The following is a 576,716-nucleotide window of genomic DNA, read 5'->3' on the forward strand; positions in this document are numbered from 1 at the left end:
GTGGAACACTGGACCAGCTCTTTATCCTCTCCAGGATACTTGAGGGTGCATGGGAGTTTGCCCAACCAGTCTACATGTGTTTTGTGGACTTGGAGAAGGCATTCGACCGTGTCCCTCGGGGTGTCCTGTGGGAGGTGTTGCGGGAGTATGGGGTGTCTGGCCCATTGCTACGGGCCATTCGATCCCTATACAACCGTTGCAAGAGCTTGGTTCGCATTGCCGGCAATAAGTCGGACTCGTTCCTGGTGGGTGATGGGCTCCGCCAGGGCTGCCCTTTGTCTCTGGTTCTGTTCATAATTTTTATGGACAGGATTTCTAGGCGCAGCCAAGTGGCGGAGGGCTTTCGCTTTGGTGGCCTCAGAATCTCATCTCTGATTTTTGCAGATGATGTGGTTCTGTTGGCTTCATCGGGTGAGGGCCTCCAGCTCGCACTGGAACGGTTCGCAGCCGAGTGTGAAGCAGCGGGAATGAGGATCAGCACCTCCAAATCTGAGGCCATGGTTCTCAGCCGGAAAAGGGTGGAGTGCCCACTCCGGGTCGGGGATGAGTTCCTGCCCCAAGTGGAGGAGTTCAAGTATCTCGGGGTCTTGTTCGCGAGTGATGGGAGAAGGGAGCCGGAGATCGACAGACGGATTGGGGCTGCAGCTGCAGTAATGCAGACGCTGCACTGGTCCGTCGTGGTGAAGAGGGAGCTGAGTGTAAAAGCGAAGCTCTCAATCTACGTCCCTACCCTCACCTATGGCCACGAGCTGTGGGTAGTGACCGAAAGAACGACATCGCGGATACAAGCGGCAGAAATGAGCTTCCTCCGAAGGGTGGCTGGCCTCTCCCTTAGAGATAGGGCGAGAAGTTCGGCCATCCGGGAGGGGCTCAGAGTAGAGCCGCTGCTGCTCCACATCGAAAGGAGCCAGCTGAGGTGGTTCAGGCATCTGACAAGGATGCCCCCTGGGCGCCTCCTGGGTGAGGTGTTCCAGGCATGTCCCACCGGGAGGAGGCCCCGGGGCAGACCCAGGACACGCTGGAGAGATTATATCTCTCGGCTGGCCTGGGAACGCCTTGGTATTCCCCCGGATAAGCTGGAGGAGGTGGCTGGGGAGAGGAAGGTCTGGGCCGCTTTGCTTAGGCGGCTGCCCCCGCGACCCGGCCCCGGATAAAGCGGATGAAGATGGATGGATGGACAAAAAGAAAAACAAAAAAATTAAGAAAATTGAATTTCATGAAATGTAATTTCACAAAAACTGAATATGCACAACACAGATGTACAGGGATACAGATGGGAACAAAAAAAAATCAGATTGTTGTTTGACAGTTTTATGAAGCTCATCATTCATTTCTCTGCACCCTCTAATCTTCCAGAAGAATCAGTTTCATGTCTAAGTGAGCTCTGAGATTCTTTAATAATCGCGTCCCAATTGCAATTATTTCCCGCAGTTCTGGAAAATCAGCTGATAATGTTTCCAGTAGTTCCAGTTTAGGAGTAAGGAGATCAACTTTTTCATCAAAAACTCCTGAGAGAGTTACCATGTAGGAGTAGTCTTCTGCCTGAAAAAAACAAAACAAAACATTTAGCACGAATTAAAACATGTTACATTCTCCTTTAGGTGCTGCTGTTTTCAATAGTTACATGAGTTACAGTTCAGTGTGTGGTGTAACACATTAAAGGTATGCTGATGTCAAATGCAGTGCTGTTTTTAATTTATAATTTAGAATCTACTCAAACTGCATATTTTCTCAGCAAACATGTGAGTAACACGGAGACTGACTGACTTACCTTCAGTCTCTCTTCTTCTTCTACTGCTGTCTGGAGGATTTTCCTGAATATTTTCTGAGGTTTAGCAGAAAGAAGCAGAGCATAGTGAGAATGCCAGCTGCTCAACAACACAATGGAATTAAAGGAAGCAACAAATAATAATGAAAGAAAATATTAATTTACCAGCTGGTTCTTGTTAGGAAGTGAATTTGTGAATTCAAATAGCTTTGTGATGGCTGCATTTTTATAGTTTTCTTCTGCCTAATGAAAAACAATAAAATAACATTTTTTGAAACATTTAAATTTATTACAGTATATTGTGTTTAAAAGACCGTAGTCATAATATTTGCATGACTGTCAATGTATCACAGATAGATATTTTAATCTGAAATATAGTTATTGATAGTTTATATTTTTTTTTTTCTAACTGCCTACACATGACAAACTTTCAAAGTTAGCTTGTGAGCAACTTGGACCCACTTTGTGTCTGTTTCTTCTTTTGCACTCAGCATTTATATTGGAATACATAAAATAACAGCTGCTTAAGCTTCTATGAAAACCCCTTTTAAGTCCAGAAACACTTCAGCAGTTAACAATTATTTGCAGTGTTTATGTGCAAATAATCATTAAATTTACCAGTTTGTTCTTGGCCCAGCTTGCGATGCAAATGAAGCACAGTATCGAGTAGATCGCCAGTAACACGTAGAGAAACAAGCACGTGATGACACAGACTCGCCCTCTTGTTCTGGTAGCTGCTTCTGCCATCACTGTGAGAATTAACACAATATCACTAAGGACTGTGGCAGACAAATTCTAAATTTGCGCTGGTTAGATCTGGCCCAGTCTGTTCCACCGAGTGAGTCTACCTCTGGTTCATGTACACCACGGCGTGTCTCACTGAGTAACAGATTTGACAAATATCGCAATTAAATCTGCGTTATGTGCTAAATTAACGTTGTTTAGTTGAAAACTCATAGCAGACCAACTCCCCCTCATCCCTGTTTCATCACAGTCACCAAAGGAAGATTACAACTGACTGCACCCCATTTTTGAAGCAAGTGAATAATTGTAATGTAATCCTTGATTGTATTCAGTAAAAAAACATCCAAAGGTACAATGCTGAGCTTACCTGCCAGGTGAATGGAAGAAGACCTGCTGCACTGTACAGGTGACGAATGAAAACAATGAGATGACACGTTGCAAATGCTTTATGTACTCTGGTTATGAGCTGCCCTTTCACTTTTGTTTTCAAAACTTACCTTAGACTCCTTTGGTTTTAAAAATGCGTTTAGATTTAAACTCAGTAGTTCTGCTACTATGCAATAAACAGTAAATGTTGATAGGTAATTCCTCATATTTAATTTTCCAAAATGTAAACAAATACAGTGTAAATTACACATATGTTGTTGCCACAGTTCAGCTAGGTTTAACACAGTATCCTGAACTGTCCATCAAAGTGAGAAACACTCCAAAAGTCAAAAGTCAGTTGATTCAGAAGGATTCAACTTTGAGAGCAGAGAGTTGCCCGCGACAGCAAAAACCTGCTGAAGCAAATGGTCGAGACCCTGCAGAGGCTGGGCAGCAGGATGATGTAGGCAAAGGTAACAGAACACCTCAGGGGGCTTGGCTGACAGTCGCTGGGAATATTGAGAATACAGAGCCCTTCAGGACACCAGGAGCAGTGAAGGTGAAGTCCCTCAGGGAGTACGAACAGAGACAGATTGGAGACTGGTGACAAAGTAGACCCGAGATGATTTGGCAGGTGATAAACAATGACAGAGGGGGGTGGAAATCCATAGGTGACAGTAGTCTTGGCTTGGATTTTACAAACAGTGTTGAACCCTCAGAATCTACTCTGCTGGATAGTGTAGTGGTAAGACCACACACCTTTGGAATGGAAGTCGCAAGTTCGATTTCCTCCCAGTATCCAGTAAGGGTCCTGGCTAGGCCCCCCATGCCAAAAAAACACCAAGCCCTGGAATGGCGCGGCTACATCTGCAGCCTTTGCGCAGCTCGGGCAAGACACATTTCACATTATGTTGTACTCTGTATGATTGTGTATGTGACCAATAAAGCTTGTTTCATTTCATTTCATTTCATTTGTTTCGTTCTACTCACAAGGCAAGAGAATCCCCAAGTTCAGGCTCTGTCAGCACAGCACTCTCAGGGGACATGGAAACTATCGGCTTGGGTCCTGTCAGTTGAGGCCGCAACACTGGATATGCAGTGACTTCAAACTGATCGCCAGCACCGGACTTCATATCAGATCACTGTCTGACACCTAACCCAGAAGCAGTCACATGAGTGATCCTGCCAACAAAGCCAAATGTTCTGGAAATCTACAACAAATAAGGACTGAGAGACTCTAATGGTGTCTTTCTATCTTATTTATTGAACATCTGCCACTGAACCACACAACCAAAGAGTGATGGTTAGTGTCTGGCAATGAGGACAGAAATATATCATTTAAGGAATACTTGTTTTTGAGTTTATTCCTTAACCTTAGGATTTTTCCCCAAGGCTGCTGTTTATCACTATGTACTAACAAAAGAATTTCATGCCTACATTAGTAGCACACCAAGCAGAAAAAGACTCCAACATAAAAGGAAATTACAAGTGGATAATTACACAACAGCGATTAACTGTATTAAATTGTCTTTTTCTTCTACACTTGTTTTTATAGGAAACAAACAACTCTTCATTTGCTGTAAGTACAAATACTACAGTACATTCCAAAAATGAAACTGAAATTGACAGACGCGTTTAGAACAACATGCAATGCTTTACTCTTTTGGGCGGACATATTTGAACAGTCACAGTATTGCCTCGGTGAATAGCCGGTCTGTCAAGTTTTGATCACAAGCCAAGGCTTTATGCAGCTCTCATAGTGATACTAATACTGGATAGATTAGTTCAGATACTGTCTGTATAAAGTGATACAATATGTACATTACCACCTCCGTCTAAAACCAAAATCAAATTTAAAAGAAAATGTGTGGTAATTAGGCTTTTTTGAATCAGATAGTGGAATGCATGACATGATCAGGAAGTATTAATCTAACATGTTTTTAGAGAGACACTGAAGCAAATCCCCAAGGCCATGTGGAGACTCCACACAGAAGACTCCTACCCAGGTTAGAACCCAAGACCCTCTTGCTGTGGGTTAACCACTGCTGCCAACAAATACAACTGTGTGTTTGTATGTTCTTTGACAATAGTTAGTGACCATACTGTATTATGAAGACCGTGTGGAGGTAAAGTATGGGGGCACATACGAAACAAACACTAATCCAATTTATGTGCTACAAAAAAGGGGTAAGAATTTTAAATGGATAGGGTTGCACTATTCATTAAACTATCTGCCTTAAAATGTTACCATTTAGATGATCTCAGCACTGCAATGAAAATGTACAAAGCACTAAATAATCTACTTTTAAGCTGCTTTCAGAAGTTGTTTGAACTGTGGGAAAAGGCATGCTTATCAAAAGTGAGTGTCAGGACTAATACTAATAAAATATGTATGTCTGACAAGGCCGTAAATTTCAGTAGTTGTGATGAAAAAGAATGAAAAAAAAAAGTTTAAACCAAAATAAAATGAAAGTATAATTATCAATGACTATAAAAATAGATGATATAAATGTAACTATATATAAAAAGTGTCCTGTCTTTTAATGACGTGAGTGTTATAAATAGTTTTTTGAATGAATGCAAACAGGCAAACTGCCCACCTGATCACTGTCAGTGTCCTCATACATGCCCGGCATCACTCTCACATTCTTCTCTGCCATTTCTGACTTCCTTGTGCAATATTACAGTTCCTCCCTATCATAAGCTTTCTCCATAATCACCAAAGACAGAGTTCAAGTCTTTCTGGCATTCTCTATACTTCTCCATCAACACTCCAAAAGCAAACATTGTATCTGCTGTGCTCTTCCTTGGCATGAAGCCATATTGTCATTTATCCAAATGCCATGGTTTTTTATATTCAGTAACTTTTTGTCAGCTGATATAGTTTTCTTAAAATCAAAAAGAAAAAACAAATTTCAGATTATTATGCAGGTGTGGAGCAATGTGACAGGCACCACTTTAAATGAACATTCAGGACTTCATAATCTGAAGGTTTTAAACAAGTCTCAGACGGCTCAGTCAGCTTATCCTCTCAGTTTGAGCTGCTTCCACCTGGCTGGAGATACAAATTGGAATAATGTGGGACTAAAGGCTTTAAGAATTCCTTCGCTACTGAATGATGTAAATGAGAGACGGTATAGATGTGTTGTTGTTGTTGTTGTTGTTGTTTTTCTTGTGTCTGTTTGATGTTAGGCATTGTGTGCTTGTTTGCGCTTGGCTGTAATTGCCAAGTTACCCTTGGGGAGAAAAAGCTTATCTTCACCTTAACCTTCCTACAAATATGTTCAAAGATGACTTGACATTAATCACTTCTACAATTTTAAATGCATCTCTTTTAACAGGCTATCTACCAAAGGCTGGTGGCTGTAATAAACCCCAAATTAAAAAGCCTAATATACAGTTTTACTCTCTGCAGCTTCTCTTCTCCTGTTATCCCCCAAACCCCCATCCCCTTAGAGACTGTGCCTGCTCTCAAACAGGTATAAAACAAACTACAAATCGGCAAAAAACAACTTGAACATAAGAAATCATAAAGAAAGAATAATAGAGTATCCATGTCTGCACCAAGGTGTAAAACTGTGTGATCATATGCTCCTCACATACAAGGTTTTGAATAATCAGATCAGGTTGCAGCAGAGAGCAGCGAGCACTGCAAAGTGTCAGCAAGAACTGTGAAAATGACAACACAGACATTGTGAATAAAATAATATAAAAAGCTGAAAATGAGCACTCTGAGCCTTGTGAGATCCTTCAGGGTTCCCGGTGCTATTTAGCAGATGCTCACTTTCATTACTTACCAGGACACCTGAAATTATGCCAAGTCAAAATGTGTGTCATTAGTTCTGTCTGTTGTTGACACAACTACCAGAGCATGAAGAGAATGTAAATGTTTTTATTCTGTATTATTTTGCATTGACATTGTTTTCAAACAGGTAAAACAAATATTTTCAGAGACTATTTTAGTGCAAATTAAAGGGATGCAGCACTTGTAAATAAATACTTATGTATTTACAGTTCAGTGTGCTGCTCCCCAAAGTTTTCAATCAATGTCTTTATTGTTCTCAGTTTCTTTTCCATGGATGCAATTTCCTCATCAAGCTCTTCATTTGTGCCGTCTAGTTCAGCTTTGGTTTCTTCCAAGGAAACCTTAAGGCCCTCCATATCTGTGTCAGGATCTGTTTTACCAAGCAGTGCGTCAAATTTCTTGATCACTGCTATCATTGGGTCCATGAGAGCCAGATATTCATCTACCAGCTCTGAAGCTTTCAGCATGTCTGACTTGCACTCCTAATAGGAAAAAGAAAATCTTCATGGCACAAGATCAATAAATACACAACAAAGTCATGCTTCAAAGTCATGCATGATGTTATTCTTAATGCACACAAGGGACAAACTCAGTATATTTTATATGCAGTGAGAAACTTTTACTGACCATCAGTTCATCCATTTCCTGTTGTGCTTCCTTGTAACTTTCCTTGAGCACTTCCTGGATCTTAACAGGGAGCAGTGACATGTGGTTACAGTTTATAATGGCTGACAGAAACTTAGTTTCAGCAACAGACGTGATTGTGGTGACTCACAATCACGTGCATTAGATAAAAATAAAAGATTGGACTTAAAGCAAACATCAGTTTACCAGTTGGTTCTTGTTTGTCAGTGATGCTGAAAGGCAAATCAGACACAGCAGGGTGGACATGAGGAACAGGCCTTTGGTGATACTGAAAACAGCCACCCCTCTGCTTCTGGCCAAAACTGTTACTGCCATCACTGTTTGGAGTAAATAACGTGAATTTTTTACACTCTAAGAAAACAAATAGAATAGTTACAAAAAAGAAACAACATTTGAAAATTCCAGGGAATATATATTCTAATTGAAAAATGTACAATGTTAGCAATACACAAAAAATGGTAATAGAAATACTCGGTCGAATCTGCAACCGTCTGATTAGTGAAAAGTTCTAGAATAAACTATGATGTTGTAAATATTAGTTTTCAGCTTACCTGTGATGCAAATACAAGCTGATAAATGAAATGAAGAGATGGGACTTTACACAGTGCTTTTATGCAGACCTGCAGCCACCTCCCTGATGGCGCACCTCTGATATGTGTTTACATTGAGCACTTTCTGTTGTTTCACTTTCACAGAAATCTTCATGACGTATTAAACTAATTGCATCATTGTGTTACAATACCACCAATACACAGTCTGGGTTTCCAATAAGTACAGTTTTCAGTCAGTAATTTGTAATATGGTTATTTCAAACTTTCTCTAACAGTAATAATAAACCTATTAACTATCTATGTATATAGGTGCCTTTAAAAAAGAGATGAAGTTAAGAGTATATATAAAAAGAGAAAGTCAGACTTTTTCAGACCTAATAATGTATTTTTTGTAATTTGACAATTTAGAGAACGTTACTGTTCATGCTGGTTTTAGTAGACCTAGGATAGAAATATATAGTAGTTTTATTCCTATCAGTGCCTGAAGAGCAGAATGTTTTTTTCTTATCATCATGTAGATTAAGGTTTACACATGACCAATTTTGTGATTCACACTGAGGCACAAATATTGTGAATGTGAGAGAATATTGCTTTAATCCAGCAGCAGACGATACCTTTATGTGATAATCCAGTAGCCTTATCACCTGGCAGTGAGGCATAAACAGACATATTTCAAAAGCCTGAGCCTTATGTTTCAGAGTGGTGAGGAATGAGTATATATTAAATTAATGATATGAGTGTATAAATTGGTTAGCCTTCATCATGTGACTAATTGACTGGTGTGCTACACTTATGATATATGATATATTTTATCAGTGAGTAAGCATTGGACAAATCGTTGATTATTAAACAGCTTTATTTGCAGACAGGGTTTATTCTTCCTATACATTATTATTAACTGTCAGCTTTACTGATACTACTTAAGACAACAAATTATAACAATGTTATAATAATGAGAGTGAAAAACTTCACACTGAATCTGCACATTATGGAAGAGAAGCTTTATGAATACAGTGGAATCAGCGAAAGAGACAGACAATATGCTACAGTTCATCTTTATGCCCCTCTACACTGAAAAAAAGGGACTGGCCATCTCTTGGATTTATGTAAGCATCTTGCATGTATTTAACACAATTGCCTCATGTTTTAAAGATAAATGTAACTATATAGTGTAAAAACTACATGATATGCAGAAAGGGTGTATTAAATTGTTCATATCATGTTCAGGTGAAGTAAGTCAATAAGATAGCAACGTTAAATCTCGTGAAACCACGCGTGATTTCATCTCGCGGGCTTTGGATCGTGGTTTAAAAAATGCATCCATCTCAGTCAAGTCGAGCAGCCAACTCTACGTTTTTGGTATGTCTTGATTTTTTGAATTAATGTTTACCATATTTCAGCCAAATGTAGTTAAACGTCTAGAGTGTCGCCATGTAACATGCTAAAAAAGAGCCGTTAGCTTATTTGCTGTTTTATCTGTTGTCAAAGAATTGGCGCTTTTTCATTTGAATTTGTCTTTGGCACAAGAGCCGTAATATCACATTAAACCTAATTACGAGGCACTCATAACATAATTTGGTTTTCTGTGTGAATAGATTTGCCAACTGACTCTTCAGTTACATTGTGTATTTACTGCACCGTGGTGTTAGTGAGATTTTGGACATTGAACAGCTTTAGCTAATATCATCAGCGGCATTATGCTAGCTTACATCCCTACCCCTCCTGCCCTCACCTGCTGTCCTTTTGTTTTTGTTTTTGTTTTTTTTGCTGCACATTGAGAGACGACCTCTATTCTGCATTTCACCAGGAGTCAGCTGATGGATTGTGGGTTCAAGGTGTTATGGTAAGAAAGTATATACTATTTTCGCTTAAGGTTTCTGTAACTTAATTATAATAGGTTTTTTATAATTATTAGGTGCATGCATACTCACCCTATTAATACAACTGAGAAATCCAAAATCTGCCATAGGTTTAACCTGTATGTATTGTCAGAAAGGTGATTACTGGACTCACATTAATGCACACTTGAACTAAAATGAGGTTGTAACTTGTGGGTTCTTGGGTTGCAAATCAGAAACAAACATCTTTGGATTTTTTTAATCCCATAAGATCTGGAAACACAGTTTTTATTCAACAAAACATTACTGATTAACCAAGCACAGTGCCTGCTGTTATTTCAAAATAATTTTATGTCATTTTAGATGAAATGCAGCATTCCAGTGCATCCCAACCATGCCTTTACAGTCAAGGTTTCTGACGGAGCTGAGTTTCTCTCTGACAGTCTGCTGAAAGTGTTTGCAAAGTGATCGGGGGAACAGGGCACAAAGCTAAAGGATGTAGCTGCCATGATGACAGTAAGAACTTTAAAATTCTTTAACTACAAAGTGTATATGTATTGCATTAGGTCAGTAAAAGAGTTTTATGCTGCATCCATTGAAACAGTCAACTATTACCCGTGAGTACTGATTCCACCGAAAGGATGCCATAATTTTCGTTATGCATTTACTGGCCCACTGAGAAAAAATCTTTTTTTTAAAATATATGTTCTGGAAACTATATATCCATAAAGTTGATGTCAAACAGGAACTTTTGATATTTCTTTGTAGATGCTGGTGTTGCATGTTGACTGGTTTAAGTTTTTGTCTGGGATCATTTTCTTCTGTGCTACTGAAAAGTTCACAAATCTCTGTTTTCTTTGTTATAATACTTTAGGATGACATTAATGCTCGAAGGGAGTCTCATCAAAGTGCTCCGCATCTGTGTGAAAGACAATTGCAACATCTTAGTGCAGGAGTTCATGGTGTTTTATGAGTAGATTGTGGCTTTGCAACATTTAAAAATGCATTTAGTTATCCACTTGATCCTCATTGGACTGGTTAGGACCAGTAGTCCTCTTTAATAATTTGAAGTTCACATGAGGCCTGGTAGTGAACTCGGCCGCCCCCCCTTGAGGCCCCACCCCCCTATATTAGGGGTCACATCAGTGTGAAAAAACTTTAAATTTGTCATTCTAGTGAACAAAGGAAAATCCCACCAGTATTTACATTAGCTTTTGTTTGAAAAAAAAAAAAGACCAACTGACCAACAGCTAACCAAATTGTGGGGAAAGTCTAAATTCTAACATCTTCTGAGTGACATAACCTGGATTTCTGATGGGTTTTTGTTAGTCTTTCTAACAAAAACTAATGTAAAGCATTTGAAATTATTATGTTTTTCACTCTGTCTTAGAAACTCTGTTAGACCATGAATGGCAGCATGGCAGGCCACTCTTTGGCTATAGCTATTTACTATGTTGCTTGCATTGGTTTAAATTACTCTAACATTAGAACTGGTAGATTCAAAAGAGATGAGTTTAAAAGGGAATCTTAAAGAAATGTTTTGTGTTTAACCAGGACTTGACTGAGGCCACTGCACGGATTGAGAAAACCACAATGAACATCTGTCTCCAGAGGATGCACCAGGCAATGACTTTTCTGATGTTGGCATCATCATCGAGGGTATAGTAGTTCTTCAAGATCTGGATAACGTGACCTTTGCAGTAGCCATGCTGTTTGGACCTTTTTTATTCCTTCAACATGAGTTACCCATCACAACTCTGCTACACTTTTGAGGTGATTCAAAGGGTGGTAATGGAGTTGGATGCAACTCAGCTCTCAAGAAAAGCTCACAACTAAGACAAAACTACTCCTGCAAGGAAAGCTCACTGTTATGCATGCAAGCTGATCAGCTCTAGGTGAGAGGACATTTAAATCTCACACTTGTTCTGCTGCATTTTTGAAGCTCAATTCCAGGAACAGATCGCAGGGTTCATTTTTATATACTCTGCAACTGCCATGAGGACGAGCCGTTTTTTGTTGTTTGTTTTTCCTTTTGCTCTGTACAGCATTTTGGCAGCATTTTTAAATTTCTCTTTGTATTTTTTCTTTCTTTTACTAGTGAAGAGATGTAGCGTGAACAGTTATGCAGTCTAAATATCCCATATGGGTCGTGTGAAATGGTATTTTCAGTTTCATTCAGTTGAAGTAAAGAACGTTGAATATTTCTAAGTGTGCTGTTTTGAACCAAGATGTCACAGTATGATCAGTGCTGTAATTTTTGACAGTCACTGTATCAATGTTATTTTTGCATCTCTTGAATAAAGGTTTTGACCTGCAAGTGCTAATTTCTTTAGTTATTGGGGTAAAATGGGAGGTGTTAATAGGAAGGTGTTTGCCAATTCAGTAACCTAATTTAATGTTAATGGAAACTAACATTACCTCAAATTGTTTAGTTATAATTGTTGTTTAACTGAATCTTGATGTCAGAGGCCTTAAATAGAATGTTTTGATTTGTTCTTTCCCAACATTTTTCAAAAGAAACAGTCTAATTTCTTTGCTGTGATTGATTCCAGAGAACACGGAAGAACTGACATTATTTAACTGTTGATTTATGTAGATTCAGTGGAGGAGTAATGTCAGTTTAATTCTTTACCTACTGTCAATGCAGTGAAATTAGACATGTTGTTTTTAAAGGTTACTGGTGGATGCCAGCAACCATCTTGGAAGAGAACAATACAATCTGTTATAAGGCCTCCATTTGAAAATTGTGTATTTGATGCTAGAATATAATAGCAAAATGTAATTTGAAGATAACATGTAGCATTTAAGTGACCAAGTAGTATTGGGTAAAAGTTATTGAATGGTGTTGGGATAAAGTGAGAAAATTGTGAAGGATTAAAATATTTCAAGAGCTCAAATTACTTCATCAAAACATGTTTAAGTCACATTTTATCAACACAAATTGCACAGGTTTATTGAACATGAATAAATTGTGTTAATTTAACTCAATTGTTTAAGTTGCTGCCAAAGCAAAACATCTGTGTGCAACAAATGTCCACCATTGAATTAAGTAAATCCAACAACATATTTTTTTCAGTGTAGTAATACTAACCACTTCATAATTCCACTTAGTTTCTCTTCATTGTCCTTGAGTTCTGCAGCTTTTAACTCAAGGTATTTGCCTTTGTACTTCTTGGTAGCATCCATGAGCTTCTTTAGGTCATCCATGAAATGCCGCAATGGCGTGAGCAGTTTAAACTCTTCCACTGTATTTCTCATTTTAAATAGGTGGTCTATTAAGCGCGTAGCATCATCATAGATTAGTGGAGTATAAATTCTATCTAGCTTGTTTTCAGCCTGACAAAAAAAACCCAAAGCAAAATCAATACATATATCCTTTTTATATCATTTATATATCAAAGATATAAAAAGATACATTGATGGATTTTATTTATAGTTATTTGTTTTTTTTGGCTTTGCTAATTCCATAACATTAGAAAGATTTATATTAGCAGTGACAGACTCTCATCCATAACATGAACATTGACACTGACCTTCTTTCTCAGTACTTCTTCCTGTAGTTTCTCAACATTTTCTCTCAGTTCCTCCTGTATATTCAGAGGGAATGTCAACAAACATGTGAAGCATGTGATTATGCCAAAATGGAAACAAAAACAGTCATTTTGCTTGGGTGGTCTGTGACCCAATACAAAAACAATGCAATTTTAAAAAAACAAAACTAATCAATAATTTTACCAGTTGATCCTCATCTATCAGTGAATTTGAAAGGTTAGCTGGATACAGCAGAGTGAAAATGATGAATAAGCCTTTGGTGACTGTGATCCCACTCACTTCTTTGCTTCTAGGCAAACCTGCTGCTGCCATCACTGTTCTGAAACAACAACAGAGAGCAAACTTACAAAGTAAACTTTTTCTTACTATGAGTCACGATATTAGAATACAATTTGACAACAAAATCTTTTCTTAATACAGCGTCACAGATCATACCTGGTATTGGAAGGAGAAGCGATGAATGACAAAATAATTGGATGATACACCACACATACGTTATATAAGACCTGGTGTTACCTCCTCTATGACACGGCTCACTTATGGGTGGGAAGGTCTGTGGGTGTATCCAGCTATATTTGTATTTACTTTTTTTGTGCATAATTATTTGTTCTTGTAATTTTATTAATTCAATATGAGTACAGTGAGCCAGTGAAACACAAACAAAATACTACAATAAGTTCTAAAAGTAAAAGAGAAAAAGCAGGTGGGTATCCTTTATGTTCACATACTTGAACTGTCACATTGTAACAACAAATATTGACACTGTCATAGTTAGCCACATGATGTTTTTTTTTCCGTTTGAACAGAGTTTAAATGATCAAACAGACAAAGTGTAGCTGCGTAAGGGCCACAGACGCCTACACAGAAACCTCCATAGATTTTGAAATTTTAAAGGTACAGTCAGTTTTTTTGTAAGTTATGAAAACAAAGTGTCTAATTAAGTTTTCAAAAAACAAACAAACTGGTGGATCCTTATAAACTTAAAATTAATCAATTAAAAGTACAGAAGAGCAGACATCGGGTTGTGGAAGCCGCTAATGTGCCCTGGCATCTTAAATATACTGGCTTTTTATGCATGTGGCTAGAGAACGACAACACAGGGCTGGCCCCTGGCATAAAGTGCCTTTGTGGTTGTTTAGGTTAGCCCTAGCATCGCTAACCAGAAGTTAGCCCCAGTAGTGGCTGGGCAAAATTGGAACAACTGCATCATAACGCTACATCTCAATATGGACTTTTGATTATCCTAACACTGAATAAATGGCTCCTAAAAGAATATCTAGGTGCTCAAAAGAAAAAGAAATAAAAAGAAAATCGGAGATGGAAAAAATAAAATAAATATAGGATAAAGGTAAGTATTATTTATTGACTCTACCGGAGTGAATTTGACGATTCTTATTTCAAATGGTCAACTTCTTATATCAAAGTCGTGTTTGAATATATGTAACAGTAAATAGCCACAGTACCTGACCTGCTGGCTCAACATAATAGATGAGATGATGACTCTGAAGCATTTCTTCTGAGAACATACTTATTTTATGACAGTTCGTTCGCCAACCCAAGTGGATTTGTAACGTGCGGTGGAGATGAAGCCAACTGCGGAGGTGTGCAGGTGGATGGCAAATGAGCAAAAGCTTCTAACTTTGCAAAAGTACTCATTTATTTAAAATATCAAAAATAAAAGTGCTACCTCTACTACACATTACTTTTGAGCACACTAGTCCGTGTACACACGGAAGAATCCATTACAGAGAGATGGTACGAAGAAGAGCAAAAAATCAGCTCAAGAGGACGAAGGCAAGGAAGACAGCAGGTCCGGATGGAATCTGCTCCAGACTGCTCAGGGACTGTGCAGACCAGCTCTGTCAGGTGGCCCTGTACATCTTCAACCTGAGCCTGAGCCTGGAGAGGGTTCCTGAACTGTGGAAGACTTCCTGTGTGGTTCTGGTGCCAAAAATCGCACACCACAGGGAGCCCAACCACTTCAAGCCTGTTGCCTTGACTTCTCATCTGATGAAGACCATGGAAAGGCTCATCCTGCACTACCTTCAGCCACTGGTGGGCTCAGTGATGGACCCCCTGCAGTTCGCCTACCGTTCTGTAGTCGGGGTGGATGATGCTGTCATCTACCTGTTACACCGATCCCTCTCTCACCTAGAGCAGGCGGGGAGCACTGTGAGGATCATGTTTTTTGAATTCTCCAGTGCTTTCAACACCATCCAACCTGCAGTACTGAGAAGGAAGCTGGAGGCAGCCGGAGTAGGCAAACAGCTGACTGCATGGACCATCGACTACCTTACCAACAGACCACAGTATGTGAGGCTCGATGACTGTGTGTCCTAGGTGGTAATCTGCAGCACGGGGGCACCACAGGGCACGGTTCTCTCACCTTTCCTGTTCAGCCTTTACACTTCAGACTTCTGTTATAATTCGGACGATTGCCATCTACAGAAGTTCTCAGATGATACAGCCATCATTGGATGCGTATCAGACGGCAATGATCAGGAATACAGGGGGGTCATCAGCGACTTTGTAGGCTGGTGTGAGACCAACGTACTCCAAATCAACGCCAGCAAGACAAAGGAGATGATCATAGACTTCAGGAGGAAGTCACCCCCTACAACACCGGTGAACATCCAAGGGAAAGACATTGAGATAGTGGACTCTTATAAGTACCTGGATGTTCACCTCAACAATAAACTGGACTGGACTACAAATACAGACATCCTGTATAAGAAGGGCCAGAGTCGACTCCACCTGCTGAGGACACTGAGGTCCTACGGAGTCTGCAGGACATTAATAAGGACATTCTATGACACTGTGGTAGCATCTGCCCTTTTCTATGCAGAAGCCTGCTGGGGGAGTGGATGCACGGACAGGGACAGGAGCAGGATGGACAAACTGGTGCGGAGGTCTAGCTCCGTGTTGGGATGTCCCCTGGAGTCTGTGGAGGTGATTGGCGAGAAGAGGATGTTAGTAAAGCTGACATCCATCATGAACAACCCACATCACCTACTGCATGAGTCTGTGAGTGGGCTGAGCAGCTCCTTTAGTCAGAAACTGAAACACCCTCGCTGCAGGAAGGAGCGCTTTCGCAGATCATTCATCCCAACAGCAGTTAGACTCTATAACTCCTCAATCACGATGTCATAAGTCACTGGACACTGTGAACATCCACGGTCACCACTTCATGCATAATGGACCTTCCATGTGTATGGACATGTGCAGGTATATATGTATGCATATGTATATTTAGTGTGTTCATGTGTGTGTGTACATGTCTATACATAGGAATAGTAGTGGTACAATAGTTATGTCAAGCTATATAGTTTATGTCTTGCATATTTCCAACCATATCCTTAATCACATACTGTGTATGCTACCATTGTATATAGTGTATTGTCTTACTTTTTTTTCATTGATTGTACTTATTTGTATTTTTGTATTTCCTTGTGATATCTGTACCTGCGCTGAGGTAACGCAAAAATTTCCCCGTCGTGGGATCAATAAAGTCTTATCTTATCTTATCTTAAATAAGGGGGTGACACACCAGTCATGAGACAGGAGGCGCCATTATGCAGCGATACACTGCATTACAACAGCAACTGTTACAAATTGTAGACAAAAATAATGACCAAATAACCTCGTAGTGTTTTCTTGTATATACGGCAAATCTTTTCACCTGACAAACAGCAACTAGAAAGTAATAAATTTATCATTAATTTTTGCTAATGTCTTTTTCATTAGAACAAGATATACTTGCTACTCATTTTTTATTCATATTGATTTTTCATTGCTATTTATTTGTTCTTTTCAATGTTATGTTATTTTTCATTTTCTTTACTGATATACCTTTTATACAAGTTGCTTTCTTTCTTCACCTAGCAGTGTGGTGGCTGTGCTGGAAGTGTTTGGGGGCTTCATATAAAATCTCAGTTAGGGCCATTGAAATCTTAGGGCCAGCCAGAAGGCAAAGGAGAAAAGAACTCATAAGCATTTGTGAGCCATGGGGACACTCAATGTAATTCTAGGCTAATCTAATTACTTGTAGCAATAGGAAATGAGCTGGTTGTCATACTGACACATGGATTTTGAAAAAACAAAAAAACAAAAACTAAAAGTTTGTCTTATGTGGTTATTATAGCTAGGATTATGCAGGGGTTAAGAAAAGAGAATTCAGCTGAATGATTGGAGAGTACAGTCTGCAATCTGATGACATCTAGTGGTGAGATTTTACACAATACAACAATCAATGAATTATACTTTTGTCTAATAAACTGTTATGATAACTGCTTTAAAGCCACTTCATATTTTAACAAAATCTTCACTGCTTTTTTTTTTTTCAAATTTAGTATATGTAGTGTAATAATTTAACTACCGTAGAATTGAATTCATAATAAGTTGGTTCACATTCTTTTGAACTTTCTCTTGTAATTTTATGTTTTGTTTTGTTGCCTTGATATGTCAATATATGAAATTTGTCATTTATCCAAATGCCAAGTTATTTATAATCAGAAACCTTCTGACTAGATTTGAGAAAAGCGGAAATGTGACAGTTGAATGGCGATAACAGTGACAGGAGAATAATGTAAACTTTAATAAGTCTGACCTGAATTCAGTGCCAGTTTTGGTCATTAAGCACAGCTTGGACCAAATCAAAGTAATGCTGCAGGTTTTACATGTTAAGTTGAAGAGAATCAGGAATGAAGTATTATTATATATTGTGTCACTTATATATAATTGTAAATAAGAATTAGTTAACAAAAAACACAGTGCTATCAATATAAATTGTTAAAATGAAGTAAAAAGGAGTTGGCCTAGAATCAAGTTTTCCACAGGTAATACATCCATCATATTTCAGATTTTATTTAAAGTGTATAAATGAATGAAAATGAATCACAGTTCAGGCAATAAATGATGTCCACCTCTTTCATGAAAACATAGTATATCTAAACAACATGTATTTATTTTGAAGATATTAAATAGAAACCGTTAGAGTTCATTTCGTTTCTCCTCTAGAAATTTGATGATGTTCTTTAGTTCTTCCAGTTTCTTTTCATTGTCCTTCATTCTTGCTTTATTGTGATCTTCCGCCCCATTAAACCAAACCCTGGATTTGTCAATGAAGCGACTAAATTTGTTCATCAGTTCCAGCAATGGTGGAAAATCCTCTGCCATTGATGATGTCTTTATTAGTTCATAAATAGAATAAAACTGCTCTATTTTTTCATCATATTCTCTTGAATTGGTTGCTTTACTGTACTCGTAGTCTGCCTAATGAAGAAAATAACGATGTTTAGTTTATATTCTGTTGTGGAATGTAGTTTCATGTCCACATTTGGCTGACAACATGTGATCAACATGAAACTGACAGACTAACCTTCATTCTGGCTGCTCTTTCTTCTAGTTTCCGAAGTTGTTCTTTGAGTTTCTGAAATTTGCAGAAAGAGGTTGTAAGTGTGTCAGTTGCTTCGCCGCACCACATACAAACATCTCGAACTGAATAAAAAAAAAAAATCCAACCATTAATGAGCTTGTGGTGACTTGCAGTGACAGATAAACATGTATTGGTCATATGACAAAAGAAGCTAAAAGATTTACCAAAAGTTCCTTATTGCTCAGTGAATTTGCAACATAAACCAATGACAGCAGAGAGAAGATGAAAAAAATCAGTCCTCTGTTTCTGGATAAGGCTGATCCTGCCATCCCTGTTTGAAAAAAACTGGTATCAGTTTGAAAGAAAATAACTAAATATTATTGAAAAAAGAATTCAATGGATGTGTCCTGTTTATTGATATATTGTATAGAATATATTAAATGTAAACCATCTCACTGTAGAGTGTTACTGATCTTACCTGCCTGGTGAATGGAGTAGGAGTTGCTTTACTGTACAAGTCAGGGCTGAAAACACAGTGAGACGACACGCTGCAAATGGCTTATATTCTCTGGTGTTAGTTCACTAATGTCACATCTCATGTGTGTGAGCTGCCCTTTTGCTTTTCTTTCCACAGAAATAGTGTCGGTCAGACCCACTTTACAGGAATTAAGGGTCATCAGTTACTCTTGTGACATTTAAAGAAAAAACTGACAGAAGCCACCGACAGCAAAGGCACGAGAATGTGGTTAACACATTTTAACCACAAAGACAAAAAGGAAACCAGTCATGATACAATGGTAGAACTGTCATTTTTGTTAAACAAGAGAATAGCAGAGTCTCAGTTTTTCCAATAATATCAGTGAACCAAATATGATGTAAGGTGATGTTAGGTTTGTATACTGTGTTCTACTGTTGTACTATTCATGCGTCACTAATTTTGTGCCACTTTTGTTAGTCGCTACAGTCAACACAGGAAGTTAGTAATAACATATAATAAATGTAAATAGGTGGTTATCAGAATACAGTTTTTTCTTAGAGCTTCTACAAATACCAGGATCCACAGTTATTTTAACATGCACATCAATCTGATTGTCACTGATCATTTCAAATCATTTGAAATAAAAAAATATTTTACACAAAGCTTTACTGAAGCATCAAATATTATGCTGTGTATTGTTGCTTGTATCTTTCATGCGACGGGAGTATAACATAAACCTCGCTGATACTTTATTTATATAACTGAATACAATATCTAGTAGATTATAAGCTACTTTAAATAAATAATTACAATATCAGTATAATCCAGTTAATACTATGGAATAAAATTGCACAAACACACAAAAGTAAACAGGGACAGAGGTTTCATTTATTTAAATTTGAAAAATCCATTAAGGCTAGCACTCACTTACAATGTTGCTGTGCATTTAAAGCAACGATTTTTTCTTCACCTACTTCCAAGGTGCATGGAGAAGACAAAGATCTGATGACGTGGAAGACTCCAGCCACACTTATAGTATTAGGGAACAACTTTATTAAGTGACCAAACCTTTTTTGTTTAAACATTTTGTGTTTAAATAAAAACAGGAAACAGAAAAAAATCCAAGTGGACCAATCACACCTTCACAAATAAACCAGCTGACCAAATTAACATTTAACAAGGTGGCGTTGGCTAATTGGTTAATTGGTTAAGCAAAAGCCGAAATAGGTTCTGGACCGAACCACTACAGATTGAAAGGGGAGAAAGGAAAAAAATCCCTGCATATATTTAAAGCAATACAAAATATAATGCGCATAAATGATAATGGGTCCAAATGAACATTAGAGACGTTTTTGTGAAACAAGGGAATAGTCCAGGTTTCCAGTATTTTCAATTTTCAGTTTGACATTTATTATATAGCTTTGGAAACATTCTCTATTATTTAGATGGATATCTTAACGATATCTTAACAGTTTTCAAATGAGCAATATAAGCATGGGAATGTAATAAATCATTTAACCATCCATATAAACACATTTCTTTATGACATGTAGCAAAACATTGTAAGTCATTGACTACTGCCAGATTTACTGATGCAGTTCAACACACAATCTATGTGTTCAGTGGTTTTTGTTTATATTAGCTCTCTAAAATGAAAATGTCTACAAGCTGATCAAGTCATCACACTTTGTAGCACACTTGTACACAAAGTCTTCCTCAGTGAAAACATTTCAAAGCCACTTTTCAAAAAATTTCAAACTAAAGCTGCTTAGTATAGAAGAAGTTTTACACAGGAAGTACATACAATAGCAGAAACAGACCAATGTGTTGTGTCTGTAATGATTAATATGTTACAGTTCGCCTTTGTGCTTCTCTAGGTGTGTTATCCGCTCCATCACAACACTTAGTTTCTCTTCATAGCCCTTGATTTCTGCAGATGTAGTTTCAAGGTATTTACCTATGTACTCACTGAATGCCTCGAGGAATGTCTTTAGGTCATCAATTATCTCCAGCAGTGGTGGAAAATTCAACACTGGTGCAAAATTTTTCCTTAGCACTTCAGACAAAGACTTCATTATGTGTGGCATATCATCTAACAATTCTGGTATGTAGGTTCTGTCAATCTTGTTTTCAGCCTGAAGGAAAAAATAAAGCCAGAGGAACAAAAAAAAACAAGAAAGAAAATAATTAAGTCTATTATGTTACAAAAAAGCTTTGCATGATGGAAAATGTTGATTTGCTTTGGTGGTTTATAGTTATAGACCCTCCAGATTGCTCCTCCATTTCCACAACATGGATACTGACTGACTTACCTTCCATCTCAATGCTTCTCGTTGCAGTTTCTGAACATTTTCTTTCAGTTCCTCCTGCAAATAAAGAGGAAACATCAACAAACATGCACGTGAACCATGTGATTATGCCAGAAACCCCCCAAAACACTGTACATTTGAATGTAATGACTTAGTTGTAGAAGTGCTCAATTTAGCTGTTCGTTTGGAAAGTCAACAATCGCTTTACCAGTTGGTCCTGCTCTATTAGTGAACTTGAAAGGCGGATCAGACACAGAAGAGTTAAAATGATGTATAAGCCTTTGGTTGTTATGACACCACTCAGTCCTTTGCTTCTGGACAAATCTACTGCTGCCATCACAGTTCTAAAACAACACAACGAAGTAAAGTCTTTAAATTTCACTGGACATGATGTATTAAAAATCTGCATACACTATCTTCTCACAGTACAGTGTTGCTCTTCTTACCTGCTACTAAAAGGAGTCATGAATAATAGCATGAATGTTGAATGACAACACAACACAAAATGCTTTATAGACTCCTTGAAAAGGCTAGCCTGTGGGCGGGTAGGTGGGCGGGTGTTTAGGTGCACTGTGGTTCTGTCAAAGTATGGATTTTAACAACGCTTTATCTAATAAGGAAGTATAACTTTTGAGGTTAGAAACCTCTTTTGAACCAGAGTCTTGGACAGGCAGCTTTTAACAGGCATGTTTAATGATTCCCGTTTAATGTTAACTGAAGAAAACTCACCTGACCAGGGAGACGCATTCAAACTCAACATAAAAGGCCATGCTGCTAACTAATGCAAATGCAATGAAGAATTAAAAATAATAACAGTTTGCTTTTTAAGTTTGTGCTTTCTGTTCATTATTATTATTATTATTATTATTATTATTATTATTATTATTGTTGTTGTTGTTGTTGTTGTTGTTGTTGTTGTTGTTGTTGTTGTTGTTGTTGTTGTTGTAATGACAGACTTTCACCTTTGGCACTGACTGTATAAAAATGGATTTATATCATATGTTGAGCCTGAAGGGTTTAAAGTTCACAGTTAGAGGAACTTGGAAATTAGGAAAAGACTGTTGCTGTAAATCTTCATTATATGTGTGTTACAGAGGATGGGACAGTCTCCAAAATCAGCGTGAGGTCCATTAGTATTTATAGACAAATAATCAGAATAAATAATTCTCTACTAGTTTGTCATTCATTTTTGGTCACACTGAAGAAAAAGTAAGTCTTGTTAATACTATGTTTCAAAAGGGAGGAATGAATTATGATATGAAACCCTGGATGATCTTCTTTTGGCTTATAACCTAATGACTTTGTGACAACATATTAGACAATGAATTTCTGGTTTTCCATCAGACCCACCCTTCAAGCCTCATATCAAGACTTGAAAATCAGACTTCAGAAACAAAAGATTTCCCATTATGACAATTATTTCAGAGATTCAAAAAAGGACGCGTAACATGATTTATTTGTTTTTTTACATAATATATTTATTAAAATTGTATTATGATGTCAAATCATTGGACAAGAGCGGCAAAACTAAAATAAGTTCTCTGGGAATAAAGATAACTTTTATTGCATCAAACATTTACTTATTTAAAAAAGTTGCAGATAATTTCATAAGAATATGTTTGGAAAATTATATAAAAACAATATTTTTCCACTGAGACGTAGACAGAACGTAACTGTTACAACTCAGTATCTTGTTTCTCTTGTTCTTGCAGCAAAGCCAGTCTCTCGTCTAAATAAATTCTAGCAATCTTTAAGGCTTTCCTTGCAATGTTAGCCATTTCCATCAGGTCTGAAGAATATGGCAATGTCTTCACTAGTTCCAACTGAGGAAGAAATTGCTTCTTTTTTTCTTCAAATTCCTTTGAGGCAGTCAGCATGCTGTACTTGTATTGTGCCTGATGGGGAAAATACAACTTTTAGCATTTAAATTCATTGTTCAGTGTTACTTTGTGCCACATAGACTCCTGTTTCCTACACATCCATGTATTAGACTTATACTGATGTCATATCGATTTTTTTTTACTTCCTAATTTTATGAATTCATGTTGTATATTTCTAAACAAATGTAATCTGCAGACTGACTGGACCACCTTCAGTCTCTCTTCTTCTTTTACAGCTTTGCGGAGTGTTTCCTTGAATAGTTCCTACAATTTCCCAGAAAGAAGCAGAGCACAGTGTGTGGGCTAATATAATGAAAACACACATGAAAACAAGTAAATTCTTAATTTTCTCAAAATTAACAAAAGCAAAATTATTCATTTACCAGTTTTTCACTGTTAGCCAGTGAATTTGAAAGCTCGAATAATTTTGTGATTGTTGCATTTCTATGCTTGTGTTCTGCCTGAGAAAAAAAATCACAGTTACATGTTAGTTTATTAGTTACAGTTATTAGAGATGCATGACATATAAAACTTGGAGACTGACCAACCTTCATTCTGTTTGTTTCTGCTATTGCTATCTTCATTTGTTCCTGAAATTTGAGACAATGGAAACTGCTCAGCGAAGTATAAAGCCCATTTCATTTAAAGAAAAATGCTGATAACTTGCAGTGTATGTTAACAAGTTAACAAATAAATTGCAAGGATGTTATGCAAGGATGAATTCACCACATAGTCCTTGGTTTTCAGTGAATTTATGACGCGAACGAGACACAGTAGAGAAAAGATGAAAAACAGGCACTTGTGTTCTCTGACACAAGCTTGTCCTCTGGTTGCGGATAAGGCTGCTGCCATCGGCCCTGAAGTTAAAACAGAATATCAAAAATAATGGAAAATGGAGAATTGTAGTTGAATACATATGCTGATATTTTTAAATATTTTGATCAGACAGAGCTAAATGTAGGATGTCGAGACCGGCTTCACCTTTCATGAACATGAAATCAAGTAAACATGAGGTACAGTAAGTGGTACGTGCTGTGCTGAACATAAACACACAACCAGAATGCAATCTTTTACTCACTCAATCAGACACACACACACACACACATACACTGACATGCTGTACAATGCTATCGGTCTTACCCATTTGTGACTTGAAGAAGAAGTAATCTACCGTAGGGGTAAGGAATGACAACACGGTGAGATGACTCGCTGCAAATGCTTTATGTTCTCTTTTGTCACTTCACTTATCATCATCTCACATGTGTGAGCTACCCTTTCAGTTTCATTTTCAGTGCTTTACACTTTTTGGGAATAGACAGCTGCCAGTTATTATACTATAAAAACCTTCCAAAAGCTTTCCACTCTAAGCTCTTCTTTCATTGTATAAAAAGTGACTAGGAACCATTTTATAAGATTTTAGGGTAGGGTAGGTAATTAGCAATGTTTACTAACTTTTAGTAAAATTTGTTATATCCACCCATGAGAAATAGCTTTTGCACAAACCTATTTTGAAATGAATTCTCTGTAGTAATAATGTATTGTAAACTGATAAAAAATATACTAATAATAACGTATTAGTATTTGTTAAATATGAGTAAATATTATTTTCCATTTAATAGTAAAGATATATTTGATCAGTAAGGATGTTTCCCAGTCATTCAGTCAGGAAAATAATGTGCATGGATTTATTTTAAAGCAGTTACACAAGAGAATGCACATCTAGAGCTCAGATTCAGTAACAATTGCTGGTCATTTCCAAACTGTTGCAGTTGAAGGAAGAGGTTTCTGGAACAAAACAGAGCTTGTTATAATTTCTTTAGAGTAAACAGAAACTATAACAAGCTATAACAGCATACTGTTTAACATTTAGAGATTGTTTTTGATTGAAATTTACACCTTTATGGAGAAACATAGTCCTTGTTGTCCAGTCCAAGCTTGGCTGCAAAAGGCAACCCTGACTTTTGGATTATGTCAGTGGTGTTACCATGTGTTTGGTATCATGTTTCTGAAAGCAGTTAGGAGGAACTGTGTGGCAATGTCAAAGTTGGTGCCACTTTGATATTGCTTTCAGATCTCTTTTGGTTACAGCTCTCAGGGTCTGGAGTTTCTACATGTTCCTAAAAACAATAGATGCCTCTTTTGTTTTTAGGGATTTTTGTCTCTGCAATCTGCAAGACTGGAAACACAGTATTCACATTGTTGATTGAGTACATTTATTAGTGCATCATTCAGTGATCTACATAATGTGGTAGGCTTTATCATGCACATCTGACCTAAATATTATTGAACATAACTGGAAATTAAGGAAATAACACATGCAATGGATTTTCTTTCTTTCTTTCTTTCTTTCTTTCTTTCTTTCTTTCTTTCTTTCTTTCTTTCTTTTAATAAAACATGCCTCTTACACAGTTACGTCCAAGTTTTTGGACAATGATATATTTTTTTGTAATTTTGCCTCTGTACACCACAACGGTGGATCTTTAAAAAAAAAAATACACGTGACAGACTTGTATGCTTGATTTAACCTTTTAGAGTCCAGGGATTCACCAATTCACATGACTGATTTAAGATGGCCTAGCAGTGACATGGAGTATTCGTAGAAGTGTTAAAATGAATTCTGAAGTGTAGAAGTTCAGCCAAATACTGCATAACTGAGCAGAGAGTGCTTAACAGTGCAAATGGACAATGACCCAATGACCCATTATTTCTTTACAATCAGCACCAGGGGGCAGTATTCGACTGTGTTAAATGTGTTGCTTTTCAGAAGAAGCTGTTTGCGCTTCTTAGTACAGCAATTCAGTCACATATGCAGGCATGTATGTGCGTGTATATATAGACCAGAAGTCCTTTATTTAGTTTAGCTGATGACAAATAAACACATCATGAATAGTATCATTCATCATGACTGACAGTTCATTGTTTTTAGCGTACAATGTGATTAAACTGTAGAATAAACTTCGCAATCCTGATTGATCATTAGACTGCGATTTGAAAGCTTTTGATCTCTAATCTGGAATCCAACCTGCTTCAGAGCGTCCCAGGTTCACAGCAAAAGTTAAAATACACCCTGTAAGAAATGAACAACCTTGATAGCAGCAAACACCCAGCGTTAACCCTGAAGTTTCATTTTGCTCCTCCTCATGATTTTCTTGATTGTATACACCTGTGTTTCACTCTCCCGCTCGTATGTAGTTCTCCTCAGCGCACGTGTGTGTGTGTGTGTGTGTGTGTGTGTGTGTGTGTGTGTGTGTGTGTGTGTGTGTGTGTGTGTGTGTGTGTGTGTGTGTCCTTGGTTCCCTTAATTCACTCCCTTGTTGTATATCTGGACTTTAAAGCAAACAAAAACATTGGAGAACATTTAACTTTTTAACATTTCAGTGTAATGTTTATTTCACAGATATATATATATCTACAACACAGATCAACAGAGATATGGATGGAAATATAAATTGTTGCAGTTCAATTAGATTTTTCCTCCTATTATTTTATGGAGTTTTTTCTGGCTTCTTACTGTTCTTGCAGCAAAGCCATCTTCTTGTCTAAATAGGTTCTGCTATTCTTCAGTGAACGCATCACAATGTTTAGCATTTCCCGTAGTGGTGGAGAATCATACGTCTTCACTAATTCCAGCTGAGGAAGAACTTGCCTCCATATTTCATCAAATTGTTTTGAGGCAGTTCGAATTTTGTGCTCGTATTCTGCCTGATGGAGAAAAATACAACTGTTATTGTTACATTGTGTTGTGTACACTCCTATTACCTACACATCCTTCAGTTGCAGTTCTGTCAGTATGCTGTGTGTAACATCACTAAAGGCTTTGCAAATGACAAACTGTCTTAGTCAACATGTGAACAACCTGGAGACTGACTGACCCACCTTCAGTCTCTCTTCTTGTTTTAGAGCTTTGCGAAGTGTTTCCTTGAACATTTCCTGAAATTTCCCAGCAGGGAACAAACCATAAGGATTATGAGCTCAGTGAAAACAACTGCAAATGTAGGAAGGTCTAGTAGTCAATGAGGTTGTCGTGATATAAAAATACTGGAGTTTATGATAGAAATACATTTGTAATTGTTTCACATCAAAATAAAAGGTTAAGAAAATATGAAATTACCATCTGGTCCTTGTTAGTTAGTGAACTTGCAAGATCAAATAGTTTTGTGATGGTTGCATTTCTGTACTTCTCTTCTGCCTATAAAAACATATATTAAATGTCACTAAGGCAGTGTGATGCAAAATGCAATTGTTAATTTATATTTTTAAACATAACCTTTCTTCCTACACATATGGAAGACTTTCAAAGCCAACTTGTGAGCAACTCGGAGACTGATTGACCCACCTTCTGTCTTTCAGCCTCTTCTAATGCAGTTTTCATTTTTTCCTGAAATTTGAGAAAATAACAGCAGCTGAAGGATCTATATAACCTTTTGCAGATAAAGAAAAATTAATGAGCCCAACATTACGTGGGGTAAATCTGTAAAAATAAGTCTATAATTCGATTTATATTAAAAAAAAAGGAAAGTATTCAAGAATTATTCACCAGTTGATCCTCGGTCTTCAGCGAACTTGTGACATAAGCAAGACACAGCAGAGAGAAGATGAGAAACAAGCCTTTGGTAGTTCTGGCTGGTTCTCTGGTTCTTGATAAGTCTGCTGCTGCCATCGCTCTGAAAATGACAAGAGCTTGAGACAAAAAGGAAACAGAAAACTGTGGGTACATAAGGTTAATTCAGTCTTACTGAACAATGTTAATGAAATTACCTGTTAGATCAACTGAGCAAGAGCTGCCGTGCGGGTGAAGAATGAAAACATAATGAGAGGACATGCTGTAAATGCTTTTATATACTCTTGATATCACCTCAATCATATTACAGGGTGTGTGTGAACTGCCCTTTCACCTTTGTTTTCAAAGGAGTAGTATTTGTCTGAACACTTTACTGGAATATGTGGTTGTCAGTTAACATAAAACACTATAAAAACACTCCTTTAACTTCCTGCTTCATGCACTTTCTGCCCTCCTTTTACATTTACTATCTATATGGTGTACACAGCACGCTGGAGCTTTCCATTCAGCAGGGTCCACTTGTCCAAAAGAATGAACAGTCTTAAAATTTTGAATGAATCATAAATGATAATGTGTCTTGTATCAAAGCTGAAAGCGCGTTGATGATTATATTCTGAGTACAATAGGGCAGACTATATTTGTCAATGATTGGCAGACAGTAGTTGTAGTTGAATTCGAAAATCATTTGCACTGTTTTTCACTACTGAAAATGATGCAATGAATAGAAGATACAAAGACAAGATGGAAGAGTAAGACCACAGTGTGGAAGCACAAGTAATTAAGAGATTAAGATTCAGATAAAGTGACGTTCAGCAGACTTTGACAATGCAGTAAAAATAAAATAAATAAAGGGGATTTTGTGTCTCCAGTTGGAAATAAACAAGCAACCTTTCATATGTAAAACAAATGTGTAAACCACTACACTATGGAACCACATACTATATATATTGAGTATTTTCAGATAGAGAAGGAAAATCAGTTAAATCAAGCATGGACCCATGCTAAATGTTTTGTAATCATCAGTTTATGTTAATCATTCATCTTTCAGGCTGCAGTGCAAAAATTCTAGGTGGATGAAGTATAGTAACTACAAGTAAGTTTTCTATGCTTGAGTTTGGTATGACTTAAAGTACCACTGTAATATAGGAGTATTGCAAAATGGCAGCTTTCCAGAAAAAACTATAGTGATATTACTGTCATAAAATATATCAAGCTGTCCAGTAATACTGGACAGGGCAGCACGGTGGTTAGCACTGTTGCCGCACAGCAAGAAGGTCCTGAGTTCAATTCCACCATCAGGCCGGGGTCTTTCTGTGTGGAGTTTGCATGTTCTCCCCGTGTTTACGTGGGTTCCCTCCGGATACTCCGGCTTCCTCCCACCGTCCAAAGAAATGCAACTTGTGGGGATAGGTTAATTGGATAATCCAAACTGCCACTAGGTGTGAATGTGAGTGTGTGTTGGCCCTGCAACAGACTGGCGACCTGTCCAGGGTGCACCCCGCCTCTCGCCCTATGACAGCTGGGATAGGCTCCAGTGCCCCCCATGACCCTGAAAAGGATAAGCGGAAGTGGATGGATGGATGTCCAGTAATAACCCTGAGGGGTTAAAAGCAGCTTAAAAGAGGCTGATGCGTGCATAAATCTCTACAATTCAGATAAAACATGTGAAAGCTAGTGTAGCTAATTTAACTGGGTTTTATTACCATTGGGTAGTAACTTGGAGATGATTAAAGTAATTTTACAGGGTTTCATTGACAAGTTAAGTAGAATTAACGTTAAAGTACCACAATGAATCACCAACAGAGCAATTAGTTTAAAACAAGACAGTGCCATTAATGAATAACTATAATATCAACGACTAGATGTAAAAATCAAGCTGTATCAGCTCAATGAGCTCTGGTATCAGTTTTGCAGAGAATACACCCGTCACGTGTTGAGGCTGCATACATAGTTATTTCATGTAATGGACATATTAATTTAAGTTTGATCTACTTTTGTGAAATACATAAATTTCATACTTGTGAAATTTAAGTGTATAAATAAGTAAAGGTTTTATTACTTAACAGAAAACAAACAGTCAGGAACAGTAAAAGCAAAATAAAGTTAAAAAATGTTTAAAATAGAAGTTCTGACCACCTTATTAACCAGAAATATAATAATAACAACAATAATAATAATAATAATAATTACTCAGGATTCTAAACCAATGTGTAAACACAATATTTTATATTATATTTAATTCAAAGAAGTTACACGGAAACTGTTACAGTTCATCATTTTGCTCCTCTAGGAATCGTAGGACGTTCTTCAGATTTTCCAGTTCCTTTTCATTTTCAATTACTGCCGCAGCGAAGCTGTCGTCTTGCTTTTTTAACCAAACCTTGGTTTTGTCAATGAAGCGACTCAAACTGTTTGCCAACTCCACCAGTGGTGGAAAATCCTCTGACCATGACGATGTCTTCATTAGTTCCATAAAAGAATGAAGCTGCTTCATTTTTTCATCCAGTTCTTGTGAGGATGTTGCTTTTCTGTATGCCTGATGAAAAAACATTTCGGACACAGATCAGATTTACTGGTATATGTATTGTGTGCTCTCTCACTGTACGTCAACATCAACAAAGATATGACTAATATGCATTTCTTGTTTCAAATTCCACTGACATGTGATCAACATGAAACTCACTGACTTACCTTCATTTTGGCTGCATTTTCTTCTGCTTTCCGAAGTTTTTCTTTGAATTCCTGAAATTTCCAGAAAGCGGTTGTAAGTGTTTCAGTTGCTTCAGCCCTACATAAAAAAATGCCTACCTCAATGAGCTCATGGTGACTTGCAGTGACACATAAAGGTGTAACTGCTGTAGTGTAAAAGCAGCTTTAGCAAGAATTCATTTACCAAAAGTTCCTTGTTGCTCAGTGAGTTTGCAACATAAGCCAGGGACAGCAGAGAGAAGATGAATAAAATCAATCTGTTGGTGTTTCTGACGCCAGTCACTCCTCTGTTTCTGGACAAAGTTGATGGTGCCATTGCTGGAAAAAGAGATGTATCAACTTGAGAAAAAAATGACAGAGGATTATTGATGAAGGAAGAATCAAATGGATTTTTCCTGTTGTTAAATTATTGATATAATATATAAAATCTACTAAATATTAACCATCTTACTGTAGCGTGTTACTGATCTTGCCTACCTGATTAATGGAGGAAGAACTGCTGTACTGCACAAGAGAGGGCTGAAAACATAATGAGGTGACATGCTGTAAATGCGTTATATACTCGTGTTATATCTCAGGTGCGTGAGCTGCCCTTTTACTTTCATTTTCACTGACGATTTAATGATAGATGATAGTAGTGGATGACAGAAAATGCTTGAGAAAGTAGTTAAGGGCTCCAACTCAGTCTTACAGCAGAAAAAAATTAGAGCATTCTTTTGCTTCAATGTCTTCTGTATGACTTTATCAGTCTTTCACATCACTATCGAGTAATTTTGGCCCCACGTTCTTCACAGTGGTGCGTCATTGAGGCTTGGGGGTGTTAGTTTATGCACAGCGGATTGATCTGTGGACTTTGACTGGTTTTCTTTATCCACCATTCTGATGTAGATTTGCTGTTGTGCTTAGGATAACTGTATTGTTGCATGAGCCAACTTCAGCCGAGCTGTAGCTGTCAGACATATGTTCTCACATTTGACTCTGGTATGACTTGGTATAAGCAGTTCACGGTCGACTCAATGACTGCAAAGTCAAAAACAAAATGTATCACCTCTCTGCTACTGTGCTACACAGTCGGCACGAGGCTTTTGTTCTCATATGCTGTGTTTGGATTTCAACAAACATGACAATGTACATTCTGGCCGAACATCAGTAAGAGATTCTTACAGTTTCTCAAATAATTCTCAAATAAAAAAGTTCCTTTTTCAAGTGTATCCTTTGGATCACAAAGAAAAGAGGCATGGAGGCCTTCTTGCACAGTGGTTAATGAAGTGTAAACTAACTTCAGGAGAAGCTGCACAGTCATACACTACTCCTCCTCAACAATGCCACAGTGGAGGGGTTCAGCAGCACCAAGTTCCTGGGGTTGCAGATAATGGATGCTCTTGTCCTGGTCACTACACATTGGAGCTCTTGCAAATAGAATTCTGCAGTGAATGCATATTTTGAGCTGCACAAGGAAGGCTTTTGTGTTTTTATGTTCTGTAATGTGATTGGGGAATAGCAACGTACTAAACTCGCCTTTTCCTTTATTCGCAGCACTGAACATAAAACTGGGTAAATTGACAGTCACTTTAATAAATGATTGCACCACAAATGTCTATAAGATAGTGTTTAATAGAAATATGCACATACACAAAAGTACAAAAGCACATAGCAAGTACAATAGCAAAACTTACAAATGAATGGTGTTTGTTTAGTGAGCTAGTTTCACCAAGTACATAGAGTATTAAATGACTTGTTCAGCAGATAAAACTTTTTCCGTAAATGTTTATAATCAAGTTAAGAGAAGATGAAAATCCAGTAATTAGTGAACAAATGATTATAGAATGGTCTTTAGATGAGTGGATAATTTAGTGGGTTACTATGAGTGTACATTGTATTACTGGGCTCTGTGATGCAAGGGACTCGCTGTTGCCATAGTGAAGAAGTGTGTGTCTATGTGTGTAGTTTTTATGATACGACTAAAGAACAACACGTAATTCTAATACAATATATTGTGTATACTAAAGTTTATTCTTGTGTTACTCATGCATTTTCCACCTAACATCACTAATTCATGAACTCATAGAGTCTTACAACAAAAAATTTACTGGTTATCTGGAAAGTAGTCAAGGTGTCTCTTTGTTTAAAAAGCAGCTGAACATTAAACAAGCTTAATTTTTCGGCCTTTTTGTATTGATGCACATTTCCAGAGTTTATGACCACGCTCCTGAGAGTAATCAATATTAGAGACATTTTTATTTTTTTAAAAACAGAGCAGTCCAGGGTGCTAATAATTTTAGTGTCAGTTTGTCATTTTTATTCAGTGTGGTGATCTTTCTCTATTAATCAATAAAATATCTTACCAGTGAAATAAAAAATATATGTAGGAGTATAGAATGAGCAATTCAAGCATGGGATGTGATAAAAAAAAAAAAATCCTATTTATGATAAAGGTCTTTGTAATGTAATGCAATACAAATTCAAATTCACAAACAGATTTGCTCACTGAATCAAAAACATCCAAGACTACTTTAAAAGAACTTCAAAGTCAGGCTGAGACAGGTTTTAGAGATACAGTGAGTACAATATGAGAGAAAGTCAATGACTGATAACTTACAGTTCATTTTGCACTTCTAGGTGTGCTATCTGCTCCATCACACCACTTAGTTTCTTTTCATAGTCGCTGATTTCAGCAGCTGAATTGTCAATGATTTTATCTATGTAGTCCTTGCCTGCTTCCATGAATGTCTTTAGGTCATCCATTAAATCCAGCAGTGGTGGAAAATCTTTCACTGGTTCCTTCACTATTTCAGACAAAGTGTCCATCATGCGTATAACATCATTGAAGATTTCGGGAATGTAGATTCTATCTAAGAAGTCAATTCCTGTCAGCTGTCTTCTCTCATGCAACTGAATTGGTTCAGCAACCATAGGTGACCCTCAGTGCAGGGCCTACATCATGCTCCTATAACCTGTCTGGTATTTTTCACGTACATTATCCTAGTGGATAAGTTTTGTTGTGGTCAAGACTTTATAAAACAATTGTTTTTCGTAGTTTCTATTATTGTGTTTTCTGTTTCCTGTTGTTTCCTATAGCGGTTGCTATAGCCCCTACAGGACTGTAATATAATCACCTTTTACTTAAAAATTATGATTTCATCAGAGTAAAGCATAACTGCATAAATACATCTCAGTTATGTTAATGAATGATATGACCACAATAACAAAACAGTATTCTTATGGACTAAGGATGCACACACACACACACTTACAAATACACAACCACATCACATAAACACGGATGAAGAAGACGCACAAGGAGAATGTTCAATTCCTAGCAATCAATTAGGAAAATTGGCAACCCTGTTGTGCTGCTTCACCGGGGGTCCTGATTTCACAGCCAGCCTCCGTCACTACTGCGTCAGCACTGATGAGCTCAGCCTTACCGTAGGGGAGGGGGGAGGGGGAGCTGGGGAACAGTGAAGAGAAGGGAAGAGTGAGAGTGAGAGAGAGAGTGAGAGAGAGAGAAGAAACGGGGTGTTGCCGCCTCAGAGACACACTCACGCATCACGGAGTAACAGCAGCAGGCTGAGAACAGAGCATCCCCCATACTTCTCTCTGGGAAATCCTGTTTGTTTTTTAATTATTGAAGCATTACAAAGACTTTTGTATTATTAATAAAATCTGACAAAAACCGCACGAGCATAGCATCAGAGGAGCGGCTACTACAGAAAGCAGCGCCGAAGCTGAAGCGTTGAAGCAGACGGACATTGTTCAGCACCTTGGATAGCGACCATGGCTCCAATGGTGGAGGATGGAGCTCAGCTCGGTGAGTCCAAATCCTGCTCAAAACTTCACGGATATCGTTTTCATCGAGAAAACCCCACCGTGGATGTCTAAGCTGCCGCGTGACTCATCCTAAAATTGTTAGCTAGCACTGGCTGGAAGTGGCCAGAAGCTAATTTATGGATTTCAAATTTAGCTGACTTTCTAAATGTCGGCTTCTTCTTTTTTTTTCTTTTTCTTCTTCGTTGTTTGCTATTTTTGTAGGGCGTGTAACTAGTGTAAAGTGAATGGCTCGCGCAGTGTGTCGTAAAACAACGTGTTTGGGTGGACTTCATTCCTCCATTTTGCAGCTGGCCAAAGGGCGACAGCTAATTATCAGGAAAGGGTGGAGCTCATTATTCAGTGCGATATTAATGGGTGCAATAATGAAGTCACTATTTTTGCATTCTAGGTGTTACTACAACGCAGGTAAAGCCAGGAAAGCACCTGTTTGTTTTCTTTATTTTCCTCTCGGTTCAGCTGCTACCTCACTGCCCTCCCGTTGCCTCATCCATCTGTCTGTTGTTGCTGCCTTGAAAGCCATCCCACCCAGGGATGCTACTGGGCTGAAATATTCATGAAAAAAGCAGAGAAAACAATATGTATAAGTGCTGTGATCTAAAAGTGAAGTGAACTGCTTACTCGTGGATAAAGTGAATTTCGTTGTATTTTCAGATTATTACACAGTTGCCAGAGCAAAATCAGCCTACAATATTAAGAAACTATATGAATGGAAATCTCTGCAATATTATTAGATCACCCCAATCCCATAGAAGAAGATTACATATTAATTATTTAGGGTTAAGTGAGAAGGGAACTATATATTCTTATTGCTTGCTGTGTGTTAACAGAACACATTTGCTATACAATAACCCCAGCACAAAGGCTGTCTTAGGAAAGTGTGAATTAGTGATACTGTACTGATTCTCAAATTATCAAAAGCAGAGCCATGATTGTGTTGACAATATGAAAAGGCAGATTTTAAAGATAAGTATCAGAGTGATTGATTACCACAACCACCACCTTGCCACTTCCACCTCTTCCTTCTTTTTATGGGCTGATCTGAGTGCTTTTCCACTATGTCGCCTGCTTAATTGCAGGAAATGGTATGCATTTTCTTCTGCGAGGCAACCCTTTTAAATCTGGTAGCATGACAAGGCAGCTTGATTGATGGTGAGTCACAGCTCAGCACTGCAAAACAAAGAACTGAAGCATTCACTTGTAAATATCTCTGTCTCCGGCAATACCATAAAAGGAAAACTGACAGGAAATAGGTCCCTAAATATGCCTTAGTAATCCCAATAGTAGTGACCATCATCCTTGATGAGTATGACTAAAGATATCTGCGTTATTAAGTACTGTTTCTAAATCAGGGCCACACAGCTGGTTGAAATAAGGATTTGCCCAAACCACATGTATTAAATTCTCACTGCAAATATTTGAATTTTCAACATTTCTGCCTGTTTCCTTGTAATAGTGTACACTGATCTTTATAATGCTTTTGTGACAATGATTGGATCTGAGTTTAGCTGTTTTTATAAAGCTGCTATGGAGAGATCGCCTTGTCACAAAAGACGTTGTGTAGTTTTCCCATAAGTTCATTATTTTTCCACCTGTTTCCTGTTCATAAAGAGTAACCATGTTTGGATTCTGAAAACAGTGATGCCGAGATTTGATCAGAGTTGAACAGATTGCGTTGTTCTCCCTCTGAGTCAAGGCTGCAGCTGCATTAGTCAGAATCACAAAATGGACTCACTTGCCTCGGTGTAACAATAAAATCTGTGAGATAGAAATTGTTTTACAGTTGCTGCTTAGTTTGTTAAGTTTTTATTTTTAATTTTACTTTGCTGAATTATTTTTCTCCATCTGTCCACCCACACCCCCGCTGTCCTTCCCTTCATTCTTTCCTCCCCCACAGTGGCAGTGCCAGTAGGTGTTGCTGTGGTGAGTGTCTTCGGCCTCGTATTCACTGTGTCAGCCTTTGCGTGGATCTGTTGCCAGCGTAAAAACACCAAGTCCCAGAAGACACCTCCGTACAAGTTTGTGCACATGCTCAAAGGAGTCGACATTTACCCAGAGAGCCTCAGTGGCAAGAAAAAGTTTGCTGCGCCTCCCACCACAGCAGCTAACGACACCAGTAAAACAGATGTCAATGGAAACTGCCACACCGCGCCACCAGTGAATGCAGCTGGCACAGACAAACTGGCATCAAGCCCAAATGGCTCCAGGCCAACTCTCCATCTGGACCTGGAGAAACGGGATCTGAATGGCAACTTTACCACTAAACCATTTCATCACCACCAGAAGCTGCGGAGCTCCCCAGATCTGGAGCTGCCTTCTCCCCATGCAGGGTTCACCCAACCTGGTGTGATGGACCGCCGTGACCTGCCTTCACCATCCAGTACTCTCTCCAGCCAAGCACCCACCCCGGCTGTGGACAGGCCCCAGGGGGAAGACAAGGAGGCTGGACTAGGGACCCTCCACTTTTCCCTTGAATACCAGGAAGAGAGGAAGGCATTCATTGTTCATATCAAGGTACTGTATATGTTTAAGATTATTTTTAAAACATTTAAAGTAATACTTATTTTTAATACATACAGTCTTAAATACTTGATTGTTTTCACTTTTCTAGGAAGCCCATGGTCTGACTCCAACTGACGAGCAGTCGCTGACCTCTGACCCTTACATCAAGCTGACCCTACTGCCGGAAAAAAAGCACAGGGTGAAGACCAGAGTCTTGCGAAAAACTCTAGACCCCACTTTTGATGAGACCTTCAGCTTCTACGGCATCTCACTTGCTCGTGTGTCAGAGTTGGCCCTTCACTTCATGGTGCTGAGCTTTGACCGGTTCTCTCGTGATGAAGTCATCGGCGAGACCCTTGTTCCCTTGTCTGGGATCGACTTGTCCGAGGGGCGTGTCCTCATGAGCCGAGAGATAATCAAGAAAAATGTCAAGGTAAGATTTGGAACAAATGTTTGAAGCCTTAGTGTTGTATTTCATGTATAAAGTCATTCAGTGAGCTCAATTTTAATTCTACAACTGCTCTGATAGTGACTCAGCTTTTTTTCATCACACCATCTCTGTCTACACCACCACTCCCTAAAAGCATTACAGCAGAACAGCTTAGTCAAATTCAGCAAAGTAAGCTGATTACTTCCACTGTTACCATATTAATCAATGAATAATCTTAAAAGTCATTTAAATACTAAAATATGATAATATGTAAATCATTCAAATGCAAGCCCACCATTTTATCGATTCCAAATTCTCTTAATAAAAATGATTAATCTCATTCCGTGTGTGTGATCTCTATCTTCGATGGAAGTTTTAAATTAACATTTCATTGGTATATACCAGAGGAATAACTATCATAACAGCCTCTAGTTGGTTTAGAAATGATATTAAATATCATGTGAAACCAGAGGAGAAAGCAGAGAGGGTATATATCTGTGGAGAGAGAGATGAGATCTGTTACAGGAATATGGATTTGCAAGTTGACACTGAGCTGCTTTGGATACAAGGATGCTTTTGGTATTTATTGTTTACGTTTTTCATCAGCTTTTTTAGGGTTCGTTATTTTCTTACGTCATTTCATCTGCTCATTGCATTTAACAGCTGGAACTGCTTTACATGACATCCTCCCTACATACCTTTCCTTTAGTGCATCACACAGTTAAAACGGTAATGGCAACCTGTGAACCAGGCTATCATGGCGACATTTCCCATTCCACGAAGGTCAGACGATAACAACACTACATCATTATAGATCTGTGGGCAGGCGGTCCAGGCTTGCTGTTCCTGGCATCTGTGAGGACCACAAACATGCAGAAGTAATGTTTATAAGTGTCATTTAATGTATTGAGTACTTTGACACCCATGAGTACATTATGTCTTCATTTCCTCTAAATGCATTAGCCTAAATGATTCCTGGTTTGGCTAAATTAAATAAAAGTAAAAGGATATCCTTGTGCTTATCATTGGTCTGTGGTATAGTATAGAGCACCACTCTATAGACTGGTATTAAATGGTATGGCCATGCATGAGCATCTCTCATTGTGTAATTATAGACGTGTGAGGTGATATTGTGCTCTTCTAAAATGGAAGCTCTTTCCCTGTGTGGTAGTTGTGGATATGTTCATGCATATTTGTAGTTTCTCAAAAGGAATATGAGCTACGTGTAATGTCTTTAATGGTCTCTGGTACCATATCGTACTCTAGGGAAGTGCTAGGAAATGGAAGTCTGTGAAGTATAAAGGTTTTATCCCATCTCCACTCGTCTCTCTTCAAGAGGATAAGATTTCTTATCTCTCTTCTCTTCACCCCATGCTGAGACAAACTGTATTTCATCAATTCCATTTCTCATCTGGGTCCCAGAGGAGAGAAATCTCGCAAAGCTTTATAGTAAGGGGGAATAAGAACCTGTGAAATCAGCTAAAAATTAGTTTTTGAATTCATGAAATTGCTTTGCAGGTTATTTCTGGCTTCTTTTGCTGAAGAAAATCCTTAATCTCTTTCATTTATTTGCTATGCCGCAGCTGAACTTGTCAGAATGAGAAACATTTCATATGCAAATAAAAGGGCGGAGAACGCAGCTTGTTGGCCTTGTAACATGGATTTACAGTGCACAAAGGGACAATAATTAAACAGAACCATTTTCTCCACATCAGCATGAGAGACGCATGCAGTTGTTTCTTAAAAGTTGCAGCCCATGCCTTACAGGGTGGTGGCTCTCTTTGTCTGTGTGACATAGATTTTGTCTCACTGCTTTGTGTAGTTTTGTGTATGTGTGACCACCCAGTAGTTTAAAGAATCAATACACCAGAAAATAAGAGACACAGGCATCACCAACATGCTTTCGCTCTGGAAGTACAGAAACAATAAATACATTAATACACAAATAAACAAACTAATTAGACTAAAAATAACAGGCAATCCTTTTGGATTTAGACCTGAACATCAGGTCATTGCTAGAAGTTGTCTGTGTGCTACTTCTCGTTGCTGTGGCAACCATGAGACTGCGAGCCTCTAAGGTGCGATCGCAACCATCTGAGGTGCCGACTCTCACGGGGCGCGGGCATGGATGTGTATGTGCATGAGCAAACTGTGACAGCAGCAACAAATTGTAGAGAAGATCGGGAGCTTCTCAGTGACACATTTTGTGTGTGTTAAATATGAAAATCTACCACATAAGCAGGTGATGATTATTTAGCCGGCAGTGTCTCAAGCTGTCAGGACTGGCACCATTTGCTGCACGGGAAGCAGCAGCAGCACCACAAACTGTTTTGTAGCTCGTAATTTTGTAGGTTATTCATTATTTAATAACTACCACGCCCTATTGTGTTAATTCTTTTAATACATACTAAGTGGATCCATTCTTCTGATTAATTTAACCTACTTAAATGTATTAACTTGAGAACCAAATAACAACTTTACAAATGTCTGCTTATTAAGTAGAATTGGAAAACATGAAAGGACAGGCTGGATTTAGGGTTTCTTTAGTGTAAGTTTCACTTACAAATGTTTGCTCTGTTTGCTCTGCCGATTTTTGCTTTTTTTTTTTAAACTTTATCCATTCTTCTCTTCTCCACAGAAATCTTCAGGTCGTGGTGAGTTATTGCTGTCCCTGTGTTACCAGTCCACCACCAACACTCTGACTGTAGTTGTTCTCAAAGCTCGCCACCTCCCCAAGACTGAAAACAATGGACCTACAGGTACACGGGCTTTTAACTGAACCAGTTTAATATGCAAACCATGTCCATATAACTGCAGGCTTGAATGTATTTTTTCTTCATAACGGTAAAGGGATGAAACCAAAATCATTTTGCTCTTCCTGCTGTGCATCCCAGACTGCTTTAGATGCTGTGATAGTTGCACTAATGGCACCGCCACCGCACCAAAGTAATCTGATCAGGATGTGATAGAGCACTTTAGTGACAAGCACACACACACACATACACACACAGTGTTTACACAGCCAGCCTCTTTTGTCCTCATCACTAACATCCATCATTTCCGCTCTATTGATTGCTGTATTGATCTGGTTTAGAAATAATGTGCCACTCTGCAGCTGCCGCAGGCATGGATAGTCGCTGTGGCTTTTCTTGCTCAACTCTTATCGTTCTTCTCCTCCAGATCCATATGTCAAGGTGAACATGTATCATGGAAAGAAACGCGTGTGCAAGAAGAAAACCCATGTGAAGAAAAGCTCGCCTAACCCGGTGTTTAATGAGCTCTTTGTCTTCGATCTACCCTCCGAAGAGGGCCTGAGGGACACCAGCGTGGAGCTACTGCTGATGGACTCAGACATGGGCAACTCACGCTGCCCCAACACCGTCATTGGGCGCCTTGTACTGGGCACATCGGCGGCAGGTACTCCCGGGGAGCACTGGAGGGAGATCTGCGACCACCCGCGTCGCCAGATCGCCAAGTGGCATGTCATGTCAGAGGATTAGAAAATTGGGGTGTTGGTGGCTCCTGTCATCCATATCTGATCTGGTTCAACCACGAGAGGGACGGAAGGAGGATGGGTGGGATCCAACATCCTGCTTGCCAGTAACCAGTGGACTTAAAATGAGGGCGGGTTGAATAAGGGGGGAGTGGACTTTGATGTGTGTAGGAGGGGTTCATTTCAAGTGATGTCATCATTCAATCGTTCATTCATTCAATCACCTATCTTTGAAGTATTTGGGGTTCAGTGGGAGGGCAGGGGCATGACAAAAGGAACCCCAAAGCTTTAAACGATTCCAAAGACTGTCACTGAAAATCACCTGGAAACATGCAGCATCATCTACATGCAAGCAACCAATTGTCACTGTAGCCGTGTGCAGTGCAGAATGTCTTTAATGTTGCTATTACTCTTCTTCTTTTCCTCTTCTTCTTCTTCTTCTCTTTCTTCAGCTCTTCCTCCTATAAATAGTAACCTATATTCCATCATATGAAAACCAGAATGAACCACATCTGACACAGCTGTAAAAAAGTGGATTATTATTAAAGTTTATTTTATAATGACAATGTTTTCATCATAAAGATGTAGACTGTTTTTATTTATCTTTTTTTTATTTGTACTCTTGGTTTGTTGAACATGTTTTGTAAGTATAAGTGGTATTTCATATATCATTTTCTTAAGTGCAAGAAAGCCTAAATTAGGTGGTTGGAGAATAGATTGGAACTGACTGTCTGCATCGGGGACAGTAATGTGGATGCATTTACACACGTGTGAGAGGGTGCGGGTCTTTCGAATAAAGTGTCCTGACACCACTGTGTGAGTTTGTGTGTGTGTTTGTGTGTTAAAGAGATGGGAGCCGCATAATATTTACGTTGTGTTTTGTCCCCTTTACTGTGAGCACAAAGACGGCTGAAATGTAAATGTATGTACTTATAAAATATGGCAAGTTCTGAGAAAGAAAACGAGTTTGTTTTTTTGTTTTTTTTATTTAACTGTCAGTGTGTTATTAAAAATACATTAACACCACTTCTATAAAGGATTTCAAGGGTTGAGTCTGGTGCAAGAAACTAAGGTAACAAAGTTAAATATTCTTATTATTTTCCTGGCAACAGCCACCATCTCCACAGAAAATCTGTCTAAGCTAAAAGCTTCTTTAAAATTATACTACTACATTACACAGTCTGTGCACAGATGTGCGCATCACCTGCCCCACCTCTAGGGATGACATCATTCGGCTCAATTCCAAATCTGATGATGTAATAACTGCTGAGTGGCTAAGTGCTTGGGGATGAAGTCATCATGTCTGAATTTAATATCAGCTAAGTGGTTCAACAAGAGGACAGCTGCCTCAGCATGCTACTCCCCTCTTTTTCCCTTCCTTTCATAAAATTATAAATTCAACTGCAAATCTAAGTCTTTAAAACTGTTATTCCTCTATTTCTCCTCCCACCCTGTAGTCTGTAGTCTTGCACTGAGTTGCATCAGTGTCTGTTGGTCTGTCCCCTTGCACTTCTTCTTCAGTGCTTCTAACACTGTAGCTGGTTTCTATTGTAAACACCTGTCTGTCATTATTTAAGAACTCAAGGTTATTTTGTGCAAGATACCGAATCCATGCTATCCTCGTATTCTCAGCTTTTCTAGCTATACAGTTACAATTAAGAAGGTGATTGGCTGATGCTATATATATGTGTGTGTGTGTGTGTGTGTGTGTGTGTGTGTGTGTGTGTGTGTGTGTGTGTGTGTGTGTGTGTGTGTGTGTGTGTGTGTGTGTGTGTATTAATAATATGATTAATATTATACCTTGCTACATGGTACAACTCATCCAAGAAGTCTTGCCTCACTTTCCAGTGTTTTAGTTTTAATTAGGACTAATCAGCTACTAGCCAGTATTTTAGTATCTCAGCTAGTATGTTTATCTATGCATTGCATAGTTTGTCAATGCAGGTAGTTAGCCAAGATTGTCCACATATAACTAAGGTAACTTTTGGGTCCAAAAACAAACAAACATGGTGGTAGCAACACATGGACACTGAAGATTCAAAATGCGTAATCCAGTAGCAACCGTGGCTTCATAACTTTGACTTCAACCAAAGGAAGAAGCAGATAGATGGCCACAGGAGGTTGAGACAGGAGTCAGGCCACCTGACTGCTGCAGAGTGATGTGTGGAAAGTGATCACATAAGACCATTCTGACATATGACTAAAAGAAGTGATCGGGGGAAGAGATGAGTATACGGCTAAAGTTAGTTTAGGAGTGTGTGAGATGAGTTTATGAATAGCTGACGTGTGTGGGTTTGCAGACAGCTGCCTGGGTGTGTATATTTGAGTGTCAAGAAGACAAAGTAGTGCAGTGAAGAGGCGAAAACATTGAATGACTGAGATATGATTTCTGCAGGAGAATAGACAAGAGAACTTGAACAATGACTTGAACTTGTGAAGGACAGAAAAAGCAGTTCTCAGAGAAAAAACTTTTATAATCCACTGAAGAAAGGAAGAAATTCCAACCAGATTAGTTGTCTATAAATTATAAAGTTTAAATTGTAGCATTTTTATAAAATACTGTGAAGTGATAAGAAAAAAATTAATCTTGTAAATAACTGAATTTTCAGCTTAAACAAAAACACCAATAACACACGTCTCATTTCATGTTCTTCATTTTTGTTTCATTTCCATTGTATTTCTGAAGTCAATCTTTCTTTCTTTTTTCTTTTATCATAATTACAGACAAGCAATTACATTATAAGTTGCAAAAACATTACCAACACTTTATTATTCTACATGCAGTAATCCATATTAAGCATTGTAACAAATATACCTTTCCCACCCTTGTTTTGCTCCTCCAATAAAAAAGTATCAAAATACTCTTTCATTATGTCAACAAAGCAGCTCATATAAGACATTTTAACTGTTATGATTTGTTTATTTATGTCCCAAACTATCCAGCTAGTCTGCATCAGATCAGACATTTAATCTCATGCAACATTTCACTTCAAGGTTGCTCTATTGTGATGACAGCAGAGGAGAGATGGCAGACGTGGCTGACACTGTAGAGAGGGGGCTTATTTATATAACCTGTTATCAGTGAGGTAGCTTTACCTGAGGTAGAGAGAGACGAGAGAGTACAAAACATATGATGGTGAAACTTCAAAGCAGAGACTACAGTCTTACATAACATCCTAGTCAAAGTATTTCTTGAACTAACGTAACGCTAATAATTGCTGTTGAGACATTCATTCTCACACCCAAAGAGGAAGGAGCTGTTGTTACTGCAAGAGAAAAAATGTAGATACAAGATAGCAGAATTATCACTACTGCACTTAAAAAGGTAGGATTTGATACTTTTTAAATATTCCAGCTAGGTTGCTGTAGAGACCACTGTGGTTTACACCTCATTGTTCTTATTGGTCTCTATCCATCATTCTGTTATGAGATACAATATTTCTGTGTGGCAGAAATAAATAACCCCAGAGCCACTGTGTCATCTCTACCACCCCATAATAAAAACAAGTAGAGGAACAAAAACCCAACACTCAGGTACCTCTGACAGAGGTGAATCTTTTTTCATCAGTCACGGCTTTTTCCCTCAAAAATATGATTATGAATTATTACTTCATCCCGAGTCTTTTGTTTTTCAGCTTCAGAAAGTTTGTTGCTTTTTTGTTAAGTGATCAAAAGGAAACTTTGTTCATCCTTCCATTTCGTCAGTCACAACTACATAATATAGTTAAGATGTAGATGATATCCAATAGATGGATGACTTATCATCTCCCTACACTGTGTCTCAAGCTTCATAAGAGGACAGAATAATAAATCACGTCTTGATGCATAGGGAGTCAGCATAAGCGCAACGCGTACTGTATTACATATTGTGATATCAACTGATGTTTGAGATTTTCAGCATAAACTGATGCAGAAAAGTTTAAAAGGTGCATTAAAATTGACCTAACTACAGTCAATAACCTGTCTAATCCTCAAATCCCCATTGCTTCATGTGTTCCCCGCAGAGCTAAGATGAAACCCATCCATTAGATTAAGAGCAGGGATTCTCTAAAGGAACAGTTCAGCGCAAAAGTAACTTTGTTGTCATCTTTTCATGTGTATAATAATAGCACATTATCTTTTGTGATGCTAACATTGATGCTAGACTAGACAGTGGTAATGATATTCGGTATTAGACCCATTAGAAGGAGTATCTTTATAAATATCACACTTGTTGTTGTGTTCCTAATTGTGATATCATTGTGTCTGATCAATGACCTTTTTCAAAAGGTGACTGGACAGGTTGCCTGGAGAGAGGCAATCTCCATCCACTCATCCATGATCTTCTGTTTATCCAAAGCCAGGTTCTTGCTGGCAGTAGGCTAAATAGGATATTCCAGACATCCTTTCCCAGTTACTCTTGGGGGAGGTAATCCTGTCTCCAAGCAATCACGGTCCAAATCAAACTGACTGCAATCCTTTAAGACAGATTGGTAAATATCTGCAAATAACTGTGATCTAATTCAAATGCAGGCAGTTCCATTTAATCGAAGCCTGAACACAACGTGTCTGTCATGCACCTCTTTGTAGTTGTAGACTGGAGTCAAATGATTACCAGGTTATTCGTGTTCTAGTTACATTCCTATACAAAAGCAAGGTTGCCAAGTGCCTATGTCATTTTGCAGTTGAATCGCCATCTTGCAGCAACTATGTCTCAATATCATAGTGAATGTGAATTTCTGTTTATATCCAAGGCAGCAGATTCACAATTTTCACTGATTTATCATAGTCGGTTGCTGTATATTTACAAATAGATTGCATCTAATTGTCAATTGTCTTTCAACTGCAAACTGGTGGCAGTCTGAACGCAAACAGACTGCATCTTATTTCTATTATAATCTTGATACACCAAAGTATTTCGAAGATAGCAACTGATAGAAAAGCAAATGCAAGCTCACTTCCCACCATTGCATGAGTTTTGGTTGCCTTCTCCAAACGCTGTTTTTCTCTAGTGTGACTGTAGCATAAAGGCTAACAAAGGTCAGTTGCACCACATCCCCTTCACCACAGTTACCTACAGATTTATGTTTAGGTCTTTCTCCTTATGGGCCTTTGCTTAATGCATGGTTTGGTTTGGGCTTAGGCATAGCTTTATTCTTTGCTAATCCAATTAGCTTCTGATTGATCCCAGTCTATACAAACTACATACTATTTAGTTGTGGTACTATAGGATAAAAGTTCAGCCGTGTTAACTTTAGTAATAAGGATTAACTTTTACTGTTTATCTCTGTGCTCAGCTTGTGTTAAGGTTCATGCAGTCTGAGTCATGACCGTGTTTATACTATACTCCAGAGCCTTTCTAATCTTTCAGCATGTTCCTCTTTCAAATTACCTGTCTGTGTGGAGAAATCTGTCCCTGGTGCACCGTGGGATGGAGGGGATGAGTCATTGTGCAAACGACTTTCAGTCATGCAGACATCAACAATTAAACATGTTTCACTGAGACTCTTAGGTTTGTCCTGCAGGTGCTGCTTGCATACCAGAATTTATCCCAGACAATTTTAGTGCATATTCCAGACAACCGAATCATCAACTATAGACTGATAAAAAAGAAAGCTGATCATCCACATCAGACCTGATATTTGTGTCACAACACATATAAACAAACAGACACTAATTACCTCATTAAAATGGGGAATAGAGATTGGCTATAAGTCAGGCTGTGAGAGCTAAAAGGAATGATGCCATTAGAGAGGAAAGGCTTGGCATTGGTTAATGGGAATAAACAATAACTTTCTGGGAGTAGAACATGTGGCAAACTCAGTGCCTTCCTAATTAAAGGTCAGTTTTAGACTCTTTAGACATTTTTGTTGTTGCTAGTAACATTTAATTAGTTAGTTTGATGACCCGTGAATGAAAGTGCTTCGTTTGAATGTACCAATTAATTTGTGATGGGCAGCACTATTCTTTGGAAGGCTGAAAGGCTGCAGGCTTTAATTTCAAGCAGCAGGCAGTCTCACTGATTAACAACTATGGAAGGAGGAATTAATCAGCTGATTTTGTGTTTGGTTAGAATGCATGCTGGTAACTTCAGGTCCATTGTCTTACCCAAGGACATTTTTACATGAGAAGGTGCTGGGGAACAAACTGACAACCCAGGAATTAGTAAACAAGCGTCACCTGAGCCATAACTACTGTGACCAATGGATCAAACGTATGGCTGCTGTCAGTCTTTTAGACATTTATTTGTTAGCATGCACTAATTATGCAAGTCCATATAAATCGATACAAAATGTTGAACAATCTGAGGGAAATAGCCTGGTAAGACTTCATATAAATGATGCAAAGGCAAGCCAGCAGGTACCTTTCTCTGTGGGAACATGAACAGTGCCAAAGCCTACCATGAACTCTGTCATCACTTTCCCATAAAAATACAGACAAACATGGCACGTACAATTTCAAGACTCCCTAAAATCAGGCCCACGATGTTGGCCTAAAATAGATTACAGTACAAAATAGTCAACAGCCTCAATTCACATACATTTGTAGCGCTGTGTAAAACTTTTAAGTATTTAATTTTTTAAGTATCGTAGGTCACTATAGGAAAAGTCATAATTTAAGATGGAAGGAATGATCTTTATGTTTTATTGTTTTAAATTTCCTAAATCAACATTTACTTAGTGTCTCAGTATATGATAAATTCATGTTAGCATTAGCTCATCATTTCTGTCCTTTCTTCCAATAATGACCATGTGTATTTTCAAAAGACCAAAAGGTCAAACTCAAGCTTTACCAAAGTGTGGTGTGTTTTTTTAGCTTTATTTTTAAACAGAACTGGCAGGGAATACATTGCAGTAATGTGCTTGACCTATAGCACTCCCTCAATAAAAAAAACAATCCAGACAAAACACAGAGTGGTGAAGGTTAGAGTTTATTAACTGTAGCCTTCACCATTCGAACCAATCAAAACTACGCCAGGGGCATTACAACCAAAGAATGATCAAATAAAGGATCCATGCGCGTTACCATGGCAACAGAATGAAGGCCACACGTTCTCTCTGTGAGAAAAACAACCAGCTCCTGTTAGGTCTGAGAGACCCAGCCTGTAAAGCTAAGACCACCTGGGGGCTGGAGAACGTGTCACTGTGTCTCTGTATGATTCACAGACACAAACAAGAGGTTAAAAACAGGTTCGCTGATCTCTTGCCTTGACATTACCTTTGCTGTCATGGCAACAGAGCGCTGTAGTGCTTCCAAGGCGGAGACCATGGAGAGGATAACAAATGGGGGATGATATTTTGGAAGAGACGGAGGAGGAATTTTTAGCAGGAGGCAGGAGATTAGTGAAACTGTTGACAGTTACTTGCAGTTCAAATTTGACCCATTTTGACATTTTACAACAGTGGAAAAAACAAACAAACAAAAAAAGCCCTAAATGTCATCCTTTTTGCTGAAGTTGGAAGACTTTCTTTTCAAATGACCCAAAATACACAACTATTAAAATATTATAAGTAATTGTTGTTGAGGTGTAATGGATTTTTGTACAGTGAGACTGATCCTGATCACTTTTAAAGCTTATCTCTTAATACTGATTTTAAATCAATTAGTGTGGGTCAAGTCAAGGAAAATGAGGGATTTAAATAATCTTGAAACTTTGAAACGGTACATGTCATGTGTTTATTTTTGTAGGACAGTCGTGATAGAGTTCGAGAGGGAGATTGACAGTGCCATGACCACCTTTGCCTATATTCATGCAAAGACAGGCACTAGCTAGTCGCTGAATTAGTAAAAGCTTCATTTGCATTTTCATGTTTTATGTTTCAGGTGTTATATAATTAGTAAATGTACAATAAGATTATTGCGATAATTTCTTTGCTATGATGACTTTTTAAGATATAAAAGATAATGTTTGATGGTTGTTGGATATATAAAGTTCAAAATCCTAAAATGTTCTTTCCATTTTAAGTTTCAATAAAATGCAATTAAAATCATTATGGCTGTTATGTTTTTATGTCTTAGGGAAAACAGGACATGATATTGTTTGATAGTAGACATTTGTCTCTGAAAATGACTGTAAAACCTACAAAATAAAACACTGCTCCTGCTCTCATCCATTTATTAATGTCAGAGAACCTGTTTAGGCACCAAAATAGTTCAAAATAAGGAACAGATACCTAAGACGGAAGTATCGGCCAAAATTGATGCAGCTCACACTGTGAAGGTGTGGTATATGAACAGCACTAAGGGTTAAACAGAGGTGGGAAGGAAAGGCTGAGACATTACAGCTTTGCTCAGTCATGCTGGCGAGAAAGGAGAGGGAATGGAAAAGAGCCAGAGTGAGATAATGGGCATGAAAAGAAAAGGCTGGCATGACTGCACTGATAAGTGAAGGTTCACAGTTCATAAAGTCTATTCCTTGTTTTCACAGAAGAATATATGTTGAGGTGTGAAAGAAAGTCAAATATGTATGTCCAGTGGAACTGCAGGCAGAGTATGTGGGAGGTTTATTGAAGGAAAATAGAATGAGAAACACAAATGAAAGGATTAAACAACAACATTCCAGCATTCCCCTGGGTTCAATTTATGACCCTGCTGATCTATGACTGCAGAGACCCAGGAGACGGAGACAAAGAGAAAGAAAGGTGAGTAGTCACAACCGCGTCTTCTACTGTTCACAAAACAAAAGCTCGGGTAGCAGGAAGGTCTTTATGGCGAGGGAATTCTGATGGACCGAATGCTATAAGTGCAAGATGCAATAGCTGCAACACATGGCAGTTTAACATGTATGACTTTATATAGTTATGCAGCTCCACAGTATTCTACAAGTAGTCTAAAAAGGTGCAAAACACAGAATTTTAGCTTGAGGATGAGCAAACTCTAGATTTGTTTCAGAAATAATGATCAATTCTGTGCATCAAGTATGAATGCTTCTTTAAAACAAATAGTGTACTTTCTACACTGCACTGCACAGCTGATGTTTTTTTTCTAGACCTCTTGCCTCAGGCTACATTCTTGTTTCATTTTGGGAGTTAGGAAAGTTATCTTCATGCTTAGATCTCACAGCACTCCCCGAGTCTGGTCTGATTTTACTGTACTATCAAGGAGTTTGAGACAAGTAATAAAGATGAAATATAATTTTGGGCTAATCATTTGTCTACTCTACTGCATATGATACATTCAACATTACAACAGTAAATCCTGCTATGTAGGATCATAGCACTGCTCAGTTAGAATGGATTGTAGAAAATCCATACAATGCCTGATGATGTGTGAAGAAATGTGTGAATGCACTCAGTAGTAGCTGTTGAATTATTCAGAATAAGCTATTGTAGACATTCATCTCTGAGCAAAAATGAAAAGCCAAATTTGTTTTGTGGATTAAATCTCCAGTCTGCCACTCCATCATTTTTATCACCTTGTATTTCCACAGTCGCTGACAGAGACAGAGGAAAGGTGCGGCTGATGGTCTGCAGAGAAGCGGGCAGAGGAAGATTACAAGAGCAACCAGACAGTGAGAGTACTGGAGTGATGGGAATTTCATGTGTTGCTAACCTGGACTTCACCAATATGTCTCCTAACAGGGATCAACAGCTGAACTGTATTCTCAGATACATACTGATGCAGATGCATTATGCATGTGTCATATCGCAAATATATGTAAATTGCAATCGGCATTTGTGGAATTTATTTTCGGGTGTTCTTACTATCATTTACTTTGAGACAGTGACTCATGCATTTGAAGAAGCATGTTCATAAAGGAGGAGAATTTTCAAATGTGGTAAAATGATCATTTGCTAAATCAAACCAAGTAGATTTGGTGCCTAAAAAAAAGTCAAACAATACAAAATACAAAAAGTAGAATACAAATCCACTGACTCAAACAGAAGCCTGCTGAGTAAAAGTCTAGTGACAGCTGGCCTCCATTAATCTAAATGCCTTTTTAATTGTGTGGAATCGTGCTTGTGGAGAAAGAAAATGTGTTTCTTTGTTACTCAGTTTTTGTAAGAACCTAATTGATCCCAGAGGAAAACATCCTTTTGATTTTCCCATCCCACTTCCTACACCTCCTTCCTCTTCTTCTTTGTATTTCTCTCATTCAGCCACTTTCTGTGAAATTCCTTTTTAAAAACAGATAAAATCTCTCCACTTGCTCGTTGCTTTTTCTTTCAGATGCTACTCTTGTTATGCTCTTTTTGTACATTCCCTGTGGCCAGCAGTGGCTTGCCATGAAGAGTTATCACTCACTCAGTCCCATCTACACACAGACACACACACACCCTTGATCCCTGCTCCCTATTTCTCATGAACGTAGTCTTCTGCCATGTTGTTAAACTGCAGAGCTCAAATATCCTCACTCACTCCAACTTCCACCCTTTGTCATTTTTTTCATCATATTTTTCCGTCTGACTTGATCTGATCCACACACACTCACATCTGCACACATCATCTCAAGATAGATGAAGAAACAAGTACAACATATCTTTTTTTCTAAATTAATAATTACAATTTTTAATATGCAATAGCCGATTACACTCTTAGATGCCACAACATGAATGCAGTGCATAAAGGGGAATTTATTTTGACCTCCCTTAGCCCTTTTTCATGAGCCAGCGTTCTTCAAATGGGATGCTCCGGTCCAAACAGCCAGTGGAGCTTTTTGAGAGCACAGCCGGAGTTATGATGATCATATTCGGGACATCCACCCTCACTGACATCAAACAGGTTCAAGATTAGAAAAAAAAACCCTGTTTGAAACAAAGAGAGTAATCTGAGCTTGGATTACTTGCACATACATTAACCTCATAGTTTGAAACTTTTGCCGTGTTTAATTTGAGTAGTTTGATGAAAGGCATAATAACCTTCAACTCCTCACTGACTGTACAATTACAGTGCTGCAAATAAGACGGATAATCTGCCTTCTTTCAGTTAACTAGATGGAGCGTATTTCCTTGTGATTTTCACGTTGTCTGTAATGAACTGCCTTTAGAGAACAAATTAAACTGACTGGATGAAACGATTAAATATTCTTTCTAGTTCAGCAAGTGTTAGTGTTTTGTTGATCATACAGACATTTTGGGTGGAAGTTAGACGTTTCGATGTTTTATTGCTTTGCCTAAATGTGAGCCCTATGATAGTTCAAAAGAGAACCCAAGTGCATTACATAAAGGATTTGTTTCAAGAGCAGAAAACTAGCTTTAATAACCGATACAAATCACACAGCAGGGAAAGAACTGCACAGGGAACAGACACAAAGCACAGCAGGAAGATATAAAAAACTAAACAAGACACAAACAAAAATGAAAAGGAAAGGAGATTAGACTGTACATCACATTCATGCACATATATAAAGAAACGAGCCGGAGAAAGCAAGACAAAGAAAACAGACACTGAAATAGAACATGGGGCTGATTGCATAAGAACATGCAGGTGAAAGGAATTAAGGCTGAGATGAGACAAACACAAGTACAACCCCCCACCCCCACCCCCCCAAAAAAACAACCAAAAAAACCCCCGAATGGATTAGGAGACACACACTGGAGACATTTACATGAATCCTAATATACACAATCTATTTGGTTTGCAAACACCAAGTGGAATATAAATAGTCCACAAAAACACCTCTGTGAGAACACAGAGGACAAAAAATGTAGGGTTTCAGAGGGGTGGAATAAAGCTTTTCACAAGCCAATCAGAATAAAGGTTGCACCATGTAAATGGTCTTGGGAGCTTGAAAAGAAGGCAACTTTTTTATATTTTTGAAGTTTCTCCTCTCCTCTAATGTTGTGCTATGCATTTGTAGAGCTGCGGCTTAGTTCATCCTATGTAGAGCTCAGGGCATCCCTCACTGTACTCTGCTGTGTTGTTTAGCCTGTATCACTGCATTTAAAGGAGAAAGGGACCGTGACTTGGCTGCCTGAGAAACTACAAAGACATACTATGCAAACGATTCAACCACATTACTTCTTGGCTGCATGTTTTGGTGTTCCTATTTTTAATCAAATCAAATGGATGTAAGCTTCTGCCCTCTTACATCAGAGAGTTAATCACAAAACCTTTTAAACCACGTATTTACGTATGTCACGCTTTTCAGATTAACTGCTTCCGTATCTGTGGATGTAAACAACAGATATGAGGAACGCTTTTGTTTTAAAAATAAAACAGAATACAAAAGTCAATGATGCAGTAAGTCCTTGACACAAACCCACATCATAATAGACCCTATTGTTAAATTACAATATGATCAGGGTTTTTAGCATCCATATCCACAGAATACATTTGAAGATATATACATATTATTAAATGTAATTACATTAATTTGACTACATGGAGAAAAATTTTGTATCAGTGCTACACCACTGATAATAGGCGTAATATCTTTTTGGATGGTCTTTGAACCTCACTTTTGCTCGATATATCTTGGAACTCACATGTTAGCATGTTCCAGAAAAATCCAGGAAAAACAGGATTTATTTTGTTCTCAGGTAGAGCCATTCAGTTATCACTAGCAATCATACAGAAAAAGACTTTAAGCTCAGTTCCACCATCTTGAACAGCTAACTCGGGGTTTGTTGGTCTGCTAGAACATTCCAAGTGGTAAATCTGAATTAAAGTGACATTCCATAAAAAAACAATTTACCTTGATTTAAAAGTTCCATTTTTACACATTACTATAACTTAACTTAATGAAATTATTTGCCTCAGTGTCATAGAGTTGAGTTTTCTTTCCTGTGTTGAGATGAAAGGCTCTTTGGAGTTCATGGCTGCCAGGCTCAGTGGATTAGCAGCTGAAGCATGCAGTCATTGCAGTTGGTACTGAAGAGGCTGTTTGCATGCACATAGCTGCTGGGGCCACAGCTTTATTTGCATATCAAAGATTCAAAGTGAACACAACTGTTCACTTTTAGACTTTTATCTCTAACAGCTGAGGCCAGAGTAAAACAAATATTACACTTCTAACAAATTGTTTGTGTGGCTGGATGGTTCAGCCTATTTACAGTTAACTATTACTCCAAAACAAAATCCTCTATGGGTAGACGTCAAGCCTGCAAACTGAAGCCAATTTACTTCTTTTCAGATTCTATTAACTCTCACTCTGACACTACTAATCCATCCTCCTCTGCTTCTTGTTCTCTCTATTTAGAAGTGTCGACCTGGATTTGAGAGGGTAAGTGTGGGCTAAGAACTGCAGCGACAGCAGAGACAGGCAGCTGCTGTGGGCATAGCAGAGGGTCAGTGCTGGTTTGTCTGAAACACAGATGACATTGACAGCAAAGACAATGTGACCGGCTGGTCATACAAAAACACTGACAGTTCAGCAGACCGAGGATGTGTGAATGTGCTGATGCTGCATCAGAAATGATAAAACACTATCGTCTATTTTGAAGGGTCTGATAGAGAACTGAGTTATTAGTCCCAGGTGCTGTCCTCTGCCTTCTAGCATTCTCAGTATGCTGTCATCATCCATTGTAATCAGTAGTAGAACACAACACAGATGTAGTGGTCATCTAGCAGATTTGTTAAGAAATATGCAAAAGGCTAACTTTGTTTTTGACCCAAGCCATATTTTCATAGTCCTAAGAAAGTCCTGTTGTTGCCTAGCTACATTCAGCTGCTCCCTTGTCACCTCTCATGGTAAGAGAGCAGCTGAGTTTTTCTGCAATGCCAAAGGGGACTTGTATCTCCATCTGGGATTGAACAAACAACCTTTCACTTGCCATGCAAAAGTGTTGAACTCTACATCATTACACTGTGCAAAGTGATGTCAGACTGACGTATTTCATAAATCATTTTTAAACATACAATTTTGGCCCACTGAAGGGGTTGTTTTGTAACGTCAGGTTACTTTTTTGTACTTTTTCGACCTCCGTGTGCGGGCTATTTAGTGGTAGTTGTTGACGTCTTTTCAATGTCAAACTTAGACTCATTTTGGATGTTGTTTTTATAATGCTTTTACATGTATAGGCTCTTTAGTCACATGTTTCCAGAGGATGGAGGGAATGTTTTCTGTACAGAAACAGTTTTGCATGAAGGAATGCATAGTGATCAGCGGACATCTCCAAAATGACGCTGGGGTCTTGAACTAAAACAAAAGCAAGCAGCTGGTGGATTTTGAGCAGAAATGTCCCCAGCTTCTTACAGGTAAAGACAAAGACTGATGAGCAGATGGTCCAGTTCCTACATACACACTTGAAAAAACTTCTCGTATTTTCCATCACAACTTATCTTAGTCCTGCTACCGATCACAAACACACTCACTTCCTCTTACAAAGCTCTTCACAATAAGACAGGATACCAGCTTCACTAAAATAAAAAGGAATCATATATAATGCAAATGCTCTTTTAAACTTGTTAAAAACATTGTGCTCCTTTTAAAATTAATTCCAAAATGTTTCTAAATACTTTAACCATTATTATTTTACATTGTAACATGTAAAAGTAGCAGGATTTCAGTGTTTTTAATAGTTAAATGAAAGTTTTAACCTGGTTACAAAAAGATAAGTTGATTAATTTAAATAAATAAACCAGTTAAAGAAAAAGTTTAAAATTAAAAACAACAATCCCCCCCCCCCCCCCCCCCCCACACACACACACACACACACACTTGTACTGAATAAATCAATAGGTAAACATAACCAAAAAGAAAAATGAGTCCAAAGTTCAAATGTTGAATGTCATGTTGACGTCCAGGTTTGGTCATGTTGGACGTCCAAATTGTGGACCTGGTTTGGATGTCGTATAGATGTCCAGAATTGATCAAGAACTGATGGACTAGATATAGACGCGATCAGCACATCTATCCGATGTCCAATGTTTAGTGGGCTAGTCTTAACCAAACCTAAAAAGACCTCTATAAAGGACACTGTATAACCTGTATATTGAATGTAGCAGGTTCATCTCTAACTGGGAACTCAGTGCTTTTTACTACAAGGCACATTCAGCCATCTAGTATGGAAATTTAAAGTTAAGCACTTTAAATGCTTTAGTTTAATTTCATTTTTGGATGGACCTTGGATCAGATTTATTGTATCTGTAGAGTGCAGAGTGAAAAGTATAAGACCCAAGGAATGGCCAAGTCTAAAGATTTTGTGTTTTGTTTTCCTGTATCTGTGTTTATTGACTCAGACACACACACATGCACACACCCATTCATGCATACACACACAGAGAGAAGAGCTGTAATGTGCTCTAATTATCTAGTTTCTTCACCTACAGCTGCTTCTTAATTGCTCTCCCCTGGAGAGCATGGAGGCTATCGACCGTTGGACACAATAATGGAACTCATCTCAGTCTTACAAATATGTAAGGAAACGAAAGGTGGAAACATTGAGATTAAAACATCTCATCAAGGCCTCCTGAAGAAATTATCATGTCTACAGTAACACTTTTTTGACACGTGTTCATGTATTTACACATCTGATAAGATCAAAGAGCACTAAGAACAGAAGGCTATGAAATCAAATATCAAGTTGATTTTAACATCATGTTGCTTCTATTGATATTTGCAAAATCCAAGTTTGGACAAATTGATTTTTGGTTAGTTTTTTAATGTAATATTCATTGTATCACCTTTGCCTCAAAAGAAATATTTTTTGCTGATGTTGCCTGACAGAAAAAAGACTTCTGTGCATAGTTTGAAGTTCTCTCTATGTCTAGATGGGTTTCCTGTGGGTGTTCTGGTTCCCACCCACAGTCCATACATCCATACATCTAAATGGTGATTTTTAAATTGACCGTAAATATGGATGCAAGCATGAACATCCTTCTCTCTGTGTTGGTCTTGTGATGAACTGGTGACCTGTCCTGGTGAAACACACACACCTCTTCCCCAATTTCAGCAGCTACAGGCTGCAAATTTCCTGTTTTTAAATTCAAATTCAAATGCATTCATATAATTTTACTTATATAGCACCAAGTCACAACAACAGTAGCCACTTCATATTGTAGGGTAAAGACCTACAATATGAAAAAACTTCTTTAAAACATTAAAGTTTTGAATGGACAGAGTGGGGTGAGATCAGAAATATTTTTCTTTAGCCGGCTAAAAAAAATGTGAAATATTTCAGAATGTGTGCCATCAACAAAATCCCTTGCAAATAAACAGAAAATAGGTTTAATATTTGGGGCAAGCTGATGCAGCAGAGAAACAGTTTCTAATTATTGTATGACTCAGTTATATTATTCTTAATATCTTTTTTATTATTATTATTATTTAATAAGGAACGTAAGATAAAAACAACCTATGAGAACACAAATAAACCGAAATAAACAAGTAATCAAAAATAAACAAACGGGTGTACCATCTAGTCATATATACATATATACACACATATACACATGCATATACATATACATATACATACATATACATACACACATATACATACCTACATGCATACATATACGCCTATACATACTTACATACATACAGACATACACATATATACACATAGCAGTTCGAAAATATAGCATACAGAATTACAGAGATTCAAACAAAATCGGGTCTCCTTGACGAAATGTAATGTTTCCATTTATCCCAAATCTCAATGAATATGTCATATTGAAATCTGTTAAAGAAGGTAATTCTTTCCATTTTAAACAACCCATAAACAGTCTCATGCCAGTCATTTAGTGATGGAATTTTCACACTTAGCCATTTCTTAGTAATAGTCTTTCGGGCAGCCAGACTCAGAATACCATATAACAGCTTGGACATTTTATCTACATTCACTGAATATAAATATCCAGATAAAAGTTCATCCCAATTAAAGGGCAGTTGCATACTAAAAATGATCTGTAACTCAGAATGAATCGATACCCAAAAAGTGTTGATCAATGGGCAAGATCAAAACAAGTGGAAGTGTTTTATTCCTTGGGCCCCACAGTTTCTTCAGCAGCTAGAGTGATTAGAATAGTGTTTACTTTGTGCAGGTGTAATAAAAAACCTACAGAGACTCTTCCAACCAAAACATCTCCATATATTAGAACTAGAAATTTTCCACTGAAAGGCACATTGCTGATACCAGATATCATTTGAAATTGCTATATTTGTTTTCCTTTCCCATTTTTGTTTAATGTAGATAGTGTTCAACTTCTTAACCTCTTGTAAACCCTTGTACAATCTAGAAATCTATATTATTCTTAATATCAATGATTAAATCCCTGATTTAAATCCCCCATTCTGCGTATTCTATTGATGCTCATAAATTAAATATTTTGACTAAATTGTGCCTAGCCTTTAAGATTAAGAAACAGACATGGCTATTTTTGTATGATGCAACTTATTAAACAACCCAATGTGTCAATTAAATGCTCAGAGAAGTGCTAAATGGGATCACAACCTGGTAGAGTTGTGGTTTTCACCAATCATCAAGCACCAGTTGGGTTTTTCCTGCTCTTTGACATCAGGGAGCTATAATGAACTCAGTTTGATTCTACATATTTGTAGATGCAACACAAATAGTGAGATTGGAGTTGTTCAGTAGTGTTTTCAGACAGTATTTCACAGTTTTGCCATAGAACAGACTTTGGTTTTGTGTGAAACAAGTTGTTGTGGGTTAGATCTTAATGCTGCAAGAGTTTTTGTGCTTTTCAGCTTTGGCTCTGGGTTGAAAAGTGATTGTGGTCTGACATCCCGTCTTCCACTGGCAGAACATTTCAGTCATGAAAATATCTCCAGCTTTTGTTTATTTCCCAGATGGATTTTGCAAGAAATAAAAAAAGCAGTTCTCAAGTCAGGAGCATTCAACTCAGTTCACCCCTCAGGATTTGATATGCTTGCAAGATGAACAAAGAGGTTTAAGATGAGGAATATGTGAAGTCAAAATCAGAATTAGAGTTGATAGTTTACTTTCCATCCAGGCTTCAAAGTATTTCTGCATTTCCATTCATATTTATTTGCAGCAGTAGCTCTGAGAAAAGAAGATAAAATGCTGCTCTAACACGTGGCCTTTGGGAAAAGGCATCCCAAAAGCCCCTGTCAAGCTTTCACTGAAAGCTGCTGTTTTCACAGCCAGAGATCAAACAGCTGACGCAAACTCAATACAAACTATTTTAAGATCAAGGACTTTATATGAAGGCTTTGAGTTTTAACAGGGTAACTAAAATTGCTTAATATTTTAACAGAGCATGGCCACTTTACACTGAGCAAAAATCTAACAGCTCACAGAACACATTTTAAATAAACACTTAAATTAAAATTGCATTCATCTCATAAACTAGTACTTTTATGAGACATAAAAGTGAAAGAAAATATCTGCAGTATGACTATCGAATTATCCCCAAGTTGACCTGCCTGCAGAAGCAGAATTGAACAAGTAATCTAAGACAGATGGTCTCTTACTGCTGTACCAACAAATGAAATGATCTAGTCAGTTCTACAGAGAATTGAACATTCATGACTTTCACAGGGGAGGTCAGAGTTCCTTTCATTGGTTTTGTGTTCAAGGGCATGTTATGTGAGATGGAAACTGAATCCACCATTGGGATTCCAAAATAAAAGACCACAGTAAGAACCACCAGGAAATACTACTTACTGTCCTTTAAATGCCAGTATGTCACTGTTAGCCAGTTTGGAGTGCAAACTTTAGGCTATCTCATTGAAATTATTGTTGGAGCTTTTGAGGCGAGTCTGGTTTGTTTTAGTTGCTTTATTTTAATCTGATGATGTGTACTGGATCATAATTTTTCTGTATACGCTGAATTTTACTGCTGGGTGAAACCCAAAAAGGTTTGATTTCTTTTAAGGACAACAGTAGTTTTGTGTTTGGCACGATTCTCTCATGAAACTAAAGCACTTAAACCTTGCAGTGTTAACCTTGTAAACATCAAGTGTATCATATTTGATGCATATGGTTTGGGGAGTTTTTGAGACTTCTGCATAATCAGTGTGAAAAACCAAAATATATTGCACAAAATATGCAAATTAAAATAGATTTTGTTTGGTTTTTCAGTTATCAGAAGGTTCAATAAAGACTCCAATTTCAGGCCTTATTGCTGTTGGTTTGTATTTCATGTTTACTGTGGTGGCACATTTCTTTTCTGATGTATTAATCACATATTTTAATCCTATCACATTAGTAATAGTAATATCACTTTCTCACTTTAGTATAGCAAGATCACTCTTGTCACCAGCTGTATGCATAGATGTAGAATGTTATCATAAATGGGCTCCAAGTTTTATTGCACCTTCACAGTGGACTCTTGGAGGATAGCTCAAGTCTCTTGGAGTGTACTCTGCATAGTTCATTTGGTTTTTGTCATTCTCTTGTAGCTCAGGAGGTAGAGCAAGCCATTTATTAATCAATCATTAATAAATGAATCAATAATAAATATTAATCAATCATTAATAAAGTGTAAATAGGCGAATGAGACATGTTGTATAAAGTGCTTTGAGTGCTCTGGGAGAATAGAAAAGTGCTACATAAGAATCAGTCCATTTACCTCTGGCATTGTGAACAATAAAAGAAAATAAATAAAAGTAAATACATTGACTAGCAACCTTGAAAGAAAATGTTTTGGCACCACAGGGCAGTCACATCATCATGATTCTGCTTGCTAAAACTACTGGAAAGGAGAAATTTAAAAAAATATATGTTCATGTGGACATAAATCACCCAGCCAGTCCCTGCAGTCATTTGGATAACACACAGCTGGTGTACTTCATTCTGCTGAGGAGCTCGTAGTTTTAAGGCAGTGAGTCAGAAAAACTCAGCAGTCACTCTTCGCCTGCATGATCTCTTTTGCTTGTGTATTTATTTGATTGGATTTATTTTAGCTGTCCTCATTCCTGTGGGAGCCGAGCAAAGTAGCAGGCATGACAATAGGAACACAAAGAGAAGGCTATATTTAAAATCCTACTCATAGCTTCCAAACTGGAGTATATTTAGAGCAGCTGCACAATCAGTGACCATTTACCAGCCTGTTTCTGCGCTTACACACATCAACTGCACCCAGCCAAAGGGTTATGCATTAATTAGGGTTAGCATTTATTTTGAGAATGAAATGTATGTGCATTTTAAGCATATAAACAAAGACAGTAACCACAGGTCTTAGTTTACTGGCTTCCAGCTCTTAGGTATTACATATGAACATTTTCCTGATGTTATTATGTTTGTCCAAACAGGCTGCAAATGATTTCTTCTTTCCAAAATGCAGCACATTTTGTTCTCATACATTGCACAAATAACTTCTGTTAAACCAGCTATGATAAAAATACAAGTGAGAAAAAAGGCAGCAGAGTTATGACATTACAGACAATTATTGTGTGAATCCAATCTCTGAATCCAACTATGCAGCAGCTGCTCAGCACCGAGATTAAAATGTGAGTACATAGTGGAGAGCATACGCTTTAGCCAATCAGCTTCATCACAAGTAATATTAAGATCCACATAGAAAGAAAAGGGAAAGTAAAAAGGAGCTCCACTCATCATCCAGAGGGCTCTCCACTGGATCGGTCTATCATTCATTCACCAACCTTCTCTAATGTTTTACTTTTCAGTGCTTTTCTTAATAGAATGCAAGGAAGACGAGTCTATTGCAATGATACTCAAGCCCGAGAAGTCAGTGTAATTAAAATGCTGATGTGCATGTGTACTCTGATAAAGCTATATAGGAAAAATCTTCACCCGATTGATTAGCTACTTTAGGGTGATAAGCAAAGAAAAAAAACATCAGTACATTCTCAGGTCTGCTTTTTTTTGTGTAAAGTCAGGATTATAGTGTGTGACAGTGCAAGCACTTGAAGAGCTGACCTGGTTTTCACTCTGTTAAAATATAAAATATGTATTTGATTTCAAAATAAGTATAAGGTGACAACAGGATCCCAGATCAATAAAATCTGATCAGATAAATTTTAATTTGCACCAACAAGCTAAAATGTTTTCTTTGTTTTGGTTTTAAAGATGCATCAAATCTTTAAAAACCACATTTAAAACCTTCGAATACATTGGATTTAAAGTTTGAAACATTATATTACAATATAATTTTGGTACAGTATAGTTTCCAGTGTGCAATATTGCAATAATATTTTTAGTAGTGTAAGTCTTTGAGCGCTGAATTCATAAACAGGAAGAGTGTTTCTCTGATATTGAGTGAGGGGACACATGTAAGCCATAAATGTTCACTTCGTGATTCATGGCATGCTTCTTTCTGCAGGGCTTGTATTAGAGCCATCTTCACTTTGTACTTGAATCTTTGCCTTTTTTTAGTCTTTAGAGAATGAGGCTGGGTGAGTGAATAGTCAGCATGTTCACGTTCCTCTTATGCAACCATAATTTAAATGTTCTGCCTTTCTTTTAAAATGAATTGTGAAATTGTTTGTAGATCCCCACAGTGGCTCAGACGGTGGTTTTAAAATCCAGTCTTTGCCATTTCAGTGTTTTACAGTCAAGTCAGGATGTTTTTCAGCAGCTCACCTTGACTCTGATGCATTCTGGGAAGCCGATTAAATTATCTAGCATCAGTTTAAGCTAAAGTGACAAAACAAAGTCTGTGTATGTCAGTGTGTTTCACACGCATCCAAGAACATCGAAAGAGAAGATGATAAAGAACGATGAGGGAAAAAGACAATCACCATAGTAACAAGGAGAAAAAATGCCCATTTTCCTCTGCTCTCCTCTCTAATCTTCCAGATAACACAATCGCAATTACTTAACAGTGTGTTTTTTGTGTGTCCTGCCCTCACACCCCAACTGTCTTATGTGGACATTTAGTAATTTATTGTTTACAAACCTGGGAAATGTTGGAATATTCTAAGACAATTAGCCCTTCAGTGAACGCGTCTGGGAAAACTTCGAGGCTAAGCACCATGATGAACAGTATGAACACTGCATCTTGAAGTCCAGATGGGCTGTTATTTCTGCACCTCATTTGTGATGTTATCAGGGCCTCATGCTCCATTTGCTTTGAAGATTGGATTCTTTGAGCCACTTCAGTAATTAGATACTTAAGCGGCTGTAGGGCATTTCTGGAAACTGATTCGAACACTTGCATTAGTTCTGATTGGTAGCTTGTTCTTTCTTTATCTGAAACCACAGATTAATACCCTAATACTTGCAAAACATAATGTGTCCATTCGATATGTATAGCAGCTGCTGGTACTTCTGTTTTGCTCTGTTCTTGGTGGATGTTGATGTGACATTAATGTTTCTTAGTAATGTCCTGAGACCATCCAGTTTATCACTTTTAGTCTGAGGAGACATTAAACTGCTGAGATGTATTGGGCTAGCCCATATGTTATGAATCTAACTGAGTGAGGACACTGCTGGAGATAGCTCTCATTAACTGTATATAAAAGATGGGCACAGGTTGGTAGCCTCAGTTTTAGCTTTTTGATGTTTTTTGTTTGTTCTTATGTAGAAATGATCATAACTAGTGTAACAATTACTGTTAGTACAATTATCTCCACACCATGCTACATTAGAACAATAAGGAAGTTATTAAAGTCAGTCATGGTAGTTGCCATGAAAGAATAAATTAGCCCTGGACCAAAACTGTTTGTTTGTTTGTTTGTTTGTTTGTTTGTTTGTTTGTTTGTTTGTTTGTTTGTTTGTTTGTTTGTTTGTTTGTTTGTTTGTTTGTTTGTTTGTTTGTTTGTTTGTTTTGTCCAAAGCTGTAAAATTCTTTATTTCTACTGTAAAAGTATGCATTTTAACAGAGAAGTGTATGGGGGCTGAATACTCCTGCAGTCAAGGAACTACAGTTTTTAACACTTTTTTCCCTCCTTTTTGAATCATAAAAAAATGGTAGTACAAATCCAGCTGTGTTCATGTAGAATGTAGGACACAGACTCTGGGATAAATATTAGGGATTATGATGAGAACATTTTTAGAATTTTGTCTTTTAAACTGTTACATTTCAGTATACTCAAATAGAGTCCGGCAGGATACGTACTTACTGACAGCCAGAATAGCTACACAAAACTGGCAATACAAACCCAAGTCGAAAAATAATACAAAGAAGTAAACAGGGCACAAAGAACCTCAGGAACACAGGAGGAGAATAAAACAGGTAACAGGTGGGTGAACAGATGATCTTAAAGAAGACAGAAGGACATGAGAATAGCTAACTGGTAAAAAAGTTAGTTAAAGACCTAGGTGGAAACAATTAAAGAAAACAGGGAATAAAAACAGCTGCAGGAAGTAAATATAACAGTAAGGCAACAACGTCAAAGTCAAACCTGAAGTAACCAAACTATAAAACTAACTAACACAAGAAAACATGTACGGTGGCAGGGAAAATAAAACCACAGAAACACAAAAGAGTACAAAAAACCGACACAATGATGTTATGCGCAGATTTTCTGTCTGTCACACATGTTGCACAGTGTTTTTCTACAGACTTCACACACTTCTCTGTGTCACTGTACAAGTTACTTAACAAAACCCATCTGGTGGAACTGTATTTTTCTTCAGAGCAAAGGTCTTTTGGTTGATTCCTCCCACATTTGATCAGTTTTCTGTTACAAGTAACACATTAATGCAGATAAGTCCATACTTTATACTTCACTGTAAGGCTCCACCCTCTGAGTGTGATGTGTTTATGCTCTCTGTGACCTTCACCCTCTGTTAAATTGAGTCTGTAGTAAAGTAAACAGAAAAACCTAACAAGAAGAATAAGAATATGCATATCAGTGCACGAGTGGCTTGTCCTCATGTGCTGTAGACCTGTGGCTGCGTGTGTCTTTATAAAACCACCACATTTGCAGGTCCAGCATTTTCCTTCCTCCTATTACAGTCCACTCGGTTGTGTGTCCATCTGTAGCTCTCTTCCATCGTCTGTGATTGATGAAATGAGCCAAGGAGGAGCAGCGACAAGCAGAGGGAAGTAGATGTATTTATTGAAGCAAATAAAAGATGGATAGAGCGTGGGAGATAGAGGAAGCAAGAAAGAGAGAGAGAGAGAGATGAGCTGTCAGGGGTGTTTGAATGGCACAGCAATTGCCACCTTGCTTTTCTGCTTCAGTTGAAGTGAAAAGATTCACTTTTGGAGATGATATGTGCCATTCTGCTATTGCTTTCACCTGCTCCACTTTGGGCCTGCTAATGGATGTGCAACAACTGCCGTGCATGCACACACACAAGCGCACAACTTGTAATGCAGTCACCACAGAGTCGTGTTCTTTTGTTTCTCAAGCTTAGATGTCAAATCAAAGCATTTTTCCAATATTTAGGTCATTCTGTGAGTTGTAAGCCACTACAAACCTGGAAGTTTTACAGGTATACACACACTTAAAACAGCAATACAAACCTTTCTCTTAACTCAGAGTGGGGGGGAAAGACTTTTCAAGGCAGCAGTAGTGTCTTGTTATGGCTCTGGTATGGATCTACTTTAAAATGATGTCAACAGGAAGTCAAAAGCAAAGCAAGTGCTGCTCAGAACTTCCAGAACTTGGTGTCAATAACATTTCCTCTCCTATATCTTTCTCAGAGAGGACACAGCAGCACAGAGATCTGGATTATATGTTACACCTTTTGGAAAAGCATCAGATAACATGAGGTCCACAAATGGCTTTACAAATAAGGAAAGGCAAACATTCACACACATGCTGCAATAAAAAGTGGATGAGTAGCTTAAATGAACAAACAATAGGTAATGAGATGTCAGAGTGGGGCTGGCTGAAGAGAGGAGAAAGAGAGGACAAGGTCTTCTTCCTCTGATTTTGTTGGACTTTGTTCGTCTCTGGCACTGTGCTCGAAAGCTGTGTGAATACGTTACCCCCCTGGTTTATAAGTTACCCCCTTAAACCGCACTGGAAAGGGAAGGGGGAGCGAAAGGGAGGCGAAGGAGAGTGGAGATGAACCAGAGGGAGCAGAAGGAAAGAACCAACAGAGGAACAAACACAGACGAGAACAGAACAAAAAGAGTCGCAAATAAGAAGAACCTTGAAGAGTTGCAGCATAATTATTATCCATTTGCCACGTTTTGTATTGGTGTGGCCCAGCAGCTGCAGGGATGTGGATAGAAACCAAAACAGAGATGGAGGAGGCCAGCAGGACGCGTGCCAGCTTCAGTCGGCGTGTGTTGAATGGCCTGCTATTGTGCAGTGGAGACATGGAGCACTTGGATAAGTACATGAAGGGTAGGAAAAAACTCACAATACATGTCATCCAGAAGCCTTTTCTTACAATACTAATCTTAACCCTTTAAAGCCGGTCAGAGCGGGCACGCTCCGTTTTGCGTAATTATTTTTAAATCCCTGTAGAACCAGAACCTCGTAAGCTAGCGCAATAAGTTTTTTGCATATGAAACCGGAGGAGTTGTACTTACATCTTATGCCATCAGCTTGTCCTCGGTCACGGTTTCCTTCCACATATAGCTTTGCAAAAATTGCATAAAAAGCGCTTGCAGGAACAAAAGCACAATATTTGCCGATCCAATCAGCTGTTCGTAACACTTCCCACATTGAAACAGATGTCAGCACGAACGATCGCATGTCCGCCATTTCCTGCCTGAAACCGGAAGTGACGTCATTTCCGCGGAAAATGTAGTTTTTACTTGTAGGCCTTAAAAGCCTATATTGGTGTTTTTAAAAGTCATGTTTGACTTTATGCTTTTCTGAATAGTTTCTCAGATGCTTAGAACTCGAATTGCACTGCTTTAAATAGTTTATTTTGATGCACCTGCTGTTTTCTTTGCAAATTTGCATCATAGGATTGTTTTTCGTTTTTCCTGCAGTGTATATAAAAATTGCTGTATCTCAAAAATAAAACTATAAAGACACTCAAAATAAATTTCCTGTTGTTGTAAACAATTTTTTGCAACTTTTTTGTATTTAAAGTTTTGAGGGATAAGCCTCTTAAATTTCTCCAAGTAGAAATATATGTAAAAAAAAAAAAAAAAAAAAAAAAAAAAAGATTTTAAATGTTTTTGTAGTTTATTGCACTTTTTTGCAATTAATGTAGTTACTATGGACTTAATGCATACATATTATTAAAATATGGGCTATAACAGTTGTATTGATATATAGCACCTTAAAATGCTCCCAAAAATGACACTACAGCATGTAAAAACATAAAGTAAGCTCTGGCAGACTTGGTTCTATGGTAGGTCTTAAAGGGTTAATGTAATTAATCGCAAAACCTTGCCACTAGAGGAAGTGCTAAATTACCATAATTATAAATAAATGATTCAAAAAAGCTTACATCACCATTAAAACACTCAGATGCGACTCCCACAGAGAATACTGTCGCACTTTCTCTCCAACTTGGAACGAAATTATCATTAAAATCCAATTTTGATTCTGCTATAAAACCCTGACTTAGCAACAAGAAATCCAACTGCGGCTGAAATTTTGTAAAAGTTGCACTCGCCTCTTTCAGTCCACTTTTACATCTGCAAGCATCTTGCTGTGAAGTGCTGTTTATTTATAGGGACCCTTTTTTTTCCTCATGTGTCCTCAGACAAGTCATTTGTGCTACAGCTGGCAGTCTGTGGCCTGAGAGGGGTGACCAGGGTAATTCTGGCCAACAACCCGCTGAGTGGTGGTCTCATCCTGGCTGCCCTGTACTGGGCTTCCCCCTGGCAGGGCCTGCTGGGAACTCTGGGAGTGTTGGCCTCCACGCTAACAGCTGTCATCACAGGACAAGACAGGTGGGATGATATAGAAATGCACAAACACAGGCAACACTACAGAGGCTGAAAGCAGTGAACATTTATGTGTCCATATTTAATGCTTTGGTCATTCTAAAAGCACATAAATAAAACATATCCTCTTTAACCTTTGACCTTGTAATCTACTCAGGTTCGCTATTGATTGGGGCTTCTACTTAAAATTCACAACTATAAGCCCTGCATACACACCACCCTGCATTTATTTTTGAAGCCTTCTCCCTGTATTTATACCATACAAAGTGAAATGTGTTTTTAAGGTTTATAAAACAATTCCAGCTGAACAGGAGATCCTCAAATTTTTAACTTTGACTTGCAGAGAAAATTTAATGTCACCCATGGGCCTCAGCTCATTAACTCAACTGAACATTTTATTTTTCTTGAGAACCCATTAAAATCTATTTAAAGCTTTGTGTTGCATTACAGAAAAAACAGTACAGATTTATTACCTTTCAGGGTTTTTTTTATTTATGTATTTATTTGCAAAATGTAATCGTCATATGTAAATATTCCTGTTCTGTGTCTGCGTGTATAGTGTTGAGGTGGCGGGAGGTCATCATGGTTTTAATGGCATGTTGGTGTCTCTGCTTATGGGAGTGTATAGCTCAGCTGGAGACTGGTACTGGTGGCTCCTGCTGCCTGTCTTCCTGGGGTCGGCAACATGGTAAGAAACACATACACGGACGCATGTGTTTTATATTCCCTTCTTGTGTGTCCATTTTATTATAGTATAGTAGTAGTATTTCCTCAGAGTGCTTTCTCAACTCTCAAGGTTTCTCAAGGTTAATGGTTCAGGTAAGGGAATGGCTGTCATTCATGTTGTCCTTTCAGTCAGATTCTCCAAATTCAAAAGAAGATTTTTCCTTCTGTCTGCAGTCGTTCATATCTTTAATATCTGACTCTGTTTGCAAACTTCCCCATCTTTCTATATGTACTGTACATGTGAAAATCGCGGTCAACAAATATGACACTGATTAATCCAAATATAGCATGAAAGGAGGAGCTGACGTGGAGATGGGTTGCAAAGCAGCTTGGACATGCAAAGCAACCAGAGGCAAGCTATGGCATGTTGCCTAAATAGCATGCTGTAAATGTGAGGTGCCGGTTGAATGCATAGAAAGTGTATCAGCTGAGCCAGCAGTGATGCAGGCTGGCACTTAGATCAGCTGATCTACAGAGATTATATATTCTTTAAAATACATCTTGTTATTTATTGATACATTAGCTACTTGATTCTTTTTAGGGAGTAATTTTCAAGTACCCACCACCTCAGGCGTTTTCCAGACTTTAACAAATGTTAAGGTTGGTGTCATTCAGAAAAAAAAGTAGTTCATCATTGTTATTATCATTATTTTCTTATCAAAAATGAACAAAGATGAATTTGTTAAATTTCTCAGTGCAGTAATGTATATTTTAAACAAAGCACATTGGAATAAAGCTTCCCCATCATGAGTTGTCTCTGCTGAGATCTACAGTAGTCAGTCAACAGGATATTCAAGAAAAAGAAGTGACTGCCTCAGTGACAAAACGTGCCTCCCACTGAAAGTCCAGATAAACATTACAGTGGGGCAAAAAAGTATTTAGTCAGCCACCGATTGTGCAAGTTCCCCCACTTAAAATGATGACAGAGGTCAGTAATTTGCACCAGAGGTACACTTCAACTGTGAGAGACAGAATGTGAAAAAAAATCCATGAATCCACATGGTAGGATTTGTAAAGAATTTATTCGTAAATCAGGGTGGAAAATAAGTATTTGGTCAATAACAAAAATACAACTCAATACTTTGTAACATAACCTTTGTTGGCAATAACAGAGGTCAAACGTTTACTATAGGTCTTTACCAGGTTTGCACACACAGTAGCTGGTATTTTGGCCCATTCCTCCATGCAGATCTTCTCGAGAGCAGTGATGTTTTGGGGCTGTCGCCGAGCAACACGGACTTTCAACTCCCGCCACAGATTTTCTATGGGGTTGAGGTCTGGAGACTGGCTAGGCCACTCCAGGACTTTCAAATGCTTCTTACGGAGCCACTCCTTTGTTGCCCGGGCGGTGTGTTTTGGATCATTGTCATGTTGGAAGACCCAGCCTCGTTTCATCTTCAAAGTTCTCACTGATGGAAGGAGGTTTTGGCTCAAAATCTCACGATACATGGCCCCATTCATTCTGTCCTTAACACGGATCAGTCGTCCTGTCCCCTTGGCAGAAAAACAGCCCCATAGCATGATGTTTCCACCCCCATGCTTCACAGTAGGTATGGTGTTCTTGGGATGCAACTCAGTATTCTTCTTCCTCCAAACACGACGAGTTGAGTTTATACCAAAAAGTTCTACTTTGGTTTCATCTGACCACATGACATTCTCCCAATCCTCTGCTGTATCATCCATGTGCTCTCTGGCAAACTTCAGACGGGCCTGGACATGCACTGGCTTCAGCAGCGGAACACGTCTGGCACTGCGGGATTTGATTCCCTGCCGTTGTAGTGTGTTACTGATGGTGACCTTTGTTACTTTGGTCCCAGCTCTCTGCAGGTCATTCACCAGGTCCCCCCGTGTGGTTCTGGGATCTTTGCTCACCGTTCTCATGATCATTTTGACCCCACGGGATGAGATCTTGTGTGGAGCCCCAGATCGAGGGAGATTATCAGTGGTCTTGTATGTCTTCCATTTTCTGATGATTGCTCCCACAGTTGATTTTTTCACACCAAGCTGCTTGCCTATTGTAGATTCACTCTTCCCAGTCTGGTGCAGGTCTACAATACTTTTCCTGGTGTCCTTCGAAAGCTCTTTGGTCTTGGCCATGGCGGAGTTTGGAGTCTGACTGTTTGAGGCTGTGGACAGGTGTCTTTTATACAGATGATGAGTTCAAACAGGTGCCATTCATACAGGTAACGAGTGGGGGACAGAAAAGCTTCTTACAGAAGACGTTACAGGTCTGTGAGAGCCAGAGATCTTCCTTGTTTGAGGTGACCAAATACTTATTTTCCACCCTGATTTACGAATAAATTCTTTACAAATCCTACCATGTGAATTCATGGATTTTTTTTCACATTCTGTCTCTCACAGTTGAAGTGTACCTCTGGTGCAAATTACTGACCTCTGTCATCATTTTAAGTGGGGGAACTTGCACAATCGGTGGCTGACTAAATACTTTTTTGCCCCACTGTATACACTTTCTGGGTTTTCCTTTTGTCTATTTCATTTCTAAATGAAATAGACAAAATAGTAATATTTCTAATTACTTCTTCCTTACTCTTTTCATTTTTTCAGTGTCTTTCTGTTTAGTGGACTCTCATCGTTTTTAGACCGCTGGGACTTGCCTGCTGCCGTGTTTCCCTTCAACATTATTATCATCCTCTACCTCCTGTGTACTGGCCCAGAACACCCCTATTTTCCACACCACTCAATAAAACCACCAGGGGCCCTGGAGCCCAATGCTACAGAGCTCATAGCATTACAGGTAAAGAATATGTAAAACCTCTGAACTGGGATTCTGTCTGATAAATACTGTAGAAGTAATTACGTGAAGGTACAGAGAGGCAACTATAATCTGGAATCGACAACTAAAACCTTGAGATATGGAATAAGAATGACCAAAATACTGAAGGCTACATTGTAACTAGGGATGGGTATTGATAAGATTTTCACAATTCCGATTCCATTTTCTGTTTAACGAATCGATTCTTTATCGATTTTTTTTTTAAATAAAGAGAACACTAAGGTCGATTAGCTTACAACTTTGTTTTATATCTTCTCTTTGAACAAGATAGAAATTTAGGAGTAACATGGCCTTACAAACCCAGCAGTGAGATCTTAAGAGATCCACAGCCAACGGCTTTTCAATGGGGTGTCACAGGGTCCCCAGGAAAAAAAATAGTAAATGAAAAATTATAAAATAAATATTCTTCTGTAGCAATAACAAAGTATAACATAAAGTATTCAGTAGCAATTACACAAGAATATCCAGTAATGTCCCTGCCTACAATTAAACACGTTCACTTACCGAAAATCGGGGGTATCTCCTGTGGCAAATGGGTGCAAGCCTTTGACCACAAACTTAGACGAATGTCACCGAGCAGTGACTATCCTGGCCTGAAAGGAGACGCTACCGGTAGACTGCAGCGAGAACTGCCAGCATCTGAGCCAGACTCTGTCTGTCTCTCTCATCATGGTCGCCTAAATGCACAGCAATGGCAGGTTTTGTAATAAGGCAGATCGCGCTAACATAATATGCACTGTTAGTTGATTATTTACCTGCCGCATTAACGGGAGAGGACGTGCAAACGTTACCGCTGCTGCTGGGTTGAGATTCACGAGTCCGGAGCGGAATTAAAAACTTCATTTAAGGTCATCGTGTGTTTTGTGAGCAAATGCTTTTGCATATTCGTAGTGTTTCCTCCCTTAAATGAAATATCTACTTTGCAAGTATTGCAAGTTGCCCTGTTGTCATCCGTTCTCGTAAAGTATAACCAAACTTTTGAGCGTTTGAGCCGCCATGTTTCCTGCCAGGTAAATGACGCTCCGCAACGTGGTGACATCATTCGGGGCGACTGGAATCGATAAGGGAATCGATTGCAAAAATGGCAAACAATTCCAAGGAATTGAAACAGTGGGAACCGGTTCTCAACAAGAACCGGTTTTCGATACCCATCCCTAATTGTGACAGATTTTTATACCTGTCACTCTTTTGATTTTTGATTTACTTTCATACTGGGACAGAAAGTCTAACACAATGAAAATGAATTGTTCATTTGTCTCATATCATCTAGCCATGTCCAGGTGCATTATTTGCCTCAGGCCTTAGCTCCCTGAAGTTGTCCAAATGTTTTCTGTGAAACTGTGAAAATTATTGAGACTGATTTCTGCATATTCAAGTTTATGTTAGAGTTGACATCTTGGTTTTCAGTCTGACTGTGTTGGCTCAGTCCTACTGGCACAATCACCCATTATATCCTGTCTATTCACTCAGGTGCCATTTCCTAGAGTATGAAGTACTGTTTATTGCTATTTCATTACAAAAAGAGACATTTCTGTTTTCTGGCTGTCCTCACTGATATAATTAGAACTATTGAAACTATTAAAACGGATTATGAAATAAATGTGTTAAGTGTCATATAAGCTATAAACAGTACATAAAAAAAAATCTAAATCTCTAACATCTTGCATAACCAAATAACTGTCTTTCGTGCGAGCCTAATTTCACTGGCACTAGTGATACTGTTAACTTCAGTGATAATTATCACACAGGAGAGTCAGATTTACAGTAACATTACTTTGAGACGAGGATCATTTAATGATCCAGAACACAGGTGGGCTGTGCTCAATGCATTAGGAGAACTTTATTACAGCACTATATCTCATTGATGCCATTAGGAGTTTATTAGTATCCCACACATATAAAAGCAAGTCACACTTTCTTAAAATGTGTCTCTCTGCTGAGAGTTAATGGTGCTGTGAGACTAGTAGAGAGGAAACTAATATTCTTATCCAGGATGTGCCAGAGGGGTAAATATTAAATAGTGAAAATATGCTGGCAAAGATGATTTTTAAAGATTTGGAGTCCAGCAGTGAATGCATTCGAAGTGCACCATGGGAAAAGTTTTAATTAATTTTAGTATGATCCCATTTTCTTCTAGATAGACAAATGCATATATATGAAAAAATTATAAGTGCAATTACTGGACAAGGTTGTACAGTTTGTACAATTTTAACCCACACTTGGAAACAACATGAATGCAGGATGGAGCCATGCCTTCATTTTTTTTTTCCCACCAAATGTTGATCTTACCATCCAAATGTTGCAGCATTAATCAAGGCTCATCAAAACAGGCAATGTTTTTCCACTTTTCTCTTGCCTCTCTACATTGTTCAAGGTTTTCAGAGTTACCTTGGCTGTAAAGAGTGGACGCTGTTACTGTTTCCTTCCTATCGGTTTGCAGCTTTGTGGCCATTCTCCGCTGACATCTGGCGTTAACAAAACATTTTCCCTTCAGTGATCTAATAGGTAAAGTCGCTTTCTTGGACCATTCTCTGTAAACCCTAAAGGTGGTTTTCCAGGAAAATCCCAGCAGATCAGCATTTTCTGAGATCCTAAGACCAGTGCATCTGGTGCAAACAATGATGGAACATTAAAAGTCACTTAAATCAGCTTTCCTCTCTCTGATATTTCTTCTTTCTTCTCTCTCATGTCTAAATATACTGAGAGCTTTTAATGAGATTGGCTAATTAGATATTTATTTTACTAAGCAGCAGAACAGGTGTACCTAACAAAGGAGACAGGGAGTGCCTAATCACTCCACTTTAAGTCCCACCAGCACATTAGCCACTTGATTGGTTTTATGAAATTCTGCCTGAGAAGTATCAAACTACGTGATGGTTAAATGGATTTCTGTTACTGATGAGCTGACATCATGAGGACTTCCACTAGAGATGCTGCTCATTTGCAGTCACAAACGGAAATATTAGAAGTTGGTAGGATATATAATGAAGAAAAAAAAGAGACAGAAACCAAGCTTAACTAAGGCCAGGGTTATCCTAAGAGTGCGCATCATGTTGCAGCCTGGTCTCCAGAGTGAACAATTAACTGGGAGCACTATATGCATAAGAGCAGCCAGCTATGACTCACCAGTTACTTAGCAACAGTCAGTGGTGGCGCTCCTGTTTGGAAATTATAATGAGTCAAAACTGTTTCAACGGATGATTTTTGCTGGGAGAATGTGATTGCACAGGTTAAGCTCTTTATAAAGGTTACGGTTTTAATTGTATTCTTTTCCGTTTCTATGGAGAGAAAGGGCTTGGACTTGTGATGAATGGTTTAAATATCAGGAGCACTAATCAGGTTCCCAGTAAGTTTGGGAGTAGGTGGGTGGGCTGAGGTGGGGGTTCATGGGGATTTGGGAACTTGGGGCTCAGCAGTCAGGGACAAAAAGACAAAACAAAGTGAGAACTTACTCCTGAATTTGAAGCTGAAAGTATAGTAGACTGTCTACAAGTTGCTGAACAGTGTACCTTTGTAAGGAATTTATTTCCTTTCATCTCTTGAATTCAAATGAAAGGCACTTACCTTGAGCTGCTTCTCACAAGACAGGAATCCAGACTCTCACCAGCTGCTGTGTTCGGCTTTTGATCTCAGTGAGCCAGCTGGCATCTCAGCACTTACACAGCGACTGAATTTAAATTCGATCTTTGGCAGACCCAATCAGGTGACCCAAATCAGAAAAGCTTTGTGGTCATGTGGATATTATAATGTCTTAACAGCTAGGTTTATGCTCTAATGACAATTTGGCAGTTTAAAAATATACAGTCTATACAAAAATATTTTGTATAGACTCACACAGAGAAACACCAAATACGCTGGCATGACATCAGGTCACTGACTTGATCATGGAAGAATATCCAGTTTCTTTGTGTTGAGAAACTCCTGTGTTGTCATTGCAGTATGCTTTGTGTCATTACCATTGTACTGTGAAACTCTGTCAGATTAATTTTGCAGCATTTGGCTGAAACTGAGCAGAAAGTAAAGCCCTGCACACTTGAGAACTCATCCAGTTATTTCTGTCATCATCAGCAAACACATCATTTCCACTTGCAGCCATTCATGAGGACATCTCATGATTGTGGATTCTGACAGTGATGTGACTGCTTTCTCAAGAGTGTCCTTGGGGGGTTTTATATCAAAGGAAGTAATTTACAGTCATCAAGGTTGAGGGCCAAATTATCAGCTAACTTGCATTATTTTTAATTTTTATTTCTCATGTTACCAAAGCACACTCGTAGTCAGCACAGACTGCTTTCTCAACGAAACTGGAGCTCCAGATTCTCTCCTGGGCTGTTAGTACAATTAACCTCACAGCAATTCATGCTGTTTGTCAGATAACCAGCACCACAAACACGGTCAAAAGGTGCAGGTTAGTGACTCCAATTAGCCGAGGTTATGTCTAGAAGATAACCGAGAGCATAGTTTGAACCCACTTGTCAAACAAAGAGGACAAAAAGGAGTTATGCATTAACAAGCCCAATAACCCATGCATGACCTCAAGCCTTAATTCGGTTTATGTAAATATTTTATCCCATGTTGGGCAACATGCTGGTGTGATGGCACTCTTGCCTCGCAGCAAGAAATTTCGGGAAATGAATCCACCATCAGGCCGAGGGTCTTTCTGTGTGGAGTTTGCATCTTCTCCCCGTGTCTGCATGGGTTCTCTTTGGGTACTCTGGCTTCCCCCCACAGGCCTGAGACATGTAGTTAGGTTAATTGGTGACTGTAAATTATCCATAGGTGAATATGTGAATGCAAATAGTTGTCTGTCTCTCGCCTTATGGCAAATGGGATAGGCCACTCATGACCCAGATAATCAGAAGAAAAGGGATTGATTTTATCCCATGTGTTGTTGCCACAAAAGAGAAAATGACATATAGATACCAAATGCATTAGGCAGTAGTCAGGTGAGGCACAGCTGCAGGAGAAGCCAACGCACCAGAGCTGCATCGGCTCACCACGCCGTCCTGCGTAAATAGCACTGGGTCCTGAGTGTGTGTTGTGGTTGGTGAAGTATTTGGCGGTGATCTGGAAAACTGCACCCGAGTATTGTTAAAACAGCAACCGTGAATAAAGTATGCTGGAAAGCATGAACGTGTGGTCGGGTCTGCCGTGGATTTATTACACCAGCTTAACGCATATGCAAATTTGAGCATTTTAACATGGGAGTCAGCTGGAATTGAATAGCCTGTGGAATCAGCCTCAAGTGTCCATTTAGGGAACTTCAGTCTTTGGCTCCTGTGCTTTGACTTCAGCTTTCATCCACTGGAGCCGAGAGACATTGTTTCAGTTTTTGTGCATGACTTTGCTTCATTATTTCTTTAAGAAAATAACAAAACACTGATGGCAGGGACATGACCTTAGAAGACCTGTAAGCAGGCTTCCTGGTATGAAGCTATCTGACAGAGACTACAGACTGAAGTTGTTTCTTCTTTTTTGTAGCACATTGCCTAAAGTGCATTTCTGTACACGACGATATGCAAAGTAACTGCAAAGTTGTATAAACTAGATTAGCCATGCTGCCAGCCGTCAGCCCTGTAAGGTGTCCTGAATATGGAGTCAAGATTTACACACGATTCCATTAACAAGCATCACATCCCGTGGCACAGTTTGTCCCTCACACTAAATAATTACTTTCCACAACTTTCAGCTCCATCACCTCAGATTCTTTTTTTCAGTTTTTTCCCCCACATATCAAAGTTTCTCCATCTTTCCCTCATTCAGACATATTTCATTGTTTCCTTTCTGATTCACTCCATCTGTCTGTCTTTCATCGCATAAAAAGCTGTTCCTTTAACTTAATAGATTCCCTTTTTGTTTGTTACTTATGAGATTTACACCCTCTAAACCGTTCTTTTCATCTCTGTGCCTCTCTTTGATTTGCACAGCAGAGCAGGGAAACAGACTGGAACTGTTTCCCTGCTCTGCTGTGCAAATCTCCTTCCTCCTTTCTTCCTTCTTTATCTCTCTCCTTCCCTTTAGTTTACAACGAACAAGGTCACTGTGATCCTGTCCCATCCTCATATTCCTTGCTACTTCTTCTTTCCTCTTCTTAATTTCCCCATTTTTATCCAGTATTTATTTTCTGTTGCTCTCTGTTTTACTTTTCTTCCATCAGTCTTCCTCCTCCATTCTTTCTTTCACTCATGTTTCCTCTGGTTCTCTCCAGAGATGGTGATGACGTCGATCCTATTTATATTTGATGTCTTCGGCTTCAGTCAGTCTGCTGAGGATGGTGCTCTGGCTGCACTTCACTGACAGTGTATTTAATCTTGCACAAACACACACGCATACACAGGCACGCATGCAAGAGTTACAGCAATATAATGAAAGACCGTTTATGACTTCTAAATATCCGCGACAGGCAGGTGCACCAGCACATCACCATGGAAACTCTTCATTTAACTGGTTTGGATGCAGCACGGGTGTGTGTGAATGTTGGTAAAAAAAAAAATGCTGATTTAAGCTGCAAGAAAGTCACTGAGGTTATTTCAACCATTGTGTTATTATGTTTTTGTGAGAGTGTTTCTGCTCTTGCAACTTATATAAATTCTGTGTAATGCTCTTCAGTATGCTAGGTAATAAAAGCAAAGCAAATAATCCCCTAAGTCCTCTCTTTGTCCAGGTAATACGTGGCATCCCTCTTGGAGTGGGTCAGATCTTTGCCTGTGGGGACCTGGGACCGTCCCTTCTCATCTTGGGAGCAGTTTTCCTCTACTCCCCCTTGCTCGCTGTCCATGCTCTGCTGGGATCCGCAGTAGGAACGCTGACCGGTTGGTTTCAATCTGTGTGCTCATGTGGCTGCGTGGGAGGAGTGGGAGAGAGAAAAGTGTTATTGCATTTGTTTGTGCATCATACAAATGCACCACTCACAATAAATCCCAATTTAACACAGTCTTCAGTGATACTGGGATCAACTTGTCAGCATTTCATTGTATGATACATCATCTTAGAGCTCACCACTTACAGGGAACTCCTAAACTTCACAGTAAAATGTGAGGAGGTGAGTATTACTGTGTGAAAATAGTTGTGTAACAATGTCCTCAGTGGCTCTGGGGTACCATTTCCAAGCATGAGACAATATTTATGATAGAAAGCCAGCAGTACAAACTATTTATGCTTACTGAGGGGAGAAGTAAACATCACAAGGTAGTTTTGTTTGTGTTATGGGGGGGTAGAAGGATCCAATTTACCTTCACAAAGGACTTAAAGTCTGCCTTTTTTGAGCCTATTAGGCCTTTCTTGAAAACATTGTAAATATAAGACACAAAACACAAAGAGAAATACAGCCTCAGTCAGACTGAAAATTGGAGTAGCTCATGGTTCCCTACAGAGCTGCTCTAGGTCTGTTTCATGCTCTGACGTCTGTGATTTTACAAATTGTGAATCCATTGTTTATCCATATGAACCTGCTTTAGTTTACTTTAGGAAAAATGCACACATTGGACAGGTTGCAAATCAATTACAAGGCTGGAAGACACAGATTATTCATATTCTTATTCACACAATTATCCTACAGTAATTTACATGCCTTGAGATTGATACCCAGGTGGAAGCATGATGATAATCCCAACTGAGTCATTAACATTTACACATAATATACTGGAAAACTCTGTTTATATTAACAATATTAACAGATTTGGCCTAAAAGCTATGCTTTATCGTGCTTTACTGGTTTGTGAAACAGTGTGTCAAAGTTGGTGTTACGCATGTAGTCACACCTGTGCCCAAAAGCAAAATGCAATACCTCTGCCAGGACCTGAAGACGTAAATGTCTGCATGCGAAGTGTCAAATGAAAGTGTGTTGTAATGAGTTCAGTTTCAGGTTATGTTCATGCATCTCTCTGAAATTAAGACATGTCAGCAGCAGATATATAAATAAGAAACTGTTAGCAGCAGCAGCTTGTGCGCACGAAGCTAAATAAAACACAAAGCAATTAGCCATGCAGAGCACTAATACTGCTGGCTTATATACACACCCACGGGGCTGTGGCACAGTGTTCTTCTGATATCTGCTTCACTCTGACTCTGTTTACACAAAAGAATGAGAAACGCTGGACGTTCAGCACTGATTCCAGCCACATCTATGTAACTTTAGTAAAGTGTCCTAAAATACTGTGTGTGTGTGTGTGTGTGTGTGTGTGTGTGTGTGTGTGTGTGTGTGTGTGTGTGTGTGTGTGTGTGTGTGTGTGTGTGTGTGTGTCTACATCATGTGTGTTTGTAGCTATGAGTCATACAGAATAAAAAAAAGAAGAGTGGGAGTGAGCTGGTACAGCTACACACTCACACAAACCTGTGGACACATGCTAACAGTGGCAGGGACATACACACAGGAGTGCAGAAACACACAAACACAAACAACCACACAGACTGCTGCAATAAAAACAACGGTGTGATGGGAAAGTAATCAAAGGGATGTGACTATAATGAGATTGTGTAGGAGACAGAGCCAAGAGGAAGCAGCCTGATGTAGCGTAGCAGCTAAATGCAGACAGACAAAATGCCAAAGTCTCTCTCACTGCTATTTGTGCATTCTCTCTTTTTTCTGTGATCCATTCTTCTTTCCTTCATTTCTTTGTAATGCGGCTTTTGCTCTTAGTGATTTTAGAATTTTAGTCATATTTTAGCCATATTAAGCTATTTGAAGTATTTTATTAACATGAAAGTCACTCACTTTTGTCTCTGTCATTTAGACACCTGTAATTTCGGGCTCCATCAGAAAGATTTTAGCTGCTGCAAAACCCAAAATTTAGCCGCTAGCCTAAAATATGCTCTTATCCAGCAAACAATCCTGTTCCTAATTTTAAATGCTGTTGTTACTGCAATTGGCTTACTATACATCTGCCAGGTGACAAATCTCTCAAAAAAGAATAAAACTAAACTTAATTTATTATTTTTATACTTTTTGTCTACAAAAGTCTGATGTATCAGATTCCTCTGCATCACAGATCTCCACAGTTGTTCTTAACTACTAAACTATACTGTATATACAGTCATGAGAAAAGTTCATAACATTTACTGTGTAATTATAAGCATCATTTAACCTCTTGGTATTGTTTGGTGAACCAGAAGCTCTGAATAAATGTAAAATGGACACCCACACCGAAAGAAAAGAAGCCACAGCGGCAACAATTGAGACAGTTGAGAGTGTGAATAAGTGCTACAAGGTTAAACTTACAACTGAATCCTGTTCAGCAGAGAATTAGAACAAGAATAGAAGGATCAGTGTCAGGAGACAAAACATGGAGATGGAGAATTGAGAAAGGGTATAATAAGTTTTGAAGGGAAAGTAAGGATAAGGCGTGACCTGAGTAAATGAAATAAAAAAGTGACAGGGAGAGAAACAACAAAAGACCTTGTATCATTATTTGGACAAGATAAGTAAACCGATAATCTTTTGTGATATACAAAAAAACCTGTATAATTCATCTATGGACTAAATGTCCCCATTTTATTTCTTTGTTTGTTTGTTTAGGTTTTGTTTTGTACTTACAAAGTATGAAATCAGTGACAAAAACATAAATAAAAACAAAAAAAATGACTGTAGTGCTAAATGTGTAAAGATCAAATGGCAGGCAGGTGGCAGATGTTCAGAAATGTGTAATTTATTGACAGGCCGATGAAATCATTGAGGCTGTCTCAGCTTAACAGCTTCATCGCCTTTTAATGTCTTCAGAAGGAGGCAGAAAGATACAGAAGCATGGGTCAGACTTGGAGAGGAGAGAGTGTGAGGACATTTTTAGAGCTGTCATTCAAAGGATTGTGCTGTAAACTAGTCCCATGAGGGATTTCAGGAGGAGGAGATCAGGGGCTGTATGTAGGCCATAGCCTGTCTACCTTCTGCTGCATTCATATTGTGTATCAGGTACAGGAGGAAAGAAAAAGTGAGGCATCAGAGAAGTCAACTACGGTTCACTCTTAACTCTGGGTTCTTTCATCAAAAGATTTTTCATCAAATCTCACATCTGCATTTGTGATTTTGCATAGCGTAGCATCAGGAGAACAAAAGAAAGGAGGAAGAAGGATGTTTATTTGTGACATGAAGTATAATGTTGTAATGCATAGGGATGTTTAAAATATATCAAATTAGAGTGTAAAGTAAACGGCAACACCTGCTTTTGTGATTTTATTTAGGCTCTTGGCAGAATTATGGTCAAACTGTACACCAGTGGTCTTGAGTAAGACCTTCGGGTATTACATAAGAAGCTTAACGACATACATGAAGTATTTTCTGTGAATGGCTGAGCTGAACAGTCGGAAATTTCTGTTTATAAAGTCAAAGCATGTTTCTATTAAATTTCATAGTAATAATAGAATAATGGAAATTTCCAAAGGTATGATGATTTCCAGCAAATAACTGTAGCAATAATCATGAATCAGGCCAGCAAAAAGAAAAACTGCCCATTTCTACTATATTTCATAGTAATATTGTTTTCACATTTTTATTCCATTATTACCATGTTATTACCAAGCTGTAATATAAAGTACTACTAAAGCTAAGATAAATAATTCCATCTGATGCTTAGACTGTTGAACCCTAGAGAGTATTAACATTTGAGTCCACAATTTTCCCCCTTAAAAACATCAAAGGATGTGTCACTAGTTGCATGAAGCCCAGAGGATCAGCGCCTCCAGAATTACTTTCATGGGTATAGCCACTAAAAATATTGGGGTGGCACACCTGAAACAGAATTTCCAGCTTTATTATGCTGTTCCTGCCTCTCACCCTACGGTACCTAGGATAGCGCAGAATTATTACCAACATAGGACGGTCTTGTCAGGAGGGCCCACTGGGTGGGAAAGGAAATTTAGGAGGCAAATACCAAAATACCAAGTTAGACATTATGCAAAGTTCGTATGAGTTCATTGCGATAAATTTCTCCACCATTTAGTCTTTTTGCAAGTCACTGTTAATGGAGGAATGTGAAAAAGAAATGGGAGGAGAGGAGAAAAAAGGAGAGGGGACATACTGGATTTAATATGATATGAATACTCATTCTGACTCATTCTGATAGCACAGATGACATCAGAAAGAGAGTTTCACATCCAGAAACACACAAGAATAAAGACGTAAAAACAGTAAAAAAAAAAAAATTTAGTATCCTCCAGGGACTTTCTCCATCAAAGCTATTAGTCTTTAATGGTGTAGAAAGAGACCAAGTGGGAAAAGGAGGAGTGATCAAACAATGAAGGGAACAAGAAAAGTACTGCGTGTGAGAAACAAAAGAAAATGGTTGGAATAAAAGATGGAGAGTGTGAAAGGAAGCAGAGTGTCATGGTCTACGGTGGGTGGCTGGGGTTTCCATTAGGCTCCTGAACTGACCTGGGATCCGCCCCTGGGCAGGGCCAACTCCAGCTCCTGCACACCTGGAGCCTATTGCAGGCTATCAAGCCAGAGGGATTTAAACCACACATCGATGTTCACTCACTGCCAGTTCGTCATCAACCCATGTTGGTAACAGGTCTTGTGTTTCAAGTTCTCGCTGTAATTCATCTTACTAACTAAGACTCTTTTGTGCTACAGTCGCTGTACCCACCCTGGCTCACTCCACCTCCGGACTCGGAATACCTAGTGATCATTTTGGAAATCCCTCTGTGCCTCACCTGCCTGCCCTCCTGTCATCACACTCCATCTGGAGCCCCGGATCTCAGGTCAGCCTTTCCACGCCACTCAGCCTCCCCTGGATCTTCATCATCCCCCTCTCAAACACTCCAGGTCCCTAACTGCAAAGTAAGAATTGCTGCTCTTATACTGGCTACTTCTGAGCTGCCTTCACTACCTGCCTAACTTCTATATCCTCTCCCCTCAGTGTGACTGTTCCCCACTCAGCTCCGTTCCACTTCTCAGGCCTCGTTCCCTCGCCCTAGCCACGTTCCCCTGGGCACGCCACACCAAGGCTCCACGTCTCGTCATTTTCTGTCTTTGCCACGTTTCCCTTTTTTTTTGTTCCCCTTGCACTTAACTGTAATAAACTATTAAATCATCTACCGTCTCCGTTCTGGGTTCCTGCACCTGGGTCCTATTCAGTACCGGCCATCCGTCGCCGTGACACAGAGACAAGAGGGGAGTGAAGCGTTTAACGAGCAGCTGCTGAAGGAGGTGGCCGTAAAAACAGAAAAAGCAAACGGGAGTGGAAGCCAATAGTCTAGCAGACACAGAGTAAGGAAGCACCACAGGGGTGTGGTCAGTCTGCTTCAGGTCCAGACTGCCAAACTGCTGCTGCCAATGCCTTGTAATAAGGAAATCAATCACAGCACTGCCTGAGGGTCATTAATCTACAGACGAGCCACCAAAATTGATAGTTCCTTATAAAATACAGTCTGTAAAACCAGCATCAAAGCGACCACGCACAGTCGCCATGCATTTACACTGTGTATTATCTTTCATTTTCAGGCATTAAAATGAAAATGGCTGAAAGATAAAAAATAAAAATGTACTTAGCAAAGTGGAGCTCATCCAACTTAGTGCACATGTGTGTAAATGATTTATAAGAAGAGCAAATGGAGGATTAAAGGGTCACTCCTCACAACCAGACCGTGTTCAGTTATTTATTTTATAATATTCGACATATCCAGACAGTTAAAAATCCATCACTCCTACTACAGGGCTCGTGCAATATGCACTCTTTTTATCCAGTTTATATAGTCACTTGCATTAGATCTGAGGGAAGGCACTGGGGATTAGACACAATATTGGTGTGGCTCTTGGAATGGAAATATTTCAGAAGCTGGTGGATTATCACGCTATTTTTCACATTGATGAACAGAATTTGGGCATAATGTGTCCTAATGACTTACAGGTTAAGCTTGTTGTTAACGAGTACACGATAGATTGCCATGAAAGCTGATATTGGTATGTCCTTGAAATGAATATTAATTATTTCGATTGTGTCCTAACTATTAATCTGCAATCTACAACAGGTCAACATTTGAATATGTCCAATACTGTAATTAGATTATCTCCTGACATACTAATTAGCAATTGCTGGCATTCTGCTGATGGATTGGGATGCATTACATTAAAAGGTGTTTACCTACATGAGGGAAGTGAACATGCAGCCATTGCAAATTAGGTATATGACAATGGAGCAAAGTTTAAATAATCAATCAGGAAACAATCTAACACAAAAACTTTTCCAAAAGGTCAGATCTGCTCCAAATGTAAGGTTGAAGATGCATCCATCCAGCTCCATCTGTTGCCTTCCTCTTATCTGATTCAGGGTTACAGGTGGGCTGAGGTTATTCTGGGTCGAGAGGTGGGGTACACCGTGTACAGGTCACCAAGCTATTGCAGAACTAACACAAACAGACAACTGTTCACACTCATATTCCGGGGTACACGAAGAGAACCCACATAGACAGAGAGGAAACAATCAAACTCCACATAGAAAAGCCTCAACCAGTCAGTGGATTGTGCGCCACAACACTGTGTTGCAATACTTTTTTCTTTTTTTTTACATTTCAACAAAGGTTAAATATTTCAGAGAAATGTTAACTGTCATGCTCACTGATTCTGGAAAAAAAAACTTGTTGGCCTTTGCAGACGAACTCAGTGGCTCTACGTGTTCTTACTTCATTGTATTGAAATTGTTATTCTCCCTCAAGAAGGTTAGGAGACATTGTGCAGCTGGTGCCGGAGGCCAGGGAGAAAAAATGTCAGTGCTTTTGGCCCTGCAGAGATTTATCTGGGCCAGCATGCCCCCTGTGCAGTTTGCTTTTAGTTTCAGCGTCACACTGTTGTGGATATCGCGTGTGCACGTGAGTCAGAGGCAAGGCATTGACCTTGTCTTAATCCACCTGCCTTCTTGACATCAAACTCAGAATGAATTAATCTCTTGTGATGAAGATTTGAATGTTATTCTCTGTTTCAAATCTAAAACTGCATGTCACTGATATGTTAAGTGTTAAGAAAATGTAATAGGCAGATTCCCTTTGGTGTGGCCCCATTCGACATACAGTGGCTCAATTCAACCTGCAATATTCTGGAATACAATAGACAAAGCAGGCAAACTGGCAGCGGTTACCTTAGTGATGCATCATATTCTGTAAACCCAGTTACACAAGACTTTAAAATACTAACTGCTCTTCTAGGAGCTTCAGTGAAATGTTGATATTTAGTGACATTTGTTCTCTAATCTGTGCTTTTCTCTTATTTTTGTATCTTGATTGTATATATATTCTCCTGTTTGCTATTTATTCTTGCTATCCACTATTTATATTTTATTGCTGTGGAGCACCCACAATTTCATTATACATGTACAATGACAATAAAGGCCGATTCTATTCTATTCTACTCTGGACCAGTTTTTGTCTCTTCCTGTGTGTTGATTTGAAGTAGCAGCCAGGAAACATTAAAATGTCCTTATTAGGTTACACGCAAATTACACGTTGCACTGAGAGCAGCCACACAATAGTGTGCATGTAGCACCACCACATGGACAGTTATTTAGTACTTCAGCTTGTCAGTGATGGATACAGTAATTAATTGTTATTTGTGTATTTCCACTTGTGTTATTACCATATTTGTGAACAAGTGTGACTCATTCATTGGCTCTTGTGTGTGGCAGGTTTGTCCATGGCAGTGCGTCATGAATCTCTGTACTCAGGTCTGTCAGGGTTTAATGGAGCTCTGGGCTGCATGGCTGTTGGAGGATTCTTCATCTTCAGCTTGTGGACGCACCTCTTTGCTATCGCCAGTGGTAACACAGACACACAGACACACACAGGCACAGTTATTATCTGTTGTCTCAAGTATCTAATGGCAGTTAAATGACGCTGTAGTTACATAACAAATGATGTAAGATGGCATTTAAGTACAAATTTATTCTGGGGGATGCTCTTCTCTTGCCATTGTGTATACTCTAATATGCACAATAGCTTTCGCCTTAGAAAAAGCGCCCTACCAAACAAGTACCTTGGGTATCAGGAATGTGGTGGGAAATCTGACAAATGGAATATGTGGAGTTACCTGCTGTGGTGACGCCTTTTAGATAAGAGAACAGCTTAAAATGGCTTTCAACAGCAATACAACAATATTGTTTCCCATTTTTAAAATAATATGTTCTTGAAATGAAGTGGCCTTCCTTGTATTTGTCTTACAGAATTAATAAAACAGCAAAACAATATTTTTGCTTGTGTAATTGTGAGTCTCAGTACTTAAATATGCCACTGGAGGGCATCAAAGGTTTTATTACTGGTCCAAATGTAAGATTCCCATTGCCTCTGTCCATGGTGCTGAAGCATTAAAGCAGGCTGTCACTTAGCTTTAACCCTTTAAACCAGATGTGGACAACTCCAGGCCTCAAGGGCCGGTGTCCTGTAGGTTTTAGATGTATCCTTGACCCAACACAGCTGATTTAAATGGCTAAATGACCTCCTCAACATGTCTTGATGTTCTCCAGAGGCCTGGTAATGAAATAATCATTTGATTCAGGTGTGTTCACCCAGGGTGATATCTAAAACCTGCAGGACACCGGCCCTTGAGGCATGGAGTTGCCCACCCCTGGGTTAAAGCAGTCAAATGTATTTATTTTTTTTTAATTAATCTTGATAATGTGGGTAAAAAGTTTTCATGTGTCGAAAACCTGATAGTAATAAAGAAATACTCACAGCAACCAACTTACTTTGAGAGGAAATTGAGGTCAAACAAACAAGACCCATTTACATGGGTCTCTGAGATAGTCACCCGTTTGAATGAAAGGCCTCTTTTTTGTGCATTTATGTAATTTGCTCAATGTGCTGATATCCTTTGACTCATCAAAATGTCACTTACTCCATCACAGCTCTTCTCAGTGAATCATCACTAAATGAATTCTTTTGTTGATCATTCTGATGTTGAATCATCCCTCCTTAAGAAGAATATGGCATGTCTCCATTAATGACCACATACGTATGAAATAAACAGCTTATTTAACCCGCAGTCACTCCATTTATGTACATACACTACTTCCACTTTCCTGTCATTAATTCAGTTTATTTCCCCCTTTTCTACATTATCCCTCTACTTATTACTGCTCCTCTCCTTTTTTCCTCTCCTTCATGCTGAATAGCTGTAATTACACTGAACAATTATTTCTAATTGTGTCAGTTATAAGCTGGAAAGGCATTCTGAATAGACAGATTATCTTTCTATTCAGAATGTGTTTCCTTTTCAAACCTTTAACACATAAATACAGAATAAAATTGCAGCTCAGGCAAAAAGCGGTACTGACCCCTCTGAAAAGGGACCTAATCTGCTCACATTAGGTAAATTGGCCTTACGTGGAGCTGATACTGTGTCTACTGTCAGGAGAAAGTGCGACTAAATACCACAGAGCAGTATGTGAGACAGAAACCTGGAGAGTGATAGGGAGTGAACATGTGGAGGATATATTTGACCTAATCTTTTATTTTTCTCCCGTCCGCAGCCTTCTTCTCTGCATATGCTGACATTGCTTTGAGCAATTTGATGGGAACTGTGAGTACACACAGAGGCCTTTCACAACCCTTTTCACATTTTTGATCCCACGCTTGCAAGCTTGGCTTCTTATGTGTTATACTCTGTAGAACTTCCAATTCTTCCAAAGTAGGATATAGCTTTCAAATTGATTGGAACTCGATTGTGAAATTTAAATCACTTTCTTTAGCCTTAAATGTGTTTACAGGAGCCACCAAATGTAACTAAAATAACTATAACTTTCAAATAAGTAGTTACAATCTAAAAACATTATGGATTCAGTGTCCTAAAAGCTTGCATATATATAGAAGGAGAATTTCCAAAAGCAGTGGACATGAAATTTTGTCTCACTTCAGTCTTATTCATTATTAAAGATCCTCTCTCTTTTTTTCTGCCAAGGTTGGTCTGCCAGCATGCAGCTGGGCAGCTACTCTGGTGGCCACACTGATGTTGCTGTTGACCGGCAGTTTAGCAGCGTACCGCATCCCGACTGGTCAAGTGAGAGCTCCTGAACGCAACCTGCAGTTGCGAAGCCAATGGGAAGCTGGAAACACCGAAGAAAGGGAGAGCGCAGATGTGTAGCGTGAGGATAGACATGCACCTGTGTACGCAGCACTGTATCTGGACTGTCATGTTGTTAGCTGGATGGAGTAGACCATAAAAGTTTTAGGTAAACATTCTCATGTCAGCATAGGCTTGTTAAAGATGGTGAACACTTTACTGAACACTTTAAGGAGGAGTTCATTCTATATTTTGCCCACAGTGTGGCAATTAAGGCACAGTAGTGAATTGATCAGTTGTCTTTACATAAATGTATGTATTCAAACCTGACCATTTCTATTAAATATGTCAAATATTCCACTCTGATTAGCCCCCTGTATTATTTTCCTCAAATGACACACAAAGCCGACAGAAACAGGCACTTTAAAGGGAAAGAAAACCTCTTTTAATAAGCATGAAAATCAACAAGTCAATAAAATCATGTTTTTTGGGGGGGGTTTTTTAAATGACAGTCTTACTGTTATTGTCAATAAAAACACAGACTGAATTCTAGTTTGTTTTTTGTTTTTTTTGGTAGGTTTTTTTTTTTCCAACTCGTTCATTACCCTGCATAGACATACAACAGCACTCCACTGGAACTCACTGTAAACACAGACCATACATGTTGCTCAATGCAGGCAGGAAACTGGATAATGAGACGCTGAATTTAACTGTGGTCAGCTGCGTAGGCCTGGAATTTAAAGGCAACTGCTTTTATTATTATTACTTTTATCATTATTATTATTACTATTATTCTTATGACACTTGTTAAAAAATTCTCCCAAATCAAAAACATTGTAGTTCACTACGCTTTCTTTTTTCACAGTGCTCCATGTTGCCTGTGTAGATTGTTCACGTACATATATTTCCCATCATCACCCTAAACACGCACGCCTACATTCACACACGCACTTTTAAATTAGAAAAAAATAATAATAACACTGAATTTCCATAAAGGTGAAACAACAGCGTTCTGCAACAAACAATGTGACATCTTCTCTAAAGATTTCCTCTACATCATGCATATTTTGCTGCCTTTTTTTTACTCTTCTACACAATTATCAGATCTGGGACTACATGAAGTACTTAACAGACAATGCTGATGAAGCTGGTAAGAAGAAGAAACTTACAAAAGTGCCTTTCAGTCTGTGATTGATCGAGCATAATAGTTAAAAAAAGTAGAAATATAAATACCTGCACAAACAGTAGTTGCGTCTTCTTAAGCTGCATTACAAAAAAAGAACATTCATAGTTCTACATACTTTAAGTTGAAGATTTGATTGTGAGTGTCATTGTGCTTGTTTAGAATGAGTGTGTGTGTTTGTGTTTGTATGTGCACACGGGCGCAAGTGTGTGTGTGTGTGTGTGTGTTAATCGCAAAGCTGGAAATCACCAACTGTACTTGGAACATTATACATGACGATGCTTCAGGCCCACCACTGCTGACCAATCACAATCTTGTGGTGTCATGAAGTGACACCTTCAGGGCTTCTTGAAAGGCTTTCCAACATCTGGTTAATGTTTTGAAAACTCCAACATTTTCTCAAACTGTTTAATTGCATAATTCTAACTTAACTTTAAAAAATGAAGAGGGTGGGCCGCTTAGTCAAACGATGATGATTTATCAATGGCTTTTGGTTTCATGTGCAACATAAACCCCAGAGTCCTGGGTGAAAGTCCTGTGGTTAACACAGTGAAGCACCATAACGTGCCCTTTATCTTTCTCCTTTTTCTGGCTCTCTGCGCTTTTGTCTGACTTCCTAACTGCCTTTTCATAAATCTTTAAGCTATGACATCACAACAACATGATTGGCCAGTTGCAGTAACAGTCCTGGAAAAGCAATAATTGTATTTTACTAATAGTCATAGAAAGTTGTAGAAACAACATCTATGTAATGATGAGACAGACCTGTGTTCACTGCTGTTTAGAATAGAGGCAGAACCACAAAGTTGTCTTGGTTTGTATTTTTTTGGCACTCACTCACACATGCATACATCTCATACAAAATACACACGTGTACCACCACCTAGGCCAGTGTGTAGCAGTTTTTACACACTGACAATGTCTGTAAGATCTGACAGCTGTATAAATTTTGTCAAATGAGGGAGCGGTATCAGTTATATCTAACTCAAATATGTGTAAACTTTAGATTGTGTATGTGTCTGAGTGTGTGTTACTGTGTTTCTCATGAATTTTAGCACGCATGCGTTTGCATTTTCTTGTTTTGTTCCTACGTCATAACAGCTACAATGGCTGTCCACAAAAAATCATGTATGTTCAAGCATGCCAGTACAATGGTATTTGTTTGTGTCCCTATTCTCTGAACAGCCACACAGTTTTTTGTTCTTCATGCACGTAAACATTCATCTAATCTAAGCGAGTGTAAACAGTGATGCCAGCCTAGTTCTGATTTGATGTTAGCATACTTTTTAAACCAGCAGGACAGGCACTGGAAAACATCCTAAATTTAAACAGGAAAAAGAAAACGACCATTTATAAACAAAGCGAAGAGAGGAGGACGCTAGGTTAGCCACAGAAGCTTTTCCCTGGGCAGGTTTTGTAAAGGATTATTTCATCTTGACTTAGAAGTAGTTTGAAGATTGACAACACGCTCCGTGAGTGGTTAATATGAAGCTACGGCTAGTTTAGCACGCTGGAAGCAGGGAGACAGGCACGTCTACCTCAGTCCAAAGCTGACAACATCTGCCTACCAGCACCAAGCTCGGTCATTACATTAAATATCACCTCAGTCGGGACCACTTTGTACAAAAGAACACAGTTATTTCCATCTGCAGTAACTTCTGTTGGGCAGCATGGCTTGTTTCTGGGACTTTCTTGCCTTTTTCGGGTGTACACATGGAAAATTTAAGGCAGGAAAAGCATCACCAAGACCACAGATATGGTACTAATTATGCCAGACACAAGCTGAAAGGAGGAGCTAGGGTGGAGGTAGTGTGCAAAGTGTTTTGTATGCACAGCAACTCTGGGCAAGCTATAGAAGCTTAAATAGGATCCTCTGTAGCTAATTACATGTGTAGAAGAGTCTGGCAATGAAATCAGCACTCCTAAGCCCAAGACTCCCAAAACATTACTATGGCTATATTTAAGAAATAATTGGACGCGTTAGTCTTTGGACAGAGAGCAGGTAGAGTACAAAGAGGTTTCTTTTTTTGTCAACAATGCATGGCTGCAATTTCAGAAAATTAACCTGATGAAAGCGGTGCAAATAAATCAAACTAGTAGTGTTGTCAGCTTAAAACTCCGCAAAAATAAGCAAATAAGAAAAAGTACTAAAAAACTCAATAACACTGATTATTCCAGCTTTAAAAAAAATGTGCATACATGTATGATGAAAAGACCTACGGCCCACAGAGCTGCTTGGATCGAGCACTCCGCTACAATCTCAAACTCTTCTGTTGCTCACTTTCTTTGAGAAATCTTCTAATCCTCAGTCGTGGACGGAATCTGAGAGAGATTAGCACAGCCCTGCTGAAGGTTTAAACTCTAAGCTTATTTTATATTTTGTAAATCCCTCCAAAAGCTCTGGGTTGATCCCCATTACTGCCACACAGACTCAAAGGAATCCAGAATTGTCACTCAAAATAAGGTTTCTTCTCTTGATGGAGAAAAATATGGACCTCACTTCTTGGCAAAGCACAGTTGTTTATGTCTGTGCCGTGCACACTGCATTTCTAACACCTCTCTGTGCATAAGTGCCTGTGTATCTACCACATCAGTGCAAATGTCTTTGTTGTTTGTCGTGGTGTGTGTGTGTTTGTGTGCCTGTGTGTGTGAGATCATGTGAGTGTTTTGTGTGTTCTATGTTCACAGCAGCCGTCCCAGCACCACCCCCTCCCTGCTTCTGGCTTCTCCCCTGAGGATCTCCAGGAAGCCCAGTTTAGTCAAGAACTCCAGCCTCTGACGGTCTGTTGGCTGCACCTCACAGAACACACCCTGAGAACCTAGACACACACACACCGTGCAAAAATGGCAAAGCAAAGAGGCAGTCATTGACAGATCAGTTTTTCTCCAAGAATAAATCATACAAATATACAAGCAACATATAAATAACAGACTTACATAACAAAATCCCTTTACACAGTCTAAAGAAGCAACATAATCAGCAATTACAACTAATAACTCATATTTAATGGTGTGAAAACAACTACAGGTAGCTTTTCCCTTAAACCCTTCTTGCATTATTGGAGTATTCTTCCACCCTCCACATGTCTTTTCTGCTCTTTTCTCATCCTCTAATCCTTTTACTTATCCTTGAGGGTATAAGCGCATACGGATTCATGCTAATATATGCAGCAGAATTTTATTTAACAAAAGACACACTCGCAAACACACACGTGGAGCTTACCATTGGCCTTTAGCGCAGTGAGGAGGGCGGTGAGCAGGGTGCGGCTGATGCTGATGTCCACCAGCTCGGGCAGGGCGTCCAGTCGCAACTGCGAGGGAAAGTGGTAGAGCAGCGAGTCTGGGTACTCGCCCTGATCCTCCTCCATCAGCTGAATCAGGTCCTGCACAAAGGAGAGCAGAGGCACAGATGCACTTTCACATGTTGCAGAAGATTGTTCTTCCTCCAGCTGCCACTAGATGTTACCAATTAGGCACGTTTGGTACCAGACTCGTTTCCAGTTACCCAGCAACCTTAAAACCTTAAAATGAATACAAACACACAGTAAAACACTAATTATCATTACAAATTAGGATTTGCTGACGCTACATTTTAAGTGTACAAGTACTGCCTGGTGGCCCCAGCAGACACTCCTTAATCAGCAGCTTTTATATTTATATGCAAAGACTTCTGGGATGAGTCTAATGTACTTCCTGTCTCAGAAGCTGATGAGCATTTTTCTTGGAACTGAGTTAGCTAACAGCAACTAGATTTCAAGTGAGGTAATGTAATAAGCAGCTATTTGTATAACATACCAGTAATATGTAACTATGTGACACAAAACAGGGGGAAAATAATTAAATGTTCTCTATAAACAGATAAATGCTTATGAATATGTAGCATCGGTCGATGAGGGAGGCCATTTTTGGTAGATTCTTTAACCCATTTGTAACCCACTTGTATTCCTGACCAATCAAATTTGAGCATACTATGGCTGAATGTTAGTAAACAGTCCCTGTGGAGAGAAAAATGCAAGCTCAATCCAAGATTTTGACAATCGTTTTTTCTTTGTTTTCATTTTGCTGCATTTGTAAACACTGACCAGTAGATGGAACTGGAGGCGCTGGCGTGGATATCTACTGGCTACACTGGAAGCCTCTTAAGGTGCCAGCCCTCCCAACTGAGCGGACTAACCGATGGATTCCTAGATCGAACATTCTTGTTCCCTAGCCAGTTTGCATGTGACGAAAGCTTTCAGCTGGTAAACTTTAAATTTGTCTGCACCTGTGGCTGCCTGCTGACGTGTGAATGATCCACAGCATAGCTGTCAGTTTGCTCTGTGATGCACAGAGCGGCTAAATGAATCCTCCACACATGTCAGAGTTTGACTCTGTCTGCTGTTCACCACCATTTATGCTTGGCTCTTTGCCAGAGATCACTGAATAGTGATGATGGGCAAAAACAACATCAGCCGTGTGCGTTACTGTACTTGAGTTCTCAATAACCATTCTGTATTTTAAAGCACTTAAATCCTTACCTTCCCCATATTTGCCATATTTCTGCATTTCTCTTTTTATTAACAATTAGTCACATTCACATGACAGCTGGTAAATCTGAATGCACCGTTCGCAAGTTTACACACTAACCCGCTGATACAGAAAACAGGCCCACTAAAGACAGAAGGAATACTGCAGGTGGCCCTTAGACACATACTAAATTAAATCATTAAATCCGGTCTGTGTGTGTGTGTGTGTGTGTGTGTGTGTGTGTGTGTGTGTGTGTGTGTGTGTGTGTGTGTGTGTGTGTGTGTGTGTGTGTTATTGTCTTTGTCTACCTATGTGTTCCACCTAACTCCCAGCGACTTATTGCCCTGCACAGAGGAATCCAGATGGTGTGACAGCAGGTACTCATAAGTCTTAAGTTAATGTGCGTAATGTAAAACTGGTCTGTCGGGTATGTTTATAGCTTTGTGTACTCTGTGAGCATTTATGTTTCAGCATAGGGTGTCAACCAAAAAGAGAGGTTTAACTGACTTCTTGTGAGAGGGTAAAACCCACGTATTCACCTGGGTGTTTGGATGTGTGCCGTTCATTTTTGGTGGGTATTTGTCCCTCATGGCGGGTATCCAGCTGGCCTGGCACCGCTTGGCAAAGGAGCGAACATCCAAGATGCCTAACACACAGCCGCAAACGCCCAGCTCATCCTCCAAGATGAAGCTGTACTCGGGGCACAAAGCTAGGCATGGTCCAAGACATCTAAGAGAGTGAAATCAAGTGTTATTGATTTGATACAGTATTTGACAAATCGTTGCACACTTCCTGATTGAGTTTCTTTTCTCTCTCACACGCAGACACACCTGTCTCCTATGACATCTGGATGAGCAGCACTAGACTCTGGCCCACCCTGTGTCCTCAGGTGAAGTTGGCGGACCATTCGATACAGCTCCACCTAAGTACACAACCATTAAACCATGTGTCTTCCCACACCAATGTTTAAATGTTGAACTAAAAATCTACGACTTTTAACAATTTAAATTTCCACCTGAAAGTTCCACCTACATGATCTACTGGTTTGCTCCCTGATTGTTTAATGCAACTGTAAAAGCTAACACATGACTTTCCAATTCCCCTTTTGTTTAACCTCTTTGCCAGTTGTGCTATGTCAAGAGTTTCTGTGTGTGGGTGAGACTACCTTGTCTTTGCTGTGGTAGGGCCTGATGTTGTAGAGGCGAGTGGTAGGGAAGAGAGGAGGAGGATGAGTAAAAAGTTCACTGCTGCTCCCTACTGGGAGAAGCATCTGCACACAACATGGGGAAAAAAACATGCACACACATTAGGCAGTTTTAGGGGGCTTGACTTGATAGAGCAGAGTAAAATATTGTCAAGAATTTAAGAAGAGATACATCACGAATGGCATCTGAAATATAACACACTACCTGCACCTCCCCTGACACGCCCCCCTTGAACGCCCATGGCTCAGACTCTACTCCCAATTGGTCCGCTCCCGTGGTCTTCCCACACCCTAACACGGAAAAAAACAATCATATGTGACAGGCTACATCACATGTTCAGGGCCAGTGAAATACCAGAAAAGTTACCAGTGCACATAGAGAATGATCGCGCAGCTTGAAAATTTTATGTCGAGCAAAAAACTGTAGAGCTTTACAGCATTACAGCACCACAAGAGACGCTCGCTGAAATAAACTTGTCATAAAAAATTCAGTCCTCCCTATCAGCTGGGCTCCACTGAGCTCGAGCTGAGAAGTAATGACTGAGTTTTGTAGTAATTTATTTCAGGCGCAGATACAAAAAGTTTAAAGACCATCAGAGATCAGGCTTACTCACATTGGAAGCAGTTCCTCCAGGAGCCGAGGGCAGAGCTGTCACTCAACACTCGTCCATCTGAGTGAGTAAATGGGCACGTTAGAGCATAAGAGAAAAATGAGCCACAGACAATGACTGGCAATAATCTACAAAACCGCTGATTCCACCAGTGTCCTCTCTTAACATAAGTACTGAATAGAGTACAGTATATAGTATGTGCTACATTATATAATGCTATAAATAATAGAGCAGAGACTATAGGGCATACTACTAAAATAGTAATCATACAACCGGACAGTAGATAAATTATTATTGGATACACAAAACAATAGTAATCTGTTACATGCAATATTATACAATACTATAGTATACTATTATTGTATTCTACAGCAGAATATTATGTTGAGCTCTTACACTATAGCACTATAATACTACACAGTTTCTCAATATAACATCAGTTCAATAGCATGGTAAACTATATACTGCAGCGTGCTTCTAGTATACTAGGACCAAGTGGTATACTTCTACTATGCTGTTATGCTCTGTTCTGCTACTGTAGGGTAGCACTGTAATATTTATTTATCTAGTATTCTTTAATTAACTTAACCTAATTATCACATCCAGACAAAGCGCTTTGCAAGCAGTTAAGTGGGCACATCTGTACTTTCTCAAGTTCAAGTGAAATACATTGTGTAACAACTGTACCTCACATGTGGCACAATTGCTGTGGGATAGCTGTAACAGCACAGAATTTCAGTGGAAACTTGTTTGAATGTGAGCGACAAATAACTTCCTCCTTTAATACCTTAAAGCAAGAAACAGGAGTGAACATTCTGCCGTTCTACATCTATATCTATCTATAGCTATCTATCCGGTCGTTAAGTCTGACGTCACTAGCCATGTCTGGGTCTAAACTCCGCTGCAGGTCCATATATCAAACGATCACTATGGCATTACTGAGAGTTGAAAAACTGTCTAAAGTCTTTCATCTTTAATAAAATGATAAGCGTTAAGCTCTACCAGGTGTAACAATTGAGTTTAACATCCAGGCATCCATGAAAACGGAATTTATGACATTTAACGGAGTTAGAAGTTAGCAGGAAGTTAGCTCGCTAGCTTCTATCTAAATACAATATAGCATGTCCTGACTGCAGGGTTTTGGAAACAAATTAAAACGTACAGCTTTGTTATCACTTCCAACATAAATGAAGACAGAAAACTAAACAGCAGTGACGTTTGTAGGGTTACTGAAGTTTGGCTAGCTGGTATATAATGATGTGCTACGTGACCGCTAGCGACACAGCTATGTTAGCATAATATAAACAAGCTAACTTTTTTTTCCACTCGATAAAAGTTAACGTGAGTGTTCTCGGTGGTCAGGAACAAATGTAATCGGATGGCAGGATGCTGTAAAAGGACCAAACTTCAGCCAGGAGAACAACTGAGATAATCCATCCACAATACGAGGTTAGTCATTCATATACTGCTGCACGGGCTGGGCTGTAGTTACATCCTAAGGTTTTAAAAACTGAGCTTAAATAAATGATTAGCGGTAATAAAAGCCGAGGGAGGTCAACAGTGATCACTGACTGTTTTAGGAGCTTTTTGAGATTAAATAGAAGAAAATACAAAACATTAAACGTGTTAACAACACAAAAGCCATATTAAACGCAGACTACTTTAGGCCCGGAAGTAGGATTCGTCACGTCATCACTTAAAGACCGGATAGCGATCTATTTATCTGTCTATATATAGATAACTCCCTGTCCACTTCCTTCAGCTAAGCTTGTCTCAGTTCATTAACACAAATATCTGATCAGCTCACAAATTTAAGTTTAAGTGATTTTAAGTGATTTACGTGCCATACCTTGAAGCACTCCTGTCTGCTTAGAACAGGAAAGTACAGCTACAGTTCAAACTTGGACAAATAAAAGATTGTTAAACTATTGCCTGGTCTGATGAGTTGATTTCTCCTACAATATTCCAATGTTACAGTCAGAATTTGGTGTAAACAAAATGAAAGGAAGGATCCTGCATTATCTGGTAGCCTTAGTGTAAGAGTGTGGGGAAGTTTTTCCTATTTAAATGGCACAGCCTGCCTGAGTATTGTTATTAACCATGTCCATCCATTTATGGCCACAGTGATACGTCTTCTGACAGCTGCTTCCAGCAGGACAACGCACCATTTTGGTGTTTCTTGAATGTGATAATATGAGTTCAATGTAGTTAAATGGCCTCATTCTCATGGCACATTCTCGTACAGCAGGGAAGATCAAACCAGTGCAGAGTCCAGTGCGTCACACTGATAGTATAGCAGTATATTGCTTCTGTCCTTACCAAGCCAGCATATAAATGCCTTTGCCACCAGAGCTGTGTTCCTCAAGTCCCACACATAAGGGTAAAGGTCATAGAGCACAGCCCTGTTGTTCCCACCCACGACACTGCAGTGGAGCTGCGCTATGTCTTCACACAGAGAAAGAAACCTGGAGGCCCGCCCACGCCATTCATCAACCTGAGGACATAATAAAAAAAAAAACATTATGTTGTTTTTTCTCACGTGTAACGTACACAACCAATCCAAGTACCTCAACAAAAACTCCCCTCATAATCCTCACCGACCTTTTGAGGTGCTGCCTTCTTGCTGTTAGTACTGACCAGCTGGCAGTTTGTTTTCAGCCAGGTCAGATCCTGCAGTAGCTTCTGGGCTGATGGGCCGTGCTCGTGAGGGAGATAATGAAGACCAACCAGCAGCCGCACCTGCGACTCACTTAGCAGACCTTTCCCACCGCAGAGCCCACGAACCTGGGCTTTCTGTCCCCGACCTCCAGCTGCAGGTGCTCCAGGCTTAGTTCCTGGAGGTGGCTGGATCGGTTGGCAAGACTGGTATGACTTCCTTTTTTCCCACTCTCGTCCTTCCCTCTCCCCACTGACTTTAGTGGGTGAGGACGGAGGGGAGCTGGAATTCAGGGGGAAGACTGGGAGTTTGGCCACAGTAGAGGTTCCTCTGAAGGTGGAAGGACAGTCAGATCTGTCAGGAGTTTTACAGTGAGATGTTGGGACAGAGGCACGCTGGTCTGTCCTTGTGTTCTGCCGGCCTACAATTATCATGAAAATAAAAAACACGCACAGGTTGTGTGTTTGAGTAACAACACTACACTGCAATAATTCATCAGTGTTTAGATAGATAGATAGATAGATAGATAGATAGATAGATAGATAGATAGATAGATAGATAGATAGATAGATAGATAGATAGATAGATAGATAGATAGATAGATAAGATAGATTTTACCAGCTTGTAAAGGTTGGTTGAGTTCTTCCATCCAGTCTTTCAGTGCAGCAGACAGAGCTCTATCAGGACAGTACTCACACTCCTCATCTGGGGGACACACAGCAATGCATTGACAACCAAAAACAGCCACACCTTGCATACTCGTTCTGTAATGGTTATTAGCTATGAGGAAATTATTACAGGTCTGCACAACAAAACCTGCCGTAACAATTAAAATTTTTCTCATCTCCTCTTCTGAAAGCCTCTTTTGTCCTCCAGCCTACCGCTCAGTTCTTCCTCCGCAGAGGGACCGGGCTCTCTCCTCATTTCCTCCTCCATCACACCGTGCAATTATTCCTCAATCATCACCTCTCCCCCACCCAGTCTTCAGAACATCACACGCTACACTGCTTCTCTGTTTCGACAATTATCCATCCAATTCCCTGCCCCTCCCCCCGCGACAAACAAAAAAAAACTGTGTGCCTGTGCTCTAATGCATTTTACTGTCATGGTAAATGAGATGCAATGAATATGAACAACATATCAAATTCATGTGATGCTGAGCCCCACTTTTGCAGATGCGTGACAGGAATTCTTACATTACACTTCGAACATAACTTATTATACACCGTGTGAGAAAGACTAATGAAATGACTTAAAGTCACAATGTTTTAACAGCTTTTACAATAAAGGCAGATTGAGGCTGGTGAAACTGTGTAGGCTGAAAGCTTAACAAGTGACTTTAGAACAACAGATGGAGCTTTAACTTTGCTTATTTGGTAGGTAATATCAGACACAATGGCTGTCTGGTGGTCAAAATGATGCTAGTTGCCAAGCAACACGGGCTTATTAAACATTTCTCCTGAAGCGATGGGACTAACTGTACATGGATGTGGTCTGGCAGAGACAATATTAGTTTATTAACTCAGGACATCTCCTGTCTCATCATACTCCCTCACTCCATCTGCCTTCCCTCAGTTGGATCCCTCACCTTTCGTATCCTCTTTCCCAGCTCTGTGCCAGCTTCCCAGCGTGTGCAGTGGGATGTAGTTGGCTTCAAACTCACAGTTGGGGTTAAGCAGCAGGCCCCTGAGATGGTTCTTAAGCTGAGGCTCTCGACCCTTAAAGGGCCCCAAAAACAGGCGTCTGGAGTCATAGTCATTTGCGTGCAGATTGTCCCAGATAAGTGGGGGGCGTTGGAGGACTGACTCCACCTCAGCCAGGGATTCCAGTGAGAGTTTCCTGGAAATGACCTTACTGCCTGTGGAAAGAGAAAGCCCAGTGCTCAAAAATCTGTTAACCATTTTCCACTTAAGAGGTTTACGTTAGGACAGCTAAATAAATAAACCTACAGTCAGATAACAATGTTACTGTGAAATACTGGAGTTACAAGGTGCTTACAGTACGTTTTAATGACACGCACCTAAAATATTTCTACAAGCTTTGATGCATATTTGGCATGCAGAGCAATGTCCCTGTTCAGCTGGTCCTCCTGGAGGGACTGGTTGTTTCTCATTCAAACTAGAAGGGCTGCTGGCTCTGCTCCAAATCACATTAAATCATTGGAATACAAACTTGTGTCTGTTCCAGTTAACGTTATGGGCTTTGTAATGAGCTACAGATTCTATTATGAATCTTAAACTTTTCGGTGCTTTTGTGTTTTTGAAGGTTTTTCTCTGTGTTCCTTCTGTTCCTTCTGCTTCAGCCCCTCTTTTTTGGTGAGGTCTGAGTTCATTCTGTCTTTCTTTCGATTTACTCCCTCCTTCACTTTGAAGGTTAGTTTCTCATGTGAGCTTTTGCATTTTTTTCTTTCCCGTTTTTCTTCTCCCACCTTCCTAAATGCATGACTTCACCTGCAGGTTACAGGCCTTCCCTCTCTAGTGTCAATCTATCAGGCTCTTGCTGCAACTCCCTTGTGTTTCTAATCACTTATGTTTTGAGCCTTTCATCTGAGTTTGGTTTCTTTGTGCCCTATTTGGTCTTTTGATTTTCATTTTTGAACTACAGTACGGACTTCCTGCCCCATATTTCCAGCACCGCCTGTTTAGAAGGATTTTGTAGTAGTAAATTGTGACAGTTTTCAGCAGAATCAAGTCCAATAACAGATAAGCAATTAAGGAAACGCACAGAAAAAAAACAGGTACACCACATGCATATACTGTCCATATAAAACAATGTCAGAGCACCATATAAGTTAACTAACCAGCGAATTCTATTCTTTTAAATTGGACAAGTGCCATTGCCAACATGACCTAAGGCCTATAGACCTGCTGCAGGTCTCACTAGTGAAACAAAAGCCAATGTTCTGAGCAATGAAGATTATATCTGCAATATGCAAGTGGCACAGATTGAGTAAAACTTGTCATGGCTGAACACAGACAGTGCTTCAAGTACTATAAATATAAAATAATATGAAATCAGCACTAAAATTGTAGTTCACAGGGTCACAATAAAAAAATATATAACAAATATACATCTTACCTGTCCATATTACTGTTATGTTAGGCAGCAGGTCCTCTCCCACAGTTTGCAGGTAGGGAGACTTGGATACACTGGGAGAACAGAGAGAACCACAGTACTCTACACAGAGAGGGAGAAAAGCAGTGATATTTAATGAAGAGGCAAATATAAAAAGTGCTCATGTTACATTTTTTTGTATAATTTTCAGTCCTGTAACAAGTCCTCAATCTACAAGCCTACCTGTAGGGCAGAACAGGAAGACAGGCGGTTCCCCCAGGAACCGATAAATCTCATTAGTTACTGTGACCTGAGCGTGGGCAAATGAAGTGAAGGCCTCGCTGTCGGCTTGACACATGGAGTGATCAATGTCATCGAACAGAATGGCAAATGCCTGGCAACCCAGGTCTGATACCTGGACAGAGTGATGAGGTTGAGTTTAAAGAATACAGAAATCAATGAAACTTCTGTAGTAGATGACCTTGTGTAGCCTACCTGTCTTAGCTTGCGTTTAAGTAGAGTCAAGTCACAGGAAGAAGAGAAGACTATGTCCTGACCAGGAGACAGCGCATAAACAAACCTGAGGCCTCTTGACTGGGCCTCTACAATGAGAGTACGCAGCTGACCTGAGAGGATGAGAAAAGTGGAAAAATACTAAACATGAATTTTAAAACAGGCCAAAAATGTTTTTAAACACTGATTAAAGATGTCTGAATATTTTGTTTTCACTTTTTTTATATGACAAGATTACATACTAAATCCTGAGCTGCGTTATAATGTGTACTGACATTTCCCTTCCCCTCTTTTTATGTATCTTTGTGGAAATCAGCTTGACTCTCGCAGTAAAAGGTGCAATAAAAAATATAATGGACATCATAAAAACTGTAGATGCTTTATGATCACAATGAAACATACATTTAATGCCAAAAGGGAAATTTCAGAATGTGTCAGAGACGTTCTGCTATACTAGTGTACAATGAATCAATAGTCTGATTGTGCGCTTGTGGTTCCCCTTTAAATAGATTAAATTGGTTTTACAGCTTTCAGGAAACCATGGATGCCCACATGAGTGAAAATTTGCTATGGTTAGAGGTCCTTACCCTCCTCTTCAGGAGAATAGACTTCTCTCCACAACAGTCTATGTTTCAGGTCATCTTTCGGACCGTACAGGTAGGTGTTCAACCCCCAGTGCTGCATCCTGATGGAGAAAGACATGACCAGATGGGTCACATGTTGTCACAATGCTCACACTCAGAGTTTTTATTTATTAACCTTTATTTAACCAGGAAGATCCCATTGAGATTAAAAACCTCTTTTTCAAGGGAGACCTGGCCAAGATAGGCAGCAGCAGATGTCTCACAGTTACAGAAATTACTCAAACACAGGCAGCAACAACACACATGCAATAATAAGTGAAAGAATACAAATAAAATAAAAAATAAAATTCAAATAAAAATAAAAAAGTCAGTTAAAATGACAATCAATCTAATTGAAACAGTTACATGTTATGGACTTGGCCTCAAGGATTCGTAGTTTAGATTTAAAAGCACTTAATGAAATGAATTCAGTCATTTTCCATTCCTTCTGCAGTTTGTTCCAGGCCAAGGGTGCTAAATGGACAAAAGCTCTTTTACCAAGTTCAGAGCCAGGAAACAAAAAAGCTGCTGAAAAATCACAGCTGCTGTGACTCACCACAGGATGGTAATGTAATGTACTTGCATTTATGTAGTGTTTTCCCACTCAAGTCACATTTTTAACCACACACTTATATAGACTCAAAGCACTTTATGGTCAGTGTAGAATAATCAGTTAATCTAACATGCATGTGTCTGGACTACAGGAGGAAACTGGAATACTCAAAGGAAACCTGCATAGTTATTCAATTGGTTGAATAGCTTTTAGTTTCAGGAAGCCATGGAGTGAAAAAAAGCTTAACAAATTAAAAGATGGCTCGAGTGACAAGTAGAGTAAATTCCAAAAAGGCCAGAATTGGGACTCATATCAGGAACCTTCTTGCTGTGAGTTGCCAATTCTAACCAGTGCAGCATCATGCAGCCTGGTGGGCTGCAGTAGTTGAATTTTTGGTTGGTTTTTTTTGGTTGTTTTTTTAATAATAATACTCCTTAGAGTTAAGTTACAGTTACTCTCCCATATACCACATTTGTATTTGGGAGTAGCTCACACTTAGGTATGAATTAGAGTCACTGCTTTCTGGTGCAGTTCATGAATCCATACTTCTAAATGGCTGAATATGGATTAAACCACCATAAATATTTTGTATATTTAACTGTTAGTCACTTGACTCATCTTATATATTTTGAAGCTAGAGGTTGAGCTCAGGCAGAAGTTTCAGGGGTGAGGCAGGACTTGGGTTTCTGTGCATGATTTTAGGTATTGCATACAATTTAAACAATTCAAGAAAAGTAGCAGCAATCTAGTAATTTGTGACTTGAATGTTTGCACTGGGCACAGAAAAGACAACCTCAAACAAAAACATCCTAGTAAAGTTTATGACAAGTTACCGGATAAATGGTTCAGAATATATCAATGGCCCAAACTAATAATAGTGAAATAATCTGAATCAAGGCCCCAGCAAAGACATGCTAGAGGACAAAGAAAGAAGTGACGGTATCGTGTAGAAAAAAGAAAAGGAAGCAGGGGGACAATGACAAAACAATGAGGCAAGAACAGACCAATGTGGAATTTGTAGCTATCTTCACAAATTGTGCAGATTACCGTAGGCAGGTGTGTCTGCCAGCAGAAAAGAATGGATGACGTCATTAGGAAATCACACTCTGCAAAATCAGCTGCTTTGGTGTATTTCTGCATTATTTCTTCACTTCAACATATCGTGCTGGACTTGCTCTGTGTAAGCGTACATATCATTCAACATGGAGCGAGACAGAGTGATAGAGACAGAATTGGCGCTAAGAGCGAAGACAGGAGGGGAAAAAAACAAACAAAAAAAGTGGATCTGGCTGCAAGAAAATAGATCCACAATATCGATCGAGAGTCTCCAAGGCTGTCTCAGTTACAGGAAATGACCTCCTGAATTATAAATAGAGCATAGTACTAAGAGGGAAACAATACCAACATCATTCATACACGCACAAATATACAAACATGAACACTGCTTTGTCTCTGTACATGGACCGGCTCTTGTCTTTCTTGTCATTTTGTAGGTTTGCTGTGCTCTCGATCTCTCTCTCTCTCTGCTTCACTTCCTGCACAGATGGTAAGTCGCCTCCACAAAGCTGCATCCTACCTCCCTCAAACACACAGTCACACACACACACAATTACATACTGTACACGCATCCACGGCCAATCTTACGCAACATTCAGCGTATGATTTTTGCCTGCACCCCACACTGGAGTCTAAAAAAGCTTGTCTATAAATAAACCTGGAGCCCACACACTCAGCTGCAGCTACGCAGAAGTTTTGGAAAATAAATTAATTCTCTTTATAAAGCATCCACTGCCTCGTTACCCAGTTTTCTGCATCCTCCCAATGCAGTGCAAGTTTATAGATAGATTTGAGCAACTTACAAAACTGCTGATCATGTCTTTTCTTTCTTTTTCACAATCCAAAACCTTCTAAATCACAATAACAAGCACAAACAACGAGCCTTAAAAAAACTGGAAATATATCATGCGCATATATCATTCAATGGCAGTGGAAAGAAGAGAAGCAGGGGGACCTACCCTCTCTGGGGATGCAGACGGCTGTGACTATTGGCTGCTGAGCAACACAACTGTGTCACAGCTCCCAACAGGGATTTATGCTGCTCCGCTTGTACTTAACATCAAGATTTAATCAGTCTTATGAGGTGGGCAAATGTGAACATACATAAAAAGGGATTGCCTCATTGTTAATTAGTGCAGTCGTTTGTATTTAACTCGCTGTTGTTGCTTTATTGTTGTGTTCCTGATGGCTACTTCCTGAATGGACAAGAAAATGCCGCTTTGAATGTGTGCTGAAAAATAGTCTATTAGTATTCTGCCTCTGCTGTCATGAAAATCACTGGGAGGTGATTCATGCTGAAAGAGCTTCTCTCTCTTTGTGAGCTGATCAAACTGTTAATGAAAAGTGCTGTGGCCCACTCAATAAGGAGCTATTTTTGCCTTCGTTTAGTCAAGATTTGAACCCCAACAGTGTTGCCTTTAAATTAGATTCCTGCCTCTGATAGCAGCCTTACTCTTAAGAACATTTGATTACCCAGAACGTTGATTTTATCTGGCTTAAACAGCATTTGTCTTCCGTTTTTAAGTTGTTGTCATGCTGGGACTGCACTGTATCACTCCAACCACCTGAAGAGTGTGATGGTCCTTGAAAGCTTCTTCATTGCAGAGCTTCATGCTCAGCAGATAATAGTTTATGTGCAGACACTTAAAGGGGAGCTAACCTGCTCATTTCAAGCTTGAATTTCTAATTCTTAGACTAAATTTAACCTTTATTTAACTTATGCTGGGCCTTGGTGCAACCCATCAGCTCATCCATTTTCCATTTAGCTCATCTTGTAATAATATCCGTCCCCTCTCTCAGCAAACCTTCTTCTGATTGGCTGCCTCTTTCAAAGAAAAGGTTTGAATAAAAGGTAGGTGGGGCTTCTGTGCTTCTGTGGATTACTAGACATACACTGATGTGTATGACAGGAAATAAAGAGGAGCATAAAAGGTATCCCTTGAATAATGGGGCACTTTAATTATATGATATTATCATTTTAATAACTTGACCTTTGATAAATTTCCCACTGCAGCGTTGGAAATGCATTGCACCAGAGTAAAAACTTCGCAAAATAAGTTTTAACATCAAAGATGGTAAAAGAAGATGTTTTGAACCTCTTTCTTAATCCTTTCACTATAACAAGATGTAGTGTCTGCCTCTCCTTTCCCCTCCTGTCACCCATAGCTGAGCACTGAGGATGAAGCTGTCCTTTGCTATGGAATCATTCTGCCTCAGTAATTTCTCTCTGAAGCTGTGCTTGGCACTGAAATAGAGGTTTGGATCTGGTTTCAGCCTAAAGGCATCAAGTCAGCAGCTCCTGAGCCCACACTGTTTTGGGGAAAAGAAGATCAGCGACACAGAAACATCCCGTCTGACCAGGGTTAGAAGACATATGCATGCTCACCTGTGCTCACAGACTGTGCATACAAAAGAGGGAAAGCAGGGATGCAGAAAAAGCACGAATATCTTGATGAAGTGTTGGGAGACTTACCACTGGAAGAGTACTTTCCTCTGATCCATAGACCAAGGCCTCCCATAAAAACCTGATGAGGAAAAATACAGAACTGAGTGCACGCAGATAACTGAATCACTTGGATGAAAAGATGATTGTGTTAATGCACACTCAAATGAGATCTTCAATGACTTCCTCACTTGCTATCACATGATTCAACAGTAAACATGAAATTTACACTGCAGTCTCACATTTATACACAAAAGGAAAAGGTCTTTGACTATAACCTTTCAGCGCATGCAATTGCAATTTAAAACAATGTGCTTGTTGGTTAACAATATTGTTTGATACACATATATGTATGGCATTTAACTCCTAATTAATGCAGCGTTTATTCACAAATCAGAGAATTACTGGACACTGTTAGCAGCTGCATTTCTGTAAAGTACAGCTACACAAAATGTTTCTTCCCATGCTTATGTGGTCACATGCCTGCTGCGTTTGGCACAGCCATAATTCATTTCCAACTACACTCTCCATCACAGCTTCTATTCTTAGAAATGGGAGCATCTCCAGTGTCCCTCTTCCTCCTTTGTGTTTTGAATAAGTCTGCAATGTGTGTGTATGTGCGAGTGTCTGTGTACAGTAAATGGGTCAGAGTAAAAATTAAATCAGATACACTTACAATTTTGACTGCTTTCTCCTGCTAAATACCTTTGGGGAATTGGTTTTATATTGGTGTGCATGGGTATGGCATGTCTGCATATGTGTCCTGTGTAAAGCTGCCCACCAAGCCAAACCCAATTACTACCTCTGCTGGATGCCACCACAGGGATGAGCATGTACAGGAATAAGTAATGTGTGTGCAGCACCACTTTGGTAGAAATTCATAGAGTTATAAAGCTGAGACGGTGGACAGACCAAAAAGTACACAAACAATGAATCAACTCACATAAAATGAATCTGCAACAATTTTAAATTTTAATCAGTGACCATTTAAAAAAATTCCCTAAGCAAAAACATGAAAGCAGTTCAGCTCCCTGTTTTATATTCCTGTGAACTGTATATTTTTGGAGTTAACTCAAATCACTCATTACAGCCAAGGTGTGCAGAAGCGCATCTCTGAACACACAGCAAACATTCAAGCAGATATGCTACAGCAGCAGAAGACCACACCAGGTGCTACACCTGACAACTGAAACAGGAAACTGAGTCTACAGTTTCCACAGGGTCACCAAATTCCAAAGAAAATTGGAAAAATGTTTCCTGGTCTGATGAGTCTGTTATATTCATCTGGTAGAGTCAGAATTTGGTATAGAAAACATGAGCACATGGATCCACAGTTCAAGCTACTTGTGGGGTGTAATGGAGTGGAGGATATTTTTCTGGCACATTTTGGGCCACCTCTTACCAATTGAGCATCATTTAAATATCACAGATTGTCTGAGAGTTGTTGATGACCATGTCCATCCCTTTATGACCACAGTGTACCCATCTGCTGATGACTGCTTCCAGCAGGATAACACGCCATGTCAAAAATCTCAAATCATCTCTAACTGGCTTCTTGGAAACAACAATGAGTTCATTGTACTCAAACAGCCTCCACAGCCATCAGATCTCAATCTGCCAACAAATCCACAGCCACCGTACGATTCTGTCATGTCAATATGGACCAAAATCTCTGGGGATTGTTTCCAGCACTTTGTTGAATCCATGCCATGAACAATTAATTCAGTTCAACCCAGTACTAGCAAGACGTAGCTAATAAAGTGACTGGTGAGTGGTGATACTATAAAAGACAAAATAAACTGTTGAAGCGTGATATCAAAGCTACTGCATGAAAAGTGACACAGAAAAAACAAAATAAATTAATGCCGTTTTGCAGGGAATAATTAAAAAGAAACACTTGAAACAACTTTTTATTATAGGTTGTCAATTTCTTTTCAGTAATTACACCCTGATGATTAAAAATAATCACATAAATGTCTGTCAGTACACATTGTTTGTCATTGGCTTCTATGTTGAACACGAACGTTTCCTCTTCACACAATGCTGTAGAAATGATACTTGGTATCATTTAGAAATGGTATCTGCGTTGTCTGCACATGTACTAGAGGAGCATTACCGTGCAGATAATGCATGTAGTCAAGTAGTATCTTCAAAGCAAGCTGCTAACTAGGTTTTTGAAATATTTGATGTCATGTACCAATGACCCTATAATGTTGAACGTCTGCTTGTCTACCAACAGACTGGGAGTTTCTTCTGGGCAGTCACTTTGCCGTTTGTGAGGACTGCACTCTTATTCTTAATGTGACTGGAACCACTGTGAACTTCACCTTTCACAGCTGTTCTTCTTTCTGGCTCTGGTTCTACTCATTTCATACCATGTCATAATTTGCTGGCTCTGTGTGAGTGTGGTGGTTATGGAATATAATGATGGGACAGGTGTGTCACCATTCCCAATATGTCCTTTTGCAGTATCCTCGTAGCTTGTGTCATTCCAGTTCTTCTCTTCTTTGGTGATTTCTTTCATTGTCCTGTCAACACTACCATCATTATATATATATAAAAAAAAAAAAAAACACCCAGCACGCCCCTGCGGGCGGTTTATCCTTCAAGCTCGGGTCCTCTACCAGAGGCCTGGGAGCTTGAGGGTCCTGCGCAGTATCTTAGCTGTTCCCAGGACTGCGCTCTTCTGGACAGAGATCTCCGATGTTGTTCCCGGGATCTGCTGGAGCCACTCGCCTAGCTTGGGAGTCACCGCACCTAGTGCTCCGATTACCACGGGGACCACCGTTACCTTCACCCTCCACATCCTCTCGAGCTCTTCTCTGAGCCCTTGGTATTTCTCCAGCTTCTCGTGTTCCTTCTTCCTGATATTGCTGTCATTCGGAACCGCTACATCGATCACTACGGCCGTCTTCTTCTGTTTATCTACCACCACTATGTCCGGTTGGTTAGCCACCACCATTTTGTCCGTCTGTATCTGGAAGTCCCACAGGATCTTAGCTCGGTCATTCTCCACCACCCTTGGGGGCATCTCCCATTTTGACCTCGGGACTTCCAGGTTATACTCGGCACAGATGTTCCTGTACACTATGCCGGCCACTTGGTTATGGCGTTCCATGTATGCCTTGCCTGCTAGCATCTTGCACCCTGCTGTTATGTGCTGGATTGTCTCTGGGGCATCTTTACACAGCCTGCACCTGGGGTCTTGCCTGGTGTGATAGACCCCAGCCTCTATGGATCTTGTGCTCAGAGCTTGTTCTTGTGCTGCCATGATTAGTGCCTCTGTGCTGTCTTTCAGTCCAGCTTTGTCCAGCCACTGGTAGGATTTCTGGATATCAGCCACCCCCTCTATCTGCCGGTGGTACATACCGTGCAGGGGCCTGTCCTTCCATGATGGTTCCTCGTCTCCCTCCTCTTTCTTGGGTTTCTGCTGCCTGAGGTATTCACTGAGCACTCGGTCAGTTGGGGCCATCTTCCCAATGTATTCTTGGATGTTCGTTGTCTCATCCTGGACTGTGGTGCTGACACTCACCAGTCCCCGGCCCCCTTCCTTCCGCTTAGCGTACAGCCTCAGGGTGCTGGACTTGGGGTGAAACCCTCCATGCATGGTAAGGAGCTTTCTTGTCTTTATGTCAGTGGCTTCTATCTCCTCCTTTGGCCAGCCTATTACCCCAGCAGGGTACCTGATCACGGGCAGGGCATAGGTGTTGATGGCCCGGATCTTGTTCTTACCATTCAGCTGACTCCTCAGGACTTGCCTGACCCTCTGCAGGTACTTGGTGGTTGCAGCTTTTCTAGCGGCCTCTTCATGGTTCCCATTCGCCTGCGGGATCCCCAGGTACTTGTAACTGTCCTCTATGTCTGCAATGTTGCCTTCTGGTAGTTCAATCCCCTCAGTTCTGACTACCTTCCCTCTCTTTGTTACCATCCGACTACACTTCTCCAGTCCGAACGACATTCCAATGTCATTGCTGTATAGCCTGGTAGTGTGGATCAGTGAATCGATGTCTCGTTCACTCTTGGCATACAGCTTGATGTCATCCATGTACAGGAGGTGGCTGACAACTGCTCCGTTCCGTAGTCGGTATCCGTAGCCAGTCTTGTTAATGATCTCACTGAGGGGGTTCAGGCCTATGCAGAACAGCAGTGGGGACAGAGCATCTCCTTGGTAGATCCCGCACTTGATGGTGACTTGTGCTATGGGCTTGGAGTTGGCCTCTAGTGTTGTACGCCACATCCCCATTGAGTTCCTGATGAAGGCTCTTAGGGTCCCATTGATCTTGTACAATTCTAGGCATTCCAGTATCCAGCTGTGGGGCATTGAGTCATAGGCCTTCTTGTAATCAATCCAGGCAGTGCACAGGTTGGTCAGTCTGGTCTTGCAGTCTCGGCTGACTGTTCTGTCTACCAGTAGCTGGTGTTTTGCGCCTCTGGTATTCTTGCCAATTCCTTTCTGTGTCCCGCTCATGTATTGACCCATGTGCCTGTTCATCTTAGCCGATATGATGCCTGACAGGAGCTTCCATGTAGTACTGAGGCAGGTTATTGGTCGGTAGTTGGAGGGGACCGGTCCCTTCTTGGGGTCCTTGGGGATCAGGACCGTCCGACCTTCGGTTAGCCATTCCGGGTGTCTCTCGTTAACTAGCAGCTGGTTCATTTGTGCTGCTAGACGCTCGTGGAGTGCAGTCAGCTTCTTTAGCCAGTAGGCGTGAACCATGTCGGGCCCTGGTGCTGTCCAACTCTTCATACTGGAGACCCTTTCTTGGATATCTGCCACTGTGATGGTTACTGGATCCTGTTCGGGGAGGTTGCTGTGGTCTGCCCTCAGATCCACTAGCCACTGAGCATTGCCGTTATGGGTTGCGTCCTTCTCCCATATGCTCTTCCAGTATTGCTCGGTCTCCAGCCTTGGTGGTGCTGTTCTCTTATTGTTCCCTTGCCACTGAGAGTACACCTTTGCTGGTTCTGTGGAGAACAGCTGGTTTATTCTCCTGCCTTCTATCTCTCTGGTGTACCTCCTCAGGCGGCTGGCCAAGGCTGTGAGTCTTTGCTTGGCAGTTTCTAAGGCCTCAGGTATGGACAGCTTGCTGTATTTCTTATGCACCTTCTTTGTCGCAGCTTTCTGCAACTCCGTTAGTTGGCTAACCTCCCTCCGTGCTACTTTGATCTTGCCCTCTAGCCTCCTTCTCCATGGAGGGTACTGCCCCTTGTCGCTGTTCAACTTGTAGCCAAGCATCTCACTGATCACTGCTGCCGTATTGTAGATCAGCTTGTTAGTGTCGGTAATCGTAGTTGTAGGTATCGTCCGTAGCGCTGCATTAACATCATCTAGCAGACCTTCTGAGGGTACTTCACGTAATCTTGGTAACCGGCTACGGGGGATCCAGGTTTCAAGCTTGGCCATGATCCTATCTTTCAGGTCAGTTCCTCTCGCACTTAACGATCCTTCTCCTATCGCACTTGGGGCTATGTACCCAATCTCGGGTGGGGGTGATGATATCGCCCCCCTGACCTGGCGTCCTGACTCCTCCTTGCCGTAGCATTTGTGTTGTACCTTGTCAATCTCTAGCTGTGAGAGCAGTCCCTTCTTTCGAATGTTGGAACACTGAGCTACTAGTTGTTTCGCCGTCATTGTGGATGTTGGGTATCGAAGAATCCATAGGTCCCTCAGCCTATTCATGTAGCCCCTTCCGCCAGGGTTACTTGCGTAGTAGCATTCCAACAACACCCTGTTTTCGTCTCTTGCCCACCGATGCCTTCTTGTTCCAGTAGCCCACTTTTCGTCAGGGTGCCCTGGTTCCTCAACACCTGACGCGGACCTTGTTGATCCGGGCGACGTCCGAGCCGGCATGCCTTCATATTTATCTGTCTCGCTCATGTCTGCGGTAGGCTTGCTTAGCATAGGGGGTCTAGCCTTAGGACCCTTACTGGATACAGACGCCCCAGGCAGGAATCGAACTTGCGATCCTCTGTTCCAAAGGCGTGTAGTCTAACCACTACGCTATCCAGCTGCCTACGCTATCCAGCTATATATATATATATATATATATATATATATATATATATATATATATATATATATATATATATATATATATATATATATATATATATATATATATATATATATATATCATCATCATCTTCTTCTTCTTCTTCTTCTTCTTCTTCTTCTTCTTCTTCTTCATTGTGTTTCCTTAGGTTGGAGCCTAAGGAAACACAATGAAGACTGTATTGAACGTTTTTCATTGCTTGCTTTTTCATCCCCACTTCAAGCCTGACTGATCACCACTAGATCTTTTTAAAAACCCTTTTCATCCCACCAAGGCCCGTTTTCTTAAACACACGCCCCTCACACACGTCTCGAGTAGGTAAAGAAAAATGTTCGGTTGTGGATATAGGTCAAATGGTGGTCTGTTTAAAAGCAGCCCCCCGAGGAAAAAAAAATCACATGATCTGACAGGTCGATCTGGAAGTCGAGCGCTCTTACCTTCCACCACCCCACAAAGGAACTGCTTCTTCTCCTCCATTCTGGCCTCCCTCCGCTTCCAGTCGGCCCCTAAGGAGCGAGGGCAGACAAGATGCTCTGCCTATCCTGTCAGCTTAGATCCCGGGGATAGTCTTCATGCCTCTTCTCGATCTGCTTCCACCTCCTCCTCTTTTCCTTTTCTACACAGCGCTGATGCTCCCGTGCTGCGTTCAGGTGCTCAAGCGAACCTCGTACTTTTTTTTTACCAGCAAAGTGCCGAGTAATTTCAGAAAAATGTTAACACAACATACAACCCACTAACAATTTAAATGATCCCGTTAAAGAGGTGGGTATAGGTTAAAAAACAAAAAACAAAAAAAAACCACGATATTTTACTGACAATACAAGAGAATGAAGATGATGGAAATCAGCCAGGACAAGTCATTAAATATCTGTTAAATGTAGGTGTGTAAATCCACAAAGAACTGTGAACCTCAGCAGCAGTAGTATCACAGGTCATCTGCTCACAGCCTGTACACTAAGAAAATCTACTGGAGCACTCAATAGAAATAATTGTGAGACGTGATTATGTTTAGAGGCAAAGGTCACCATTTACAATGTAGGCAACGTAAAATAGAGATATATTTTTAATCATTCTTCCTTTTCTGTTCTACTACCCAGTTCAAGCTGAGTGCATTCATTGGAATTAAAATTCAGACTAAGATAAAGTTAGTATTTTCAATCTATTATTTTATTATTACATTAATGTATCAGAAGGTTCAGTTAACTTTGCATAAAAAAGATGGCAGGAATTTTCTTAAAGGAGCTACCTTTACTTTCTTACTTTGAGTTCATTTCGGAACCTGAGTATTTTTTTAACACAAGTACCTGTACTTCTACTTAAGTTCAGAATTTCTGTACTTCTGCTCCCTCTGGATAAATAGGTGTACAAATTTCCCGAAACACTGAAGGCAGCATCTCCCAGCCGTCTCTTCCAGTCTCCGGGCGCACAGGCGCAATGGCCCCTTGATAAGAAAGGGGAATGAGGTGTGTGTGTGTGTGTGTGTGTGTGTGTGTGTGTGTGTGTGTGTGTGTGTGTGTGTGTGTGGATAACTTAATGACCAACCTAATAGTCATCCACAGTCATCGTCGCATGTGGTATTTTTCTCATGCACAATACTTCCTGGATTACTGATTTACTAAGCTTGTGGGTGTGGTGGCATATTCGATGTTTAACTGCTCTACAGATACTTGAAAAGTGTGGAAATTGCTGTGAAAACTATCGTGATATTGGTACTGCAGTATGTTTCTAAATTGTTTTGTATGATGCTTATACTGTGAATAAATGGGCTAATATATACATTTGACTTAGAGCACCTCTTGCTGGAAATACATTTAATTACACCAGTGCTGCTCCCATAGTAGGAGTAAGAATAGAGAAGTACTATGGAGTTACTGTATATGCAAAGTTAATGACTTTTTCTCAGTGTTATTATTATTATTCCTTATTTTTATGGCAGGTGCACGTGTACTTACTACTTGGCAGTTTGAACATCTTCATTGCATTCTTTGCTGCTAAATAGATGACGCATATGCCCCTTTACCAGGTTAATTTTGCATGCATCATAAGGAAATGAATTCCCTGTTTGGCCTGAATGCCTCCTGGCTCATCTTCAAACCCTGCACTGTACCAGTAAGCATAATGTTAACATCTGATTAAAAAAAAAAAAAACTGTCAAGGTATGAATACACTAAGATAACCATAATTTGTCAGGACAGCTACTTTTTATGCTAAAGAATGTTGTTTGCCCAGATAGTTGCCAGGTATGTTCACTTAAGCTGCAGCTGTGTTAACAAAACAAGTACAAACATGCCAGTCGGTAAGTCGGTTTATTTAAGATATTTCAGTATATATTATGTGTTTGTAATTTTCCATATAAAATACATAATTTCTTTTATTTATGCAGTTGCTTTGATCAATATGGTGTCCAAAAGAGAAAATATATAACATGAGGGTTTGTTCCTAGTAACACACAACGTTAGACACGTTTATCGCGTCGCATCAGTTTATAAACTATAAATACAAAAATACGTACGTCAAACCGATATGAATATTGTGACTGAGCAAATTGTGTTGTTTTAATTAGTAAATATGTCTAGCTGGCAAAGTAAAAGAAATGTTATGAGGAGTGAGGAGTTATGCAACTGGGGAAAACCCCAGCAAATGCTTTATTTCCTTAAAGAACAGCACTCAAAACATTAAAAGGAGCAGGTGACGAGGTGAAATGTTGGCAGGTTGACATTTAATTATTACCAATCAATTATAGATTACAGATTATTTTTGAGCCAAGATCTTGAGTTTAGGTAATCAGGATTGACTATAAAACTGCCCTCGGTTTAAAAAATGGTCAATGCAATACTAAGAGAATAAGCTTTTTTCCCACATAAGCTGTAATCCTTTTTTAAGCAGTTCCTTGCAGTTCCTTCCACTGAAGTTACTGCACGTCACCATTCTGCACGTTGTATATTAAAAAAAATATTTATCCTGAAGAAAAATATTGCCAGAATGCCCATGAAAAATCACAGAGACATGACTTGACAGTACTCACTGCAGCATTTTGCGGTCACCCAAAGATATTTCAGGGAGTTTTGAGAACAACTGGATAATAATGGGTTAGTCCAGTCTAGAACTAATAAATAACTAATGAATTCATTTTTCAGCACCAGAATGATACAACACGTTTCTAATTTTTGAGATATTGTGCAAATACAAAGAAGCAGTCCTACGTATCTTGGTCAAAAATGACCCCAACATTCCTCACAGTGTTACTGGAGGCCAAGGTAATGCAATTTAGAGTAAGCATCTGGTTAAACACCATGTTCCTAAGTTTTTTAGGGCCAAGCAAAAAAAACTTTCTTTCACTCCAGCTTTTTTATGTTGCTTTTGTGAATATAGCCTGCTGTGGCATCAGACTTTTCCTAATCTCTTCTATATTCTGTAGTTTCTGCTTTACAACCAGGTTGTTGTACTTGTCCTGAATATTTTTTCTTATAGAGCCGTCTTATATTATAGTCTTTGACATACAGCCACAGTAGCTCAGTTAACAAGGTTTACTGAGAATGTCAACAAGCAGCTAATCTGCCCTGAATCTGCCATATAATCAGACGTGCAGGCTTTTGAACTGAGCACAGATAAAAAGCTGAAACAGCTGAATGGACTCTCTCCTCTTTAGTCCAGAGAATGTGGAGTCTATGTTTTTAAATTTTTATTTGTCTGACCACAGAGCAGTTTTCCACTTTGCCTCAATTTTGGCTTTTTTTTTTCAGAATGATAAAGCTTTAACCTGCATTTGTGGATGGCATGGTGAACTATTAGTGACTGTCCATCTTTCCTTCGCTACATTTCTAATATGCTCTTTTTATACCCAGTCATGTTTCTGACCTGTTGCCAATTATCCTGCTTCGTTGCAAAATGTTCTTCCTGCTTTTTTTTGGTATCACCTAATTTTTCAGCTTTTAGTTGCTCACACGCAAACTTTGTTGAGACATGTTGCTGCTATCAGATCCAAGTTAAGTTTAGATTTTACTTCCTGATAGTTTTGTCAAATGATTTGTCACAGAAGAATCTGTTTTACTTCCTTTAGTCTTAGCTACACCCACAAGGATGATCTTTAAACAGTCACAGCAGAAGTTAAGCACTAATAAACTCTGACATTGTCATGCTCAATGAATCCTAAGGGGCACTTGGAGTATTTTTTTTCTAAGAATCGGTAAGAACAATTTATATATCTAACATATTTAACTGGAATGTTTTCTAAGGATCTGTTTCCACATCTGCACATCCACACATATGTTATATTTATAGTAGCAAAGATATATTTATTTTACATTAAACAGTTTAACATTATGACTTTTTTCATAGTTTGGATTTATGGATTATAGACTGATCATCCTGGTGTTCACAGGTTGGTGCCTCTTTTTCTATTTAAAAAATCATTACAGGTCAAAAGTCTTCCTTTAATCCTACCTACATACATGTGTTTCTAGATAACATGTAACTGCAACAGAGTGGTCAGCTTGAAAAAAAAAAAGCTGTATCCATCAGTCGTAAATGTATTCTTGAGCAGCAGTCCACAACCACTGGGCCATGGACTGATACTGGTCCGTGAGTCGTTTGGTACCAGGCTGTGGCTTGGGTTGTGCGTTGAGGCTCAGGTGTGAAATTTATGGTTTTCAGGGTTTTTAATCTTTTTTTTTTTTATCGTTTCTATCGTAAAATTGGTTTCCCTGGGTCTTTCCCATATGTTATGTTCTTTTTTTTTGTACCGGTACTGGTTTTATTTATTAATGTTTTATAGACATGACACCTTAAAGGTCGGTCCATGAAAGCACTGTCAGACATAAATCGGTCCATGTTGTAAAAAAGGTTGGGCACCGCTGCTCTAGAGGACATCTGGATTTGTTGCTGTAGTCATAATTTTAGATTTTTCTTAAAACTATGACAAAAACTAACTAACTAAACTAACTAAATTAATTCAAATACAATACAGATTTCAATCAGTTCCGAATACTGTCTGACGCATACTTCCCCACAGTTATGTAAACCTGTTCAATGGTTTTTATGAGCATGAAACTGAAGCTAGCTCTAGCTAAGCCTGCAGAGGACAAATTGTCTCAGTTTTAGATTTTAAATTCAGTGCTGTTTAGTCTAGGTTAGGTGCAGCATTCATTAATGTTATATAACACAGGTATGTAAAAGTAAAGTCAATGACACGGTATTGAAGGAGGTATTTTCATGATATAGATTTATGGTGAAACACAAAAATCATATCATTGATTAAGACACTTTGTGAAACCATGAAGCAATATTTCTAATAATATATCTGATTCATATTCCCTTTTATATCATTTTGTTAAATAACATATAAATTCTACATAATTCATAATGCTACATAATTTAATAATGCCTTATTTCAGGAGCACTGGTTAGTGTTGCCTTTTGTCAGACTCGTCAGTACTACTTTGTGAGCACCTCAAAGACATGGACAGATGCACAGAGTCACTGCAGAAATGTCTTCACTGACCTGGCAACCATAGAAAACACAGCTGATCTTTATGCTGTCACAAGCATTGCACCAAACACAGGTGAGTGTTTAATATTTGAAGTAAAAATAATACATAACAAACTGTAAAAATATATACATTCACAATAATAAAACTTTTGAGAAACCTTAAAGGAATACAGAAAACTGCATCTTTTTAAACAGGTAAGGCATGGATAGGTCTCCATGATGACCTGCAGAACAGTTGGAGATGGTCCCTAAATGACAGCAGCTTCTATGGCGTGGGAGAGGCAGCATTTAGAAACTGGTACCCTAATTCGCCCAACAATCTTAATGGACAGCAACAGTACTGTGTGGCACTTTTAAGTGGGAGTTCATACAGTGATAGATGGGATGACCGTGATTGTGGCGATAAATACTTCTTTGTGTGCTATAATGGTGAGTTTACATGGAGTAAGAATTAACAATGTGTCAAATATTTCTCCTAAATCATTTTGACCTATTCAGTCTAGATCATAAATCTACTATTAGGTCTCCCTTTTCATTTCCTGAACTCCACACACATTTTATTGAAAATATATAATAGGCAAGTCCAACCTATCAGTCTACTGGTTCATTATTTCTGTATATTTGCAGGTACAATAAATGGTGAAGCATCCTTTGTTAAGGTTAACAGTGCTGTAAATTGGACTGATGCTCAGAGTTTCTGCAGGAATAATTACGTTGATCTAGCCAGGTATAGTATCCACTAAAGAAGACTTTTCTGTTTATTATGTCAGGGCCATTAGCTGATTAGTTGGTTGCCTACTTTTGTTTTAGTCTTTTTTTTTTCTTTTTTTTTAAGGTAATAGAAAATAATGAAAATATACTACACAAAAAGGTGTTTGTTATATGTAAGACTGCTGTTCCCCTGTTTGTTGCTGGTTGACACCAAATCTCGAAGGAGCCATTAAACGCACTTTATTTTAAAATAATTTAAATAAGTTCTAATAATATATTGGAAAATGCATTGCATGTTGAAGTATCGGTTGTTTTACTTCTGCTTTAAAAATCCAACTCTTCTTCTTGCAGTATACGAAATCAGACAGAAAGTCAAAAGATCGCGGTCCTAGCAAATGGAGTTTTTGTGTGGATCGGTCTGTATCGGCAAAAAGTGTGGTCTGATGGGACTGACTATCTATTTCAATACTGGGCCAGTGGGCAACCAGACTCTGGAAATGAGCGGTGTGTTGCTGCAGATTTCAGTGACTCAGGACGATGGTCGGATGAATTGTGCTCTAACAACTTTCCATCCATCTGTTTTACTACAAGTAATAGATCCAATTTCTACTCTCACATACTGAATAGATATTCATTTTTGAGTTAAGGCAGTTTACTATGAGGTGCTGTAAGGGACATTATTACTGAAACGCTCTCACACACACACTACTGAAACGCTCTCACACACACTACTGAAATTTTATCTCTCACACACCCTACTTTAAGGTGTCTTGGATAAATACAATAAAATAAAACCAGTAACGCTACCCAAAAAAAGAAGATTTATTCATAACACACAGGAAAAGGCCCAGGGAAACCAAGTTAACAATATAAACTATATAAAAATACAAAAACGATAAATACCCTGAAAACCATAAATTCCAAACTCAAGCCTCAACTCTTGCGACCCGGTACCAAACAACTCACAGACAGGTACTGGTCCAGGACCTGGGGGTTGGGGACGGCTGTGCTTGTAGCCTAAGTGAAGCATCCATTCCTGGATTCAAGGGAGCTAAAATATTGTTAAGTAATGCGGCTTGAATCCAGGAATGGATTCAAGGTGCAACACGGAATTTGGCAAGTATGTCCTGTTTCCCCTAAGCTTTTTATATCGGCAACTCAGTTGTTAACACTATTAATCAAAAATTCTAACGACATAGAAGGAATATAAATTTTTAATAAAGACTTCAAAATAAGTCAATTCGCAGATGATACATCTATTTTTTTGATAGATAAATACGTGGTAGAGAAAACTAAATTTTCTCTAAAGCTTCTGGTTTATCTCTCAGTATCAAAAACTGTGAACCACTCCCGATTCATACAAGCTCTGACTCCTCAATAGCTTTGGTTAGAGTTGAATCTAAAGTTAAATATATAGGGCTGATAATATCTAAAAAACCTAATTAGCAGAGAAGACACTAATATTTCTAACTGTATCATGGAGACGAAGAAATCACTTAGCCACTGGTTAACCAGAGACCTCGCTATTTTTGGCATCCTATCTAAAGCTGAAGGCATCTCCAAATTGATTTATCCTTGTCACTCTCTATATATCTCCTCTAAAAGCATTAATAAGGCTGACACAGTTATTTTCAAATTTTTGTGGAGGAATAAAACCCATTACATTGAAAGATCTCAGCTTGTGAAGGAATACAATAAAGGTGGTATCAAAACTCCAGAATTTGAATTTATGGTTGGTACCCTTAGAATTAAATGGTTAAAATCTTGTCTGCCACAGCCAGACTCTACGTAGTTCCACATCCCATGATCCTTGTTTAACAAAATAGGAGGATTAGAGTTTATTTTGAAATGTGATTTTGAGGTAAATAAAATCCCGATCAGACTTTCCAAAACAGACTTTGCATTTTGCAAAATGAGATTTACCCACAACTTCTCCCCATAATTCAACCTTATGGAATAATAGGGTAATAACACTTAATCAAAAATCAATTTTCAAGAGCGACTGGTTTAAACAAAAAGATTATATTCATAACAGATTTGTTGGATTATAACTGTGTCATTCTAAGTTACACAGACCTTTCAGAAAAATATTGTCTAAACTGTTCTCAAAGAGAATATAACAAATTTTGTAAACTGGTCCCACTGCCTCTGCTTCATTTGATTAAAATTTTTATGATATACAATAATTTCTCATCAGTGCTCCCAAATTTATTGCTAGGGCAATGTCAGCTGTTTGATAAAAATGCAATAATACATTTATTAGTAGTTTCTTCAAAGACAAAATATTTCATAGTTACAACAGAATGGTTACATTGCATAGTTCTAATTTAGTTATTTCATATACACTGGATAAAGCATACTAAAAATTTATGAAATAGCCTATTCTACCTAAAGTAAAAAAAAACAAAAAAACAAAAAACACTTTAAAGTAATAAACAAAATTAATCCTGTGGCAGAATTTCTAAAAAAGAGATTTGGCTTTAAGGTGGATCAGTGTTCTTTTTGTACTGATGAAAATGAAACCCTAGAACATCTTTTTTTTTTCTATGCCCTATCACACAGTGCATTTGGTGTGACTTAAAAAATTGGATTTCCCTAAATATTAATGATGTGCAACTATTTGAATTACATCACAATTTTTTTTATATGGATCATCTAGCATTGGGTGTCTCAGACATTATTAACATCTTTATACTCTTGAGTAAATATCATGTCCATTGTGCTAAATGGAGGAACGCTAAGCCTTCTCTCCCTGGTTTTATTAATAATTTTAAGATATTTTTTTCTTTGTTAAAAAAGACAAAAAGCACATATGCCCCAAAAAATTAACCAGGATAATGCCCGTCTTCTGCTATTCTAAATTTTGACTTGTGCTGAGGCTAATATATTGTTAAGTAATGCAGCTGCTTCACTTAGGCTACTAGCAGGTTGCTGAGTAGACATCTGTGTGGTGGTTTGTTTGAAATCTACCACTTTTTCCTTCAGTTTCCTTGTCAGGAAACAACTTCCTGTTCAACTGAAACGCCTTCCTGTTTAACTGAAACGCCTTCCTGTTACACTGAAATGCGTTGGTTTTTCAGTAGTGTGTGTGAGAGCTAAAATTTCAGTAGTGTGTGTGAGAGCGTTTCAGTAGTGTGTGTGAGAGCGTTTCAGTAGTGTGTGAGAGCGTTTCAGTAGTGTGTGAGAGAGCGTTTCAGTAGTATGTGAGAGCGTTTCAGTAGTATGTGAGAGCGTTTCAGTAGTGTGTGAGAGAGCGTTTCAGTAGTGTGTGAGAGCGTTTCAGTAGTATGTGAGAGCGTTTCAGTAGTGTGTGAGAGAGCGTTTCAGTAGTGTGTGTGAGAGCGTTTCAGTAGTGTGTGTGAGAGCGTTTCAGTAGTGTGTGAGAGCGTTTCAGTAGTGTGTGAGAGAGCGTTTCAGTAGTATGTGAGAGCGTTTCAGTAGTGTGTGAGAGAGCGTTTCAGTAGTGTGTGTGAGCGCGTTTCAGTAGTATGTGAGAGCGTTTCAGTAGTGTGTGTGAGAGCGTTTCAGTAGTGTGTGAGAGAGCGTTTCAGTAGTGTGTGAGAGAGCGTTTCAGTAGTGTGTGAGAGAGCGTTTCAGTAGTATGTGAGAGCGTTTCAGTAGTATGTGAGAGCGTTTCAGTAGTGTGTGAGAGAGCGTTTCAGTAGTGTGTGTGAGAGCGTTTCAGTAGTGTGTGTGAGAGCGTTTCAGTAGTGTGTGAGAGCGTTTCAGTAGTGTGTGAGAGAGCGTTTCAGTAGTATGTGAGAGCGTTTCAGTAGTGTGTGAGAGAGCGTTTCAGTAGTGTGTGTGAGCGCGTTTCAGTAGTATGTGAGAGCGTTTCAGTAGTGTGTGTGAGAGCGTTTCAGTAGTGTGTGAGAGAGCGTTTCAGTAGTGTGTGAGAGAGCGTTTCAGTAGTGTGTGAGAGAGCGTTTCAGTAGTGTGTGAGAGAGCGTTTCAGTAGTGTGTGAGAGAGCGTTTCAGTAGTGTGTGTGAGAGCGTTTCAGTAGTGTGTGAGAGAGCGTTTCAGTAGTGTGTGTGAGAGCGTTTCAGTAGTGTGTGAGAGAGCGTTTCAGTAGTATGTGAGAGAGCGTTTCAGTAGTGTGTGAGAGAGCGTTTCAGTAGTATGTGAGAGCGTTTCAGTAGTGTGTGTGAGAGCGTTTCAGTAGTGTGTGAGAGAGCGTTTCAGTAGTATGTGAGAGCGTTTCAGTAGTGTGTGTGAGAGCGTTTCAGTAGTGTGTGAGAGAGCGTTTCAGTAGTATGTGAGAGCGTTTCAGTAGTGTGTGAGAGAGCGTTTCAGTAGTGTGTGAGAGAGCGTTTCAGTAGTATGTGAGAGCGTTTCAGTAGTGTGTGTGAGAGCGTTTCAGTAGTGTGTGAGAGAGCGTTTCAGTAGTATGTGAGAGCGTTTCAGTAGTGTGTGTGAGAGCGTTTCAGTAGTGTGTGAGAGAGCGTTTCAGTAGTATGTGAGAGCGTTTCAGTAGTGTGTGTGAGAGCGTTTCAGTAGTGTGTGAGAGAGCGTTTCAGTAGTATGTGAGAGCGTTTCAGTAGTGTGTGTGAGAGCGTTTCAGTAGTGTGTGAGAGAGCGTTTCAGTAGTATGTGAGAGCGTTTCAGTAGTGTGTGAGAGAGCGTTTCAGTAGTGTGTGAGAGAGCGTTTCAGTAGTATGTGAGAGCGTTTCAGTAGTGTGTGAGAGAGCGTTTCAGTAGTGTGTGAGAGCGTTTCAGTAGTGTGTGAGAGCGTTTCAGTAGTGTGTGAGAGAGCGTTTCAGTAGTATGTGAGAGCGTTTCAGTAGTGTGTGAGAGAGCGTTTCAGTAGTGTGTGAGAGCGTTTCAGTAGTGTGTGAGAGAGCGTTTCAGTAGTGTGTGTGAGAGCGTTTCAGTAGTGTGTGAGAGAGCGTTTCAGTAGTGTGTGAGAGAGCGTTTCAGTAGTATGTGAGAGCGTTTCAGTAGTGTGTGAGAGAGCGTTTCAGTAGTGTGTGAGAGCGTTTCAGTAGTGTGTGAGAGCGTTTCAGTAGTGTGTGAGAGAGCGTTTCAGTAGTGTGTGTGAGAGCGTTTCAGTAGTGTGTGAGAGAGCGTTTCAGTAGTGTGTGAGAGCGTTTCAGTAGTGTGTGAGAGAGCGTTTCAGTAGTGTGTGTGAGAGCGTTTCAGTAGTGTGTGTGAGAGCGTTTCAGTAGTGTGTGAGAGCGTTTCAGTAGTGTGTGAGAGAGCGTTTCAGTAGTGTGTGTGAGAGCGTTTCAGTAGTGTGTGTGAGAGCGTTTCAGTAGTGTGTGAGAGCGTTTCAGTAGTGTGTGAGAGAGCGTTTCAGTAGTGTGTGAGAGAGCGTTTCAGTAGTGTGTGTGAGAGCGTTTCAGTAGTGTGTGAGAGAGCGTTTCAGTAGTGTGTGAGAGCGTTTCAGTAGTGTGTGAGAGAGCGTTTCAGTAGTGTGTGAGAGAGCGTTTCAGTAGTATGTGAGAGCGTTTCAGTAGTGTGTGAGAGAGCGTTTCAGTAGTGTGTGAGAGAGCGTTTCAGTAGTGTGTGAGAGCGTTTCAGTAGTGTGTGAGAGAGCGTTTCAGTAGTGTGTGTGAGAGCGTTTCAGTAGTGTGTGTGAGAGCGTTTCAGTAGTGTGTGAGAGAGCGTTTCAGTAGTGTGTGTGAGAGCGTTTCAGTAGTGTGTGTGAGAGCGTTTCAGTAGTGTGTGAGAGCGTTTCAGTAGTGTGTGTGAGAGCGTTTCAGTAGTGTGTGTGAGAGCGTTTCAGTAGTGTGTGTGAGAGCGTTTCAGTAGTGTGTGAGAGCGTTTCAGTAGTGTGTGAGAGAGCGTTTCAGTAGTGTGTGTGAGAGCGTTTCAGTAGTGTGTGAGAGAGCGTTTCAGTAGTGTGTGAGAGCGTTTCAGTAGTGTGTGAGAGAGCGTTTCAGTAGTGTGTGTGAGAGCGTTTCAGTAGTGTGTGTGAGAGCGTTTCAGTAGTGTGTGAGAGAGCGTTTCAGTAGTGTGTGTGAGAGCGTTTCAGTAGTGTGTGAGAGCGTTTCAGTAGTGTGTTTGAGAGCGTTTCAGTAGTGTGTGTGAGAGCGTTTCAGTAGTGTGTGTGAGAGCGTTTCAGTAATAATGTCCCTTACGGCACCTCATAGTTTATCATGCACCTCTTTGCTACTGAATTCTCATAGTCAAACCAGTACTTTTGGTTTGGGAACAAGTAGTCCTGTAAGATAAAAGTGCCAGTGAAAAAGATGTTTATATTTATATTTTGTGCATGAAACAAAGGCAGACACAATCATTTTAATATTATATACTATATTAGAATATACAGTTCTTCACAGTTTGCATGCCAGCTAAATACAGTGCAAATCTACTGATGTAAATTTAAAAACAGTATCTGTAAAGTGATTATTGGGCTTTGTTAAAATGGCACCAAACAAATAGCTAAGGATTTCACAAACACTGGCAAAACAGTTTTTGTTGTTTCTGTCATTTGCAGTGATGTTCAGACTAACAGGACAAACTGAGAGCAGCATCGCTCTGCAGTGGAATAAGATCAGCAACAATGTCGGCTTTATTCTCCAGTTTAATGGTACAGAGACAAACATCAGTGCACCAGCTGGAAATGGACCAGTAATTCAAACAGTCTCATCTCTCACTGCTGGAACTCAATACACATTCACTCTCTACTCTGTGTTTGAGAACATCAGAAGCAGTGGAGTCAGCATTACTGCAGTCACTGGTATGATACTACATTTCTTGCTCACTGTATCCCCCCATTATAATATCTGCTTATATATGTGTGTGTGTGTTTATATATATATATATATATATATATATATATATATATATATATATATATATATATATATATATATATATATATATATATATATATATATATATATATATGAAACAGTAGACAGTATGTGCAAATATTTACCTGAGATTACATCGATCAATGTCAAGAAGTGTACTCTTTTTTACCAGCAGTGATGATCACACTTAATGGCAAAAGGGTTTGTGTTATAATACTAGTGGCTCTGGTTTAATAGACAGTGCAGATGAAATGCATCTACCAAACGTCTTATCAATAAAACAATAAAAACAACAGAAAGAAAATAGAAATTAAGATGAAAAAAGTTATTTTACATTATTATGTTTATGTCCATATCCAAACAACTTCTGAATTTTTTTATTTTTTCCTGACAAGAACAAATCCAACAATATACTATGTTTTTCTAGAGGTGTTCTGTCTTTGTACATTGCCATACCCAATGAAATTGTGTGTGGTATAGCTTTATAACTTGCCAGGAGTTATATATGTTCAGATCAACCAGTTATAGAGTGTTACAGTTTTTCTCAAATGCTAAAACACATTTCACAAACGTTACCACCAGGTCCCCCAATGTCCAAACACAACACCCTTCTCTAAAGCTACATAAACACAACCACACCTTCCCACTGCAAAACTCAAACTCCCACACCAAGAGAGCAGCTCGAAGCTGTCAAAACTGTAAACACTATACACAGCATTACACACTACAGCAAAACAATTGAAAACACAACGCTCAATTTGTGAGAAGGTTCTTTGTTCCATAACTGCCAATGCATATTTTAGAAACTATACAGTAACGGATCGTCGTAGATCTCTGCAGAGGATTAGGCATTTAGATTTGTGAGTTTCATATGAGTAGTATAAATCTATAGAAAATCCTGCATGTACGTACACTACTGTAACACAACTCAATGCAAAAACAGAATCTATTGCACACAACAGTAATCTTGAAAACATGAACAGGGTGTGAAGTTTTTTTATTTACGTTATTCACACCACACACACACCACAATCACTGTGCGGCATCATGTCGCTGAGCTGTTGCTCGCATCTCGTCCGTAATGATGGTGCAAGGTTGTCTTGCTCTCCCTCCTGGACCTTCTCCTCTCCCATGTTGGCCTTCTCCTCTTCCTCGTTGGTCGCTCCTCTTCCTCCTCTCATTTGAACTCCTCTTCCTCATTGGCCTGCTCCTCTTCTTCCAGGGCCAGCTCTTCTCCCTCCTCTGCATCAGATTCCTCTTCCCCTGACTCTGCCTTCATCCATTGTGTTTGTTTGGAACCTTCAGCATACTGTGCACTCTGAACTTGCTTTTACATGTGGGTACAGCATTAGCAACAAGTGTCTTCAATTTTGAGTCATTGTGTGTAGTGAATGACGCCAGGTGTGTTCCCTGTGTTCAAAGATTGGTGACTGTGGCAAGCATTTTGCATCACATGGGCTTTCATTTGAGGATATGAGCAGAGTTGTTTTGCAACATGTGTTTTAGCAAGGAAAAATGTGTTTAGATTTATGAGTACAGAGGGTTGTGTTTTGTGAATTGTGTCTTCATGTGACATGTGTTTATGGTACTGGAATATGGTGGCTACATTTAGTAAATGTGTTTAGACTACTGGTCATTTGGGTTACAGGATTGGCTTTTGTGTTTTAACATTTGAGAAAAACTGTAATATGAAGTGTTTCTTCAGAGTAAGACGTGCAGCTCAGACTGCTTTCTAATCCTCATCTGTAATTTTATATTCCCAACTCATTGTTACATGTATTTATTTTATAAGGCTATATAAAGATGATAAAAAAAATTCTATAGGTGTTTGTGGGAGCTTAAATTATTGAATTGAAGTAGTGAATTGTGTTATCTTAGTTGTCTTCTGAGGTGGGGATATTTAAATAAATAGTTTGTTTTCAGTTCTCATTTTTTCAAAGGACATGATGATAAGAGTGTGGATTTTTGAATCTTTTAAAACCTTTAAGAAGCCAAATCTTAAAATGTACCATCTGCTGAGTTAAGCTGCAGCTTGGAAATTTTTGAAAACGATAAAGTAATGTAACAACTTTATCTTTAAATAGTTGATTTAATTTAAAAGACTGATAATAGGACATTTTTCTTAGTCATGGGGTCAGCAACAATTTTGGTCTTAAATATACTTATTTTTCACTGACTGAACTTGCTATGAATAATTTTCTTTCTCAGCTCCTCTAAACACAGACAGCTTCATGTCAATTGCACAAACTGAGAGCAGCATCACTCTGCAGTGGAATAAAGTCAACAGCAATGTCAGCTTTGTTCTCCAGTTTAATGGTACAGAGACAAACATCAATGCACCAGCTGGAAATGGGCCAGTGAATCACACAGTCTCATCTCTCACTGCTGGAACTCAATACACATTCACCCTTTACTCTGTGTTTGAGAACGTCAGAAGCAGTGGAGTCAGCATTACTGCAGTCACTGGTGAGTTATTATATTCACACAATTTAATTATTTATTTCACAAAAAACTAAGATAAAATACAAAAAAGGCTTTTAGAAGCACCTTTAGCAGCAATAACTAATAATTTTATCTATAATGGCAAATAATTTTGTTTTGGGTTTTTCTTTTTAAACTTAAATTTAAGCAGTGTTTCAATTTAAGATGCCAGGAACCTGAACTGAATATGCCTTTTTTTCTTTAAATGTAGTTTGTTATCTGAATTAAACATTGCATTACTGAGAGGGTGCTGGTGCTGAACGTAACACTGATCATAGTGCCATCTAGTGGGAACACAAAATTAAACATTTAACGCTTCCCTACACAGATCCAATCAGGTTGACCAGAGCCATCTAAAATTTGATCAGGAAAGCCTTAAGAAGATGGTGTAACTGTATTGTGAGTTTCTATGAAAAGGCATGACTCTGTCAACATGGTGAAGTTTTGAGTGCCCCCATAAAGAAGGAAATTCCTGTAAAGTATGGGTATTATAGGCTACAAACTGTCTGAAAACAGTCCCAACATGACCACATCTTTAAGCCAATAGTAAGGGATACTTAGAGCACCAAATAGTGGGAACAGGAAATGTCATGTTTTGTACTTTGACATACTCTTCCTCACAGGCTGAGCAAATCCACGTGAAAAGTGGTCTGAATAAACTTTAGACCATAATGATTCTGTCGTGTGAAAACTGTGAGGCTTCATTTCACAGTGAGTCAGGATAGTGAGGACATTTTCCATGATCAGGAAATTGCTGAGGGGCTTGGAAAGCTTAAAAAATCTTGAAAATTACACTCACCTCAGTCATGATGAAAACTTATGAAGCTCATGTGGAAATTTATCAAGACAATTTGTAATCACTCATCTTCCTGCTTTCCTGGGTGTGCGGTTGGTTTTCTGTTCATTACATGATAACCACTTTCCCGTGCTGTCAGTCTCAATACTGACATCAAGTCCAATCATCTTCTAGCCCACCTTCTCTGATCCAATCAGCGTCTGCTTTGTGTGGTTTAAATCTGTGCTCACCACCATGCACCCCTTTAGACTCTCTTTCATGCAACCCACCTCCTCCCCATCTTCACCTCAGACACCTCAGCCAGAGCTCTATTCAAATCTCAGTCTTCATCTTCACCACCACCAGTGCCTGGAGGGGGATCTTGTCCTAAATCCTGTCATCACCGGGATTCTGTTCTACCATGATTGGTCATCAGAGCATAATAGGCAAATACATTGATTTCTCTATCTCAATAAATCAAGTTTAGTTCTTCAAATTGATCTTTACTAATTAAAATACTTCATAGTTTTTGTTCATGCATGTGGCAAAATTCCTCTTTAGTCCCAACTGCAGTATTTAAATGAAGCAACCCAAGTGATACGTTTCATCCACATGTATGAAAATTGGTCGTCCACCCAAACCAATCCGAAGGTTCATTGTTCAAGTCCTGCTAAAGGGACGCAAGCTAAAGGGTTCTTGGGCAAGAACACTTCAGCATGTGTCCAATGCATCCACCAGGGTGTGATTGTTTATGTGATAGTTAGCAAAGTAACTCAAGCATAGAATACAGTGCTGTATCAATAAAGATGATTTGGCTTGTAATACAAAGTGCTTGTTTGTCCTGCAGGTGTTGACTGCATAAATTCCCAGTGCTTTGACCCCTGTCAGAACTATACTGCTCTGAATAATGATTGGCGGTCAACAAATAATACAAACATTCAGGACCTACACTGTGATCGTAATATTGACTGGCAAGGCTGGTATCGCCTGTTTCTCAGGCAATCCAGTGCTCGTATTCCAGAGAGGTGCATAGACTCAAACAGGTGTGGGACCCATGCACCTTTGTGGATAACACAACCTCATCCCACACAGGCTGGTGAAATTGTGAATCGCACTGTGTGCAATACTTGGCTTGGCAGTTGCTGCTATTTTAACTCACACACGATCAAAGTCAAACTCTGCTATGGAAACTACTATGTCTACAAACTTGAAAAGCCAGTCACGTGCTATCTTGCATACTGTGCAGGTATTGTTATACTTTAAGTATTACTAAAATATATCAAATTCATATTTATTGAGGTTTCCTTAAATTCACATGTTCAAAAGAATGGCTCCACCATGAATGCAGTAATTGTATTTATTTTTGACTTTAAATAGAGGCGAATGGAACAGACCCTGAAGTTCCTTCAACCACAATGTCTCCAGGTATTCACCTGATTGACTCTTGATAAAAATAGTAAGACTTCAAAAACATCACATTCTACCTTATTTGACATGATTGCTTTATTTTTCTCATTTTTTCGTTTAGCTCCTTCAAATGCACAAAACCTCATATCATCAGGACAAAATGAAACCAGCATCACTCTGCAGTGGAATAAAGTCAACAACAATGTCAGCTTTGTTCTCCAGTTTAATGGTACAGAGACAAGCATCAGTGCACCAGCTGGAAATGGACCAGTAAATCACACAGTCTCATCTCTCACTGCTGGAACTCAATACACATTCACTCTCTACTCTGTGTTTGAGAACGTCAGAAGCAGTGGAGTCACCATTACTGCAGTCACTGGTGAGTTAATCAATTAATTTAAACCGCAATACAATGTTTTCACAAACTACTGATAATAATTCAACAGTATAGTTTTTTTCACTTTTTTTTAACTAGTGAGAAATCAATGTTGAAGAATTTTTGAAACTTACTTTATTTTCTCATTTTTCCATTTAGCTCCTTCAAATGCACAAAACCTCATATCATCAGGACAAAATGAAACCAGCATCACTCTGCAGTGGAATAAAGTCAACAACAATGTCAGCTTTGTTCTCCAGTTTAATGGTACAGAGACAAGCATCAGTGCACCAGCTGGAAATGGACCAGTAAATCACACAGTCTCATCTCTCACTGCTGGAACTCAATACACATTCACTCTCTACTCTGTGTTTGAGAACGTCAGAAGCAGTGGAGTCAGCATTACTGCAGTCACTGGTAATTTATTCAATTTATTAAAACTCCATTATAATGGTTCACATATCATTGATTAAGATAAAAAAAAAAACAAATTTCAGTTTTGTTAACTAGTGAGAAATCAATTTCTACAAATTTTTGAACTTACCTTGTTTTTCTCATTCTTTCATTTAGCTCCTTCAGATGCAGATAACGTCATATCATCAGGACAAAATGAAACCAGCATCACTCTGCAGTGGAATAAAGTCAACAACAATGTCAGCTTTGTTCTCCAGTTTAATGGTACAGAGACAAGCATCAGTGCACCAGCTGGAAATGGACCAGTGAATCACACAGTCTCATCTCTCACTGCTGGAATTCAATACACATTCACTCTCTACTCTGTGTTTGAGAACGTCAGAAGCAGTGGAGTCAGCATCACTGCAGTCACTGGTAAGTTAATGAAATTATTTAAACTGCAATACAATGTTATCACATATTTTTAATTAAAATCAACAATGAAATTATTAAGTGTTATAAAGTAGCGAGAACTCAATTGTAAACACATTTTGAACTTAACTTGTTTTTCTCATTCTTTTGTTTAGCTCCTTCAAATGCACAAAACCTCATATCATCAGGACAAAATGAAACCAGCATCACTCTGCAGTGGAATAAAGTCAACAACAATGTCAGCTTTGTTCTCCAGTTTAATGGTACAGAGACAAGCATCAGTGCACCAGCTGGAAATGGACCAGTAAATCACACAGTCTCATCTCTCACTGCTGGAACTCAATACACATTCACTCTCTACTCTGTGTTTGAGAACGTCAGAAGCAGTGGAGTCAGCATTACTGCAGTCACTGGTAAGTTAATCAATTGATTTAAACTGCAATACAATGTTTTCACAAACTACTGATAATAATTCAAGAGTATAATTTTCTATTGTTTTTAACTAGTGAGAAATATATTTTGAAGAATTTTTGAAACTTACTTTATTTTCTCATTTTTCCATTTAGCTCCTTCAAATGCACAAAACCTCATATCATCAGGACAAAATGAAACCAGCATCACTCTGCAGTGGAATAAAGTCAACAACAATGTCAGCTTTGTTCTCCAGTTTAATGGTACAGAGACAAGCATCAGTGCACCAGCTGGAAATGGACCAGTGAATCAAACAGTCTCATCTCTCACTGCTGGAACTCAATACACATTCACTCTCTACTCTGTGTTTGAGAACGTCAGAAGCAGTGGAGTCAGCATTACTGCAGTCACTGGTAATTTAGTCAATTTATTAAAACTCCATTATAATGGTTCACATATCATTGATTAAGATAAAAAAAAAACAAATTTCAGTGTTGTTAACTAGTGAGAAATCAATTTCTACAAATTTTTGAACTTACCTTGTTTTTCTCATTCTTTCATTTAGCTCCTTCAGATGCAGATAACGTCATATCATCAGGACAAAATGAAACCAGCATCACTCTGCAGTGGAATAAAGTCAACAACAATGTCAGCTTTGTTCTCCAGTTTAATGGTACAGAGACAAGCATCAGTGCACCAGCTGGAAATGGACCAGTGAATCAAACAGTCTCATCTCTCACTGCTGGAATTCAATACACATTCACTCTCTACTCTGTGTTTGAGAACGTCAGAAGCAGTGGAGTCAGCATTACTGCAGTCACTGGTAAGTTAATCAATTGATTTAAACTGCAATACAATGTTTTCACAAACTACTGATAATAATTCAAGAGTATAATTTTCTATTGTTTTTAACTAGTGAGAAATCAATTTTGAAGAATTTTTGAAACTTACTTTATTTTCTCATTTTTCCATTTAGCTCCTTCAAATGCACAAAACCTCATATCATCAGGACAAAATGAAACCAGCATCACTCTGCAGTGGGATAAAGTCAACAACAATGTCAGCTTTGTTCTCCAGTTTAATGGTGCAGAGACAAGCATCAGTGCACCAGCTGGAAATGGACCATTGAATCACACAGTCTCATCTCTCACTGCTGGAACTCAATACACATTCACGCTCTACTCTGTGTTTGAGATCGTCAGAAGCTCTGGAGTCAACATTACTGCAGTCACTGGTAATTTAGTCAATTTATTAAAACTCCATTACAATGGTTCACATATCATTGATTAAGATAAAAAAAAACAAATTTCAGTGTTGCTAAGTAGCGAGAGATCAATTTCTACAAATTTTTGAACTTACCTTGTTTTTCTCATTTTTTCATTTAGCCCCTTCAAATGCACAAAACCTCATATCATCAGGACAAAATGAAACCAGCATCACTCTGCAGTGGAATAAAGTCAACAACAATGTCAGCTTTGTTCTCCAGTTTAATGGTACAGAGACAAGCATCAGTGCACCAGCTGGAAATGGACCAGTGAATCAAACAGTCTCATCTCTCACTGCTGGAACTCAATACACATTCACTCTCTACTCTGTGTTTGAGAACGTCAGAAGCAGTGGAGTCAGCATTACTGCAGTCACTGGTAAGTTAATCAATTGATTTAAACTGCAATACAATTTTTTCACAAACTACTGATAATAATTCAAGAGTATAATTTTCTATTGTTTTTAACTAGTGAGAAATCAATTTTGAAGATTTTTTGAAACTTACTTTATTTTCTCATTTTTCCATTTAGCTCCTTCAAATGCACAAAACCTCATATCATCAGGACAAAATGAAACCAGCATCACTCTGCAGTGGAATAAAGTCAACAACAATGTCAGCTTTGTTCTCCAGTTTAATGGTACAGAGACAAACATCAGTGCACCAGCTGGAAATGGACCAGTAAATCACACAGTCTCATCTCTCACTGCTGGAACTCAATACACATTCACTCTCTACTCTGTGTTTGAGAACGTCAGAAGCAGTGGAGTCAGCATTACTGCAGTCACTGGTGAGTTAATCAATTGATTTAAACTACAATACAGTGTTTTCAAAAAATACTGATAATAATTCAACAGTATAATTTTCTATTGTTTTTAACTAGTGAGAAATCAATTTTGAAGATTTTTTGAAACTTACTTTATTTTCTCATTTTTCCATTTAGCTCCTTCAAATGCACAAAACCTCATATCATCAGGACAAAATGAAACCAGCATCACTCTGCAGTGGAATAAAGTCAACAACAATGTCAGCTTTATTCTCCAGTTTAATGGTACAGAGACAAGCATCAGTGCACCAGCTGGAAATGGACCAGAAAATCACACAGTCTCATCTCTCACTGCTGGAACTCAATACACATTCACTCTCTACTCTGTGTTTGAGAACGTCAGAAGCAGTGGAGTCAGCATTACTGCAGTCACTGGTGAGTTAATCAATTAATTTAAACTGCAATACAATGTTTTCACAAACTACTGATAATAATTCAACAGTTTAGTTTTTTTCACTGTTTTTAACTAGTGAGAAATCAATGTTGAAGAATTTTTGAAACTTACTTTATTTTCTCATTTTTCCATTTAGCTCCTTCAAATGCACAAAACCTCATATCATCAGGACAAAATGAAACCAGCATCACTCTGCAGTGGAATAAAGTCAACAACAATGTCAGCTTTGTTCTCCAGTTTAATGGTACAGAGACAAGCATCAGTGCACCAGCTGGAAATGGACCAGTGAATCAAACAGTCTCATCTCTCACTGCTGGAACTCAATACACATTCACTCTCTACTCTGTGTTTGAGAACGTCAGAAGCTCTGGAGTCAACATTACTGCAGTCACTGGTAATTTAGTCAATTTATTAAAACTCCATTACAATGATTCACATATCATTGATTAAGATTAAAAAAAACAAATTTCAGTGTTGCTAAGTAGCGAGAGATCAATTTCTACAAATTTTTGAAACTTACTTTATTTTCTCATTTTTCCATTTAGCTCCTTCAAATGCACAAAACCTCATATCATCAGGACAAAATGAAACCAGCATCACTCTGCAGTGGAATAAAGTCAACAACAATGTCAGCTTTGTTCTCCAGTTTAATGGTACAGAGACAAGCATCAGTGCACCAGCTGGAAATGGACCAGAAAATCACACAGTCTCATCTCTCACTGCTGGAACTCAATACACATTCACTCTCTACTCTGTGTTTGAGAACGTCAGAAGCAGTGGAGTCAGCATTACTGCAGTCACTTGTGAGTTAATCAATTGATTTAAACTGCAATACAATTTTTTCACAAACTACTGATAATAATTCAACAGTATAATTTTTGACTGTTTTTTACTAGTGAGAAATCAATTTTGAAGAATTTTTGAAACTTACTTTATTTTCTCATTTTTCCATTTAGCTCCTTCAAATGCACAAAACCTCATATCATCAGGACAAAATGAAACCAGCATCACTCTGCAGTGGAATAAAGTCAACAACAATGTCAGCTTTGTTCTCCAGTTTAATGGTACAGAGACAAACATCAGTGCACCAGCTGGAAATGGACCAGTGAATCACACAGTCTCATCTCTCACTGCTGGAACTCAATACACATTCACTCTCTACTCTGTGTTTGAGAACATCAGAAGCAGTGGAGTCAGCATTACTGCAGTCACCGGTAAGTTGATGAAATTATTTAAACTGCAATACAATGGTATCACATATTTTTAATTAAAATCAACAATGAAATTATTAAGTGTTATTAAGTAGCGAGAAATCAATTGTAAACACATTTAGAACTTAACTTGTTTTTCTCATTCTTTTGTTTAGCTCCTTCAAATGCACAAAACCTCATATCATCAGGACAAAATGAAACCAGCATCACTCTGCAGTGGAATAAAGTCAACAACAATGTCAGCTTTGTTCTCCAGTTTAATGGTACAGAGACAGGAATCAGTGCACCAGCTGGAAATGGACCATTGAATCACACAGTCTCATCTCTCACTGCTGGAACTCAATACACATTCACTCTCTACTCTGTGTTTGAGAACGTCAGAAGCTCTGGAGTCAGCATTACTGCAGTCACTGGTGAGTTAATCAATTAATTTAAACTGCAATACAATGTTTTCACAAACTACTGATAATAATTCAACAGTTTAGTTTTTTTCACTGTTTTTAACTAGTGAGAAATCAATGTTGAAGAATTTTTGAAACTTACTTTATTTTCTCATTTTTCCATTTAGCTCCTTCAAATGCACAAAACCTCATATCATCAGGACAAAATGAAACCAGCATCACTCTGCAGTGGAATAAAGTCAACAACAATGTCAGCTTTGTTCTCCAGTTTAATCGTACAGACACAAGCATCAGTGCACCAGCTGGAAATGGACCAGTGAATCAAACAGTCTCATCTCTCACTGCTGGAACTCAATACACATTCACTCTCTACTCTGTGTTTGAGAACGTCAGAAGCTCTGGAGTCAGCATTACTGCAGTCACTGGTGAGTTAATCAATTGATTTAAACTGCAATACAATGTTTTCACAAACTACTGATAATAATTCAAGAGTATAATTTTCTATTGTTTTTAACTAGTGAGAAATCAATTTTGAAGATTTTTTGAAACTTACTTTATTTTCTCATTTTTCCATTTAGCTCCTTCAAATGCACAAAACCTCATATCATCAGGACAAAATGAAACCAGCATCACTCTGCAGTGGAATAAAGTCAACAACAATGTCAGCTTTGTTCTCCAGTTTAATGGTACAGAGACAAGCATCAGTGCACCAGCTGGAAATGGACCAGTGAATCAAACAGTCTCATCTCTCACTGCTGGAACTCAATACACATTCACTCTCTACTCTGTGTTTGAGAACGTCAGAAGCAGTGGAGTCAGCATTACTGCAGTCACTGGTGAGTTAATCAATTAATTTAAACTGCAATACAATGTTTTCACAAACTACTGATAATAATTCAACAGTTTAGTTTTTTTCACTGTTTTTAACTAGTGAGAAATCAATGTTGAAGAATTTTTGAAACTTACTTTATTTTCTCATTTTTCCATTTAGCTCCTTCAAATGCACAAAACCTCATATCATCAGGACAAAATGAAACCAGCATCACTCTGCAGTGGAATAAAGTCAACAACAATGTCAGCTTTGTTCTCCAGTTTAATGGTACAGACACAAGCATCAGTGCACCAGCTGGAAATGGACCAGTGAATCAAACAGTCTCATCTCTCACTGCTGGAACTCAATACACATTCACTCTCTACTCTGTGTTTGAGAACGTCAGAAGCAGTGGAGTCACCATTACTGCAGTCACTGGTAATTTAGTCAATTTATTAAAACTCCATTACAATGGTTCACATATCATTGATTAAGATAACAAAAAACAAATTTCAGTGTTGCTAAGTAGCGAGAGATCAATTTCTACAAATTTTTGAATTTACCTTGTTTTTCTCATTTTTCCATTTAGCTCCTTCAAATGCACAAAACCTCATATCATCAGGACAAAATGAAACCAGCATCACTCTGCAGTGGAATAAAGTCAACAACAATGTCAGCTTTGTTCTCCAGTTTAATGGTACAGAGACAAGCATCAGTGCACCAGCTGGAAATGGACCAGTGAATCAAACAGTCTCATCTCTCACTGCTGGAACTCAATACACATTCACTCTCTACTCTGTGTTTGAGAACGTCAGAAGCAGTGGAGTCACCATTACTACAGTCACTGGTGAGTTAATCAATTGATTTAAACTGCAATAAAATGTTTTCACAAACTACTGATAATAATTCAAGAGTATAATTTTCTATTGTTTTTAACTAGTGAGAAATATATTTTGAAGAATTTTTGAAACTTACTTTATTTTCTCATTTTTCCATTTAGCTCCTTCAAATGCACAAAACCTCATATCATCAGGACAAAACGAAACCAGCATCACTCTGCAGTGGAATAAAGTCAACAACAATGTCAGCTTTGTTCTCCAGTTTAATGGTACAGAGACAAGCATCAGTGCACCAGCTGGAAATGGACCAGTAAATCACACAGTCTCATCTCTCACTGCTGGAACTCAATACACATTCACTCTCTACTCTGTGTTTGAGAACGTCAGAAGCAGTGGAGTCACCATTACTGCAGTCACTGGTGAGTTAATCAATTAATTTAAACCGCAATACAATGTTTTCACAAACTACTGATAATAATTCAACAGTATAGTTGTTTTCACTTTTTTTAACTAGTGAGAAATCAATGTTGAAGAATTTTTGAAACTTACTTTATTTTCTCATTTTTCCATTTAGCTCCTTCAAATGCACAAAACCTCATATCATCAGGACAAAATGAAACCAGCATCACTCTGCAGTGGAATAAAGTCAACAACAATGTCAGCTTTGTTCTCCAGTTTAATGGTACAGACACAAGCATCGGTGCACCAGCTGGAAATGGACCAGTGAATCAAACAGTCTCATCTCTCACTGCTGGAACTCAATACACATTCACTCTCTACTCTGTGTTTGAGAACGTCAGAAGCAGTGGAGTCAGCATTACTGCAGTCACTGGTAAGTTAATGAAATTATTTAAACTGCAATACAAAGTTATCACACATTTTTAATTAAAATCAACAATGAAATTATTAAGTGTTATTAAGTAGCGAGAAATCAATTGTAAACACATTTAGAACTTACCTTGTTTTTCTCATTCTTTTGTTTAGCTCCTTCAAATGCACAAAACCTCATATCATCAGAACAAAATGAAACCAGCATCACTCTGCAGTGGAATAAAGTCAACAACAATGTCAGCTTTGTTCTCCAGTTTAATGGTACAGAGACAGAAATCAGTGCACCAGCTCGAAATGGACCATTGAATCAAACAGTCTCATCTCTCACTGCTGGAACTCAATACACATTCACTCTCTACTCTGTGTTTGAGAACGTCAGAAGCAGTGGAGTCAGCATTACTGCAGTCACTGGTAATTTAGTCAATTTATTAAAACTCCATTATAATGGTTCACATATCATTGATTAAGATAACAAAAACAAATTTCAGTGTTGTTAAGTGGTGAGAAATCAATTTCTACAAATTTTTTGAACTCACCTTGTTTTTCTCATTTTTCCATTTAGCTCCTTCAAATGCACAAATCCTCATATCATCAGGACAAAATGAAACCAGCATCACTCTGCAGTGGAATAAAGTCAACAACAATGTCAGCTTTGTTCTCCAGTTTAATGGTACAGAGACAAGCATCAGTGCACCAGCTGGAAATGGACCATTGAATCACACAGTCTCATCTCTCACTGCTGGAACTCAATACACATTCACTCTCTACTCTGTGTTTGAGAACGTCAGAAGCAGTGGAGTCAGCATTACTGCAGTCACTGGTAAGTTAATCAATTGATTTAAACTGCAATACAATTTTTTCACAAACTACTGATAATAATTCAAGAGTATAATTTTCTATTGTTTTTAACTAGTGAGAAATCAATTTTGAAGATTTTTTGAAACTTACTTTATTTTCTCATTTTTCCATTTAGCTCCTTCAAATGCACAAATCCTCATATCATCAGGACAAAATGAAACCAGCATCACTCTGCAGTGGAATAAAGTCAACAACAATGTCAGCTTTGTTCTCCAGTTTAATGGTACAGACACAAGCATCGGTGCACCAGCTGGAAATGGACCAGTGAATCAAACAGTCTCATCTCTCACTGCTGGAACTCAATACACATTCACTCTCTACTCTGTGTTTGAGAACGTCAGAAGCAGTGGAGTCAGCATTACTGCAGTCACTGGTAAGTTAATGAAATTATTTAAACTGCAATACAAAGTTATCACACATTTTTAATTAAAATCAACAATGAAATTATTAAGTGTTATTAAGTAGCGAGAAATCAATTGTAAACACATTTAGAACTTACCTTGTTTTTCTCATTCTTTTGTTTAGCTCCTTCAAATGCACAAAACCTCATATCATCAGAACAAAATGAAACCAGCATCACTCTGCAGTGGAATAAAGTCAACAACAATGTCAGCTTTGTTCTCCAGTTTAATGGTACAGAGACAGAAATCAGTGCACCAGCTCGAAATGGACCATTGAATCAAACAGTCTCATCTCTCACTGCTGGAACTCAATACACATTCACTCTCTACTCTGTGTTTGAGAACGTCAGAAGCAGTGGAGTCAGCATTACTGCAGTCACTGGTAATTTAGTCAATTTATTAAAACTCCATTATAATGGTTCACATATCATTGATTAAGATAACAAAAACAAATTTCAGTGTTGTTAAGTGGTGAGAAATCAATTTCTACAAATCTTTTGAACTCACCTTGTTTTTCTCATTTTTCCATTTAGCTCCTTCAAATGCACAAATCCTCATATCATCAGGACAAAATGAAACCAGCATCACTCTGCAGTGGAATAAAGTCAACAACAATGTCAGCTTTGTTCTCCAGTTTTATGGTACAGAGACAAGCATCAGTGCACCAGCTGGAAATGGACCATTGAATCACACAGTCTCATCTCTCACTGCTGGAACTCAATACACATTCACTCTCTACTCTGTGTTTGAGAACGTCAGAAGCAGTGGAGTCAGCATTACTGCAGTCACTGGTAAGTTAATCAATTGATTTAAACTGCAATACAATTTTTTCACAAACTACTGATAATAATTCAAGAGTATAATTTTCTATTGTTTTTAACTCGTGAGAAATCAATTTTGAAGATTTTTTGAAACTTACTTTATTTTCTCATTTTTCCATTTAGCTCCTTCAAATGCACAAATCCTCATATCATCAGGACAAAATGAAACCAGCATCACTCTGCAGTGGAATAAAGTCAACAACAATGTCAGCTTTGTTCTCCAGTTTAATGGTACAGAGACAAGCATCAGTGCACCAGCTGGAAATGGACCAGTAACTCACACAGTCTCATCTCTCACTGCTGAAACTCAATACACATTCACTCTCTACTCTGTGTTTGAGAACATCAGAAGCAGTGGAGTCAGCATTACTGCCGTCACCGGTAAGTTGATGAAATTATTTAAACTGCAATACAATGGTATCACATATTTTTAATTAAAATCAACAATGAAATTATTAAGTGTTATTAAGTAGCGAGAAATCAATTGTAAACACATTTAGAACTTACCTTGTTTTTCTCATTCTTTTGTTTAGCTCCTTCAAATGCACAAAACCTCATATCATCAGGACAAAACGAAACCAGCATCACTCTGCAGTGGAATAAAGTCAACAACAATGTCAGCTTTGTTCTCCAGTTTAATGGTACAGAGACAGGAATCAGTGCACCAGCTGGAAATGGACCATTGAATCACACAGTCTCATCTCTCACTGCTGGAACTCAATACACATTCACTCTCTACTCTGTGTTTGAGAACGTCAGAAGCTCTGGAGTCAGCATTACTGCAGTCACTGGTGAGTTATTCAATTAATTTAAACTGCAATACAATGTTTTCACAAACTACTGATAATAATTCAACAGTTTAGTTTTTTTCACTGTTTTTAACTAGTGAGAAATCAATGTTGAAGAATTTTTGAAACTTACTTAATTTTCTCATTTTTCCATTTAGCTCCTTCAAATGCACAAAACCTCATATCATCAGGACAAAATGAAACCAGCATCACTCTGCAGTGGAATAAAGTCAACAACAATGTCAGCTTTGTTCTCCAGTTTAATGGTACAGAGACAAGCATCAGTGCACCAGCTGGAAATGGACCAGTGAATCAAACAGTCTCATCTCTCACTGCTGGAACTCAATACACATTCACTCTCTACTCTGTGTTTGAGAACGTCAGAAGCAGTGGAGTCACCATTACTACAGTCACTGGTGAGTTAATCAATTGATTTAAACTGCAATAAAATGTTTTCACAAACTACTGATAATAATTCAACAGTAGAATTTTCTATTGTTTTTAACTAGTGAGAAATATATTTTGAAGAATTTTTGAAACTTACTTTATTTTCTCATTTTTCCATTTAGCTCCTTCAAATGCACAAAACCTCATATCATCAGGACAAAATGAAACCAGCATCACTCTGCAGTGGAATAAAGTCAACAACAATGTCAGCTTTGTTCTCCAGTTTAATGGTACAGACACAAGCATCGGTGCACCAGCTGGAAATGGACCAGTGAATCAAACAGTCTCATCTCTCACTGCTGGAACTCAATACACATTCACTCTCTACTCTGTGTTTGAGAACGTCAGAAGCAGTGGAGTCAGCATTACTGCAGTCACTGGTAAGTTAATGAAATTATTTAAACTGCAATACAAAGTTATCACACATTTTTAATTAAAATCAACAATGAAATTATTAAGTGTTATTAAGTAGCGAGAAATCAATTGTAAACACATTTTGAACTTACTTTATTTTTCTCATTCTTTTGTTTAGCTCCTTCAAATGCACAAAACCTCATATCATCAGGACAAAATGAAACCAGCATCACTCTGCAGTGGAATAAAGTCAACAACAATGTCAGCTTTGTTCTCCAGTTTAATGGTACAGAGACAGAAATCAGTGCACCAGCTCGAAATGGACCAGTGAATCAAACAGTCTCATCTCTCACTGCTGGAACTCAATACACATTCACTCTCTACTCTGTGTTTGAGAACGTCAGAAGCAGTGGAGTCACCATTACTACAGTCACTGGTGAGTTAATCAATTGATTTAAACTGCAATAAAATGTTTTCACAAACTACTGATAATAATTCAACAGTAGAATTTTCTATTGTTTTTAACTAGTGAGAAATATATTTTGAAGAATTTTTGAAACTTACTTTATTTTCTCATTTTTCCATTTAGCTCCTTCAAATGCACAAAACCTCATATCATCAGGACAAAATGAAACCAGCATCACTCTGCAGTGGAATAAAGTCAACAACAATGTCAGCTTTGTTCTCCAGTTTAATGGTACAGACACAAGCATCGGTGCACCAGCTGGAAATGGACCAGTGAATCAAACAGTCTCATCTCTCACTGCTGGAACTCAATACACATTCACTCTCTACTCTGTGTTTGAGAACGTCAGAAGCAGTGGAGTCAGCATTACTGCAGTCACTGGTAAGTTAATGAAATTATTTAAACTGCAATACAAAGTTATCACACATTTTTAATTAAAATCAACAATGAAATTATTAAGTGTTATTAAGTAGCGAGAAATCAATTGTAAACACATTTTGAACTTACTTTATTTTTCTCATTCTTTTGTTTAGCTCCTTCAAATGCACAAAACCTCATATCATCAGGACAAAATGAAACCAGCATCACTCTGCAGTGGAATAAAGTCAACAACAATGTCAGCTTTGTTCTCCAGTTTAATGGTACAGAGACAGAAATCAGTGCACCAGCTCGAAATGGACCAGTGAATCAAACAGTCTCATCTCTCACTGCTGGAACTCAATACACATTCACTCTCTACTCTGTGTTTGAGAACGTCAGAAGCAGTGGAGTCAGCATTACTGCAGTCACTGGTAATTTAGTCAATTTATTAAAACTCCATTATAATGGTTCACATATCATTGATTAAGATAACAAAAACAAATTTCAGTGTTGTTAAGTGGTGAGAAATCAATTTCTACAAATTTTTTGAACTCACCTTGTTTTTCTCATTTTTCCATTTAGCTCCTTCAAATGCACAAAACCTCATATCATCAGGACAAAATGAAACCAGCATCACTCTGCAGTGGAATAAAGTCAACAACAATGTCAGCTTTGTTCTCCAGTTTAATGGTACAGAGACAAGCATCAGTGCACCAGCTGGAAATGGACCATTGAATCACACAGTCTCATCTCTCACTGCTGGAACTCAATACACATTCACTCTCTACTCTGTGTTTGAGAACGTCAGAAGCAGTGGAGTCAGCATTACTGCAGTCACTGGTAAGTTAATCAATTGATTTAAACTGCAATACAATTTTTTCACAAACTACTGATAATAATTCAAGAGTATAATTTTCTATTGTTTTTAACTAGTGAGAAATCAATTTTGAAGATTTTTTGAAACTTACTTTATTTTCTCATTTTTCCATTTAGCTCCTTCAAATGCACAAATCCTCATATCATCAGGACAAAATGAAACCAGCATCACTCTGCAGTGGAATAAAGTCAACAACAATGTCAGCTTTGTTCTCCAGTTTAATGGTACAGAGACAGAAATCAGTGCACCAGCTGGAAATGGACCAGTGAATCAAACAGTCTCATCTCTCACTGCTGGAACTCAATACACATTCACTCTCTACTCTGTGTTTGAGAACGTCAGAAGCAGTGGAGTCAGCATTACTGCAGTCACCGGTAAGTTGATGAAATTATTTAAACTGCAATACAATGGTATCACATATTTTTAATTAAAATCAACAATGAAATTATTAAGTGTTATTAAGTAGCGAGAAATCAATTGTAAACACATTTAGAACTTACCTTGTTTTTCTCATTCTTTTGTTTAGCTCCTTCAAATGCACAAAACCTCATATCATCAGAACAAAACGAAACCAGCATCACTCTGCAGTGGAATAAAGTCAACAACAATGTCAGCTTTGTTCTCCAGTTTAATGGTACAGAGACAGAAATCAGTGCACCAGCTCGAAATGGACCATTGAATCACACAGTCTCATCTCTCACTGCTGGAACTCAATACACATTCACTCTCTACTCTGTGTTTGAGAACGTCAGAAGCAGTGGAGTCACCATTACTGCAGTCACTGGTGAGTTAATCAATTAATTTAAATCGCTATACAATGTTTTCACAAACTACATATGGCACGATACCACTTTTTTATGTCCGATACCGGTACCGATATCATAAATTTTGATATCTGCCGATACCGATATGAATCCGATATAGTGTGTTTTTTAATCAATAAAACTGTTTTTTAATATCTTGCTGCATTTTGTATAAGTTCATACTCAAGTTTAAATAAACAACAACACTAAAGCTATTGTGTTATACCTGTATGTAAAAAATACAACAAAATATTTCATAGTTCAGCAATACTGATCAATCTAATAAACTTAAACCTACTCCATCCTCCCTATTCTGGTATTTTAAAGAGTACTCAGCAGAAATATTAAGCAACCTAACTAATAGGGTTACAAACTACCAGCAAAAAAAAAAAAAAAAAAAAGGGAACCACCCCCCACCCTCCACCTCATGATTCTTAATCGATGTAATCAACTTTAATTTGATGCAGTGTGAAAATAAAATGCACAGAAATAAATTATTTTTCAAGAATAATTAAATAAATTCAACATCTGTATTCTACAGAATTGCATACTGCACAAATGGTATCTTCCCAAAGGAAAAGGTAGTATAGCTTACTAGGGTATATTAGACTTAACAGTTACTATATACAGTAATGGACTTCTATATATTTTACACAAGATTAAAACTTTGGGTGTAAGATTCAGATAATTATTTATTAAAAGCTCGACATTTTAAATGAGAACAAGAAAGAAAAGTATGTCTTTGTGCCCCCTTTTCCCTGTTAACGCCCTATCGGCCCCCGTGGCTAAACTTTGCTAGATCCGCCCCTGCACAGTTACCAGCCATCAGCTGCGTAGAAAAGGATCCTGGTGTAGAAAGTAATATTAAATGAATTCTAACAACAGATTATCAACCTTAAACATGCTGCTGTTGTTCAGCCGCTGGTTTCCTCTTTCTGGTGCAAAGTGGGCCAAAAATAAAGAAGAGAGACGGACTCGTGACAGAAAAGCCAATCAGCTGATCATTAAGCAGTTCCATGATTGAAGTAGCAACAGGAGAGAGAGGGAGAGAGAAGAGGCAGTCGCTCCATATATCGGTTGTTAAGCTTAACGTGGGAATACTTTACAAACATTCAGAGATGAACTTACATACTTGCTTTACTTCTCTCTGGGATCACTTCCTCAGAGATGAAATGCTGGTTTGGTAGCGAGGCTACAAATACACACAGCGGCTCTATCACGTGATGTATACTGCTCCTACGTGCTACGGTTATGAGCCAAGTTACGCCGTGTAGCAAGTCTTTTGAGGTGCTTTTTTGATATTTAATGGATCGGATTACATTTTTTATTTCTCTCCAATATTCGATCCAGTACGTCAGTATCGGACTGATACGTAATATCGGATCGTTCCATCTCTATCACAAACTACTGATAATAATTCAACAGTATAGTTTTTTTTTTACTGTTTTTAACTAGTGAGAAATCAATTTTGAAGAATTTTTGAAACTTACTTTATTTTCTCATTTTTCCATTTAGCTCCTTCAAATGCACAAAACCTCATATCATCAGGACAAAATGAAACCAGCATCACTCTGCAGTGGAATAAAGTCAACAACAATGTCAGCTTTGTTCTCCAGTTTTATGGTACAGAGACAGACATCAGTGCACCAGCTGGAAATGGACCATTGAATCACACAGTCTCATCTCTCACTGCTGGAACTCAATACACATTCACTCTCTACTCTGTGTTTGAGAACGTCAGAAGCAGTGGAGTCAGCATTACTGCAGTCACTGGTCAGATATTACATTTCATACTGTGCTATTTCACAGAAAGAATGCATCAAGTTGTGATTATAAACAGTAAATTGGTTGTTTACAGTTAGTTCCTAGTCGTCGAAATGAATCAGTGTACATTACATAATACTGATTTATGAAGGTGAAATTTTGGTATTTAAAAATCAGCCATGAGCATTTGAAGATATTAATTCACCAGTCGAGGCAGTGTCAAGGCACTTGTTGTTGTAATTTAGCACTACAATAATAGAGAGAAAAGACCAACAATTAGTTGATGTCTATGAGGAAACATTTGTTTGTACAGCAAAATCCATTAGAGGCTTAAACTCAGCAATATAGAAAGGGAAGCGTAAATAAATAATTTTCAGATGCAAGTTGGAAACAATAACTTTACAATGAAAAGCATTTACAGCAATGCTACGTTTGGCTCTCAGACATGCTAAGCTCTGCTGATGAAACTAAAAGCACATATGTGTGTCTTTAACTTGATGTTCCACTTTCACAACTGTCCCCTGTTAGGTTTGTAGCTTGAACCCATCCGCTGGAACGTTGAAGACAATATAATTACACTGCTAAGCAAGACACAAGTAGGCAAACTTCTTCATGGTACTCGTGCACGGGAGAGAACCAGACAGAGCGCCGTTCCTTCGCTTGACCCCAGTAGCTCTCGTCCGTTCTCCCATACACTGTCCTTTTATTGAGGTTACATGAATATGCATAGGTTCATTAACATACGACGTCTACATACAAACAAAGAGTACCTTGCCTGTGTGTGTGTGTGTGTGTGTGTGTGTGTGTGTGTGTGTGTGTGTGTGTGTGTGTGTGTGTGTGTGTGTGGGGGGGGACTGCTGATCAAAGGGTCAAACATTCTTGGTCAGGAAGAGGGTAGCCTCCCCCTCACCCTAGATGGTTCATCCTAGATAACACGGTGAGGAAGTCCTGCAGTTCATCTAAACAAAGAGCACTTAGACTAGAACAGACGCAACTACGTTAATCCTACCATAAAACAATAAGACACGGTATGACCTCTCATGCTCCCAAAGTGCTGTCTAATACACACAAAGTTTGCAGACTATCAAGGATCAAAACCTCTACCAATCTACAACTAATTACAAAACTCTAAGCATATATAAGTAAATATTTCTAAGCATAAATGACAATCAACAATACAAATCTAACATTTCCCCCCTTTTTGACCTTTATGCCTGAAAAGTTCCCAGGTATGAATACGTCATGTCTGACAGTTTCAATGCAAACCTTTTTATACTCAGCATATGTCAAATCACCCTAAATTACTGAAAGGTACACAGTTTAATAAATGTATTAGCAGTTACCCCATTCATTGAGCTCATCTCATGGCAAACTGCATCTTACGAGCAACCAAAGAAATTGTTAATTTAATAGTGAAACTAAAAAAGTAACATTTTGAAAAACATCTCAACTTGGTGGTGCTTCCTCCGGGTGTGCACATCACATGTCTTTCTGCAGAGTGGTTTAAGCTCTGCAGGGCGTCATGAATGTCTCTTCCAGTTGTTTCCATCACTGTCCATAGGACCAGAGTCCAAATGTATGTAGAATAGACATTCAAACATACTAGTTGGTTTTGTGGTTCGTCAACATGGGTCTCAGCTATTTCCAAGCTGCAGACCTCTCAGCACTCTAGTTTTATGGCCTCTTACCAGCCCCCATCACCTGACTTCAGACCTTCGTCTTGTGAGGGGGATATTTATGACTCCTTAATTGTCCACGCTCTGCAGAAAAAGCTCTCTGTGGAAAGGGTGCAGGGTTCTCTTGTCTTACTGCTGTTATGATCCCAGCAGCCTTCAGAGTGTCATCGTATGCACAGTATAGTGGCACAGCATTAGGTGATGTTCATAGGAAACTGCTGTCATCACCACCATAGCTTCTGGTTCCTGTGCTTTCACAGAATCATGATGTCATCCTCGAACTCCTTCTGCGCTGTCGATGGAGCTTGGCACGCTCCCCTCATCCCACGAGTTTTCATGTTCCAACGCTGCTGAAGGTTTAAGGCAGAGCACGTCGTACACCTTAGTCGTCTTCCTCAGCGTCAATATTGAATCTTTCATTTTATTTAAAATCTTGCTGTGGGAAGTCTCCTCTTGATTTCCTGGAAGCTTAGTAGCACAGCTCTCTGTGTGATGTCTGCTGTGCTGAAGATGATCTCTGATCCTCCTGAAGTCTCTCTCCCATCTTGTGGACGATCCTCTCCTCTATTTTGCAGGCAGTTTCATGGTCCTTGCTGTGGCTCCAAGGTCTGATTTCATGATGGGCCCCAATCAGCTTGATCTTTGACCTCAACCACTGCCTGGTCCTGTCAGCTATGCGCTTCTCACTGGGCCTCTGAAGATTTCTCAGGAGATTACTGCTGCACCTGTATTTCCTTGCTAGGAAGACAAACTATTTGGAGAGTATGTCAACAATCATCAAACCACATTCTTTAGTTCAGTGAACTTCACTTATAGGCCATCAAAGCCTCATCTGAACATGGGTGCACCACTTGCATAGGTTTAATATTTGTAAATAAAACAGCTAATCACACAAATCACTGCAACAATAATAAAAAACATTGTTTAATGTTAATCCTTGGACCCCTCCTCTTGACGCATGGACACACCCATGCGTCAACTCACCAAACCTGGATTCCAGTCTTAAAGAAAAAGATTAGCTAGATCATATCCCAGGCAACATCAGGGCATCTCCTCCCCTGGAGCAGCACCACCCTGGACCTATAATCCTGCAATGAAAATGTTAGTGTGCTTTGCATATTAAGTTTGCTTAACACCTGGCTCTCCCAGGAGCCTGCATACACACCATCATGGCCTGGAAAACAAAATCTGGAAGTAAAATCAAACTTCATACCTGTAAACAATTGTATCATAAGGACAAGAAGCATTCAACATCAGCAAGACAAGTGTCATGTGCAGGTTTTCTCAAATCAGTAAACTACAATTATTTTCATAAGTCGCCTCAGACATGGATCATCCCATGTACTCAGGCAACATTAATGTAATCGGTGACTGCTCTTAAGCAAAGTCACTCCACTTATATATTACTATGGGCTCAAAAGTGGCCAGCTAATGAGCCCATATCAAACTATCCCAGAAACACTGTATCTCTTATTTGTTTTACTCATGTCACTTGTCCGTTTCAGCTGAATCTTCCACAGCATTCTCAAAGAAACTAACATTAGCAACACACATTGACTGTAGTCAGACAGAGGTCAGACACAGGTCAACAGGTTCCAGAGGTGCCATAAAAACACCATAAAGTCAACCCTAGCTGTGGAAAGAAGTAACACCAGTTCTCAACACAGGAAATTTCACACAGGTTATTCACATTATCAAAGTAACCTTCACATTTTCCCATCAACACAATGCAACAGCATCACCACTCATAACCTGTAAACACAGTTTTCCTCACACATAAACCCAGAAATCCTGTAGTAGGAAAAAACATCAACCAGTTGTCCTGGTATAAATCGCATCATCAATTCACATGAAGAACTGGCATGCTGTAAGAAAAGAAAATGCAAATATTAGCGCTTGCGCAGGCGTATGCATACTTTGTCACAGTTATCTCTGTGAGCAACTCAAGCCTATGAATAACACACCTGATAAATGCACAGACACAGAAAATGGCATTTAAAAGGTTAAATCATCATGCAACCTCGAGTGTTGCTGTCATCTTTCTGCTCCTGTAAAAGGAAACACATGGGTTCATCTGCACCTTTGTCAGGTGGGGGTTAGCTTCACACAATCATGTTCAGTCAGTCAGTCAGATATTTTAAAATTCTTACTCATTCACTCAGTGGTTCCTTCTTTTGCTAATTGTGGAAATTATCATCGCATTCGTTTCCACGCTCAGCAAAACGACGTTATTTCAAAAAGAAAAATAATTTAGACTGGATTTCCTCGTTGAATCCTTTTTGGGGGGGACTCTCATTTCCTAATTGTCCCAAATAAGTGGCTTTCTCCTGAACCCATTTTAAATGTGGAGAAACTCACTTGCAACAATTTTCTTGACGACGTGTAACGCTTTTAATTCCCGACTTGCAGATCTGCTCAAAGAAAAGAAATTCACAAGCAAAAATCAGTGCTTGTTCAAAAATGAAAAATAAAAAATAACAGAGATTATCAAACCAAACTCTCAGTGCACTGTGAAAGTATCAAAATAAAAAGGCCTTGTTAAGTCATGACACAAGCTCCTCATCTCAGGAGGGTAAATCATACCATTAGCATGGTTTATCATACCATCATACTAATCGGCAGGCTCAACTTCACACCAAAAGAAAAATCATCAGCTAGATTCACTCCAAATCAACCATCAGCTGCACAACACACAACATAATCCTAATGTCTTATTAGCTATGAGTTTAATTACCAGGTCTGTGCTCTTCACTCATTTAGGCCACAGATCTATTTTATTCAATTTCCCTTTTCCCTTCATCATAAAACATGTGACATGCTGTCATGCACTTCACAAAACAGTCTGTTCTGACGTATTCAGAGTTGTGTATCTAAATACAGGATTCACTCGCACATCAAAGCAGGAAACTCAGTGTTTTAGAGTCTCCACTCAACACACAACAAACTCCAACACATCTCATTCACTCATACTAGAATTCAGTCACCTTTCATTAATCTAAAACTGATCAACTAATTTGCATATCAGCTATTAACCCACTAAGTTGACAGGACGACAGAAAAGCATGTTCAAAATAGTATCACAAAAGACAATTTCCCTCATACAGTAAATTACATGTGCTGCCTCAATCAAACAGGAAGCTTCTCCCAATTTACCATTTTAACAACTAAATTTATTGTCTGATCACTGGTTGGTCAAACCAGGATCTTTTTTCTCACAAAAGTTAAACTGTTGTCCTGCAACTTGGAGAGTCAATTTTTTTCTTTAGGATAAATTCAGCATTTGATAACAAGTGTCTGCTAAATTGACACTATTGTAACACTGATGAAAGATAACAAGCTAATTTTCATTGCATGGGTGTTTGTGTTATTAGGCAGGTCTAATGCATGTCTGTGGAGCTGCATCTCCAGCAGAGCATGTTCTTAAAGCTGCCTTTCCTACACATTTCTCTGCTATTATTTAATCATTTCTTAACTAATGTGCTATGAGTCTTCATGAGTCATTTTGTGTTTGGAATTGTTAGTAGGGTTAATGCATGTTCTGCTTGTGTGTGTGTGATTTTGTATATGTTTCTATTTTCGCAATGTTTCAGACTCCGTCTCAATTTTCCAACTTAAGCAGTCAGTTTTCTTTTCCCCAGGTTTGCTAACCCAAATTTTGATTTCCCACATTAAATAATTCCTATGTGTTCTCACCTAGTCTTCTCACTCTGTTGTCCTCTCACTCTTTTGTCCTCTCCCACTTCAACAGTCCCGGCAGTTCTCCTTCAGCTTTGTCCTGTCTAGTAGCTGAAGTGCTGCTGCTGCCTTCTTGGGCGACTTCTTAGCAGCTGCTGCCGGTTTCTTGGCTTTGGCTGCGGCGGGCTTCTTGGCTTTGCTCTCAGTAGCCTTGTTCATCTTGAAGGATCCGGAGGTCCTGGTGCCCTTGGTCTGCACCAGAGTGCCCTTCGCCACCAGGCTCTTGATGGCGGTCTTGACACGGGCCTTGTTCTTGTCCACATCGTAGCCTCCGGCAGCCAGAGCCTTCTTGAGAGCGGCCACAGACAGGCCGTTGCGCTCCTTGGAAGCGGCCACGGCTTTCACAATCAGCTCGCCCACGCTGAGGCCGACCTTCTTGGGCTTGGAAGTCATCGTCTTCTTCTTCTTGGCCTGAACCTCGGCGCAGGGCGTGTTTATGATGGAGCCTTTCCCACCACAGCGCTGGCACGTTGAACGCATCATGAAGGGTCCATTTCTTTCATGTCGCTAGCCGCATGTGGCTTGCCCGAGTCACTCAGTCCTTTTTGAGCATTTCAACATGCTGCCGCCGCAGACCCTGGCCTCAGATCCAGCAAGTTTAGCGTGCTGATCTCCAAAAAAAAGTCCCGAAGGCCAGAAAGACGTCAAATAAGTGTCTCGTGCTGAGAACTCAAACAAAAACTCCTCTTCACGCTGCCATCTTGCTCGCCCCTCCGTGAAATTCAACCAATCAGACAGGAAGATGGGTTTGCTTTCTTCTTCTGCTGCTGTTTATCCACATTGCTGCTGCTTTGCTGGGACTTTTTGTGCTCAGGACTTGCTGCTGTCTCTTTATCATGTTATTGCTTTGGAGCTGCATTCCTTATCTTCAGGGAGGAGTGAGCTCGCTTGTGAGGTTGAGAAACACATGGCACTGTAAATAAGTCAGCCAGAAACTTGGCCTGCATGTTTCCAATGATGTTAAACTATAACTTTCTTCCGACCGCTGCATGTGGAAAATTGATTCAGGTCTGCTTTTCACCTGAAAGTGACAAACTAAGACATTTCATTATTATCATCACTGCTTAATCAACACACATCTCTCTCTGTGTGTGTTTTTGTGAACAGTCTTTTCTTAAAAGCAGAAAATGAAATTGTAGTTGTTTTTGGCTGATCAACACAAAACCTTTTTCCTATGATTTTTCTTTTTCACTCTTTTTTTTTTTTTCGTTACAATAGCTGGTGACCTGCAGAATCACCGCTCTCACTCACAATCAAAGGCAATTACTTTTACACAGCGCACAAAAACACTGTGATGTCAGACACATTCACACTCACTTTTTCATCTGCATAAATAAACCATATGGCTGGAGATATGTGCCATGGTGATCCATAAGCATGATCACCAGTTTATTTAATTATTTTTAATCCAACAAAACAAATAAACAAAAACATGATGCTGATGCTACACACACACACACGAGTCAAGGTGCAGAAAAACTGCTCATGGAAACGCTGCACACTCTCTGTTTCCCTCTCTTTGAGTAGTTCTCAGACAGCTCTTGATCTGATAATGTGTAGCTTGCTCATCAGCTCAAAAAACAAAAACAAAACTGCAACGCGACATCACACAGTAGTTGCATGCTCTGCCCACAGTGGCAAAGTCTTACACTTACATATTCAACACAGCTTCTCCATCATGTATTTTTAGATGTTTCATACAGGGTTGAGCATATTAGTTGTTTTCACAGATGTGCTCTATATCTCAACAATGGCTCATAACAAGACGACCGTCTTCCACACAGGTCAAGTGCCTCTATGCACTTCATTAGTTTAAATATTTACCTATATCACTTCACCTCACATGTCATTGTACTGAATTTAAGCAACCACAAGTTTAATGTAGGTTACTTTTAACAACTATCCACCTCAATGGTTTGGCACACAGGCTGTTAACATTTTGTGTCAGGAAGGGGTGGGGGGAAAGCCACCCACCAGAGCACAGCTGCTGATGTGGGCTGGCCTTTTCCACACACTCTTCAAGGCTGGTGTGTTTTCTGAAAACTTCTAACATTTGAATCTCTTCCATTTATAAGCCTGCGATTAACCGCACGGCTCAGGTCCGCGTGAAACCCGCGCGACCGCATTCGCGTGCACCCACGCAGCTGTGGAGCCTTCGCTCTCTCTCTTTTATACATAAATACTTTGTGCTGCCAGGAGCAAAGTCCAACACAAACGTCTTTCTCCCTCTAACTCACTCTTGGTTGCTTAGAAACCCATGATAACAACAACAGTCGGTGTTACAGACCACGTGTTCTGCTCCGCACACACTCACACAACAACAACAACAAAAACGACGACGACGACAACAATGACAACAACACAAAATAGGCCTACTCCGGACTCACACCGGACCGCTCGGGACCCTGACCCAGTTGTGGGACGCTCACCCACTCGCGCGACAAAACCCAATGAAGGGACGCTCGGGACACACACCCAGGGCGATTTCAAAACCGGACACTCACCGGACGCTTGGGACCCTTGGGCGATTTAACCAAAACTTCTTTTTCGGGACACTAACCCAGTTATCGCTCCACAAAGCAGCGAACTTCTCAACGCCTCACAAAATGGCGGAGACTGCACAACGACACGGTTATAGAGTCGGCCTCTTTAAACTTACTTGGCGTTGCTTAGCGTGTAATATCAGCCTGAATCCCGCCGATCGCCATTCATCGAGGAGAAAGACAGACAGCGAATCCACAGGAACTTCCTGGCTGACATCAGTCTTTCAGCGTGCCTCCCCCCCCTCGGTGAATGCGATCCCAGGGATCCGGCATCGAAGGACCAATTAATGTTAGGTTTGTAGCTTGAACCCATCCGCTGGAACGTTGAAGACAATATAATTACACTGCTAAGCAAGACACAAGTAGGCAAACTTCTTCATGGTACTCGTGCACGGGAGAGAACCAGACAGAGCGCCGTTCCTTCGCTTGACCCCAGTAGCTCTCGTCCGTTCTCCCATACACTGTCCTTTTATTGAGGTTACATGAATATGCATAGGTTCATTAACATACGACGTCTACATACAAACAAAGAGTACCTTGCCTGTGTGTGTGTGTGTGTGTGTGTGTGTGTGTGTGTGTGTGTGTGTGTGTGTGTGTGTGGGGGGGGGGGACTGCTGATCAAAGGGTCAAACATTCTTGGTCAGGAAGAGGGTAGCCTCCCCCTCACCCTAGATGGTTCATCCTAGATAACACGGTGAGGAAGTCCTGCAGTTCATCTAAACAAAGAGCACTTAGACTAGAACAGACGCAACTACGTTAATCCTACCATAAAACAATAAGACACGGTATGACCTCTCATGCTCCCAAAGTGCTGTCTAATACACACAAAGTTTGCAGACTATCAAGGATCAAAACCTCTACCAATCTACAACTAATTACAAAACTCTAAGCATATATAAGTAAATATTTCTAAGCATAAATGACAATCAACAATACAAATCTAACATCCCCCCACCTAACTGCTCTCTCTCAGCTCCTCCAAATGCAGACATCTTCCGATCATCAGGACAAAATGAAACCAGCATCACCCTGCAGTGGAATAAAGTCAACAACAATGTCAGCTTTGTTCTCCAGTTTAATGGTACAGAGACAGACATCAGTGCACCAGCTGGAAATGGACCAGTAAATCACACAGTCTCATCTCTCACTGCTGGAACTCAATACACATTCACTCTCTACTCTGTGTTTGAGAACGTCAGAAGCAGTGGAGTCACCATTACTGCAGTCACTGGTGAGTAAATTAATGATGAGTACAAGCTGGAAGAATAACAGGTTTTGTTTTGTTTTTGACTTTTTTCTTTGGTTTAGTTTTTCTTGTTGTTGTTGTTGCATCTTCCTTTTGCTGCTCATCAGTGCATGTGATTTTTTCCTTTTCCTTGTTTATTAGTGTTGAAGAATCAATTTACATGTAGATATTGTGTTTATAGTTAATTCCATTTTGTTTTCTCTCCCTGTAAATGCATAACTGATTCTACTTTCTACATTCAAAGGGCCTAGTAAGTATTTGCATTTCTTTCATTTACTGTATCCTCCCAAAGCATTTTTGTTCAGGTATATTGTTTGTATACCTGTGTTTGTATCATTTGATCATTTACAACATTTCTGTAATTTACTTCATAATGCATTACACGTATATCTCTACAATCCTAATTAACAAAAACTTGGATGCTGTGAATAACAACATACATTTAAATACAGTATCCAAGAATAAATACTCCTTTAATTTCTTTTATAAATAAAGATTTCATGATCATTATGTCATTATTAATTAGTGTAACATTTGTTTGTTTTTTTGTGTAAACAGATTATGTTATTGGACTGAAAGCGAAACTGCGGGCATTTGTTCAGCTGTCAGAGTCGGACATTCAGGAGAGACTGGAAGAGGTCAGACTAACCTCTGTTTTATTTTCTTTTTTCATACTTATATTCACTTTGTCCAGCGATAACATGAAGCCTTTTTTCTGTTTTCCTCCGCCTCTAGTTCTTCAGACAACATGGATTACAGCCACAGGTTTTATCCCTGAGGAACCTGAAGGTTAAACCATGACACCAGTGGAGAAAAGTGCTTTATACTTTACAAATTTCCAATTAATTTCCTCAAACTGGAACAAGAATTTATTTGATTGACCATTTTTGAAGATCTCCATATACATAATTGTTTGTATTCTGTGTACTGAGCAGCAGCAGAGGTCATTAACAAGTTAAATGTTATCTTGACCTTTTTGTAATCTTTGTTGCTCAGAAGTTAGTAACAGGTGTGCAAAGTTTTGTTTATCAGTGTTTTAAATGTGATAATGCAATTAAATTAAATACTGTGGGCATTTATGCTATATCATTATCTTTCTAAACCGATGAGTTATATTTTTATGGTATCTATTTGAAGAAACAGAATACTGTGTTAATGTAACTCCCTTGCACCCCTTGCTGGAAATAAAAGGAATTACAGTGGTATTGCTTTTGTTGTAGGTCTGGAAAAGGAGAATCAATCTAGCTGAGATCATGTCTAAAGTCAAATTCCTTATCACTTCTTTTTTGTCAGTGTTGCCATATTTCTGATGGCCACACATTGTAAATAAATATTGTCAAGATCACAGCAGAGGTGGACTTTTTTTTTTTTTTTTTTGCTGTTTCTTTCTACATAGTGTTTAGTTCTCTTATCATTTTTTTCCTGGTGTCTGCCGCATTTTTTTCTGAGTGCTCCGTACTCCTGTCATTGTCTGAAGGGCAGTCTGTCTTTGTTAGCTCTGCAATAAACTGGTGACCTGTCCAGAGTGTAGAAGAGTGAGCAGCTGGGTATGCAATAAACTAAATTAAAATATTGATATTTATTTATTAGTATCTATTTGCGTTCCACTTTGAATCTTTTGGGATCAGAATCAACAACTGTAAGCTAATGTGACGTAGCAACAGGAAGAGTTGCCATACAGCATTAATTCACTGCCCTGACTGTCCAGGGCAGCTTACTTTCAGGAGGTCACACTGGTAGTCTATTTATCAGAAGAGAGACCACAGACCCGCAGACCACATGTCAAAGTGTCCTTGGACAAGATACTAAACCCCAAAATGCCTGTCATTCATTCATCAGTGTGTAAGTATATATCAACCAAGTGATACATACTTATCATTCCCTATAATTTTTCTTCAGAAGGCTAGACTGTGGCTCTTGGCTCAATATGTGAGCCAAGAGCCACATATTGAGCAGCTGGACATACAGAACCAAACATAAGGGGAGGCTCTAGGTCCAGAGATAGAGCAGGTCATCTACTGGAATCTGTTGGAAGGTGATGGTTCAGTCTCTGCCTACTCCAGTCTCCATGCCAAATATATTTGGGCAAGATTCTGTTCATATAGCACCAACCTGCACCTCATGGTTCTTTAAAGTGTAAGATAAAGACCCTACAATATTAGAAAGAAACCCTAACAATCACACAACCTCCTATAAGAATGCACTTGGTGATAGTGGGAAGGAAAAACTGCCTGTTAATAGAAAGAAACCTTTGCCATAACCAAGCTTAGGGAAGAACAGTCATCTGCCACAACTGGTAAAAATAAAAAGAGAGCAGAGAGAAACAGGACAAAAGGCAAACTATAGGAGAGAGAGAGAAAGTTTAATAAGATAGCTCTTTATAGTCATTGCACAGTCATAACTATTATATTAGTACAATGAAATTGGAAACTGTCCCGCGTCAGCAATACGCACATCACAACACAAGACAGTACAGCACAACACAACATAGTAGCTTAATTTTTTTAAGGTATGAGCAAAGGAATGACTTAATAAATAGAAAGAATGAGTGTATGTTTATTTCACAATATTATTATTATCATTATTATTATTATTATATTTGCCTAACAAAAAGTCCAGGGAAGTAGCCAATCAGGTCAGCTGTTAGCAATGATTAGGGCTATTGCCCTATTGTAAAAGCTGTCCATGAGTCTGTTTGTCCACGACCTCAGCAGCCTGAATCTCCTGCCAGATGGCAGCAGCTTAAACACCTGGTGTTCTGGTGTGTGCAGTCCTGTAGGATTCTGCATGCCCTCTTGAGACAGTGCTGAACCCCCCTGTTCAGGTAAGAGGATGTCCAATGATTTTTGGGGCCATATTAATGACCCTGTGAAGGGCCTTTTTGTGTGCGATGGTGCAGCTGGAGAACCATACACAGAATTGCTAATAACTATATTTACCATGTGTACCAAACAGGGCTGCGACTAGTCATCGAGTACATTTAATAATTAAATTAAAAAATTCTCAACACAGATTCCTTGCTTTGATACTTTGTTTAAGGCACGGCTCTGTAGCACGCCATTGTCAACATGGAAGCGCAAATGCGAATGTTTTAACCCGAAAAACAAACCTGCAATACAAACGTATTTATGAGCAGTGTGTGAACAAAATGTTTGACAACATTAAGCCCACACACGCTAATGACAAAACAGAAGCAGTGAGGATGATTCTGGCATAGTTTCACGTGGTGCCAGAATCTGTTCCCACACCGCCAAGAACAAAGAGGTGGAGCGATTACCGAGACAGTGAGCTCTTGTAGAGTGAAAGAAAAGCAAACTTTGGTGCTGCTGCATCCACCGTTTGTTTTACAGAGCGAAAAAGCAACAGGAAGTCTCCAGATGTTGTATTAAAATATGCAGATGAACTGTTACCTAAGTTTGATAATGTGACGAAATTATCCAGCTTAAGGAATCTGACGGCAACCGTCCTATTTTACATGGAAGCGAACAAGGGTGAGTCTAACTAAACCACTCAGTCATCAGAGCCAAACCCTTTAGAATAATCACCCAGCAGAATATATGCATTCAAAACTTATATATATTTCTCATTTACACAGAAAAACAAATGTCTGTTGAACATAATTAGGCAGATGCCCACTTTCTAATCAACTTAAATCCAGCAGCCAAGACCAAATCTCTAAGCTCTCTAAAACATAAGGGATGAACCCAGAAAAGAGGCCCCTATGTCAACTGATGCTGAGAATAAAGACCAATCAGACTGAACCAAACTGTAATAAAGTGCAAATCTAAAACACGGGAGAGAAGAACCTAAAAGCCAAAGTAGAATCAAATATTCTCAGTCCATGAACAGAAATTATGAAATAGCATAACATGTCTTACTCTGCTGATCAAACATAGACTCTGTGACTACAAACCAACAATGAAATAAAGAAGACAAAAAAAAAATCATGGAAGCCAAAAGAAAACAGAGCAGTTGAGGTTCTAAGTGAGATACATATCCTTCTCACATGTTAATGAGTCATTATTATCGAACTTATAATCAAATTTATTCAGTTCTATAATTCCAAAAGTACAGAACTGTGATCTAAAAATACTCCTAAGGAGAATATCTGGCTGCCCATCATACACTCATCAGCCACTTTATTAGGTATATGTTCAAATGCAGGTTTTCACATACAGGGAGTGCAGAATTATTAAGCAAGTTGTATTTTTGAGGGATAATTTTATTATTGAACAACAACCATGTTCTCAATGAACCCAAAAAACTCATTAATATCAAAGCTGAATGTTTTTGGAAGTAGTTTTTAGTTTGTTTTTAGTTTTAGCTATTTTAGGGGGATATCTGTGTGTGCAGGTGACTATTACTGTGCATAGTTATTAGGCAACTTAACAAAAAACAAACATATACCCATTTCAATTATTTATTTTTACCAGTGAAACCAATATAACATCTCCACATTCACAAATATACATTTCTGACATTCAAAAACAAAAGAAAAACTAATCAGCGGCCAATATAGCCACCTTTCTTTGCAAGGACCCTCAAAAGCCTGCCATCCATGGATTCTGTCAGTGTTTTGATCTGTTCACCATCAACATTGCGTGCAGCAGCAACCACAGCCTCCCAGACACTGTTCAGAGAGGTGTACTGTTTTCCCTCCTTGTAAATCTCACATTTGATGATGGACCACAGGTTCTCAATGGGGTTCAGATCAGGTGAACAAGGAGGCCATGTCATTAGTTTTTCTTCTTTTATACCCTTTCTTGCCAGCCACGCTATGGAGTACTTGGACGCGTGTGATGGAGCACTGTCCTGCATGAAAATCATGTTTTTCTTGAAGGATGCAGACTTCTTCCTGTACCACTGCTTGAAGAAGGTGTCTTCCAGAAACTGGCAGTAGGACTGGGAGTTGAGCTTGACTCCATCCTCAACCCGAAAAGGCCCCACAAGCTCATCTTTGATGATACCAGCCCAAACCAGTACTCCACCTCCACCTTGCTGGCGTCTGAGTCGGACTGGAGCTCTCTGCCCTTTACCAATCCAGCCACGGGCCCATCCATCTGGCCCATCAAGACTCACTCTCATTTCATCAGTCCATAAAACCTTAGAAAAACCAGTCTTGAGATATTTCTTGGCCCAGTCTTGACGTTTCAGCTTGTGTGTCTTGTTCAGTGGTGGTCGTCTTTCAGCCTTTCTTACCTTGGCCATGTCTCTGAGTATTGCACACCTTGTGCTTTTGGGCACTCCAGTGATGTTGCAGCTCTGAAATATGGCCAAACTGATGGCAAGTGGCATCTTGGCAGCTGCACGCTTGACTTTTCTCAGTTCATGGGCAGTTATTTTGCGCCTTGGTTTTTCCACACGCTTCTTGCGACCCTGTTGACTATTTTGAATGAAACGCTTGATTGTTCGATGATCACGCTTCAGAAGCTTTGCAATTTTGAGACTGCTGCATCCCTCTGCAAGATATCTCACTATTTTTGACTTTTCTGAGCCTGTCAAGTCCTTCTTTTGACCCATTTTGCCAAAGGAAAGGACGTTGCCTAATAATTATGCACACCTGATATAGGGTGTTGATATCATTAGACCACACCCCTTCTCATTACAGAGTTGCGCATCACCTAATATGCTTAATTGGTAGTAGGCTTTCGAGCCTATACAGCTTGGAGTAAGACAACATGCATGAAGAGGATGATGTGGACAAAATACTCATTTGCCTAATAATTCTGCACTCTCTGTATATCCAATCACATGAAAGCAACTCAAGTATTTAGCATTGTAACAGCCCGTATTGTATTACAGCACCACTAGGGTGGTGGCAGCCATTCCATGCTGTTCATGCTCTGTTCTTAGGAGAAACCTTACCGTTGTAACGGGCTGGCGCCGGCGACTACCGATCTCTGCAGATGTATGTACGACCTAGTAGAGCTGTGGAGACCTGGCTTGTATGGTCTTTTGTTGCTGACAACGAATAAAGGTATGTTGTTTGATTTAACTGACTGGCTTCGAGTTATCCGGCTAACCTCCACACCATATGCCCGCTGGACCTGCTAGCCGCTCCTTCCTCGCCAGACTGCTGTTACACCATGCAGCCTGACAAAAATACGTACACTGATACGTTGGGTTCGGTTTCATGGGGTTTGTATTCTATCAGAGCAATGAGGAAGTAAAAAGCTGATACATTTTTTACTTTATTTCCTGATACCCTACACCAAGGTATTTGTCACAGAGGGTCTGATTTACTACCCCAAATCCTATCTAAGCCCATGACTAAGACCTTAAATAATTTCCCCCAGGGATCAATAAAGTATTCTGATTCTGATTCTGATTAAACATTAATAATGAACACAGTTAAACATTAAACCATGCACTGTATATTGACTTACAGGCATTACTTAGGATTAAAATATTGATACCCACCTATGTTTCATGTTTTTACAGGGAAATGCACTGAGAATCTGTTCATTTGTACAAACACACACACATTCTGGCAGTTTGCTGGTCTGATGCAATCAGGTGCAATCTTCCAAGGAAATTCCCCTGAGGTGAGAATATACAAAACAAACAAACAAGAATTTTTTTTTTTTAAAAAAAGCACTCACAGGCCTCACTTAGCATGTTAAATATTAAAGATCATGGCAGTGGATTTTCACATCTTCACATGATCTGTTTTACAACAAATAATTTACACAGTCTATTTACTGTCACAAATCTCCTCTATGAGATTTACATTATGAATGGTGTAGCTTTTAATTATTGTCACATGCTATAATGCAGCCCACATACTAATGGGCAAATAATAAGTGACATGTGAAATCATCTCACAAGCCAGATATAATTGCATCACAGCCCTTGAGTTTGACATGTCTGACTTAAACCTTTGCATACATTTGCAATATCTCTAAAATTAGAAACATCCCATTACAGTGTGATACTGAAAAACTAGTGGATGCATTTATTATTTCTAGTCTGGACTACTGTAAATTGTTTTCAGTCCTAAAAACTCACCAAAAAGCCTTCAGCTAATCCAAAATGTTGCAGAGGCAGTACTGGCTCGAACGAGGGAGCATATTTCTTCAATACTGATTTCTTTTCATTGGCTCTCTGTTAAATCCAGAATCAAATTTAAAACTCTTCTCCTCATATGCAAGGTCTTCAATACTCGGGTCACATCTTATATTAAAGACATAGTACCGTATCACTCCAATAGAACACTTCGATCTCAGGCTGCACTTCCCAGATTATTTTAAAGTACAGGGTGGGCCATTTATATGGATACACCGTAATAACACGGGAATGGTTGGTGATATTAAAGTCCTGTTTGTGGCACATTAGTATATGTGAGGGGGCAAACTCCTCAAGATGGGTGGTGACCATGGTGGCCATTTAGAAGTCAGCCATCTTGGATACAACTTTTGTTTTTTCAATAGGAAGAGGACCATGTGACACATCAAACTTATTGGTAATGTCACAAGAAAAACAATGGTGTGCTTGGTTTCAATGTAACTTTATTCTTTCACGAGTTATTTACAAGTTTCTCTTTGTTCACAGCCATTGACATGTAGAAGAGGTTAACACGTGAGGAGCGGATCGAAATTGTGTTGATATCTGGTGAACGCAGTAACCGGGTCATTGCAGCAGATTTCAATGCAAGACACCCTACGAGACCACCCATCTCCCATGCTACAGTTAGCAAACTGCTTGCCAAGTTTCGTGAAACTGGTTCAGTGTTGGATATGCAAAAATGTGGACGAAAGAAAACCGTCACTAATGAAGAAACATCAGTGGCTGTCCTAGCTTAATGATCAGTTATTATTAATCTCTGGCTCTCTTCCACACTGTGTCTTTTATCCTGTTTTCCTCCCCTCACTCCCAGTCATATGCAGCAGAAGGCTGTCCCTCCGCCACAAATGATTTTACACATCATCCAATATTTTTGTTCACTGGAGTTGTAACTGGTGTTGTAAAGTATTTTTTTTACCAAGAAGGAAAAAGGAAATAACAGATAAATCAGCACTATGTTATGCTGTAATATGAGACAAAAAGAGATAAGCACTGAGACAGGTTGGTTTTTGAAAGAATTTGTATTACATCAAAGTAGTGAATACAAGAAATGTCTGTAAGGTTTAGACTGTTCTTCCTGATATCTGATAAGTCATTGTTACAGAAAAAGTTTTACTTCCTTTTGTCTTAGCTACACCCATGAGAACGATCTTTAAACAGTCACAGCAGAAGGTGAGAACTAATATTTCTACATTGACATCTTACTCAGTGAATACTGAGAGGTGTTTTAAGTATTTCTATTCTTGCACTTGGTAAGAACAATCTATATTTACTGTATTTTGTTAAAAGGTTATATATATATAAGGATGAGTTTCTCTGCACATATCTACATGTATTTTACTGAAGGTATATTCATTTAAAATAGGCTGTTTAACATTGTGGCTCTTTTTACAGTTTTGACTAATGGACTATAGATTGATCATCTTTGCCTTAACAGGTTGGTGACACTTTTTCTTAAAAAGAATTTCAGCTTAAGCAATCTTCTTTCAATCCTACCTACATACAGGTGTTTCTACATAACATGCAACAGAGAGGTCAGCTTAAAAAAAGTTGTATCTATCAGCTATAAATGTTTTCTATAGGGCACTAAATTTGTCGCTGTAGTCATGATTTTAGATTTTTGTAATATGGCAAAAGAAACTAAATGATTGAAAAAACTATTCTTAATCTGTTATGAATACTGTTTGACGCGTACTTCACCATATTTATGTAAACCTATTCAATTGTTTTTTTAAGACTGAAACTAAAACAAAAGCTAGCTAAGCCTGCAGAGGACAAATTTTCTTGGTATTAGAGTTTAAATTCAGTGCTGTTTAGGGTAGGTTCAGTGTAGCATTCATCAGCGTATCAACACACTGAATTTCAACATTTCAGCACAGCTATATGGAAGTATAATCCAGTCAATGACATAAAGAGATAGAATAGGAATTTTCTTCTTGCTGTAGAGAAATGTGTAAGAATGAATGTGAGAAAAACAATGTCTTTAAGTATATGAAGAAATAATAAAACAATAACAGGACCTTAAAAAAATCTATTTCGCTGTTGACCTATAAGTTAGTAGATTCTTATATAAGACACTTTGGGAAACCTACAGTAATATTTCTAAACCTATTTTATCCATATTCCCTCTTTACAGTATAAACGATAATATATTGTGTTTTATTGAGTGTTGCAAAATTTAAATAGTGCCTTATTTCAGGAGCACTGGTTAGTGTTGCCTTTTGTCAGACTCGTCAGTACTACTTTGTGAGCACCTCAAAGACATGGACAGATGCACAGAGTCACTGCAGAAATGTCTTCACTGACCTGGCAACCATAGAAAACACAGCTGATCTTTATGCTGTCACAAGTACTGCATCAAACACAGGTGAGTTCTTGATATTGGAAATATAAATCATACATAACAAACTGTAGAAATATATACAATTACACTCTGTTTATAGTAACCATTGTCCTTAATGTAAATATGTAAGAAAAAAAATTGTCTATGTTTCTGTTCTGTGTCCTGTGTACTGTTTGTTTGTATATGTGTCTTTCTGGCTGCTGTTACAACCAAATTTCCCCTTGTGGGACAATTAAAGGATTATTCTATTCTATTCTAAGTTGACAAAAAACAAATTCTTGAGAAACCTTAAAGGAATACAGAAAACAACAATTTGCATCTTTTTAAACAGGTAAGGCATGGATAGGTCTCCATGATGACCTGCAGAACAGTTGGAGATGGTCCCTAAATGACAGCAGCTTCTATGGTGTGGGAGAGGCAGCATTTAGAAACTGGTATCCTGGTTCACCCAACAATCTTAATGGACAGCAACAGTACTGTGTGGCACTTTTAAGTGGGAGTCTATACAGTGATAGATGGGATGACCGTGATTGTGGTGATAAATACTTCTTTGTGTGCTATAATGGTGAGTTTACATGGAGTAAGAATTAACAATGTGTCAAATATTTCTCCTAAATCATTTCGACCTACTCAGTCTAGATCAGGGGTGGGGAGCTCCAGCCTCAAGGGCCGGTGTCCTGCAGGTTTTAGATATTACCCTGGATCAAATGATTAGTTTGCCCTCTGGAGAACTTCAAGACATGTTAAGGAGGTCATTTAGCTATTTGAATCAGCTGTTTTGGATAAAGGACACATCTAAAACCTACAGGACACCGACACTTGAGGCCTGGAGTTCCCCACCCCTGGTCTAGATCATAAATCTACTATTAGGTCTCACTTTTCATTTCCTGAACTTCGCACACATTTTATAAAAACTATTTCATCAGCTAGTCCAACCTATCAGTCTACTGGTTCATTATTTCTGTATATTTGCAGGTACAATAAATGGTGAAGCATCCTTTGTTAAGGTTAACAGTACTGTAAATTGGACTGATGCTCAGAGTTTCTGCAGGAATAATTACGTTGATCTAGCCAGGTATAGTATCCACTAAAGAAGACTTTAAGGCACAACACAAGTTACCTTTTTCTGTTCTGGCAATTTTTTCCCAACGAAATTTGAAATTACAAGATACATTCCCTGATTTTACAACAGCCTTTGCTTTTATGTTTTAAATGAAAATTGGTTTAAAGTCATAGAAAATTTTAAAAGTATTTGCTTTATATAAAATATCAATTCCTCTGTTAATTAAAAGTTATTGTCAAATCTTTAAATAGCCACTCAATACACTGTCTTTGAAAATTTGAAGAAAAAAAAAGAGAGAGAGATTTTTCCTCTGTATTCAAAATCCAACTCTTCTTCTTGCAGTGTAAGAAATCAGACAGAAAGTCAAAAGATCGCGGTCCTAGCAAATGGAGTTTTTGTGTGGATCGGTCTCTATCGGCAAAAGGTGTGGTCTGATGGGACTGACTATCTATTTCGATACTGGGCCACTGGGCAACCAGACTCTGGAAATGAGCAGTGTGTTGCTGCAGATTTCAGTGACTCAGGACGATGGTCGGATGAATTGTGTTCCAAGAACTTTCCATCCATCTGTTTTACTACAAGTAATAGATCTAATTTCTACTCTCACATACTTAACAGATGGAAAAGCCTGCATCGAATAAACATATTTCTATTAAGGCAATTTATTTGTTACTGAATATTAATACTAAAACCAGCACTTTGGTTTAGGAATTAGTAGTGTATGAGTAGTCCTTTAAGATCAAAGTGGGAGTACATGTTGTTTTCAGCCCAGCTAAATGCAATTCAAATCTACTGATCACAAAACTATATAAAAGACATTTCAGGGTTTTTTATGTCATTTCTGTCATTTACAGTAAACTTCAGATCAACGGCCCATAATGAGAGCAGCATCACTCTGCAGTGGAATAAAGTCAACAACAATGTCAGCTTTGTTCTCCAGTTTAATGGTACAGAGGCAAGCATCAGTGCACCAGCTGGAAATGGACCAGTAAATCACACAGTCTCGTCTCTCACTGCTGGAACTAAATACATATTCACTCTCTACTCTGTGTTGGAGAGTATCAAAAGCAGTGGAGTCAGCATTACTGCATTTACCAGTAAGATAACAAATATTTTCCTCACTGTATAACTACTGCCCCTCACCCCTCCCAGGGTAAGGTCCATCTCCAGAGATTTCTCTCCTGAGCCATTCTTTCTAGTTGGCTCTCGGTGTAGCCCATCTTATTTACTTCTGCCTCGAGGTCTCGTCGCCAGGTGTTTCTTGGGCAGCCTCTCTTTTCCTTGCCTTCAGGGATCCACCTGAGAGCCTGCCTGGGATGTTGGTTGGCAGTTTAAGTATGCCCTACCCAGCACCATCTTTTCTTCCTGATTTCTTCCTCTACTGGAAGTTGACAGGTTCTTTCCCATAAGATGATATTTCTGAGTGTGTGTGCCAGCGAATGTGGAGGATCTGTCTGAGACAGCTGATAAGGAATTTCTGGGGGGATTCCAAATCTTTGTCTTTCAGAATGTATATTACATAAAATTTTGTCATAATCTGCAAAAAATCAGCTACAAACAGCTTGAGAAGCTCAAGCTATTGCTAATACAAACACAGATATGAGAATGCCTACCTGCCTTGTTTTAGTGGTTCCTTTATCAAGTGGAATTAATTCAGCTTCCAGGAACAATAGCTGACTATGGCCACAAGATGGCAGTAATGTTAAGTCCCTGTCACAATAGGCATCTGCTGTAAAACATGCAGAGTCATCTGCTGTGGACGCATTTCTTCTCAACTACTTAAAATATAGTTTCGCAATTGGTCCTCCTAATTCTTCTTTGGCAATTTTTGTGTCCAGATGTTTTGATTCATTTACCTGACATAGATAATAGACCCAACGCAACTAAGGATACATTTAGCTCCTCCAAATCTGTTTACAGTTTTTTCTGATTGCTTAAGCACATTTTTTGTAACCATTGGCTAATTTTGCAAAACTCTTCACACAAATAAGAAAACCTGTCACCCAATAATCAAAACATTGTAGTTCTCTTGCAAAAGCATCTGGTCATCTAGCAATTCTGTAAAGTAACAATTTCAGTATTTTTACATCAATGGTATTGGTGTGTTTCTCATTGGCATACGGCAGTGCTACAAATCTTTGTGCGAAGTGACTGTACTAACCGATTCTCATTTCAAGATGTCCTTATGGTGCTTGCTACAGTGTAGCGGCTCGAGTTAGGCTGGACCCGTTGGCCAGCTACCCTCAGGGTCATTCCACGGTTGATTACATGGTCCACTATTGTAGCTCTGATGTCATCAGCAATTCTATTTCTTACTCTTCCTACCCTTCCTCTCCCCCCTCCTCGTCTTCCTCTTGCTCCTCCTTGTCCTTGTCGTCCTCTTCATCCTACTTCTTCACCTCCACGTCCTCTTCCTCGGCCTCCTCTACTTCTCACTCTTTCTGCTCCCTCCATTGTACTCCGCACACACAGCTTACCTGTATTATAGTGCTTAGGCTGATTGCAAAGTGAACTAATTATCTAAAAAAGTTTTCACATGTGAAAGTGTGCCAGACAGTTGGCAAATTAGTGTTAATGATAGCCATACATGTGTATACTTTTGCTAGGAGTGTGTTGGAAATTTGGTAATTGAGTGTTGTGCAGTGAATTGTGCCTACAGTTTTGCAAAGTGTGTGTTACAAAATTGCAAACTGAGTGCAAAGCAGTTTTTGTGCTTTTAGTTTTGCAAACTCAGTGAGTGGTTTTGCTATAAGTCTGAATAGTTTTAGAGATTGTGCTACAGGAATCACAGTTAGGGTTTAGGCATTCAGAAAAAACTGTAAATATTGTACTACACTGTTTTGTAAACTGCTCTAAAGCCTCTCTTTATTTAAAAAAGAGGCTTGCAGTATTGTCTTCATAACAGAAGCCACTCAGACCAGTAAATTATATTTAAATTACAAAACTGCTATTGTTTTCTGGTCATTGGTCAGTTCTTTATTTTTCTTGAATTTTCTCTCGCAACTGCATTCTCTTTTACTTTTAAATTTAAAAATAGTAAAGCTCAAGGATGGTGAAAGAAAGATAAACATCTAATAATATTGAGTGGTACCGGATTTTTTTATTTTTATTTTTTTGAAATATTTCGTTAATAGAAAGAAGTGATACTACAATCTAAAGATAAATCACTACACATAAAACTATATTATTGGAAAATTGTTCTTAAACCATCAAAGCAAATCTGCCTACTGCAGAAAAATGTTCCACAGTGTTTATTCATCAACATCACTGTTGTTAAGCTCATATCAAGGACTATTTGATCCGTTTCATCTACAGTGATGCAACATTCATCCAAATTTCCACTTATCTCTCAAAGGGCATTTAAAGTTAATGTTACGCACATATGGGAAAGGGCAAACACAGAGAACAGGCAAAGAACAATTTAGAATAAACATCATGGATATCTTTTTATTTTTGTATTCTAATATTCTCGTATTTCAATATCTAATGAGAAGTTAATTGATTTAAAAGAAACGCTTAGTTGTTGTTGTTTTTTCGGTCTCAGTTCCTCCAAAGGCAGAAACCTTCAGGTCATTAGGACAAAATGAAACCAGCATCACTCTGCAGTGGAATAAAGTCAACAACAATGTCAGCTTTGTTCTCCAGTTTAATGGTACAGAGACAGACATCAGTGCACCAGCTGGAAATGGACCAGTGAATCACACAGTCTCATCTCTCACTTCTGGAACTCAATACACATTCACTCTCTACTCTGTGTTTGAGAACGTCAGAAGCAGTGGAGTCAACATTACTGCAGTCACTGGTGAGTTAATCAATTAATTTGAACTGGAATACAATGTTTTCACAAACTACTGACAATGATTCAAAAGTATAATTTTTTACTGTTTTTAACTAGTGAGAAATCAATTTTGAAGAATTTTTGAAACTTACTTTATTTTCTCATTTTTCCATTTAGCTCCTTCAAATGCACAAAACCTCATATCATCAGGACAAAATGAAACCAGCATCACTCTGCAGTGGAATAAAGTCAACAACAATGTCAGCTTTGTTCTCCAGTTTAATGGTACAGAGACAGACATCAGTGCACCAGCTGGAAATGGACCAGTAACTCACACAGTCTCATCTCTCACTGCTGGAACTCAATACACATTCACTCTCTACTCTGTGTTTGAGAACGTCAGAAGCAGTGGAGTCACCATTACTACAGTCACTGGTGAGTTAATCAATTGATTAAAACTGCAATACAATATTTTCAAAAAATACTGATAATAATTCAACAGTATAATTTGTTGCTGTTTTTAACTAGTGAGAAATCAATTTGGAAGAATTTTTGAAACTTACTTTTTCTCATTTTTCCATTTAGCTCCTTCAAATGCACAAAACCTCATATCATCAGGACAAAATGAAACCAGCATCACTCTGCAGTGGAATAAAGTCAACAACAATGTCAGCTTTGTTCTCCAGTTTAATGGTACAGAGACAAGCATCAGTGCACCAGCTGGAAATGGACCAGTGAATCAAACAGTCTCATCTCTCACTGCTGGAACTCAATACACATTCACTCTCTACTCTGTGTTTGAGAACGTCAGAAGCAGTGGAGTCACCATTACTACAGTCACTGGTGAGTTAATCAATTGATTTAAACTGCGATAAAATGTTTTCACAAACTACTGATAATAATTCAACAGTATAATTTTTTGCTGTTTTTAACTAGTGAGAAATCAATTTGGAAGAATTTTTGAAACTTACTTTATTTTCTCATTTTTCCATTTAGCTCCTTCAAATGCACAAAACCTCATATCATCAGGACAAAATGAAACCAGCATCACTCTGCAGTGGAATAAAGTCAACAACTATGTCAGCTTTGTTCTCCAGTTTAATGGTACAGAGACAGACATCAGTGCACCAGCTGGAAATGGACCAGTAACTCACACAGTCTCATCTCTCACTGCTGGAACTCAATACACATTCACTCTCTACTCTGTGTTTGAGAACGTCAGAAGCAGTGGAGTCACCATTACTGCAGTCACTGGTGAGTTAATCAATTGATTTAAACTGCATTACAATGTTATCACATATTATTGAATTAAGTCAACAATAACATTATTTGTGTTGTTAAGTAACAAGAAATCAATTCTAAAGAATTTTTGAACTTACTTTATTTTTCTCATTTTTTCGTTTAGCTCCTTCAAATGCACAAAACCTCATATCATCAGGACAAAATGAAACCAGCATCACTCTGCAGTGGAATAAAGTCAACAACAATGTCAGCTTTGTTCTCCAGTTTAATGGTACAGAGACAAGCATCAGTGCACCAGCTGGAAATGGACCAGTGAATCAAACAGTCTCATCTCTCACTGCTGGAACTCAATACACATTCACTCTCTACTCTGTGTTTGAGAACGTCAGAAGCAGTGGAGTCACCATTACTGCAGTCACTGGTGAGTTAATCAATTGATTAAAACTGCAATACAATATTTTCAAAAAATACTGATAATAATTCAACAGTATAATTTGTTGCTGTTTTTAACTAGTGAGAAATCAATTTGGAAGAATTTTTGAAACTTACTTTTTCTCATTTTTCCATTTAGCTCCTTCAAATGCACAAAACCTCATATCATCAGGACAAAATGAAACCAGCATCACTCTGCAGTGGAATAAAGTCAACAACAATGTCAGCTTTGTTCTCCAGTTTAATGGTACAGAGACAAGCATCAGTGCACCAGCTGGAAATGGACCAGTGAATCAAACAGTCTCATCTCTCACTGCTGGAACTCAATACACATTCACTCTCTACTCTGTGTTTGAGAACGTCAGAAGCAGTGGAGTCAGCATTACTGCAGTCACTGGTGAGTTAATATGTTTCAAAAATAGTGTTAGGGACACTACAGTAGTGAAGCAAAAAGCTCTCGTCTACCTCTGAGGACAATTGCTGTGATTTTGCAGATCATAATATATGCTTTTGTATGATTAAGTTTTTGTAATTCAGTATTTCTTGATGTACTTGGTAAAAGGTACAATCAGCAATCATTCAAACTGAATTAAATGTAGGATAAATTAAAGGAAAATTACTATTTTTGTGGGTTTTAATTTCCTGTCTGTAACACTTCTTCCTTCAGCCGCTCATCCGTGTCTTTAACCATCCTTATCCTTTAGTATTGTTCTTTTGATTTTTCATTTGATTCATTAATGCAATGCAATGTTTGATTTACACTATGAAGACATGTCAAAGAAATATTTATTTAATTTTAAATGTTTATTTTTTTCTTTATTTTTCTGTGTGAACACACAATAAACTCTGCTTTCTACAAAGGACCTAGTAAGTGTTTATATTTTTTGTTATTATTTTGTATTATATTTAGTTTTTATTAAAAAATATTTGTGTCTGATGAGATGAATTTCATATTTTTATCCAGTGCTTAATTTACTTCATTATGTGTCATGTGTTTGGATTCATTTGGCCAGATTTTAAACACTAGGAATTAGTTTAAATTTAATCCTAATATTAATCGTAATATTAAAATGAAAGAAGACACTGTTATGTAGAAAATGTCATAATAAAATGTCAGATAAAAATGTTCTCGGTAAACAAAGAGGCATTTGAATACTAGAAATTTTTCTCCAAATTTCTTCTAAATAAATTTTTCATAAATAATAATATCTGTAACATCAAATTGGAATGGGTCATGTAGGTATAGTGTAGCTTTTGTGTACTGTAATGAAGTCACACTGACTATTTCATGTTATTATTTCAAGTAACTTGTTTTTATTTATTTGAACAGATTATGTTGTTGGAATGAAGATCAAATTAAGGTCATTTGTTCAGCTGTCAGACTTGGATATACAGGATAAGATGAAGGAGGTGAGATTTCCCTGTGTTTGCTTTTCTTTTTTATCAGCTTCCTAAAATTTACTTTTAAATAGTCTTTAGAATTTTTTGTCTAGTGGTAACATTAACATTTTCTCTATTATGTGCGTGGGTGACGTTTTTTATTGTTGTTGTCCCAATCTAGTTTTTCAGACGATATGGATTATTGCCACAGTTTTCATTCCTCAAGGTTAAGCCTGTTCAGCCATGACACCAGAGGAGAAGACATGAGATTAAGAGAAAGTGACTGGATCTGTACTGTTATAGAAAAATTATATTTTTAATTACTTTCCCTAAACAGAATCAAAAATAAATAAATAAATTCTTTTTTGGGGGGTATAACTGGGAAAGAGCATTGTACATCTTTATCCTTTGTACCTTAACAGTAGAAGAGGTCATGATTTAGATGTGTCACCACTTTGCCATTGTCTATTAAATTGGTTGGGAATTTGGTTATAAGCTTCACTGTTCTCTATGGTCTGAGAGAGTACAAGCAGAGCTCTATCTTATTTAACCTGAGCCAAAGGGAAATATACAAATAGATCCAGGCTAGTTATGAAAGAACCTGCAATCCATCCACACCAAAATATTTGCCAAAGATGGGTCTGTTTTACTTACTTTTATCTTAAATTTTATTCTGATCTATGGGAAACCTCTTTTAAAATTATAAGTAAGCACTGTTAAACAACAGCAAAAGACTGAAAGATGAGCCATCTGAAATGTAGTCGTTCCTTGGACTACAAGATTCAAGATTCTTTATTTGCCACATGCATAGTTATACGAGTACAACACGCAGTGAATGTGCCCTGAAGCACTCCTAGACTGTGCAAAAAGAGAACATTATATACAGTAAGTGAATATGTACAATAATTGTACAATAAAGGATAAAGTTTAAAAAACTTTGCACCAGATAAATTAATACACTGTGCCTTTCTAAACTTTTCACTCATGGATTGTGCACTGATCATCCTCGTGCTCAAAGGTCAGTTGTCTTTCATTTCTACCTGGCTACATCTGGGAAAATGGTTTATGTTTCAGACATTTAATTCAGTCCTGTTTAAGGGTAGTTTTAGTGAAGCATTCATTGTTTGTATGTTGCACAATTCTTTGAAAGCATAATATAGTCAATTATCAGTCAACACAGAATTGATTAGGAGACAGACTTGTCCTTTTTGGTGTAAGTACATGTGTAAATGTGTAAATATGTAAGAAAACTTTGACAAGTGTAAATAATCACAATAATCAGTAAATATCTCCTTACAAAACTGCAGTATACAGTTGGTGTAATCAGATCCAGAAGATTGGGTCTAAAAACGTAACTGTTGGAAATTCCAGCAGAGGCACCAGAGGGATCAGCCGCTGCCCAAATTGTGACAATACAAATTGGTCTTGTATTTTTTTTCCTCTCTATAGCTTTTTCTCTCCAAAGTTTTGCAAAGTTTTTGATTTCCACTCAACACAGAATACAGAGAAAGCGCATATTCAAGCATGGTTGCTCCCATTCCCTTTCCAACCTTTCTCGTCATAAAGATCAGCTCAAGGTAGGTTAATTAAATAAATATAATTCAAGTGATTGAGTATAAATCTACATTAGTGTGAATTGCTCTTACAGGTTACACCCCTGGCTTCCAAGCCAATAAATTTAACCCAGCTGTTTACCAAGTCCACTAATCTAGAGAGGACCTGAACAGGTGTAGCTGTAGGACAACAGGCTTGCGAGGCTATTCCCTTTGTTTTTATCAGCAGGAACAGGGTAGACACCAGGAGGGCTTCCGTTACAGGGGTGTTCATGCAAAAAAGTTTTGTGAAATCCTACCACAAAACCTCTGAAACTGAACTGATTATTTTAGGAGCATTGGTTAGTGTTGTCTCGAGCCAAACTCATCAGTACTACTTTGTGAGCACCTCACTGAATTGGACAGATGGACAGAGATACGCTGACCTGGTGACCATAGAACACAGCTGACCTTGATGCTGTCAGAAGCATTGCAAAAAATACAAATTCTTATATGAGTACTGCTCAGAGTTTCTGCAGGGAGAATAATGGTCAGAATCCACTATTGAAGATTTAGAGACACAACAAACAGACTACTCAGGGCTTTTAGTTTTCTGTTTATGAACTCAGACCTATGAAATGTTGACACAGTTACTTTTAACCACTTACTACAATTAACCACTGTGGGTAATTTATCATACACCATTGATCTTTTGAATGAAAACTGACTCATTTTGCAATAGGAAGGGATATTGATTCATCTGTTTTGGAGAGTGTCCTGTATATTTTGAACAGTAATTTGGGGGTTTGAAATTAAAGAATTGCTCCACACTTGCTGGGGTTTGCAATTTGACTGTGATTATGCTTACATTTCTTTTTTACTAAAGATTTTATTTGTTGATATTCTAAAAATCTAATCTTGTTAATCCCATACTGCATAACTAATCTGTCAAACAGAATAAAGTCTGTTCCATCAAATATATGTTCCAGGTATTTAATTCTTTTACAACTCCAATCTGGAAATGTAATCTTATTATTGTTCTGTAGTATGTCAGGTGAGTGTACGTTTGCATGGATTAAAGAAGACTTTTAGAAACGCCCACCGTGCTAAGAGGAGTTGATGTTGATGCATACATGTTGTCTGATATTTAAGCTAATGAATGGTAGGTCCGAAATCTCTATATTATTGCATATAGTAGCGTGTAGCCATGTCTGTTTCTCCCTGGTCCCAGTGTAAAGTCCATGTGTCTCACTCTGTGTGTTTCCTGTTTGATTTTGACCGTCTCTCATCCCGTCTACAATGTGCTGAGTTTTGCTTCTTCTTGTGTCATAAAGTCTATTCATTACTGGTCAGATGTTTTGCTTCATTAATACTCAAAGTTTAGAGTACATTACGGAGAAACATGTTGGATTTTGAAAGGTTATAAACAAAAATATTAATCTCCTGGAATCTTTTTTTAGTTTAAATATTATATGTAAAAATATAAGACTAAAGACAGATATACATATATTTGTAAGAATAATTCCTGTTTGAAGGGGACATGAAAAGCTATACACATAAAAGCTAATTTACACCACTCATCCCTGCTCTCAAAAACGGACATAGATGTAACTCTGTCTGTAAAGCTGAATTTAGAAATAAGTGCGTAAAGTAAAAGTTTTAAACGTGACGTCATGTGGTTGGTCGGTTGCGGCTAATAGACTTAACATTAGTTTATGTTCATAATGACACCAATGTGATCAATCAACCAATCAACTGTCCCGCCCTAAAGCCCACTTCTATGTTGAAGAGGGAAACAAAGCAAAGGTTCTTCCAAGGACCATGGGTGGGCAAATAACCTGAAGTTTCCAGTGTATTTGTACTGGTTGTCCAGTGCCACTTCCTATCATGAAGTGTTAGAAGTGTTTAATGTCCCACCACCATAGTCTATGATGTTGTACAGCTGGTGTGGCAGAATTATAGACATGTACAAGAGTTTAGTCTATCTTTTTGCCACAGGTGAGCTGGAGAAGCCTGTTAGTTATCCTAAAGAGATGCCTTGTAAGGTGCCATGTCACACAAAAACTAAATAACCTGCTTTTTTCTTGTAGGACTGAGAACTGTTTGTGACTACATATTTTACCCAGAAGGAACCTGTTACTGCATAAAGAAATAACACAGCCCTATGTCATGTGACCTAAAAAAGGATAGACACAGGGACAATAGAGGTTGACCTTGAACAAACTGTCATTGCATGAAAGCAGTGAAGCAAAAAAAGATAAGGAAGAAAAAATGTTTTAGATTTTTCTGTCCTGATACCGGTGCCAAGCTACAGAAAATTTTGTTATACTTTTGCATTGCTATACACGCAAGAATGCTCTTTAAAGAGTCCAGCAGTAGCTGTGCACTGATAAACCTTGACAGCATACCAACAGAGGCATTTGGAGTGTTTCTTTTTCTTAGACATAGTAATGATATAACATATTTTACTTCAACCTTTACTGAGGACCCAGCTTGGTTGAGGTTTGGACTTGGAATGAGTCACTGGAACCACTTATTTTTCCACAATTCTAATATAGATTTTGGATGTAGAAGAACATGAAAGATCTTTCTGTCAGTCAGATCATTCTTGTTTGCAATAATAGTTTTGTTTGTCTTTTTTCTGACTGTGCTTTTATGATATTGAGGTAATACATTTTAAAATGTACTTTAACCATTTAAAATACTACAGAACGGTCTTGCTAATAGAGATGGGAAAGGCAAACTAGTTCCTGACTGTTGCACACTGCAAAAGAGTAATGTTCAAACCATGGCAGAGACTGATGTTTTGCACTTCAGAGTCTCTGTCTTGTGTTTAGTTCCCATAGTGATTGGTTTGCATTTCTAAATGTAGTATACAAAAACAGCAAGACTTCCTACACAAAAGTTGGATTTTTTAAAAATACAAACTTGAAAGTAAAATCTGCACAGCTATCAGAAGATCTGCAAACATTTGGGAGACAGTAATAAGCAGATTCTATCTATGGTGAAATGAAGTTGAAGACTGCCAATGAATCTGGATGCTCATGAACAACTGGATTCCTTTGCAAACAGGTTTAAGAGGTTTATTAGAAACTCAACCGGTGCAGAGGAAGGGTACGGCAAGCTCCAGGCTGAATAGAGAGAAGCACATCCAAGAGTTGGCAGGCAAGTCACAGTGGCAAGCAAAGTCCTCCAGACTCAGAGCAATTTCTGACAGTATAGATATGCCTGATGTTTCCCACAACTATAGCTGAGCAATCAGGCAAGGTATGGAGGAATCGACTAATCTTTAAATCGACAAAAGGATGATGAATGACACCATTTGACAATTACTGTGAAGTGAAGTGGAGCAAAAATGCAGGACGTTAGATTTTATCATACTAAAAACAAAAGTTCCCATGTGTTCACTTAGGCAGTGCCATTGCTCCTGTTAACAAGTTCTAAACATTCATGATAAAAGCTACTCAAAGCATTCATAAAAGTCAACCAGTGATACAGCAGATAAAATAAGTATCAAACAGGCCACCAATTTTCAAATTAAATATATTTCTAAAGATACAATGGATATGAAAAAAATGTGTACACTTTCCTTTGGAAAGAAATTGTATTTCCTGTGACCAGTGCAGTAAAGAATAAGGCTACATGCTTTTAGATTTTACTTTCTGTTACTGGCATGGAGCGATTCAGCACAAAGGATTCTCTTTTACTTCCTTAATTCTTATCTATGCTGTTCACATGATCTTTAAATACTCACTGAGCAATGGTAAGACTATAAACAAGTTTTTCGACAGGTTAGTGCTAAGCAGCATGCACACTTAGAAACATTTGAAGTACGTGGAGTTAAAATAGTGGTAAGAACAATCTATATCCACTTTATTTATCCACTCCAAAATATGGCTGAATGAGCTAATAATGTAACTAATTACACTGTTGTTCATCTTTTCTTAGTTGTAACTCATGGATTATACGGTGATCATCTTTGTGCTGATAGGTTGGTGCATCTTTTTGATTAATTCTGTTTGTACTTTTGTTTGTTCTGAACAATTACAGCTCCAGAAACCTATATACACAGGGAAATATGGGGGGGGAACTAAACAAAAAACAGTTGTGAATGTTGTTCTCCTGTAGAGTGTATTTTATTTAGGTTAAGATTTTGTCACTGAACAAAAGGTAAATGGGTAAGCATGAATACAAAAGAAAAGATGAAAGCTATAAATTCATGATAATATCTATATATTAACAATATGAATCAATAATAGCACTTTGCAAAGAGATTTTTGATTTATTTTATTTGATTGTTTGTTTGTTTGTTTGTTTTTGCTTAAAAGTTGCTGCCAAACAAAAATGTCACAAAGGAGAACAAAGTTCTGTGAAACCTTACAGTAATGTTAAATTGAACACTACCAAAATAAAAGACAATGCTTTGTTTCAGGAGCGCTGGTTAATGGTACATTTAGTCAAACTCATCAGTACTACTATGTGAGCACCTCACTGAACTGGACGGAGGCACAGAGCCACTGCAGAGATGTCTACACTGACCTGGCCACCATAGAAAGCACAGCTGACGTTAATGCTGTCAGAAGCATTGCAACAAACACAAGTAAGCTCTTAAAACTAGTATTATAAATGTAACATATATGACTATACATATAAAACAAACTCCCAACATCTTGAGAAATCTAAATGGATTACATAAAACTAAAAAATTATATACTTTGGCTTGTTAAAGAAGAACAACAGTTTGTGGTTATTTCTGAATTGAAAAGTCTTGTTTTTATTTAATGAACATCTTTTTAAACAGGTAAGGCATGGATAGGTCTCCATGATGACCTGGAAAACAGTTGGAGATGGTCCCTAAATGACAGCAGCTTCTATGGTCAAGGAGACACAGCATTTAGAAACTGGGACACTAATGAGCCCAACAATCTTAATGGACAGCAATACTGTGTGGCACTTTTAAGTGGGAGTCCATACAATGGTGAATGGGATGACCGTGACTGTGACAACATCCTAAACTTTGTGTGCTATAATGGTAAGTTTATAAGAATTATACATAATATTTTTGATGGTTTGCACATTAAGAAATGTTTTTCCGCCACAATTATGAAAAAATCTATAATTAGATCACTTTTTTTCTCAATGAACACAACACATATTACAGATTTTACAGATATCCATTCTGACATGTTGTATTTCTTCTCTTCTTCCATATATTTCCAGGTACAATAAATGGTCAAGAATCTTTTGTTAAGGTTAATTTGTTGATGAACTGGACTGATGCTCAGAGTTTCTGCAGGAACAATTATGTTGATCTACCCAGGTACAGGATTCATCCATCCAAGAAATAATATTAGTTTCTAAGATTATGAAGTCATGAAAATGAGATGCAGACACGATGGCCTTTTCATTCATTTCAATTAAGGTTGCACTACACATTCAATGATGTCTCTTTACCTACAAGATGTAAATGTTGAATTATTAAAATTAATTTATCATAAAGTGTTTAACTTTCAGTGTGTCACTAAATCCTTGAATTGTCACATAAGGTACTATGTTTCCAAAAGAACATAATAAGATACATAAGTGATGAACAATAAGTGTGTGAAACTATGTGTTAGATGCTTAGATGTCTATTGTTTAAACTCTGTATTCAAAGTTCTGCATGCCTTCTTACAGTATACGAAATCAGACAGAAAATGACAAGATCAAAGTCACAGCAAATGGAGTTTTTGTGTGGATTGGTCTGTATCGGCAAAAGGTGTGGTCTGATGGGAGTGACTCTCTGTTTCAATTCTGGGCCACTGGGAAACCAGACTCTGGATATGAGCAGTGTGTTGCTGCAGATTTCAGTGACTCGGGACGATGGTTGGATGAATTGTGCTCCAACAGCTTTTCATCAGTCTGTTTTACGACAAGTAATAGATCTAATTTCTACTCTCACATCCTACATAGATTTAAAGTTCTGCATAAAAAAAATAAAAAATTTACTTATTGTTGTTACTTTTTCTTTATGCGAAGCCAAGATCCCAGCTAAATATAGTGAAAATACAGTATACAGGTTTTATTATATACGATTATATAAAAACACAGGCAGTAACCACGTGACTTAAATTATTATTAATGAGGAATATCATCTGCTGTGAGTATGCAAGTGGCAAAAACTTAGGTACAAGTGTAAATTAAAAACTGATTCAAAAGTGTATTTTACCTTAAATGGTTATGTCAGTCAATAGTTCAAAGAATTGCTTACTTGTTACTGCATTGTCTTTGAAATCATTAATGGGCAAAATAAATGTTGTGACTTTCTATGCTTTCTGCCATGACAGTAACGTTCAGTCTAACGGGACAAACGGAAACCAGCATCACTCTGCAGTGGAATATAATCAACAACAATGTCAACTTTGTCCTCCAGTTTAATGGTACAGAGACAAACATCACTGTACTATCTGGAAATGGATCAGTAACTCACACAGTCTCATCTCTCACTGCTGGAACTCAATACACATTCACTCTCTACTCTGTGTTTGAGAACGTCAGAAGCAGTGGAGTCAGCATTACTGCAGTCACTGGTGAGTTAATCAATTGAGTAAAACTGCAATACAATATTTTCAAAAAATACTGATAATAATTCAACAGTATAATTTTTCACTGTTTTTAACTAGTGAGAAATCAATTTGGAACAATTTTTGAAACTTACTTTATTTTCTCATTTTTCCATTTAGCTCCTTCAAATGCACAAAACCTCATATCATCAGGACAAAATGAAACCAGCATCACTCTGCAGTGGAATAAAGTCAACAACAATGTCAGCTTTGTTCTCCAGTTTAATGGTACAGACACAAGCATCAGTGCACCAGCTGGAAATGGACCAGTGAATCAAACAGTCTCATCTCTCACTGCTGGAACTCAATACACATTCACTCTCTACTCTGTGTTTGAGAACGTCAGAAGCAGTGGAGTCAGCATTACTGCAGTCACTGGTGAGTTAATCAATTGATTTAAACTACAATACAATATTTTCAAAAAATACTGATAATAATTCAACAGTATAATTTTTCACTGTTTTTAACTAGTGAGAAATCAATTTGGAACAATTTTTGAAACTTACTTTATTTTCTCATTTTTCCATTTAGCTCCTTCAAATGCACAAAACCTCATATCATCAGGACAAAATGAAACCAGCATCACTCTGCAGTGGAATAAAGTCAACAACAATGTCAGCTTTGTTCTCCAGTTTAATGGTACAGAGACAAGCATCAGTGCACCAGCTGGAAATGGACCAGTGAATCAAACAGTCTCATCTCTCACTGCTGGAACTCAATACACATTCACTCTCTACTCTGTGTTTGAGAACGTCAGAAGCAGTGGAGTCACCATTACTGCAGTCACTGGTAAGTTAGACAATTTATTTAAACTGCAATACAATATTTTCAAAAAATACTGATAATAATTCAACAGTATAATTTGTTGCTGTTTTTAACTAGTGAGAAATCAATTTGGAAGAATTTTTGAAACTTACTTTTTCTCATTTTTCCATTTAGCTCCTTCAAATGCACAAAACCTCATATCATCAGGACAAAATGAAACCAGCATCACTCTGCAGTGGAATAAAGTCAACAACAATGTCAGCTTTGTTCTCCAGTTTAATGGTACAGAGACAAGCATCAGTGCACCAGCTGGAAATGGACCAGTGAATCAAACAGTCTCATCTCTCACTGCTGGAACTCAATACACATTCACTCTCTACTCTGTGTTTGAGAACGTCAGAAGCAGTGGAGTCACCATTACTGCAGTCACTGGTGAGTTAATCAATTGAGTAAAACTGCAATACAATATTTTCAAAAAATACTGATAATAATTCAACAGTATAATTTGTTGCTGTTTTTAACTAGTGAGAAATCAATTTGGAAGAATTTTTGAAACTTAATTTATTTTCTCATTTTTCCATTTAGCTCCTTCAAATGCACAAAACCTCATATCATCAGGACAAAATGAAACCAGCATCACTCTGCAGTGGAATAAAGTCAACAACAATGTCAGCTTTGTTCTCCAGTTTAATGGTACAGAGACAAGCATCAGTGCACCAGCTGGAAATGGACCAGTGAATCAAACAGTCTCATCTCTCACTGCTGGAACTCAATACACATTCACTCTCTACTCTGTGTTTGAGAACGTCAGAAGCAGTGGAGTCAACATTACTGCAGTCACTGGCTAGTTAATCAATTGATTTAAACTACAATACAATATTTTCAAAAAATACTGATAATAATTCAACAGTATAATTTTTCACTGTTTTTAACTAGTGAGAAATCAATTTGGAACAATTTTTGAAACTTACTTTATTTTCTCATTTTTCCATTTAGCTCCTTCAAATGCACAAAATCTCATATCATCAGGACAAAATGAAACCAGCATCACTCTGCAGTGGAATAAAGTCAACAACAATGTCAGCTTTGTTCTCCAGTTTAATGGTACAGACACAAGCATCAGTGCACCAGCTAGAAATGGACCAGTAAATCAAACAGTCTCATCTCTCACTGCTGGAACTCAATACACATTCACTCTCTACTCTGTGTTTGAGAACGTCAGAAGCAGTGGAGTCAGCATTACTGCAGTCACTGGTGAGTTAATCAATTGATTTAAACTGCAATACAATGTTTTCAAAAAATACTGATAATAATTCAACAGTATAATTTTTTACTGTTTTTAACTAGTGAGAAATATATTTTGAAGAATTTTTGAAACTTACTTTTTCTCATTTTTCCATTTAGCTCCTTCAAATGCACAAAACCTCATATCATCAGGACAAAATGAAACCAGCATCACTCTGCAGTGGAATAAAGTCAACAACAATGTCAGCTTTGTTCTCCAGTTTAATGGTACAGAGACAAGCATCAGTGCACCAGCTGGAAATGGACCAGTAACTCACACCGTCTCATCTCTCACTGCTGGAACTCAATACACATTCACTCTCTACTCTGTGTTTGAGAACGTCAGAAGCAGTGGAGTCAGCATTACTGCAGTCACTGGTGAGTTAATCAATTGATTTAAACTGCAATACAATATTTTCAAAAAATACTGATAATAATTCAACAGTATAATTTTTCACTGTTTTTAACTAGTGAGAAATCAATTTGGAACAATTTTTGAAACTTACTTTATTTTCTCATTTTTCCATTTAGCTCCTTCAAATGCACAAAACCTCATATCATCAGGACAAAATGAAACCAGCATCACTCTGCAGTGGAATAAAGTCAACAACAATGTCAGCTTTGTTCTCCAGTTTAATGGTACAGAGACAAGCATCAGTGCACCAGCTGGAAATGGACCAGTGAATCAAACAGTCTCATCTCTCACTGCTGGAACTCAATACACATTCACTCTCTACTCTGTGTTTGAGAACGTCAGAAGCAGTGGAGTCAGCATTACTGCAGTCACTGGTGAGTTAATCAATTGAGTAAAACTGCAATACAATATTTTCAAAAAATACTGATAATAATTCAACAGTATAATTTGTTGCTGTTTTTAACTAGTGAGAAATCAATTTGGAAGAATTTTTGAAACTTACTTTTTCTCATTTTTCCATTTAGCTCCTTCAAATGCACAAAACCTCATATCATCAGGACAAAATGAAACCAGCATCACTCTGCAGTGGAATAAAGTCAACAACAATGTCAGCTTTGTTCTCCAGTTTAATGGTACAGAGACAAGCATCAGTGCACCAGCTGGAAATGGACCAGTGAATCAAACAGTATCATCTCTCACTGCTGGAACTCAATACACATTCACTCTCTACTCTGTGTTTGAGAACGTCAGAAGCAGTGGAGTCAGCATTACTGCAGTCACTGGTGAGTTAATCAATTGATTTAAACTACAATACAATATTTTCAAAAAATACTGATAATAATTCAACAGTATAATTTTTCACTGTTTTTAACTAGTGAGAAATCAATTTGGAACAATTTTTGAAACTTACTTTATTTTCTCATTTTTCCATTTAGCTCCTTCAAATGCACAAAATCTCATATCATCAGGACAAAATGAAACCAGCATCACTCTGCAGTGGAATAAAGTCAACAACAATGTCAGCTTTGTTCTCCAGTTTAATGGTACAGACACAAGCATCAGTGCACCAGCTGGAAATGGACCAGTAACTCACACCGTCTCATCTCTCACTGCTGGAACTCAATACACATTCACTCTCTACTCTGTGTTTGAGAACGTCAGAAGCAGTGGAGTCAGCATTACTGCAGTCACTGGTGAGTTAATCAATTGATTTAAACTGCAATACAATGTTTTCAAAAAATACTGATAATAATTCAACAGTATAATTTTTTACTGTTTTTAACTAGTGAGAAATATATTTTGAAGAATTTTTGAAACTTACTTTTTCTCATTTTTCCATTTAGCTCCTTCAAATGCACAAAACCTCATATCATCAGGACAAAATGAAACCAGCATCACTCTGCAGTGGAATAAAGTCAACAACAATGTCAGCTTTGTTCTCCAGTTTAATGGTACAGAGACAAGCATCAGTGCACCAGCTGGAAATGGACCAGTAACTCACACCGTCTCATCTCTCACTGCTGGAACTCAATACACATTCACTCTCTACTCTGTGTTTGAGAACGTCAGAAGCAGTGGAGTCAGCATTACTGCAGTCACTGGTGAGTTAATCAATTGATTTAAACTGCAATACAATATTTTCAAAAAATACTGATAATAATTCAACAGTATAATTTTTCACTGTTTTTAACTAGTGAGAAATCAATTTGGAACAATTTTTGAAACTTACTTTATTTTCTCATTTTTCCATTTAGCTCCTTCAAATGCACAAAACCTCATATCATCAGGACAAAATGAAACCAGCATCACTCTGCAGTGGAATAAAGTCAACAACAATGTCAGCTTTGTTCTCCAGTTTAATGGTACAGAGACAAGCATCAGTGCACCAGCTGGAAATGGACCAGTGAATCAAACAGTCTCATCTCTCACTGCTGGAACTCAATACACATTCACTCTCTACTCTGTGTTTGAGAACGTCAGAAGCAGTGGAGTCAGCATTACTGCAGTCACTGGTGAGTTAATCAATTGAGTAAAACTGCAATACAATATTTTCAAAAAATACTGATAATAATTCAACAGTATAATTTGTTGCTGTTTTTAACTAGTGAGAAATCAATTTGGAAGAATTTTTGAAACTTACTTTTTCTCATTTTTCCATTTAGCTCCTTCAAATGCACAAAACCTCATATCATCAGGACAAAATGAAACCAGCATCACTCTGCAGTGGAATAAAGTCAACAACAATGTCAGCTTTGTTCTCCAGTTTAATGGTACAGAGACAAGCATCAGTGCACCAGCTGGAAATGGACCAGTGAATCAAACAGTATCATCTCTCACTGCTGGAACTCAATACACATTCACTCTCTACTCTGTGTTTGAGAACGTCAGAAGCAGTGGAGTCAGCATTACTGCAGTCACTGGTGAGTTAATCAATTGATTTAAACTACAATACAATATTTTCAAAAAATACTGATAATAATTCAACAGTATAATTTTTCACTGTTTTTAACTAGTGAGAAATCAATTTGGAACAATTTTTGAAACTTACTTTATTTTCTCATTTTTCCATTTAGCTCCTTCAAATGCACAAAATCTCATATCATCAGGACAAAATGAAACCAGCATCACTCTGCAGTGGAATAAAGTCAACAACAATGTCAGCTTTGTTCTCCAGTTTAATGGTACAGACACAAGCATCAGTGCACCAGCTGGAAATGGACCAGTAACTCACACCGTCTCATCTCTCACTGCTGGAACTCAATACACATTCACTCTCTACTCTGTGTTTGAGAACGTCAGAAGCAGTGGAGTCAGCATTACTGCAGTCACTGGTGAGTTAATCAATTGATTAAAACTGCAATACAATATTTTCAAAAAATACTGATAATAATTCAACAGTATAATTTGTTGCTGTTTTTAACTAGTGAGAAATCAATTTTGAAGAATTTTTGAAACTTACTTTTTCTCATTTTTCCATTTAGCTCCTTCAAATGCACAAAACCTCATATCATCAGGACAAAATGAAACCAACATCACTCTGCAGTGGAATAAAGTCAACAACAATGTCAGCTTTGTTCTCCAGTTTAATGGTACAGAGACAAGCATCAGCGCACCAGCTGGAAATGGACCAGTGAATCAAACAGTCTCATCTCTCACTGCTGGAACTCAATACACATTCACTCTCTACTCTGTGTTTGAGAACGTCAGAAGCAGTGGAGTCACCATTACTGCAGTCACTGGTGAGTTAATCAATTGATTTAAACTGCAATAAAATATTTTCAAAAAATACGGATAATAATTCAACAATATAATTTGTTGCTGTTTTTAACTAGTGAGAAATCAATTTTGAAGAATTTTTGAAACTTACTTTATTTTCTCATTTTTCCATTTAGCTCCTTCAAATGCACAAAACCTCATATCATCAGGACAAAATGAAACCAGCATCACTCTGCAGTGGAATAAAGTCAACAACAATGTCAGCTTTGTTCTCCAGTTTAATGGTACAGAGACAAGCATCAGTGCACCAGCTGGAAATGGACCAGTGAATCAAACAGTCTCATCTCTCACTGCTGGAACTCAATACACATTCACTCTCTACTCTGTGTTTGAGAACGTCAGAAGCAGTGGAGTCACCATTACTACAGTCACTGGTGAGTTAATCAATTGATTTAAACTGCAATAAAATGTTTTCACAAACTACTGATAATAATTCAACAGTATAATTTTTTGCTGTTTTTAACTAGTGAGAAATCAATTTGGAACAATTTTTGAAACTTACTTTATTTTCTCATTTTTCCATTTAGCTCCTTCAAATGCACAAAATCTCATATCATCAGGACAAAATGAAACCAGCATCACTCTGCAGTGGAATAAAGTCAACAACAATGTCAGCTTTGTTCTCCAGTTTAATGGTACAGAGACAAGCATCAGTGCACCAGCTGGAAATGGACCGGTGAATCAAACAGTCTCATCTCTCACTGCTGGAACTCAATACACATTCACTCTCTACTCTGTGTTTGAGAACGTCAGAAGCAGTGGAGTCAGCATTACTGCAGTCACTGGTGAGTTAATCAATTGAGTAAAACTGCAATACAATATTTTCAAAAAATACTGATAATAATTCAACAGTATAATTTGTTGCTGTTTTTAACTAGTGAGAAATCAATTTGGAAGAATTTTTGAAACTTACTTTTTCTCATTTTTCCATTTAGCTCCTTCAAATGCACAAAACCTCATATCATCAGGACAAAATGAAACCAGCATCACTCTGCAGTGGAATAAAGTCAACAACAATGTCAGCTTTGTTCTCCAGTTTAATGGTACAGAGACAAGCATCAGTGCACCAGCTGGAAATGGACCAGTGAATCACACAGTCTCATCTCTCACTGCTGGAACTCAATACACATTCACTCTCTACTCTGTGTTTGAGAACGTCAGAAGCAGTGGAGTCAGCATTACTGCAGTCACTGGTAAATTAATCAATTGATTTAAACTGCATTACAATGTTTTCACAAACTACTGATAATAATTAAACAGTATAATTTTTTTGTGTTTTCTTTTTTTACTTGTCAGAAATCAATTTTCAGGAAAACAGTTGCATAATTTGAATTTAATTTGAAATATCTTTTTTTTTTTCATGTAAAAACACCACTGATTCTGCTTCCTATATCTTAAGGGCCTAGTAAGTATTTGCATTTCTTTAATTTGCTGCACTTCTGAATTATTTCTTTGTGTCTGCAATTATCTCTTTGTGTCATTTGGTCATTTTAGTTTTTGTTTTTTGTTTTTTACTCATATTTGTCTGATGGGTTTGGGTCTGGAAATCCAGTTGGAAAGCTATGTAAAATATTTTATACTTTATTAACTATCGAACATAGAAACTGTATCATATAAACTTATTTTGCATTAGTGTTTTTTGAGACATCCACCAACATTTCTCAAAAAAGTAAGGATGGGGATATCAAAAAACTGGAAAAAGAAGTGGTACTCAAAAGGAGCTGCTGGAGGAACCTTTTCAGCTAAGCAGATTACATGATCGGTTATAGGAAGAGCACTTTAGAGAGGCCCGGTTTCTCAAGAGTAAAGATTGGTAATTTTGTCTGAAATGCAAAAACAAAGTGAATAATAATAATAAATAAGTAATATAACGTTCCTGAACATAAAACTGCTAACACTTTGAATATCTCATCATTGTCATACAGTACATAATGTCTTTGAAAACTTTGCGCAATTTGGAGAAATCTCTCCAATATCAGCAATAGATGTCCATATTTCATGTCTAACTTTCAGAAATTGTTGTGAAGATATTCTACTCTGCCATCCACAAATGCAGGTTAAAGCTCTATCATGCAAAGACATAGGTAAACACAAAATGCCACTGTCTTCTATTGGCCAAAGCTTATTTAAAATGGACTGAGGCAATGTGAAAACTGTTCTGTGATCAGTGCTCAGTTCAAAAGCCTGTATCCTTGATGGTATGGGTGCTTTGGTACACTAGTGCCTAGGACATATTGACAGACTCTTGTGAAAGGTAGAGGTGATGTTACACATTGTAAACCATCACATTCAAAAAAATTCAATTTAATATCTTTTTTTAAAAATCGTACGTTTTTCTTTTTTCCAGGTAGAAGAAGTTATTTTTAATATTGTTTTGTGGATAAAATATGGGTTTACGAGATTTGGAAAATAGTGCAATCTGTTTTTATTTGCATTTTAAATAGGGCCCCAACATTTTTGGAATTGGCGTTTAATTTTAAAAACAGAAGCTCGGAAAATAATTCTGATGTCAGGATAAAGCAAGACAAAATACTCACTTAAAAATGTATAAAATGTAAATATAATTGAGAAATTATGAAATAAAAACATAATATTGTAATGAGGTCATATGTTCTTGGTTAACTCTACTTCAGATAGTTAAATAAAATAATTGTTTAATTTAATTCATAAATAAAGATTTCATGAAATCATAATAACGAACATCATAGTATTGTTTTATGTACTGAAATGAAAAGTAATACATAGTTATTTTAAAAGAGTACATTATCATTTAAAATGATCTTTTTATTATTTTATGTAAAAATTGTGCTTTTGTATCAACAGACTTTATCATCGGACTGAACATGAGACTGAAGTCATTTCCTCAGCTGTCAGACTCAGAAATTCAGGATATACTGGAGGAGGTCAGACTAACCTCTGTTTGATTTTCAGCATCAAGACATTCTTATTTTACTTTCACTTCATCCACTGATTTCCTGTTGTGTGTGCATGTGTTGTTTTTTCCCCATCTAGTTCTTCAGAAAAAATGGAATATTGCCACAGTTTTTTTCCCTGAAGGTCCTGAAGGTTAAACCATAACATGAGAAGAGAAAAGAAGTGATTGAATGGAAGTGAACAGATCTATGCAGCAAAGAAGAAAAGAATGTTTCTTAAGTGCCTTTCACATTTATTACTTACTTTCCTCAAAAAGGAACCAAAACAAATTAATTGTTTAATTTAAAAAAAAATACATAAATAAAAGTAGATATTTTTTTTGCTCTTCATTCTGTGTTCTTTAACAGTAAAAGAGATCATTCAGTAATGGCTATGTGATGTTTTTCTTGCAAGTATTACAATTGTGTTGATGCAAATAAACAAAATTCTGGGATTTATAGTACAACATTATATTTCAAAACCTATTGTCATGTGTCCTGTGTGGCAGGCAGGATGTAGGACCCAACTGCAGGGCTCACGAAACAGAATGAACTTAAAGCGTTTATTGCTGGGAGACTTTCCGTAAAAAGTAAACTTCACAAAAAAACTAACCAAAACCTCAAACGTGAAAACTAGAAACTAAACTGGACACTTGAATCTAGAAACTAGCGATAGCCTGCTTGAAGCTGACGCTCTGGAGCGTCTTTCACAAAAAAACACTGCGTCAGAAACACTGTGTCGAGGCTTCATTTAGAACGTAACTCTTCGGCACCTGGTTCAATGGTTTATAAGGAAGTAAATCATGCATGGGATTTGTGGAGTGTTTTGATGGTGAGAGATAACAAACCACTGATCATTCTATTGAGAGATATGGAGCCAGCAAGGAGGAGAGGAGGTTCTGTCACATGGGAGTATTTTGAGTTAATTTTGGTCAATCGGGTGGGTTTGCCAGCTTTGTGTTCTTGTTGTTTGCCTTTGTTTTGGGTGTTATTTTATTTTTAAAACAATCTTAAAATGTTATTCTACAAAAATGTGCAGCAATTGAATTTGTTTATTCTGTTGAGGTGATAGTCTGTGGGACCCAGGAAGACCGTATACCTGCATCTCTACCAGTTTCTGTGCACGCCAGCCTCTTCTGTTCCATGTGAGCGGATTTTCTCTAAGGCAGGAGAAATTATCTCCGAAAGAAACAGACTCGACCATCGCACAGTGGAACAAATTCTCTTCTTAAATAAAAGCCAAACAGGATAACCTTAAATGCATCATGTTTTTACTTTACAAGTTCATAAGTATTTTCCCTTTCAAGTTCACAATCAATTCCAGGTCAAAAATATGTATAAGACAATTGACCTGATATAATATTATTTATAAACATAGCTGTCCATCTGTCCAGTGATTAATTGCATAAGTACATGGAGGCAGGACCTCACAGCAAAAGCATACTCCATAATAATAATGTTCATTATTATTATATGTATATATGTATTTTTCATCTATTGTGTTTACTAACATCAAGACGTCACAAGCAAAGACAGACCACACCATGGCACATGTTTAAATAAGGAAAGTTTATTGATCAAATGTATTTATTAAACAAATAGACATAATTTTTTCTCCCCAAAAAATACATGTTCAAAGCAGCAGAAAGGGGACCCAATACCAGACAGAATTGTGAACTCCACTCTGTAGAGTGGGCAGTCATAATGAAGCAGTACACTTCAATTTGTAGATTAAAGCTGTTCTTCATATTTTTGGCCACCAGATGTCACCAGAGATGACTCAAGTAATGAACCGTTTTTTAACACAAGCTTCAATGCTTCAGAAAGCTTAGTTTAGCCATCACTACTGCAAACTAAGGAACACGAACTAGGAAATTCATGACATGGCAAAGATGGTAGGGAATGAAATATTCTCTCAGTCTTAGGCCATGAACATCTTGGATTTTTATAAATGAAATCAATGTTTTGTTCTTGTCAAACTACTCTTAAATAGAAGTTAGTAGAGTACAAAAATCTGACCAATGAGAAAGATGCTTTATAAAATGAAACTGCAGCGTCTGAGTTGAAGGCAACTGGACTTCTTATTAAGTTCTTGAAGACATTTCATTTTTCATCCAAAAAGCTTTTTCAGTTCTAAAAAGTGATGGTGAGTTTCAGATGGACACATATGGCGTCATTTACCATTATCTCAAAAAGCATCTGTGTCTTCTAACCAAAATGTGAGCCTTTTTACCTTCAAAAGAATGATGTGAATATGTACATCTGTGCTGATGAGCTGGGCCTCCTATGTTGTACTATGCATCTGCAGAGTGGGCTCTCCTATGTAAAGGTCTGAGCACTCCTCACTCAATTGCACAGCACACACAGTTCAGTTTGTTTTTATGTGTTTTGTCATTAGGATGAAATAGTTTTTGTCCGAGGGTGTTTCCGGGTCACAGAGTACCAGCATGCTACGCTTGAAGAACACTCTTCTGTTTCTCCCATGAACTTGCAACATAAAGAACAACAATGTTTTTTTGTTTGTTTTGTTTGTTTGTTTTCCTGAATCTCTTTAGTGTGTGTGTATGTATGTATTAACTTGTCTTTTATTTCAAATTTTGTTTTGTACTTTTTATTGCTTTAAAATATAATAAGCCAACATAGATTTTTTTCAGTCTTTTTTTTCTCTTTTGTGTTCAGCAAATTCAGTCATGTAATCATGTAAGCAAATGTACTATATGAATCAACTCAGCCATTGCCATCGCATCTAAAGCATGCAATGTATCTAAAGGATGCTGAGGATACTTCTGAGGAGGTGAGACTAACCTCTGCTTTTGTTCTTTTTTTCAGTGTCAACACCTCTTAATATTCACTTTAACTGACAATTGACTTTCTGCAGCACCAAGATTTTTTCACTGGGCTTATATGTGACATTTTTAAAAAGTAGGCCTTCAGACAGTATGGATCAGTGCTGCGGTTTTCTGAAGATCTTTTCAGCGTGTTGAGCTGTGAATCTATTGCAGGAGTATGAGAAATGGGTAACAGATAAATCATCCGTGTTCAAAAATATAATATATATATATTTTTTTTTTAAAATCAACATTTAAGGTGTGCGCAATACAAACACAGCAGCAATACATCCATACAAAGAACTGCCACACAATACAAAACCAGCAATGCACCTGATACAGACCTTACTCCTCCCGCCCAGGAACAAAATGCAAAGGAGAAAAAAGAGAATGAGAGGGAGAGTCGTGTGGGTGTGCCAACAGCTGAATAGGAAGGACTTTGGCTTCACAACCACAGTGCTAGTATTATGTTTCGCTGCCTCAGAGATCAGCTTTCGCATTCAGGAAAGGTAAGAGCAAAACACGATGAGAGATGAACTAGGTATGACTCAACATTATTTTTTAGATATTTCTGCTCTTGATCTGCTTTCCTTTGTACCAGACAAATAACATACTTTATACTAATATCTGAAGCTGTCAGTTTTTACCCCCTAATGGAATATGTTATACTGAAAAGTTTCCACATCCAAATTACAATGGTTGGAAAAGAAGGAGCCTGTTAGTATGTCTGTTCAGTGTCTCAGGCCCTTTTTTAAAGTTAAGCTTAAAGAGGAAGTGAAAGGCTGAACTATGTCACCATGCAGCTGGACTTTGTCCAGTGAACTGCTTTGAATTGTTTCAAACCTTTGATAAGGAGGTTTGTGCGTCTGGCTCTATTCCAAGTACTTACAGAGCTGACAATATGGGAAATGCCTTGAAAAATGACCTTGATCTACGTTTGAGGTCATTTGTTAGCCTTGTAAATGTCCCAGTGTTACCAATAGTGACTTTCTCAGTGACTCAGAAAGTAAATGATTAATGTTTTCTAAGCTCTCTCCTCTCTAATGTTCTTTCTTTAGCTCTGAGGTGATGGCTTCCAATAGTTTTCGTCTGTCAGAGGTGCAGTTTCAGTGTTCCATCTGCCAAGATGTTTTCTCAGAGCCCGTCTCCATCCCCTGCGGTCACAGCTTCTGCTTCACCTGCATCACAACACACTGGGACGTTAGCCGTGCAATTAGCTGCCCCAAATGTCACACAGTCTTTGAAGGCCGCCCTGAGCTTTGTGAAAACTCTTTTGCGAAGGAAATTTCAGAGCAGATCCGAGCGAGAAGGCAGAACGGCGTGATTGCAGCGACAGAAAAAGTCATCTATTGCGATGTGTGCACAGGAACGAAAACTGAGGCACAGAAATCATGCCTCACGTGTCTGACTTCGTACTGCGAGATGCACCTGGAGCCTCACCTGAGAGTTGCCACCTTGAGGATTCACAAGCTGATTGAACCCGTGGCAATGCTGCAGAACAGGATGTGTAAAAAGCACCAAAGGCTTTTGGAGCTGTTCTGCAGAAGTGACCAAAGGTGTGTTTGTGTGCTGTGCACCGAAACCGACCACCGCTCTCACAAAACGGTCCCAGTGGAACGAGAAAGCCAAGAGAGGAAGGTGTGAACTCCTCCGCAGCACTGAACTCTTGTTAAATTAAATGCTAAACTCTGGCATAAGACTGTAACTATTTAAAGGTTATGTCCTCGTTTTAACGTTTAGGTGCAGATGAAGAGGATCGAGGGTGATGTTCAGCAAATGATCCAGGACAGACTGCAGAAAGTGGAGGAGATTAAACGATGTGTGGAGCTCAGCAAAGTGAGTTAACATAAGAGCATAGAATATCTGGAGGTTTAAGCCTCTCAGGCTGTGATTAAAGCACCTAGAAACTGGCACCATTCCATAACAATGGACCGTGAGCTCAGTTTCATCATCATTAATATGCAAATTGTCGTGACCACTGATCAATCAGCACATTGTAAGACAGTTAGGCCCTTTCTCAGTTCAGTTCTCAGATCGTCCCCCTGTCTCCCAGTTGGCATTCCTCCCTGTCCAGGGTGTGAAATCTCCTGGACATTGTCAGGCAATGGTGCTGGTTTCGGTCATTATGTAAGTTCCCTGAGACTGATGAACTCACTTAAATGAATGACAACACTGAAAACACAATGTTCAGATGGACATAATCAACTGTCTGGGTTCTGTATTGTTCTGCTTGGAAGCCACATGTGTTCAAATGGATCTACTGCTGAACCTTTTGCTTCCCTGAGGAAAAATGTGTTTTTGTTTGTATTTGCTTAATGCCCTCTATAGGTAAATTCAAAGAGAGACATAGAGAAAAGCGTACAGGTTTTCTCCGCTCTCATTCGTACCATGGAGAGAAATCAAGCCGAGCTGGTGGAGATGATCCAGAGGAGGCAGGCGGCAGCGGAGCAGAGGGCAGACAGGCTCGTTGCAGAACTTGAGCTGGAAATCACTGAACTGCAGAGGAGAAGAAGTGAAATGGAGCAGCTTTTTCACACAGATGACCACCTCCATCTCATACAGGTTAGGAATTTAGTTTATTTTCCAGAAGGTGGGGAGGTAGACAGAAAAACACATGGGAAGTGGCTCCAATTCAGTGGGAGATGGATCATTTGTCATTGTTTTGCTGTTATTGTATCCAGTTACAAAAATCAGGATTTTTTTTAAGTCATCCTGCTTTGTATTGTAAATCATTGCTTTTAAAGTAAGTTTTCTCTTCTTTGTGTCAGAGGTTTCCAGCTCTGAGTTCTCCTCCATCGGCCAAATCCTGCTCTGAAATCATCGTCCATGCAGACACCAGTTTGGGGATATTACGCAGAGCAGTGGTCAACATTGTGCAGCAGCTGCAATCGGAGCTGAAAAAACTTTCCATTCAAGGTTCATATCTATTCAGCTTTTTTTATGTATTTGTTTTTTGTCAGCATCATTACATTAAATGACTGAACAGCTGCTTTCAAACAACATCGCAATCAAAGATCACACATGGGTGGAGTATTTTTGACCGTATGTTCTGATCTTTTTGCAGAGCATGAGAAGATTCAGCAGTATGCAGGTAAGAATGTTCACTGTTAACTGTCATGAAAGGGAACATTTATATTTCCTGCTTTGACAAAACAGAAAACCACACAAAAATATTTTCTTATTAGAAATAAGAGGCTAATAAAGTCCCGCATAAACTGTGTCTTCCTACCAGCTGATGTTCAGCTGGACCCCAGGACAGCCAACCCTTGGCTGGTTTTATCAGAGGATGGGAGGCAGGTCTGGGATGGAGAGGCTGAACAAAACGTGGCTGACATACCAGAGCGTTTTGACACGGCGCCATGTGTCCTCGCCCTCAAGGTAATTAAAGATGTAGCGGGTTCCCCTTTAAACATTTTGTCTTTTTGTTGCTCTCTGTGATACACGGAAAAATGGGCAGTCAGTGATGTGTAGCTCTCTCCTTAAACAGGGATTCACCACAGGAAGGCACTACTGGGAGGTGAATGTCGGAGACAAGACAGCGTGGGATCTAGGTGTAGCTAAAGAATCAGTCAACAGGAAAGGTTTGATCACACTGTGTCCAGAAGATGGTTATTGGACTATCTGTTTGAGGAAGGGCAGTGAGTACCGGGCATGTGCTGGACAGGCAGAGCTGTTGTGCCTCGCTCAGAGACCACATGTCGTTGGGGTGTTTTTGGATTATGAGGAAGGCAGGGTGTCATTTTACGACACAGAGACCCAGTCACACATCTATTCTTTCAAATGCGTCCAATTCACCGACGCCATGCTTCCCTTTTTTAACCCTGACATGAGTGACAACGGCAGCAACAAATCGCCACTTATCATCCGCCAAGTCAGTGGAATTGATGAAGGCAAGGACTTAGATGACATCACTATATGATGTACGTCGATCTGGGTTTGTTTGTGTTTTTTTGCATTAAACTGTTCCCTGTTTTGTAATGCATGAAGATATTTTTAAACATTTAAAAACTGCATGCAAATTCTAAAGTTAGTATTAAATTTTTGAATGAAACTGTTCATAAAAAATACTCCTTTCTCAATAAATATCTCAAACTCTACTTGCTTTGCTTAGCAACTGTAAAATAATGATTTCTACATATAGGATATATTGTATTCTGGCTTGTATACTAGAGAATTCATCCTTTTACTTCTATCAGCTGTCACATCATCAATAAACACTAGTGACTGTACATGTCCATGCCATAACACTGGTCCCACCACATGCTTCTGATCATCAACTGTTTCTTTCCTTCTCCACACGTTTCTCCTCCCATCATCCTGATACAAGTTCGTCTTGGTTTCATCTGTTTTCTGGCCTTCCCGTTCTTGAGTGTTACAGCTCTAATGTTCTTGTAAATCCTTGTATTTAAAACAACACTGAAAATCTATAGCATACAAATGCAACACAATGAATTGACTGAATCATCTTCGTATGTCCTTTTCATTTGTATAATAAACCATCAGGCCATGAAACTGCTTGTCAGTCAATTTATTCTTAGCCTCTGAAAATACTGTAATAAAAGTGACCTTGAGTAGAAAAGCACTACATGAGAACCATACTCGTGTTTTTCAATCAGCTGCTGTTATCTGTTGTATATGCTTACAGCCTCCACCCACGTATTTATTATCTGCTTCCCTTGTGCTTCAGTAAACAGATCTGAGACCTGCTTCACTCTAATAACAGCTCTCCTCAGTCATTATAACCTAACTACAAACTGATTTCAGAGCACATCTTAATCTACAATCTGATGCTCGCTAATCAGATTATCATGGAAATAGGATTAGCATCCACGCATGTGGAACACTGCTTCAAGATTGGACCACGACTACTATATACTAATGTTTCTCACTGAATTACATCTATGCACGGAAATATATTAACATAGATCTAAAGTAGAAAGCATCTCTCTGTGAAGACTAAGCTAACAGAGGTTGGGAAGGAACGAAAGAAGAAAGTCTTAAGAGGGATTAAACCTGGACAGGACGGACAGACATAAATCCTGCCTGGTTGTGCTGGACACCGGGCTCAAGCAGGAAACACCACACAATTCTCACACGGTGAGTTAAATAGTTCTTATTAGGAAATCTTTCAGTGTTGAAGTCTGAATTCTTTAAAATAAACTGTTAGCTTTTCTGGGCATTGAGCACATTACAGTTTAAAGTAGTCACTTTGGAATATCTTTTAAAACAGTTAGACTGTAGAGACCCTACAATTATTCTCTGTTTTTAATTGTTTATTGCCGTTTAGTGTAGTTACCATAGTGAAACTTTAAAACGTGTCATATTTGCAGTATTAAGGTATTTCGTCTTCAGCAATTCAACCTCATTTGAACCAAATTCAGGTTTTGTAAGGCTGAAGGTTTCTGAGAAGATGAGTCTGTGAAGAGCGGTGTAATGTCGCCGGTGGTGGACGAGACAGCTGGGGACCTCCCAGTGAGGGATGTGGGCCTGATGAGAGGGGGACTGATGCCAACTGTCCCAGGTTGGTTTGTACTGATATGTGTTTTTGTCTGTCATTAAAAACACAACTTGAAGAAAATAAACCAAAACCTTGAAGTACAAGCATCAAAGAGATAATGCCAATGAATGTTACAATTTAGCTTTGCATTAAGTCTCAGTTTATTAATTATGAGCAGGGTTTAGGCAATAAATAAACTGTAAATCATTAGGAATAACTGCAAATATCGCCTCATTGCCATCTTCTCAGATACTCTACGGGATGTCAAGTCCTGGAAGAAGCATCATGTCATGAGGACAAAAGGTAAAAGCACTTCAGGTTTTTATAGTCTGTATGGAAGTCGCACAACAGAATCTTCAGTTTTCATGTCTGTGTGTGCTTTCTCTGTGTCTCCATCTCCCTGTCCAGCAGACCCTCAGCGCCTTTTTCGATTTCCCAGAGAGCACCTGGAGGACCTGTGCCTCCGACTGCAGGAGGAGAACAGTGTGCTAAAACAACACACACGCACCCAGGACCAGAGACTACGCAGGTAACACACGCAAAATACACTTTTTGTACCTGATTCCATACATTTGAACAACGTGGAGCATATTAATGAAAATTTATTTACTGGCAATAAGATGAAAGTAATATTGAAACTCCAAAGAGAGATTAAGGAGTGCCTTTTGCACTTTTTAAAGGCACTTACTGAACACCTGTCAGCCAAACTGTGGCCAATTAAACCTCTCTGCTTTGCCTCAGTATGTCTGCTAGGCTAATGCGTCTTCGTCAGACCAGTCCTGGCTCCAGTGGTGTTAAGGAGAGGGACATGGAGGACACAATACAGGAGCTGGAAGCCCGAGTGGCAATGCTGGAGAGCCAGAAAGGAGTGCTGCAGAACAAACTCAGCCTGGCCAAGCAGCACATTATGGACCTGGGAGCTCGCACACCCTACAAATTCAGTAAAGGTGTGTGCAACAGCAACAACAACAAGAATAGAGGCCGCAGTGATTCCCTCTTAAATCTCTTTATTTTCCTTCCCTGGTCTTCGTGTTGTTAGGTAAAAATCTGGACGGAGACGGTGGAATGAGGAGGGCAGCCCAGACTGCACCACCTCGATATGGCCCTACACTGGAAGACACCAGGGCAGAGATGGAGAGGTTGTAAGTGTCCCATGTGTGATGTGCTAAATGACCAAATGATCCATTAGCTACAGCAGATCATCCTTTAGCGTGACATGACTGACCACACTCTTGCGTAGCTGAAGTAAATCACATGACGCACATTAATAAGCGACAAGGAAAACATCTGCGCTAAAAGCCTCTGAATCTCACTGTGTCTTTCCCACCCAGCAGGTCCACTATGACAGAACAGGTGAGGGTGGCAGAGCTGGAACTAACTGCCCAGGCGCTCAGAGACTCGCTGAGAGAGAAAGAGAAAGAGATTGAGGGGACCTTTCGAGAGATGAGGAAGCAACAGGCCGACAGACACCGGTAGCTACAGCAGAGACATCACAGAGACAATAATGAAACAATTAAATAAAACAGGATAATTGATGTTACTGCATTTTTTGAAAGGCTTTTTAGGGGATATTTATGTTCACTGTGAGAATAACTGTGAATGCTCAGCATGACAGCATCCTAGTTTGACTTAATTTGCTTGAGCCGTTTGTAGCAAGAACATCAAATGGCAGCATTGTAGAGCTAAGTGCCTTTGTGCATGATACAGCATGTATCCTCCCAGCATATCATACAATAATCTCACACGTTGTATCACGGCTGTGCACTCGAATTGAGTTGAGCCCTTTGTGCTCACTTTCACACTCTACCAGACAAGCTTTGCACAGTTCACCAGTGAGTGAATCAGCTGATTTAAAATAAGTCTTGTTTATGTTTTACTGGGCTTGGGCACAGCCTGTCCGTTCAACCCACTCACTGTCTGAAAGCTCACTGTGTGTCGTAGCTCCTCAGTCTCCCTTTTTGAACTTTCTTCTTATTGGCTGCAAATTGCAAACAGAAGGTGTGAGCAAACACCAGGATTGTTCCCTCTCTTTGTCATCAACAAAAACTGAAAAAGCAAAAACAGAGCTGTCTGAGATGAAGCCTTGTTTAAAGCGTTCATCGTGTTTGAGCATCCACTGATGTAACGGTGAGGACAGAAAATAAACCTGTGATCTTAAACTTTAAACACAAACATAAGCAAACACTTGCATTTTTGCTTTTTTTTTTTTTAAAAAAGAACATAAGTAAATTCATCCATGAAATATGTCCAAAATGATTTGTCTCTACCAGAATAACTATCAGGGAGAATGTGGATTTAATCCGTCTGCAAAAGCAGCTTTCAGAAAAGAGTGCTGCCCTGAGAGTTACACAGGAGAAATTCACCAACCTGCAAGAGGTCAGAAACACTGTCTGTCAAACATTTCTTTTCTTATGTCACAGGAACTTCTTTTTTCAGCTTACTAGACATTTTGCTTTTCTTCTAGGCGTATGAGAATCAGCTAGAAGAGGTAAAGGTCTCAGCACACTGATAAAGTTCAGCTGATGTTTCAGGTAAGTAAAATTTGAAAAAGCGCTAATCGTAATTTTGACTGCCATGTTTTTATATCAGACTCAGAGATCAATGAGGGAAAGTCAAGGAGCTCTGCTGGGGAAAGCTGAGGAACTGACCGAACAACTGAAACAGGAAAGACAAAAAGCTCTGGAACTAGAGGGACAGCTTACCAACACGACCCTGTCTCTGCAGACCCTCGACAAGGTACGCTACCTCATCTGCAGGAACAAATCTAAGAGAGAACCTCAAAGATGACAGAAGGATGTCTATGGGTCATTACCAAAAATCTGGAGATCATATAATATATAATTTCTCTATCAGCTGCAGGAGAGGATATCAGACCTGGAAGGAGAGAGGGACCTGATTAAAAGAAATTATGACACGCTGCTAGAAAGGTAAAAGAGTATGTGCTTCAAGACCAAAGAAAGTTATTAATTCCAATATAAACCACAAAACATCACCTGTTGTTTCAGTGGTTATTTAAACCTTTTTTTCCACCCTTTTTTCAGTACTTTATCTTCTCAAAGCACCCATGATCACCAGGTGGAAAAACAGAAAGAAGTGCTCCAGACAAGCGAGAAGCTCGGGGGAAATATCAGCAGGATGGAGGAAATGCTGCTCGCAGAGCAGGAAGACAGGCGCAGGCTGGAAGTAGAGAAGGAGAAACTGAGACGAGAGAAGGAGATACTGGAGGAGCAGATGGAGCAAGAAAGAGGTCTCTTCATTTCTCGGCATGTGCTCGTCCAAAGCAAACAGGTTGTGTAATAACAACCCCGTTTGTTCATTTCTGTTGTTACATTTAGAGCTTTCCTTGTCTATGAGAGACAAACAAGAGCAGCTGGAACAGGAGGTGCTCCGGTACAAGGAGCAGGTCTCTGCTCTGCAGGACAGGCTGGACTCTGTGAGCAAGGTCCGAAGTTTTCAGCAGCTAATTTACACTTTCTGTGTGTTATCGGTGCTTTAAGCACACTTTGTGACACGGTTCCCTCTCTTCCAGGAGTTTGACATGAGCGTTGAGGAGCTGAGCGAAACCCTTCTGCAGATCAAGGTTTGCACTCCGTTGCACCCTGTCAGACAAACAAACCACATAAATTAGTAGATAAATTGCCTTTTTTTTAGCCTCGTGTCGTTTTCACTGCAGGCATTTAGAACGCAGCAGGAGAGCAAGGAGGGTTTGCGCTTCCTCCTGGCTGATGGGAAGTTGGAAGATTCACCCTGCGAGCTGGTGAATATCCAGGCATCTCATGCTGAGTCTGTGCTCGAATTACAGAAAACCAGAAACCTTTTACTGCTGGAGCACCAAATCACTAAAGACCTGCAGGTTTGCACAGCTTTTAAATGCATATGTGAATTATGTGGAACATAGCCGTTATCGCCATTTTTTTTGCAATTTCTCCCATTTTCTTCTCAAAGCAAGAGTTAAGTACAGTCAGCCAGAAGGTGCAGAGAGAGAGAGAGGAGAGCAGGAGGAGGATTGCAGAGAAAGACAAACTGCTATCAAAAAGAGCTCTGCAGATCAACAGTTTACAAGGTGTGACGATGAAAATGACAGCAACCCTTTCTACATTATAGTAACGACAAACAATTGCTAATTAGTTACTCAGACTTACTATTTGACATGCAAGAAATGATGTACATTAGACAGAATCTCCAAACATTTTATTTTCTCCTCTGTACCTAAAGCCCAGTTGAAAGAGTTGGCATACAGCCCCAGGAACTACAAACGTACCATACCAGTACAGTACACCTGGCCAGTTGGAGATCAGGAGGTGGTGCAGCCCATTGAGGATGACATGTCATTCTCTCAGCTCAAGGCTGGGGAATCGCTGCTAGAGATCCACCTGAAGGTAAAGACTCACATCCCGAGCCTGAATCATTTCAAGCTGTTTTCCCAAAGGTTATGATAACTGCTCATTCCCACCACCAGGCTGCAACCTTCACCCCAGCAGGACTGCGTATTATGGGGGGCATCCATCCAGGGGCAGATAAAGGTGAAGATATTGTGAGCTTCTGCACGTACAGCCTGCTGGACTTTGAGATGCACTCTACTCCTCTGGTGTCGGGAAGCCAGCCCAATTATGGCTTCACATCCCGCTACTGCCTGACAGTCCGGGATGTGGGTCGGCTGGGAGGTCAGGGGTCAAGAGTCAGAGTAGAGCTCCACCAGGCATTAGGAGGAGTCCGGTTTGTGACCCACGGAAGTGGACAAATGTCTCTAATGGGTGCCATAGAGAGGAGAGGAGAGCGTATTGGTGGACACGTGAATATTACAGGTGTGTAAAGAGAAGCTGTTTTGTTAATTCCACTGCATAGATGAACAAAAAGATCTCTTAGAAATGTTTTCGTTTTATTTACCGTCTCCCTCTCAGGACACGAGGGTGAAGTTGTCGGTGTTGTGGATTTCTGGGCACGTCTGTTCCCTCCTGCAGAGCCTGTGGCCACTGTGGCAGAGAGTGGAGCTGACTGGAAAACAGTGAGACACAGAAGTCCTGTGCAGATCACGCTTGGGTGGCAAGACAGCATTCATGAGGTAAATCAGAGAGAAGATAAGCTGATGAAAGCACAGTGAATAGTGTGTCCACACTGGGAATACACACAATTTGGCCTTCCAGCTCATACTGCACCTACTGTATGAGCTACATGTATGTTCACATGTGTTAAGGCAAATCTGTGCCCCTTGTCACCTTGTTCAGTATTAGCTTTACAGTTAAGTGTATGTATTTGTTACAAAATGCATTCATTATATTTATTTATTTCCAATTTGAGTCCAGTTTGGGTGAAGTAGCCTTTTAAAGTTGGATGCTCTGCTTCCAAACATGTACAGAATCTATTTATGACTCGATTTATATTTATGGCAGGAGTTACATGACTATGGTGGAGGAATCCCCAATGAACTGGTGGTAATGCTGGAACGCTGTGTGGGCCTCAGCGCTCGATGGCCAGGACTACTTCCTGATGCCTACCTGACATACAGGCTCTACGACCTGCCACCACATGTCTCTCAAACAACCAAGTGCACAGCTGATCCAGTGTTCAATGACGCTACTAGTTACCCACTTGCAATAACAACTGATGTGCTGCAGTACCTCAGGTACGCTAGTTCAAAAGTTTTCTTCTGTTTTTGTTTCTATTTAATCTCACCTTTAGCAGCCTGCTAACTTCACTCAATTGCACTTTTTTCTCAGGTCAAGCAGTCTGTGGGTGTACGTGTTTGATGACAGTGATGACCAGATACCTCCACCTTATCTGGCCAAAACCCCAATACCACTGCGAACCCTGGCTACAGGGAGAGAGATCAGAGGTGAGGGATGGAGAAAAGTAAAAGAACTGCATGATTTTTCTGCATCCATAACTCCAGGAGACATTAATGTAGATGAAGGTGGAAAAAAGTGCTACAAAGTATCTACAAAGTAACACAAATTGGTTTATAATACTTTTATTTAACCTATTTACATGCTTGTTTAGGGAAACTGATCATATACAGGTTGTAAAGTACCATCTGTTTCTGAATCAGTTTTGTAGCATTGCTCAAAAACCAGAAAGGCTGAATATCTCACAAGTTCATATTTTGTCAGGGGATTATGTGCTGAGAGATCCAGCCGGTGGACCTCGAGGCATGGTCAGAGTAATGATGAAATGGAAGTACCCATTTCAGCCACCTGTGGATGCCTTGCTAGGCCGACAGGGAAGCAGAGCGGACATGCAGGGCAGAGCACGGGAGAGCAGTGAAAGGGAGGAGAGGAGACAAGAGAAGGATGATGCATCACAGAGACCCATAGCTAAGCCCAGAGTGAAGGTAAGGAAAGTGCATGATATCTGTGTGTTCAAAGACACTTCCTATCCCCTATAGCTTAAAATCTGTTTTTCTATGGCTTTTTTCACAGACTTGGAAACCTGAGCCTTTGCAGAAAGAGATAAAATCCTGGGTAGGGTTTTAATCTGAAGAATGTGTGGGTGAGGTAGTTCAGCACGCAATACAGCCATGTTTGTTTGTGCACTGATATACAATATTTGTCGGCTTACAGCCTCGGCCACCACCCACCAAGCAGAGGAGCTCACAAGATGTAAGAGCAGAGCAAACCACCTCTGTGAGGCCAACGTCTACAGACAGAAAGAGGTCTACTAAGAGGTCGCCTGAGCTTTACCAGAGAACACCTCATCTGACACCTGAGCCAAGACTGACCACACCTTCTCATTTACCAGCTACTAAGTAATTTCTTTTTAATACAAGGGGCGCTTCTTAAAGTTGATATCACTGAAAATAGTTACATATGAAAACCAAATAAGATTTTTAAATCCATAATAATCAGTTTTAATTGTTTTAATAATTGACTGGAAGTTTCAAACATCGCTTTTATGATCATCAGCAGAGCTGAGCAGAAACAGCTTAAGATTGACTCTCCCAGAATAGAGTTAACTTCAAGACCTGATATGGACCAAATGTGTAAATAATATGGTAAACAAATATATCAATCACTAAGGGCAGTGGTTCTTTCGCTGGAAACAACACTTTTGACATTTCAAACACCACACAGAGATATGGAAGCCCGTTTCCGCCACTAAAAAAAAAAAAAAAAGGATCCATAACTCAAAATTTTGAGTTATTTTCTTGAAATTTCGAGTTATTTTCTCGAAATTTCAAGTTATTATCTCGAAATTTCGAGTTATTATCTCGAAATTTCGACATATTAACTCAAAATTTTGAGAAAAGCAACTCGAAATTTCGAGTTAGCGCTGCCAATCAGTAATCTACGTGAATGACGTCATTTCCATGTTACCCGGAAGCTGAAGCCCTCAGCTACAAATGCTACAGCTAAGCTACCGGTATTACATCCAGTCGTGAATGCACAGATTGCTGAGTGTTTTCAGCCTGGCTTCACAAATGATGTGTTATTAGCTGAATCACATGGTGTTACTATCAGCAAACATACTTTAATTTGTTGGGATCCGTTTTTGAGTGCGCGGTCCTGCGCCATATGCTTCCGGGTAACAAGAAAGCGACCTCATTCACGTATATTTTTGATTGACAGAGCTAACTCGAAATTTTGAGAAAAGTAACTCGAAATTTCGAGTTATTTTCTCGAAATTTCGAGTTATGGATACTAGCTTTTTTTTTTTTTTTAGTGGCGGAAACGGGCTTCCATACAGAGACCTTCATGTTTTGCAAAACCAACTATTTATTGGTACAAAAAATAATCTTTCAGCATCACATTTATTTAAAACAGTTTCATCCATCTGTCACTTATAAGAAATTTTGTAAGAAGAACATGATTAATTTTTTAAAAATATATTAAATCTTATTTAAGGTATTCAGAGAGAACATCTTCCAGACAATCACCCGCCACTGTGTCGAGGGTCAGCTCTGTCAGCGATGCCAGAACTCAGGTCAGCTCAATCACCTTCTTGTATTCAAAACAATGCTGTGAAAAGCTAATTTATGTAAATTTAGAATGAAAAGACACAAATGAGAACTTGATGAATGGGCTCATGTGTTGTCTTTTCTTTTTTCAGGATATTTCCATTGTGGATCAGGTGTCAGTTGTTGAGGGTGAAGACGAGGACAGGAGTGAGAGCGGTAACTATTCATATACAAACAACACACTTGATTTAGGTTGCTTACGGCAATTTATAGCTTTATTCTGCCATTCATTAAACATGCAGAAAAAGGACTGCTCAGTGCTGACAGTGCTTTGATTTTGACTAAACAGCTGCTGCAGAGGACACTGAAGCCCCCGAATCTTCAGAGTCAAGTTCCTCACAAAGTGACATCGTTGTCATACCACCAAAACGAAAAATGAGGAAGGTAACTGTCTGAAAGAATGGAGCAACAACAGACAACAAAGGAAACATTATAATCATACCGCCTTTACTGTGCTCTTCTACATAGTGCTACAGGGGGACACAATATGAGCTTTTATTTTGGAAATAATGTGGAGGCCAACATTTTGTCATTGTATTTCAGGGAGAAAAGCTTCGAGTGGAGATTCTGTCCCTGACTTTTGAACCTTCCTCAAATGTGGCAATGGATAAGTCAGTGCAGCGAGTGTACGTGGAATATCGGCTGCTGGGCATCCCGATGGAGACAACAGAAACACCCATGTCCCTCCGCAAACCTACCAAAGGAGAGGAGATTCACTACAACTTTACACGAGGTAAGAGTTAGTGAGCTGTCCATGTTTGTGCCAATAAGCTTTGAACTTTAAAGATCCTAAATAGACTCAAAATCTCTGTTTCTTTCTCAGTGATTTATGTGGATGGTTCACAGTCAACTCCACTTAGACAGTATCTTTACACGATGTTGGAGGGCACTGACCCCAACCAGGGCAGGTAGTGTTTGCAAATCTGACGTTAAAATCTGACTTAAGAAGTTTAATAATATCTCTGCTATTGAAAAGTCTTGCTTCTAAATGTAAGTTCGTGTGTCTGTATGTGTCACGGCAGGTTAAGGTTCACAGTAGTCAGTGAGCCAATGGACGATAACGAGGAGTGTGTGGACGTTGGACACGCTTTTCTGAACCTACAGGAACTGCTGCTCACAGGAAATGATGTCATTGAACAGCAGCTTGACAGTGCGTGAGGTTTTTTTGAGCAGTGTTTATTAATTGGATATGCCGAAAAGTCTGTTCATCTCGATGCAGAGTTTTCAGTGGGAGAAACATTTCGTCACTCATCCAAGTGACTTCTTCACTCACTCAGTCTGGATGGTTGACGAAACGTTTCTCCCACTGAAACACACATCGAAATTAACAGAATCAACTTTTTGGGATTTCCCTACCTGGATGATTGAGCATGCATGAAGATAAATGGATATTTATTATGTGAAGGAAACCATCAAGACCCTTCACATTAATTCATAGTAGTTAAAATGACTGTTGACTACATCTAATTTGTAGAAATCATAATATTTTTTCAAATGGTTTCTCTTCCTGCCAGTTGTGAGCGTGGATGAAGACGAGGTGATAGGAAGTCTCAAAGTGTCTCTAGAAGCAGCTAAAGTTCTGACTGGGATATACCAGGAATTTCACGAGGAGGACAAGACTGAGAAAGATGAGAAGACAGATGAAGAAGAAGTAGAGGAGGAGGAAGAAGAAGGCAAAGAAAAGAAAAAGGATCAGTTACAAGTGATAGATTATGATGATAACAGTGATTTCTACTGAAAGTAAAAGTGAAGCATGAGGATGAGCCTTGCTTTTTCACTTCCCATTTTAAAGCCTCACCAACATTCCCGATGGAAAGAAATAAAGATTCATTTTTGAAAGACAAAAATCTGTTTGAAGTTTATGTAATTTTGATTTTTTTTCCCCTTTGCTTTTCTCTGCCAAACTCAGAATTTTAAGTGGCCGATTTTATTTGTTCTTTACACAAACAGTGTTCGATTATATGACCAAAAACTAACTGATTTATAGAAAACCTTGGGCCAGCTAGTGTTATTACTGATGGGTCGTTCGCGAACGAAATGGCTCTTAGAGCTGACTCCTTGAAGTGAACGACGCGAGCCGGCTCCTTATCGCAAGCCGTCACGTGGGGGTTTTTTTTCTTTCTTTCTCTCACCCTCTCTCTCGCACTTTTTTTCTCCTTCACTCAGCACGGGAGCCTTGTGCTTTACGCTGGGCAGAGGGGGGAGGGGCGGTAGTTACACTGAGTAGCACAGGAACAGAGCGGGAGGGAGAGAGAGAGAGCCAGGGACAACAACGTCACATTAGTAAGGTATAGTAATCATCCACAACTATTTTCAGTTGCAGATGATAAAGGACTCAGAAAGTTTATTCATGCAGGCCCATATGACAGAGAATGTGCATCTTCTTTTTGTTTTCATATTTTAATTTATATTTAATTGTGTTGTGGTTTGTAGTGTTTTGTGTTGTTTCATTTTAAATTTGTTTAAAAAGAAAAAGCTGAAAATTTTAATAGTTAAAAGTTGAAATGTGAATAGTTGATTTTTGTATTATATGATTTATTTATTACATTTTATGTGGAGTGAATAAATAAAAGTATATTTACGGTGGCCCCTAGTGACAAAGCACATACAAACTTCAAAACACGTAAAAACTCCGAAGCACATAAAAACACAAAACACGTACAAAAGAACAACAGAAGTGCTCCAGGATGCTGGGCGCAGTGTTGAGCTTTTGTTACCTAGTGGCTACACAAGCCAGCAAGTACCAACGACCGGATTTGGTGTGTGGTAGTAACAGGTAAATGAACTTTTTTTTAAATTATTTGACTATATACGAGTGCCTGTGTATAAATACACAAACAATACACACATGCTTTCAATTGTGTAATTTAAGTGATCTAGTAGCTCTGCTTTGGAAGTTCAGTTCATGCTAGAAATGTGTTTTGGAGTTTGTACGTGGTTTGTCTCTAGGGGCCACCGCATATATTTATATATAAACATATATAAATAAAACCACTTTTTTTTTACGTTAGTAATTCCTTTTGTGCATAATTTTATATTATTGTTAATAATAAATTAATTAAAGCAACAAAACAACCCGATGAGCCGGTCGGAGCCGAAAGAGCCGACTCTTTTTAGTGAGCCGAACCGAAAGAGCCGGGTCTCTAAAAAGAGCCTGAAATCCCATCACTAAGTGTTATCACAGTAAAGAGATTGTTTTTGAAGTAGGAAATGGCTTAACAGGCACAAGAAGAGGCGTGGTTGTAATTCCATATGTGCACGTATATTTAAAAAAAAAATAACTATTCATATTGTTAATTTTTTTTTTTAATTTTTAAAAGCATCTAATATCTCTCTAATATTAATTAAATTAATTTTTTTTCTTTATTAAGTAATTTATTTTTCATTTTAAAATTAGTGTCGACCAGAGGCGGAGCCAGACATTTGAAACACCCGGGGCTTAGCCCTGAAGGGTAGTATGCATGTGGATTTTTTTTTCTTTTTTCTTTTTTTGGGGGAGGGGGGGGGGGGGGTGTAGAAATGACTGAAAGATTAATTGGCTCTGTTTTGAGTTTTGTTCAAAAAAGAATGACTTCATATAGGGAAAAAAAGATATCACATATACAGGACACCTTAAACTAGTTTTTTAATTAAGCAGCAAGGCAGAACAAGGTCAGGGCTGCATCAAGACACGAGGACTAAACCCCAATTCAACCAGACCCAGAACTGATCCGGAATTAAAACAGGACTACAAGAGTTCAAAATCAGGACTACTTAGGATTTAACCAAGACAGAACCAGAATCAGAACTAGATGATAGTAGCACTAAAAATCATCATAGACCTGCACTACACTTATTTTTTAATTCTACCAAAGTACACTATGTAGATTCACAAAAGTTTATATAATTATTTAGCCTTGTTGTGCAAACAAGCCTGCATAACTTAATAAATATAGAATTTGAAAAATAACAAACCTAAAAAGAAACACTAGGTACGAGATACATGAGTACCTATGATACGGTGATACTTTTGGTAAACAACCATTTGACTAACATGTGTGTCTCACCTGCTCTTGTTCATCTCTGTTCTGTCCTGTCTCCTCTCTCTCCTTCTCTGTTCCTCTCTCTCCCTCTTTGTGCTGACAATCATCAAATATACAGTTGAAACCAGATATTTACAAACTCTTCAGATAATTAATAATTAATTAACTTTTATAATTGTAACATCAAATCAGACTAAATGTTTATTTTTTTAGATTGATAAATATAAAAAACATATTTGTTAACTTTAAGAGTAAAGAGAGAAACTATCTGTATTTCTTAATTGCAAATGGCACCAAATTGTATTCAAACTGAGCCACACTTATGGAGCTCCACAATTCTTTTCCTGGTGTTTTGGTTGATATCTCTTAATTTTCCCATTTCAAAGAAACAGGCTCTGTGTTTTGCCTTATATGCATCCACAGCTGTGCCACCAGTTTACTCACATGGACTCTACTAACCTATCAGAAGCTTCTTCAGCTCAGAATGGAATCATCTGGTTTTCTTATTAATTAACAAACTTAGTGTATATGTACTCTTAAATTTGATGAAAGTGATAAAAAATAGAAGCGCTGTCTCTCTTTATTCTGACATTTAACTAATTCAAAAGGTATTTCAATATTTATCTAAAACAAAAGTTTACTCTAAATTGATGTTGTACAGAAAAAATGTTTTATGTTTTCTCCCTAAAGTGTATGTAAATATCTGGTTACAAATGTGAATATCCTGCTGTGTACTGAAATCCCTCTTGTTTTGCATAGAAATATACTGAACAACATACAAAGCATAATATATAAAATAACATTTACCTGAGTTTTTTCTTTGAAAGAAGCCTCTAATGTCCATTCTTATATTTCAGTACATAACTGAAACCGATTTAGTCGGGGAGGGTAAGAACTGAAAATATGAAATAAACACACGTAAGATAAGACTCTATTAAAAAAAAAAAAAGCATTTGTTCGGCTTTTCATTTCGCCATTTGTTGATTCACTTGAAGAGCAAGTAACGTAATATTGGTCAAGTGATCAGTTTGATATCAATCTTTCGTGATTCACCGTCATTTGTACGGTATGAATGGTTTGCTTTGGTACCTGGTCAAACTTAAGCTCTCCTTAGTATGGCTGGCTCCGTTACTCCAACAGCGCACTCACAGGCACAAGAGCACCTGGCTGCAGCCCCGCCCCCTCGCTCAGTTGCTTAGTGCCTGAGCTCGGATCATACCAATATCAGGGGGGATTCACGCACAGTCGTAAATTCCCACTGTGTGCATTATGTGCTTCGAATATTGTGTGTACTTTTTGTTTTATACAGTTGTCAGCCAGGCATCTAACTATGAAAAAATTACACTCCAAAAGACCCCGGGCTTCTGACAAAACAACCCGGGCTTAAGCCCAGTAAGCCACCCCCACGCTCCGCCCCTGGTGTCGACCCATTAAGGTAGCGCACAGTCGTTAAAAGCACCATTTAATTGGCGACACCTGCAGTTTGGGGGTGTGCTTGAAACTCCGGAGTGAAATATTTGTAATTTTTCTTTTTTTCTTTTTTTTTTAAATTCACATCAACTTTAAACTTTTAAAACACTAAGTGGTTGAGGAGGCTGTCGCAACTTCGGGCCTTAAAACTAAAAACTTAGTGGCGCAAGAGCCACTTCAGAGGAAATTTGGCTAACGCTAGCTAAACGCTAGCTAAGCTGGTTGAAAAATAACACTGAACACCAACACATAGCATTTACAAGGGGCTGGAATTAGTGGTACAGTTTGCATCTAAACTCAAAAATGGTAAGTATTTATTACATAAGTGATTTTAAGCCAACAGAAAAATAGCCAGCTATTTTATTTATTTTTTAAACCACTGTTGGTCATTAGTAAGCTAATATTATTGCGAGAAGCTTGGAAGTATGGTAGAGAAACTCTGTCCGGTCAATATCTCATCTGGAAAAACTACCTCACCTTTGAGTTTACACATTTAGGCATTTTTAGTGGAAAGTATTTATGACCGCAATTTGAGCCCATAGAAAGACGCAACAGTGTTTGACTTTGTAATTTAACAGCGGGAGATCATGAAGAGTGTGAGCCACCTGCAGGCCAGCCAGCTGCTCCATAACAAGTTCATCGTGGTGTTGGGAGACTCCAGTGAGTAGCTGGCTGACAAAATTAATGAATCGGTATTTACATTATCTTGTGCATTTATACTTAAGGTGTTCTTGTTTGCCCAACGTTGACTGTTTTGTGAATAAACTGTATGTACCGTTCACATCCACTTCATTAGGTTCAGTTTGGTAGTGCTGGAATTAATACCCGTTTACCTTCATAAATAACATAAGCTAGTTCTTCATGACATTTGTTCAAGTTCAAATAATGGCATCAGACACGCAGATTTGTGTGTGGCATCTTTATTATACAAGAGTGTGGTAACCATATCTGTTCACTGTGATCATAGGGATGAACATGGTCAGTAACTACACTCAGGTACGTTGCAGTGTATTTGCAAATATGTGTAATTTAATGGGGCAGATGAGTGCTTTACCACAATCAGGTTAAATTGTTCACCCAATCCAGGATGGATCCATGTTTTCATGTTGTTAACCCTATGAAAACTCAATGTTCTAAGCCCTAAATTCTGACCCTATTCAATGTATCCTGTGCCCCAGTGTCAACTGCTGTCATCAAGACATTTTTATCCAGAAGTCTTGTATATATTTTTCCCTTTCTAAACCATTCTCTGGCTCAAATTGATGGTAGTAATCAAGTTCAGTTTATCAGCAATTTCTAAAATGCTAAAACCAGCCCATTTTCTGCTAAGTGATGAATTAAATATTAAGTGCACTTGGAAAGGTGTGCCCAATGAAAGCACAGCTATCGAATCTGTATAATGTAATGTACTAATCTATGGGGACTACTTCTAATCTATCATTTTATTTCTTCCTCAGTTCAGCGGGCAGTGTACAAGGATCTTGTTCTGCTGGTACAAAAAGAGAAATATCTTTCCTTGAGACAACTGCGGAGCAAGGCAAGGGTTAACATTTACCAGTTTTATACACTGATACAAAAAAGCGTGCAGGGTGTATAATCATGTGCATGCTACCAGTTAAAACCTCAGCTAACTTATGCAATATAAAGTTTGTAATCATGCCACTGGTGTCATTTAAATTGTAATGTAAAAAAATGGGTGTATTTGAATGACGTGCTTTATATCTGTTCACCTCTTCGTTTGTGTTGTCCTCACACTTGTAACCTACTTCTTTAGGGTGAGATGAGCTTCGAACAGGACTGCCTGGTGGAAGGGGGCTGTCTGGGTCAAATGCACAACGGCACAGAGTACAAGGAAGTTCGACAGTTTCAGTCCGCCCACCATCTGGTCCGTTTTTACTTCGTGACGCGTATCTATTCTCGCTACATGAAGAGCATCCTGGAGGACTTCCGCCATGGTTTGAAACCAGATCTGGTTTTTGTTAACTCCTGTGTTTGGGATATTTCAAGGTGAGTATATTGCGTAACTATTAATAAGGCTGTTGATTTGATTTCATTAAAGAGATAATGTGAGATGAGTCAGAAGTGAGAGTGATGGAGTTTTTTTGTGTGCATCTATCAGTTCAGAAGAATCATAGCACAACTTTTTGTTTTCCCAATTGAATTCCTCCCACTGTAGTGATTTTTGTTCTTCCTGTTTATGTCTGCACTGGGTGTTCTAGATACAGTTGCAGCTGGGTTGATGACTACAAGAAGAACCTTCATAGGTTCTTCGACGAGCTGCGTGAGGCTCTGCCAGAGGAAACGCTGGTTGTGTGGAACCTCACCATGCCCTTAGGAGAGAGGATCAAAGGCGGTTTCCTGGTGCCTGAGGTCTGTTAGCAAGTCCCATTTATATTATGATTTAACACTAATCTGATTGTGTTAAACACATTGCATATCAAAAGTCTCTTGTCATCTGGGGAAAGCTGATCTAAAAAATTTGCATAAGCCTTGTGCCTGTAGTGGATAATGTGATACCACTGTCCTCTCAGCCAAGTGCTTTTAGAGGCTGAGTAACAGCAGAAATCGAATAGCATTAACATCTGAAACCCCAAGGGTCATTTCTATTTGAAATGACATGCCCAAAATTAATAGTATATTGGGTATGTCAGTATTTCTTTGTTTATTCAGAGTTGTAATTGCAATCTTGGTATCAAAATAAAGCTTTTGAGACTTCATCAGAGGTGTAACTATTACAGCAGATGCTACTGTGTCAAAGGAAGTGGGGATGCCTACATTTCTTTTATAAATTTTAATAAATATATTATGGTGCGATCTGTAGTTTTTTTTTAAATACTTACTTTATAGGTTTATTGCTCTGCATTATTTTATTTTTTATTTTATTTTACCATCTTCTGTTTTGAGCCTTAAAGCTTTGCCTTCCCCCTTATTTGCCTCAGATTGAGCACAAGGCACCCCAGTTGCGCTACGATGTGATTGAAGCCAACTTCTACAGTGGAACTCTGGCCGATGCCTATGGGATGGATGTGTTGGACCTCCATTTCCAGTTCAGATTCTCACTGCACCATCGAATGAAGGACGGAGTCCACTGGAACGCAGTTGCTCATCGCAAGATAACTTCTCTTCTGTTACAGCACGCTGCAGAGGCCTGGGGTGTGATATTGCCCTGTCCTGTGACTGTCTATGGTGAGAGGAAGTCAGGAGTCACACATACATGCAGAAAAATATTTTCCACTTCTAGGATAAAATGTGGTTTGTTGGTGTCTAAGCTTTCTGCAGGGTTTGAACTTCACCTTTTTTCTCGCTTTTTTTGGGTGTAGATCACACGGAGGTTGCTGAGGAACAGCCAACCTATAACAGTGCTCCAAAACACACAAGTAAGACGTTTATGCAAACTTTGCAGAGACCTTGAACACAGACTTATTGTTTACAAAGTTTGGATAATGACCATATTATTACTGAGAATCGCATAGTAAGAAGCAACAGCAACTTAAAGCCCTGACAACATGTATGTGGGTACTTTAGTGGACGTGGCTTTTTACCCCTCAGCCATAAAAGGCTTAAGAGGCACTGTCATCACCAGAAGAACAACTTCTGTATTTATGCGTGGGCAAGTTAAGCAGATTTCTCTATGGTTAGGGTTGTATCATCGCACATTGTTTTGGCAAGTTCTTGACATCACTTCAGGGCGTCTTGTGTGTTTTTATGTGGGCGTAGATATTTTTCAAGATGAATGCAGAAAAACCTGTCTCAAAAAATACCCATGTTATGTGCAGATGTAGCTTGACAGTTTTAATTTTTGCAGGAGCTTCTCATGCTGTTTTATTAGTGTGTCAAAGTACTAGTAATGTCCTACCAGTTATTAGAAATGGGAAAGACTGCTACTCATTCCCGGTCTTTAAGGTGTTTCTGCCAGGGAGAAACTGTTGCAGTAGATTTTATCAGTGTTGATGTAGGTTGATACAAAACGAATATCTAAAAAAACAATCAAAGGAATGACTGCAGACTGAATGCATCAATACACAGAATGCTCCTTTTAAAAGTGACCCTTTTTCTGCTGTCTCTGTTTCACAGACTGGCGCTTGTCAGAGATACCTTACAATGGCTGCCGGGCAGAGTTCTTCAGCGATTCACTCCCCACTAACTACTTTAACTTTGAAAACCCAGGGCCACAGACGTGTCACCTAGAATCTGCTGGAACTCAGAGAGCTGCACTCCCACCAAAACCTCACCACAGAAATCAGTACAGAGAGACTAGAAATGGTAAGTGTGCATACACTGGAATGTGGACATACTTGTAATGGAATGAAAAGATGGGGACACGCATGCTGGAATTCACTCTGCTGTCAAAATATTTGCTTTAAAACTCAGGTATCGATGTATTTTGATTAGTTGCTGATTAGCTTTTTCACTGTGCAAAGATGTGATAACTTGAAGCTGCCATGTCGGCTCCAGATATAACATGTCCTGTGTCCTGCAGGTTTTGACTACAGGCCTCTGCACCGCTTTGAGCCCTACCAGGAGTACAATCATCAGCATGTGATGAGAAGCAGGCACGCCAGACACCACTATGCCCCATACACCCAACACAGACCCTTTTACTATGGCTACAATGGCGGCTACTACTGAATAGGTGTTTTACAAGCGGCAGACGCGTCCAAATTCTATTTGTCGAGTTATCTTTTCTGTATCATCAGGACATTTTTCAGTCCTGTGTTTTACATCTACTAATAAGAAGCATTTTTTTTTTTGTACATATACAATAGTTTACCCTTATTACACATTTTCTTAGTTTTCTAAATTCAATCTTTCTGTCACCAACAAGACATTTTAAATTTCAGATTTCAAAGTTTGTATTTTGTGCTCTAAAGTTAAAATTAAAGTGTTATTGCTAAAATGTGTATCATTATTCTTTTTGTCTCTTCACATTTCTCACAGGTTGGATATAGTATAGATTTGGTGGGGGGGTTAAACCCTGAACACTTATATTATTAACAGCTATAGTTAATGTGGTTGTGTCTGCAAAACTCCTTTGAATAATGTTTCACACACTTTTTTTTTGCGCTGAGATACTTTAAGTTAATGAGGTTGAAACCAAAATGAGCAGACAAACTGTCAGCTGGCACTTTATCATATTAGTGAAAGTTTACACTGTAATATCAGCTTACAAGTATAAACGTAAACATACATTTGAGTATTTCTTGCTCAGAATTGGGCTGCTATCTTTTATTGTCTGACTTGCACAAATACAAAACATACAAAGGAACAAACTATCAGTCATTGCAAATGCAGTAAAAATTGTGTTGTAGTCCTTCCCATTTGCACAGAGTGAACATTGGTACAGAAACTTCTTCAATAATGAAATCATGACACCTTAGTGACATTCGGGACTCTTGAAATCCAGAAAAACAATCACTTTTATAAAGACACTTCTCTGGGTCGATAATATTAGTGCTATAAGTGGAAACAGTTTCCTGAGAAAAGTGAAAACGACAAATAGGAGGAATGCTGAAGTGTTAGCTGGAATAAGGTACTCTGCTGTGTAATCCTACTGCTCTAAACCATGAGGAGACTGTGCACTTGCTGCAACTGCTGCTTTGATAGGACGAGACGGTGGACTTGTTCCTGTCCACGGGTGCATGGAATCGCAACACGGCCAATGAATACAGTGTCTCCCTGCTTCTCTTCCTTGGCCTAGGAAACAAAAAATATGCACATGATATATATTTTCCACTGCTGTATAACATGAATCATTTATATTCTTTTATACTACTATAGTAATACCTTAGTAAAAGAGGTGACTGGGAATGTGGCAAAGTCAGAAGAAGCCTTTGCTCCAGGCTGATATGAGACCACATGTTCGGCTACCTCACCCTGAAACAGGAGACTTGGTCAGACTGCTTGTTTTTGCACTGCTGTCAGATAACAAGACAACATAAGGATTGTGTAATAGAAACTATTTTTTGAAGCGGCACCTTGAGTTTATCCAGAGCATCACTGAGGTTCTGCAGACGAGCTGTCTGCTCCAGGAGCTGAGCGCTTGCACTAACTGTAAGAAATGGAGGAGTTATAAAATAATTGCTCAATGCATTTAGCAAACTCACAAAAGCCTTCTTCAGAATATGAAAATACTTAAAACCTCTGTGTCCACATACCTGCCGTCTTTCCAGTGATGTCCACCACTTTAACCTCGGCACTCAGCTTGAGCAAGGTTGCCAGCAGCTGGTCAGTCCTTCTGTATATCCCTGTGTTTAGTCCCTCTGGAGGCATGGAGCTTTCTTTAGACACTTGTGGGAGTTTAGGAGGGCGGAGCGGCGGCAGGGAGGCTAGCTGGGCTCTCATTTTCTCTGCCTGTAAGTTTATGTAGTTTATTATTATAGTTTTGTTTTGATATAAACACACACACACACACACACACACACACACACACACACACACACACACACACAGTCATAAAAAGTATCTGCCCTATTTTTTTAAATTCCTTTTTTTGCATATTTGTTAAAAATGTTTCAGATGATCAAACAAGGTAATATTAGACAAAGAAATTGGGTTGTTTTTTTTTTGTTTTTTTTTTTTTAAACATAAAAAATGTAATTTAAAAACATTTTGTTTATACTCTGGTTATTTTTGTCTTTTATTACCATTTACTTGATGATCTGAAACATTTAAGCGTGACAAATATACAAAAAAAATGATGAAATCGAGACGGCTTCTGTAAATTCACACACATACACACGCTTGAATCTAGCATACCTTGAGTCTGTTGTTTTCATTCTGAAGGTGTTTAATACCCAGCCTCTGGGCCTCAATCTGCTGCCTGAGGAGAGGAGAGTCCACCACCTGCATTGGCCCTCCCATAGAGGGAGGCAGACCTGATGGGGAAAAATAAAATGATTGTGGAAACAACGACACCTTGTGGTTCTCCTTAGATGGTGCCGATTCGCCTCACTTTCATTTAGTTAAAATCTGACTAAAGTCTGGTAGGAAAAGTTTCACTGTAATAGAACATACTCAATTTTTGCAAGACTTCTTATAAAATCCAGTTAATTGCAATTGCTTTTCTCTGGATAGAACAATTACATGTGACATTAATATAAACCACCATCAAATATAAAACACCATCAATTCAGCTGCTGAGAAGAAATGAGCATAAATAAGAAGTGGGAACTTCACCTCCTGCTGATCCCTGAACGATGGAGGCAATTCCTGAGGCAGGTGGACCTCTCAGGCCTTCAATGGTCATCTTTGACTGGTTACTGAGTCGTTGTTTCAGCTCTGCCTTCTCAGCCTCCAGCTGGTCAATATCAGCCTGCAGAGCATCCATTGTCTCCTCAAACTCCCTGGAGAAGAGTAACGGGGAGGGTCAAATGAGGAAAACACCGCCATAATAAAGAAAATGGAGAGGAAAATTTCATTGTTTATTAATCCTACTTTTCTTTCTTCTTCAACAGGGCAAGGTTCTCATCTAGTTTGGTCTGAATCTTCTCCACACGTTCATCAGCATCTTTGGTGGAGGTGTCCAGCTTCTTCTCCAAGAGGCTGAGGCGGACATGGGCCTCACTCAGCTCCTCACCCTGAGATAAAAAGGAGATACAGTGCCATGCTTGTTATACCTGTCGGTCCAGTTTTCATCTTTCCAGTCCCTTTCACTTCGAAGTGGCAGGTCCTTTTGCACAACCTTTCTTCAGCATGTTACCTTAATCTTGAGAGACTTCTTGAGCTCCTTGATGACCGTTTCTCTGTCTTCTAGTTTGACTCCCAGACCTTCGGCGTCAGTCATTTCTGCCCTGACTGTGGCTGCTCTCATTTCCACTGGAAGAGTCTAATTGGTGAAGTGAGAATTAGTCTGAAAAGTTCCAAACTGGGGACTTCATGTGAAATGAGTACTGTGAAACTGTTCAACCACACAAATACCTTTCCCTGTGGTTTTTCAGCATCATACTCTCCTTCCTGCATGGCTGTAGCCATCTTGTTCATGGTGGTGATGACAGAGCTGCAAGACTGCCGCAGTAACTCTGGGCCATTTACACCATGGGAGCCATATACCTTAGAGAACAGAAAGCAGATGGTGATAATAGCAAGAGATTAAATCAACAGTGCTTAATACACAACCTATGTTGTGCAAAATGCTCAGAACACAAGTTCAAACATCTGATGTGCTAAGCGTGCCAATTAACTAGAACTATAAGTCCTTACATTTCCCCCCCCAAAAAAAGAGGAGGTTTTGCCTTTTAAAGAGGACTGAGCAGCTGTTAAATGTGAAAGTACCTGCTCCACAACCTTGCAGGCAATATCCTCCAGTTTAAGAGCATTGAGACCTTCCTGTTCTCCCAGCGAAGGAACCATCTGAGCTCCAGCTGCAGCTACCTCTTGAAGTACCGCAACCACACGAGTCAACTGACGCCTGCACTCGGTCAGCGTCTCTGAAACCTGCCATATGAGGAGAGACATGTCAGGCGTACAGCTGTAATTATACAGATCCCAATCAGCAATGGTGCGTTAGTTTGTATGCCATGTTTCCATACCTCTGGTCCAAAACTGAGAGCAGCGGGGACTCCAGCTACATCTGTTCCGGGCATGCGACGGCGGATCTTCTTACAAAACTGTCTGATATCAGAACACGAGGTGTCCAGGTCCTTCAGAAGAACTGCTAAACCAGAGCTCTCCTGTCCTGATGACAGGAAGGCGCGCAGACGAGCTACCTCCACTACCATACAGTCCAAGGCACTCTGAGTAAACTGGAGGTGAAAAGGCGGCATGTGTCATTTAAAAGGAAAACCCGACACTTCTTTTTCCTTACAGATTTATACATTTTGGACATATTAAAAAAACATTTTTTATAATAGTGTTATTTCTGGTTTATAGCCCTGCATTACAAGTGAAACCGTATAAATCTTTTTAACTTTGCTAAACATGCTTGATGTACCTTAATGTGATCAGCCAGCTGCACTGTGCAGTCTTCAGTGTGATCTGCCAGATGGACACTATACAGTTGCTGGAAGACAATATAACAGATACTTGATATAATGAACATGTTATAAACTCACTGACATCTACAGTTACACAGTTTATACGACAACTGAAATTTCCAGTTGTGACGTTTTAATGTAAAACACATCCCTGCGTTACCTGATAGTACTTGATGGCCTTAGTGAGAGGTTCCACCTGAACGGTCTCATCCAGCTGATCTTTATGAAGCAGGTCTATGAAATAATCCAGAGAGCGTTCATGGAAACTCATTTCAGAGTAAAGGGTTCCCATGCGCTTAAAAACGTCCACGCTGCAGGTGTTCAGAGCCCTAAACGAGTGCAGGGAAAAAGGAAAAGAGTAAAACACATCGACCCAGTGATGAAGGTATGTTCACCTATTTTATTCCTGCATCTTTATTGGTAAAGCTGCGATATTTACTGTTCATATTTATGCAGGGTGGCCTGCAGCAGGCTGAGGGAGTAAACCAGTCCTGAAGCGAAACTGCGCTGTTCTCCCGGAGGACCTCTCAGCCCTGTTCCCTGCACCGGGTTCCCGTTCAAGTCAAACTTCTCCTGTGCCTGTTTACTGATGAGTTCAGCCTTCGGACGAGGAGATATCGACCACATACAGACACAGCCGAGTAAGGATTTGGGAAAGCTCTTTGAAAAACGTACTACAACCAGGTAATTCTAAAATCGAGCACAAGAATTCAAACCTGTCATGTGTCTGCCTCATACCTTGCAGATGAGCCTGGGAATAAGCAGGAGAACCAGAATGCAGTCATGGTCCCCACCATGGCGAAGGAAGGAGTCAGGCATGAAGGAGGTGAGGAGGGACACCTGTCTGTTCGACTGAGCTACTTCCATTTTCCTCAGCTCCATCTCAATGGCCTGGAGACAAAGAGTGAGGTTAGTTGTTTAAATAAAGAAAACCAACAGCACTGGCACCGAGGTTGTATGTCACCATGGAGCTCTCTTACCTTGGCGTAAGCCTTGGTCTCTGCAAACTTGATCTTAAAGTCAAACAGCTCAGCAGGTGGCTGCTGAACTTGTTCTGCATTTGCATTCTGCTGACTGATCAGCTCCCTGTTGGCCTCCTAATGCACAAAACAAACCTTTTACAGCATCAGGACAATAGAACTGCAGGCCTGCAGAATTACCCCTCCATCCACCTACCTGAAGTGAGCCAGTGAGTTCTCTGTATTTGTTGATGGTCTGCTGGTAATCAGCTACAGTCTCCTGGGCAGCTTCCACCCTTTTGTCTGCCTCTCTGACCTTTGCCCCACTCAGATCGAGCTGTTCCCTCAGCTCCATCTCTGTTTCTCTGGCATTCTCCTGGAGCTCATCATTCATCTCATTGATGGCTTCCTGTTAATGCAAAAAGAAAAAGAAAAAAAAAAAAAAAGTGGTAGGTCTGCTATAAATATCTCATTCAAACCTTTTCCTCACACCTTTGTCCTGGATGTGTCATGTTGGAGATTTAAGGAGTGTCAGTTGTATTCTATTAGATCTATTATAAATACATCAGCACTGACCAGATCAGTCACGGTTTCTCTCAGCTCTCTGACTTTCTCCTCAAGGTCGAGGTTCCTCTCCGTCAGGGTCTCCACCATCTCCTCTGAGCCCAGAGCAGCATCCACCTGGTACACACACACACACACACACACACACACACACACACACACACACACACACACACACACACACACACACACACACACACACACACACACACACACACACACACACACACACACACACACACACACACACACACACACACACACACACACACACACAGGTCTTTAGTTTCCACAAATAAGTCTCACAATTTCTCTCACAATTTTTCAGATTAAGGACACGCATCTTTGCTGTCAATGACTAGTCTCAATAAATATTTTTTACCATGTATTATGAGCTACTGTGAACCTAAATAAACCATTGCCTTTCTGTATTTATGTATACATCCTTTACCTGTTCCTTCAGTTCATCGATTGTGGCCTCTGCCTGCTTGACCTCTTCCTGCAGTTTTTCTTTCTGAGTCCTCAGAGTCTCCAGCTCCACGTTCTTCTTCTCCGTCTGCTTCTGAAGCTTCACGTGTTCCTGTTTCTCCGAAGCAGACAGATCTCTCATCCTGAGGAGGAACCAGAAAGAAGGATTTTATTTGTTTTTTTAGGACTTGTCTTCTCTTACTGCTTTTTTACGAGTTAAGACAGGTTAATGTGATTTCTTTTTTTTTAAATTTATCTATACGCAGTGTAACAAAGAGCAGGCAAATACCTTCATTTAAAAAGGTATTTGCTTACTGACCTGACCAGCGCCTCCTTGAGTCTGCTGTTCTGCTCCTCCAGCTGCTTGACCTGGTAACTGGAGGCAGCTCCATCTGAGCCTGCAGCAGGAAACAGTGCACAGAAAGGACAGCACTTGATGAGAAGTGAGCAGAAATGAGATGGATACAGAATACATAAGAAGACCTTGTGGATGACTTGAATAGCAGTGGTTATTATAAACATGCTGCTTTTTTTTTCCCCAAACGCACCTTTCTCTGAAATCTCATGCCTAAGGATCTCCAGGTCCATTGACAGCTCCTCCACTTTCTCTTTCAGGCTATCCACCTCAACCTGGAGCGATTCTGCTCTCTCTTCTGCCATCTCTTTGTCCAGCGTGGCCATCTCTATGGCATCTGCCGTGTCAGACATCTCCTCCATGTAGCGCTCCTTGGCCTCCTGTGCCTCCCTGGCTTCCTGTGAAGTAAGAAGGTATAAATAAAGCATTAAACTGGCAAGCCTGATGAGTTGAGAGGTTGTTCTTTCATCCCCAAAACCTTGAGAAAAAAAGACATCACACTGTAGCACCGATGACTATTTAAGTTCATCCATTCCAGTCTACCTTCTTGGCCTCTTTGAGTTGTTTCTGCAGCTCGGCCTGCTGCTCCTGCATCTTGTTCTTCCACTCCTGAAGCTGCTCCAACTGGATCTTGTGTTTCTCCAGTTCCTTAAGCTTGGCTTTGTCTTCTGTTCGCTTCATCTTCAAAGTCTCCAGTTTCTCCTCCAGGTCCTTGACTTGAGCTCGCAGTGATTCCTCCTCCTATGACGTGATTAGAGGCAAGACGGGACCAACAAAATTAATCCATTAACTGAACCTCATCTACTTCCCTAGACTCTACTTTTGAAAAGGGGACCGAAAAAAGCAAAACATTAATCAAGTCCCACCACTAAAATCCCAGACGCATGATGTATAACATATACGATGTTACTCCAAATTCCTTTGCAAAGAATTTTTCATTTTATTTTATTGAAGGGAAAGGGAGGGAGAAAGAGAGAGATTCCTACAGTTCAACCATTTCCCGTAGAGACAGTGATGTAAGGATGTTTCTTTAAGTGCCTCAAAGTAAACCATGCGTCATCCCCAGAAAATTCCCCGTGAGGACATTTGAAAACCATGGATAAGTATCGAGAAGGTCTGCTGAGGATAAGTTTTCCCCCCGATGTTGTTAGTAAACACATGCCAGGCATCATCAGCATGCATGTAGCCATTAAGAAACTCTACCTGCTTGGATATGGCAGGTTCCACCTGGTTATAATAAGATGGATGAAATATAACAAAAATCAATTTAATCATAAATAAGAAATAAAATTAAAAAAATTAAAAATGGAGATGAGATGAGCTGACAGAACTGAGAGGATTGAACATGAACCTCAGTAAAGTTCTTTCCTTTCTCTAAGAAGAGCCTCTTCTTTAGGTTAATGGCCTACCTTGCTCGGAGTAGCTGGAACAGAAGCAGCTGCTGCTGCTGCAGGTGACCCGCTGGGCTGAGGTATCACAGGGGCGCCCAGAGCACCCTGCTGGGAGGACAGGCCCGCCTCACTGACATCACCAGACAGAGAGGATGCGAGACTCTCACGAGACGCCTGTTGACGAAAGCAGATTATGAACGGACTGTGACGAGCGGGAGAAGTTTAAAAATAAAACAGGCAAAAACAGAAGAAGAGGTGTGCTGTAAAGCATCGGCAAACAATCCAACTATCAAAACAGGAGTTTGGACCACAGTGAACAAGAACCTTCAATAAACCCAGTGGACGTTGGAAGATTCATCTGTGAAATGAATGTGATACAATGATTACCAAATATAATCACCTCCCAGTGTCCCTTACATGAGACACCACCCTGCAAGTATACACCTGTGCCATAATGTCAGTAATGTGCTTCACCCCGCTCCCTGTGAGGTGTCAGCTGAAGCTCTATGACACGACGGAGCGTACCCTGAGCGACAGGCTGGAGCGGCTGGAGGGACGGACCAGTAGGGAGGGGAGGGAGGTAGCTGATGTGAGACGTGGTGTTTTCCACTGCCACGGTGTGATCATAGAAACTGTGTCAGAGCAGTTACTTAAACTAAATGCAGGTTAGACTGAAGATGAATAACAAAAGCTTTTAGTACTACCCCTTAATGTTATCATACACAACCAGGTTAGTGATATTAACATCCTGTTTTTAGTCTGCCCCTCCTGAGTCAACGAAAGATCACACACCTCAAGTAACTATTACTCATACAATTCTTTCAATGTTAAGTATTTCATAAGGAGAAATCTGCTTCTTATGGTCCCAGAGTCTACTGTTCAAACATTAAAATAATCAAACTTTTCAGAATTAACTCATGTATTTGCATTCCATTTGTCCTCTCCACTCTGCTGTAGGCGAGCTCACCTTTGCCGAGCGGCGGGCAGAGGACTGGAGGAGATGCGTGCACGCACACACGCACACACACACACACACACACACAGATATACACACATCCAGTGGTAAGGCAAGATAAGAGATTAGAAGCACGTAAGAAGCATTTGCTGTTAGTTTTGTATTCACAGATCATTACTTTAATACAGCATATGGTCAAAAGCACTGGGCCATGAATCTTTGAATTCAGGTGTATTAACTCAAGTCCCCAGCCATGCAGCCTGCCTTTACAAGCATTTATGAAGGAATGGGTCGTTCTAAAGCACTTGCTGAATTTTAGCGTATACTGTAACAGGGTGCCACCACTGCAACAAGTCAGTCTGTGAAATTTCTTCCCTCGAAAATCTGCAAAAACTGGAAATGTTCTGAAATTAATTTCAGCAACTCAGTCATAGCTTGGCACACCACCAAAGTTAAGGAGCAGGCGAGCCAAGTGCTGAGACACACAGTGCATAAAAGCCACAAACTATCTACCGACTCTAAAACTGCAAGGTTCCAAACTTTCTCTGGCATCAACATCAAACTGGGTTTCCACAGTTTCCATGGTCGAGCAGCTGCTGTCGGTGTAATGTGTAGGTGGCCCAGTACTTTTGTCCACATAGTGTAGCTGCATGCACCATTTAAAATCATCAAGAGCAAAGTTAATCTTGAGAGATCACAGGGACACGAAAAAACTGAGATCATGCAACAATGTAAAACTGAAAAAAAAGAATTCATTGAATTATGACACAAAGAGAACTGACATGAACAGCATCAGGAGAACCTGAAACTGTCACCGTGTTGTCGTCTACGCATGTACACGAAATGCCTTCACCAGAATAAAAAAAAAAAAAAAAAAAGCTTAATGAAAGTAAAGTGGGGAAACCAAAAGAGAATGCACTGAAAATGGCACCTATCACAAGTTATGTCTTTATGACCCATGCAAATGTCAACAGATAAAGAGCTTAAGTGCAAAAAGATGAACTGCTGCATTAGCACGAGTATAACGCAGACCAAGCAAACGTGCTGAATTTAAATATAGCTCTACCTTTTTAATGCTCGCTGGTTGCTGAAAGAGGTATCCAGAAAAACAAAACATGAGAATTCAGCCCAGCAGCTGAGAGCCGAAACAAACAACATGGCATCATAAAGGAGGAAAAAAACCAAAACTAAAAAACAACAACAAACGGCTGGTCTGCAACGAATGTCACAACTAGTGGGGTCAAACTGATCACATTTTAATAACAACTCTCACAATTAAAATTTTAAATTTAGGGGTTATTTGGATGTTTGTTTAATCCAAAGTACATGCACCAATATTAAAAACCAAGTAACCGACTTGTCGCATTTTTACTTAATTGACAAATTAAAAAAAGTGAGATCAAAAATGTGTTTGCCTACCTGTTTGCTTGTTTTGGGAGTTTCAGGGATGTCTAGAAAAAAATAATTAAATAATTTATTGCACACTCTTGTTATCAATACTTTGCATTATATTTTAGAAACGTGAGTATCAGTTGTGGTCCTTGCTCACCTTTTTGCTTAAGTGTCTTTGCTGTTCCAGACTCAGGGGTATCTGGTGAGGTGGCACTGGAGCCATCTTCTACCACCTGGATCTGTACAATGGAACAAAAGTGTGTAATCAGGACAACATTCGAAAAAACACAAACAAATTACAAAGCTTGATTTTGAATAATGAACAAATACGGACAGAAAACAGAAGAAAAGTTGAGAATAAAAGATGTCAGTCTGCCACATTTGTACATTTATTATGTCATCTGCCTGTTTGGATCTTTACAGTTCAGTGCTGATGCCATAACACCATCATCAGTTCCTCTTGTGCCCACTAACCTGGGACTGCCTGACGAATATGCCGTGATTTTCCTCACAGGTGAAGTAGCGTTTGCCCTGCACGGTGCCATCGTTCTTGCCTTTCGGCTCATCCAGTATGACACCCACCCATTTCCCAGAAGCAAAGAGGGTAGCGCCAATGTAGGCAACAGTGCCGCGCTGACCCTTTCCTGTCACCTCGACTATAGAGCCAATCTGGGAGACAAAAAGTGGATAAAAATTCTTTGAGTTATAAGCCATGTTATTCCTTCCTTTGTTATGTCTGCATAGAAAAAGTACCCACCTTTGGAGGTTTACTACTCTCCACTGTTCCTGTGCTGCTCATTCTGCTGATCAGTGGGCTGGTCAGCTGAAGATACAGGTAAAGAGAAAGAGGTGAAAGGGTGGATAAACAATAATAAATAAGGAGTACAATGGGGGGAAGGAAAGAGACAATAAATAAGGAAGCCAAAGTTATGAAACACTAGAGAATTTATTGTTTATATTTAAGAATTCCAAAGTACCATCATTCTCCTCGCTTTAGCCTTTAACATCAAGTCTTAGGAATCGAAAATATTCAATGACAAAACAGCCCTGAGGCTGCACAGCAAAGAAGCATACTTGCAGCCAGTCATATGGTGCGGACTACAATAAACAAGCAAGTATCTCTGCCTTGCTCAGACAAAGGCACACATTGAAGACAAACTGGGACTGTGGTAAGAGTCTAATCCTTTTATAGAGATGTACAAGCATGTGAATCCATGCTATCTTAGTTTGAACCACAGGGCAGGATAAATCAGAAGAGGTTTAATATTTCTGGGACAGAGGATTATACTCACTAAAACAAGACGGCGAATGAAAATAATTCACCTACCGATTCATTGGTTTTAGACAGACAGACCTTTTAAAAATCTACTTATGTGGTAAATATTAAGACAATAATGTTATTCTCATCGACAGGTCTGTCTATACTTTTTTATAAATTACTAAAAATACATATCAACTCTGATGAAGCCAATAGATGTGGATGGATCGCACATCGACATTATGGTGAGTCTCTCAAATCCTTACTCCTTAGCATTATAGTGCAATAATTCACTGTTACTTTTCAAATTGGTTAATCAAAAATTATCACTGTCGTATTAATTTCAGCATTATTTGCTGTTAAGTACTCATGTTACTCACCCTGGGAGTGTAAGAGTGACGTCTGTTCAAAGCCATAATTAAAGGTTAATACGGTTTCACTGCAGCCGAAAGAAGACTCAACTTTTTCTCTACTTCCCCATGCTCTCCTCTTTTTCAGAGAGGGGAGGATAACACAAGAGTGCGATTACAGGGAGGGATCACAAAACGTCACAGCTGATTTGAACTGAGAGATGGAGGGTAATATTTAACCAGCTGAGACTTGGATGTTGGTTACTTTAAGGACCCATTCAAACAGCTATGAGATCAACTCTTCATTAATCTGATTTACTGCAGCTAAATGTACATGACAGTCAAGTGAGACGTATGAAAACACACAAAAAGGTCGGTTTTATTACTTTTAGCCATTATTCCCATTCATTTCACATAATATCAACCCATGGTATTTGCAAGACTAGTACATGCTAACAATAAACAAGTTAAAGATTGGGGTGGGTCACAGGTGACACACACAGGCTAACGATTACTTCCGGTCGAACTGTTGCTCAGAGGGTCGAATACTAAATAAGCTACTTTACAGGTTTATTTAAACTAAGAAGCAACAAGTCAGATACGCACTTGCAAAAAGTAAATGCATCCAAAGAAAGTCAAAGGCTTGAGCCAAAACAATAATGACAAAGTACTCAATGACTCAATGGGGACAAATGTCCCGACACACAATTATGCTAATTCTACTTTAATGTTGACTCTTTACACCAAACCACTTTTAAATGCTATCTATGTACCACGTCGTAACAAATTATTTAGAACAGCTTTACAAAGCCCTATACTCTGACTAGCCAAAACGGTTTGAAACATTAGCAACAGGCTAAAGTCCGAGAGAAAGGCGCTGTTAAACAGCTAACATGACACAGGTGTATTTTGTAATGCAACTCACCTGATATATGCAGATTCCTGTCTTTAAATTAAGCCTTTTGATGTATTCATGCAAATAATAATCCTCTGGTGTTTTTGGATAAATAGCTTACGGATCCGGCGAGCTTTTCCGTTTTTGACAGGTCACTTCCGGCAACCTGACAGACTAAAAGAAGAAGAAATGGGAGAAATAGCGCCCCTATATATATATAGCGCCCCTCGTGGCTGGTAAATTCTGTTTGCAATGAAAACACCCAGTTTATGCGGTTACGAAAAAACACGGTACAATACAAGAATGGGATTTGCTGTTGGTTTACTGAGATTTCAATTAAAAAATGTGGCGGTTAAAAACCACATCATCACATTTTACAGGGGAGGCAAATAAGTAGTCAGATTGTTTTACAGTTTGGTTTGACAATTAATACACTAGTCTAATTGTGCTATATTAGTAATAAGTTAAAATTAAAAGAAAGGATACATTAAATTGGCCGGGGGAGAGAACTCTCTTCTGCTCTTGTTATTATTATTATTTTTTTATTTTGGGTTGATCACTTATTACACATATCTGTGTTACAGTAACACGAAGGCCCTTCATGCGTTATTACGCACGCACACACACAACCGTTTTGGTGTGGATGTATCGGGTCCCTGGATGCGTATTGACGTGTAATTATCCAGAGGCCTATGCGCAGCCGACCAATCAGGTGGCGGAGGAGAGGCTGTGCCTGCCGGCCGGCACACACCGGGAACGAAGCCAACCCCCGTGGCGGTGACAGCGCCACAGCGACTGGACCAGGTCCCGACTTCACCACCTCGTCCGTGCAGAGCAAGGTAGACTGTTCTGGTAGCTTTTAGAATAACTTTCATGGGGCTTAAAAAGTTTAACTCATGATAAAGCTTGGCCGGTGGTGTTTTTTTTTTGTTTTTTTTGGGGGGGTGGCTACTCCCGGATTTGATGGTTGAAAAGACGAAAAGTGTTCAATCGGGCTTGCAAACCTTCTTTCCGGCAGCTACTTTCAAAATTAAAGCTATTGTTAGTCATTTTCCTTGGGAAAGGTAACCGGTGTATCGCGGTTGTTTTATTATGAAGGCAGAATTTATGTAGTTCCGGTATTTTGACGTCGCTTTTTAACTAACTCGACGTAGCCGCTGTCCCGGCTTTGGTAGGAGGATTTAACTCGATTTTGCGCGCAGTATGGTCGCGTAAGCGGGCTATTTACCGGGTCCGGTATGCTCTGTTGGTGTGATTGTATTTTTTCAGAGCCACTTAAGCACAGTTTTTGCTCATGAAACTCATAAAGGCAGAAAAAGTTAAAGCAAATAGTTTTGTCCCGATGGAGGGTGTGGAGTTGAAGTGTGACACGTGACGTCATTCATCCCTCTCCCGTCTGCTGTCTGCGCTGCTCAGAGTGGCCATATCAACAAGTGGCCTAAAGCCATCTCATTCTGAAATAGTCTGATACTTTAACTTCATCCTGCTCCAGTTCCACCACCTTCTTCATCACGGTACTACCTGAACGGATAAATATATTTAGAAATACTTTAATTTGAATAATTGATTTTTCGGGGACCAATTTCGAAAGAAGATCAGATATCGTGTGTTTCCCAAAGTGCAAAGTTGACGCTTTCCGAGTGTGCCCGATCTCGCGTATTCCTAAATTTTAGTCATTGTAATTTTTTAAGGGGCAAGTTGAGGATTTCCACTTGTTTACACTCCAGTGTGTCCGGTGAGACCCCTAATTCTGCTTTCAGGGTGTGTCTCCATGTCGGTCAGAAGCGAGAGTTGATACCAAATGCTTGTTGAAACCTAAAGTTTTCGTTTTACTTTTGCCTAAAGTTCGAAAGGGAGCAGCTCTGTATGTTTCAATTCCGCTGCAGGGCGCTTTAGTTTGGAAACCGAAAGCATTTTTGTGCAGAGATGGAATGTAACAGCCTTTTTCAAAATAAAAACACAAACAAGAGGAGCTCTTTGCTGTATTTACTGTATTTTTCAAAAGCAGGTTTTTATATACATTTGCTTGCTTTGGTCATGGATGGTTTTTATGCCTAAAAGAAAAAGCAAATACTCTACTGATACTATGACTTCAGAATTCAGTTGCAGTTTTAGTCTGCAACAGAGATTTAGATTGATCTGAATACACTGTTTGTTTCTTGAAATCTGATCAACACTTCATGAAAACTTGCCTAACCAGTCCTTCATTGACCTACAGCGTAAACCCAGCCTGTGTGGACATTAGTATGGGTTTGCGTCATTATCAGAATAAAAGATTTCAGAAGTGAAGTGTTTAAAAAGTTGCGTTTTGGGTTTGTTTTTGTGTTTTTTTCTTCAGATGGCCGATGCGGAGGTGGCAAAAAAAATGCTGCGGGGCATCCTGCAGTCCAACAAAGGTGGAGTGTCATTGTCACACCTGCAGTCAGAGTATAAGGAGCTGACTGGGGAGCACATACCACATAAGCAGATGGGACACAGCAACCTGGATGCTCTTCTAGCCAGCATGCCATCTTTAGTCCGCATGGAGCGCAGCCGCTCGGGAGAGGTGTGTGCCGATGTGCTTCACATAAGCGGCGATGGATGATATATATTTTTCTGCTTTCTTTCTTTAAACACGTCATCGGTAGATTGTTACATTGTGTGATGTGCATTACGCCTGCAGGGTTTAACCATGTTTACATTACACTAGAGCACGACTGCATGCTTGTTGCATTCTCTATTTCCAGGTGGTTTGTTTTGCCTCAGGGGCCAAGGAGACAGGTCATCTAGCCAAGGTGGTGGCTCGTCAGCGCACATCCAAGAAGACGGGTCGACCTCACCTTGTCAACACCCAGATGAGGGTCAAACCAGCTGCCCCGCTTGTCCTCAATGGTAAAAAAAATGTAAAAAAATCAAAAATTTGGGACCCGTACAGGGATGTCCACGTCAGCATATTCATAATGAATGTGTGTTGATCAGTTAATTAGCTCATTTGTTAGTAAAAGGAGAGGATTAGGTGCTGCTTATACTCTGCCTAGAGGTGGGCCTCCAGGTGCATTGTGGGATGAAGTCAGAGAACGAGTAACATCAGACGTGGTAACAGGAAAGCTAATCAGAAACTTCTTTTTGGAAGAATAAGTGGACATTCGATGAGCAGGTCTGAGCTCCAGCTTCCACAAATACTTTGACTGCTCTGCTGCTGATAAAGAAGGTCCAAACAATCCTTAAATCCAAAGGTTACTGTTTTTCTTCCTTCAACCGTATGACTCTTTGATAAAGAAACAGAAGCATAGATTTGTTAATAGATTATTAGCTTTCAAGTACATCTTTGTTTATGCATGACCATTTTAGACAAACTGGCAAATATTTTCATTCAAAGTTCTGCTATGTTTTTCTATTTTGCTGGTGTTATGTTTAAGTTCCGATGCATTTGACCTCCCTGGGCCAACATAGAAAACAGTAACTGGAGACCGCAGCACGACCCAAATTATTCGGACCATGTGCAGTCAACTCACGATCTCTTTACCCTCTGAAATGCGCACTTCACAGGAAGCGGCGAGGCATCCTCTTGCAGTCAGTTGCCATCTTCATACGTATCTACATCAGAAGAGTCAGGGGTGTGCTCACAGTCAGCAGGCTGCAGGAGAATAAATATGTGAATGATATACAGCTGAACTGATATGTTAGAAATTGCTTTGGACTTTTTGTGGGTCCTGAGGATTGAGACTCAGATGGAGCGCAGGCTTTATTCAGAGATAAATGTATGCATTTCATACAGAAATAAAATCTGCAGTGCTCAACAGATTTGATAAACCACCTGTGATAAAAACAAGAAAACACAAAAATGTTAAAAAACTTGTTTAAAAGTAAAAGTTGCTGAATTCACTGAACTGAATTTCTGTTTGTATACCCATATTTGAACTGGCAGACTGGACTTTTCTGAGAAGTCAGACGTTAATCAATCATAGCATTCAACCACTAAAACTAATTCTTCAGTTAAGGCGTGCAGGTAAATAACTGCGATAACTTTAGAAAAAATATATATTTCACTGTTTTTTTTAGCTTTTTTGTTAATTGGCAAATTTGAACATACATGGATAACTACAATAATTATTTTTTAGCATTAACAATATTTTGATTGAAGAGCTTCTGTATACTTGCAGATGAACCATTAACGAAAGTATTTTGGTAATTATCAGTAAGGCTGATTTAGGGCAATGTAGATACCGTTACTGTGACACATGCGTAAATGTGCCTGACGCTCTGGGTTTTTCGGCAGTGTGTGAAACTAAACCAGAGCTATGCACCAGGGCTGCTGTCACACAACCTGGCTTTACAACTGATGGGCTGATAGAGAAGAGCAGCCACACTGCTGCCTGAAAAGGTCAACTCGAACCTGACCATCATTCATAGTTAGAACTTGCGGTTCATAATGTTGTAAAACACATCACAGACTGAAAACATTTTACATATTTATTAACTCTCAAAGTCTGCTGTTGTCAGTAATTCAAAAAGTTTATAGTTCATATTACATTTCAAAGTTAATTGGCACAGCTCGCCAAATGGCACTAAGAGGAATTTAACTGTTTATATTGCTGCGTTCGATTGAAAGTGTCTGAAGAAGAGAGCATGAGACTGGAATTGTTGCACATGTTAATTTAACTATAACTCTAACATACTTATATTCAGACATTAATGGAACACACTTAACAAGTCTGAGACTTGTAATCGTGCTCACTGACGGGAAGTAAAAGGAAGAAAGAAACATGAATGTTGTTCTCTGTGTGCGCACTGCTGAGAAAGGACAGGGAGACGTGTTTTTATTCTGCTCACTGTAAAAAGTTAAACAAGATGTATCCTCATATGCACTGGCATTTTTCCCTCCCTCTGACTCTCCATCAGGTTCAGTTCAGAGTAAAACTCCAAGTATTTATTGTTTTGCAGTCATTGCAGGAGCATGAATATGTGGAGCTCGGCTAGAAAAAGCGATTGAAGACTGAGTGAATTACATCACAAAACTGAACATGTGTTAGCATAAACAACCTAGAGATTGGACGTTGTTGTATTGTTGTAGAATATCCACCCTAATGTTGCAGTTTTCCTCAAAATCAAAGAAAAAACACTTTTCAGAGATAAACTGAGAGCTCGATTTGGTAAGTGAGCCATTTAGTGGAGCCATCTGCTGTGTAAAAGCCCGATGACGATGACGGAGCAGTTTTGTAGTACCCAAACTTTCACATTTTCACACAACAAAAAGGAGCTTTTCCAGACTCCTCTAGCGCTACAGTGCAGCAGTGCTGCTGCAGCAGCATAGAAACAGAAGTGGTGTTCAGTGTCTATCTCAGTGCTGTGACAATGCAAAATGCAAATGCTTTATGTGCTGCAGCCTCACAGTTTGTAGATGAACAGCTGCCCTGTTTAACTGCCCTTCTGTGGAGACCTGCTCATCCTTTAGGTACTAAGGATATCTCACACACTCAGACAAGCAGCTCCACAGTATTCAGGGCTGCACGCGAGCATCAGGTGCACCGAGATCTCAGCCCGTATACATCCTTACTGCGTGTCCGCAAACATTTCTGAACTTTTATTTATCGTTTTGCATTCACACACACACACTTGCACTAAAACATTTACAGTGCACACACCTCTGCTAGACTGTGATGCTGCAGGATATTCTGAGAGCCAGAGGAGGAAGTGGGAGGTGGTAGTGCAGGGAGGAGAAAGAGAGAGAGGGAGACAAAGGAGTAGAGGAGAGAGAAAGAGTGGCAGTGAGACGGTTGGAGGAGAAGAAAGATGGAGGGATGGTGAAATGGTAAGGAGACAAGGAAGGAAGGAGTCAAAAAAGGAGAGAGAGAGGGAGGGAGAGGAGGATGTTGAAATCTGAGGCTAACACGGTCTGAAGCAGCTGAGAGTCAGCTGCAAGCGAGGAGACGCTGATTCACAAATCAAGCTCTCTCTTCCCCACGCACATGCACCCTCTCCTTCTCTCCTCCCCGCTTGGGTTATTATTATTCAGGCAGAGACAGACCAGGGACTGTGTGTCCATGCCGGTGAGGTGATGCAGCGTCTGCTCTTAGTGTTGGTGTGTATGTTTGTGGGTGTTTGTCCTTGACTGTATCTGCATGTGGATTTATGCTTATGCCTGCTGGGTTTCTCTAATGTGTGTGTGTGTGTGTGTGTGTGTGTGTGTGTGTGTGTGTGTGTGTGTGTGTGTGTGTGTGTGTGTGTGTGTGTGTATAGTTCAGTGATTTATTAACTGGCTGATTTATTAATTGACTGAGTGCCAGTGGCCAATAGGATGTCCACAGAATAGATTTAGATGCGGGAATTGCCTGCTGATGACTTTTGAAGTCAGTGGCTGATGAAGGAGCTCTTTTCTCTCAATAGAAATTGTGGCGATTCAGTGAGAACAGAGTGAATAAGAAAGCAGGAGAAAGTTCTGGATCTCGCAGAGAAGCAAAGAGATTGAGAAGAAAGAGTGGAGATAAAAGAAGAGTCAGTGTGAGGAAGAAATGAAAAGGACAGAGTGTGGGAGTGTAAATGACTAAGGGTTATGCACAGGAGGTATACTGGTGAGGTCATCGCGCAGAAATGTGATGTCAGGACAAATGTGAATGGTGTAACTCTGACTTTCCATCTTTCTGCTGGATAAACAGGGACTGTAATGGATTACAATTACTGGATTTATACTCACATCAGACTAATCCTGACGTTTTTTGTTACATGTACCTCCAGTCTTAAACTAAACATATACGGCATACAGTTGAACTTGTGTTTCACCTTAGCTGTGCCAGTTGAAAGGAATAAACTTTGTTTTCCGTAATCGCTTCAAGCTAAATGAGGCATCAGTTTAATAACTGGTGCACTACAGCCATGTGTCGGTTATCTTAACTGAACATAAAGACTGGAAGCAAGTGGAAACACCTGGACTTGCTCCTTTTAGATTTTAAAAGCACATCAGCTCTGCAGGCCTGAAGGCTTCTTTCAGGCCTGGGTGACATAAATGCCTGTTTTTTGTGACCACGTGGACTTTTTACAGTAGAACGCAACAACTGCAAGGATTTCAGGCACACTGTCCATGTCCTAGAATCAGGTTTAGCTTAGTTAGGTTGTGTGTGTGTGTTTGTGTTCTTGCACTTGTATTCACTTCAAGTCCATAACTTTATTTTTTTTTTTCGTGTTTGCTTTCTCTCTCTCCACAGCCAAACCTCAAAACTCTCTGAGGCAACCGAACCACCGTGGCCGAGGTGGGGGTAGAGGAGGAGGTCCTGGCCGTGGGGCTGGACATGGAGACTTCAGACAGGCAAGAGACTTAAGGGATGGCCCATCAGAGGGCAAGACTGGGGGGCATCCGAACAAGATGTCCAGTCAGAACACATCCAACAGGAAAGGAAACCAACCTCCAGACAAGTGAGTAAAGCAATTTGGATTTGGATGAGAGTGAGTAGATCCAGCGGGAAGGTTGAGAAGAGCGGTGTTTCACTTTTCAGATTGTCAGTTAAGTTTATTTATTTGATTAGATGATATAAAATGCCCTCAATAGCAAAATCCAGTCTTTGGAACTGGACAAAAGAGTGAAAAATTCTTTAGGGTTTCACTATGAAAAGATCTAGTTAGGCTCACATCCTTCAACCCCACCTCCACATTTTTGTGGAGGGGTTTTTGTACACTTACATGCATCAGTCATCAAGCAGACTTCCACAGTCCTTTGGAAACCCATGTAGAGTAATGAGCCACAGGCAGCTGTGCTCAGAAAATTCAGATCTCATGCCAGAAAAGTTGTTTTAAAATATTTCAGTCATGGAAGATATAAAAGAGCTCATTTTGTTGTCGTCTTTATTTGCTTTTATAAAGTTATAGGCAACGTAAAAATTCATTGCTACCCTCTCTTTCTGCCTTCTCTCCACCTGTGTGAGCTGAGCTGAATCAAAACGAGCATTCACGAGTCTGCTCGTGAATGGATGTCTGGTTGAACTCTGCTTGGTTTCTGGATGATAACCATCTCCCTGCTGCTGCTGCTTATTCAGCACTGGGCTGATGATACGCTCTCCACATTATTCTGGTTCTCTCTCTGTATTCTGTCTCACTTCATTCTTTCTACCTTTGTTCTTCCTCCTTTTTTATCAATGTATCTAACATTGTTCCATTTGTACTCGTGCTGCTGTTGTCATTTGCTACATCATATTTCATCAACAATGAATCAAATATCACTTCTGCTCAATGACTGTTTCTCCCACTTCCATCCACCCACTATTTAGTTCACCGTCCTGTGAAAACAACTGACATCAGTTCTATATCTGTATCACTGAAGGTGCTGCTGGACCTCTGTAGCACAATGGGGCAACAGGGTGGGACGCCTGGTGTATTGGCAGGGGACACGAGCCCAGTGCAGGGGGAGCATGAGCCCGTTTTAATCCCTGTTCTATTCTGTGGTAGATTAACTCTTCTAAACCGGCACAGAGTGAATCAGCACATCTCTCTGTATCCCTCTAGATGTTCCACCGTGCAAGCCAGAGTCATCATCATTTATTTGTGTGTGTGCGTAGTGTGTGCAGTAGCACTATGGGCTGCCTGGATGTGCAAGCTGTAAATTCAGTAAAAAGACAGGCGCAGTACAACACTGAATTACATTTAAACATCATTTATATGTCATTTGATGAAAAACCAGTGAAGTAAGGAAAACGTTACTTAAGTTGAAGACGGTTCATTAGATTACAATAAAAGGTACAATAAAAGCTCATAACTTTAGAAAACAACTATATTTGTCTCAAATTAAAAACTACTCTTCTTCATTCTTGCCAACGTGCTGAGGCAGGCAAACACTTGGACACCTTTATGTCTGCACACTGCACGACTGAACCTGTTGTACTGCTTTCAGTCATTTTATTGCCCAGCCAATAAAAAAACACTGGTGGAGACCTCCACGTTAATGTTGCTACATAAAAATAACATCTGTAGTTATTCAGGACGCTTCAATAAAAAGCCTGAATTTACTTTTAATTGTTTATTCCTTCAGTGTGTTTTCACCACCTCCACAGGCCTCAAAAAATAAAGAAAGAGGTCAGTGTAGTGCACATTTCCTGTTATTGTGTTTTGTAATATACAGATTTTATGTGTAGGTAAGACATTCTAATGTCCTTACAGCCATTTGGGGCTCTGAAGCGAATGGTGCTGTTGCTCTGTTTATTGACTGCATGATTACATTAACATGTACCTGAGTGAGGCAAGAGTTCTGACTGATTGGAGAAATGTTTAAACAGAGCTGTGTGATTTGAGTTGACCCTCAGACATGATAAAGATGAGGGGTAGACGAAATTGATGGAAGATCAGTGAAGATTTCAGCAGAGTAAAGAGATGGATATTCTACTCAGTGCACAGATAGAGGTACTCAGCAGATCACTGCATTGGGAAACTAGTGCAATGCAGTTCCTGCTGTGCAGTATCTCAGGATTAACAGGTCATCATTCTGAGAACTTTAGCAAGCTATCTGTTTGGACTTTGAAATGTTACCTGAGTTTTTTTGAAGCTCTGATTGTGCTTTGCCTCAAATAAGATAAAAGACCTTCCAGCTCCAAATCAAATGTAATGTTTTTTTAAAGGATGGCCCAAGAGTCAGACGTTCTAAACAAAGAAGGAAGAAACAGGTAGACGGCCTGTCATCAGTATTTTCTTTTTCTTTGCCTTTTAGAACTTGCAAAAAGCTAATTATCCTTCTTGTTTGTTCTCTTGTGTTCAGGAGGATGACCCTACCATCACGGTTTCAGAAAGAGGTGCACGCTCACCTTTCCAGAAACTCCCAGCAGACCGCTCGTAAGTAGGACAGGCTTCTTTTCAGCACACTAAAAATACATGTTGTGTATCCTGTCCTCCAAATCGGCAGAAGATAATTCGTTTCTGATTATTAGTAATTTTTGTTTTATATCGTTCTTTCCTTTATTTTGGATTTCCTTTGAGTCAGCACACAAAAATAGAAGTTATGGGGCTTTTTTCACTCTCCTATTTTGTTTTCTCTTTTGCTTCTGTTTCACTTTTAGAGGTGAAGTCACGTCATTCAATCTAATAGTTTAGGTCCAAGGAAATGATTACTTTAGAAGCAGTAGTGGGCTTTATACATGTGTCTGATCTTTTTTTCCTTCTTGTCTGTTTTTCTCTATTTATCTTCCAGCACCCTCAAACTTAAATGAGAGCTTTGGTTCTGGGAAAGCAAAGCCCTACAACCCCCAACTGGTCCAAGGTCACATCAGAGAGATCTTGGCGAAGTACAGTAATGGCTTCTGGGTGTCCAAACTGCCTCAGATGTACAGAGAGCTTTACAAACAAGACCTGCCCACAGAGGCCATTAAAGACCTGGAGACCTGGACGCACATTTGCATAGTATGTGTCGCTTATGATGCTGTAATTATTATTCGTGCTTTGGTAGCTTAATAAGGGTTTCTGTTTCCAAGCAAAGAGAAAGATAATTCTAAAACATCACTGTAGTGCAATGCAAAATGCTTTTGTAATAGGGCTGCTCCGTTTGTCCTTCCAGGTAGAGAAAACCTGCAGCAGCAACCCATCAGAGCGGCTTCTCTACCCTGCCAAGGAACAGACAAACACTTCCTCCTCCTCTTCGCCCATCCTCACCCACCCAAACTCTGCTACAACCACAAACGTGCCCGCACACAAACCTTTCCAATCCTCTGTCCAACAGAGAGCCCCCAGCACTCGTCCGACTCGCTCTGGCTCTCGGTCTTCTCAGTCTCCACCTTCATCCTCCTCTTCACCCAGCCCTCCCTCGTCCCCTGCAACCCTCAGCCCTGACCTGAAGCAGAAGCTGGAGGAACTGTTAGTGAAGTACTCCAGTGGCCTGTGGGCCCATGCGCTACCCAAGCTCTTCCAGGACACCTACAAAGTCAGTAATACTTCAGTATACTTTCATGTACATGCCGGGTGAACCTGATAATATTATTATATCTTATGTGTCTTTAAGACCAAACTGCCAGGACATGTTCTGGTCAGCCTCGATCTCCTCTCTGACATCTGCACCATCGACTACCCGATGCCTGACAACCCCAAGAGGGCCATCCTGTACAGGCGAAGCAGTACTGGAGGTGGAGGAGGAGAGGACGAGAACTGCAACAGGAGGAACTCTTCAGCCAGTGAGGAGGAGCTGAGGGTGAGGAAGGAGCTGGAGAGGAGGCTCAGTAACCAGGCAGTGCCTCCACTACAGATCCCCAAAGAGGAGTACCCCTCTGTGCTGGTGGTGGAGGCGACCAACACGAACGGGGTTTTACTCAGGTAAGACAGAAGTTGTGCGATTGCGTCGTAACAAGGCAGAGAGCATAAATCCCTGACTGTCTCTCCTCCGCTGCAGGTACATCGGTGAGGGTTACTCCCAGGCTCAGGAGTCCATGGAAGATGAAATGAGAGAGTTTTATGGTTTGGACCAAAGCAGCCCAACACCTGTATCATCCCTATCCTCGGGCCAGCTTGTTGCAGTCAGGGCGGAGGAAGAGGAGGAGATTCTGAGGGCACAAGTCTGTGAGGTCATGACTGACAAGGTCAAGGTGAGGGGTCAAACACAGGAAATGACCTGAAGGATTAATTTGAGGACGTATAAGTTCTCCCTCTGATCTTTTCTTTTTTGGCTCTATAGGTGTATTATGTGGATCATGGCTTCTCAGAGGTGATCAGCAAAAACAAAGTGTTTGAACTGCATGAGAAGTTCTTTAAACTGTCTTTCCAGGCAGCCAAGTGTAAACTGGCAGGTGGGTGTACTCGTCATTTAATCATAAAAACACAAGTAATTTGGAAGAAAACTGAACATTACTTAAAGAAATTTGTTGCCACTCCGGTCAAACTTTCTTTTTCCTTTCCTAGTTGGTTCATATGCACAAAAGACTGAGATTTTATTCCCGGGATTTTAAGCAAAGTTGCCTCCACGCACAGCGAAAAGCTGTGGAGATTAGTCCAATACGTCATTTTGCACATAACTGTTCAAGTTGTGTAAGTAGATGTCGGTAATGCAGCCAATAAACAGTCGACCAGTCAGAAATGTTCAGTGCTGCAGGGCCCAGTCACAGATCTGATCGTTCTATGGAAAAGAGCTTCTCCAAAGGTTTCTAGTACCTGAGAATATATATGTTTTGTGTCTTTGTGTGTGCCTAGGCCTTGAGACATTTTGTCAGGACCCGGCGGTGCTGAAGAAGTTTGAGACGATGGCGAGTGGAAAGATTCTCTTGGCCGAGATCGTGGAGAGAGGGCAGACCCCTCTGGTTGTCCTGTACGACACGTCGCAGGATGATGACATAAACATCAACGCTGCCTGCATGAAAGCTCTGCACGACAAGTCGCTAGCGAGTCCGTTACAGGTACCGAAATGATTGTGCGTGAATACATGTGGGTATGCATGTGGTTTTGTAACACAGCAAAATTGTTTTTATGGATGTCCTCAGGTGAACAGCGCTTATATGAATGTGGCCATCAGTAGCGTTTGTTCTGATGGGACTATCTACTGTCAGCCTCCCTCCAGAGGTCTTACCAAAATGAATGAGACGCTGGAGAAAATAGAGACGTACTTCCACTCACAGGTAAATGCCTGCTTCGTGTGCTGTCTCAGAGCTTTTTTGGAACTGTGATACTTTTATCAGTGTGCAGATTGATTATAATCTTGTAGCCTTGATATGTTCTATCTTCTTATCGTAGTGTAAGAGAAAAGCTAAAACAGCTAACATGACTGATATCTTGTCATTTTTAATTGATATGCAAATATTACAGCTGAGCATATGCAGAAGAACAGACAGCGTGTTGTAGAAAATGCAAAAATATTATTTCATTTAAATTACATTTATTTCAAGTATATTATATAATAGTATCTATTACACACTGTAGCTGTTTATGTTACTATTTTCAGTATAGTGTGTCTCCTTGTGCACTGTTAAATGGCTACACTTGAACGTTACTCTGCAAACAACAGTTGTCAAAACAACTCAACTGAACATTGTGTAGTCGCAGTCGCTTTTGTCCAGCAGTAGGCCCAGGTGAAACAGAATTAGACGGTTTTCTGCAGACACCTCCAAGATTTCATGGCTATGTTTGAGTAGATTACCTTCAGAAAACTTCATGCTAATTTCAGGCTCTGAGGACTTGAATGAGACTTGTTCCAAATGAGATTTTCATTTTCTAGCTCACACTTCTCTTTCTGTGGCTTTACATGTCATCATTTCTTAGAGCTTATATAAAAATGCATGTATTGCCATTAAATAACTGGATCACATTGGGTCATACATACATGCGTCTTGTGTACAAACTGGAAAATAATCCAACCTTTTATCTCTTCTTCTAATTCTCTTTGAATTAGTAGATCGGAGCTCATCAACGTCATCTTAAAAAGACTTTTGTGAATGTAACAATGCCATGTGTTTTCTCTCAGGCAGTGTTGTGGGCAGATTACGATTAGGTTGCTAATCTGGAGTTAAGACATGGCCAAGCCACTTAGTCTGTTTGCAGCACAGTGCAGCGGATGCTTTTGTAGTTCAGCGGCCTTTAAAGCGTGTAGCGTCATTTTTACGTCAGCGTTTGGGTAAACAGAGCAGAGCTGCCAGCGTGTTGTGTTAAGACGGAAGATTTATTGGATCAGATGAGTTTAGGTCAGAAATACACAGAATGAAACATTAAACATAAGGAAACATTTTAGATCAAAGTCACATTGTAACACTGTAGTCAAATGTAACAATTATGGGTTTTTTTTGTTTTTTTATTAAAGATTTTAATTCCATTAATTTTCTTCCAGGTAACATCAGAGTTCCTGGTCTCCCGACCTTTTTGTGGGAAAAGATGTTTGGCTCGCTACAAAGGAAAATGGTTCCGTGTCGAGGTAACTGTTTCCTGCAATAAACAATGTGAATTATTAAACAAGGAACAAAATGACTGTTGCTCAATAGAGGACCATTTATTTCCTTTTGTTAACCTTTGATAAGCAGTCACAACCTGTTAATCCCTGTGTTGCAATCAGTACCAAGTATAGTTATCTGTTTATCTATAACTTTTAATAACGTGACGCTTTCTTGTCTCTTTAGATCACCAACCTTCATGGCAGCAGAGTGTTGGACATCCTGTTCATTGATGTGGGCGTGCAGGCTTCTGTCGAGGTGTTTGAGCTGAGGGAGATTCCTCCCCCATTCCTCCGTGACCTTATGGCTATCCCACCACAGGTCAGGGTCTATGTCTTTAATGTGCAGACAGTGAACACCCGACCAGAGAAATAAGTAATAAGATCATATATGTCATTTATACAGTTAGGATTTAGACGGTATCTGTAGAAATGTGGGCATATTGTTAGATAAGCTGATGCATGCAACCTGTGTTCAGGCTGTGAAGTGCTGTCTAGCAGACCTGGCTGTCAGTGTTGGATCCTGGACTCCAGATGCTGTGCAGTGGCTTCGAGACAAAGTGTTGAACACCACTGACTGTAGTATGAAGGTAAATGGCTTTGTCCCCTTTATAAATGTATTTTTTGGCCTTTTGAGCTGAAGAGGTGGAGACGATGATAAGAAATAGACTTACAAACATTCACACTATCCTTTTTTTTACATATAGCAATATATTTAGATTGATTTAGAAACTCAAAACAACTGTGAAAAGTATTCTAATATATTCTGTTCTAAAATATTCTACTATGAAGAAACTAAACGCAGCCGTAAATGTGTTAAATGAGTTTTCTGTGCTTTTTCCTCTATGTTTTTCTTCGTGTCCCTCCACACTCACCAAGGTTGCCAAAGTGGATGAAAAGAAGCGCTGCATTCACGTCCACTTATTCACAGACAAGAACTTCCATGACCCGGACCGCAGCCTCAACCGTCAGATGGCCCAGTCCGAGCTGTTAAAGCAGCAACCAGACGTCTTCCTGACCAGCCACAGGTTCTCGATGATGGTTTTTCACCTGTTAACTCTGTGCCCTCCAGCTAATGTCTATTTTTTCTCCTTTCTCAGTTGTAATTCATTTAAACTGAATTTCTAGTTTTATGACTTTCTCAGCTCTGCCAGGATTTCCACACCTACTTCATCCACCAAGACCTCCAGTGCCAGTAACTCCACCAATGGCAGCCCAACATCAGCTAATGTCCCAGTCAAGCCTCACCTCAGGAGGGCTCTGTCAGGGCCCAAAGGCAGTGGAGGCGGTGGAAACACCACCACCACCCCCAGCAGCCCGACAGAAACACCATCATCCCCCACATCCTCTCTCCAGCTGCCACCACCATTAGAGCTGCCCACTATAGGTACCAAGGAAGAGTATATTGTCTAAAGAAAACACTGTTGTTATTTGTCTTGTTTAAACACCCACCACACAGTATATACTGCATTTGAATGCTCTAATCCTCAATGTTCTTATTTCACATTGGACTCTTGTTTTTTCAGGAAACAACATGGATGTATACGTATCATTGGCGTGCCACCCCGGCCACTTTGTGCTACAGCCATGGGGAGACATGTACAGACTGGTAGTGCTGATGGGAGAGATGATTCTCTACTACAACAAAACAGAGGAGAAACCACTAAACGTAGAGAAGAATCAGATTTATGCTGCTAAAGTGGAAAACAGGTGAGTTTACAACTACAAATCTCACAACGCATGCTGTTAAGAACTTGAATTGTAAGTGCGTGTGCTTTCTCTCCATCGATTCTTTAGCTGGCATCGTGTGCTGGTGAAGGGAGTTCTGAACAGCGGCTTGGTGTCTGTTTATGAGTTGGACTATGGTAAGCACGAGCTGGTCAGCTGCACACAGCTCAGGCCTCTGATCAAAGAGTTCAGACAGCTGCCGTTTCAGGGAATCACTGCTCAGCTGGCTGGTGAGTACACGTCACATGACACTCAGTCAACTGGGCTGTACAATTACATCAATCTGCAAGACCTCCGTTTAATTTATTACTTATTATTTATACCTATTTATTTATGCCTGGTTCTCATTTGGACTTGGCTCCTGGTTCTCCGCAGGAGTGAAGCAAAGGCAGTGGTCCGAGGAGGCCTCCATTGTTTTCCGGCACCACGTGGAGAAGAAGCCTATGGTGGCCCAGCTGGAGGCAGTACAGGAAGCCACTACCCCTTGGGAGAGGAAGCTGACTGTCTTCCTAGTTGACACTTCCCAGGAAGAAAAGGACACCTGGGTGCATGACATCATGGCTGAGTTTGCAGATGAGCTGACCAACGAGCTGTAAACAATAGAGGACCACTGAGAAGTCTTACTAGTCAGATCCTGTTGATCAAAGAAGGCGCAGTGTGTCGTGGATAGAAAAAATAGAAGAAGCTTATCTGTCTTTATCTATATACCTACCATCTAGTTGGATTAAAGAAAGGAAGAAAGGGGTTTCCTAAAGAGATGAACAGAGTTTGAGAAGTAAGAAGGGACACTGAGATGTTTGGCAGCATGTAGAGGAACGAAGACGACGTGAAGAAATGAAGGCACCGTAGCTGCTGTAGTGTTAAAGGCTGCACACAGAAGGATGCTGTGATGTGATGTGATTTGAGTTACTGCAGTGTGACCAATGGACAGCATGCCCATTCATGATGACTAAGTACATAATTGATACAAACAGATCTACAGTACAAAAATAAACTGTTAATTAAATCAGTATAACCTCGCAAAGCAGTCAGAATGGTACAGCATGCATTCAGAATATTCGGTATGGGCTTTAATCCAAAGCATCCTAAAGTACCATGACCGGTTTTAGTGTGTGTCATCCTGGGAAAGCCAGAACACCCTCAATCCTGCCAATGTGAGCACCACACAAACTGAACCGAGCAAGTTCTCTCGCGCAAGGAAGACGTACAGTACATGCACCTGTTTACTAAATCTGCTTTTGGGATGGTGCTTCTCATTGTCACGAAGTGTGCAAAAAGTGGAGCAAACATTCCAGTGAAAGTAGGAGAAATGGACGGGAGGTCGTACGAGGGAGAGCAGGAGCTTTTATTTTGAAATTACTTCATGTGCAAAATATAAGTGACTGGTATTCAGTGGAAAGTATCAAATTAATGATGAGCATTTTTTATTTGTCTGTGAAATGCAACACAGAATTTATTGTGGTTTGAAGACGAGTTTTACAGTGTGGATGTGTAAAACTTAGTTTTATTAAAAAATGAAGGATAAATAATGCATCAAAGCTACATTGTGACCAGCTCTAAACAAGAGAAATGTGTATTTTTAGAATCTCAAAAGTCTAACATACGAGAGAAAATGCATGACAAACTCCTGATTATAACTCCTGTGACGTCAGCGCCTCGTCCATCTCTGTGCTTTTTCGGGAATTGGATTTTTCTGGCTCGTGTTTCCGTTTCTCGCCTGGCATTGAGACGTAAATCTCAGCAGATTACTCGTGCTGCATGTTACAGATTCCCTGAGCTACGGTTTAGTTTGACGTTATAGTAAGAACAATAATTACGATATTAATACGCAGATTAAGTTTAATGTAGTGATATATTTATAGAGTTTTAAATGGAGGATAAATTGGGCTTATGATTGGGTTCGGTACCACCGCTAAATGCCGGCCTGATGTGGGATTTGATTCTGAAATGTGAAACTTTTCTTTCTGATGATTTGAATGTGCAATTCTAATTCTGACGCTAGCCGACCTGACATGATCTTATTTATATTTAACTTATATTCTCTGGATAATAATGATCACTATCATTCCTATTTTGTTTAACAATGACCTGGAAACAATAAAACAGATGTTTTTGGAATGAAGTCTGCTGTGACGTGATGCTCGTTGTGATGTGTCCTGACGTTTCAGTGACAGGCATGAGTGAGTTTGATTTCTTTATTAAAATAGCAAAACACTGCAGTCTTATTTACATGCTATATCACAACAAAATGTTCATGGATCTACAAAATGATAACACTCGGCATATTCTGCATTTGATGACATGTGGGAGTGATGCAGAAGTTCGTCACATGCAGCATTATTGCAAGGCTAGGCCACACTTTATGTAGTAAAAGTCTGTAGCTAGGTTACAAACACAAGTGAGCCTAACTGTGAATACAGCTGTGGACCAAAGCAGTCTGTCCATGGTTGGTCGGTCTGTCGAACGATTAGCGAATAGAGAGCATCATCACAAACTCTGAGCAAAAGGAGAAAGAAGAGAAAACAGAAAACTGAGTGAGTGTGTGGCATCTGACAGAAGAGCAGGGGTTTGTTGGTGTAATGGTGAATGTGGATGAAAAGTTTGAAAAGTGTAAAAACACGCACACTTCTAATGAATCAGTTAATGGCCCGAACATGCTGATGTCTTCTCACCTTCAAAATCAATGCTCCCATCTGCATTAATATCCAGCTCCTTTAAGATCTCCTCTAGTTCTCCTTTCTTCAGCTTCTCCCCCAGCAGGGTCTTCAGCGCTTCCTTCAACTCCTCCAGGTTGATTATTCCATCTCCGTCTACATCAAACTGAAAAACAAAGTACTTGAAATGACGTGCGTATCCGATGATACTGTGTGCGCACATTTATTTGGGATTTCTGTCCATTCGCTCTAATTCGATAACTGCGGTAATTGAGTCATCGTTAGCTGACAGACCTGCATGAAGGCCGACTGGAGCTCCTTTAGTCCCAGCATGTCCGCCGTCTCGCCCATCATCCTCGGTCCCATCAGTTCAATGAAGTCTTCAAAGTCCATTAACCCGCCCACTGTGAAGAAGAAAGGGGCTCTTAAGTGAACCAATAAAGGCCAAAACATGGCCAAATATGGAGTTGTTGTTTTTTTTACTTGACTGTTTAATAAAGATTTGAAATCGACTGGTCGATTTCATTAAACATGTTCTCAGTGGACTCACTTCTCATCTTTATCTGTTGCACTATTTCCAGCAGCTCCATTTCAGTGGGCATGTATCCCATAGTCCTCATGCACTCAGCCACGTCCTTGTAGTTCAAGTAGCCATCTTGGTCGTAGTCAAACTCCTTAAAGGCCTCGTGCAGCTCTGTGAGGAATATCATAGGGGTTGCAAAGAGAACATGAAAGTTACTGATAACATTTAGCACCCAAATTCACACAATTTAAGGAAAACTGTTGAAAAATAGTTACAGTATGTAATGAAAAGGTGTGGTCTGGGAACATTTCTCCCTACTTTTGAACATACAATAGATTTATGAAGATGGAAAGAAACAAAAAGTAAATGAAATAAAAAAAAAGAACTGGAAAAAAAAAGCTTAAAATATTAAAACACTAAACAAAAGCTGGGTTTAGGCAGTCATTTTAACATTAACAGTTCATTTAAACTCTAATAATTCACCACTGACAACACAAAACAGGATTTTTAGGCGATCACCTCTGAGGCCCGACACCTCAGTGTAATAAATGTAACGCTGATGTAGGTGTGAGTGAGACTCACCGTCTAATTCAGCCTGAGCCAGTTCTCTGTCCTGCACACACGCGAATCAGACATGTCACAGCAGCAAAAACAAAGTCAAATACTCCACAACAGAATAAAATCGACACCATTTCATTTTTGTAAATGAGTGTGATGCTCATGACATCAAAGATTGCTAACTTGTGTGTAATTATCATTTATAAACATATCAAAAAACAAAAGGTCTCGTTCTGACGGAGCTCTTCTTTTGGATCATCCTAATGAATTGTGACGCTAAGCTTGTGCTAACGGGCGACTAACACGTCAGACACACCAGGCTTAGTGGAAAAAAGCTCCAGAAAGATCAGGAGCACACCTGTAAGCACACCGTCTCACCTCCGCCTGGCTCCTGACATTGTAACATGTGACACCTGTGACTGTTGTCATGGCGTTTAAATGGATAATGATTTTTTTTTTTTTTTAAACAAATGCGTGTGAAGAAAAACTTGATACTGGGATATAAAATTGAGCTAAAACTGTGATTGAATATGTAAAGGTCAAAGGTCACAGCTGTACAGCACATTTGAATGGGTGAAAATACTTACCGCCCCAAAAATACTGTTGAGCATGGAGATGTAGACTTTTTTCTTACTCTCAGAGACTTTCTTGGACTTCTTCAAAGACTTCTTGGGCGTTTCGGAGACTGAGCCTGATGGGGACTCCTTTCCCTTGGGAGATTTAGTGCCGCCTTCTTTTCTAAAACATGTAAAGTCACAATTCTTCCTCACATTTGACACCAGAGACCTCTGCTATAAAAATCATCTTACGAATAAGCATATTTATTGCTTGAGAAATTCGAACATTTTTTCCTGAGGTAATGAATGAAGTTACCACGGCCACACATCAGAGTTGTGGAAATCGTGCATACTTTTAGACAAATTTATTCTACTTTGAGGAAGACACACAAAGACGATCTCAAGTTACCCATCTGCTGAGGCTGAGTCAGCGGAAGTTGTTGAAGGGGTCCGCTCTCCTGCTTTGGACATGCTGTGGATAAACAGAGACACACATGCCACAATAAGTGCACTATGTACTTCAATTAAACATATTAGTGAATATGCGCTATATGAATGCAATCCATTATTATTGTTTGGAAATGTGAAAATTAACAGTTTTAGGAATGCTTAAAGATAAAAAGAAACAGTGTTTTCTATCACTGTTAGTACTTGATCTTGTTTTTTCTACTGCACATTGCTTACCTTACCTCTGTGTCCAGTTAGTATGAGCAATAAGAGATCGTGTCCTCTTTTAGCGGTGTTCCTCTTGTGTTGTGAATGGCTTCACGGTATACTCTGCTCTATCTGCTCTCGACCTCCCACCGTCAGAGAGGCTTAACAGGTAATCACCTGGCTAAACATGCAGCCAGCAATCAGAGAGCAAAACGTGGAGCAGCACTGTGACTGTGGCTGGTTCGACTCCAAATGTGTGCCTGAGCACAAGAAGTGAAATACCTGGGATACCTCTTTGGCCGTGGACAAATAAAGCCACAAGATGACATGTCATAAAAAATACTTGCAAAACAGGACATTTCTTTCTTTTTACAGGCTCCACGGGCTTTTACTGATATAAGCAAATAGTAGACGGTCAATTAACGACAAATATTAGACAATTAATGACTTTCTTAAACGTGCGTTCTCTAAATGTTATTTACTCAGCAGTCTGTTTATCCTGGAATACGTCGTGTATTTTATGGAGTTTTCCCTGTATGTTGGGCTGTATAAAAACAGTCCAGTCGTCATCTTCAATGGCACCTTCAGCTTTCCTCAGATGAGTGTTGAAAATGTCGCTTTTGAGGCCTTAAACTCGGTGGTGTCGCGCCAGTCCATGGGTAAGCCAATGATTAATAAATCATTAATAACCCCTGCTGTAACTGAACTTTTCTTTCAGGGTACTAATTAAGTTAACAGGCTGGTAAGCTTGTGCATCACCAGGTGTCGGATAATGTAGGTCTCCTCTGCTAATGAGTAGCCGTTTATACTGTTTTCTTTACACTGTAATGTATGCGAGTATGGGATCGTTTATGGCAGCTAAAACTGTGCACGTTGATAGCTTAACTTCACCAAACAAGTTCTTGTTTAAACGCCAGATGACTTTTATTCAATATTTGCGTTTATGCAAAATAGCCGTGTGTTCACTGGGCTCATAGCAGCTGGCCTACTGCACATGCTCCCGCCCCTGGTCAGGGTTAGCATGTCGGTCTGTTCGGTGGTCCACTAGATGGCGCCAAAACTCACAGTACTCTTACAGCCACGCTAGCATGACATTGCTGGAGCAGTTTATTCGTAAAATAGACGAATGTCGACGCATGTTTTGTCCCATATGGACTTGTTTTACAGTGTACTTATTTTTTTCTTAACATTTTACTCCAGTTTTATTAATCTTTTGTGAGCAAAGCTGGGGAAACACCTGTTAATAGACACCAGGTCAATTTGGCTGAATGAAACCACAGTTAAAAAGGAAAGCCTCACTTATCACGTTAGTCTTATCATTTTGGACGCTTGCCGAATATATTACATAAATGAATCCCTAGTCATTGTCATTGTATAATGATTTGTAAAACTTTAAAAAAAAATAAAACGCTCGCTGCGACGTCGAACCCATACATTGCGGCAAAGCATTATGGGAAAATCTCAGCCTATTTAACTTTCAAATTAACTATTACATGTCAATAAAATAGCATTAATCATTTGGTGAACGAGTTAGATTTTAAATTATGATCGTGTTCCACTAAACATTGTGTTGCTGCTTATTTCCGTAAAACCGTCAGGCTGACTCGTATGCGGCTGAAACCCACCCCTCGCCCGGCTGTCTCCCACTCATACTTACCTGGCAGGGATGATACCATGATCACAAAGGTGGTTCATCCAGAGCGAGGCTTTGCCATTGCACAAAGGCAATTCTGACCTCTGTGAATTCCTCAAATGTAGGAATCTCAACTGCACAATTTATGGTAGTGGGGACTGCGTACGCGCTTTCCCCTATTAACATGTGAAAAAGAAAATTACACTCCTACTCTTTTTCATTCAACAAGTACATCGTTAATCGGGGTGCATACTGGTATTTGAAATCTTTGAAGAGTGCTTGGATTTCGCGTGTAGTGCTTAAAACCTCTTGAAACTGTAACCGTATTTCATTCACCACAAATAACTATCTGCTTGAATAGTTTTCTTCAGATGGAGAAATAAAATGAGTCCCGAAGTCTAAAAGCAAAATTTTGCCTTGCTCCTCAGCATGTCTGTCTGCCGAACAGTCGGATGGACAGTACAGTAGTGCAATTCAAATCAAATCAAATCACTTTTATTGTCACATCACATGTGCAGGCACACTGGCACAGCACATGCGAGTGAAATTCTTGTGTGCGAGCCCCACAAGCAACAGAGATGTGCAAACACAACAACACAAACGAGCAAAATACAAGAATGGCCAACCTGAAACTAATAAATATATGTACAATATATAATAGTGTATGCATTTCTGGATGTGTATACTAAATATTTTCCTACGTGTGTGTGTGTGTGTGTGTGTGTGTGTGTGTGTGTGTGTGTGTGTGTGTGTATACACATTTTTACAAATTAAATAGTAAAAAAATAAAATAAAATAATAATAATAATAATAATAATAAAATATATAAAATATACAGAGTTGAATATGTGCAAAACAAGTGGCATTTATATACAGTGTGGAGTGCATAATGTTGAAGTTCCAGTAGTGAAGCTGAGGTGTCTATGACGTGTTCAGCAGTCTGATGGCCTGATGGAAAAAGCTGTCTCTCAGTCTGCTGGTACGGGACCGGATGCTGCAGAACCTCCTTCCTGATGGAAGTAGTCTGAACAGTTTATGGCTGGGGTGACTGGAGTCCTTGATGATCCTCCCCGCTTTCCTCAGGCACCGCTTCCTGTAGATGTCTTGGAGGGAGGGAAGCTCACCTCCAATTATCCGTTCAGAGCACCACACTACTCGCTGGAGAGCTTTGCAGTTGTAGGCGGTGCTGTTGCCATACCAGGTGGTGATGCATCCAGTGAGGATGCTCTCAATGGCACAGTGATAGAAGGTCCTGAGGATGCGGGGGCTCATGCCGAATCTTTTCAGTCTCCTGAGAAAGAAGAGGCGCTGCTGCGCCTTCTTCACTGTTTTGTTTGTGTGTACTGACCACGTAAGATCCTCAGCCAGGTGTACGCCAAGGAACCGGAAGCTGCTCACTCTCTCCACAGCAGCGCCGTTGATGGTGATGGGGGTGTGTACTTCTCTGCACCTCCGGAAGTCCACTATCAACTCCTTTGTCTTTGCGACGTTGAGGGTGAGATGGTTGTCTTGACACCAGTGGGTCAGGTTCATCCTGATCGGTGATTGGTCAAAAGTCTAGAGTGAGAGAAGAGGCTTGTGATTGGTGAAAAATGTGCAATGAAGAAGCCTTCTTTTATTCATTCAGTCTGTTGTCTGATTTTTCTTTATCAGGTGATGTTTTCAGCTCCTTTATCCCGCCTGACGCCTGGACTGCTGTCTGTGGTCTTCAGCATGATCACAATGTGTTATTTATGTATTTTGACTGGTTTACAATGACAGGACAGTAAGCATTATCAGTGTATATTCCAATAAAAGCATCTAGTTTTTACTCCAACATCGATGAGGATTTTCTTTTGGCTCTTTTGAACCAACAGGTTGGAAAGTGCCCTGAAATTAAGAGCAATTGAAAATCAATTCCTTTCTTTTCTTCTGTGATTATTATGTGCAAAGTCTTTTAGGTTCTTCTGACAATGTAATTGTTTTACTTTTCAACTGGTAAAATCTGAAGGATTATTCATGCCATGACACTGTCATTTACAGACAGGCAAGAAATTAAAGGCATGCCCTGAACTCCTGATCCCTACACAGAGAGACATTGTTGCACTTTGCTGCCATGTTAGGGTTCACTTGTCAAAGGTAAGAGTTGTAAAATCATTAGAAACTTGCTATGAGAGATTATGTTTGTCCTGTGACAAATAGACTGAATAGTTGATTATGAAAATGGCGTGATCATACACCATGGCTTTCACAGTCACCTGATGTCAACCAAGACTATCTGGGGAAATTTGACTCACATAACAGATAATAGCTCTGTTAGTGTTTCCTAATCAATTCCAGGAAACACTGAAGTTGTTGCGGAGGCATGTGTTGTACAAATACTTCCAAAACTTGTCTTTGCCTGCTTGTACACATTGCTTCTTTGGTTCAGGTCTGTTATGTGTTTCTACATAGTTGTGTCTACATGTCTAAGACAGATTAAAGCCCAACTTGGGCATTCGTTAAGTAAATCCACAACTCACTGTTACTGTAACACAGGACACTTTATTAAAGTGGATGAAACAGGAATACAGGAAAACAGCACTGCAGGATAGTCAATCAGTGAGCTGAACTACAAAAAGTCAAAAGTGCCTATCAGGTAGGCTGGAATCATACATGTTACCATCAACAATATCATTGTGCATGTACTGACAATAGCCAAACACGGGTAAATGTGTAGTAAATGGCAGTGCGGTAAATCTGCCTAGTATGATATTAAATACACGTACTACTTCATATATCTCAGATCGTTTGTAACGAGCCACGGAAAGCATCGTGTTGACTTGAAGGCGCGTGGATACCCTCTGTGCGTGAGTGAAGGCTGAGCAGCTGCTGTGTGCAGGTTTGGTGAAGACCATACTTCTCACCAGGCCTGCTGACGAGGTGCATGGGCATCTGGATTTACAACATGACTTGCTAATGTCGCCAACATCAGTTGTAGCCACTGAAAAGACTAGAAATGGGCGTAATACATTAGATGTCGGCTAGCGCGCGGCTAACATTTACCACAAAGAAAAAGGCTTAAATGCGCTATCGTGTAATTTCCGCTAAATCCAGAGTCGATAAATTAGCGTAAACATAAAAGAAATGCCAGTTTCCATATGTGCATTGCGGGCTTCTTCGCTGTTCCGCTGCGTGTTGTTGTTTTGGTGACGCAACTTCCGTCGAGCAGACGATTGGTCGTCTACAGTGGGAGCCGACGCTCCTATTGGCCCGAGTCTACAGTGTCTACGCTCACCGTAGACTCCGGGCCAATGAAAAGACGTAACCGTCTACAGTCAGCGTAGACTTTGCCCACATGCCTGGAGGTTGCTGTTTTAATAAGTGTTTGCTGAAAAACAACAAATACAAAGTATGGATAACACAAGGAACAAATCCACCTGAAAGGTCTGCAAAAAGGATTTGCACCTTTTCACAGGGGGCACTTTGCGTAAGCCCTAGTACATAATTTTCCAGTGTGTGTACATTACACATGCTAAATTTTTCAAATAATTGTTTTGCTATGATGATTAAAATGCACTGAGTATGATACAATATGGCAGCGTTATTATAGCCGTTATGGCGAGGTGATGTATGAAAGGCTGTGAAATTAGCTAACATTACTTAGCAGTAACAGTAATGTGACTTCACTCAAGTGAAAGCTTTAAACGTTAGCCCGATACTTAACTAGCCAACATAAGGCTTTCTGATTAAAGACTAAAAGCAAACTTATCGCCAAGTAAATAGGATACTGTTTATATTTTTGTTTATGACTGGCATTAACACGGTGCCTTTGGAAACACCTTAAGGGGCAATCATGGTAATAAGAGGGACTGATCCATATGTGCATAAAGAATTGACAGTTTTTGTGCTACCGAAGTTCCCGGCTTTCATTCAAAATCTGTTTATCGTGAGCACCTACACATTAAACAACTTAAACATTGTAATGGCTTCAAGCTCGCGCTGAGGCCTGTGTGGCACTATCAGCCACTGTGACAGTAAACAAATTTATGTTTTTGTATATCAATATTTCATACTTTAAGGCTGCCTGTTTATTTAACGGAGATGAAAAAAATACATCACAATTGTACCTAAAAATATCAAAGATGATAGATTAAATAAATAGATTTTAGGTAGATGCTTGTGCATTCTTAAAGTCTTATATGTTGATTTGAACTGAGTGTGTCATCTGTTCAAAGCCTCCCAGTCAGTGCTGTTCTCCATGCCTGTCTTACTGTACACGGTGCACAAACACTTTAAAGTTGATCATTTAGGACTTCAACAATAATATTACAGGAATGTAGTAAAACAAAAAAAAACATCTGTCTCCTACTTTTTGTGTCACGTAGGAAAGAAGCATCAATATCTGGTGAGAAGACTTATTAGTTTGGCCTTGCTGTGTATTATTTTGGTTTGATTTTGATGTTTGGTGCAGTTTTCTTGTTTTGTTCTCAACAGGAGATTTGATTTGAACACATTTGTACATCTTAATTTTTAAGTGAGATGTGCCTTTTGAGTTTCGACACTATATGCATATAAGGCAGCCTTTTCCTTTTGCAGTATTTTTGTGTGGTGTGTTTTTCTCTTTTTAGTGAAAGGGGAACAAAGGACATTTAACTCAACCTAAGCTGATCTGTTGTAATTTTCACACGGTCTTACTGAGGTGATGCAAAGTGAAACATGCATTCTTGTTTGTTTGTTTGGTAAAGTCCTTAAAAAGTGCTTGAATTTGACCCTGAAAAAGGTTTATGAACCCTGCTTAATCCAACACATGATTAAAGTTTGCAATTCAACAAGAATGGGGCTAGACAGTTTGTTATGATATGTAACATCGTCTGTTTATCACAATACGTCACACTCTTAGCTGTCTGTTGTATTTTGAAACTTGTAACAGCTATGATTTCTAATAACGCCTAACAAACAACACATCTTATTTGTTTATTGGCTGACAACAGTCAAAAAGGCTAACGTTGGTGGATTTCATCGTTCCCCTAAAACAGTTGTTGTTACTCCAGTCGGCTCTGACAGTCGCTCTGGTGGATAAATGGACCGCTCCTGTTTAAACTGCTTTTGAACTCTGTAAACTCGCGCTAATAAAACGGCAGACCACACCAGCTAACTCTCGTAGCTTTATTTATTCAAAAAAAGGAAACAAAACATGCAAGAGAATGCAGTTACAGTTTGCAACAGCTAAAAAGAAAACTACACTAGACATATAAATGTTTCTCATTATAACATAAATGTGACAGGATACAGCTGTGAAGTGTCAGTACAACCTTTGTGGGATTTGATGTTTTTCAGATGTTCAGCTTCCTCTCAATCACTTAAAAACACATAAAAATAAACCAGACCATCATGTAAGTGTCTTTTTGTCTCGGCTGTAATTTATTGACTTGAACAGGCTCTCTTATTGAGACCGTGTTATTTAACAAAGTGGAATTTGCATTTGTTTTAGTTTCATTTGAAGTATACACGCTTTGTATGGATTCATTTTTTTCCATAATGCTGAGGCAATATTGTAACTAGAAAGTTACAAGATAATTATAGTTCACATATCTCAATTTTCCTGACATCTGCTGCCTTTTCTTAACCCCTCTTTTTTTGTTCGTGCTCCTTTACTTAATCTAAAGGTCTTTTCTCACCCCATTTTCTTTTCCCCTTTACCAAGCCCACAGTCATCTCACACCCAGACCTTCCCCTTTCCACCGCCATCAGCAGCATCTCGACCCACGCAGCAGCCCGTGCCCAGGCCACGATGCTGGGTGGCCGGGAGGTTCTTGTACACGGCCCGGCTGTATGGAATGAAACACAGGCCCAGCTGGAGGTGTCGGGCCAGACGACAGTATGCAGCCAGCGCCAGGACTAGCAGAGGGGTGACCAAGAGGAAGCCCACCACCAGCAAAGCCACACAGCCTCCATCGGTCAGTAGGTCTGAGCAGTAGGGTGTAGTTCCATGGGGGCGCACCTGCAGACCACATGGCAAACTTTAGTGTTTTCAGTCAGTCATCATTTTAAACCTTTATTTTGCAACTTTACCCAGGATGATACATTTTTTAAGAAGGCTCCGCTCCCACATAGTCGCACACACGAAAACCTTGGCTGATCTGCCGGCCGCCATCACAATCCAGAGGATGACGTAGTGTATGCGGTATGTGTGTATGAGGTGAGGACAGACACCAGTTGGTAGTCTGAGATATAACACTCTCATTCTCTCGCACACACATAAACATATGCATGTCTGAGAAAAATTAATGGAACTAAAAAGACGTTGGTTGAAGCTACTGTGAGCTGGATTGATGCTCTATGTCAAAGTATGTGCAATAGCACAGTGGGAGTGGAAGGAAAGGTGATGGGTTCAAGATATGAATGTGGAAGAGGAGGAGAGGCGGTATGTCTGAATTATCCCTATAAGCCTGTGAAGTGAACATATGAATGCACGAGCAAAGTGCAGGCTGCAAGAAAGTAAGAATGACATGGAAAACACTAAACTCAAACCTCTGTCAACCTTTGTCTGTAGAGTTGCAAAAAGGGCAAAGCAAGGCAAGAGTTGTGCACCAGAATCCACTGGAATTTGAAATAAGGTCTTCTATATTGTTCTTTTAAATGATTAAAGTCGTGCAGTCTTAAAGCCGTATAGCTGATTTAATCTTACTTTTAAAATAAAAACAACGAACATTCTGCATAAAAATATAATATAGTGCGAGTTAACGGAGGAAGCGTTTAGAATAGGAGTCGTAGAAGATAAGACTCGGACAAGTATGCCCGTGTTTGTTTTAAAATCGTGAGAGCTCCTGAATGCCTCCAGATCTGAGGCAGGGTGTATTGGGAAAGGAATGCACTTGTTTCTTTTTTGCAAAAAGTTGTATATATTGCATGTGTGGTTGTGTTTTCTTAAATACTTGGATCCAACTTACTTTCTTTATATGTTTTTTTTCTTTGGCCCTTTTTATTTCTCCCGAATTTTCTCCTTTCTTCACCCTCCCAGATCCTGGTTAATCCTTTTCTAAGCTGGTGTCACATGAGGTCTTACTGTGAGAGAACATGAGAGAATCCTGGTCCCTCTGGTTATTAAGGAGGCCTACACAAGTGCCATTGGTATGTGTGAAAGCCTCTGATCCACCATGACTTTTTGGTTTAGTCCAGGTGATGCTTCTGCATACGATGTTAAGTGAGCAGCTTGGTTTTAGCTGTATGTGCTTTTCAAAAATATTGTTTCCTCACATGCAATTCTGTGTATTAACCGTTTATTTAGTTTTTAATATTTATGTTTTTCCAATATTATGCTTTCACAATCATATGTTAAAAAGTGTATTTTAATCCCTAAAGCAGACATTCTTTAAAGGTTTGTGCTCTAATGCCTATCCTACTCCTGGCCACTTGCCCTGTCCAGTTGTTTCTCCTCAACATCTAAAAGAATCTGAGACTTATCAGATTATAAAACCTCTCATCGATGATAAAAGCCAAAGCACTCCCTAAGCCCCAAGCACAACTATTTCAAACTTGTTGATAAAAGTTACAAGATTAGGACTTGTAGATATTTCATAAAAAGATTGATGCAATCATCTCCACTCAGCATCTCTCCTTACATACTCCGGTGGTTTCAAATGTCTGCGATGCATGATTTTTGAGAGCAAATAGCTCTATGAATTATTATGAAATGCGTCGGAGGATGCATGCAGATGTGCTAATCGAGTTTAAATTGCGCCTGAATGCCGCGGTGCAGAAGAAGAACACAAAGAGTTCACACAGTTTTCACACGTTCCCGTTCATTCGCTCCCCGTTTTCCTTTCTCTTACTGTAGAGTGACAGAGGAAGCCAAACACAACCATGACGATGGCTGGTGTCAGGATGATCCCGAACACCAGTCCAGCGAGGCACGCGTTGATTGCGGCGATCAGCACGTTCTGAGCGGTGACCAGCACCGAGCAGGCCCAGCAGTCGAGAGATCCCCGCAGCTCCAGAGGAGCCTCGCTTCCCCCGCCGCCACTCTCAGCTGCAGAATAAGGAGGAGGCACAACCACACGTGAAGGTGTTTCTCTCCCTCCACCCACAGCCGCGGTGGATGCCAGGGAGTTGGAATGGTGAAGATGCTGCTGCTGGTGGTGGTTGGTGTGGTGATGGTGGTGGTGAGGTGGCAGTTCCTCAGACAAGTCCAAGGCCTGATGGTGTGCCCCCCTCTCGAGAGTACCGGCCATACTCATAACGAACTGTGTGAAGAAAAAGAAATCGGAACTTGGTCTGAATCAACATCAAGGATGAGGAGATTGTGCACATCATTGCAGGTGTTTTGAAGGTGTTGTATGTGTGGCCAATGTGTTGGTGGTTGGAGACTGTGTGAGCAGTCAGGTGTCAAAGTGACAAAAACCACTGAGTTAGTGGTTGTGGGTTCACTAAGAGGTTACATGCTTTTTCTGTCAGGAAGCTAGGAAGCCTTGTGTGATGCCATCTGTGAGGTGATGATTATCAGCGAGCTGATTGGCCAAAAGGAAAAGGCCCCATAATTGTTATATGTAGTTTGTGAAGTGGAGAGATCAAGGCTAACTCGCATGAAAGTTTGTACATGTGGGTGTTGTTTGCACATGTAACTGTGGCTATGTGGTGTTGTGTGTTGTGCCTCTGCAAGTACCGATGCTACTAAAGAAAAAGGTTTAACTCCTCAGGCTAGTTGTTGATCACAGATATATCTTGTACTAGTAAAACAGTCCACCGTTACAAATCGAACCCTTAGAATTTTCACTGTAGCTCAGTGAAGCACCAGCTCAATAATACCCATGACTTTGTTACTACAACGAATTATTCGCTTACTTTGTGTTAAAATAATGGTCGCGTTTTCTCGGGATTTAGCAATTTTTTGACATGGGAAGAGATCAATAAAGGAACGACAGTTTAAAAGGAGTTGGTCACAGGTTTGGATATATTACTGTAGGTCTTCACCTTATAATATAAAGTGCTTTTGGTTGACTTGTATATAAATTGTGTTGAAGTGAATTGAATAATTCTCCCAACACAAAATGTAATAACAATATGGAACGACATAAAAACGATGCGGTTTACTAATGTAAATATGTTGGGGTAATGTTATGTTCAACCTATCTGTCTTTTAGAACAATAATCTAGCATATTCACAATATTGCAGGGGACAGGGTTAAATATTTTAAATATTTTGGTTAATTAAAACAAAAAAACCTTAAAATTATCCATCCATCCATTTTCCCGCAATATTATTAATGGCCAAGGTGCCATTATTGCAAGATGTTAGGCATTTTATGGAAATCAAATGTTTCATAAAGTGTATAGAGTCATTTAACTTTTGTAAATAATGGCCTCGTGAGCATGAAATATTAAGAATAAGTTATGGCAATTTTATATAACAAAAAATCGGGTTGATATTTAAGAGATCTTACACCAGGACGTTGCATTCTTTTTGCGCTAGGGCAGATTTTATGGGGTACGCAGCTGCGTCTGCTGCAGGATATCCTCACTTCTCTGAGGTCAGGAGACAGCGATGACCATGTTGGAGAGAGGACGTGAGAGTACCACGGCTGTGCAAGCTGCCAGAAAAAGCTTCAGTGCCGGAAAAATCCCAGCAGGAAAGACCTACTCAACCTGTCATCCTTTTATTTTTAAAAGCGTTGCCACACACTGATAGGAAGGCCATCTTTTCTTTGACTTGAACGAGTCACAGATTCATATTTATGCCGTACGGGAATGCTGTGTGGACAAAAATTGAGCACATTAGAATCTGTCCTGTGCAGGAACCAGTGGAGGACTATGCCTGTGCTGGCGGTGGTGTGATGTGTGTAATGAGTGGTTCATTGTGATGGCAAGATGGAAGTTGCGTGCACAACAGCAGCTTTTTGTACAAACAAAAACGGGTGAGGCCGTTTAATCGTGTAAAGTCAGAAAGGTCAGGTAAGATGGCCGTGTGTGCACGCTGTGCGCACTTAAAGCTCAAGTCGAACAAAAAGTAACCTTCAAAATATATCGGCTAACGTTGGACTCACTGGATCTCAGCAGGTACAGCAGATCCGGGCCTTTCGCGATGCTGTCCTGGGTGCTTTAGTGTAAATTTTTCCACGCCTGTGTCCCATTGTTATCCCAAGTGTTTTTGTAAGGTGGAAGGTCATAGAGGAAGGACTGGCAGGAAAGTGTGTATGCGCACATGCGTGTGTGTGTGAGGTGACTCATTGTGCAGCTTATGGGAAATACATTTAAGGACTCCGCCCATTTTACTCACTGCTCTTACTTTTCGTGGAGTAACGTGTTGTGTCGTAACTAAATAGCTTATTTCGTTTAGCTCAAATATGGAAAACTGAGCAGCGAGGTTAATGAAGCCACTGTATGAGGATCTTTTGTTTTCTTTTTGAGTTTATTTTTGTGTCATAATGTGTAGCGCTATATTGTGGATAAGCTAGGTCTCAGTGCTGTCATGCTTCATTGATTCAGGGAGATTTTCTGTTGTTTTTTCTTTCTTTTCTATTATCTGGAACAAAATAGCTGCAATAATACTTGTTTGTCTCTTATACTCATTACGTTCTGTTGAACATCACTCAATAGATGTAAACAGTGTTTTAGCTTCAGTGTAGTAACTTATATCTCAGCTGTTCAGTGTTAATATGATTTCATGGTTTGAGGTCGTACTCACGTTGTGCTGTGGGGCCCGGTGGACCTCTTGCTGTTCCTCCTCCAGATTTTTGCTGCTTTTCTCACTTCTTCTGCAGAAGACTTGTGACCAGTCTGTCAGCCACACTCGTGCACTCCCTGCACACTTTAATGAAGCTCTTTCGTTCTGCTTTTATTCCTTCAGCTGTTCTTTTCCAGTTCTCCAGAGTGAAGTTAAAACAGGCTTTGAGATCTTCTTGGAGGTTCCCCTTTGAAGCCTTATCTCTTTAGGTGAAAAATTGGTGTCCTGCAGCTTTGCTTTTGGTTTCCGTCAGATATCCTGAGATGTCAGTGGAAAAGATTGCGTCCTAAATCTTCTGTCGTCTTCTCCAATCCACCGATCAAATTGTTGCTGTGGACGAAGTGGTGCAGAGATGATGGTGGAAATAACCGAAGCTTCCAGTTGCTGTGGTCTTTGTCTTCGGTATGTCAAACTTCTGTCTCTGCCCTCCTCTTTTTACCCCCCATCTGATTGAGTCCAGAATGCTGTATCTCCCCTCCTCCTGCACTCCCTGCATCCATCCCACTTTCTCCCCACCCATCAAACTTATCAAACTCCCCCCTGCTTTTCTCCTGCAACTCCTCTCACTGCACACATTCCACCTCTCTTATCCAGGACATGCTACACCCCTTCACCCTCTCCCTGTTGCAATGGGGGCTGGGTGTTGTGTGTTAGGGGTCAGAATGAGGCGGCTGACCTGATAAGTTGAGGTGCAGGAAAGCAGAAAAAAGGGGGGGAAGGGCAGTAGAGGCAGACTTGGTTTGTCTTAAAGGTGGAGGTACCACGGAGCCGAGCACATTCTTTTTATCATGTTTATTTGTATTACAGAGTCCAAAAACTGCTTTAGAAAATGTTAACCAGTGATTTAAACGTACAGGATGATAAACTCAGCTGGAGTTGATAAGAGGCAGATGATGCCATCTGACACTTAGAGTTTCATACACAGCTCTCTTAAGGTGTCAACGCAGCATTTCAGTCAGGTTGACTTTGATGTGGCTGCTGCAGTGCCCAGTCTGGGCCAAGCTTTAGCTGTCAGACAGATGGTCTCACGTTGACTCTAGAATACTTTATATACAGAGGAGTTCATGGTTGACTCAGTGACTGTGAGATGCCCAGGTCCTGTGGATGCAAAACAAGCCCCCATCATCACCCCTCCACCTCCGTGCTTGACAGTTGGTGTGAGGCGTTTGTGCTGAAATGCTGACTTTCAATCCTTTTAAAAGGAGTTTTTGGTTACGTTGTTATTATAAATCATGAAGGTGTGATTTGGACCTCTGTGGGTCTTAGAGGTAGTCTGTGACACCAGTGTGAGTCCACGATAGCGCCCTCTTTGTGCTACATGCACAGAGAATCACTACGTTTAGTGAGAGCTGATCTAGATCTAGATTTAGCTTGACCATGTGTGTGTGTGTCTGTGTTTATATGTCTTTGTGGGGATCAAAAATTGGAAGTTTACTACACTTGTGGGGACCAACAGCCCTTATGGGGACCAAACTCTCGGTCCTGGAAAGTTTGAAGGCATTTTTGAGACTCAAAATGTGGTTTTAGTGTCAGGGATACAATTAGGTTATGGTTAGGTTTGGTCTGAGGGTTAGGATTAGGGTTAGGGAGCCATTGTTGATGGTTAGGGTAAGCGGCTAGTCAATTAGATGTCCCCACAAAGATATAAAAACATATGTGTGTGTCGTTTTTAGTGCAGTAATGTTTAATACATGTTTTTTGTTGCGTAGTTCATGCCCCTGTTCCTTAAATATACTGACTACACTGATCCGCTACATTTTACATGGTGCAGTGTTACAACATAGTTCAGTTTTCTCTGTAAAATAAAAACAAATACCGAAGTTGCATTTATGTTTAGTAGGTCTTCATAGAAATGAGTTTTAGATTAGCTAAAAAGATTTTTAAGTAGAGGAAACACTGATTTGACCTGCGCCGTCTGCTTAAAACACATTGTCTTTAAATACTGCGTCACGTTGTTGCTCTTAACACATCCTGTTGTCAGGGCTCGACAAAGCTGTCTGCAGCTTTGAAGACCTGATCAATATCCAGCAATAGTTCTGTCTATGCTGTTGGGTTCAAATCAGCCAGGTACCTGATAAAGTATAAAATTAAAGAATTTAAGCACTAATAGATTTAATATAAATATAGATGGTTCGTGGGGTTTTTTTGTGTAATCAGTTTGAAGTCACATGTATAGCTTTTGTCCTTAGATAACAGAAATAATAGCTAAAGATTATTAAAAAGTAAAATTACACACTTATATTATGACAAATGTTTTTTCTAAATGCTAAAAACACCCTCTATGGTATAAAACTCCCGTGCGCAGTGACAGAACGTTGGCAGGTCACCATGTCCTCGGGTTAAGCTAGAGGCCATGGGGCCAGCAGGAGGACAGGCTGAAGGAAATCCTGCTTGAAAACACACAGGAAGACCACCTCCGTCTGTCTATCTGTCCACCCCGCTGCAGTCAGGTGGCGATAAGAGAGCCAACGCTCTCGTCTCAGCCAAGAAAAAAAATACTTCAGCTATGCAATCACTAGCAAGCGGCGTAATCAGGACGATCAAACTTTGATGTTTGTTTACGCTGCTCTTACTGAGCATGAGAGCAAAGGCTGTGAAGTAACTATTTCATCTGTAATGTCGAGATCATACAAAAAACAACCAAGATCTGAAGTAGGGACATTTCTACTGTAGCATAAAGGCTTATACATTTCTGCTACATTAAGCAGAAAGGTCACCTCTAGTTCTACATACCACGTATAGCTGTCCCATTGATGTCTTCAGATTTATTGGGTAACTGGGGATAATAAAGAGGCCAAAGAAGGGCTTTAAGTAAATAAACAGTGCAAGCTCAAAGCAGAGGAAAAGGGCTGGAAAATCAGGATCAGACAACACTAATTATTTTGCTTATGCTCTGATCTTTTATCATTTCACTGATTACAGCCTTTGTGGGTCTCTTGGGATGTTGCCGTCTTACCTCACTGCTTTCTATTAGTGTAATCTCCCATTCTTCATGTTTCTTGCAACATCTTACATCTGTTTATTATCGGACTGCTGCTACTGCTGCTCATCACACTAAACCTGAGGTGTGACTTTGACCAGAATAAATCACCATCTGAACAGATAGATTCTTATAAACCACGTAGCTTATGCGTCTTACCAGGACTTGTCTGACTAGAAGTTACTTGAAGCATTGATATACTACCTTTTTGCACTAGTGCTCATTGGTGGCTGTGGTGGTGTAAACAAAGAGCAATCTAAAGCAAACTTGAATGCGTTCTCTGTGTGACTTGTTGTCGTATAATCTGTGAGGAAAACCTGGCAGGTCTGTTATTGCTTTGTGCTGTTTCCTGCTCTGCTATCTCTTAGGTTTTTCTGCTTGTGCAATCTCCTTCCTTAGTTTATCCTGGGTTCTGATGTCCAACTGGAAACTTTTAGATTACTCTAGCCGTATTTTTTCACACGCTTGTCTAACAATAGCAAGCCCGAGGTGAGGACGTGAATAACAAAGCTGCGCCAAACATATGTCACAGCCAAAGGATATGACTGTTTTTAAATGGTTTGAAGGAGGGTTGTGACATATTTTAGAGCGGTGAGGTGGCTGAATGTGTGCTATAAATAAGAAGAGAGGCGCAAGAAGATGGTTAGCGCAGACGGATCATCAGAGAGGTTCAAGCTGTTGTATTCAGAGGTGCAGCTAATGAATACTTTGAAACAAGCTGGACACAGCTAACACAAAAAAGTGTGTCTTGCTCCTCCATGTGTGCGCTCACATTAATGAAGGCTTTGACAGGATTTATGTGGCGATTGATTTTTCGGCAAATTGTGTCACAGAGAGCTCTGTGTTTCAAATCAAATATAGAAAAGGTAATATATTTTTATTTTATTTTTTTTGAGGTAATAAATATGTTTCAGTGGATTTTTTGACCAGTGTTGATACAAAGTAGCAAACCTAAAAGCCTGGCGATACATGATGAGTATCATGACAGTGGCCCAATTTTCCAAACTGTGTTAGCTGCAGGTCCAGCAGTGTAGAACCGACTAACTAGGATCTATAAGATATACTTTAATGCATCAACAACACATTCCCAAGTTTGTGCTGCTATAACTTCACTGCGCAGCTTCCTTCAGTGGTATTATTGAGAAACATTTGCATTCGAGCACTCGATTATTATAAGAATTAACAACAAGTGGTGCTTAGAGTGGAATAAATAAATAAATACAGTTCAAAAACAATTAATGGAAGACTTGGAAAACAATTGAGATCTCAGTGGGGTAAAAAAAAATCATGCTGAATATCTGTTCTGATATGGACCGAATAATGAGTTAGGTGTCAGGTTTCGGAAAGCAGGAACCAAACATAGGACCTTCTGAGTTGGCGACAGTGATATCACATAGTTTGATGGAAATGGCTTGTCATGTCTTTTATCTTGTCTTCCTTCTCTCACCCCAACCGGTCGCAGCAGATGGCCCCGCCCCTCCCTGAGCCTGGTTCTGCCGGAGGTTTCTTCCTGTTAAAAGGGAGTTTTTCCTTCCCACTGTTGCCAGAGTGCTTGCTCATAGGGGGTCATGTGATTTTTTGTCCATGTATGTGTTATTGTAGGGTCTACCTTACAATATAAAGCACCTTGAGGCGACTGTTGTTGTGACTTGTTGCTGTATAAATAAAATTAACTCGCATTGAATTGAACTGAAATGTAAATGATCAAGCTACAGAAGGCTGAATTTAAAGACACCCAACAATCTCTGTCAGGTCAGTTCATTCTGCAGAAATTTCATCACAGCAACTCAAAATAATACTCAGTAGTTTGAATGTAATGCATCCTCCAGGAACTGCCTGCATGCTCTTGTCACATGAGCCCAGATATTGTCGTGCACTAGGAGAAACCCAGGACCCACTGCACCAGCATAGGGTCTGACCAATCTCTCCAAGGATTTCATCCTGATACCTAATGGCAGTCAGGGAGCTGTTGCCCCCGTTGCCCAGCCTGTAAAGGTCTGTGACATGCCTCTCCAGATCATCACTCACCCACCACACAACTGGTCATGCTGAACGATGTTACAGGCAGCATAATGTTTCCCATGGGTTCTCCAGACCCTTTCATGTCTGTCACATGTGCTCATGGTAAAAATGCTCTCATCTCTGAAATACACAGAGCTCCAGTGGTGGACCTGCCAATTCTGGTATTCTCTGGAATATGTGACAGTGAGCACAGGCCCCACTAATTCAATTCAATTCAATTCAATTTTATTTATATAGCAACAAGTCACAACAACAGTCGCCTCAAGGCGCTTTATATTGTACAGTAGATCGTACAATAATAGATACAGAGAAAAACCCAACAATCATATGACCCCCTATGAGCAGCAGTTTGGCGACAGTGGGAAGAAAAAACTCCCTTTTAACAGGAAGAAACCTCCGGCAGAACCAGGCTCAGGGAGGGGCGGGGCCATCTGCTGCGACTGGTTGGGGTGAGAGAAGGAAGACAGGATAAAGACATGCTGTGGAAGAGAGACAGAGGTTAATAACAGATATGATTCAATGCAGAGAGGTCTGTTAATACATAGTGAGTGAGAAAGGTGACTGGAAAGGAAAAACTCAATGCATCATGGGAATCCTCCAGCAGCCTACACCTATTGCAGCATAACTAAGGGAGGATCCAGGGTCACCTGGTCCAGCCCTAACTATATGCTTTAGCAAAAAGGAAAGTTTTAAGCCTAATCTTGAAAGTAGAGATAGTGTCTGTCTCCTGAATCCAAACTGGAAGCTGGTTCCACAGAAGAGGGGCCTGAAAACTGAAGGCTCTGCCTCCCATTCTACTTTTAAATACTCTAGGAACAACAAGTAGGCCTGCAGAGCGAGAGCGAAGTGCTCTAATAGGGTGATATGGTACTACAAGGTCATTAAGATAAGATGGAGCCTGATTATTTCAGACCTTGTATGTGAGGAGCAGGATTTTGAATTCAATTCTGGATTTAACAGGAAGCCAATGAAGGGAAGCCAAAACAGGAGAAATATGCTCTCTCTTTCTAGTCCCTGTCAGGACTCTTGCTGCAGCATTTTGGATTAGCTGAAGGCTTTTCAGTGAGTTTTTTGGACATCCTGATAATAATGAATTACAGTCGTCCAGCCTGGAAGTAATAAATGCATGAACTAGTTTTTCAGCGTCACTCTGAGACAGGATATTTCTAATTTTAGAGATGTTGCGCAAATGGAAGAACGCAGTCTTACATATTTGTCAGAGCCTCAGGCCACTCTCATGAAGTCTGTTTTTGATTGTTTGGTCATAGACATTTACACCAGTGGCCTGTTGGCGTTATTATGTACTTCTTTGCAGTGCTCATCCTGTTCCTCCTTGTACAAAGGAGCAGATACCAGTTCTGCTGATGCGTTAAAGACCTTCTATAGCCCCGTCCAGCTCTGCTAGAGTAACTAGCTGTCTCCTGGAGTCTCCTCCATGCTCTTTAGATGGTGCTGTGAGACACAGCAAACTTTCTTGTAATGGCACGCATTGATGTACCATCCTGGATGCATTAAACCTGTGCAACCTCTGTAGGGTCCAGATATCACCTCATGCGACCAGTGGTGACACTGACACTAGCCAAATGAGGGTTGTGTCATTGTCGCCCCTCTAGTGGACCTGAGGTTAATTTCATCTCAACAGCAAAGCAGCTGAAACTGATTAACAACCTCATTAACTGACTGCTGCTTAACTCACCAGATCAATATCCCAAAAGTTTAATTCAAAAGTGTTTCTTTCAATTTTTTGGAAAAGTGTATTAGACAGGAGCAGTTGAACATCTCGTCTGTTTTGGACAAACTCTTTAACGCTGTCAAAGCAACTTATCATTTATACTGATTGTATGTGGATAAATTTTGGATTGCAGAAAGCACATCTGAACCTAAATGAATGGGTTCATCCTTTGACTGTTCTCCACTTCTACATCAAGTTTTATAAAATGCGTCTCGAGCGTGTAGGAAAGACGCCGGTGTCAGATGACAGGTGAACAAATTCAGACAAATTGTGCTCAGTCTGAATTTATCAAAAAGCGTTTATTAATAGTCATAGTAATGTCACAAATTCACAAGTGTTTAAGACATGTCTGGCTCAGTTTGGTGTGTATGTCTGCAAGTATGTCTGTGTGGATTCTCTAAACAGTGCAGTTATAAACGAATGACCACAAAGAGAAGGAAAGTGTAAGATAATATTGCAACAGGAAAAATAGAATTCTCATTTTAAGAAGACAAAAAAAAGAAAAATTGTTCAGAGAGAACATTTAGCACCATCTATCCCATTAGCATATTCAACAGATATCATAAAATCATTAAAATCTCATCTAAAAGCCCCCTACATATTAAAAAAGAATTACCATTTCTCAAAAACACTTTGGAAAAAAAGTCATTCTGTTCCTTTTTAAATAAGCGTACAAACACAGCATTCCATTAGTCATCTTCTCTACGTGAGCAGTGTGCCTATTGTCTACAGGAAAGGTGGTGTTATATTAAAGATAAAGATATAATTTAATATATATCATGAGAGAAAAGACAGGAGGCGAGAGGCGAGCACCAGAGAAACAGTAGCCTCCACTCCGTCGGACACAGCCTCCATGTTTTAGTTCTTACAGAGCAAACAGTCACCATAAAACAAAGGGAATAAAACATAGCAAAATTGTACAACCCTATCAGAAAAGGGAGAACGCCAATATCCAATAAATAGAGGAAACATTTTAAATTAAATGTACAATGCCAAAAAAAAAAAAAAAGTTCAGGAAATACGAAGTCTGCATATTGGAACAAACAAAACACACACCAGAGGACAATGACTTTTTCTTTTTTTTTTAAAGAGAGCGGTCATACACAGAGTGAAGAAATGAACAAGACCTGACAACCTGTGACAACTGAATATTAATCTCCAGAGAAAACAAAAGCTAGAACTCATAGAAACAAAATTTACAACACATTCAAACTTTTTAAAAAAGTTAAAAAAAAACCACAAGAGCCCCTCCCCCAACCCCCCGCAAAAAACAACCAAAGTTGCTATAACCCGTATCTTTTGAAGCATTCCAAACAATTTTTAAATTCTTAATGCTTTTAGAAAAATGTTCATAACTCTATTAGTATTTTTCCATTTTCTCTTTTCTAAATACAAGGCCAATGTGGTATATATCTAGGCGGATCTAGTTTAGAAAAAAAACAAAACAACAATAAATTATTTTTTAAAAAGACAGCACCCCACGAGAAATTTCAAAACAGCATGTACAAATTTCAATATTCAAGAGAAGAGAAGAGTTCTTTCCGGTACTGACAGAAACACGCCGTTGAAACCATCAGCTACCCTCCACAGTTTGTTCAATGACAGCACCAACTGCCCCCGTTAACCACCACAGAGTCCAGGGGTTCTCGTTGAAAGCACCATCTGAGAGTAAACTGGTATCTTATTGGCGGCTTGGTTTTTTTTTTTCTCTTTGTAAACAAGTAAGGAGTAAACGTATTCAACTGGCTATTCGGCAAGTAGTAGCAGTAGTCGCAAGAATCATGCTAAACAATAATGAATGGGTGAGTTGAAAACCAAAGTGAAACTGTCTTTGTCCTGCCTCGCAGGAGTTTTGGTTTATGGCTGAGGAGACGTACGTGGGGAGCTCTGTCATCGGGAGGAGGAGGCCTGGAAAGACGAGACGTGGAAACAAAGATTAAAAATAGATCTATTACTGACAAATTTAAAAAGTCAAAGTCTTTGATCGAGTTATTTCATGAAAGAACTGCGATTACGCACTAAAAAGTCAAGTCTCACCAGGGTGAAGGAATCGTATACGTTCATGAGCTCCTCTATGCGGTACTGCTCCAGCACAACTACGTTGGTCAGGCTCGGGTTGCGGTGGCGTGCGCAGTCCTCGCAGTGAACCACGTACGACTTCCTGCTGTTGTTCTCACTCGTCACAAACAACAAATTGAACACCTCCACCTGCGACAGGAAAGAACAGCAGAGGGGTCAAACTTTGATGAGTTGATCAGTCGTCTGGTAGAAACTTCAGGAGCCATCTTTCAAATCTACAGCTTCAGAGTTTGATGATACTAAAAAGTCTTATTTTTCCTAGCTTGTAAGCTTACTGGTAAAGATAAGACAGTAAACTCAGTCGCCATTCTATGTGCCCTAACAAACTCGCTCTAACACCCCTAAAAAAGGTCTGTAGATGATGAAGATGAAGATAACTACCGAAGCCACAAAGCAACGAAAGTCTGTTTAAGTTTGTGTTTGACGGTTACTCACATCGCACTCGTTGCAGTAGTAGGCAGGCTCGTCTTTGACTCGACTCTGATAGGAAATCTTTTTGCCTTCAGCCACCAGCTGGTCACGCAGGATCTGGATGTGCTTCATGGACTGCATCAGGCAGTGTCTGACAGGAAGGCAGAGACCCACATTTGCAATCAATATCAATATTCACGGGCAGTTTTTCTGTGGATCGCCACTTTAAAAATCATTGCAATATTTTCTGCTTTCGCTAAAACAGATTTTTAATTTGTGCTGCTGTGGATTTACCTACCAAGTGCCTAAACTGATAAAAAACCAGCTGTACTCACTTGATCATCTTGTAGGTGTCTGGGTCACTGATCTTCAGAGTGCGGGCCACATTCCAGGACACATGAATCATGGGGACAATGGACTTCACCTTCTTCACTTCGTTCCACTCAAACCTCTCGAGCGCCAGCTGATACTGGTAGCCTGTAAATATACATGAAACAATATTGAAAAATACAAGAAATGCTACATAAAAAAAAAAAGAAAGTTGAATGAATATGCATTTGGCCACTAGATGGTGCCCTTCTTACCATTCAAGGGTCCAACATTCCAGGCAATATTGTTGCACCAGCCCACAGCCTGAACCCAGTGAACAGTACCAGCATTTATCCACACCAAGTCTCCAGGCCGCTGGATGAAGCGGTAGACTGGGATGTTGGCGTTGTAAAGGTCCTCCAGTACTGGCCACCAGGACCCTGTCAGGTAGTCCACTCCGTGCCTGAGGACATTAAAGGCAGACATGTAGAAGGTGTCCAACTGTAAACCAGCCTCACCACAACACTCCTGCACATCCACTGTTACTCTGCAGCTACTCACTTCTCACAGAAGTCACTGATGGCCTGCCAGTAGTTTTCATGGACACAGAACCACTCGCAGTCTCCAGGGCCAATATTGATGTTCACTGAACAAAAGTTGTTGTTCTCCTGGTGACCTGTCAAATAAGCACACACAACATTGTATGTTTTTGCTAATAGTGATTGAAGCTCCATCACACCTTCATTTAGATAGTAAGCTGTGTTGCCTATAGTTTCCTTCACCTGGTGTTCGGCTCCCTGGGACCTTCATGTAGAGCTGGACGCTGTTCATGCCTAAGATGGTGTGTCCGACATGGGTCAGCATGTTTCCGCTGGATGACACGCGCATAAATGCTGGAAGCTTCTGCAGCTCCTGAAGCTGAGGCTTCCACCTGAGCAGAGAGACAAAAGATTGTAATGCCGTCCTCTTAGGTAATGGGCAATTATTAGCTGCACAAAGACACAAAGAGTTGTTTTAGGCTACTCACCTCTTGGGATCAGAGAGATCAATGTTGGTGCCAAATTTAATGATTTTCCCAACTGGTTTCTGCTCACCACTGAAGAAGATATTGAAGCTTTAGTACAAGTGACAAAACCCTGATGCGCCTCCAAAAAAGCTGGGTTAAAAGTTTTATAGAAAATTACACTTACTTGCAAGTTTCTTTAGAGCTGTCTTTGTTGGGAGTCTCAGAACTGCTGGGTGGCTTCTTCTCATCGTCTTCATCCTCCTCTTCATCACTGCCTTTCTCCTCCTGAAAAGACAGACAAGTTAACTCTTGCTGTATTGTTAAACCTTTCTGGGATCATATTCCAAGCTGTTGTTTCAAACATGCTCTTAACAGCTCAGGAAAAAAAGAAAGAATATGAGCTCCTTCAACTTCAGCTCAAAATGAAAGAATTATTCTTTATCTATTAGATGCTTCCACAGTTATTGGAACTGAAGTTTGAACTGGGCCTGGCTAAAGCCACTGCTTTATTAATGTTATATTTTATGCTTACATTCAATTATATCGAGGGCTGTAATTAGCATATATTGGTTATGGTCACAGAGAAAACATGTATCCACACTGACATGGACTTATTTTTTGCTCCACCACCTATTTGAATCTTTAGGATTACTATATAAAGCCAACAATCTTAATTTCTGTAAATAGCACTGGATCAAAAAATACCTGGAGAGACTCCTGGAAGCTGGAGGCCTGGTACTGGGCGTACTTGGCGATGGTGGTGTGGGAGCGGCTGCTCTCGCAGGGCCACGTCTGGCCCGTGCCACTAGGGTCCCAGTTCTCGTCGGCAGGTTGCTGCACTTGAGTCCTCACCTCCACCATCTGATCTGCATTGGCTTCCACCAGGGATTTTGTTGAAAAGAGCCCCAGGTCTGAAAAGGTCATGGGAAAATTAGGTACAAGTTTTCCAAATCATGTTTCTCTTCTTCATAAAATTTGGGAGAGTCTACTTGCACGTTGTTTCATTATATTTGTTTACACATAAGCCACTGTAAACTTACTGAGTCGCAAAGATCCAGCTAGTCCTCGGATGACAGTAACAGGATTCTTGGCGTCAGTACAGAACTGCAGGAGGACAGGGGAGAAGGCGTCCCTCTTGCTTTCCAACTGCAAAGAAGAACATTACCGCGTTACAAAATCTCTTTTTATGCATAATTAAATCACAGGTATCGCTCGGTAGCGTGAGTATTGTTGGTGTGTTGTCTATAGATCTCGTGTTGTTTTAAACAGTTTATATTTAAGTGATAAAACACTGAAATTCCTGAGTTTCCTGTTGCTGTTTTGTATGTTGGGAAAACCCATGTGAAGCCACCACAGAATTTGTGTTCAATAGGTTTGTGTTAGAAACATAGAACGTACATAGATGCTGGGTGTAGGAGGGTTGAGTTTCTCCCTGGGAATTGGTTCCTCTTTGCTTATGATGGGTTTCACAGAGAAGGCTGGCAGTAAGTAGGATTCTTTAAACTTCCCTTTGAGTCTGGCTGCCCTACAACAGGAAAAAAAGGCAAAGGTTGACAGATGCTAACATGAAGGCACCAATCGTTTCTCTAACAGTTCATTCCAAAACGGTTACGTGTTAATTTAGCTTCATTTGAATACTTGTGAGACATTACATGAAATCAATTTTTAATTTGCACTTACTTGCAGGATCGGATAATCTCACTTGCAGTGTTCTTGATGCTGATGTCCTTCAGCGGAATCCTTTTTTCCTCCACCTCTGAGGCAATGAACGTCTCCCTGTCGCCGCTCTCCACTTTGATCAGCCGAATCTTGAGCTCTTTTGGTGGTCCATCTGACAACGCCTTCAATTTCATTAAAGCCGTAGAACCTAACGAAGACCCAGATTCGCCTTTTTTGTGCTCAGAAGATCTTTCTCCCGTCCATTCTCTACGCTCGCCTTCGCTTGTGGAGCTGGTACTGGATGCTTCCTTGCATTTCCTTTTTTCAGTTTCATAGAGACCAAAGGTTTTCTCTGAGCCCTCCCTTCTCTGGAGATTGAGATCACTTAGGATTCTGCGATCTTTCTCTTTATGGCTCTTGCCATCTTTGTGCCGCTTGTGGCTGGAACTGGAATGGGTGGATGAAGAAGAATCTTTCTTGTCTCTATGCTTTTTCTTTTCTTTTCTATCTTCATGCTTTCTGCTGCTGCTATGACCGTGCTTTCTCTTCTTTTCTTTGTCCCTCTGTCTGTCTCTGCTTCTGCCTTTCTCTCTGTGTTCCCTTACTTTCTCGGGTTTGTGTCTGTTCCCCATTTGACCTTGGCTGTCATGTTTTTTGTAGGAGCTCTTGTAATGGAGTGACTGTCGGCTAAGCATGACCTCACAGCTCTTGCCCAACTCTGCCAAAGAAGATTCAGAGATGGTTGTCAACTCTTGCTCCTCCTTCATCACCCTGATAGGCTTTATCGTAGGAATGCTTTTCTTTTTAATAAAGGTGAAGCTTTCCTCTGAGTCCCCTTCATCTGTCCAGACATCCGAGTCCTCTAATTTCAGCTTCTTATCTTCCAGTAGAGAACGAGGAGAGGACTTCATGGGTGGGAGAGCAGGACTGAATGGTGGGTTTGTTGAGTCTGATGTGGGAGAACTGCTTTGCTGCTGGCAGCAGATATCCGGGCCCAGTGACAGCGAAGAGGAATACTTGACCCCAACCAGAGCTGATGGAGGAGGTCTCCCAAAAGGCCCGCCACGGTAGGCATACTTCTGGCACTCTAGGACAGTTGCTAGAGACTTGAACATGCTATTAACACCCGTCTGATGAAGGTGGGGTCTTTGGGGTGGCGGAGAACAAGATGGGGCCTCGGAATCCTCTTCATCTTCATCCTCATCAGCGTCACTTTTAATCTGTTCAGGGAGACCATAAAGTTTAGCCAAGTCACTGTGACGGTAATTGGTGTTCCCTATTCCCACTGGCATGTGCACGGGCTGTTTAGGATTATTTGGAGAAGGTTTAAGATAGTCCTCGTCGTCCTCGTTGAGAGAAGATGTTCGGCTGCAAGGTGATGCCAGAGAGCCTTGGCGGCTGAGCACAGGAGGACTGGCGTTGGATCGGTCTTCATGACTGGGCTGATGTTTGGTCGCCGGAACCAAGTCTGGGGCGCAAAGATAGTTCTTGTTGGGCTCAGCACTGGGAGAAAAGGTGCCAATGAGACCTGTGGGCCCATTCTTTTCACTGTTATACATCTCCTCTTCCTTTTTGATGGATTCGTCCAGCATGGCCATAATGTTAGCCAGACCGTCGGGAAGCAGCGTGGACTCAGAGGACTCCTCCTCAAACTGAGCGCTGTCAGAGTCAGCGATTTCCAAACCACCTCTGGTCAGCTGCTTGTTGAGGATTCCCCCGGTGGAGGTGGAGGACAGAGGTGGGAGGTTTTCTCTAGAAAAGGCGTGATACAGTTTCGGCGGCTCTCTTAGTGCCACCGTGGGGAGAGAGTGTTGGCTGCTGTCTCTCTCCCTGGCTGGGTCTTTGGATTGGCTGGGTGCAGTTTGCATCGCCGGGGGCTTGTTGGGGTACACCGGCTGGTTCATCCCTGAGGTATTGTTTGTTGAAGAAGGACTGAATGTCATTCCGCCATTGGTACTCCACATCTCCCTCTGCCTTTGCTTTTCTCTGGCATAGTCTGTCTGAGGTGTAAGAGGAGGAGGCCGCAGCCTTTCGACATGAGCGGCAATAGCGGCAACGGCGGGTGTCTGGCCTGATTGGCAGGGGAGCACACCACCACGGCTTAGCCAGGGGTATGGAGGAGAAGCCTGAGCACTGGGTGGAGATGGACCTGAAGGAGATGCAGTGACAGAAGAGAGGGGAGGAGGTGGGGGCACCGTGGAGGTGTTTTCACAGAGTAGCCTTTCTAGATTTTCGATAGCAGCCTGCTCTTTTCCTTTTGCGCTGCACAGTTTGTCGTCTCTGTTTCTCTCCATCCTTTTTTTCTCTTCCTCTTTCCTCACTAGCTCTTTTTGTTTTTTCTTTTCTTCCTCCTCCCATTCCAGCTGTCTTTTCTTTCTCTCCTGCTCGTGCCTTTCTGCTTCCCTCCTCCTTTTCTCCTCCTCCTGCTGCTTCCCCCACTCTCTCCTTTTCCTTTCCTCTTCTTGCTTCTCCCACTCTCTCCTCTTCCTTTCCTTCTCCCATTCTCTCCTTTTCCTCTCCTCTTCTTGCTTCTCCCACTCTCTCTTCTTCCTCTCTTTCTCCAGTCGCTCCACTTCTATTCTCCGTCTCTCCTCTTCTTTCTTTCTCTCCTGCCTCTCTTGTTCTCTTCTCCTGTTCTCCTCCTCCTGCTTCTCCAGCTCTCTTTTCCTCTCCTCTTCCTTCTTTTCCAGCTCTAGCCTCTTCCTCTCCTCTTCCTGTTTTTGTCTCATTTCCCATTCCCTCTTTTCTCTCTCTTCTTCTCTTCTTTTTCTTTCTTGCTCCTCTCTCTCTAGCTTCCTCCTCTCCTCAGCTTGCATGTGTCCCTCTAGCTCAGCATCGAGTTTGTCGAGAGCCTCTTCAATGGACTGAGGGACAGAGGTTGGAGTTCGCGGATGAGAGAACATCTGTTTGGAGGGGAGGGCTGGGCTGGATGGTTGAGGCGCAGAGCTGACGGTGGAGTGAGAAACTGGGCAGTAAGTTGGAGAGTTGGAAAGCGGACTAGAAACTGTGCTTGTAATCACACTGTCCCCTGCCCTGTTTTGCCCTGAGGAGAACAGAGAAGATGAGGAGGAAAATGGAGGTTTTTCCAGTTGAGCCTGAGCATAGTACGCCATCTTCCCCTTCATATGCTGGGACTTGGTAGCTCCGTGTTGGTGAGACTGGTTTGCGGTGGGAGCTGGGCCTCGATGATTGCCTGGCTGCTGCAGAGCATCCCTGTGAGATTTGGAGTTAGTGACGGCACTGGTAGGGGTTTGTGGGGCTGGCTCCCTTCCTCCTTGCCAGCGGTTACTAGTACTGTCATTGTTCACAGAGCAGCCAGCAGGGGGAGATGTGGCCACTGCAGAGGAAGCAGCCATAGCAACTCTATTAGAGCCGCTGCTGTTGCTATGGCGGCTGACAGAGTAGGGGGTCTGGGACATAGGAGGGTTGGTTGTGATGACAGGTGTTCGAGTAGGTGGCAGGGGAGGGCTGACGTGATGTTGATGCCGGGAGGAACCTGGATGCCGACTATCCACGACCTGATTGTGGCTCTGCTGGCACTGAGGTAGCAGCCCTGGAGGCCTGTAGCTGCCCGACTCCTGAAGACAAAGAATTTTTCAGTCACTTAATATAATAGTGATCAAAAAACAACTGTGTTAACAGCTGAAGTGCCTGCGTTGTGCTGCCCTTTATTAAAGGAACTCATTCTTGCAGCATATAACTTGAACTCACCAGGGAGTGATTGCTGGGCGTGCTCTGATATCTCCAGGCCTCATGTGGACCGCTTTGCTGTTGCTGAGGTACTGAGGTGCTGCTGGCTTGAGGCGGTGGAGGAGGACGACCCTGGTGGACCAGCCCTGGATGAGGCTGGAAGTGGCTGTAAGGCACACTGCTGCTGCTGCTGTTGCTGCCAGTCGCAGAAATGTTTGCTGGTGACGACTGGGCATGTCGGTGATGATCTCTGTCTCCCCTGGTTGGAGTTGATGCTGTGTGAGAGGTAGCTTGGCTGCCACCTTGGCCCCCAATAAAAGGGCCTCTCTGCATCTGAGAACCACGAGTCTCTTTAGCTTGGCATGGTGGAGCTCTCTCCGGTTTGGAGCCGGGACTAGGGTAGGAGGAGTGAGGGGACCGATGGTTTACAGCCTGAGGTTGTAACTTGTCTTTCTGAAGCTTAGGAGCACATCCCTGGTTGTAGCTTCCTGGAGGGGAGTTGGGTAAAGGAGAGAGGTTGGAAGGGGCCAAAGATGCAGGAGAGGACTTCTGGTTGTAGCTGCCCATACCTTGTTTGTTGTTTTCCTGTTGAGCCACAAAACAAGAGAAGAAGAAAAAGAAAAACAGGACAATGAGAATAATATACAAAGGGCCTGACCACTGCTTTAAATAAAGCAGTGGTCAGTGATCAAGTAGACAGTGCAGAGATTTTGCTCCTGCTCAGACCTGGAACTGTGATTGTGGGTTCTTGCGCTCTGAGGTTTGTGGCTGCCAGGGAACACTGCTGTCCTTGTGAATGGGGTTCCAGAAGGCGGGCTTTGGAGGGTGGTGCTGAGCAGACGACTGCTGCTGTGGCAAAGATTGGCCAGCACCAGAGAAACGTTGCAGCCCAGGGTGAGATACCTGCACAGGGGAAAGCACATTACAATATTTTACTACTCAAAGATCTGAGGAGGGGGAAAAAAGAACTGATTTTATTATTTGTGACTGTCCAATACCTGATCTGAACTCTTTTTCCTTTTGCTGGGGCTGGGACACTCCTCTGCTGCAGGCTGTGAGGACGTATGCAGCGATGGTGAAGGCGTGTGTTGGATAACAGAGTGTTCACCCAGTGGAGGGCCTGGTCGCTTCAGCTGACCTCCTTGCATCTTTCCTGGGTATGGCCTCTGCTGTGCACAGAAAAAGATCTTAGTTGCTGCAGATGAAGACTATTGCAGTGTCAGTCCAAAGAATCCCTTTATCAAAATATTCACAGCAAAATCTGGGAGGCAAAAGTGACTTTGAGTGGAATTGGTGTTTTATTGGTCTGAACAGGGAGTGCTGGGTGTTTTTGTCGATGATGAAACATGATCCTAACCAATTAGAGAGTTCCTACCTGGTGCACCTGAGCCCACATGTCATCTCCCAGCAAAGGTGGACCCCGGGGAACATTCTGCTCCTGAGGACCCCCAAACTAAAATAGACAGAAAACCAACAAAAGAAAGTGTTTAGAGTGATTTATTGTCCATCAGCAGAGAATTATTTAAGCTCAGTGCAAAAGGCTGACATAGAATAACACTGCAACACTGTTCTCACTTTCAGCATTTGGTTTGGCCCCCTGGAGGGGAAATGGGGGTTAGGTGGAGGTCCGCCGCTGCCCGCGTAGCCTCCATTATGGAGACGGAGCGAGAGGTCATTGGGCAGGGGCATGACCGGATGTCCTCGAGGAGGAAGGTGGGAATCATATAGCTGGCTAATTTCCCACGCTCTGTGATGAGGTGGAGGATGAAGATGGTGGGGAGGTCTCTGCTGCTCCCTCTGCAGAGGTGGTAACATTGGCTGTGGGAGATCGAGCTTCTCGCTTCCTCGCATCGGCCTGGAGTATAAAACACACAAAGGATTAAAAACATTTGAATGACATCAACATTTTAACTCCTCTTGTAGCTTTCTCTAAATCTATTGCATTTTAAACGTAGCTGTGCCACCCATGTCTTTGTTCCATTACTTACCCATTACTGAAATATTTGCTGTGATGGTTTAATCCACCCATAGGTCCAGGAGGTAGATGGGGAAGTAGCTGGTGTTGGTTCATCGTAGGTGAACACCTGATGAGGAGCAGAGACGGGATACAAAGTTGTTGATCGCCTTTAACTTGAACTCTACCAGCAGGATTAACCTGATGAATCAATGCAACCAAAGAGGTTTTGCAAAAAATATGGTGTTGTCATGACTACATACCTGGCAGGTGGCTGCCAGGCGCGGCCGCCCACGGGAGGCCATGGCCCCCGGTTGAGTTCGTCCAGAGGGAAGGAATCCCGTGTGCCTCGCCCGCCAAACTGCTCTATTGGGTGATGCATCCAGCCTGCATGTTTAGTTGTACAGTCACACAATTAACACACAGATACGCTCATAGAGAGAAAACAGAAAAACATCTTTGGACGAAGCTGCCGTGCTTTATGATGCAGATTTTACAAATAACTGGTCCCGTCAATATGTTTTAATTTTCATAAAAAAAAAAACATCGTAGTTTTTAGTTCTCGTGGCAGATTTCTGACAGATCCATCAAATTCCTTGCTGCATAAACAAAAGTACTTACCAGACTAGCTGTATCTGTGAAGCCCTCCACTGCAGCTCAGAGAGGGCCTCACTCCAACACTGAGAATATGTGGAGGTCTATCTTCAGCACCAGGAGCCTAAAAGCCAACTGCCTGCAGAAAGAGAAGACCAAGAGAATCATTATGAGAGGGGAGTCAGAGACTTTAAAAACAGAAAAACCCATCAGGTCTTTTATTTTATTGGTGGACAAGCTGGTGTGTGTGTTTGGAAGTAAGCGAATGAGAGAGATGGACAGCTTGCCAGCATCTCCTCTGCTTCTGTCAAGAACATTTCCTGAAGAAACTTACATTTATAACTTGTCTGATGACGGCTGCTATGCATAACTCAGCCTGTAGGAGGCAGCAGTAAACTAGTCAGTGTGGAATCTGATTATTTCTGAAGCCCAGATGGCTCAGCAGGGAGCTCACCTCTGAGGACAGACCTGGGGTTACTGTAATCCTTACCATGAGCCTCCTGATAGCCAGAGACAGAGGGAAAGACTAAGAGTGAGAGGCTTTGGTCTCACGCCAACTGTGTGATGTTGGACGCCACGCAAGTGGAAGCGGTCCAAGTGTGCAAGCTGCACAGTGATGGCAGGCCTGTGCTGTTTTAGTGCATGAGAGAGAGAATAGTGTGCTCTCTTTTAAGTGGATGATTGTGTGTGTACTGCAGCGTTGTGTGTGTGTGTGTGTGTGTGTGTGTGTGTGTGTGTGTGTGTGTGTGTGTGTGTGTATACATAAAGTGTGCGTGCGCCCAGTGGATACACTAAGGTTTAATCTCATTACGGCAGGCGTGATGAAGAGGAAGAGGGGGGGCAGCGGCAACAGACGGTCTGAACAGGATGGGAAGGATAGATTAAGGAGAAGAGGGAAGGGATGGAGGGAGGGAGGTGGAGTGCAGAGTGGGAATGGTGCCATGAAAACGCCCACGCACCTTCCCACAAACACACAAACGACACAAAGGAGATGGTTGAGGGGAAAACACATGAAAGAAGCTGAGAGATAACTCTCTCTCCCCCTCCCTGCTTTCAGAAACACCGGACACACACGGCACAAAAGACCGAAGGTGTCGGGATGAAAAGAAGAAGTGTGTGTTTCAAAGAACAGAGATTCAATACTGACAACAAAAGAGACCAGAGACAAAACCTGAGAGGGAGGTTTAAACCTGCACGATCATGGCCACCGTTAGAAACTAGGCTAACTAAATATCTACCTGTAACATGTTAAGTAGTTAAAAACCACCATTCTGTCATCCATTTAACACCAGATTAGAAGGTTAACCTTTCAAGAACAATACTCAGATTCATCTTCATCATTATATTCAATATAATATCAATGTAATATAAGACATATGTGTAAATATTACATTTAAGGTGGATATTTTGGGCCTAACATAAGTACAGAGATGTTTTATAAACTGCAGTGCCATGACTGAAATGTGCTGCATGATTCATCAGTGGATCAGTGGGAGAGCAACAGACATGCACACAAGGGTTATGATTCATTTGCCTTGCTCAGCATAGCACTGTTCCACTAGTTTTTCCAGAATTAGCTCTGGCCGTACGCAGTACTTCCTCCCACCAGTTCATCTTCCCTTCCTTTTCTTCCTCCCACTAACACTGGATCACGGGCTCTATATAAAGCCCAGCAGAGGATACTTCAAACACTGTACACTTTTAGCTCACGAGGAGGGTTGCTGTTCACTGACACATGAACACCACCCTCAAGGGGCGAGGGATCACGATCTGCCAGACGCTGCTGCTATGTGAAGATAGGCCGGCGTTAACTGTCAGGACTGCACTCCACGTGCTTTAAAGGAAAAGTGATACAAACACTCACGCTGTGCGCACCTTTAGAGTAGCACCGAGTTATTGATTCACAGTTGTGTTAAGTCTCAGCTTCAGCTGCCAATCATTTCTTCCGGGGTCTCCTCAATCCTGAAACACAGAGAAGGGAAAAATGTCAGCTTGTCAGGGAGAAAAACAACAACAACAACAACAACACGACCAGGGTAAACAACACTCTGAGTTAGCGTCTCGGTCTCAAAGCACGAGACTGAGTGAAGGTTCTCTCAGCATCGACTGAGAAGCCCTTTACCCCACCCCTTCTCTCTTTTGCTTCAGTGCATCATCTCCACCTGCATCATCCTCACCCTTCAGGTGATGCATGGCAGAGTGATAAAATGGGAGTGAAGAACTCTTGCTCATTCACTCGTGCTGGCAAGTAAGAGGCCCGTCTAACTCTAACAGCAAAAGCCCATAAACTCAGTCAACCATCACATGGAAAACATAGCACTGGCAAAATGTAGTAAAACTGCATTGTGGTGAAAGTAGAAAGGTTTAAATTAGAAGAAAGACAAACAAAAATACAGCTAGAGATCATCTGTGACTTCTTTTGAGAGCAAATGGGGACACGGTGGCCAGGTTGTAATTACTACTTTTATAGAGGGTGTGTGTGTGACCAAACAGCCATCTACCCTGGCTATCACATTGCTACTCAGCAGCATAGTGTTAGAAACTCAGTACTCTGTAATGAGATCGTACACATAGGCGGTAGAAACTTGTTCAAGAGCAGCTCGGGTTCTATCAGATTATACCAAAGCGATGAAATGTGGTTATAGCACCTATGGGTAAGAGTATGGTGTAGGAGAGGAGAAGCAGTGAGAGTGAGCGCGAGCATTACGCAGGTTATTTTTTGGGGAACCCCCGATGACTCAGCTCGCCTGGAAGACGGCTTACCCCAAACCGCTGGGCATGAAACCCCGCCCCTCCGGGACACCACTTACAGTCAGGTGACCGGGGGCGTTTCTGCACCACTGCAGAAGTAACAACAGCGGGAATTTCTCTGACCGTGTGATGTCATTTCTGCTTCCTTAGAAGCGTGACGCTCGGGTAATCAGTACGTGAGTGCATGTTTAGACAAATAAGCAGGATGTGCCGATGAGATGTTCGGTAGGGGGTTTCGTGGCCGAGAGAATGATCAAACTAGTAAACCGCAACTTCAGGAGAAACGATGAGGAAAATTCTACGAAAATGTTCAGACTGATTAATCCGTAACCGTTTCACCCAAATGGAACGTTCTGCTGCCGAAGAACTCAAAGAAAGACAGGAAGCACTTTGAGAAGTTTAAATTTAAACCTTCAAGCGCTGCAGGTGTTAGCGTGATTGCTACTTGCTTTCAATTTTATTTTGCTCTAACCACAGCAAACAAAAACTACTGCGGTATCTACGGTAAAAGAAGTGAAAGCCCTTTGAGAACATCTGCATCTGTCATACGCAGCTGATAAAACTATCACTCATGACATCATTTATTGTTCAATCAAAAATCCCCTCCAGAGTACATCTTGTGGAAGTGGAATCCCCCCCCGCCCCCCCGACCATCAAAGAGGTGTTCCTGTCAACACCCTGGTTATCGTAGGAAAGTTAGTTAATGTCCCCGAAACAGCAGCCCAGGGGTCGAGCGGGTACAGAACAACTCTGTGCCGTCGGCCGTCAGACAACCATTACACCCAGGAAGTCAGACAGTTAATGAAACGTTTCTCTGTGGGATCTGACAAGCAAAGCAATTTCATGGCACAGCCCAACGTCACATGCTTGTGGCTGTGCACAGGGAAGCCTGCTTCGTCGCCGATGAGCGCTGAGGGGAACAGTTTAAACTAAATTGTTACACGAGCTCCGTCTCTGTGCCACAGCCTGCCGTTTATTCACAGTCATCCCTTTATGCCTCTGCCTCAGACAAACGCGTGAGAAAAAACGAGAAAAAGACGCCAATAACGACGTCCACTGCGAAAATATCCATCTGTTAGAGTCTACTTGTTTACTTGTTTGTCCGAGGAAAGCACACGAGGCTGCTGGAACGGGAATATGAGCAATGACCAAGGACGAGGGCTTGACGAGGTAAAAGCAGGCAGCTGGGGAGCAGTTTACTGTCTGAGTAAATTCACTGCAGAGCCATTCTGATAAGAAATGACCAGATAAAACTGGGAGAAGTGGCAGATAATAGAAAGAAAACGAGTTAGAAAAGAGCTCTGGCAGCAGTCAGTCTCCCATCAAGCATGGCGGCAAGGCCATGCATGGTCTTCTCTCTCTTCTTGTTCCTTCCTCCCGCAGCTTTACTCCACTTGGCCATTACATAATCAGTCCCAGATAGAGATCGTGTTCTGGAGGAAACACCATGCATTTCTCTCTCTCTCACACACACACGTAGCCCCTGCATCCGTCCTCCCCCGCCCCGTTGCCAGGCTCCCTGTGTCTACATGTACTGTATTTATTTGTTTGTGCGTGCACTAACGTCAGTGCATGCTGTTCCAAGATGATGATGATGTGGGCTAACTTTATCACGTCTGCATCTTTACACACACACAGAATTAGAAGATGATGTGCCAGCCAGCGCGCACAAGGCAGTGCAGTTCAGCTGAGGACACGGCAAAGCAAACGGTTTCTGCAGAAAACCAGAAGGAGCTGACCTTTGTGGCGGAGTGTTCACAACAACAACACACACACACAACTCTGGACTGAGAAAACACTGTGCTGAGCTGACCCTTAACCCACTGCCTCATTCACTTAAGCCTGTGCCGAGCAACAATTCAGGTAAAGCTCACAGTTGCTTTCTTCCGTGCGTACTCCCACACATCTGCTCGACATTGAGGCCGTGACAGAGAGGCAGTAGGAGCATCTGTGGAGGCAAAGTCTTCATATTTAAACTGTGTTGGCTTGAAGTTGCTTCCAATGTAAACATTTATTAAACAACAGGGACAATCATCAGGTTAGCAGCAACCACGAACGAATCATTATCTCGTTCTGGCTGTCAGTGGTCAGCCTGTCAGTTTGTTGTTCGGCTCCTCAACGCTACTTTTTCCATTAATTTTGGTGGTCTTGACCTCATTCAGGAGATGAGAGATGATTACAGTTAGACTACGTTTTTATCTCTTGGTGAAAAAAGAAGCACAAATTGCAACCGGAGTGTGTAGGTGGAAAAAAAAGAAAAGAAAGGAAGGAAGAAAACAAGAGGTCCTTTTATTTTCCTGTGACATCCTGTGACTGACAACTTACGACTGGGTTACAGTGGTGCACAAATCATACAAAAGAGACCAGTTGCACTTGTGTGTAAGTGACGTTTAAAGAGAAGAGGAAGAGAGCTCTAAGGGGAGAGGAAACTGTCGTCACAACCACAGGAAGTGGGCCTCCCTGAGGGGGCGTGTGTACAAATGTGTGAGGGAGAAAAATCAAGCTTTGGGGAAGGGTTTTGGTTCTTTTTAAAAACCATGAGGCTTCCTGTTAAAAAGATAACTCGGAGCGTTTTAGAGTGTGTGCAATAAATGACTTTCTTATGTGACTAATACGAGCAGATGTGAAATAAGCAGGGTCAGCTCGCCACTGCAGGTTCCTAAAAATACACCTCAGACACACAGTCATCCTGTGCGACGGCACGTGTGTCCAACTCATGACTCACACCAGCCACTTCAACAAAAACAAGCGACATAACTGACTTTACTCTGATCTGCTGTTCAAGTGAAAAGCCTGATCGCGCTCTCAGGCTTCTGGTAAAAGTGAGTGACAAACAGGTGATGGGAGAATGGGCGTCTGTGTCACTTGTGCTTTTCGGCTTCTTTTTCACAGAAACTCTAGAGTTTCAGAGGAAACTACAGACTTCTGTGCATGTCAGCGGAGAATCGGAAAGAAAACAAGAAACACCAAAAAAAAGAGGGATGACTCAACACCTCTGAAGGACAAAGCCAAAATCTTAGAAGCGACGGCGGCTCGATTCTCGCACATGAGCAACCTCAGAAGTCCCCCAACTTTTCTTTCTGCTTCTCTTGAGTGAGGCTTTTCTATAACCAGTGTAAGAAAAGCTCTGGACAAACACAGCTGCACGTGTGAAAATAGTCTAAAAATCCCCCTCCCCCATTCTCCAGGTACGTCTAGTCCACATCCAGGGCTGACACACTCAAACACACAGACGCTCAGAAATACACCAAACAAGACTAGAGACAGCTTCCTTGGCAACAGTTACCAGGGGAACTAGTCGCGTCTTAACCAACAGTTATTGAAGTAAGCTGGCGAGTCTGACATAGAGAGACGGGTTTTATGAGAGGGCTTTACTAATCAACATGTTTCCTGAAACACAAGGCAGACTTGACCTCACACCATCCCCATCCTCTTCCTCACTGGACTCACATTGTGTTTCACTGGCAGTCTGTGTGTGTGAATAACACTTAGCAACATGTGTGTGTGTGTGTGTGTGTGTGCATGTGTAGTCATATCCTTATGCAGACCAAAATCCCAGTCCCCACGAGTTTGAAGGCATTTTTGAGACTCAAAATGTGGTTTTAGTGCCAGAGTTATGTTTAGAGTAAGTGGCATGATGTCAATTAGATGTCCCAGCAAGACATGAATACCCGACATGTGTGTGTGTGTGTGTGCGAGAGAGAGAGTTGCAGCTAATCAGAGATAATGACAGCATGTGTGCAGATGGTCAGCACGCCGTTGTTTTTACAGTGGGTGTAATTACGATCATTTTGACTTTATCAGAACAACCGTGACACAGGCAGAGCAGCTTTGTTATGACGTTTGTTCGTTTAGACCAGAGAACATCCAAGGCCTGTTTATAGATTCTCCAAATACCACAGCTGCTGATCTTGTAGGGTTTTTTCCCCCTTCATGAATCTCTCCCTACTCACCGGCTGACTTATCAGCTATTCTCCCAGCGTGGGTAAATGCAGTCACAGGAGGTGAGGCGAGGTACCAAAGGAAGGAAGAAAATTCTTTCCAAGTTGTGAGAGCCTGTTTAACTTTAGCTATGAGTCACACACACACACTGTAGGTTCAAACACAGCCCTTCCACTGTGGCATCATCGCTGATGGCAAAGGGCCAGAGATAACAGAGAGTGAACTCAGAGGGAAAACTTTCTCCTCACTCTCACTGGCTTTAAAATAGTAGTAGAACAGGAACACCCCCTTTCTCCTGTAGAAAAGCTTTCAACTTTGCAAATGCTAAAAGCTAACGTAAAAGTGTTTAACATTAGTGTGGTGCATCTGAACCCCTGCCTGCTCAAGTAAAAAAATAAATAACTAAATAAATTTCAGTTCACTCCTTGGGATCTATTTTTCCCAAGTGCCCTCAGATCACATCACAGCGTAATATAAATGTCCAGTACAGCAAACAATCGATGTCCATGGTTTGTGTGTGGCCGGTGACATACCGGAGCCCTGCTGGTTTGTAGAAACTAATGAGAAAGAAGTAGCAGGGATAATGAATTCATCCATACACACTGCTATGATGCCGTATTTCAAAAGCTAAAAAGCCAATTATCGTCCATAAAGTGCCGCTGGCATATGCATTTAGAAAGTTCAGTTGTGTCTATTCCAGTTTTTTTTGCTTGTTTTACTGCCAATTATTGTAATTTTGCCTCATTTAAAGCTCATGTTTTATATGACTCTTTTCACCAAATTGATTTTCCCCCCTTTTTCATACCCGACAGACATGCATAATAACTTTTACCATATGCTGGACCCTACAGAAGACAATATGGTTGTTGTTTTTGGGCCCCCGCTGCCAATTTTGGCAGACCTTGATCCCCAGCAGTCTGTCTCTGAAGGCATAGTGGAATTCCACACTTGCCTGACTAAGATATTGCCTCCAGCTGCTCCCCCAGCAAAGTCTTAAAGCCCTTCTTCCTTCAGTCAGTAAATCCTTATCAGCGTGCACCTTTTAAAACGCTGCATGGACAGGCGATCAGCTCATGCACTGAAAATTAGCTCTGTGCAACCACCCCCCCGGCTATATGTGATGTCATCATGTTTATTACATAGAGGGTGTGCGTGGGGTCAGTTGAGGTGAACAGGATGCCTTCCTTTAAACGTTGAAATGAAACGATGGGCAAATTCCAGCCAGCACATGGAGCAAGTCCAGATTTAATCGGCTGAACTGTCGGGGTGTGTTTGACAAACTGATCATCGGCAGAGCAGACGTTGTTCTGAAAACACACACAAACCCCTCTCTCGACTCCTCTTTTACGTTTTACTCCACCTCTCTCGTTCTGCGTTGCTCTCTGAAAGAGAAACTACACCCTTTACTGGAACGGTTTCAACGTTGTGGTGTCGCACAGATGTTTCGCTGCCACATTCGATCACTGACCTCAACAGTTTCACTCTGAAAAACTTGTAACTTGATTATATTTGTTTTGTGTAACGGGTGACAAAAAATGGTTGATGCGCAGCACCCACCATCTGACAGACAGTGTTAACTGGCAGGAGTAGCTGAGTAATCACTTCAAGCCAGCCTACTGACCCATTTCCAATGCCAGGCACATGTACAAAGGAAAAAAATCATAGTGAACTAGTTACATCTGTATCAGGGTTACTTATGGAGAAAAAGGAGAGTGCTGTGGGTGGGATTGGGTGAAAAGCTCTAATAATTTGCTCTTCTTACTGAGGTTTTAATGACTCAACCGCTGCTGTTGAGCTTCTTTCCACTGTCACGTCTGTTTCCTGACGCGTGTGTATCGCTTTAATAATCGTCCATGTTCGTCATCAAGTCATAGTAAAATAGGCGGCGCTTGTTCATTCACACATACACACGCACTCCTGTTGAGAGCACTGGAGGAAAGGGGCGGGGCTTGAAGCAGCAGCACACAGTCGGCACGGCGTGTTAGAAGCGAGGTGGAGCTTTAACTTTTTTTTACTACCCCGACATGAAAAGGTGAGACAAAACACGCTGCTGTTTCCATGCCAATCAATCTGATCGATCGGAAGTGAACCTTCAAAGGGATTCGTTTTTGTTTTCTCAGCGATCCCCTGCCAGCACGCTCCTCCTTCTGATCTCCCCTCGTTTATTGCGGGCAATAAAATGACAAATGAGCGACACGACCAGCCACAAATTCTCACCAACTGCCTTCTCCTGACTAAAAAAAAAAAGTGTGTAAAGTCTGTGGGTGGTGATGCAATAGCTCATTATGATACTTCAAACGCTTGCAACCACTCCTCCAAACGAGTTAACTGGGTCGTTATTTTGATGTAAGGCGGCCAAGGCGCACGTATACGCACGGGCCAGACGCAGAGAGACTTTAGTGGACTATCTGACCCTGAAACTCAGACTTTAAGGTCAGCACCCATCCCCTCGACAAAAAAACAGAGGTGATGCAAATCACTTCCTTTCAATCAAGCTCTTTGTGTGCGTAACTATGACTGGAGGGTGATTTTGGGGGTTGGGGGAGGCAGCTATCCACTCACTTTATACGGCTGCCGACCTCGGTGATCCTGCCCACCCCCCTCTCCAACACACAGACACACAATGGCGTGAGATCTCATTACACAAGCAGTTTTCTGTCCTCTAACTCCCCTTCCCCTTTTCCAGCCACGGCATGATCATGAGTTTTCAAGGCAACGCGAAACGGAACTAGGACCGTGGTCGCGTTACCGTGGATGGAGCTGTCATCACACACTGTCTGCACGCACAGACTAGCTTCAGGACAAAAGTTGGGGAAGTAGGTTTCGTGTTAAGTACAAAAAAACCGCAGATTCCCATCCTATCGCCAATTTAGCAGAAATAAGCCCACGTGCGCCGAATGATTAACCGGGTCCGGTAAAGACGCTCAAACGTGAATATGACGAAAACAATTCGGCGAACTGAGACCCAGCCTACACGCGTGGGATTAAAGGGAGCCACCCGTGGTTGAGAAAAACACAGCGAAATTCCCCCACCTCATCGATTACACACGATCGACAGTTCCACTCAGCCAGTTCCGATAATGCGCTCATTGTTCCGAATCAATCAATACTGTCAGCCGAACGTGACAGTACGGCTATGGTATCGCCCAGTGATGCCACACGAGGCTATTTCATAGTAAACTTTCTTTTCACCCCCCAAAACCCACCCTCATTACAACCAAAACAAAGTCGCCTGGACTTTTAAATCCCCCTCCTCCTCCCACCAGCCCCGGCACTCACCGGTCACAGCAGAGCTTCCAACAGTCGCAGCAGAAGGGAAATAAATTGTTGAATGAAATATGAATGAAGTATCCGGGTCCTCGCTGTCAGTCACAGCAGCCTTTTACACTCGCTGTGTTTGGAAGTTTAGAGCTCCGAGTGTGCATAGAAACTCGAACAGCCGGCAGAGCAGCTACAGTCCTATAATCCCTGTCGGTCTCTATCGTTTCCTTTCCCAATAAAAAACAGAACAAAAAAACCGAAACTTGAGCCTCCTGACAGCAGGAGAGCGTCTCCGGTGTCCGTGATGGGCTCGTTCAGATATTTTACTCCGTGTCTGATGGCTGTCTCTGCTGTCAAGCCCCAGCTCCGCTCGCACGGCTCTCCGTGTTTCTCTCCGCGTCAAAGAAGCTCTCTCACTGAAGCTGACGGGCACAGCTCGTATTGCGCTGAGCTGTGTTTAAAGAGAACGTGACGTCAATCCCCGCCCCCGGAATCCCAGGGTAAGCTCGCGTTAGATCCGACTGCCGGTACCGGGCCCGTTTATTTCTCTTTGTACCTTTTTATTTTTAACTCCGGAGGGTTTTTTTTTTTCTTCAGGCAGACTCGTGACCAGCGCTTGGACTCCAGCACAGCCAGCAGCTATTTCTCTGCCTCGGTCTATTTCTGGACGAGGAAGCGCCCCTCACTTTATATTACCCACAGGAAGACAGACTATCGCAGTGTTTTAGTCTGAGTACATTTTTGCCTGTGACTTGGATTTCTTGTACATCCATAATAAGAAAACTACTGGCCTCACAGATCCACTGCTGAAAGGATAGAATGGTTTCTTCTCTTTGGGCAACTTGCACATTGTTACAGTGAGAACAGACAGTCTGTTACGTTAGACTCAACAGTTTTCTAAAATGATACAGCCTGCCCTCAACCTGACTAGAATACACTATTTATTAATAACACAGTTACAAAGATGGTAAACATGTAATAAGTGCTCAGTAAACTTTAAATTTGTGGTATTTGGTTCAGATTTTATGTACCAGGTTAGATCCCTTCTTTTTCCTTCAAAACTGCTGCAAACTGCAACCTCAGGTTCCTGTTCCAGCTGACAGGAGTGGCACCCAGTGTGGTCTTGTGCTGCTGCAGGCCATCGGCTTCAAGTTTCAATGTGTTGTGCATTCAGAGATGCTCTTCTGCATACCTTGCTTGTAGCAAGTGACTTATTGTTGCCTTCCTGTCAGCTCTAAGAAGATTGGCCATTCTCCTTTAATTTCAGACATCAAATGAGGAATTTTCACACAGAGAAGTGCAGCTCACTGGCAGGGGCTGAGGTAGAGAAATTCCCTTAGGGTGGCAAAATCAACCCTTTTAAAAAACCCACATATGCAGGTATTGCATATAGTTAAAACGATTCAAATAAAGTATACACATTTCATATAACTACCCTCTAGATCTGCCCCTGCTCACTGGCTATTTGCTCTTTTTCAGACTATTCTCTGTACTTTGGGTATGTGGTAGATTGGTAGTTTGTAAAGCAGTCAGAGCAGCCTGTCTGGCACTAACAATTGCATTTCCTAACCATCTACTTCATCAGGTCATCTTGACCATAAATGGCTGATTAGATATTCACATTAGCATACAGTTGAATGTGTGTAACTACTGAGTGGCCAGTGATTGAATGCTCTTGTGCTTTGAGTTATTTAGTGAAGGTGGGCAATGTCTTCATTATGAGATGTGAGGTTTGTGCTTTAGATAGCTACATAAATATAGCATAAATGTGTTTATAGAGTGGAAGGTCTGTGGATGGACCTGATGTGGTGCTTATAGATATGTTAGATGTACAGAGTGTTTTATGGCTCAATAATATAGAACTACTGTATTTTTTATTTGTTGAAACATAGTTCTCATGGCTTTGCCATATAAAACCTTGACTTATGAGTTTAATATATTTCTTGGTTGTGCCTACTAGATGACAGTGATTTGACTGTGTGCACAGACAGCACAAGAATTATATGCCACGTGCTCAAAGGTAGCCAAACAAGACTTTGAAAACTACAAACAGGTCTCTCCAAGGCCGGAAACATTTGTTCCAGCCATTCCTTGCCAAAGCAACCATCCTGTTCTCTATAATAATGCCAAAGAGCCACACTGGTGCAACCAACAGTATGCATCACAAACCCAACAAACACACACAGGTTATATTTAGAAAGCACTGCCTCAGCAGGATAACAGGAGGCAAAATTAGTTGCCGCAGGGAGGACGGGAGTGTGTCATGGATGATGCTAAGACGATGACTTATGGATACACGCGCACACAGTTTATTTATGGTCGGAACAATTCTAAAAAGAGAACAGACTACAAACAAACAAACAAACAATAAAATCTGAACATTGTGAAACCACTCCTAGCCTCGGTGCAAATCGCTGAGGCTACACTGTAAATTCTAATTAATAAGCCTTAACCTCAACCAATGGCCTTAAAATAGTAAATAATTATTACTCAGCTTTTTTGAGTGCTTCAGAAATCAATAATTTTAAAAAAAGACCTAAAGATACAAGTGAAACTTTTTCATAACATAATACATGTACATGTACATCTACTAAGCTGTCCCTGTTCACACATAATAAGTCAGAAATCATCATTTGGTTTCACATGTGATGATTTTAAGACGTTTATTTAGTTGCATTCAAGTTCTAAAAACTTGTACCTTTAAAAGTGTGCAGGTTTGACAGAAGTCTCTTCTTTTCTGTCTTAATCTAAGCGTTAGTCTTCAGATAAATATGAAAGTGTTTTTCACAGCTTCAGGGAAAGTACTCTGGGGAGGTTCTTGGGATCATCCATTAAAATATCTCTCTCAGAAATACGGTCAGTCGTGTCCGTGTCAGGGTGGAGAGGATTTGATGAGACGGGCGCAGCTACATCAGTGACAGTCAGCAGCATTAACAGACCCCAGGCCTCTTCATTCTCACAAGCCTCTTTAAAAGCAACCAAACAACTTCCACTGTGTACTATTTAGATTCTTAGAACTCTGACTCAAAACAGGGCGAGTTCATCGACATCCAAATAGGAACAAGGAAATAGTTTCAGCCATGCAAGCTCAGTATTATAACGAGTGAACATCCTACAGAGAGGTCAGTACTTATAGAAACAACCATGTATCTACAAATGATATTTAAATCCTTAGAGTCAAATATGATGATTCATTAACCAGCCAGCGTGGCTGTAACAAGCTTCATGTAGAGTTGCCTCTGTAGCTGACACTATCAGTACTGTCAGTATTTGCATGGAGTTCACCTGCTGTAACACCTGGAGGGCCAAACTGCATTCACTGTGTCAACCTCGGCAAGTTGACACAGATAAAAGCCATTTATCATTAAATATTGTCGGCTGCACTGAGAAACAAAGTTAAACACTTATTGCAAGTTTAATAACTTACCTTACTGTTCCTTAAAAGATAAAAAGAGCCATAAAAATGGGCAAAATTCAAGCACAAGCTTGAATTGGTGCTAGCCAGCCCTGCAGAACCTTTTCGTATTCTTCGTTTCGTATTTAGTGGTAAGTCCAATAAAATCACGGCAAAGATACAAATTTCGGTGACCGGTACATTGCTTACACTGTATGTGACATGTGAAACAAAGACAAACAGAATGTAACATCGGCTTTGGATGAACATTCAGTATTCGCTCGTCTGCCTTCACATGCATACGAACTTGAGAGCATCCCATTCTCCCACACTTTGCAGCTACAACAGCTTCAAATCTTCTGGGAAGGCTTTCCACAAAGTTTAGGAATATGTTTATGGGAATTTTTGACCCATCCAGAAGCGGATTTGGGAGGTCAGATATTGACATCTTCTTCTTTTTGGCAGACTTGACACAATGTAGCGCCAAGTCTGTTTCCTCCTACTGGTGGAACAATGTAATTGTTTCCTTTGCTTCAGCTCTTTTGCTTTATGTTAACGTCACTCGAAGCAATAAGTAAAAAGTAAACATTTTCTCCGTACAATTAACAGTAACCTCATAAAATCTAGTGAAAAGTATATTTTTATTAATTAAAGTAAAGTTGGCTAATTTATGTAGGTCAGGAAAACTTCTGGAATTTACAGTATATCAGTCTCCTGCTGCCTGTTCCATTTTCCTAACACAACGTTAAATGAGTGGAAGCATTTTTGTTTTTATTAGCTCGCAGTGAAAAGTGACAAGAAGAGAAAGTGTGTGCTAGATTCAAGCCCCTGGTGAAGTAAGTGCATGGCATGTGCTGCGTGTCCTACCGGGTGGATCTAGATGTCTACTGTGAAGTGACAAAGACTGTTCAATAATGTGTTTTGTGTTGAAAACGGGGAGGGACACAGCACAGAGGGGGTCTTTATGGTACTTGAAGGCAGTGGTGCTTATATGGATGGATTGTTTTTCTTAAAGCCTGTGTTTATGGTACGTACAGTACTGTGCAAGGAGCTTGGAAGCATTAATGGCTGCACCAAGAATAGCAGTAAGGGTCCACACCAAAGTTCACATCAATAATGTCCAATTACATATTAATTATACATCTGATGTGATGAAACACATTTTAGCATGTCTTTTGGATGCTACTAAGGCTTGTACTGCTCCAGTTGTAAATGATCCACCACAGAGTACTGAATTATACATTATCTGTTCACAATTACAGTGGTTAAAGTTGACTAAATGCTATTTATTTAGCTCAACAGGGATGTCTCTTTAAGTCCAGCCACAGAGTGGCCAATGTTGCCTTACAGAAAGAAGGTTCCTGGTTCAAACCCTCTCTGTGTGGAGTCTGTTGGCCATGGATGTGTGCTAGATAAAGCACTCTGAATGGTCAGTAAGACTAGAAGCACCATATAAACCCCAGCCATTCCTCTTTAAGGAAATATTGTGCTGTTGGGGGTTTTTGTTGTGTTTTTTTGGACTGGTGAGTCTGCTTTCTCATATTGCTCCTAGTGTGAGATTAGTACAGTACTCTATTCTATTACAGTGTGTTTACTGTCTAAAGTGTTGTTTCGAGTGAGTGCACACCAAAGAGTGCGGTGAGAGAACATCATCCTGCAAAAGTGAACAGGAAGAGGACTGCTGATTGATGTGGGCACGGGTGGGACTTTAGTGTGCCACACACACTGCCCCTGCACAAACACAGTTTCCCCCAGCTGCTCCTCTCATACATGCACCCATATAATAAGAGTTTGAAAAGATTAAATATATATGAGCTGAATTCCCATACTTCTTCTCCCACAACAAGTGAAGCTGAGGAATTACAGCTTGTCCCAGGGTCCCGAATGTGCATGTGTGTGTGTGTGTGGTAGGAGGGGACAATAAAGAAAAAAAAAGCAAAGCACTGTTTTTGCAGCTCTGGTACAAGGCTAACAATCATGTGTTTATGTGTGTGGAAGAAATGCAGGCATGTGTGCATGTGTGAGACTTTGTGTGTGTAATTAAAGAGATCAGGGATGGGGACGGAGCAGTTCTCACACTCCAAATATATACAGCACCTACTTTATGGGTGTGAGACCCCAAATTCCTGTCATGCCAGCCACACGCATGCAAGCATGTTTGAAAAATAAACAGCTTATAACAGTGACGGGGTCTAGAAAGAAAGTTTGAGAGTAGCAAGTGAAGTTATGTGTCTGTGTGTGAGGGTGTGTGAGCCTGGGTGTAGGAGACTGTGTCCCTGGTACAGATGGTACTTTTCAGCCTCTGATATGTAGGATTGTGTGTGGGACTGTGCGCGCGTATGTCCGTGTGTACATGTGGCATAACGTGAGTCAGCTTTTGGGTACAGCGAGAGACCCACAGACACTATAATAATCACCTCCACGCACACTCACACTGCGAGGAGACAGAGAGCCACACAGGCAGTCAGACTGAGAGACTGCCTAAGCACACCCACATATAGCTGGCTGAATGGAGCGCTGCAGCCCTGATAATTAGGGCCTTTACTCGAGGAGAGAGCGACTGATAGGGAGCCCCGGCTTTTCCCTTAGTTCCCCAAACAACCAGCTAATCCCAACTGTGGTGCTATGATAAGCTAAGAACTCCAGTCGTGCTTAATATACTCACCCTCCCCCCAAAGTTATACTCGGTGAAAAGTAAAGGAGCTTACAAAGTTAAGAGCGCATGTAAAGGAATACATTTTCAGCAGATTGTCCCAACTAGTCAATTTCCTATCATGGAGACTAAGGCTAAGCCACGTGTCCCTGCAGATAACTTTGCTTTGATGTTTGCTGCTAAAACTCACACACTGCACTACAACATTGAGTTTAACCAGACAGCAACCGTCCAGTGGTGTAAAAATGAGCGTGCAGCAGCAGCAGTGACATTATAATGTGATTACAACACGGGGTAACCGGGGAGGTTTTGTTGAAGGTTACATAGCGTAAAGCAATACGACATTTACATCATAACCCAAACTGCTTTGGAGGTTGGGAAAAGTTTTCGGTAAATGAAACTGTCAGTGAGATACGGAGAATTTTGCTAATCACAGCTTCCTCGCTGATTGCTAACAGAATGAAAAACGAAATCGTTGATCTCTCGCTCTCTAATGTGGTTTTGATATGAGCTGAATGGCTGAGTCAGCAACTTTTACAGAACATGCACGTTCAGCACTTACGGCACACACAAAGTTCAAAAGCATAAAAAGGTGTTTGCGTGTATGAGAAATCATGAAAGAGGAGTAATCCACTGACACCCGTGACTTTGCAACTCACCTCCTTCATAATTAATGATTGTGTGTGTGTGTGTGTCTAATGTGCACTCCTACTGCTCTCTTACTCACTCTTTTCACACATCGACCTACTCCTCTACCTGCCTCACCTACTTACCCTAATTTTTTATAGCCTTTATCTGTTACATAACTGGGTAAAGTCAGTTAAATGCTGAGGTCACAAAGTAGAGTATAGTTTATGAAGGACAGCTGTAGTATATTTTACAACATTGTGAAAAAGTCTTGAGCAACGCTACATTTCTTTATATTTATTTAAAACTTGGCAATAAAAGTGATTCTGATTTTGTTCTGTTCTCTGTCGAGATGATCCCACACTGCTTCTAAAAACGTCAGGTATACTTTTACTGCATTGGGAGTGTTTTGGGGATCACTGTCATGCTGAGAAATGAAGCCCTTTTCAGTCACACAGTTTTCATATTGCTTTGGATGGTGGATCAAAATCTGATGGTTCTTTTCTGTGTTTATAATTCCATCGATTTTGACAAGATCCCCAACACCGCAGGCTGAAATGCAAATCCAAAACACGACAGAGCCTCCACCGAGTTTTACAGATGGCTCTCTGCACTCAGTGTCATATCGCTTCTCTGGCCAAACTTGGATTCTTCAGTTCATAAGACCTGTTGCCACTTTTCAATCCAGTTTTTGCGTAATTTTGCATAACTCAGCCCTTTCTTCCTGTTTCTCTTCCTTTGTCCATGGTCACAAAGAATGGCTTCTTGGCAGCCACTTTTCCCCTGACACCATTTCTGATGAGGCTTCAGTGAACATTAGATGGATCAAATGAAGGGCCACATGCATCTCTGAGGTCCTCTTGTCAGGATTTGTCTTTGTTTCTTAAAGGCATGACTTTAAGATGCTGTTTTAGGCCCTGCCACTGCCTGTCCGTTTGTCCCCTGCTTGTCCAATTTCCTCAAATTTTTCAAAAAAAACACTGCACATCAAGTTGATATATCCCCAGTTTTTGGCTAATAGCTGTTTCAATATCACCTTGTTGGTGCAGAAATATAATTTTTATCTTATGTTTCACTTTTTTTGGAAAGTCAACGAAAGAAAAGGTGCATTTTTATTTTCTTTTTATTTTCTTAAATGATTCATAGTTTAGTGTTAAGTGGCTTACAAATATATGTGTATATATATATATATATATAAACTGAATGATCTTCGGAAAGCATGGAAAGCTATTGCACAAGACCACTTCAGAAATGAAAACAGAGCCTGGCTCCTAGGAAGCAAAGTATGAAGAAATGCGGGGTGGCTCAAGACTTTTGCACAGTACTGTACTTAGTACTGCTTGGTTATGTGAAAACTGGCACCAAGTTAGAAACTGTGGATCAGAGAAGAAAGTATATGTTTAAAGAGTCCTACCTTGAGATCAGAGGTGATGTAGTCCCTCTTTTTTAGCATCCACCGGACACCATGACACCTCTCAGCTCCTGAAACCACAACGGGGGGACCACGAGTCAGTCTGGTGTCAACATTAATAATGTTATCAGGAATATGGAGCTGGACACTTCATTTGCTCAAAAGAGAATTTTGACAAATAAATAAATAAATCACTGTCATTTTAAGACTTTACTCCCAAAATGAATTTAGTCTCCCCCCCCGAGAGCAGCAATGTGATTCTATTTTCACCTACTGTCAAAACTAGGTTAAACACATGTGACATTCCAGTGTGAGTTGAATCAGCGGTCATCATTTCATCAGCTCTTTAGCTGAAGAACTGGAAAAATGAAAACTGTTCTCCTGCTAAAGGCAAACTCACAGGGCTCACTCTTTATTCTCTGCACCTGTCTTAATTATGCACGCGTGACGTTTGGTGAATGTTCTGTGGTCATCGTGTCGATGTGTCATTCTGCGGCTGATAAACCACAGTGTGAGAGTGTCAGCCAAAATGCACAGCAGGGCCGGGACCAGCGCTGTGGCCATCTGTGTGTGTGTTCCTCATGTGCCGCCTGTTCAGTGATTCACAGTGTCACTGCTGGGCCACATGACTGAGAACAGGTGGCACTCTGGTTCACCTCCCCACCCCCAGCACACACACACACACACACACACCTCCACATACACCCTGAGAACACAGAGCACCTGCAATGTGCTCAAACACTAAACAGGCATGACTGTACACAACGCACACACATTCTGTCTTTTTTGTATACTCAGATCCACAAAACGGACTAAATACCCCCTCTTTTAACAAATGGCTGTCGACGATGGTTGCGAGCTAAATGTCTGCGCCTCACTAGTCCTCTTACTCATATCTTACCTTGCCTGCTCTCGCCCCCACCCTTTTTTCTCCTTAACATTTGACCTTTGACTTCCAGACAAAAAACACTGCATCCTCTTTCCTCCAGTAAGGACCACACATGTGTATGGATATGCATTTTTCCACTGTCTTGTTGATCAATGTGTGCAAAAAACTTACAGTCCAATAAATCTCACTTTCTTTCTCCACCTTTGCAATCGTTCTTCCTCACACTCTGATATTCTACCTGCAGGGCTGCAACACATAACACGCCCACACATTTCAGCTTCCATATGTTTCCCTGCTGAGCACGTCCACGCTGAACCAACGTAGTATACATTGCCTAGAGCAGCTTGTATATGTGTGTGTGTGTTTGTCACAGCTGTGTGAATATGCAGCAAAAAACAGCTGGCTCAGCCTGATCTTGCAGAGGCTGGTGGCTAAGGCCCCCAAACCTTTGAACTCAAGGTCAAAGGGCGAACTCCCCTCAGGAGCCACAGCTGGCTCCAGTGTAAAGGTGGAACAGCTCTGTGTGTGTGTGTGTGTGTGTGTGTGTGTGTGTGTGTGTGTGTGTGTGTGTGTGTGTGTGTATATGTAGGTAGATCAGCAACAATTTAGTTTTTTTTTTTAGTAGTGCCACCTTAAAAAAACCACACAAGCCTGCTTGACTTGCAGGCTGAATAGTTGCAAGAATAGACTGTCTTTCATGACATATACAAAAAATGTCACAACCTTTCATATAATCATTTGATTTTGTACTGATATTACATGTGAGGGGGAAGAGGGGGCAGATGTGAGAAAGAGATGATTAAAGACAGGAAGGAGGCAAGACAAAATAACAAAAAGGAGTAAACCGCACATTTAATCAACATATTTAAATTGAAACGATGACAGATTAAGTCTGACACAAAGTGAAAGAAAACAGGCCAAGTTGCAAGAGATAGAGTGAGAGATAGAGCGGGCTAGAAAGCGATGCTTATCTTTTGTCTGTAAAGGTTAACCAGTGGGAGTATCTTCCTTTGACATTAACCAGCACAGAGAAGAGAGACAGAGGGGTGAAGCAACAGACTTTGCTCAGAGGCGGAGAGCAGCAGAAATGAAGACGCAGATGGGCACGGGAGGGTGGCAGGAGATCGAGTAAATGGCCTCTAGTCATGACAAGAGAAAATAGAAGGAAAAAAACAAAGACAGGTTGAGGGAGACAAGGTGAGAAAGGAAATGAAGCAGGGCTGGTTTGACAGGCATAGGTAGAGAGAGAGGTTAGTGTCTGGCCTCAACACCAACACAGCACTGTGCTGTTAGCATGTTGCTAATGGTGCAGTGAAAAGATGAAATAGCAAAAAGCCAAATTTGCTGAATACGTTAATAAGGCATTTAGCATTTTTATTATTTTAGGTGACCAGCTCCAGAATATGAGCAAGCATCCGAACAGTTCTGACATGAAATATAGATGCTACAAAAATGGTCCAATCAAAACATGAGGTCAGATGGTGGAAAACCAATGAGATCATTAGGTCACTGAGTAAACGGCACCTTTCTAAAAACTGTCTAAAGAGCTCTCGTCTTAGAAACATCAGGTTCAAAGGCTCCACATCTAAGTGTTCCACCTGCAAAACACACACATACAGTATGTTTACGATGTCCACACACCCACATACACACACATTTCTATCCATATACAGCAATTAAGTGCAATAAAGTAACCACACACTTGTCCAGTTCCTGCAAATCCACGTGTGTGCACAAGCTGATACCTGCATTTCTTCCTACTTGATGCAGTACCTATCGACTTTGCACACAGCATAATCACATTAACCACACTAGCACATTCACCTACTGCCAAACACACACACACACACACACACACAACCCTCAGCATGTGCGAGCCTGTATGGCGTGAGTATAGTAGCCTTGCTGGAGTTGCTCCAGTACTTAGTCACCCGTGAATCAGAGGTCTTTTCAAGTTAGGGCAGCAAGCTTCATACCCATACCCACACACACACACACATATAAAACAGCAGGTTGCTGCAGGAGTGGTGCTAAATGACAGGGTTATCTTCACCAGTGTCTTTCCGTCTAGATTGCCTGTCTGCTGTGCATCTCTCTACAGCCATTTGCTCGCTGTGCTTCTCGTTGTTGTGCGTTTCAAAAAAGAAAGTCATATCCTTAAAATGACCTTTAGCAAAGCCACCAGCATGTGGGCAAATCCTATAAAGTCAGCCCTGATTGGGACACACACACATCAAAGAGCTAATCATAAGCAAGAACATATTGTTCTGTGAACAACTTCATATCTCCAGGAATGTTGTCACACCACATCCTGAGTGTGCGTGCGTGAGGATCAGGATACGGGTAGATAAGGATAATTTGCAGTGGAGTTGTATTGTTCACACTGCCTGGTTAACAAGCTACAGTGAGGAACATACATCACAGTGGGGTTTTTTTCTGATTCAGTTGGTAGGTCAAAACTTTCAGACTCAGTCTTCTGTACTGAGTTGGTGTGGAGAGACCTGTTCTAGCCAATGAACCGGCTTTCTGTGTGCATAGACGACAGAGCCATAAAGTCTGTTTTCTGTTTCATTTGCCTGTTTGCGAGGCCAGAGCTGGCAGAGCCACAGAGAGTGAGGAGGAGTGTCAGGTTGGCTGCGGTTGGGGATGTTTGGCTCGGTGAACTTCTACCATACGGCTTTAGTAAAAGGTCATGGTCAAAAACCGAGCCTGGCTCACAAACCATCACACCCACTCTGACTCCCACACGGGTGGATAGAAGTGACAGACAAGGCAGACAGTCTGACTTCCTCTTTGGGGACAAAGCAGGAAAATGACACCCACATGAAGAAGGGGTGACAGACAGATTCACCGACTAGAGCCTCACCACACTCGCAGACACACACCCGGAGACCGTCTGAATATCCAGCAGCAGCGAGACAAACGCGGAGAGAAGGCGAAAGAACAAGAGTGAACAGTTGGTAATAAATTGTGTCTAGACAGACGCTAATGAAGGCAGCCTGACTGTGGCTGCTGCCAAAATTAAGACCTGTGAAGAGTGCAATTACGTGTGTGTGTGTGAGAAAGACTGAAAGAGAGTCTGTGTTTTTGTGAGCAGTTTGAGCAAGCATGTGCAAATTGGTGTTTGATGAATATAACCCTTTTAACACTGGGCCTTTTTTTTTACCCTCACTGTCCTTCTTTTTCTTCTCTCCCTCTCTTTCACACACACACACAAGCAAACCACACCAGAGCAGCCAAGCAGAGCGTGTCCCTCACAGCTGTAGACGGCATTCAAAGTGCAAACTCTGACGCCGGCACAGTCTTATGACGTCAGTCCTTCAAAATAAAACACAGCTTTGCTGATAAGCCCTGAAAACCTGACTCGTCAACTTTATCTCGGAAAAAAAAGAAAAACTCAGAATCCCACGTACATAAGGGCGGACACAAAGATCCGAAAATAAACACCCGCCCTTGAGATGTTTGGGGCTAAGCAGGAGTAAGAAATTAGTGGGTTGCCTACTGCTGCAACTGGGAAAAAAGGATTGTTACGACAAACCTAGTCCTTGATCTCCCAAACCTAAAAGAATAGTAAAAACTAAGAGAAGTACAGTGCAAGAGGTCCAAATCCCGGATGAGCCCCCATTTATGTTACAACCCGGCTCAAAAGCTGCAACATAAATATGAAGACTAACACCAGAATGTCACAAAGAAGCGGTTTTATTTGAAATTACATAATAATGCTACCACTAAGACATAGACTAGTGTGCCTTCCCACCAGGTGTGGTGAATTAACAACAGCTGAACACTCTTGCGCTGCCACTGCAAAGAGATTAGGGGCTACAGAGGGGCGTAATAAGGATAAAAGGACATTAAATGTGGAGATTTAATAAAACTAACTGTTACATTCACAGCTATTCAAGGTTGCATCAGTTCATCAAACTTTATACTAATCATTACTTTCCTGTGTGTTTTGAAACTGTTCTCTAGTCAGCTGCCTACAAACCACCTCTGTAATTCACAGGTTGTGCGCACAGGCTATACTCTACAGCTCTCACTAAACAGGGTCATCACAGGGATGAAGAGGTTGGTTGTGCCGATCACTGAACATTACGACATTCCACCGTTTCACTGTGTTTGGCAATGCACCTGCAGCCTCTGAATACCTAAGTGTGCATACTGACACACTTCTGGTAGCTCAACAACAACAACAGTACTAAAATGGAGAGGAGCAGGCAGACGGCGTGTTTAAACTCGCTTCAAACTGAGAAACACACCGTCTGAGAAATGTGGCCCGTGGCGTCCCAACAAAATAAAAAACTGCAGAAGGAGAAGAAAAGAAAAGGATGTCTTTGATGAAAGTGGTAAATGATTCAAATTAGTTATGACAACGACACCTCTGTGTGTGTTACAAGATGGGCAATTTCTATCAACAGCTGCAGGCACCAAGGACAAATAGTCATTCCTGTTAAACAGGCTTCAAGTCCATTTAAAGTGTCTAAAGGACGGAGGTGTAGCTGGTACACTGCAGTGAACAGCAGCACAAACTGGAAAGCATGCGACACCCAATCAGATTATGACATTTATGTTACTTCGATTACATGGATGATGTATGTGACTATAAGGTCGTAAGCTCTGGACGCACTCTTATGCTCTCCTGAGCTGTTTTAATATAGGTTTGAGGCAAAGCTGGAGAGCTGTCAGGCAAGCCCTGCCAAGCCCACATACTTGAGCAGAGGTGCTAAACTGTACTATCCAGTTGCTCAATAACATTTAAGTTAACCGTCACATACCAAAAAGACTGACTCAGGTCTTTATAAACACGCCACTGTGCGTGTGTTCGCTCTCAACCATTATGATTTCATAGCAATGCAATAAAAAAATTTGCAACCAGCCAAACTGTGTAGTTTTAGGAGTAGACTGAAAGGCAGGAATGGTAAATAATATGAAGGAGCAGGAGAGTGTGTTTGCATAGGTTACTATGTATACTGCATGTATATAAGGTCAGTGTGTGCACATGAGTGAATGTGTCTGACATCAGCAATGCTTCTGCTCACAAAGACTTCTTTATCCAACTGCGGCACATGTGATCCCCACATGGTGGCTTGTGCAATCTTCACAGGACCACACACACACACACTCACCTACACACACAAACAGAGACGCACACACACAAATCTCTCAATATTGTAGTTGCAATATGACAAGCAGTCAGCTCCTTTATCCAGCATGTAAACATACATCCCGATAAGTTATACGCCAGAACTCCCGCTCCTCTTTGTCTCCTTTTAAAGGCTGCATTCTTAAAGGCAAATTATCAGTGTCTGGGTATTGAAATGGGACAGAGGCTTGCTTGGCTTTCCTCCAGACACAGTGACCCCTTGCTTCCTGTCTTGGTCAGGCGCCACAGCAGGCAGGCGCACACATGCAGACACACAGACAGACACACACACAGACAGACACACACACACACACACACACACACACACACACACACACACACACACAGAATTTCATCTGTAGTCACCAAGAAATGTCACACAAAAGATCTTCAAAGCTGCTTTTCTACATCAGAGCTGCTTTTCCACCATCCCTGGACTCGCACCAGTTTGCATACAGGGAGAACCGGTCAACCGAGGATGCGATCGCCACAGTGCTGCACACATTACTGAAGCACTTGGAACACAGGAACACCTATGCACGGCTCCTCTTTGTAGACTACAGCTCGGCTTTTAATACCATCCGGCCATACAAACTCCGTCCCAAACTCCACCAACTGGGACTTAACTCCTCTCTGTGCAACTGGATTGTGGACTTCCTCACTAACCGTAGACAGAGTGTCAGAGTGGGTAAGAACACCTCTTCCACCCTTGTGGTCAACACCGGTGCCCCTCAGGGGTGTGTTCTGAGCCCTCTGCTATACACTCTCTTCACCCATGACTGTATTTCCTCCTGCGCGTCCAATCTCATTGTTAAGTTTGCAGATGACACTACAGTGCTCGGACTTATATCCAACAATGATGAGACAAACTATAGGACAGAGGTGCAACAACTAGAGTCATGGTGCCACGACAATAACTTGGTCTTAAACACCAAAAAGACCAAGGAGATCATTGTAGATTTCCGGAAGAGGGGTCATAACAACCATCTGCCTCTCTTCATTGGCAGTGAGGCGGTGGAGAGGGTGAGCAGTTTTAAATTCTTGGGGGTAACTGTGACCGAGGACCTGTCCTGGGGCAACCATATCACCTCAGTTGCACGGAAGGCCCAACAGCGCCTCTACTACCTGAGGAGACTGCGGAGCGCACACATTCCCAGATCTCTGATGTTGAACTTCTACAACTGTGCCATCAGCAGCGTCCTGACGCATGGATTTCTAGTGTGGTTCCCCAGCTGCACCAAGGCCGATCAGCAAGCACTCCAGCGGGTGGTGAAAGAAGCTGGCAGAATTATTGGAACAGGTCTGCCAGAGATCAGTAATATCTTCCCCACTCGCTGTCTGAGGAGGGTGCACAGTATCCTGCGGGACCAACATCACCCTGCGCGCCACCTTTTCCATCTGCTGCCCTCAGGGAGAAGGTACAGGTCTATACAGGCCAGAACATCCAGACTGGCCAACAGCCTGTATCCACAGGCTGTGAGGCTCCTGAACTCTCTGCCCCCCTCTCACGGACAATAACCATATCCAACTTCTTAATAGCAATGAACTGGTCTGCATTGGTGCATCATATCTTTATTCTCTTCCCCCTCCTGCCCCCCCCCTCTTTCTTAAATAGATAACTATCATATCTGATATCATATCTCACAGTACAATAATATTGAATGGGTTGCATTGTTGTATTTTGTCATGTTTCTCAGGTCTTTGTCTGAATTTCTACGAACATTATTGCTAAGGATTGTCTTATTGCATTGGAGTCACACTGGGTTAAATATGTACACTTGGGTTTTAAGGGGTATTTATTATTTTCTTCTTTTTTTTGGGTTGTATGGAAGCCCCAAACGCAATTTCATTGTTCTTGACAATGACAATAAATAAATAAATACTAAATACTAAATACAGACGCCACAGACAAAAGGTGCATGTGCACCTAAGTGGTCGTCCTTTTCAGGTTTACCTGTCACACATCACTGTGTAATATCCCCAACGTAGTAAAGACATTTAATAATAGATATCTGGATAGACAAGGGACAAGGTTTTTGGTACCGTTAGTGTTCTGTTTTCTTTTTGCAGCCTACTGAACAATCACGTTTAAGCAGGTTTTCTTTGCATGCAGGTAAACGGTCCTTTAGGAAAACATCAGATAATAAACTACATTTTTATCAGCTTTTTAAAAATGCTCTGCATTTGCAAACAATGACCCAGATATTTGCTACACCGCCTGCTCCTGAAGCCTTGGAATAGCAGTCATTGCCACTGCAGTCAGGTCAGCGATTAGCTGAGGAGCTTCCAGAAACTTGAACTTTTTGTTTGAACTATTTGAATCTATCAAAAAAAGCAATTCACTTGGATATCCTTCACACTCTTTAGCACTGATGTTTTGTAATATTGTTAATGTAGGAGCTGAATCTTAGTCAGCAGCACTTAAAACACATCGGCTAACTGCCTGAAGTAAAAGTGAAAAATGACATTTGGGAATGATGTTGGAGCGGGATCATTTTTTTTAATGCCAAATGATCATCTCTCCCGAGTCCCATAAAGCTGTGCACTGGGATCAGACCTGCTGAAGTCAGCGATGAGTGTTGTTAAGCGTGCATTTTCATCAGAGCGTCACCATCATAATGTCCCTCCACTGTTAACACTAGCATGATAAAGGGACTGCCATCGAGCACTGTCACGTCGCCATAAATAACCAAAGACAGCTATAAATAATGGTTGGTGTAGCACTGCATAGGTACACTGTGAATATGAAATGCAGGGGAAAGGACTTGAGTGACTTTGCAATGGGCTGTCAGTGTCACCATGGAAATGCTCGACCAGTCGGGCTGTAATCATTGCTGTAATCCTCTTCCACAGGAATTCAAGTGCAGATGGCCTCGTGAACACTCCCAGCGCGCACGCTTCGCTCAGGCTAACTCTGCGGCTGAGCCTTCTCCATCTTTTCTCGAAGTAGCGCGCAGCGTGCGTGTCCCCTGTTCTTATAACGAACGCGCGCTTGTGCGAAAGCGTCTGCGCGTCTAAATGTGTGTCCTTGACCAGCTGCACAGGGCAGAGGAAATGAGGCGGAACTCAATCTGGTCCACACCTGTCTCGCTCCCTCCCTCGCTCTCTCTGGAGGGAGGAGCCTAGGGCCTCAAACACCCCCACACGCACAGCTTCACAAGTGCACTGTTCACAATCTGTATGAGCCGATAGATTATGCATGCAGCAGTCAGCTAAGGAGCTTGGATCTATTAATGTATGCACCGAGACAGTTTTATGTTTGTGTATGCTTCATGAGCAAGAGAGAAGGACAGAGAGAGGGAGCAGTGGTGTGTGTGCTCTCTATGTTTGTGCTGCATGACAGGCTAAGGGGAGAGGAAGAGATTAAAAGAGTGACACACATTAAATATAGAGAAAGAGAGGATGACAGAGAGAGGAGGAGACTTCTTTAGGAAAAAGCAGAGAGGCGAGGAGTGAGGCTGGAGGGAGAGAGAAGATGAAGAGATCAGGGATGACACTCTGAGCCACACAAGGACAGAGAGAGAGAGAGAGAGAGAGAGAGAGAGGGGGACAGTGAGAGAGACTGCACTGGTACGGGAGGGTGGGGGTGAGGGGGGTTACTCTGGGACGCTAGAACCCAGTGACATGACACAGATGCACTGAGCTACTGTGCAGAGAGCAGTGGGTGGGGGGAGGAGGGTACTGAGCGAGAGAGGAGGGGAGGAAGAAGAAGAGGCGATGAGTATCTGTGAGAGCTCAGTGCCACTGTACTGTTTCCACTCGACGGTGAGGAGAAGATGATGGCAGGTATCGTATAGAGATGAAAACCATAACAACAAGAAAAAAAGGCAGAAGCACCAAATAATCAGAGCCTATAATGTTTGAGTATGAGAGCTCGGAATTAACGTTTTACACGAAATTTGAAGCACCTGTCACTGCTGCAACTGTGAAGCCGAGACGTCGGGGCGAGGTTCTGCCAGCCGCTGGTCATTTTCAAACACAGGCGTTACACAACGTAGGTGCGCATGAGAATGAGAGCTATTTAGCACAATATTGTTTTAGATACGACGGTGCTGGTAATAGTTTACAGCTAGTGAGTGGTTGTCGCGTGTCCCGAGTCGTGCGCGCTCCACTCAGTTCCACGAGTGAAAACGTGGCCGACAGGAAGTATTTCCTGCTTCTCTGCTGCATGTCAGAAAGGAAGACTCCATCCAGTCGTCTGACATGTGGGACTCCAAGTGTGAATGTTAATGTAAAGCACCGTCTGTCATACATGTCATCACATGCGCATGCCTTTACGCTGCCCAACAACAAGGGAAGAACATATCTGAAAGCACCGAACACAAACCATGAAAGGATTTTTTTAAACCGAGTTGCCAACTTTTTAAATAATTTCTTTTCTTTATTAATATGAAATTTGGCCAACAGGCTCTAAAATAATCAAATTATGTTTAGGTTTGTGTTATGAGGATGGTTAACACTAACATTACTGTGACATTTTTCATAATGTGTGTCACCAGGTGAGAGAGTGAGAGGAAAGTGTATTAATGATGGTAAAAAAACCATAGTGTTCACTTTCAACAGGGAGAGACAGGATGTCAGAATAAACAACATTCATCCACATCTTTGTGGCAGGAAGCGACTGGGTGTATAGGAAATGTAGTCTTAATGATAGTAATATAAATTCTGAAAAACAAAAGCTGTCAATCATCTCCTCCATTTGCCTACTTATTTTAGACTAATTATAGTGACATATTCCAATTTGACAGGGATGCTTAAAAAATGCAGCCACCTCAATGCAAAGCACAGACTGCAACCTATAGAGAATTATATACCGTCTCGTCTGCACAATAACATGCGCCCACACACCCGTGCACATGAACTCATTTCCAAGTCGCATGCAAAGGACCTTACAGCTGAAGAATGTGTGTTTCCACCCACACAAACACACAATTACTGCCTTTTCTTTCCACTACACAACATATATGCCAAACACATGCATTTATGCACAAGCGGGCAGGCACAGTGGCACAGTTTTCCATCCATCCCTTCACCCTGCACCCCCCCTCCCTTCCTTATTTGTCTCTTCCCTTGCCGTACACCTGCCAGGCCTACAGCAAGGTCACACACCTCAATTACATGCACACACATATGCACAAAGAGTGAGAGAGGGAGTGCGATAGTGAGGGAAGATAAGAAAGGAGGGGGCGAGAGCAGATTTCACGCTACCCTGAGCAATGGCTAGCATGCACTAGTGTTTCTGACATTTTATTTATGATGTGCAGTGTTCAGTCCCCAGCTCTTTTCTTCCTTATCTCTCCCTTTGTGCCTCTTACTCAGACTGCCATATATATGTTACCCTTTGTTAAAAGAAACCCAGAAATAGAGCGCACTAAGTTACAGAATCCACCATCTGTGACTTATAATTTAAAGATATTTTTCAGTCCATGCAGTTTTGAATATTTGGAAAAACACTCCACAGTATTTCACTCATCAACCTGAAACCTGAGTAGCGACTTTTGATGACTAGCTGAATGTCAATAATAGATATCAGGCGGCAATAGCAACGCTAATCTACCTCACAAATACAGCCATGAATCCAAGTGTGGCCCATAGCCATATGAATACAGCAGCTGTGTATGTGATCCTCCTATTAGAGCTTTCCATATCTGCAGGCAGACTGCTGTTCACCCGAGCAGCCACAGGAGGCAGCCAGCTGTGTTTACACTGTGGGCTAATGTAGCTACCATATGGCCACAGAGCACAGGACACATGCAGTGGACACCACCGCTAAAACACCACACTGCTGCACCCAGGAAGCGTTAAAAGCAGGAATTTGATTGGAAGAGTCGCCTGAGCCCGAAACTGAAGAGAGCAGACAGAAACAATTTGTGGGAGAATATTTGGCAGGCAGCGGGAGGGCGGAGGACTTGTTTAGCCTCAAACTCTGCGTAAGAAGGGAAGCACAGTATATTAAAACCACCTACACGTCGGCCTATGCCCATCAGCGGATGAGTGTAGGAGTTTTTAATTTGTTAGCCATCTCTTATTAAAGGATTCTGAACTCCCAAAGCCACTTGAACTTATGACCTGAGGATTTTCTATACATCTGAATGCATTTAAGGTCACAGGTTTTTATTTCCTATTTGCAGCTCTGCTACCTTCGGCACAGAGAGGAAAAACATGCAGAGAGAAGCCCAAGCACACACAGTGAAGCATGTAATTCTATACATCCCTGATAGAAATCCTGTGGGACAGACTCAGCCTGTCTCATGACCTCCTCCATCACCCTGCCCCACCCAACCCACACGCAGACAATCCACACTATATGGTATCGCTGCAGTACAGTGCAGGCAAATGTGCAGCTTACTGTCATGCATCTAACACCAGTCGAACAAAAGAGAACAACAGAGAAAATCAATTATAATGTCCAAACGCGCGCACACAGCTACCTCCTCCTCTCTCCTCTGATCTCTGCAATCAAAGCCATCTGATCACAGTGTGTGTGAGAGACTGATAGAAAACTGCCAAAATGCAAGCGGATGGGGTGTAGACGATTGGGTTTTAGGGTTTTAAATTACTAAAGATTTACAAGGTTAGGGTTGAGATGAAGGAAAGGCGAGGGGAGGATTAATGAAAGATGGGAAAAGGCTGTGAATGGACAGAAAAGATATTGGAGGGAGGTGAGGGAGGGTGCAGACAGAGCAAGGAAGGAGGAAGGACCAGACTTCAAGGCAGATCATATTACTAGTCTGGGGGCAAACACACACACACACAGACCCATAAAGGTCACAGCGTACCCGCTGCCCTCCAGACACACTCACGCAGAGACACAGATCTCCTCATAAACACTGAGCGACAGACCACAGTTTTGATTTCACACACAAGTCTGCAGAACAGTTAAAACAAAGAAAGTCAATCACACATGCAGAATGAGGCTAACGAAGTTACAAACACGAAAGCTAAATCTTACCAGAAAAACAAAAAAGAGTGACTCCAGCGTGCTCAGCTGTGACTTTTGAATCACGCATTGAGAAGAAGTGGAGCGAGAAACATTGCGGGGCACACAAAAGCACAGTTATCACAGACGTTACACAAGTGGGAGGAGGTCAGGGTTCAGTGTGGAACTAGGTTAAAGAGACAGGCGACGCCGCACATGTGTGAGAGAGAAAGAGCGGTGAGAGAAAGGCTGTTCGGGGGAACAACTGGACCCAGAGTTTGTTTTAAAAAAAAATTTCAGGAGGATAAATTAGAAGAAGAGGAAAAAGTAGTGGAAGGATTTAAAAGAAGCAAAAGAATAGAAGGAGGAATGACAGGGAAGGTAATAGGAAAGAAAAAGAAAGCTGAACTCAGCCTTCCTTACCAACAGGTAATTATACCTGCCAGAGCCTCCAGTCGCACACACACACAGATCTTCAACTTCCTTCTCCTAATAATGGTCCTCTGACTGCTTAGAGACATAATCAGGTTAATGCATTACTTTCAATCAGCTGGATCAATTGAGGTCACTGTGGGGTCACCGGTGCTACTGTTCATGTGCACATGCACGTTTTACAGGCGTGATTTTTACGCACGCTTGTAATATTCCAATTAAAGACTCCAATTATGGCAAAATCTTCCCGTAATGAAAGAGACATTCAAGTGTCACACGATGCTAGTACTACAAATACCAGTTAAAACCAACACCCCGTCTGCAAAGCCACCGCTCACGAATGTGATGAAGAGAGATAATGAGTGTAATGGAACCCCCGTGCCTCTCTTCCTTGCACTGAATGCACAAGTAGCTCATTTAAGGTTATACAAGCTTTGAGTTAGCGCGTTATGCAGTAAAAATCTGATGTAGTATGACAAACCTCGACTCATTAATCAAACAGCAAAACCGGTGCGGGACTAAACACTGCATTCCGTTCTTGCATCATTAGCAGCAGAAGTTAAACACATATCCTGCACGCAAACCCCCTTTTTCTGACTCTGGGCCACCGCTCTCGAGTGCGGCTCCAAGGACTGGCGCTCTCATGCGTTCCCCAAAGCCGAGAGGCAGACGTGAGTATACAAGCAAATTCACGCAAACGCGTAATGAGAAGCTGCGCAGGACTACATCGCTTGGTGCGAAGCGCCGCAGATAAACAAATACGGTGAAAACACAAAGAGGACAGCCCGAGAGCAGGAACCTTCAAAGAGCATCCTGTCGCATGCAATTACAGGGTGCAGTAAATGCACGCGGCACTGGCCCAGCTGCTGTGCGTTTGTGTGTTTATGCAGTTGCATTATAGATTCCTTCTGTGTGTGTGCAGTTTACATTCCAGCCATGTAGTAGCTGCTGCTATTCACAGTGCAACAGCAGGATACGCCTCAGAGTGCACACAACGTCATCACATAAGATGCTAACAAGCAATACAGCAGAAGGAACAAATACTTGCTTATCATTAGATGTACTTGGTACAACATGCAGCTGACTGCTGTTTATTGTAAAACTCATTCTTTGGTGTTGCTTAGCCTCTCTGTGATCCCTCCCATTGTATCATGACCTATAAAGAAGTGCAGGGCCCATTATTACTGAGCTAGCACAGTTTAACAGTCTACAACCATCCATGCACATTATGCAAGAGATGCTGTAAACATACGCACAGTTCCACCGTTGACCTTTATAAAGCAGCAATAAAATCAACCACGGGCCAAAGAGTTGTGCTTTAGATGCACACACACCTGTGCCAGTCACTCACACGCTCTCTGTGTGCCTGTGTGTGTTTTATGGATTTGGGGTTTCTCTAGTTGTAGTGACAGAGCCCTCTCCTGACTGAAACAACTGGAAGTCATTACCTTAAAATCAACAAACCCTGGCCCCTCTCCTCTACACAAAGAAACCATGTGCACACTCAGCACACTACTCCTGCCAATGGGTGTGTGTGTGTGTGTGTGTGTGTGTGTGTGTGTGTGTGTGTGTGTGTGTGTGTGTGTGTGTGTGTGTGTGTGTATTCTCAATGTCTCAGCATGGCTACTTTTCTTTCACCGTCCCAGACATCTCTTCATCTGTGCTCCCCTTTTCTTTTCTCTCTTTCTAATTCGTTTCTCTCTCTCGAGCGTCACAGGCTGCAGCTCAGAGCCAAACCTATCTGTGCAAATAAGAAGTCGAGTACGTGCTCCTAACCTTCCCTCAACCTGCCCAGCTTCTCTGCCTTTTGTCTCGCACTCGGCTAATCAAACAGCATCTTATGCAGGCTAGTTACCGTGGTACGCATTAGCACCAAGGCCAAAGCTAATCTTCTTGAGCCCTTTGACCTTGCATAATAGAATTAGTCACCTAAGCCTTATCCCTTTGTGTTTTAACAAACTCTGGAATATATATAACTACTGCAATTAAAGAAGAAGCATAGCACTAGCTCATGTAGCCGAAAAACAAATTAAAAAAACACGAATCAATAAAAAAAATGCTCTTTGAACACATGACAGTTGTGAAAGTAGAGTTCACTCATGGTACATGTACTATTTAACACACCAAACTGCACCTTGCTTTGGAAACAGCACAAAGACAGCTGGTACCACTATACACGCACAGCTCACCAAAGCCTGATTCTTTCCAAATCAAACACATATCATTTTTTTAAACAAACTACAATTAATGTCCAAGCAACATATGAATGAATCGGTCTAGATTAAGCCAGCATTTGGCTTAATCACTGTTTGACGCTATATTCTGCACACATGAGCTCAGAACCACTTTTGTCTTCTCAGTTTTGTCCAGAACTGCAGCGATGACTCGAAAGCGTCACCGCGTTGAGCTGTCAGCTCATTGGATCAGCTCCAGGAGCAAACAGACAATTATGAACATCAAAGCGTCTCAAACTATTACTTGAACACGAGCTGTTAATAGCCCAGCCCCTCTCTCCGCAAACGCAAGCCAGCCACGGCGCCAGCCATCCACCCGTCCTCCCCTCACCTCCACCCCTGAATCTCCTATCTTGTCTGTCTGCTCCTCTCCTTCTCCTCCCCCCTTTCCCCCTCCAGTTCTTTAAACACGAGGGGGGAGGGGGCTTTTCCCCTCTTCTTTCTGCCCCCCCCCCCTTTTTTTCTTCGCCAGGCAACACACTCAATCACTCTTACAACCCCCCAAAACCCACCCCACCTCCTCCCCACTGCTATCTCAACCTCCATTCCAATGAATGTGCAATCCCCCGACCCCCCTCCAACCCACCCCTTTTCTTCAGCCATGGGGGACTGCCCTGGGGCTGAGGAGGGGGTAAAGAGGAGAGCAGCACATGTACACACACAATTTCAGGCGCAAAAACACAGCACCCCCCCCACTCCCACCCATCCATCGTGTATATGTGTGTTTACGTATGTGCACATCTGCAGAGGAACACAGGAACATGGTGGGTGACAGACGAGAGGGGGGGGGAGTTGGGTGGCGTCCTAATGGCTCTCAGTGCAGGAAATGGCTTGTTGCTACACAGACAGCTCCAGAGTCAACAGTCATCACAGGCCTCATCCCCGTATTTTATCTGCATTGGGAAAACACACGTCCACTCGCAGCTGGGCAGGGTCAGCCCCTCCCACCGACTAATGACTATGCAAAACTGTTCCTGCAGGGCAAAAAAATACAACTGCAGCCGCGTGGGGACATCACTATGCTATGTTTATTTAAAAGCCCTGTACCTGTGGTGCACACTACATTTATTGTTTTAAACCTATGTTAACTTTTTATTAGGTTTTCCTGGAAAGTAGTATTTGGTTTCATATGATGAAAAATATGAGCTGTTTTAAAATGCAAGAATGCAAAAAAACCAACTCAAATTCATTGCTTTTCCTTTCTGCTCCTTCACTGCTCACATTCCATTATTTAATGTCTTTGTTCTAATATAACACCTGAAACCTAACACGCAGCAACTCAACTCTGTGACCTGCCTTATCTTAATCAGTTCTGCCCAGCTCTAATGTCAGATCTATCTCTGCTAATACAGCATACTCTGTTCTCTCTATGGGAACCAGCAGCACAGTATAAACAGATTAGCGCAGCATTAGTACTGGCTGCGTCCTGTATACAATATTTCCTATTTGGGCAAGGCTATGTGGGATAGAGAGTGTGCAGCTATGATGTATCCCAGTCCACAGCAGGCGTCCCTGGCTGAACCATGCCTGGCACGCCACTACAGGATAATGACAGCTGGACAGGAAGTGGTGGATATAAAAAAGAAATGAATAAAATGTAGGAAAAGGAAACAAAAGATAAAAGGAAAGAAATGTCAGAGCAGAAGATGTTCTACTTCCACTGGTAATGGACTAATGAAAAAAAAAGAGAGAAAGGAGGAAATTCCCCAGGGAAAACAGGAAGGGTGGGGGCAGCAAATAAAATAGTAACAGAGATTTTTTTTTGCCTTGTGTGTGGAAATGTGTGTGTGCGCATGTGCAGACCCGGACGCTCACGTGTGTGAGTGGGAGAACTGGAGGGATCAGTTTACAGTGGGACGCGTGAGATGTCTTTCTAGTCAGGCTTTTATTCTAGGAATGTTTGTATTGGTTTGAACGCAGGGGGGCAAGGACTTAATTAGGACAGGGACCGACACGCCAATACACACTCACACAAATGCACACAAAGTCACATAGTGACACCAATATTAGCTCCAGGCAGACGCCGGCGCAAGTGTCGAGTTTCTCACACGCTTACACTGAGGAGCGTGCACATAAACACGCACACACAAACACACACTCATTTTAAAAAGCAAGTGCTAACCACAAGACCAGAGCAGACCAAAACCCCACCACCACGACCAGACCACAACACACTTGACAGGACGGCGCACACTTTGTATTAGTGAGCTGTGTGTGTTGAAAAACTAATAATGGGAGTCGGCATCTGCGTGTGCAGAAGAGACAGGCATTCACCCGGTGCCTGAGCGGTAAAGTCACAAGATCCATGTTCCAGCACAGTCACCTGCCAATATCATGACAGAGAGATGAAGTCAGAAAGTGCAAGAAAAAGGAAAGCACTGAAAAAAGCAGAAGAATGTGCAAGAAATAGAGAAAGCCTTTGTGCAAAGCTGGCATTTAAATCAGCATGGAGTGAAGAGGAAAGAGGAAAGAAGGAGAAAAGAAACTCAAGAGAGGAGAGGAGGAAGGATGAAGACGATTTTTTTTAAAAAGACACAAGTAAAAAAAACCAAAACCCTACTTTTGTGTTTTTTTGTGAGCCAGCTGGCTGCACATCCTCCTGGAGCATTTAGATCACCCTGCTGTGAACCGAACCGCTGGTTTAAAAACCAGCATGCTGGGAGCTTTAAGAGACTTCTTACTGGGTTTCTTCTGCTTCCCAGCAATAGTTTGATTTCAGAATATTTGCTTGCATGAAAAGCACCAAGAACTGCCATATGATGGCTATTATGACAGAAGCCTTAACTCTACACACAATCAGCCAGAGCAGCACAAATCCTAATTCAAAAAAGAGAGAGAGAAAAGAAAAAGGAGGGGGCTTAGTTGTTCAGTGCTTGTCTATTTTGGGGGCATCCCTTACATGCAAAAGTTTGGGTACACCGCGAGACATAAACACTCACGGCCGTCCACAAAAGCGTACACACACACACACACACACACACACGGCCCCAGCTGGAGCACACAAGCTCCCTTTGTGCTGTATTCCTCACGCCTTTCAGCCTTAGCTTCAGCCTTTAGCTTTAGCTCCTCTCCATCTGCACACACACAAACGCACACACAGAGCAACTTTCTCCTGCTTTTGTCTGCAGAGCGGCAGTGGTCAAACAGCTGAGAGGTTTGCGGATAGGAAGCTCGCCTTACCGTGGCCGGGTCCAGGCCGAGCACAGAGGGGAGACCCAGGGCTGGATCGGTGGCGTAAAAAAAAAAAAAAAAAAAAAAAAAAATTCCAAAAGCAGCTTGTCGGTTAGAGCGTCAGCCAGCTCAGCAGATTCCCACTACCTTCCCTTCCCTCGCCTTTCCTGCTGTCTTGCCTGCCTGTGCTCCCAGCTTTGTGCGTGCCTTGTATTTTCCCTTTAAACTGCACAGGCTGCTTCCCCCCACCTCCTCAGCGCACACACGCGCACTGAGCCAACACACAAAACACTCACTGCTCCTGAATATGACACTGTTGTCAAAAGCATTCAGTGCAGTGTTGTTGTTGCTGTTGTGTATATATATATGTATATTTCTTATTCTACAGCCTGCAAAGGAAGAACTGAAGGGGGGGAAAAAGACACCAAAACAGAAATCCTCTTTGTCTTTCTTCTTCTTTTTCTTCTCTAAATAAAATAAAAGTGACACTGCTTTTAGATCCTGCTCTTCTCCTCGGTCTGTGTTCCTCTTCCTCACCCTCTCTCTCTATCTTTCTATATTCTGTCTCGCTTTTTCCCCCACTCAGTAGTCAAACAAAGAAAGGAAAGGAACAGAGCGAGCGCACACACACACACACATGTGCGCACAAACACGCACACACATACATATATAACACACATTCGGCTGCTTTCTCTCTCTCTCCCTCTCTCTCTCTCACATGCACAAGCTCGGAGCCCAACCCCCCAGCCTGCCTCCCTCTGATTTTTTTTTTCACTCCCTGCCTTTCTCTAAACAGCACCTCCCCCCTTTCCACCCCCCCTCACCCCCCATCCCTCCCTCAGCCTGATCTGGCCTCGTTCTCATTCGTCTACCACCGCTCTCTCTGTTTCTCTCCCTCCCTCCCTCCCTCTGTGTCAAGCAGATGGGATTGGAGAGCAGAAGGAGCCTCCGTGCTCGCTCTCCACCTCGATTTCTCTTCTTCATTAATGTGATGTAAGCCTGATGGAGACGTGCATTGACCTACAGTAGACACACTAATGATTAAAAAATATATAATCAATACAGATGTAGAAAACCGCCGGTGGTTTATAAAACTCTGATGCTGCTGCCATGCAGATGTGAATCGATTAACACCAAAAATCTTCACGACCAACAGATGTGAGAAGCCGGTGATGACCCACTTAAACTGTGGCTGCACCCAGACTGTGGAACAGTTTACCTCCTCACGTCAGACTCTCCAAAAGCCTAGAAACTTTTAAAACCGCTCTTAAAACTCACCTCTTTTCATTGGCTTTTAGAAAGGTTTAATTTATTTGTTTTATATATTTTTATTTTATTTTTATCAGCGAGGTGTTATTACGAAATTGTGTTCTATTGTATTTTTATCTGTATTTACTGTACAGCACTTTGGTCAGCCTTGGTTGTTTTTAAATGTGCTCTATAAATAAACTTGACTTGACTTGACTAAACATTGGACGTCAGATAGACGTGCAGATCGTGTCTATATTGGGTCCATCGGTCCTCGGCCAATTCTTGACATCTATACAACGTCCGACCATGACCCAACCTGGACGTCAATGTGACTGACGTTCAACATTTGAACTTTGCATCATCACATTTACATGATTAATAAATGTAATTTAATATATATTATAGATATATGATGAATAGCAACATTGTCGTTATCAACACAATACATATGAATAAGGATTATTTATAAGCAAACATGATTTATTATGCGTTAGCCTACTTTATTCAGTACATGTGGGGTTTTTTTGTTATTTCACATTTTACTGTTTTTCCTTAATTGGTTTATTTATTTCAACGAATCATCTTATTTGTTTGTAACCAGGTTAAAAAAGTCATTTCTTAAAATGTGTTGAGATAATAAAAACATTGAAATCCATGTTAAAAAGTAAAATAATAATGGTTAAAGTATTTAGAAAACATTTGGAATTCCTTTTAAAAGACGTACAATGTGTTTAACAAGATTAAAAAAGCATTTGCATTATATATGGTTTATTTTTACGAGTATAGTGTTTTATTGTGAAGAGCTTTGTAAGAGAAAGCGAATTTGGCTGTGATTGGTAGCTGGACTGAGAGAAGTTGCGATGCACGGGTTGTGCAAGTATGAATGTTTGAACTCGACTATCTGCTCTATGGTCTTTGTCGATGCCCACATTTTGCAAACTGCCTGTAAGACACTGGGAACATTTCTGCTCCAAAGCCACCGAGCAGCTGCTCAGTTTTGTTTTAGCGTCAGGAGCCCGGCGCCATCTTGGAGGTGTCTGCTGATCACTCTGCCTTCCTGCATTCCTTCACTCATGACTGTTTCTGTACAGAAAACATGTCCTCCACTCTCTGGAAGCATGGTACTACAGCGTCTATAGCATGACGTCTAAAATACGTTGAAGTTGGACAATGAAAGGACGTCTACAACGACGCGTTTGGATTATAAATTGCATGTACACGGAGGACCTACTCATGTCAACACTAGACATTCAGTAGACAATAAAAAACAACGTCATCTGGCGTTACAAAGCAACCCATTCAGTGGACCAAAATTGTACGTCCAAAAATGACTTATTAAAGATGTCACTGTGACGTCACTTTGCGCAGTGGGGAACAGAGACCAACACAAGGCTTAGTGAGAACAATAATGTCCAGATTAAGAAACAACCCGACCTGCGTTTACAGACTTTGGGATTTATTTTGAATTAAATTAATCAGTTTCCACCTTCTAAACTTTTGGGGGTGTTTTTTGTGCAAAATTTGAACCTAAAGAATAATTCCCATTTTATGACGATTTGGCCTAATTCTTCATAGTTTTTAACCGCAATGAATCTGAGTCACTGATCCAGCATGGAGAAAATGGTCAGACTTGGCTCACTTGCAACCTGCTCCGGTTTTGCCAACAGTTAAGGCAAATCAGATCACATCATAAAGCTGTAACGACCCTTCACAGCATAAGTCTGCATGTGTGCAACTACTAAACAAAGTTGAGACTGGACAGTGTGGCTAATTTGTTTACGTATGTTTGATATCTAGGTTTAACTGGAACCTCATCTGCTCAACGTTTTACTGATACATGTAACAGTAAAAACACCTATATATAGGCACACATACACACATATATATGGGACCCCCAATGAGACTGAATGTCAGCCTTTATGTTTTCCACTACTTTCTTTCCTTCCACTGCTTTGCTAGTGTTTTTGTTATCTTGAGGACATCACAAGACATTTGTGTAACTAATGAAGAGCTTTTCAGATTGATACTGAGCGTGCAAGGCTGGCTAATGAACAAGGAACGCTATTCAAAATGATCTTTTAAATGTTTTCTAACAAGTAACACTTTGTTCACAGCTTTGGACCACTTTATTAAATGAGTGGCTACAAAATGTGCTGCATGTACAGCAGGCACAGAAACTAAGTTCAGGGGTAGAGACAGTAGTGTCCACTTGCTGACATGTTGCACACAAAAATACATACTCCATGCTTCCTCTTCCTCACAGAGTTGTTTCCTAAAGCTCACGTTTAGACACACATAAACACACAAAATGCCCTTTTAAGTGCTGTCCACGTGCAGGAAGATGGAATTCCAGAGCATAGAGAAAAAGTACAGTCGGAAAGCCGGCAGAGAGAGAGACAGGAGGGGGGGTTGGCGGTTACAGGGTGACGGTATGGAAAGTACAGCATGGAGCCACTGCTCTCTGACCAGGGCACAGACTGGAGGAAAGACTGGCACTACTATTGCACTACCTGACTCCTATAGACCCCAACCCCCCACCCGCAACAAAAATGTAGGGGCACCATGACACACAGCTCCACGCTGCATGACCAGAATAGTGAGGTAACAGAGAATATTGAGACAGAAACACTGAGCCCTCAGTGCTTCTGTCTCAATATTCTCTTTCCAATAACAAGCATTTGAGTACAAAGTTGAACAGGACAACTTAAACGGCTGCTGCATCACTGTTATAGATGCACAGCGTGTAGATCCATACATATTTAATATATTTGCAGTGGAAAATTAAAATGCATTATTGGTGATTATGACTTCTGATCAGTGCTGGCTACCAAAGTAGCGATTTACTTCAGTTTCATTGCACTCGGCTGTGATGCAGTAACGTAACGCACTGCTATAACACTTCCGTCACAATAAAGTTACAGTTTTGTCGTTATTTGCATTAAAAAAGGTTCTTCATCATCTGCATGATGGAAAAGCAAATGATTATACAAGTTTTCGTACACATTACTTACAGGTGTCAGTTCAAACGTAAAAGCAAGCGGCATAATTCGGTAACCTCGGAGGAGTACGTGAGACAAAGATACACTATGTTGCCAAAAGTATTCAGTCATCCTTCCAAATCATTGAATTCAGGTGTTCCGATCACTTTCATGGCCACAGGTGCATAAAATCAAAAGCAAACATTTGTGAAAAACTGGGTCGCTGTGATAGGATGCCACCTGTGCACATTTGTAAAATTTCCTCGCTACTAACTATTTCACAATCAGCTGTTAGTGGTATTATAACAAAGTGGAATGACACCAAATTGGTAGGCTGGGTGAGGTGAGGCACGTGGTCAGCAGAGATTACCAACTTTCTGCAGAATCAATCGCTACAGACCTCTAAACTTCATGTGACCTTCAGATTAGGTTAAGAACTGTGCGTAGAAAGCTTCATGGAAGGGGATTCCACGGACGAACAGCTGCATCCAAGCCTTACATCACCAAGGTCAACCCAAAGTGTTGGATCCAGTGGTACAAAAGCATGTTGGCGTATTCTCTGGAGAAATTAATCACATTTTTCTGTCTGGCAACCCGATATACGAGTCTGCGTTTGGCGGTTCCCAGGTGAACGGTACTTGTTTAACTGCACCGTGCCAAGTGTAAAGTTTGTGTGGGGTTGTTTTTCAGGGTTTAGATTCAGCTCCTTAGTTCCAGTGAAAGGAACTCTTAATGGTTAAACTTCATTATCCAAGTCATTTTGGACAATTTCATGCTCCCAACTTTCTGGGAAAAGCTTGGGGACGGCCCTTTCCTGTTCCAACATGACTGCGCACCAGTGCATAACGCAAGGTCCATAAAGACACGGATGAGAGAGTTTTGGTGTGGAAGAACTTGACTGGCCCGCACAGAGTCCTGATCTCAACCTGACAGCACACCTTTGTAATTAATTAAACCAAAGATTGCGAGCCAGGCCTACTTATTATAAGATCAGTGTCAGACCTCACGAATGTGTTTCTGGAAGAACGGTCAAAAATTCCTATAAACAAACTCCTAAACCCTGTAAAAGCCTTCCTAGCTCAAGAGTTGGGAGTTCGCCTTGTAATTGGAAGGTTGCTGGTTCGAGCCCCGGCTCGGACAGTCTCGGTCGTTGTGTCCTTGGGCAAGACACTTCGCCTACCGCCTACTGGTGATGGCCAGAAGGGCCGATGGCGCGATATGGCAGCCTCGCTTCTGTCAGTCTGCCCCAGGGCAGCTGTGGCTACAACTATAGCTTGCCTCCACCAGTGTGTGAATGGGTGGATGACTGGGTGTGTAAAGCGCTTTGGGGTCCCTAGGCGGGACTAATAAAAGCGCTATACAAATACAGGCCATTTACCATTTAGAAGATTTGAAGCTCTTATAGCTGCAAAGGGCGTGCCAACATCATAATAAACCCTATGGATTTGGAATGGGACGTCACGCAAGTATGTGCAGTTAGACGAGTGAACGCTTTTATACGAGATACATAAATAGCGCTCTAATACAAAAGGGATCTGGTGTAGGCTACTAGCTCACAGAGGAGTCAAACTGCACGCTTCCCAGAATAACCGAGTGCAGGCACATCTGCAGTCTGCTGCAGTTCTACTCTCAATGGCTAAGCAAAGGAGCTTGGCAACAGCCCAATGAGGAAGTCAAACAAAGATGTGAGATAATTCATTTGATCAAGTAGATAAAATGTTGTTGTGAGTCTATTTAACCAGAAAACCTGGGAGTCGACTTGAAGTCGCACAAGCACTTTTACAGTTTTACCCTAGCAAGCAGGACAATTGACAGACTGCTTAGTGTAGTTTCTACCTGCCCATGCCTCACTTCTAATGCTCTCCCTGGCTTCAAGCTACACTGTAATTAGGCAGTGATCACAAACAAATGAGCCTTTACACAGACTAAACTCCAGAGTGCGTCCCCTTGTGTTGTTTCTAAAAACTTTATTTTCCATCTCACACACCCACCAGGTTAAAGATCTAATTATATTTTAAAAAATCATATTTAGACTTTGATTCTTGGCAGTTATTCAGATGTGACAACAGCGTAAGCCTGCACAGGTTCAGTTTCAGCCTAAAACTGAACCTGCTGATAAATACGACTGACAATGCAGTTGGTTAAATGAGGGCAAAAGCAAATAAAGGGAAGTAAACAAGGTGAGACAATGGCAGAGGGTAGGGAGCAAAAGAGGAAACTACCGAGCAAGGAACAAGGAGAGACGACCAGTCAGTTGGGTGCCACGTTACATAATTCTCTCACTGTATTGATTGCTGTGCTGATTTGGCCTCTAGCCAATATTCATAGCATTTGTAATTATTGAGCCGAAGCCCAGACGGAGTGAAAGCGCGAGAGAAAGAGACTGAGATTCTGAGGGCAGATAGACGGCAACCGTTAGAGAAGACTGCAAAGAAGCGAGAAATAGAGGTATGAGTGGAGAAAGGGTGAATAATAGCCGTGAATTTTGGGATGTAGCCAAAGTGACACCAATAAAGAGAGCAAAGAGAAAGGAAGCAGCGTCAGATAATGAAAAGACACAGAGGGAAACAGAGAGAGCATGTTTGAGAGATCATTTAATTGAGTGAGATGGAAATAGCCTAGTTGTGGGAGAGAGGAAACAAGTGTGAGCTGGGATGAGGAGATAGCGACAGATCGAGGGGAGGCGGGGGAAAAAAAGTGTGTCAGTGAGTGCAAGGCAGGTTATTCTTGCTGCTGTAATCAGTACTGTTATATAAGCTTGTAGCACTGGGCAGAACAGCCTGAAGCACTGGATCTGCAGGACAGACTGGGTTTACTGCACGCACACGGTGCGCACAGTTCGCCTTCAAACACTTTACAGTAGGAACAGAAAGTGCCTGCGGCCACATATGCTGCATATGAACCTCAACATCGTTCGCAGGTTGCTCTGAGAGCATTTGAAAATACACGTTTTCTCTCTGCCTCAGACCAAAATTTCAGCTTTTTCTTTTTTCTATCTCCAAAGTGGATGAATATCAAACACCGGCTGGTTTCGTGTTTCAAGTTTTTGTCGATTCAGCATCTCAAAACCTGTCCTTCCTGACTCATGCAGGTTAGGGGTCAGAAGTTTCGCACTTTTCAGGCACGGACGCCTCGTCAGTTTGATGAATTGATGTCGTTCTGTCCACAAACTTACTCTGCCACATGCGATATGTAATTACAGGAATGCATTCACACACTTTAGTTTAGTAACAGTAATCATGGAACTGCAGGTTTTAAAAAACAGCTCAACTGTCAGAGTCCTGTTTCTGTTTACTATAAATCACCAAAATCAGACCTATGACCCACTTTGATCTTTAGTCACCTGGACCAATTCCCCTGTCAGAGTGAAGATGTGCAACTATACCTTTACAGTGCAAATTTCAGTCTTTGCCAGATGTTGGCTATGCTATGGCTACTCTATTCACTCGGCAAGGTTTTATAACCTCAAGACCAAGAAATCAACAAGTGAGGATGTATCCGCACACGCAGTTAACTAACAGTCCCGCTCTCCCTGTTGTAATCCTTCATTTGGGGGCCTCTCCTTCCTCCCCGTCTTCCATCCTTCGCCCCCTCTGGCACTTCCTCCGTTCTATGACATCTCTCTTTCGCTCCCTCGTTTTCCATCTTTGGATAAACTATAGACGGATGAGGGGAAGGAAGCGCAGATAAAGGCATAAAACTATATTAATGAAATGAAAGAAGCACAGAGAGGGAGGAGACGGGCAAGAAGATGGAGGAGAGAAGAAGCAGGGAGGGAGACGGAGAGGTTGTGATGGAACAGATTTTCCTGATGCTGGTGAATAATTTACTTTATTCTCTCTCTCTCTCCCTTTTTTTTTTAAAGATATAATCAACTGGGGATGGGGGGGTGGGGTCTGATTAATTGCCAATTAATGTTTAACGAGGCACAGCTGTGTTCATTTAATACTAGTTTAGGCTTTGCCTCTCCCTGCACCCCCTCCCTCTTTGTTTCCCTGAAATGTGTTGCACTCTTCTTCTGCTGTTGATTCTTTGCCACAACAAGTTCAACTGGAAGGATTACCAGTGCGTTTAGCAGTCACTAAGAAAAGCAACTGATTTACCCTGTGAGTAGATGCAAAGGCACCACAATAAGCGTCAACGCACACACACACACACACACACACACACACACACACACAGAGCTAAAACGACCCTTCTCTGCGAAGACGCATGTACGTCTCTTTTTGTACGACTACAATACTGCTCTTTAAGAAAGACCTGCTTCCTTGCCAAGAGTTAGATCAGAAGAAGAGTGCAACTGACAAGTTGTGGTTTTCCAAAGGGTTATGTGCCACACTTTTCCTTTCCCTGTAACAGTAGCTTCCTGAAAACTAAACTGGATGACATCCAAAAGCACAGCGATGACAAGGCTTCAGGATGTCTGTTTACAGGCTTTGTGCTAAGCTAAGCAGCTGCTGCCTGCGGCCATTTACCCGACACACATGAGAGAGACATTAATCTTCAAATCCAGCTCTCGGCAAGGCCGTCGGTAAGTGCTTTTAAAGGCCATTTTTGGCACTTCTTTCAAAAAAGTTATGGAAAAGCTTGGGAGTAGTGAAAAATCCTCCAAGGAAACCTAACCCCAATCGGCTGCCGAAAGACACTTCCCAGCTTTTTAGTGGATGCTCAACTTCGACAGCAATTTCCAAAAAACTGATGGAAAACATCCTATTGAGAGTTCACTTCGTTTGAATGTTTAAAAGTTTGCAAACCTTAAATTGACAGTTAGATATAAACATAGTTGGAGACGGAGTACAGTTTTGCACCTGACAGCACAAAGACTCGTAGGATTGTTAATGTTTAAACTGTTAACTGATGACTGAAGTGATTAAAGACCACTAGTGTTCCCCTTAAATGTGTGTTAATATTGAATAAAGCAGCATTCCTGAAGTTGCTTGGCGTATAAATTGCTGGACTCCCAACCTCTGCTGTCAAAACTAAGTCATGTTTGAGTTCTTATATAGTGGTTTTCTACACTAATCACCCAATATCTTTCTATCCAACACTCACGCTGATGAGTGCATCGAGTTCAGCATCTTGTCCGAGAACACTTTGAGATGAAGCAGTCAGGGATCGACCCGCTAACCACGCGGTGAGTAGATGCTACCCTCCGAGCCACAGCCGCGCCACAGTTATGTTACAGTACTAATATTATTAATGTCCATCAACTCAGAGAGGAAGTATGCCGTGATACGCGAAGAACTCAACACATCCTGCTGTTGAACTCACTGACACTTGTGACTTTTGGATTCTTCACCATACCCTCATAACTCTGCATGTAAGAATGTACAGGGCTCATCTCGCCTCATCTCTTTCTTTCCTCTGTTCGTCTGATGCATCACACGCCTGGAGCCTCTAGCTTCTTCCCTGTGTGTCTATCTAGGAGAAACATCATCACTAGGCACTGCTCAGATTTGTAACATTTTTGTATACAGTGAACTCACTGTATTGCAGAACCCATCTGACCTGAATGCATGTAAATATTATGGCTGTGGACAACGTAGAGCCAGTAAACTACACGGGATGCAAAGTACTGCATCTGTCAGCATAGTTAAAAGTGTTGTGTTCAGTCATGTGTGTGTGTGTGTGTGTAGCGTACATATGTGTCTTTCTAGCCCTTTTTTCCTGTTTTGGCTCTCATTACAATCTGATACCTCTATCCATCTGTTCACAAAGGAGAGTGAGACGGAAGAAGGGAGGAGAGGTGGAAGAGTTGGCCATCACTCTTCATCCATGCCCCTCCTCTTCCTGCTTTATCTGCTTTCTGTCTTTGTCTTATAGCTCCCTACCCGCCTCCTCTCTTCTCCTCAACCTTCCCATCCCTCTCTCTAGTCCCTCCTCTCCTGCCTGTCTTTCTTCTTCTCCCCCTTTTATCTTTGGTTAGAGCCAGTATGGAGCTCAGCTTCATCTGAAAACCCAGCAGGTGTGTGGTGTGTCTAATTGTTCGTAAGTGTGTGTGAGTGTGCAAAATGTGCTTTAAAGTCTTGCGCGTGAGAGCTTTTTTTTCCCTCGCAAGTCACACTGTGCCTGTGTCTGTAGCTACTGTGTGTAGTGTGCCTGTGTGAGATATCTCGTTTCCTCAGGGGAGGCCAGGCCCATTTCCACTGTCTGCTGCAGCCAACCAACCCAGCAGTGCATCGATAATCTATTAGAGTAAAAATACACACACGCACACACACGGATAAGCTTGTTCATCTTACCTGCCACTGTTGAGAACACTCTGGATGTGTATGGACTAAGTGGGTGGCCAAATGCCTGTACCTGAAAAGCAAGCATACCACAGAGATTACAAATAATTCACACATTTCCACAGCAGCACTGGCCAATAGAAATCAGACATAGTAGAGCTGAGTAAAAAGCCACTTCACACAGACCAACACTTCCACTGCATGTTACACCCATTTGACATAAAGTAAGTAGATACTGAACTTTGCACTTATCTTAATATTTTGCATCAAATATTTGCACCCAATTCCTGCTTTGAGCAGATTATTCAGGAGAAGTATCGCTCTATCCCCTTGAACTTTTATCTCTGTGATACATCCTGGTTCTCCTCCACTGTGTCAGAAGAGCACACTTTTACACTTCTGGGAAGCGGCCAAATTGTCAAGGAAGTTGGAAACTGGGGCAGGTGGTGGACAAAAAAATAAAAATACTATTTTCATGAAGCGTGCTGGCACGTGTTGCAGTCAAGGTTGTTTGTGTTGAATGCTCTCTCCCAGAAACCTCAGCATCTTAGAGTAAAGTTACATTCCTGTCCCCCAAAATCCATGCACCTGATCACAGCCTCGGCTTTGAAAGTGTAAACTCTTAAACTGAAAATGGCGGGTTGACTCATCATCAGATAATCCTCCAAAGGAAAGTCGGATCAGTTTGAATTAATGAAGAAGACTTTGATTGGGAGATTGGCCAATCACAGACGCTGTTTCCTTGACTTTTTTTCTGTCATATTCCTGAAATAATCCTGGCAGAGACTTCTATAGTTTTATAGCATTTTTAACTAAAAAAATATTGAACTCCAAGCTGATTAATTTATTTGCCTATAGGGCTGCCACAAACGATTATTTTGATAGTCGACTAGTCACCGATTATTTTTGCGATTAGTCGACTAATCAGATCATCATCCATTGGACGTAAAACTACAGCTTATTGCACCAGCGGCATCTGCTCTTATATAACTATCATTAGCTTACAGCTTTAAGTGTTTAAGGTAAGTGCTAACTAAAAATAAAGACAAGATGATAGTTTGTTAAATTTTTATGAAATTTGCAGATTGTTTCGGTGAAGTTTAATAAACTCCTTGCTATCTAAACTATAACAGGACACTGGAGTATATTCTCGAGCATCTCACACTTCTGATAATCAGCTGTCTGCTTGACATTTATTCAGCTGTGTAAAAACTATAACTTTAATCTCAGACAAACTGATTTACTCAGGAACAAATAAAATACTAAAAAAAAAAAGCCAAACAATAACATTTTAAGTTATCTAAGTGACTCATATATATTTAACCTGAGTAGCGAAAGACAGCGGTGGGTTTGAAAACGATTTGTGGGGAGTCCGGTGTTCTCACGGTGCTAGTGAGCCTAGCCCCCGGCTCGCTAACGAGCTAGTGGGTAACAGACGTCTCCGAAAACGTCGGAGCGCTTTTGAAAATATGTGGTGTCCTTGTAAACTGAGCAGATATTTGAGGTTTACACAGCTACATTCTCGCCTGAAAATATGTTAAACGTTTATTTTGTGACCCAGAAAGAAGAATAAGAGTAACATTAAAACTAACTAGCTGCCGCCATTGTTGGAAACTGCGCTGGGCCGCGCTATGAATTCTGGGACACAGCTGCTTCTTCTTCTTCTTCTTCGGGGTTTAACGGTAGCTGACATCCTTGTACATGCAATGCTGCCATCTTCTGTTTCAGTCCGTTATTACACTCTTAAATCCTGCCACTTATTCCTGCGTCTTTTGTGATCTTACAAAGTTTCAAACGACGCGTCGACTATTAAATCAGTCGTCGACGATTTTGATAGTCGACGTAATCGTGACTAGTCGACAAATCGTGGCAGCCCTATTTGCCTATTATAATGCCATTGAACACAATGCAACAAATGTAACACTCAAACATACTTCAGTAGTGCGAGAAAACGAAAAACACGTTTTATTAGCCATGCCTCTCAAATCTAATGCAACTGACTAACCTTTATGAAGCGTTTCAAATCTAATTTTCAGTTGATTTTGTCAAAAAGGTCATCAAATCTTGTTTACCGTTAAAGTAACTAGTGTCGGTGTACAGAACTGCATCAGCAGGAGGTTTCTTCCTATTAAATGGGAGTTTTTCCTTCCCACTGTCGCCAACTGCCTCCTCACATGGGGTCTTGGGATGGGACTGTTGTGGGTTCTTTTCTATATAATTTTAGGTCTTTACTTTACAAAGTGCCTGACGTGACTTTTATTGAGATTTGATGCTATATAAATAAAACTGAAATGAATTGAAATGAGTGGATAATATTTTACCACTGTACCTAAAGTTGATGCTGAATGTATATTAACGAAAACACATACACACAATCATATGTCTCAACTAAAACTACAGCAGAAAATATGTACTGACATTTAGATATTTAAAAAAAGGATCTGATGTAATTCTCCATGTAAATATGAAAATACACACACACACAAACACACGCACACACACACACAGTACTAGTCTATTGACCAGCCGTGCAGAGTGGCAGCAATTACACTTGCCAGACATACACCCACGGTTATTATATCCTCAGATATCCAAACTGCATGCACAGGCAGAGGCTCGGAGAAATAGTGATGGACAAATAACACAGGGCCAGACAAAACACATAAACAAGACACCAGCATGATGTAAGAACGTGCAATATCAGACATCACATAATTAAAGCTAAAGCCTGTTTATCGACCAGCTAAGTAGGACAGGAGGAGCTAAGCCCCAAAGATGTAGCCTGTTTACAATAACAGCCATACACAGATAATGTAACACAACACTATTCTGCTGCCAGCCTATATTTACCGTAGCCTGAGGCTGTAGCCACATAAGGAACACAAGGACGATTTTTCTCTGCCAAATTCTGGAGGTCAAATAAAGTAATAGGAAGCATTAGTTATTTCACTGCACCACAGAGAGCTTTGAACAGATACAGCCTGAGTTTCACTTTCCACAGTTTCCAAACCCCAAAGATCTGCACTGAAATAAAGGGTGAAGGCAACAAATTTGCCATGGTAGGACTAGCATGTCAAAAACTAACTCATTATACAATTTCCAGTTTATTAAAACACTTCTCAGTTAATTCAATTGGTCCTGTAGAGCTCTACAGCGACATGCAATGAAAAAAAAACTGTATGTGCGATAAATTATTTTGCATAAATAGCACTCGCGTGATGGCTTTGAAAACAGTGTTATTTTGCGAAGCCATGGTACGTCAAAACCAAATTGTTATCATATCAGTGCAATTAGCCTTAAATTCAATAACAATTCCCACAATTCCTTTGTGTTTGCTGCCAGTCCACTGGTGGCTCAGAGAAAAATGGAGCAACAGAAGAAAACGAGCCCACACAGAATATCAGATTATTTATATTGTGCAACTATTTAATACTAATAATGTGTCAGACTAGGTAACCTGGAGACTTAAATAAGTTGGAAGAAAGTCGTTTTTTAAAGAAACAATGAAACTAGTAAGAATGTCCCACAGTTTTATTACCTCTATCATTATTGTTTAAAAAAATCCAGCAGCAACAAACAATGATTTTAACTCTCCTTAAATTAATCTGCCTACTGTCTGCATTAGGAAACTCTTAAAACCCCACAAACGCTGACTTTAACACAGCCAAAGCTCTAAATGCATTTAATTTTCAAAATAAAAATCAGTCAAGCCTTTACCAATTTCCATCTCAAAAGCACAAAACCCGAGCAATGATTTCAGGTAAACCCTAAATAATTCCATCATCTACCATTTTCTTCCTTTGGATAATCCCTGGATTCCTGCCTTTTGGAATTCCTCCACAGATTATCCCTTGCCTTTAACTACTCCAGGGGCAAGGAGCACGGGTGGAGGGGGTGGTAGTGGAGTGCAGGCTGAGAATGGCGAAGGAGGGGGTTGGGGGTGTGGGACAGCGAGTGTTGTTTTAAGAAGTTGGAAGTCTGTGAATCTTGCTGTGCTTGTAATTCCCCCTACGGACATGTTTTATACACGTCAAGGAATTCACTCCATTCCTCTGTTGTAAGCCTGCTCCTGATTCCCTAGTCTCACTTCTTTCCTTCTGCTTTCTTTCTTTTTCTTCTTTAGGGAACAGAGATACGTAGGTAAATGCACACAGCCAGGCTAGCTCCCGACATTTCCCATGATCTGCCTGACAACAGCCTGAGGGCCTGCACATGGGCACACTTACATGCCCACAATAATAGAGAATTGAGATGGCAGGAAAAAAAAGAAAGCGATAAAGGGCCCTGCGACGAATCCTTGAGGCACTCCAACCTTGTGACGCAGCAGCCGCCCCCCTTGGCTGCTAAGCCAAACTAACCAGTGGTTAGAAGCTGTTCTGCTCCGGTTTGCTTGCTGCTTTTGTTTGGCAGAAAACAATGACAATCCCCCTCTCTCTAATTTACAAGGGAGTTGGCTCATTCCTCTGGGTGGAATGTACAGTGGGAGCAGCCTGCATTTCATGCTAGGGTGGAGAGATCAGTGATTGGGGAGGTGATCATCCGGCCAGAGTGGGGCTGCTTTAAGGGAAGGGTGAGTGAGTTTAGTGGCTATTTTTAGACGATTTGTCATTTCAATCCGTGGCATGTTTCTGCGCTGTGGTCAAGGAAGGAAACACCGGTGGGGATACGTGGCCTTGCGCCGTACACGCAAATCTGTGCAACAAAGTAGAAACCTGCAAGGAACCAGTTCAGCAACCAGACAAGTTAAATAGGGAAAAAACAAGAGAATGTGAGAAACAAATGCTGAAATCCATATCCACAAAGAGAACAGCGAATAGAATCCTCACCAAACACACCTTAGACTGCGAGGACAAATCATCAAAGCTTACTGAAATCCACACAAAAACAAATGCAAACAGCCACGCAGTCACTCCATCGCCAAACCACCACCCACTCAGTTTCAGTGTCACCTCACTTAACCTGCAGTGCACTATAAGAGCTAGTAAAGATGCTGAGAGGCAGAACGGCGAGGAAGATGCACAAATGGAATAAAGGCGATCTAAGATCAGCATGTCTCACTGAGTCTGTGCAAAGCCTGAAATGAAAGGGGATGAAAGAGAGCGAAGGAAAGACAGACTTCATAGAGCATATGGGGACCTAGATTCCTTCGCCTTCCCTCATCCTTCCTGTTTCCCCTCATCTCACACACCTGGGACCATTACTCCTAGAGGAACCAACACCCAACCTAACTCTCCTTTTTTTAATTAGTTTTCTATCTTTCTTCATCCATATGCTATCATCTGTCTGTCCAATCTGCTGTCTCTTTAGACTGCCGTCAGACTGAAATAATCTTTCTCTTACACACCTGCTTCTACACCTTTCCTGCCCAATTAATGATTTGAAATTATCGCATTAACATAACGTAGTAACAGAGTATTTAAATGGTGGATAAATCTACATGTATAGCTCTCTTTGCCACATTGACTCTCTAGCTACAGTATGTTTGCATGTAGGGATTAGGCCACAGGGATGCAGTTTTAGAAAGTATGAACTATTCTCACATATTATTGCTTAACTAATTTAGGTAATTAAGTAATGGCTCAGCCACATTACAGTAAAATTACAACAGCAACGTCTTGACCACAAAGAAAAATGTGGTTGTGCGGTGGCTGCATTGACATTTTGTTGATTTTTTGCTGTTAGAGATCGACTGCAACAAGTTGTAGCAATAACTAGAAGCAGAAAAACCTCAACCTCTGGGTGACCACTTTCAATCTTTGTGCAACATGACTGTTCACCATGTGGGAGGCAACCTGCCTCGAAACACTCAGAGCCTAACTCAACCTGACTGTAATCACTCAGATAGATAGACAGGCGAAGGTTTGCAAATAACTCTGCAATACTGGACTTGAATCAATTGGTTGTATTGTGATTATTTTCCAATGTATAACAAGAGTTTAACCTTGGCAAGGTTTCCTAGTGTCTAGGGCTGTGCGATATGACCACAATCTCATATCCCGATATAAGACATCTATCCTCCTGATAACGATATAAATCACAAAAAATTTACATTTTCTGTAAATTCTGTGAATCTCGGGCAGCTCGACTTGCGTGAAGTGTTTCCAGCTGCGCGTCACGTAGCTGGAGTCGAGTGTTTTAACCGATGCATGAAACTATACATTTTTAGACATAAGTTGTAACGGCCGCCGTTTTCTTTGTGAGTATTTCTTACACGGCGTGCTGCGGGGAAAAGCCTGTTCTAACGTTTGAGTCTAAGGTTTACTTTTTAGCACCTGACGGCTCTTCTTTGCTTCTCATCCGTAAATACTCTGCATACTCTTTCATGTGATTCAGTTTGTTTTGAAAAGTTTCAACAGGATCTTGAGCTTTATTCTGAAAGGCTTATGTGGAAAATAAACAAGCGGACACGCGATGGTTTTACCGTCGTTGTTGCTAACGACAACGCATAAAAACAGGCGCTTGTCCGTCCGTAGTGTGGTTATATTAAATATAAGAGAAATAGAGAACGTTAAGAAATTAATATAGCCACTACAGTGATCATCAGAACGGTGAAAAAATATTGACGTAAACAGTTTACTTTGCGACACCACGAAACAAACGATAGCGTAAAATGAAACGATAGACGTTTTTATATCGTTATATCGAACAGCCCTACTAGTGTCTATGTGAATTTGGACCTAAATTGCCATCTTGCAGGAACTACACCACTTTTTATGAAAGGATTTCCAAATTTGTGGTTTAAAGTTTTAATGTTCTGGCTTCTTTCTTAATGTGAGTAGCTAATGTGAATTTCTGTATAACTAGATGGCAACACATTTATTATTTTGCCATTTTATCACAGTTAATTGCCATATTATCACAAACACATTGCGTGTAATTGCCAACTTGGCCACCATTCAATCCCAATTAGATAGCATACTGATACTGAGTGTCTCCATGTTACGACTTTCTTGATGCACCAAAGTCCATTTGAAGATGCTAACTGAAAGTGAGCGGACAAAGACCTGATCCCTGTCTTCGAAGGAACCATTTCAAAGACAACGAGACAGGTTATTGCACATGGTCAAACGTGGTTAATTTTAGTCGTGCCGTGGCTTCAAAGCACTGTTTTCCTTAGTTTTACTGTAGTTAAAGTCTTCAAACTCTTAACACTAGATCTCAGTAAATTGCAGATTGCAGTCAACTGAATTCTGTTTTCTTATTCCTCCCAAGTAGAGCGCATAATCCTAGCTACGGTGGCCACTGTAGGACAAGCAACTCTGGGTGCCATTCATTTGTACTGAGTGCAGGCTGTCAGTCCACTATTTACCTCAGCTTTCAATGTGTCCACGTCTGTTTACTCCGGAGAACGCTCTAAAACTTCGTGAAAGGACTCCAATGTCATTCGATGAGTCAGTGAAGCTCACTTCTCTCTGGTTACACAGTGATACTGAGGTGTTTTGTTGAGGATATCCTGAACTTTTCGGTTGGTAACAGCTGCTATCTTTGCTGCTCTTAGCTGCTCTTAGCCAGAGTTGATGAAATTTTCTTTGAAGTGGATCTAACATTGCTGGACACGAAACTCTAATGATATGAGAATATCATCAAACTGTTTATCAGAGGGAAAGTTTGATTTTTAAGTAAACATATTGTTAGTATATAGCCATTGTCCACTCTCAGGTGATGGGAGGGTCACAGTATATTGTGTCTTATTGTCTAATTTTATGTAAATATGTAACTGTGACAATATCAGGAATAATTAAGCATTTTTATGCATATTTTCATTTGTAAGAGCCCTGACTTTAGTTCATGCGATAAGGCTCGAACATCCCTTCTGGGATGTTAAAACACAGGTATGATCCGGTATATCTTGATTCTGAAGGTGCAGATACAAATTAAAATTTGCCTTCATACTACAGACACACCTACAAATTCTCTTATCTGCCGCCTTTGGTCTATCTCTCTGTATCTCTGTTTCTGTTTAGCTGTAACGTCCTCCATGTACAAAGAAATTAAATAATTGCAAGTTACTTTTTTGGCACAATTTACACAATGTCAAAGGCTTTTTCTTCTATATCCATTGATTGTGACAATAATCAATTTCAACTTGAACCAGGTAGGTTTGTTGAATAAAAGAATTAGACTGGCAAAGTGACATTTAAGGAATTACTATGAGGTGCTTTTTTTTTCTCGAACATGACGTGAACACCGAAAACAACACATATAGAGTGAAGTGCACATTTGAAAGTGCGCTTCGCTTTGATGTGTGCAGCCCTGACCTCAAAAGGGACAACTCATATGCGTGTGAAGAGTATCTGGCAGGGACGGAGACAGGGTAGGAAGGAATTTATAACTCACTGCGATTACACCAGTAAGCCCACATCAAAGATATCCACTTTCTTTGAACTATATATGCACACTTTAAAATGAAAAAACAAACAAACAAAAAAGTACCTTCATGAATAGCATACGCAAGTTCCCCCCGAGTGGCAAAGGAAACATACACTTAAAGCAGAGATGTGTAAATAAAAATGTAGATAACCATTAAAAAAAATTTTTAACCCTTTTTGTAACTTCCAAGTAAGCCAGGAGAAAAGTCAGTGTAAAGCTTTTCTGGTATATTGTGTGTGGAAATGTAACTAAGGTTGTATGTGTCACAGTTAGGACTCAAAGCCATTCTGAAAAGATGTTATAAATACAGACAAGTGTAACCTTCCACCCTCATGATTTATGATGTCCAATAACGCCTCAGCTTACTTGGTTTCATGATGGCCATTACTATGAGTTATAGTGGTGTTAATGAGAGCTAAAGCAGTGTCTACATGGATTGTACATGACTGAAAATGAATAGGTAGAAAACCACAAAAACCCAAAACATAATTAAGTCAAGAACCACATTTTCAACAGAAATTACAAATACTAAGGTGCCTCCAGTTGAATAAGTTATGCCGAAGGTAAAGATAACAAGTTTACGAGCACCAAGTAGATGTGAAAAGGAACTGCTCTTCAGATTAAATGGGCAACTTCATTTACTGTACGTAAAAGAGTTAAATGCAACAACACGATCCCAAAAAGAAACACACAGACAGAACAGAGGTGGAGCGATGCCAAAGGGATTTCCGTGGTTGGTGCATGACTGATGAGCAAATTTTGCAAGGGTGTCAAAGAGCACACAGAAAAAAAACACAAAAAAACAAAACAAAACGTGGATAATTGCATCCTGAAACTTGAGCCTATCTAAACACTCTGGCTTCCTGTAGTCAATTATCCCTGTTGGCATCCACTTTACAGTAGGTATGGCTAGTTCAGAAAGGAAGTCTATCATTCCCCAGAAAAACCAACTGAACCAATGTCATACACAAGTTAGTCACAGGGCCAAACCCCTGAAGGGGAAGTCAATAACACTTACACTCAGTAACACGGTTACTTAGGCTCATTTTTTTTTAGCAAAACCCCCCAAAAATAAACACCAACCAGACTCTCGTAAGATGTGGCCACAAATGAAAGCTACAGTAGGAAGAATAAACATGGTTTACCTTGTGTAACATGTGTGCACAGATTATTCATTGAATTATAAACACGAGTTCAGCTGAAACCCTGCAAGTGTGCTTGATTCTTAACTGTTTCAGGGGAATAGTGACAGCCAAATATGCCATTAAGATTTAATTGCTGAGCGTACAAAAGGTATGTTTTGGTGAGTGCATGTGCGAAGCTGTTTTGCGAATGAATAGTTTTTGTTTGAGCTACTAATTAGAAGATGGAATGCAGGGAAATGGAGTGGGTGGAGATGACCAAATGACGCAACAGCAGTAAATCGAGCCGAAAAGAAAAATCCCACGACTGTGTTCAATATGGTGCAGCATGTGCTGTTTAGCGGTGCTACATTTGTGGGAGAGAATATTTTTGTCGGTCCCTTACTGCTTAAACACATTTCTTCCATTGTGTATTCGTAACCTCGCCCTCCCTCTGCCTGGTTGCTAGGACACCTGCTATGAGCACGTGTAGTAGCCTGACAGTCAGGCCTAACTTTTGACCCCAAACTAAACCTTGTGACCTCAGCAGTGGTCTGAGTTCATACCGACCACCCCTACCGCTCTGTATGTGTGTGTTTTCTTGTGTCTGTGCATGACAGTCTGAGCACATCAAACTCACTAGTTACCCTGGTGTTTGAAAATTGTGTTAACCCTTAATTATGACCCAAAATGTCATTCTAAATCTAGTTAAAGGGAACTCAACCGGACAAAAACATCAGACTTTGTCAATAACACGCATAACCCATAACACATGGCCAACAACAGGGCCAAAGCGTCTTTGTGGGACACATTACTTATAGTGAAAGAGTGTCTGAAAAGCCCACTGTCCCTTGAGATTCGGTTCCCAGATGCAATGACACTACCACCATATTTTACCATGATGAGGTTCTATTTTCCTTTTCCCCAAATATGAGACCAAAACATGTGTTTTGGTTTTATCTTGTGCAGATGATCATTAGCTACAGACAGTAGCTAATAGAGCCTTTCACTCTCAGACTGCAGGCTTACTTGTGAGGGTACTTAACCCTTTAAGACCTACCATAACACCAAGTCCGCCAGAGCTTATCTTTATATTTTACATGCTGTAGTGCCATTTTTGGGAGTATTTCAAGTTGCTATACATCAATACAACCATTATAGCCCAAATTTTAACAATATGTACGCATTAAGTGGATAGTAATTACATAAATTGCAAAAAAGTGCAATAAACTTCAAAAAAAATATTTTTTGTTTCTAGTTAGAGAAATTTAAGAGGGATATCCCTCAAATACAATACCAAAAAGTTGCACAAAATAGTTTCCCACCACAGGAAATTTATTTTGAGTGTCTTCATAGTTTTATTTTTGAAATACACCAATTTTTATATACTGCAGGAAAAACAAAAATAAATACTATAATGCAAATTTGCAAAAAAACCCCAGCATATACATCAAAATAAACTATTTCCAGCAGCTCAATTGGAGTTCTAAGCATCCCAGAAACGACACAGAAAGCCATAAAGTCAAACATAACTTTTAAAAACACCAGTATAGGTTTATAAGGCCCTGAAGGTAAAAAACTAACTTTCTGAAAATGACGCCACTTCCGGTTTTGGGCAGGTAAGGCGAACATGCGATAGTTTGCGCTGATGTCTATTCCAACGTAGTGTTACAAACAGCTGATCGGATCGGCAAAGTGTGTTTCTGGAATATTATGTTTTTGTTGCTGCAAGTGGTTTTTATGCAATTTTTGCAAAGCTTTATGTGGAAGGAAACCGTGACCTAGGACAAGCTGATAGCATGAGATGTAAGTACAACTCCTCCGGTTTCATATGCAAAAAATAATAATTTTTGTTTAAAACTGCTTTTACCAGAGCTTCCTTCCTGTTAACAGGGAGTTTTTCCTTCCCACTCTTGCCAAGTGCTAGTTTATAGTGGCTTGTCTGATTCTTGGGATTTTCTGTGTATTATTGTAGGACCTTTACCTTACAATATAGAGCCTTGATTTGACTAAATGTGAAATACATAAATGTGAATTGAAAGTTGAACTGAACTTACACTGCTTCCACACAAAACATTGTTATACAGTGTTTTCTTGAGGGTCCACTTACAAACATTAAACATTAGTAAGCCAAGCGAGGTCTTTATTCTTTAGAAGATATCCCAGCTAATGGGTGTTTAGTGATCTTTTTTTTTTTATCTGCAGCACACAAGCTTACAGGTAATATCTGCAGTGTTTCTAATACAAGCTATGACTTTCCTGAATGCTAAATTCCAAAGTAAAATCTATACCAGAAGCCTTGGATGCAATTTGGAAACCTGACCAAGCAGGCTATAAAACAAAGAGGCCACCAGGAGAGGGTGAGAACTTGGGCAGTTTGCCAAGCAAACTCACACATCCAAGAAATGGCCATGAATGCAGAGGCACAGAGAAGGTAGGACACTGGGTCAGAGTGTTGCAGAGGACCAACATTATTCCACTGTGCAAACATGGGCTTGCAAACATAGTGTCAGGGAGCTTTGTGCACGTCTGTGTTTGTGTGTGTGTGTGTGTGTGTGTGTGTGTGGTGTGTCATTTTGTCTTGCCAGCAGCAGACACAGGCTCACTGGGAAGGCGTCACGCCTTTATTTATTCATCAACCTTCTGGGAACTGGCAATGAGAGACAAGGTCAATACATCATTGTATACATGGGTACGCACAAACACACAAGCATGTACACCCCATTCGGTTCACCTATAGGGCCCATATACAGTAAATACTTTGCTAGCATACCCCTGCCAACACATATGCTGTAATGACTCGTTAAAACGCTATCACAGAAGACACACACACACAGCATTCAGAGACTGTTGGCTCACTGGGCCATGAATCTGAGCCCAGAAAGCACACAGACCCTATTAAACTTTGCCGGATCTCCAATACACACCCTATTAATTCTTCAGATAAGCTGAGTCAGCATGCCAAAACAACAAAAAAGAGTGGAAATTAAGACAAAGCAAAGAGCACCGTAACCAGGAGACGTGGGCTACACGCACAAAAGTTTACTCCTGATCTTCTACAGCGTGATGACATATGGCACGCTCACAAGAACACAAACGTGTACACTGAAACACCCAAGAACAAAGGACATAGAAGGACTTTTGCAGACACACATGATACAAAAAGGCACACACCACTTTAAGTATCAAAAGCATGCGCATGTGATGCATTGCATCTGGTTCCTCTTACACCAAGAAACAAATAAGCATCATATGTGAATGTGGCGTTGTGTGTGCGTCAAATAAATGGTCACTGCTCTGTTAGCCAGAGAACGAGGAGGAGGGCTCACAATGAGTCCAGACAGGAGAGAGAGAGAGGGGCCAGCTGCTGTCAGATACACAAACACAAGCCACATGCAGCTGTTCATTGTCTGCCCAAGAGGCACATGACACATGCACACAAACACGCAAACACACACACATACAGTCTATGCAAACAGACACCATAGCAACAGAGGTAAAGTAAATCTGTGAGTTTTTTCAACAGCACGTGCATCTCAGTGGAAATCCTCAACTTCAGTGTGCACGAGCAAGCTAGCTGCACAAGTACTCGTGAGTCATCTAACGGGCTACGGCTGGACTGTGGGGTAAAAATAGCCCAGTGTGTCAAACATGGAAACAGAGTGATGATGAAACAACTGGCTGTACCAGCTGCGCGCGCGCACACACACACACACACACACACACACACACACACACACACACACACACACACACTGATTTGAATGCATGCAGCTTCGTAAAGTCTTTGTCCCATTTCATTGAACAGCACAACATGCTGCCCCTTGCCTATGATGTGTCTTAGTTTGTACGTTAGGGATGTCGGTTAGTTTAACCTGACATTCTCATTCTTTATCTGCAGGACACTCCAATGTTACTTTCACCAGATCAGAGAGAGAGAGAAGGTGGAGGGGGGATACTGAGAGGAGGAGAAGAGTACAAAGATGAAGGCAGGAAGGTTGACCTAACTGTTTGATGTTAAAGTTTAGAGCAAACCAAGGAGAAACTTCAAACAATTCTTGGAACTAAAAAGATTACCTCCCCTGTATACACACACACACACACACACACACACACACACACACACACACACACACACACACACACACACACACACACACACACACACACAAACAGTTAATATCAATGCACAATGGGTCAGCATGCCGTTGAGTTAGGGTCTCTGCTGTGGATTAATAGAGGGCTAAGAATACTATACGTATATGTCAGTTTAAATAGCAGTAATTACAATATGTGGACATGATGTTTAAAGTATTAGAAATCAAGCAAATTCAGTAGTTAGTTTATTGATTATTATAGTAAGTTTTCATATGTAGTGATGCAGACATTTTTTCCAGGGATATATGATCTGTTAGAAGGTTTTTCCATTGCACAATGTTTATACTATTTTTTTATTTCCTGTTTGACCTTCCCGTTTCCTGTATGACCTTCTTGGCAATAGTTAGGGCTGCAAGGAGAATACCGTCATTGGGACCTGAATAGATGACAAGTCACCTAGGATGCACAGCTTTGAAGACAGTGGGAGCAAGTAAGACAGCTGTTTAGTGTGTTTGTTTTATTGGAGATGTTATCTGAGGTGCTGTAAGTTTTAAGAGATGTTCTATTGCACAGGTGTCTCGAGGGCCGGTGTCCTATGGGTTTTAGATGTGTCCTTGATCAAACACAGGTGGTTTAAATGGCTAAATTACCTCCACAACATGTCTCCAGAAGCCTGGTAATGAACTAATCATCTGATTCAGATGTGTTGACCCAGGGTGATATCTAAAACCTGCAGGACACCGGTCCTCGAGGCCTGGAGTTCAACACCTCTGTTCTATTGGAATTGAATAATTACATTTAATAGGAGTAATGTAAAGTTTAGAAAGTATAATTGATTTTATTTATATTTATTTATAAATATTGAAAACTGACAAAGGAGATATCATGAAATAAATGACTGGGAAGAGTAATTCCTTTTTCTTTCCAGATAGCTGAACTGAACAAGCTATAATTGAATATAAAGTCGGGGTTATTCCAGATTGGTGTTTTTTAACAGACTGGGTGAGTAGGGCTGCTCAATTAATCGAATTTTAATCACGATTACGATCTGGGCTTTCAACGATCATTAAAAATGACTGAGCCGATTATTAGCCCCTCCCTCATTTATCCGCGACACCTTAAAGGCCGGTCCGTGAAAATATTGTCGGGCATAAACCGTCCGTGGCTCAAAAAAGGTTGGAGACCGCTGATTAAGAGGACCCGAGGGAAGCTCGGAAAGCTAAGCAGAAGTTATTTGGAGAGGAGAGTGACTGCCGTTGGTTGAAAAGAGTTTAAAAAAAAAAACTTCAGTGGTGTTGCACACTATTTTATATTATTTTTTTAAAGTCATTGTTAACCCTTTAAAGCCGGTCAGAGCTGCATGCTCCGTTTTGCGTAACTATTGTTAAATCCCTGTAGAACCTGAACCGTGTAAGCTAGCGCAATAATTTGTTTTGCATATGAAACCGGAGGAGTTGTACTTACATCTGATGCCATCAGCTTGTCCTCGGTCACGGTTTCATTCCACATATAGCTTTGCAAAAATTGCATAAAAAGCGCTTGCAGGAACAAAAACATAATATTCCAGAAACACGCTTTGCCGATCCGATCAGCTGTTCATAACACTTCCCACAGTGAAATGATGCACATGCTGTTTTCTTTGCAAATTTGCATCATAGGATTGTTTTTTGTTTTTCCTGCAGTATATAAAAATTGCTGTATCTCCAAAATAAAACTATGAAGACACTCAAAATAAATTTCCTGTGGTGGGAAACTATTTTTTGCAACTTTATTGTATTTAAAGTTTTGAGGGATAAACCTCTTAAATTTCTCCAAGTAGAAATATATGTAAACAAAACAAAAGCGATTTTCAATTTTTTTTGTAGTTTATTGCACTTTTTTGCAATTTATGTAATTACTATGGACTTAATGCATACATATTATTAAAATATGGGCTATAACAGTTGTATTGATGTATAGCAACTTGAAATGCTCCCACAAATGGCACTACAGCATGTAAAAAATAATAATATAAGCTCTGGTGGACTTGGTTCTATAGTAGGTCTTAAAGGGTTAAATAAATATCGTCAAATAATCGAGATCTCAATTTCAGTGAAAATAATCGTGATTATCATTTTTGCCATAATCGAGCAGCCCTACTGGGTGATAACTGGTAGGTCTAGCAAATGCAAATCTTTGCCAAGTTCTTGTTTGGTACCTGACCAGGCAGTTTCATGTTGGGAGTGTCATGGTCTGCGGCTCGGCGTCCGGGGTGCTGTTGGGATGCCCACGCCCACGGGCGTGGCTGCTAACCCCACACCTGCATCCCATCCCAGGCGATCACCAGGTGGACTATTTAATCCTGCCCTACCTGCTGCTCCACGCCAGTCCGTAGTCGCCTCTCAGCGGTAACGTACACCTGCGGGAAAAAACCCCTTATGACAAATTGTCCATTGGAACGGACTCTGTTTTACCCTGTGTACTCAGATCACAACTCGGCGTTTTTGCGAGCCACCTGCCTGTCCACCTGTCCGCCTGAGATTCGGAAGCACTATCAGCCTCGCCGTCTCGACCCTTTTGGAGCCCCCCCCCCCCTCTGGTTCACTCAGCCCGGCTACCTCCGTAAGACGTATACTCCACCTTCCCTCGTATGCTGCCTTTTTTCCGCACCCCAGTAATCTGTTTCTCTTTTTGTTTTGCAGCTTCTCACAGCCCCGCTCTCGGCGTTCCCTGCGTAGTTCACCTCCCCAGTCCCTCAGTTTCTTCTGGTTCCATACGTTGTTTTTTCGGCTACCCTCACGGGACACCTTTAGTTATAATAAATTTGCTTTCTTTATTCCCTCCTACCCTGGTGTGTGTGTTCTGCTTCTGGGTCCAGCTTGCGCACGGAACTTCGGTTCATGACAGGGAGAACTTAAGCCATTCAATAAAGTATTTAAACTGATTAGCTAAATGATATAACTCAAAGTTAGGAGATTCTAATCCCCCTTGGGATTTGGATTTTTGTAATGTTATAAGCTTTATATGAGGGTTTTTATTTTTCCAATAGAATTCTGATACAGTGGAGTTACCATTAAACCATATTTGGGGAAATTGGAAATAATGGAAAACAAGTAATTCATTTTTGGTAGAACTAACATTTTGATCATTGCTATACTTTCTATAAGTAATATAGGGACTTTAGACCATCTATTTAAATCATCTTGAACCTTTAAGAGTGGTGGAGCGAAATTAAGGCTAAATAACTCTGAGAACTTGGGAGTGAAGATAATAAGGCGATACCAGGGCTGCCACTTATCTATACAGAGCCGTGAGATTGTAGACTTTAAACAATTCACATAGTAGTTGGAAACTTTGAAAAAGAATTAATGACTGTAAATAATTCTGGAAGGGAAGATTGTGGGTCTTGCAATAACAACAATACATCATCTGCATAAAGAACAGTTTTATGTTCTGTAGTAGTTTTCTTAATGCCTCTGATCTTTTCCTTCTGTCTAATTGCAGCTGCTAGTGGTTCAATGAACAGTGCACAGACATGGAGACAGAGGACATCCTCGTCTCGTACCAATGTGGGGAGTGAAGCTTGACGTACTCAACCCATTGGCCGTAATATGCTACACCTACTATGGCTGTGGGTGTAGCTTAGAATGCCTTAATCTAGTTGATAAATGATTTTCCGAACCTGAGATTAGGATATGTTGCAAAAGAAATTTCCAGTTAACTCAGTCAAATACTTATTCTGCATCTAATCATATAATTAAGGTGTTAAATTTGTTGATTGATAGCTGCATTAAATTGAAAGAGTTGGGACGACCATATCTAGCCTGGGCGCTAAAGCTTTGCTTTTAATTTTATTGTCCGTATTTACGAGAGAAAGCAACGATAATAAGCTAGAAGGGTAGACTCTTGACTGGACTGGTTTCATGAGTAGGATGATCATTGCTGTGTTCAGACTTGGTGGGATTATAGAGGTTGTTTTAATATCCAAGATAATTCTTACGAAAAGTGGAGAAAGAAATGATCAGAAATGTTTGTAGCACTCAGCAGGGACGCCATGAGGTTCAGGGGCTTTGTTGTTGGGCTTGTGCCTCATCAGGAGATAATGGTTTCTCTAAGATGTCGACTTGATCTTGTGTTAAATGTGGACGGATTATGATGTTGAGGAGTTCATGAATATCGTCATTATTTGGCTTGAGGTCTGAAGAGTGCAGTTTTTTATGAAAGTCCATGAGTTTATATCTGCCGAACCGTGGAACTGTTTTCCTGCTGAGTCCTTGTTGTTTTTTCTTTATTCTGTTTGATTAGGTTTGAGAAGTATTTGCTCGACTTATTATTGTACTGGAATTTATTACTTTTGAGTCGCTCAATGAGGAATTTTGTCTTTCCATTAATTAGGTCATTATCTTTCATTTTATATTTTCTTATTTCACAAAGTACTTTCTCAGATTGAAAAGTGAGCAATGAATTTTCTAATTCTTTAATTTTGGTTTCTAATTTGTCTTCCTGTTCAATATCTTTTTTATTTTAATGGGAGCAATATGAAATGATTATACCCCTTAAAACTGCTTTACTGGTTTCCCAAAGAAGCACTGGAGAAGTGTTCGGAGAATCATTTATTTCCAAAAAGGATTTCTAAGAAATCAATTCATTCTTAGTCATTAGCAAAGACTTCTAGAAACGCTATCTGGAGGTACACTGCGGTAGGTAGTTTTTCTTAAGAGGAACAAAAGCAGGGCATGATTGTTGATTGTCTTTGAGAGAATTTGTGTTTGAGATGAGAATAAGTTCAGGCCGAAGAGCCACAAAAGTTCACGGGAGGAATGTGGGCTTATCAACAGCAGCTTGGGCTTCATACTTTTATTCTTTGGTTTCAGTTCATGGACTAGATTTTTTTTTCATTACTTTAATATAGGCTGCTTCTGCTCAGAAGCTACACTAACGGAAGCTAGTACCTGTTGCACATAGCCACATTGAAAGCTGTCCATATAAAAAGTGATCATTGCTCAAATGGATCCATTTGGCCGTCCAAAGTGCAGACTGTACAACCAAAGTCTGAAATTTGCCATCACCAGGCAGATGAGTGCAAAGTTCATGGTTACAAAATTTGCATGGACAGGTGTGATGTAAATGTTGACATTTGCCAAATTCTAAGGGCACGCTGTCATATTTTCCAGCATCACTGTGTGAACATATTAACCCATGCAGCCAGTCATGCAGGGTTTTTTTAATGTATTTTTTATTAGCTGTTATTTAACCAGACATCAAACTCTCATGAATCTCTTTTTGCCAGACTGTCCTGTGCAAACACAGGCAGTGTTAACTTAGCAGCTCTTTGTGAAAAACTGCACAATACAGGAAGAATGTGAGTCCACACATGAGAGTCAAAAAGGCTTGAGCTGAGGTTCCACTATTGTTATAGGCTAACAGCAACAACCACTGAGCCAACATGCTTTATAGGGTTAAAAAGAACATAACTACAATCTATAACAAGTAAAAAGTTTGACACCTCCATGTGTGTGGGTGCTCTTCCTTCTTGTGTGAGGTTGTGGTTCAGACTCATTATGAGATGGCAGAGGATTAAGTTAGTAAGTTATTAGACTGGAAAACACAGGAAGACAGAATAATAAATATAAAAGAAGTAAAAGAGGTTCTCTGTTCTGGGACAAGGGAGACAGACGAAGTCAGAGCAGCAGTAACAGAACACACATCAAACCTGAATGATGAAATGACTTTAATGAAGTAAGAGTGAAAGAAAAACCAATAAATCACTAATCTTTTTAAAGTAACAGAGTCAACCAGAGCTGTTGGTGGCAGCACCGTGGGTGGTTGAGGAGGGTGGAGTGGGCACACACACACACACACACACACACACACACTCTCTCTAAGAATGATGCATGCTAGCTGGTTAGCTAGCACTAGCCTTTATTGGATAAAGCAGCTGGTTTGATGTGGAGGCCACACAAGGCGACAGGATGATAGGGAAACTAACACGCACACCACAGAGAGGGAGAGAGGGAGGAGGTGTATGTGTGGGTGTGGAAATGGGATCTGTGGAGTTCTGCTATATGGCTGTTTATGTGGGAGACGTGTGTGAGAGGGCTTCAGGAAGACTGTGTGTAAAAAATTGTTGTGTGGGGATAGTGTGAGAGTTTACCTGGAGGTGTTGATACCTGTGCACCTGTGTGTGTTTAGTCTTGCCCGCCGGTTCAAACATATGTGCAGGTGTAACAACAATGACTTGAGATATGCAAGTATGTGTGAAATGATCTGTGTGAAACCCTGAGCAAGAAGTGATTAGGAAGAGTGCAGAGAGATTGACATAAACAACGGAGAGGAAAAACACGGCATAGAACAAAAGGAACAGAAAAAAATGTGTATTCAGGTAAAAAAAAAAGGGGCTGATATGGCAAAAAAGGGAGAGACAAAACAGGAAAGAAAAGAAGAGAAAAAAAGGAGAGACAAAATGACCTCTAATGATTGAGAAGAAAAAGAAAGAGTCTGGCAAGAGAAAGGGGAATGATGGAGAGATAAACGGAGAGCGTGGAGTGCCTGGCCATGTCCCAGCTTTGTCTTTGGTCTCAGGGGAGGGAGGCTGGCAGGCTAGTGGCTCTGGCCCGGGGCCAGGCCACACACTGTGCCACGCTGCCCAGGAAAAGCCCCAGCCAGAGAGGGAAGGGGTGTGAGGGGTGGTGATGGAGAGATCCCAAGTCCAGTCCTCCTCAAGGCTCTTCAACGTTGCCCCGGGGGGCCTTTTGTGCCCCAAGCCCAACCACTTGACACATCTGGTCCCCTCTGCCTGCCTGAGGACTCATTCACCCTGACACTGTGCTGTGGCTGTAAAGCTACAAGCCCATCTGTGGTAGAACTGGAGACTGGAACTGACAAGACAAATACCAGAGTAAATATAACAGACTATATTACATCCACAGCTTTGAATTATGAGGACGACTGGTTACCAAGTTAGGCACTGTTCAGTGAAGTCAAAAGAGCACCACCTATGTGGATTTGTTAGCAATGTACTGTACAGCATTCTTGAGGTGCCTCTCTGTCTTTACTGTATCTTTACTTGCTTCCAAGGGGTCACACTTGTATTTTTTTAAAGAGGACTTGAGCAATAGTTCTGCAGGCTTTGGCTGCAGAACTGAAGATAAGTGATGAATCCAAATTGGACGTTTGATGGTTTATGTAATTATAAATATGTTCAGATGAGGTCAGGAGAGAAGTACAACAGTAAATGTCTACAGCCATGTAAAAAAAGCAGTGGAGGCTCTGCCGAGGTTCGGGGGTGCGTTTCAGTGAGTGGCGTTGGCGATCTTGTCAAAATTGATGGAATTATGAACATAGAAATGTACCATCACAACATCCCGACAGAGAACACAACACAATCCAGCCAACATCCAAAGAAAAGCTTTGAATGTGCTTCAAGAAGCCTGGAGAATACTCCTGAAGACTACATGAAGAAGTTACAAATCTTTCCACAGACAGATCAGACTCTCATGGAAGAATAAAGGTGGTCATACTAAATATCGACCTTCAGGCTAGTTAGAATTACACAAACTCTATTTTGTCTTACATATTGTATCTATTTCCTATTTTCTTAGTAAAAAACAAAAAAATTACAGGTTGGCTCAAGACTCTTGCTCGGTGCTGTAATCAAAACAATGTTTAATAGTGACTCCAAGCAAAAGTCGTCACTGCAACATGCAGTTATGGATTATGAACCATCAAAAATCGAAATATTTCATTGGTCCTGATAGCATACTAAAATGTAATATTTGAAGTCCCACTCATCACACAAGGAGAATTATTCAGGACCAGCATGCTTTCATCCCACGGTCTCAAATGTTGCCTTTTTGCACCAAAAAGCAGGCTTCACAGAGATGTGCACCAGGAATGTTCTGGCCTCGGTCATGTGACCCGCCAGCAGCAGTCTGTTTTCTATTTCAATTCTGAAAATGCTCTGGATTGACAGCTCTCAAAGTCCTTGGCTCATTTTATTTTTCTTCTTCGCACTCACAATGCTTTCAGATGAAAATGCTTCAGGTTTTGGAACACTGCTGCACTCGTCAAGGTCACTTCTCTTCCGCCACCAAATCAAAATCGAGATGGGGTAGGACTGTATTGGCAGAAGAACTGATCCTGGCTGTCAATAACCAACCAGTTACTTCTGATCTAGCACTTGTAACCTAGCAACAATAGAGAAGTGCTCTAAAAAATGTCTGCGGATACGGCACAAAGGCCGTCACGAGTGTCTTCGATGAACATGATCCGTGTCCCTTTTAGAAGTCTTGTGATCTTAGGTACTAAAGCTACCTGGGTACTAGTCAGGTCCAAAAACAGACAACTTGCATTAACATTTTTGACCATCCTCCCAATTCCTTGGGTCTAACCAATGCGGGAGTTGTTTTCTTAAAACAATGCTTTTTTTTTACCAACAATGTAAAACTGTTAAGTTAGTTAGCTCATACTATTAACCCTCAGTTAATGTTAACCATGACGTAGGGCGATGCATATAAATACAACTCAAACACATGGAAAAAGCAACTGGAAGACATGTTGATATCAGTTGCTCAGCTGATATCATTAGTGCAAACTTAATGCTCTCTCAAACACAACACAAATTACTTTAAAAAGTAGAATGGCACGTAGCTCAATACAACAGGACGTGATACGACAAAGCCGATAAACTTAAGCCTACGTTTAAATAAGCCTACGGTCTATATTATTATGTCCTGGAATTTATAACTGCCAAGAAATGACGCAGAGCTGTCACGGAAAAACTATTCAGTGTGTTGACATTGCATAGCATGTCCACCACATGGCACTCTGCAACTTCCTTGTTGACACATCACAAACAAAACCAGCTGATCCAAGCAGCGTTATGCAGAGTGCAAGCAAGGACACGAATACACATAATGAATATTTGGGAAGGCCATTTATGTATTTATTTATTGGCATATCAGATATCAGTATTGGTCTGAAAACATCTGATAATGATCTTTAATGAGAGCACATGGTTATGCAGTGTGTGTTTTTATACAGTAGCTGATGACTTCTAAAGAAATCATTTCTGTGATCATGTGTGTGCAGTAACTGGATACCTTACAGCTCTAAACACTTCCTGTGCGTAGAAAAATAGGCCAGTGTGTTAAATAGAAGAACTAGTCAAACCAACTGAAAGGCCAGGCTTTGGGGACTTTGAGGAAACTGGGCCAAGTTTTCCAAACTTGACACCAACACTACACATAAATGAAAAAGCTAAAAAGCAAAAGTCTCTGAATCAAAGCCAGCAAACTGTCTGACTGAGATCAGCTCAGCAGCTGCAGCAGAGGCTGAGAGAGCTCAGACTTCAGTAGAAAGCAACTTGAAAGCAACTGAAGCACTGAGCCCAGAGCCACTTATTAATGAACGCTGTTTCACCATCGCTTGCTTTGACTGATTAAAACCCAATAAAACCTCCCTTCGGTCTCTCGTTTTAGATTACAGCTGAGCACCTCTTTCTATTTTATTTCTATATAATTTCTTTTAAACAGTTTTTTCTTCCTTTTTCTCCTCTGAATCTCTCAACCTGACATGTTTTAATGAATTAAAGCAGCGTGAATGCATGCAAGCAACTCACAAGAGAAACAACAGTTTCACTTAATTAAGCGACAGAGAAGAGTTTTAATAATCATGGCAAACAACAAAGCCATGATTTGAAACATGCCTGTTCTCCTCCTTTATGCTTTGTTTCCACCATGGCTCTGAATCTGTGCATTTCTTTTTCTTCTCCACTGCGTTCTGTTATCCTCCAGCTCATCGCTCTTTGTTGATTACATGTACTGTACGTATGTGTGTCAGAGCATGTAACTGCTCAAGGGCACGAAGCTGACTAGACTCCATTTTCCAGCTGCCTGGACAAGCCAATCAGGGGAAAAGGACTATTGCCACAGCACTGTTGCATGGGGGTTACATCACTAATGGTGGGCAAGAAATATGTTTTTCCAATGTGTATACATATAAATGTGTTCCCTGTGTGTGTCTGTGCAGCAAATGCATCCTCGTATCCAGTGTCTATAAAAAATGACCTCTGTGTTGAATATACAATCAGTAAAGCTCAAGTTACCACCGGCCCTTCTTTTTCCTGTCTGTCTCTGTTGAGATATAAGATTACCACTGGCTCCAGACAGTGAAGCTAATACTCCTCCTCTTCCTTCTCCCCTCAGCGAAGTCTCACCTGACCAGGGGAAGGAAAAACCAGGAAGGATAGACAGACTATAGGGATGAGGATGACGGAGGATGTAAAGGGGGGCGGAGGGATAGCAGACACTCAGACAGGCAGAAATTTATATAGCGGGCGTAAGAAAGATGAGAAGCGGTGATTGTCTTGTCCACCTGCACGACTGTCGTGAGGTGAACAGACAGGAGAGAGACGCACCCCGGGACAGCCAAGGGAGTCAATACACGGAAACCTAAGATGGCGGCCGACGGGGGCCCCTACCGCCTTTCCCCTGCTCGTCTTCCCTCCTCTTAATTGAACTATGCCAGGGGCCCCATCGGGGTCACCCTCGTATAAACGCAGAGGCGCACACACTCCTGACCCCACCCTTCCCCCAAATGGACTCCATATTGATGAGGTCACTAGATGAGAGGTCAAATCCCAGTGACAGGAAGAGAGATGGAGAGACTGAAAAAGCAGAGTAGAAAAAAAGACAAAGGAGGAAACGGCAAGAAGAGCTCATTTTTCCCACAGATAAGCATCATTCACACAAGTCTGCTGCTGTTTCTCATCTTCATTCAGATAAACAGAACTATATAGTTTGAAAATGTACAGATTATAATGCAAGATTTATTATATTCTTATTTACTTGGCCCACCTGATAAGTTAAGGAAGTCATGAAACAAATTAAAACTATAAATTAAACAAGGTCTCAATAGGCAGGGTGTGTATTCTGCAGACTAGAAATCACCAGCAGTTCAAACATGTCAGTGTTAGCGCTTTTCTTTCAGACTCCACTGAACTAATGTTAGAGCTGCATCGCATTACATGAGTCAAAGAGAGAACAAAATCTCATCAACAGCTCAACGGCTGACTGTAACCGTCTATGTGTGGAGGAAGTGCAATGGTAATAACTCGGCTTGACGGGTTTGTCGAGGTAAATGGTTCAGTCGTACTGAAGTAAAACCAGGATGGAAAACTCTTCGTGAATTGCGTTGTTTTCTGGGACCAACTGCAAGTCGCTGTGGTGACCAGCTGTTCTGGGCGAACACTCTCAATCACAAGGAGATTGCACAGGTTCCCCAATGGAAGACAAACGGCCTCCAACCTGTCACAGTCCGACTCAGACTGATTTGCTGTGTAATTTATAATTGCCATCATGTTGCAGTTAATATGAGTCAGTCAACTCCAATAAGCCCAACTAGTCTGTGATGCATTTAACTGCAATCGGGGACTTGACTAACTGGTAACACTAAAAGCAAGGCTGATGACCTCCTATGTCATTTTTCTGTAAAAACACTGTCCTGTTGCAACTACGTCACTATTTGTGGAGAAACTTCCTATATTTGGGGCGATCGTGGCTCAAGAGTTGGGAGTTCGCCTTGTAATCGGAAGGTTGCCGGTTTGAGCCGGCAACCTTGGACTTGGACAGTCTCGGTCGTTGTGTCCTTGGGCAAGACACTTCACCCGTTGCCTACTGGTGGTGGTCAGAGGGCCCGGTGGCGCCAGTGTCCGGCAGCCTCGCCTCTGTCAGTGCGCCCCAGGGTGGCTGTGGCTACAATGTAGCTTGCCATCACCAGTGCGTGAATGGGTGGATGACTGGATGTGTAAAGCGCTTTGGGGTCCTTAGGGACTAGTAAAGCGCTATATAAATACAGGCCATTTACCGTTTCAGATCAGATGAACTTATGGCTGGATTCTCAAAATATAAAGATTAAGTGAACTTCTGTGTATGTAGATGGCAACGGATTTACAATTTTTGCTGATTTACCATAGTTAACCATTGTTATTACAAAAAGATTGCATGTAACTTGACCCTATTCAAACATAAACTGATAGCTGGTGTATTTTTTTATAAAGCAGTTGAAGATAATACAACACAAACTCTTGGAGAGAATAGAAAGTCAGACAGAGATTCATGTTTTGAAATGACGGGAAGCATGTGCACGCAGAGTGGGCACCAAAAACATGAAGTACAAGTCAGACGAGTGGTCACAGACATGATCCACGTCACCAATTCAAAGGCAACGAGACTGCTAGTTAACTGCATATCTTTGCAATCATTTTGATTATGCTGCACTCTCCAAACAGTTTCCTGCTTCCATGTTTTCTGCTGCTCACTGGAACTGAAAAACTCTCAAATAAAGCCATTAGCACAGGGAAGACATCTGGCTCTCAGACTGCATCATTTTTAAGCAGAACTGGGTTCAGATGCTTAAAAGTGTAGATTCATGATTAGGATGAAAAGTTACACTTACATATTAAAAATCTCAGGTTTTTGGAAACAAGCCTAATTACAATGACCCAAATCTGATGTAGAGACATTCATAGTTGTGGCTATTTCTAGTTTCTATACCTCTAATTTATCACATATACCTGTACGCCAGCTGTGCAGAAATATCTCAGTCGTCGTTATTACATGTCAGAGAAGATCAATGACTAATTATCACAAAAAGCTAATGTCAAGCCCTGTGATCCATCTTACATGTCCAGAGCTTCCTCTAATAACTGCGCGTACATCTGTGGCTGTTATTACAAGAAACAAACTGACATAACACTGCTCAGCACACACTCGTATTGTGTATGATCACCGCTGCCTTCAAGTGTTGATATGAACCATGGACACTGAAGAGCTCTGAAGTGCACCTGTACAGCCTGAGGCATGTACAACACTGAGGGTGGAAATAAGGAACAGCCATAAAAAAGGGAATTGATTTGGTTCCAAATTTTAAACCTAAAGCAGAACAGTGTGCGGCGCTGCAACGACATGAAGAGCTGAGTGTTACAAAACCTGCATGTAAAAACAGTTGTTCTACAGCTTCAAAATGTCACTATTTTACAAATAAAAAAGGGCAGATCTTAAGCATTTTATCTAAAAGGGTCATCGCGCAGCACCTTGCCTGCTCCATAACTGTTCTTACAGCTGTTTTAAATCCAGGGTTGGACCCTGCCAGGCTTTTGTCACAAGTTGTGTGCAGAAGGGGCACAAACGTCCTCTGAAAATGAAGCTAAACTTAATTTTTTATTATATATACTGCATATCTGTGTATTTGTGCGATTGAACAGTGTCTGTTACTGCACTGCAGACTATAGCATATGCTAATGGGGACAATGTAGACCACTTAACGTCATCAACATTGAGGGACTTGTACAGTGTAGCCAGCATGCAGTAGAGCCACACATGATGATATATCATGACAGCTTCATCGTTTTATCTTTCAAAGTCTTGTATAATGCTTTCTGTTCCCACAGAATACATTTGAACAAATGTGAGCTGCAGTGTAAATAAGGAAAACTGCGGCCCTTGAAACTCTCCTTTCTCTAAATATCACAAACTAGTGACTCAGATGCCACAGAAATTTGACCTGCACATCTGTATTTACTTCTTTTTTTTATCTAATTCATGCACAGCCTGCTATAATTACAGATTCAGCAGTCATCAAGGCAGAGGCAGAGTCTTATCTGCGCTTGAATTCAAAAGTCTTTCCCATCCTGAGACTAATACAGGAGAGAGAAGTGAATTTGCCATCTACTGCAATGTTGCAGAGGGTAGCTTGGCATTTTCACAGAAAGCCAGAGACAAAAATAACTCTGTAGCAGAGAGACAAAGAGACAGAGAGCAAGGGAAGGAAAAAGAGTGAAGATGGAAAGTGTGATCTTTCGCTTTTATTGTTCTCCTCCCTCCATGTTTTTCATGTCTGACATTAAACTTCTACTTCTTCATCCTCCACCGGTCTCTCTCTCTCTCTGTGGGTCTCTGTGGAGGGGCAGTCAGCAGTGATCAGAGAGATAATAAACTGTCACTGCAACACACAGGAGTAGCAAAGAGAATTTCTGTGTACACAGATAAATACTGGCAGTAACAGTGTGTTCTGTAAATTCACCATGACACCTGCTCTACCCTCACACTGTCTTTTACTCGCTGTTCCTTTTCCCCCCTCCTCCTTCTATTTGAATCTTGTTTTTCTGCTTCTCTCAAAATCTTGCCTGTGAAGCCGAGAGAGAGAGAGAGATTACTGAAAATCCATCTTTCAGACGTGTGCAGAGCCGAAGAGTCAGAACATGCATGGGAACACGCAGGCGAGACACCGAATGTGCACAAACGCACACAAGCGACCATGACTGAAACACATGCTCGCTGAAATTTTCACTTACCTCTTCTTTGCCATTTCTTCTGTGCTGTCTCTTTTAGTTTAGATTTTTTTCAGACGGAGGCTGCAGTGAGGGAAAGAGGGAAAAAAAGACTGAGCTCAGCCAGATGCTTTTTGCTTCTTCTATTTCTGAGCTGCAAGCTCAATGTGTGTGTGTGTGTGTGTGTGTGTGCTACTGCTATTTTTAAACTTCTACACACCGACTGACTCCTTGCTTCTTTTTCAGTCTCCCTGACTGCACAAGTGCACACTAGGAAACTTTCTCAGTCTGTGCCCGTGCACATGTGTCTAATGTTTTCCGTCGTTCCGACTGTTCAGGTGGAGCACGTGCGTGTGTGCATGTGCTCTTCAAGAGTCACTCCTGTTTACTAAAGCGTCTACGAATGGTCACTTTTTGTTATTGCGAGCATTTGGTTACCATTTGAACAAACCTGTTACGTTTATGCTGTGTTCATACACAAAAGAGACACACACATACTCGCACAGTATCAATATGAGGACCGTGGTGATAACCCAAATGGAACCAGTGGGAGAGCTAAGAGCCAGATGGGGCTCCTGCTTTTGATCTCCTCTTTACACACACACACACACGCACACACAGCTAACACTACTAATAATGCCTGTAATTGCTTTGTTTTCACATGAAGTGCGGTCCACCGTCTCCCTTCCTCTCCCAATTTCCCACTCATCTCTCTCCATCTCTGGCTCTGAATAACTGATTGAGAAGATTATTATGAATGAATGCTTGGGGGCTATGGGATGGCCATGGTGTGTGTGAATGCGTGTGTTATGTCATTGCAAAGGCAGCCATGCTCTATTAGGGGAGTTTGATTCATAAGTAGGAAGCGTCAGGTCAGTGATTCCCCTGGCATCAGTAGGCACGTTGATCCATTAAACACGCACAGACACACGCACAAGGGGAAAAAGAGGCTCGAAATGACAGCAGAAGGTGAAGAATGTGCCTGCCAGTGAGAAATATGAACAAAGAGAGGATGAGAATCAGGAAGCAGGAAGCGTGGAGGGAGGAAATGTGAGGACGAAGGAAACAGGAGGAGGGGAGAGACACAAATAATGTAGGGAGAGCAGAGTCTTTGTTTCTGCTTCTGTCAACTTGCGGGATGACGTGCTGTATAACTCCGCTTGTCCAAAAACAAAAAAGGCCTTCTTTGTAGAGCTTAGCCTCTTGGCACGGTTCATTCACCATCCCCACGTACGCCATGAATCAGTCCAGTATCTATGATCTAGATATTAAACGCTAGTGGGAGACCTGCATGCACGAATAAAACGCTCTCTATATAAAAAGGGTTAGCTGATAACTCATGCAGCAACTCTGTAATAAATAAATAATGATGGTGACTTTGTTGCTGATGCTGACCAACAGTTTCATAAGTAGACGAACACGCAATAGTCGTCCTACTCCCTGTCCGTGCTTGTCATTAACGCACAATCGGTCCTGGAGATAAATGAAGTCATCAGGGTTGTGGAGGTTCACACTTTGCATGAGTAAATTAGCTCAAAGTTCACAGCTGAGTTCACCGAAACCACAAAGTAACAGGCAACAATATTGCTGCATTTTGGATGTGGGGAAATCCAACTGCAAGAGGCATCAAGGTTTGTTCAATATAAAGGACGTATCCTAGTCAAAAACTACTCAAAGATTCCTCACAGCATTCCTGGAGAACAAAGTAACTGGCGAGGCACCTGTTTCTAAGATTTTAAGGACCGAATTCAGCTTTATCTGAATTTAGAGGCAGGAAATTAGAGATCATCCAGAACTTTGTGACTTTAAGTCCCTGCAGTTTAACCTATTTGTTTATGTCATCTGGCTTCTGAAAATACTGCCTAAGTAAAGCATGTGTAGGATAAACAGAGGAAGTAATTATTGAACTTTGCTTGGAAGTATTGAAATTTACCCTCAACCAGTTGCAACTGACTTTACAGCAAAGCATATTATTTATTAGACCACTGCATTTAAATTGTTTATAAATTGCGGCACAGCTCAAACGCATTTGAGAGGTGCACCTGTCAGATAAAGCAGCAATGGCCCTCATTATTCAAACTTTAATAAATGTAGGTGACAAGAACAGGGAAATGATTTAGAGACCCCATGAATGTTCAGCATTCTAACACTGTCCTCGCACGCTGGCTTTATTTTCCAGCTAAAGAGGCTGTAACTCGATTGAGGTAGATCGCTTTCATTTATAATGCTAAATATCACAAAACTCCAGCTTTGCAATTTGGAGTCTGTGACACTGATCAGAGACATTTCTGTAAAGTACAAAGCCACATTAAAGGACATATCTTACTTATGCATGTATGTACAAGGTTCAGGTTGCTCTGAAAGCTACAAAACCAGAGAAACCTACAAAGACTGTGAACTTACACCTTGACTGTAAGGCTGGTATCGCAACAACCAAAGCACATAGAGCTATGAATTATGGGAGTTATCAGCATGAAACAGGTAAGTTAAATTACATCATGTTGCTTATGACTGGATCACACCCTTAATGACACACTTCCATATAAAAGGACTTATAAAGAATTTATAAAGTGAAGTTAACAGTGGTTATCACTTTGTAGTTCCATATGGAGTAAAGAAAGGGTGAAGATGGTGGTAGTGGGTGAGGTTCAGCCCTATGTGACACCAGGTATGTACCCGATACTACTTGGCTGGCATTCAAACCCGCCCCCACCCACCTAGCTACTGGGCCACAAGTCCCCGGAGAGATCCACAACATGAACACTTAGATAATAAACACAAAAAAACATGCTATCTCATCACGCAACCACAAGACAACAAAGATATCAAAACTTGGTGAACGACGCTGTGCTGGAACGGAAGGGGAAAAAAACAGGGAAGGAAAATCTCCCAGAGAACAACCCAGGCAGATGCATGCACTCGGAAAACATACACAAAAAAATAAACAAACACATACAAACTTTCACAGATTCAAGTGAGCACTGCCATACACGAACACGTGCACACACACTGCTTCATGTATAGGATTTCGACGGCTCTAACAAACAACAAGCTGCATAAAATATTCAGTAAAATTTCCAACATGTGCTCCTTCCCCTTCTGCACATGTACAAGTGCAAAAAAAACTGCTGGGAGAGAGCGATGGGGAGGCGAGGAGGAGGGGGGAAAGGAGTCAATGAGGGCAAAGGCAGAGCTAGCAGCAGGAGAGATAGAGTGAGTGAGCAAGAAACAGACTGTGTGAGAGAGAGAGAAAACACCCAGCTGACTCTGTTACAAGCTACTCCCCTTAGCAACAGCCCTAGCTCAGCCTGTATCCCATTGGCCGGCTCACAATCCCATGTATGGCTCCTAAGCCAATTGCAGGCTTCCTTACAACTCTGCATTTTGGATTTCATCTTCACCATGGCAACACAACCCTGGCCTTAGCGCTGTATGTGGCCTGTAAGTTTGTACACAATGTACATACCGTAAAAAGTTGACTCGGGCAAAACAATGAGTCTGAAAGCATTAAGAATATAAACAAAAGGCACACAGCAGACAAGCTAACTCAGCACCGTCTCCACATCTGTAAAATTGATGTGCCCAGCTGTTTGAAACACAGAGGCACACAGTGAGTATGAACAGGGCGAGATCCTACACAGACCACTCCGTAAATTCACACAGAGAAGAAACACCACACTAACCTCTCTACTTTTTCATCTGTATTCTTAAATGAAACAAAACTATCCTCACAGTTTTCTTTGTTTCACAGGGACAGTGCATGCTAACAGTTAGCAAAAATGCTAATTTACACACATGGCCCCTGAGCAGACCACAAAATTCTATAAAATGTATAAAAAATAATACTCATACACACAAAGTGCAAGAGTTAAAGCTCATTTCGCACATATATATCATTAATATGCAAAGTGTGGAAACTTCATAGCCAGTTGACATGCCAGTTTTTTTCCAGATTAATGCACGCCTGTGGCTAAAACATGCAAACATGCACTTCACACCACAGCGATTTACCAAACGCTACTCATTCAGACCTGTCTAAAACTGCTACAAATAATTTGTATGATGATAGCGTACCACTGCGTACATAGCTAAAAAAAAACTGGTTAACGTAGTCCTAAAAGTTGTTGGAGAGCATCGTAAAGCACAGGGACGGGTGGGAGGACAGTCTAAAAGGTAGTTTATGGAGGGCTTTAAAGTTTAGCATTTGGTGTAATGAATTTATCGTGCAGGGAGCAGGCGGAGGTAGATGAGGAAAAGATATGATATGGTTTGTGAGCTCGGCACAGGTGATGACCCCGCAGAAGGTCGCTGAACACTGAAGATTATTGCTTTTATGTGCCACAGAGAATGGTACAGAATGCATCAGGGTTGATCACAATACAAAGAATGCACCATGAGTGGGCGTGGGGTTTAAAAAGAGTGGTCCTGAGCCCTGTACATAGTGGAAGTGATGCACTTTCGGGCTGCCAGCTGGTCGCTAGGAGACATTCTGGCTGCATAGGTGAGCCTCTAGTGTATTTACCACCAGGTCATGTGTCAATCAACGATATTCTTCACTCACTGGTAGTCTCTTCAGTCTGAAAGGTTATCACAGGTCTCATTCACTTCACATTGCCAGCAGTTATTTCACCCCTAGTCGCTCCAAGTTGCCAAATATCATTCGCTTTCCGTGGTCTCTGGTCACCATGTTGTAAGATATTTTACAAGGACTTGGTTAAGGTCTAACCGTCACAAAAAGAAGGTCCTGGGTTTGACTCCATCGTCTGGCCCGGACCTTTCTGTTATTGGGGTTAGGTTAAATAGTGATTCTAAATTGCCCACAGTTGTAAATGTACATGTGAATGGTTGTCTGTCTCTCTGTTAGCCCTGTGACAGAATGGCAACCTTACCTGGGTGTACCCCACCTGTCGCCCCAATGGCAGTGTCAGTTCCCTGTCTAGACCCCATTCCAAAACCACAAATTTGTTGGGGCCAAAGATGTCATTAATCTTGTCTGTGACTTTGGAAAGGACTTCTAGAAGAAATTCTCCAATGAATTCAGTGAATGAATTCAAAACATCCCATCTTTTGCTACATAATCCAACAGAAGGTTCATTTCTCAAAGCTGTCAGCCAGCTCTGCACCAGAGCACCAACGCATTATTTTAAAGAAGGTATACGTCACATGGAACTAGAAGGGAGCTCAGAGTGCCTCCACCAACAACGCCAACACCAATGCCAAATCTAGTAATTTTAAGAAAGAATGGGCTCTTCCTCTGCACAGATTTTACATTATCTTGACTCAGCAATCAATCAACACTCAAAACACATCTCTGCCAAGGCTCTCGCTTTAAAAAAGAAAGGGAAAAAGTTAACTAGGTTTCAAAACACAAGGATATCCATCAACATAGACACAAATAAATAAATATAGTAAATATTGTTAAGATTACTTGTTCTAATAAAATGTGTGACCACCTCAAGTCACTGATAATGTTTTTACTGTTTGTGTATATAATCTTCCTTACACATCAACAGTATGGCATCCAGTACTAGTTGCCATCCAGCTTGAAGGCAACTAATGCGCTATGTAGCAGGTGGGCGTCCAGGCTTTGTCGCTCTCTGTGACCCATAAAAGGCCAAAAACTGTTCTAGTGATTTCTGTGTCAGTGGAGGAAACCGGCGCTGTGGGTTGAGCCCTCAGCATCACACATGCACGCAAGCAGAAGCAGACAAGGTAAGTGGCTAGGTCCCCTTTGTTCTCTTGGCGAGGCGAGTGTGAGTGAGGGTGTGAGAGAGGGAGGGAGAGAGGGAGGGAATCAAAGATATAAAAAGAGGAGGAGAGAGATGGGGTGGAGGGAGGGGGGGGGGGGGCAAAATACAAAGAGCCAAGTAGTGAGAAAGGTAGAGAGACAGAGTATGAGACAGGCCGGCTCCTGAAGAATAAGAGGGAGGAGAGACGATGAATAGCAGCTCCTCTACAGACAGGCACATGATGAATGGGTCTGCTGCCTAAAAAGCCAGAGCACAGAGGACAACAAGGAAAGTGTGTCTGCTCATCCCACAGTGTGTGTGCATGTGTGTATTCAAGAGCATGTGTGTGTGTGAGGACAGAAGCGATCCATCTGGGCCTTTGTTGCAGTGACCACACTGGAGCGGAGGTTGATACCCAGTATCCCTTCCCCTCCCACAAGCCAAAACTCGCCCATCAGCGCCAAAAAACAGCACTCGGGGTCAGTTGTCAAACCTAACAGCAGGTTATTAAAAGTAATAGCACAGCTTCCTCTTGGGTTTGACGCCAGGCAATGTATGTATCCCACCAACAGCAATTAGTCAGCCAATTACCCGGGGGCATAATTATTACTACTGTCCATAGGAAGGCTTCGGGAGAGGCAATAATGGTAACGAGTGTTTATCTAAGTGATCAGTGATTAGCGTGAAAGGTCAGGACCTCTCATGAAAGGCTGGCTCCCTATCTGACATTCCTGCTTAGCTGCGGTTAATTGGTACGACAGTAGCAAAGTGCTGTTTTCCATAAACAGTTCAGCTAAGTACGTATTAGGATGCCATCGTGGAAGCTGCAGGGAATTTAAAGATCCAATGCAGAACACTTTCCTGAAGACTAAAGGCATGTTTTTATGTTTCTATCAGTCACTAAAACAATGGTAAACGGAGCTTTTCTGTTATGTGTCTCATGCTGATGTTTCGAATATTACACATCGCTGATAGAGCCATATTTGCGCAACAGTAAGTGCCACATTTATGATGCTGCATTAGCTGGGAACTGGGTGTATATTATTTTGGCGGATTTAATTAAATCTAGCGAAGGGGGCTCCTCAGCTGTGGGTGTGCGCTCGTCGCTGCGCTCTGAGAGGAATGCTTGGCGGCAGAAGCTCCGCTAATCGAGTTAGCTGCGATAACAGGGGTGGCAACCAGCTTTCCAGGAACATGGTCTCCTCTGAGCGTGCACTCTGAGCAAGTGGGTTTCACACATGCATCCGCACGCAGATAAGCACGCACAAACGCACCTAGTGTGACGCACCTTTCTGTTTCCTGCGTTTTAAAAATGCATGCGCAGTGCTGTGGGTCTTCGGATGGTAAATGTATAATGCATGTGCACGCGCTGAGGCAAACCTATTAATACATTCATCTCAACAGTCACGGGCTGCCATCGCTCACTTGCTCTGTACACGCAAGCCTAATAGGTTTCACTTTCACACGAGTTTACGTGTTCCTCTTTCTGCAGATTTTTAAATGACTCACCAAAGCTTCTAGCAGCTCTGGCGAGTCATTTTGGTAGGTCAGTAGGTGAATGCCGCCTTTGGTGTCTGGCTATCTTGTCTGGTTAACATAAATAGACAAACACGCCCTCTTAGCTGCGTAATGACCTATTCCCAGTATCTAAGTTTGGCGACCTGTGTCTTTTTCTGTTCTGTTTATGTTTGTGAGGGTGACACGTGATTTTAAATGCAGCTCTTAAAAGCTTAGGCAAGTCAACTACGACTTCAGTTACTCATGAGTAAGTTTCTAATGACAAAGTTTCTCGTTCATGAATATGTACGGGCACACATACAAGCACTTCGAAAGATTTTCAAGAATACTGACTCACTTAAAATCTAGCATTGTTTTTGTTTACGGCAGATAATAAAAACCTGTGTATGCGCTACACTGTCTGCAGTCTGATTTTACAGTATGCTGGATTCTCATACTGTCTGTGTTACAACTGCTACATGTCGCCCCCTGTTGACTTGGACATAATATATACGCACTGGAACCAGTTAAAAGTGAAGCGACCAACATTGATCATCACGTTGCAGTGTACTGCTCTCCCAGGAAACCTTTGCAATCATTTGGGGTTTCAGTTGGACCTGATCCACTCGCTTAAATGTTGGAGACCAACTGAAATTACCAAAAAGCAGTGGCGTCTCCCAGCAAGAGGATGTGCCAGCCAAATAGCAAAAACTGCTCAGAAACAACTTGAGGAACAAGTCAAAGAGGCCAGCGCATGGACCTGAACTCCGAAACAATCTGGATCCACATCCAATCAAGCATCCGTGGAATGCACTGGAACGAACCGTATCCACAGACTCCCGCTCCGCAACCCACAGGATCTGAAGAGATCCGCTCTCAATCTGCAGGTGCCAGATACCACAGGACAACCCCAGAGGTCCTGTGTCCATCCCACAGTGACCGATGTATATTATTATAAGTCCTAACCAAACTAGCAAAAATTACTAGAACCTGTAAAGCTCTAACCACAGAGGATATTTCAGCTGTGTGTTTCGACTGACCACATACACTCACATTTTAAGTCAATCCAGTTATCTGAACTAGTGACATGAGAGCCAGAGTTTTTCTTGTACTCTCCATCCGTAAACAGGCTATTTTCCTCCGTTTCACTCATTTAACTACAGCGATTGTGTTTACAGCTGTGCAAGAACTCAATAAAGTGCCTAAATGGAAAAGGAGAGAGAGAACTGACGGTATATATATATTTAGGCCACGCCTTCTAGGCAGAGATGGTGTGAGTATTTTGTTTTTTATGTCTTTTTGTCACATATCACATTATAATGTAGAAAGAGATCAAAGACTGAAAATTTCTGCAGGGTAAAGGTGGACGCACCACCTTTCTCGGTGTAAACCCAAAAGTCAAGACCGAACATGTATAAACAAACGGCTTCAAGCTCCAGCTTCACATCTCGTCTATAGGATCCCTCTCCATCCTAGCTCCTGTCGCTCCGTCTCTCCTCCTCTACACCCTCACTCTCTCCCTTTGCTGGCCTCTCGCACACAAAGGCAGGGGGAGACAGAGGTGGAGGATGGAGGGAGGGGAAGGGAAGGGAAGGGAAGAGAAGGCACAAAGGACTGGGAGCTGTGGGCTTGCCCTGGGGAAAGGGAGGGTGAGGGGGGGTATATGTGGGGTAACAGGGGGTCAAAGGGGGGCCACAGAGGGGTGGGGTGGGGGGGTAGATAGTGGAGCTGGGGGTGGGGAGAAACCTGAGAGGCAGAAAGCCAAAACAGGAGCTGGGTGAGAAAGATGGGGAGACGACGGTGGGAAGGGAGGGTCTGAGGGTGAGAGAGCACAACACAAGAAAGCTTATAGCTGCAGTGATTTCTCCCCCACTTTGAAGGGGGTTGGCAGTGGATTTGTTCGAGAAAGGGATTTGGTTTGGGAGAGTCAGAAGAAGCTAGGATTTGATGAGATTTACACTTTTTCTTCAACAGGAATGCACAGCCACCATCTACTAAAGCTTGTGTAAGCGTTTTAGCCACATGTCTTTGGGCTTTTTTAGGCAGAGACCGTCTCCATATTCTGCCCTGAGTTTTTCAAGGCAGCAACAAAAGCTACAGCCAAGTTTTTCCTCAAGTCCTCACAAACAGACAAATGTGTCCTTTTCCCCCCCCTAGACAACACAACAAATGATCAGATGCTAAAAATCCAATTAAAGTTCTCACGTTGCGTGTGGCTCAGCTATCAAGGTTTATTATAGTGGGAGACAAGCCAAGTTCAAGATGTCCAACAGAGAGTGATATAAAAAAAACACCATATTCAGCATCAACATGAGTGCAGGTGTTTATTGGTCATGTACACTTTTAAAGGCGACTGTCTGCCAGTGAACTTTGTGTGACTGCAGCCATTATGATTTCGCCAATAACAACAAATTGCACTTCATAAAAGGATCCGACAAGTATGCTCTAGAGCACAGATAAGCAATTGATTTTCCCAAGGAGGTAAACTGGGACTGTGGTAGCACCGATATGCTGAAATCACTTCAGCTTAGTGGTGCAGCTCAATTCATATGAAGACATGTGATGTTTCGCTGTATAAATGAAACTGAATTTAATTCTGCCTACTATTAATTTTATGTCTTTATAAGCTTATCTGCATCGTCCTACAAAATAGCCCCAGTTTTTTATTTGTTGCCACTTGGGAAAATTAATTAGCACCTCTGACAAATCAAGCTAACTTCAAAATACTGAAATGAAATAAGCTAGTCGATGATACTTGTCTTGTCCGTGCAGTGTTCTTCTACCAAACATTTCTCTTTCAGAAGTCTTCAACGTTGAACTCAAGGGCAAGGAAACAAATAAAGCACACGCAAGGTTACGATATTAGAAATAAATCAGTATTGTTGTTTATGCTATGACGCCGTCTCTCCCTCGGTTACAATATTAGATTTAACGTCCCTCATTTGCATTTTGTCAAACGTCCTGCAGCACCCCGAGAGAGCGCCTGCTACTGTCTGTGTAGTTATTGGTCTTTCAGGCTGCAATCACACAGGCCTAGAGAGCAGTCACTGATCATCTGGCAAACACTGGTCATGAGGATAAAATGTGTGTTTCCCAAGCGGATGGAGAGAGGATGCTGGAGGTAATGGCAATTGTTGTGAAAACAACCACTAAAGCTCCAGTCGTGCAGGCTGGTGAATGACTCCCTACTAGCCACTGGTGGTAAATCTCAAAAAGGTAAAACACAAACCAGCAAGAAATACACGCTACCTGTAACATGAAAGCTGTTTGTGTCGCACTTTTCACAGTTTTTCTACCATTTGTAGAGCAGTTGTGTTTGTAGTCACGCTTTTCTTGCAAATTATGGGCATTTTTGGAAATCTGCTAGCAATGAAAGCAATCGACAGGTTTTACCTGCCAGAACCACTCTGGGAATACTCATTTTTACTTAGCAACCAGGGGTTGCCAACCAGTCTCAAGCCCTTTATAACTGAGGCCTCAGGTGTGTGTTTTGGAGGTCAATTATGATTTATAATAACAAATTACAGATCCTAATTTGTTTTGAAAGTAAGAAAGACCAAGAAAACTTCAGGCTTTTATCTTAATTAGTTTTTGAAATATTCATGTTCAAACATCACCTCAGATTTGTGTGAAAAAAAGGCCCGAAAGTGAAATTTTATATTGAGCAGCAAATATGGATACATGTAGCTAGAAATCTATAGCACTCATAGCTATGTTTTAACTGTGCATAACTCAGAGACGGTTGAACAGAAAACTTTGAGCTGGAGTGGCCCAGGGCAGACTTTCCCCAGTTTTAAAACATGAATTTTAAGGCATTTTGTAACTGTAACTGTATAATGTCTTGTATTTTTATTGATATTACACTGGTCAGTTGCAGAAAAAGTAAAGTTGAAGGTAATCAAACCACACATAAGCACAAAACTGTCTAATAATCACACATCTAGTCACTTTCCTCAGCAGCTCTTCTCATTTGTAGCTTTGTTTGTGTGCAGCTGTTGTATTGCATTAAAAAGCTATGTCAGCACCTACCCCACGTAATTCTTTTTAAAAAACTAGTGCAACCCTCCCCATATTGCCTCCATTTGCTTAAATTACCACAACCTCACACTAATCTTGCACCATAATCCCTGTCCCCAAGAAACCTAGGATCACTGGACTAAATGACTACAGACCCGTGGCTCTGACATCTGTGGTCATCAAGTCATTTGAGCGCCTGGTTCTCTCCCATCTCAAGACCCTCACGGCCCCCCTCCTGGACCCCCTGCAGTTTGCATACAGAGCCAACAGGTCTGTAGATGACGCCATCAACATGGCCCTACACTTCATCCTGCAGCATCTGGACTCCCCAGGAACCTACGCCAGGATCCTGTTTGTGGACTTCAGCTCTGCCTTCAACACCATCCTTCCAGACCATCTCCGAGGCAAGCTTTCCCAGATGAATGTGCCTGATCCCATCTGCCGGTGGATCACTGACTTCCTGACGGACAGGAAGCAGCACGTGAGGCTGGGAAAGAATGTCTCGGACTCCCGGACCATCAGCACCGGCTCCCCTCAGGGCTGTGTTCTTTCTCCTCTGCTCTTCTCCCTGTACACCAACTGCTGCACCTCCACCCACCAGTCTGTCAAGCTAATCAAGTTCGCAGATGACACCACCGTCATTGGGCTCATCTCGGACGGGGACGAGTCTGCCTACAGGAGGGAGGTTGAACGTCTGGTGTCTTGGTGCAGCCACAACAACCTGGTGCTGAATGCCCAGAAGACAGTGGAGATTATTGTGGACTTCAGGAAGCACACAGCCCCACTCCCCCCCATCATCCTGACTGACACCCCCATCACCTCTGTGGACTCATTCCGCTTCCTGGGTACCACCATCACCCAGGACCTGAAGTGGGAGCCCACCATCACCTCCGTCATCAAGAAAGCCCAGCAGAGGATGTACTTCCTGAGGCAGCTGAAGAAATTCAACCTGCCAACACGGACGATGATGCAATTCTACACTGCAATCATCGAGTCCATCCTCACCTCCTCCATCACCGTGTGGTACGCTGGAGCCACTATCAGGGACAAACAGAGACTGCAGCGTGTTGTGCGCTCTGCTGAGAAGGTGATTGGCTGCAGACTCCCATCTCTGCAGGACCTGTACACCTCCAGGACTCTGCGGCGTGCAGCCCGGATCTCAGCTGACCCTTCTCACCCTGGACACAGTCTGTTTGACCTGCTCCCCTCAGGCAGGAGGCTCCGGTCCATTCGCACCAGAACCTCTCGCCACAAGAACAGTTTCTTCCCCTCTGCTGTTGGACACATGAACAATAACCACATGATTGTCCCCGCCACTAACACATGACCCTACGCTGTGTCACTGCATCATTTCATGTTTGGCACTGATCACCACCTGCACTCATGTATATATCTTTCTACATAGCACTTTAATTCTTATTGTCTGCACTGAAGCACCGCAGCAATTTCCTAATGTTGTAAACCTCAACATCTGGCAATAAACCCATTCTGATTCTGATTCTGATTCTAACCACCCCTAACTGCCTAAAAGAAAAAACACTGCGGGGGATCAGACGCAGGTGCACACATTAACACAAACACCAACAGACGTTCAAGTATTTAAGTAGCTGGCCTATTAAACGTGTAGTAACGCAGACACGCAAATATGGAGCCTACCACCGGAGAATTGTGACGGTTGCGAAATGCGGGCCAAAACAACAAGCCTGGCAGTGAAGGAGAGGCATCTTTTGGCTCTGTCACCCTCTACACACACAAACACAAATAACAACACAGCCTAAAAAAGAGTTCACACACACACAAACCCAGTGCCCTCTTTTCACATGAGCGTTATATAACCCAGCAGGCAGAGGAACACTTGGTTTCATCACATCTTTATCTCGACTTCCACTGTGAGATTTCTCTCCGTTCGTTCTTTTCCCCTTCAGTCTCTTGTAGTAAAAGAAATACGATTTTTCCCTCTCTCTCTGCCAGCTGTTATTTAAAAGCATTAAACAGCTTTGATGCTGTAAACGTGTGTGTTTAATGTGCTTTATGCAGCAGCAAAACGCCCTCGTAGACCTCCAGGAAGTGGATGATGTCAGCTCCACCTCTACGGTTCTTCCCTACACCACTCCTCCCTCAATGACACTGCTGATGATGACAGGAGGAGGAGGAGGATGAGAACAACGACGATGAAGAGGAGTCTCTCCCCCTCCCTTTACTTCCTGTCCTCCTCCTCCTCACCCACTGCTTCCTGCTGTCCTACCCCCGGGCATCCTGACTCAGCTCTCACCACCTCTCTTCCTCTATATCCTGCCTCACAGTCTGCTCTCCCTTGAACCAGAAGCATCGTTTCGTTTCAGTTTCATCCCAGTTGAAGTTAAATTAAACATGTTTAATTTAACATGTCTGTGCTGGGCCACTCATATGTGGATTGCACGTGTTTGCTTGTGTTTAAAAGAAAGAAGCGGAGGAGTACGATGGTGGTGAAAAGATGCCAAATCCCAGCGTCTGTGTCCACAGACAGCATTTTCTTTTTGTGCCCATGACCTTAAATTCAAACCGCTTATTGTTGCTAGGTTACAAAAGCCTTCTTCGTCAGAGTATTTTCAATTATTTACAGCGGTGATACTCCAAAAGGACAGTAAACGCATATCAAAGGCCAACCGCCTCTTTTTTTTTTTTTTTCATTTTGATTGGTTGGTGAGAGAAAAGTGAAAGTGATGAATGCAGGTGGAAGAAAATACATTAAAGGCCTGTGGACACGAGCCTTTGATAGGCCTACCCTAAACCCAGTATCAGACAGTCACCTGCTGCATAAAGGATGGAGCTGAGTAGTAAAAGCAGCATTTTTCCAAGCCTATCCAACTGAAATGTCTGTTATTCACCTCACTTTATAAGCATTTCTTTTTTCTAATGTGGACATATCTGAGCCGTCATTCCTGTTAAAATTAAATTTGTGGCTTATTCCACTCCATCAGCGTCTGCAGGGCTGCGCTTTTATGGTGCACTCTCTCTGTGGGGTTGCAGCCGAACATGTGCCACTCATCTACCAGGTCTTAAACTAGATCCCTGTCCAAATAAACCATCTGGCAAAACTGGTCCCAGGTGCTCCATGTGGAATTGTTTCACTTACAATGGGCCAAAAAGTGGAGAGGGTGCTGCCAAGCTCTATAAGTCAAGCGTGGTGACATCATCATAGCGTTAGATTTATTATTGCTATTTGGAGGTGGCTCTCTTGGACTCAAACCAACACTAAGAGGGGGGGATTCACACAAAAGGCTGTCAGTCACGCCGAAACTGGGCCTGGGCCACAGTACGCTTTCAGCCTTACTCCACATACAGCACCCAGCCTGTTCCTCTGGGGCTTGTATAACAGTCAAACAACTTGGCGTGAAAAAAGACGCATAAACTGGAAGGACGTAAAGAAAGAATGTTATAATAAAATAATCAGAAATACCTACGATCTGATTAACAGGCTGTCGTGCACTCACGCTCGATCTTATATCATCCTGTTAGTGTTGTTCCTGGATCAACAAAACTAATGTTGGTTCAACACTGCAAGTGACCAATCACAGTGCAGTGCCGTCACACTTTTGCAACGTGGAAACGCTGTGACACCGCGCAGCAAACCGTAAACCTAACCCCATAACCGTAACCCTCACCACAATCACATCCTAACCCCGACCCTAAACACTCCCTGTTTGGGTTTTTTCCTGAGTGGAAATCAGCAGGTTTTTATCCCCCAAAAAAACCTATGACATCATAACAATGTGATTGGTCAGGTCTAACGTTAATCCTGGACAAGCCTTATTATGTTGATACAGGAACAACACCAACACAAGCGTATCAGATAGACCTGCAGTCACTATGGATGGAATTTCACAAGATAGTACAACTGCATCTGATACACGGTCATCCTCAGGAAGGTGACCAAACGTACCAAAAACAATACAGCAAATAAAAAGACGACTGCGAGGCTTTCACCTTTTTTACAGCGGCAGGGTGCCGGTGCCAAAACTCTAACTCCAGTACTGCACCACATAACTGCTGGGCCCAAAATTCAAACCACCGACGTTATTATCTACGCAAGGGGCAAGTGCAAGAGTCCCAGAGTCTGGCAGCCATGGTTATCTTGGAACTGAAAAAACGTCTGCTGGAGATGCTAAACCTGTTAAAATAAAGCAGTAAAACAGAGCTGGCTCTACATCAGCACCACAATATTCATCACTTTTGCACATGTCACACATTTCCAACTAAGTACACGTGAATCTGCACAGGTATACAGCAGCACAATCTCCCCGACTATCAAGTCCTAAGTGACGACACTGAAAACAAAAACTACTAAAAAAACATCTTCTGATCGTCTAGATGTTATATTTGACTGCTTCTCTGGTTCTGCACATGCGGTGTCAGCTACCTGTCGCAAACCACAATCTGCTTAATTCACACAGGTTGATCCATTCATGGTTTGATTCTTATACAGCAGTAATCTCTGCATTTCCTTGGTTAGTAATCTCTGCAGTTTGACTAACCTTCTTGACACCACTCTGGGTTTGACGCTGCGATGCTGTTTCTTATTTGAACTACAAACCTTCCTGTCTCGCTTCCTTCTCCAAGGCTCTTGCAGCTATACTTTGCTCAGCATGTACGTGCACGTGCGTGTGTGAGAATAACGGCCTTAAGCAAGGCTGCGTGTAATGTGTAGTGAATTCATGTTTCTAATGGATCAGATTCATTGCCAGCTATAAATGCATGCAATAAAGCAGAGCTGGCCGAATCACAAAAAACACTGCAGGTGTGTGAGGCTTGGCGAGCATGTGTGCATTTGTCCCTAGATGAGTGGGGGTGTTTGAGAGGTATGCTGGAGAGTGTTTCAAGTGTGAAAATGAAACAGAACTGGTGCAGGGTTAGGTGCGTGTACACCTAAATAATGGTGTTACATCTGTAAAACAGAGAAGCTTACGTGTGCATGGCTCTAGCCTGGGCCCCAACCATGACAGTGGTGAGAACGGCAAACAGAGAAAGATTTATATCAGTAAAATAGCAGAACTACATTTTTTTCTCTGCCTGGTACACGCCTCGTAAATGCAGGCGAACAGTAGGGCAGAACAGAGAAGAAAACCTTTAAATGTATGGAAGTTAAAGCGTATTCAAGGCCACTTAGCCTCTGGTTCAGCCTATGTAAGTAATACACATGCAAAACAATAGCCGACTACAACGTAAAATCTCTAGTGGAAGACAGACAAACAGAACACAGAGAGGTTTCCATCATGGCTAAACGGTTTACTCATGCACATCCCATTTGTCACTGCGGAGCTGGCAGGTAGAGCTAGCGCTGGTAGTTCAGGCTCTGGGTAAAAGGTGAAAGGTCTTACCTGAGCAGGTGGACACTTGCAGAGGCCAGGTGCAGACTGCCTCCCTGCAGGAGAAAACATGCCGATAAAATCAATGGATCTGATGAGAATCTGTCCAATTACTCAAAAAATTTGATACTAGTATAGATCAGAGCAGTATTTCTGTTAAGAGCCTTCTCAGATACCAATCAATGTTAGTGCTGTTGATAGTTTGATAGAACATAGTGCAGAATAATTTTAAAGCGGGTTATAAGTCAGATACTATGAACAAATACTGGGTGAATATTAGAGTCTTTTTAGTCTATAAAAGTGACTATTAAAATATTTTTTGGAAGTTTGGAATAATCAAAAACTGCATGTGGCAGCAGTGTTTTAGCAACTGCTCTTAATTGCAATAACCATGCATAAAACTATTAGGTGTCTATGAGCATCCTTCATCACTAAGGCGTGTTTACCATTTCCATGCTGTGGGGCTGATGCACTTGCTCATTCTTGCCTGCAGTGTAGCCAGCCAAACTCATGGCCTCAGTCGGGCGCTGGCGGCTCTTTAAACAGGTCGCGACAAGGCTTAGCCATGCTCCTCACTTTGTCCCTGTGAACAGGAGAGGTATACATAGATCAGTTAGTGACAGACATCTACACAGCAGCATTTTAACACAGTGATTCAGAGAGGCCTATCTGCCTTTCCAACACTAAAGTCAGGGAAATTAGCAGATGTTATTAAAGCCCATAAATAGTAAGACCTGGACTGAAAGTGTGGCACCATCTAGAGGTAAAAACACGCTCTTACATTTCACCAATTTGTCCAAAAAATAGCTTGGAACAGCAAAGTCCATACAGAAAGTGACAGATGATGAAACTGATTGCAACTTGTGGTTACTAAATTGGTAAATGGTTGCCCAGATTTGGAGGAAGACTCACTCACATCCACTTTGGATTGCAAAACTAATGCAGAGGTGACCTTTCTACAAACAGTCACAGTATGACTTGGACTGACTGCAGTCACGCTCAGAAAGGCTGTCGAATGTTTCATAAATAAGTGTGCGCTGATATATTAATGAGGACAGACTGCCAACATGAGGAGCCTCAGCTGACTGCCAGTTGGTTGTATTCTGGTTATATTCCTACAGAACAGGAAGGTTGCAGAGCACAAATGTAATTGTTAAATATGAATTTTTGTCCATGTAGATGTCGACAGATATGTGATTTTCAATGATTTATCACAGTCAATTATCAGAAACAGACTCCATGTAATTGCAAACTTGATCCAATTCAATGGCAGACCGATAGCAGACGTATGGCAACATTTATAGCAGGTTTTAAAGTGACGTAACTCCTTGAATAAAAACAAATCGACTGACCAAGTTTAACTCTGAGGATATCATTTGCTGTTTAAAAGGGGATAAATCACAATATATGATTTGCAATACTTGGGATATTGTAAAATGTTAAAAATTGCATCCGGGGGTGTGTGGTGATTCCCACCTCTAATACCCTCTCTAATGCATTGCATTGTGGGAGTTAATATTTAAACCTAATTTAAATTCAATTCAATAGAAACAAAACAACACTGTGTTTTATATTGTAAGGTAAAGACTCACAATAAAACAGAGAAAGCCCGAGCAATCAGACGATCCCCTATGAGCAAGCACTTGGCAACAGTGGGAAGGAAAAACCCTTTTAACAGGAAGAAACCTCCAGCAGAACCGAGCTCAGGGGCAGCCAGACATCTGATTGGCAGTGAAGGGAGGAAGACGGGACAAAGACACGCTGAGGAAAAGAGCAAAAAATAATAATAACTGATGATTAAATGCAGAGTGGGGTGCAAGCACATAGTGAATGAAACAGAGTTATTATATTTTTGTATTTTCTTATTAGTTTTTATTTCATTTTCTTTTTAATTTTTGTGTTTAATTCAGTTTAGTTTCAGTTAGTTCTCAAAGTGGGTTTTCTTTTTTTCAGTTTAATTTATTGTTTGGACAATAGGTTTAGTCTTTTTTAATTATTATTGTATTTATGGTAAGCAGTGACTCACAGTCTCACAGACATAAAAGTTTAGACTCATATTGAGTTTTAAATTTTAGTTTACTTTTAGTTAACTACAATAACCTTGGCGTGAAAAAGAACAGTGAAAACTCAGTGCATCATAGACTTTATTTCCCATGCGGGTTTCCAAGGAGAAAAAGGGGCTGATGTTAGTTGTGGGGGAAAAAACATTTTTACAACATTTTTTAAAATATGGTTTTAGGAGAAAAAAAGAATATTTTTTTTCCTTAAAAAAAATAAAATGAACTATTTTTAGACTGTTTTTAGTCTTTACGTCAGAGTTGTTCGCATCCAAGCTAGCATCAACATCTACAGTTATTGAGGCTAAATAGTGTAACAAGACACCAATCTGGAAGTTAACTTAAACTGAACCGAGTCCCCATATTTAAACAAAATAACAACAACAATGATAAACATGTTCGGTTGGTTTAACACAGCCGAGCCTGCCTGCTTCAGGAGGCTTCATTACAGACAACAGCAGGTCCCTGGGTGACCTTTGTTCGCCTCGCTGTATGCAAACAGTCATAGCTGAGGTCCTGTCACGCAAATATATTCATTTCCATACGGACATAAAAGTAACCTACTCGAAGGTGAAGCTCTGTCCTGGGTTGCCCTCCAGTGGCGGAGTACCCAAAGTGCTAGAGGAACAACAGGGAGAGGGGTGGAGACAAAAAAAATCCAAGGGGAAGAAAATTCAAACGCTCTTCCTGGTAAAGAACCCGCCACAACTTCACCACATGACATCTCAGAAAGAAAATGCGACACTCCTTCTGCCGACACCAACGAGCCCCCCCCCCCCCCCCCCCCCATTTCATTCAGCTGGCTCTTATCAGCCCCCCCTCTCCCGTACTAATGTCCAAAACACATCCCAGTGACGCGCTGCATTTCACACCCACGGACACGCTCCGTGGTCTTTTTCCTTACATTTGCAAATGTGTTAACGGAAATCGGCACACGGCGATTGCGACATCACCAACTCCAGACGTACCTTCCCGTAAACTCTGCCTTCCTTACCGTAGAAAACATGACATCACCAACTTTAGTTTGTATATGAAATTGGGTCTTTCTTTTTTTTTTTTAACGCAGCTGTCTGCAACATAAAAAAGGGGAAAAAACGCAACAAATCAGCAACAACATCGAAACTTCTCCACCTTTATCACTGCAAACTTGGAGCGGTGCAGCCTATTGCTCTACAAGCAATTACATAATACCATCAAATTGTGTCCTTATGGTTAAAAAAAAAAGAAGGACACGTGAGGCTACTACAGACCCCACAGAAATTCCGCCTTTCTGCTGTGCAACATTTTCAGTTTGCTGGACTCATTTTCTAGAAGCAGCTCACATTTTTTTTACAAGGTTAACGAAAGAGGACATTGTAGTTCAGGTTGTTTTCGATGGAGTCTCACCCCCCTACAATTAGGTATAAGGCCAGCATGCCTGACAGAGGTACGGAGAGCTTACCTTCTGTGTGTGATCCAAAACGTGCTGGGGAGGTGCCGCGCTGACTCTGGCTGTGAAAACAGTGGAAAATCTGCAAAGTAGCCCATCTCCTTCCACGGCCACGGGATGACGCAGACCTCTAAAAGCCCTCTCATCTCCCCCACTGACGAAAAATAAAATACTAAGCCTTTCCATTCAACGTCCGTAATAACGCGTTTAGGCGCAAATTATGACACGGGGAAGCACTGCGCACGCAGAGATCGCAGACCCCCCTCCCCGCCCCCCTCCGGCACAGAAAATGTGGATGCGTTCGCCCATGGGCAACGCATGACGAACACACTCATCAGTGATGTTGCATCTTCACAGTCATATCGCGTTTCTTTTTCCTTCATCTGAACACCATCGGGTTAAGAAAAAAATCGCAAGCTGGTGAAGCCTTAAAAAAAAGCCTCAAAGACAGCGGGGGGGGGGGGGGGGGGGGTTGCAATGGGGAACGGACTCCCCCCCGCCAACAATCATCCAGAAAGCGCTGCTGATATCCGTCTCATGGACAGCAACGGTGCGAGTGATCCGAGCAGGGAGTGCGTAAAGAAATTGCGCAGTTTTTATTCCATTGAAACGGAGACTCTTTCCCTTCTGTCCCCGCTGAAAGGCTCTTTCCCTTCCTCCTCCCTCCCTCCGCTCCCTTTCTCTCTCCTTCTCTCTCTTCCCTCATGCAGGTTTATTTTCAGTGGAAGAGTCTTGGACATTAACTGCCCCGCCTCCATAGTCACTGGCAAACACACTGTACAACTTGCCCAAATTCCTCTATTAACTACTATTCGATCGCGAACAACCGAGCCGCAAGTTCCCGCCCCCCTCCTCTCCTCTCCTCTCGTAAGCATTTGGTTCAAGAGTCCAGCTCTCAGCTGGGTGAGTTGCTGGAACCGAATGGGGCCCAAAGAGCCACTCGTAGTTGTAATCTTGTCAGGTGCCTTACACTTCCCAAGAAACGGAAAAGTTGCGCGCAAGCATGCCGGGAAATCAAATGAGCTCAAGGCGAAGTCAAATAAAGCCAACTGAGATCGGGTTGGCTCTCAGGAGTTCTTGAGCTGTTGTCAGGGCTTCTCCAAACGCAGACAAGCAACAGTCTGTGTTCAAGAGCGAGACGTGTGATTAAACACTTCCCTTCCTTGTCGTCTAAAAAGAGTTCACAAAAAGGTGGATCCTGGATCCTGTTTTCACCCGCGCTGAATAAATGCTCCCAACATTTCTTCAAAGTGTTTTCAATTTAAGGGGATGGGCAGATGGAAAAGGTGTCTTCTTAATCAATACTCCCTTCCAAGAACATTGCCTCTAAAATCCACTGTGGTGATGCAGTGTCACCAGGTCTCGCGAGGAAGATGAGCAATATAATCTGAATCCCTGTCTGCGCACATCGCGTCAGTGAGGAGGGTTAATTAGTACCACTTGTACAGTGTTTCTAAAACGACTCCACAGCACATCAACATTCAAGTTTACTTCAGCTTAAGCTCTCATCCAAAAAACAAAAACAAAAACCCACCTCCCAAGCCTGATATTTGTTACAATCAGGATGGAGAATCAGCCAATTTGAATTCCATGTGCTCACCCCTCCATCTCCCACCCAACTAGAGACCACCAATGCGCGCGCGCGCACACACACACACACACACACACACACACACACACACACACACACACACACACACACACACACACAGACCTAGGTCTGATAAAGAGGCTCTTAAACCTCGAGGAAGTCTGTGTTGGTCTTTGAGGGGGACAGTCCTTAATTCTGAATACAACCTTGAACTCAGCTTCCCCCCGCCCCCTCACTGGTTCCCCCTCTCTCATTACTGGAATCATTCTTCCTCCCAGCTTACTTTCTCCAGGGTCCCTTCTCTTGTTTTTCTCGCCCTCCCTTTCAGGAGTTTGGGCCGAGTCCTTTTCCAGTGGGGAAGTCCGGGGCTTCTCCCTCTCTCTCCCTCTCACAGTGCTGACTGACTCCAAACGTCTTGTCTGTGAAGCTTCATTAGAATTCATTTGTTTGAATGGGTTCATTTCTCCTTCACCCACTGCCCCCCCTCTCCTCCCCTTGTTTTTCCAAGCTCGGGAGACATGCATATTAGCATAAAAATGTCCTCTGCCTCACCTTGAGTAACTGCATTGTTTTCTTGCTTTTTATTTTTTTTACACCCTGGACACGTTTCTGCATACGTGCATGCAAAAACAAGACAAATTTAATTTCTTGCACATTTCTATCAACATTATTTTAGTCTAAAGGTTGTAAAACGAACGCAATTGCTTCATATTTTCATGACTGTTAGAGCACTAAGTGTGAAAAAACCAAGAAGGAATATATTATGACCTCCTCATAAACACTGGAAATATGCAGTGGAAAATATGTGAAGCATTTAGTACTACATTCACATATACACAGCCCGCTTAAGCCAATAACACAAACCATTCTAATCTGCACTAACCATTAAAATAAATTTGCGGGGTATGTGGAGGAATGGGGTCAAATCTTCCACTTAATAACTGTTCAAACCTCCTTTAGCAGAAAAGACAAAGGAGGATCGGACCTGCACAATGTTCAGAACAAACTCTGAACCATTACTTTATTCAAGACTGCTTCAGCAGGCCCACATTGTCGTGGTGTCTGGTGTTTCACAGCCTCTATATTGTGATAAACATACTATACAGTAAGACCTTCCAAACGTGGGGTCATCAGGTCACTTTGAGCTTCAGGTGGAGGATAGCCACTCTGGCCATGGCGGGGTAACAATAGCCCATTAGCCTTTTATGGCTGAGGGGTCAAAAGGGCTTCTTTACCTTTTTTTTTTGCCAATTTTGGATATACAGCTGAATAAAAACAGCCACTATTCCTTCCAATCATGCTATTCTGCTCATGCACTTACAGACCAGACCTGTCTACTTTTTTAAAAACGCATAAAATAGATGTAATAGCTCATCATGTTACCAAGGAATCCACTGAGCACACAGTCAAACGCTTACGTGACCCAACAGTCACTTGATCCAGATGTTACAAAGAAGTAGGTTTCCAGTAAGCGCCGATACCTCACAGTCGGAGATTTCCTGTGCATGTGTATGTAGACGGTGGTGTGTTAATGTGTGTGTTTCAGCAGGGTAAGAGGGGGTCATCATGGAAAGACTGATGGAGGTCTGTGGAGAGGAGTGCACAGTCGGTCATTTTAAGAGCAGAGAGAAGAAAAAGGTAAAAAAAAGAAATAAGAGAAGGAGAGCTTCCAGAAATGTGTCTGACCTGCTTCAAAGAGTCAAAGAACGAGTCGAGCTCAGGTGTAAAATCCTACTTTATATAGAATTCACTTTACTGTAGAACTCACATTTGAAATCATTTCAGTCACAAAAACAGATGATAAAATAATTAAATAAGAACTACTACACAATGAATACCTGAACCTTGCACAGAAACAACGTTTTACAGTCAGTGTGTGCGTGATTGTTAAAGCCTTCAGTTGTCCAGGCTCATGAGAAGAGCAGTTCCTCTCTTGATCCAGTGCTCTGGAGTCACAGCTCCAGATTTAAGTTCAACGCCCACAACAAAAGACGCTCGGCCTGCCCCACCAGCACGCACCGGGTAGTAGTAACACGGACACAGGTACGTACCTTCACACAGAGACACACAACTGAGTCAGTGAAACCACAAAGCAGGACAGAGAACAAAAACAAGAATCCAAACTAAGTGATTTATGGATGAACATAATAATACAGGTGACAAAAAACCACATGAAAATAAATAAAGTGGAACATAAAAAAAAGTTTGTGAAACGAAGTAAGGAATTTCACTCACTCTTGGCCATCTTCTTGCGGTTTTCCACTGGTTTGAAGTGGATGGTGGGTATAGGACAGACCATCTGCATGGGTTTAGCTTCCACCAAACAGGAGTTGTTCTTGTCCCAACCCGCTCCCTCTAAATACAAACCTCTGACGAAGACTCCGTCCTGGAGGGGCCAAAGAGACAGGTATGGAAGGCCATGAGCAGGAAAACGTGGAAAAAACATGGATTATAAATAGGTAAAGGGGAGGGGGAGTGATATAAACACTCGCTTGGAGGTGACTTCTTGCATTAAAGAAAACATGACTAACAGCTCTGCCAAGGAATTAGATAATGAAATGAGGAGAGGAAAGAAGAGGGAAGAGGAGAGCTGCAGAAAGAAAGATGGATGGCAAGAGGTGGTGGTGTTTGGGTGGCGGGGGTTACGGAGAAGCTAGAGTAGAGGCAGAGAAAGAAGAATAAGAATAAAACAAGGGTGGCTCAGAAAGGAGGTGAATGGGAAGCAGTAGGTCATGAGAGAGAGAACATGGGAACACAAGAGTGGTACAGAGAGGATAGGAAAAAGGAGGGTGTGAAGGAGGAGAACAGAAAGGGGAGGCGGGGGAGAAACGGGAGAAAAAAATCATTTGGACAGAAGGAAAAAGAGTCAAAGCTAAAAAAAAAATGAGGGAAAACATCAAGTTAAGAAATGATAGAAGTGCAGACTGGCACTGAAAAATCAAAGAGAGAGAAAAGAGATCAGGGATAGAAATTAAATAATTACAATGTAAGAAAATATGACCAATCAAAACATTTTACATGATCTATAAAAACACCCAAACATCTACACGTGAGTGTATTTGAGGGATGAAAATAGAGATGCTGCTTTGAATGAAAATAGATTGTTCTGGGAAAAACACAGCCAGTGTCTGAGTGAAGATGAAAGATGTGATGTAAAGCTGTAATGACAGCTGAAAGCTAATGGATCAGAAAAAGTAGCCCGGCGGCAGATTAGTGTCATTTTCTATACAATTTTAAGAAATACAATGTGTCTCACCTTTGGTGGGTAAAGGAGCTTGCTGTCATCTACAGTGGACACTATAAACTCCCAGGACAGCATGTCTACTGATATCTGCAGGGACACACAATAGAGTAGTTTTCATCAAATAAACACTGCGCAGCAAGCAAAGTAGGGTGTCTATATTATGTGTATTTTATGTGGTGTGAAATTTAATCTTCGCTGTTTAATCTTCAGTTTTGGAATCACGATTCACTGGGTTCAGCTCACAAAACCGTCTGTTAAAACAAGCTGAGACACTCAAAAATATATGGCCATCAATCACAAAGTGAGCGGGATTTCATAACCGTCTCCTGTGCGCATGTGGTTGTGTGAATGCTCACGTTGCGTTGTCGAGCTGATGACTGCAGAACAGCAGTGAGGAAACCGTTGGGAAAGGTGAAACCGGACAGCCAGAACAAGTTGGGGGGCTGGGTCGTCTGTGCCCAGCGTGCAAACTGATCGACTCGCTGGCAAAGATCCCTAGTCCACGCTGCCAGGGGTTTCAGTGAGGGGTATGCCTAGAGGAGAGGGTGGGTGTGAGAGACGATGAGTGAGACGTGGAAAATCTACAACCATTTCATGCTTCCAGCTGTTGGCAGCTACTCAAAACAGGAACAAGTTCTGTTCAGTGCAGTCACACTGAGCACTGATGGCCTGTAGGTCTCATTAGCACACGAAACTGAACTGGTGAGTGAGAATTGAGAGGAAATGTACAAGGATGTCTCAGCATGCTGGCATCTTCAAATCTCAACAGGAAAACCTTTACTTGCTTTGACTGATTTGATAATACATAAAGACTCGCTGGGATCTAAAAATAACTGACCAAAGCATAAAAGTGATTGTGATAATTGGTTTTATTATCGAATACATAAAAAGTAAGTAACAATGACCTGTTCTCATTTCCAACTCCACATATTTCTTATTAAACTCACCGGGACTCACTTTGCATGATTCACAATTCTAAATAATCACTGTTTCTCTTACACTGCAGCCCCTCGGTTCATCCTCTGTCTGAAACAAGCTGTTTTATCTCCCTCAACCCTCCTTTAGACTGGCTGCTCCTCACAAAGCCACGGGTGGGTGGGCCTCCTGTGTTCACAGCTAGAGCTGTATGCCTGAAACGGCTCTATTATGGAACAAGAGCGCCACCTCCTCAGAAGTAGGAATTAGTGGTTGCATGGTGATTGGTTTGATTTTGATTTCTTTGCATTTGGAGACCGACTACAAGTAGTTGCAGCCACTAACTCCATTAACTCCAACCCACAGTGTTACTGGAGGCCAAGCTAATGCCATCCACGGTAAGCATCTGGCTAGACATCGTGTTTCTAAGCTTTTCAGGGCCAAGTACAATAACCTCAGTTTAATCTGCATTTAGAAGCAGAAAATTTCAAGTCATCCAGGTCTTTATGTCTTTAAGACATTCCTGCAGTTTAACTAATTGGTGTGTGTTATCTGGCTTCATGGACAGATAGAGCTGGGTGTCATCTGCATAGCAGTGAAAATTTATGCTATGTCTTTTGATGATAATGCCCAAGAGAAGCATGTATAATGTAAACAGAATTGGTCCTAGCACTGAACCCTGTGGAACTCCATAATTAACCTCAGTGTGTGAAGAGGACTCTCCATTTACATGTACAAATTGGAGTCTATTAGATAGATATGATACAAACCACTGCAGCGCAGTACCTGTAATACCTACAGCATGTTCTAATCGCTCTAATAGGATATTATGGTCGACAGTATCGAATGCTGCGCTAAGGTCTAGCAGGACAAGCACAGAGATGAGTCCACTGTCAGAGGCCATAAGAAGATCATTTGTAACCTTCACTAAAGCTGTTTCTGTGCTGTGATGAGCTCTGAAACCTGACTGAAACTCTTCAAATAAACCATTCCTCTGCAGATGATCAGTTAGCTGTTTGACAACTACTCTTTCAAGGATTTTTGATATGAAAGGAAGGTTGGAGATTGGCCTATAATTAGCTAAGACTGCTGGGTCTAGAGATGCTTTTTGAGGTTTAACTACAGCCAGCTTGAAGGCCTGTGGTACATAGCAGATTATTAGAGATAGGTTGATCATATTTAAGATTGAAGCATTCATTAATTAATTAATTCAAATTTTATTTGTGAAGAAATTCATAAAGTCATTACTAGTTAATGTTGAAGGAATTGTTGGCTCAACAGAGCTCTGACTTCTTATCAGCCTGGCTACAGAGCTGAAGAGAAACCTGGGGTTGTTCTTATTTTCTTCAGTCGGTGACGAGTAGTAAGATGTTCCAGCTTTACAGAGAGCTTTTTTTAATAGAGCATCAAATTGGCTTTCCAGGCTAAATAATGATTTTCTAAATTAGAGAGACACCATTTCCTCTTCAGCTTATGAGTTATCTGCTTTAAGGTACACATTTGAGAGTTATACCAGTGAGTCATGTACTTAGAGGAGCTACATTATCTAGAGTTGTACACAGTGAAGAAGTAGAGATATTAACAAGATGATCAACATCAGTAGTGTTAAGCTGCTCTGCACCGTCTTGGCGCAAGGCGTTGAGGAAGATAACAATGGATGAATTATATACTTAAACTTAGTTACAGCGCTTTCAGAAAGACATCTACTGTGATGAAATCCATTTGCCACTGCTGTGTAGTCGATTATTGTAACGTTACTGGGAAATCATTAGACAAAAGAGGGTTTTCAGAGTCTACATGGATGTTAAAGTTACTCACCCACAATAATTATTTTATCTGAGCTGAGCTCTAAATCACAGAAAAAGTCTGAGAATTCAGAAAGTCTGAGTAAGGCGGACGATAGATAACAACTGGTTTTCCAGTTTTCCAGCTAGGGTGGACAAGTCAGGCTTTCAAATGAATGTAAACTCTGCACAAGGCCTTTGGTTGATTACCAAGCTGGAGTGGACGATTTCTGCCACAAACCCCACCTGCGCTTCGATGATTCTAACAATTAGTATAACTCAGGGGCGTTGATTTCATCATACTGTAACCAATCAACAAAAACCAATCAATTTGTTGATTAATGATTAAACTATAAAAAATAAACTATAACAATAACAATAAAAAGAGCTATATCCATTTTTCTGCAATCAAACCTCAAGTGCAACCAAACCTGGTCACCATCTTTGAAGGAATCATTTTAAAGACATCATGGCCTTAATATTTGAAACTATGATTTTGTTTAATGTGAGCATCCACAATTTTATATACGACAGAAAATAAGGAAAAGCAGAACAGACGAACTGTTCCTGCATTAGTCATATCCCCTCATATCTGTTTTTTTCAGTAGCTTATCAGTCATCTTATCTGCAGTAACATCAAACACAATGTGAAATACCAAACACAGCTTTACAAACAAAAATATCTGTATAATGAAAGGCGTGTCACGTATAAATTAATGCCTCAGATCCAAAGAATAAATGCTCGCGAACCACTTTTTCTGTCAGTCTACTCACTGATTTAAAAACCTTTTACTCAAAAGCAACAATTACAACAATGGGTTAGTGTGACAGACTCCGTCACAGTTCTCTATAATTTCAGAGAGTGAAAATAATCAAAACACGTGTGTTAGCTGTAACAGTAAAGATATAGCTGGGAAATGGCTCGTGCCTAGTAACTTTCCAAAACAATAAATATCAGCATGACTTAGTAATTCTCCATTTCAGAGGAACTAGCTATTAAACCTTTCAGCATTGTCACTGACGTTAAAGCCGCCATATCTGCCAAGAAGGGCTGTCATAGAGTAAAAAGACCAAACAGATGCCTAGGTTGAAGATGGGTGTAATAATTTCACTGTACAATACCATCTTAGCAACACTGATAAGCATCAATCTTATTGATATATGTTTCCCGTTGGCCCTCACGTTCACAGACGAGCTAAATGCTTTCAAAATGTAGGCTTCATGTCTGGAAAGCCACCAAGCCTTTATTGACAATATACAATTTAATGATTAATTTAAGATGTCTCTTAGGCGCACACACATTCATTATATGGTCGTCGCACATACGCACACAAATACAGGCAAAGGCTTGTGAGGAAACCAGATACAAAATGGCCGGAGACAGAGAGGCAGGCAGGCCAAAATTAAAGCCATGAGTCTGAGAGCTCAGAACTAATGACAGGCTGCTATGCCAAGGAGGGGCGGAGAAGAGAGGGATGGAGGGACGGAGGGATAAATAAGCAGGACACTCTTTGAGGGGCTGTAGTTGCTGCCTGGATCAGATGAAGCGTGACGAGAAAGAAAGAGAGCAGAATGGAGGTAATACTTCCAACATATAAACAGGAATGAGATACAGACGATGAAGAATGGAGGTGGACAATGACTGAACTAGTGCACAAAATGAGAGCAGGAGGAAAAAGAGTAAGCCACAACTGAAGTGAAAAGACCAAGAGATGAATAAAAAGCCTGGAATGGGAAGAAATATAAGGAGAGTCGTCAGGTTTACAAGTGATCAGCAGAACAGAGGCGCTCAGCTGGAGGCAACAACTCTAATAGCTATCCAATACTCCTATAAAAGGAAATAGATACACACACTCGCACAGACACATACGGTATATTGAGCTGTATTAAGCTCCTGGCTAGAGCACAATGAGCTCAGGGTCTTTTTAGGAAAGTGGAGCAGGCCTTGGAAGGTTTACTTTGCTTATTACACTACGATTAGTTCACAGACACTGGCTTTGTTTGGCTGCTGAAGCCCGAGGTATGCTCCACCTGACTAACAGCCTCTCACAAATACACCCATGAGCAAAAACACATACATGCATACATACATGCTTTTCATCCACAGCTCTAAGTCAGACACTTGAATATAAACATGAACTGCCCTTACTGACCCTTGTCAGTGGACACACACAAACACACTCTAAACACACACACCGACACTCCCTTGTAGTCAGAAGCCTTTCCAGCCTCTTGACCCTGTGTTCTCTCCCCACTGTAAAGAGTCCAGTGATAATGAAGCCAGAATGGAGCATTTGGACAGAATCACAGCTGGAATACAGCCAGAGCCACACTGAGCCCATCTGTGTGTGTGTGTGTGTGTGTGTGTGTGTGTGTGTGTGTGTGTGTGTGTGTGTGTGTGTGTGTGTGTGTGTGTGTGTGTGTGTGTGTGTGGACAGACCAGAACAATAAATGTATGTCTGCGTAGCCAGGCAGGGTGATGGATAAATACACATTTAATAACAGACCAGTGAGTGAGCACAGAGACAGGCATGCAGCTGTTTCAGTGGCTCAAAGCAGATTAGATCCGTGCTGATCGGATCACAATCACAGGGATCAATATGTGATATGAGTGCAGAGCAGACATCTGAAGGGCCTCTGTCAAGCAGCAACACACCAAAGGAATCTGTGGTAACTATCTCAGGGAGAGGAAGGCTTAAAATGCAGATTAAATCAGAATATAAACACAGCGCTCTGTCAGTATTGAAATATTATCTGCGACCCTTATTCAGAAATGCTTGGTCAGTGCTTGATTATACAGTACAGCACGGCCAAACCAAAGAAAAGTTACATTTCTCTTCACAGTATGCCTTTAATCACGCATTCTGTTACTCCTTTTCAGTTTTACTTCAGTTCTGATTCAGCAAAATCTTCTTTGGCTTTTCATGTGCGCCCAATTTTCCAATAAGTAGCTTTCTCAGCACTATTGATCTTAGCAGTCCATCCTCGTTGTAGTCTGTCTGTCAACTTTATGAAGTAAGATAATCAGAAAGTACCACATGCAGTTTCACATCTGTCATGACTTAGAACGTGTGCTTCACACATAGGACGTGTGAGTGCATCGATTTATTTTTAAACAGTGAGAAGCGGCCTCATGCAGCTGAGAAAAGATAACCAGTGAATGCACAGTGGAGCATATTTGGGTTAATGTTTTTGTAACCTCAATGAACTTCTAGCCTAGAAGTCTAATCTCATAACAGGTCTTTGCATTTCTACAACCCCCAAAAAACGGACCCACAGTTGAAGAAAAGTGCATTTGATAATCTACAGTGTTCTTGTTGAGCTAGCAGAGACATATACAGAAGAATACATCTGCATAAGGAGACAGACCCAAGAAGGATCAGTAAAGGATCATAACTATCCTGCACTGGTAGCTGTAATAAACTGTGTGCACGTGTGTGTTTGCACCTTCTCCCACAGCGATGGTACACGGGCATCATGGATACAGTTGAAGATCTCCTCCAAGCTGGGTGACATCACTACTAAGCCTTTGATCCCTTTCTCCAGTTCCACCAGAGATGATCTAAAACACAAACATACACAGTTACAGTAAAACTGTGTCAACTGTGACAAAATGTGTAAAACATTTGATTGATAGGTGTTTAGCAGTAACTAGCATTGAGCCTTTTGAAATTACTCTTCGTCTTGCACATAAGCACAAGAGCAGGATGGTGAAATCCAAACTGCGTCTAGGACAGAAACAACCGCGCTGTAATACTAACGCAGCTTCAGCTGGGAAAGCTGCAGTGACAGCATGCTAACACAAAGCTAGCCAAGAACCTAGACTGATGTTAAAGCTAGGGTTGCCAACCGTCCCTTAAAATACGGAATCGTCCCGTATTTAGAAACAAAAGTACACGTCCCGTATTGAGCTAATAAGGGACGCACTTTGTCCCGTAATACAGTGAGAATCAAAAGTAGTCTATAAATGTTTATGGAATTAACGCTTTGTTTGAAAACATAATTCCCAGCCCCTCTCCTGCTTTGTGACCAATGAGCTGACAGCACACTTATGACAATTCGAGTATGACAATTCAGATTACCGCTCATCTCATTGGTCGAGGAAAGGTCGCTTACGGAGAAAATACCGGAAGACAACAGATGACCACAACAAGAAGCATGGCCAACAGGGAAACAAACGCCGTCACTGCGGTGCAAGTCTCGGACGACAGTACACCTAAAGCTGGGCAGACACTGTGCGATTTTTTCAGTCGCGTTATTCAGCTCCTGCTCAAACTGCACGATTGACTCGCAGGGGTTAGAAGTTGGTAGGTCACGATGCAGGTCTCACACTATACCGCCCGATGCTCTGATGCGACCTGAGTGCTCACACTGTGCGTCCATAAAATTAAGGTTATAACAGAAAATCTGTCGCTCGCTCTCTGTCTCTCACTCACACAGACACACCACCACCATCAACTTTGCTAAATTGCTAATGAAAAACATGATCAGGCAGCTGTGATTTAGCAGCGATGTAGATCCAACTATTTTCACGGTTGTTGTGGTCGTGATAATTTTGTGAGGCCACATCGAAAAGGCTCGGATGAGCTTTTCAAAGTTCTACAAGTTGTGCCTCCATCGCTTGTGTCCAGATCACACGCTGCACAGCCGTGCTGCTCCATCTTTTTCACGGCGTTTACGTGTTTGCGCGCGAGCAGTGTGAGCGGCTCACGAGCGATTGATGATCGGGAGCTGGTCGTGAGGTGTTAATCACTTCTCGTTACCCCACGTATACTACACGACGCACGATGAAGGCCAAAATCGGTCCGATCACTCAAAAATCGGCTCAAAATGGGCCTAAAACCGCACAGTGTGAGCCCAGCGTTAGAGCAGCAATGTTTGTTCCCCTCAGAGAAAGGGAAGAATGGGAAAAGGAAAACACCTGGCTGGAAAAAGTTAATATGGGCATGTGCAGTGAATATCAGCGCTATGTGGCCAGAAGTGTGATAATATAATTTATTTTGTGTAATAAACGACTGCAAGGATAGATGATTACAACAAATAGATGACTAATACATAAAAGTAATACATAGATGAATAATGATGATGAGTTAAGATGCGTAATCATGGGAACAAGCGGGTTTTCAAACGGGAGCAGCTGATTAGCATTAGAAAAGCTGAAATAATACCTCAGCTGAAGCCAATTGTACTAAATGCACTATATGTGCACTGTTACAAGAATATTTTTCTTTCTATTGTTTTCTATTATTTTAAGTTAAGCAGGACAGAGTTCTTTTAAAGAAAGATTTACTTATATTCTCAAAAGTTAAGCATGACAGGCTTCTGTTTAAGAAAGAGACCTGTTTTATGTGTTAATGTTGTCATTTTGAGCTAAAAATAAATGGCTAAATGATCATTTGTTTCACATGTGTTCATATCACAAAGAATACACATCTACTTAAATCAAATTCAAGTCAAAGGGTTAAAAAAAATAATTTCACACACAAAAAAAGAGCTAGAAAATTCACCACACTGGGAAGGGTGAAGACAACTGGGTCGCCCGGCCCTGGCCACGAGGTGTCCCTTATTTATTTTTCAGGGAGTTGGCAACCCTAGTTAAAGCTGAGCGCATGCTGAACCCAACTCAGCACGCAGAGCCTGAACTTTAGCAGGTAACAAAAGGAGTGATAAGAAGTCAGGCTTGCAGCGTTGTAGCATCCATTTCTATCTGTCTACAGTAGAATCACTTTAAGTTGTCTTTGGCTGGTTTTCAACTTTGCTTTGTGTTGTTGGCTTCGTGTTTATATGCAAACACTAAAAGAAAGATGCCCCTGAGTCCTCATTAGGATTTGTGCGGGTACATGTAACTGTCATCTAAGGTTTATTTTGTTAACTGGTAATTATTCTGTAAATTGATCTGAAATGCATCGTCTCATAATGACAAAGCAATGTAATGAGTAACGTAATTAATTACTTTTTCTGGTGAGTAATCACGTAATGTACTTTATGTTACTTTTAAGACAAGTAACGAGTAATGTGTAATACATGGCTTTTTTTGGAATAACGGCCCCAGCACTGCCTAAAACACATCTAGGATTATTAGCGCTCTGCGACAAGACCACACCATGTTATACTTAAGTTATTCTATCAAGTGCACAACTTTCTGTTATTGATTTGTCTTTAATAACACTGGTAAATGGACTGATACCTATACAGCACTTTTGTACTCAACCACATTTATATTGCACTTCATTCTATGTGCTTTACTACTTCCCACTGCTTAACTGTTCCACATAGACTGACTCACACTGATGCATGCATCAGGAATTCAGGATTAGTACGCCTTAGCTCCTGAGCCACAACATTAAGTTAAAAATAGAAATAAATAGCATTGTTTTATAACTTAAAAAAATATGAATAGCTGACCCAGCCAAAAATAAATATGAATTTCTGCTTTTTTAATTTCTGTTATTGTCTTCAAACTGGTACAGAGACTAATTGGAAGGAGTGAAAATCAAAAAAATCAAACACGTGAGAAAAAGCACTTTTGTTAGCAGGGTCTGAATTATTCAGTGAAAATAAAGTGCAATTATTCAGCTGTGAAACTGCACAATTTTAGCCTCAGATTTGTTTTTCTAACTGATGGCATATGACACCTACATTTAACTCATTTGAAACTGTAGATTTACACATCAAGGTACAATAAAACAGACACACACACACACACACACACACACACACACACACACACACACACACACACACACACACACACACACACACACACACACAGAGTTCATACTTAATGGTGCTCAGCAGAGAGTTGTATCTCTGGATCTCTTGCAGCAAGACCACATTAAGAGGTGAAGGGTTGTCCAACAAGAGGGTTCTCGTGCCCTCACATTCAATGTATTTTGGGATCTTTACACGAACATCTGTCAACAGCTCTAATACCTAGAAACACAAATAAAGCAGATATAACAGGTTCATTCCCAGTAGTAAAATACACACTCCAGGAGAACCAATATAAAAGTGGTGATAATGAGATTTTACCAATTAGACTGTTCACACTACTATAAAACTACAGCATTTAAAGCACAGAGACAAACTGCCAATACCTCCAAGAAGGATCCTAAGAGATAATGTGCCTTTAACTTGACTTTAAACAAAGCAGAAATAATAAACAGAGCTATATCTGAAAGCAAATCCATGCACGGGTGATTAGATATAATCAGATCCATCAACATTCAAAAGCAGCAGCTAAGTGGGACCAGCATGTGGGACTTGTGTTAGAAGCAATTTAAAGTTGTGATAAATGCTCTGATCTTGATCTTGCACCACAACAGCACTCTGCTAATAACTAACAGAACAGTTTTTTTTTTATTTAATTTATTAAAAACAACAAAACCCAAATAAACAGTATAATGTCCTAATAACACACAGTTTCAGTTTTATAGAATACAAACCTTCTGAGTCCTTTCCTTAAACTTCAGGGTGAAGCATAAGCCATAAAGCACAGATTCCCAGATCTGTATCTTATTACACTGATGACTGTTAGCCAGTGTTATGTAACTATATGGATGTCTAAGCATTGCTGGGAAGAAATCTGTCAAATATGGCTGTCTGGAGTCACGCAGACAGCCTTTTTCAAGCAATTACTAACCATTAACTGGAAAAAAGAACATTACATTTCCCACGTTCTACTACACATACTTTTAAAGAGAGATGATGCCATTCAGGCTATACGGCCCAGTACACTGATTAACTGTTAAGCCCAGCGTTAAAAAACAAAACAAAAACAAAACAAAACAAAACAACTTTATTCAATATGCACATTATTACATTTTGTAGTTTCATCCCTGTTCTCTCCTCCCAACTTGTTTCACCCTCACCTTATCTTCTCTACTACCCCCAGCAGCAGTCTTGCTGGTAACCTGGGGCTGCAGGGAGAGCAGGGTGTCAAACACTGTCTTAGTCTCAGCGATCTGGCTTGCAATGTCAGCATTAGGGTGCTGGCCAAATAGTTCTGGATGCTCTGTGGATGGCATCCTGTCGATATATTCCTTGTATAAAGCCTGGGAACCGTCACGGGGGATGTAATAGTTGGTTAAAGTTGATAACCTGACAGAGAAAAAGGGGTTAATAATTATATATATATATTATATAAAATGCCCATCAGCATAATAACAGTGCAAAAAAGACAACATCATCATAATACATATGATAAGATTAAGTGTTCTGTTGGGAGCAGCAACATGAAGTGGTAGTAATTTCCTGTGCTTCAGATTGCCTCAACACATTAGCAAACAATCGTTCTACAACTACTCCTGCGTGAATGGAGCACTGAAGGTTTGTATTCTAAGCCTCAAAGATTTCACTTGATATTTATCTAAGGGGAAATCTGAGTCTTTGGGTAGAAATGATAGAAACACACGATTTGTGAAGCCAGTAAATAAACAGAGTAAGAGATCTTGACAGCACTCGGTGTATCTGCTTTTCTTAAGAAGTGATGACCTTGCTGTCCTCTTGGTGGTGCTAGCACTCTGTGAGCAAAAAGGTGCTTCAGAAAGTCTCAGTTTGAAGCAACAGTTTGCATCAAATATGGGAAATGTTTAGGCATCGGTACTTCTGCAAAAGTGCTTTTGTTTACCAAAACATATTTAAATTATTAGCACAGTGCACTGGTTTGAAGCAGTTACTAGTATACTTGCATTAGCACACTGAATAATATCTTACTTGAAGAATGGCTGGTTTATGACAGCGTCACAGAAGTAGTCATTGATGTATGTGGTCAGAAGACGTCTGTCCCAGTCATCGGTGACGTGACCTCCATAGTTGACCCCAGCAATGAGGTACTTGAGTGCATCCCAGGGAATCTCCTCATAATCATTCAGGTACAGACTGAGTAGTTTCTCACTCACCTGGGAAGTATTAAGACAAAGAGCTTAACAGACTGGGTTTGAAATCTGACACAACACATCAAGGACAAGTGCAAAACTCTCTGGAGCAGAAAGAAAAAAGAAATGTTAATGAATCAGTCTCACACACCTGAACTAAATTCTTGTGATTTGCATTTTGTTGTACTTTTGTTTACTACATTATTGTTCTCTGACACAGGAGAGCATCGTGTTGTTAGGAAAATAAAATCAACTACCTGCATACTTATTATTAATTACTCTAAATTAATGTGTTGTCTTTAATAAAGACACACGTACATTTATCCTAATCAATCAATCTTTTTCTTTACATACAAAACCATGTGATCTTCACTACATCAATCAGCAGATGTAAACACAAACATTATTACTGCACTAAACATTTGTTTTTCTGTCCTTTCCAATAGCTGTCACAGTTTTTTTCCTGTATCAAATGAATCTCTCACCTCAAAGTCAGAATCATTAAAGCCATACACAATGTTCCAGCCCATCTGTAGAAACTTCTTCCTTTCCAGAAGGATGCTGTGGAAAAAGCAGAGGGAGAAGAGGAGCTTCCTGTAGAACGCGGGTTTATTGCAGCTGTTGAATTGAGCTTCTGTCACCAGCTGGTAAAGACGCTTCATGTTGGCTTTAACACCCTGAGAATGAGAACGGGAAGTGTTAAGAGTTTAGAGCTTATAGTTTCAGTTACGTGTAGCGTGTATGTAGTGACAAGTAAAACTCACACATACAAGAATGTATATATTGTATGACTGTAGCGACACAAAGCTGTGTCTGTGAGTGTGTACCTTCGGTGGTTCAGTGGTCATCTTGATGCCAGCCTGCAGAATGGTAATGGGAAAATCAGGGTGTGGTGAAGAGCTGAGCCAGAGCCTGAAGTCTGGGTGGGGCTTCTGCAGCTGTAGCTGCTTAATCAGCTTGTCCAGCTCAGGCATCCATGACAGAGACAGGTGACAGTTGGCCAGGAACACCCAATGACCTGAAAGAGTCAGTTCAGTTTAGTTCTACGTGTAGATTCCTATTTGAGTAATCAGACACAGTGATCGTTAAAAAGCAAACAAACAAACATAGCAACTGGTCTAGCACCGTTCTTAATGCCCTCCTCTATCATGCTCTTGGCAATGGGAGCCTGTCCCTGGCCCAGAGACAGAGCCTGGAAGTGGTTGCTCATCCCAGAAGCCTCAGCTAGCTGCAGCAGAGCGCCTGTAGGGTCCACCCCGGGAGACAGAACAAAGATCAGAGGAGTACAGCTAGTTGATTCCTCCACAACCTAGGGAGAAGACAAAGATGGCACATTCATCAAAAAAGCTGGAAGAGAGTGAGATGATTTAAAAAAAAAAGGCAACTTACTTGACACCTAACAGTAACTCTGCAATGGGATTTTTGGAGATTTTGACACTTCAAGCAAAAATTCACTTGCAACTAGAAAGATTATATTAACAAGAATCCAAACCTTTAATCATGATACTTGGAAAAATATCAGGAATTAGTTTAAAAAGACCTGAAACTCACTGATTTCATGTCGAGTACAGGTGGTTCCACAAAGCGAGAGCCGAGGTGTTTAATGATGAAGGAGGTAATGCAGAAAGAGACACGGTCGGGACGCATAGCACGCACTATCAGCATTTTCTGGAACTCATTACACTTACTCTCCCAATCACCTAAAGGGGGAAAAAATGTAAATCTGTAAGTATACAATTTATTAGGAGTGATGCATAAAGACAAGAAGAAAAACAAATAGTCAAGTAATTAAAACTGTTGCACAGCAGTAAGAAAAAGCTGACTTTCTTGCACATCAGTTCACCCGGCCTCTCAGGAGAGCACGCTCAGTCAGTTTGCTCACAGTGAGAAGACTTTCCTCCATAAGAACACAAATGTACCCTCTATAGCACATTCAGACCTGGAAGTGGAGCATTCTCTGGCTCAGAGCTGGTGAACCAAACGTTCCAGTCTCGAGAGGATTGTTCAAAGGAGGACACGATGCCACGGAAGCCGGGCAGCTTATCCAACTGTGTGATGTTGTCCCAGCTGGAGTCTGCCAACCAGCTGGTAAATGGGTTATCCATCTGCCCCTTCTTATCAAGAACCTACAAGCATCAATCAGTCAATCATCAGTCAGTAGTCTAATTATCTCATCAATATAGGATATATAGCATATACTAAACACACTCATACACCCTACAGGTCTTTTTGAGGGATATTAGCAAATCTACTGGTGAGGAAAGATTTTACCACCAACAATGTGTCTGTTCTGTTTTTCTTACAATTCCACCTCGAAGCAAGAAGTTATACTGATCCATGTTGAGTTTTCCGGCCACCTCCAGAATTTTGGCACACATCTGGAAGCTGAAGAGCAGCTTGTGAGCCTCAAACAGACCACGACACGTGTACCTGCCCAACACAAAACCACGCGTTAGGAAGACTCACCAGGATACAGCAGCAGTAGCAAATGATGAAGTGTACGTTTCTGATTAATTATATCAAAATCTTACAGGTGTACAGATCTTTTCACAGCAAGTTCAGATACATATTACATGCCCAGTGTGCAGCATATCACTACATCAGCTCGCTCTTTTATCAAGTAGAACTGTTTATTTATGCATCGTATACATCATGTAACACACAGAAGCAGACGTGATTTCAAAACAATGCTTACTTGTACACTGCGTATGTGTGATAATCATTGAGGTTGGTGATCCTCTCCTCCAGCTTCTGGCTGCGCTTGCTCTTTTCTATGCTGAGGTTAAACAGGTTAATGTAGGCATCCAATGAGAACTGGTACATGGGGTCAATGCGGCCCATGTCACTTAGAATGAAGAAGAGAATAGAGGCTCGCTCAGCACATGGACGGTAGGCCTGTCAACACAAAAATATTAAAGACTTTTTATTATCATTTCCAAACAGCATGCAATAATAAAGAAATGCTACATTTACTGTAAGACCAAGCAAAGGAGGACAATCCCCTCTGCCGCTCTCCTGAGACCTGACCTCTCTTGCAGAGTCGATCTTGAGCTCGGTCTGTTCACTGCTTTCCAGCTGTTTTGAAACTTCAGTGGCTGTCACTTTGGATGCCTGCAGGGTGTTTACCAGCTGCACATCGTCCAGCAGCGAGCCAGTTGACTCATTCAGCAGTCTGGTAGAACAGACATAAACATACAACAATAAAAATAAAACAACCCCCCAGCCCAAATACAAAAACCTGCTCTCATTCATGGGTAGAAAACCATCTCATTCCTTGGAAAGAATTTCCTTTCGAGCTTTCGAGAACTGCATGGCTGAAAACATGAGTGATCACCATAACAAGGTGATATGCACAACTTGTGATCTTTAAGATATTAATATATATACACTGTATACAGATATTTAATGCTGGGTAGGGTCTTAATCAGTTGCTCTTTCTCAAAGTACTTTTTGCCTGAAGTACTAATAAGAGAATAATGGAAGTTGACACTTTTTCCGTTCCTTTATATAATCCCTGGTTCTTATGGAGGTACAGTAGGCATGGCTACTTTAACAAACATGTTATAATTACTATTACTGGTACAGCTGGTGGTAATAAAAGACTGGATCTAAACTGAACATTGTCCATTATGTGAGGAAAATATTGATGAAGAAGGACAAAGGTCAATGTTTGAAACCTGAGAATCTCATCCTCCAGGTCCTGCAGGCTCTTCTTGCCAGAGGCAATGCTAATCACCAAAGAGTCTTTCTGCTCTTCCAGCTCTGGACGCTCTTTACGCACCACAATTCCCAGTAGCTGGGCTTCTAAACCCTGTGTGCATGCATGCAAAATACACAAAAATCCCAGTGACAGGTAAATTAAGACGGCATCTAATACCTGAAACTGCATATAGACAAAAATTAGGAGTTATATGGAGTTATTAAGTAGCCAGAACATACAGAGGACACATATGGTTTCACAGACATGCATGCTCACCTGCTCCTTAACAGCAAAGTTTACTATAGTGGTCATTGCAGAAATCTCTGGGGTGTAGTGGGGGTTAGACAGCTTGGTGGTGATATAGAAGCGGAACTCAGCACTGTACTCCACCTCCTTATCACCCAGCTTCAACAGCAACCTGCCGCCTGCAAACACGTAGACGCATAAACATAATGAATTCATATCCATCCATCTATCCAGTGTCCTCCACCTGTCCTAGAGGCACACTCACATTCATTTAGAATTATAAATGAACGGTCTTTAGACTATGGGTGGAAGTACCCTTGCAGACACAGGGAGAACATGCAACTCCAGACAGAAAAGTCTCCACCTGGATTTGAAACCACTCAAACAGGTAAAAATTTATTTCACCAGCTGCTATTTTAAAGTGTGACTTTGCCTATGTGTGCGTGTGCATGCATTTGCATCACACCTATGCATGTCAGGGACTTGTTGAGAATTGGGTTGAGAGAGGGGTCCAATTCCTCCTGGACATTCTGCAGCAAAACAGGATTCCCAAACTGGATGGCATTCTCCAGCACCCGCAGGTAGTCTGGCATTTGAAAATCGATTACTTTGAGACCCTGCGAGTTTGGCAGATAAGAGACAACAACAACACAGCCTGTCAAACACAAAAACATACCAACAGCCTCAGAAATAATTCCTCATTCATAATCATTAAAAATGTATTTCTTTATATTTATAAACTCATCTGAGTTGAGATTTTTAAATGTCAGTGAAGTTCATCTTATTTGCTTTGTAAAAAGTACTGGCAGGCAGTCTTCATAGGTTCAGTAATTACTTGAGGGGGATCATGAGTATGTTGGTGCAGTGAATTTGAGATGAGTTGTGATAGTCTCAGAAAAGTAAAAGGTCAGCTCAAATAAGGGAAATGCATTGCTACCAGGCACGGCAATAAAAAAAGAAAGAAGAGAGAGGACAGCTAGAGTTAATGAAAATGTATCTACTAAACCTTTATGGGCAGTCAAACAAAGTTTAGTAATGTATTTTGAGTTATATTTGAGGATGTAATGTTCCCACCCAGCACTTGATGGGAAAGAAAGAACCCAGTTCTTACCCTTGATAGTTCCATCTTTTTAATCCACTTCAAAGCTTGGCCTTGAGGGTCCACCATCAGTGGCCATCTTGACAAAAAGAGCAGAGAAAGATATAAGAAGTTGTATTTACACCTTCACACATGGTTTGTAAACTGTAAAACATACATGCACAACTCTAAATCCAGAAAAAAAACGAATAAAATGAGATTCCCCAAAACTAATAATAATAAAACTTATAATAAGATACCGAATGATGCACTGACCGGTTTCCACGGGTGACTATAATTCCGTTCTCAGTAGAAAAAGCATCAGTGGGCAGGCCCTGGATGTTCCAGTCTCTCACCACTGTGGGTTTGGACATAAAAACTGCAAAACTGAATCCTGGTGTACATGCGATCCCTAAGCCCCTTACCTGAAAAGAGTGTAAGCAGATACAGAAAGAGAGAGAGAAGAAATAAAAAACAAGAAAAATAAAAGAGTACAGTATACATGGGTCATTCAATTTTAAGAGGGCATTTTTTTCTTAGACGTTCACTAGAAGTTTACTGCACAGTAGGATTTACTGGGTGCTTTAACAGTGTGTTTGGCTGCCTGACCTCCTTCATCCAGATTTGAAGCAACTCCTCTCTATAGTTGGAAAGGAAGGGGCCCATGTATGAGAGAAAAGAAGCTGCCAGCAAACAGTCTCCCACCAGATACCCCATATTTTCTTCAAGGCCCTGAAAAACACACAGATTTGGATTACATAAAGATGCATGTGGGTTTTTATGTTAAGTATTGTTCTTTGCCATATTTTAAGTAGTATTTTAAGTTTAGACAGGTGAGTGGGTATGTGTGTGTGTGTGTGTGGGGGGGGCGTACAACAACTCTCTCCTCCCAGCGGACCCTCTCTCCAGCAAGTCCAGTCACCAGTTTGCCAGCACGGTCCAGTTTCACCTCCATCTCATCTGATTTCTTCCTCAAACTCTCCTTCATGGCCAGCTTTTCACTGTGCTGCTTTTTCAGCTGCTCCAATTTTCCCCCCAACTGCTCACAAACACATGCAGATCGATTATAATAATGGAACGCCATTATGCTCTTTTGCAAACTGAGCTCTCATCAATCAAACGCTTATATCTGTCTGGTGGTTCCATGATGTACTGGTTCTTCATACCGCTCGTAGTTTGTTTTGAGCCTCGGCCAGCGCGGCCTGCTTCTCTGCTAGCTGGGCCATGGCAGCATTCAGCTGGGCACGCTTTGGTTCTACTACCCTGTAGACACGACCGTACACCTGGAAAAACCATATAAACATTCATGGATTTAGTTTTGCCCCAGACTTTTTCTCATCATATGTAACGAAGCTTCTTTTTTGTTACTGTTCTCATATTCTACTTTCTTGGGCATGTGCTTTCTTCTTTTGCTGTAGTGTGCTTAACCTGCACTGTGGATGACAGTGTCTTTTGTTTATCTACAATCCGTTATATATCGCCATGTTTAACTATAACCAACTACCACTTACCATATGCTAGCAGGTCCACGGTGACTATTGTTATTTGTAAGTATGTTTAAAAGTGTGTGTGACCGTGTGTAGCGACCTCTTACCTCCATGGCTCTGACCCACATACAGAGTGACTTGGCAGCCAGCGATACTTTGCCGATGATCTCTGGCTGGAAGTCCACTTGCTTGCAGTACAGGCCAATCTTCTTCAAAACACGGTCTGATATATTATCTTTGTCAAAATGAACCAATGTTTTGATGAAGTTTCCCTCACCTGCCAGAGACACATGACAGTCAGTTAACAATCAATTGCTGTATTAAAGATGAAAAAGAATGAGTACATTTAACCCCTAATATAACATTTACAATCACCCTTTTTCCTCAAAAAAGCTGATTGTAACTGTGGACTGTAATTCTCTGATTGTGCTGTACTCATTTTCACTACACTACAGTTTTGCCTGTTATTTCTGTTCTTTTGCCAAACTCTCTCTTCAATTAATTTCTGCACTGCTGCTGTCGCTCACCCAGCTGTCTCTTGGCTTCTGCCCAGGTTGGCTCTTTCTCCAGAAGGGTCATAACAGCATGCATCACTGTCTCCACCAGTGCAGGAGGACGGCCGTATGATTTGATCTCTGTCATGTCCTTCTTATTCAGAGACTCCAGAGCCTATGTGCAAAAACATCAATGTGTGGTTGTTAGAAGGCTCAGTCGTGTGAAAATCCAATACAAATAAGACATAAAACACATGCCGAGTGGTACTCGTAGCAAATTACTCACCAAACCAGACAATATAATGAACAAAGTAAGCGCATACATGTTATTCCATGAGAGCAGTCAGCGGGACAAACATACCTTCATGGCTTCTTCCAGGGCAGGCAGGGCCTCGTCCAGGTCTCTCTGTGCATTCTCAGCCATGGCTTTACACTGCAACTCTTCTGCCCTGATTTTCTCATTTTCATCACTCACCGTCTGAATGCAAGCACACATGTGAGTGAATGTGAGTTCAACTGTTATTATTTATTCCGTTTTTTCAGTAACAATCTACCACATAACATTTCAAAAAAATCAGTTTTCAGTTTTAATTCAAAAGGATCTTTAGGTGACTCGTGGAAGTAACCCACGCAAATATTACTTCAATCTCTGCAGTGAGTTATGTTCATGTACTGTAGCACATACCTTCTGTTGGCTGTCGGCTTCTTTCTTTTGTTGCACAATGACGGACAAATATTCATCACACTGTTTCTGGAACTCGGCAACCTGCTTTTTGGCCTCCTCGAGCTCTAGAGACATGGCCTCCACTTTCTCCCTCGTTTCACTGATTTTCAGAAGGCCGTTACGCAGCTTGCTCACCTGCTCTCCCAACTCACCGCGTTTCTCCGCCAGCAGTCTGGATCGGCACAAACACATTCGCAAACAGAAGCCCGACAAGCTGATTTTAACAGAGATGCGCATTTAGGGAATGGAACGGGCAAGCAGAGCTATTTAACCACCAAGGAAGCGCAGTAGAGAAGAGTCAGACAGACTGCAACTGTAAATACCCTCAAACTCATAACCTACAACAGTGCAGTGTATCTTCATTGCTATCCAAGTGAGCGTAAAACACTTATGAAGCATTTCAATGTGGTAGGAAAAGTGGAGACAAGCAAAGGAGGAATTCAAAGGTAAAAAGCTGCTTACTTCTTGTATCCAGACACCAGCTCCAGGTAGTTTGTTGGTGTCACATAATTTTGTCTCCTCAGCTCCAGTTTCATTCTTTGGGAGACTTGTGCTACTGACTGGTGTGTGGTCACAAAGATACTGGAAACCTTTGTCTGGATCTAAAACGTCACACAGAAACGTAGAAATGTTACCTTGAGACAAATCATGGAATATCTTCTCCCCTCTGTGCTTAAATGCTCAAAGGTAAAAGTGCACATATGTCTCTTTGTGTGTGCATGCCTCACCCCTTCCACTGAGCCCAGCTCCATTCCGTCCAAGTACCTCTCAGCAACCTCCAGGAGGGCATCTTTGGGCCATTCACAGAACCAGTCTATAGTGGTGCAGTTAACAAGAGCTGGGTACTGGAGGATGCGGTTCCTGTAGGCAAACAGCCACTTCTCAACATTGTGCGACTGCTACACTGCACCGCTAATCGCAACAAGGGTTAAAAGGCCTACCACTCATAACAAGCTCTTCCCTTAATGCTTGTCAGTGAAGAGCTGTTTTTATCAACAAAAGAAAATGTGTGTTCATCTATTTGCTCACTACATGTTTGTGTGTACAGACAGCTGGCCGTTTGTCTCAGCACGAGTCCTTGCTCTAGAATCACTCAAATAACTTGACCTTGTTTATCTTAGATGACTCACTGTTCTAACTGCAACTTTGCAGAGTGGTGTAGGGACTAATCGCTCTGTAAAAGGCTGCCAGTTGATTTAAATGTATTTATTTACAAATCACCATGACTAAAATGATATCATAGAGGGTTTATTGTGTTCATTTTACTTGGAGTCACAAAGTGGATTTCTCAGTTTAAATACTGTAGCACAGCAAAAAACACTTTCATCCCTTTCTTCCTCCAGTCCCACATTTATTCAGTAGTTTAAAAAAATCTGGAGAAAAAAACCCCAAAAAGGGGGCAGGAACTTCTTGTCAGTCAGGATACATTACATAAATAGACTCTACCTGAATGGCTCTCCCACTGGACTCAAACAGAGCACAATGTGCAGGTTGTTCCTGACTCGCTCGATCAGGTAGCTGAACAATGAGTCAGGAGTCTCAGCCACATTGTCTTTCCTGGCAGACTCTGAAAGAGCATTGCATACCTACAGGCAAAGAGACAGCGTTACACACTGCATGAGGATATGAGCATTTTGAATCTACGCTTTGTGAAAACCGATTTCATTTACCCATATGCTACCTGTTGGCTTCATAGAATGAATAAATATGGTATGGAAATTAAATGATATGCCCTAGAGATAGAAAGACATACTGGCCAGATGAAAGCTATACACACCTCTACAAACTCGTCTGGCTTATATAGGTTAGGCACCTCTCCTGAACTCAGGATGTTATTGATATCCTCTAGGAAGGATTCGTCAACAATCTGGGTGTCATTGAACAGAAAGACTGTGGGCTTGTTGTCCACACCCGCCAAACGGTACAGCTTCTTGATGTCTAGAAGCCACACACACACACACACACACAGACACACGCACACTTAAAATCCCTCACTGTACTAGTAAAAATATTCAACTTATGCAATGCTGACATCCACGAATTTCCTAATATTATTAAATTGGCATGTTTAGTTTTAGCTTTTTTCATTTTAACTGGAAGGTAGTAGACAAATTGCAGTTTCTCAAAAGTCTGCGAATGTAACGGTTGTGTGGCGGACCTCACCCTCTCTAAACTCCAGTTTGCGGTACTGCTTGGTGACTTCCACTTGGAATACCTGGTACTGACATATGAAGGCAGCTATCTTAGACAGGCTTCGCCGACCTGAGCCCCCGACACCTACCACCAGCATGTTGCCCCTGAGCTGACTGATCACTCGAATGATCCGAGTAACTGCAAAGGGAGCAGAAAGATATAACACATCAGCTTCACCGTGCCCGGAAATCCCAGGAGGAAATACAATATACAAACTAAAATTAGTGTGAGTTAGACAATAGTGCACTGCTACTGACTTAAATACCATGCCACAAAATAGCATGCTGACAGTATTGAGCGTGCTGATAGGTCCTTAGTCTCTCAGCTTTTAGTTTTGCTCTTTTTCTCTGTTTTTCAAAGCAGTTTCAAGATAGATCTGATTGTTAAAAGTGAGAAACCTTTAACAGTACAATGACTTGTGGGTGGAACTGACACTGTGGGTTGATGCATCAGGTGTATTGCCCTGTTTTAAACATGCATGCAAATGTGCGTGGTTGTGTGTGTTGCGTTTCAGATGTACTGTGTTCGATGGCATCTCTGAAGAGCACCAGGTTTGTAGGCACCACGCCAGGTGTCAGATTGTAGTCCTCTTGCTGTGTTTCCATGAACTTCTTGAGACTCTTCATGTCATGCAGGTCCTCATAGACAGACGACTCACTCATGAAATCACCTACCCCACAGAACAACAATAAACACATTTAAACAGTTTCACATATTCTGGGCTGGTAATGGACTTAGAAATTAGCCATCAACCCATGAACTCATCTGTGGGAGTATTTTTACACATATTGGAGAAACAATGTTTATGCACAGAATGCAAATAATTAAGTACCAAATATTGGCAGTTGCTTGTTCGGGCAGATGCTGTGGAAGGTGAGGTCAAAGAGTGAACCCAGTTTTTCCTCTAGGAGAGAAATAAAGGTATCCATATCACTGTGGTTTACAAGCCGATCTGAGAAAACCCTGAAATTGACAAATCACATCATCCAGATATTATTCTCTGTATACATGACAAAAGTACCCATGCATTTTAATTTATAAAGCACTGCAGAAAGGCATTCAAATACTGTGATCACCTGAAACATTCATGGATCCACAGTCTAGTAATGTTGGTTTTGGTATCATGGAAGTCTGGATGAGCTCTTAGTAAACCTTGAAACACCTACAAGAGATAAACAGGGGGGGGGAAGATATATCACAGAGCATTTTAATTTCAAAGGTACTAAATAATTCAGAGTTTTCATTAAAATCTGAATGAACTCATGAAGACTGTTACCTAAAAGTGATTTTAGGCAAGAAAATGTGTGACCAAGTAGATATGTGTTATTCTTACCAAGGTGAAGTTTAGTTAGTGTTTTATGGAAAATGCATTTTAAGCAGTCTTTGGTTGTACTATTTATGTGCCGTGCAACAGAAGTTCATACTGATGTACACAAATGTACCTTGGAGATGTCCCTGAGGTTGAAGAGGTAATGTATCTTGGCTGGAGTGGGAAGAAAAAAGGCAGTGACGCCATTATACAGCTCTAAGGTTGCCTGAGTGAGAAGCTTTCCAATGGGCTTCAGCTCCTCCTTAAACTCCTGGAGCTTTTGGTTGATCATGGCACTGTAGATGCACTTGATCTGGGAGGCCTGCATGCAGAGAGGAAAGGCAACAATATTCCCAAAACACAACATGCAGACATGTCAGTAGCATACCAGGATAATGCAGGTGTAGTGGTTACAACAGCAAGATAATTTCTTAAAATCTAATTTCATGCTGCCCAATTCACACATAAACCAGGCAAAGCAACTAAAATTTCAAGTGTTTAGATCCTGAATGCAGCATGGCTCCAGCAATTTTTAAAGCAAATTTAATTTAGCTCTTCTAAGGCAACAGAAAACAGGGTTGAGATTGGAGTCAGATAACTGATGCTAGCTGATAAATGAAAATACTAAAAAGAGATGGTGATTAGAAGGGAGCGAAGAAGGGAGTGAACAATAAAACAGGGAAATTATAAACATGCCCAAAACTACAAAATAAGAATAACAAACACATAAGGGAACAAAGAGGGAGGGGGAGATGGTAGGAGGTAAATTAGCAGGGCAGCGCACAGGCAGGCTAGAACACAATTGTAAACTTGAGGGTGTTAGAAATGTGAAAGAGAACGCAATTTTACAGCATTTGTCATCGTGGCTATAATTACAATCAGGGTCATTCCTGTAGGGTGCCATGAAAAAAGCACTAACAAACAGAAAACACCAACAGGAGCAAAACCACAGTCAACACTGAAGAAATGCAAAAATGTGCCTGTGTAAATGAAGAAGGCATTACACAGAGAAAGTAAAACATAACTGCCTGCTAAAATATCACGCTGCTTAATTATAGGAAGAAAAGACAGGAAGACATAAAGAGAGCAACACTTACATTAGGGAAAGTCATATTAATGAGGTTGAATCGACTCTGAAAACGCGGCGTGATGTGAGTCCTCCCACCACCAGGGGGCCCCATTGATGCTAGCAAGAACATGTCCTGAAACACAACAGAAAAAGTGTAGTGTCCTCTGCATATAAAACAGAAAACATTTCACATTGTCACACAGTTTAAACCAAGGCCCTTAGAAAGCAGCAAAACTATCTCTCCAATTATAACACGCCTCACTCATGCCTTCATTAAAACTCAGTTTCTCACCTTGACAACCTTTAGGGTCTGTTTCTTGCGATCATACCAGAAGCCATAGTCAATCCATAGGCGCAGAAGCTCCAGGGGTGGCTGGGAGCCAAAGAGGTCATGAGCCGGCATGTTGAGGTCATCTAGGAAACATAGCAGGTGTTTCCCACCTGCTGGCACATACACGCCTTTGGTTCTCTTTTCTATGCGACTCTCTATAATGTCCTGGATGTTGTTAGAGGTGGTCTGGACAGCAAACGAAAGATGAAACGACGTGAATAATCATAAATCTTTAAAATATTTCTTCAAAGGATCTACCAGCTTATAACTGTAACCAGAACAAGTAGGCACTAATTAGGCCTAATTAAAGCACAGAGATAAACATCAGCACACACATGGCATACACAGCTAAACACAGACTATACAATGAACTGACCTGTGAAGACATGTTGATGGTAAGGGTTTTCCATTTGTTATCTAAGCCCTGCAGAATACTCTGAGCCACTGAAGTTTTACCAGTGCCCACTGGCCCAGTGAGCAGCACAGGGTAGTGTTTCAACACCAGAGCCTTAACCAGTAAGTTATAGCGAACGGTGTCCACAGTTGGAACCATAATCTTATAGAATGGAGCTCTGAGGGAAAAGACAGGGAGATACATAAATATGTCATAGATCCAGGTCACATAATAACATCTGATTACTTACGAAGCATTGTAGCGCCAGCCTTTTGGCAATTTATCTTCAAATGAAGCCCAGCATTTGTTCTTTGGGTCCACGTAGTACTCATAAACTGTGTCCTGCAAGAATTCATATACCTTAACACTTGACACAGGCTTGCAGGCGTGCAACCATCTACTCAACAAATTCATAGGATTGAAAGGTTTGAGTGATAATTGGGCAAAAACAGGTTACTGTGTTGGTCTACTTGTTAAAATTTTGTAAAAAAAATAGTTTATTTACAATTACAAAATAAGTACACTTGACACTGGTTAATTCCCTACCTTTATTGGGGAATGTAATGAGGTTATAGAATAGAAGTTAACTCATTTCATATGCCATTAGTGTGTAAACAAAAATGTTCTCTGGAAGACCTTGGCAGGGAATGTTCCCTCCATCTCCCGTAGGAAGTTGTCCATCCTCTTGCGTCCATCCTCGTCGACAGAGGCACATATGGACCAGATAAGGCTGAAGATGAACCACAGTTCCACCATCCTACCCAGGCTATCTGTGTCTGAAGGATTCACCTGAAGATAGAGCAAAGGAAAAATGCATTTAGTTACACCTATTAGAGATCGACAATTCATCACTGTTGTGGTGCAATTACCCATGGATGGGATTACAATCTACATTTGCACTCTGCTTATTATACCCCACTGCTCGATGTAGCCAGGGAGTCATAGAGGCGGCAGAGAGAGGTGACGCCATTAAGTTCGGCGATGGGGATCAGCTCCTTGCAGTTGCTCTTCTTATAGTTGATCGTGCTCTCTATGTACTTCTCGAACAAGGGCTTCAAATGGTTCACTTCAGCCTGTGAAGTGACATAGAGTGACACATGGAAGTAAAGAGAACGGTGCCAGAAAAAAGAAAACATTACTAATCATACTCGTTAACTATACATACTCTTAACTGAAATGCATGTCCTAATGAGAGTTATTATGAGTGACTGTATTGTACTTTGTGTCGCTTGTTCAGCCAGGACTGCACAAAGGGTTTCCATCCCAGATCAGTATAATCATTGTAGACCATTCCACAGCGGGACACCGTAGCTGGAGAAGCCACTGCTAGATTCTCCACCTCAAATAGAAGAGACACCTGCAACAAATGAATTGTAGTTTTTATACATATTCACTAAAGCTGCATAAATACAGGAAGCAACTGGCAGCAATGTGGCAACCAGTAATTAGTCCATAGTAATTGAATGAGATCTGCGACTCAGCAGGTTAAATAACTGCTGGCAACAGGAAGAAAACATGACCTGAGATAAACTTTTCCCAACTTCCAGTCAACCGACTAAATTGACTACCACTGAGAGTGACAATCGCTGTTTGACATATAACCCAGCAGTGAACACACCTAGGGTCACCTAGGCAACCGAAGCTTGAAATGTTTGCAAGCAGCCAGCTGTCAGCTTCAAAGCTATGTGGACAAGTGAATCTCTTCCAGCGTGTGCACAGCTTTATTGTCAGCATGTGTGATTCAGCTCCCTCCCTCAGTTAATCAAATAAAGCACAGACGATTCTGGGTGACGATAAGCTGAAATTTTCTTCCATTTCATATGTGAGCCGGATAACAAGGATTAAGCCACTTGAATGCTGCTTATTTGTCTTATAAAACTAATCTTATCATGTGTTTGAGCTTTTGTTTTTCTGGATTTACTGAACAGAATCTAAAACAGTCTGGCTGAACAAAACTATTTTAGCCGCTGCATTTTTACTGCTTTCCTTGCAGAAACTGATTCAAAACTTGGCCTTCTCACCAGCACACTGGAGCACTTGAAGAGGACGGCGCGACCATAAATGATATTAGAAAAAGTCAAAGGTCAAATAATGAAAAGTGCTGTTTCATGATCTGTTCTCACCTGCTCAGGCATAGAGATTCTCTCTCCGTTGATGAGCGTGAGCACTTTGTTGTCATCCATTACTGAGTTCATACTCTCAATCCAAAGTGTGTCAACTGGCCCGTCAAACACAATCCACTTCTCATCTGGTTTCTCATCTTAAGTGAGGAAAGAAGATATTGTGACAGAGACGTGTGTAATAGCAACATTCACACTCACAACAAGAAGACAGTAAGAAGTCGATGTATTGTTTAATAGTTCATAAAAATAGAAGCACTGCCTTTCAATCTTTAGATCTCTCCTTTGTAAACTGGCTTCACACTTACACTGATGGCAAGAAACTCTAAAATCAATACTATGTAATATACATTTTGAAACCATTGTGTCATGGTCCCTGTGCCTCACCAGCGGATCCCGTCTTAGGCAACATGTGTTTTTGTTGTTTTTGCTCTCTCTCTCCCTTGCCGCGGCGGTGCTCATTATGGGCTCCCGCCCCTGGCCCACGCATCTGCCATCTCCACACCTGCTGCCTATCTGCGTAATTGCGAGTCCTACTTAAGATGGCAGCACTGTGCTACTCGTCGCTGGATCGTCGAGCTATCAGCATCAGTTGCTCAGTAGTTTGAGAATCAGAATCTGTGAGTTCTTTCTGTCTGTTCGCCTCTAACTAAAGTTTCATATCTTTCCCAGACCTTTCCCTGCCTGCCTGTCATCCCATGGACGAGTGTGTGGGTTTGTGTAACCCAGTTGTGGAGAGAGGAGAGTGATTCTTTGGAGCGCGTCTGATCCCCTTCCTTTCCCTCACGTACCCCGGAGCCCTGGACCCCCCTTCCAGCACGTTGTATATAGAATCACCTGGTATTGTCTGTATCAATAAACTGTCTTCTCTACAAGGATTTCTGGTCTGCGCCTGAGCCCGTTAGCTAAACGTGACACATTGTCATGAACAAGATCGATTAATTATTTCTCTAACAGCTCCAAAAAAAGGAATCATTCTTCTTTAGTGCTGGATCTCATTTTAAATTTTGACTATTGTAACAAGTGAAGCCAATAAATGTTTGTAAATGAGCTCACCCAATGTAAGATTATGCAGATAAAGCTGCACAGCATGCTGTAGCTTCTCAGTACTCAGTGAAGCTCAAAAGTGGCAGTATGCACACGTGGAACAAAGAACTTATTTTGTTTTCATCATGACTTAAAAAAAAACTGAGCATATAAAAAACTTCCCTGTGACATTCAATTTCAGTCAGTTTAGAAGGTAGAACAGGCTATGGGGAAGAATCATCCATACAGTGTGTTTTTCTGGGGTTCGCACCTGCGCACGCTGATCTCATGAGGGATGACAGCACTCCATCAGTCCACTCGTTAGTAGAGAGATCATTCTCGCCATACAGCTCTCCTAAACTGAGGGCTTTGGGATTCAGAGGATAGTCCTGCCAAATGAGACATGAACGGTAAAAATGGAGTCATCTGCTCTGTTTTAAAATCATGGAGAGTAGCTTGTAAAGAAATGCAAGGCTTTAGTTAGATGAATTTGGCCAAACCAATGTTCATCAGTTGCATAAATACATTTTTGTTTTTACATTTTTACTATTGGATTTTCACTCTGTGTACAGACACCAACAGAAAAAGGCTCATAAGTCAGAAGGTTTGTGAAGAGTAGCCAATCTCTAATCATTCAGTGCTTGGATATATTGGATTTGACATGGTTATTTTCTGATATATGACAATATGAAAACTTTTTTTTACAGAACAGAAAAGAAAAAAAGTCTGAGCTCATTTTAAAATTGTTCTTTCTTCAGCAGATCAAAGTCCTGCTACATTGTTTGCAGAACATGTAGCAGAGTTTGCCAGATGAGGATCTCATGTATCATTTATAGGCTGTAAAAAACCCTAGATAAGTGAATGTAGTTAAATATAGATCAGTCATAAGATGAAATACACACTGATGTAAATGAGGCGACAGCGTTCTAATTTTGTTTATGTTTTGCTCTTTACTCTTTACTTTTTTTGTTGGTAACTTAATGGAACATTTGAATCTGGGAAATATTGAACCATTTAGATATTAATATGACACTTTGTCAGCTCTCGAGCATAACAAAAGTTTTAGTAAGAATTGGATTTCAGCCACATTATGATAAATATTAAAAAAGTGCCGGTGGTGGTGGAAAGTGAGTCTCCATGATCTGAGGTGTGGTTGTTCTCTATTACAGAGGGAGTTCATACTGTGAGTTTTCCTCTCAGTGATGGGCTTGGAGGAGCAAAAGGTCACACACTTAGAGACGTATGTGACTTCCAATTACTTCACTGAGAAGAGCTCTGCTGAAATGATGCTTCAGTGTCTAATGTGGAAGAAGTGGGAGGGTTCAGTCTGTCTGGGACAAAAACCTACAATGGACACAAGCTTTGACCTCATTTAATCAAACTGAAGCAAGCAGCCAGTTTCAGTCCCTTTAATTCATGTTTGCCTGTTTAGATCTAATCACTGCGATGCTTACTGCCTGTTCTGTAACTGCATGAAAAAAGAAAAAAAGAATCCTGTGACAGTAGTTGAAGAATTTTACCATTAAGAATACAAACTTCAAAGTCCGGCAACAAAACATTCTTTCTGATTAAAAAAGCAAGCAGTATTACAATTTAAAAAAAAGAAAAAAGAAATGCTTTCTTGTCTATCCTAACTAACCTGGACCTGCTGAAAGCCTGGCTCTCCTTTTTGATGCAGAGCAGTCATGGCATTCTGTAGGGTCCTCCAGGTAACACTCTTAGCACTGCCTGTCTTGCCCACCAGCATGGAGGAGTGTCGAGAGTTTTTGGTCTCATAAAGTTGGATGACTTTGGTCACGGTAAAGGGTGTCACCTGCAAACCACTCCGATTAAGCTCCTCCTCCACAGCTTCCTTCAACTGTGAAAATAAAGAGACCAAAGATGGACAAGGAGTCAGTGATCAGTGATGCACTAAGTGAGACTGCACATATCAGAAAAAAGTGATACATTATGAAAGATCATAGGGTCACATTTTTTAAACTTATTTCTGACATCTTATTGCACAAGAACACTGACCAAAAGAGATATTATATTATTTGTTTGGCTTTGTGCACACAGGGACACAAAGACATTCCTGCAATGTTTCCATTTTTTACCAGTTGTATATCAAATCCGTGCTTATCTTGACTGCTGATTTAGATTAACTTACTTTGCCATAGTCTATTACAGGTGTTTCTACGGCAGGGAACAAGTCTTGAATGATTCCACTGAACAATGGCAGGTCAGCAGAGGTCAGCTTAGCAATGTTCATATCCTTCATAGCCATCAGCAGCACCTAAGAATACAGATACAGGAAGAGACTTACTCGTGATTTCCCAATGGTCAGCTTATTTTTTAGATCTTTATTCACTGCTGCTGGCTCTGTTTTTACTGATCTGAGATCAGTTATGAACTGCACTTTGTGTAGAAACACAGTTAGCATTAGCAAGTAAGTTAGCACTCTCAATTGTGGTTGTGACAGACGAGTTTTCTCTTTGTAAACATCTCGTGTGCTGTAAGAAACTTTTAATAACTCGTTTAGCACATTAAGAATGAAACCTTTAATGATGGAGAGGGGGACTTCTGCCATTTATGCCGTGGATAAATGGACACGATGAGGTTCACCAACACTCAGATTAACATATCTGAAAAATCACTTAGTTGACCAAATGGATAAAGTTTAAATAGGTGTTTTGCTAATATACCACCTTCAGTTTTTATTAATATTTCATCATCCTGTAGATACATACAGTTAACTATGCCATATGATATGATGCTCAAGGCTTTTAATTCAGCTGTGACTGTTTTTTAATGATGCACTACTGCAGAGTAAACAGAATATCAAGTGTTTAAAACAAGCTCAACCTTAAACATCTGCACCAGTAATACTGATCAATAACAACACTTATGGGGAACGTTTTTCTCAAGAATAAATATTTTTATTTTTGACACTTTATGTAGAATTTTACGGGGTCTTTGTTCGCCTTCCTTTAAAACTCACTGCACGCCACTGATTTCCAGTCACAGCAAACACATACACAGCGTTCCAAACTATTATGCAAATTGTGTTTAAGTGTCATAAAGATTAAATAAGTTGTTTTTCAATTAAGCCCATGGATGGAATTGTGTCAGGACTCTTTGTATCACTGAAAACAATCTCGGGCACCTATGATCATTAGTTTGCCAGGTGAGCCTGATTAAAGGAAAAACTACTAAAGAAGGATGTTCCACATTATTAAGCAGACCACTATTTTCAAGCAATATAGGAAGGAAAATGATCTCCCTGCTGCTGAAAAGTGTGAAATAGTTGAATGGCTTGGACACGTAATGAAAACCTTGGATATTTCATGAAAATTTAAGCATGATCGCCATAATGTTACGAGATTTGTGGCTGAGTCAGAGCACACATGGGTTCGTGCGGATAAAGGCACAATGATGAAGGTTTCTGCCAGACAAATACATCAGATTAAGAGAGCAGCTGCTAAAAGGCCATTACAAAGCAGCAAACACATATTTGAAGCTGCTGGTGCCTCTGGAGCCCTGCGAACATCAAGGTGTAGGATCCTCCAGAGACTTGCTGTTGTGCATAAACCTTCTATTCGGCCACCCCTAACCAGTGCTCACAAGCAGAAACGGCTGCAGTGGGCCCAGAACTACATGACGACTAATTTTCAAACAGTCTTGTTCACTGATGAGTGCCGTGCAGCCCTGGATGGTCCAGACGGATGGAGTGGTGGATGGTTGGTGGACGGCCACCATGTCCCAACAAAGCTGCGTCGTCAGCAAGGAGGTGGTGGAGTCATGTTTTGAGCCTGAATCACGGGGAGAGAGCTGGTCGGCCCCTTTAGGCTCCCTGAAGGTGTGAAAATGACCTCTGCAAAGTATGTGGAGTTTCTGACTGACCACATTCTTCCATGGTAGAAAGAGAAGAACTGTGCCTTCTGCAACACAACCGTCTTCATGCATGATAATGCACCATCTCATGCTACAAGGAACACGTCTGCATCATTGGCTGCTATCCGTGTAAAAGGAGAGGAACTCATGGTGTGGTCCCCATTCTTCCCTGACTTCAATCCTATTGCGAACCTTTGGAGCATCCTCAAGCAAAAAAAAATGAGGGTGGGAGGCAGTTCACATCCAAACAGCAGCTCTGGGAGGCTATTCTGACATCCTGCAAAGATATTCAAGTAGAAACTTTCCAAAAACTTACAAGTTCCATGGATGCAAGAATTGTAAAACTGCTATCAAAAACAGGTCCTATGTTAATATGTAACTTGACCTGTTAAGATGTTTTTGATTGAAACAGCTTTTGATTTCAATGAAATTGATCTACTAATGCTGCAAATTCTACAAATGACCATTTTCAATTCTCTACATCCTATAAAATCTTTTGAAACTCTATGTGCGTAATAATTTGGAATAGTGCATTTTAAGTGTTTTATTTCTGAAAAACATACTGATTTCATTGGGAGTTTTGTTCACTAACGTTTGAATTATACTCTATTGGTCGATGACTCGAAAATTATGCCGACTGTCATTTGAATCGACTGTTTAGGAAAAACAGAGAAAAATATCATTTGCATAATAATTTGGAACGCGGTGTATAGTTATGCGCTCATATGAACACAGAAAACAAGCCTTTTCAGTGTTTTTGGAAAAACTTGACACATTTTTAAACTAAAAACAAGCAGTGTAAATAAATCAAATATTTGTTTTTCTTTATCTCTTATTTTGTGAACAATATAATTTAGTTTCTGTAGTGTGTATGGCTGTAGATGCCTAAGAGTTCCTAAAAGATAAAAGTTCCAATATTTCTATTTCTATTATTTTCAACTTCCTTTAAACCACGTGTGTGTGTGTGTGTGTGTGTGTGTGTGTGTGTGTGTGTGTGTGTGTGTGTGTGTGTGTGTGTGTGTGTGTGTGTGTGTGTGAGAGAGAGAGAGAGAGAGAGATACAGCGAGAGAGATACATACTTCTTCATCAGGAACATTTGGGCAAGAGCGCCGCTTCTTTCCAGCAAAGCGAAGCAGAGAGGTGAGAGCACGAAGGCCAAAATCATAGTGGTCCTGTTTGGACAGCTGCTGCACTGCCAGAGAGTACAGAGTGAACACTTTCTTAGCAAGGACCTACAAGGACAACATCAGAGGGAAATTAAAATTAGCATAAAGACACAGAAAAAAGGAGGAAAAGGGAAGAAGGGTTCACAGGATTAAAATTACAGTGTGACAGAAATGAGACAATCCACAAAATGCAGATCGTGTATTTAACCACACCAGCAGCTTCTTCTGTGGGACAACACATTAATGGGTATGTAATCTTCACGCTGCAAGAAAACAAGGTTAATAAAATAAAATGTCCATTTAAAACGTTCCAAAGCTGTAGCTGTGGAAACCCTTTTTGTGTCTGTGTGTACTGTACTGGATGTGCGTATTCACAGCTCATGCACAATTACCACTTTCATTTACTTAAGCTTCACTAATGCTTCATTTGCATACTTATTATTACTTGTATTATATGAAAATATTTTTGATAACAGGAACCAAGACCTGCCCAAGTTGGTATCCTTTATGTATGTATGACTCTCCAGCTTGCACAAACACAGAACAACAACATGCACTTCTAAATTTAGCAGCACTGAGAAGCTGTGCTGTTTCATTACAAGTGTGTTTTTGTTGCCCTTGTTTCTTGGTCGATATCCTTAATTGTCTAGACCTTTGGTTAGTTGCAGCTCCCAACAGGATTCAGCGCTGAAAAAGAAAAATTTAACCTAGAAAGCGCGAAGAGTGTGTGTGCGTGTGTGTGTACGAGGCAACATTACAATATGTTTAAACACATCCCTGACTATGGAGTGCAAGAGCCTGCGTATTAACCCTCAAACACAGACACCTGGAGTCAATGCCCCTCCACTCTCTCCAATGCTCACACAAGGTCAGAGAGCGCTCATCTTTTACCAGAGGGAGATCACATGTGTTCAGCAAAGTCACAGCAAAGAAGGCTTCACTTTAGGTAGATGCAAATAAAAAAACACTAATACACTAACAGGTACCACTAAAATGTGAGGCATCATTTTGGAGCTACGTGGGTTTTTAACCCCCCCCACCTCCTCCACATGCCGTATCTTTGAATAACTGAGTGGCTGTGTAGAATGTGATGAACTTGATAAGGTAAGGCAACACTAGTAATAAAGATCTTTATCTGCGTAAAAATATCTCTTCTGCTGATTGGTTCAGCTCTTCGTTTAAGCTGTGATAGTTTAACACGATACAGAAATTATTGTTTGCATTCAGAACTGTGTAAAGGGTAAAACCACCGCACAGATAGCATTTCTTAGGCTGACACCTGAGGTATGCAGATAAAACCTGCAGAGAAGTTAGACTAAGAGGCTTAAGTGAGGTTTGTCAACAAAAAAAGCAAGAAAAAAAAATCCAATCTGGTGTATCATCAGGACTCTTACAGCATTTTAGTTTTGTGTATACAATAAGAAATTAAAGAATAAGGCAAAAATGAAACATGATAATTACACTTGTTTATATGTTACTGTAGATCAGACCTGGCACTGTACAGCCTGTGGTCCACATCCAGTCTCTTAGATGTCCCTGACAGACACATGTGAGGTCAATGTAAAATTAGTATTCAAACATAAAGAAGTATATATCATGCAGTTTATTCCTTTTCACCTGCTTTAGTTTACAGATTGCTCTGTTACTCATCGTTATATATGGGATATTTGAAGAGTTTAAGATAATGGAGGAGCTGGCACCCAAGCACTCAATGAAAGCACTATAGCTGCTTTCATTGCTAATATCATAGCAGATGAAGTAATTACACTCTAACCAACATAACAGTAGCATTTTGTATAAAGTTAATTGTCTTTTTTAATGTTTTTTTTTTTTTTAGGAACAGTGAAGACTAACAGGAAAGTGAGAGAGGGGAAGACCTGGTGCCACGGGTCGGACTCAAAGCTGCTCTCAGCTGTGCGGCATGTGATCGCCTGCTCATCCCACGGAGCTAAACCAGCGCCCGAGTTAACAGTTTTTTAGATTTTTAAAAACATCCACATGTGTTTTATGGAGTTTTGATTAAATTGTGATAAAACGTTGGCGTTTTTACTGTGCATTTAACATTTCCAAACGTAACATATTCTCTTATCAGTAGCACTTTATAAAGACATGAAATTAATAATGAGCAGAACTGAGTTCAGCTTATTAGTGTAGGTCTCCACAACAGTTCCAGTTTCTCATGTGGCCCCCTGGGAAAATTAAATCAGAGTAAATTTAAGGCATACTAGTAACAATAATTCAAAATAGTGCCATTTTTCACTGGAACTGCTTTCTGGTACAGAAAAAACATAGTCCCTATGGCATCTTAGCAGCATGATGGTACAATCGTTGCAAGAAGGTCTTGGGTTCAAATCCACTTCACAGCTCTGGCCTTTCTGTGTGGAGTTTGTATGGGTTCTTTCTAGCTACTGTGGCTCTCTCCCACAGTCTGAAAACATACATAATTAATTAACTGGTTATTTCAAATTGGCCATAAGTGTGAATGTTTCTCTGTGTTAAGGTATACTGCCAACCTGTGTTGTATGTAGGTGTACTGCCTTTTCATCCTATGATAGCTATGATAGGTTCCAGCCCCCCTGCAATCCTGAAGTAGATACATAGATAGATGAAAACTACCTGCAATACTGTCTTTGACCTACTTTGTTCTTGCACCTCATAAATCTCAGTTTATCCCAACAGTTACATACTGTAATGTAATCTCTTCATGCTCCACGATAAACTCCAACTCTTTTAAGCAGTAACCAAGACTACGACATTACCATTCAAACACTTGCTTGCAGCATCATTCCTGCAGAATATATTACAGTTTTGTTGCACTAAAACCAAAGCAACATATTTGTGTTAGACCAGTAGAGCAACAAATCTAATGCTTTTAGCAAAGAGCGCACTTCAATCTTAAATGCTAATATTGCTTGCCGTTATTTTGCTTGTAGCATTAATGCCTTCTGTTACCTTCCCAGAACAGTGCTGGGATACAGTTTCCATACAGTGTTAGTACCTTGCAGTCGTTGAAGCCCTCACCAAAGAGCAGGATCTCAGCAATTAGAGTAGAGTCAGGCACCACCATTGATATAGGTCTGAACATGGACTTCAGGTTGTCAGGAAGCTCAGTACGACCAGCATAACCTCAGGAAAAGAAAAGAAAGCGAGAAAATAGATTAGATTTGGATAAAACAGATCTTCATGTACAGGTCCCCTCTTCTGTCAACTCTTGCTCTATAGGTTAATGTTCTTCTCTTGGCTCTTGACGGAGGCGGTCAAACTTTCTCCCTCTCCCTTATCTTTCCTGTTTGGCTTCTCATGTCTTTTGTATAGTCTCGCTTATTCTCTAACACTAAGAGAGTCTCCCAGATTTGTTCTCTAAAAACCTAAAGAAGAATTATGGATTTGATCAACTGGTCCCTTAATGAAACTGACAACTCCTGGGCCTGGGAGAGCCTGATTGTCCTGAGGAGAGGTTTGCTGCTGGATACTCGGTGGTCGGTTGCGTCGCGTGTCTGGGGACACTCTTGATGGAGGACATTGAACGACTTCTACCAATTCGGAACCACGATAACAGAGTTCTGGCTGATTGGAGCTGGCTCGGACCTGGCTTATCGAAGAACAAGAAGCGGCTACAGCTGTTCAAAATCCCACAATGCTGGCCAACATGATAGACGATGGGCGGGGCTGTGAGTGCTCAGACTGTGTTTTTTGAACACAGTATGGATAAGATCTTGGAGAAGCTCATGGCTCTGCTATATGGATAACATCTTGGAGCGGAACAACGGGAATTGAGAGACCTGGTGACCAGTGACGGACATTAGACCAACTGTAAAATTGGATGCAGTTTGTTCGCACTAACCAAAACAGCTACCATCTTCATCTCATGCGGCCCCCCTGGCATCAGCTGGATGCTCAAGGCAAAAGCTGACGGGAATAACAATTCTCCTTTAGATAACAAGACTGTGTTGTGACTTTCTCCCTCCTCATTCAAGGCCACCCGCGTCGACCGAAGACTGTTGACTTTTGCCTAACCGGGTGAAGGGACACTTTCTCTCGGCTGAACACGGAACACACACTCACACATATGCATGTACACTGACACAGACCTACACTCACCCTCCAAACACCTTCAAAGCTTATGTCTTCTACGTTGTGAGATGTGCTGATTCATGTGCTGAGGTGTTTTTTTTCTGTTCTCAAACTGATCTCCCTGTTGGAGCTCAGTCTGGGGGGAGTTCTTTTTTCTCCTCGTCTTTCCTCATGTTGTGCATTTTCCATTGTTACACCTCTCTGACTTGTCTTCCCCATGTGATGTTATAATGTATGTATGGTCAGAAGGGTAAGATGGCGCTGGCGAAGGTTGGCAGCCTTAACCCAACAAATTTCTAACGCGTGGGACTAATAAAGGTTATCTTATCTTATCTTATAAACATATGGTGACAATTGCACAATTTTGTTGACCTACCGGGATTCATGGTGATAAAGATGCCACATGACGAGACCAGACGGATGTGTTGTCCCTCAAAATAGAACTTGGACTGCAGAGCTGTGAGAGCAGACAGGATGGACAGGATCTGCTGGGCCACCACCGACAGCACTTCAATGTTGATACGGTTGAACTCATCAAAGCATCCCCATGCTCCTGTCTATTTGAGGTGGACATAATGAAATACACACAAATTTGAAATCAGATTATGTAGATTATGTTTTTTCCTTAGCTGACATGCAAAACCTTTGGCCTGCCTAAGGGTCAGTACCACAAAAAGAAAACGCTATTCAGAATTTACTGAAGCCAAAAAGGTTTCAGCTAGATATTTTTCATACAGTCATGTACTACATACAGCATCACAGCTGGTAATTACTCAAGGCATGAAAAGCATTAATGTACCAATTTTTACAGTTATTGTGGTCACCTGATATCATCATCTCTACTACTTCCTACCTGAGCCAGGCCAGAGTACATGCGTCCCATGGACTTGTAGTCCAGTCCTTCAGAGCAGTTGACTACGATGACATACATGCCTAGAGCTTTTCCTAAGTCCTTTACTGTCTCTGTCTTTCCAGTACCAGCTGGGCCTTTAGGAGAGCCTCCACGGTGGAGATGAAGTGCTGTGGTCAGAGTCATGTAACACCTGAAGTAAAACACTGACATTTACTTTACAGACAAATAAAAATGTGGTAATACAAGTATTAAACACATACTGGAACTATTGTGCAACATAGTAGTAATATTTTTGTAACACACACAAGATAAAAAAAAGAAAGCTTTCAAAAAAAGTCACTCAGAAGTCAAAATTTCAAGAAATTTGGTCAGTGAGTCAAAATTTGAGCTACATAAAGTTGAAATTGTGAGATAATAATTCAAAATCTCAGGTTACGTCTGCCAGGCCATTTTTTTTCCAGTGGCAAAAACAAGCTTCCATACGAAATAGAATCATGGTGTTTCTTACTTAATATGTACACTATATTGTCAAAATTATTCACTAACCCATCCAAATCATTGAATTCATGTGTTCCAATCACTTTAATGGCCACAGGTGTATAAAATCAAGTAACTAGGCATACAGACGGTTTCTATAAAGATTGGTGAAAGAGTGGAGTGCAGCCAATTCAGTCACTTAGTTGCAGTGAAAGAAACTCTTAATGCTTCAGCACCAACATTTTGGACAAGTTCATGCTCGAAATTTGTGGGAACAGTTTGGGGACGGCCCCTTCCTGGTCAGCCATGACTGCACACCAGTGCATAAAGCAAAGTCCATAAAGACACGGCTGAGTGAGTGTGGTGTGGAAGAACCTGACTGGCCTGCACAGAGTCCTGACCTCAACCTGACAGAAAACCTTTGGAATTAATTAGAGCAAAAGCTGTGAGCCAGGCCTACTCGTCCAACATCAGTGTTTGACCTCACAATGCGCTTCTAGAAGAATTGTCAGAAATTATCAAAAAAGCTGAAACTGTTACAGCTGTGAAGGGTGGCTGACGTCATATTAAACTCTGTGGATTAAGAATGGGATGTGTATATGTGACGGTAAATGAGGGATCACTTTTGGCAGCATAGTATATCTATAAGGTTATCCAATATGCCATTATGACATAAACACATACAGACACATGTTTGAAACAACACCAGTTAAGCTGGTGTAGCTATATATTTTGTACAGACAAAGATTTATTATAGGAAGAGCTAAAAATACGTAACTATTATAGAAGTATATTATGGGCTACTGGGATTCTGATAACTTTTGCTTTGTAGTAATCATCAGTCTTAGTAGTCAAACTACAGCCATCTTTAAGCGAAATTTAATTTTTGTCTTGATAACCTGTAAAATTTTGTGACTGTCTTGTATAATCTGTACTTAAGGACTTGTAAGGACATATGACCGAAATGCACCACATAGCTGTGCTGTGGTTTTGTCTACATTTACATGCAAAAATAGCACTCAGAGACCATCTTGACAGACAGAATGTCTTCCGTTTTATTTTTCACACAAAGTCTAGTGACTATCCAAGAACTCGTTTATGTGCATCTCTCTGTCAGCCAATGAAAAGAACAGATGGAAAGATGTGTACCTGTAGTGGGAGAACACAACCTCGGCATATCATAGATCTGATCATTGAATGTAGAAAACAGAAAACTTTTACACAGCCACTGTACCTGATGCTCAGCAAGGGTCAGGGAACTGTGCTGCGAGCACTAGTTATCATTTTCAAGGCATCCAAGTTGAATTGCTATCTACCATATTTTTTACAAATATTAGCCAAATAAAAAATGGAAAATGTAATGCTAGACAAAAAACAAATATTTGAAGAAGTGAAAATTTGACTCCAGCACACTTTTTGACAAACACTTTAGTGCCAGTGCGTGCTACAGTAGGTTTTTTTCTAGGACCAAAAAGATGCCCAAGGTGAAAATCATTACACTCTGGATGTCTGTGTGTGCATTAACTGAGTAATGAGGTCACCTGTCGGTAAGCGGAGTAATGACGAGCCGTCCCGAGTTGCCCAGGTACTCATATCCATAGTTGAACTCTGTGTTGGTCTGTCGGATTATACAATTCATTGCATTCCCCTGGGGTAAAAACAAAACAAAACAAAACTGAAACTAAAAGAGTTTAAATATTTTGTACTAAATTACTAAGCTTACATTAATCTAATGAAAGTGATTAGCTAGTACTTTCATTTGTCTATTCGATATGAGAAGCTGTATATACCAACATAGCACAGCAGGCTAGCTCAGACTAAGTACTGTTTTTTAACTTTTAACAAACAAGATGCTAATTTAATCCCATCTTTACTAAATGTTACTTATACCACCTGCATAAATGTTCCTTTAACCACCACAATCCACTGATAAAAGCAATTTATCAACTCACCTGTTCTATCAGTGTCTTGCGGTCAGCTTACCTGGTCTTTTTCCCAGTAAAGCCGCAGCTGAGAGACCCACTCAAAGGCACTGACATCGTAGCAACCTGCCTTGGCCAGCTTATCAATAACATCCCGAGCATGAACCTCTACTGTCACCAGAGCTACGATCTTCAAACGCAGGACTTTGGGCAAGTTACCACGAATGATCTCTGAATAGCACTGAAGCATGGAGACCTGAGAAAGACAGTTGTGCCAAAAAATTTGACAAATTTATTTGATGCGTGGTCATTTTTTATTGTCAACATGACAGCTATGCACTATAACCGCACATGTTTAAATACCCACATGTTTTTGTGGATATAAAATAGTGTGACACCAACAAAAAAGAATATGGTATTTACACACTTTCAGAAGTTTAGTGAAGTGGCAAAAAGTCAGTCAAACCTGTTTCTTCTTCATGGACTTCAGGGGGGCTTTGTCAGCTCTCTCTTTGCAGTTAATGAGAGCTCTTGTGACATCAGCAGTCCACTGGATCTGACTAGCTGTGATTATCATCTAAAACAGGAAGAAATAATCCTTGTTTTAATCTTACTTTAATATTAAAATTGGTTGCAAATGTAATGACTTATTAACTTTATAAACTAAAAGGCCAATGCCATAAATTTGATACAAATAATATATAAGAAGAGTAAAGTAGCTTATTACTTAACCAAATACACAAGATGAGTAAATCTCTTTTAAACTGGAAAGAAATAAGTTTTATTTAAGCCACTGGGATTTCTACATTATCAACAGGATGTGCAGGAGCAGTAACTGCATCAGTGCCAGTGAATGAGAAAATCAGATAAGAGAAGAAGAAAAGGCAGGGCAGGAAAGCCAAAACCAGACATACCTGTCCTGGCCAAGCTCGGACCCATTTGTCTCTTGGTCCTGATATCCTCTTCAAGTCTACAAGGCAGTCCTTCAGGGACTCCTTTAGTGTAAGGCGCATGCTATGCTCCAGCTCGCACAGCCACTCCTGCATGCACACATGCAAATAAACTGGTGCTCACATTCAGTATCATGATCTTCTCCACTGCATTTATCACCACAACACCCCTGTCATATTATAATTTGGATCATTGTTAGTGCTGTACCTCCACAGGTTTGTTCAGTTCCACTTTTTCATATAAAGAAACAAACTCCCCATCAGCAGAGAACATCCCAGCAGCTAGTGTTTTAAGCTTTGTCTAGAAAACACACATTTTGAAGGAAATCCAGTTATTTAGGACAAAGCAGAGTGTTTCCAGTACACAGTAAATGTGTAGCACTGATCACAGAGTATGATTGTCCCTGCCTTTTCAGTGGACAGGCTCTTAATGTTGTCAAAACACTTCTTCAGGTGAGGCTGCATGGCTTGTGGATTCTGTGATTGTCCCAAGATCTCCAGAACGTCATCATTGGACAGGAAATAGAACCTCGGGAAGATCTGCCTTTTGGTCTCCAGGTATGTGTCCAAGGCTTTAAGGATTTCCTCCAGCTCAAAACCCATCTGTGACAGCTTCTCTGGCAAACCTGCAAGGCACAGCGTAGATCATAGACTTAAAACACATTTTTATTTTACAAATTAGATGACTTGGAATTCTTTTTGCTCAATCCAAATCCTTGTTTAGCTAACCTCTTCTATACTGATATTTTAGATGTTACATATTATGTTAAATATTTAAAAGTTAAGGACTTTTTTTAAAAGTTTCAAACTTACATTTGGGCTCTGAACTCATGAAATATTCTTATAGAGTTGTTAAGGGATTTTTAGGGCCTGAAGACACTGTGTGCTACAGTTTTAATAAGAGCACATTCTTTAAAGTAACATGTCATACCAGGCTTGTGTGTTCCCTGCAAGGCATTTTTATCCTTGTGGAGACAACCCATAATGGTTTTCCAACTAGAACTTATGTCTTCAAATTCTTTGCACTCATGAGGCAACTGCTCCCGGATGTCCTTTCCTTGGAAAATGTTCTGGGTGAATAAAAGAGCATTTAAATATATAGTTACAGACACTAAGGAACAGACAAAGCTCAATTCTATCCTGAAAAAGAAAAGAAAATGAAATGCTCAAAGGGAGCAGCAAGAAAACTGAAATGAGAAAACAAAACAAGACAGCGATGGATAAAGACTGAAAAGGAATGACAACATGCAACTAAATTGTTATCAATACAAGAAACTTCCATCCGTTGCATGCGCAAAATAATTCATAAAAATAATACATGTATAAATCAAATAACTAGTATTCAAACACAATAAAATAACCAAATATATATTTTAGAAGTACTCTGCCTGGGTTGCTTGTACCTCCAAATAAATCCAGTGCCGTTGCACATTAAGGATCATGTCAGTGACTTCCAGCACATGGGAGAGCTGACGCTCCCAGCGGTCCACCTCCTGTTCAAAGGCTTTGACAAACCGAGATGCCTTCATTGTGGACAAAATAACTTGGTTGTCCTCCAGTGCCTGGAAAACCTCTTCTGTGCTCCTGGGAGACAAGAGGAGGGTAACCATGACCACTGACGACTGCTTAAAATTGGATTGTAAGACTAATATTACTTCACTCTGTTAGTTTACACGCAGCAACAATGTTTCAGTGAAACTGTTGCACAGCTGTGGTGCCCTGTTCTGCATTAACCGTGCACAGAGTCTGCTGAATTAGTGTCACTGTGTATCTTCCCCTCTGCCTGCTTTCATCATGTTCAGTGTGGATCAGCGGCACTGTAAAATCAGCAGCAATGGCTCAGGCCTGCTGATTAAACTGGATCTGAGGTCTGACTCAGTTTGTATGCAGCGGATGGCTTAAACATTCCCGCTGACACATCTGCTCATTCTAACTTCTTAAACAATCACATTACTCTCAGATCCATTGGATATATGCTCTATAGTATATAGAGACGTAACACAGGCGTGTAGAGTATGAAAACCTAACCTCATGACAGTGCTGAGCTGTACTGAACTGACCGTGATGCAAATACATAAAGGTATGATGAATACTGAGGTTTGATGGAAAACGTCTTTTTCTTTTCTTCTCTAAACCGTGCCTTCAAGGCTCACTTTCTCTTTTTTTTTATTTTTATTTTTTTTTTTAAGTGACATCAGAAACAGCAGCATGTGACATCACGTGATGGCGGAGCTTCAGTTCATCCTTTGTCATCTTTTTTTTTTTTTTTTAATAGGACAGGGGGAAAGAATGAAAGAAAGAGGGGGAGAGAAAGAAAGAAAACTAAAGGGGAGAAGAGACGGTGAGAAGGGGGGGAAGAGAGAAAAAAAACAACAAAAAAAACAAACTCCTGGGTCACCTGTATGGAGAAAAAAAAACCCAAACAAACAGAGGAGACAGCAAACAACAAAGAGCAACATAATAAATAGAAAAAAAAAAGCACCATCACAATAAACTACCTAGTCATAGATATCAATAGTTACTAAATAATAAACGATATTGTTCAGCACGCAAGATAGACAGCGCACAGTGTGCTTTGAGGCAGCAGCCAAGAAAGCTTTAGTCCGCGTCTGTGAATACCCATGTGTGCATACCTGTGTGCATACCTGTGTGGATCAGCATGCTTGCATTCCAAAGGTTTCTCCATGTAATGATCTGTTAGGGAGTGTGGGGGAGCCACAGCCCCGTCCTTTATGGTATCAAGCGGGTATGGAGGAGATCAAAACTCCAGACATCCAGAGGCCCCCAGAACACAAGAGACCAAGGAAGACCCACAGAGGGGCAGCTGCGCCACTGTTCCAGTAAGAGCTAAGGAGAGTCCCAGATGAGGGCTCATTCAGCAGCCGCGGAGCAGAAGCCAGGGGGAGTTGCAGTGACGCGCCCGTGGGCTCCGCTGGTAGCCAGCTGTGCCTGAGTGACCGAGCCCCAGGCCGAGAGGCCGGGGGCACCCCACCTCCGAAATGGCCCGAGCGAGCCCCAATAAGCGGCCGCCAAGGAGTGAGCCGGTGTGTACCCGGACGCCCACCCCCAGATACAAAGAACCACCAACGCACCGACACCTGAGGGAGTCCGCCACCGGCAGGGGAAGTGGTGGTGGGTGGAGATAGGCCTCCAAACCTTGGAAGGCCCGAGATGTCCCCAGAGAGGTGGCGTCTGATACCCAACCTGACATATAGATACAAACATACAGGCACACACAAACACAAACATCCATTCCCACCCTCATGCTCTCATGTGCACTTTACACTCAACCGACGTGGAGACAAATATAAAGAGACGCTGTATACGCAATCACACTCCCCAAGCGTACTCTACATACCGGGTCTAGGTACCCCTGCCCCTGGAGGGGGGAACTGCACCCAGACCCAGGTGGTGTTACCCTTTTCCCTGCGGTGGGGAGAGGCAGACCGCCCCGACTCCGCAGCAGCAGGGAGGCCCCACACACCAGACCGCAGCCGGACGGCCAACTCCTCCCAGCCCCCCCTGCTCCAGCAGGCCGCAGAGAACGGGGGTGAGAAAAGACTCCAAACCTCCCTCCACCCGCTCATAGTAGTGTTGATGCATGTGTGTTCTAAGGTGCAATTAAAACCCAGGAGGGCATGGAGCTACCTGCCAGAGAGCAGCAGGTAAGCGCATAGTCCCTCCTGTTAGCCCTCAATGTCTACATGTATTTAAAATTGAGAGGTGGGCAACGAAGCCAGGGGTGAGGTGTACACCCTGATGGTAACTTGGACTCCGTGTATTGTGCCCACCCCCAAGATCCTATATGTATGTGTAATGAGGGTGTGAGTAATGTGAATGTCTAAGTTGTGGGATAAAATTGAGGCAGAGGCAGCCAGAAGGGGACAGGGGGGGCTCACTTTCTCACCTCAGTCGATAGTGGCCTTCGTCTTTGTAAGGTGCTATGTCCAGGGTCATTTCCTTCCACGTCTTGGTGATACCCTTCAGACCCTTCAATGTCACACATAAAAAGCACTTTTAAGAGAAAAACCACACTGACCTAGCAAAATAATGAGGAAATATTTCCAGTCTTTTCATATTGACCCAACTTGATTGATGAGACAGTCATATGACCCGATTAATAACAGAGCACAATTCACCTTAGCTTTGAGTTTTAGTGTATGAATTCACTGGGGATGGAGAACTTTTACATTTGCATAATGACAAAATTTCTTTTCCAATCGCTCTTTTGTGACCTCTTACAAGAGATTCTTTTCCCTATCACTGGGTCTGAGGTGGCGGGAATAAGAATTAGCACCTCCGAGTGTGAGCTGGTTTCAGCTGGGATACAGTGGAGTGCCCAGGCCAGGTCAGGGACAAGGTGCTGCCCTGAGTGGAGGTATTATGAATAAGTGATTGGAGAGTGGAGAGGGGAAAGTGATAGATTGGTGCTGTTTTTGCTGTAATGCGGATGCTGTAGCAGTCTGTTGTAGTGAAGAGTGTGAAAGAGTGTGTTCGATCTATGTTCCTACCCTCACCCATAGCCACGAGCTCTTGGTAGGGATTAAAGAACGAGGTTGGAAATACAAGCAGCAGAAATGAGCTCCCTCCAGAGGGTGGCTGAGATCTCCCTTGTCAATAAAGTGAGTAGTTCTTCTATTTGGGAAGGACTCAGATTATAGCTGCGACTCTGTTACTGCTACTATAACCGACTGAGGTGGTTTGGGCATCGCATTCGCTAGAGCGATTAAATCTCTAGGCTGACTTCGGAAGGCCTGGAGATATAATCTCCCACCCGAATGAGCCGAAGGAGGAGGCTGACGAGAGGGAGGTCTTGGCTTAGAGTGCTGGCTCCATAACCTAGAAAATGGATGGCTGGATGAATTGTGTGACCTGGAAGGAAACACTTTCTGAAACCTAATGGAGAATTTAAATTTCAGATTCTGATAGGGTAATACTGACTAAACCACATCAAGCAATTGCTCCCTTCAGGCTCGCTTTCACTCACAGTGCCACAAAAGTTCCCACTGAGCACCTGTCTATATTTATTAAAAAACACCTGTTCTATGGAGAGTTCCTTGGTGGCGGCTCCAGAGATCTCGCAGATGTTTCCAGCATACATGTTGAAGCCGAGAGATATGATCTTTTCCAGGGTGAATTCAACACTGGTTGGGTCAAAAGAATACTGCAGCTCCTCAGAGATCTGCTTCCAGTGCCTGAAAGACGCATTTTAAGTTAAGTTATTCTTGTCCCACTTTTCTCAGATGAAGAAATATGCAAGGCTAATTGCAAGAACACACAGGTCTTTATTTCAAAAGCACTCGTGAATTTTTAGTGTGTAAACAGTGTGGTAATAGTGATGCAGTAATGTAACTCATGTCTGTTGTATCTAAAAAACAAAGCTAGGAAAATCTTCTGTTTGTAAGAAGAGAAAGAAACAAAGTGTAAAAGAGGGGGAGTGTCAGCTAACACTTTGTGGCAGTTCTTGATTTGAGACACTAGCAACTTAGCTACAAGCAATAAACTGCTCACAGTCTTAATTCTCTAATCTTTTAATGATGCTCATTTGTAGTTGTAAACCAACCCCATTAGGCACACAGATGCTTCATTCATTTTAACACATCCAACATATACTGAAATGACAACAGAGAGCCTGTTTTCAGTCAGTACCTGTCTCTTATGGCTGGGTTCCTCAGATCAGCAATGAGCGGGATGACCTGCCTAAACTGGTCAATCTTGTTCTTGGAGAAATCTACAATATCCCACTGTTTATCCTGCAATCAGACAGAGATCACATCCTCACAGCTGTGTGATGAAAATGTCAAGTATTGTTAGGTACTGCATTTTGTGATTTGGCAACAAATTTTGTAAATTTAGCAGTCACTAGACTGTCTTCAATGAAGTACTGACCTTCAGATCTCTCTGGAGTTTATGGAGTTTTTTAAACATGTCCTGTGCGGCAGTCTCCAAGCTCTCTGTCTGCAGTGTACCAAACTGGCCAGCCTTCCAGATATTCCAGTTGCCGTTCCATTCCTCTGTGATATCCCAGACCTGCTGCAGTTGGTCCAAGTCCTACAAACCACATAGCACAATTTATTGTCATCAAATGTTACTGTGTTGCACCAATGCTATGTTAACATTCTGAGCCTAGTGCTGGTCCACACCTTCTCCAGAGTCCGTATGCTTTTGGAGGGGGCTTGTTCTATTTTGAAGAATCTCAGCCCATCGAGGATGGTGCTTTCTTCCTGTTTCAGAGTCTCCAGTTGGCTACGATGCTCTGCTATTTGTTTTAAGGCCAAGTCAGTGCTCAGTGCACTGTTAAATGGACCTGGATATGCAAATGTAAAAAACGTAGTGAGGTATGCACTCATGAAGGCACATAAACATTAATCATCTGTTTAGCACTGGAAAAAAAACATGAAGAAACAAACATTGTCCAAACACACTAAGACTGACCTAAGCCTTGAAAAAATAAGAGCAAAGATTAAGTCATACTGTTTCTACCAAGTTGTCCTAAGTAGTATGTCTTATGTAATATTTCTGTTTATATTATCTAACTGTGGAAACATTTCTTTTATCACTTTTTTAGAGCGCTTACAAAGGATTTAATATTGGTCTATTAGTCTATTCACCAACCACTGAACATACAAAGACTTTGAGTGGAAGTAATGAAAATAGGACGTGAAACAAAAGTAAAACCTTCTAAATAGGAAAAAAAGATAATATTGGACATAAAAGCAGCAGGAAAAGGCAGAAGAGGTGGAAAAGGTGAGGTGCATTATAAAGATGAAGTATTATGAGTAACAAAGCATAGAGATACAGGGTCAAGAAAAGATTAGAAACTGGGTATTGTTCCAAAAGAGGCTTAATTTAGATCGTTAATGAGAAAAAAAGAAACAGAACAAGTGAAAGGTGCGCAATCACAAAATCATGACAAACTTGAAAACAAAGTATCTGAATATGTGAAAGAGCAAATGAGGGAGATAGAGAGAGGGACTGTGACCTGTGGCACTGAACTCCTCCACAGTGGCCTCAACCTTCTTCTTCAACTCCTCGTACGAGAGGAGGAGGCTGTTCTTAAACTTTTCCTTTTGTTTCTGCAGCATGATGTCACTGTCGATCAACACCTGCTGGAACCACACCCACTCCTCATTCAGCACATCACGCATTTCCTGCACCTGCAGAGAAACCGAACACAGTCAGCAGAACTGAATCATGATTAGAGGGAATGCATTTCTTCATGACATGTTCCAACAGTGTGTATATGTGTGCAGACACTCAGAAACCTTCAAGGTATACAAAATAAATTTGGCCTTGATTAGAAAAGATATGTTTTGATTGGTAAACTATATTTTGATACTATCTGAGGCCAATGAATGATAAACTTCACCCTCTGTGTAACTGCACAATTACTGTCAATATCAAAACAATATGAAAGACATTTTATTCGGCATGTCGCTCATAAGCAACACCAGCAGTACTCTTGGAATAACTGAGAGAGATAACTGGATAGACTTTACAGCGATACAAAGACAATGTGAAAATCCAATGTGATTGTATATAATACATACACAAAAACATGTGCTTTTTCAGTTTGTTTAGGGATGAACAAGGCACCTACATCTTGTTCCACTGGGACTTCATATTTGCCGAGGATAGCAAACTGTTCATGGATGACAGGAATCTGAGCTTCGGTCTTGGCTAAATTGCTCTGGAGAGTCTCCAAGAGCTTTTGGCTCTCACTGAGCTCCGTCAGCGTCTGGGGAGATTTTTTCAGCCTAAGCACACATAGTACATACAAACAAATACAACACAAAGTCAGATTTGCTTTTTATTATATTCATTCATTAACATTCATTTCGGCAATGTTAACTGGATCGTCCCTTCATCTTCATGTTCTGTACCCTAAAACATGCCCTAATATGCACGATATAGTCACACTTGCAGGATTTGTAAAAAGTCAACAGTCAATTAAGTGCCCACTAAGACTGCAAGTGTTCAGAGGACAGAAGAGACAGATGAAATGTCATGTCACTCCTGAAAACCCAAATACAACAGACTATAAGACCCACTAAAAGTCTCGTTAGGCTACAGTTTGGTAGCCTATTAAGAATAAATTAATGACATATGTGATGTTTTGCATAACTGTACCCCACTAGCATGAACGTTGTGTATGTTGTGCTATCATAAACCCACACTGTATACTCATTAATACATTAAAAACAGATAAAACATATAAAATGTTTAAACTGAGATGGGATAAGGCAACAAAAGGAACATCTTGCAACTAATTAGATTCATTGGCAGCAGCTCACTGACATTACTGGGTGTAAAATGAGCATCTTAGTGAGACAGTTTCTCAGAAATGAACATGGGCAAAAGAAAAATGCATCTAGTGGTTATTTCAGCAAAGCAATGTTAAGCAGTATACTGCATCTAATACAACTGCATGTCTTCACAGTAGAAGAGTCTGGGTTCAGAAGTGGCCTGTCTGCAGTCCAGACCTTTCACCAATTGAAAACATTTGATGCATCATCAAACGAAAAACATAAAGAAGACCGACTGTTGAACAGCTACAATACTATTGGACAGCATTCGTCTACTTAGTCCAGCAGCTGGTCTACTTAGTTTATAGCTGTAAATGGATTGTTATTCACAGAAGATGGGCTACAACACAGTCTGTGTCCCAGATGTGTTACTGCCATTAAATTATAAACAAGCGAATATTTTTTCAGTTTAAACATTAACTTGTTTTCTGTGTTTTAATGTGAATAAAATCATTGTATTTTGCTCTATTTATATTTTACCCAGCATCCAAACATCTAAAATAACTGCTTGTTATGTGATTGTAATTGCATGTTACTTCCCAACCTCTGTGCTTCGATAAATTATTTTCAATTCTTTCACAAGGTCTCTGCTTAATTAAATACACTTAGCGCTGCCGACTGCTCCGAAGCTAAGTTTGGAAAAGATTGTATCAAATGCCGGTTAAGTGTAGCATACAATTACATTTTTCTGCTAAAAGTGCACAAGATTGCAAGTGTGTGTGGGCAAAGCAAATTCAAATTCAAATTCAAATTCAAATTTTATTTGTCACGTACACAGTCATACACAGTACGATATGTAGTGAAATGCTTGGACAACTGCTCGTGACCTAAAGAAAACAAAAAAGGAAAGGCTATGAATAAGATAGGAAATAAATATGAAAAATTAAAAAGGGTAGCAGCCTGCACTGCGTGGGCTGACCTGTAGATGTTGCTGTTAAGGGCTTCAGGCAAACAAGCGCTGACATTCAATTCGTAATTCATGATCAAAGCATGTACTGGATAGCGCACAGCTCACACAAACTCCTCTTTGATAACACTTATATAACTGATGTCTTTTTCTCAGTAGAATGACATTTTTGGTAAACTTTTATAAGACTTCTTCACTTCAAACAACATTAAATATTGACCTTAAAACATACGGAATTTCTAGGAAATGAGTCCTCAAACATTAACTCTTGATTAATTATATTCACAAGAAATCTAGTGAATATAATTCATCTACTAGGTCCCAGAGTCAGCGACATAAACCCCCCTGTACGATAAGGTTATTTCACTGATTTCCCACCTGCTGGCACTGTCTTCCAGGGAGGCATGAAGTTCTTTTAGGCGCATGCTGGCCATGTCACTGAGAAGCTGAGTGAACTTGGTTTGCCACTCATTACAGTGCTGCACCAAGGAAGACTTGAGCGGTGAACAGTCCAGCATGACAAACTGGATGTTAAGCACCGTCTCTTCTTGTTGAACACTGCTGGCCTTCTCTGAGTACCTGGAAGTCAAGACGTGATAAAATATTGCAGAAAAAAAACTTTGTGGACGACTCAAGAGAACAACGTTAAATATTTAGATTATATTTCACAGTACCTTTGTATATCTGCATCAAAAGAAGACAGTGGTAGGTTAAGTCTCTGGTAGCGTTGTATAATGGAATCCTTATTCATCTCCCAGATGTCCCTGTATTTGTCCCAGTTTTTTAAATGAGATTGCAATTGGCTGGCATTGGCTGTCATCCCTGAGGCAATTGCAGCCTGAATCTTTTTTATCCCCTCATCTTGCCCTGGTGGATCAAACAGCATCAGAGTTAAAGGATAGAATTACAGACATGGTGACATATATGTTTATACTGTATTTTTATGTTTTAAAAAAATGTTCTGACCTATAATGATGTGTATGGGATCCTTCTGGGACTCTTGGTTGGAGAGAAGTTCTTGGAGTCGTTTAAATTCTGAGATGAGACTGATGAGCTGAGGCATAACATTCACAACCTGAGCAAGCTTTCTGAGAGTTGGGGAAAACGCTACCTGTTAAAAGAGACCCACATACTCATGTTTTAAACTGTTAACATATATGGACATGTCCCTTCACAATGTCAACAAATCAATATCAATGACTGAACCGGATTAAAACAGGTATCTAGTACCTTTGGAGCCATTTGTGGAGCTGCACTGTGGAGGGTAACGAGGACTTTAAACAGGGGGCTGGGTGTAGTCTTGCTGTCACCGTTGATCGCTCTGGATAGCTTCTTCAAGGAGTTTTTGATGTTACTGTTGAAAGCTTCTTCTATCATATGATCCACCCTCTCTATGTAGTTCACCCAGTGCTCCTGGACCTTAAAAACCATTTCACAATTTTAACATACAAAATACTGCAATAGAAACTAATATTATTATTATTATTATGGCAGATGAACAGAGGACATACCTCAGGTCCATCATCTGCCAAGATGTCATAGATCCGGGTCATGATATTGACAATATCCTGGTGTGCTGAGCGAAGTATTTGGAGAATGTTCTGCAGGTGAGCCTTCTGGTCATCCTCAAACTCCAGATTCCTAAATGAAAATAATTGAATTAAATAAATAATACTTTACATTGAATTTATTTTATGTATTTATTAGACAGACTTGTAATGTAATGAAAATGAGTTGTTAAATCAGTTCTTACCTGTACACAGTTTTTCCATCCAGTTTAACCAGAAGTGCTTCACTAATCTGATGACAGTGTTTGAAGATGGACTGACTGGACACTTTGTAATTATCAATTATCACATGGAGCTGAAAGTAAGAGGACAGTAGAGGGAAGAAGACAAGTGAAGCTGCTAAGTAAGACTCATCCACAGAGGTTTATTACAGGTTCAAAAAAATACGCTACAGATAAGGAAAATGTGATTGTTGCTAGTTTAGTTACTGTTGTCACCAGTCTGAGGCTCAAAAGAAAAATATCTGTAAGTGGTGAACTGCAATCTTACAACCTTGTCAACATGCAGGAGACAGTCACGGATGAAGATGTTAGAAGCTCCTTTAGACAACCACAGGAGTTTGGTCAGACCCGGCTGGATCTTCTTATCAATGAAACGTATTCTCTCCCGAAAAAGACCCAACTCCTCAGGAGAGAGCATTTCTGTGATCCTGGGACCCACAGATAAATATGTTTTTCTACTGACTGAATAATATCTGAACAGGCAGGATTATCAAATACAGCATGTACATCTTTCTCTGTGCTTGTAGGTGTGTAAATGTGCGAAATTATGAATCCATTTTAAAGTCTTACAAGTGTTGATCAGTATTGGTGTCACGCGTTTCATTTTGTATAAAAGTGTAAGCACACAGGACCTTTAATTTAAGTGATTTTCTTTAGCTCACTGATTAATAATCTTCTTATAGTGCTCACAATTACAAGGATGTTAATTCACAAGACGTGTTCACAACACAAAAACTGGTCAAGCTCTCCAGATGAATGGTGATGCTGTGTAATGCTGCAAGCGAGTGTTCCAAGTCAGACCTGTTATACTCGCGGACCAGCAGCAGTACTTGCTGCCTCAGGCCTCTGAGGTCATCTCTGTCCTGGTAAATGTCAGATACACTCTGGGGGATCTCAAACTTTAGTCGATCCCAGCACTGGATCTCAGAGAACAGATTCAACAGGTCGCTAGACAAAAAAGATACAAAATAACAATACAGAGTAAGTACATTAAAATGTAAAGTTGTACGTAAATCTCTGGAGACCCCTGGGAAATTATACACTTTAATGACTGTTTTAAGCTAAAACATTAAGTACACTGCCTCCAGTAAACAGCTATCTTGTTGGAAACATTTCAAGTATAACTTCTGCAGTAGGGGAGACCGGGGATAGTTGTAACGTGGGTCAGTTGTAACACTTCCAATTTCTCCAATCAGGGCTAAGTTTCAAATGATGTGACTCATCCTGTGCATGCCCAACTCAGTTCTGCTATCACATGTGAAAAATCAGCACATTTTGTCAAACACAGACAATTTAACACGAAAAAAAGTAATTTGTACGCCAAAAAGTAAGTTTTTCTACTTTATTTCAATTTCTAATAGCATTATCTGCTTTGCAGTTAAACTCATCAAACTTAAATTATGTTATTTGTATGTCTATGGGGATATATTCTGTGTAGGTCTTTAGTGCTAATGTTTTAGCCGTTGGCTGTAATGTTAGCTAGTTCATGGCTATAGGAGTCTGGGTCAGTTGTAACAGCAACAGTCTGGGTTAGTTGTAACAATAATGCAGATGTTACAACTTACCACACTATTACTTTAACTTATATTAAACAAGTTGGGGCAACGACATCAGCAGAGAGAGGTTCACTGGTCGCATTTGTATATGCGGTTAATGCCATTGGCAACACAATTCCTCCACTGTTTGTGTTCCCACACATACATTATGCAGACCTCTGTGTCAGAGATGGACCAGTAGGAAGTACTGGTAGTGGAAATAAATCAGGATGGGTGCAAGAAACAGATTTCCTCATCTTTCTGAAGCACTTTGCAAACCACACCAAGGTAAGCCAGGATAAAAAGTAATGGAATTGCGATGCTGGTGAACAACTACATTTTTTCAGCTTCATTGTTATGTTCAAAATTGGTGCAAGAGTTGTAGGTTATAATGCCCACTGAGCCAATGAGGCCAAACTCAAGGAAGACCAACCAAAATTAATGAAATATTCAGTTGCAGAAAATTCCATAATATGTCTTTTTTGGGGGGTTGGAATATGTTCAAAAGCTAGATTTCTGCATTCTGTCACACACACACAGAGCTACATAAATGGATGTAAGTGCATTCATGTGTTGAATAAACAAAGATTACATGTTAATGTTTTGTTAGTATCCTTATTTCATTGTGTTACATTTTACCCCAGGATATGTTACAACTAACCCAGACTATGGGGTTAATTTTAACATTTCACTCTTTGTGTTTGAGACCATACCATAGAAATGCGTAATTGTGCTGCAGAGAAAATAGCTGCACTATTTAATAGCCGAGACATGTAAATACTTTGCATTACATTTTGAATCCACTACCTTAAAAGAGCTCCGAGTTACAGACAGAAATGTCAAAAATGTTACAACTATCCCCGGTCTCCCCTACATTTATATAAAAACGGCACATGTACACATTTGTGTGTTTGTATTCATGCCCAAATGTTTGGTCTTTGCATGAATCTATTGTGTAAGAGCACATTTGTGTATTCACCTAACAGTAAAGTGTACAGGGAGTGCAGAATTATTAGGCAAATGAGTATTTTGTCCACATCATCCTCTTCATGCATGTTGTCTTACTCCAAGCTGTATAGGCTCGAAAGCCTACTACCAATTAAGCATATTAGGTGATGTGCATCTCTGTAATGAGAAGGGGTGTGGTCTAATGACATCAACACCCTATATCAGGTGTGCATAATTATTAGGCAACGTCCTTTCCTTTGGCAAAATGGGTCAAAAGATGGACTTGACAGGCTCAGAAAAGTCAAAAATAGTGAGATATCTTGCAGAGGGATGCAGCAGTCTCAAAATTGCAAAGCTTCTGAAGCGTGATCATCGAACAATCAAGCGTTTCATTCAAAATAGTCAACAGGGTCGCAAGAAGCGTGTGGAAAAACCAAGGCGCAAAATAACTGCCCATGAACTGAGAAAAGTCAAGCATGCAGCTGCCAAGATGCCACTTGCCACCAGTTTGGCCATATTTCAGAGCTGCAACATCACTGGAGTGCCCAAAAGCACAAGGTGTGCAATACTCAGAGACATGGCCAAGGTAAGAAAGGCTGAAAGACGACCACCACTGAACAAGACACACAAGCTGAAACGTCAAGACTGGGCCAAGAAATATCTCAAGACTGATTTTTCTAAGGTTTTATGGACTGATGAAATGAGAGTGAGTCTTGATGGGCCAGATGGATGGGCCCGTGGCTGGATTGGTAAAGGGCAGAGAGCTCCAGTCCGACTCAGACGCCAGCAAGGTGGAGGTGGAGTACTGGTTTGGGCTGGTATCATCAAAGATGAGCTTGTGGGGCCTTTTCGGCTTGAGGATGGAGTCAAGCTCAACTCCCAGTCCTACTGCCAGTTTCTGGAAGACACCTTCTTCAAGCAGTGGTACAGGAAGAAGTCTGCATCCTTCAAGAAAAACATGATTTTCATGCAGGACAATGCTCCATCACACGCGTCCAAGTACTCCACAGCGTGGCTGGCAAGAAAGGGTATAAAAGAAGAAAAACTAATGACATGGCCTCCTTGTTCACCTGATCTGAACCCCATTGAGAACCTGTGGTCCATCATCAAATGTGAGATTTACAAGGAGGGAAAACAGTACACCTCTCTGAACAGTGTCTGGGAGGCTGTGGTTGCTGCTGCACGCAATGTTGATGGTGAACAGATCAAAACACTGACAGAATCCATGGATGGCAGGCTTTTGAGTGTCCTTGCAAAGAAAGGTGGCTATATTGGTCGCTGATTTGTTTTTGTTTTGTTTTTGAATGTCAGAAATGTATATTTGTGAATGTGGAGATGTTATATTGGTTTCACTGGTAAAAATCAATAATTGAAATGGGTATATGTTTGTTTTTTGTTAAGTTGCCTAATAACTATGCACAGTAATAGTCACCTGCACACACAGATATCCCCCTAAAATAGCTAAAACTAAAACAAACTAAAAACTACTTCCAAAAACATTCAGCTTTGATATTAATGAGTTTTTTGGGTTCATTGAGAACATGGTTGTTGTTCAATAATAAAATTATTCCTCAAAAATACAACTTGCCTAATAATTCTGCACTCCCTGTATTTACCATCAGTTATAGTGCATCTAGGTTTATTACACAGAGTTTAGCATGTAAGCTTTGTACCTCTTGTGTTTAAGTCATGTGTGCTCGTGTTGTTTGACCCACTTGTCAAAGTTGATGTCCAGCTTCTTGTTCTTGCAGCGCACCATGAGTGGCTGCTCCAGGCGTTTGAGATACTGCACATCCAACTTCTGAGTCCATTCACTGAAGTTCTTCCTCACAATCTCATCCAGAATTTGCATAGTTTGACCACAGGTGGTAAGTAACTCCTTGCAGGTCTGAGAATCCAGTATTAAGTGGGCCTTCTGAAGCACCTGGAGGCAAAGGAAAGCAAACAGAGTAGAGGAGATGGAAGTAAGGTTGGTTAGTGATTGCAGAAAGCAATAATTGTGTACTAAAAATCAAAGGTCTTTCTTGTTGTCTAAACGCCTCACCTCCATGAATCTCTCTAACTGATGTCTTTGGGCCATCACCCAGTAGACCTGGCCTGCTTTCCGGGGCATATGATCAGGGTAAAACATTGAGGTCTGGTTCAGCTCTTTGTTTCCGATTTTAAGCTCTTTGTAAAAGATATTGAAGGTTTCCTCCAGCTTCTCTTCTACAGTGCGCTTAATGGACTGTGATGGAAGAATTCAAAGATACATGTTATGATGGTAACAGAAAAAAATAGGGCAAAGAGAAAAGTTTAGCTGTAATGAAAACAGAAAAATAGCATTTGATTGATCATTGCACTGAATGAAATCTGTAATTGGAACAAATCTGAAGGTCTCTAGTACAACAAAAGCAAACTATTCACCCATGTGTGCAACTGCTTTTACTCTAACAAACACACAAACTTGAGCACAGCAATTTATTCACCCCGTTATCATGGCAAAGTGTGTAATACGCTGCTCCATCGTGTCTTTGGACACATGTGCAGAAGTTGCAGTCACAGCAGGGTTTTGCCATGATACTGGGTTGATTTATTAGAATTAGCAACGCAGGACCAGATATTAACCTGTAACATTTAATTAAAAACAAATGAAAATGTGTTACATTGTTTAATACAAATTTAGCCAATGATAAAACTTGTGTAACTGTTTCTGTGAATGTCTTTGTGAAAGCGTACCTTGCGAGCGAACAAAGGCGTAAAGACGTCAAGGAGCCGAATTCCTTCCTCAACTGTGTTCCCTGTCGTAAACACTGAACCAATCAGGCCCCGAATCTTCATCTCCAGATCTTTTACAAACGCACAAAACCTGTACACATGCATACACACACCAAAACATGTCTACAAGCCAAAATACTTAATGAATTTAGCAAAAGCATGCTAACAGAAGTGTAGACACGCATACTAACACTGATATCCGCAGAGACGCATTAATGTAGAGGAGAAGTTAAAATCGTGTAGGGATGTATTAACATAATGAGCATCCAGAGGTAAGATCAGAAAAACAGCTTTTATATTTGTTCACCTTCTGCCAAACCACTCATTTGGGTTGCATAGGTTCTGGTGCTCCCTTTATTTAACTGCCCGTGGCTCCCCACAAACAACAATTATATTTTATAAACATGAAAAAACCCTTTCAAACTATTATATTCCACATTCATTTGATTATTTTAAAACAAACAAAGCTTAACCTGTTGAATTCATTGCACCATGTGGTATCCTTGACATCAAGTATGCCCTTGTCAACAGAGCGTAGTTTTTCCAGGCTGCGATGGAAGTCGCTTTCATTCTTCAGGAGGGTGCCAGTAAACCCTGGTCCCTTGCAACCACCTAAGCATGGCAGAGCCCTCTGCTGACCATCCTCCCAGCGGGCAAACTGATGCTGGCAGTCACATATCTGTGAGCAGACAAGAGAAGCTAATAATCTCATATCAAACAACATATATATCTATCCCACACAAGGGATTTTCTGAAATTATATTGGAGGTGATCACCTGCTGACTCATAAGACTACCTATAAAGTTGTCAACAATAAAGGCCACCTTACTCACACAAATGAACAAACTGTCACTATAATACTGTTTAAGAAATTGTATTTAAATAGAAACAAAATTTCTTTTCAGTTTTTGTTCTGGGTGTTTTGTCATTAGTCTCCATTTTACAGGAGCCCAAGCTGCTTTTATAGAAGAGTTCTGTCTACAGAAGAGCTACTGAAAGAGTAGGATAGCACAAGGTGGGTGCCATTTTTTCCTTTCTTTTTTTGAAACATGTCTTTTTAGTATTGTTCCTTTGCTCATGATGGTTAACCTGATAATTGTGATTCAGTATGCAGTGTTACTTGTTCTGTGCTACCGAGAGAAAATATTTACCTCAATTAGGTCTCTGAGCCTCTGAACATACGACTCAATCACCACGATAAACGTTGTTTTGTCCAGGACCCAGCCTTTTCGGGAATACCTGATGTGAATGAAAAAGGATAAAGATAAAGGAAAAGGCTAGAACAACGGAGCAAAGAGAGCAAAGAGAAACAGAAAAAAAGGCAGAAAATGGGCTTGGATGACTGGAGGTTGGTGGGCAACACTAAATGAAATGGTTTTTCATTTTATAATATATCTTTAGAGGTTATAAATAGGACGAGTGAAGTTTATCAATTGTGAAATCTTTAAAAAGAAAAAGTACACTGTATATATCAGTGGTCCCCAACATTTTTTGCACCACGGTCCGGCCTTTAAGGTGTCGTAGATGAATACAACAACATAAAACCAGTACTGGTACCAAAAAAAAGAAGATTTATTCATAACACACAGGAAAATAACCAGGGAATCTGAGTAAATGATAAAAACATTAAAAAAATAGTGCTAAAAAACGATAACAACCCTGAAAACCATAAACTTCACACCTGAGCCTCAACTCTTGCGGCTCGGTACCAAACGACTCACGGACTCATGGAAAAAGTCTGGAAACTGTGTAAAATGTAAATAAAACAGTATTCAAGGTCTTGTACATCTCAAAAATCTACATTTTAATCACAATAGAACAGAATAACAGATGTTTAAACTGAGAATGTGTTTCATTTAAAGAACAACATTCATTTTGAATTTGATAGCAACACGTGTCTAAAAAGTTCGGATGGGGTCATGTTTGCCACTGTGTAGCTCCCCTCTTCTTTTAACAACAGTCTGTAAGCATCTGTGAACTGAGGAGAACAGCTGCTGGACATTCATGTCCGATAGAGGATTCTAGCTGCTCTACATCTTCTTTGTTCTTCTTTGTCATATTTTTCTTTCAAGATGCGCCAAACGTTTTGGTTGGTGAAAGGTCTGAACTTCTACTGCGAAGCCACGATGTTGTAATAGATGCAGGATGTGGTTTGTCTTACTGAAATATGCGAGGCCTTCCCTGACAAAGACACCATCTGGATGGGAGCATGTATGCTGCTCTAAAACTTGTGTATTCCTTTCAGCACTGATGGTGCCTTTCCAGATGTGCAAGCTACCAATTCCATAGGCACAACGCACCATCAGGCTTTTGAACTGAGCACTGATAACCAGATGATACCTCTCTCCTCTTTAGTGCAGGGGATGTGGTGTCTTTCCAAAAAGAATTTTAAATTTGGATTCGTCTGACCACAGAACAGTTTTCCACTTTGCCTCAGTCCATCTTAAATGAGCTTTGGCCCAGAGAAGATGGCATTTCTGCATCATGTTCACATGTGGCTTCTTCTTTGCACGGTAGAGCTTTAATCTGCACTTGTGGATGGCATGGTTAACTGTGTTTACATACAGTCATTTCTGGAAGCATTCCTGATTCTATGTAGTGATTTTCATGACAGAAACATGCATGTTGCTGTTTTTTTGTTTGTTTGTTTTCTTTAATGCAGATCCCCAAGTGCCCAAAGACACAGGCTTAATATTGATTTTTAGCCTTGTCCTTTGTGCACAGAGTTTTTTTCCACATCCTCTGAATCTTTTGATTATATTATGTAGTTGGCAAGATATTCCAAGTCTTTGCAGTTTGACCTGGAGAAACATTATTCTGAAACTGTTTCACATTTGATAGTTTTTTTGTTCTTTGTGTATTTTATGTTCAATATAGGTATTTGTTGTGCCTGAAAATGAACAAATAAATGAATGAATGAATGAATGAATGAACCTCTGACCACCAAACTGCCTCTCTAAGATACTCAATCACTTTACTGACTGACTGTTATCCGTTAACCTAATTAACTACAAAATGTTCCTCCAGCTTTTTGGAATTCAGCTTTTATTTCAAGGTCGAGAACAAAATACAAGAAGATCTGAGGTGATGATCACTGTAACCAACATGGCTGAACTTATTTAAGTAAATATGAACCTAAATATGAATTTAGGTTCAAGTTCAGACTAACTATATACAACATATTTAGGAATTTAAAACAATCAAGAAAACTCTGTTTTGTATTTCTATGCATGTAAAATTTCTCCTACTTGTGATGAATTTTTGAGGCACGGAGGTAAACTTCCTTCCAGATCAGGCAACACTGCATGCAGTCGCTGAGGATTTGTTTGCTAGATAACACGTAGCCTTCAAAAATCCTGTCCAGACAGATCCTTTGAGAGCACAGACGGATGATCTCATTAGTCATCTGCAACACAGGGACATATAGTTTAAGTATTTGGCAGCTGAGCTTTTTCTTGCTCTTATTAACTTATTATAAGGAGAACAAAGAAAGCATCGCCCGTCTGCTACTTGTTAAATTACCCCAGTCACAGGTCATTACCCTGCAGCCTTCAAGATTTACAAATTATATGAATTATATTAACCAGACAAAGTGAATCTGAGCAAAAAAAAAAAAAAAGTAATGCAAGCATGCTAACTCAAAACATAATAATTTTATAATTATTATAATTTATCCCTCTGCTTGTGGAGCTGTCATTTTAAATGTAAAAATAAGTCGTGCAATGAAAATGATCAGATATTTTATTTGGTCCATTGACTTGCTAGATATCAGAACTCTGATGTCTACATATTCAAAACGGGTGCTCATGGTCTCTCTGATGATGATGATGGTGATGATGATGAGCACCAGCATGTGAGAAAAAGAAGGCACAACAACAGAAAATAATACAGCTTAAAAAGGTGCTCCTAGAAAAACATTTTATCACAAAATGAAAATATGTGATAAGTAAATAACAGAACAATGTATAACACAGTCAGCTGCCTTTCAAGTGATTCTCTTGGCCCACAGATGGACTTCAGTTTTAGGTTTATTTAAATAAAGCTGATATAGTTTATATAGCTTCTATTGTAGCTATGATGAAAAACAACCAGTATGAGCACTCCACATTTGATATATAGTGTATGACAAGTTAGATACAATCCACCAAATCTACAATGAAAGTACCAGAGATTTTATATAAACACTGTTTTTCATTTTGATATTTAGGATATTACACAGTACAAGCCAGAGATAATAGATAAGAATTAGCCGAAAGTGTTATGTTAATGAGCACTGACCTGTCAAAATAAAATCCATAAAATGAACTGTATCATGAAAAGGACACTGGTTTAAGTCTAATGTTGAAATCTAGCGAGAGTTTAACATTTCAGGTACCTGGCGGAAGAAGTTGACGATCCTCTCACTGGTATTGTAGTGGGGGGAGTTGATCCAGATGATTCGAATGAGACTGACAATGTGTTTAAACTTGGAAGCAATTTGACTTGGTTTAAGCTGCTCAAGCTCTTCGCAAGGCTCCTTCAATATGGACAAGAAGGTCAGATTTGACTGGGCCTGAAGAGAACAATCCTGGGCAGAACACACACACAAAGTCAAGGTGAAATGAATGATTACTACTATTATTTCAGTCACATTCACCAAAGCTTTCACGTTCACATATTGAGGCCTTCCAGCTAGACTGCAACATACGAAGCACAACACTTTGTGCTTATGATGCTATTTGTTTTGTAAATAAAATGTTGACATTATTTGGATTAAATCTTTATTATAAGCTGACTTTGCGCAGATTTACCTGTATTTCATGGGCCAGCTGACAGAAGCGCTGTACATACAGAGACTTTGCAACCTGGAGGATGTTCTGGATGTGCTTGACCCCTGGCTTCTGTAGCTGCCGGCTGATGTTCAACAGCTGGGTAGAGCGAGTCTTCCAGAAGGATATCTCCCGCAGTGGACCACAGCTGTCTCTCATGTTCACAATGTCTTGCGCATTTAGTAGCTCCTTGATTTGATCAGTCCAGTGGATCATTACAACTAAAACATGTAGAACATGTGAATGGAGGACACAGGAAATTAAGGTAGGAACAAACAATATAGAAAAGACACATAATAAGTAGACATAAACTAGTGGTGTTATGCTATAACTACTAAGCATGACTACAGAAATGTCATGGATATGAGAATGCAACAGAGTTCTGAACATAGATGATGGAAATAGAAAGAAGCAGCCAAAAACATGAACAGGTGCAAATTTTGTAAGATGGACCTTGAATGAAATAAAATCACTGGAGAGCCTGAGACAGAAAGCTCATGGTGCAGTTTCAATGTTGTCTTCAGTATAAAGTCAGAGAACAGACATTTGTAAGTGTGAGCCTTTTAACCCATACCCTTCAGAGACACATGGAAACCAAAAGCAACCCTTGTCAGCTGCATGCAGATGCATACAAATAGCACCGCTAGCTTACTTTCCATTCTCTGTATCAGCTTCCTGTCCTTGCTGGCCTCCTCAGCACTGCACTGCAGGCCTTCCATTGGGATGTAGAGAACAGTGTTCCCAAACTTCCTATGTACATCATCTGTTCAAAAAGAAAATAAAATTACACCACATGTGTAATGCTCATATGTGACCATCAACTACTCACGGCATCAACTGAAGTCATCTGACAAGTTCCATTCTTTTCATCCTTCCTACCTATAGTCCTGTTACACAGCACAATCTGCACGCAGAGGCCCATAAAATACCTTTCCCTCCATTTAAAGAAATACTGTATGCATACTATAAATAGACAATTCACAGTCACAGGGGAGCTTGATTGAATCACTTCTGTTTAACAATGCTCACCAGCCAGTGGGGTTGAGCTTGAATGATTTTGCAGGAATATTGGGAGACATATCCAAGAAAAGCTAAGCTTGCCTTCCGTATTTATCATCAAGAGTACAAGGCACTGGTACAAACGTACATTATACTATGTAAGCCTAAAGTCAAACTGGAAAGCAGCAAAAAGTCGGAAGTAAAAGATACGTGTGATTTTCACTGCCTATATTAAGGATTTGCAGATTGGAAGCATAAACAAGCGGGGGTGGGGGGGACATATTTGTAGAAGCAGAACTACTTCTGTTAAGTAAGATGAGGAAAAATACTTCAAAGGAAGTTGACAAAACTGCCTGTGTAGACTCTTCTTTAATGAGCCCTAAAGAGTCTCAATGACAAATCATAGTGCGAAAAGCAAAGCTAAATAACTTGAAAGAAGTCAAATAAACCGTATAATGTGAGACTAAGTGTTGAAAGAGTGAAATGCCTGTTTCTTTTAAAAAAAAAAAAATTTACCCACCTGTAAGGCTGGCGAGATATAAGTGCATGTGTTTGGTATAGCTGTCCTTGATGCTCTGCTCCCTGTAGGCACTAATGGCAACTGGGGGGGCGTGCAAACAGGTCATGTCTTGAAGCAGCCTCTGGATGGGGTTGCCTCGCACCGTGCCAAACTGTATGGCTGTATCAAACGTTTCTAGTGTGATTATGGCTTCTGGCACACGGACAAAATAGGACAACTGCCCTACCACCTCTCCCTATGAAGATAAATATTCAGATGCAGTGGTGAAAGAGACAGAAAAAGAAGGAAAAGGGGGCGACAGAATTAACAAACAAAACATTAGGCACTTTTATATTTTCCCCTCAAACATTACAAGACCAGTAAAATCAACTGAAATAAATCACCATACACAATGCTGAGAGGAAAGAGTGTTGTACCAGTAAGGGCATCGAGTACTCCACCCGAAGTCCAACCTTGGTGTCCAGGTAGACTACCATGGTTGTGATAGAGGCGTCTTCAATGAACTGATCCACAGCTTTCTCATTCTCCTCTGTCCATGATTCTTCGGTTACACCAGAAATAGCCACACAGTCGATGAACAACTTAGATGATAGTGAGATGAAAGGATGAGTATGTGTAGAGGAGTGGGGAGGAAAAGTTGATTAATAATTGCCACAACTCGTTAAGGTGGAAGAAAAAGTTGAATTTCTAAATCACAGTCACCTGACGAATAGCCTTAGAGTATTCCTCTTCCATTTCTTCTTTTTTCCGTCAAGCTTTCTGTTCTTTCTCTATGGCTGTGAAAGATTAAGGACACGAATATACGACACAGGCTACAGTGCAGCAGTGAATTGAAGCATCAAGTTTAAAACACACACACACACACGCACACACACATGTATATAGTTTAGTAAACCATTATGATTAAGTTACTGTAGCATGAGTGTTACAGACTAGCTTACCACATACTAGTTTAGGCAGTTGGTAAAGTTTTAGCGACGTCGTTACCTTTGGAGAGAAGTCTTCGGCAGCAAAAATATTTACTTCACCTTTCTATTTAAACCCTCCGACATGACAGCTGTAACCCGGTAAAAAAAACACACCAAAACATTTCCGTGAGGTCATTGTGACCGAACTTAAATCGGTAATTACACAAATGTTCGTCTATCTGGTCCTTCCTGTCCCTTTACAGTGAACCATGTAGCTGTGTGTGCTCGTCACCTTGGAAACCTTTGGTTGCCAGGGGAACCCACGTGGACTGGGGCTGAGCGCGGCAGACACGTGAGCGATATTGTTGGCAATACTGTTTTTGTTTTTTCCTTCCACAGTATATACAACTACAAATGCGTTTTTCTGGGGTTGTTGGAAGATTTATTTTGTAATTGTAAAATTTGTAATTTTTTCTACATCCTGTATGATCAGAAGCGTATTGCCAGTGCACATGGGCGCTTTCATATATTCAAGATTCAAGAGCTTTATTGTTTATATATAGTAAACGTGCACACAGGTGTTGGTAATCATATTAATTCTGTGCCTAAATGAAATAAAACCTTGAATCGTTTAATTACTAATATGTGTTTTTCTACCTCGTTGGTGGAAAATATGGCGTCAAATCCGACCAACAACATGATTTTGTAAAATAAAAGTTCAGAGAAGGAAGATGTACATACTGGACTTTGACTGTATTTTCTCCTTAAGAATAAATGAAGTAAGTAAAAGATAAACTACTCAATGACCGAAGATGAGATTTTATTTATTTATTGTTTCGCCTTAGGTATTCTGTTAAATTTCTGGAATGCATAATTTATTGACAAACCAGTATGAACCAGTATGAATGAATGAGCCAGTAAATGAATAAACAAACCTTTTCCACGGATTAACATAATATTTCTGTTTTTAGGAACAAAGTCCAAGTGATCTGCTCATACTAAAAACTTGTGTAGTGTAATATAAGAGAGTAAAAAAGTGACAAAATTTACATGGGTGAAGGTGTACTGATGTTGTAGCGATAGTGAGATTAAGAAGATTATATACGATTTAAAAGTGAAAAAGATTTCTAACAATAACGTCACTTTATGTAAGGCATATTAGCTGCAGAATGTTTAGTATTTGTATATTGTTAAACACTTATTTTTTTCTCTTAGATTTGAAACTTATTTAGACCTTAATGAAGTCCACAGTAAAGAACAATAGTTCAAATTTGGAATAAGCCTGACTTCATTTAAATTCTACATACTGTCGAATGTGCCCCATACACCTTTCACCACTGAACAATGGACTGTATGTGCACAGTCACAATAAGCTTTGTCTGATATGAGGCAAAGGAAGCCTGTGTTTGGTCTTTGAGGGCGACAATCCTTAAATCTGAATACAACCTTGAACTCAGACTCCTCTCATTACAGGATTATTCATCCTCCCAGCTTACTTTCTTCAGGGTCCCTTCTCTTGTTTTTATTTTCCTCCCTTTCAGTCCTTTCCAGTGGGGAAGTCTGGGCTTTCTCTTCGTCTCTCACCCGAATGAACAACTCCAAACATCTTGTCTCTGAAGCGTCATTAGAATTCATTTGTTTGAATAGGTTAGTTTCTCCTTCAGTCACTGCCTCCTTCAGTTTGGGAAAAAGACCTCTTTGTATAAAATTAATTACTTCAACTTGATTAACTGAATCGTTTGCACGTGTGCTAACCTGGGTATTTGTCACATTTCTATCCGAACATGAGCCTATGAAGTCACGGAGAGATGTAATTAGTGCAGACCAGAAATGAATGAATTAAGCTTTTATGCAGATAGTTTTGTGAATTTGTCATGTCTGCATTGGTAAATACCGCCTCTTCCAGGAAATAACCATGTGCTCACGCTCTTCAGTTATACAAACTTGTACTTACTTTGGGCAATACAGGGGACAAATGACTCATACTGCTACCCTTCAGGGGCACCACAGCTGGTTGTGTGCTGAATACTTTTGTTCTCAAATTAATCAGGCTTGTAAATACTCTCCTTGCCCTTGACTTTACCCTTTATGTGAAACTGCAACTTACTTAGAACTTTTGGCATGGCCAGAATCCCCCAAGCACCTACCTATGTGCTAGAATCTAACAGTAGACATCACAGGTTAGCCTGCCAGCATTTTAATATAACTACTGGGCTATTTCTAGTTTCTGCTACAACATGCACTAAATTTTACACATGTAAGAGCTGCAGTATTAACCATCAGATAATTGCTTAACTTCCACTCGGGGCTTGCTCAGAATAGAAATGTGCCACTCAAAAAACTTCAAATTCTTAATGCATTTACAATTTCAGACCCTGGTGTGTCTAGGTAATATTAAACCCGAGCCATTAACAAATGAAAGCATCCCTCTGTGCCTCATATATATAAAAAATGACCAGTAACAGAGCTGATCCTGTTTCCCTGGTCAATTATGTCTGCCAGCCCAACCCTGGATAAATGTCCAGCCTTCACTGAGGTTGTAGGGAGTCGCTGACAGATGGAAACAAATGCATACGTGTGGATTAGGCAGATGAAAGCCCCTATGCCTGCCATACAGACCGAACCTACAGTGGATGTGTCATATGAACACTAAACACGCACACACACTACACCCTTGTGTAGAACCCAGCTAGAAAATTGCCAGAGACGCAGAGAGGCAGGCCACAATTAAAGCCATGAGTCTGTGAGCTCAGATCTAATGACAGGCTGCCAGGACAAGGAGGGCTGGAGAAGTGAGGGATGGGAGGATAAATAGGACACGGAGTCTATGATGGGCTGTTTACATCAGATAAGGCCAGAAAATATACAGCATTAGTTTGAAAAATGAGAAAAGACGTGAGTGCAGAGCAGCACAGATATGAAGAAATTTAAAAATGATAACGGGAAAAAAAGAGTTTTCTAGCTTACAATTGGTCAGTTTAATAGAGAAGCTCAACTGGGTAGCAGCAATCTTGATAACAATTCAGTATTTCAGTGAAGACAGCACACATACATGCAGAGCGATGCGCATGTAGTACAATGAGCTCAGGGCCTTTTTAGGAAAGTGAGCAGGCCTTGGAAGGTTTACTTTGCTTATTACTCTGCGATTTGTTCACAGACACTGGCTTTGTTCAGCCGCAGAGGGTTGAGGTGCGCTCCGCTGAACAGGGACTCAAAAGTATACACAGGTAGGTGCAACTCAAACAAACACACATCTGAATGTATGCTTTCTTGTACTTGCATAGCCAGGAAAAAATCTGACCCATGAATTTAAACGCATACTCCCCTGACCAACCCCTGCTCGGTCAACACACACACACACACACACACACACACACACACACACACACACACACACACACACACACACACACACACACACACACACACACACACACACTCTCTCTCTCCCTTTATAGTGAGAATCTTTTCCAGCCCCTTGACCCGGGCTGACGGCACCCTGCACTCTCTCTCCCCACTGTAAAGAGAGGTCCAGTGATAATGAAGCCAGAGATCCATCACTCTGTGTGTGTGTGAGTGAGAATGATGGGAACAATGAGTTTCTATCTGTGCAGCCACGCAGAGTGATGGATAAATATACCTTTAATAACAGACCAGTGATTCAGTACAAAGACAGGCAGCTGTTTGTTTGGCTGAATGGAGAAGAAATCACAGCAGATCAAAATCCCACAGAACAGTATACAAGGAGGAGATCGTATTAAAGAATAACTCTATTTATGTGAATAACAAACACTGATTAGCAGCCTGAATTTGGTAATAAAACACTGATCAGGTAGCTAATGTTAAAAATGTAAAAAAACAAAAGATTTACTTGTAAATGTAGCTTTCATCGTGACTTTTTCCACCCAAAATTGTTTGTTTTATTCAAGGCTCATTCTCCAAAGAGCAGCTGTTTCGATATTATTGACACAAACACTTCAGGGAGAAACTGAAGAAGCGGCATAAATTGATAATTATATGTTGGGAAAGAATGAATGAGGACATAAAAGCAGTAGCAGTAGCCTTGAAAAATATAGGCTGAGAGGATGATGTTGCTGGCATGTGTGTACTGTGCATGTTTGTGTGTGTGGGCCTGGCACCGTAGTGCTTCCTGAGTTTCACAGATGCAGTGAAAGGACTCTTCCAAACTGAATGACATCACCTCTAAGTTTGACAAATGCAGCGAAAGGACTTTTGAAAACTGCATGACATCACCGCTAAGCCTTTGGCCATTTTCTTCAGCTCCACAGGAGACGAAAAAAAAAGTTTCAGTTGACAATCTGTCATCATAACCCCCACTTAAAGTGGAAATTTTGCTGTCGCCCTGTCTAATCTGGATCTTCTGAAATTGCACAGTGATTTATTTTTTGCTTTTTTAAGAATAATGAAAAAAAAATGTTAAAGAAGCAACAGGACTGATGGTCTGTGCCGCTCTGTTAGCTGTTTTCAGAGATTACCGATGTTGTCTGCCTTGACAACACTCACACACCCACAGGAAGACTTGCCAGGAAAAAAACAGCAAGCAACCCTTATCAACACACTGAGACCCAAGCAAAAGCAAATCCACTGCAAATTGAGCAACTCAAAAGTAAATCACACCTATTAAAAACCCCCATAAAAACATCTTTTCATCTGAAGGATCTTCAGTTCTTTTTATTATTCCATTTCTTTTAATAAAATGTACATTGCAAAAACGTGTAGAATACTAAAATTATTAAACAAATACATCCTAAGTAATTAAAACTTTTATTTTTTCATGCAGTCACACCAGTTGGCTGCCTTTCCCTGAGTCCTGTTGGGTTGGAGGTTTCTTCCTGTTACAAGGGAGTTTTTCCTTCCCACTGTTGCCCAGTGCTTACTCAAAGTGGGTTGTTTTATTGTCAGGGTTTTCTCTATAGCGTCTTTATCTTACGATATAAATCTCCTTTAGGTGATTGTTGTTGTGATTTGGTGCTTTTCTAAATAAAACTGAACTGTGTTGAGCTGCAAACTAATAATCATTTGCCACATTCGCGCTCTTGTTGGGTATTCTTAGCATGTTACAGATAAAACTGCGCAGTACACTCAACGCTTTAATCACATCTTGACAGCTGGATCAAGTGCAAACACACTGCAGACTGCAGTTCTGTAAATGAGAAATTGCATTTTATCTGCTCTGCCACTAGAATGGACCCAGTCTTAAATCATCTGAGAGTGGCTGGTTAGAAATGTTGGACATGAAACGAGTGGACACGAGTGCCTGTGTGTATTTGTGTAAGTGATTAAATGAAAAAAAAGAAAAGACAAAAAAAAAAAGCAAGGACTAAGTGTTCCTGTCACTGTTGATCAGGGTGCCGCTGTGTCTATATTTTCCAGGATGAAATGCTCCGAGGAGCCACTTGGTGGTGCTGGCACTCTGCGGCCGTGAGGAGCTTCTGCAAGGAGACGAAATGGCCTCTGTCAGCTCCAAGTGCAGCTGTGTCCTTCCTCAAAAAAACAAATGGGTTTTACGTCTGAACCCAAACACGTACTTTAATTTATCTGAAGCAAAGCAGCGTGCTTTGAAATAAATGGTAGCACCTTTATTATTGCGTAGGTTGAGGTTAAAGGTGCTGTTCATAATTCTAGTTTTCACATTTGAGCTCTGTTAACTGCCTCGAGAAGACACTTTATAGCATCAGGTAACGTTTTGCCCATATTGAATAAACAGTGTGGCACAGGCTCTCTTAAAGTAGGGCTGCTTTATCACAGCATCACATGACTCCCGTGGATCGTAAATAAACTGATTGTAAATAATCACTTCCTCTTTTATTTTGAAATTAATCATCTGTTGAATTGATTTTGGTTCTACTTCTGCCCTTTTGTTTCTGCATCCTGTTTTTAGCCTGTACCCTCTAAGCGTCTGTGTTTGATTTTTGGATCTGGGACTTTGACCCTGCCTTTTGCGTGCTCCTTTTGTTGTTTTGTTGTTGCTGTTTACTTGTGTGTGACCCCTGCTTCATTGATCAAAACTGTGATTACAGACCTTTACTGTGAGTGCTGTGTGATCCTTGCTTTTAAGTCCGCTCTCGATTCAAGTCATTGAAGACGTCCGTTCCAGTCATCTGTGACAAGACCTTATTAGGGACCTCTGCTATGAGATAGTCCAGTGGATCCCTGGGATTCTCCACACATAGGTGCAGACTGAGCAGACTCTCACTCACCTGGGAGGCATCAAGACGAGGATCCTAAGCGACTGATTTCGAAATGCGAGACAGCATGCCAAGGGCAAGCGAAACAGTTCTTCAGCAGAGTGTAGACTAAAGTGGTAAATATAGAAGTGGTGAGAAAGACATTTCAACAAAGGCCATAAGAAGGCTTCAGTCTCATGTATCTGAGTGAGATTGTCACTATCCATTAGTCTAATTGGCCTTTACTCTGACAGGGTATGAAATGACCTTTCTGCTTGAGTTAAGCCTTTATTTGTGCTTTAGAGCAGATTACTGACAAGGAAACATCAGCCGTGCATTAATTCCATTGAGTCATCACCATCACAACTAAAATCACTACTCCACTGTATCATTCGCTGGGTTTCAGCATTAGCTTATCTACTGTTTACATGGCATTCCATCTAATCTTGCGTGTGGCAATAACTCATAATTTCCTTCATGTTGCAAAGTTTTTTATCATGAACTGTTTTTCAAACCAGTCTGTGCAAACTTATTCTAAGGAAAGATGCTGTTTTTAAAGTATGATATGAGGGTCATATTCATTTATTTTGGTTTACACACGCTTAAGGGGGCAGGTAGAAACTTTTTGCTCTGGAGATACTTTTGTTAGGACCATTCTGAGTTTAAGTATTCATGCTTCTGTGTACATTTTGTTATGGTTATGGGCTGTCTTTTTTGGTTCTGACAAATGCAACACAGCATGAGCAAATAACCTAAAGTTATCTGGGCATTTCAAATTTGCTGGTCTGGGTGGTAGAGATGAAGTAAAATGTGAAGTTTATGTGTCATGTTTGAGCTTGTCTAGCTCAGAAATCTATGACAGACACGGAGGTCAACCAATTGTTGACCTTGCTTTATTTATGTGTGGTTAAATTACAGTGATATAAACAGAACAGTGCATGCGCTGCTCTGTCTTTTCATCTCTGCATCGTCTTCAAGGAAGAATTAAATTAACAACAGCAATAGATATCAAACAAAAACCCTCTGCCAAAATGATCCCTAATGAATCTTTATTAGGCTACATCAAAACCTTTAAGGGTGTTTCATACAAGCACTGATATGATATATAGCCTACATTTGAAATCAGACATAAATCTCATCGCAATACATTTACCCTCTAACAATCAATACCTCCAACTGGAGAATAAACCAAAACTGTGTGTTGCTCTGCATCGATAGTGAAGCGCTCCGGGTGATGAAACAAGGTTTAATAAACATACTAGATGAATGAGTTTTTTAAAAAAGAGGTTCTTCATTTTAACTAAATAATACCATCTCTTTCCACCAAACCTTCGACTCCTACCAACATAAATACTAATTAGATGGTACAAGCATGCAAGTACACCATGGCAATAGCTATTAAGAGCAATATAAACACTCTGTTGTCTGTCCAGACTTGCCCTTTTTCCCTATTAAAGGAAAAACAGAGCTAAAGCATACAACAATGGGGCCTAGTAGGAAATGAACCGAGGACACTGCAGTTACAGTACAAAGTGCGAGCATCAAGTTTCCCATAAAAGAAAAACCTGCTTATCTGCTTTAAATGTGACAAAAATCAGGTAAGTATGGTGGGTGGTGAAGGAAAATTCTGTTGGTGTGGCCGAAACTCTGCCTTAGATGTCACTGTGCAAAATATCGGCACAAAGCCAATGAAGTTGAGTCAGGATCTAACTAGAAGTGCACAGGAATAATATAAAATGCAGAAAGTGCAGGTATATAGAATGAAAGTGCTGCTGCATGGTTGAGGCTAGCATTTAGCACAATATATACAGTTTGTTTTATACATATTACAAAAACCACAGTTTGTTGTATTTGCTATATACATTAGATCGGATCCTTAGGTGCACAGCGAGAGGAACTTGGTGTAATTTTAGAGTTTTTTATGCTCAAATGTCATAGCATGTCTCAGAAGTACAAGGCCACCAGATGTCCTGATGGTTCTTTTGTGGGTTTTGTGCTATGCAATGTTTTCTTTTGTAGGTGCTAGCTTTACTAGCTCGGTGATAGAATAGGTCTGGTCCTCGATATTCCATATATCACATATATTCTTTTGCACACGCCACAGCCATTTTAAGAGCAATGGATCATCATGCATTCAATGTGGTGAAAATCAAACTGGACTAAAAAGACTAAAATGTACTACTGGTGGCCAACTGTTATATATCTAAGTCAAAAAAGGGGGGGGGGGGGGGGGGGTAAATATGGAGGGATGAAAATGAATCAAAGGAAAGACAATAAAGATCGACTTCCCCAAACAAACAAATTGCTTGATGTATGATAGTGACATTTCCCTAGTTACAGACAGTCAAGTCTCCACTGGTATAATAAATAGCTGCAAATCATGCTGATGAGCACGAGAGAGCTGGGAAACAGTGGGTCGATACTGGGAGTGAAAGATTCATCTGAACAAACCAAATCAATCAAATATTCACAGATGACACTTGAGCCAAAAAGAAAAAAAAACACTTGTGAAAGAAGAAAAATGCTATTAAGCAGCAAAACAAATCACAGAGAGGCAGGCAGGAAGATGGAGCAAAGATGATGGTGCTGTACTGTTCTTGACGCCCTCTTCTATCATGTTCCTGTCAACTGAGGCCTGGCACTGGCCCACAGAGGAAAGACTCAAGTGCTTGCTCGTGTCAAAAGGCCTCAGCCAGTTCCATCAGCGCGCCCATGGGGTCCACTCCAAGAGACACAACAAAGATCAGAGCAGTCCTAGCGCTGGAGAATAGAGTCAACAAAGACAGAGAACGAAAGTGAGGACGGATGAGCCAACACAATGTAACTAAGTGTAACTGACAGTTACCCTTTGATGGTATTTTGTGAAATCGTGTGTTTTCAAGTGCGCCTCAATCCAAGTGAACTAGACAAGTGACGCGCAAAACAAATAACTAAACCTCTACAGAGTACTTTAGCACTGCGTCAGTGTCTGGTACACATTTTAGCCTGAAAAGTCAAACCAAAAAAACAAAAAAAGACAGCTACGGTGGAGAGCGTGGGTGGACGGCCTGAACCATAAGCAGAGAGAAAAAGAGAGACAACCACATGGATAGAGTGATGGTGTAGCACAAGACAGAAGAAGCAACGGGGATTGATGAGATAACAGCTGACACTCACAGCTTGTAGAGCGGTGGAGAGCAGGCAGCTCCACAAAGAAAACACTGAGGTTGTTAACAATGAAGAAGATGATGCACAAGGACATGCAGTTCAGATACTGGGAGCGCACCGTCAACACCTTCAACAGCTTATTAGAGCTACGAAATCAGCTGTTAAGAGCGTCTTCGAACAAGATGCAAAGGAAGAGAAGTGCAAGCAAGAAAGTACGTGACGAGAGAGTGAATGCACAGGATGAGGAAGTTGGGTCTTAATGTATGTTTATAAAGGAGAAACTTTAGTCAAACTTGCTAAGTTAATACAAGTCTCAAATCATGGGCCCACATCATTATCTAAAGTAGACTAGATAAACACCAGATTCTAATCCAGGCTGAAGGGAAAAGAAAAAAAATCCTCCTGTGATCACGTTAATATTGAACTCGGCTTTGTCGAATCTAATTCGCTCTGATAGAATAAAGCAACGGAAGCTGAGTGACAGATATCCACAAACCCACACACTCTCTTGCTCTCTTTAGCGAAGCCGCCATGAACAGATCCTCAGCTGTCAGAAAAAGAAAAAGGATAAGACAAGTATTGATCATCACAAGAGCACACACTGAAGGGGACTGTTTTTCTTAATCAAATACAGAAAGTGTACAGTTGTTCTCAACCCTCGGCGTCATGTTTCAGCGAAACCTTGAAACTTTTCTGCGTATGGCAGGAAAAATGTGATGAAAACACCGAAATTGCACACGCTGGCTTTCACAAAAAAACATCCGCCCTCACACCTGTCTTCACTTCAACTTTATTGATACGAGTGGAGGAGAGTATTCGCATGGAGCTAAAATGAAAAACTCCAACAGCACACAGAAAAGTGAAGGTTTCATTGTTGTTGCTCGAAGGAAGTGGATGAAAATGCAAAAGTTGGACAGACTTTGCCGAGGCTGGTCGTCCACCTGAACTCCTTCATCAAGCTTCTAACAATTTTAGCAGTTCCATGATTTTTTTTTTTAATGACGAGACCAAACAAACAACACATGGATCATAGAGTACAAAGCTTGTCTCAGTCATATTGAGAAATTCACCAGATATAAAGGTAGTCATGGGAATGCTATCTTTGAACGGCTGTGAAAGAGACTGTGCAACTGAATGGGGCGTCTTTGAGGGAAACATTAACTTCCACTTTTCAGTGGGCTGCCTTTTGGGGCTTTAAGTGTGTTCCAAGCCTTTGAAAATGAAAGACTGTTGGCTTATCTCAAATCAAATACAACAAAGACAAGATGTCTGTGTTTGTTGTGTTCTTTCTTACAAGTCTTCCTCCTGCTGAGGAAGAAGCTGGAGTCATCTGTGTTGGCACACATCTGGAGGCTTAAGAGCAGCTTATTGAGTTCAAACACAATACTGCACGTGTACTTGAAGATGCACACAAACACACCTAGCTTCAGTAATGGACAAGAATCACAATAAGCCACTGCATAGACTACTACATGTCTGCATAATACACAGTATAAAACATGGATGTAGCCATTGTGAGGACACCCATTAGTTAGGCTCTGCTTTAAGCGTTTTCGATGGTACCGTGTTGGTTTTTTGAGGCCAGGCGTTATTTCATATGCTTAATTTTCAGCTAACACTAGCAAGCTTGATTAGCAAGCTGCATAGTAGTACAGGTCCAATGCTGTGACACATATATTGGGCCAAAGACTGCACACTTGATTCAGTCATGTCACAGTGTATCTGATGTCTCTGTGTTAGTGTTTTTACTTAATAACACTGGTCCAAGACCAACATTGAAACTGATGTCATAGCTTTGCAATGTGGGGGGAAAAGGGAAAAGACAAACCTTAAAACTCTTTTGCTAGTTTTTAAACGTGGTAGCTACCTTCTTGGTTAATGCTGAATAAATGCTCAGACAACTACTGGTCAGTTGCAATATTGATCCTGGCCCAACATTATTATTTGAGATAATAATTATTATTATTGAGATGCAGGAAGAACACTAATACAGGGATATCAGATTGTCCCTCCTGTCACAGTCAGTAGAGCTGGAGACTCAAGGCTGCTCTGCTAGCTAAGCTAACTAATGTTAGCTAGCTAATGTAAAGTAAACATTTAAGTGTCTCACCCCACACAGTTAATGCCAGACTAGCAGCATGTAGTTATTTAAAATGATATTTAACTGCTATTTTCTGCCTCACTGACCACTATCTTGCTTTTTCTCCTCTTCTTTGTTTTCTTCTTTCCTTTTCATTCCCAGAATGATAACTGCTCTTTAGTTTCTCTGAGTAGCTTGTTGTTATTGGGTTTGTTTAAACTGAATCATGCACGCAACTGGCATCCGGAGTGACCAGTCATGTGGGGCCCCCTGAGGGTGGTAGGGTCTCTCTTACTGTAACTAAAAAAACACTCCTGCAGTTTGCCAGACCACATGGGTTCCTCATTGACCTGTGGCCTCAAGCAGTTGTCTGCCTTGCCTGGTGGCAAACAGTATGTTTGATTTGTGCTAAGGACCAATAAAACACCTTTCAGAACTGAAGCACAAACTTCAAGGATGATCTATAACATGCAGTAATCCTAAATATTGGGCAGACCATTTATTAAAAATGTCTAAAAAAAAAGGCACCAACAGCAAACACATGATAAAGAGCTTCAGTTTAATGACCCAAAGTAGCGGATAAAGCCTAGAAGACTGTGACTGGAGCTTATAAGTCCTGTTCTGAAGTCTCAAGATGAAGTTTTCCATTGTTGCCATCTCGGTTGGTTGCTTGCTTTGTTCAAAAAGGAAAAGGAAAAAAAAAATTTGACAAGAAGGGGTAGGTCTGACTGTGAAACCATAAGCTCAATAACAACTCATTAGCCACTGAGCGTGCAGTTTTATACCACAATTAATCTTACAATTTGAAACTCGGTATAACCAAGATTTGTAAAAGAGACTTAATTTTTTATTCACTATGACCAAAGTGAGTGACTCAGCCCATAAACTCAGCAGGAAAGTGCCATAGGACCAAAGTCATTTTTTGCAGCCACAGCTATCATCATCTGGCCGTCTTCAAATAGAATGCAGCTTTTTAGGCACTTCCCTATTTGCTTCATTTTTCTGTCTGTAAAGCAGCATCCATGTTTTATGCTTTCTGTGAGAGGAACTGCACTTTTTGCCACTTCAGCTCTGATTTCCCTTTTTATGGTGCAGAGGCTGCCCTTGATTGTAGGTAGCAGGTTAATGAAAAACAATTTTTGGTGTGTTTTCTTCTTCTTCTTCTTTTTTTTCCCCAAGATTGCAGATGCTACATACCCATCAGGGGTTTTAGTATTATGGCTGTTCGTTAGTCTGCATTCCCTGTACTGAGGCCGTTTCATGAAAAATCTTTATTTTTAGGGGAAATCAATGTCTTAAACAGGAATGTACCTTTTCCAAAAGCATATATACTATTAAGCTTACCATAGCTCTAAACTCAGACTGTATCCTTGCTTGATTGATTGATCATTTATTTTAGCATATGCATACACATATACAAGATAGAGCATATATACAGAAAGGAAAATACAGGGAGTGCAGAATTATTAGGCAAGTTGTATTTTTGAGGAATAATTTTATTATTGAACAACAACCATGTTCTCAATGAACCCAAAAAACTCATTAATATCAAAGCTGAATGTTTTTGGAAGTAGTTTTTAGTTTGTTTTTAGTTTTAGCTATTCTAGGGGGATATCTGTGTGTGCAGGTGACTATTACTGTGCATAATTATTAGGCAACTTAACAAAAAACAAATATATACCCATTTCAATTATTGATTTTTACCAGTGAAACCAATATAACATCTCCACATTCACAAATATACATTTCTGAGATTCAAAAACAAAACAAAAACAAAACAGCGGCCAATATAGCCACCTTTCTTTGCAAGGACACTCAAAAGCCTGCCATCCATGGATTCTGTCAGTGTTTTGATCTGTTCACCATCAACATTGCGTGCAGCAGCAACCACAGCCTCCCAGACACTGTTCAGAGAGGTGTACTGTTTTCCCTCCTTGTAAATCTCACATTTGATGATGGACCACAGGTTCTCAATGGGGTTCAGATCAGGTGAACAAGGAGGCCATGTCATTAGTTTTTCTTCTTTTATACCCTTTCTTGCCAGCCACGCTGTGGAGTACTTGGACGCGTGTGATGGAGCATTGTCCTGCATGAAAATCATGTTTTTCTTGAAGGATGCAGACTTCTTCCTGTACCACTGCTTGAAGAAGGTGTCTTCCAGAAACTGGCAGTAGGACTGGGAGTTGAGCTTGACTCCATCCTCAACCCGAAAAGGCCCCACAAGCTCATCTTTGATGATACCAGCCCAAACCAGTACTCCACCTCCACCTTGCTGGCGTCTGAGTCGGACTGGAGCTCTCTGCCCTTTACCAATCCAGCCACGGGCCCATCCATCTGGCCCATCAAGACTCACTCTCATTTCATCAGTCCATAAAACCTTAGAAAAACCAGTCTTGAGATATTTCTTGGCCCAGTCTTGACGTTTCAGCTTGTGTGTCTTGTTCAGTGGTGGTCGTCTTTCAGCCTTTCTTACCTTGGCCATGTCTCTGAGTATTGCACACCTTGTGCTTTTGGGCACTCCAGTGATGTTGCAGCTCTGAAATATGGCCAAACTGGTGGCAAGTGGCATCTTGGCAGCTGCACGCTTGACTTTTCTCAGTTCATGGGCAGTTATTTGGCGCCTTGGTTTTTCCACACGCTTCTTGCGACCCTGTTGACTATTTTGAATGAAACGCTTGATTGTTCGATGATCACGCTTCAGAAGCTTTGCAATTTTGAGACTGCTGCATCCCTCTGCAAGATATCTCACTATTTTTGACTTTTCTGAGCCTGTCAAGTCCTTCTTTTGTCCCATTTTGCCAAAGGAAAGGACGTTTCCTAATAATTATGCACACCTGATATAGGGTGTTGATGTCATTAGACCACACCCCTTCTCATTACAGAGATGCACATCACCTAATATGCTTAATTGGTAGTAAGCTTTCGAGCCTATACAGCTTGGAGTAAGACAACATGCATGAAGAGGATGATGTGGACAAAATACTCATTTGCCTAATAATTCTGCACTCCCTGTATTGTCTTCTAGTACAACTGGTGCTCAAAGAGCAGTGGGAAGAAGTAATACTTATATACTCCCACCGCTTCACATGTAACTATGTTGGCAGATTAGACATTGTTTCTAAGATCAAAGAATCCAATCAATACTACACAGTTTTAAGGTTATATCTTGACCATTTATAACTTAAACTCTCTTTTTTTTCAGGCTCCCTTTCCCTATATAGAGTTAAGTTATAAATCATGTCAGACATTGACAAAGATAGCCCACTGTTACTAAATCAAGGGTACATGAGGGCATTGTCTGTCTCAGTACAGAGCACTGAATTTAGGATATTCAGTATACAAAATTTCTCCTTACAAAGGTAAATGAAGTCGGCTAAATAATGCATTAGACACAAACAGTATCATAACTGCCCCCATAAATTTAAAGGCTACTGTAATTAGGCAATTATCCAGTAGTACTGCAACAGTACATGTGGTGTACATGGAGCGTAGTTTATTAGTACTGTTTAGGGTTTAATCATTCAGGCTGGAAGCTCCAGCCTGATTCCAGTAAATTTAAGAAAAAGCTGACTTAGAACAAAGCCACGGTTATTTTAAAGGTTTGGTCCCAGTAGAGAGCTTAGGGGAGGTTAAGTAAGGTGAAAGAAAGGTAGAGAGGCAGAGGAGAGGAACAAAGGGGGAGCAGCTAATAGTTTGGAGGATCTAGGAATAAAAAATTTATGGGGTAAAATAAGGTTCCTTTAGTCCATCCGTCAGCATTGGTGCAGTGGAAATTAGTCTCTGCTCTAGACAACTCTGCACCCCCACACTACACTTCTACAATAACCTTTTGTGTTAAACAGTCCTTCTTTGCTGTATCCCTGGTTTGTATACTGGGTCAGAGACAATACATGTATTTTTCAGTTTGTGTCAATATTTCTTTCTTTTTATTCTCTGCTTTTAGCTTTTAAACTATTTGCACTCTCATCATCTCTGGACCTTTCTCCACCCTTTCTTTCGTCTCCCTACTGTAAGTCCTCCTGCTATGGCTCTTTGCCATTTCTTGCCTTCTGTTTTCCACTAATTTGCTTTTGTTTTCCCTCCTCCCTCTCATTATTTCTCCTATTCCTTCTCACTTCTTACATAATGACTGCTCTGTCAGTTCAGCCTCTCTTTTGTTGACTGCCACTATATCTTTTCCTGTCCTTCCAAAGTCTCTCGTACTTATGTCCAAAGCAAATAGTCAAAAAACACAATATATGCGATATAGTTGATCATTACAAACATCAAAAACATTCATAAGTCATCTGAGATCACATAATCAGTATTATTAAGGCCCCTTTCTCCAAACTGACAAATTTCAGAGCTACCATTGGCCCTTAAATAAAACAAGCATTTTCAGTTAGAGCTACAAATCCTCTACCTTATAAAAATGACATTAATAGATATTTTTAAAGGGGATTAAATGTGTTTATGTAAGAGACTACTTAGTAGGCGTGTGTAAAACATTGAAGCTTCTCAGAAAGGTGATGGTGGTAGGCAGTTCTTTTCAAGCAACCAGTTTTTTGCCAACTGGTTGGGGAATACATGTTTTTCTCTAGTGGCAGGTGCTTTCCAGGGGTCACTGACTGGTCTGTAGACCCGCATGACTGAGACTTTAGCAAATCCATGTGACTGTCATCGACTTCCAGGGACCATTCACATCTGAACTCAAAGTAAAAGTACTTAAAACAGCATTCTTAGTGGCCACCAGAGAGCAGCTCCTTCAACTCAATTCAATTCAGTTTTATTTTATTTATACAGCGCCAAATGACAATGACCTTAAGGTGCTTTATATTGTAAGGTAAAGACCGTAGAATACAGAGAAAAGAGATAAAACCCAGCAATCATAGCACACAAACCTGTATTCTTTCCAGTTGCCACCAGGCAGCAGCTCCTTTATGACATTATGTGCATATTGACCTCAGTAGCTGTCCGTCATAATGGATGTGATACGCCAGTGGTGGTTACTGGACTATCTGGTAACCACGATGATTGTTGGCAGATAAGTTAACATCACATCAATAGCGGACATATGTGTGCAAAACCTCAACAGAACATGCTGCTACACAGCAAATTCAAAAGTGTTAAATGTTTTGGTGTTAATAGTCTTCTTGCAAAAGTAGAGTTAATTTTACTCTAAGCAGAGTCACATTCTTTTAATGTAACTCTGAGGTGTAAAATGATAGTAGTTAAAATCGAGTGTTAAAAATGAGTGTTTCTCTGTCAAATCTGGAGGTGTTACAATGGAAACATTAACTCTTGACCTCTTAACTCTGAACTCCTACAGGGGCTATGACACCAACAGAGTAAATTCACAGACTCCGCCCCCAGCACGGCTCCAATCGAAGCTGAAGTGAAGCCGTTTCAGAACATTTTGCTCTACATATTTGAGTTGTTTGCCATGCTTGGTAAGTCATTCTTTCAAACATTGTTTCAATTATTATTATGAGCTTTTACTTCTGTGGCTCTTTGGAGTTGAGACAAAGCTGTGTGAAAGGCATTAGCCATGTTGCTCGGTGATAGCATAATATTCTGTTTTAGCTAGCTGAAAGGTATTGTTTGCGGGCAAATACCACAGCACTGAAAAAAAGCTTGCATGTGAATTTTCAGTCAAACTTTTGGTCAAATACACCTAAAACAATGTCTAGAATGTGAAATGTTGGTATAATGGTGCTACTTGAAGCCTGAAAACGATCGCCCATAAAAACAAAAACGAGCAAACAGCAATAGCAGACGTCCTGACTGGATTCTACGTTAGCATTTAGATCCCTCCGGAGTTTTGTGCACACGGTTTAGGTAAAAATGAAAAAGGTTGAGGTTTTACATTTAGTTCAGTATTACCTGTTGCCTGTGTCCTTGTCTTTTGGGAAAATACTTTACACAAGTAATGGCTCAAAGAGGATTCCTTTTTTTTTTACTGTGCTGCAATTGTTTACTGGATTATTTGTGCCATTAATTAGTGTCAACTAATTTTTATTCAATCTCCACACAGGATATGCTTGTGAAGATGGAATATGGGGGAGAGCAGAAGTGCGTTGAAGTTCCACAAAGGGATGAATGAAGGACATGCATATTGTATTGAAGAAATAAGTGATGAGAATGCTGTTATTTGCATTTACCAGCTCATCTATGTCAGACCTTTTGATAAACAAAATTCTAATGAAAGTGAGAACATGTATACTGTTACATCTTTCAGAAAATGTTTTGAAATTGTGGTGCACAGTTCAGAATAAATGTTTTTCAAAAACCATTGCGTCTTTTTAGTAAATGTTTATTTCCAAAAGAAATTTCTAGAAGTTCAGAACAGTAAAATTCCCGCTTTTTAGAATGAATTAGAAGATAACTCTTACGTAGTTAAACTAAAATACTCTTTGAGAGTTAATATATAAACTCTTAACACCAAGTGTTAAATTATCAACTCCTGAACAGATTTGGTGTTTAACACTAAATCAGAGTTAACGTACCAACTCTCCAAAAAGAGTTAAATTAACACTCTCTGGTGTGGACCCATATAGACACTTTAATAGTGTTGAAATCAAATCCGACTGTTAATTTGGACATGCTGGATTTGCTGTGTACTTTTCACTTGGTTTATTACATCAGTAAATATATATTATAAGGATTTGCTTATTCAGTTTTCCTGATATGTGCAATTTGTTTTAAGTCTGTTTATTACTAGCTGGAAATAGCATCCCATTTGATGTCACAGATCTAGCTTGTTAGCCAAGCTAGCTAACTAGCATTAGCGCAGTAAATCCTATAGCTGCAGCTCTACTACGTCTGATTTTCTTTATATGCATGCCATTTTGTCTTTCCTTAGCAAGTAAGCGATTGAACCATTATGGAGTAGGCATATTTGCACATGCAGTGGCTTAAAAAAGTATTTGTCCCCCTGATTATTTCTTAACCTGTTGATGGTAATATGATGGTCTGGGCCTGCTCTGCTGCTTCAGGACCTGTATAACTGGCTGTAAGTGATGGACCTATAACTTTTGCTCTCTACCAGAAATCCTGATGGACATCCAGTCATCAGTATGTGCCCCAAACTCAGTGAACTTGGATTATGAGGCAGGAAAATAATTTGAACCACACCAGCAAAGTCCACCTCTGAATGATTCCCAATAACAAAAATCCGGACTCAAATCCTACCAAGATGCTTTGACATGACCTCAAACAGGCTGTTCATGCATAAAACAACAATTTTCAATAAAACTATTTTGAAATTATTCCCCCTCACTGTGGAGGAATTTTGTTGGCCAAAATTCCTCCACAGTGATGTGAAAGACTCATTACCAATTGTGACAAATGTTTGGCTGCAGTTCTTGCTGCCAACAGTGGCAAAACCAGTTATTAGGTTTAGTTTGGGGACAATTACTTGGCCCTGCAGGGCTACAGCTAAAGAAATCAACATTAATGTTTTTTTGTTGTGTCAGCTATCTCTAAAAGACAAATTTGATTGAGATTTCAAAATTCCTGAAGGAAATATCACACTCTTTAGTAATAGATACTGCTATGTTCGACATGCAAGTTCCAAGTCTTTTTTTCTGCCATTTGGTGCTCGGTTTCTGTCCTAGGCTCCAAGTGTTCTCACTCTGGATAAGACATTTATGGCTTGTGGCTTTTGGTTTGAACCAAAACCCCAAATTCCCCGACCTAAAAAACCCAACAAAAAACACTGATAATCATATAATCTTTGTGGTATTAAATTTCAGTTTCAGCACTGTATTGGATGACTATGCTCTGAGAGGTTTGGGGAGAATACATAACAAAATTATATGCTTATATAAAAAAATACTTTATGGTAGTAGAAAAATGAAACAAGAGCAACTAACTTTTATTTAGGTCAACATATTTTTATTGTCTCTTCAACATCTTCTGATTAAATGCAGCTAATGAGAGCTATAACAGCTGCTTCTCTTACAGTGGTAGACGGTATATTGGTGAACAAAGACACCGGAAGGGTTATCGATTATCGGTCGCTTAGAACAAACAGACGACAAGAAAAAAAAAAGTCACTCAAAAATGTCGCAGTCACGATCTATAACTACCACAATTCAATTGTCCCCTAAATGTCACGCTGTGAAGTGGCAACGAATGAGGCGGGAGCGATGAAGCTCGGCAAAGACCCGAAGAGCGCATGAGAGAGATACACAAAAAGAGTGAGAAAGGTCAAAAAGACCAAAGAGGAGAAACTGTGAGTGGCACACACTGGGAAGAAATTGACCAGAGAAAAGAAATGGGACAGAGTAGAAGTCCTGTGGAGACAAAGAACATTTTAAAAAAGAGTGATGCAATGGGGGAAAAAAGTGAGGTGGCTGTCTCGCCTATTATTCTTTACCCTGCCTCTTTACTCTTCCATCTTGATACGTAGACCTTTGCAGCCGTCTCGCTCTGATTCAGCGCTTAGAGGGACTTACAGTGGTGTGGAGTCACTCCGCTGACAGAAATATAAAACAGACCACATCTACATACGCCATCTCTCTCATCCCAAATCAACTCAGTCTGAAAGGATTTCTCCTCACAAGTGATCACTAAATATGATAATTATTTAAAGGCCTAATTTAGGAAAGTGACAGAAAGTAATTGGAAATTACACATTTCCATTTGTTATAGGGGATTTTTGAAATGAGTCAAATTGATTCTCTAATTGAATTCAGAACATTTCTAAAATAAACTGCTCCCTATAAATGCAGCTGAGAGCCGAGGGAAGGATATCCAAGGGAAAGGTGTTCAGATTAGAAAGGGTTTAGTTCAGCCAGAGGAAAACACAAAGAGGAGTTGCAGCAGTTTAGGGAAACAGGCAAGGTATTGTTACGTCCCTCTGCAGCTTCTAATAGTCTCAGTGTTTTCAGCTGGTGCTAATTGGCCACACCTAGTCAGGTGTGGATAGAAGCATACCTGAGGCAAGCTTTCCGGCAGTGCACTAGTCTTTGCCTTGGTGGCACCAGCCATTTTAGCCAACCTGGTTTTCCATTTTAGGATGAAACCTCTTCTCACCCACACTCTGTTATTCATCTCCTTTTTTTTTAATGTTGCGGCTTTTGAGCCGGGTCGTAACATAAGTGGTGGCTCGTCCGGGATATTTGGACATTTTAGTGGAGACTGAATGTCAGTTTGTTTTGCTTTTAAGTGGGTGAGTGATGGTGGTCACTGTAATTGTGCAAACTCCCTTTAGTTAGTGTGTTTCAGCTGGGTGGCTGTGCTGCCCTTCCATCGAAGCACTTGTTTGTTGTTTTGCTTTATTGTTTTAGTTTATTGTGTTTGGTGGCTATCCTGGGTGGGGGTACGCTTCAGAGTTTGGTAGAAGACTATATCTCTGGTCTGCTGCCTGCTCTCGAGTTCGCGTTTAAAGTTGCCTCGAGCCTGGTACACCACTGAAGACTAGGGTAGGAAAAGTAAGGGTGTTGTTGTTTTTAGTGTTTTAGGCTGGGAGTTGCACATAGTAAATCAGTGGCACCAAACTTGGTAGGAGGTTTGAGACCATTCTTGATTATGGTCTGTAGCTGAGGCAGGTAGGCTGTTTTTAAGTTGGCATTGTGTGCACACCCTGTGTGTGCATATGTCAGTGTTGATGGATGCTAATGAGATCCTTGTGAGGTGAGTGTTTTGTGCTGTGACCTTTAGTGTTGTGGGGAATATGGCTATTTTGTTGGATCACTTGTGAGTGTTGTTGGCCAGGTGATGGCAATAACACTGTGGGGTGCTGAGCCACCCTTGATGTGATCATTGTGTGGCCATAGCTCTCCATTTTGTGGTTGGTCACTAGTACGCTTGATTTACTGAACTTTTTGGATTAAAGTAACTTGTTGTGGTATAGGGCCACTTGTATGTGACTGTTTGTGTGGTGGAGACAACAGATCACTTGGTTGTGATTATTTGTTGCTACTTTTGGTTTTGTGTTGTAGCAGATCAGGTAATCATTTTGGGTTTGTGACTGTTGTGCTCCTTTGTGTTGGTCACATGTTACTTTTTGTCTGTTCAGTGTGGCAACTTCAAATCCTCATGCCCATCCATGCTTAGAGATGCCAACTATAACGTGAACACTGTGCTTCTGTTAGCTTTAACTTTTATTCCAGGTTTGTGGGTCAAGGAACTGAAGGCTTCAGAGGGACTTTTAACTTGTTTAGGGGTCCTAGAGGAACCCTTTTAAGGGAGGAGGTGTTACGTCCCTCTGCAGCTTCTAATAGTCTCAGTGTTTTCAGCTGGTGCTAATTGGCCACACCTAGTCAGGTGTGGATAGAAGCATACCTGAGGCAAGCTTCCCGGCAGTGCACTAGTCTTTGCCTTGGTGGCACCAGCCATTTTAGCCAACCTGGTTTTCCATTTTAGGATGAAACCTCTTCTGACCCACACTCTGTTATTCATCTCCTTTTTTTTAATGTTGCGGCTTTTGAGCCGGGTCGTAACAGTATCTTAACTCCTGCAAACTTTCTTTCTTGCTTTGCCTGACTTTCCATGAGTTATAGCTTATCTGATATTCAGATACAAAAAGCCATCCACAATGCGCTTCTCAGCTGATAACAGTTTAAGACAATCTGGATTCCATTATGTAGGCCCGCATATGGGTCGTGCTGTCATGTTAGGCAACGTGTTTTTAATGTAGATTACTTTCTCAGCCTGCTGATGGTTGAAGATCAGCTGCTTTTAAAAGGCAAAGCAAACTCTTTAGTGGACGTATGAGTTGCTCCAGGCTTTCTAGTCGATACTCTTCCCTCGATTATACTGCAAAAAAAGCTGGGACTTATCAAATGCAACACATGCCTTTCAGTGCAATCATATAAGCATGTGGTGAGGTTTACAGATGCACTGGAGGCCAACAGAAAACTTCCACCAGAAGCCACAGGTGGCAGAAATGGAGTCGTTCTATAATCCAAGGAATCCGAGGAAAGCAGTATTTGCATCTGACAGCAATGTAACACAAAGTAGGTGGATGTGTTTACAAGGGCAGGCGAGAAGAAGGGAACTGTAGTCCCCTTCATTTAAAAATATCAGGAATCTATGATAATACAGCCTTTGCAAATTTGCAGTCTTCATCGCTCATCTGCATATAAGAGTTATAAGAGCATCAACTGGGGAACAGGGAGGCAAATTTCCATTTTGCAACTGTGCTACAGCAAAAAGACAACAATGCGACGAGGCAGACATGTTCACTGACACATGCTAAACAGTGATGCCTCCACACAAAGACAGATGACTCCTAATATTAAAGCCTGAAAACTAAGATATTTTGCTTCCTCTCCTCTTTTCATGCCTCGTCGTCACTCAGAGTGACAGAATATTTGTGCACTTCTTGGCATTTAATGTCGGCGAGGCCATGCCCCTGTTTGCTTTACTGATACTGATTGACATCAGGAAGTCACACTCTCAACAAGAAAAGCAATGAAAACAAAGCCAGGCAGCAACAGTGGATGCTGTATTTGTTTAATTTTAATCTGTCTTGCTTGAGTGTGCTCACTGAACTGGAGTTGATGTCAGTCAATAAACCTTTAATGACACGTTGTGTGCAGATGCATTGACTCAGTGGAGATTGTGTCAGAGAACAGGCTGTGGTTGTCCTAGTCCCTCACTGCTTTTAGGTTGGCGAGGAAAACTGTAAAGGTGAGCACATGTGAAAAGGTCTAACTTCTGCACCTGAACGGATGGCAAAAAGAGAGCATGCCCACTGGGAGCGCAGGGACATTTTCTGGTGCCCTGAGGGTCAACTTGGTCTGCAACTAGCAACCAGGAATATGCTCATAATTTACTTTTTTTGCTCCTTGTTGTGCTCAGCGGGCTGCTGTGTGCTCTGAATATTAACGAGTAAATCATAAGGGTGTAAAAATGATAAGATCACTATCACAGTGGATAAACAAAGGCAGCTGTGACTGTGGCTAAAAAGGTGACACATTTGCCTCTTTTCATGTCTTTGTGCTTTGGGTGTTTTATTCTCCGACCCTGCTTTTCATAGTTTAGCTTTTAGATTGCCCTTCACTGTAATTTTTCTGGCTGGCTTTTATGCTTTATTAGGCTATGTCAGCTTACAGTTGATGTGATATATTTATTTCTCTCTTGCATATTAATTTGTCATTTCCCCAATCACAGTGTTTCTTATCATGTATGCCTTGGCTAATCTATTTCTACTGGAGAAACCAGTAAAACATCAAATCTGAGTTACCAGGATTCGCTGACTGACTAATACTTCAGTATTACTTAATTTCATTGATTCATCACTTCAGCAGTTCAGGCTGCTAATGTAATGGGCTTGGGCAGACTTTCTTGGGACACTCTACAACATCCTACCTGAGTGTTGTTTCTGCCCATGTCCATCCCTTTATGACAGCAGTGTACTGAATGTCTGACAGCTGCTTCCATGTCACGAAGCTCAAGCCATCTCAAGCGGTGTCATGGACACTGCAGTTATTCAGCAGCAGCCCTCCTCTTCTGGGTGGAGACTGGTTGCTCCTCCCTGGCCGGCAACCTGTGGGCAATTATTCCAGCAGCATATAAGACCTTTTTTCCTGTTTTCATAGTCGGCTCCTGGAGTTGGGTTCTCGCCTCAGTCATCCCACTTACCTGGACCTTGGTCACCTGCTGCTGGTAAACCATTGCCAATTTGTTTGTCACTCACCTGCCCGCCTCCCCGCGCCTCGGCCTCGAGGTCACCTGGACCTTGGGCTCCACCCGTCTCCTCTTGCTTCTCTTCACCTGTAACCAAGTGAGGTAATTCGGTTTGACTTTGGGAACTCGCTGATTTACCGCTGGACCACTCTGACTGTGCTCTCCTCTCATTTCAGTGCCCCGGTTTCTTCATAGTATCCCCCCGGCCCAGCCTCCACCCCCCCACAGTCACAGCTGTACCCCTGTATTCTAGAGGGAAAATGATCTTTTGTTCGCTCACTGACTCGTTTCCAGTTTGGATCCTGCGCTTGTGTCCATCTCATTTTCCTCGGGCCGCTGGCCCATGACAAACTGGTTTCTTGAACATGACAATGACTTCACTGAGTTCAAACAACCTCAATAGTCTCCAGATCTAAATCCAACAGTGCACCTTTGGTATGTGGAGATTTATATCAGGGATGTGAATTTGTATATTTATATTTATATGATCAGACTGAATGTTCCACCATCAACTTAAGGCATTAGCATATCGTCCTTGTCAGATGAAGTTCCCCAGCGAAATAAATTGAAGGGCACACAGATAAGGCAGGAGTAAAATTTTCTCCTGTGCTACTTTCTTTTCTAACTACCAGTTTGATTAATTTCCTAATGGAGGTTTTTCTCATAAAGCCATAAATATTTCCTTGTTTTGCGACCTTCTTTGTGATCTCCTCCAAATCACACCACTGCTTTCTGTTTTATGCGATCGTATCTGTTTTTTCAGCAGCGAAACTGTTACAGGACTGCGATCATCAAGATGAAACTTTAGCTCAGCGAGTCAGAGGGGAGACATTTCACACGCACTCGGGCAAACTTCATTATGCTTTACAGCCCATGAGAAAATTGTTTTCGGCAAATCAGATTTTCTTTTCGTTTTTTTTTTGGTAAGCTGTATCTAATTAAAAAAGAAGCTTGAGCTGATGTTATTGTGAATATTTGAATTTAAATCTTAACATCTTCAACAGTAAATTTCCATCTGGTGTGAAAAAAATAGGAAAAAAGTAATAAAATGAAAATACATGTGATTCCAATTCATGAGCAAGGAGGAAGCAAAGAATAAAAATGCTCTAGACTCATTAGATGTCAAGCATAAATAAAACATGAGGCAAACGTGTCAGATCTAGTTGGACAATTATAGATTTAGTACTCAGTAATTCTCAAACTATAACAGTACCTTTTTATTTATTTTCCTTTTTGGCTGAAAAATACTGGATTAAAATGAACTCTGAATTTAGGGAGACTATTTTTTTTTGCAGTGAAGATAACAGAATTAATATCCCACAGCTCAACTTTACCTTCTACTCCCGAAGCTTTCTCCCAGTACCAACAAATTGAGTGAAGAGGAGTTCAATGAAGGCAAAACAATTTGTAGTTAATAACTCAGTTGACATTTTTGTGTCTCCTTTTGTTTCTCAGAAAAAAATGGCAGCAATTTAACAGTTTGGCCAAATATATGCAAATTAAGAGGGCAAAAGAAAACAAAAAACACAAAAACTGGCCTGAAAATAAGAGAAATGACCTTTTAGATGCCAAAATAAACAAAAATTGAGCAATTCTAATGGTTTCTCTTCATCGGTGGGTTGACTCCACTCATCGTCAGGGCCCAGTGCGTCACCTGTTTTCTTTGGCTCTGTATTCCTACATATCTCGTGTCAATTGTCTCCTTCTCTATCCCTTCATCCTGTGTGTGCTGCTGCTCCTTTCCCAGCTGGCTCTTGGCCTCCGCCCAGGTGGACTCTTCACGCTGGAGGATGATGATGGGCTGTATCGCGGTGCTGGGGGCGAGGGGCTTGATGTTCGTTGAGTCTTCTTACTTCAGAGGCTTGTTTTTCTGGTAAAAGTGAAGCCAGGCTTTTAGAGACTTTACATGATTTTCCTGCCGAGGACTTCCACTTGTCTACAACAATAACAGTGAGAAAATCAAATATATCACTTATTATTATCAAGCGATGACTAGTATAACATTGTAATTAGTAATATTAGTCAATGCTGATGGACCACAATGATTTTATTATGGTGTCCTGTGGGTTTGTGCGTGGGAACATCATGAGTGTAGAGTGTAGCTGTGCTAATGAAGGTACCCGCATTAGATCGCTGTATAGTGTGATACTAATTATCACTAATGAGCTGTAGCTGTAACCCTTTCACTTCACATGAGCCACAAAGGCAGCGCTGAGTTGGTGGTCCAATTCCTGGCAAACTGGACCTTGAATCCAGCAACTGTCACTCACTGATTTTTGTTAAGAGTGAATCACTGCTCACCAGTAATTTCGAGAGGTATATTACTCACTTAAGTCGCAACTAGTTATGCATTGTACTGACAGATGTTATGTAAACGTTACTAAATTTGCTTTTAGGATTTTAAGGTGTAAATGCGGATAATGCTTACCTATAGAAAATTAATGCATCTTGTTAGACACGTTTTACTGAGTAGATTTTATACTGTAGGTCTGTTTTTTTGGTGTGTAACGTTCACGTATTCTAATATTTGCTAATGGACATTTTCAGCTTTGAGCAATGAGAATATCATGGCCTTTGAAAGACTTTGGCCATGAACCAAATTTTAACCTGATAAATATAAAGGATGAGAGTTAAAGGAACCTATTAGGCACATTTCAATTTCACAATAAAGGCTCCACATTTTAATTATCATACTCTTATATATACTTTGCATGATTCACAGTTACGAAAAAAAAGAGTTTTTATTTATTCTTACCCTTTCTACAGCCCTCTAATAATGCTCAGTCTGAAACAAGTCATTTCCTCTCCTGTCTGCTCATTGCAATATATTTATTGTGATTTTTAGAAGCCTGTTGAAAAGCAAGACCCAGTGCAGGAGGCTGTACACCCTCTACATTAGGGATGTGCATTGTGACCCGCTTTTGCCTTCAGAACTGCCTTAATTTTTCATGGCAAAGAGTCAACAGGGTCCTCAGAGATCTCGGTCGATGTTGAAATGACAACATCACACAGTTGCTGAAGATTTGTCAGCTTCACATCTATAATGTAATCCACATCAACATTACAAAGGTGCTCTTTTGTGGAGGCTGTTTGAGTACAGTGAACTCAAACCAGTCTGAGATGATCTGAACCTTGTGATGTGCTACTTTATCCTGCCGGAAGAAGATGGGTACACTGTAAGCATGGCAAGTCTGTACCCGAGTACCATGACCGGTGTTTCTGGGCATCCTGGTAACAAGTATTTATTCATTATGAAGGAAATAAAATGATAAATCATCATAAGAGTGGTCTCAAGATTAGAAATCTGCAAATTTGTTCTTTTTCTTGCCACATGGACCATTTACCTGAATGAAAATAAACCTTCAAACATGATTGGTTCAAGACCAAAAATGTAACCAAAAACCTGCCTAGACTCTGCAAGTTGGCAGATATCAGTTCATAGAGATTCAAATTGTGACAATATCAGTATATGATCAGTTTGATAGTACAGTGTTCCCTCGTTTATCGCGGGAGTTCTAAAAATAACCCACGACAGGTGAAATCAGTAGCCAACTTTAGTTTTTACAATTATTTTAGATGTTTTAAGGCTGTAAAACCCCTCACTACACACTTTATTCACTTTTCTAAGATGTGTATGAACATTTTGACACTTTTCTCTCTTGTTTAAACACTCTCAAAGTTCAAACCTTTGTAGAAAAATAAGTCCAGTATTATAGAATGAAACCAAAAATCAAACCCCGTTTTCGGGTCCAGAACATGGGAATAGAGCAGCTCCGAGAGAATTCAGCATTAATTAATCAATGGTACGGAAGTGGAGGAAGAAAGAGGAATGAGTTGAGTAAAGTTTGACTTATCTGACTGTTTTGTTTCACTTAATGCGCCTTATAATCCGGTGAGCTTTATGGTCTGAAAAATACGGTAACTTCTACCTTCCTTTAGCATGTCCAGAAGTCCAATTTTTCTGTGATGGTTAGCATCTTTCTCTGCCTTTTGGGTGCTTTGACATCGACACTGTTGTGTTTGTCGTCTTCTGCTAGCGAAGATTTATGTTAATTTGACAAGCTGAATGCATTCTGTACTGTACAGGAAACACGGCATGAGATTCATCGACTGGTCTACAGCCAATTAGGATGCAGAACACAATGCGCTGTAAAAAAAAAAACCCAAACAAAAATGCAAAATTGCACCCCCCCCAAAAAGTCTGCGAAACAGCGAGGCTGCAAAAAATGAACTGCGTTATAGCGAGGAACCACTGTACATATCACTGTATCACTTCCCCACAATTCCCAATCAATACGGTGCAGAGATAATTAAAGGATGGCTAAATTAGCCTTTAGCCCTGTAATGGACTGGTGACCTGTCCAGTTTGGATCCTGCCATTTGCCATATATAATAATTGGGATTGGGTTAATTGACTGTGGTTGGATAAGTGGTTAAGAAAATTGATGGGCAAATAAAGTAGTCTAGTTAGTTCATCAAGTCATCATTAGTTTATTATCCCTTCCACCTGGACAGGTTTTGTTAACCCTATTTAAAATGTCAGCGTGTTTATATAATTGCTTTTGCAGATTAACCAGTGCTGTGGTCCAACAAACATGCAAATTTAGGTAAATGAGATGGTAACGTGGGCAATAATAAATGGAAAGTTCCAAAACTCGTTCCAAATGACCACGCCTGGTTTTCCCTAAATGTACTTTCTACAGACAAAATATGAAATCGTGCAAACAAAATTAGGCGAACAATAAAAATGGAAAGCTACTGCTCTGATATTACAGCCAGCCAATGCTAAATCAAGCATTGTGGGAAAGAATTACAAAACCCTAATTTGAAAATGAGGTCTGGTCGAGGAGCTTGCAAATACAATTAAAGTCGGGTCATGTTTAATGGGCACGAAAATGAAAGCCTCCTGGTGTGGAAAGCTAGAAAAAAAACCCTCCTCTCTCTCTGTTCCCATTCAGGCATGTTCATGTTACTGCCTTAATTCCAGACAGCAGTCCTCTCCCTCCCATCCAAGGACTGCCCCACTCACAGGCTGACAAGCCTCAAGGCTCTGATGGGCCAGATTCACTTTATAGGGCACTTAAAGGATTCATCATGTCAGAGGAAAGATAAGGAGAAGTACCAGAACCACCAGCTGGTAAAACCTTAGGGCACCAGCAGGGCATCTTTTAGGCCTCTCACAGAACTAGTCATTGGTGGTGAAGTGGACTAGCTCTGTAAGTTGGAGGAAGCACCCCCCATTTATGAATTTCATTATATTTTGCAACAATTCCCACATTAGCCCAGTGAATAGCTCTATATTCAGCACAGATAACGATGAAGTAAATTGTCTTGCTCAAGGGTCCTTGCAGGAGGACAGCCCTTAAGCTATATTAGCCAGTCCAAATGGGCTGTCACTAAGGTAAGGCAAAGTCTGCCTGAGACCTACAAAGTGAGTCAGTGAGTTTGTTGGGTTAATTGGTTTAGTAGAGCTCACTGAGCTCTGGCAATGTGATATGGATCCTGCTAGCAGCTAGTGGTCAGAAGGCCAGGATGCCTTGTCACCCAGAGAATGGTGATTAGCTCTGGGTAATGGCGCCTGCCAGCCCAATTAGCGGGATTATGTGTGACCACTACCCTGTGCCACTAATTACAACCAGGCCACGAGAGTGTGTGTGAGTGATTTAGAAAAGACAGGGGAGTGAATGTGTGTGACAGCAGAAGGTAAGAGAGCGAAGAAAAAGGAAATGTGTGCGCACGTGTGTTCCACCCGTGTGCGTGCAGGCAGCCGCCCATCTCTGCCACCGCATCCACCCTGTCATTTTCAATTACAGTGAGCCTCGGGTCTTTGCTACAGCGTCACCTAGCTCGCGAGACCTCATTTGCTCAACACCGAGCGTCAATCTCGCATTAACACGCTGATTCATGGCGAGACACGATCCACTGTCCTCAGGGTAATATTGAGCATCAGCTGAAAGGTACTGTGGGGAATAATTACTTGTGTCTGAGGAATGTAAGAACCCTTCTGTGCTTAAAATGTAGTCTTTATTTTAACATCATCAGAATTTATTACATTATTATTACAGCAGCTGTCCACATGAGCAAAATTACATCGAGGATGCTCCAAATGACCAAACTGTGCAACTCTGTGCTCATGGTGGCCTGGGGTGCAAAACATAAAAAAACAATCAAAACAAGAAAAATGGAAACAAAACAGACAACACAACAACACAACACTTTATGGAAAAGTTAATGTTCTTCAGTATGCTTGCCAAGACCTGCATGTGCAGTCATGGGACCTAGCCATGCGTAGCTTAGTTCAGTTTAGTTCCACATTAGCTACATCAATGCACCAATTGAATTAACCATCATTGCAACAGCACACAAACAAAAATCCACATTCGTGATTCAACAACTTCTAAACTGTGATCAAAAATCAGACCAAATCTGAAAACGGACAGATTAATTAAATGGAGCAAATGGGTGAATTGTGAAAGTTGTGCTGTTTTCTAAGCACAGATGCATTCAGTTCATTTCAATACAAAGCACAAAAAATAAGATATCTGTTTCTGGAGGTGGAGCTATATAACCATTAGCAGTTAGCAGGAAGTTGGGTCCAAAGAGTTATTACATTTAATTACTCTCCTCTCTGTAATTTGCACATTGAGAAACAGAACAGAAACAGATACAAAACAGTTCACACCTCTGCGTTCTCTTTGTAAATACAGACAGTACTTATGTACCAAAACCCAGCTTGTGCCGGGACTAGTGAATCAGGCCCTAACAGTCTAAAGTTTTGAAGCCCTAATTCTGAATATTTTCTCTTAAAATATTTCTGAAATGTCATGTCATGTTTTCCTGAATGTTGTTGTGTGTATCTTTTTGTTGTGCTATGCACCTCAAGGCCTTTTAACTTAAAAACATAATCACATGGAAAACAAATAAATGTAGTGCATCCCTGCTGACAAAGGCAACCATGGCTTGGTTTATTCAAATTGAATTCACACACACACACACACACACACACACACACACACACACACACACACACACACACACACACACACACACACACACACACACACACACACACACACACACTAGAACGACATGTGGTGCCTTAGTCTGTTCAACCCTTTCACAGCTTGAAAGAGAAAATTTTTTAAAAGGTGTTTGTGTGTGTTTGCATTTGTGAGCAGTTTTTCCCTCTAAGCCAGCGGTCCCCAACCTCCGGGCCGTCCGTGAGTCATTACTGAACTTCAATAACTTAGTGAAACTTAGAGTGTGTTTAATATATAAAGTCTTACACTCCCTTGCTCCACCACCACTAAAGCAGTTCATTAGGCATAAAGAAAGCTCAGACAGGACCACTCGAGCTACAATCCGAGGAGACTTGTTTATACCCCCACAGACGGACAGCATTTGGGCAGAACGTCCTCTCTGTTAAGGGTGGCCATCTGTGGAACAGTCTTCCTCAACTTATTAGAGAATGCTCTACACTCAATTTGTTTAAGGCAAAGGTTAAAAACTGGTTATGGACAAATCAAGTGTGCGATCATGTATGAGTTGTATAGTTTTAATGTTTTATTTGGGAACAGAATGATGTGTATGTGTAAGTTTGGTGATGGAGTTTTATTATGAATGAATGATGAATTTTTATGAATTATTATTTCTATTTTTTTATGTTTAAGGACAACAGATGTAAATTAGCCTTTGGCTATAATCTGGCATGTTTACATTTATGTAATTTTTTTTTTTTTAACCTTTAAGTTCATTAACATGCACTGTCCTAAATAAATAAATAAATATTTGGTACCGGGCACGAGAGTTGAGGCTCAGGTGTGAAATGTATGGTTTTCAGGGTTTTTATCGTTTTTTATCGTTATTTTGTTATATCCTGCATCTATATCCTCTTTTCGTCTCGTGACTTTGCATCTATTTTTGATATTGCCTGTCCTACAGTCTGTAAACCACTTTGTTTGACTACTTTTCCATTTACAGTGCACTATATAGTAAATAAATAAGGCTGCAGCTGAGTTGTTTGCTTTCAAGGAAAGTTTTTATTAGATGATTAAATTGCCCCCACAAATAGAGCTGCTGCAGAGAAGGTGTGCCATTAAGCACCGTGCCCTCGTCAGCCTAGAAGGACTGCGGTGTGAATCACAGAGAGCTCCTTCTCATAAACCTGTGGCGGCGAAGCCTTGAAAGCGGGTGTATGTTCACAGTGAGTACCTAGCCAAACACATTAGTAGATGAAATTTTCCGCTCTAATTGCCGTTGCACATGTAGAGTTATTCATCTGTGTTAACGCACTCATTGAGGGATACAGGTCAGAACTTGGTGAAACAAGAAACAACACAGAGAAGATGAGAGAGGGAAGGCTAAAAAGAGGAGACAGGAAAATACGGTGCATCAGCTGATATCGGATGTAGTTTGCAGCAAGAAGCAGAAGCTACCTGACAGGCTCCCCCGCTGGGTTCACATGGACAGTGATGTGCAGATTGTTCCTGACTCGCTCCGTCAGGTAGCTGAGCAACTTTCTCCACCACATTGTTGTTTCTTGCAGACTCTGTGTAGCACTTACGTGGAGTTACATAAAGTACCAATGGATAATTACCAAAGTAATAAGTAATTTGGGCTAGTGTCAGAAGACTGAGAATGACTCTTAGAGCTCTGGTACACGAATGGCAGAGAAACCAGACAAACACAGTTGTGTGGCTTTTAAAAATACTTTAGTGATGTTAAGCCTTGTAAAATAAATTTGTAACCAACACAGTATCACAACAGGTTTTAACAGAATGTCAAGTATAATTTCCCCCAAAGTAGCAAAAAAAAAAAAAAATAGAATTAAATAAAATTGTGCACAAGTAAAAGAATTAGTCTTTTTTAAGTCCAAATGGTACCGGTGGGGCCCGTGACAAACAGGTGTATTCCAATAGAATTCGTCCGACAAGGAGTGTGTGTGTGATTGTCTGTCCTACCGTACTACTTGTACAGTAGAGGATTGTAGTCCATCAATGTGCAAATGAGTGTGCGTGTATATGTACATCGTCTCCTAGGATCTTGGGTTGGCTCGCCATCCAGTGAACACTGGAACACTCTGGGTTCTGGAATCGCTGACCTGGTCTTTGGATTCGTCCCATATAAAAACCTGACCTATAAACAATGGCCAAATATATGTCACGTGCCCTTTAAGGATAACTCTCACAAATTAACCTAAAGTAGTGTCACAGTGCAGTAACTACTATTCAGATCAGCTATCGTCAATTCAATCATCATCAGTTCAGTCATGTTGTACAACATTAAAATATCAAGTTTCAAAGGTCAAAGTATCAATATCCAAAATTTCACAGTATCAAGGTTCAATTATTTGTAACCTGCAGTAACATTAAAGATTATCTACAAGGTTGCAAACATGCAGGAATTATAGTCACCATATAATTCACTTTCATTGTAAACATTAATTACATCCATCAAAATAACTCACTGTACATATATATCTAATCACAAATAAATAAGTATATTACCCCTTTTAAGAAATGGAATAATATGCAAATGCTTATCAGAAATTGAACAAAGTGCAAATAATCAATTTCAATAACACGTAAACACAAGGACTCAGTCCACAAATAGGAGTATTAAAATAGACGTGCTTAATCCCGCTTGTACCATAGGCCTACTAGTACAAGTGGAAATACACTAAAAATTACCTCCAAGTGTTCAATACTGAGTATTGTAAAACAACTGATTGACATCAAAATTAAACAGGAAGCAGGATAAAGTCTGCTTACAATTATCTCTCATAAAGTTATTTTTAGCTGCTTTAACCATTTACAGCTTTTCACATGTTAATGACTTAGTTAATGATCTAACTAGCAGTATGTCTGTGAAGGTTCTCAGTCATCCAGGTCATCGTAGTCAAAGGAGCTTGCAAAGAAAAGCGTCTGGACTTCTTTAAGTTGCTTGAAGACGTTTCACCTCTCATCCGAGAAGCTTCTTCAGTTCTAAGGTCAAATGGTGGAGAGTCCCAGATATAAACCTAGTGGCAGAAACTCCCCACAGAGGGACAAAAGGACCCCCTGATGATCCTCTAATCGCCTGAGCCAAGGTGGGAAACTGGGCGTGGGTCCCAATCAGCCAGAGTTTCGGGTGTGTTCATTGTGAAACCTGGCCCCACCTTATCATGCGAATTCCTGAGGTCAGATGGCCCAGGATGTGAGTGGGCGTTAAGGCGTCTGGGAAGGGATCTCAAAACTGGATTATAGATGGCAGAGAGTTGGTGTCGTAAACCCCCGCCTCTGTTCAAAGATGGTCGCTCACAGTGGACATAGATGGCTTCTTTCACTCCTCTTTCAAACCATCTGTCCTCTCTGTCCAAAATGTGAACATTGGCATCCTCGAAAGAGTGTCCTTTATCCTTAAGATGCAGATGGACTGCTGAGTCTTGTCCTGTGGAGGTGGCTCTTCTGTGTTGTGCCATGCGCTTGTGAAGTGGCTGTTTGGTCTCTCCAATGTAGAGGTCTGAGCATTCCTCGCTGCACTGTACAGCATACACCACATTGTTAAGTCTGTGTTTTGGCGTTTTGTCTTTCGGGTGAACCAGTTTCTGTCTGAGCGTGTTGCTGGGTCTGAAGTACACTGGGATGTCGTGCTTGGAGAAAACTCTCCTGAGTTTCTCTGATACACCGGCTACATAGGGGATGACAATGTTGTTGCGTCTGTCCTTCTTATCGTCCCTCGCTGATGTCTGGTCTTCTTTTCTGTGCCTCTTTGCTGACTTTAAGAACGCCCATTTAGGATAGCCGCATGTTTTGAGTGCTTCCTTTACATGTGTGTGTTCCTTCTTTTTTCCTTCAGGCTTAGAGGGAACATGTTCTGCCCGGTGGTGTAGGGTCCTAATTACTCCAAGTTTGTGTTCCAGAGGGTGATGGGAGTCAAACAGGAGGTACTGGTCCGTGTGTGTGGGCTTCCAGTAAACTTCGATGTTGAGGTTGCCATGTACAGCATACACCACATTAACAACGTGGTGTATGCTGTACAGTGCAGCGAGGAATGCTCAGACCTCTACATTGGAGAGACCAAACAGCCACTTCACAAGCGCATGGCACAACACAGAAGAGACACCTCCACAGGACAAGACTCAGCAGTCCATCTGCATCTTAAGGATAAAGGACACTCTTTCGAGGATGCCAATGTTCACATTTTGGACAGAGAGGACAGATGGTTTGAAAGAGGAGTGAAAGAAGCCATCTATGTCCACTGTGAGCGACCATCTTTGAACAGAGGCGGTGGTTTACGACACCAACTCTCTGCCATCTATAATCCAGTTTTGAGATCCCTCCCCAGACCCCTTAATGCCCACTCACATCCTGGGCCATCTGACCTCAGGAATTCGCATGATAAGGTGGGGCCAGGTTTCACAATGAACTCACCCGAAACTCTGGCTGATTGGGACCCACACCCAGTTTCACACCTTGGCTCAGGCGATTAGAGGATCATCAGGGGGTCCTTTTGTCCCTCTGTGGGGGGATACTCCCACTAGGTTTATATCTGGGACTCTCCACCATTTGACCTTAGAACTGAAGAAGCTTCTCGGATGAGAGGTGAAACGTCTTCAAGTAACTTAAAGAAGTCCAGACGCTTTTCTTTGCAAGCTCCTTTGACTACGATGACCTGGATGACTGAGAACCTTCACAGACACACGTGTCTGATTAGCCACATTTAGCTTACCGCCGTCGAGTGGATGCTCAGCATTTACGTGTAGCCACAGCTCAGTAAACCTTCCGGTTTCGCTCTGCCCTTGACAACAACAAGTGCAAATACATAATTTGTGAAAAATATCAGTTTAGATCGTATTTTTTTAACTCGTTAGAGGTTAATTTCTCCAGCTTACCGATAACAGAAGTTTTAGTCCGTCTGCTCTGTTCAGCTGTAGAAGCAAGAGACTGAAAACTTGGGAGCTGGTACTAAGGAGGGACAAGAGCTGCCTAGAGCTTCACCGATTGGCTGACATGCGAGGAGTGGAGTAAAACAATAGGCTCTCATCAGAGCTCATCTACCCTCTGAGAAAACTTAACCCTTGTTTGACCAGAGCATATCATATATAATCTGCGTCCCTTCTATGTTTAAATAAATATTTTGATCTCATTTCACTTTCATTAACAGGGACAGTAAGAACAGAACAATGAACATTAAATGTTTTAATTTTTCTTCTCTTTTTGTTTGAGATGATTTTAGGAACTGGGCTATATCTGACAGAGCAAAGTATGCCTAGAAAGTAAGCAGACAACAGTTATATGAATCAAAATGAATGAATCTTTCCAAAACAGTCAAGTTTCAGGCCCTCAGTCAATTAATACACTGAACTGCCCCTGGCTCCCACACACTCGCTGCACTAATGGAGCTAAAAGGAGGGAAAAAAATGCAGCATATGCCATGTATAATACTAAACAGCAAGCTGTTTTACCCAGTAATAAGTAGCTAGGTGCATTAAGATGAGTCACACCTGTCTCTATTAATTTTTAGCTCTTAGCATGCTTAATTCTTTTTCATTCATGGCCTTCTGGATAAACAGCTACATTTAAATAAAGGCTACATGAAACAAATTCAAAGTGGTTGCAGAAGACGTCCATTCGTTCAGAAAGCAGACAGTCTGAAACGAGTAACAACTAAGTTCCCGTACTGTGAATTTGTCTGGTTTCCCTCTCTGGCCGTCAACATTCATTGAAACACAAAACTGAATCCAGTAATAATCGTGCTACCAAGCGACAACCCCGCTGTTCTGAGGTTACAAGAAATCAGAATTCAGACTTGGAGAGTCACTCATGCAAAGGTCAACAGATTTAAATCAGCACTAGAATTAACTGTTCAACCTTGAAGCCCTGGATCCATAAACACTGTTCCAGGTCAGGAAAAACGAATGAAGAAATTAGTTATGTCGAAGGTTCAGGAAACAAAAAAATCTTCCTTTTGAAAAAGAAGCACAAAACTTACAGGAATTTCCCACCGAGGTTTGTTTCAAATACTTGTTCCTGTTCACCATGCGAACCTCCGATCTTCAGTACAACTCCAGGTCATGCCACCTACAGAAATAGTCTGACCATTCTGCAGCGGTTGGATGTATAAGTAATGTGCACGAGGTGGAGGAGGAGGAGTACAGAGCGCTAGTGGATGATATTGTGGAGTGCTCTGGGAGAAGCATCGGCGTCTGAATGTGAAAAAGAGCAGAGAGACGGTGATCAGCTTTAGGAGGAAGAGAGTGGCTACAGCAACCTGTTCTTTGTGTGTGCTTCTTCTCTGTCCTAACGCATCTTTTTATTTGTTTACCTTTAAATCTCAGAAAAAATAAGAAGGCTCAATGAGTGGATTTTGGAGACAAAACAACTGGATTTTACAGTTAAAGAAGGTCATACTGTTTCTCTCTCCACTACTAACTGAGAGGCTGAAGCATACCCGGGCTTTTAAAATGCCATTCACTAAAACACAGATTAACAACACTGTGATAAGCTCTGACACTAATTTGACAGAGAAACAAATGTAGTGCTAAAGAGCAGTTTCTTCCAGCTCAGAACAAAAAAGTCTGGTCTTGCATCTAAACTGGACCACTGTAAACATATACTGAAGTTAGTCAATCATAGCTTTTAAAATTCATTAAAAAAAAAAGAGAGATCACACTACTCCAGTGCTCTTTCTCTCTTGGCATTACAGAATCCAGTGTAATGTGCCACTGCTTGCTTTTAACGTCCCTATGCTCCTTTAGATCAGCCTTCCACAACCTCTGGGCCACGGACCGGTATCGGTCCATGAGTTGCTTGGCAGCGGGCCGCAAGAGTTAACGGCACGGGTGTGAAATTGATGGTTTTCAGGGTTTTATCGTTATTTTTTTAAATCGTTTTTATCGTTTACTCGGTTTCCCTGGGTCTTTTCCTGTTTGTTATGAATACGTCTTCTTTTTTTGGTACCGGTACTGGTTTCATTTTGTTGTATTTATCCGCGACACCTTAAAGGCCGGTCTGTGAAAATATTGTCGGACATAAACCGGTCCGTGGCGCAAAAAGGATTGAGGACCGCTGCTTTAGATCGTTAATGTCTGCTTCTCAGTCACTCCCGATGACCCCACAGTCAAAGCTTGTTGAAAAGGAGCTCGTCCCTTTGCTGTTTTTGCACTACAACTCTGGAATGACCTCCTGGGTGACCTCAGACAAGCTATTATTTGAAATCCGGGCTGAAGACAAACCTTTTTCTGTCAAGTTGGAAACTGCCGACTTCTGGAAGATTGATCAGTGTTGCATTGTTTAATGTAAACACTGAGAATGTGTGTGCCACCATGTTTTAAAATAATTTGTTTATTCTGTTTTATTTTAATGTAAAGAACTTTGGTTTTAAATGTGCTATAGAAATATGTCTATGCTGGGGCAGGATGTTTAAAAAGGGGTTCGAGTACCTGGGCATCCACATCGAAACAGGCTGAACCAAAACCAATACGGAGGCTGTGTTGCACAAAGAGGATGAGCCGGCTCTGTTTGCAAAGGAAGCTGGGATCCTTCAGTGTCTGCAGAAAATGATGAAGATTTGCTATCAATCAGCTGTGGCGAGTTCAGTGTACTTTCCTGTGGTCTGCTGGGGGAGCAGCATCAGAGACAGAGTGACTAAACCGATCAGGAACGCTGGCTCTGTGATTGGTTGCAAACCAGACACAGCTGTGGCAGCTGTGGTGGAGAGGAGGTCACAGAACTCACTGTTATCCATCACGGATCATGCCGACCACCTTCTGCACCGGCTGCGGAGCTCATTCGCTAACACGCCGATTCAGAAAACCTTTCATACATGCAAGAACTCTCTGCAATGAAACACATCTGCTGTCTAACTTTAACATTTTATTTCAACACAACACTCTTACAACACACACACACACAGGCTGCACTGCACTATTACACTGTTATTCTGAGCCACTGCTGCTTTTGCTATAATTAGTGAGCTATTTTTGCTTTGTTGACTTTGAAAAATGCACTTTTACTTAATATATTTTAATTAAATTCCTATTTTACTTTGATTTTTAAATTTCAAATTCATTTTTTATCTTATAGAGTGATTTTTATTGTCACATTGTATTTTATTTCATCAGTCGTTCTACTTTTTTAATGCATGTTTGTGTTTAATTTACTTTTTAAATTACTATAATATAATTTTTCCAAATCTGAGATAAATAAAGTGTATGACATTAATTATTCTCATAGTGCCGCCCTTTTTGTTTTCTCAAACAACACTATGTTTACTTGTTTTACAGGTTACCTCTCAACAGGCTAAAGTTGGCAGTGACTCAGCAGGTCTTAAATACGCTCAGTCCTTTAAATGCTAAGTACAGCTCATCATTCAGTAGCTTGTAGATTGCCCTTCTGTGACTTAATGAGTCGGACACATTGTTGTGGAGTATTTGTTCCATTCTTCTTTACAAAGTTGCTTCAGTTGATTGAGGTTTGCAGACATTAGTTTGTGACAGCTCTGGTTCATCGAAACACACTGGTTTTTTCGTTTTCAGACATTATGTTGTAGATTCTGTGAACTCTGGTGCGCTCGTGATCATTGTACTGTTGCATGACCCAGTCTGGGCAAAACTTTAGCTGTCAGACTGATGGTCTCACACTTGACTCTAGAATGCTTTCATATAGAGAGGAGGTCATGCTCGACTCAATGACTCAAGCCCACATCATCACCCCTCCATCACCAGGTTTGACAGTTGGTTTGAGGTGTTTGTGCTAATGTGCTGTGTTTGGTTTTCTGGAACTGTATTTTGGCCAAACATCTCCACTGTGGTCTTATCTCTCCAAAGGACATTGTTACAGAAAACCTTGGGATTTGTTCACTTGCAAATTTGCAAACCTAGGAGGTGCTGCCATGTTCTTTTTAGGCAAGGCAAGTTTATTTATATAGCACAATTCAATAAGAAGGTGATTCAAAGTGCTTTACAGAGACATTAAAAAACAAAAACAAATAAAAAGCATGATTTTAAAAAAAGGGAACAGCAGATAAACTCAGTAGTTAAAATGTAAGTTTTGAAGTTTAAGCTTAAAAGTGTGGATTTGGTGCTTTATTCAAATGCAGCTGAGAACAGGTGAGTCTTCTTGAGCTGATCTGAGGCTTTCTGGGAGTTTGTTCCAGATATGAGGAGCATAAAAGCTGAATGCAGCTTCTCCGTGTCTGGTTCTGACTCTGGGAACTGATAAAAAACCAGATCCAGATGACCTGAGGGATCTGGAAGGTTCATATTGGGTCAGGAGGTCACTGATGTATTTTGGTCCTAAACCATTCAGAGCTTTATAGACCAGCATCAGAACTTTAAAGTCTATCCTCTGACGGACAGGCAGCCAGTGTAAAGACCTCAGAGCTGGACTGATGTGGTCCACTTCTTTGGTCTTAGTGAGGACTCGAGCATCGAGTTCTGAATGAGCTGTAGTTGTCTGACTGATTTTTTAGGTAGACCTGTAAAGATGCTGTTACACTAATCAAGCCTACTAAAGAGAAGAAGCTTTCTGCTGGAAACGTTCCAAACAAGCCATGCTTATTCAGTCTCGCTCTAACTGCATTGCCATGAACTTTAACATTTAATATGTTAACTGAGACTTAACTGAGCACCTGGCTACTCCTTACCCTCTTGTTTCCTACTGAAGCAGTAAGAGTGCATTATGTTTTTCACATTTCTGTATATCTTAAACATAGATACGAGCTGTAAGGTTTTCTAGTTGTTTTCCATGTGGGTCTCTGAAAAAGATGAGAGAAACTAACTGTACCAAGGCAGATAAGTAGAGGTAATTAATCAAAATGTTAATGAATGCCTGAATCCAAATGTCTTTATCGTGTTTTTCACAGAAGAAATGAACAAGTCATTAACTGCAAATTGAGTCCATTGTCTTCCGAGCAGGTCTTCCAGGGATCTTTTAGATTACAGAAAAAATATATACATATTTGGGCCTTTGGGCTAGACAGCCAGCACCTTAAACATTTCCGTAGTCTCTGCTGCTGCTGTGAGGTAGGTCTCTACTGTGAATGAGATTGGAAGCCACATGCTTGTGTACAGCAGGAGTGTTTGCTGGATGACAAAAACATTAAAGGAAAACAAAAACAATGTGATTATCTCATAAAGATTAATACATGAGAAATACGTCTTTCCTCTCATTCAAAATTCCACTTTGTTGACATTAGAGGCTTGAACAGAGGTGCAGACAGGAGCTACCTTGTGCAGGGGGGCTAAATATGAACTGACAGCAAATAACTGTGACAAATGGCATCTATGTAAAGTGCTTCATTTAGTGAAGATAAGCAACATAAGGACGACAGTCTGAGACACTTAATATTTAATGTTCGGAGCGTCACGGCAACATAATTCACTGCAATTATGTGCAAAACAAACTTCCCCAGCACAGTCTGAGGCACGACAGCTTCCCTTTATAATATTTTTGAAAGTTTCACTTTAGGTTTGCATGGGGTCAGTAAAACGGCTTCGTAAAGCCGTGGTTTGTATCACCCACCTGTTGCCTACACCTAACCCAAGGTTTGATCCGATCTTGCTTAATTCGGTCCCTTTTCCTTGGTTCTTGGTCTCCTCATTGAAAATTCTCAGAGGTTGCCTGGAATAAAACCTAATTAATTTTGCAATTCGTCCATTTCGCCCTAATCAGCGGAACTGTCTGCAGTCTTCAGAATCGGTTCAGCGATTCTCTACTGTTTGAGTGAATGCCTTCAGCATTAATGGAAGGCCATTTATGCGGTAAAGAAAGAAATGCACTGTACACAAAAGCCATCAAGAGAGTGTTGATCCATGTTGTTTCTATAGTAATGCACTGGTATTGATTCGTGGTAGCATGTGGTAAAGTGGCACACTGACAGCAGTGTGCAGAGTTTGGTGCTGAGAGGCCCTCTTTCTTTCCTCTACAGGGTGGCTTTTAGCTGCACCGCATGCTGTGTGCTTTCAAAGGGGTTTCAAACTGGGCCTGATTCATAAAACTGGAAAACAGCAAATGCATCATCAGAGCAGAGCACATGAGGACCTCTTCTATTGATTTTGGTAATGTACTGGATTGACTGGACTTGAATGTTCAGCGTGGAATTGATGTTGTGTCAGGGGAATCTGCTGCACCATGCATGTACCGGGGGAAAAGACAAGAAAACACAGGCCTGTGTTTCAAATACATTCATGCGTATATGAGTGTTGAGTTATACAGCATCTTGGAGGAAAACCAAGCTCATGGGCACTAAGCCATGTGTCTCTCTCCAGCAGGTCTTTACGTGCACAAAAATCACACGTGAGTTCACTTCACCTACACGCAGAGACACAAACACACATAAACACATCCATATACACATCCTGCCGTATTCATCAATCTGTCAGTTAAGATATTACAATCGATCGACTTCAACCGCTTATTAAATCGCAGTCCATCGTCCAATCCATCATCCTGTCTGTGAGGCCATCACTGCAATAAATGTACCAAATAATGTATCAACGACAAAACTACAACTACCAATGAAAACATGGATAATCCGCTGCATGCATGTACAACCATTCTCAGACCCAGCTCGTAACATACTGACAGTTGCTGAGGAGCCTTTTGTTGCTGTGTTTTAATGCAAAGTCTGTGTTATTTTCAACATGAAGGAGAACAAACGCACGAAAAGACAGGGTATCCTTCCTTCTCTTCAATCACAGCAATCCTCTGCATGTCTAAGGCCAAGAAGTGTCATGATTTATGAGATGAATCGTCATCATTTTGGCATATTCTGAACACAATTTGATGATCACTAGATCACTGTGATCTTTACTTCCCACAATACTTATTAAAAACACAACAAAACATACCTTTCAGCTTTTCATGCATTTTGAAACTGGTATTTTTGGAGCCCTGGCATGTAAATCTATCTTTGAAACACTTTCAATTTCTCTTGATTAAATGTGCTATAAGCTAAAAGTAAAAAACATGACAGTAACCATAAAACAGTATTCTAATTTATACATATTTACTAGGGGTGCAACGATACACAAAATTCACGGTTCGGTTCGATACTTTGGTGTCACGGTTCATTATTTTTTCGATACAAAAAAAATGTTCATGCCTTTTTAATTTGTCATTTATTAAAATTATAAATATATATTTTAACTCAAAAGTACAGTTTTTAAATTTAATGTTGCTGAAACAACAAAATAATAAAAAAAAATCTATCTGATCGAGAAATCACTCATCTTTGGAAAAGAGAGTTATTACAGAGAAATGGCTCTTTCCAAAATAAAAGCTATACTATACACTTCTTCTGGGCTATATTCTCAGCAGCAAATTAACCCCTTAAAGCCGGTTGGAGCGGGCACGCTTTTTTAAAATCCTGGTAGCACTGCAACCACGTAAGCTAGCGCAATAATTATTTTTGCATATGAAACCGGAGGAGTTGTACTTACATCTTATTCCAGAAACACGCTTTGCCAATCCGATCAGCTGTTTGTAACACTTCCTACATCCATCAGCGCAAACTATGGCATGTCCGCCATGACCTGCTCAAAACCGGAAGTGACGTCATTTTGTGGAAATGTAGTTTTTTACCATCAGGGCCTTATGAGCCTATACTTGTGTCTTTAAAAGTTATGTTTGACTTTATGACTTTCTGTGTCGTTTCTGGGATGCTTAGGACTCATATTGCACTGCTGAAAAAAGTTTATTTTGATGCATATTCTGTTTTTTTGCAAATTTGCAGTATAATATTTATTTTCGTTTTTCCTGCAGTATATAAAAATTGGTGTATTTCAAAAATAAAACTATGAAGACACTCAAAATAAATTTCCTGTGGTGGGAAACTATTTTGTGCAACTTTTTTGTATTTACAGTTTTGAGGGATAAGCCTCCTAAATTTCTCTAACTAGAAATATATGTTAAAAAAACAAAAACGATTTTCAAACTTTTTGTAGTTTATTGCACTTTTTTGCAATGTATGTAATTACTATGCACTTAATGCATACATATTTTTAAAATTTGGGCTATAATGGTTGTATTGATGTATATCAACTTGAAATGCTCCCAGAAATGGCTCCACAGCATGTAAAAATATAATATAAGCTCTGGCGGACTTGGTTCTATGGTAGGTCTTAAAGGGTTAAACATATCAAGTCCCCATAAGGAGAATCATGTGCTAACCGCTGTCTAAATGACTCTGTAAAGTTTGTAGCATGCGTGCTTGTTGTTTTGTCTGATTTCACTTGTCTTTGCACTAGGTTGATGTCGGCGTAAATGTGCAGTCATATTCGTTGTGTTCCCACTAGTGCTGTCAACGTTAATCTTGTTAAAATTACATTAACGCCGTAACGCGGCAAATCTCCGTTAACGAGTTACCGCGGATCGCCCGTGCGTGGGGCTGGACGGCGTTAACACGTTAACAAGCTAACTGTGCTAACGCACTAGTTCCCACCAATTGAGCATTGCGTCGCACATCCGACATACTGTTTTACTTTTGTCCATGACGCGCTTACCATCAGGGTCATGCTTCACATGAAAACCAAGATATACCAAACGCCAGATCTGAATGCGGGTGGGGGAGGCTCAATTTGCCATGTTGCAACGAGCTTAGCTTCTGTCTTGCTAGCTTGCCCTGCGCTCAGTGGATCTGCGCTCGACAGTGCAGCCTAGGCGGAGTAGTCGAACGCAGATCCACTGAGCGCTCAACACAGACAGCATCGTCAGAAGAAAAGTTGATAAAAGAAATGAAAAATTTTGTATTGTTCGATACATATGCATACGGAACCGAAAGCACTGTATCGAACGGTTCAATATCGATACGAGTATTGTTGCACCCCTAATATTTACAGATCATACAATAAAGACAGGCTCATCTCAACCTTGCTTCTCTAACTTGATCCACGTTATCAAAATTCACGACCTATCATAAACCCCCTTCAGATAAATGACATATCCGGCTTTGCACGTCTACAAGACATAAGTGAATTATTCAAGTTTAGAAACCTCCCAAATCTTGAATCATGTAATCAGGAAAGTACACAGTACAATAAGGTTTACTGAGTGTGATCAGTTGTCACTGCGTGGGAATTACTTTCAGGCTGTGTGTTTTACTTTGTACACCAGTCAAAAATCATCTCCACCAGAATTTCATTTTAGCAGTCGGGGTGAAAGCGGGGCATTTTAATTAGAGAAAAGGATGTTCTTCTCTGCTGCAGCCTTGTTTCTGATTTAGGCTGATAAAGTAGGTTTATTTTTGCATTAAGATCTTGCCAAGTACAGCCTGAAGTTTATTTGCACAACATTAACACGTAGCTGGAATGATAAAAAAGAACGTATGCATATACGAGAGTAAAGCAGATCCAATCAATGGCACGCCATAAGCATAAATGAAAAGAGCCTAAGAAGATTATATCAGCTTTACGCTTCGACACAAACAACGACAAATCAGGAGGCAGTACCGCTGCCGTCCCGGTACCTACCAAAACCAAACGACTATCAATGACTTTCAAACAGTATACATTAAGAAGCTATAACAGTTTAGAAAAAAATTACCATATGAGGGACTGCAAAACTTCGTCCAGCTTGCCAAGCACCTATTCAACAATTTGTCTGGTTTCGAAACAACACAGCAAATGCTATTTGATGGGTTGAGATCCTAATGAGTGAGAAGAACACACTTGAGGATGGAAAATATTCGTGCTGCAGCTTGCAAAACAATCTGACATTTACAAAGAATGATTATCATCTAGTTAATAACAGGATGGTGCTCTCAGCCTCTGTGAAAATAACAGTCGGTGCTGTATTTAAATGCAGCTTTTATGATTTCATCGAAATGAGGACACAAATGCAGAAAACCAAAAGAGGGATGTGCAAAGGAAACAGGAAAAGAAGAGCTTTAATAATGAAAGACATGCAGACATGCAAAAAGGGTAAACTCGAGGAAAAAAAAAAGAGAAAAAGAGAAATACCACGAAAGGAGAGGTACTAATATTATAAGATCAAACCAGGAATACTGAAACACAAGATAATCAAGGAAAGACAAAAACACCAGCATGAAACACGTCTGTCTGTGCACAGTGAAATGGGAATTTCACAATGAGAATCAGAATCAGGTTTCTTTATTAATCCCACGGGGGAAAGTGCTTCATTACAGAAACTCAATTAAAATATAAATATGAAAAACGCAATGCCTGTTCTTCAAAACGAGTAAAAATAAGGCGCTCCTTTCAAAGTGCGACGTCTTAAAACAAATACTCCAAAGTTAAATGATACTATGTCCAAAATCTACACGATGTAGCATGTGAAAATAGTCCACGTGTTCTGGGGAGGAATGATGGCCACGGGTAGGAATGATTTACTGCGGCGTTCTCTGGTGGAAGGAATCGTTTGCTGATCATAATCCTGTGACTGTCTAGCACGTCATGGAGAGGGTGTGAGAGTGTTGCACATGAGAGTCAAACTCCAGGCGCCATAGAAACATCCTGAACATCTTACAGCAGATATTGAGGAAAAAACACGTCTCTGACACATCCTATTACTGCCGAGTCATCAGAAAACTTCTGAAAGTAGCAGGTCTCTGTGCAATACCCAAAGATAAAGAGAGAGAGGGTGGTCCCCAGAGAGGCTCTGCTGTTGCTGACCACACTGTCTGAAGCACAGTGCTGCAGGTGCACACTGACAGTGGTCTTACAGTCGGGTAGCCAACTATCAAGGTCACTAGGGAGGCATCCACCTGCATCACTGTCAGCTCACTGAGCTGAAGTGGCCTGATGATGCTGAAGGCACTGGAGCAGTGCTCACTGGCTTGTGCGGGTGGATGCAGATGCAGCTGAGCAGTGAGAGAATGCAGTCCTCAACACTATTTGGGTTGGGGTTGCTAGGTGACCTGGAGGGTGTCTATGAGCGACTGACCATGGGAAGTAGCTTGACCAGTTTGAGTCTTTACAAGATGATTTGCGATGTCAGTGTTACAGGTTATTAAGACCGTCGGGCCACTGGGATGTGAGGCGTGGCCAGTTACACAGCACTGGGACAAAACAGGAAAACTGTTACAACACATGGAATCTTGCAAATATTGGAATCACCATTTGTATTTATCAAAAAATATCCCCCCTGCTTGGTGCCTCCAGTCCTTCTCCTACATATAACCAAGACGGCAGTTACTGCCAGTAAGAAGTGAACAGAGTGCCACTCAGTATTTGGACCACTGCATAATCCTACTGATACTGGTACTGTATTTGTCAGTGTGAACCTTTTTATGCAAACAGTAAAAGCGGTAAAAGGACACATATATGCAATTTGAGACACAGCAACAGACAAACAGGCAGTGAAATAGATGGCACAGACAGAGAAGCATTTAAGGTTTGGAAAAAGGTAAACTAAGAAATACAAACAAAACCATTGCAGCAGTAAATGTACAATTAATATGGTAAGGCCTGCGGTGAGGAATTTCAAATGTCTGCATCTCGCTCGGTTCATACTGGGCGTTCGAATACAAGGAAGTAGAGCTACAGAGAGGATAACACACATTCATTCTGAATTTTGGATACTGAGAAAAAAAGCAACCTAAAATCTAACTAATAGGCCATTAAACAAATAAAAACACAAATTAACATTAGTACACTAATTATAGCACATAAAGTCAGTGGTGCAGTGTGTGATTATGGATAAAACCGAATAGCTATGCAATAAAACGAATTATTCAGTGAATCAGCCATAAAACTGAATACCCAATGCTGCTTGACAACACTATTATATGTAAATACTCCATTGAATCGTGCTGATTTCGCGATGCCTGCGTTATCGTACTGCTACATGATAAGGAGAAGGTTGGAGATTACAAGTAGTGATAAAAGGGGCTGCTGATAAAGTACTGATACTGAGATTTTCAGCTGACAGTATCACCAGTCTGGAGGGACAAGCGAGTGGAAGGAGCAGTGAGACAGGTGGACTGAGAGAGAGTGAGAGAATATTGTAGTCCGTAGCCTCCACACAAGGACTACACGTGGAGCTGAGCTTTAAGCAACACATGAGCTTCACCCTCTATAAAGATGGAGTAGTAATAGCAACTGAAATATATCAAATCAACTCTAAACAACTGATCCAGTTGTGCTTCAAATGGACAATGACTCAAAACATACTGCAAACGTGGGATATTCTGCTCTGTTGGGTTGACATCATCCAGCTGATCACAACCCAACAGAGCGAGCTTCAGCCTGTGACTGACTGGGTATTACAAAAACCAACCAACCAACCAACCACCCAACCAACCAACCAACCAACCAACCAACCAACCAACCAACCAAAAAAACGTCCTTACATTTCAAACAATCTAAGTTTGTGTAATTATTTTTGAGAATCTGAAAATGCAGAGACTGTGTGCAGACATGGCTGTCACTGTACTTACCTAATAAGCCCAATAAAATAATAAAGAAAATGACAAAACTCGTCATTGCTCAGACACCCAAGTGTGTATCTGGTAAACTAAATGTATCCTGTATTATTGAAATTATCAATAAATATTGTTTTAAGGGCATAAAAAGACAGACACATTGCTACTTTTTGCTTTGTTTTAGGCCCAGCATTCTGTGTTTTTGGACTTCTGAGTGTATCTCTGTTCCAGTTACTGCTGTGTTTACGATATTCCTCATTTCAGTGTACCCTGCCTCCCCGGTGTTCCCAAGTCTCCATCATTCATGTTCCCTTTGTTTAGTTCCTCCTGTTTTATTTTGGTAGTCTCCTGTCGTGTGCATTGTATTTAGTTTTGATCCATGTCTAGTTTTCCCGATTAGTCCCAGCTGTGTGTCCTTAACTCGTTGTATTTCTCTGTCATGTCCTGTTATAGCTCTGTTACTGTAGTCCTGCCCTACCTCCCTGTGTTCCCCTAGTGTTTGTATGCGTGTGGGTATTCATGGTTTTCCTTTCAAAATAAAAGAAAACTTTGCTTTATTTGCTTGTGTTTTCAGAATGAAATTTTTTTTTTCTCTTTCAGTTTAATACGTTATGGTAACACTTAAGAGAAGTGCTACAGCTGAATGTGACATTGCAAGCAAAGAAGGGTAATTATTCAAAGTTAATATTATGTAAAGTGTAATGCTACAAGTGTAAAGCAGTATCTTTGTAGACACAGGCAGGCTGCAGCTAAAATTATTTTGAAAAATACTATCATCAGTGGTATTTTTCTGTTAAAGTTCAGGGCTGAAAAATCAAACATGTCAGACAGAATTACTTTTAGCTCAAATTGTAAGATTACTCTAATTACTCTGACTCAATTTTTAAGGCACCTTCCTTGTTACAAATTTAATTTGATCTAACCCATCATCATTCGTGTTTGCTTGTTTTCACTATGACTGAGGTTAAAAAGGTAGATCGCCTCAGAGAAGCGGGAGGCAGTGCGATGCAGTTTTCAGTCTTCCACAGATTTCTCCTCCTTAAACCTGCAAAGCTTTGGGCTGATTGCGGCTCTGTGGATATCAGACCTTTGAATGTGGGGAGAACCTGCATCTGATCGCATTCTGCAACATGTTGTAAATTGCATATGCCTGTCAATTTGATGTACATACATACATATATATATATATGTATATGTATGTATACAAAAAGCACAAGAAAGAACATAAAGCTAAAGGAGACAAAGGGCACTAACAGAGCTGTTTCATGTTGCCTACTTCACATTTTCAAGAAGCAAGGCAACTCTATAATTATTTCCTGAATGCAATCTGGCTAAAAAGCACATTTATCTTGGTCCTTTGTGGGAGAAGAAAATGCAGGCAGGAGAGCAGAGGGGTAGTGAGAGGGAGATGAGAACAAATAAGGGCTGAAAGAGAGAGAGTGAGGGAGAGAGAGAGCTGGGGACAAGTGGCAGAGGTAAGATGGACCAGAAAAGGTTGAAAGGAGCACAACAACAGAGATGAAAGACTGCCAGAAAATTGAAAAAGACTGAAGAGAGACAAAAGGTGAGCTGGAAAGGGAGTGGGCAGTGAGTGGACAGAGGAAGGAAACTAAGAAAAGAAAAAAACCCAAATAAAACACAACAAGAAAGAAAGAAGGAAGAAAGAAACAAAGAGAGATTGCAGAGAGCAGAATGATGAGGTGGGAGAAACATTTTGCAGGCAGCCTTTCAATCATAATCTCCTGGGTGTTGGATGTGAGCAAAAGAGTGCAATTTTGCAGTGGTTATCATTATCATCACAGCTATAATCATAATCAGGGTAATTCCTGTGTGGCGAGATGGAAAGGCGGATGGCAAAGGGTGATGGAGGAGTATAAAATGTCAGACAGGAGGTACAAGGGCATTACCGAGTGTAACCATGGGGAAATGCACGAGAGAGACAGCGATACAGTAGGCGGATGAGAGCAGAAGAAGGACAGGGGTGTAGAAAACAAAGACACTGCTTAACTGAACATTAGCCTCTCCTAATTAAATCAGACAACCACAATTACCAACATTACAGACCCTGCGTACTGTGCGAGCAGTTTTCAGGACATGAAAGCGCAATGGCGATGTGATGAAAGAAAAATATAACAAGTATTTTTATCACGCTGTAGCAAAGGAAGAGAAAAAAAAAATGACACTGTTGTCACTGCCCAATTTTTACTCATTTCATACAGCTGCGGCTGCCTGCTGTTTAGCTGCTGCTCCCACCGCTATCAAATGATAAAAAAATCAAAATAATAAAAATAATTGCAGCTAATCAGCGCCACGCTTTCTTTGACATATTCCTGCAACTTGGATCATGAGCTGGAACCTAATGTGGAGAGTGACAACAGAGTTTTGTAGAAAAAAAGGGTTTTATTTAAATTTTAAGTGAAAACACTGCTCAGAAAAATTAAGATAAAATAAAGGAACACTTTGGAAACATATCACATCTCAGTGGGATAAAAAAGAAATCATGCTGGATATGTACAATGATATGGACTGCGTAGTATGTTAGGAACGCCGCACTTTACTGGAAATTCATTGCATCGACTGAAAATGATTCACTCAGTAGTTTGTTTGACCCCCTGCATACTCGTATGCATGCTTGACAAATAAAAGAGCTTCTCAGGCAGCAGTTGAACTGCAGGGTCAGGCATTATATGAATAATCTTGAACAGTGAATCATTTAAAGCTACTCTGAAAGAGTCTGTTAAATATGTAATATTTATTAGACTATTAACTGTAGTAATATCGAAAATGAGCATTACATGATCCCTTTAAGTGACGCACAGTACAAAATCTTCATGTGCTTTGTCACACGAAACCGCAGCGCACAATACAATACTTTATCAAACTGAACCGGAGAACTTTCAAGGCCATCCCTCTAAGTGCAGCGTAATGAATCACAGTATAATAATTACTGACAGTCAGAAATTATGGCTGTAGTAAAATAGGCCAAATAGGACTTAATTGGAAAAGTGGGAAATTAAAATGAGAGGCAGAGGATTGAGTGTGTGCCACCGAGAGGACAAGAGAGGATAGTCGGCAGAACCTCAATTAGGAAGGTAGTTTCATCAACTCCGGAGACTGTAACGCAACAGAGAAGTGAATACTTCACCCACCAGGGGGGCTTTAAGGATATCTGCAGGAATACATACCAAATATTAAGGTACATGCATATCTACACGGAAGGCAGATTTTAAACAGCACTGGTACACAACCTGGAAACAGTTTTAATTGCTAGATTTGTAAGACATACGAAGAAAATAAAAGTTTTTTATGAGCAAAGAAACTCTTCTAAATAAATAGTTCTTGACAAGAGACATACAGTGTAATAAGGAGCTTACTAAAGAGCATATCAAGGTAGCAGCAGAATAAACACCTTGCCTCAGTCTTACACAAACCATAGTCGCAGACCTTATGTGGCCTGAATCAAAATAGTCTTTCACCTTGACAAACGTTTGGCTCTATTCATGGCGGCTGCACCAGTAATTTCAATCCAACACTGGCTGGGAGCCAAAGTGGTCAGGTGCTGGTAGCTTAAGTTCATCCTGAAAGCACAGCCGGTGTGACCCACTTGCTGGCGCAAGGATTTTTTTCAGTTCTCTTTTCTATTTGGCTCTCTGCGATGACAATTGGTCTGGGCAGTGATGAAGACACAAAGAGAGGGAGTGAGCGAAACAGCTAGTTATAGAGCTGTTTATTATTTCACCAAGCAGCTGCTGCCAGCAGATGTTAACCCCCCTGACCACAGGGCAAGTTTTAGAAACATCCACTTGAGTAGGCTTCCAGGGATCCAGCCAGTAAGAGCTTCACAACAGGGAGCCACAGTAATGTCTCAAATTTGGGACTCGAGAAACTCTGAAGAAATGACGAGTGACACTACTGCTACTCAACCTGTTCAAAAAAATATGATGTGATGCACCAGAAAGCGGAGAACTGCATCTACTTTGGTCATAATTTGACTAGGAAACTTCTTTATTAAACATTTCATGCCCAGCAATTGTCTAAAAATAACTGCAAGTTGCATTTTAATAGCAGATGCAGCCTGGTTCTGAATCCTTCAGGGTGGAAATTGTTCAATTTGGCAGAAAGCTGCTTATGATGAGATTTATACATCACTGATTCAGCTGCAGAAACTAGTTTAACCACCATTGTTTTTATTAAGTTTTAGCATTTATCAAAAATGTCATTTCAAGTTAAAGTTGTGCCATTCAGCTGCAAACAACCCATTTCAAAAGGTCAAAGTTTTACTTTGAAGGTGAAGTCTCAGTCCCAGTCTCAGTGTTGCAGACAAGTGGGAGTGTTCTCTACTAAGAACCTCAGGTGTCTGCTTCAATTTGTTAGAAAACAAAGCCCTTGCAAGGAGGATTTTGATGCAATAGTTTAGACCTCTTTCTTTGCTCTGCAACTTATTCGGGAATAAAGATTTTTCCCAGATGGTGACCAGCGGTTGCGAGGGGTTGTCAGCCAGTCTTTAAGCCTGTGTGACTGAGAGCTAACTTGTGCATAAAGAATATCTGACCAGTTCTGAGTGAACAGAAGAGCTAAATTGGACAGTTACCCCAAATTTATCATTTCCCTGCAACTTCAAACCACATAAACTTTTTGCAACTAAGTTTATTTGAGACAAATATTTGTTGCCAATTTTTTCCCCTACAATATTTATTTCTAATCACTAGCCAGCCATGTGGCACTTTTTAAAACTCTTCATTATTCATTATTCATAATTATTCATTGGTGAGTCTCACAAAATCCAACCACAGATACGACTTTTTGTGATCGTTGAAACTCGTTGAAATTTATGCACAGGCAAGGTGAAACAATCGGAAAAAACAAAACACTCCGTTCACAGGGAGATGATGAATATGAAATGAGAAAGAATTGGGATTTTTAAAAAGTAAACAAAAAAAACCTCATAATGATGTTAATAATCCCTGTGTGTGTGTCAGATGTCATTTTGAGATTTTTCCCACATTTGAAAAAGCAGAGATTTGATTTTGTCTTAAAATTTCCTACATTTAGCTGGCATTTTGTAGACCTTTTAAAATTTATAATAGAAAAGAATACAGATCAGAGACTTGGACAAGGTAAGTATTGCTTTTTTTATGACATCATCAAGTTGATCTGCTGTAAAGAGTGAGCAGTCATCATGCTCTAAAGATCTGAAGAGCTCTCTTAGCCCTTCAGGGAAAAAAAAAAGTCATGGATGTTTAAAAAGATTCAAATTATTAGTTAATTTTCAAAATCATTCCACTGTAAGATGAAGCATCTGCGTCAGATATAGATTTCAAATCGCTGTCAGTCTGTCAAAGACTGGCTTCAGCAAATACAACCAAGAGCAGGATTTGCAGAACACCTGTTGGAGTCAAAGTGCATGGAAAATCTTCACTGTCCATAAAGAATATTGAAGTGTGTCAACAAAAGTCCGACTAAATAAATAAAGAAATCCCTGCATGTGTATCTTTGTGTCTGGATGAAACATAAAATGATATAACATTAATGTAATTCACACGATCAGTGCAAAGACAGCTGTGCCCCATCAAAACTGGACTGGAGAACAACACTAAAGTGTTCCTGAAAGACATCGAACAACGTGGAACTCAGTAAGCACTGAAAACTGGAAATTGCTTATCACACCAGTACAAATGCTGTGCATGAACACCATGAGAAAGGTTTTGGCATAAGCCCTATCTCTCAGAGGTTCTGGGTGATTGAGGTGTAAGGTAATTTGAGTTTGGATAATCCCACACAGTCAGTGTGAAGTCTGGATGAGTAATTTGATGATACTGAAGTAGGTGCAATCAGCAGCGCTGGAGGGCAAGTAAATAGGCAGATTTAAAACAGGCACTAGTCTAATCCTTTGCTGTGGATAGATGAATCAAAGAGCTGTTGTCACAGTAACAATTCACATATTTGGCACAGACCGCTCGCTGCTTTTTGAGAAAAGAACCTCAAGAGTTTGTTTGCTGGAGAATGGTGGTAGAAATGTTACGGTTTCGTCATTGCCTCAGGGACGGCGAGGATTGCACTGATTCAACTATGAATTCTGCACTGCAGCAGTTTTCTTGAAGATAATATGAGGTCATCTGTTTGAAAGTTGAACCCGAAGATGACTTTTCAAGAGGATAAATACCGATCTAAGCGATTTAACAAATGCATTAGGGCATGGCTTGAATGAAGAAAGAGAGGGTTATAGAATGACCTGGTAAAAACCCAAAACTGCATTTCATTAAAATACTCTCAGGGTTTTTTGAAAAAGGCAGAATGTGAGAGAAAACCTGAGGAGATGTCAGAAAAGTCAACAATTAACACACATTTTCTGTCATGGCTGTGTTTACAAGATGACTCGGTGTTCTCCCGTAACTGACAACCGAAGGAACCGCGATTATTATAACTGGATGTACTGTGTGATAATTTGATTGACCTCAATTTATGCACTTGACAGCTGAGTTATTCAATGCTAAAATTTGCATTTACCAAACATTTCAGTATATATTTAAAAATGTTTGCAAGTAATTATATTTGTAAAATGAGACACACTTTTATAAATTTAGTTAGAGAATTGGGATACCACAGATATTTGGTGTGGATCTGATACCAAATAAATACGTGGCTAATATTGCCAAAACTGATACAGGTACTATTAACTTGTGCAGGCAGTTTATGTAGGGGAGAGCAGTGGGTCATGACTCGCTGTGCTTTTTGTTTTCCACAATAATGACATAATATAAAAAAAAAAACTCTGCCTGTCTCTAAAGCACTTTGGGTTAGCTTCTATTGTCTAAATGTGCTGGTGGCTATAAATAAAATAGATGTGGCAGTCAACCTTCAGAAGGTTAAACCCCCCGAATATAACACATTTCAGTGGCTACATACTGAACTTAGAGGACAGAAACAAAGTATCGATTCTATCCTGCTTTATTTGATACCAATGCCAATGTTGATATTGATGATCTCAATATTTGTATCGATCCGCCCTCTTCTAAAAGTACTTGTATTTTTTGCTATCTATCTATCTATCTATCTATCTATCTATCTATCTATCTATCTATCTATCTATCTATCTATCTATCTATCTATCTATCTATCTATCTATCTATCTATCTATCTATCTATCTATCTATCTATCTATCTATCTATCTATCTATCTATCTATCTATCTTCTTTTTTTTTTTACAGAGCTAACAGAAAGACAATCCAGATCATGCCATACCATAATCTTCTATTACAATAAGGATTTTGGGATTCAGAGTTCACAGACACCACACAATATTTTCATTTTCAGAGGCAAATAGAGGCTTTGGAGTATTAAAATAGGTGTGAGAGTAGTGGAAGGAGTAGATGGATGGATACAGGCAAAATGATTCAAGCCAGGTGAAATGCATCAAATTAGAGAAGATAAGGGGAGAATAAGAGAAATTGAGCTATTAAAATGGGAGCATGACTCTGAGAGGGGGAGGGGGGGCAGAAGAAAGAGAGAAAGGGGGAGAGAGAGGAGCACTTACATAGACTAGAGAAAGGAAGATGAATAGACGTAGGGATGAACAGAAGGAAAGAGAGGGGATGGAAGACAGAAAGCTGGAAAAGGGAGAGAGAGCGAGCGATAGCGAAAGCAGGTGTAAGATTCATGGAGAGCACTTATCCCGAAATATATATGAATCTGTGGCAGGAAATGAGACAGATGCAGAGGAGAGAGGAAGAAATAATGGCAGGGAGAGAGCTGCCAGGTTAGAATGACTCTTGCTCAGAGAAGTTGCCTTGGAAAGTTTGGTGGTAATGGTGATGGATTTGGAGGAAGAAGGATGGGTGTTGGGGGCCATGGCAACGGATGCTGAAGATGGTGATGATGGTGTGTGTGTGCTGGTGGTGGTGGGGGGGATGTCTCTATCTTCCTTGGCCCTCTAATAGCCCTTCATCAGAGCCGTCCAGCACTGACAAGACTAATTGCAGCACCTTGCAGCAAGGACCATTTTTACTCTAATTGTAGTGAAGCTGAGATGGAAGTTATTCAGAAGGGTCACGTGGTTGGATGGAGGCAGATGCGCATCCAACACCTGTATTCATCCACCTTTGCATGGCTTGCATCTCGCGCTGTGCGAGAGAGGGCAGCCTGTCCAAAGGTATAATTAGCTGACAGGTGAATTATGACTGCCAGCCTGTGCTTATGTGGGTGAATGCTAACTGCACATTTGTCAATGACTGTGTGCCCTCTCTATTGGACTTATTGGAAACTTTGAGCAGTAGTACATCAGGAAATTCACACACTCGAGCTTTAAGTTGCGATTCTGCCCTGCTAGCAACACAAAAGTCAAGGGCATTGTGATTTTTAGTATTTGCAAAGCTAAGCTAAAACATTTCTCCTGGTTAACACCAAGCAACTAGTCAACCTTAGCTTAAGTAGTCCCAAGCCTAACTACAAAGAAGGGTGATACCTACAGTAAGACTGAGGAGAGAACAAGCACACTGACACAGTAAAATCAGCTTAGTCCAACTAAACCTGTGATGCTCATTTTCACCTGGAGGCTTCCTTCTATCTAAGCTGCAGGAGAGATCGCCATGTGCAAAACAAACACAAAAATTAAACTGGTTACACCCATTCATTACTCAGTGCTCCATCATCGCAGTCAGGTTCAACAGTAAAAGATGTAAATTTTTATGTTAGCAAGACAAGATATGGTCTAATTACAATCATTAAAAAAGACAATGAGACAATGATAATCAGTAAATTCTAGGTTAGGTGTCTAGTCATTGCAGGAGCACACCTGCACTCGCAGCCCCTACCTCTAACCCACAGTGTGCTAGGCAGATGAGCTCTTCCCCACTTAGTGCTGCAGCTGCAGGGCACATAGTGGTCTTTACTTTATCTGAGCCTTGAGTTTCTTCCTCATCATCAAAAGTATTTGTTTAGTTTTTACACCGACTTCGGCTCTAGAAATTTAGACAGTTTCATAATATAACCTGTTTAATTATCTTTTTTTGGGTTAATCTTTAAGTTTTATTTATGGTCAACACTGTTGTCTTGCAGCAATGCGAAGGTCATGTCTTCAAATCTGCTGGTCAGCTGGGGCTTTCCTATGTGGGGTTTGCATGTTCCCGCTCTGCCAGATGTTCTGGTGTCCTCCTCTAGTCCAGAAACACAACTGTCACGTTAATTTGAAATTGTCACTGGGTGTTTATGTGAGTATGTGGTTGTCTCTCTGTGTTAGGTAGCGTTTAGTCCCCCCGTGATGCTGAATGGTTAATTTGTTAAGAAGATGGATGGATGGATGGATGGATGGATGGATGGATGGATGATGGATGGATGGATGGATGGATGGATGGATGATGGATGGATGGATGGATGGATGGATGATGGATGGATGGATGGATGGATGGATGGATGATGGATGGATGGATGATGGATGGATGGATGGATGGATGATGGATGGATGGATGATGGATTATGGATGGATGGATGGATGGATGGATGGATGTTATTCCAGTGCTGAATAACCAAAGTTTGCACTTCAGGAAAAGGTCTTCGTCCATGCTGATACAGCTTACTTGGCATGTTTGTTAATATAGAGAATACAGAGGATGAAAATGAGCTTTGTCAACATTTCCTGAACATTTTGTAAGAGTGCTACCCTTTTACCTTATTCAGTTTTGGAACTATCTGACTTTGCTTAATCACCATAAATAAATTAAATGGAAAGGCACATCCTTTGAAAAGTATATTTATTGGCTGGGGACAAATGGAGGCGATGCTAACTTGGACTGCCCCCTCTGCTGTGCAGCTAGTTGCAGCAGTGTATATCTATGGGCCAGTAAAGATCTCGAAACTGTTTTAACTACAACAGCAGTTTGAAACATGGATTTTCGTTTTCAACTATCTTAGCATCCACCTGAAAATCATCAGGGTTATTTCCTCTGCCTTTGAAGAGCTCCTCTAGAGCAATATAACCATATATTGTACAACTCTTCACAAGCTGAGTGGTACTCTATACACTGAGCCAACCTGTACACCATATGAAAAAAAATCAGTGGATTTCTCCTTTAATATGTTCGAGCCATCCTTGACCATAAAAATGATTTAGCTCCATAATAAACCATAAAGACAGAGTATTATTTCAATCCTGTCTCTCTTATCAAAACACAATGGGCACCCCGAGTGCATTTCCTACCTCGTGTAAGCATCTGCAAATCCAGTTTTTATAACAACATCTTTTCTCAGCGCAGAAATCCAAGACATATTTTCCATTTAAATACCAACCGCTTGCTTTGCGATGCCTCATTTAAATGAGCCTCCCACCTGTGCACCGTGCGCTCTGCACCTGGCACCGAAATATCACACAGATACACAAAGTGAATTCCAAGGTCAGGAAATTAAAACAGTGAGGGCTCTGCATGTGTTGGTTATTGCACTGGGCCCTTAGAGTCAAAACACTGGTCCTCCCGTAGACGTCCTTATTCCAAAAAGGCAGGCTCTTTCAGGAATTTAAGAATGGTGGACCCGACACACACAGACCCACACAGACACTTCATGCACACAGACCACCCTGAATCTTGATGACTGTCTGGACTGTGTGGTACTTTGCAGGACAGCCTTGACCAGCGAGATTTTACCAGCACTCAGCAGTCCAGTGAGCAGGACTGGGAACTGACCCAACAACAGGGAGGTGTGCTGCAGATATTAATGATTAGCTGCTATCATACCAGTGGGAACTCAATGTGGTTTTGACTGAAGAAACTGTTGCTCTGGGTTTTTGAAAGTGACATTTTGTACACTGTTTAGTCAAAACAGCCTCTGATAAACAGTCAGTAAAGTAACTAAAGTGACAGAACGGGAAATGGATGAAAGGTGCGAAGCGGGATGAGATGAGACAGGAAGGATAAGAGGGGAAGGGATAAAAGTGTGACAGCAGAGAGAAAGACCGAAGAGATAAGGGATGAAGGCTCCGAATGGAGACAGACAGATGAAAGGATTAGCGAGTAGCATGGATGACAGAATGAAGTAAGAGAGGTAAAGTGGAATGAGAAAATAAGGGGAGAAGTGACACGAGTATGAGGGGCAAAAGGGAAGTGAAAGGGGAGTGATGTACTTGGAAATAGAAAAAAAGGGAAAGGGTAAACTAGGGTGAAAAGGGTTACAAAAACTGAATACTCACAACTCAACACGGAGCAAACGTTTTAACAGGTAAGGACTATGAAATCAGCTTGGGGTTACTGATTAACTTGAACATTATGGACTGCATTAACTGGATGAAAACAGTTGTCAAAAGCAACTTTTTTTTATGACAAATGGTGATTTTCACATGTCTGCATGACTACAAAGCCTCCTACTTTGTATGCAATGCCAAATACATTGCACAGACACACAAATGCATATAAGCGAAACTGTAATGGGGAGGCTTGTGTCAAATCTGGCAGCAGGTGTCCACCACCTGAGGTCAGGTACACAGGGCCAGATGGTTACTTACTTTTCAGAGTAGAACCAGCCCTTTGGCAACAACTCTTCAAAAGAAAACCAGGTTTTGTTCTTTGTGACCACATAGTGCGGGAAATTAGTGTACTCCTGAAACACTTTCACTAATGTTTGATAAAAACTTTAATTTCGGTGCCAATGTTCAGTTTGTTGGACAAATAAGCAGCGGGGAAGTTGGATATTATTCTGCGTGTACTTACAACCGTGGTGAGTGAGAATTTGTCCTTTTTTAGTGGTAGATATGAGCAAACTCAGGTTGCTCTCTATGATGCCAAGTTATTAAAAGAGGGAGACAATCAACAATCTCAGAAATGTGATAAAGAACAGTAACACAATATATAAGACACATCACTACTCTTGTTTTGAGCCTTGAATTCAGCTCATTAGCTGTCTCCATCTTTGTGTTTGGAACCTGAATCAGACAAGTTAGTCTACAGTCACAAACGGCTACAGAACAATTGTTAATCACCAGAAAAGTGTGTATTCCCCACCCAGTGTGAGTGATTGCCAGATGTGGCGAGCAGTCACAACATGAAATTGTTTGGAAAGAGTTATGGGGTACTGCGCTGACAACCTCTGTGGGACTGGACTGGTTGCTAGCAGATAGCTGTGTAGGCTCACACCCATCTATCAGAATCAGAATCAGAATCAGAATACTTTATTGATCCCTGGGGGAAATTATTTTTTGTTCTATGGGCTAAGTGATGGTGACACTGAGAAACGTGTAATGCAAACTGGACATGAGGACTGTTGTTGTTTTCAGGGTAAGGCACAATGTTTACTTTGAAGGCAAACGTTGTCTAGTTCAGCGGTCCCCAACCTTTTTTGCGTCACGGACCGGTTTATGTCTGACAATATTTTCACGGATCAGCCTTTAAGGTGTCACGGATAAATACAACAAAATAAAACCAGTATTGGTACCGAAAAAAGAAGATTTATTCATAACTCATGGGAAAAGACCCAGGGAAACCAAGTTAACAATAAAAACGATAAAAAACAAACACACATAAAACCCTGAAAACCATAAATTTCACACCCAAGCCTCAACTATTGCGGCCTGGTAACAAATGACTCATGGAGTGGTACCTGTCTGTGGCCTGGGGGTTGGGGACCACTGGTCTAGTTTGTGTCACATGTTATCAAGATCCACCATCTCCTGGTGATTGGTTAGTGGATGCTTGAAAACAAGTGACCAAAGCAATGACAATCACAAGGTTTTTGGTGCAGTGCCCTCTTTGCGGTGAATTTCACCCATTAATGGCCAGCGACCTCCAGGAACCACTCTCCACTCAACTGGTTCCTGGACTACACATATTCCCCTAACCAGCAGAAGTTTTTAGGCAGTCACCAACCAGTCTCTGTCTTTTGTCTTAAAACTTGTGATATGACTTGAGTTAACATTTTCAGATCATAAATCAAGTAAACAGTATATAACTTCTTTAAAATCAGTCTTCTTTCTTCAATCTGAAGAGTTGAACCCTACTGACTATTATAAATTATGCAGGTTTAATAGTTCTGCATTGGCTTTTTGGAACTGAAGCCTTTGTGCATCCAAATATCTGGCTGCTACTGTATAATGTTGACTGTTGTTGTCTTTTATTGATGCTACAGCCTCCTGGTAATTCAGTACTTTAGGCTCTTTTTAAGTTCCTATTTGAACCAACTGAGTGGACACTCAAGGTTCCCAACACTTAACAGGACAGAGTACCTAAGACAGTTAACTATCGGTGTCACAGTGGTATTTCACCACAAAAATAAAACCTGGAGTAATACTGAAAAGGAAATTTTAAAGGATGTGAAAATAGAACACCAGGTAAATAAAGAAAAGTAAAACCTGGGAAGTTCAAGAGATTTTTATATGGCTTTGTTGTACAACCAAACCTCTGTAGTAGTGCAGGCTTCTACTAACCCACCGCTGGAATCAAAGACACAACGCATGGAAACAAAGAAATGCATGACAATATAGAGGGGGAAAAAACCCATCTCTTCATTCTTTGTGTATAGCAACCACAAAAAGTTTTTAACTTTTCTCCAAGTTTTTAACTACAGAAAGGAGGCGATGATTTAAGATTGACAATAATAGAAAAGGAACTAGATGAAAAATATTTGATGTTTATGTTCTTTCCAAATAAGACGCGTCAAAGGGGAGTTATTCAGCAGGACGCCAAAGATAAAGGGGTTGAGGGGGATACAGACACTGAGGTTATATGTATCACAGAGTTTAGGGATCAAATGAAAACCCTAATCTCTCTGAAGGGAAAAAAGCAAGGACAAGATTTACAAATATTGTTTATTGTTTTACTGAAAAATATCAAGAAAACATGAGCGACTCCGTTTATGACCAATCTGCAATGCTGAAAAAGAAAATCCTTCATGATCTTGGCTAACTAACTAATGCGGATAAAAGGTTAGTAGAAGGGTTAGTGTTAGGGTTACATTATAGGCAACTGTGGCAACAGTGTTACGGTGTTTACTTGCAAACTCTCGGGTGATAACGTCATGAACTGAAGGCAACATTTCAAATTGCTCCTTAATGCAAGACAAATGTTTATGTTGCTGATATGAAGAAGCGTGCACAGAGGAAAGATGAGAGCAGCTGTTGAACTGGGAAGCTGGGATCGCTTTTAGAGTAAACACAGGTGTATTACACATGTGGCTGACAAGAAGTTAATTTGCGTTTTAAACAATGAAAGCTCACTCACACGGAGAAATTATTATTGTACTGAGAAGGAGTACGTGAGTCTGCGAAGTAAGCTAAGTTTGATTTAATACACTCTCCATCATTTAATCATGCAAAACCCACAAACACGGCGGTGATTTGTTTGGCTGTCAGTTTGTTCCATTTCTAATGTGAGCCAGACTGTCAGGAGAATGGATCAAGCTCTGTTTTGGTTTTAAACCATTAATCCTGGCCTGTCTTTGTGCTTTCACCTTGATTTACAAGACAGAAACCAAACCGGCTTCAGTTTGAGCTCTTCTAGGCTCTAACCTTTAGCCACTACGTAGAACAGAAGAGTTTCTGGTCCCTATACAAGCTCTTTGACAAACTTTCATGTTAGTCATGTGTTCATTCTATAGATTTTAGCTCTGTTGATGACTGTGGGAGTTTTTTTGTCCTCGTGTAGCAGAGTTGTTATACTGCTTTACTCTTTTTTTTGTCACCTCTGCTTTCCCACGCTGTCAAACTGTCCTTATCCTCAATTCTGTCATCATCGCTCTGATCCAGTAATCTTCATTTTGCCTTCTCTGAGCCAATCAGTCTCTGTTCCACGTTCAGAACTCGTTGCTATTTTGTCATTCTGCCTGTCAGGCTGATATACAATCATCCTCTTCCCAATCTCCCCCTCATCCTAAATATTTCCATCAAAAGTCTCCAAGTAGTGGTTCCCTACGTCAACAACGTCTATAGACTCTGGAGTCATGTTCTTGCTATGCTGGTTCATCACTTTAAATTTCAAAAAAATATTTTTTACTCTCAAATTTTCACTACTTAGTAAAGTAGCACAATGATAGCTCAACACAGTTATTGTTAGCAGTTTCAAACAATGTAAAATGATATCATGTCATCGTCCCTTCGATAAACAATGACTATACCATTGTTTTGGCTAAGGATGCAAAATATGGACAGGATATGGATCAGGTGCCTTAAACCTGTTTTCTTTGCAATGGTCAGTAGGGGACTATGTTTCGCAGGAACCAATCCCAGCTGCTGAGTGGTGGGCAACAGGTAGGATACACCCTGGACAAATCACCAGTCTATCGCAGGGATAACACAGACAGACAAACTACCATTTGCACTCACCTTCACACCTATGGGCAATTTAGACTAATTTTAAACTAATTCTCTAACCCCACTAACTGCATGGCTTTAGGCTGTGGGAGGAACCGGAGAGAATCCATGGATGGTGGATTCAAACCCCAGACATTCTTGCTATGAGTCAACGTTGCTAACGACTACATCGGTGTGGTCCAGTTGTATGAAAGTGTATAGGAAAACAGACTTTGACTCCTTTGCTCTATATGGCTTATAGTGATGAGTATAGGGCCTCACCATAGAGGCAAAAGTATGTTAAGATTTGCTTTACTGTGTGGTCAGCAAGTTCCATGACAATCCATCAGGCTCTCAGTCAACTTTTCCATGACATCTGAATTCAAACAGCTAAAATAGTGAAAACGAACATGCTCAGTTTGAAGCTTAACAACAGGATGTCAGTAACCAAGGGGCTACATTATGTCTAGTTTTATATAGATAATCATTAATGACTTTTTTACTTAGCCAAGCCTTCCAGTAAGCCATGTAGGAACATTTAATGGTCCAGTTCTTTGCATTTAGCTTGCGCCAATGCTGTTTAGCCTACTCTACATTTTATGCTTAATATATTGGCTTTAGCACATTATACAGAACATTGATATTGGTAGGATATCCTCCACAATACAACTGCAAACACTCAAGAAAGCTGTTGTGGTTTCAGAGCTGTAGTACTCACTCTCATTCTTCTCCTCACCGGGCCTCACCACCAGCATTGTGGACGTTGTGGAAGTATTTCTTCAAATATGTAGTAGAATTCCTCAGCAGCTGACAGGCACGAAATACTGCAAATTCTTCCACAAAATAAATATTCTCGCTGACCTCAACATGCTCAGTGATGCAACCATAGGATTGCATATATTCCACTCATGCTGCAGTCTCTGGGGTTTGAAAATGAAGCTGTTGCAGAAATGCAAAAAACTGCAGTTCTAATGTCCGGTTAAGACTTGTTCCAAAACGGTGGCACAATGGTGGAGAAATTAGGACTATCACACCACACCCGAAGAAGCTTCCTGGTTTGTTTGTTTGTCTTGCACATGTTAAACTGGGGAGCTAAAGTGCATTAGAAAGCAACAATGCAAAACATTGTTTTGGCTTCTATGGACAGATTCCTCCTTCATAGCAAATGAACAGTGGGTAACTTTTTTTCATGACTCACCCATTTGGATCTCGTAATTCTTAAATTTAAGGACATACCCGGATTCCTCTTTGCCTTCACCTTTCTCTCACCTTTACTAATTCGATTCTCTGAACTTGACTTCCTCACAATGTTTGTGCTGCTGCTGCTTTTTACAGAACACGTTACCCAGCCTGCCCCAAGGCCTTTGCTTAAGATTCTAATATTACATCATCTCAGCAGATATTAATATTCTGAGTCAAAAATCCAACAAGGCAGGAGCCAAAATACAAATTTGAGGGTTCAAAATGTATATTCCAGAAACCAATGAGTGATGGCACAGTGACTATGTCCATCTTTATATAGATTCTGTGTTTCGACTGCGCTGCTATTTGCTAAGGAGTCGGAGGGAGATTGAATCATTGAGAATTGGTGATTGTATAATTCTGTCACAATGAAAGTGACAGAGAAAAGCAGTATAATATTTACCAGTAATTGAATGATTATTTGAAAAAGCAACTGACCTGATAAAACACGTTACATCACAGTTAGAGCACTTGTTAGACTTTAGCACGTTACTTTGTAAATCTATGTTTTGTCCAATTGCACTAGAATGCAACAAAGAATATCAGGTAAATATAGACAAAAGCCTTCCTCAGCTTAACATTTTGAGCACTATTTACAGTATTTATATGGACTATGGCTATAATATAGCATGTGACTTTACCAACCGAACCGGACCGAACCATCACTCTCTAATGTCTTAGATACTATAAACCTTTTTGTGCATGTTATATCAGATCGCTATTATTAGATAATTATTACTTTGTTAGTCCTCCCCCACCAGCCTTCCCACTTTGCTCCACTGAGGAGGCAGAAGTAAGACGAGTCACAGTAACTTCAAATTGTCTGTGACAAACAGGGACGAGACAGACAGACGCCGAGATGAGGAAATGAGAACACGCGTTTGACAAGTAAAACTGTCACAAGCCTTCTGGGATTGAGCCTTTTGGCAAATAAAGGTGTGGGAGGGTGTAAACAAGTGTAGCTGAACGGAGAAGCAGTTAAGCACTCAAACAGGCATATTTTAATCACACACGTCGAACATACATTTCATTCATTCCTATACACTCATCCGTCTAGTGTTGCACCTGTGTGCATGTTCACATAAGGAAAGACGTGACAACAAAACAGATGGTATACAAAGACTAGTACTCCACAAACCCTAGCAGAGTCAAAAGTGAATAAAAGAACGGGGAAGAAGATACTGAGGAAAAATGGAGGCAAATGAAAGGCGTGCCCATGAATACAAGCGCGCACACACAAGCTCATGAATACACAGAAGTGCCAACAGGTGACAGTGTGATTGATTTATAGATAGATTGGTGGCTGTGTCCCAGCTGTTAGAGACATCTCATCCCGGTGGATGGACTGCAATGCACAAACACAGCTGGGAACAGGCGGAGGCAAACAGGTGATCGGGGCAAAACCCCCCCAAAAAACAGCACAGAAATAAATATCAAGTCACTGTGATAAGAGATGGAAGCCAGGAAAGGGAATGAATTTGAAGGAAGAGGAATCGACTGAGCAATTAGAGGTGGGGGAATGGAACAGAGGGAAGCAAGGAAGAAATAAGTGGCATAAAGGGGATGAATACGATGAATCGATGAGTTAAAAATCGATGGCTTTGTGTATCTCTGTGCAGAGTAGCTATTGTGTGTTTTCACTTGCTTGAGAGTGATGATTAACAAGTATGTGTGTGTTTGCACACGTGACTAAATGAGAGTGGAAGGCCCACATTTGACTGCTCTGTGCAGACTCATATAGACTCAAGTACTGCATGTGCTGTAGCAGGTAACCTGTTTGATCTTTCTGCAGGCCAAGGTCATAGTGGTGTTATGTAGCAGTCTGCGACCCAGCATTTTGAGTTTATTTTGTGTCTGCTTCCTTATGATGTATTAGAGTAATGGTAAGTTCTACTGTTATAAATAGTATGTCTTAGGTCTGTTTATTTACATTTTCATCCATGCTCCCTTGTTTTGTGTCGTTTTCCGTTCCTGTGTAAGTCTCTCTTCCTCTATGTATGATTTTTAGTTATGTCTGTGCCTCGTTCCCCTCATCTCTTTCCATGTTCCTCTCCTTGTGTATCATTCCGTCTCCCCAGTCTGTTATGATTCCCGTTTTATTTTGGCAGCCTCGTATTTTCATGTTCAGTGTGTTTAGTTTTGCTTCCCTTGTGGCATTATGTTCATTTGTGTCAGCTGTGTTCCTCGTGTGTTTCCACTTCTCTGATTAGGGACCTCATCAGTGTGAGGTCGTCATGTTTCCAGGTTTTTTCATGTTCAAGGTTTTGTTCTTTGTCGCTTGTGTTTAGCATTTCATTTTTTCCACTTTAGTTTCCTTTTGTTTTGTACCTTTTCCCAGCCACAAATAAACAGCTCGTCTTTTGTTAAATTATAATTTCGTTCCAAGTGTCTGCATTTGGGTCCTCCTCCTTCCTCCACACGGTCTGCCAGTGCAAACCGTGACACATATGTAGTTACCTAATTTGGGCCAAGCCACACATTGGGTATGATTTTAATAGAAAAGCAAAGAAACACAAAAAGAAACCAAAACTAAAACTCAAAACTGGATAAGTGGAAGGAAATGGATGGATAGAAGCAAGTCCATTGTTTAACCGTTCTGTATAATTAATAAGACATTTAAAATTCACTGAAGTGATCCATATTCATAGGACACTACTGAACATACACTCTAAAAAATATTTTGTTGCCTCAACTTAAAAAAGTAAGGTAACAATTTCCACTCAGCTTTTTAAGTTACAAATTTTGCATATTATTAAGTAAATTCAGCAAGTAATTTTTAGGTTTGGCTAACTCAACTTGTTTAACAAACCAACATGATTTACCTTGACCTCCACAAGCATAATTAAGTTTATTCAACCTAATATTAATTTAAAATTTCTGGTAAAATTAAGTTGAGAAATTACATTAGTTGAGTTACACCAACGAACTTTTTTACATATATCCTACTCACAATTATCCATGCCAATTAGTTTAGGTTTCTATAGTAGCTTTTCTAAAAATCACACAAAGCCATTTCACTTATTCCAATTGATTATTTTATTACAAAACATTTTCAAAGTAATACACTTCTGTGTCAATACAACATAAATGAAACATTACAGCAGCCCTTTAATTATAAATGACTAAAAAAAAAAAAGTACTTCATGTACATTAACATTAACATAAATTGGTATCAACTTGTTCAACTTGTCGCAGAATCAAGGAAATGACAAAAGATTTTAATGTTCAACAACAGAACAATCCAAAGCTAAGATTATATGTATTACAAACTTTTCTCAAAACTACACTCATCTGGGACTGCATACAAAAACGTAAGAGGCACATCGGAATACTACAGTCCAATTCACATTCGTTTCATGACAGAAGTTTGCACTTAACAGACATTACCCATGGACTGGTTTAAGCCCATCAAGTTCCAGAAATACCTCTAGAGTGTTCTTTACTTGTTTTGGGTAGCTCAGATTGAGAGTGTATATAAGCCCCATCATTAAGGCACACACTCTGGGCACATCAAGGTCTTCCAGGACTGCTGTTCCTTCAATCACAATTTTAGCGACAGCTTTGAGAGACACTGCTGCACGTCTGGTGACTACAATCTTTACCACTTCTTCTGGGAACTGTTGTTCACCATCCTGGCAAGTAGGTAGTTTAAATGGAAACATGTCAGCATTTTATGTGCCATTTAAAAATAAAACACAAAAGAATGCGAGATTCACCTACCAGCTGTTCTCTGAAGAGATCCTCTTCCTTCTCTTTCAGATACACCTTCAGGCAACGGATTGCGACCTCTCTCTTCATTTCCACCGAACTCTGGAGAATAAAAAAAGCAAAACAAAACTTAAACTTACAGTTTATTAGGTGAAAAGTCAAAACTATTACATTTATGTGACTTGCATTGTGCCAAATATTGATTTTAAATATGTTTTTAAAAGAAATAAAGATTTAATCTTTGTAACTTCAATTTAATAATAATAATGGATACTTTATTGATCCCCATGGGGAAATTACTTGTTTTTCTCTGCATTTGACCCATTCACTCAGTGAAGCAGTGGGCAGCCCACTAAGCAGGCGCCCGGGGAGCAGTGTGTAGGGACGGTACCTTGCTCAGGGGTACCTCAGGGTAGCCGTTAAGTGGATTCGAACCGCCGACCTTCCGATCATGGGGCGACCACTTTACCTACTGAGCTATCCCTGCCCCAATTTAAACTGTTACACACTGGCCTGCTTTAAATGCCCACTTTGCTAGCAATAGGATAAAGTGACTAAAAGTAAATGTAACCTAAATTTCATCAACAGCACAATTGTGCTTTTGATGAATAGGACCTGAATCAGAGAATGACATGAACTATAACTGTAACTGTAACAACTAATTCATCAATACACCTGCGAGGTACATTATATATACTTACTGTTTCTCAATTAAATTAGGCAATTCCCCAATTTCTTCATCCTCTTCATTTGCTACATCTTCACACAATGGATTTTCATTATGTTCCTCAAGAGGATCATCTCCTGCATTCAAACGACTGACACACCTCTGTATCAGCTCAGGCTTGAAGTCATCCAATGAGTGAGGAGTGTGTTTTCGGTTCCTATGAGAAGCATATGTTCAAATGAGCAGTTACAATCCCAGTACAGGCAAGGCATAAACAGTCCACCATGGCTATGTTTAAGCCTGTAATGCTTTAAGAGCTCATTCCTTCTTGATGTTTCAAACTTGCAAATTTTGCAAGTCCAATGCATTTTGAAATTTACTGCAACCTTTTGTAATGCAAAGAATTATTGAAGCTTTTGAGTTAACAAGCTATTTTAAGTATAAAACCTTCTCTAAAACACTACAATGCAACACTGAAAAAGATTAATCATAAAGACTGAACAAAATTGAATTTTAAAATTGACATCTACAGACTGCAGTTTAAACTTGTAATAAGGTGTCAAATCCAAATGTGCAAGAGAAATTTCTTTTAAACCATTTAAATACCACTGTGGACATGCCACAATCCCACACTTTACATTATGCTTACAATTACAGAAAGCAAATGCAAGTCGTATGCACACACACACACACACACACACACACACACACACACACACACACACACACACACACACACACACACACACACACACACACACACACAATAAATATTGTTTTTTGGGTTTTTTTTGCTAGGTCAACCAACTTTAATCTCAGGCAGAATTCCCAGTCGAGCTTAGAACATCAACACAATTGATAGAAATACTTTTAGTCAGGGATAAATTCACCACATTTTACTCTGTCAGTAATTAGTTACCTCACCCGAGACCATCTTGTGGAAACACGAATTTACTCTGACACCATGATAAAAATGCAGGCAGCTACTGACCGGTTAATTTGAACATATACGGGTTCAAATTGAACATGCTCTGCTGTCGACATAGTCTATCAGCTAACCAAATGTACCCTGACAAGTGACATGTTTTAATTGTATCTGTACTCTTTTATTTGTGAGGAACGTTTGCTAGCTAAAAGAAACGGCTAGCTAAACTTAAAAAAACAACAACAACTATACTCTGCTAAATTACGATTAAAACCATCAAATTTCAGTTTTTTTTTAAATATGACATTTTAGAGTGTACAAATATAACTTGTAATTCATCTATTTAGAATTCAGTACTTACTTAACTCACCGAACACAGTCGAGGGCAAACACACCTCTTCTCCCACGAAGCCACAAGAATCCAGAAACTGTTGCGCACGATACGAACATATGCTACGGGGTTGCCCTTGTCTGTCTGAATGGTCTCAATTCAAACAGGAAGGATGTTGAAACTCATTTTTACATGTTACACAAACTTAATATTTTCTGTTGTTGATTGATGACAAAAGTATTTTATTCAATATACTCAAACATTTAAGTTAAGGAGCTGTTTTTTAATTTTTGTGTTGCACTGACTTCTAACATTGATTATTCAACTCACTAAAACGTGTACATGTAGGCAACTTACTTTTTTTAGCAGAAAAATGCTTTTTTGTTAAGTTCTACCGACAAACACAACGAATATTTTTTAGAGTGTAGCTACTCATGGTTGACTGGCACGAGTATATGTGAATGAATGTTTGTAATTAGCAGGAATTTAAAACAAAGCTGATGAAAACAGTGGAAAAATGAAGGAATAGAAAAGGGGACTCACATTTAAAGCATTCTGGATTACCCAGTTGTTTGTAGCTGTGAATCTATTAAAATTTAAACAGAAGTGGGGGTTTGGCACAGATCCATGCTCTTAGGTGGACGGAAGCTTATTATTCAGCAGGTATTGATCTATGCGAGACTTAGTGTGTGTCTGTGTGTGTGTGGTGCCGCTGTGGGCACAAGGCTACAGGAGCAAAAGAAGGAAAGGGAGCAAACACGGTGAAAACGTATACCTCAGAGTGAGAAAACACCATCAACAGCAGCCAGATCCAAAGTATGGGCTATGGCAACCAATCTGATAGCAGCTCAAAGAGTCAAGCTGAAACAAGAGGGAACAGAGAGATTAGAGCAGCTGTCCCAAAGGTGGAGCAGACAGGATGAATGCCCGATAAAAACAACAGAAAACACAAAAAACACAAAAAAAGAACATGAAACACGGGCAAAGTACACAAACAAAAAGCAGGTTTAGGTACTTATGAGTGCGTCTGATTATGGGTAGGTGTGGGAGTGAATATTTGGCCATGGCAAAATATGCGTTCGTGAGTAGCGTCCCAGTAGGATGGCACAATGTGCCAGCCCCGCGCTGGCTGAGGAATCTGGGCAAAGGCCCGAAGAGGAAACTTAGGATGGCAGGGACTTAATGAAAAAGAAATGAGAGGGAGAGGGAAATGTTCAGGTGTATACAAAAGGAGTGTGTGGGTGATGGGGAATGAGAGCAGAGGGGAGAAAATTGAAGAGGAGTGGAGGGATGTTGCGGGGGTTGCATTTGGCCTTCTTCTGTGTGTCCTGATATCTCCAGTGAGCAGCAATGGACCTCAACAGACCAGAGACAGAAGGGGAGGATGGGAAGGAAACGCAGGAGGTAGAGGATGAAAAATTTCTTGAGCTAGCTAGCTAGCTGGCTGTCAGGCACACCAGCGTATGACTCACAAACCTCCTGCAACTCTCCTCCACTCTGTCCAGTAGGGAGGGATGAGTTTAGGTAGGAAGAGAGGCTGTTAAGAAAGAAAGGAGTCAAGAGAAAGCAACAGGGTTTCCAGGTAATGATGTGTGAGGGCTAAACAGAGACACGGTTTTAGAGAGAAAAAGAGCAGGAGGGGGCAGATAGCTCTGATGGGCAGCAGGACACATCTGTCACACACACACTCTCTCTCTACCTGTTTGTGTGACGGCGTGCATGTGTGTGCTCTTTCAAAGTACTGCAGCAGATACTCCATTTTCAATTTCAGCCAACATGCCATTTCTGTCTCAATCTATCCGTCTGTCTCTCTCCGTCGTTCCATAAATCTCTCAATTTTTTTCAGAGGAGCTGTGGATCTTCTGTCAGTCTGCGTTCCTCACAGCACCGCTCGCTCACAAATAAACCCCTGTGACCAAATCCCTATTTGAACCCTGTTCTCCTGTCTAACTCACTGCAGCTCTGACCTCTTTCTTCCCCGCAGTGGGTCAAGATGTGAACTTATTCTTTTTGAATGCGGCTCTCCTCAACAGGCAGAAAGAGCGCTATCTCCCATGGCAACATTAAAGTGCAGCTCCATTTCTCGAGCACTGGGATGCACAGGACAAGTTTAAGAAGTACTGTGTGTACTGCAGAGCAATGTCAGCAGCTTTTGCTTTTATTTGTAAAAGTGGAGCAGTAGAACTTGCTGCTAGTTTTGTTTTGTTTTTTTCTGTGGTGAGTATTAAAGCAGTCTTTTGCAGAGGTTATACACTATCCTGTGGCATTAAAATACTTTTACCTTAACAAATTTTAAATATGCATGGTGGTGTGGGTTCTCTCTGTGTTCCTCCCACAGTCCAGAAACATGCAATAGGTTAAATGCTGAATCTAAATTGGTGTGAATATGTTAGCCGTTAGCTCTGTTTTTCTGCAACTTGTCTGTTAGACTTTTGGAAATAAATTATCCAAGATACACAGGTCTTTACTCCACACTCGTCTAGTGGAATGACATGTCTTAATGTGAGCTATCAGATGAGGAGGTTTTACCCATAAATTTTCCATTAACCAACTTTTTAAATCATACCATTAAAAAGTATTTTCTCAGAACAAAGACTGTTCCGTCTAACCAAGTGAAGAACACTCTTGAGGAGGTAGATGTGTCACTGGCAAAGTCTATAATCAAGAGATGCCGAGAGTTAACAACAAGGTGCAAACCGCTGGTTACACTCAAGAACAGGAACAAAACATCTAAACAGCCTGCACAGTTCTGAAAACAAAACAAAAAGCACCTCAAAAATACTTTGGACTGATGAAAACATGATGAACTTGTACCAGAATGATAGGAGGATTCAAAGCATACAGCTTTATCTGTCAAACATAATGGAGAAAGTGTTATTGCACGACTGCCACCAGCGGGCCACTAGAAGCCGATAAAACAGCAGGAGGGTTTCTGAGTGTACAGGGCTACTCTGCACAGATTCAGATCAGACAGATCTTCAGTGCAAATGGATAATGACCCAAAGCATACTGGAAAAGTAACACATGATTTACAAGAGTACATCAGAGTTTCCTTCAGTCTGATTTTCAGTTACTGAAGACGACCTGGAGGCAGAAAGACCCACAACAAGCAACAGCTGAAGTTGACCGCAGAAACCACCTGGCCGAGCAGCTCAAGGGAAGAAAAACATTTCTCATTGGTTCTAAATTTTAGGCTGAAACTGACTGCAAAGGATTTATCCGAGCATTATACATAATCCTTGTATTTAAAATTATGTTGGTTTGTCAGATTAATCATAAAAATGCTGACTACATACTGTATAACCAGAATGTTGAAGATTGTAGACACTCATCTGGTTCTGCATCCCAGTCCATCACGATTCCCAGAATATTGCCTTAAACGAAATTAACTTTGAACTTAAGCACACCACTTTATGCATGTTTGATTAAATTCTGACCAGAGCTAAAAATGAGCTAAATGTGGCCCAAACAATTATTGTAATGCTTTTATTAAACCACCTGATTTAAGCCAAAAGTGTTTAAAAAATATTTGAGCTTTTTACTGGAATTTTTGTCTTCTTTACACAGTTTTTGTATATGCCCATTTATAGAAGACATAACACATTAAACATAACACAGGGATAAAACAATACTTCTTTCACAGCAATGTGGTTCACAAAGAGCCTTTAGCCTGACGTTGGCATGTTCAGAATTGGGCGTAGTGTGATCTCAAAAAATCTTTGGAAACTGGACAGGTGGAGAATAAACAAAGAAGTGCCAGGCCTTAAAAACACTATTTATGGGAGATAAACAATATCTGAGAGTCCTGTGCACAAGCAATAGAAAAATTAATCTAGCCAAAACCAGATACAGGACCTGAGGGTGACACCTGGGCCTTCAGTTAATCCATCTACTGTTCACTGTAGCCTCATCAGAAACGGCCTAACAGACACGTGGCTATCCAAAAGCCAATCTTAAAGAAGGGTAACAGGGGGGAAATGTTTTTACCTAATACACTGTACATACACAGTACTGTATTTGCATGTTTGCATATTTTCCAATTTCCAATTTTCCCAGCAAACTATAACGCTGGGAGTGGCTCCTGTTTTGCACAGTATTGTAGATCCAAATATTTATGGACCTAAGTGTATCATTACTTCAGGCAACCAGGCCCAGCTTAGCAGCAATTACAGCAGATCAGCTGATCTAAGTGCCAGCCAAATCCCTGTTTTATATATATAATTATGCATGGTAATTGTAGGAAGATCCAAGAACAGAGCTATAAAAACACATACAGTGGGGCAAAAAAGTATTTAGTCAGCCACCGATTGTGCAAGTTCCCCCACCTAAAATGATGACAGAGGTCAGTAATTTGCACCAGAGGTACACTTCAACTGTGAGAGACAGAATGTGAAAAAAAAATCCATGAATCCTCGGCGACAGCCCCAAAACATCACTGCTCTCGAGAAGATCTGCATGGAGGAATGGGCCAAAATACCAGCTACTGTGTGTGCAAACCTGGTAAAGACCTATAGTAAACGTTTGACCTCTGTTATTGCCAACAAAGGTTATGTTACAAAGTATTGAGTTGTATTTTTGTTATTGACCAAATACTTATTTTCCACCCTGATTTACGAATAAATTCTTTACAAATCCTACCATGTGGATTCATGGATTTTTTTTCCACATTCTGTCTCTCACAGTTGAAGTGTACCTCTGGTGCAAATTACTGACCTCTGTCATCATTTTAGGTGGGGGAACTTGCACAATCGGTGGCTGACTAAATACTTTTTTGCCCCACTGTACAAAGTACTGCAAATGGAAATAATCCTGAATAAGATACATTTTCACTTGGTATTATTTGACGCTTACATTTCTGTTTAAGAAGAATCGAACCGTTTGTGAATATTTACACAGACGATGCTATCTATCAGTAAACATTTTACTCTGTCTATTGACCACTCGCACACGCCATGACCACTTCATTACATTTTTATTGAAAAATGTTAGCAAACAGTTTCCTGTTAACACATCCAGCAGATTTAGTTGTATTTTGGCGGCCACCCTGCTGGGGGAAATATTTAGCTCTTTATCTGCTAATTGCTCCACTATATTCACCAGCTAGATGCTAATTACGTCTCTCTGCACGGCTGTTAGATAGCGTATAGTGGGTTTCTCCGAGCTTATTCTGCTGAAAGCAGCTGACTGCTGCAGCTATTTTGATTGCATCAGATTCATGAAGGCGGGCAGGTATTATTAATTTGTGCTTTGGTTGTAACTGTGGTCATAATTCCTTGCAGCTGATATAAGCACCTGCTTATTTAATTTCCTACAACTAAATGTTCAGTAAGGGCTACCACTGTACCACAGCTGTTTCACACAGCACGGACTGACTGAAAATCCTGTTATCTCTGAGGCTGCTCAGCACACGTAGAGGCATCTAAGAAAGCGTAAAAATGAACGCCATCTTTTCGTATGTGCAGCAGTGTTTGTGTGTGTGTGGAATGGTAAACTTTCACAGTGTAAAAACCATACTGCAGTTATGGTATTGTGCCTTGGATCAAATCAATCCATTTTCACAGAAGCTTTACCAGCACAGTCTAGAAACCTGACAAGGAAACGCTACTGAACCAGTGTGCCTGTGTCCTGCCTGAATAGAGGATAATAATAATGACAACAATAGCCTCATGGGTCTGCTGCCAAAAACAAACTGCTATCCAAGTGCGCACAGGGAAAAACAAAGACATTTAGGAACAGTGGATGGTAATTTTAGCTGCGCTGATTACACAATGAAAGAATCTGGAGAATGTGTGCAACAGCAGCTGGGTAAATATGTGTGCGCGCGTAAAGTGTCTGCCACAAATTATTTTTAATTTTATTTTCTTTACGCTCATTTTCACGCCTTCCTATTCATGCTTCTAGTAACATTTTCCTACGGCTTTGTTTGTTTAGGTAACTGTGCAGCATGATTCTGCATCTGTGCCTCTGCGTGCTGAGACAATCTGTGCAGCTGTCCAAACCCCACTGTCATGGATTTAAAAGGAAATATTCAATTACAAAAATCTCAGAAAATGTCACATGACAAAATCTGCTCATGGTGAAAAAGTGTCACGGAGAGGCAGAGGATTAATACAAAATAGAGTCCTTTAACAGGTGACGTGGAATCTGTGACTTTAGCTGCATGATACAAATGCTGATTGGTGGTGGAGTCTATCAAACAAATTTTTTCCTTTTCTTTTTTTGACAGCCACCAAGGTTTGCATGACAAAAAAAAGTATTATAATTATAATTCCACAGTAGCTTTTCAATGAACATCTGTTCCTTTTTATGAGAGGATATCAGGGGGAGTGCGTCTTCTACGTCAAGCGATGAAAAAGAAAAGAAAATGAGGGCAGAGGCACGACGTGCAAAAACAAAGCGGTGCAAACCGAGAGAAGGGGGAAAGTCGAAAAGTGTAGATACATTCCCATAAATGTTTGATGCGGTGCGATTGCGCCATTGATGACTAGTGTATCTGTTACAGTTACAATAATATAAAAAAAATGTTTTTGGGGTTTTCTTTGCCTCCTTCTTCGTCTGAGGAACATTTGCTCTGCTTTGTCTGCGAGTTGCACTGAGTTGGACTCATTAGTGACGAAAACACGAATTCAGTGAGGAAAAAAAAAGGTTCAATAGAATCAAGGGCAGCAAGATAGGGAAAAAACATTAATGGCTTAGTTAGATTTATAATGAGACATTGTCATTTCTCAGATCACTGATTAATTGTTTTGCAATCTGCTACAAAAGTTCAAATGAGAAAAAGACATTTCTGGAACAGATGCTTTATGTTATTGACAGGTTGCCTTCTGTTCTTGTTATTTTATGTCTCAAGTTATTAGTGTAGATAATATTTGAAGCGAGGGCATCACGTGATACCTACAGTTGGCAAAAGCACCAGAAGCGAGCGTAAATTCATTTATTATGCATCATGTTTGCAGCTCTAACTACTGATATCCCCAAAATGTGTTTAAGGGAGACAATCCTTGACAAGTCTTGCCGTGACATTAGATCTTCTTTTAACAAGCATGTTTGTCATGTTTCCAGAGGTAAAGAAAATGACCTGCCTAAGGATGCAATTCCTCTAAAACTGTGTATCAGTGTGCGTGCAGGTGTACGGCTGTGTGGGTGCACGCGTGCACACACGCACATGTGGGTGGGACAGGTTCGGGAATAGAAGGAATCTAAGCAGAGACAGAGACAAGAGAGAGGAAGAGAGGGAGACAGATAATGAGAACCAGGGGGAGGTGATGCTGGCATGGGGAGAGGAAGATAGAGACCAGAAATAGACATGCAAAGAGCAAGGTGTTGAGTCAGAAAATGAAAGAAGAGATGGCAGGCATGGGAGGAGGAGGTGGTGGGTGGGTGTGGGGGGGTGCGGGGGGGAGGTGGAAGTGGGGAGAAAGTGAGGGGAGGGGTGAAAATGCGCAAAGAAAAGGGACAGACAAAGAAGCGAGGAGAGAAAATGTGAAGTGAACAATCTGGAGTGGAAAGAAAACGAGAGAGAAAATAAGGCAAAAAGAAAAAAAAAACACAACATGTTGAGGAAGCAAGGAAGAGTTATTAAGAGCAAGATGTAGTGAGTAAAATACAGAGACAGAGAAAGACACAAATAGACATGTGAGGTTGAGTCACACTGGGACGCTAGAAAAAGCTGAAAGCATACAGAACCACAGCAGGAACCACGGGGAGCATCATGCATATGTGATACAGCCATGCACTTCTCAAGTGTGGAATGACAAACCAAGGGCAAAGAGTACTTATGAAAGGCTCAAAGATAAAAGGAAGGAATAAGAAGGGACGGAGGTGGGGGTTAAGAAGGTGAAACGCAATATGCTTAGAGAAATGAGCACTTGGTTTTGCATGCGTGCTAGATGTATACAAAAGAACCACGAGGGTGCGCCTGAAAAAGGAGGTTATCTCTCTCCCTTTCTATCCATCTACCCTCTTTCTGAACCCCATTTCCTATTTATAACGTATGACATATGGAGATGGTGCGAGAGTGACACAATTACAAAGAAAGAGAGGAGGAAGAGGAGGAGGAGGAGACAGCGATCGTGGCCGTGGAGGGATAAAGAGAGTTAGACCATAGTGTATGTGCTCACTTAGAATCAGTACCAGCAGCCAGCTGGGGTGACATCAAACAGTGCGGTTCAGTGTGACGCACCATCACAAACATATTGTCACTAGAAAGCATCAGTGAGCAACAACAATTAGCGCTGTCGTCCCTGCTTTGCTTCTGACGGTGTTGATTCTTTCCACAGCAGTGTGCATTTTATCCGAGATACATTTAAAACATGGCAGCAGCACAGTTGCATGCATCTGTGTGTGACCTGATCACTGTTAGTGCAAACAGACAAAACATCACAATAAAATTAAATTCAATTCAATATAAAGATATATATATATATAATATACAGTCACCTTTATATTGTAAGGTAAAGACAATCATACAGAGAAACTGCAACAATCAGACAATTCCCTATGAGCGAGCACTTGGTGACAGTGGGAAGGAAAAGCGTCCTTTTCAACAGGAAGAAACCCCCAGCAGAACCATGTTTAGGGTGTGGTAGCAATTTGCTGCTACCGGTTGGCGGTGATAAAGCTAAATCACAAGCAGTATATACGTGAGGTGAAAAAGAGACATAATGGGGCAGAAAGAGACAAAAGATGTAAGTAGTACAGGCAGAAAGAACAGCACTGGTGATGTATTTCACTGGATTTAAAATAAAACAATGGCTATATGACTATGAAGGGCCCTGAGCCTATTAGGGCTGAATAACTGCAAATTCAATTATACAATTGAAAAAGCACTACTGGCAGCTCTGTGTCTCCCAAGCGGCACAGACTGCAAAACTGGATTTCCACCACAGAAGAGTTGGACACAGCACTTCTGGGGAAGTTAACTGGGCACCGTCCATTTATAATGCTACATAGTGTGTGTTAAAGTCAGACTTCAAACACACTGCTGCAGGCACGGGGAGAGAGGGAAATGATTTAGCCTAGCAAAATTAATGAACTTGAGCAGGCAGACATCATCTAGGCAGCTTAAGGTAAACTGTGGTTATCATATTTGTCTGCTTCCTATTTCCTATTCTGTTTTATGTCATGTGAATTCTTCCAGGGTGTCTTTATGTGATTAAATAAAGGTTAACTGTAACAATAAGCTAATACTGATCAACTAGCTTAATAGTTGTAGCTTGTGTTTAAAACAAGAAGCCAGTTGATTCAGTGTTTCTTTTTTATATATATGTAGCATTTTAGGCTTTATTGATAGGAAAAGAGTTGACAGGAAGATAGCAAGGACGAATGACACACAGGAAAAGGTCCAGGGCAGAACGAAACCTAGGTCCCTCTCAGCCAAGAGAGCTATAGCGGCACCTGAATGCAGCTTTTTGTGAGAAACTTAATTAAAAGTTAAAAGAAAACCCCTTTTTTTTGTAGCAACATAGTCAAAGGCCAAATGTAATTGATTCAACAGTATGGATGATACTGATTTTGGACAAATTTTCCCCTAAAAAAACAAGTGATTTTTGCATTTATTTCCCTCAATACCGTCTTTTGTTTTTACCAGTTTCAGTACACTGCTACAATCAGAAGGTGGCAGCAACGCACCTAGACACTGTTTGGCAGCCACCATTAAACCAGAGATATAGAAGAACATGCTGCTAACTAATGGGTGTGAGAGGTGGTGAGAATAGATGTTACTGTACAAACAAAACAAACACACAAAGCCAAGCGTAGATCATCAAATAATACACGGCTCTGTTTCGGGACATCGCCATAGTTTCACGCTCATGTGTGGAAGCATGAAATTGGGAGACCAGAAACAACACCCAGCAGCACAAAATAGAGCAGGCATCATTGACTGCAGCACTGGATGCGTCACGAAGTGAGAACATGGGCTGGAGGTGGGTTCCAAAGCGGCTTTCAGAGGCAGCAGCAGCTGGAGGCAGGTTAACATGATCTAAACAGCATTTCAAGCTGCATTTGAACTTCCAGCCTTAGTAATAGCAAAGGGGATTTGTCCATCTCCTGTTCCTCTGCATCTAAAAATGATATTCCCCAGAAAATAGCTTGATGCACCAGGAACGTGCTATTTAACAGTAATCAGAGAGGCGCTAACTCTCTGCCCGTCCCACAGGAACGGTGTAACATAAAACTGTTAAAGTTTTGTGTGTTTACTTTCTTTCTTTAAAAAGGAATAAAAGCCCTCCACCTCTTCCTGACTGTAGCAACACTTTTATCTCAAGTTCAGTCACTTATTGCCCGTCAAGGTGGGCCAATTATTCTCCTCTTTCTCTCACTTACACTTTCTTAGATTCAGAGTCAAAAAGATGAGTGGTATCGGTGCTTTTATCCTCCTGACTTCACTCACCAGATCTATTCAAAACACAAACACTTAGGCACAGAAGGTGGTAGTAAGAAAAGAAGCTCTTGAAACTGATTAGCGAGGGGAGGGCCCGCTGCAAATGATGAGATACACTCAATTAAACAGGATCGGGTTCTACTGCGCCCAGGGGAGCCATGCTAAGCCGGTAGGAAGAGAAACCCATGAGGAAGAAAAGATTTGTGGCATCGGTAGGACATGCCCGTGTGTGCGTGAGTGATAGAGAGTGTCATAAAGTTGACAGATACATCTGGATGTTTGGCAGCCTGTGTTGTGTACACGTATGTGCGTTTTGTATGAGCTGCAGCCCCGCCCACCCCAAGAGACAGCGGACGCGATCATATGTTGATGATGCATCCTGATAGGTGTGATAAATGCTCCAACACGTCTGTGTCAAAGCGAAGGGTGATAATGTGTAATTTCTTGGAAGGGCCCCTCAGGGATGGCTGTTGTGATATTCATAGTAAATGAGAAATGGATGGACAGCGTAAGAGGGAAAGAAAGAGAGGGAGGATCATGGGGGAACTGGGAATACCGGCAGATAAAAACAAATAGAGACTATTAGTCAAATAGACGGACACTTGCGCTGAGCTGATGAGGCCAGTCTGCTCAGCTCGGTGAATACACATCATTTACACATATCATGTAACCATGTCACCTACACGATGTCGTTTTAACCTTTTTCCATGTAGCATATATTTTATTTTTTCCATTTTTAATGCTTTACAAAACAAGCATATTATTAAAGAGTAAAAACATTGTTTGACTCTGGTTTGGCTGTATTCTGCTGAAAGAGCTGAAGCGAGCTTTTAGAAGAGGTAGATGAGATAATACAGTACAATGCAACTGACAGGTGATGATGATATGGCAAAAGGTGATAGTAAAGGTATTACTGTGCTTATGTGTGCAAATGATATTCGATTTTTGGTTGAAAACAAATAAATAAACCAACAAATGTGCGTCTTTACTGTGAAAGGGTTTAGCTTATTGGTTTAGCTCATGGCTTGCCTTTTCTGGATGAGTCACAGCTTCTAACATAGGAGGTCATGTGATCACTAGCTATTCACTGTAGGTGGGCAATGCATCACTAAAAAGAATTAAGTCCAAATACTGTCAAACATTATTGGATCAGGTATTGTGGGGATAAAAGAAGCATAATCCAATCTTATTGGTCACCCTGTGTTATGAGGTAAATGCTTTATATAAACTTATTATATATAAATGTTGCCAAACACAGAGACGTGGTATTCGCAGTAAAGATGGTGCTTGGCAAACCATTTTTACGTAGCTTAGCTATTTAAAGAAAGAGGAAAAGATGTATTAGTGTGGTCTCACTGGAGGCAGATACTGGTTGTGATCAGTATCATCACAGTGTGTTTTATCTTTGTTAACCCCAATAACAAAAGTAAAACAAAGAAAATGAAAGACACCAGGAATACAGTGTATGAGGTCAAGAATTAAACCAGAACTAAAGTGAATGTTTAATATTTATTTGGGGATAGGCAGTGAATGGATGGACATGATATCCTTGTGGGTCTAAAAGTGAAGCCAGCATTTATAGCATTTACAGCTCACTGAATTTTACATACCTAATGGGTCTTTAACCAAATTGTTCTCAAGGTCAAGATCTTGGTCATAGTCCTGGATATTGCTGCTCCCGAGTCTCCTTGACTTGTGACAACAAGTGAGAACAAAACTCTTTCTGTGCTCCTTCTGTGCTAGCACCCACCTGTGGAGTGTTACATCTAGGTTATTACTAGGTTATTGGTATTCTGGTCACACGGGGGTGAAATCTGTGGTCCTGTAGACTCTATGGGGAAGCAATCCCCTACTCTGATCTCTGTCAACACAAACTGAATAAAACATTAACTCATTTTTGTAAATTTTGCTGATTCCAAGCGTTACAAGGAGAAACATCCAAAATGCTGCGGTGAGAGTCCTGACAGGGACTGGAGAGAGAGAAACTATATTTCTCCCATTTTGGCTTCTCTTAATTGGCTCCCTGTTAAATCTAGAATCAAATTTAAAGTTTTTCTCCTCACATATAAGGTCTTGACTAATCACCCCCCATATCTTAAAGGTGTCATAGTACCATAGTCCCTGAGAGAGCAGTTTGCTCTTAGACGGCAGGTTTGCTTGGTTCCTGGGATATTTAGAAGTAAAATGGGAGGCAGAGCCTTCAGCTCTTCTGTGGACCCAGCTCCCAATTTGGATTTGGGAGACAGACACCCTTTCTACTTTCAAGATTAGGCTTAAAGCGTTTCTTTTTAATAAAGCATATAGGTAAGGCTGGATCAGGTGACCCCGAATCCTCTCGTAGTTACGCTGCCATAGACCTAGTCTATTGCAGTCTCTTTGCATTTCTGCTGTTCTATTAGTGCTGGATTTGCTGCTATGCTAAAATAAGTCATTAGGTCTTCATTTGATGACATAATGAGTTTGCCCTCTAGCGGTAAAAATAAAAACAAGAGCTTTAATAACAGATTTTTCAGTTTGACATTCAGTTTGGTAAAAGCTTCTTCATTCAGCGCAGTCCATCTGATGGAAATTCACCTGATTGGCATTTCATATTTTCTGGCCTTTTAAAAAACTTTCATAAAAGCCACTTGACAACTGACTGAAAGCACAGAAGCAGCGCGGGAGAGAGAATGGCAGAGTAGCGTAAGTGGAACACATCAGGTAAATAGACCTGGTTTTCATACATATTTTTCCAAAAGGATCAAAAGGTGGCGATTTTATTCTCTTGCCCTGGGAGCCAGTCTGTTTAAAATCTATTACAGCTTGCGTTCTGTGGAGACCCACCAGCAATGGACCCACAACCTATTTCTGGTTCCAGCCTGAGTGGAATAAAGAGGTCAGCTCCCAGTGAAGCCGACAAGATAGGTCACACATTGTCTCTTCCAGCAAGTTGTTGTTTCAGCCCTCCAAAGGTAGAAATCTTGCCTTTTAAATTGTTTTTTCACCGCCTTTTTTTGGTGATGATTTTGAGAACTATTCAGGCACTTCATACTGAGTGACTTGGTCAACTGAAAACAGCTGTCTTCACAGCCTTTAATATAAAAGATATTTCAAGCGCACTTGCTCTCTATCGAGATAACTTGAGTGAGGCTGCATGGACAGGAGATTTGCTTTAACAGAAGATAAATACATCAATTAGACAAATGATTAAGGGGAATGAAAAGGCTCTTTTTTACTTCACCTTCTGCTTTGATTTAAGAAATGAGAATTTAATCTTCAGGCAAGAAAACCAGAAAAAAGGGGGTAGAATAGAAAACTGAAGAGTTAAAAGGTAAAATGTAAAAAAAGTCATACGGATGCTGTCAGGGGCACAAAAGCAACTGCAGAGACAGACAGACGATTCCTTGACAGTGAGCCAGAGAAACTGACAGGAGTTGAACCGCGCAGCAGGAGGGGATCAGCCACTCATGGAGCCTCCACACAGAGAGAGGAAAGACATCTCCTGTAGTATACTCTGATCGAGGTGGCAATGAGTAACCAGCGGAGCCTGTCAGAGAAGATGGCTGAGAATCCATTAGCTAATAGCAGAGGAGCCTCCCAGCCAAACTAATGACGCCCTCATTACTACACTGCACGCGCTCCCCGCCCAGCCAATGGACTCTGGCTGGGCCTTTGTCTGAACTGAGGTGCACAAACACAGACAGGCAACTGCACGCACACAACGCATCTGCAATACGTGCCTGCACGGTCACTTACAAAATCATCAATGTAATGAAGGGATCACCTAACAAGACAAAAATGCATGCATTGTTAACACACCCCATCCATCCCTTGCACACATACTGCTACTTCAGAATACACCACATGCATTTCACAGCATGGATAAACGAGAGAAAAGCCAAGATGAAAAATGTAGTATCACCACCGCATAAATAATTCACTGTGTGTGTGCTCTGCATGTGTTAATACAGAGCTATACATCTATTTGTTATCACCTGTGTGTGTGTGTTTTTTTAAAGGCTCAGGCGTTTAATGCTAATGGGAATGCAGACATGAGTACGCGACTTTTTCCCCAACAACCAGACAGCCACGGAAACGGGGGCAGTTAGAAAGTAAGCAGATGCAGTGACAGAGGTGGTGTCTGAAATCTGTCTAACTCTATTGAGCATTCCGGTTTCAGCAGCGGGAGGAGGTATTTATATGTATTTTACTGGTGCAATGAATTTTAAGGAGAGCTGACAGCTCTTAGGACCATCTCAGGGGGGCAAACAAGCTGCAGCTGAACTGTTGTTGCATGCAGACGCTGAAGATTTACCTTTTTGTTTAGCATTTTGCAGTCAAAGAGGAAAGTAAAGAACCCTTTCCTTCCAGGAATGCTTGCCTCACTTGCTGATCTGGATCAATTTACCTTACCACGGTTGATAATAATTGTTTCCACAGCAGTGAACAAGGCCTGGTGATCCCATCGAATAGTGTCAGGTCAGCAGAGGTCAGCAAAGCAATGTTTAATAAGCCATTAGCGGCTTCTGAGCACAGAAACTAGGGCAGAGTCAGACATAATTTCATTCCCTGTTGTTTGAACAGAACCTGGTTCATCTGTAAGAACAGTAGAGTGCGGCTAGCTCGAGTTTAAAGGTGCTTGTTCACCTGTGTTTGTATTTAGAGGTGCAGACAGACAGGGAGATGACAGCACAGCTTGGGTTGAGCAGCTAATGCGGTTACAGCAACTGCCTGCTTTCCCCATACAAGATAGACCCTGCAGCCATCAAGCTGAACCCGCAGAGAGAGAGTTGACAGCTGCTTGCATGACTAATAATGCTTTGCAATGCAGGCTAATAGGCTTTTAAACAATTGCAGCATTTTGGCGTACAAAACAAAAGAACAAAAATGGAGAAATATGCCAACCAGTCTCTGCTATTAGTGAACAACAGCTCCACATTGTCCCCAAAAAACCCAGAGAATTTTTTTATGATCAGGTACAAAATGAGCAGATCTTTTCAAGTTTGCTTTTTCAAGTTTCATCTCCCCTTTGATACATTTTTGATCACAGCCAGATTCCCCCGCGGGCCGTTAGGCACACATTTTCCTGGTGTCAAGCAAGTGTGCACAATTGTATACATGTCAATGCAAGTGTGTGTCTTTATACGTATGTGTGTGTGAAGGCAGTTCTGCTGTAGAGAGTCTGACAGGAGAATAAAATTTCAGGTCCTCAAACGGACATTTGATGCGTTCGACTGGTGCCTTTTGTCTCGGAGACCGTTCTTTGGTCTGTGAGATAATGATGGGGTTAGAGGGAAAATCCGGACAACAGATGATCAACAGCTGAAATTAGTTTTTGTTTCATTTGGATATTTAATGGATATGTGTTTTAACTGACACGCTACTAAATCAACCCTTCCACGCAGCACGGGCTGGATTTTGTGGATGAGGAAGTATGAAGTTCTAGGGCTGCGCTCCAAGCCATCTGGTCCTTGTGTAACTGGAAGGAAAGCTGTGTCCTCAGCAGTAGGTCGAGTACATTCTCAGTGGCAACAGGGCTCTGCCAAGGCCGTCTTGTCACCAGTTCTGTTTGTGATTTTAATGCATGGCAGAGGAGCGTAGCATGTCCAGTTTGTGACCTCGGCGCTGCATTACTGCAGCTTAATCACGATATAGTCTGAATTTGTAAGGCTTTTTAAATCAGGGTTGGGAATATGAAGCAGCAGATACATAGTGGATTGTGGTTGGTTGGTTACCACGGGGGTGGGGGGTTTGCATCGGACAAGAAAAAGTACCTTGGGGATTTTTTCACAAGTGAGAATGAGCTGCAGCATGAGGTCACTCTTTTGCAGGAATATTCAGCTAAAGGCGGAGCTGAGGCTGAATAGGGAAACTCTCAGTTTACCCGTGGTACTGTCACCTCTGGCAGCGCAGTTTGGGTGGCGACCAAAAGAGAAGATCATGGATGAAAGCATCTCTAATTTGTTTCTGTTACAGAATTTCTGGGCATATCCTTTGGAACAATTAATGTCGGCTCTACTTTCAAACTTTGCAGTGAGGTGTGATGTATGAGGCAAGAACAGGATGGCTTTTAAAAGTGTTTTTTTTCTTTAAGCATTTGCACCTGTGTTACCTCACAGTGCCATTCCAGGGTGACAAAAATTGAGGCTTGTGTGGAAAAAGTGCCCGTCCTGCAGTGGGGTGGGAGTGTACTACATAAGGCAAATTTAAGCACACCTTCGTGCTAGAATACTCGGTGACATGAATGTTATGATTCTTTTGATTATTGAAAACAAAATATGAAACGCAAAGCTGTAAAATCCTGCATGGGATTAATGCAAACCCCCTTTTCTGTGGTTCTTGCAAGCCTTTTAAATACATTACTGTTTTACTTTCAAATGGATTTTTTGGATTGCATCTCATTGTCTCACAGCTGTGCTTCCACTAAATCGGCCCTGTTGCTGCTCTAAATTCTGGCTCAGGCGGTTGGCTGCACAGTCTCACTGATTGACACAAAATACTTGTTATACATTAGCATATTATGAAATGCACATCAGCCTCAGAAGAATAGATGATGAGGCTTAATTTCGAGAAGCTTCTTAATTTGGCAACATAAAGCTTTTTATAAATCATATAAATTATATATTCTTTTTCTTAATAAATGGAATAAAATGATACATTGTAGTGTCGGTAGCACAAATTCTTCATTGATAATAGATGACTTCAAAGCAGGTCTATCAACAAAGTAACTGTAAATAAAATGAACCCATGAGAACACGAGGTTCTTCTTGAATCGAGTGCTGCTTCAGGTTAACTGTCAATTCTTAATCTCATTGAACAGGATATTTCCTGTTACTTTCATAAGAATAAAACTAGCAATATTCCTTCAGAAGGAATCCATTATTTTTTTGGCCGCCTGTGTAACAGACTAGCTGTGAACTTGATGAAGTCTGCGAGGTCTAACTGAAACAATGGACAACACGTCAAAGAAACCCAAAACGCTGAATGCTGAGATTTTTTTCTGCCAACTTTAGATTTCAACACATCAGTATTGACTTATTTCAATATGTTGGGTCTAATAAGGCAAAATCAGACCTTGTCTTCCAATTTTGGAGCTGGAGATGAAAGCTGAAGGCTCTGCCCCCCGTTCTACTTTTAGAAACACTAGGAACCACAAATAATTCAGCAGCCTGAGAATGAAGTGCTCTATTTGGGTGATGTGGTTCCTTGAGGTCTTTAAGATAAGATTGGACCTGATTATTTAACACGATTCAGTCCAATCTTGTAGTGTCTGAACTTGCTGTAGGGGATTTTTCACCTCTCCTCTGGGGAAGGGGCCTGTGTAGGACATTAAGATATGCATAGATAGATTGAGGCTCACCTCAGCACACCGCACAGGTCGTGGAACCAGCTTCCTGGTGAGTAGATGAATGTCATTGTCATGTTGCCCTTTTTAAAATTCAGCAAGCAGGGTTGGGTTTAGTCATGCCATCTAGGTTGGTACCTGGATTTTAGGGTTTTCCCCACTAAATGGGAGGATTGCATGTGCTGAGCACCAGTTCAGAGCACCAGTTCCTTGGGTGGGGTAGAGAGGCTGTATTGCTGTGTACCAGGGGAACTTAATGCTCACAATGACAGAAAAACCTGGAAGGGTACTTTTGAGCCCTGAACCGACTGACTACAACCTGCTCAACCTATTAATAAAGCCAGGCTTCAACTAATGTGTCCTCTCACTTTAATTAGGAGAGCTAAATAGTCTAAATCTGCTTTATTTTCATTACCATGATAAATGGCCTGTTAGAGTGTGTGAACAACTCTTACTACAGCTTAAACATACTGATAAAGGATGGGCTGTGCAACAAGTGTTTTAACACCATTATGCAGAAAAACAGACTCTTCATCTGAAATGCTGAAGAAAGAACACAGTTTGTTTTTTCCAGGAGATTATATCAAGGAGCAGGGGGCACACAGGCCAGCATCATAGCTGTCCTGTTTAGACAGCTGCCTCCCCTCCAGAGAGCACAGGGTAAGTAGCTTCTTACTCAGGAGCTAAGGGGAAGAGACACAGATGAGCAGCAAAGGGTATGAGACAGAGAGAGAGATGAAGACATACAAGGAGACTTAGAGAAGTTTAAAGAAGGCTTTAAACAGTGACTAACAATAAAAAAAGAATTAAGAGAAACAAAATCAGGAAGGCAAAGGGTGAATTATACAAGGTTGTCAGCTTTGGATGAATACAATTAGAATTTGCAGGGCAGACCCGGGATGAGCCAGGCAGACTGAGAAGGGCACTGTGCCAGTAAAGCATGTCATGAAACATAAATCCATCACTTCCCGTTCCCTGCCTCAGCGGACTTCAAAGACAGGCCTCAAATCATGCACCCATTCAACCATAGAGACAGCTTGCATTGCAGCAGGAAGAGTATAATATGCAGGTGAAATGTGTGTCTGTGTGTAGTGTATGTGGGCATCCACTAAGGCTGTCCCAGCATGTTGTGTATAAACCATATTCTTGGCAGCGGTTTGAAAGTCTACACCGATCATCTGCAACATTAAAACCACCGGTGGGTGAAGTCAAAACCACTGATCCTGTTACGACGCAGGGTACTTGTGGGAAAAGTGTGCGCCACCGTGACATATATGAGCAACCTAAACGTTGGGGCAGACCAAAAACACCATGATGCCGGCCTCCGCCAGCAGGACAGAGGTCCCCGTCGCACCACGTGGTCAGGAACGGCTCAAGGAGCGTGAAAAGGAGCCTGAGGTACTGACCTCGGATCTCAGTCTGCACTCGTGCGTCAGTGGGATGCAGTGGAACGATCAGCTAAAATCCAGGGATGTATGAGAGATATAAAGGAGGTGGTTTTAAGATTGCACCTCATCATGCTCTAATTTCATGTCATCCTGCTTAAAAACCATTATACACTTTCCAGTTTTTCTCTTCGAATACCTGGAGTAACTGTTGCACATCGAGAGAGAACAATCACGCAGCAGCAAAACTCTGGCAGCTAATGGTCGTGTTAATTTTCTTTGCCTTTTTTTGTCTCACTCAATTCACATTATGTTTGCTTGTGCGAGTACCTGAGGAGAGACAAACAAAGAGGTAGGCAGAGAGGCAGAATGCTTGAGTGGAAAAAAAAAATGCAGGACTCCTGGGCCACTATGTCAGTTTGTTCTCATCAAAACCTGCTCCATGCAGCTCATGAGACACAGCAACGTGCACAGACACACAACGCGCGCACAAACAGACACACATACACGGCACGGCTGTCATACTAGGCAAGCACAGATGATGGGCTTGTGGGAGGCAAATCCACCTCCGTTCTGTTGCAGCTCAAAGAGCAGTCAGAGAGCTCCCAAACCAGGCCAAAGTGTGCAGAAATAGGCTAGTTCTGGGACTAAAGTCTCTCACATTGAACAGGTATTTCTTGTAAATGTGAACCATGCCCTTGTCCTGTCATCACCTGGCAACCAGTCAAAGATGATTGTGTGTATTTTAGAGTTTGTATTTGTGCGTGCAGGCATGAAGGGACCAAAACAAAAGACTGAGTTTAGAGCTGATTTTGAATACGGATGACGTTAATGTGGCCTCGACATGGTGACCTTGTTGTATACGACATTCTAGGAAACACGGAGCAGTTGCGTTGCTTTGTTCTTAATCTGCCATTGTTTTCTCTGCTGCTTGGTTAAAACTCTGTGTTCTCTTTCTGGCACTTCTTTTCTCCCAGTCGATGGCAACGGGGCAAGAAAACCATTCGGCCTTGTATATTTGTGTGCCGCGTCTCTGTTTGCATGAGAATGTGTCTGTGCACAATAGACAGACTTGTTGTTTGGCTAAAGTTTTGCAAAAGTTAGGGAAGGACATATTGCATATGTATGTGTGTGTGTGTGTGGTAATTTTTGCTGAAGTTTCCAGGGAGCAAACTAGGTGTTCACGCTCAGGTGTAGACACAATCAGGATCTTGTTAAACACGTGCTGATTAGGAGGCATGTGCACCGTCATCAGCGCTTGCTGAGAACTGCACGCACACTACTACACACTCTCTTGCACACACTCAATCACACACATGTATGAAGGAGAAAGAGCTCCCTGGTGAGTCAGCAGTAATCCTGCCCCTGCTCGGGTCCCAGACAATCCTGCATTTACGGTAATCATCATGCATACATGCAAACAGACTCACTAACACTGATCCCAGACCAGTACTTATTGCTTAAAGGAGCAGCAGTGAAACAGATGGATCAACATCAGCTGCTGATCTATGTTCAGCTGAGGCTCCAATAATGATTTCCTGTTCCGAATCAGTTTAATGACAGGGACTTTTGTGTGTGGGAGAATAAAAGTGTAGAAATGTGTCTGTTAAAAACGTAGTTAGAAATCTATTGAAAAAGTATGTAAATCAATAAAAAAAAAAGTCTTCCAGTCTTTAGCTTTGACATGAAAAAGCAAGTAGGGAATTTCTAATTGAATCCATCAGATTGATATGATGATATTGCATCTCTATCAGTGCAGAAGAACTCAATCTCATCTGCTGATTGCCTGAGCTCTTCACATAAAAGAAGCGGGGATGTTTCATTAAGGCTGTGATATTTCAACGAGATATACTTTAGAAATCAGTGCATATTCAGAACTGTGTATGGGGTAAAAATAGCATCCAGACAGAGTTCATTAAACACATACTTCCACTATAAAGACAACGCCTTGTTACTGAGAAGTGCAACAGATGCAGGAGTGGTGCAGTGGTGAGGTGTCCTCACAGCACATGGTGTTCTTAAATAAGAGACAATGCTTTGTCACTGACCTACATCAGCAGGCTGGCTCTGGCTTAACAAGCCTGTGCTCTCGTAGTATTGATCCAGCCGGTGGCTGGGAAGACAAATCAGGGATCAGCAACACATCTGTTTCTGTTTGTCCAGCAACTTAAAAACAAAAAGCATTTATAGCCTCGATTCCCCAAAAGTTGGGGTGCTATTTACAGAATGCAGTGAATCTTATAAACACATATTTTATTCACAGTACCAGCTGCTGGACCTTTTGGGGGAGGAACGTTGCCCCGTTCTTGTCTGTTTAACAGTCCAGGGACTTTGTCATACGTTTATTTTCATGATGAGCAAAAATGTTTTCAATTGGCGAAAGGTCTGGACTGTAGGCAGGACAGTTCTGCACCTGGACTCTTCAACTACGACGCCATGCTGGTCTATGAGATGCAGTCTTCTTTAGTCTGGAGAATGTGGCATCCATGTTTCCCTAAAATAATTTGAAATGTTGATTTATATGAGTAAAGAACAGTTTTTTCACTTTATTTCAGTCCATTAAATGAGCTTTGGCCTTTCTGCATCATGTTCATATGGCTTTTTCTTTGCATGGTGGAGCTTTCACCTGCGTTTGTGGATGCCACAGTGAATTGTGTTCACAGACAGTGATTTCTGAAAATCTTCCCGAGCGCATGGAGTGATTTCTATGACAAAATCCTGCATGTTTTTAATGTATTGCCACCTGATGGCCTGACGATACGGGCATGCAATATTCATTTTTGTCCCTTGCACAAACAGATTTCTCCAAATTCACTGAATCTTTTCACGATGTACTGTAGATGATGAGCTATTTGAAATCTTCACAATTTCACACTGAGGGACATTATTCTAAATTATTTCCACAATTTGTAGGCACAGATTGGTGATCCTCTGCGCATGTTTGCTTCTGAGAATCTCTGTCTCCCTAAGATGCTCTTTTTATAGCCGTTCATATTACTGGCCTGTTGCAAATTAACCCAATTAGTTGCAAAATGTTCCTCCAGCTGTTTCTTTTTAGCGCCACTTACTTTTCCAGTCTTTCGTTGCCCCCAATCCAGCCTTCCTGAGATGTGTTGCTGCCATCTAATTATAAATAAGCTAATATTATTCATGAAATAGTAAAATGTCTCAGTTTAAACATTTGATATGTTTCTTGTGTTCCATTGTGAGTACACAGAGTCCTGACTTTTTTGGAATTGAGATTGTAACACATAAACATAGTCAGTGATTGACTTTGTCATATTTAAATTAAATATTTTAAAAAGCTTTGAATCCAAGTGTTTCCTGTAAATGTCCAAATTGTTCTGCGATTAATCATTATCCTTCTTCTTCATTGCCATTCTCACCCTTTTGCTTGTATCAGACAAGAGTAAATGTATAAAAATGCTATTGGGCGTACTTACTTCATCCGATGGAGCCTCTAATTTAACTAAAAATCATGCTAATCCCTTGCACATGGAATACAAAAAAAAAGGCAGGGGTGGTAGATGGTGATTATACTTTATAATTATTATAAATGATACTTATAAGCTACTGTAGCTTCTGCCGGCTCAAAATTAATTATACGCAGTAGTCGCAGGTTTTGCAGCTAATCAGTGAAAATCTTTAGTGGATTTCCAGAACAGGAGAGGGTCACAATGAAAGTGTTTAATACACTGACATTGTTAATAAAAAAAGAAATAATGTCTGATACAGTACTGTATATCCACCCGACAAATTGAAAAACATAAACAAGTGAGACTAGTGTGTGTTCATACTTTAAGTAGGTTTTGGTTGTTGCACTGATTAAGTTTAACATCCAGGCATCCACAAAAATGTTTTTTATGACTGTATCAAATTTAACGGCGTTAGAAGTTAGCTGGGAGTTAGCTTGCTAGTTTCCACCTAAACATGATATAGCATGTTCTGACTGAGGGATTTCTGAAAAAATTAAAACGTACAGCTCTGCTATCACTTCCAACATAAATGAAGATAGAAAACTAAACAGCAGTGATGTTTGTAGGGTTACTGAAGTTGGACTAGCTGCTATATAATGATGCGCTACAGGTTTATATTATGCTAACCATGGCTAGCTACAAAGCCATGGTTCAATCAGAGTTCAGCATCAAGTCAGTTAAAACAGGGATATTGATCTGGTCAGTTCAGTAGCAGAGGAGTTTTACTAATGAAATTAACAACAGGGTTTCTTTTTCACTAGCTTTGCATTTGGCTAGAGTCAGTCTCACTAGTGGTAGCATGAAGTGATACCTGAACCCTACACACAGGTAGTCCAGCTCCTCCAGTATGACACATCAATACATGCCATTGCCAGAAGGTTTGTGTCTCCCGTCGCACTCTCAAGAACATGGAGGAGATACCAGGGACAGGGAGTTAGTCCTGGAGAGCTGGACAGGGCCATAGAAGGTTCTTAGCCCAGCAGTAGGAGAGGCATATGCTTCTTTGTCCAAGGAGTAATGGGATGAGCACCTCCAGAGTTACAAAATGATCTCCAGCAGGCTACTAGTGTGAATGTCCCTGACAATCAGAAACAGACTTCATGAGGGTGGCCTGACGTCCTCTAGTGGGCCCTGTGCTCACTACCTGGCACCATGTAGACTCACTGGCATTTGCCATAGAAAACCAAATCTGGAGCCCTGCGGTTTGGGGGTAGGTAAGTGATGGTCTGGAGATATCCATAAAGAAATGCACAGACCTCTACAGGCTAGGAAACAGAACCCTGGCTGCCATTAGGTATCGGGATGAAATCTTTGCACCTACTATCAGACCTGCGTTTGTCCTGGACCTCAACAATGCCCCTCCTCATGTGGCAAGATAATGCACGCAGTTCCAGGAGGATGAAGGACTGGTCCCCATATTTACCCCCCCATGTTAGCCACCATGCTCGCCTGACCTAAATCCAGTAGAACACCTCTGGGAGATTAGGTTTGGGTCCATCTGATGGTTGCACCTCTGACACTCCAGAAGCTCAGTGATGCCATAGTCCAGATCTGGGAGGAGATTCCTCAGGACACATTTGTCATCTCATTAGCAGGGCATGCTCATGGGGGTCATACCAACTACTGTGTACCATTTTAAGTTGCAATGAAATTTTGGCAAAATGAACTAGCCTACTGCAACATCTTTTTAACTTTGATTGTTGGGGTGTCTTTGAATTCAGCCCTATGTAGGTTGATAATTTCCATTTCCATTCTTTTGTTCCATCCTTTACATTTTGAGATTTCTGTGTTGTACATGTGTTGTACATGTGTACATAAATGAAAAAACACCAGTATTATTATTATTATTGTTGTTGTTGATGTTGCCTTATCTACATTATTACTTGTATCTGCCCATTACCATATCTAGTAAGGCTACGCCACCGATAAATTATCTTTAAATATAATAGCTATTTCCATTTTTAACTATTGTTGTCAAACTAAAAACAAGCAAGCTGCACACTGAGTGACAGGCCAGCCAGAGAGTAATTTATTGACTGAATGAATGAAGTGACAATGCAACGGGAGTCCAAAAAATGAGCCTAGGAAATCTTCACTCCATCCTGTTGGAAGACCAAGCAAAAACAGGAAATGGGCAGGTTGAGTGGATGTGTTTTTGGCCTTTTTCCAACTCAAAAACTCATCTCTGGCTGCTGTTAGACAGACCAGCACGGTAATGAGTGTTGGTGGAAAGTGAGAAAGGTTGATAACACGGGGAACAAATGTGAAGCCGAGGGAGGGTGTTGGGTTTCCTGTTTTCTTTGTGAGTGTTTCTTTCACGAACTGTTGAAGGTTTGAAAGCTTTTCATCGGAACCTTCTTCTTCCATCACACTATTGATTTAGGCTTTTAGATTTCATTAAATAGCGCCAGTGGAAAGTCGCACCAAGATTCATTTCCACCGCACAGTTTACAGCTTATATCCCATTTACCAAACCTTGAATGAGTATCAACAAACACTTTCAGAGGTATCGCTGTTAGACATCTGCTTGCCAGTTTCTTCCTTTTCTTACAGCTGTCCATAAACATTTGTTGTTTCATCAGAATCTCTTTTGCTCCCTTTGTGCATTTCTTTTCACACTCTTATATACTGATATTACAACCTGCCTTGGCTGGGGCATTCAGCCATGAGGGAGAAAGGTACGGCAAAAGATTTAGCAATACCTTCGAAGTTTTCTACTGAACAAAGAAGTTCAAGTTCATATTGTATATTTCACAGCACGAGTTCAAACTCTTGGGTGGACTCTGCTTCCAATCATTATGTCATGCATGCAGAGCCTTGTACTTAACATAAACCGAATATGCTGTTTCCAAATGTAATCAACCCGTTTTACATTTGCAAACCTCAGATTAATTGGATAAACATTGCAATGTCACCTTCAAAAGCAACCTAATTAATTGGATGACCTATTGTAGTGTGTGAGAATATATTTAGAGTGAATAATCAGAGATTTCAATCTTTAGTTATCAAACCCGAGGCAAAGGCTCAGTCATTAAAGAAGTTAAAGAATTATTTGTGGCAAAGCAGATAAGATACACAGCATTATTTCAGTCTCTTAAACACATAGAGGCAAGCCACCGAATCATCAAGCGCTTGAAGTAGCATTATTCAGTACAGACACTGGAAAATCACCCTGCCACCTCAAGGACCTGTACAGAAAGCAAACTGGTAATAGAGCTGCTTTATATTAAAGCTTTTGAACTCATGCAAACCCTCCCTTTATTAGACTCAGAGCATCATGTACCACAATTTCATGAATGGAGAACAGATTTGTAGCCGTCACATGAAAGTAGTATCAGCCATCCTGTTCAGCCGTGTTCAGAGTGGTATGAATCGTGTAAAATGCTCTGTTTAGAATGTCCACACGCAAAGACTCCATGAAATACACGAACAACTACTTTGTGGCGACAGGGCGACACACTGCTACAGCTTTATAATTTTTGGTGAATTTAAATGCTACAGTGAATCTAAGACAAACTGACCCGTATCAGTATACAGCGATATTCAAACTGCTGCTGGACATGGACAGGTAACATCATTTTGACTTGCTCTCACCTGGATCTGGAGATGTACCGTAAACAAACACTGAAGCCCAATTCGACCAGAACAGGAAAATAAAATTTTAACAAACTAAAATAATAAAGCACATCAGCTTCCTGGCTGACAACCCGCGATATACCAGCAGACTAGTGGATCAGAAGGTTACATTAAGCTAATAATCTCTAATGATTTAAGCTACATTAGCTAATGTTTTTGAGGGTATTTAGAAAACAAATAAAAATAAGCAGACACATTATAAGACACAGCAATGGATGTCATGATCTCTTCATCTTCTTTCTGCCGCAGCAACGACAATCTTATTATTGACGAGAAACCTCTGTGTGAGCGCACTGCAACATCAACACATCACCGACACTGGTCACTAAACCCGTTTTCATTCTATCCTGTACCGTCATCAATAGAAAAGTTAGGAAAATATAACATTTGAAGATAATTCCAGAAAATAATCCTAAAATATGCTATTATTAGTACTATTAATGGTTATTTTTTAGGGCTGCTCTAATAAAATTTGAAGCTTACCTGTGTTTCACAGGTTGTGAAACCACATGTTTCGAGGTAATAGTTAGTAAAGCAAGAATGAGGGTTTTACAGGCAAAAAAATATAGAAAAAATTGGATATGAAAGTCTATGGCGAAAGGAAAAACACTATATACATCCATCTTCTCCCTTTTATCCATTTCTGGGTTACAGTGGAGCTACTCTATCTCAGCTGTTGTGCCTTAGACATGTTGCTGGTCTGAGCCAGGCATAACACTAAGACATCCATTCATACTGATGGCCAATTAAGTATCACCAATTAACCCAACATGTATGCCTCTGGACTCTCAGAGGAAGCCAGATTACCTGTGGAGAGCCCATGCAGGGTTGGGACGAACGTGCAAACTCCATGAAAAACTGGCAGATTCAAACTCAGGAGCTTCTTGCTGTGAGGCAACAATGCTAACCACTTCACTACCTTCCCACTTAACAAAATCGTTTAGCTTTAAAAATGCATTTTCGTTTGTGTCACATGTCTTTTTTTTTGTCTTAGCTGGTATTGTTAGTATGTCAAATATCTAGAAGCAGAATGGGAAGCAAAAAAATAAAACTATTGTCAATAATCACATGGAGACGGTCATGTTCAGTGCTCGTCTGACTTGCCTCAGTGCCAGTTACAATCTAAGGTGTCATTAAGATTCTGTTTTGCTGCCCTTCACACCAGCAGTGCCGTCTCTATTGACTTCCCCTCCAACATCATTGTGATTACACCGTTATCTTTGTCATCAGCTCTCTAAATACTTTCTCTGACATTTTTATGTTTTGTCACTTTCAGTTCGGCCTTGAAAAGATGAAAATTGGGGAATCGTGAAGTTACTTACAATCCCATCGTGGCATGCTGCCCACAGTGACAATGTTACACAGCAATACATTGAAGACAATATACATTTTGATATCTCAAGAAGTAAAAGGCCAAAGGGAAAATAAAATGTATTTCTATTTGCTGTTGTAGTTTTTTTGGGGGGTTTCTGCCAGCTTCAAATCAAAACCTGTTCCTCTAACGTGCTATTTTTTTATTTAAGTGAAAGCACACAAGTTATTGTGTGTTGCATGTAACCTAAATCTCTTGGTTTGATCTTAAGTTAATTTTTTAAAAACATGTAACTAGCTGACAATTAAGTTGTTTCAACAATTCTCTTTTTTATCAGTTTGCAAAAGATAAGATCTGTGATCTTTACTTCCTAGTCCACCACATCTCATTATAATCCTATTGTATGTGTGAGACCAAAAATCTAATAATCTGGAGATTTTCTGCAGGGGTAAGAGGTTTCGGTGTGTGATCAGGAGGCTTTGTTGGTAATCAAAGGGGGCGTGAAAGCGGATTAAACAAGGGTCGCATTTGATCTGAAGGATTGTTTTCAGATCTGTCTGTCTGTGTCTTTTTCTGAAATCCGTTACTGAATCCATGAAGTGAATATTATGTACTAATGTGTTTTATGCCAAAATAGAGCAAAGCCTGCAGTCCTGCTGTCTCCGAGTGAAAAATCAAACACATCCTAACATAAGATCCTGTAGAGCAACTTGTGCAAAAGTGATTTTTCTTAAATATGCAGTCGCTTAAATAAAGCATTATTTATTGTTCATGTGCCTTGAATCCACATAAGCATGTTTAAAACAAAGTCCACAAGTTCACAAATCTGCTGATGTCACACAGTTAATTCTATGCTTTAGTCTTTTTGTTTGTTAAAAATTACTTCTGGAAACATCAGAAAAGCCTGTGGTGGCTTTCCAAGTCAAGGTAACCTTATCAAAGTCTTATCTTGTGAGCAGATGGTCCCCGATATCCTTTCCTTGGAAAATGTTCTGGAAGAATGAAGAAAAAGGGGAGATGAAGAGCGACAGACAGAGATTGATGTAAGGCAGCGGATATAAAAAAGAAAGGAAAAAAAGGAAATCGAATTATGAAAGGATGGCAGGATGAAAATGGAGGTAAGGACATTAAAAACAGATGTCTGTCCCAGACACAGGACTAGAAAACCTTAGCTCAGTGTACCCTGGTGTTTCACACAAGCTTGCACAAACTTTCTGAAACACTTCAGAGCACAATTGTCCTGTTCATATATTAGAACAGGAGACAGCTTGCCAGATTACACAGGAGTTAACAGCACGTGAAGGGGATTATCCCGGCCTGCGTGTTTGTAATTTGCGTAAACATTTTGTACAGGATTGGGCGCAGTGACATTTTATAAAGGATTGCTTCGCTCACACTCAACAATTCCCACTCAAATGAACAGTTTCACAAAGTAGCTGTGTCTCCCAGGCTTTGCAAATTTTGGTCAGTGAGCTTCACTTGCCAATGGGTTGCAAAAATCTGCATTGGAATTGGAAAAGAAATTTACTTTTAGCAATCATTATGTTCAATATTTAAGTACATTTTTGTGTACTTATGATATAGTCACACTATGGAAAACAGTGGTAAAAATGTTAATTCGATGACTTGTTAACAGAAAATAACTATTACTTGAAAGTCTTCTTCCCCTCACACCAAGTGGTTGTGGCAAATGAGCCTGGTTCTGCCGGAGGTTACTTCCTGTTGAAGGAGAGTTTTTCCTTCCCACTGTCGCTTGTTCAAGGGGTTAAATGATTGTTGGGGGTTTCTCTGTTTTCTCTGTGTTATTGCAGGTCTTTACTCTAAAGTGCCTCGAGGCAGCTGTTGTTGTGATTTGGTGCTATATGTATGGGTGTTATGATTAAGTGTTACAGTATACTCTTGCCATGATTAAACACAGACTAAACTTAAAATAATGAGTTCAGAATATATAACATGCAAGTCATCCCTATCTACCCAAAGATCAGACTATAGATTTCTGTGAGTCTTCAACAGTTCCCTTCCTGCTCGTCGTCCTTGTTGACATTGATTGGCAGGTGTTTCCTTAAATGGTCAAAGACAGAGCTGTGTTCTAAGCACCATCTGCCTCAGAAAGTTTGATCCTGTACTCACCTTAGTGCTCGGCAGATTTGAAGGTTGACCAAACAGACTTTTTATTGGAAAAGAAAAGTTACATTGACTTTCTTAAAGAAGTTAACTGTAGCAACAGCGTTCCTTTTTGCACCAACAACAGTCGCCAGGCAACATGTTTCTTCACAAAGTTTCACCCAGTGTGAAACTTTTGGCTAGGCTAATGCTAACGCAGCACAAAAGGGCAATGGTAAGGTATCAAAACATAATCTGTAAATAAAATTATGTGAAAGAAATTTTAACATAAGTGAAGTGGTCTTCACTTATGTTAAGACTGGATGTATATGATACCACACCAACTATAGCAAGAGCTGCTTTTACATGTTTAAGTGCGACTAACAATACAAGTTGGCTAATTGGTACCTTAATGGTTGTTCCCTATGTATAAAGCAGCCATTTACTTTACTGATGGATCCTTCATCCAGGCAGAGCAGGAGTGACTGCAGGGAGGGCTTAAAAAGACTAAAGGCTAAAATGGCTTATTTCAGTATGATGATGATGATGATGATGATGATGAAGTGAGGCTTTGAATGAAGGGCCAGTATCAGAAAAATAATGTCTTTTAAAAGAACTTTTAATCTCATAAAGCTTCCTCTAGTCCCCTGAATAATAATATAGAGTGAAAATAGGCATAACAGAATATTATGGATGCTCTATAAGTGAATAGTGTACAGCATGAACTGAAATATACACATGCTGAGTTGATTATTTAAAGAATGGGGCTAAAGCCAGAGTATAAAGTCATATTATATGAGCAATAAATGGGAAGAGAACCCAAGGGAGCGAGCGAGAGACAAAGAACAAAGTGAGAGGCAGACACATTCATCAGGCACCAGGGTAGCGGGCATGCTCAGATAACCTCAAGCCAGCTGCTATAGCTTCAGGCAGGGGCTCTCACCACCCCACGAGCACAAGCGGCTCCTTTGTTTTACAATGTCTATTGTTTGTGGCCACCCTGACACTTGTGTTTCACAGTTGTCATTTCAATTCTCGACTCTTTGTGACAAAATGAACAAACATAAAAACACCATGGCTCACAGACAAGACTGTTGCCACAGCGACGTCCAGTACATGTTGAAAGAACAGCATCACAACAAGTTCATTTAGAGTAAAAACCACAAGTGGCACAATAATTGAAACAGAAAGAAAAAAAAACTTCTGTGGGAGTCGTGGAAATAAGCAGGATGTTTGGTTGAGTACTTCTTTTGGATTTGCTAAAACAATTAGGTCTGTTACTGAGTACGTTTTTTTTCTTAAAAGAGAGCTTTATTGATCTGTATTAACGGGGGAAGAAAGACTGAATTTGGCTTGTGTCTACTCAAATGCACTCAACACTTCCTGCGTTGCACATTTCTTGCTACATAACCAATATATGGCTCGAAAAAGAACTCGGGCTCCGAGCACGATATGGCTTTGTGATCCAATCAATAAAAAAAGCCCACAAACACACACACCTTGCAACCCAAGATAGTTTTATGCCGTGTATGCACCTCCTAAAGCCTAAAGATGTACAGTATACACAGAAAGATGGGAAACATGTCTCTCTGCACATTTTAAGGGCACATCTCTAACAAAGAGACGTGTGAGATGGAAGTCAATGAGGGCAGTAATGAGGGAAGGGGACTCCCTCAAACGCATGCACATACACACAGAAAGAGGAAGCGAATGTAGAGATGCAGCACCGGTTCTTTCCACCCTGCTTGGCGTGCCTGGAAACCATGGCAGCAGTGTCTCACAGCATTTCAGCAGTCACCATGCCAACAGTGGCGGCAGCTTTCTGTGGTGATCAGACTCACTGGGTGACACCTGACGAATGCGCGCGCGGACGCACACACAAACACGTGCACAGAAACACACGTGCATCCATGTACTCGTATGAACGGGCAGCGAGGCAGTGAAAGGAAATGGGAACAAAGAAAAAGTGAGAAGGTGAACTTTGCACAGGTGGGTAGAAATCCACGCAGAGATGCACACGAGGCCATGTGCATAAGAGCACTAACAGGCAGCGGGACACATACACGTACACTGTGTAATGCTTTCAGCAGGGGTATAAAAAAAGCAACCTTTCTTTTATCCCTCTCCTCCTGTTCTGAGTCAGTGTGCTCCACTCTGTCTCTCTAATTAGAGAGCCTGCCTGAATCTGTCTGCATGGGGGCGCGCGCACACACACACACACACACACACACACACACACACACACACACACACACACACACACACACACACACACACACACACACTGAGTTGCACACATGTACATTCAAAACACATCTTCATCTTTCTCTCAAAACAAATCACACAACATTGAGTGCACACAAATGACAAGAGCACTCTATCATTCTCCGCTGCATGCGCTCACACACACACAAAAACCTTACACACATACACAAGCATCCACTATCCACATATTAATAACCAGGTCTCCAATGTCAATTTGAGCTCTCAAGGACTGTGGGTGCTGAGTGAGGCAGAGGCCACACAGACAGAAAGAGCAAGAGCGAGAGAGAAAGAGAGAGGGACAGAGAGACAGTGAGAAAGAGGGAAGAGTAATGGGGTAATGCATTCAGGTTCTTATTCATGCTGATTCCCCCGCTGGGTGCACAGACTCATTTACCTAAACAATACATTTCAGACAGGGCAAAAAGGACACAGAGGTAGGGCTGGGTGTGCATGTGTGTGTGCGTGTGTTTGAGGGTGAGTGATAGCCTGCTATTGCCCTTTGTGTGATTTTGTGTGCAAGAGAGAAGGTTGTGTTTCCAGTATGTATGTGAGTTAGACTAATATATATATATATATATATATATATATATATATATATATATATATATATATATATATATATATATATATATATATATATATATGACCACTGGCTCAGACGTGTGTGAGGCCAAGCATTGAGTACCTACTGTCTGCATCTGATAGAGAAGAAAAGAAGGCATAAAAAAGCAGTCGAGGAAAGGCAAAGGAAAAAGAGAAAGAGAAGCCCTTGAGTGGAATGGCGTCTGAGAAATGTGGTACTTGACCTCCAGTGTGTGTTTGGCAAGAAGGACCAAGGCTGAAATGAGGGAGGAAGCTGAAATATCCCTTTACTTATTTATCTGTGCTTTTCAATACATTTACAACACAGATATTTTATACCTATAAATGCAAGACATTTAAATGGTTGCATATAAATATCATATTTTCCACTTTCAACATTTGTCCTATCCTGTCTTGTGATATACATTAGGACTCAGTCACACAGGTCTAGAGACTGGTATGTGAGGAAGAAAGCTCATAGGCAGGTGATGCAGTGAGTTTGGCAGAAGAAAATCAGCATTGACTTATTTTTAGCGTATATCAAGTACATGAATATCCCCATGCTTGGCTAGTGCAAGGGGTTTAGTATGGGATTGAATTGCATGACGTGTACGCACATGTGCAAAGCTTTTTCTAATTAGTCATCGATATTATACTTTTTCTTTCAGGCATAAACACATGTGACACATGTGCTCTGTAATGCAGTGTCCTGCAGATGGGTCAACTGAGGATGATGAAATTTACCTCACTTAACACAGGCTGAAACATTAAAGGGAGGACTACCTCGGCAACAATATGGCACAATCTTGGAAACTTATAAGATAACACATTCATTGCTTCACTCACTCACTCACTACACCCTATGTTGATCAGCTGATCTCAATATTATTCTACACATCCAACTGGGCATCTCAAACCGGGCCTGCTCACAGGTTTAAGCCGCTTTGCAACCCACCTCCCGAGCTATTTTTGGTTTAATCAGCATCAAATCTGTTTTCATGGACACATCCTCTGACGTCCGTGCTGCTGCACTTAGAAGAGTCAAACAAAAATATCTGAACCTTCTCTAAAGGTCCTGACTGAACTGTGTCTCTGCATACATAAATACCTTCATATCCAGTTAATCTGGCTAATTTGTTGGCTTGCTGCTTACTTACAACTACTGTACGCTAATATTTCTTTCTCTAGCATGTGGGCTAAAATACATATGTGGGATTACATTATTCAGAAACAATATAATTTAATCTGTACACAGATATATTTTTCAATTTTTGGCGTTTGCCCAAAAACGTCACAGCTATCCCAGCCTGACGCTCTCATTCGGAGTAGTAGAAATGGGTGACTCATCATAGAGACTCACTGGATCGACTGTACACACGGCAATCGTGACGAGCTGTGACGCACATCCTGGGAATACAGTCTATCTGCCCATGTTGACACCGATGAGCAGAATCAACACACTTATTGCATTATTAGTATTTAGTATTTAGTATTTATTTATTTATTGTCATTGTCAAGAACAATGAAATTGCGTTTGGGGCTTCCATACAACCCAAAAAAAAGAAGAAAATAATAAATACCCCTTAAAACCCAAGTGTACATATTTAACCCAGTGTGACTCCAATGCAATAAGACAATCCTTAGCAATAATGTTCGTAGAAATTCAGACAAAGACCTGAGAAACATGACAAAATACAACAATGCAACCCATTCAATATTATTGTACTGTGAGATATGATATCAGATATGATAGTTATCTATTTAAGAAAGAGGGGGGGGGGGGGGGCAGGAGGGGGAAGAGAATAAAGATATGATGCACCAATGCAGACCAGTTCATTGCTATTAAGAAGTTGGATATGGTTATTGTCCGTGAGAGGGGGGCAGAGAGTTCAGGAGCCTCACAGCCTGTGGATACAGGCTGTTGGCCAGTCTGGATGTTCTGGCCTGTATAGACCTGTACCTTCTCCCTGAGGGCAGCAGATGGAAAAGGTGGCGCGCAGGGTGATGTTGGTCCCGCAGGATACTGTGCACCCTCCTCAGACAGCGAGTGGGGAAGATATTACTGATCTCTGGCAGACTTGTTCCAATAATTCTGCCAGCTTCTTTCACCACCCGCTGGAGTGCTTGCTGATCGGCCTTGGTGCAGCTGGGGAACCACACTAGAAATCCATGCGTCAGAACGCTGCTGATGGCACAGTTGTAGAAGTTCAACATCAGAGATCTGGGAATGTGTGCGCTCCGCAGTCTCCTCAGGTAGTAGAGGCGCTGTTGGGCCTTCCGTACAACTGAGGTGATATGGTTGCCCCAGGACAGGTCCTCGGTCACAGTTACCCCCAAGAATTTAAAACTGCTCACCCTCTCCACCGCCTCACTGCCAATGAAGAGAGGCAGGTGGTTGTTATGACCCCTCTTCCGGAAATCTACAATGATCTCCTTGGTCTTTTTGGTGTTTAAGACCAAGTTATTGTCGTGGCACCATGACTCTAGTTGTTGCACCTCTGTCCTATTATCATGGGAACAATGAAATAAAGACGCACTCATAAGGGCTGTCAAAATAAATGCTAAGGCAATAACTCTGAGATACTGAAACCACAAATTTATTGATCCAGAAGCCTCTCTGCTCATGCGGTTACCTCAGTGTGTCCTGTTTTCAACTCACAGACACACATATTCATAGGACACAGGTAGTGTAGTGCACTTATCGATCGGGACACTTAATCACACCAGGCTAAGGATTTTCCTGTTGGCCAATAATAGTGGCTGAATTTAGCTGAGAGGCAAAACAGTGGGATGATGGAGATTACACACACATACACACACATAGAGACACAGTCATTCCTAACATGCTGTTTAGGAGGCTCTGTCTGTATCTGCATTTTCCATCACACAGAAATGCTAGCAGTGTTTCACCTGCGGACTGCAGCATAAATACTCCGTCTACGGCTACGTCACACCGAGGCGAACCTTTCTGTGTCCAGTGTTGGTCAAGTTACTTGAAAGAAGTAATCAGTAACTAATTAATGATTACTTCCCCAAAAAAGTAATCCTGTTACTTTACTGATTACTCATTTTCAAAGTAATTAATTACTTAGTTACTTTTTAAAAACATGATTTACAACCTGAAGAGGTGATAAAGCGATAGATCTTTCAGCCCAATTCTGCTTTTTCTACATAATCCATCATACAAAATGTAATCAAATGGAAATGTCTCTTTTTAAAACGTGTTTTATTAGTTTTAATCTTTTAACTTTATGCATCAAGCAAAAATGTAATTATATGCAACATTCTCTGACTGGAAGAAATTTGTTTAACATTTAAACCTATTTTCTACACATTCCAGCAGATAAAATAAAATAGTTTTTTGTGTTTGCACTCACTCTTTCAAATAGATGCAAGTAAAACACAGCAGAAAATAAATAAAATCAAAGACTCAGCGGTCCTGTCGCTCTATTTTTACCTGTAAAGCAGGAGTGGGTTAGGCGGATATTTACCCTGGTGCAGGTGTGCCGCAGCGGTCAGTGGAAGAATCCGCGAGTTTTTCTGTGAGTTTCCCATTACGTCGTTGCGCACTCGGTGCTTGCTCGGAAGTTTAGGGTTTTTTTTTCGCTGTAAAAAGAAGTTTTCTTCCCACGCACAACGGACACTAATGTTTTTGTCACTTTTTATGGAATCAAACTCAAAGTAAGGTCAGTACTTCCACGCTTTAAACGCTGCACGCTCATACTGTCTCCTGCACATATATGATCCATTGTTGATCTGCACACAGCTGTTGTCACGGCGCACTCGCTTATGTCACTGTCATGAGACATTCTTGCAAAAAAAAATCACAGTTTTAGTAACGCAGTAACGCAGCGTGCTTACGGGAAAGTAACGGTACTCTAATTACCGTTTTTGCAATAGTAATCCCTTACTTTACTCGTTACTTGAATAAAGTAATTGGATTACAGTAACGCATTACAAGTAACGCGTTACTGCCCATCTCTGTCTGTGTCTGCTTGCGTTTCTTTAGATTCTACCCTCTTGTTGGTTCTTTGTGGTCTTTTAGAGCTTTAAAGAGTAATGATATGTTTTTTGAGGTTTCCTGCCCTATGTGTGTTTGTTACTTTTGAAATTTTGTTAACCGTGTGAGTTTGTATTTGTGTGTGCGGTGCCTGCCCGAGGGCATGTTTGCACAACGCGGTGTGCTGCTCCACTGCAGGCTTTTTTTGTTGTTGTTGTTTTTCTTTCTGTGGTGTGAGGAGCAGGTGAGAGATGAGAAAAGGGAGTCGACAAGTTGCCCTCCCTGCTCTCACACATCGACAGAATCCCATCCCGACGAACACACAAACGTACGGCCCACCGTTGGCGACGGGGACGGGGGGAACAGGCTAGTGCAAATACTGTTCAACATATTTTGCTATGCACGAGAATAAGAAAACAAATGCTTGTGGTGAACATTCGCTTGAGCAAAAAAGCACAATCCTGCAATTCATTTAAAAGTTTTGGTTTTCCAGTGATGCCAGTCTGCTGTGAGTTAAGAATCAGAGAAATATGCAGGAGATAATTGGGAACAGATTCACACGAACACTGTTTACATGACTCAATGTTTTTGTGCATTATGTCTCCAAGGGCTCTGAGAGCATTTGACAGCGTCTTGAACATTTGAGAAAGTTTGTTCCACTGGATGCATATGTCCTGCAACCCCCAAAGTGTGTGTATGTGGATTTTGTGAGGATTAGGCAGATTAGGCAGGAAGGTTTGTGTACACCTGCCTTTGTATATGTTGGATGTTTTGCCCGGCTAAGTCATTCATTGTTAGCAAAACACGAACGTGCATCTGTCTTGCGTTCCGTCAGACGACCTGACAGTGACTGAGATTCTTATTAACGCTTAACACCTGCCTTTACACCTTAACCCATAATGTGAGAGCTATAAGCGCACACAGACACAATACTCTTCATTCCAGTCACTCTAATTCAAAGGTAGGATGGCCTTTCCGACACTTGTTATTATAGAGTAAGGTCAAGCGCACGCAGAATTTGGGTGGATTGTCTTTGAATCCTCTAATATGATGTTTTTGATTAAAAGCATCAGCGTGACCTATCAAACACTGATTATAATGGAAGACATCTTTGAGTCGTACTTTGGCTCATTTCAGCAGGTATTAAAAGTTCGACAGATTCTGCTACGTAAGCTTTCGCCTCTTTCAGATGTTGCAGTTCCTCTTCAGAAGTTCGGATTTTTTGCTCCGGATAATGGTTGGGTTTATTTCCATCTGTCTTAGTCCAAATATTGTGAAGGCAAATAAGATGCTTATCTGTGGGGGCCTTTTCTCCTTTATTCAATCAGCTTTGCCTGTTTCCTCTTGTTTTGCTCAAAAAGTTGGCAGATATCATGTTCTGGAAGGCTTTTGTTTTGTCTTCCACCGCTGTTGTTGTTAAATCTGACTTGGCATGATTTGCAAAAGCCAAAAAAAAAAAAAAGAAAAAAAAAGAAAAAGGAAAACAGGCTTTCAATTCCCTGACAATTTCGGAGCTATTTTTTTAAAATCACAATCTCTGATGAGGATTACCCTATGGTGATAAATTGCTGATCAAACCTGTGGTATGACCTCAGGCATATCCACCAGCACTCAGTCATGTTCCAGTCTCTGATCGTTTCTATTCGCTCGTCTTTCACACCTGGTTCGTTTTTAGAAGAATTTATTTAGAAACGTTTGATTTAAAAAAATTTTGTCCTCCATAATTTTCCTTCCTATTACACCCTCCGGTCTATCGTGTTTACTGGGGGCCGGTGGCTGACTTGTAGCACTCCCCCCTCTGCCCAATCAGTGGCACTGGCTTGGGCTGCTAATTGAATTGGGCTGGAGGTCTAATTCTAATGTGCAGCAGATGGCCGGGGCATTCCTGCATCAAACCAGCCATGGGCTGCCATTCTGCTCCAAACTGCTCTGCCCAGGGTAATGTAAACCACCACGAAGAGAGCGAGTGAGAGATGCAGAGAATGGAGCGACCCTCATCTCAGTCACTTTGAGGTTCCACAGAGATGTACTAACTCAGTTGCGTTCACTGGAATTGAGCTATTGAGCCGAACGACAGTTAGTAGTCCTTCTCTGCTATATCCTCCTACAGTATGCGGCACCTCATGTGAATGGAAACAAGCATCATGGTTGTCTCCATTCATGTGTGTCAGGTAAAATCCATAAGCAGCCGTACACACATACACAACACGAAACCTGAGCTTGCCTCTCTTTGTTGCACACCGGTGGATTAAAGCATCACTGGATGGCAGTGTTGAGCCGCACAAAGCATCAGGATCTGGTGAAGCTGGTGAACAAGGTTCCATTGAAGATGTAATAAAGACACAAATCAATGGCTATAATTTGGAGAGAGACTCAGCCTAGGTTAGAGTTATGATTTCCCCTGGTTTCTGAAACTGCATAGGAGAGTAAACACTGTAGGAACTAAATCACAACAGACAGAACCGGGAAGGAGGGAAGAACGGGGGGAGGGAGGCTCGATAGAGGAAGAAATAGAGAGATACAAGGCAGAGAGGTGCAGAGCCGAAGAAAAGAAGAAGGGGATAAAATCAGAGCTGCTAATGTAATAACAGCACAACACAGAGATGGGGAACATTGCGTCTCACAATGGCTACTATCACCAGCTATCAAGTGCATCAGGGACGACGCATCAGGGAGCACGCGCGGGTCCGTAACAGTTTGTGTATGTGCACGCGCCGGCAAACACAGTGCACTTTAAGCTTGCACGGGGCTGCGCTTACTGTTTTGAAATGACTCCCCAGAGTGCAGGAGGAAGATTATGAGTGAGATAGAAAGCACACATGAATTTGGGCTTTGTTGTGTGGCAAGATAATAAAAGATGGAAGTCTTTGTCAGTGCGGGTAAGTGTATGTTTTGGGAGTAAATGACTGACAACAGAAAACAGCCATTTGGGCCGTGGGTGTGACAGTAGCTCTTTGTACAAAGATCTTAGATTTGTAAGCAAGTGTGTTTATACATTTTTCCCCAGATGTATGAGTGCAAGTAGTTATTTAGGAGCATCGCTATGGATGTTCAGCGTGTTTGCGCGCTGGTCTGGGAGAAGTCAGAGATAAATGCGTGAGATCGTGGGTGGTAATTGCAGGTAATTTTGGTTGTTCTCCTATCCTTCGTTCCCAACAAACAGACTTAGACGCTTGCAGCTTTATCTTATACAGAAATAGTTTGAAGCCTGCAATCATAATTGAAAGAACAACTGCTGCGTGCATCTAGCAAAACGTTGGTTTATTGATATCGAGACTGTTCCCAGTAGAAAAACAGTGGAATACTTCCTATAACTTAGTCCTCCTAACTGTAGAGCTGCTCCAGAGTTTAGCTCCTAAAGCCACCGTGACTGTATCTGCTTGCTCTGCAGTAATGTAAACTTAGTGAAATTCAAACAGTGAATAAACATTGTAGGGTTGAAAGATTACCATCTAATAAATAGCAATACCACTCTTGCCAAGAACCACTGTGTGCCACTCATGTGTTTACATTTCATTCACAAGAATGCTTGAAAATACATATGTGGTTTTTAATGTTTTTAAGTGTTTACCAGCAAGAATATCTTATCTCCTTATGATTAAATAAAATGGACAATTTTGGAAATACCTCCAAGAGAAGTATTGCTAAGTGACTTTCCATAGTTTGGTGTATATTTTCTGATAAATGTATGCTATAGTGCAGCCTGAAATATGTGAACAATTGCTGCATGGACACATGTGAACTCTGACATTCATGGAAGCTTAATTATAATAACTTTTGTGATCTCTTAATATTTATGTAGACCATTCTCATTAGCTTAGCTGTAAAGTGTTTAGAGGTAATTAGCATGTTTCCATCCTAAGCCTTTTAAACATCATTCCTGTTAATCAGCAGTACTTGCTTAAATGAGCATTTTGCTGTAAGTGTATAGTTTATATCATCTGCTAGCCTAGTTTAATTATATTAGAGGTGTATCTGGGCTAAGCAGCATTAACTTAGCATTTTCTTGAATCGCTATACTGTACTACTTTGACTAAAAATCATTATGTGTATTTTTTGCTAGTAAATGCCACGCTGAAGTCTTGGGCACGGGTTCAAACTTAAGGTACTCTTGCTGGGAGGCAGCTGTGGTAACCACTGAGCCATTGCGCTTAAGCTCAGCTGGTTTTTTCCTGGTTCTTCCTGTACCTGTGTGGGTTTCCGCCAGGTACTCTGGCTTTCTCCTACAGTCCAAAGACACACTGATGATTTTAAATCAGCTGTGAGGTCGATAAAGTGCTAGAAGTGTAGAGAATCAAGTGGTGACTCTATACACTGAGTATGAATGATTGGTTGTAATGTGACTTGTAGTCTAAAGCCCTTTGAGTGGTCTGTAAGACTAGAAGGGCATTATATAAATATGCGTACTTACTGTAACATTACACTGAGCATAGATCATTATGTGTGTATAAAAGAAGAGTCTTTTCCAGTGAAGTAGAACTGATGCTAGAATTAGTTACATATATTTTATGGAAAAATAAAGGCTACTTTTTTTGCCGAAAAGCTAGCAACAGCAAAGCACTACAAAACTGGATGCTGGGTCCAAAGTAGGTGCCACTTTTACAGTCAAATCTTTTAGGGGCTACATCAAGAAATACACCAGTGATTCACAGATGCAGACTGCAGATTCGGACAGCCATCATTTAATTGAAATTAGTCCAACATTGGCTACAAAATGTTTTCTAACCTACACAGCAAATCCAGCATGTCCAAATTAACACTGTCGGATTTGATTTCAACACTATTAAAGTGTCTATATGGGTCCACACCAGAGAGTGTTAATTTAACTCTTTTTGGAGAGTTGGTACGTTAACTCTGATTTAGTGTTAAACACCAAATCTGTCTGGAGTTGATAATTTAACACTTGGTGTTAAGAGTTTATATATTAACTCTCAAAGAGTATTTTAGTTTAACTACGTAAGAGTTATCTTCTAATTCATTCTAAAAAGCGGGAATTTTACTGTTCTGAACTTCTAGAAATTTCTTTTGGAAATAAACATTTACTAAAAAGATGCAATGGTTTTTGAAAAACATTTATTCTGAACTGTGCACCACAATTTCAAAACATTTTCTGAAAGATGTAACAGTGTACATGTTCTCACTTTCATTAGAATTTTGTTTATCAAAAGGTCTGACATGGTAAATGCAAATAACAGCATTCTCATCACTTATTTCTTCAATACAATATGCATGTCCTTCATTCATCCCTTTGTGGAACTTCAACGCACTTCTGCTCTCCCCCATATTCCATCTTCACAAGCATATCCTGTGCGGAGACCGAATAAAAATTAGTTGACACCAATTAATGGCACAAATAATCCAGTAAACAATTGCAGCACAGTAAAAAAAAAAAAGGAATCCTCTTTGAGCCATTACTTGTGTAAAGTATTTTCCCAAAAGACAAAGACACAGGCAACAGGTAATACTGAACTAAATGTAAAACCGCAACCTTTTTCATTTTTACCTAAACCGTGTGCACAAAACTCTGGAGGGATCTATGCTAACGTAGAATCCAGTCAGGACGTCTGCTACTGCTGTTTGCTCGTTTTTTATTTTATTTTATGGGCGATCGTTTTCAGGCTTCAAGTAGCACCATTATACCAACATTTCACATTCTAGACATTGTTTTAGGTGTATTTGACCAAACGTTTGACTGAAAATTCACATGCAAGCTTTTTTCAAGGCTGTGGTATTTGCCCGCAAACAATACCTTTCAGCTAGCTAAAACAGAATATTATGCTATCAGCGAGCAACATGGCTAATGCCTTTCACACAGCTTTGTCTCAACTCCAAAGAGCCACAGAAGTAAAAGCTCATAATAACAATTGAAACAATCTTTGAAAAAAAAATGACTTACCAAGCATGGCAAACAACTCAAATATGTAGAGCAAAATGTTCTGAAACGGCTTCACTTCAGCTTCGATTGGAGCCGTGCTGGGGGCGGAGTCTGTGAATTTACTCTGTTGGTGTCATAGCCCCTCTAGGAGTTCAGAGTTAAGAGGTCAAGAGTTAATGTTTCCATTGTAACACCTCCAGATTTGACAGAGAAACACTCATTTTTAACACTCGATTTTAACTACTATCATTTTACACCTCAGAGTTACATTAAAAGAATGTGACTCTGCTTAGAGTAAAATTAACTCTACTTTTGCAAGGAGACTATTAACACCAAAAAATCTAACACTTTTGAATTTGCTGTGTAGTGTCCTAATGCACACACAGCCAAGAATTTCAAGACGTGTGTATCTGCAGCCTCAAAAACCCAACTTTTTCCTACAGCACACTACTCTCGGGGCGATTGCTGTTGCTGTCCCTGTTTTAACTAAATCCTTTCACAGCACCATCCACACTTTGGTTTATTGTTTTATTTTCATAGAAAAAGCTTAATGCATTCATACCTTTTTAAAGCAGTTGTGCTATATAGATAAACTGTGACTGAATATCTGAACCTTCTCACATCACAGCACTGTGACGCTGTGTACACCACTTGCAGTGCTCTCAGGCTGGCGTTCAGAGTCACCAAGAGCTCAATGGTTGCTCACCATCACCATGTCAAGAGGAAAAGAGTTAAAACTTCTATATTTGACAACTAAAACCATTGTGGGAGTATCTGAAATCTGGTGGGGATTTCTCTCTCTAATCATACAGAAGTTTATGAAAAAACTGACTATACTGACCAGTTGAACCTTGATAACACTCTCCAGATGTGTTTTTGGTCACAAAGTCTAGTTGGAAGTCTTATCTAATCAATGTGTTCATTTTATAGTAGTCAAAAAGAAGAAATATACCCTATGCTATAGGGTTTGCCTACCATATGACTGGCAAATCATGATGATGTAAGTATCCAGTCAAAGGATTAGCCTGAATGTGACCTATATCTTGATTTTTCTGTGGCCCTTAATTAGACCTTAACTGAGGCTGTTATCTCAGGGTGAGTCTGGTTGCCTTAACTCAGCCACTTTGTGCAGGCCATGTCTGTTTGGATCACATTTTGCCCATATAAAACCTGCCCTAACCCATGTTCAGTCCAGCTAGCTGACTCTAGGCCTGATGTCTGGCCCACTTCCCAGTGCCTTAACTGCCCTGTAATTGGCAAAAGTACCTCAGTGTACCTCAGTACCTCAGGCCAAATACACTCACACTCCCAGATTACGATGTTAGATTGGGTTGTGATTAGTCAGTCACATGGACATATTTAGGCATGCAGTTCAAGACAGCCTGCCAAAGTTAAAACCAACCAAAAGAAGACAAAAACTGATTTACTGTACATGCAAGTGTACTGATCTGAACTGATCTGCTAGGATTTACCACACAGCTATCAAAGATATCAACTGAGCAGCAAAAAGCAAAAAAAAAAAAAAAAAAAAAAAATGCCTTGTTGATGGCAGAGGTCAGATTAAAATGGCCTGACAGCTTTGAGCTGACCGGAAGGCAACTGTACTGTAGCAAATAACCACTCATTGAACCTTGAAGCTGATGGCCTGCGGCAGCAGAAGACCACAGTAGGTGCCACTTTGATTAGCTAGGACTAGGAAACTGAGGCTACAGTTCCCTTTATGACCACTGTACTCATCTTTTCATGGCTGCTTCTAGCACGATAATGCACTATGTGTCAGAGTTTGTTTTGTATTCTGGTTTTCTTATGGCGTAGTGGAGAAGTGTTGAGTTCTAGTAGTTATTATTAGTATGTCTTAGTCAGGTTTTAGTCTAGTTAATGTTATCACCCATGCTTCCTTGTTTAGGTGTCATTTCCTGTGGCATCACATCCTAATTTCAAGCTCGTGTTGTCACTGTCTACATCTCATTATGTTTTATGTTTTATTTTTTCCAAACTCGTGTTCCATGTTCAGTGTGTTTAGTTTTGCTTCCCTTGTGGTGTCATGTTCATTTGTGTCAGCTGTGTTGGCCATTTGTTTCCACTTCCCTCATCACCCTTCTGTGTGTTTAAGTCCACTGTCTCCTTTTGTTCATTGCTGGGCCATCTGTTTATCTCGCCTCCGGTCCGTGGATTTTCATGTCTCCTCAAGTGTCTGTTTTTCATGCTCTTGTTTTCTTAGTTTTTGCATGCTCCTGTTCATGTTTGAGTCATAGTTTCGTGTCTAGTTCTAGCTGTTCCCAGGTTATCATTTGGTCTTTGCCTTTGTTTTGTTTAGTTTTTTGCCATAAGCCTAAATAAACGGCCGGCTTTTTGTTATGCTTCAGTTTTGCCTCACGTGCGCTCTGCCTTTGTGTCCACATCACAACACAGCGGCTACTCAGCCATGACACTATGCAACAAATATGTGATGATTTTTTGTTTTCCGGAGTGTACTGTGCTATATTCAAATGGCCTCCATAGTTACCAACTCTCAATTCAGTAGAGCAACTTTGAGATCTCACATCACGGATGTCCAGCTGACACATCTGCAACAACTTTGTGATGCCACCATGTCAAACTCTCAGAGGAATGTTCCCAGCACTGTGCCACAAAGAATCAAGTCAGTTCTGAGTAGGTGCAACCTGGTACAAGCAAGGCTTAAATAATTAAAGTGTCCAATGAGTTTAAATCTACTATCTGTGTTTGGGTTGAGATTTGTTTATCCAGTGACTAACTTCAGCATTCTGTACCTACATAGAGTTTACATGTAGCCTAGGTAGATCTTCAGAGAGCTGCTAGTATATCCATAGCCCCCCCCATGTTATCGGAAAAGGATAGGAGAAACAAGCAATAAAAGTACCCTGTCTGGGAATTTCCTCGAGATCAATCAGAGCTAGACTATTGGCGTATTCAGTGTCAGAAAATAGCAAAGAAAGCCAATCACAATTTCATACACATCACTGTGTCTATTTTTCAAATTACTTGTTTTCTCAAATTGTGGAAAGAGAAACAGAAAAACAGCAAATCCTCACAATTGACGCAATCTTTGGCTTGCTGCACAGTACACCAAAAAATAAAAGAAAAAAGAAAACACCATAAAACTGCTTCTGAAAAATTACTTTGACATGTTATCCATCAACTAATCGGATTAGCATATGATTATGTCACATTTGATGTATGGTTGATGGCTTTGTGGGCATTTTTAAAAGCTCCTTAAAGGGTATGGTTTCCTCTTCATTTACACATATTGAGCCTGACTGATGTATTATACTCATCGGTATATGGCGCTGAATCACTAGTCGTGTGATTGGTGGATTGGTGTTGCAGGTTACATAATGTGTCTCAATGGTATCATCATGTGAGCTAACCTATGATTTCACCTGCCTATTGTATTCTGCCACACACATTCTGAAGTCTCTACTTCTCATCACAAAAGGGAGCGGTGATGTCTCTTTTCCCTCAGTAATCACCGCCAGTTACTACAAACACACACACACACTGAGGAACCCTGTGTGTGTGTGTGTGTCTTTCGGCATGCAGCCGATAATGTCTCAGAGTGTGTCTTACTCACATTGTCCATAGTATCATCATTAATCATTTCTCCTCCGCCCAGACACGACCATCAGTTATTGAGAGGTGCAATAATTTGGAATTGATTTAGTCCCCCCACACGGAGCCTGGCTCAGAATATAAAATGCTCCTTTGGCAACATGGAAGAATGAAAGGTAATGATAAAGGGCTGTCAGCAGCTGAAACTCAACAGTTCTGCAAATATCTGTGAGAGGCATCTCTTTTCTTCTCTCCCTTTCTCTTATTGCGTACGTCTGCCCTTCGCTGTTTTGTCGACAGAACGATTAGGAGGCAAGACTGTAGGGAAAGCGCTGCTGTTTTGAGCGTTTACTTGTTTGTGAGTCTGTTTGGAAGGAGGAGGAGGAGGAGGATGAGGAGGAGAAGACGACAGGGAAAAAAAAGAAACCTGATGGACGGAATCTCTGCCCTCCTACGCAAAACCCCTTGTGTTAACAAGGATACAGATTTTGGAGAGAGAGCATGAGAGAGACAGTCACAGAAGCCATGAGAGATAGTTAGACGGAGACAACGAGAGGCTAAGAGAGACAGCTCCAAACTGAAGAGCAGACTACTGAGCCTCTATAAATAGGAAAGAGATTGACGTACGAGGGTTGAGAGACCCTCTTAAAGTTCTCGCGTTTCTATGGTCTTTCTCCTCGAGACCTCTACCACTGACTTAAACATCATATTAGTTGGAATCAAGAAAGCTTTTCCAGGAAATAAAAAATATTGACTAAAATATAATTACACAGTCATTATGTTTTAACATCCATACTATTGATTGTGTTTACAGCAAACATTAGATGTATTTTAGACAACTAAAATGTTAGTTACTAATAGCATGGAGTCCCAAATGTAAATAAAGTCTTGACATCATTATCTTCCCTCTCAATTCTAAATTCTTGCCTGTCTCAGCCTCTTTCTATTCTGCAGTTACACTGTGGTCTCTCTCACGTATTTGCAGGCAAAAGTATTTTAGATGGTGTGGAACCAAAGGCTCAGCATCTATTTGCATTTTATTTGGCTGCTACGGGTTATGTAAACTCAGCTCCTCCAGATTTAACGGTGAACAGACTCAGTCTGACAATAAAAGGGACTGTGCAGTGATAGACATGGTAGCATCTCCTGCCTATCGAATCATCGTTTAACATGAACAGACAAACAGGTTATTGTTTGTAATTCTGCTAAATCGGCCCTAACTCACAATCATCTCAGCAGTATGTTGAGCGTCATCCTTTCTTGTGGTTGAAGGGCCTTTATTGTCAAACCTTCTCAGGCTCAGGATATGTCCAACCTCATTCACAGAAAATGAGAATTTATTTGAATGTGCAGGTGGACTGAGTAATGTTGATTCTTCCTTTAAAAGCACTGTTATTCTGGGAAGTGGTCCAAAGGTTTGGACACCGAACACCCGCCTTAACATTGTTGCACACTTTATAAACCTCACCCAGCAGGACAGTGTGCCCTACCATACCAGTCTGAAGAACACGATAAAGAGCCTACGGCACCGAATGAGCCATCAAATTCCCCAGACCCCAATCTGTCATCTGTCCATGGAAGTGCTCAATAGCCCACAGGACCCGAAGGATCCATCTCTACACGTCATATGTCCATGTCCCACTGGGTCAGAGTCAGTGGAGAAAAAAAAAAAGCAAAATACAAAGCAATCACGTCTCTGTATACACAGTTTGGAATAACAAGGAGTCTAGAGATGTGTTTTTGTAATGGCTTTCACAACACATTTGTCCATATAGCATCAGGGTCAGTTTGATTAGTTTAACCACAGAGATGAGTCTAATGGAGATGATTGTACAAGAAGGAGAACTGTCCCGGGATCCTAAACACATGGAGCGAAAGGAAGGAAAAATCTTCCCAGGAGCAAAATGTGTGGAATATGTGAGGTCATGGAGGAAATATAACACCTTATATGAATGTTGTAAAGTAAAACATATGTTTGTGACATTATGTGATTTTTTTTAAGATTTCAAAGTACTCAACAGAACAATCGAAGTAAATTGGAAAAGCTGAGATCACACATTACTGCGTTTGGTTTGGGAAAACTTGTGGGAAACTAATACTTAATGTGGCAAATTGAAGTCTAGAGCTTGAAATACTCCCTGCCGAAAGGACTTGGAGTAGGAAAGAGTACACCTGGGGATTAATCATGTCTTAACCATAAGAGTCCCAATTATTTTGGATGATATAAGACCCTGAGAAAGGTGAAAAGAACGGGATAAATGGAATGTTATGGTTAAAAAAACCCTATTATATAGCCATCGTTGCATTTCCCATAGGAATACTGTATATTCATTAATAGAGACACACTGTTTATTTTAGAGAAAATATAAAAAATCTGTTACTGGTCACACTTAAATAAGCTAAATAAACATATGAAAAGAAGCTCAGGCCCACATAAAGCAGCCGTGGATGCCAGCTACCCATGGTAACAGGTAGCAAAATCACACAATGGTACTTCCAGGATAGCTGTGAAGGTAAAATTCAGCAATGGGGAAATACAGTAAATTAAGTGACCTTATAATTCTAAAAATGTAATATTATGAACAAGAAAGGACTGTCAAATAGAAGAAACAAGAATTCAACAATTCATTTAGGGGAAACTGGATAATTAATGGTAATCTCACGATCAGAAAGGGGAGTAAAGGTTTTTTCTTAAGCAAGGTCTCCCTTCATTAGGTGGGGTTACAGAGTTCAGTCCCAAAAGGCGCCTGACAGAATCCATTAAACAGCAGAGCCTTACTCACGGGAATGTAATGATTCGCTCTCAGTCTGGAGACACCGAGGACCCGCGGAGCTCATCTTTTCTAAGTTAAGGAGAACGATCTTCCAAAGCTAGCACGAATACTCCCAAATATGAGATGTCTTGTATTCAGAGTGAGATGCATGCAGAGGAGTGCGTAATACATATGCATGACCTGTTTTTGTATAAATACCCTGCAAACATGAGGACTTTTACAGTGAGAGAGTAGCTATACATGTCAGCTCATATCGCCATTTTCTGTTCGTGTCAGCCGGGTCTTCATTCCGCACAAGTTTATCCGGTCTCGTGAGATTCTCTTCGCGCTGATGAATCACTCTACTGGAAGTGTTTTTAGCATTTAAATGTTGGTTGTTATTGAAAAAAAAATTAAGTTAATTATCTGTCTGTGATCATTTTTCAACTATGTCTCTTTTCCTTCTTTTGTTGCTTAACTTTGTCTTTATTGTCAGTTCGCTCTTGTCTGCAGCTTTTGTGTGTGTGTGTGTGTGTGTGTGTGAGTGTGTGTGTGGCAGCGGCCTGGCGAAGGCTGGCAAGCAGGTGGGCGAGAGGAGTTGAAGTGACACCTGGTAACAGCCTGACAGCCCCAAGGAGAGATGCAGCACTTTCATCCCTGACACATCTCAACCTCCTCTCCTCACCATCATTAACTTTTGCACACATGCACACACATTCTGTACGCTGTAATGCTCGCACATAATCATCAAAAAAAAGAAGGGGCACACAAAGATGCAGAGACATTACAAAGAAAGACTTTAGCACGAAGATTTCTCCCATCGTACCCTCCTTTTGAGGGCTGTGTGCATGCATGGTGCTGCAGCTGATTGTTTACTGTTGCTACTGTACAGTCGTGTCATTTAGCTTTCATTATAATTCACATACAGTGAGTCCAACCAAGAAAGGTGGGAATGAAAGAAAAATCTTGCATGAAAAAATCATTATAACAGAGACACAGCTGTCTATATGCGATGCTTCCTACAGCTAAACTTTCCCCACTGCATCAGAGAGATTCCACTGTGTATTTTCTAGGTTTGGTTAAACATTGTGATTAACATACACACAGAAAAAGGTTAGTTGAAAAGAACAACAGCAGCAGCCTTGCTCGAGGCTTGTTTTAAGTACAAGAGGAAATGTTTGTTCGTGGAAATCTGCATTTAGACGTTTCAAAACAAACAACTTTTTTTTCATTGTTTAAACTGTCTGCAGAAAAAAAAATCCAGACCTTTGCTGGAGGATGTGGGAATATATACATAAATCTTTTATGATTTAATAATTCTTACTGCAACAAATGCACCAAAGTACTGTAAGTGACGGCTCCTGTGTCATTTTCAAAAACGACGACAATAAAAGCAAAAAAGGGTGAACAAAAAGCAGAAATAAAACGATTTGCTGGGTATACAACCGTACAATAATTCTTACAACACAATATTTGGTGCTTTTCTTTGCCACGCGTGACAGTGAATTGAAGTATTTGTGACTGATTGTCGGACAAAAACAAGCTGCTGCTTCCATGAGTTATTGTCCAGTATGTCTCTGTCAGCCTCTTTTTTTCCACTTTCTTTGTGTTTTTTTATTATTGAGTCTTGAATTTTTATTCTGCAAAGAATTTCCACCCTTTTTCTTTTGGCCTGTTCTTGTCTCATTTTGGTTTTTTGGCCTCCCTCACATCAACATCTCATTGGTGCTCATAATGAGAGTTCCAGTGAACAGCTACCAAATGTAAGTTCAACAATTGGAATCAGCTTGAGATCGTTTATCTGTTTAATTTATCATGAAATAACAAGAGAATGAGCCTCAGCTAGCCATAATGTTGCTTGTCAGCAGATTATCCAATTATGTTTGAGCATCTGAAAAAGGGGGTGTGTCTATAAAAAAGATCCTCTGTCATTGTCCAGAATTATGGACCTGACGACTACATTCTGCTCCGGACAAGGTTATGTTTAGAGTTTTGCTTTGAAATTAGCTGGAAGTGATTTTGACACCATTTTTTTTAATGTTCAGTACGCTGTGAGAAAAATTCAGATATTCTAATGCAGAGTTACATTTTATATATGCAACCCGTGGAGTCGGATCTCACTGACACCAGAAGGAAGCCGTGCAGCAAAGTTACAGCAGCGCAAAATGCAAATGCGCCGTGTAGTCACAGGAATTGACATGCATCCAGCTGCTTATGCAGAAAACAAAGGGTTTTATGCTTGATTTTAATCTCAAGACTGTTTTACACTTCTGGAACTGTAGCCAACAGAACACACACGCAGTAGAAAATTGATCAGTCTATTTGCGGGATATTTATCATAGAGAATATTATATCAGCATAAATTTCACTTTGATCTTGCCAGAAAACTAAGTGATTTTCACATTTCCATCATTAGACTATGGGGAAGTGTCAGATATGAATGTACTGATCTTTAAATGTATCCATTTTAAAGGTTTAGAGCTCTAAAGTGCTAGGATGTGCTTGAAATAAACCGGCGTGCTGAGAGGAAAAACAAATATATGAATGCACGAGAATTCTCGTTGGTGTGACTTATTTGCAGCACCAGTGTTAGCTTTTGCTATTATATTTCTTATAGTCTTTATAGAGCTCTACTGATAATATCTTTGACTGATGTAGACAGCACTTCAATTGATCCATTTTGTGCAGAAGAAGAGTCAAATAACGCATCAAACGCCTCCTTTTATGAGAACCCGCACAGAGCCCGGAGTATGAAAGAAAGTTGATAACCAGTGTTGTGATGCCGTTATCTCTGACTGGGGGTTTTAGGTTGTTTTGTCAGGCTGGCTATGATGAACTCTGTTTATGGCACAGTCCTCAGGTCTCTCTTTTAGTTTGCTTCCTGTTTTGAAGGTTATTTTGAATTGGTTTGCTTGGTTTTGCTTGTCTTTATTGTCCTTTTCTTGATTCTTTGATTGATCTTTTTTGCCTATTCAACAGGATTTTTTGTGTCATTTCCTTTTTTTTAAGAGTTAAAGTGGCATTTGGACTCTTTGGAAGAGCCACCTGCTACATAATGACATTTGTTAGTTAGTGAGATATGCAGCAACTTAAGTGTTAAATACACAACCTGGTGCAGAGCAGGGTATGCTCAGAGTTCTGGTTTTATATTAATTATTTAACATAACTGGTCCAGTCAATAAATTTAATTTCACTTTGATGTGACCACAAACTCAAGCGATCTCCGAATTTCGTCATTAGGCTATGGGATAGTGTCAGATCTGAATGCACAGAGTATCCAGTAAAGTTTAAAGATTAATAGCGGTACTGTGCTGCTGTCATGTAAATAAACTGCAACACAGAGAGTGCACAGAGTGGTGAAATGTACTTATGAAATGATCAGTTTAATGATCGCCTTGGAGCACTGCTCTCTTCTCAGGTTTGCAGTAATAATTTTGCTTTTCATTGTTATATGTATATTTTTAATAATCTTTATAGGTTTTTGCCACCCGTTCCTCTGATAATGTCTGTGATTGGAGTAGGCGTAACTCAGTGGGTCAATTTTGTGTGGAAGAGGAGTCAAATGATGCATCAAATAACCTCCTTATGTGAGCGTGCACAGAGCCTGCAGCAGGACGCCTGGGCAAACACACAAACTAAGCTAAAAATAAAACATCAGCATTGAAAACACGCTGATTTTCAGACAGCACCTTTGTCAAATTGCTGCTAGATTACATTATGATGGTTATATTTTCTACATGTAGAGTTACTGTATTCCCTCCTCAGACCCACTGCTGATATGTGAAAATGCTTAACTAGCTCTTACAGTGGAAGTACAGGTTTATTGGAGAAGCATCATTTTTTGGGTTTCAACGTGTTTTAGATGACCTTGGACTTTGTGGATACTTTTCGACCTGTAGAATGCTCTAAGACAAACTACTCCATTTTTGTCTTAAGAAAATTGTTGTGTACTATATTTTTTCATTGATTGTCTTCTGATCACTTTTCACTCACATTCAGTACTCTCGTTTTTTGGTCAACACTGGCGAGAAAGCCACTTTGCCTGAATAAACTTTATTGGAATTGTCTCTGGATTGTCCGATCTGTGTGTAAGATCAGCATCAGCGCCGTTTGGAGACCATTTACAACGGAGAAGTCAACAGTTACATCAGTGCAGGGTGGATGTTAAAAATGCGTTGTGTGAGATAAGCATTTTGATTGATTTATGCCTCGTACCGGTCTCAAACCTGTAGTTTTATGGGGAATCGAGTTTTTAAGGATCAAAGAGCAAAATCTGAAATCTGCATCTGGAGGGATTTGTACGGTGGCTGGGAAGTGCAAAGCGCAACAAATTAAAAAACGGCAACAAATTAAAAATCCACAACAAATTAAAAAACCGCAACAAATTAAAAAACCGCAACAAATTAAAAATCCACAACAAATTAAAAAACCGCAACAAATTAAAAATTCGCAACAAATTAAAAATTCGCAACAAATTAAAAAACCACAACAAATTAAAAATCCACAACAAATTAAAAAACCGCAACAAATTAAAAATTCACAACAAATTAAAAATTCACAACAAATTAAAAAACCACAACAAATTAAAAATCCACAACAAATTAAAAAACCGCAACAAATTAAAAATCCACAAATTAAAAATCCACAACAAATTAAAAAACCACAACAAATTAAAAAACCGCAACAAATTAAAAATCCTTGACGGAAAGGGATTGTCTGAAATACCGGAAGTGGAGAGTGATGTCACGAGAGGGGGCGTGGCCAGAATTTTTGGTTGAGGCGCCATGTTTCTGGGCCGAACAAAGCGCTAGCGAAAGAGGAGCGAAAGTACACGGATAACACCAGTTATGGTTCGTACTTGCTGTGCGGTCGGTTGTAAAGTTAGATCGCACGACCGGCAAGGGAATAAGGTTGAAAATGGTTTATCTTTTCATTCTTTCCCCACCTGGAAGCAACATGAGGCAGCTCATGTATCGGATGTTACCAAAAGAAGGCGTCTAGTCTGGATAGCAGCTGTGAGACCAGCTGATATCCAGTTCGATTCCATCTCCAAATATCTGTTGGTGTGCTCCAGACATTTTCATTCCGGTAAGTTATAGATATGTTCATATCACTCTTTATCGGTCTTTTAAGTCTGACATCACTAGCCGTGTCTTGGCTCAAACTCCCAAGAGCACCTGCAGGTCCATAAATCACACGATCACTGTGGCATCACTGAGTGTTGAAAAACTATCTAAAGTCTTTCATCTGTAATAAAATGATCAGCGTTCTGCTCTACCATGTGTAACAATTGAGTTTATCATCCAGGCATCCATGAAGACGAAATTAGCAGGAAGTTAGCTCGCTAGATTCCATCTAAATACAATATAGCATGTCCTAACTGAGGGATTTTGGAAACAAAGTCAAACGTACAGCTCTGCTATCACTTCCAACATAAATGAAGACAGAAAACTAAACAGCAGTGACGTTTGTAGGGTACTGAAATTTGGCTAGCTGGTGTAAAACGATGTGCTACGTGACCGTTAGCGGCACAGCTATGTTAGCATAATATAAACACTAACTTTTTCCACTTAATAAAAGTTATCGTGAGGATTCTCGGTGGTCAGGAACAACGGCGCTTCGTGTCCATCCCGTGTAGATGTTAGTGAAACTGTTGGGAAGACAACATGAACATTTTACTTATACTGTATAATCTGCAGATTCTGACAGAAATCTGCATATCCTTTGAAGCACCGCTCCTCTCTAAAATGGCAATAAGGATAATTATTAGGCCATATGTAAATAACAAAATAATTTAAAGCAAAGTCTGAAACAAATCTTTATATTTAAGGGGCATCAGTCAAACAATACTGTTTGGTCTGGGTCTAAACAGAGCGTGTTGTGTGTGACATCTGCTTTTGCATATGTGGGCCACTTTGAGGGTTCACAAAGGAGCGTGTTTGCTGTCACATTTTATTTGTAGTGTGAACAAGCAGACAAAAAAATCGGAATTGAGCATTAAGACCTGTAGTGTGAACGTAGCCATAGTGAGTAGAGTGCATTGATGTGACATTGTTCTGAAGGATTTAGTTATTCTCAGTGGTTAAAGAAATTGCAATTATTTATTCATATTTATTAGAAATAATCCTAATTACATATCTTGCTTCCGTGTTTGTGTCCTGTGTCACAAAAATACATTTTTTACTATAATACATTGATTAATGACCTGCAGAATCTCCTTATCATATTACGTGTCCATAATTGTCACCTAAAGTCAAACTTTATGCTTTCTCCATAAAGTGATTACATACTTTAGTTTCATTTTCTGAAGTCAGGTTTCTGAAAGAGAACAGGCAGATTTGGAATATAACATGCAGCGTTCTATAGATGGATACATAAAAAAATGGAAAATTACATGTATGTGCTAACTTTCTAAACACTTTGTTACATTTATGATAAATGGATTTGAAAGTAGATAAAACACATTTATGTTGGCCTTGGCTCATTAGTCTTTGTCTTTAAATTAACTTGTAACTTGTATGTTTCAGGTACTGCACTCTCAAAGACTGAATGAACCAGCATTGCAGCCATGGGTCATTGTGAGCATCACAGGGAAGGTTGAAGCCGCCCACTGCACCTGTATGGCCGGAGTCGTGGAGACCTGCAGCCATGTCGCTGTTCTTCTTTTTAAAGTAGAAGCAACAATGCGGATCTGTGGCACAAGGGCTGTTACAGATGAACCTGCATACTGGGTTTTGCTGGGTAATATGACCAAGATACAGCCAGAGGTTGGCCATAAGATAGACTTCTCCTCTTCAGCTGCCCAAAAACTGCTCTGGATCAAAACATAAACAGACCATCCGTATTGAAAGGTAAAAGGAGCCGTCCTCAAAACAGAAAAATCCCACCTGCTACTGTGGAGGAGTTGTCACTGCTATTGGATACTTTGCTGGAGCACTGTAAAGCTGTGGGTTGTGGGAATGACCCATAATGTTTTATATAAGGGTCTAGATTTATGCCTGAAGTGCACTGCCATGTAAATAATTTGCATTTACTGAATATGTACTGACTGAGTACCACTGTTCAAAAGTTCAATAAAGAAACAAACTAATTTTTGCCTCTTTTTTATTATAGAATATCACATCAGTTACAATGTAGAATCCATGTCATTTATAGTTTATAAAAGACAAAATGTTTACACAAAATCATGACAGCATTTACACGATATCACCCACTACTAACACTACTTAATTTACTATCAATTACTTCAATTTATCTTCTGAAAAATTACCGCTATTTATACAGCACAAGACTTAAGAATATTTAACAGGAGCAAGTTTCATTTTCCCCTGGTTTTACTACCACACTGTTCATCAAAACGGCAGCAAACCTTCACCATCTTATCCAGAAGGGTCACCTCTTCACCCTCACATGGAAGAAGTATTGGCATGGTGGTATGTTTGAAGCAGGTCCCTTGTGTAGCGCTGGAACCCAGTCACGATGTTTCATCCATTTCATTGGCTGGTCTGCTGCAATAATGCCAAATAATTAGCAAGTCTATAAATAGCACGTAGTTCTGCAAAATCACTCATTAGGATGTTTTTTTTTTTTCTAATTTGCTATGACCTCAGAGTGCATCGAAAAGAAAACTAATAGACTATCTGGTCTTTAAGTGGTGGCGTGACAAATCCTGCTTCCAGGCCTAAAGTAGTCTGCGTTTAATATGGATTTTGTGTTGTTAACATGTTTAATGTTTTGTATTGTCTTCTATTTAATCTCAAAAAACTCCTAAAAACAGTCAGTGATCACTGTTGGCTTCCCACTGCTTCTATCACCACTAATCATTTGAAAGCTCAGTTTTTAAAACCTTACGATGTAGCTACAGCCCAGCCCATGCAGCAGTATATGAATGACTAATCCTATTCATCCTTGTGGATGGATTATCTCAGTTGTTCTCCTGGCTGGAGTTTGGTCCGTTTACAGCATCCTGCGATGCGATTACATTTGTTTCTGACCACCGAGAATCCTCACGATAACTTTTATTAAGTGGAAAAAGTTAGTGTTTATATTATGCTAACATAGCTGTGCCGCTAACGGTCACGTAGCACATCGTTTTACACCAGCTAGCCAAACTTCAGTACCCTACAAACGTCACTGCTGTTTAGTTTTCTGTCTTCATTTATGTTGGAAGTGATAGCAGAGCTGTACGTTTGACTTTGTTTCCAAAATCCCTCAGTTAGGACATGCTATATTGTATTTAGATGGAATCTAGCGAGCTAACTTCCTGCTAATTTCGTCTTCATGGATGCCTGGATGATAAACTCAATTGTTACACATGGTAGAGCAGAACGCTGATCATTTTATTACAGATGAAAGACTTTAGATAGTTTTTCAACACTCAGTGATGCCACAGTGATCGTGTGATTTATGGACCTGCAGGTGCTCTTGGGAGTTTGAGCCAAGACACGGCTAGTGATGTCAGACTTAAAAGACCGATAAAGAGTGATATGAACATATCTATAACTTACCGGAATGAAAATGTCTGGAGCACACCAACAGATATTTGGAGATGGAATCGAACTGGATATCAGCTGGTCTCACAGCTGCTATCCAGACTAGACGCCTTCTTTTGGTAACATCCGATACATGAGCTGCCTCATGTTGCTTCCAGGTGGGGAAAGAATGAAAAGATAAACCATTTTCAACCTTATTCCCTTGCCGGTCGTGCGATCTAACTTTACAACCGACCGCACAGCAAGTACGAACCATAACTGGTGTTATCCGTGTACTTTCGCTCCTCTTTCGCTAGCGCTTTGTTCGGCCCAGAAACATGGCGCCTCAACCAAAAATTCTGGCCACGCCCCCTCTCGTGACATCACTCTCCACTTCCGGTATTTCAGACAATCCCTTTCCGTCAAGGATTTTTAATTTGTTGCGGTTTTTTAATTTGTTGTGGTTTTTTAATTTGTTGTGGATTTTTAATTTGTGGATTTTTAATTTGTTGTGGATTTTTAATTTGTTGTGGATTTTTAATTTGTTGTGGTTTTTTTAATTTGTTGTGGATTTTTAATTTGTTGCGGTTTTTTAATTTGTTGTGAATTTTTTATTTGTTGCCGTTTTTTAATTTGTTGCCGTTTTTTAATTTGTTGTGGATTTTTAATTTGTTGCCGTTTTTTAATTTGTTGCACTTTGCACTTCCCAGCCACCGTAGATTTGTACTGGCACAATAAATTTTGCTCCTCACACCAGTTACCTGAATCTACAGTGGCCCTGAGAGGTCAAACACACTGCAACTGAAGAAAACACTGGGAAACAGAAAAACGTGTGTGCAAAAGCGCAGAAATCAGAACAGAATTAGAAAAAACAAAACAAGTGATTTTGGGGAGATAATAACGTGAGGTAAACGTAATCTGAGGAACACAGACACCAAAACATGCGAAGGATTGGACTGTATTGGAGAAGAAATGTTGTGGGGGGGGGGACAAGAACATGGTAACGTGTTTTTTAACGTGGTCCATATATAACTGTAGATACATTCCAGAGTTAGTTCATCACAAACACATTTTGACTCTTTCTTTTTGTGTCTTTGGAGAGTTTGACGTCACGCTCATTTGTTGTTTGGTTATGTTTACGCAGCAAGACCGCCTGATTTGTCTTACAAAAGACATCAAGGTTTGGGTCAAAATATAAGGCTGCCACCTTTTTAAAGCTGTTTTCTTGGTTGCCATAGCGACAGTCTGGAGAATATAAGTGGTGCTCTCAAAAAAACCCTTTCAAAGTCATGCTTACATAAAGTCAGTGTAACTGTTGCACATTTTGCTATGAGACCTGACTGAAATCACAGTGTCTGCTAACTACACTAATCCTGCTAGCATACACACATACAAAAAACAATAAATAATAATAATAATGTTAGTTATTCTTTAAACCAAAAACTGTGTGTCAAAGATGAACAGCTACACCTCTATCCGGCCGTTAAGTCTGACGTCACTAGCCGTGTCTGGGCCTAAACTCTGCTGCAGGTCCATATATCAAACGATCACTATGGCATTACTGAGAGTTGAAAAACTGTCTAAAGTCTTTAATCTTTAATAAAATGATCAGCGTTCTGCTCTACCAGGTGTAACAATTGAGTTTAACATCCAGGCATCCATGAAAACGGAATTTATGACATTTAACGGAGTTAGAAGTTAGCAGGAAGTTAGCTTGCTAGCTTCTATCTAAATACAATATAGCATGTCCTGACTGCAGGGTTTTGGAAACAAATTAAAACGTACAGCTTTGTTATCACTTCCAACATAAATGAAGACAGGAAACTAAACAGCAGTGACGTTTGTAGGGTTACTGAAGTTGGGCTAGCTGGTATATAATGATGTGCTACGTGACCGCTAGCGACACAGCTATGTTAGAATAATATAAACAAGCTAACTTTTTTCCCCTCGATAAAAGCTAACGTGAGTGTTCTCGGTGGTCAGGAACAAATGTAATCGCATGGCAGGATGCTGTAAAAGGACCAAACTTCAGCCAGGAGAACAACTGAGATAATCCATCCACAATACGAGGTTAGTCATTCATATACTGCTGCATGGGCTGGGCTGTAGTTACATCCTAAGGTTTTAAAAACTGAGCCTAAATAAATGATTAGTGGTAATAAAAGCCGAGGAAGGTCAACAGTGATCACTGACTGTTTTAGGAGCTTTTTGAGATTAAATAGAAGAAAATACAAAACATTAAACATGTTAACAACACAAAAGCCATATTAAACGCAGACTACTTTAGACCCGGAAATAGGATTCGTCACGTCATCACTTAACGACTGGATTGCTCATTTATGTATCTATTATTTATTCTCGCTTATTAGAATTGTTAAAAACATAAGCATTTCTACTTAAATGCCTTCACTTTTACTATCACTCCCAAGTGCCCCAGAGCCTCCTAACTATGTTAATATTGCACTGGAACCAACATATACAGTCCAAAAACCCAATACACCTCTAGATGGACTAGCACCCCAAGGTGCTACACTCCATCAACCTGAGAAATGGACTCTCCTGCTCGGGTATTGCCATTGTTCTTTTCCTCCACATCTCACTTATTGGATTCATTTTCTATATGGATGCTGTACATAACTGAATGCGATGGTGCAAAACCTCCAGCTTCCACTCAGACACGCACAACTCGCAGCACACCAATTACTCACAAGCCAGCCAGCCAGGAAAAACACATGGAAGTTATGGTTCTATTAGGAAGAGGGTAAAAATAATCAAATCCCTAAATTAGCTAAAGTCAATTAGGACAACTCACCAATTAAGGACAAATCTGTTACTTGAGGGCACAGCTATAATGAGGTTGCGGGAGGAGCCATGCTGAGACTGTGTCCTTGCTTGTTTGTGTCACGCTTACCAAACACTGAGCTTTGACCATGTTTTTGATATGGAATTAGACTGCAAATTGAATTTTGCAGGGACCGAGCCCATGGCTGGCCACACGAGGAAGCGGGACACAGAGTGTGAGAGAAAGAGAAAGAGAGAGAGATTGTGTGCTTTGCGTGACTATTTATAGATGCTGTGTCAGTCTGAATAGACTAGATGCAGAACCTTGTGCTTGTTGTGTTGCTGAGTGACTGATTTTTCATCTAACCCAATCCTGGCAAACCCAAGTGGGTTTTTTTCTTCTTGTTTTTGAAGGGCAGGAGTATTTATAGGTGGCTAATTTTAATTTGTGAAAGGAAAACAGGAAACTGAAAGTAATAGGAAACATTACCAAAATGCACAAATAGTCTAATTTCAATCTTGAAAACCGCAGATTAAAATGAGGCCAGTCACCTGGTTTTTGACACATTCTCACAGCTGCTGACCTTTACCGCGATGAAACTTGAATCTTAAAGCCGATTGACCTTTGACACGCACAAACCACTCACTCATGCCTTGCAGGCTCTCTTCTCACTTCCTAATCTTTGTAAGGTGCAATGTAAAGCAACATTTCCTGCCCCGTCAAAGCAATTCCTTCAAGGTGCTTTAAAATCAAAGTGAAAGTCTAGCGTGAACACACGGAAAACATCTCCGGTGCAAACGGTCATCACGGAGAGAAGAGAAAACGAGAGGTGGTGATTTTTTCCCCCCCCTTTCCTTATTTCGCAACATCAAATGGGCCAGCACAAGTGGCACGAAGCCACTGATCTTAGCAGCTATTGAATGCTACAGCCTGAGCACATCAGAGACTATGAACCTTATAGAAGCAGGCGTGATGATGACAGCATGTAACAGCATCTCTTTTATGTGTTTGTTCTCCTCTCCCTCTACACAACACGACTTGTCAGTGAACTGCGGCGAGATCTGGGGGAGTTTGTGGGTTTTACTTGGAGGTCTGAATAAGACACCTCTGACACCTCCCTGGGCCGAGGTTATTCATATACTAAATCTGAACTCATGTGACCTCCGTGAGTGCAGAGTCACATAGCAGAGAAGTGGAGAGGAGCGAGAGGCAGAGCTGATGTTGACGCAGGATGACAGGCAGACAGGGCCCGCTCCATGAGCTGGCTCTGCTGCCCCAGGACAGCAGGCAAGTGGAGTGGAGGCAAGTAGCCAGTCAGCTTATCCTCTCTCCTCCTTCCCAGTCCCACTACTGGTATGAAGGAAATTAAGCCTCATCTCTATTTCCCCAATGTTTGCCTGCGTTAGCTCAAGACTTCATCCGTGTAGGCATTTGGAGATGTTGGGGAATAAGCTGAAGATCTGCTGCCTGAGGCGATGGAAGAGCATGAGGTTTCAGCAGTGAGTCGCCACAACCACTTAACCCTTTCTGTTCCCCTGCCAGCAGGGCAAAAAGCCCTTACCTAAGGTGATTACCACACGGAGCTCAGCACATGGCAGCCATTCATCATTCCCAGCAGCACCAAAGCCTTTGATTGCCCTGATTCGACTCTAATGGCA

The 576,716-nt window shown here is 40.6% G+C and overlaps 13 protein-coding genes, 5 long non-coding RNA genes, 1 other non-coding gene and 2 pseudogenes across 36 annotated transcripts; 11 read left to right on the top strand and 10 right to left on the bottom strand.

Moving 5' to 3' along the window:
* The first annotated feature begins 8,959 nt into the window (after positions 1-8,959).
* On the top strand, positions 8,960-10,655 carry LOC146675282 (uncharacterized). Its single transcript, XR_014910656.1, has 3 exons — positions 8,960-9,722; positions 10,081-10,233; positions 10,592-10,655. It is a non-coding gene; the product is annotated as an uncharacterized LOC146675282 (long non-coding RNA).
* Positions 10,656-18,666: 8,011 nt separating this feature from the next.
* LOC146675283 (uncharacterized) lies at positions 18,667-19,167 on the bottom strand. The gene is made up of 3 exons (XR_014910689.1): positions 19,122-19,167; positions 18,868-18,974; positions 18,667-18,697 (listed from the first exon to the last, which is right to left on the bottom strand). It is a non-coding gene; the product is annotated as an uncharacterized LOC146675283 (long non-coding RNA).
* A 14,927-nt stretch (positions 19,168-34,094) lies between these two features.
* On the top strand, positions 34,095-41,646 carry syt4 (synaptotagmin IV). The gene is made up of 5 exons (XM_085402487.1): positions 34,095-34,391; positions 36,306-36,922; positions 37,020-37,343; positions 39,979-40,099; positions 40,521-41,646. Exons 1-5 carry the CDS (start codon positions 34,358-34,360, stop codon positions 40,838-40,840), a joined length of 1,416 nt encoding a protein of 471 aa, XP_085258613.1. The 5' UTR covers positions 34,095-34,357; the 3' UTR covers positions 40,841-41,646.
* Positions 41,647-65,516: 23,870 nt separating this feature from the next.
* On the top strand, positions 65,517-88,305 carry LOC146675285 (urea transporter 2). 2 transcript variants are annotated; one of them, XM_085400370.1, is made up of 8 exons: positions 65,517-65,890; positions 67,212-67,401; positions 68,024-68,083; positions 70,687-70,876; positions 77,580-77,727; positions 85,522-85,653; positions 87,361-87,410; positions 87,789-88,305. In XM_085400370.1, exons 1-8 carry the CDS (start codon positions 65,764-65,766, stop codon positions 87,969-87,971), a joined length of 1,080 nt encoding a protein of 359 aa, XP_085256496.1. In that variant the 5' UTR covers positions 65,517-65,763; the 3' UTR covers positions 87,972-88,305. The 2 variants fall into 2 exon arrangements, with proteins under 2 accessions (XP_085256496.1, XP_085256495.1); XM_085400369.1 differs by having other exon boundaries at positions 67,955-68,083; positions 87,789-88,296.
* Positions 88,306-88,372: 67 nt separating this feature from the next.
* Positions 88,373-112,951, bottom strand: LOC146675286 (protein O-GlcNAcase). Its single transcript, XM_085400368.1, has 17 exons — positions 112,783-112,951; positions 106,323-106,374; positions 102,205-102,302; positions 101,600-101,730; positions 101,348-101,519; positions 101,129-101,227; positions 99,639-99,908; positions 98,669-98,755; positions 97,996-98,471; positions 97,714-97,888; positions 95,398-95,454; positions 94,989-95,074; positions 94,745-94,849; positions 94,410-94,501; positions 94,119-94,308; positions 92,297-92,456; positions 88,373-91,892 (listed from the first exon to the last, which is right to left on the bottom strand). The coding sequence occupies exons 1-17, from the start codon at positions 112,820-112,822 to the stop codon at positions 91,756-91,758; spliced, it is 2,427 nt and encodes an 808-aa protein (XP_085256494.1). The 5' UTR covers positions 112,823-112,951; the 3' UTR covers positions 88,373-91,755.
* A 17,023-nt stretch (positions 112,952-129,974) lies between these two features.
* On the top strand, positions 129,975-146,630 carry LOC146675287 (uncharacterized). The gene is made up of 38 exons (XM_085401138.1): positions 129,975-129,984; positions 130,121-130,345; positions 130,502-130,759; positions 130,913-131,170; positions 131,323-131,580; positions 131,734-131,991; positions 132,144-132,401; positions 132,555-132,812; positions 132,964-133,221; positions 133,375-133,632; positions 133,786-134,043; positions 134,199-134,456; positions 134,608-134,865; positions 135,019-135,276; positions 135,429-135,686; positions 135,842-136,099; positions 136,253-136,510; positions 136,666-136,923; positions 137,075-137,332; positions 137,486-137,743; positions 137,899-138,156; positions 138,309-138,566; positions 138,718-138,975; positions 139,129-139,386; positions 139,539-139,796; positions 139,948-140,205; positions 140,359-140,616; positions 140,769-141,026; positions 141,182-141,439; positions 141,593-141,850; positions 142,003-142,260; positions 142,414-142,671; positions 142,824-143,081; positions 143,233-143,490; positions 143,644-143,901; positions 144,054-144,311; positions 145,846-146,103; positions 146,623-146,630. The coding sequence occupies exons 1-38, from the start codon at positions 129,975-129,977 to the stop codon at positions 146,628-146,630; spliced, it is 9,273 nt and encodes a 3,090-aa protein (XP_085257264.1).
* Positions 146,631-151,128: 4,498 nt separating this feature from the next.
* On the bottom strand, positions 151,129-153,247 carry LOC146675288 (histone H1 pseudogene; annotated as a pseudogene).
* A 10,513-nt stretch (positions 153,248-163,760) lies between these two features.
* On the top strand, positions 163,761-189,547 carry LOC146675289 (uncharacterized; annotated as a pseudogene).
* A 3,728-nt stretch (positions 189,548-193,275) lies between these two features.
* LOC146675290 (E3 ubiquitin-protein ligase TRIM39-like) lies at positions 193,276-196,665 on the top strand. The gene is made up of 7 exons (XM_085402488.1): positions 193,276-193,847; positions 193,950-194,045; positions 194,538-194,771; positions 194,978-195,125; positions 195,274-195,300; positions 195,442-195,587; positions 195,697-196,665. The coding sequence occupies exons 1-7, from the start codon at positions 193,278-193,280 to the stop codon at positions 196,126-196,128; spliced, it is 1,653 nt and encodes a 550-aa protein (XP_085258614.1). The 5' UTR covers positions 193,276-193,277; the 3' UTR covers positions 196,129-196,665.
* Positions 196,666-197,175: 510 nt separating this feature from the next.
* rpgrip1 (RPGR interacting protein 1) lies at positions 197,176-207,554 on the top strand. The gene is made up of 31 exons (XM_085402489.1): positions 197,176-197,306; positions 197,591-197,730; positions 197,956-198,009; positions 198,118-198,235; positions 198,448-198,653; positions 198,746-198,848; positions 199,038-199,178; positions 199,977-200,082; positions 200,171-200,194; positions 200,296-200,442; positions 200,560-200,633; positions 200,748-200,953; positions 201,042-201,148; positions 201,236-201,286; positions 201,380-201,559; positions 201,652-201,769; positions 201,922-202,085; positions 202,166-202,511; positions 202,608-202,768; positions 203,097-203,329; positions 203,424-203,539; positions 203,814-204,034; positions 204,123-204,164; positions 204,264-204,448; positions 205,545-205,623; positions 205,750-205,813; positions 205,947-206,041; positions 206,201-206,390; positions 206,481-206,565; positions 206,680-206,807; positions 207,172-207,554. Exons 2-31 carry the CDS (start codon positions 197,643-197,645, stop codon positions 207,393-207,395), a joined length of 4,056 nt encoding a protein of 1,351 aa, XP_085258615.1. The 5' UTR covers positions 197,176-197,306; positions 197,591-197,642; the 3' UTR covers positions 207,396-207,554.
* Positions 207,555-211,170: 3,616 nt separating this feature from the next.
* LOC146675292 (PC-esterase domain-containing protein 1A-like) lies at positions 211,171-215,977 on the top strand. The gene is made up of 9 exons (XM_085402490.1): positions 211,171-211,455; positions 211,728-211,809; positions 212,607-212,686; positions 212,924-213,156; positions 213,369-213,519; positions 214,089-214,335; positions 214,470-214,526; positions 215,224-215,412; positions 215,630-215,977. Exons 1-9 carry the CDS (start codon positions 211,453-211,455, stop codon positions 215,776-215,778), a joined length of 1,191 nt encoding a protein of 396 aa, XP_085258616.1. The 5' UTR covers positions 211,171-211,452; the 3' UTR covers positions 215,779-215,977.
* Positions 215,978-216,259: 282 nt separating this feature from the next.
* Positions 216,260-228,877, bottom strand: LOC146675293 (dynactin subunit 1-like). Of its 6 annotated transcripts, XM_085400377.1 has the most exons (32): positions 228,739-228,811; positions 226,963-227,028; positions 226,680-226,874; positions 226,363-226,444; positions 226,233-226,264; positions 225,880-225,900; positions 224,826-224,849; positions 224,384-224,467; positions 223,877-224,032; positions 223,671-223,694; positions 223,011-223,208; positions 222,661-222,865; positions 222,432-222,510; positions 222,096-222,255; positions 221,657-221,761; positions 221,298-221,489; positions 221,102-221,218; positions 220,860-221,012; positions 220,561-220,721; positions 220,282-220,450; positions 220,079-220,147; positions 219,678-219,890; positions 219,421-219,582; positions 219,067-219,198; positions 218,849-218,974; positions 218,584-218,726; positions 218,326-218,492; positions 217,906-218,024; positions 217,305-217,500; positions 217,125-217,198; positions 216,934-217,023; positions 216,260-216,843 (listed from the first exon to the last, which is right to left on the bottom strand). In XM_085400377.1, exons 2-32 carry the CDS (start codon positions 227,002-227,004, stop codon positions 216,706-216,708), a joined length of 3,828 nt encoding a protein of 1,275 aa, XP_085256503.1. In that variant the 5' UTR covers positions 227,005-227,028; positions 228,739-228,811; the 3' UTR covers positions 216,260-216,705. The 6 variants fall into 6 exon arrangements, with proteins under 6 accessions (XP_085256503.1, XP_085256497.1, XP_085256498.1 ...); XM_085400371.1 differs by lacking the exon at positions 224,384-224,467 and having other exon boundaries at positions 228,739-228,877; XM_085400372.1 differs by lacking the exons at positions 224,384-224,467; positions 224,826-224,849 and having other exon boundaries at positions 228,739-228,877.
* A 526-nt stretch (positions 228,878-229,403) lies between these two features.
* Positions 229,404-246,016, top strand: tdrd7b (tudor domain containing 7 b). 3 transcript variants are annotated; one of them, XM_085400378.1, is made up of 21 exons: positions 229,404-229,547; positions 231,047-231,253; positions 231,435-231,579; positions 235,890-236,097; positions 238,287-238,331; positions 238,424-238,497; positions 238,853-239,061; positions 239,216-239,578; positions 239,657-239,964; positions 240,041-240,233; positions 240,323-240,434; positions 240,835-241,037; positions 241,122-241,256; positions 242,459-242,542; positions 242,745-242,879; positions 243,037-243,147; positions 243,437-243,585; positions 243,703-243,944; positions 244,084-244,267; positions 244,355-244,515; positions 244,661-246,016. In XM_085400378.1, the coding sequence occupies exons 2-21, from the start codon at positions 231,047-231,049 to the stop codon at positions 244,879-244,881; spliced, it is 3,489 nt and encodes a 1,162-aa protein (XP_085256504.1). In that variant the 5' UTR covers positions 229,404-229,547; the 3' UTR covers positions 244,882-246,016. The 3 variants fall into 3 exon arrangements, with proteins under 3 accessions (XP_085256504.1, XP_085256505.1, XP_085256506.1); XM_085400380.1 differs by lacking the exon at positions 229,404-229,547 and adding an exon at positions 230,001-230,222; XM_085400379.1 differs by lacking the exon at positions 238,287-238,331.
* Positions 246,017-246,220: 204 nt separating this feature from the next.
* LOC146675295 (calcium-binding protein 2) lies at positions 246,221-249,467 on the bottom strand. Of its 2 annotated transcripts, none has more exons than XM_085400382.1 (8): positions 249,267-249,467; positions 248,987-249,049; positions 248,608-248,758; positions 248,045-248,075; positions 247,490-247,633; positions 247,234-247,343; positions 246,958-247,105; positions 246,221-246,781 (listed from the first exon to the last, which is right to left on the bottom strand). In XM_085400382.1, exons 2-8 carry the CDS (start codon positions 249,046-249,048, stop codon positions 246,753-246,755), a joined length of 675 nt encoding a protein of 224 aa, XP_085256508.1. In that variant the 5' UTR covers position 249,049; positions 249,267-249,467; the 3' UTR covers positions 246,221-246,752. The 2 variants fall into 2 exon arrangements, with proteins under 2 accessions (XP_085256508.1, XP_085256507.1); XM_085400381.1 differs by having other exon boundaries at positions 249,262-249,467.
* Positions 249,468-250,880: 1,413 nt separating this feature from the next.
* Positions 250,881-251,043, top strand: LOC146675296 (U1 spliceosomal RNA). The gene has a single exon (XR_014910867.1). It is a non-coding gene; the product is annotated as a U1 spliceosomal RNA (small nuclear RNA).
* Positions 251,044-255,977: 4,934 nt separating this feature from the next.
* Positions 255,978-262,066, bottom strand: tmem88b (transmembrane protein 88 b). The gene is made up of 3 exons (XM_085400383.1): positions 261,507-262,066; positions 258,658-259,068; positions 255,978-256,826 (listed from the first exon to the last, which is right to left on the bottom strand). Exons 2-3 carry the CDS (start codon positions 259,060-259,062, stop codon positions 256,542-256,544), a joined length of 690 nt encoding a protein of 229 aa, XP_085256509.1. The 5' UTR covers positions 259,063-259,068; positions 261,507-262,066; the 3' UTR covers positions 255,978-256,541.
* A 6,493-nt stretch (positions 262,067-268,559) lies between these two features.
* On the bottom strand, positions 268,560-375,475 carry kdm6ba (lysine (K)-specific demethylase 6B, a). 8 transcript variants are annotated; one of them, XM_085400386.1, is made up of 28 exons: positions 375,248-375,475; positions 373,342-373,510; positions 372,196-372,332; positions 371,762-371,805; positions 327,277-327,337; positions 298,024-298,091; positions 281,857-281,943; positions 280,009-280,120; positions 279,651-279,774; positions 279,422-279,517; positions 279,009-279,288; positions 278,809-278,886; positions 278,432-278,602; positions 278,160-278,336; positions 277,455-278,018; positions 273,765-277,321; positions 273,483-273,609; positions 273,125-273,230; positions 272,790-272,995; positions 272,269-272,369; positions 272,106-272,174; positions 271,861-272,009; positions 271,640-271,754; positions 271,354-271,541; positions 271,105-271,246; positions 270,794-270,920; positions 270,317-270,487; positions 268,560-270,187 (listed from the first exon to the last, which is right to left on the bottom strand). In XM_085400386.1, exons 9-28 carry the CDS (start codon positions 279,767-279,769, stop codon positions 270,170-270,172), a joined length of 6,561 nt encoding a protein of 2,186 aa, XP_085256512.1. In that variant the 5' UTR covers positions 279,770-279,774; positions 280,009-280,120; positions 281,857-281,943; positions 298,024-298,091; positions 327,277-327,337; positions 371,762-371,805; positions 372,196-372,332; positions 373,342-373,510; positions 375,248-375,475; the 3' UTR covers positions 268,560-270,169. The 8 variants fall into 8 exon arrangements, with proteins under 8 accessions (XP_085256512.1, XP_085256513.1, XP_085256518.1 ...); XM_085400387.1 differs by lacking the exon at positions 373,342-373,510; XM_085400392.1 differs by lacking the exons at positions 327,277-327,337; positions 371,762-371,805; positions 372,196-372,332; positions 373,342-373,510; positions 375,248-375,475 and adding an exon at positions 316,815-317,466 and having other exon boundaries at positions 277,455-277,921; positions 278,003-278,018.
* LOC146675299 (uncharacterized) lies at positions 341,236-343,554 on the top strand. Its single transcript, XR_014910261.1, has 3 exons — positions 341,236-341,343; positions 343,059-343,240; positions 343,320-343,554. It is a non-coding gene; the product is annotated as an uncharacterized LOC146675299 (long non-coding RNA).
* Positions 375,476-378,549: 3,074 nt separating the features above from the next.
* Positions 378,550-444,886, bottom strand: dnah2 (dynein, axonemal, heavy chain 2). 2 transcript variants are annotated; one of them, XM_085400393.1, is made up of 88 exons: positions 444,688-444,886; positions 444,403-444,476; positions 444,117-444,281; positions 443,701-443,935; positions 442,834-442,944; positions 442,164-442,402; positions 441,749-441,940; positions 440,622-440,779; positions 438,525-438,612; positions 437,847-438,052; positions 437,335-437,464; positions 436,661-436,843; positions 436,332-436,540; positions 432,935-433,081; positions 432,405-432,561; positions 432,098-432,207; positions 431,856-431,985; positions 431,575-431,763; positions 431,311-431,455; positions 431,019-431,211; positions 430,723-430,923; positions 428,732-428,888; positions 428,114-428,288; positions 427,275-427,438; positions 427,021-427,182; positions 426,781-426,884; positions 426,170-426,326; positions 425,039-425,121; positions 422,535-422,715; positions 422,063-422,201; positions 421,540-421,757; positions 421,340-421,432; positions 421,096-421,221; positions 420,648-420,758; positions 420,243-420,437; positions 419,801-419,907; positions 417,783-417,972; positions 417,306-417,486; positions 415,854-415,981; positions 412,769-412,921; positions 409,966-410,091; positions 409,456-409,674; positions 408,088-408,205; positions 406,794-406,930; positions 405,890-406,027; positions 405,585-405,743; positions 405,307-405,459; positions 404,921-405,012; positions 404,653-404,848; positions 404,238-404,462; positions 403,974-404,078; positions 403,010-403,198; positions 402,644-402,729; positions 402,400-402,530; positions 402,088-402,237; positions 401,538-401,705; positions 401,152-401,312; positions 400,821-400,960; positions 400,103-400,235; positions 399,837-399,976; positions 399,336-399,546; positions 399,012-399,128; positions 398,684-398,825; positions 398,264-398,433; positions 397,836-397,952; positions 397,544-397,708; positions 397,279-397,401; positions 396,946-397,094; positions 396,703-396,769; positions 396,058-396,208; positions 395,622-395,770; positions 395,323-395,456; positions 394,673-394,817; positions 394,341-394,540; positions 393,949-394,075; positions 393,585-393,771; positions 393,197-393,345; positions 392,771-392,954; positions 392,473-392,663; positions 392,131-392,322; positions 391,485-391,669; positions 390,641-390,869; positions 389,551-389,702; positions 386,217-386,331; positions 380,427-380,603; positions 380,083-380,157; positions 379,062-379,212; positions 378,550-378,877 (listed from the first exon to the last, which is right to left on the bottom strand). In XM_085400393.1, exons 2-88 carry the CDS (start codon positions 444,433-444,435, stop codon positions 378,723-378,725), a joined length of 13,320 nt encoding a protein of 4,439 aa, XP_085256519.1. In that variant the 5' UTR covers positions 444,436-444,476; positions 444,688-444,886; the 3' UTR covers positions 378,550-378,722. The 2 variants fall into 2 exon arrangements, with proteins under 2 accessions (XP_085256519.1, XP_085256520.1); XM_085400394.1 differs by lacking the exon at positions 409,966-410,091.
* Positions 444,887-475,633: 30,747 nt separating this feature from the next.
* On the bottom strand, positions 475,634-480,544 carry LOC146675301 (uncharacterized). The gene is made up of 3 exons (XR_014910657.1): positions 480,514-480,544; positions 480,351-480,419; positions 475,634-477,776 (listed from the first exon to the last, which is right to left on the bottom strand). It is a non-coding gene; the product is annotated as an uncharacterized LOC146675301 (long non-coding RNA).
* A 76,119-nt stretch (positions 480,545-556,663) lies between these two features.
* LOC146675302 (uncharacterized) lies at positions 556,664-557,817 on the bottom strand. The gene is made up of 2 exons (XR_014910658.1): positions 557,504-557,817; positions 556,664-556,912 (listed from the first exon to the last, which is right to left on the bottom strand). It is a non-coding gene; the product is annotated as an uncharacterized LOC146675302 (long non-coding RNA).
* Positions 557,818-576,716: the final 18,899 nt, after the last annotated feature.

The sequence above is a fragment of the Rhamphochromis longiceps genome, linkage group LG3, assembly GCF_057381845.1.
Source record: "Rhamphochromis longiceps isolate RC_006_pf linkage group LG3, R_longiceps_female_GT1.1, whole genome shotgun sequence".
In the NCBI taxonomy this organism is placed as follows: Eukaryota; Metazoa; Chordata; class Actinopteri; order Cichliformes; family Cichlidae; genus Rhamphochromis; species Rhamphochromis longiceps.

What these genes read in the sequence shown, in the direction of transcription:
- tdrd7b (XM_085400378.1), top strand. Translation starts at nt 231,047, where the DNA reads ATGGCCGATGCGGAGGTGGCAAAAAAAATGCTGCGGGGCATCCTGCAG. An exon ending in TCATGACTGACAAGGTCAAG is followed by an intron (nt 240,234 to 240,322) that starts GTGAGGGGTCAA and finishes TTGGCTCTATAG; the next exon opens with GTGTATTATGTGGATCATGG. An exon ending in GCTGCTAAAGTGGAAAACAG is followed by an intron (nt 244,268 to 244,354) that starts GTGAGTTTACAA and finishes TCGATTCTTTAG; the next exon opens with CTGGCATCGTGTGCTGGTGA.
- rpgrip1 (XM_085402489.1), top strand. Translation starts at nt 197,643, where the DNA reads ATGTCGCCGGTGGTGGACGAGACAGCTGGGGACCTCCCAGTGAGGGAT. An exon ending in TATGACACGCTGCTAGAAAG is followed by an intron (nt 200,634 to 200,747) that starts GTAAAAGAGTAT and finishes CCCTTTTTTCAG; the next exon opens with TACTTTATCTTCTCAAAGCA. An exon ending in TCAGCGATGCCAGAACTCAG is followed by an intron (nt 205,624 to 205,749) that starts GTCAGCTCAATC and finishes TTCTTTTTTCAG; the next exon opens with GATATTTCCATTGTGGATCA.
- LOC146675292 (XM_085402490.1), top strand. An exon ending in TGTGTTTGGGATATTTCAAG is followed by an intron (nt 213,157 to 213,368) that starts GTGAGTATATTG and finishes TGGGTGTTCTAG; the next exon opens with ATACAGTTGCAGCTGGGTTG. An exon ending in GCGGTTTCCTGGTGCCTGAG is followed by an intron (nt 213,520 to 214,088) that starts GTCTGTTAGCAA and finishes TATTTGCCTCAG; the next exon opens with ATTGAGCACAAGGCACCCCA.
- LOC146675286 (XM_085400368.1), bottom strand. Translation starts at nt 112,822, where the DNA reads ATGGAGGAGAAGAAGCAGTTCCTTTGTGGGGTGGTGGAAG. An exon ending in CCTTTGTGGGGTGGTGGAAG is followed by an intron (nt 106,375 to 112,782) that starts GTAAGAGCGCTC and finishes TTTCCTCATCAG; the next exon opens with GTTTTTATGGGAGGCCTTGG. An exon ending in CTTCCTGTTCTGCCCTACAG is followed by an intron (nt 101,228 to 101,347) that starts GTAGGCTTGTAG and finishes CTCTCTGTGTAG; the next exon opens with AGTACTGTGGTTCTCTCTGT.
- LOC146675295 (XM_085400382.1), bottom strand. Translation starts at nt 249,048, where the DNA reads ATGTCCAAAGCAGGAGAGCGGACCCCTTCAACAACTTCCGCTGACTCA. An exon ending in GACTCAGCCTCAGCAGATGG is followed by an intron (nt 248,759 to 248,986) that starts GTAACTTGAGAT and finishes TACATGTTTTAG; the next exon opens with AAAAGAAGGCGGCACTAAAT. An exon ending in TCAACAGTATTTTTGGGGCG is followed by an intron (nt 248,076 to 248,607) that starts GTAAGTATTTTC and finishes GCGTGTGTGCAG; the next exon opens with GACAGAGAACTGGCTCAGGC.
- dnah2 (XM_085400393.1), bottom strand. Translation starts at nt 444,435, where the DNA reads ATGGAAGAGGAATACTCTAAGGCTATTCGTCAG. An exon ending in CATGAGATCAGCGTGCGCAG is followed by an intron (nt 406,931 to 408,087) that starts GTGCGAACCCCA and finishes TCCTCACTTAAG; the next exon opens with ATGAGAAACCAGATGAGAAG. An exon ending in CATCAGCTCGACAACGCAAC is followed by an intron (nt 380,158 to 380,426) that starts GTGAGCATTCAC and finishes GTGTCCCTGCAG; the next exon opens with ATATCAGTAGACATGCTGTC.
- kdm6ba (XM_085400387.1), bottom strand. Translation starts at nt 279,769, where the DNA reads ATGCATCACCCAATAGAGCAGTTTGGCGGGCGAGGCACACGGGATTCC. An exon ending in GGCCAAACCAAATGCTGAAA is followed by an intron (nt 278,887 to 279,008) that starts GTGAGAACAGTG and finishes TGTCTATTTTAG; the next exon opens with TTTGGGGGTCCTCAGGAGCA. An exon ending in AGCTGGATCTTTGCGACTCA is followed by an intron (nt 272,996 to 273,124) that starts GTAAGTTTACAG and finishes TGACCTTTTCAG; the next exon opens with ACCTGGGGCTCTTTTCAACA.
- LOC146675290 (XM_085402488.1), top strand. Translation starts at nt 193,278, where the DNA reads ATGGCTTCCAATAGTTTTCGTCTGTCAGAGGTGCAGTTTCAGTGTTCC. An exon ending in GAGAAAGCCAAGAGAGGAAG is followed by an intron (nt 193,848 to 193,949) that starts GTGTGAACTCCT and finishes TTTAACGTTTAG; the next exon opens with GTGCAGATGAAGAGGATCGA. An exon ending in GAAGATTCAGCAGTATGCAG is followed by an intron (nt 195,301 to 195,441) that starts GTAAGAATGTTC and finishes TCTTCCTACCAG; the next exon opens with CTGATGTTCAGCTGGACCCC.
- LOC146675285 (XM_085400369.1), top strand. Translation starts at nt 65,764, where the DNA reads ATGTGGATAGAAACCAAAACAGAGATGGAGGAGGCCAGCAGGACGCGT. An exon ending in CTTGGATAAGTACATGAAGG is followed by an intron (nt 65,891 to 67,211) that starts GTAGGAAAAAAC and finishes ATGTGTCCTCAG; the next exon opens with ACAAGTCATTTGTGCTACAG. An exon ending in CAGAGCTCATAGCATTACAG is followed by an intron (nt 70,877 to 77,579) that starts GTAAAGAATATG and finishes CTCTTTGTCCAG; the next exon opens with GTAATACGTGGCATCCCTCT.
- LOC146675293 (XM_085400377.1), bottom strand. Translation starts at nt 227,004, where the DNA reads ATGAGCAGCACAGGAACAGTGGAGAGTAGTAAACCTCCAAAG. An exon ending in CTGAAAAACCACAGGGAAAG is followed by an intron (nt 218,975 to 219,066) that starts GTATTTGTGTGG and finishes TTCACCAATTAG; the next exon opens with ACTCTTCCAGTGGAAATGAG. An exon ending in CTGTTGAAGAAGAAAGAAAA is followed by an intron (nt 218,493 to 218,583) that starts GTAGGATTAATA and finishes ACTCTTCTCCAG; the next exon opens with GGAGTTTGAGGAGACAATGG.
- LOC146675287 (XM_085401138.1), top strand. An exon ending in CAGCATTACTGCAGTCACTG is followed by an intron (nt 136,100 to 136,252) that starts GTGAGTTAATCA and finishes TTTTCCATTTAG; the next exon opens with CTCCTTCAAATGCACAAAAC. An exon ending in CAGCATTACTGCAGTCACTG is followed by an intron (nt 143,491 to 143,643) that starts GTAAGTTAATCA and finishes TTTTCCATTTAG; the next exon opens with CTCCTTCAAATGCACAAATC.
- syt4 (XM_085402487.1), top strand. Translation starts at nt 34,358, where the DNA reads ATGGCTCCAATGGTGGAGGATGGAGCTCAGCTCG. An exon ending in GGAGGATGGAGCTCAGCTCG is followed by an intron (nt 34,392 to 36,305) that starts GTGAGTCCAAAT and finishes CCTCCCCCACAG; the next exon opens with TGGCAGTGCCAGTAGGTGTT. An exon ending in TAATCAAGAAAAATGTCAAG is followed by an intron (nt 37,344 to 39,978) that starts GTAAGATTTGGA and finishes TCTTCTCCACAG; the next exon opens with AAATCTTCAGGTCGTGGTGA.
- tmem88b (XM_085400383.1), bottom strand. Translation starts at nt 259,062, where the DNA reads ATGAGTATGGCCGGTACTCTCGAGAGGGGGGCACACCATCAGGCCTTG. An exon ending in GCTTCCTCTGTCACTCTACA is followed by an intron (nt 256,827 to 258,657) that starts GTAAGAGAAAGG and finishes TGTGGTCTGCAG; the next exon opens with GTGCGCCCCCATGGAACTAC.